Source organism: Eulemur rufifrons, chromosome 7 (genome assembly GCF_041146395.1).
Source record: "Eulemur rufifrons isolate Redbay chromosome 7, OSU_ERuf_1, whole genome shotgun sequence".
NCBI classification, from domain to species: Eukaryota; Metazoa; Chordata; class Mammalia; order Primates; family Lemuridae; genus Eulemur; species Eulemur rufifrons.
In genome coordinates, this window is record NC_090989.1 from 162,187,727 (window position 1) to 162,764,442 (window position 576,716).

The 576,716-nt window shown below is 37.9% G+C and overlaps 1 protein-coding gene and 1 non-coding gene across 3 annotated transcripts; both read right to left on the bottom strand.

Annotated features, from left to right (window-relative positions):
* Positions 1–53,226: 53,226 nt before the first annotated feature.
* CFAP20DC (CFAP20 domain containing) lies at positions 53,227–305,564 on the bottom strand. Of its 2 annotated transcripts, XM_069473755.1 has the most exons (17): positions 305,544–305,564; positions 303,134–303,223; positions 302,215–302,308; positions 296,682–296,754; positions 214,061–214,175; positions 193,850–194,006; positions 169,280–169,444; positions 158,129–158,265; positions 157,280–157,442; positions 155,511–155,627; positions 154,236–154,358; positions 151,555–151,889; positions 134,444–134,821; positions 118,094–118,297; positions 108,080–108,141; positions 64,606–64,700; positions 53,227–53,339 (listed from the first exon to the last, which is right to left on the bottom strand). In XM_069473755.1, exons 1-17 carry the CDS (start codon positions 305,562–305,564, stop codon positions 53,227–53,229), a joined length of 2,442 nt encoding a protein of 813 aa, XP_069329856.1. The 2 variants fall into 2 exon arrangements, with proteins under 2 accessions (XP_069329856.1, XP_069329857.1); XM_069473756.1 differs by lacking the exon at positions 169,280–169,444.
* LOC138389024 (U6atac minor spliceosomal RNA) lies at positions 229,735–229,861 on the bottom strand. Its single transcript, XR_011234468.1, has one exon. It is a non-coding gene; the product is annotated as a U6atac minor spliceosomal RNA (small nuclear RNA).
* Positions 305,565–576,716: the final 271,152 nt, after the last annotated feature.

Here is a 576,716-nt window from a genome sequence, read left to right on the forward strand (position 1 = left end):
GCAGACGCAGGTGCTCGTATAGGCTGTATGTGACGTTCTGGGTGCCCGAAGACTGAAGAGGTGGCTCACCAATGGGATAAATGTTCACCACACTGATTTTTCTCATTTTAATCTTTGAGAAGAGACTGGACCGGGACCCAGGCAGGGGTTTCTTTGCACTGCCTTCAACATCAAATCGGCAGCATTTTTCACAGCAACCACGGGCCTCAGTAACAAAAGGCAGCCAGGTGTGCTCCGGAGCCAAGGGAGGAAGGCGCGGAGCGTTACTACTACGCCAAGTGCACCATCGATAAACTACCGGCAATTTACAGTTGTCCCCACCCTCGTTAATCGACCAAATCCAACCTGGCCACGTGTGCCTAGTGCCCTGATCTGCTTTGTAACAAAATCAGTGCCTTGGCATGAGAGCCGCAGTTAACGATAGAACACTAATCGAGTTAGAAATTTCTCTTGCAAGCATTAATAATTCATGCCTCTGTTCGTTGCTTTTAGTGCTACTGCTTGAACGACAGCAACAAGCCGTGGGCTCAGCGGCCTTTCCATCCGTGCCAGGACTGGAGTGGGCGGCTGGGGCAGGAGCTCCGAGGCCTGGCTCACTGGTCTGTGGCCAAACTGTCCACAGTGTGGTTCTCCAGCGGTGGGTGGGGGGAGGGGGAGGGTGGCTGAGTCAGGTCCGGAGTCTGGCATTGGTCTCATTGAGCTAAAATCAAGGTGTCATGGGGCTGCAGTCCTTCCTGGAAGCTCCAGGAAAACCCAATTCCTTGTTTTTTTCTGGTTTCTAGAGACCACCCACTCTCTTTGTTTGGCTCACCGCCCCTGCCTCCATCTTCAGAGTTGCATCCGTAGGGCTCTTGGTCCATTGTCACATCTTCTTCTGCCTCCTTCTTTCATTTTTAAGGACCTTTGTGATGACATCGAGCCCACCCAGATAACCCAGGACATTCTCCCTACTTTAACGTGAGTTGATTAGTAGCCTTGACTCCATCTGTGACCATAGTTCTCCTTTGCCATGTCACCTAATGTGTTCATAATATTTGAAATGGCAAAATCACTTCAAATGTTTTAAGAATTATGAAAATAATGCTTGTTCATGATAAAATATTCAGAATAGTGCAGAGCTACATAAAATATCTATTAAATGCCCATCTTTATCCACTCTCCAAGATGGAACCACTGTTGACAATTGCTAAGTCTACTTTTAGAATCTTCTCTGCACACACAAGGGTATATGTGTGTCTCTTGTTCTCTTGCTTTCTTTCCCTTTTATATTCCTCTCTCTGATTCTCTCTCTCTTTTGCCCACTAGCCAAGCAGCCATCCATCAGCTGGCATGAATTTTACTCCATACCGTGAAGTATAAGAAATGTCATATTTCTTTATTTTTCTAAATCAAGTTAAATTTCACTCCAAACCTCCACTTGTCAGGGTGGCGAGAACTTCAGTATCCATCATGATTTAATGTCGGTATGCCAACCATAATTCTGGAGCTCGCCTCATCCTTCTTAGGGTTGCCAAAAAATGGGGGCGGGGAGGGGCTTAGCGATGCTGCAAAAACAGGGTCTGGCATCTCCTTTTCTTTCCACATAGTCACAGATTTCTAAACAGTATCACGTGAATGGTTCCCACTAAAATAATGTAAAGGAACAAACGCACATACAGATGAAGGACTGCAAGGGATGGAGCAAACTGCCAACGATGCTGTCTCTTGGAGGTGGGATTATGGTGATTTTAATTTTTTTTGTGACACTACTCTCCTTTTTGCTATAGCTAACAGATACCAGTTTATAATCATCACAATATACTTCATTATAAATGCTCTATGTTTCTTCTCCACCTGCCTTTCCCGTCAGCTGAGTGTTTGCCCAGCTCCCCAGGGGCCAAGCCCTCTTTGGTGTGGGCGCAGGTGTAACAACGCTGAGAAATCCTCAGGATGTGAACTGGAGGTAGCTCCTCCTCCCGTGTCATCACTGCTCTCCTGGGCTTTGGGAGCGGGCTGGGTTGGGCAGGGATTTTCATGTCCTGGAATGAAGCCTTTATAGGCACCTCATAGTTTTTTATTGGGGTTCACAGCTATCGTCCTATTATTTCCACAGGGAGTACTCACCCTTCCTGGCTTCCAACAAATCCTGCAATGGGGTATGGCTTCTCCAGTGACTTAGGGGAGGCAGAGGTCCAGGGTGGATGACATAGAATTTCCCTTCCAGGAGCCAGGCTCTGAGCGGGTGGGCCAGTCAGGGATGTGGGCTGGTGGGTCTCCTCCGAGGGGCAGCCTGAGGGTGGGGGTAGTCCAGAGAAGGCTGACACTGAACACATTTGGGGCCTGAGGGTCCCTGGGAGTCTCCCCATCCTGGTTGTCTCCAGGCACCTTTCGAGGGGGACAGGGAAGGCCAGTATTCCGATATAACCAACGCTTATGGCACTCTTCTGTCCAGCCATTCATCAACAAATATTTAATGAACACGTCCTCTGGGCCAGAAACAAGCGTGGTGCCTGTGGATACAATGACAAACAGGAATAGCCCTGCTTCCTGATACAGTCTGGGGCAGATGCCGTGAGAGGGGCTCTGCCGTTTGTTTCCTCTTGCCTGTCTTGTTTTTTGCTGTGTTTCCTATTCCTAGATTATTTCAGGAACTCAATAAAAATTTATGAAAAGAATGAAAAATTTGTTTCCTGCTAGTTGGAGGAAATAATACATCCCCAAAGAAATCTCAAAGTCAAGTGAAATGGAAGAATTTTGTTTCTGAGTCTCACAGATCATCATCATCATCATTGTAATGGATATGGATCAGGCCTTATGTTGTCCATGTGTCCCCATCATACTCACATTTCATCTTCACCAAGATGCCTGGGAGGAATCCGGGCTCACCCATTGCTTTTCATGTGCACGTGGTCCGGTTGCCTGTGTTCAAATTCTGGCTGCAGCCCTGGGCAGCAGAGGGAGCTTGCTTGGGCATGCCACTTCCTTTCTCTGAGCCCAGTCTCCTCCGTGAAATGGGCATGATGAGAGAGAGGCCCCCACTGGAGACCAGGCAGGTAAAGCTCCCAGCATGGAGCCTGATCCTGCTGGGCTGCCTTCTCCCTGTTGGTTGGTGTCTTTCTCTGTGAGCTCTTTGACTCCAGCGCCCTGCTTTGCAGGAGGTCCTGGTGCATGCTGAGGACTCGCTGCCTCAGGGGATGGGGCCCCCAGCTCTACTGCTGTGGAGGCTGCTGGAACCAGGACTGCGACAGGGAGCAGCAAAGGGAACGCCAGGACTGATGCTGTTCTCCGGATGCCTTGTTACCTGGCTGGGGTCACGGTGATATGGCGGAGTTAGTGTCTCACCACACCCTCCCAACTTCATTGAGGACAGTATCCTGGCATTTTACTTCTCTTGCTGTCAAAACCCAGGCCAGGAATCACCCCCTCAGACCCTTTCAGTGAGAGAGAGAAACCACTCCCTGTCATGCGCTCCGGACTTAGGCACCCTGAGGCTTGCTCCGAACTCACTCATGGTCTCCGTGTCTGTCTCCACCAGTGGTGGGCTGATAAATGCTCGACACCCAACCCTCCAGAAAAAACAAGTATGCACATCTACACATACCTAAGTGTGTTATATTATGCTGGTATAAAGGCTGCTTAGCAAACACACATTTTTTAATTTAAATAATAATAAAATATGCAATGCTCTTTATTGTAAATTCTGTAGAGCCAATTGGCTCTCACAGTGTACTTTCACTCATTTTTGCCAACTTGTTGTATTAGCCGCAATTCAGCCAAGATATGACAAAAGTTGAAGTCTCTCAGGTCATCAAATGAACAAATGTAGTTCTGTCATATTTTCGTTTATGCTAATGAGTAAGATGAAAGTGAAACAATGAAGACATAGTCAAAACACTCCATCGTCAATAACATAAATGACTTCCTTGCTGAATCAGTTAATAGTTTTTGAATATTGGAAGAATTTCCTTAATATTTTGTTCCATTCACAATGTAATGACTACAGACATGACATGCCTTAATATTTAATCTGCATTATTAACATTTTCTCTATTACTTTCTTAAATCTAAGATTTAGACAATCAACAAAGCAATCAATCAAGCTCAGATCTGTAGCGATTGCCAATTTCCATGGTGTAAATGCATGATATGGCGGATTTCAAATATCTATTGTGAAATTGCACATGTGCAGTTGGGAAGACACGCTCAGTAGCACACCACTATATAAAATTTCTACCATACATAGACAATCTATGTAAATAAGTTCAAGAGCACAGATAATTGTAAAAGGTAGAACAATAATTAGGAACTGATGGGATTTGAGTATTTATTGCCTTAGTTTTTAATATAATTTGTTAACTTGTAAGTTTAAATGATTGATCTTTTAATAATGGTGTGTTTAACATTAGATCACAAGATTCTGGAAAATCCAACAATTTACTCTTGTGAGCCAGCATGGGCCGGCTCCAGCATACCACTGAGACTCTCCCCAATCTGATTGGCACCTCAAGCTGAGTAGATCTTTATCCATTTCTGGTCACTGTGCTTAGCGTAGTGCCCACAACACTGGCAGCCTTCTGTAAATATGTGCTAACGAAGGAGTGACTTGCATTACCTATGTGCTGTCTGTCTCCCTAGTCTGTAGGCTCCTTGATAGAAGAACCATGTTACAGTCATCTTTGAATCACAGTCATCTTTGAATCCTCAGTCCCCAACACAGGGCCCAGTACATAGTAGGTGCTCAGTAAGTTGATGAATGACCAAATTTACACCCTAGGGACAACCTGAAATGCTTTGTCTGGGAGCAGAAATGACCCACAACTGCCACAAATAGGGTGTTACAAAGAGTGGGTGAGTAATGAATCTTTGGTTATTATTTCTGTCCCACTGCTCCCTAGGTTCCACTCATCACTGCTATTGCTGCATAATCACCCGCTCTCAATGGTTTAAAACAACACACACTTGTTACCTTGCAGTTTCTGCAGGCAGGAGTCCAGGCGCATCTTGACCGGCTCCTCTGATCAGTGTCTCACAAGGGTGCAGTCAAGGCATTGGTTGGGTTGCATTCTCATCTGGATGCTCAACTGGGGAAGAATTCATGCCCAAGTTCATTCATGTTGTGTGACTGAGGTCGCCACGCATCTCTTGTGGTTGTGTGACTGCTGGCTGTTGGCTGGAGACCCACCCCCGGTCCTAGAGACCACAGTTCCTTGCCATGCAGGCTTCTTCTGCAGGGCTGCTTACTTCATCAAGCCAGCAAGGACAATTTCTCTCACCTTAAGCAGGGCTCAGTGTCTCTTTCAAGATCATTCACTCTATGAACTCAGGCCCACTGAGGATAACCTCTCTTTTGACTGACTCCCAATAAACTGATTTGGGACATGAAGTCAGCAAAATCCCTTCACCTTTGCTACATCCTATTGGCTACAAGCAAGTCACAGTTTCTGTGGACACTCAGGGGAAGGACTCTATCAGATGTGAACACCAGGTGGCAGAGATACTTGGGGATCCTTGGGGTCTGCGGGCCACACTGCTCCATATCCATGCCCCCAACCCCACCACACGGCATATATAGCTTTGGCTCTCAAGCAGAGTCAGCCAGTGACCAGGAGTTTGACACCAGTGTGGGCAACATAACAAGACCTTGTCTCCATAAAAAATAAAAAAATTAGCTGGGTGTGGTGGTACATGCCTGTAGTCCTAGCTACTCAGGGGGCTGAGGGGAGAGGATCCCTTGATCCCAGGACTTGGAGGTTACAGTGAGCTATGACTGTGCCACTGCACTCCAGCCTGGGTGACAGAGCGAGACTCTGTCTCTAGAAATAATGATGATAATAAAAAGTATCCTGAACAGTTAACAATCAGATCTTGCGAGCTGGGAGGGGTTGGCTCAAGCACACCAAACCCCCACAGGGTCTCAGCACATCTTCCCTTGGGAATGGTTCACCAGGCGGTAGCTTTGAGGTCCCAGAGAGCTCCTGCTCTTCCACATCACCTCTCTACCTCTGTTTCTTTGCATTTCCCCACAGTCCCCTCAGGCGGCAGCCACGGTGGCAAACACACCATCTCATTGCCGACTGCTCTCAGGGAGCTGTTCCATAGGTTTAATGACAATTGTCTAATTATGTCTCAGGAGCTCATTCCAGAAAAAGCTGATAGGTAAATTAGTGCAATTAATTGGTCTTTATAAAGCATTTAGTCCAGCCTTATGACACCCAGCCTGTCATAAGAAGCCTTAATCTAGAGAGAACGTCTAATGGAAGCTGTTGTGAATGAAAAGCAGGAAGGAATTGCCCCAGGAATAAGCAACAGGTAGCTCCCGAATCTGCACCACCCTGCCCTGCTCTCGTGAATTCCCGAGTGAGTCCTCCCTTAGAACCGCAGCCTCAGTGTGTTCCGAGTTGGACCCGTCAGCCTCCCCCGCACATCAGTTTCTTGCAGGATTTTCCCATTCCCATGGAGGACACTGTCACTATCCCCGTCTCTCAAGCTAAGAACCTTGGAGGCAGCTTTGGCCCAGGCCTCCGTCTCTCTTGTCCCCCACATTCAAATCAGTAGATTGAATAGACTCCACAGTGTGACATTTCTCCCACCTGCTTCTTGTATTCATGCTCATTGTCACTCTCAGAACTTGGAGTCTCCAGCACCTGTCACCTGGTCTATCTCCCCTCTGATCCATTCTCTGCCTGAGACAGAGCAGCGCAAATTCCCTTCATGGCCTGCAGGGCCCCGGAAGGTGCCCCATGGTCCGGCTTCACCCTGTGCCACTGGCCCCTGGTGCTCTTGTCCCAGCCAGGGGAGGCGTTCCGTTCCTCCAGGGTGCCGCGTGCTCGTGCCTTGGCGCTGCTGGTTTCTCCTGCAGGAAACACTCTTTCCTGTCGGATTGGTCAGGATCGGGTAGCCTATGTGGTAACTGTGGGGGTGACCAGTCAGCCTCCAAATCCCTGCCACAATGAAGTGTATGCCTTGCTCTGGCGCAGTGCAATGTGGATCACGTGGTCCTTCTCCATGTGGTCACTTCTCCATCCAGCGTCACTGCCACAAAGGAAAAGAGGATGGAGGAGGCACCTGGACCTTAACTGACTCAGCCTGGAAATGCACGTGTCATTTTCTATTGGCCAGAATTGGTCACATGGCCCCAAGGTGACGGCAAGGGAGGCTGGGTAATGTAGAGGAGCACATGGAAGGCTTGGTGAGCATCGCTGCTTGGTGCCACGGAGTTCCCCTCTCTGACCTGTTCTTCAGGTCTCTATGGGAAGTCACTTCCTCTGGGAATCCCCCCACCTCCCACCCAGCACTGGGTTCAACTTTCCTCCCACGTGTGCCCTGTGCACACCCTCACCCCGAATGGTCCCCTGCTCTGCTGGGAGCTCTGCGAGGGCTGGGACTGGTCTGTCTCCTACTCGGCGCTGACCTCTCGTCAGCACTCAGCATGGTGCCTGCCATGCAGCAGGGCTCGGTGAGCCTTCCTTGAGTGCATGGCCCTTCCTTACCCTGGCATTTGGGGCACTCTAGAATCTGGACGACTCTGCCACTTCTCCCTGTCCCTCTTCACCCAGCTGCCGTGGATCGTAGGCGTTTTGTGTAGAGCACGATGGTAAGTCCTTGGGCCTTGGGTCAGGTGGCTCCGAGTCTGACTGCCAGCTTCAGCGTTCACTAGGTACAGGATCCTGGGCAAATGACTTCATGGCTTTGTGCTTAGTTTCCACATCTGTCAGGTGGATTCCATTATACCTATTTAATTGTTGAGATGCAATGAAAAAATGCTTTCAGAATGCATTATTATAGAACATGTCAAATACCATATTTCACTGATTCTCAAATACACTTTATTTTCTCACCTTTTAAGATATCTGAAATTAGGATCCATCTTACAATTGCTATTAAGAAAGTACTGTGTCATTGTTCAGTTAGTGGTTTTTGTTTTTTTCTTGGTGGTACGTTAAATAATGGTGTGTCTTAGATTCCATGATATATGAGAGTTAATATTTGATTGTTATTAATATTAACTATTATTTTTGCCTCTTAAAATGACCTCCACCTCTAATAAATTTTCATCTGCAGATACTTCCCTTAGCCTTCCAAGGTTTTTGAATAAGATGAATGTGAAAATTTAAGACCAGGTTACCTTCCCCTGGTCCTTATAATGGAACAGATCTTGGAACTTTTGCCTGCGTCTCCTCATCCAAGAGTCATTCCTGCTCCTGTCTCTCCTTCTTTTGAATTTCTCCCAATGTAAGCACTAACCTTGCTTACCATGGACATTATTAAAAATTAATTTACTAAAAGTAACCACATCTAATTTTTGAGAGCTGACAACGTGCTGGGCACTGCTATGCTATGCCCTTTCTGTGTACGATCTCACAGAGGCCTCACAACTTATGAGAAATGCAGTGTTTGTGAGATGAGGAAACTGAGGCACGGAGAGGTTTGGAAACAAACAAAAAGACACACAGCCAGGGAATGGAGGGCTGAGACTTCACTGGGCTCTGTGTGATGGGAGATGGCACTACACAGCCTCTTGTATGTGCCTGCCTTATCCTTGGGTCACTTACAGAACATAACATAGGGACTGCCACCCAGCAGGTGCTCGATCACCTTCTTTGCTGGGGAATGGATGAGGCCACCTTGGATAGGCACTTTGGTACCATCAGCCATGTAAATCCTTAGTTCTCATTCTCCTAGTAAATGCCTTATGTCTGACCTTTGCCCAAAGAGAAAGGCTCTGTTGTTTCATTTATGGCCCTTGTCCTTCCTGCAGCCGACCTGCTACCGTGTTCCCACTGTTATCTTTTGAATAAATCCCCACCTGCAGCTCATGCACAATCACATTATACTTCAGCCACTCTCGCTCCGTGCAGCCCATCCAGCTGTCTCGGAAACATCTCCATGGCAGCAGCTGGTACTGTTGGATGGCTGCCCGATAGCACGATAAAGGAAGAGTACGCTCAGCTTCTGAAAACACTGAAACATGCGTTCGCTCCCCCTAACCCCCCACTGAAAGTCAGACTGATGCGGGCCCCGGGGCTGCTGAGAAGATGGATTTTCTTCTCTGCGACCTCTTGACATGCACATGTGAGTGTGGAAAACCAGCCCTTGGCCATGAGCAGGGAGAGGGTGCTCACAGAGCTGGGGAGATGGTGCCAGATTCGTTCTGTGGGTGGCAAGGGGACAAAGTGGAGGTGGTGGTGCACTTATTGAGATATGGCCTCCAATGCCAAGGCTGACGGGGGCTCCTGTGCATCTCAGGTGAAGCCCACTCCCCTGCAGGTGGCTTTGGCTTAGCACACATGAGGTTTTGGGGGAGACTGAAATAGACAGGATGGACATTCAAAAATATCTTTGCCTTTAATGGGGGAAATAATGTGGTGAAGGATCCAAAGGCTACAGTCTCAGGGCTTTAGGTCATGCAGTGGAATTGGGCCTGTGTCTCCATGGCCAAAGCTCTGGGCCCAGGCAGAGGTACCATTGTACTCATCTTCTCCCTGCTATTCCCTCCTTTCCTCACTTGCCTCTTGGTCTTCCCTAGCCATTTCTTCGGGAATTTTCTGTAGGGGAGAGGTAGCTGTAGCAGGGCGTTGGAACAGTTAGGGGTTTAGCATTGGCTGAGGCTTCCCGCTCCTGACCAAGCCTTGTGAGCCCTTCATGATTTCGGTTCCACTAGGTTCCTTCCCTCTGGGTGTTCCAGGTTCCCAGAGGCGTTAACTGGACAAGCTGTGCATGATGCAGAGACAACTCCTGATGCTGCTGGGGATGGGGAGAGAATGGGACGGGCTCTGGGTCCCTGAAGACTGTAACATCCTGTTTACCCACCTGCTCGTCAATCCACCCATGGACGGTCTTCTGTCAAACTGTAGCGGAGATGAGTGTCCCCCACCTTCCCTTCCTTGCTAAATGTTGCTTTTTTCTACTCCTACTTGCCTCCTGTACATTCGATGCTGTTCCCCTCTCCTGTCGAAGGTGGGTTCTGCAGGTGCCGTCCCAGTTCTCAGAGCTTCTTCATGTGCAACCTGGAGAAACGTTAGAAAGACAGCTGGAAAAGAGGGAGAAGGACTTGGCTAGACAGCTGAGTGGAAATCGGGTACTTCTTCCCTCTCTTAGATGAGGGTGGAGGAGGGAGACAGGGAAAAAGGTCCTTGAGGTCTGGGTAGGGGAAGTCGGGGCGGTGTTGTCTAGAGAGGCCGCTGCCGGGTGTGAGAACACTGAGCAGAGCAGAGAGTACTTGAGGGATATTAACTTGTGCTCCCCTTTCATGCTTCCTGAGGACCATAAGTAAAAATTGGAATTAAAAAAAATTTTCTCTTAGAGGCTGGACCATACTTTTTGAACATGACTCTGCAGAGATTGGGCCAGGGAGGCTTTTGAATACATTAAGGTTATAAAGCATTCATGCCTCGACTATGCCAGTCTCTGTGCTGGGTACTGAGGGGGCAAATATGAGTGAGAGAGGAATTATGCCATGGAGGGACTCAGGGAGTTCGATGGTTCTATGAGGCTACGATTCTAATATTGTAATATGTCAGCATCCATTTTGCTGAAATTCTCAACCCCATCAAGTGGGCTGGGAAGTACACTTCCAGCACTTGAGTCAGCGGACAGAATTTCTGGGAGAAGGCAGGCAGTGTCACCTTTTCTTCTCTCTCTTAGGAAGGGCCTGGGCTCTGGGTAGGTCTTAGGACAAAAGTCCAGTTGCCTTTGGGAGGGTCCTTATCTACCAACTAAGGTTTTCCTGGAACAAAAAGCTCAGTGCAGCAGAACTACCATTCTGGCTCCATTTCTGGTCTTTGTCCGGCTTCTTCCTCACTCTTGGCCTTCCTCTCTAGACACACTTAGTTACTAGAACAATGCTTGAAATCTGTTGCTGAGGCCAACCTTGGCCTAAATCCATAAAGAGAGCTATGTAAATTCATTTACTAAGGTCATTGACTAAGGTCAATGTTTAGAGTCTCTGCTGAAGGATAATAGCTTATTAGCTTAGCTAAGCCCTGGCACCTTGATGAGAAATTTGGTTCAGAGAACATATTGATTAAGGTTCTGTCCCTCTAGGATTCTTATGCATATACAATTTGCTCACACTCTCTCATCAGCCTTTTTCTCTTAGAGACCAGCAGAAATGCGTGAGAACTCAGCAGATGGGTAAATAGTACCTAATTGAATGGATATACCAATTATCTCTTTTTTGTTTAACATTAATCCCTTTTATTACTCTTTAGCCTTCACTCATCTGTCAATATTTTGGTTTATGTTTTTTCCTCTCATATATACATTATAAACATGTTTATCCAACATGTTAACATGGTTGGTTCAGACTATCATTTGTTAGCAGTTACGACCTTAGTCTTTATAATTCTCTTTGTTATTTTTTTTTTTATTTTTTATTTTATTTTATTTATTTATTTATTTATTTTTTGAGACAGAGTCTCACTCTGTTGCCCAGGCTAGAGTGAGTGCCGTGGCGTTAGCCTAGCTCACAGCAACCTCAAACTCCTGAGCTCAAGCGATCCTCCTGTCTCAGCCTCCCGAGTAGCTGGGACTACAGGCATGCACCACCATGCCCGGCTAATTTTTTCTATATATATTTTTTAGCTGTCCATATAATTTCTTTCTATTTTTAGTAGAGATGGGGTCTCGTTCTTGCTCAGGCTGGTCTCGAACTCCTGAGCTCAAACGATCCGCCCACCTCGGCCTCCCAGAGTGCTAGGATTACAGGCGTGAGCCACCGCGCCCGGCCAATTCTCTTTGTTATTAAGAGTGATAATAGTAACAACAGCCAGCCCTGATATCCGATTAGCACTTTATGGTTGATAAAGTGCTTACATTTACACTAATCAACTTGATCCCTATGAGGTAGTACAGTGGTTAGGAGCATAAGTTTTGGGGTCAGAGAATGTTCTGTCACCCAGGCTGGAGTGCAGTGGCATGATCATAGCTCATGCAACCTCAGACTCTTGGGCTCAAGAAAGCCAATCAGCCAAAAGAAAAATGAGTACAAGCGGTTTGAGGAAAAGGAAAGAGAAGTTTATTTATTTGCTGGCAAATGAGGAAGATGGCAGACTCTCACAGTACCATTGTCCTTCCCTTAAGCACAAATACGGAGCTTTTAAAGGGAGTTTTCAGCTTCAGACTATTGCTGTTCAACTAGAGCCTCTGCCTGCACAATTCCCTTGAGCCATTATAGCCTCTGCCTGCACAATTCCCTTGAGCCATTATAGCCTCTGCCTGCACAATTCCCTTGAGCCATTATAGCCTCTGCCTGGACAATTCCCTTGAGCCATCTCCTGAGGTACAAAGAACAAAGAACAATCCCCTGCCCCTCTGATTACTGGCCTTGGGCAGGGATGCAGGTTTTAATGCCCCCAAAGAGTGCGGGAGTTTTAAAGACAGCTTGTAAATCATTTTACCCTGTTTCAGGCTGTTACCTCTGCTACAGCCTCAAGGGATCCTCCTACCTTGGCCTCTCAAAGTGCTGGGATTACTGGCATGCCTGGCCCTGTTATTTGTCTTTCTTATAAACTCTTAGGGTGGTGAGAATTCCATAAGCTATGGTTACCCTACTGCCTGGGGCATGATTAATGTCAGTAACAGCAACGGATTAGGATCATTGTTCCCATTTTACAGATAAGGTCTAGAGAAGTTAAAGGACTTGCCAAAGTTCTATACTATTCCTGGGTTTCTTCCTCCATATGGGGCTGTCTGGAATTCCTCCATAAGGATGGGCACCAATGTATCCTGAGGCTTGTTTTCTGTCTCTGAGGAAGAGGTCAGCACTCAGCAGCAATGGACTGGGGGATTATTTTTCTCATGTTCCCCAAAGGGATGAAATACAATGTCATGTGGTGCACAGTTTGCCTCTCCCAGCCTCTGGGCAGTGGCTAGTTCATCGCCCCCATGTCCTGCCTAGCTGACCGGGGCCAGCCAGTGCCTGGTGGGGATCTCACCCTTTACACCACACCTGGAAGGGGGTTTTCTTGCTTCTTGTCCTGCTTCTCCCTGTCTCTGCCAACACCCATGAAATGTAAACATGGAAAACAAATGTTTGTGAGGATGCTTGTTCATAGAATTGCATGGTTTCAGGTTATAGCGAGTAATCATTGTCAAATACATTTCTGTCCTAATTTCCTTATACCGAGCCCATGTTTTATGGCTGGGTGTGCTTTCTTCACACACAAGCCACCTTTATGAGGAGAGGGGTCATCCAGATTTTCACAAGGGCTAAGCTTTCTGTGCTGGATGCCAACACACACCTTCGTTCATGGAGCTGAAGCAGAACTAAGCAGGAGGGAATCGGAGATGTTTGGACAAGGGGAGGGTTTTATTGTGACCTTTTTAAAAGGCTGGACTCTTCCTGAAAGATGGGAGGCTTCAAAGACCTGCTTTGTTCAGGCTGAAAGGAGTAGGAGAAGCTTCCAAGCCTTTCTGGGGTCTGGTGAGGATAGTGCTGTCTCCCTCCCTCTGCCCCTTGCTGTTTCAGGGACCCCACACTGTATCCAGGGTGCATGATGCAAACTCATTTCCTCGTACGTTTTGGGGTGCGACCTCTGGAGGGGGTTGTAAAAAGCAGGCACCCAAAGTCTGTAATACTCAAACTTCAGGTTCAGCGCTGCTACTTCCTGAGATGAGGATGTTGGCAGGTGGGGAGGGCTGGGAGGTAAGATGTGTTCTTGTGTCACCTCCTCCTCTCACCTTGACAACTTTATTAATGTACCATTTGGGAACTCAGCCTTGAAGCATTAGTTATCTATCGCTGTGTACCAAACTACCCCAAAACTTAGAAGCTTAAAAAGACAATAAATATTTTTTATCTCTCACAGTTCCTGTGGGTCAGGAATTTAGGAGCAGCTTAGCTGTGTGACTCTGGCTCAGAACCACTGCGTCTCAAATGAGCTTGTAGTCAAAATGCTGGTTGGGGCTACAGTCATCTGAAGGTTTGACTGGAGTTGCATGATTCTGTTCCAAGGTAGCTTACTCACATGCCTGGCCAGGTTGGGCTGGTTGTTGGCTGGAGGCCTCAGTTCTCCACCTTGCGGGTCTCTCTGGAGGGCTGCGGGGTTTCCTCATGACATGGTAGCTGGATTCTGCAGAGAGTGATCCAAGGGAGAGCAACGTGGAATCCACAATGTCTTCTACGGCTCAGCCTTGGAAGTCACACTCCATCATTTCTGCAATGTCCTAATAATGGTGACACAGGTTGGCCATATTTTGTATATGAGGGGACTGCACACAGGTATGAACACCAGGAGGTGAAAATAATTGGGGTCCATGTTGGAGGCTGGCTGCCGCACTTGGTTTCTATTTTAACAATAGCAGTCTACGCCATACCACTCTGGACATGCCTGATCTCGCCTGATCTCGGGAGCTAAGCAGGGTCAGGCCTGGTTAGTACTCAGACGGGAGACATTTTAACAACAGCTCTCCTCTCTGCCTTTCCACTATGTCACCAAGGAGTATAAAACTCTTGCTTGATTACATTTGCACAGAGACCTTCCTATGCTTGGAAGCTGTGAGGGACAAAGGACTCCCTTGGCCCCATGGAATATACAGAAGAGGTGAAAACATGTCTGTTATCTTCTGTTTATCTGTGTCTCTCAGGATAGGAATGTTGGAGTTCCTGGAAATGAGCACCAAGCATTTATAGGGGCTTGCAGGAGAACAGTTTAAAATAGCCAGATTTCACTGAGCACTTCTTAGGTGCCAGGCATCGTGTTCATGTCAAGGTGCCCAGGTGAGGCAGTGCTGCTATTAAGTGCTTCTTTTTCCAAAAAGGACACTGAGGCCCAGCTAGAAAGTAGGGGGCCAGGAATTGAACACAGGCAGTCCAATCTGAGGGCCCACGCTCTGGTATCTTCCCACTCCTTTTCCCTCATGGCGGGAGGCAAAGCTCCACTCTCCAGGCTGCGATTACTGTGTGTCAGCCTTCCGTCTTCCCAAAGCCACAGCCCGAGCCAGGGGTCTTTTGCCCAGCGTATTTCACACCTTACAAACGGACTTCTGGAGAACATTTCCTTTAAACCAAAATACTTTCTGAAGAGAAATAATTTTTATCTATTTTTTCCTCCATAAAACTCACTGTAGGAAACTGTAATGTAAACATACGGAGAAAGCCGCATGGTCCTGCTCTCCAGGAGAAAACCACTGTGAGCGTGTTGGGGTCTATCCTGTGTCCCTTCATCTGGGCATTTATCACACATCACAAGTTTGCTTCAAACAAACTTGGGCAAAGGCGAGACTTTAACAAGCACTGCTCGGCGACGTTCTGATGCTTCTCTGTGCCGGCGGGTGGAGGTACAACTTAAATGTGATTTCGTGCTGGGGGACGGGCATTGTTTTTTGCAAAGCACTGTTGGCAGGTGGTCACTTAAATAAGTTGATTCTCTCATGTTACTTAACCTTTTTGTCAAGGCAAGGTCACAGCCAGTGGGAAAGAGAAAGAGGTAAGCACCCAGGGAGGAAGGAGAGTTAGGAGGGCACCTCAATAAACCAGCACCTGCCCGTCCTATGCTTAGGAAAGAAGCCTGAGCCTCACCCTCTAGCTGTGGTGCTCACTTGAGCCCTGGAGAGGCTCAGGCACGGTCTTCCACCTTCCTGGAAGCATCTGGTATGTGAAGGAGCTGTAAGTACCTTTTCAGCAGGGAAGCTGGAATACCTGTTGTGGGTGACTACAGGACAATAAACCCAATTAGTGACCATTGAATAAGGCTTTGTAACACCCTTGGTGGTGCATAGTACAGCAGGAGCCGTCTCACCCAGCATGACTGAGACACGTAGTCAGAGGTCAATCAGGGAGTCAGTTCGAGGGGGGAGTTGGCTGGGGGAGCAGCTGGCACCCCTCGAGCTGCTGAGAATGTTGAGGATGCTTCAGTTATCATCGCTGCACACCTGCGGGGTGTGAGGCAACTCACTGTGCGGGCTGGTGAGTGGGGACGGGGACCAGAGCTTTCACAGAATTATCATCTCCATTTCATAGAAGAGGAAAATGGTGCTCAGAAAATGTACTATGGATGTTCAAGCAACAATATTCCTTTTCATTTTAATTTAGCTGCTACTCTCAGAACTACTGTACCGCCTTTGTGTGGCTTTCTTTTTCCTGAAACAGGGGAAGGGACCTACGGCACATGAAATGACTATTATGTGCCTGGCACTTTGCATGTTACATTTCTAATTCTCACAACAGTGCTCAGTTTGGAACATCACTATCTCCATCTGCCAGGTGAAGAGACTGAGAAGAAGAGGCACTCTGTGACATGGCCAATGTCCCCATTTACTAAGTATATTAGTTTCCTGTTTGCTGTTGTAACAAATTACCATAAACTGGATGGCCTAAAATAACACAAATTTACTATCCTACTGTTCTGTAGGTCAAAATTCTAGCACATGTTGAAACTTAAGGTGTCAATGGGCCGTGTTCCTTTCAGGAGGCTCTGGGGAGATCTGTTTCCTTGCCTTTTCCAGCTTCTAGTGGCTTCCTGAATTCCTTGTAGCATGGTCCTCTTCCTTCATCTTCCAAGCCAGAAATGTAATATCTCTCTGTCCTTTTTTCTGGTCCTCACATCTCTCTCTCTCACACCACAGCTGAGAAAGGCTCTCTGTTTCTAAGAACTGTTGTGATGATTGGATCTACCCAGACAATCCAGGATACTGTCTCCATCTCAAGGCCCTTAGCCCCAATCACACCTGCAAAGTCCCCTTTGCCATGTAAGGTAGCATTCACAGCTTTTAGGAATCAGGATGTGGACATCTTTGGGGGGCCATTATTCTGTCCACCACAGTCAGTGAAAGAATTGGGATTCAACCCGGGTTGTTCGATGTTAAGGCTTAACTATACAGCAACTGTCAGCAAGACAGTGCGTTATGGGCAGAAGGACGGACGCATAAAGTTGAAGCTTTGAAGCCAGGCATTGACCTCTCTCTAGCTATGAAATTCCTAGATGGTATCTTTTCCCAGTGTCAGGCTTTTTCTTCACCACTGAAAATCTATTGTTTAGTGGAGCCACCTTCATCAATGATCTTGGCTAGATCTGGTTAACTTGCTGCAGCTTCTACATCAGCACTTGCTGCTTCTCCTTGCACTTCTATGTTGCAGAGACGGCTTCTTTCCTTAAACCTCATGAACCAACCAACCTCCGCTAGCTTCCAACTTTTGTTCTGAGCTTCCTCACCTCTCTCAGCCTTCACAGAATTGAAGAGAGTTAAGGGCTTGCTCTGGATTAGGCTTTGGCTTAAGGGAATATTTTGGCTGGTTTGATCCTCTACCCAGACCACTCAAATTTTCTCCATATCAAAATAAAAAAAAAAAACCCAAACAACAAAACCCTGAACCAAAACTAAACAACCCCTTGCCCCCTGGGTCTTCTCACTCCACGGCCTGAGCTCTGTCTTTGCAGTGATACTCCCCATGCCATACTTCATTATTTGCCTTTCTCACGAAACCAGAACTGAAAAGAAGAGGAGACCAACACTTTGGCTAAAACGGTGTTTCTCAAAGGATGTCTATTGAACACTAATTCAGAAGGATTTAATGTTTGGCAAGTATTAATATTCTGTGTCTATGCACATTTTGGAAATCCTGGGTTAATCAGGTTTCTTTGCTGAAAGCCTTCTTTGTAGGATATGCATGTATGTTGTGGATCTCCAAGACGGGGCTAAAGAATCTGGCAATTCCTTAACTTTTTTGTCCATAGAATCTTCCTTGTTTTCTTTTCTGAGTATCCCAAGAGACTAGGGATCCATGTGCTTGAGAAACATTGAGCCAAAACATTCATCAGAGAAAAGCACAGAACCATGGAACCATTTCCACTTTGGAGCCAGTCAGTGCTGGGCTTCCGGCACCGCAGCGGCTCAGCCTTTTGGAATGCACTTGGTATAACAGCTGACAGGAGACACGCTGGAGGGGAAGAGGACCAGTCTTCATTGTGGGAAAGGTCTGATTTTTATTCTTTTGATTCTCCACATTGAACAGAGACTTTGGAGAGAGTTCTTCTTCCATTCCTCCCGCATGCTTAAGGTTGGAGCCCCCATTCCCCATCTGATGGTGGAAGTGGGTGGGGTAGAGAATGACTCACAGTCCACCCTGGGGGTGAGCAGGAGGAAGCTGGGTGCAGCAACGTGGGGAAGCAGGTCCAGGACGGGCATTTTCTGATGCTACAGGGTTGCCCATGTGGTGAACCCTACGTTTCTAAGACACTTACTCATAAGGAGTGAAACATGGGGGACAGTCTGAGTAGACTGAAGAAGTCACCCCAAATCTTATCTTTCTGTGGACTTTTCATGTGTTATATCTCCAATGCATTAGTTACCTATTATTGCGTAATAAATTACCCCCCAAACTTAGCAGTTTAAAACAGCAATACGTGTTACTACCTCAGTTTCTGTTAGTCAGGAATTTGGGAGTGGCTTAGCTGAGGTTCATGAGGCTACAGTCTTCTGAGGGTTTGTTTGGGGCTGAAGGATGCGATTCAAAGGTGGCTCACTCACGTGGACGGCACATTTATGTCTGCCGTTGGCTAAAACCTCAGTTCCTCATCACGTGGACCTCACAGTAAGCTGCTTGGGTGCTCTCACAACATGGTGGTGGGCTTCTTCCAGAGCACGTGATCCAAGAGAGAAACCAAGGTAGAAGCTGCACTGTCTTTTATGATGTAGTCTTAGAAGTCACACTTTATCATTTTTGCAACATCCTGTTGGTTACACAGGTCAGCCCTATTCAGTGTGGGGTGGGGCTACATAAAGCCATGAATTTTAGGGTGAAAGTATCATTGGGAGCCATCTCGAAAGCCAGCTGCTATATGTAAGCTATGAAAGAAAGAAATTATTGAATGAACATCCTTAAATGGGTGGTTTGTGTGCATTCTCAGATGGCTAAAAGCATCACCATTTTCTGGAGACTATACTACTCTTTCTTTCCACAAGAAGGAGCATAATGTTGGGGTCACAGTTTGCCCATTCTCTTAACAAATATTTATTGAGCACTTACGTTGTGCCACCAGGTTGCTTAGGATCTTTGCAGTGGGAGACCTGTTAGAGAAACATATCCCAGAAGCATAGTCAGGAACTGGACAGACAAGACCAGGAAGAACGACTGCCTTGATTCATAAGCAGACCTCAATATCTGCCATTCATCCTAATAATTCTTTTAAGTAGCGGCCTCGAGTAATTGTACCACCTGAACGGCACTTCTGCCCTCTTTTGTTTGTTGGATAATGACTTCACTCCACGTGCTCTGGTAAACCGATAGACTGCCCTCTCCCACCTCCTTCTGACCATAATTCTTTCTGTTCTCATTTCATTTGCAGCCAGCTGCCCTCCAAACCACACTCCCCACATTCATCAAAGCTAAATAGCTTCCTGCTGCCATCTCCCATATTTCTAAAAGCAAGCTCCTCTTACCTTACACGGAGAGTCTAACCTGAATAGGCAACTTGATAAATGCACTATTTATCTCTTCCCTCAGGTTACTTATGCCTTAGTCAAAATTCTTGGTTGCCAGCAAGAAGAGAATGCTGGCCATCTTAAGCATAAGGAAATTTATTGGAAGGACATGAGAATTCTCAGAATTGGTAGGTGAGAACCAAGTGCTTTTTCTAGGGCCAGGCAGCAGTGTGCCACTGGAGCCATGGTGATAAGGCACCTTCAACAACTTCTCCTGTCCTTGCTTCACACCTAGAAGATTCAAAGTCCTGGGAAATAACATCCGATTGGATTGGCCAAGGTCAATATTTACTCCAGGCTTCATGGGTGGGATGAAGCAAGATCTGAACCATATTATCAAAAATAAATAAATAAATAAATAAAACAAATAACTAAATAAATAATAAAATGAAAGAAAGAAAGACAGAAAAAGAGAAAGAGAATAAAAAAAAAGAAAAGCAAATGAATTATGAATTCCCTAAATGGCTCTTGTTAATTTGTCACCAAGCCATCCAAACTGAACCTTTCCATTACCCAATGAAGAGTCAATTACTTCACAGTCCTCAGATCCACCCAAGGCCTGTATTTTCTGTAAACAAGCCCCCCCCAAATTGGCAAACACTCACAAGAAGTGCTTCAATTGGATATTCTGTTAATTCACCAATAATCATCTTTGAATGCCATTTATTACAGAAAATTAGATGAATTTAGCATGAGCAGAAAAATATTGATTGCCGCCCTCTGAATTTTTAATTTGAGCATTTGATTTATAAATTAATCCTTCATTTCGTTAATTAGAGCAGTGAGGCAGTCTCCCAACCCAAGCTATGATACTGAGAATTACTGTGATTTTTTCATCAGCAATTTTAAGTAATAATGATTTATTAAAATGAATTTCTTCTCTGGTCCAGGTTATGCATCTTGCTCTAGCAATCAGCCTCCTCCTTGCCTGGTTTGTGGTTACCTTTTTACAGTTCTCCCTCAGTCCTTCATTCTCAATCCACCTGCCCATTTTGTCTGGCTTCGTTCCAAGCATTTTCACAGAGGGTTGGCCTGGCTGATCTATACCTTGCCCCAGGATCCTTGAGCCTCTTTCAGAGGAGCATTGGGTTTTAGTTGACTCAAAGGCCTCTGATTGTCCAAATGTCTGTCCCCCTAACCTAGTCTCAGCTTGGTAACCTATAGGAGCACAGTTAATTAGTTGTTGACTAATTGAATGAATGAGAAAGTGAACAAATGTTATCTTACTCTATTTGTGCTTCTATCACAAAATACCACAACTGGGTAGCTTATAAGCAACAGAAAATTATTTCTCACAGTTCTGGAGGCTGAGAAGTCCAAGTTCAAAGGCTGGCAGGTTTGGTGTCTGGTGAGGGACAACTTTCTGGTTCATAGATGGAAACTTCTCACTGTGTCCTCACATGGTGGAAGAGATGAGGGGTCTTTCTTGGGTCTCTTTCATAAAGACACGAATCCCATCCATGAGGGCAGAGCCCTCATGACCTAATCACCCCCCAAAGGCCTCACCTCCTAATACCATCACCTTGAGGGTTAGAATTTCAATGTACAGATTCTGAGGTGACACAGACACTTAGACCATAGCAAATGGTTCAGTTTTTCAAGGATCTTCCACCATGAGTATCCTGTTTCACCTTTTAAAACACCCTTAGAAATGGGGAAAATAGAGACTTGTTGAATTGCACTCAGGCCCTGGAGTTGGACAGAATCGTATCTTTGCCATTTACTAGCTATGCGATGTGAGGCAAGTTAATTTACCTCTCAGATATTCTGTTTTTTTATCAATAAAATGGGAACAATAAGATTCCCTATCTCACGGAGTTTACTTTGTGGTTGCCCTGTGCAGAGGGCAGGATCGGCCTCCCCCGACCCAAAATTGATTCAAATGTTGAAAGTGATGATGTCACAGATGCACCAAAAGGCAGGAAAATATTTCTCACTTGCATATGAGACTTCCTGGGGAGGGCGGGGCAGGCACCCAAGTTGGTCTGAAAACGACTTGAAGTGGCAGTGCCTCTGGTTTCCACTGCAGTTAGGGGGTGTGGCTGGGGTTCGAGTTTCCACACTCAGGCAGGGATTTGCACAGTTTGAATTTTCCCACTGGTGCCAAGGGAGGCAGTGTCTGGGCTTTCCTACTGGTTGCCCAGATGTGGGGCAAAGGGAAATGGGAGTGGTGGGGGCCAGTCAAACATAAAAGTGGTGTCCAACTAATAATTATAGGGTTGTTATGAGGAAATACCTGCCTAAAGCACTTAGCTCAGTGCAGGGCTATAGTAAGTGTTTAATAACTGGATTATTAATGCTATTATTGGTTTAATCCATTTCAGAAGCTTTTGTATTAATGATCTCATTTCCTCTTTATATAATATTAACTGAAGAAATTGAGAGATCTGATCAGAAGTAGATCTGGCACAATGGAAGCACTCAACAAATGGCAGCTGCTGGCATCACCTATCGCCATTCCTATCATCATCACCATCTCCCATGCCATCATCACCCTCATTGCCACCACCATGATCACCGCCACAATCATTGCCACCACCATCATCACCAGCTTCATCCTCACCATCTCCAATGCCATCATCACTCTCATTACCACTATCACCATCACCAGCATAATCATCATCAGCAGCTTCATCATCATCACCATCACTCCTGCCACAATCAGCATCATTGGCATCACCAACACCACGATCACCATCATTACCACCAGTGCCCCATTATTACCATCATCATCATCACCATTGCCATCATCACCTCCACCATTATCATCACTATCCTCAAAAGACTTCCCTTAGATTATCCACTTACTTAGGTTGGAGAACTATAGGAGGGCTGTCCGGAAAGGATCCAGCCATGGATATGATGGATACATGGATATAATGGCTGGATACTTTCTGGACAGCCCTCATATATTTTTTGCATCGTTGCAGACCAAATGACATAAGCTATTACAAAAAAATGCAGGCTCAACCAGCTTAAAAATAAGGAATCTAGTAGCAAGGAATCCTAGCAGGGTGGTTCTCAAAGGTTCAAAGATGTATTTGAAGACTCTGATTCTTTTTTTCTTTCTGCTCTCATTGCATTACCTGTCCTCAGCTGGTTTGTGAGATCCAACAGCATCAACATCCATGCACAGAAATGTGTGTTTGGGTAGAAAAATGTATGATTTGGTAGAAAAGGGGACTGTTTCTACCTTGAGTTTCTTTTTATTGGTAAGTAAAAGTTCACGGAAGTGTCTCTCCTTGTCCCTCACCTTTAGCAACTTCTCCTGGTATCTCAGGATGATGGCCTGATGGCCAGAATTGTGTCATATGGAGAAGGGAGAAAGGATATTGGGGGGATAATCAATAGAATCTGCTACAGGGCTTGTTGACTGAGCTCCTATGCCAGTGAGACAGAACCTGTTAGGGTCCTTCCAGATGGCTGTGGTGGCAGGTGGCCTGTATTTGCCGAACATCATATTGTCATATGAGAAGCTCACTCCAATGAGCCTATGGGGAAAAGGAAAGTCATTGGGAGAATATTGGGATATGTCACAGAATCTCAGAGAATGCAGGAACCAGGACAGACCTGGGGACATTCTTCTAACACTCTCTCATCAGTGCATTTCAGTTGTCAGACAGCTGGACACCGAAGAGATGCATCTTCTCTACTTTTCTCTGTGCATCTGTTTCGTTCTCCTGTCTCTGCCAACCAGTGTTGTCTCCTGCAGCCTGCTCCCCTGCTGTCCATTCGTGCTTCCAGGGGAGCTGGCTGCAGACTCGGAGGAGAGAGAATTTGATCGGCCCATCTTGAACCAATGTGATCCACTGGTGTCCATTCCTTAGCCAAGACTGGAGGCTGGGTCATGTTGCCACCTGGTCACTTTGCCCATTCACGGGGGCTGCCTGAGAACTTCCTTTGAAAAGGGCCTGGGAGGAGTTTCAGGCAAGAAGGAAATGACTGTTGGAGGAAATGGTGGGCCCCTTTATTGTTGTTAATGGCTAAATTAATACACCAAAGTCTGCTCACCGCAGTAGCCACACCTCGCCTGAGGAACCTGTTGGCACACTGTCATATGTAATGCCTAGAAACCAAGACCCACATGGATCAGTCCCCAAAAAGGTACTGCAGTGAAAAGAACACAGTCAACACCACCAAGAGTGGTGGCTTTTACAAATAACTCATTTCCTTTGTTTGTATTATTTTGGGCACTCTGCTAATGAGAGTCTTTGCTGATATTTTTGAAATCTTGTTTTCTAAACCTCTGCCATTCACTCTGTCTCATGACACAGTTGTTCTCCACACCCATCCCTCTCTACACACACAAAACCGGAGCCTCCTTCAGGTTGTGCCCTTTCCTGCCTCTGGTTACCTTGCCTCCCTCTCTCTTCCTCTCAATTCTCCCATAACCAAACTCAGAGGACCCATCTGGCTGGGCCAGGCCCTCCTTGGAGGGTGGAGCCAGGAAGTGGGTTGTGATGGTTAATTTTGTGTCCATTTGGCTTGGACATGCTGCCCACATATTTGTTCAAACATTATTATGGTGTTTCTGTGATGGTGTTTTTTGGATGAAGTTGATATTTGAGTTGGTGGACTGAGTAAACAGATTACCCTCCATAATGAGGGTGGGCCTCATCTAATCAGTTAAAGGCTTTAATAGAACAAAGACCGACCTCCCCTGAGCAACAAGGAATTTTGCCAGCAGACTGCCATTGGACCACAGAAACTCCTCTCTGGGCCTACACTGCAGATTTCAGACTCACAAAGCCTTCATGACAACATGAGGCAATTCTTCACATTAAATCTCTCTCTCTGCACACACACACACACACACACACACACACCCTGTTGCTTCTGTTTCTCTGGAGAACCCTGACTAATACATGGCCCAAGCTTGAATTTTCTTTTGTGGGAAAGGGGTGAGGAAAGTCTGGGAATTCATTTATAGTTAATTTTAACGCCATCACAGGTGGAAAGATTCTAGATACCGCCATTTTGTTTTCTGCAGCTGCAGGTCAGATTTCTTCCCCTGAGCAGGTTCCTTCCTGGGCAGACACTGAGCACACAGCAAGCTGCACGGAACACCAGAGACATCGTGTCTGTTCTAGTCCTCATATCCTGATCCCAGGAATAATACCTGAGGGCTCAATCTTGGCCTCATATCAGTGCTAATTTTTGTATTTTTTGTAGAGACAGGTTCTTGCTATGTTGCCCAGGCTGGCCTCGAACTCCTGGCCTCAAGTGATCCTCTGCCTTAACCTCCCAAAGTGCTAGGATTACAGGTGTGAGCCACCACATTTGGCCATGTGGTTCTTAATAGGGGCGATTTTGCTCCCTTGGAGACATTGGGAACGTCTGGAGACCTTTTTGATAATCACAAGTGGGAGGCGGATAGTGTTACTGGCGTCTAGTAGGTGGGGGCCAGCGATGCTGCTACACATCCTACAATGTACAGGACAGCCTCCCCACCCCCTAACAAAGAATTATCTAGCCCAAAATGTCAACAGTGCCAAGGCTGAAAAACCCTAGTTAACGAAATTAATAAATAAACCAAGCCTTCCTTTCAATTCTGCCTTCCAAAAGATGCTCGCGCGCTTGCTCTCGCTCTCTCTCTCTCTCTTTCCCCTCTCTCTCTTTCCAGCATCACTTTGTAAGCAAAGAGCATTATGACAGCGACTGAAGAGACAGCATTTTATTTCACTGTATCTCTGTTCTCTAATACCTCAGTGCTCACAGCCCCGGGCCTCTTATGCTCCATCATAAAATCCATGAGATTTAAATGTATCCGATGAGACGCCTTATAAAACATACAGAATATGATGTGACAGGGTCCTTTCCCAATGCCTTCTTCTGCACAAAATCTTCAGGCAGTAATTCAATTTGGGGGCTTTTTTCCTATTAAAATAGATATGTGACACCACCCAGGCCCTGGACTGAGGCACAACCTTGTTAGCACTGGGCATTTTCTCTGTGGGTAATGGAGTTTATTTCATCAAAAATGAGCACTAAAGAGCTCCTAAGGAGACATGATCATGCTTAATAATGGTTTTGTTTGCCTCAGAAAATGTGAGATGTTGCAGAATAATGATAATGGTCATTAATTTGGGGTTTATTCTGGGGTTAATGAATTACTATAGTGCTGTGGAAAATTATTTTCCAGTAAATGTTGAATTTCATTTTTTCTGAACCTTCCTTCCCTTTGCCACATGTTTAGTGCCTTTTGCCTTTTCCATTAAAGATGTGCAAACGCCAGACAAATGGGCTAACAAAACCGCTGCATGTTCTTTACCATTTCTGACTCTTGAAGAAAATTCCATGTTATTAATAATTATTAGGTTGCATTGAGGAAAAGGAATGGTATTCAGTAGCTCTCTTATCCCTTAATAGGAGAAGCTTGGTGAACTTTGTGGAAACTTGTTTCTGTGGGGTTCAGAGGCTTCAAAAATTGGCTGTTTCCACAAAGTTCTCAAGTTCAACCTGGTGGGTTGTAATGACTTCAGTACCAATGTCAATCCTTTTAAATTCATGGATTATTTATGACAATGGCAGGGAAGAAATCTGCTGAGCTGATGGAACTGCTTCAGAAAGGCATTCAACGCCGGCCAGATCTCTCCCTATCATTCTGGCAGCAGCTTCTGGGTGGGGGCTTAAACTTTTTGAAATGGGTTTGAGGAAATACACAGCCTTCTGCGTGGCTTCTCCCTGCCCCACTCCCTCCCCCTGCTCTCCTAGCTGAGGTGTAATCACTAGGTGCTTCTGTTGAAGAGTCAGGGGCCAGAAAATCAACTGCTAGGATGAAAAGACCAACACTCATTCAGTCATTGTTTACTGAGCACCTACTATGGTCAGGTTCAGTGTGTGGAACTAGGGACACAGAAACAGAACAAGGGCCCTGACCCCAAGGCAGTCACCCTCCACGTTCTCACAGAGTCTGCAAGCTCAAACTCTCTTTAGCCCTAGGGTGCTGAAAAACACAAATGCCTGGACTGGCAAATCAGACTTGCAAGAATCAGAGATCTTCCCCTAGTATCACACTTTACAGACAATTTCAAGTATGCCAGTAATTGTGGGGCACGAGCAAAGCAGGGAGAGGCCAGGGGACCACCACTGGAGTTCCCTGGGCCCTCTCTTGGCACATAAGAATGCCCCCACCTCCATTAATGAGTGATGTCTCCAAGCCCTGTCATCGGGAGCAACACTTACACAAAAGGGAGCTATTTCCATTACAAAGTATCTCTGTTTTATATTCCGGTAATTCCAAAGGTTACGTGACATCTTCAAGGGAGACATGCTCCATAAATCCGTGGATTCCAGATTGTTTGCCGCAAGCCACCCAGACACCCAGGTATACCTTGCTGAGAGCGTTCCATGGGTAAGGACTCTCCCCCAGGAAATACCATCAGTGTGTTTTCCAGAAGGCCTGTCGCTCGGCCCCTCCCTTTCTTTCCCTAGGATTCCTGTAGAGGAAGAGAATGGATTGCAGGCCTGCTGCTCGCTCATCCTCCCCAGGCGCTGTGATTGATTAGCAATGCCTACCGTAGCTGGCTGTGGAGGGCGTTGGCGGGTAGGGCAATAAGCATGTGCCCTAAGCCTCTCTGAGCAAGCCTGACCTGCTCCTTTGAGGCTTTTCGAGAGCAGTGAGTTGCTGAAGGTCATACCTTGGTGTGGTGAGAGAAGAGACTCAAATCCAGGAACCTGAGCTCCAGGGCTTTTCACTGATACTCTTGCATTTCGTAGTGGTTACCAGTACAGATTCTGGAGTGAAAAAGTCATGTGTTCTCTGCTTCTCACTAGCTGTCATCTTGCCCAAGCTCCTTAGCCTTTAGAAATTCACAAGGGGAAAGGATATTGCCAAACCCTGTTTTTCCAGGACTTACTCTGGGCCAAATGATGAGCAAAGTGCTTCATACAGAGTATCTGATTTAATTCTCCCTGCAACTCTATGGGCTGGGTCCTATTCCCATTTTAAAGATACAGAAACTGAGGCCCAGAGAGGGTAAGTGACTTACCCAAGGTCACATATCTTAAGTGTGCAGAGGGGATAGTAAAAGCCAGACACGCTCTTTACTGGGGCATCTCAATCAAGCACATGGTTTGATTAGAGGGGCCACCTTTGCAAAAGTGACTTCATCCAGGGCGCCAGTCATCACCTCTCGCCCATCTTACTTCTTCCATTAAAAAGTTTGAGTTTTAAAGTGGCTACTGTTCACTTCCTGTCCTGTGGATGGTGAAGTATAGAGCAAGGTTTCTCAAATGAACTGAAGGGAAAAAAATTAGAGGTGAAAGGAAGGCATTGAGAAAGGATTTTTACCTGTCAGGACAATGTTGAAGTAACATTTATACAGGCAAAAACCTGGGCAAAGACCCAGGTTTGTGGGATGGTCATCGAAACACACGGTGCCACTCCTTGGTTAGATCATGTATTGATGAAAGCAGCATGGCAAAAATGAAGCAAGCCCTGGCCTCCAAACCTGTCAGGACACCTGTGGCCCAGGGCAGTACCTTTACCTGCTCCTCCCCTCTCCCCAGGCCTCTGTTCCTCTACCTGTGGGACAATATGGACTCTGAGCAGGCCAGCTCTGTCCTGCCAGCCCCGACCTGCCATGCAGCTGGCCATTTCCTCTATCAGTTCTCCAACACTGCCTGATAGCATTTTAGGGACAGAGACAGATGTCTCATAAACATTATGGGGAGTGTGTTGTTTTTTAATCTTTTTGGGGTCTTGAGCACATTTGGGAATCTAATGAAAACTACAGGTCTTCTTCCCAGCAAAATCCGTGTACACTCAACATTTGGCTTATAGCTAAGAGACTCCTAGAACTTTCCCCAGTGCCCATGGATCTCAGGTTAAGAACCTCCAGTGTTGGGTAACAACATACTTACAATCTGGAGATAGAGGCACAAAAAATTCAAAATGCAATGCATGCATAAAATATGAACAGTTTCAGAAAACTATCCATTTTGGTGGGCAGTTTCTAGGATGGCTCCCAGTGATCCTCACCTCGTATTCTTGTATAATCCCTTCCCCTTGAGTGAGGTGAGGGCTGGACCCAGTGGCCTGCTTAGACAATGGATAGACTGTGACAGAAATGAAGGGAGGCCACTTTTGAGATCAGGTTATAAAAAGACACTGGCTTTCATCTTGCTCATCTTCCATTACTCTCTTACTTGCTCTCTCTAATGGACTCCAGCTGCCATACTGTGAACTGCCCTGGGGAGAGGCCCACTTGGCCATGAACTGCAGGAGGCCTCTGGCCAACAGCCAGTGAGGAACTAAGTGAGGAACCAAAGCCTTCGCTCCAATGGCCCATGAGGACCTAAATCCTGCCAACAATCATATGAGTGATCTTGGAAGCAGATTCTCCCTCATCTGACCCTCCAGATGAGACTGTAGTTCCAGCCAACACCTTGATTGCAACCTCGTGAGAGACCTTGAAGGAGAAGCCTTCAGCTAAGCCTGATCACAGCAATGTTTATTGTTTTTAGTTACCAAGTTTTGGGGTAATTTGTTTCACAGCAGTATATAACTAATACGCTCAAAGTCTGATAACTCCATGCACAAAATACTACACAAAAGCCCAGGAAGCACCACTGCAAGCCTCCTGAAAGGAATACTCAGTAGATTTGATGTTCTTAAGAAGCATTAGAGCAGCACATGTCTCAGGATTCCAGGCTAGGGGTAGAAGATGACCTTAACTCTATGGGGGTCTCATGCCATCCAGCCACAGCCAACACTAGGCCTCCCATGGTTGTCTGAGATCTTCTGACTTTTCCTTCTCAGGCTCTGGCCATGTTCTATAGCCAAACACAACAGGAAAAGAAAGTTGGCTGGATTTCATCACTGTGAATGATGAAGTGGTTATCAATTCATCTCCCTGGAGCAGATGTTCTATTGCCACAGAGAAAGGGTGACCTATGCTTACCCCATGGATGTGACATATTATTTCTTTCAACTCCCTGGTGGGCCTATTGCAGTCATGTCACAGGAGCCAAGAGGCTGTAGTCTGGACAAATGGCTCTGGGCAAACTGGCTGCTGTGATAAAGGGCAGGTCGTTCAAAGGTTGGGCATGCCAAGCTGGATAACCGTCAGAGTGCAAATCATCCCAGCCGGAAGACATAACGTCAGCCGCCATAAAGCACGTGGCCCAGAGACTGCCAGGGAGGCTCGAAGCGGGGAGGCTTGTCTGAGGATGGCAGTACAGGTGGAGAAAGCCTCTATGGATTTTCCAAGCTTTCGGGTCCTCGAGGACCATACACCCACAAGGAGGAAGCCATTTTCCACCTTTATCACAGGAATTTTGCCCTGTGAGTGGCAGGGAGGCCTGGCCAAGGGAAGGATTGTGAAGGAGGAAAAGATATTGACGACTACCTTCCTCTAGTTTCTTCCAGGGGTATCTGCATTTCAACAGGGGACTCTTAGAGTTAGGGAAAAAAATCAAGGTCAAACGGAAATAAGCTACAAAGCTTGTTCTCTATTCATCAGTGTCTCTCATCTTGGTTCCAGAAATTTCTACTCCCTCATTGTTGCCCAACACCTTAGGTTGGGAAGATGGGAGGATCAATTAGGAATTCTGTTGTGCTACATGTAAAGAAACCTGATCACAGTGCTTAACTCAATGGAAGTGAGGTTCTGACCCTCTTTTTGTTCCACGACCTCCTTTGGCAGCCTGGTGAAGCCCAGAGGCCCTTCTCAGAAAAATGTTTTTATATGGGTAAAATGAAATACACAGGACTAAGAAGAAAGCCAATAATATTGAAACAATTTTAAAAATATTTTTTAAAACCCAAATTTGAGATAGAGTAGGATTTGGTCTTTTTTATTAGTGTATTAATAACTAGGTCAAGAAGGGTGTCTAATAACAACCACCAGAATTTCAAAATAATAACTGTAAGTGATAAATAGAGATATTGACAACAACAATAATTCTAAAGGAAAACGTCTGTGATTTCTATTGACAAAGTATATTAGATTAGTCAGGGTTCTGTGTGTGTGTATGTATATGTGTGTGTGTGTGTGTGTGTGTGTGTATGTGTGTGTGTGTGTGTGTATATATATATATATATATATTTTTTTTTTTTTTTAAATTCCTGAAGCTTCTGGGCTATTTGTAGTTATGCCTGGATTGGGTTGTTGTAGTTTTCCATTGACCTTAATCACAGGGCAGGGTAATATTAAGAGACGCCCTAAGAGATCTCTATATTCCAGACATACTCTTCCCTGCCTCCATGTGGAGTCACACTCCAAGTTCCCCTTGGTGGTCTGGATCAGATATCCCAGCCAACACCATAACTCCCTTCTTGGCCTGTTGACTTTGGTCATGAGGAGCCCAAAGTGGTTGGGTGGCAGTCTTAACTTCCAGCTCAAGGGGATCATTGTTGTGTTTCCTGGTGGCATTATTCCTCCCTCTGGAACTAAGACCTCTAGGCCAGCAGAGCATAAAGTCATGGGAACAGGAAGCAAACATTTTGCTACTCGGCCACTGAGGATAATTGCGTGTGGTGCCACTCCCATTTCCACTCGTTGATTCCTGGACCTCTGAATTCTACCTACGGAAGAAACAGCAGCACATATTGCATGCTGATTCAGAGCATGCACAGCCTTCTGAAGAACCTTGCCCCAGCCCAGCGAGGTCCTAGCTGGTGTTATCACTGAGTCTTCAAAAGGCCAAACCATCATTCTATCAAGTCAGCTTCAGGATGGTGGGGAACAAGGTAAGACCGGTGAATTCCATGAGCATGGGACCACTGTTGCACTTCTTTGGTTGTGAAGTGAATTTCTTGGTCCGAAGCAATGTTGTATGGAATACCATGACGGTGGGTAAGGCATTCTGTAAATCCATGGCTGGTAGTCTTGGAATAAGCATTGTGTTCAGGGAAGGAAGATCTGTATCCAGAGTGTCTATTCCAGTAAGGACAAAACACTGCCCCTTCTGTGATAGACGTGGTCCAATGTAATCAATCTGCTTGTAGTAGCTGGCTGATCTCTCTGGGGAATGGTGCCACACTGGGGGCTCAGTGTTGGTCTCTGCTACAGGAAGACTGGGCACTTAGCAGTGGGCATAGCCAGGTTGGCCTTGGTGAGTGGGAGTCCATGTTGCTGAGCCCATGTTTAACCTCCATCCCTGCCACCGTGGCCACTTTGTTCATGAGCCCATTGAGTGATGGCTGGGGAGGCTGGGGAAAGAGGTTGACTTGTATCCACAGAATAGGTCATCCCACTGATTATTAGAATCCTTCTCTGCTGAGGTCACCCTTTGGTGAGCATTCACATGGGACACAAATATTTTCAGGTCCTTTGCCCATTCAGAGAGGTCTTTCCACATACCTCTTTCACCAAATTTATTTGTCACCAATTTTCCAATGTTTCCAATTTTCCCTTTTCAAGTCCCTGACTATTCAGCCAAACTATTGACTATAGCCTGTGCAATTGGTATATAATCACATGTCTGGCTATTTCTCCTTTCAAGCAAAGTGCACAACCAGGTGCAGTGCCTGAAGTTCTGCCCACTGGGAAGATTCCCCTTTACACTGTTCTTCAGGGATGTCCCAGAGAGGGACTATAGTGTTACAGCTGTCCGCTTTCTGGTGGTGCCTGCATGTTGTGCAGAACCATCTGTAAACCAGTCCTGAGTCTTTTCTTCTTCTGTCAAGTGGTCATAGGGAGCTCCTCACGAGCCCGTAGGTGATGCTGGGAGAGAGAGGGCAGTAAAGCAGGAGGGGCACCATGGGCATTTGAACACTTCTTCACGTAGCTTACTTGTACCTTCAGGGCCCGCTTAAACCAGAGAGTAGTTGTCTGTGGATAATGGTCGGGCCTTGCTCCAAAAGTCTAAGGGCCTGCACTCTGATTCACCTATGGGGGCTTCCAAAGCTTCCAAATAGTATCCCTATCTGCTACTTATACTTTGAGTACCATTGGATCTGCTGGATCATATGACCCAGCGACAGAGCAGCTAGCACAGCAGCCTGGACCTACTGGGGAGCCTCCCCTTGTTCTGGGCCCCAATCAAATCTAGCAGCTTTTCAGGTTGCTTGGTAAATGGGCTGGAGTAACACACCCAAATGAGGCATATGTTGCCTCTAAAATCCAAACAGGCCCACTAGGTGTTGTGCCTCTTTCTTGGTTGTAGGAGACACCAGATGGAACAACTTATCCTTCTCCTTAGAAGGGATATCTGGAAATATCTCATACCACTGTCCCCCTGGAAATTTTACTGAGATAGAAGTCCCCTGAAATTGAGTCAGATTTATTCCCCATCCTCTGACATGCAAATGTCTTACCAACAAGTCAAAGGTAGTTGCTTTGTCTGGCTCACTAGGTCCAATCAGCATAATGTCATCAGTGTGATGGGCCAGTGTGACATCTTGTGGAAGGGAAAGGCAATCACGATCCTTGTCAACTACATTGTGACATAGGGCTGAAGAGTTGATACAACCCTGAGGGTAGGACAGTGAAGATATATTGCTGGCCTTGCCAACTAAAAGCAAACCATCACACAGAGTCACACACGCTGCTGATACTACTCTTGTCTGTTGTCCACATTCATAATGTAAGGCAATGCCGAACCTCAGTTAGGCTCTGTAAAAATGAAGATACAACCTTTCCCCCTCAAGTTCATGAAACCCTGAGTTCTATCCAAGTATGAGGCTTGGGGTCTATAGACAAAAGGGACTTCTTCTTATGTGGAATGTGTTCTGGAAAGTGTGGCCCAGGGCAGGTGCAGCTGCTCAAAGAAGAATAAAGGGCCCACACTTCTAGCTTCTTCCTCTGACATCTTTGGTGTGTGACTTTTGCCTTCACACTTGCAAAATGGCTGTGGCACCTCCAGGCATTGCTCCTACATTTCAGGTAGGAAGAAGAAGGAAGTAGAAGAGAAGGTACGTACTTTTTTCTGAGTCTTTTCATTGTTTTCAGGAAAACAATAATTTTCTTCACCCTAAATAATTTGGTTGACACCTGATTAGCCAGAACTGGTGACTTGGTCATGTCTGGCTGCATGGGAATCTGAGGAGGGAGTACTCTAACTGGGTATTCTGTTCCCCAGCCCAGACTCGTGCTAGCAAGATGAAGGGGAAGAGGCTATTGGGGAAATCAATCAATGATGTCAGCCATGACCACTGTCTGGCTTCTTAATAGGTGACCATCTCATAAACTTCTGATTTCCGTCATTCCCTCTTGGATGAGCTGTGGAAGAATTCAAGTTTGGCCTCATTCATTAATTTATTCATTCATATGTTCATCTACTACCTATTGAAGGCCAATTTTGTGTCTTGCCTGGTTAGGCATTACTACGTACACCGTCAACTCCGTGAGGGCAGGGGCAGAGTGTATCTTGTGTACCAGCTTCCTTGTTTACCTGGCATATAGTAGAGGATTTATAATAGCATGTAAACAAATGAATGAATAAAATGTGTAATGACTTGTGTTAGCAAATAGTTCACTTTGCAGGCACAGAAGATCTTGTGTTCCACCCAGATTTTTCAGCTACGATTTTTTAGGTGTCATTTTGTGAGATAGCTCTATCTGGTAAAACAGAGTCTCATCTGGTTAGTGCTGGGCTTGATGAACCTGTTTCCACTCAACTCTTGAAATGTCTTCATTATATTCCTGGTCTGATGGCCTGTATTTCCCCAGAAGAGGGGAAACCACTCCTTGGCTTTTCTCCAGCCAAAGAACCAGCTCAGGCTTCTTCTATGTCACTTTTTCCAGGTATGAGGCTGCAAAGCACAGAGGTTAAGGCCATGGAGCAAGGCAGAGCCAGCTAGAGTCCATGTTCCAGTAGAAAAACCACCCAGCACTGCCTGTGCAAACCACTCTGGCCACCCCCCTTGTCCCCGAACGTGTCAAACACAGTCCATCCCCAGGCCTTTGTACCAGCTGTTTTCTCCACCTGGAAACCCCCTCCCTGAGCTGCCCCCTCCTCAGCATTCAAATCTGGTTAAATACCTCCTTGGAGGGCCTTTTTCTGACCATGCCATCTCAAGTGGAAGCCCTCTTTGTGTGTTCCTCTCTAACTTGGTCTCGTTCCCTTCAAGCATGTTTCATCTTGTGCCACTGTCCATGTGTTTACCAGGATTTCCCCACTGGAATTTAAGTGCCATGAGGACAGGGACTTTGACGGTCTTGGTCAAATCCCCAGTGCTCAGAACGGGGTCTGGCAGAAAGCAGGCATTCACAGACTATTTGTTGAAATGAATGGAAGAATGAATAAAGTTGTTTAAGTTCTTTGAGACTCAGTTTCCTCATCTGTCAATAGCTACAAAAAATCTTAGAGGGTCATCACAAAGATTAATTGAGATCATGTGTGGAGGTGATGGCCTTGATATAAGCTCCTGATGATACAAGACGGTGATTTTGAAGACTTCCTTGGCCACCTAATACTCTCTGGACTCTAGGGTCAGTAAAATAACTCCAGAACCTTATTAACTGCTCCGACTTTTAGCTCTGCTGGGTGGACAGGCAGAAGAAATATTCTTGCAAACAATTAAGTTGCTTAAAGGACAGTGCTGTCACTTGTACATTATTGTTATTTCAAAGCTGGTGCTTTGAGGCGTTTGGAAACAATCTACTTGGAAGCCTTTCTCTGGGTAGGCATTACGGCTCCGACTATAATTTCACTGTAAATGTGTCTTTCCTCTTTAGGCACAGGGTCATTAAGTTTAACTGTCAAAGTGCTCTCCACGTTACATACAACTTAATTAGTGCACAAGGTAATATTAAACAGCCCATTCACACTGAAAAATATATTTATGCTTCTCTTTCCTTGGCTTATATTGATTCATCCTGTAACACACAGACATGTAAATTACAAAGGAGTAATTATTTGCTCCTATAAGAAAGGAAGAAATTGAGACTTGCATGCCCACACGCTTGCCTGGGATGGAGCACTCGGAGTGGGAGAGGGGAGGGGAGAAGCACTTGGTGGGAATCTCATTTCCTCAAGAAAACCTCCCCGGACTCCAGGGCTATGTTAGGCCCCTTACTTTTCTCTCCAAGGGCCCTTCTTTCAACACAAGCATCCAATGGGTTTATCTGTTTATCGTTTGTCTCCTCATCCATATGTGAATTCCACGGTGACAGCAGTGGGGTTGCCCCGGTCGCTACTGTATTCCCGCATCTCACTCAGTGTCTGGTGGATAGGAGGTGCTCAAGACCTATATAAATCTGTCCCAGCAAATGTTTATTAACCCCTGCTCTGGGCCAGGGATCCTGCACCTGTGTATGTATATGTCGGGGGTGAGGCGTTATCAGTGGCCACCGAAAGCAGAGTTAGGGACCTCATAGTGTTTAGAGTCAAAATGAGGAGGTAGACATTAAATGTGTTTTTTAAAATATTATAACTGTGATAAAGTGCTTAGTGCTATGAGCATCTATTCCAGGAGTTTGACCGAATCAAGGAGGTTGGGAAAGTCATCTGCACAGAAGTGCTGGTTAAGCTGAGATCTGCAGGCATGAGGGTGTCAACACACAGAAGAGGGGAGGGAGCAAGGCAGGGCAGAGGCCTGGGGGTGGACGGGCCGGGGCAAGTAAGAGAAGCCTGAAGATCAGTGTCGCTGGAGAGAGAGGGGTTGTGTGGTCCAGATGAATCAGGAGGGAGGGGGCCGTGACTATGGATTGAATGAAGCAATTTTTCGAAAGATTTCTCCCCTGGGACCTCTGTTTCTTTCTTGACACTTTCCTTTCAGAGAATCAGGGCTGAAATCCGAAGTGGAGACCACCATGCTCCGGTTACGTTGTGGCTGATTTTATTTCCCTAAGATTATGGCAACAATAGCTCCCAACTCTCGTGCCTTTCTGCAATGGGACCTGGCCACACCCCCTTGAACCTGAACTGTAAGCAAGAGAATGCAATGGGAGAGAAGCTGTGTGACTTCTGAGACTAATTCCCACCTGGCTCACTGGCAACCTTCGCTTTCTGGATGTTCCTCTCGGGCCCGCTGCCATGTTGGGAGAGGTCCAAGCCACGTGGAGAGGCCACCTGTAGATCCTGCAGTCAGTAGTCCCAGCCAGAGCCCAGCCTTCAAGTCAGCCTAGCCCAGGCACCAGACAGGTGGCAGGAAGCTGCCTGATGATTCCAGACACCAGATGTTCAGTCAGCCCCACCCATTTGAGCCTTTCCAGCCGAGGCCCCAGGTGTTGTGAAGCTGAGTTAAGCCGTCCACAGAACCCATGGGCATATACCGTGGCTGTGGTCTTACACCACTCAAGTTGGTGCTGCATGGTACGCAGTGATGGGCAACCAGAGCACACGTGAAAGGAGCGGGACAGGCAAATTTGCCAAGGGCGGCACGGATGGCAGCCAAGTCAGTGACAATCACCTGGACTCCTATGATCAGACGGGAACTCAGAGGTTCTGCTTAAAGGACTCTAATTCTCCTTCATGATGCCAAAGAAGACCTGAGAGACGCCGTCTTCAACTCAAAAGCCCACTGCTCCCCTTTTACGGCAGGAGATGGACTGGAGTAGACAGGCCGCTCTCCCATAGAGACTTTTTTTTACCTTTCTCCAGGTGTGGAAGTCACACACTGGCTGTGATTTTCTGCCCAAGTTCTTATTTAATTGTTATTTTGGGATCAGTTGTTTTCTAAGGATCCCCCAACTGATACGCATTGCTGGTATTTTGCCAAGAGAGATAAACAGTCTCAGCTTGTACTGCAATTGGACTCAGAGTTAGCAAAATACAGCAGCTGCCTCCCAGCAGAGCTGTCTGTCCTGGAAACACCTGGGAGGTCTGATTCAACTTCACCTTTCAAATCTTTACCTTGTCAATTTAGGTAACATGCATCTTCCATGTCCGTAACCACATAGTCAGGTTTCTAAAACCTCAACCAGTTGAAATCCCTGGAAAACATGCTGGAGAGCAACCCACCCTGATCCCCCCAAGTACTAGCGATTATTCTTTTCAACGAAAATATGGAAACAAAACCTGATGCTAAGCAAATGTTCATTTTTGTGGTCTTTAAAAAAATGTTATGAATTAAATTGAAATTACTCAGCACAATAATAAATGCTTACCAAGTGTTGTTATTTTGCACATCAGGTGGTAAAACTGTAACTGTGAATAAATTGCTTATAGTAAGATTTTTTTCCCCCTTTAATGCTCTAGCAGCAGATGGGCTAATAAATATGCAATGCTTTCTAACAACATTTGCAATTTCAGAGGGGTAAAGGTTCCCCCCTTCACACAAACAAAACGCACAATCATCCAATATTATACTTTTTAATGGAAAAACTCAAGTCATGTAATGTAAATAGCATTCCTCTTTCAACAAGTTTACTAGTTTAGTAACAGCTTTAATGTGAAACAACACACACGCTGGTCTTTATGTTCTCTCTTTGCAAGAACATTTTCTTTCTTTCTTGGAAACTTTTCTGACTTTGAAAATAGGGAGCATTCTTGTACCTTTATTGGCAGTTAAGGGGGAACATCAAGAAGTAACAATTTATTACGTGGTCCTGTTTGCTGAGCCAAGTGTGAGTGACGGCTAGGAGCAGGTGATGGTGACAGGCAGGTCTCTGTTCCTCATTAGCTCGGTTGACCTTGGGCAGATCTCATTCTCTTGCTGGTCCTCAGTTTTTGCCTTTGCCAGGTGGGATGTAAGTGGTACTTTCCCCTTTGGGCCAGTGTGAGGATTAAGTAATGCAGGTAATGAATGCCTGGCATGCGGTAGTGCTCAATGACCATTTGGTTTCTTTATGTTTCAGGTGGCTGAGTGGCATCGAGTTTAATAAAGAACTTTTTTATGGGAAAGGACAACCATGATTAAGAATATACTAGTGACTTTTAACAGAGGAGACAGGTTCCTTAAGCACACGTTTGTTGTTGTTCTGGTCTGTCTGACATGGGTAGAGGACAAACATTCACTCGCTGGTCCTGGCAAAGTGACACAGATGTGAACCCTTCAGTCCAGGATGCTGAGGTTTGATCCCTTTGCAAGGAGGGAGCTCCATGTCGTGGAGAGGTTTTTTGGGTTCTCAAGCTGGTTTGTGGGGATCAGGCAGGCTCTTCCTCTTCCTCTTCCTCTTCCTTGCTGGGCCTGCCTGGGGCTGGGAGGCTCCTAACACCACATCTGTGGGCCCAGAGGTGGTGAAGGCAACCCCTGCAGGGAACCCCCATGGGGAGGAGATGGTGCCAGGTGACTACAAGCTTGGGGGCAACAAGGGTTGGGAGCTGGGGTCGGCCCCAGCAAGCAGCCAACTGAATAGATTCAAGAGGTCTTTGAGTGCTGCTTGGGGAGTCCTGGAAAGAGCTGAGCAACATTTTGATGGAGGCGGGGGCGATGGGGGTGGTGGAGCAAAGATTCTGTTGTTATTACCCTGGAGGGGACTCCCAAACCATGACACATTTGGGTTATGTTAATATTAATTATTAATGACAATCATGGCAAGAATAGCTTGGTAGGTACCAGCATTCTCAGATGAATAGCTTTACAAATTACTACTTGAAGTTTAAAACAAAGTTATTTATATTTTTATCATAGACGCAAAGGGAGACTTTTCTTTTTATAATGTACTTTGTTCACAAGGAGGGCAGACTAAGGAAAGTTCCCTCCCTGCCTCCCCTCCTGTGAGCCGACGCCAGTGGAGAGCTCTGGCTAGAGCTGGTACTATCCTGGTGTCCTTGGGACAAAAAGGTGGCAAAGGGTGTTATCAGCTGTGGTTACTGTCTACCTTGTCTCACTGCCCCTCCCCCACTGCTGCTGGCATCCTGTCCCAGCTCCCGCATCCCAGGGTGGACACGTGACGTGGACACGTGACTCGGCTGGGCCAGGCAGAGTAGCATCTCCCCTTGGTCAAAACAAATGGAGAGTTTTGTGATTGAAGCTAAGCTGGGAAAGAGAAGCTTCCTTTTGTCTTGGGCCACTGTCTGGGAATGACGGAAGCCTGTTAGAGGAGACGTAAAATAGTTCATGAGACCAGAGGCTCAGGATTGGATCCAGTCACTTCAATACTGCGTTAGCCCCAGGATTCACTAAGGCATATGGCATGTTCAGAGAAAGAACTGCACAGGGGAACACATGGAAATGACATTCATTGGATATCAAGCAGGTGGGAGGGGGGAGGAGTGGATGGGTAAATTCACATCTAATGGGTGCAATGCACACTGTCTGGGTGATGGGCACACTTATAACTTTGACTCAAACAGTACAAAAGCAATTTATGTAAACAAAATATGTATACCCCATAATATTCTGAAATAAAAAAATATATATTAAAAAAAAGAATTGCATAAGGTAAGTCATTGGAGTTTTTCCAGAGATGAGAGTTTTGGCTCCAACAACGTTATCAGTGAGAACTAGGTTATGCTGGGGAAACTTACAACCCTCAGATTTAAGCTCAGTACGATGAGGGTTTATTTCTTGCCCACACTGCACGCTCGTCACGGGCTGGCTGGGCACGCTGCTTATCATAGTCTCGCAAGGACCCAGGCTGACAGCGTGACGCAGGTCTCTAAGCCAGAGGGAAAACTCCGGAGAGCCCCTCACTGAAAGTGGGGACAGTGGCACATCACCCCCACTCGCACCGTCAGAAGAGGCTCCACCTACGCACAGGGGGCCGGGAGGCGCCACCCTGCCATGTTCTCATTCAGCAGCTCCGCAGTCCATTCGGTCTGCTCCCCTGGGAGCTTCTCCTTCACCTACAATCTCCTCGGCCACATCTGAAGTGAGCATTGGAGGACACGTCCTCCTCGGGGACACAACAGCTTTCTCAGCTGCTTCCTGCCTGAGGAAGGTTGGAAGGCCAAGGACAGTTTTAAATCTTGAACAGTTGTAAGTGTTTTTCGTCCTTAATTGGCTTGTTATCTATTTGATTTTGATCAGCTTCATGTGCCCATAGTTACACTCACAGTTCTTTTCAAGACATGCCTTGCTGTCTCTTGACTTGAATCTCTTAGGCTTGACAGAAAAGTCGCTCTTTTTATCCTCTTTTTCCGGGTCCACTTTGTTTTTTCTCATTCCGGGACCCAGGCTGATGGAGAAGCCAGCATCTTGAACATCGCAGCTGCTGTGCAGAGGGGAGAAAATCATTGGCAAAGTGTGTCGGCTCTTAAATCTCTCACGGGGAAGTGACACGTCACTTCTGCTCACGTTTTATTGGCCAAAGCAAGTCAGGTGGCCGCACTCGGTTTCCAGGGGGCAGCGGAGTGCAGGTGGCAGAATGCAGTCAGCGTGCAGAGAGAGCCCAGCCCTGGTGACGTCACTGCGTCTTGGTGAATGCGGCATGCAGCTGCATGATTAGAAAGTAGGAAGTGAACTGCAAAAGTCACGATTACGCTGATAAACAGGCTAAGTCCAAAGTAGCACGTTAATTAATTTCCTGAAAGAGTATGTGTAGGATAAGTGTTATTTCTTCCTTTTAAATATTTGAAAGAAGTCACTAGTGAAGTCAATTTGACCTGGGGTTTTGTTTTGCTTAGGAGAAGGTTTTATATGATAATGAATTATTGATTTGATTTTTTAATAGCTATAGAGCTTTTAAGATTTTCTAATAATTCCTGTATTGGTTTTGATAATTGTGTTTTTCTAGAAATTTAAGTATTGTATTGTCATAAAATTGTACATAATATCTTCTTATTTTTAAAATGTACACAGGCTCTTTATATAGTAATGTTTGCATTTTCTTTCCTGATATTGGTAACTTTTGCCCTCTTTATTTTTTTTGTCATAAATAGTCTTTTAATGATGCTTATCAATTTTTAACAGTTTTGTTTTTGTCAATGAACTATTAGTCTTGTTAATTCTTTCTATGTATTTGCTTTCCAATTTGTTAGTTTTTTTTCTTTTCTGTTTTTTGAAGTTTCTACCTCTCTAATTATATTCTTCATCTTGCCATCTGATGTTTTAGACATGTCACTCACAGTTATTTTGGAGTCTGGTTGCAATAACTCCAGTGTCTGTGCTTCCTGAGCCAGTACAGATCTATTCCTATTTTCTCTTTTTTCGTTTTGTTTATTTGACATTTTGGCTTGTCTTCTCATGACATTTTGACTTGTCTTTTTGTATTAAATTTTGGAAAAATTATAAAGGCTAACTTGGGGCTCTAGATGGTATCTTCCTGCAAAAAAGATTCGTATTTCTCTGTGGTCACAGTTACGGTATGGGTAGATCACCTTAGTCCAGTCTGAGATGGGAAGGTGAGCCCCAGCCTTTGTGAGGCCTGAACTGTACAACCAGGACAACCTCCATAGCTAGGGCATTGTTCTTAGGCGTCTCTTGTGAGCTGGCAGCGATTAACAGAGCCTTTCCTCCTTGGGGGGCTCTGCACCTGTGTTTCTCTAGCTGACAGGATTGCAGGACCCTCCGCTCATATTCTCAGACTGTCCACCGCAGCTTGGGACTCAGCAAGGGGAAAGTAACCCTGAGTGTCAGGCTCACCCGTCTTTCCTATTGCTCTGTCATCTTGGCTCCCCGAGTTCTTATTGTCGTGGTAACTGTCTGGTGTCTTCCAACAGATTTCATCTTGTTTTTCCGTTTGTTTGTTTTCTGTAAGCCTTTTAGCTGTTCCCAATGAAACGCTAAATTAGTCCATCATTATTCAATGTTGAAACCCCCTGCACGGCTTTCAGAGATGAGTGACATAATATGATGCCACTTTAAAGGCTCGCTCTGGCTGCTATTTTGAAAATTAGACTGAAGGAATGAGATTTTGAGATCTCTTGCATAGCAAGGTAACGATAGTTATCAATAACGTAATGTATATTTCAAAATTGCTAAGAGAGCAGATTTCAAATGTCTGCACCACACACACACAATTGAGAAGTACTGTACATGAGGTGATGGCTATGTTAACTAACTTGATTTAATCATTCCATAATGTATACATAGATCAAAACTTCACATCATATCCAATAAGTATATACAATTATTATTTGTCAATTAAATCAAAAATAACCTGGATGAGGGCAGCGGTAGAAGCAGTGCGCTGGTGGGCTGTGCAATGGGACAGTGAGCGACGGCCACAGCCGTGTCCCGGGTGACACAGTGAGAGTGGGGAGAAGGTGTCGAATTCTGGATGGACCCAGAGTGAAACCAGGAGGATCTCCTGACAGTCTGCAAGCGGGATGCGAGAGAAAATAAGGAACCAAAGGTCGCTTCCAAGTTTTCCAGTCTCGGCAACTGGAAGGATGGATTTGCCGTCGGCTGAGACAGAGGTGACTGTGGCTGGAGAAAGGTTATGAACGGAGCCGGTTTGGTGAATTTTGAATGTTTACATTTGAAAAGTGAATTATTTTCATCTCTCCAAATGACAAATGCAATGTAATTGGGCTGTTCATAAAATAATTACAGAATTTATGTTTTAAAAAAGTATAATAATTCATCATACATGACAAGCAATAAGATTCAGTGATAGCACTTGAGTCAGAAGGTGAATGGTAACCATGTTCTGTGAGGGGGAGGGGGGTGTCCCTGCGAGGGTGCATCTGACCCCACGTGGAGGTGACACGAATGCCTGGCTGGTTCCGAGACCCAGCTAAGATGGCTCTTCTGCCTTTGCCATGAGTTTGATTATCTGATGTGACCAAAAGCGTCTTGTCATATCCTGTCCTATAGATGGGAAAGCTAGAGGCTTTTCAGGAGAAAAAAATAACACTAATTTTGGAAAAGATAACTTTCTGAAATTTTCCTTTCTTGGATTTGGCTGTGTCCCTGGTCAGTAACAGTCTTCACAGTAGGAGAAAGCAATGGGTGTGAAGGGGCTTCAGTTGACTCCCAAGATCCCAGAGACCAGCTTGGTTCTTTTTTATTAGTTGTTAAGCTGAAAGCTCAATCCTACAACACCACAATTCTTGGTATTTTCACTCCTCTGAACATGTGAGTTTAACTCAAGAAATGCTTCGGGTCCTGTTAAACTTACACACTATCTGCTGTGTTATGAATCGAAGGGCGCATTTCAGAACAGGAGGAGGACTGATTATAAATGATCCTTTGGTGCCAACAAGAAGGTGGTAGCTGAGGATGTCAGGTTACTATAGAAACACCAGGGGACTGGGAAGAGTGAAAAGGACGCCATGCGGAGAAGAAATTGATTGTTGAAATGATACCTGCATGCCACGTCTCACGGTTTCCTTTTATTAAATTCGTAGATAACAGAAAGAAGGCTCCTAATATGCAAACATATCAATAACCTTGAAATGTATTTAGGTATATGTGAAGGTAAAGTCCTCATGGACTTTTTAAAAATGTAGACTCTGAAGTATAACGTACAGCAGATAAACAGGAAAAATATTTCTCAGGCTGCAACTATGGAGCTAACATCTAAGCAGGAAGCGAGGTGCCATGATTAACACTTCCTCTATTAACAAGCAGCCTGGATTCTAGCCATCACAAGAACAATTGCTGGTCAATGGTGCCGCCTGCAGTTAAGTCATAAGGCTTGATGGCCGCAGGGCCTAATAGATAGTTCCCTATGTCGTCACTCAGGAGAGTTCTTGAATCCGTTGTGCCTCAGTTTCCTAATTTATAAAGTGGATTAATGCTTATTTCAGAGTTGTTGTGAGGATCAAACGAGCAAATGTATGCATACATTTCAGTGTGACTCCTGGGAACACAGTGAGAGCTCAATAAATGAGGGCAATCACCAAGAGAGTCATTTTTTTCACTCAGTAGTAATAGTAGAATTTCTGGGGCAGAATAAAGCATTGAGCAGGGTCACAGTCCAGAGCCTACACTAACCAATGACTCATTAGGTCAAATGAAAACAATGGACAATTTCCCTTTGATACATAAACTGATGGTATTTGTCAAATTTAGCTCAGGTAGACATGCTATAGGAATACCATAAAATGCATTTTAAAAACCATAGAGCTTTGCATGTAAACCCAAAGCCATAATTGTTATGATAAAGTTGTAGATATTGTTTCTAGAATGTGACCATGTGGCAAAGGGACACCAGAACCTCTGGTGGTCCAAGATCGATCAAGAGATGCTTTAAATGTCCTTTATCACTTCAGGTGGACAAAATTATACCTTTCAGAAAACATTACAAGAAATTTATAGTATACACTATTTGTAGGCTGATGTGTACAATTTTTTTTTTTTTTTACAGCTTGTTATTGGAAATGGAAATATAATTGGATGGTGCTAGAATTAGTAGGAGAGTAGAGAGTAAGGAGAAAAACTGCTTCTCACCCCAGCGGGCTTCTAACACCCAGCATGGCACGAAAGCTGCGGCAAGAACAGCTACCGAGGGGGGTTGTGAATTTCCCCCCTCTGCTCAGTTGTCAAAGCAGCAAACACCTCTGAAAAGGATGGAAAATTGTGGTTTGGAAGACACTGGTATTTCTCTGGTGGAATGTTCTGTATCTATAACTTTCGATTAAGTTCTGGATAAAAATTTGGGGAGAAACATTTGTAGGGGATGGCTGATCTTCTGAATAGAAAATTAAGGCAAAGATGAAAAGGATTATTTCTATCACTTCTTAACATAATCTTATCCAATCATTAGAAAAACCTCATTAATTTTGCCTAAGGTGGAGAGAGCCAGTCTGAAATTATACAAAATCTGGATTACAGACTCTTTTTAAACAAATACACATTAATTATTTCAAATATTCTTCATATGCCTTAAGGGAAAAAGTGTACTAACAGATAAAATGAGATGATTTGGAACAATCCTACACCATACCATGAAGAATAAAAGTAAACAAACTCTTAACATACACAAGCTTCTTGGCCCAGAATTGATCATTTCTGAGAATCTTATTAAAAAGGAGCTGTTGGTTTGGTCTTAGGCTTTTATTTTACTCAAGAGTAAGACTCTGAAAGTTCATAGTGGAGTCAATTATTTCAGTGATATGGGTCATACCTGAATTATTACAAATATTGAATAATTTTCAACAGCTTCAGAAAATTTCTGGAATGTCTGTTTTCCAACTACATGGCCCTAGGTGTTAATCTGTAATCAGTATTGGCCCTATTTCTCCCAATTCTCAGGAAATTATTAGTTTTCTTTATGGCTCATTGCATGAAACTGATGCGCCCATTTTTTCAGAGTACTGATAAAACATTTGTTTCAGCTTAGTCTTATAATAGAACGAAATATAAAACTCTAACTCATATGGGCACATACATACTTTTAGGGATGATGCTATAGTCATCTTATATCACCAGAGGTCCAAATCTGAAAGTCCTTGGTCCACCAGGCTCAGGCATTAATAATATTTATAACAATGAACATTTCCTGAGCACTTATTGTATGCTAAGTGCTTTTTCATGGGTGGTTCACTTATCAATATCTTGGATGTCTCCAAGTTCCTTGGCTTTCTGGAATTAAATTGTCCTTTAAGATTTTAGAAAAAACTAACTCATAGTCTCACCCCACCAAAGGGTGTTACCCCATCTGTGACTGCAAAGCTATTCAGGCAGGGGCCTGTGTCCTCCCAGTCCCCCTGACTTAGTTGTTGCCTTCCTGGTCTCTTGGCCACCGCTCTTCTTTTCCTTGTCCCCTCCTGCCTCTTTTTTCTGCACCATGTCACCCCCCCTGTACATTCATTGTCTCACTTCCTTCACAGCCCAAAGCATGTCCTGTTCAAGGCGGTGGACAAGACAGACTTTACAAAAGGTTTATGACTTTGAAGGGGGTAATTTCAGCATGGTTTTTAAATTCCCAGTGCCTGTCCCATAGTCTCATAGATATGGGAAATTGAAAGCCACAGGCCTACCCCTTTGCTCAGATTGGAATAAATGGCATTTCTATGTGGAAGAAAAATAGATCTGATTCACTAAGGGCTACTGTAAATGGAAAGACTCCAAAACTTCCTAACAGTATTTTACTTAATAACACTAAGTCATGAAGGTTTTGCGAACTGATGGATCCTAGTTATAAAACACTCACACACAGGCACACACATACGAATAGCTTAAGACAGTGACTTGCGTCACCTTCACACGGTCACTCAATAAACCTTCCTCCCTTTGCTAATTTGGAAGCTGAAACTCAGCTATGTTCATTAACAGAGAATACAGTCTGACACCCAGGAAGAAGAATGAGGGGTTTAGCTTGAAATGTACACAAGAAGAAAGCCAAACCCAATAAACAGGCCATGTTTTCCATGCTAGCAGCCATCGACCACGTGGGCCTGAGCAGGTTGTCTGAACATGGCTGGACTGCCCCCAAATCAAGTCGGTCAACTGATGGTGAGTTTGTTGATTGAAACTGTAGAATCTCACTGACACTCTGTGCCTTTGGGAATTCCCAAACTGCTCATTCTGGCACCACGGGAAGTAAAGAGAGCTAAAGATAAGAAATGAGAACAGGTTAAGCCAGAGGGGCTCGGCCTTGGTTGCACATGAGGATCATTTATGGAGCTTTTAGACATCAAGATGCCCAAGTCACAGCTCGGCCCAGAGGAGGTAAGAATCTCCAGGGCTGGGATGCAGGCGGCAGTATGCTTTAGAGTCCCCAGATAATGCAATGTGCAGTCAAGGTTAATAGCCACTATATTAGATCGAAAGTAACGACTGGCAAAACATGGAAAGGGATATCAAAAATTACAAAAGAAATGCAGACAGTGATGTCCCTTATAAATTAAGGCTATAGACAGTCCCAGTGCTAATGTATTTGCTGATCCAAGCAGTTTATAACAGGAATCTGAACTTACTCTTTTTCTCTTTATCCGGGCTTTGAAACATCCATAGATTCTTATGCTTAGCTAAAAAATAGAGCCATCATTTTTCTTCTTAAATCAAATATCTTTTGATAATGGCAGTGTTCCTAAGAAGTACCCACCTGACCTAGGAAGATTAAAACCTTTTGAAATAAGCAAATTGAAAAGATATTGTAAGTATACTGTCCAGTCCTAGATATCTAGACAAATTTTTATCTAATATCAAAAGTCAAAGAAAAGACAAGTATTGGGGGGAAAAAGATATTCTGCTTACTAAAATTAGCTTACAATAGGATGCTACCAATTTCTTTGACCAGTCAAAAAAGTTTTAAAGGAAAAAGGAGGCTCTTTTCAATTGAGTTGGCTAAAAGGTTTATAAGTCTTCAGGGTTTGAAATGTCTGAATCATTTTTGCAAGTAGTAGGAAAAAAACCCAAAAACAAATGGGGAAATCCTGTTAGATTTTCTTTAATTGAGATAATCTTTGGTTTAGGAAGCCATAAAACAAAACTGGGGATGATTTTAATCCCATCTCATGATTTATTTATAGATTACTGAAACTCCATCATTAATAGAAATTATATTTCAGAATGGCACATTATCAGAAATAAACAGAGTGATTTTCCCTCCTGGACTTCTCAAGCCAAATATTCCCAGATGATTTTGCTTATCTCAATTATTTAGGTCTCAAGAGCACTCTTCCTCCCATGCTTTTGGAAATATCCACTACAGCAAATTAGAGATAATTTCTCCTGATTCACATCTTAAAATATTGACAATACGTATTACTATTAGGAGCAAGTTTATCTGCTTAAATCTTGCCAGGTTCAGCATAAACATTGACAATGATAAGTTGGGCTGATGAAAACTAATCAATACCATTTCCCACACTTCACTTTTGTAATGCCTCACAGAATTACAGGTGATTAACTACAGAAGAATATGTCAGCAGTAAAAATTAGTGTTATCTGTGGCTCATGTTTATTGGCCATTTAATTCTTATAAGTCAAATTATTCTGACTTAATGTGATTCTAAATTATATTAAAACCATGCAAACCAGAACCAAAATATTCATTAACATGTAAAGCTCCAATATTCATGATGAATTAACTTTCACTTAGATTTATCCTTTGTTATAAGTGAACTGTATTGCCTACAGTGATAAGTTTGTATAATTTAAAATATGAGAAAGAAAATTTCTCCATCTCAAGTGACCAAAACCTCAGAATTAAGAAATATTCAGGCTTCAGCAAACTTTGTTTTGAAAGAAAAGTGTGCCTAAAGAATAACAGCCCACTCAGGGGTCTGGGAAATATCTGGGCAAAGCAAAAAACAAAAAGCAAAACAAACAACCCCCCTAAAACCCCAGCGAACAACCTCCCTCCACCAAACAGCGCGCGCACACACACACACGGACACACACATACACACACACACACAACTAACCAACTAACCAAGCAACCAACCAACCAACCAAACTGCAAACTGGGTAGACACCCTTCTGTGAGTTCTGGTGGGAGTCAGGGCTCCCAGGTGCTAGAGAAGTGATCTACAGCAGCAATTTTCAAAAGATGTTCTGTGAGCAGATAGGACCCTTGAGATGCTCTACAGAAAAAGGGCTCTGTAGACAGATAAATTTGAGAAGTGCTGCATATTCCACTCCTCCATCGGAGATTCGGTGTGCATGTTAGTCTACCAAAGCCATCGAGGACTTCTCTGGTACAAATGACTATTTCCACTTCTCTAGTTCTTTCCACCTTTCTTTGACCATGGACCTCTTCCCCACTCCCACATTTATTAACATTTAAAGGAAGTTCTGTTTCTTGGGAAACATTGGGAAATGCTCATCCTTGAGGCGTAAAGGCTAAAAACCAAGGGAAGAAAGAATTTGCTCAGAGCAAGAGAGAAGAAAACGCTAAGTGAGAATCTGAGATCCCAGACTCCTGGCTGGGTGCTAGCATCCTCTGGAGACCTCTCTACAGCAGGGGTCCCTAACCTATGGTGAGTTGTGTAATTATCTCATTGTATATTACAATATAATAATAATAGAAATAAAGTGCACAATAAATGTAATGCGCTTGAATCATCCTGAAACCATTCTCCCTTCCTGGGCCATGAAAAAATTGTCTTCCATGAAAACGGTCCTTGGTGGCCAAAAAGGCCCTACAAGGTCTGTGATGTCCCATCTAAAGCTGTCATTTGAATTCTCACCTTAATTTCTTCAGGATGGGAAAAGAACTGGCTCAGAAGTGAGTAATCACGAACTCCACCTTCCCCTTCACAGCTCGAGTGCCTCTGGACAATTAATTTCCAAATCTGATTCTCACTTTTCTCGGTTGTAAAATCAGAGAGTTTAAAGAAATGATCTTGATTGTCCTTTCTAGGCCCAATTAGATGATTCTACCTCAACTATCATAATGGGAGAACATGGGATTTGCTTGACAAGAATTCTCTTTATGACCAACTTTTCTGGAATGCAAAATGATGTTTGAAAAAGAAATCTGCTAAAACCATATGTGAATAAAAGATTCTTTTTCTTTCTCTCTCTTTTTTTTTTTTTTGAGACAGAGTATCACTCTGTTGCCCGGGTAGAGTGCTGTGGCATCATCATAGGTCACTGCAACCTCAAACTCCTGGGCTCAAGCAATCCTCCTGCCTCAGCCCCGTGAGTAGCTGGGACTATAGGTGCACGCCGCCATGCCCGGCTAATTGTTATATTTTTAGTGGAGACAGGGTCTCGCTCTTGCTCAGGCTGGTTTTGAATTCCTCAGCTCAACTGATCCTCCTGCCTTGGCTTCCCAGAGTGCTAGGATTACATGTGTGAGCCACTGCACCTGACAGGTGATTTTTAATTTTCATTATTCTGGCCATTTTGATTGAAGATTCAGAGTCACAGGATATAAGCTGGAATAAACCCAAGTTTTAGTACCGTACTTGCTGTTGTTCCACAGTTTTTGTAAAAAAAAAAGTCCAGAAACTTCCCCCAGCTAGATCTTTAATTAAAATCAAAGGGCAATTTTAAAATTAGTTATTTTAATTAATTGTAGGTTAGACATTCTGTGACTACATTATTCTTGGTTATTAAACATAATTTTCATTTAAAAAATTCAAGATGTGGTTGAAATGACTGATTTAAATGAAGCTAATCTAAAAATACAGAGAAATACAATTGGACAAAGCTTTTTTGCAAAGTGTCTATTATGCATATGTCAGTATTTCCCTTTAATAGAAAATAAAATTAAATTAATTGGAGGGAGCAAGAACTTATAATTGCCAAGGAAGCTAAATCATTGATCTGATGCCATGTATTGCTGACAGTTGTTTTTCCATAATTCCCATTAACTGGGCTCTGTAATTAAATAATAATTTAGAGACTGATGCCTTAAATTCACTTGTAAGTTGCATTCTTATTATATGAAAGAAAAAACTGTTTGAATTACTCCCCAGATTGATAACAAATTATCTTAAGATGCATTTCTGTATTGAATCAATCTATTTTTTAGTGTCCATTTACAATAGTTCCAGATATAAAGGTTGGATACACATTTGATTAGAAAAGTAGAAATTAAGGTCTGGAAAATGGAAACTAATACTATAGACTCTTCCCCACAGGCACACAGGCCATTAGGCAAAGCTGCTGCCCTTTCATCATGTTGGGTCTAATCTATAGCAGGCTTCTCAGCCTTGACTGCACATTAGCATGGCTAAGGGAGGTTTTAAAAATTCCTGATGCCCAGGCTGCATCTGAGACAAATCAAATCAGACTCTCTGGATGTGGAACCTAGACATCAGTACTATCACAAACTTCCCAGAAGATTCTTATGTGCAGCAAAATTTGATAACCAATGAACAAGTGTAGCTCAGTTAATGCATTTCCAGGTAAACTGGAAGTACTCTTTGGTTTAAAATTGGCAGTGGGAAGCACATTGATTTCTATTTTTCAACTTTTCCATAGAAATCTCAATAAAAATGAAGCCACCCCCTTTAAAAAAGGCAAATAAAATGTAGAAAGGGGATAATGAGACCTTGTGGTAGACACTTCTGGAATGTGTGCTCACGCGGACTCCTTAACTGCCTTCCTCCCTCATTCACTGAAGAGGGTGCTGGGTGCCCATTGGACCGAACTGGGCCAACTAGAACTCCCAACTCTGGGATCTTTGAACTGAAATTGAGAGTTAACATTTCTGTGTAGTTGGATGTATGTGCTGTGGAGTAGCTGAATGTTCTGGCAGGTTGACTGAGTAGCTGAGAAAGTTATGGGGAGTGGGTGGAGAGAGAAGAGGAGAGAGAGAAGAGAGGGCAAAATGAATCAGAGATGAGCGACAGAGAGGACACTTCTAGACTCCCAGGAGAGACATCTGTTGTTTTCGCCTGCCTGGCATCCCTGCCTGTTTTGTTAACAGTGCCCTCTTCTCCTTCAGGGAGTCTCTCATCCCCATTCCGTGTGTTCTTGGGGATGACTGACAAGTCAAGCCTACTGGCCTCTTGCTCCTTCAGCAGAAACCCAAGGCAGAAAAAGATGGCGTCGTTTTGGTGACCATCATCATGAGAAACTGTTAGTTGCTGCTATAGGGACCCCTGGAGCTGCTCTGATTCCTGTGACTCCCAGAGCTTGACTGTTCGGCAAGACTTTGAATTCTGAGATCAAGGCTGCCCGTCGCTTGCAATTTAAGAATCCCAACAGAATTCTCTATAGTCCTCTAAGTCCCAGCTAGAATTTATTTGGAGGCCTTATAGCATTCTGTTTTGGGGTCCATGAGGCTCTCCTATATCCTTGTTTTTGTAATTCAAACTTGTTTTTGATATTTGTAATGACAAGTCTTAACGAATATAAACTTCTAATTGACTCCTTTATTTATAGGGATGGTTCTGAAACTATTTAAAGGGAACAAGGCCTTCTAAGCCCTACTCCAAATCAAGATCCTCCAACTCTTTTATCATTCTGCATGCTTTGCAAAGCCTCATTTATTCATTTTGTAAGTACAAAGATTTTGGAGAAAAATCCATAATGAAGGAATACTTTATGAACAACAGGATTAAAAGCTTATCAAACACAAACATGGCTCTAAATAATGTATGATCCTTTGAATAGGAGTCCAAATCTACTCCTGAAAAAAAGAGCTCTTATTTCCTCTATCAAGCAACATTAAATGAAATTACAGTACTACCATTAAATCCAACTGTACACCAATAATTTTTCATTTTCATTGGTACTCTTCTTTATTAAAAAATCTTTATTAAATAACAGAATATGCCAACTAATATAATAAGTACTTCCTCGAGCTCAATATTAATATAGTTGGCACACAATTCAAGGCTGTCTATCTGAATGCAGAAGGCACAGGACTTTTCCCTTGTGATACAGCAAGCAGAGTTACACTGACATAACCTTAAAAACCAAGGCAAGCCTCCAAGATTTCTCCAGGCCCAAGTCACAGAAGTGGTAAGGTGTAGGGGATGTTCAGATGGGTGACTTCTTGTTAAATCTATGGTACAAGATGTGGACCATATTATTAGAATTCAGAGATAATTGGTAAAAGATTAAAAAAAAGAGAAAAGTATAGCGTTAAGCAGCTTAAGTGATTAACAATGTTGTGATCTTTGGCAAACTCTGGTTGAACTATAATGAAATGGAAATAGTGGGGCCATTGCCAATAAAATGTGATCATAAAATCTGAACAGTTCACAATGTCTCCTTTTCTCAGAGTCTAAGGAAAGGGAAATATCATTTAGGAATATTCTGGTAAAGAAAATGGGGTGAATAAAAAGAAGCACTTTAAAAGGTATTCTGACCATCATACTTTATTTTTGATACAAATATGTCATAAAATAAGAGGTACTCAGACATCTTTTAAACAAGAATATGTTTTCTGTATATCAAGCCATCATTTACAGATTAACACTGCAAAAAATTTGAATTAATAACTCTTAATTCATTTACATAAAATTATATGAAATAAACAAAATTATATGTAGGATGGGAACAAACAAATACGAACCAATTCAAAGTCCTAAAATCTTGTCTCTGTATTAATTCCTTCAGTTTCAAAATCACGCACATCTACAAAAAATGTAGATATTCTTAGCATTGAATATTACTCACTAAATGAATTCATTTCTCTCAGTTACTGTTGATTCTGTGGGCCTGCCCATCGCACAGGCTTGTGGTGAGTCTGCACTGCTATCCTGCTCCGACTGTGGGTAGCCATTCTCTGTCCTGGAAGGAGGGATTGATTATACCAACTCGTAGTATTTCCCAGTCTGGGGGTCAAAGTAACAGTTCAGACATGGGTCATACAACAGAGTCAGCACTTCCTCGTCCTCTTCCACACTCGGGTCTTCTTCACCTGTGGGGAAGGGGAACCACAGACATGTTAGCGGCTGGCCAGCCCGGGAATTGCAAAACTCTAACACCAGACGGGCAACGAAGCAGGAAGTGCCATCTCTCCTGGGGGATTTTCTTTATTTGGGTAGAATATTTAGGCTGGAACAGAGCAGCACTGTGGAAGTGAGGAGCCTCTACACAGGCAGTGCAAGATAGAGAAGAAACAGTGATCAGAAGGGCCAGCTTCATGATAAAGGAAAGAAAACCGAGTGCGCAGAATTGGCGGGGAGGGGAAAGAGGAAAGGGAGAGGGCCAAAAGCTCAAGAGTTATGCCCACTAGGGTTAGGAAGCTTGGGCAGGATTCAAAACTTAATGATCATAGTTCTAAACTTCTTCATGGGCCAGAGCTGTACAAAATGCAAAACAACACAAATTAAATGATAAAATAGAGAACTCGATCCCCATTCTTGCATCCTAAAAAGGCTACCAAACAAATCTGAATTAAAACAATAGGACTTTAAGGTACAAAAAGCAGAGAACACATATAGAAAACAAAATGTCGGGTAGTCTGTAGTTTTATTAGTGGTAGGAAGGTCTGCCGAGTTTGCTGGGGATACGAACACGGCTTGATGCTTTTTTCTTGTGACATCCATTTACATGGCTTAGATGGAGAGAACTAGTCTTTATTAAGGCTTGGTTGGTTTCCAATAAATGGCATGAAATGAAAAAAATCTGTTTTACAAAGATGATTCCCAGTACCTTTTCTGTGCCCAGTGTTGTGCTAAGTACTTCAGTATTTGCAAGTTCTGAGTACTTCTGAAAGTCCATGTAATGAGTTCAGAGCCGGAAAGGTCAAGACCTCCCCAGCCAGAGAAGATCAGAGCAGGCTTGTGGAGAAAGGGGTGATTGAGCCAACACCCCTCTCTGTCTTCATTAGAACAGGCTATTAAGGACCAAAGAAAACTGAGCCTCTGGCTGTGAGCTCACTAGCATAAGCTTCAGAAGGGCTTGCATGGTGGGCACAGAACAGGGCTCACTCATCATAGAGGCTCAATAAAAACAGAGTGTCTCTTGAAGGTGTGAATAAAAGCCCATGGTCTGAAGTGCCACTGCCCAGAGTAAGGGAAGTGGTGTTGGAGGTGGCATTCCATCTTACCCAGCCCAACTCAGACCAAGCTGGCGCACGGACACCGTCAGGACATTGACAAGCTGGAGTTAAGTCCAAGGATGCCCAGATGGTGAAGTGGGGCTTTCATACAGTACCACAGCCATTCCTCTGCCCATTCTTCTTCTAACCATCCAAAATACGTTTAACATGATCCTTCCACAAGCCGGGCACTGAGCTAGCTGTGGGGGACATAATGATTTTAAGAAAGAAACAGGCCCTGTTCCCACGGAGTGTGCAGAGAAGGGGGCAAAATGTGAAATCAGCAGACGTTTGTGAGCTGAGCACAGTGCCAGCAATCCTTAAAAGGTGGAGTTTAACCGAGGAATGACTATGTCTGCCTTGTCTGCTAACACCTCAACCGGCAGAGCCCTCGAAGGTTTAGAAAGCACTTTCTTACGCAGTAGCTCAGCCGACCCGCATTGACCCTGCAAAACAGGCAGGAATTATCAGGTCCATTTTCCTGATGAGGAAACCAGGGTCTGCAAAGTTAAATAGCTCATCTGAGGTCACTTGGTGAGTTAGAGGCAGAGTTGGGGAAAAACTCTGTTTTCAGACTGCCAATCAGTTCGGTGTTCTTCCTACCATACTGTGCTTGATGTTTCTACTAAGAGGGTGGTGTAACACATTCAACTGGGAGCTATTACATTAAATGAATTTAAACATAGGAAAGATTAATAATAAACTTAAAGGTGTCTGACATTTAAAAAAAATCAGGTTTGGAACCAAGAAATTTGACTTCTCATAGTTAAAAAACTATTGGCAAAGATGAGAGAGTCCATGTGTGAGGGCAGAAGCAAACAGCTCAGCAGGCCCAAAGGAACTGGGCTGGTTAACTCCAGAAAAGAGAAAGCTTGATGGAGGTGACAGCAGTCCCTCTGGCTTCAAGTATATGACGGGTGGCATATGAGGGAGAAGTGAAGATCTGAGGGTTCCCGGAGGAAGCAATAGGACCAACAGGTGGATGCTAAGGGGGGCGAGGGGCATTTTTTGGCTTAGCACAAGAGAGAATTTTCTAAGCATTACAGCTGAGCAGCAAATGAAACATGTACTCTAGGGAGCGTAAAGCAGAGACTGGGCAACCTTTTGTGCAGAATTTTGTAGATGAACCCTGCATAGGACAGGGCACCAGATCCAATGATCCCTACGGCGCTTTTGATGAGCTTCTGTGACTCTTGGCTGCAGTGGTTTATATCCCTGAAGTATGACAGGACTTTGCTAACGACCACATTAATAGTGGTAGCTGACCTGAGCACTCTGCACAGTTCTAATTAAGAACAGGAAGTCAGAGAAGGAAGGCTGCCCTTCCTGTATTTCCGTCTGTTGCCGTATGAAGGGTCCCCGAGGCCCTGCCCCCATCCTTCTTCTTCTAAGTAGGAGAGGCTGGACATGCTCTTCAAATGGTCATTCCATATTGAAGATGACCCCTTTAGGTCACTTCTGCACATCAAAGGAGAGTGTGCACGTCCTTTACTTTCAGATATTCAATCCATCGTCCCTTTAATATTTGGGCTACTTCAGAGAATGGAACAAAATCAGTTTATCAGTAAATATCTACTGTGTGCCTGCTATGTGACTGAGCTGGGCACAGTCCAGCTGTGAATGTGACACACACATGGAAGGTGTATGTGAAAGCTACTAAAGATTAATGAGAAGTTAAACTGGGAGTTGCTACTGCACAGTCACTAGGAGCACTCACGGGCTCTAGAGTCCAGCACTCCTGGGGATGAACGGGAGCCCTGCTGTTTACTGCCTGGGTGACTGTAGGCTGGCGGAAGGTTATTTCACCTCACTGGACCTTGGTTTCCTGGTTTATAAAATGGGAATAACATGGCCAGCCATGGTGGCTCATGCCTGTAATCCCAGCATTTTGGGTGGCCAAAGTGGGGAGATTGCTTGAGGCCAGGAGTTCAAGATCAGCCTGGGCAATATAGCAAGACCCTGTCTCTACCAAAAAAAAAAAAAGTGGGGGGATAAAAATGCCTATTTCATAGTGTTTTGTGGGAGATTAAGCTGGACACTGTAATATGCATAACATAGTATAATAATATTGTTTGATAAATGATAGTTGCTATTACTATTAAGGATAAGCATAATAAAATAAATCATGAACTATAGGCTATAACTTTTTGCGTAACTCAGAACATAAGTACTGATATAAAGTATGAAGAAAAGGCTTTATAGAGGCCGGAAATATGACATTCAGACAATGGAGTCAGATGGACCTGGTTCCAAATCCCATTTCTACCACATTACAGCTGTGGGACACTGGGAAAATTCACTGCTCTGGGCTTCAGTTTTCTCTTACGTAAAGTAAGGATAACAATTGTAACTGTCATTGTTCCTATGAAGAAAATATGATAATACTCAGCACATACACAGTGAATACTCAGTAAATGTTGTCATTATGATCATCATCATGGAAACATAGGATATCTGAGTTAGACATAATAAGGGTATGTTCATTTATACCTTATTCCCTACCCCCAAATTGCATCTGTTTGATTTTTTTTTTACCAAAAGAAAAAAAAATAGTGGATTTGAATGAAATAAAAAGCCTTCAACTAGTTTTATATAGGACATTACAATGAATTCATCTTTAAATCAAAACAGTTCTTATACCAAAAATCATCTATGTTTCAAAAAGTAAAACTAATTTTTCCATCAGTATAAGGTCAACAATCACATATTGCTGAGGTAAATGATTATGCGTTAAGCTCTCGCAGGGATCTGCCATTTGATTTCTTCATCAACACATTGGGGGAAACTGATTACTGGCACATAAGAGTTATATGCTATATAATTGTTTAGTGCATTCTGCGCCTGTACCTTCCCCAAAGGGAAGCTTTAATCTGGTGCTATTAAATTAGAAAACGTAATATATTTTACAACCAGTCAGGAATCTTTCCAGATGAAAATAGCTATTGTAATGGGCTGTGGGACTTTATCTCCTAACTGCAAAGGGATCGAGGTAGATCCAATTCATTAGTAGAGGTCTTGCTACATAATGCATACAAACTGCAGCAATAAATGCTACATAAAAGCATTCGTTCCAATACATATCACTATAGAACTGGAACCTCACGCATTATAACCATGTGGACTAAGATAGGTTTTGAGAGTTTTTAGCACCCAAGCTTTAAATGGATGAATTTTAAAACTACGAACAATGACATTCATACAAAAATTGGGTGAGATTATGTATAATTTTATGTTGAAATAAGTGCTTTAAAACTTACATAAAAGGTTTTGTTTTCATTGTAACTTAATTTCCAAAGCCTCCAACTTACATCACTTTGCTATTGTAATCCCTATGTAATGAAATTATAACATCATTAAGCAATTACCACTATGATGTCAAGCATTGGGAAATGTTTTGAAAGGTAATTATCGTGCATGGATATGGGGTAATTTTCAATTATATTCTTGGATAGAACAGAGTTTGTTTTTCTTCAAAATGCTAAATTGCTTGATTCAAAGATTGGCTACAAGGAACCCTAGAAGGACAAATTAACAAATAAAACTATTTTCTGCTACCAGACTAAGAGCATCTGCACAGGGGTCCAAATTACATTTTTACTCTTCTTCACATAATAAAGTCATTTCTAGTGAAATAAAATTACCTTTCAGATAATAATCTATTTACAAACTTTTCGCCTCATCCACTTTGAAACTGGTTGTCAGCAATAACAGAAGAGAAACCAATGGAGCCAGACCAAACACAGCAATACTGGCTGCTCTCGGTTAGATCAGCTCGGGTAAATAATCCCTCCAGTTCACCTTATGAAAGTCAATTGATATAAATGTTTAATTATATATATTTATTGCATTTTTACCGTACGTAATAGAAAACCTATATGTGCAAGCTAAGTCTTCAAGCTTGAAAATAAATGATGTGGCACTAGTTTATCAGATTTAAAATCTCTGAATCAAGACACTGCACTCGATCTTCGATTTTCTGACGCTCTCATGTAGAATTTTTTTTAAAAAAGTTAATGTATTTTCTCTTCTATAGATCTTGAGAACTGATTGACTGTATTTTTATGTGCATACTAATACACTATTGTTTAAACAATGCAACAGTGAGGGATCACCATTGGAGCAGTCAGCCTTGAGATCAATGAAGATGACATTTTAGATAAGATTCTGCTGAGTATTAGGTACTTGCAAACTCTTCTATCAACACATCTAATAGTAGGGCAAAATGAACTTGCACTAAAATCTGAGAAAGTCCACTGTGAACTACCAAATTTTGGTCCTCAGCAAACATATGCCCTCAAATGGGAGAAAGATAAAGGACAAACAATGCAATAAAAATGAGGAAAAGATATTTTCTTCCAATTAGAGAGCTATACTGTTTTTGGCAGGCAAATAACTTGCTGTGACTGTAGTTTAGGTGTCATTTGGGAAATAGGTATATAACCACTTTTGTGAAAACTGATGGCTATATTTTACTTGGAAAATGCCATTTTAAGGGACATATTGAAGGATTTGGATGATTGACTAATTAGGAATTATTGCATTGTCATTCTTTCTAGGCAATCTCTACTTATAAACATGCAGTGATTCAAACGTGCACTTGAAAATGTGTGGCTTACAACTATGAATGTACTTTGTTACATATGAAGGAAGGTCCCTCGCTAAGCTATTGAGCTCTGAAGCCTACAGAGCCCATAGTCTCTTAGGAGCCTGATTTCAGGCAACGTGTCAACCTTGAGCTACAAGAAAATGTATCCCAATTACAGCAAGGGAAGCTGGGACCACATTCTGGGCCAGGACTCCTTCTGGGATGCATCTGGGGGATAAGTAGGTGGGAGTGGTTCTGGAATAGGGGAGAGGGCCTCAGACACCAGCAGTGTTCACATTTCTATCACAGAGTTTCCTTCTAGCATCCCCAAAAAGAAGGCATCTGTTGATACCAGTGAGAGACTGATTTGACTCCCTCTCTAACCACTTCTCTGTAGAGAAGACACTCCCTGGACCCTGATAGCTGTGGAAAGTATCTCCCTACCCAACAGGAGAAGGAGCAGAGGCTCTGCTTTCAAGAGTATCATAAATACTACGAATCATTTTATAAGCTGAGGGTTGGGGGGGGGGCCCTATGGGTCTAAAGAGAGTACTAAAGGGAGTACTATTTTATCCAGAAAGCTTCAAGAAAAGAGAACTTCCTAAATTAAAAAAATTGCAGTGGACGTTTCAGTCGTCCAGTTCTTATTAACCTAAACAGGGTTAGTCAGAATTTACCGCAGCGTTGGAGTTAAGGAAGTGGACTCTGGTTGGACAGGCCTGGGTCAGCGTCCCGATCCACATTCAGTGGGTCTGTGACCCAGGCAAGCTCCTTCACCTCAACTGAGAAGTGGGCACATAACAAAACCCCACGCTGAGCAGTGCTGGGAGGAGTCCGCGTGCGGTAATGCACAGAAAAACTCCACACAGTGCCGGCCACACAGGAGTGCTTTATTAATGCTAGCTGCTATTATTATTTTTATATACCAATATTGATTTTTTGGAGGAAGGTCTCCTTTGGATCTTAAATAAATCTTCAAGGTACAAGGAAGGTCCAGAGAGTAGATCAAATCATTCCCATGTTCCCATGGCCAGAAGATTCACTCATTCATTCATCACATGTTCACGGAGCGTTTACTATGTCCTAGATGCCACGTTAGGCACTGGGGTACCACAGCTGTTCAGTGAAGCGTAACGGTAAAGAGTGAGAGTATTAGGTAAATGTCAAATAATTATGTGGCAGGAGAGTGAAGGATTCCTCCCCTGCTGGCGAAGCACAGGCAGCCAGAAACCCCTCTCTCCGGTCCGCTGTGAGGAGCCCTGAGATCTCTGTAAATTCTTTACTAGTAATTTGGATATTACAGCTATAAAGTAAGCATTTGCTACCTATTTATATGTAAGAGGAGATTAATCAATGCTCATAAAAGAATACCCTATGTGGCTTTGTCACAAAACACGTATAACAATGTCATTTTTGTGACTCCTGGCTACTCCAAAAACCCTTCTGAATGCCTTTCTTACTCAAAATCTAGGTAAACTGCAAGAGAGGTCTACAGGCCTGACGAGAGTGGTCATTATTATTCCATTTTGGAGCTGGTAAGCGTGAATAATTAAAGGGTCATATCTGTAAAGGAACAAATGTCAAAAACAAATTGACAACTATTCTTTGAGCCAAGTATGGTTCATTTTCAAAAGGTCAGTTTGGTAGTTTTCTCGAGTAAGTTCTGAAATCTTAACTTCCCATTTTCACATTTCACACGAGCTCCAGGAAAACACATTTTAGGAAGTGTTAAGGGCACCTATGCCCACGGTAGTTGGTATTCAGCAAGTATATTCCAGCCCCGGAGGAGCTGTGAAGAGCTGACAGGCTCCCCATCCCGCTGGGTGGAGAGGTCCAAGCGCAGCGCTGTTCCTGCTGGCTGGCCGGCTCTGCGCAGACTGGGCTGCTCACTTGAAGGTGGCATTTGCCGAGCAGAAACTGTGGCTGGGACACAAACTCCTACTGAACACAGTAGGGACAGGAACCTCTGACTCAAGGGGCCAGATAAAACTCATGCACTTCCTTTTGTATGCCCGAGGCGAGTTTGCTAGAATTGTGCATTGGTCAGGCCATCCTTCCCTGCTGTTAAAATGCAGTTACGCCCCCAGCTGCACAAATGCATCCTGGCCTCTCTGCCTCTGATAGAGACGTGGTGGTTCAGCGCTGCTCTGAGTCCCAGTGCACCACCTGGAAGATGGTGTAACAGTAGCATCCACGCCTCAGTAGGCCATTGTGAGAATTCAAGTCCTCGTACAGGCTCAGAACACAGGAAGATGAAATAAAAGATATTATTATTTTTATCCTAAAAGTCTGAAGAGGGGAGATCACCTTTCCCTCACGAACCATGTTCACCTCCCAGTGAAACTGTTCTGCAGAAAGGGCACTGAGGTAAGGAAGCCTGGGTCCTGGCCCTAGCTGGGCTCTGACTGGGCATTTGCCCTTGAGCAAGTCATTTGCCTCTTTAGCCAGATTGAGAGGGTTGGGTGATGACATCAGTGTTTTTAACTGGTTTATCAGAGCCCCAGGGGAAAATTCTGAGATCCTAACTTGCCCATTGGCCAGAGCTGTTCTGCTTTCATCTCTTCTAAACATTGAGATTCCATTTGAAAGAAAAGTTGTCACTGCTTATAAATAAAGTTTAAGAGCCACTGCATAAGGTGGTTTATAACTCTTCAATTGCTAAAATGTATGGGTCTAAGTTCAATACTCTCATGGCTGAATTTTAGAAATATACCAAATATACCAAAAAATTGGAATGGGTGGGGACCAAAAGTCAGATTTCAATGAATTGCTCTACTTTCCCCCTCAGGGTTGTAATAAGAAATGACCAGTTAAGAAATATTTCCCACCCTCCTTCCATCCCTGTCAGCCTTCTTGTCTTCTTTCTAATGAGAATTTAGAGAATCTAATATATGCTAGAACTTGCACAGGGCTCCAGGGATCCAGGAGGGAGCAAACTGACAAAGTCTCTGCTCTTAAAAACTCATGGCCTGCTTAGGAAGAGGGAGAGTAAACAAGTAAGCAAATAAAGATTTACAAACTGTGAAAGGTATGAAGAAAATGTTAGAGGGTGGAGTGAAGAGCACACAGTGGTAGGAGGCTTGCCTACTTAGGTAAGGCTGCCTGGGAGGGCCTTCAAGGAGACAGGCTACCTGCAAACACCCAGGCCCCACATTCTACCACCCCATGACAGTGTCCTTCTTTCAGCTCATTCACTCCCTTGGCCTTGCCCTAGGTGTGGTCAACTGTGGCTACCAGTTATTTCTAACAAGCATGGGTGGGAGGAGGAGGCAGGTCCAGGGCTGAAACCAGAGGTTTCCTTTATTTCTCAATTAAACTGCCCAAACTGGTACTTTTTTGGAGCAATTAGCCACTTGGCCCTTGAGATGTTTTGTTTTTCCTATATATCAGAAACTCTCAAAGGAAAAACAATTTTTCATTTCCTGGTTTTACATATTAACTTTTTGAATAGGTAATCTATTCACCTGGTTCAAAAACCCACAAAGCATAAACATGTAGTGGTTGGGCTCTGAGGCTGGCTGCTCTTGGGTTCAAATCCTAGTAGTTGTCACACACTTAGTAGTTGTGTGACCTTGGGCAAGTTATTTAAGAACGTTGTGCCTCAGTGTCCTCAGCTGTAACACACACACACACACACACACACACACACATATACAACACACAGACATAGTCCTCCTGTTGTTGTGAGGGCTGAACATAGTGTCTTAGCACAGCGTCCGGCACACAGTAAGTGCTGAATGAATGGAGCTGTGCGACAGGAACCCAGGAGGAGTCCCAGGCTGCCCACAGCCATGCCTCCCTCTCCCTTCTAATGATAGAAGCTGGAAACTTGAGTGCACTGTTTTTCTTTGACAAATACCTTATGAGAACAGATGGAAACACAATATAAGTATATTGGTAAGTGTTGACAGTGCTGTGCTGTCTAAAACTATGCCATGAACACACAAAGATTAACCAAATAGGAAACACTAGTTTTTGATGGAATTAACTACAAACCACCCAGGTGTATCAGAAAAGGGGAAGGTGAGCAAATAGGAAATACTAGTTTTTGATGGCATTAATCAACTACAAGCCACCCAAGTATATGAGAAAAGGGACAGGGAGGGACAGCTGATAAAAATCTAGGGTGACAGGCAGAAGGAGTGCCTGATCTGGTGAACACTGGCCAGTCCATTTTACAAACCTCTGACTTTCATTTCTTAATTTGCCCTCAATGGAAGTTCTGTTTACCTTCAACATAACTGAGCTCCTGCTGTCAGACCGGGCTTGGCAATGGTGACTCTAAGACATCCTTTCAGCCACTCGTCACTAACATATATCTTGGGTGCCTTTGCTCAAGGACCACGCGCTCGGTTCCTGTGGCTTATTTAGGACACTTAACATAACATATTATTTGTTCCCTCACAGCAAGGTCTCCTCCTGACAGCCAAGATGCTATTTTTCTGTCATAAGTAATTATAAATGTACACCTCTAAAAAGATTCCTAATTTGAGGGGCATAATCTATTTCAGATAGTAAATCACAGAGACATCTCTATCCCTGGGGCGGCCAAAATGTACAACTCAGATGTATGAGCTCTCTCTGAATTTTCCATACCTGAAGACAAATGGGACGCTCCACTTTTTTCCCTGGGCAGTTAGGAAAAAAAACAAAAAACCCCAAAAAACCTGGCACTTTTGTTGGAGCAATTTATATTGGTTTCGCTTCCACTTTTTTTAAGCTTCAGATATAGCATTTCCATCTTCAAAATTCAACCCAGAAAACTGTCTCAGAGTCTCACTCTGCGGTTATTTGTCACTCCAATTATGCACTTGAGATTACTCCCCGCCCTTGTCATCTCAACCCCTGTTTCCACCGGAGATTCTTTTATGTTCCTCCTGTGTGCAAGTTCCCTGCTCACCACCAGCCACTAACAGTTCATCTTCATGGCTGTGCCAACAAAGGGAACCCCAGGCAAATTTTCATCCCTGTATCCTTCCAATTTTTCTATTACTAGTACCTTTCATAGCTATGTGACAGCCTTCTTGTTAATGAAAAGGTCGTATCTCTGTATTAATGAAAATGGGTGATGTCGGAATACTGGGTCTGCTTTATAATAATGCCAACAGCTGGTATTTGGCAGGTATTATAATACGTGCTTCATATACAGTACCTCATTGAACCTTCACAAGAAATGATCAGGTGGGCACTATCTGTTACTTGTATTATTTTACAGAGGCAGTAACCAAAATTCATAAAGGTCACACAGTGGGAACTGGTAGAGCCGGAATTCAGATGAAGGCCAACTTGACACCGAAGCCATGCTCTTATGCCTTAAACTATACTTTGTCCTGGTATTAACCTTTAGAAGAACGAGGACAATTTCTCTCTCATATTCTTTTTAGTTGTAAAGAACTCATCATCCTAAAAAATGAGGCACAGGTTACTTCATTTTGGGTGTGTGAGGCTAAATGATCAGCACTTAATGAACACAGTGGCATCTCAAAGTGACTGATTCTCTCTATTTATAGTAAATTATTTTTATTGTTTTATGCATAGCATTTTTCATATTCCCACCTTGAGCACTCGAACTTCCAGGGGAATCTGGATGCCGCTCAGCTGGCTGTTGACTGGGAGGAACAATGGGTGGGCTCAGCATGTTTAACCAGTCCCTGAAAAGAAAAGAAAGTGAATGAACAACATGTCTGTAATTCCATAGATAGATTTTACATTTCCCCTGGACTTTCAGTTCCCTGGGGCTTCCACAAAGAAACATTTTTCCTCTTTCATATTTCAGAAAGACAAGATGTCCAGATATTCATACTCAGTTTTGTAAATTGGTTAATATGGAGTCAATCACTTAACTAACCAGCTGTTTGATAAATACATCAACTAAATGTTGACTATTCCTCTCAAAAGTTTACTATTGTTCCTATTAAATTTAGCACAGTTCTTCTCACATAAAAAATTATTTCACTAGCTCAGAAGAAATGCAGCAGAGACAAAGCCCCTTACGATCTTCAGGTAAGGAAGCCTGACAAAATCACATGCCACATGCCATGGATGACAACACTCCTAGAAGTTAGGTTAGCAGCTGCCATGGAACCACTGCGATGGTGGGAGTCCGTGTGTATTAACTCAGGGCTTCCAAGCAGCAGAAGGCAAGCGGAGCAGGAGTGAGGGCAGCCGGGTCCTTGAGTGGGAAATTCACTGATGCAGTTCTCCCGCTGAGCGGGGCAAATCCGCTCCAGAAAGCACCTCCTATCTTCCCTGCCCCCCTGCCTCAAACTTCCAGCCTCATTCCTCAATCTCTTTACTTTCCTTCCTCCTCCACTCTTTCCCAGTCTCCTGCTCCCTCTCGTAGGTACCTGGGTGAGTACAACTCAAGCCAGTGATATCCAGAAGGCATGAGTCATTGTGTGTTCTGCTTCAAGCCTATCTCATCTCTAAACTTGCTACAGAGCTTCTTGAGTGGAAAGGAGGAACAGAGGAATGTAAAAGATTTTCCAGTGTGAATTCTGCTTCTTGTACTGATATTAGTACCTTGAATCATTTACCTTATTCTTCCCAGCTATGTCCTCATGGCTGAATAATTTCTTTCTAAATTTCTGTATTTCCTAGTCTCTTTACCTACAATGGGAGACAGACGGTCCTAACCAACGGCTATGAGCACTGGCTCTACAGGCCAATACCGGCTCCGTGTTTCCCACAGTAAGAACTTGGCCAAGTCACTTGATGTCACTAAGCCTCATCTGTAAAAAGGAGATAATAATAGTGCTTCAGGGTTGGGTGTTAGGATTATATGGAAAAAAAGGGGGGGGGGAAACATTTGGCATGGATCTGGGTACAGTGTTAGCACTTAATAAATTTCAGCTATGACCACCATCCTGTTCATTATCAATGAAGATCATGGTGTGGCCTTATCTACAGTGATAAACCAAGGTAGGAATTGATTTTGTTCGAATTAAACCAGTAAAGGATGGTAGAATGATTATCAGTCTATATAGTAGAGGTTTTCCTTTCAAGCCATTAACTCTTCCAGTATAAAAAGTACCTTAATGTAAAAATTACCCAATTCCTATTTGTAATATTTTGAGATACTTTCAGTCACTGCTCACTGTAGCTATCCTTAGATTGTGGCTGGTGAAATAAGCAAGGTGAGCATACTGTGTAATTGAATTTCATAATAACACATTAAGGACATCAGAAGGGGTTTGTCACAGACTTCTAAGCTAATGGAGCATTTTCTGATAAGCACCTTTTATTTAGTCCACTTAATTATAGCAGACCAAAAAATTCTACATTATAGAAATTCTACATTATAGAAAATTACAAGGTCATATACAAATTACCAGCCTAGTGACCTCATTACTCACTAAGAGTAATGGAGCAAGGATGAACAGGAGAAAATAATATTATCATATCATGACACCTCCAGCAGAAACTCTACATAGTGGCAGGAGGAGCTCCTACTCATGGTCAGAAACATACAAAAATGTAGGTGGGATTGTATGAATGTTATGAAAAGCAAGACATTTACTTCTGAGGCTAATGATTTGATTAATGTTTTTCCTTTCAGGAGTAGCTATGAAAAGTACAGGGCTCTTATTTTGTGATTAAATTTTTTTTAGATTTATAGAAAAGTTGCAAGAAGAGTATAAAGAACTATATATACTTCACCCAGATTTCCCAATTTTAACATTTTATCATATTTTCTTTCTATCTCTAAATCTATCTACCTATCTACCTACACATCTATCTAAACAGGGGTCAGCAAACTATGACTCATGGGCCAAGTCTGACCTACTGACTCTGTACAGCCTGCAAACTAAGAATGATGTTTGCATTTTTAAATGGTTAAAAAATTAAAATAATATTTCATGACACATGAAAATATATGAAATTCAAGTTTTAGTGTCCATCAATAAAGTTTTATTGGCATATAGCCATGCTCATTTGTTTATGTCTTGTCTATGGCTGCTTTTGTGCTACAGTGACACAGTTAAGTGTTTATTATCTGGTCTATTTACTGAAAACCTTTGACGACCCCTGATCCATAATCATAGAGTCCTCATATTGATTCCGCTGATACTAATTCAGTACCACAGATTCTTTCTCATCTTTCGTCATTCTGTATCTGTAACTTCCTTCTGACAGTGAGGAACCTGGTTCCCATTATCCTCAGTATATTTACTTATTTCCTGAATTATAGAATATACCAGAAGTAGTTTGAGAATTGCTAAGCAAAATGAAGCAAACAACCCACCCCAAACCTATTTGCTAGAGTTCTCTATTCGTTTACAGTTACTTTTATTCTTTAGCTAAAATACTTTGCTCATAATTGACTTGGGTTAGTTCTTTCTTCCCCCTTCTTCAGTGTGATTATAATTATTCACTGGAAATACAGTTAGAGTCATCTACTTCCATTTGTATTACATTTTAGGGTTTTTTCTCAATTCTTGTTGATTTTTATTACTTTTGTTATTGTTGAGTACATAAAACACTAACAATTAAAAGTCAAAACCACACTGAGAGGCATACTCAGGTAGGAGGCACATCCTCCCACCCCTTCCACTCGGTCCCCATTCCCTCTTCACTGCCACTTCACCCCACCCACCCTCCAGAAGTAATAAATTTCATAAGTTCCGGTATCATCTTTCTGTGTTTTGTTTTGCAAGAACAAACATACATGTCTATTTCTTTATTCCCTTTCTTTCTTATGTAAAAGGTAGCATGCTACAGTTACTCTTTTGTACTTTCGTCTTTTCAGCTTACAATATATCCTAGAAATCACTCCATACCAGTTCATAGAGAGATTTCTCACTCTCTTTTTACAGCTGCACAATACTTTACCATATGTGTGTGCCACCATTTATTTCACCATTCCCCTCTGTTTGGGCATGTTTTCAATATTTGGAATTATTGCAATTAACACTTCAATGAAGAACCTTGGGCATATCTATTTTTGTATACATGGAGGTGTATCTTGAAAAAGTAAACTCCTAAAGTGGGACTCCAGGAACAAAAGGCAAACACAAACTTGGTTTTGTTAGATATTGACAAATTCCCTTCACAAGGGTTGTACCCATCTGCATTTTCACCAGCAATGTATGAGAATGCTGGTTTCCCTAGAGCAATGTCACAAGGATATGCTGTCAAGTATTTGAATACTTTCTGATCTGAGAGGTGAGAACGAGTACTTTAAAGTAGGTTTGATTTGCATTAGCTGTCATTACAAGTAGAGTCAACTGTATTTTCCTATATTTAAGGCCATTTATGTAATACACAAATATATGCATATACTATATATATATGTTTGTTCACATTTTGCTCTTTATTCTATCAGATTTTTGGTCTCTTTCCCTTATCTTGTCATTTGTCTTTGCTTATGGTGATTTTTGCCATGCAAAAGTTTTTTATTTTTATGTAGTCAAATGTATCAATCTTTTTTTGTGTGTGTGTGTTTGTATTTTGGGCCAAAGTTAGAAACTCTTTCTCTAAAACCAGGTTCTATGGAAATTTACCAAGTTTTCTTCTTGTTACTTGCATGGCTTCATTTTTCACATTTAGATTTCTGATCCACTTGGAGTTTATTCTAGTATATGGTGTGAGTTTATTTTGGTACAATGTACATCTAATTTTATCTTTTTAAAATAGTTACAGAATTCTTGTGGCAGGTGATGTTATTTTAACATAGATTTAGAAGATTTTTAATTAATTAAGAAATTTTTAATCAAAGCAACTCATTTGTTTAGCTTTTTGCTAAGTAAGCATTTATAAAGTATACCTTTAAAAAGGTTCCCATGTTAACTAAAATATGGAAAGCTTCTAGACTAAACAAAATCGACCAGGACTTTTTCTTGCAGGACTTTTCAGAACCTCTAAAACACAGTGAATCCCCGAAGAGGAGCATAGAATATATAGTACTGCCCAAATTTATGCATCTGGAACCCTTAATCTCTTGGGACCACAGAACACATCTTGAGAAATGCTGCTCCAGGTCATACCATTTTCCGACACTGGTGGTATTTTTTTGTTTTGTTTTTTTATTTTACTTTATATGCACTTAATAATTTCATTTTTTAAGAGCATCCTGTTTTTGGTGACTTGTTAATAAGCAGAAATGTGTAGTCTAGCACCTGTATCTTACATGTTTACATGTTTATATGTGATAGTTAATGCTAACACATTGTCTTAACTCTTGATCAACTTTCAACCTCCATGGCTTTCCCCACGTAAGCAGCAAACATCCAACGAATGGGGAGTTCTAGCTCAGGCTCACTCACAACATGCCATTCCTAGTTTTAGTTCTGAATTGGTTCTTTGACCTGCTTTGTACTCCAGCTACCTCTGCTCCAGAATCTGTTCTTGCTCTTTGTTCTATCACTTCCATACCTGTCTTGTTTTTCGTACTTGAAACTCTGATTGGTTTCCTCAGCTCTGACTAGAATCCTTTTATCCCAAGGACTGACTCTATCCCTCTTTTATGAAAAGCCTCCAGCTCCTTTGGTGGATAAATATCCTTTCTGGTCAGGCCTGCTCTCCGAACACATGCAGGAGCTTCCTCTTCCTCTTCCTTCCTGTTGAGGTCTCAGGCCTGCGTCTCCCAACCCTACCTCCCTTGTTGAAGTTAGAGAACGAGGGCTCATAGGCACACCTTTACATATTGAGTTTTGTCACCAGAACCAAGGTTTTATTCAAGAGTCAAGGCAATGGAGTTGTATTAAACACCACACATGAAAATATAGCACAGATGAAGAATAAATACTATCTTGTAAATTTTCACAATGACCAGATTGATCTAATAATAAAACTCTTGGCCAAAAAGGAATATCATATTGTTTCACTCAACCTGCATGCTAGACAGTAAACTTACATGAGTACAGCTAAATCAGTTATTTTTAGAACTAAAGACAATGTTCTCTATTAAGATAGCCTATGGCTTTAGTTCCTTCATTTAAAGACAACAATTTTGTTTACAAGACAATTTTACATACATTAATGTTTCCTAGAAATGTGTGTATATGTGTGCGTGTGTGTGTGTGTGTGTATATTATATATATGCAAAACATTACCTGAGAGAAAGTTAGCTTAATAATTTCTTTACATATACAGTAACCATTTACTCAACTCCTACGTGACAGGCCCTGGGGATTACAGGATAAATTATTCTTGGTTCCTGCTCTCAAAGAGTCATGTTCTGATGGAGGACACATTGTAGCCAATAGAAAATGACAAAAGAACATGAGCTGTACACACAGGCTGCTGTGGGCTGACCAGCTCATCTGTTTGTTTCCCTGAAGGAATTCCCTTGCAATAGAGCTATCTATAATGTTATATGCATTTAAATAATTATTTGGGGTAGTAATTATTTCAGAAATCTAAAACATGACAATAATTATTACATTTCTTTCATTCACAGCACCAAGCCACCTGCTATCATAAAGCTCTGGGTCACGGAGCAGCCCAGTGAAACACACACCACAGGGGACCTTATAGTGGGAATCTGGCAATTTGCAGCAGTGGCTATCCAATACTCAATAGTTATCATTTGGCACTAGTGTACATTTCTTACTCACTGGAAGAAGTTTGGATTTTAAAAATCTTCTATGGCCAGGGAACAGACTGGGGAGAAGACTGAGAAATGCCTCACTTTTGGGGGAATTCAGATTCTTTTTCAAAGCTAGTGAAAATGGTTTCTCAGAAAAGTGTCCATAAATACCAAATTTTACTTCTAATTTCAGGAGGTTAGAGATTGTCTGAAGCCTATTCATAGACTTCTACATCACAAATAAAAAACTTGCACCATGGGTTATAATGAAGACAGTGTTGCAAGTAGTGAAAAATTCATGGTTGGCAAAGTTTTCTGTAAAGGGCAAGACAGTAAATGTGTTAGGCCTTATGAGCCATAGGTCTCTGTTGCAACTATTCAACTCTGCTGTTGTATTGTGAAAGCAGATGTAAGTAAGTTTATGAATGGGCATGGCTGGGTTCCAATAAAACATTATTTATAAAACAGGCACGGCAGGATTTGGCCCACAGGCTGTAGTTCAATGACCCCTGCCTTGGAGGAAGGAACTGTGAAGCAGACAATGTTCAAGGTTCTCATGAAAATTCCTGCCAATTTTCCTACTGAATACGTTTTGAACCCACCTTTCTCACCATCTCTGCTTCCACCACCAGAGCCTAAGCAACTATCTTGGTTCACGTTATCTGTAGCAAAAGCTCTTTCTTAATCTCCTCACATTCATTCACTCTGGCTTCACTTCTCTGTTCTCTGCACTACAGCCCAAAGTATTTGCCAGTATGTCCATCTCTTGTTTAAGCCGTCACACTTGGGAGAAAGACCAGAATCCTTACCTTGGCCTTTGATGCTTTGCACAGACCAGTCTCTATGTATTTTTCCAATCTCATCTGGCACTACGCTCCCTCCCACTCCCTATGCTCCAGTCACACTGGTCTCTGGAGTGTGCCATGCTCCCCACCATCACCCGGCCTTTGCCCAGGCTGACCCTTTGTCTAGACCATGTTCCTCTCCCCTGTTCCTACCTTCCTTTGGCCTGGTGAATTCATACCCAACCTTCATATTTTGGCTTAAACAGTACACTCTTGGGAAGTCTTCCCGACACTCCCTCTTCAATCTAACTAAGTTCCTTTCACTCCTTCTCATGGGGAAACTGTGATCTCCTCATTAAGAGCTCTTGTCTCAGCTCATAACTGTATCCTCATTTGTTTGATCATCTGACGAATGTTGTCTTCCCCATTAGACTAACTAGTCCCTGGCAGAGTGCCTGGCACAGAGTAGGTGCTCCTTCAACATTTAGCAAATGCATGACTATTGAAACCGTCTCTTTTTTAGCCTAGAATACTGAGTGCCACTTGGGATCGGAAGTTTCCATAACAATAAATAATGCTGCTGTTGCAACCCACTCTGTGTTCTCCCTCCATCTTGCTCTTTCTTTGCTTGCTAGGAGCATGCTATTGTTTCCTCACCATGTGTGTGGTATATACATAATTTGGGGTGAATTTGGGGACACACACCTGCTTCTTTGTAGACAAGAAAGAAAAATTCAATTTTCTACCTGAGAAAACAGAAGGCTGGTTCATAAATATATTTACTAGCATAAAAAACTAAGAATATATATGTTCTTTTTTTTGAAACTTAAACATCCAAAAAATGTTTCAATAGCACTTCTTCACAGAATTCATCTCCCACTTGAAGTAGAGAGCTCAAAACATAAGTTCGGAATGCCTCTGTGTATCTCTTAAGATGTACTTGAATAAGTGTTAAGAAGCTGTTGTTTAATTTTGGTTTGTTTTCTTCAGAAGGTCTCGAATCAGATTCTCATTGTTGGAAGAACAACGCCCATGTACGTTCTGAAATCTTTCTACAGCATTCTCACCAAGTGGTTATCTAATCCGTACTTGATTGCCTTCAGTAACTGTGTACCTACTGCTTTCAAAAATCATATTTCATCTTCAAATAGCTTTGACTGTTAAAGAGTTTTTCCTCATGTTAAGGCAAATCTGTTTTCTTTTTTACCTTGACCTGTTTGTCCTATCATTACTCCTTGTGGTTAAGGAATAATTTAATCTCTCTTCAATGCATAGTAGGAGACCAAGACTGGTAGCTCATACCTATAATCCTAGCACTTTGGGAGACTGAGGCAGGAGGATCACTTGAGGCCAGGAGTTCAAGACCAGCCTGGGCAACATAGGGAAAACTCATTTCTACAAAAAATAAAAAAAATTAGCCGGGTGTGGTGGTACATGCCCCTGTGGTCCCAGCTACTCAGGAAGCTGAGGCAGGAAGATTACTTGAGCCCAGGAGTTTGAGGCTGCAGTGAGGTGACTGTGCCACTGCACTCTAGCCTGTACAACAGAACAAGACTCCACCTTAAAAAAGACAAAAAAAGACATAGTAGGAGAGAGCTAAGGGATTGTTCACGACTTCTTCCCTCTTCTTGGAACAGTCACCTCTAACCATATACCACATGGCTTTCTAGGAGTTACCATGTTCCTCCATGAGCCCACAGCCTCAATTGATTGATCGATCCAGAAGCAAACACTAACCTAATCTGGGCCAATCATCACACTTCCCTAGAACTTCTCAAACTACATCTGAAAAGGAAAGATGGCCCCACAATGAAGATGGCAGCCAAAAGAAGTGAAACTCATGCCACTGGTGATCACATTTCCCATTACTTGGAGGAAGCCAGTCTGAAGAGAGAATGAGGAAGCATAAAGTCTGGATTCTAGGGGAATGAAACAGTGTTGGTGCCACTGAATAAACTGGAAAACTGGGGAGAGGAAACCAGTTTGGGATGATGGAAGTGTTTAGTTTAGCACAAGGGAAATCTGAGGTCTTGCAAGTTTCTTCATGTGATATGTTGGAAATATTTAGGGGTCCATTCTTAAGTCTAGACTTAGCTCTTGAATATGTTGTTATATCTCTAAACCCATCTATGCTTCTAGCACCTCTCTCTTGTTCTTCCCCCAGCCAGTCTGGACTCGTTATAATCCAAACCAGTGTGAGCTTTGCAAAAGTTGATCTTAGAGTAAAATCCCAAATCACTACATTGGCTTAAAGCCTTGTATGTCTCCCTAGCATATGTTTGTATCTTTCCCTTATAGTTACCACCACACTATCCTCAGTCTTCACAGGGAAAGCCACATCCTTAGTCTGTCTTCTTGCAATGTCCTAGCTGACTCTCTTTATCCTTCAGCCTTCAGCTTTCAGCTCAAACATTACTTCAGAGAAGACTCGCTTGCGTTCTAAGTCTACCACAAATTCTCTATCAGTAAACATCCCAGTAGGAAACACTGGGAACACTCAAATGAGGATGCTTTGAGGAGAGTTTAAGAGAAGGCTTATTAGAAAGGTAAGGGTAGGTATACAGAAACCACAAGGGACAGTATAGGATCCCAGGGCTGTTGCCACCCCTAAGTCTTAAGGGACAAGAAAGGAGAAGTGACCAGACCCAGAAAGCAAAAGGCCTGGAGAGAGGGCCTCCTTAAGAGGAGTTGTGACTTTGGGCCAAGGTTTGCAGTGAGCCTGAGGTAGTTCTATAGGGAGGGAGCTGGGGAAGAGCGACCCTGACTTCCTTCTCCCTCCTCCTCTGATTTTCACTGGCTGAAACTCACCAGAAGTGAGAAGGAAAGGGGGCCCACTGATGTAGTTCATGTTCATCAGCCTCTCTGGGAGTCATCTCAGTGTGCAAGTATCCACCCACTTATTTGTGTTAACTGAGTCATGTCTGCCTTTTCTGCTGGCTATATGCACCACAGGGCAGGTGGTCACGTCTATCTTCTTCACATACTGGATTTTCAATAAATGTTTGCTGAATGAATGAATACCTATAGGAAGGCCAGGGCCATATGAGACAGACATACCAATGAGGTCAAAAAGATGGGGAAATGGACGAGTTCTTCAAGGAAGACTTTGTAGAGAATAGGTCAGGAGAACACACCCTGAGAGCCAGGGGAGGAATTATAAGACTCTGAAAAGGCACCCAGTTGAGAATGACACGAATTATAGTTGCCAGATATTTCTTCTGCCCCCCTCCTAAAAGTGCTCCCAGTGGATGTTTACATTGTGGTGACATCTGGAACAGAATCACATCTCCTTCATAGTGAAAGCTGGGAAACACATTACACAAATACCACTCTGTTTTCATCCCACGTCACCAATCCAGGTTTATTTGGAGGCATACAACAAACACTCATACAAATGGGAAATCATACTCTTTCTTCTTCTGGCCTCTACAAAATCACCTCTCCTGCCCATGTCTTTGACAGAAAAATCCATAAAACAGAGAGAATCCAGCTTTCCTTAAGTGCTCAGTGCTCCAAGAAATCACAAAAAGCATTAACTTCTCCATACTCTATTAAATATAATTTATATGTTCTCTGCAGAATATCTTTCTGAATATCTCTCCTGTTTAGCAGTATTTTCTCTTGGGTTAAGAAAATTTTAATGACATAACATTTTGGGACCATTTTCCAGACATTGGCCCATTAGATATGATAGATAATTCAACTCTGGAGGCACAAATCCAGGAATTAGACATCAAATTAAAATACAACATAAGAATATTAATATCTCATCTACCTGAGACAACATGGAAGAAGGCTAACCCCTTCCTTTCCTTCTCTATACAGTTATCAGCAAAGCTGCTTTGTGATTTTTACATTTAATAGATATTTATTGAGCCCCTGCAGTGTTATAGACTTTATGCTGGGTACTGAGGATGTAGTTCCTGCCATTACGGAATTAAGTCTACTGGGAACAGATTGTTAGACCAACATTTACAAGACAGTGAAGTAAGTGCTGTTATACAGAGGTAAGCCCAGGGAACCGCATATAGTTAGGAGAATAGTTCAGGGAAGGCTTTCTAGTAAAAGTCATGAAAGGGCTATTTCTGAAACATGAGAATGAGGCAGCAAAATAGTCAACAGATGGAAGAATATTCTAGAAGAAACAGTATGAAATATAGCAGAAAGGTGTGAGGGACCTTGGGGTACTCCTAGCAGTGTGAAATGATGGGCACTGTGAAAATATGTGTTGAGTGAGAAGGCTGTAGTCAGTTGCTGAAGATGCAAGATATTCAGATAGCAAACTAAGGAGTTCTGACTTTATTCTGAAGGCCCTGAGGATGTACTGAAGGATTTTAAGCTAGAATACTCTTGGGTTTGCATTTTAGAAAGATCACAGTAGCAGTTGTGTGAGAATGAATTGGTGGGGAATAAGACAGGAGACAGGAAGATCATTTAGGAGCTTGTTGCTGTATAATTTAGGCAAGTAATAATAGTGTCATTTTGGAAATTTAGTATATAGTAATCTTAATATATATATAAGAAACACAGAACCTCCACCTTGACAATATCCATTTCCCAATATGTCCAAAATAAGGTTGTAAGTGAAGGTGATCAGAACATGCCACCCTCAAAATACCACTTTTGCAAACTAACTATTTTGAGCTGAAGGCAATTGAGAAACAGATGCAGGAGGAAGGGCTCTCTGATCATCTATAATACTTTCTACCTTAAAGCAGGGCATAAATTTTCCCTGAGAAAGATGTTCTCCCTGTATCAGGAGGAGGAGAACATTCTTAACATCAGAGATGGGGAGCTGGCACTAAGATGAATCTGTACAAACAAACCTTACCAGAACAACCCTTATCTTCCATCACTTTCCCATAATTTACGGTTCCTATCCCAAATCCCTTTTTCCTTTGTCTTGTTTCATCTCCACAATTTATCTTTCTTTGTTAAAATGGTATATAGCCTTCTGGGTCTAGCCCTTCGTTGGGTTTTCACTTCTTTTCTATAAAGGCCTATATGCACATGTAAAAATTAAAATATTAATTAACAAATAACATCTGCATGCATTTCTCGTTAGTCTGTCTTTTGTAAGTTTTATTCACAGGCCTCAGCCACAGAACCTAAGAGGGAAGGGAAAGTCTTTCCTACCTTTCATAATGTACAGAAATTTCCTGAAAAGATATCTTGTTTTTGTCATTCTGTAAGAGTGAAGATCTCTAGTGAGGGCAGTTTGCCTCAAGGATCTTAAACTCTAATAAGGAGTATTTCAGATTCTTTCTGTGTATCTCATGTACTAAATTAAAGTAGTTATTGAGTATCATTGTGCCCGACACTGTGTTGGGTACATAAGGATACTGAACATTTAAATATAAGACATGGTCCCCAGAAAAATACACACATATATGAATGGGCAGGTCAGAAGAAAAGAAAGATACAGTGTTCTCCAAAATATGGAAAAATGCTTGCAATGTATGTAATTATAGAAATACAAATTAAAATAATGATATATGATTAACACAGTTCAGCTTGGCAAAAGTTCTAAAGTTTGATAAAACACAGCATAAGATTAAGGAGATGGGACACTAGCATACACTGCTGGTAGGGCTGTAAATTGGTGAACAATTTGGTTATATACAGAAAAATGACCTTTTGACCAAGTAATTCCACTGCTAGAAACTAACTGTAAACACAAACTTGGCCAACCTCATAAAGACATGCAAGTGAGGATGTTTATTACAGCACTGTTTACAGTAACAAAAAGCTGGAAACTACCTAAATTTCCATTACCAGGGAACTGGCTGAATAAACTATGGTACATCCAAACAATGAAATAATATCTAGCAGCCGATGAAGAATGTGGTCAATTTGTATGTACAAGTTGTAGAACCGTATAGTCATATTCCTTTTTTTTATAATATATGCACAGAATATTTCTGAAGTTTGCCCAAGAAACTTGTAACCATCATCACATCTGGCCGCAGGAATGTAGTGTTGGGGGCGGGAGGAGTAAGACTTTTCACTCTCTATCTTTTACTCTGGTTGAATTTTTTCCCCCCACTTTCTTTTTAAAGGCAGAGTCTCTCTAGGAGCTTCTAATTTGATGATATCTACAAGAAAATACTTCTGAATCACAGCTTAGAAATATCTTTTAAAAGGTGTTTTAGGTGACAAGTGCTTACCTGGACACAGGTGCTACATTGGTCCCTCGACCAGTGGAGGAGGAGAGAGGAAAAAGGTTTGCCATCTCCTTGCCAACTCACACTGTGTTGATCCCAGTAGCCTTCCCCATTAGAAATATGAACTCCAACAATGAAAATTAAACATTTCAGGTCTTTATAAATGTTGTCAACATTCCTTGAAATTGCCAAGTGTTCATTTGCATAAACAACAGTTGCTTTATTTAATGCTATAGATATGAGTAAAAAATAGACAGTGGCTTTTTTTTTTCTTTTAACACATAATTCATGAACCTGGTTATTAAAAGAAAATGGTTCCTGGGATGAAATCTGCAATGTCAGGTCTGACAATTCAATCATATAGGCTGACAAAGAGTGGTTACAACGGCAAGATTGGAAGATGATCTATGACAAAGGAGAAGACAGGTTAAAATCTCAGAAGGAACAGGCTTTTTTCACCCTAGGAGATATATTCATATGAGTATGTGACAAGAAGTTTAATATTATGTTTTAATTTGCTTTTCAAAGAATTTCTTTTTCTTTTTTTTAGTTGCTGGTGGATAAAAGGTCTAAGCCCCACGGAAAAGTAGGCAGTGACTCACTTATCCTTTACCTTTTACTGGAGGGGAATCGTTTTGAGGTGAAAATTCTTAAGGAAGTCAGTTATCTCCTCAGAACAGAAAAAACTAATTAAGCATTGTTTGATTAATTAGAGACACTTGAAAAAAAATGCTATCAAGGCCTACAGCTGTAATCAATTTAATCAACATGCAAAGAGCCAATCTATGGTTTTCTTGATTAACAAAGCTGAATGTTAAACAGAGAAGTGTGACATTGGAGTGCCATTAGCTAAAGCTACAAATTGAGCATTTTCCATAAATATTCAAAGTCAGGTTAGGATAAAGTGAAAACTCTTTTATACTTTATTTCTTACTACGAGGACCATGGGCACGAACATTTCAATTCTTCCCCTTGATATTTCCATATTTCACCTAAGTAGTAGAAATGGGTAGTAACTTCGGAATGCTTCAATAAAGACACACACAAAATCAACTACCTGGAAAGATCACACAATGAAACAGAAGCACAAAAAGTGATGTGAGATTTCTCAGTTTAGCGTCAACCAAGTCGGTTATGGAATTCATCAGGAACAGCCATGCCAGATGTAAAGAGATGAAATGTCCTTATTACATTTTTAAGATGGGAATGTGAAATGCGTCTATATAATGTCTGATGAGTAAATCAGAAAATCCAATTTCCTTGTTTTATTTGCATGAAGTCAATTTAAATGTCAAGATGTCTAATGCAAGATTGGTTTATTAATGGTTTGTTTCTTGCTCTTAAAAATCACAGTTTTAACTATAAAGTGATGATTATGTTTTGTGGAGCCAATCTTTTCAATACAGCCTATTATTTTATCTTTTATAATAGCAACTCTCAATCTTTTGGGGGTAAAAACCTGCTTTTTTTTTTTTCTTGGAATTTAGTAAGAGCACAAATAAATACTTGCTAACTAGTGTGTTGCAATCATATGTTATATTGCATGTAATGTTACCAAAAATAGTTTTATTATGGAAATATGTAAATAATTTACCTGAAAAATAAATTGAAAAGAGTTCAAGGTAATCTCAATGCCACTCATATTCACATGTGGTTTCCTGAAGGGAAGTGGAAAGGAAAGGGTGTACATGGCATATAGTAGTCACTCAACAAATACTTGAGCTGTTAAAGAGTTAAAGCCTACCTACTGATAATATATTATGGCAACAATGATTTTGCTTGGCTTAACATACTTCTCCTCTGCCTCTTCTGAGAACCTAGCTCTTCTTTCCTATGGGCAACCCATTTCATGTGGTTTGGGGGGGCTCTCTTAAGTCCCAGTATGGAGACAGGCAGGATACCCACACTATGCAAGAGTCTACTCTTGGGTACTTTATGGAATTGTGAGCAGTGAGCATAATGCTGTGAGAGATCAGAATATGCCACCCCAAAATATGCCTTTTGTGCATTGTTGAGCTGAAGGCAATTGAGAAGAAACAGGCAGGAAAGTTCTCTGCCCTCTCTCTGTTTGCTTAAAAGTAGGACATAGACTTACAAAAACAAAAGGTATCCTGCCCCACTTTCTACCAGGGAGGATAAAGGTTAACCACTGGTGACAACTTTAGAACCTCTGGGCCTGGAGATGGCACCAGAGGAATCTACATGAACAAGTTTTACTATTAATAATTGGACTGACTTTTGGTTTCACTGGGTTGTCTGTGCCTCTGAGCTCCCATTTTATGTCCAGTGGCCACAAAACTGTCACAATTTTGAATTAACAATGTAAATCTTGGACTCAAACCATCTCAAGATGCACTGGATACCATTTTATCTGGATTATTATGACTTCTCTGACTGCAGTTTTGGGGACGGTGACCAACCATCCTGGTTTGCCAAAGCCACAGTAAGTTCCTGGGATGCTTGGCTTTCTGTGCTACATCAGAACAAGTGGGAGCAAACCGGGATGAACTGCTCATAGTAGTGTTGGGAACAGGGGCAGCGGGAGGGGGATGAGTAGGTGGGAGAGGAATAATAACAGCTAATGTTAATTTTGTTTAAGTATTTAATAATATTTAGAACAAATTTATGTAGTAAGTACTAGAATAAGCCTATATTAGACAGGCATAAACTGAGACCCAGGGAGAGGGAGCAGCTAGCCTTTATCTGCCATTTGTCTGTCTTGCCATAAGTGACTGCCCTTAGAGACTCAAAGTCCTTTTCCTTTGTCTTGTCACTTCTCTAAAAATTTACTGTTCTTTGTTGAAGATGCTGTATAAACTAGAATTCAAAGTCATTTCTTTGAGAACTACTCATTTCCTGGGTGTCTCCCATGTATATATGAAAATATACATGTTAATAAACTTGTTTTTCTCTTTTTCTTATTTCAGGATATTATGGGGGTACATTTTGGTTACATGTTATGACTTTGCCACACCCAAACCATGATTTGAGGCAGGCCCTTTCCCCTCTACAAGGCTCACCGCATCCATTAGTTGTGAGTTTACCCACCCCAACCCCCCAACCCCTGAAGAATATTACTACCGTAAGAGTACCTTAGTGTTGATCAGTTAGTGCCAATTTGATGGCGAGTACATGTGGTGCTTATTCTTCCATTCTTGTGATACCTCACGTTGAAGGATGGGCTCAAGCTCTATCCAGGAAAATATAAAGGTGGTAGATCACCACCTTTATTTGTAATCCAGTAGTATTCTGTTGTATACATATACCATATTTTATTAATCCACTCATGGATTGACGGGCACTTGGGTTGTTTCCACATCCTTGCAATAATGAATTGTGCTGCCATAAACATTCAAATGCAGATGTCTTTATTATAGAATGACTTTTGTTCCTTTGGGTAGATGCCTAATAGTGCTATTGCTGGATCAAATGGTATTTCTATTTTTAGCTCTTTGAGGAATCTCCAAATTCTTTTCCACAGAGGTTGCACTAATTTGCAGTCCCATCAGCAGTGTAAGAGTGTTCCTATCTCTCCACATCCTCACCAGCATTTGTTGTTTTGGGATTTTTTGATAAAGGCCAATCCCACTGGGGTTAGGTGATATCCACCAATAACAGTCAAGACAAAAATCAAATAAAAAATACAGTACCTTTTACAATACTGTCAAAGAAAATTAAATATCCAGGAATATATTTAATGAAAGAGGTGAGAGACATATACAGGGAGAACTACAAAACACTAAGAAAAGAAATTGTAGAAGATGGAAACAGATGGAAAAATCTACCTTGCTCATGGATTGGCAGAATCAACATTGTTAAAATGTCCATACTACCCAAAGTGATCTACAAAATTAATGAAATCCCTATCAAAGTCCCATCATCATTCTTTACAGATCTAGAAAAAATAATTCTATGTTTTGTATGGAACCAGAGAAGACCTTGTATAGCCAAAGCAATCTTAAGCAAAAAACAAACTGGGAGGTATCAGTCTACCAGACTTCAAGCTGTACTACAAGTCTATAGTAACTAAAACAGCATGGTATTGTCACAAGAACAAAGATATAGATCTTTGGAACAGGACTGAGAATCCAGAGATGAAACCATCTGCATATTGTCATCTAATCTTTGACAAAGCAGACAAAAATATACGGAGAAAAGAATCTCTTTTTAATAAACATGGTGTTGGGAAAACTGGATATCTACATGCAGAAGATTGAAACTGGATCCCCACCTCTCACCTCTTACAAAAATCAATTTACGATTAATAACAGACTTAAACCTAAGCCATGAAACCTTAAGAATCCTAGAAGAAAATGTAGGAAAGACTCTTTCAGACATGGGCCTAGGCAAAGAATTTATGAAGAAGACCCCCAAAGCAATCACAGCAGCAGCAAAAATAAATAAATGGGACGTGATCAAATTAAAAAGCTTTTGCACAGCCAAGGAAACTATCATTAGAGTGAACAGACAATCTACAGAATGGGAGAAAATATTTGCTCTCTACATATCTGATAAAGGGCTAATAACAAGAATCTATCTAGAACTCAAAAAAATCTATGAGAAAAAATCAAACAGACCCATCAATAAATGGGCAAAGGATATGAACAGAAACTTTTCAAAAGAAGACAGAATAACGGCCAGCAAACATATAAAAAAAGCTCAACATCTCTAATCATTAGGGAAATGCAAATCTCTTGTTAATATGTCTTTTGTTATGTGGGTTCGTTCCAACTAAGAACTTAATGAAGGTTGAGGAAAATAACTATTTTTCTTTTCTTACGATGTAATCAGGAACTTCCCAGGGGCCTGGTTAGAAAAAAGGCAATAGAATGAGAGCAGTAAAGAGATAGAGAGACCATTCCTTAGTCTAGTATTTGAGGTCTGGGATGCAGTCTTGCCTGTAGTTCAACGTCTCGACTTCCGCTGTGGGGGCCTATAAATGCCCCTTATTTTTAAGTAAGTTTGAGTTGGGTTTGTGTGGCGTGTAACCAATAGGGTCTTGAATCAGGTCCATCAAAGTGTGTATTTGTGAATGACATCTATTGAATATATTTTCCCAACAGAAAGATAAAGGCTAAGAAAAACTGTGCGAAGCCATGCTATTCCTGAAGGGGTCTTTTAGAATCTACATTTCTCCATTTCTATGGGAAAGACTTAAATGTTATCTTTTTACCCAACAGAAGATACACATAGAATGAGGACTTATCTAAAATAAACATGGCATCATTGAAGATGCCCCCTGTAACAGGTTTATCTTCATATTGAAGGAAATCAGAATTATTCACTCCAAAATATGCCTCTTTGTCGTAAAAAGGATTTTGAGCTGAAGGCAATTAAGGAGCAGTGAACACAGAAAAAGATCTTTTTACCCTCCCCCTTATCTGCCTAAGGCAGGACAGAAATTCTCCTTTACTGGAGATAACTCTAGACTCTTCCCTGGTGGAGACAGCACCAGAGGAACCCGAAAACAAACCTCACTCCATTCGTTTCCTCGCATATATTATATTTACCTTCCCATGGTTTCCAGCCCTTGGAATCCTAAACTTCCTTTCCTTTGTTCTGTCATTTCTCCACAAATGCATTATTCTTTGTTGAAGATGTTATAAAAGCTGGAGTTCTAAGCCACTGCTTTGAGTTGCTTTTTGTTGGGGTCTCTCCTACATGATATGCCCTGTGTAAGTTAATAAACTTGTTTGTTTTTCTCTTGTTCATCTGTCTTCTGTTACAGGGTCCATTCTAAATAAGAACTCATGGGGGTTGAAGAAAAAATCATATTTCCTCCCTGACAATATCTTTGAGGAACATTTAAAAAATTACCTGAATGCCTGCTCTAGACCACTTTATACTTCTGTTCTAGGTATTGACAACAGAGTGGAATCCAACACACACAGAGTCCCTGATCACATGGAGTTTACAATCCAGAATTGAAGACAGATAATAATTCAGTAGTCCCCCTGTGTCAGGGTTTTGCCTTCTGTGGTTTCAGTTACTTGGGGTCAGCCTTGGTCTGAAAACATTATTTGGAAAATTCCAGAAATAAAAAATTTGTAAGTTTTAAGTTCAGCATAGTTCTAAGCAGTTTGATGAAATTTTGTGCCATCCCTGTCTATCCCATCTGGGATGTGAATCTCTCAGTGATCAGATTAACTGTCGACAAATCACAGTGTTCAAGTAACCCTTATTTTACTTAATAATGGCCCCAAAGCACAAGGGTAGTGATGCTGGCAATTTGGATATGTCAAAGAGAAGACATAAAGTACTCTAAGACCTCGAAAGTTCTTGACTTAATAAGGAAAGAAGATGATCATATATCGAGGTTGCTAAGATCTTCGGTAAGAACAAATCTTCTACCTGTGAAATTGTGAACATTATGTTATAATTGATCTATTTTACTATTAGTTATTCTCTTACTATTATCATAGGCAAATATGTATAAGAAAAAACAGTGTATGTAGGGTTTGGTACAGTAGGCCACTGGGGGCCTACTGTAAGCATACAAAGGAAGAATATTATTTCAGACAGCAAAAAGTGCTATAAAAGTAATTTATTTTTAATTTTTTTTAGGCATAGGGTCTTGCTATATTGCCAAGGCTGGTCTCAAACTCCTGGACTCAAGCCATCTTCCCAACTCGGAGTCTGTGGAGTAGCTGGGGACTACAGGTGTGAGCCACCATGCCCAGCTTAAAAGTAATTTTAAAATAAAAGAAAATTTAATGAGTATTTCATATTAACAGCTCTAGCACAAAGTAAGAGTGACAGGTTGCCAAAAAGAAAACTTCAGCTTGTTGCATTCACACCGATTCTGAGCACCCAGTGAGAAGGAGAACCACAGCATGGCTGATTTGGGGCCATCTCTCAGAGATGGATGTACCTAATAAAATGGACCTCTCACATGAACAAATTAAATTCATATTTAAACCATGTTTGCCAGGGAAATTCTAATGCTGACCATCCACATTTGAGCTTCTAAATGTATAGAGCACTATATGAGAAGTAATGGAAACTATAGATTGACCACCTCAACTTTCAGGATGGATTTACTAAAACCCAGCAAGGCTTGGCTGATCCTAAAATGGGATGTTAACACATTCCCATGGTGCATGTCTGGATGAACAAGGGACTAGGGTGGGACTATAGCAACAGTAATAACTACTATGACCACAGTGGAAAACATCTTGATAATCCAATGTGGAACTGAACATTAGACATATATTTGGGGTACCAATATAGCATATCATTTAAATTGCACAGTTTTTGATCTCAGCTTAAATTTCCTTTTACCCTTGCAAGCCTTGGGTCAAACTCTGTGCCTCTGTTTCCTCATTTGGAATACAGGAATAATAGAATTGACCATACAAGATTGTGGCAGGGATTAAACAAAGTATAGTTGTCCCTTAGTATATGTCGGGGATTGGATCCCCCACCCCCGAACTCCTTCAATACTGAAGTCTGAACCCTAGAAAAGCGGGCCTTCCCTCTAAGTGGGTTTTGAATCCCATGAATATTGTATTTTCAACCTGTGTTTGGTTGAAAGAAATCAGCATATAAGTGGACCTGTCCAGTTCAAACCTGTGTTGTTCGAAGGTTAATTGTGATATAATACATATAAACTCTCTCCGCACACTGCCACGCAATAAAACTCACCACATGGTAACAGAGTTAGCAGTTATTATTTGAAATTACAGAAAAAAATTCTCAAGTAACTTTACATAATGCCTTTTAAAGAGTTATAAGACAACTGTGTGTTAAATACTTTGTAACTAAGCCATTAGCAAATCAAGAGCAGAAAACTTTGCAGCCTTTCCCAACTTTAACTAGAGAATAATTGCCTTAAAATTAGGATACAAAATAAAACCATCTAAATCTTTCTGTGGAATGATGGGACTTAATGGTGCAGAAAGAGTAGGTGAGGTTTAATTTAATGCTTTAATTGAGCTCTCTGAGCTTTTGTAAAGAATAACTATACTGGGTATCATTTTCATCATTAATTGTGTCATATTAATAGATACCATATTTATGTACTGATTTCCATTTTCTTTTCAAAGTTTGGTTATACCTTTATGTTCAGTAGTCAAATAAAACAATGATATGCTAAAAAGAAGGCTCTGTGAGGTGAATGACAATTTAATTTCCCCCCAGTGTTGGCTGGCTGCACAAGAAAATAAGAAACTGGAGCAAGCTGACATGATCTTTAGTTGACTAGATTTATTTCCCAGCAGTTGCAGGGTGTGTTAATTGTAACATTTCAGGTAATGAAAAATATTGTGATAGAACATTGGGTGGGTGGTAAATGGACTTTCGAACAGATATACTGATAAAATGCTATTTTAAAAATTTTGGGAGGAAATAATCAGAACTCTTTTGTTGTTTGGACCATTCTTGTGAGTCAATTGGGCTTGCCAGGAAGGGGAATAATTTCTTCAATTCACCAGGCTACCATCATCATAATTATTTATGGTGTTACTCCAGCTGTTATTTAACTTACATATGGTCCTCATTCTACAGAAAGCTTACATGCTAAATTAAAAAAAGGTACAAAGATACAGAAATATTGAAATATCAGAAAGAACAAACTGTTATTAGACTAAGAATTACACTAATGATTCTTATTAATAAACTCTTTTATTGAAGTATAACATACATATAGAAAAATGTACTAATATAAATGTACATCTTAATGAGTGATCCCAAAATGAACTGTAACCACAACCTGGGTCAAGAGATAGAATCTTTCCTTCTTCCTCCTCCTAATAATTATGAATCTGCCTGTATTAAGGTGATGTAGGGCCATAAGGCAAGACTTATGATAGAAGTCTGATTTCTACAGAAGTATAGGCATAGCTAAAAGTTACTAATAACCAGACATTATTTCATTGCTTGCCTTCCTGTCATTACTTATTGCTTAGAAGTCACGTATCCCTGACTAGCCTAAGATTTGTAACTTCCCTAATCACTTCTATAGATAATATCACTATTGTAAAACCTATGACTCATTTTTGACATATTTTCCAGACTCTGCATTCGTGGGGATCAACCTACACCAACTGGACAAGTGGCCATACTTGGGAACTGAATCAACAGGTACTGCGACCCTCTCCCCAGGAACTGTCTCAGTGCAAAAGATGATTTCTGCTTACCAACCCTGTGAGTTCATACCCAGCCAATCAGCAGACTCAATTCCCTAGCCCTTTGTTCACCATATTATCTTTAAAAACCCTGGCCCCCAAACTCTCGGGGAGATAGATTTGAGAAATTACTCCTATCTCCTTGCTCAGGCTGTCTGTGATATTCCACTCTTTCTTTGCTGCAACCCCTGCTGTCTCAGTGTCTTAGCTTTCTCCCATGCAGCAGGCAAAGAACCTGGATGGGCAGTAATAATTATACTCTCTTCTCCCCAGGGGTGACCCAGATGGTGAGTTCTAACACTATGAATCAGTTTGCCTATTTTTGAACTCTATATGAATGGAATCATACCATATACATTTCTCAGTTGTCTAGCTCCTTTCCCTGAATATTACATTTGTAAAATTCATCCATGTTTTTGAGTGTAAACAGTATTCCATTGTGTTAATAAACCACAAGTTGCTTATCCCTTCTACTACTGAAGGAGAATAGGTTGTTTTCAGTTTGGGCTATCATGGATGTGTTTATGTAGGGAGGAAAAACTTTTTCCACTTCCAACTTGGGTCCTGTGCCTGGGGGCTTGTAAATCATCAACTGACAATAGATGGAGTAACAGGAGAAGAAAGTTTATTTACCGTGCACACGGGAGTTGCTCAGTAGTGAATAACTCACCGAATAGCCAGGGATAAAGGTTTATATACCAACTTAACAAAGAAGAGGTGATGTTTTAGGGCTGCAATGAATGCGATGAAAGTATGGAAGGTTCTATTGGGCTGTTTGATATTAACAGTAATGCGTAATCTGTCTCTGTGGCAGCTGAATTTGCAGGAAACTCCCTCGGAGAGTTGTTAATAGAATCTATATTTTCAAAAAGCTCTACTTTAGTTAGATAAGGGAAGTTAAGATATAATTTCTTCTTGCATGTTCTCATGTAGCTCAAATGTTTTCATTTTAAAATAATCTTTATCCAATTCTGGGCGGTGGAGTGAGTCCTCACAGTTTATCTATGAGGATACACATATGCATATGCATTCTACTGGCTGCACATCTAGGAGGGTACTTAATTTTGGGGCAAAAAGGTATTCACCTTGTATGTTCATCTTGTGTAGATGCCGCCTAAACAGTTTTCCAAAGTAGTAGTATCAATTTACACTCCCACCAGCAGTATGTAAGCATTTCAGTGGTTCCCTATCCTCACCACAATTAGTATTTTACATCTTAGCCATTGTGATAGGGATGTAATGGAATCACAGTGCACTTTTAATTTGCATTTCTCTGATGTCTAATGAATCAGTGTACACTTTCATTTGTTTACTGGCCATTTGGATACCTTCTTTTGTGAAATGCCTGTTAAAGTCTCTTGGTCATTTTTGCTTTCTTTTGGGCTGCCTCTTTATTCTGGACATGAGCCTTTTCTGGGTTGCAAACATCTTCCACTCTGCATTGTGCCTTTTTACATGCTTAAGTGGTGTCTCTTTAATAAGTTTCTTATTTTAATAGTCTAATTTATCAATATTTTCCTTTATAGTTAATAAAATTTGAGACCTGTTTAAGAAATCTTTTCCTATCCTAAGGTCACGAAGCTATGCTTCAATGTTATCTTCTAGAATTGCATCATCCAGTATGACAGTCACTAGCCACAAGAGGCTACTGTAAGCTTAAAACACACACTGGATTTCAAGGACTCAATATGAAAAAGAGAATGTAAAATATCTCAGTAATAATATTTTATATTGATTATGAAGGGACCAACAAACCACCAGAATGGCATAGAGACTACTTTAAACTGAAAACATTTGGACAAACAACAGATGCAGAAAGGAATCTTATCTGTTCCCTTTTCTGACTAAAGGAGAGCTCCAAGAGTCAGTTGCTGCAAACTCCGTCTCTGGGGAATTCCTCCGTTAGAGAGGCAGCTGACTTTTATTGCCTGATCACTCCAAGAAATTATGTAAACAAGCCTTATCAGAACCTTCCAACCTTTCCCATTGAAGCCCCACCCTCTCAGTCCTTTAACAAGCTGGTATATAAGCCCTTACCCTGGCTGTTTGGAGAACTGTTCCTTACGGAATGCTCCCACATGCATGTGTAATAAACCCTTTCTCCTGTTAATTTGTCTGTGGCCAATTAATTTGCAGACCCCATCACTAAAACCTAGGTTGGCAGAGGAAAAGTTTTCTCCCAACAATTACAGGTTGAAATGATAATATTTTGGATATACTGGATTAAACAGTATATATTATTAAAATTGATTTTACCTGTTTTATACTTTTTAAATGTGGAAAATTAAAAATTATATATATGGCTTGAATTCCATTTCAATAGGACAATTGCTCTGGATGATGTTTTCTTCCCCTAGATGGAATTCATTTGCTTCTAGCAGGCAATTAAGGTAGGGTCAGAGTGCCCTAATCTAACCAGTGATTAGGATGAGTCAAGACATGTCTTTAATCCTCCAAAGGGCTGGTCCATTTCTGGCTCACTCTTTTCCCTAAGGTGTTGTATTTTGGTACCTACTATTGCCCCAGCCCTTAATGGGTCCTGAACTCCAACTTTTGTCCCCCAAGCTCAGGAAGCACTGAAGGCCTTGTTCAGCAACTCAGTCCCTCAGCTGCTGCTTTCTGAAGTGGCATTTTTTTCTGCAGAAAAGTGGCGTAATGCTAAGGCTGCCTCTCCTGGCATCCCTTCTCTCCTAGATCCTGGATTGAGGCCCCATAAATCCTCATGGAGACTTGGAAGCTCTCCAATGGCTTCAAGCAGATGATTTTTATATTTTGTCTGTTTTTTCTGGTTGTTCTAAGAGAGAAGTTTAGTGTGAAACAACCAAGTCTGCCATTGCCAGAGGCAGAAATCATTAATTAATTGAAAGATATCATGCCCATGATTTAATGTTTAAGATGTTAATCACAGTTGAAGTGGAGCCCTGAGTCAGGGTTGTGAAGAAGGAGCAGTCTTAATCTCACTTGAGTAAGGAAGGCTTTACAGAAGAGGGTGGATGACTTTTAGATAAGGAGATATTTGCAAAATGATAACTCCAGGGTTAGGGAGTGTCATGTAGGGTTAGGAGTAAATTCTCTTCATAACCTAGTTTATTAAATGAATAATGGAAATTCTAGCTCAAAGAAGATAAACAGGTTATAAACCTATGTTAATGCTGGTTGGTAGTACTGCCTGGAGTACATTATTGAGAAGGATTTTAAGTTTACATCCATGCTCAGTGGGCAAGAAGATTGTGATCCACCAGCAATGTCTGCCACGGATGAAGGACAGGGTAGAGCTGCACATGAATGTGAATCGTAACATCCCAGAAATAATATGCTACTGATGAAATTATCATGCATCAAATGCATGACTCCATTGGACTATTTGTAAATTAAAATAACTTAGATTTATCATATCACTTTAAACTTGCTGTTGATCAATATTAACATGGTGGAAGATCTTTAATGGAGGACCAAAGAGCTCTATCTTCAGCTATGATCTATCTAAGGTTGTAGTAAAGGTGATGTGGTAAGCGAGCATGCTTTTCAAATTTGTAGAAGGCACTGTGTTGAAAGACAGACTAGGGTGAATGACAGAACAGAGATTCAGAATGATCTTGATAGTCAAGAAAAATGGTTTAGACGCCAATATTTATTTCACAAATATTTACCAAGATCCTGTTTTGTGTCAGGTCCTGGCACAAAATGTAATAGTGAGCAAAAATAGAGTTCTTGCCCTCTTAAAGCTCACAGTGTGGTGGGTGAGACAAACATCAGTCAGATAATCCCACAAAAATGTATAAATGCTGTGAAGGTAAATGGTGTGATGAGAACACATGAACTCCAGGGTTCCCTAGAGGAAGTGATATCTGAGAGGAAATCTAATGGATGAATAGGAGTTACCCAGGCAAGGAGAGGCAACGTAGGGGGAAAAGCATTCGAGGATGAGAGAATAATGGACAAAGGCCCGGAGACAGGCAGGTCTGAGGAAAGGAAAGGAGGCCTAGTGTGGCTAACACCCAAGTCTCTACAGGGAAAATGGTGCAAAACAAGATTGGACCAGAAGGCACCGACCACACCACTCAAGCCTTACAGGTCATTAAAAGATTTTGGTCTTTACCCTATGAGCAGTGGGAAGCCATTGAGGGGTGTTAATATGGGTGTCTCAGGGTCAGATCTGTGTCTAGAAAAGGTCACTCGGGCTGTTCCACGGGGAATGGGTATGGGTGTGGTGAAAAGCACATGTGGATGCACAGAGACTATTCAGGAGGCTGCAGCAATAGTCCAGGAGAAAGATGGGGATCATTCTGGGGGACCAAAAGCCAAAGGTAAGACATTAGTGGGATACGGGAACTAAAAATACGGATGTGATTCAAGCTACACTAATATACATGGTGTACTGGTCAATGGTCTAACTCCAGTTCAAACTGTTTGGATTATATCTAGATTATTTTGTTCCATTTAGAGAATCCCAATTGTTAAACTCAAAGGTGTCCAAATGAAGGTAATTAGGACTATGCCAGCACCAGGAATGGCAAAATGGACTTGAGGCTGGAGTGAGAAAAATGTGAGACCAGAGGAGAAAATGGAACAATCCAGAAGTGGTATTAAAAAACGTCAAGGAGTATTACGTGAAAGAGTGATGGTTCCACTTATTGTTCGGGAAAGAGAGTTAGGATCAATGACAAGAAGTTATAGGACGGCCTATGTCAGCTCAGTGTAAGGAAGATTTCCCATGGTTGGAGCGGCCCAATAATGGAATGGACTGCCTTATGCTGCACTGAGCCTGCTTCCCTGGCAAAGATGTGTAGAGTTTGAAGAGACACTGGGTTAAATCATCTCTATAATCTCTTCACACTCTCTAACATTCTCTGATTTCCTCAAAGTGATTTATTTTTTTTGGGGGGGGGGTACTTATTCTTAATATTACTATTACTATCTCTACCACCACTATCATTGTTTTCTACCATTTAATGAAAAGACATATGCCAGGCCCTATGCAACTCTTTATGCATATTATCTCATTTAATTTCTGCAATAATGCTACAAGGTAGGTAGTAAAATTCAACCTCTATTTTTAGACAGCTTAATTGAGGCTTGGAGAGTTAAACAATTTCATAAGAATGCAAACCTGGCCTTTTCATTCCAGAGACTGTGCTTTTAACCAGTGCACTAAACCTCCTCCTAAAATGACTTATTCTACTATATGCCAGTGACTCTCATACAAAGGTCAACATTTTAACCAATTTCTAACCTTCAAATATGAAAGCATATGAAATGCTATATTTCCAGTGACAAAATATATTCAATGTCACACCTAGTAACTCTGTCAGTCAGAATAAAGATAGGTTATACTTGGTAACAAACAACCCTCAAATCTCGGTGGCTAAAAAGAACAAACATTTATTTCTTACTCATGTTAAATGTTTATCACAATCATTCAGTGTCCAGGCTAACAGAGTCACCACTATCTTGAATATTTCTGGTCACGGTGTCTGAGGGAAAGAGAATCTGGGAGGGTTTCAGAGCTGCAATTAAATGCTCCAGCCAAGTAACAACACAGGCCATTTTGCTCCTACTTGACTAGCTATAACTAGTTGGGCTAGTTAGCTCCACCCCAAAACAAGGGGACCTAGAAGTGCAATCCAACTACATGCTTGGAATCTGGAGAGTTGGGAATGTTTGGCAAATGTCAATAACTATTATAGACAACAAATATTCAAGGAAGTCAGAAAATATACAAACAATGTTGTCCACATGCATTTCAGAATTTATACCAAGAAGAATACTGACCACCTTTTTATATCAGCTTGTTTACTTACCCCAAATACAGAGTATAAAGATTAGAAAAGGGGAAATGTACAAAACATGCTGAATTCTGGTAAAATTCTTTCCTATTTATATAACACATAATTTGAACCATAATCATGTCTGGGATTAAAGCCCTGGGTATGCCATATTAGGATATTTATTTGTACTTGGGTTAGATACATGTGTTTAGACAGTAAATGTAATATTTTACTCTCTTACAAGTTTCATTGTACCTCATTATGTAAAGCCATTGTTAGTGAACTCAGAGAAGATAATACAAAACCCAAACCTTACATTAGGTTTTGAATATTAAGATGTTAGCATAAAGACTATTTAAATGCATCGTTGAAATTTTATTCTGAAAATGTTTGGCCACCCAAGTCCATCATTGTCAAATTAACTAAAAGTGTGCTATTAAAAAATCTCGATTTTACTTACATAAAAATATAAACCTCTTAAAAAGTTTTGCTTCCTGATAAATTTTGTAATAATACAAAATAAAACAAGTAATTCATCTTATTTCTTGCTGTGACTTAGAGTACTCAGTTCAAATTTGCAAGTACTTTTATCCACTATCTGTGGGAAAATATAGTAGTTTCATTCCTAAATACTCTATGATCTCAACTACTAAACTACAAACTGACAATGAAATATAAAGACAAATCAGTGGTATCTTTGAAGCATTTTACTAGAAATGGCTTTTAGAAGATAACAATTTCTTGTTTTAAGTGATTTAAATGCCTAAAGAAAAAGTCTGTGTGGTGTTAGTATGCTTAAAATATAATTAAAATTTGTATTCCAAATGCTAGTTTAGTAAAGACCTGATTTTAAAAGCCAATGGTATTTCCTGTAAGGGCACCGCTGTGGTATTTTAGATGGTACCTTTTCTAATTTGAAAGCTACATATTTTAATAGAGAATGGCCCAAAATGTTTTTAAGGTCAAACTGGAAATATGTTGATGACATAAAAATGCAAGCCAAGTGCTTTATTATATTATACTACCAGAGTGTTATTGTAGTTTAAAAATATCATTAAATCAGCACAAACCCACACTTATCATTTCCTGCACATTTTTCACACCAAGCTGCCTTCTGACTATGAGTAATCTGTTAATCTACTCTTCGCCTCACAATCCGTCAAAATGACAGATTCATTCCTTTCCTAATACATAATATCTTCATTTACTGTATGCTTTGCTACAACTTTCTTTTTTGCTAGCACTGAAATTTAGAAATTCACAAGCAAATTTAGAGAACGTCATATGGGTGATTGTTCTTGTTTGTTTCCCATTTCTCCATTACTCTAGCAGGAGAAAGTAAACTTTTCTGGACTCCTAATGTGAATTAATATTATTTCCAACATGAAGGCAATTTCAGGTTTCAATAAGAGTGTTGTTAAAGAGGTTGGAAGAGGGCAAACGGTAAAAAACAAAGTTAAGTGCATCCTTCACCAAGTCAAAACACCAGTGACAATGGGATTTTCTCTCAATATTAGTGGCCAATGAATGGATTCTCACTCTCACTCTCAACCTTTACTTAGCTGTAAAGAAAGAGATAATCATTCCTTTGGAAGTTTAGGGATGAACTGCCCCAACAAAAGGTGGAGCTTCATTACCATAAACATCACTGCTTAATTGAAAGTAATACTGTGATTTTATTTAAGTTGAGATTTTCATTTAATCATATTATCAACTGACTTCAGACCAGGCCAGATCTTGGGGTTCTTGTTCATTGTTATTTTGAAAATATAAATGGTTTTAATGCTTAAAAACCGTTCACTATTAATTCAACAGAAAATATTTACTCTTCCCGCCTTTCTTGCCTTGATTCAGTTGCTTATTAGTCTATTAGTTCTGCAAATAAAGAGAATTAAGGACTGAAAAATATCAGACTATGTAAAATTCCAGCTCGCTTAATTTCTTTTTTTTTTTCCCTTTTTTATTTCAGCATATTATGGGGGTACAAATGTTTAGGTTATGTATATTGCCCTTGCCCCATCGGAGTCTGAGCTTCAAGCGTGTCCATTCCTCAGACGGTGCACATTGTACTCATTATGTGTATATATGCCCATCCCCTCCTCCCCCTCCCATATGCCGGACACCCGATGAATGCTATTGCTATATGTGTACTTAAGTGTTGAACAGTTAAAACCAATTTGATGGTGAGTACAAGTGGTGCTTATTTTTCCATTCTTGGAATACTTCACTTAGTAAAATGGGTTCCAGCGCTATCCAGGATAATACAAGAGGTGCTAAATACGGAGATACCTCAAAGAGATACAAGTAGATCTACCATTTGATCCAGCAATCCCATTACTGGGCATTTACCCAAAACAACAAAAGACATTCTATAAAAAAGACATCTGCACTCAAATGTTTATAGCAGCACAATTCACAATTGCAAAGAAGTGGAAACAACCCAAGTGCCCATCAATACATGAGTGGATTAATAAAACGTGGTATATGTATACCATGGAGTTCTATTCAGCCACAAAAAACAATAGCTTGCTTATTTTCATCTTAAATAAGAGATAACAAAGCACATCATCTACAAATCACCATTTGGCTTCCTTTTTCACTGAGCCAAGTGTCCACATAACAATTCAAAGGCGACTCTTGTTCTTAACCTCAAAAGTCCAAAGCAAATAAGTTGTTCCCAGCAACATATGAGAAGCTGCCTTCTAACTAGTCTTGTTTCAGAGTATATATAATTTTTTTTCTACACACGCATCCAACACCCAACAGCGTTTTCTTGTCCTGAACCACCAAATTGCATTTGATTTGTTTTAATGGATAGTAAAGGAGCTAAAGGGTTTTAAAAATCAATGGACAAGAAAGAGTCAACAGAACAATAATGTTAGTGTTAATTCACTCAAATCAGCTAAAAATTGTTTGTCTTTTCGCCTTCAAGTCATTTCAAACAGTCTGGGATGTCTGACATACAGCATTTATTATACTGAGTGGGTTTTTATGTGGTAATGAACAGCATAATAGGAAGCTGTAGATGCTGGTAAACATAATATGTTGCTAGAGTGAAAAATTATGTGTTTTAACTTTAATCAATTTCAAAATGGAATGTTTTTCATTAACAAGAAAAACAAAGTTACAGAAAAGAAGTAACCAACTGTGGGTTTGGAAAGGCTGTAATTTCTTCTGTGCTGGGCTTGGTACATGCTCTTACTCCTCACTCCTCTTGGAACCTTCCAGAAAACGTGCATACCCTGTCTGACAGGCAGTGTAGTCTGGCCTCTGCTGGAAGGCCACAAGCTCATCGAGGGCATGTTAAAGTCATGTAGGAGGTACTTCAAAAATACTCATTGAGTATTGCTGAAGGTATGAGCTGCCACACTCTTTAAATCATTTTGTGTTGTAGGAGTTCCCTGTTTAAACAACAAGGGAAGCTATTCTGCACTGGATTACGAAATGAATGAGGCAGTGAGTCTACAGATGTGATTGGCTGGGGCCACTTAACAATAATTACAGTGTTCCATTTCTTAGGTTCACGTCATTCTCCTGAGCCTCAGCCTGCATTCCCTCCCCGCCCTCCCCAGACAGAATGGAGGTAAATGTTATATAGTAGAATTAGTACTAAGACTTTTTAAAGGGTCTCATTACTGTAGAAGGGAAGCCAAATGTTTTAATTAAAAGCTAAAACTGTAAAACATCAGAATGGTAAATCATTGCTTTGGCAGTTAACTTCTTTGCACGAACTGTGGGCCAAAGGTAGTCTGAGTTCACCATCTGGATGGATATCAATTACTGGGGAGGCCTGAGTAATCCCAGGAGCCCCTCACTCTGCTAGCTAAAAACCCCAAGACTCTTCAGGGATCCGTCTTTTCAGGCATAGAAGCTTTTGGGAGTTGGGGGTGGGCGGAGAAGATGCAATCTGTTGTTCCAAAACTCTCATGGAAATGAGTTTCGTGAGTTTATAATTTTGGAAAACATGACAACAACTAAAATATTGATTAGTATTTCCCAGTCCTAATGCCTTCAGATTCTCTCATGGAGTACAATGGAAAAGCTAGGAGACTCAAGTGGAAACACTAAGTCCCAGTGGCCCAAGAGAAACCTGGTCAGACAGGAGGCAGACATCCCAGCTGGGCATACTGGAGAGTGGGTGCAGCTGATGCCCAGGCAGACGGCTCTGGGAGAGAGCAAAGAAAAAGGTGTCTTAGGTAGGTGGACAGGGGTGGGCCCCAAGTCCTCTGTTGTGAAGGCTAGTCAGGGCCTGGGGCAGGGTAACTGGAGTAGGGATACAATCTGTGCAAACTTGCTCAGGTAGAATAATTGATCACAACCGGGGCTGAACGTGGGCTGGGAAGGTCCCCAAGTGCCAAGAGCAGAGGAGGAGGAAGAAGTGATGGGGCAGGGGACTGCCAGCTGCCCAGTTGTCCACTCACATTGTACCACTGGTGAATTTCTGGATCCCCTGGAACCCAGTGGGAATGGTGCTTCCTGGAGTTGTGCTAGATGTGGTCCTGAGTTAAGAGTGGTCAGAGGTGAAAAGCAGGATAATTCTGGAGGGATTGGTTTACTACTTGTGGTGGATTTAACTGGGGCTTTCTCTGGGGCAGGGCTAGAGAGGCCAGAAAAGCCATTCTTGGTCTTGGCCTCTGCTGTGGACTGGGGAGGAGAGGGGTCCAGCTGGAGTCCTGTTGTACCAGGTGTTTTAAAAGTCTATTTTGAAGGTAGAGCAGTGGACTAAGGACCTCTCTTTGAGCCGAAGGGGCAGGGAGTTACTTGAATTTCAGAGTGTACCAGCACCACAGTTTCAAGTTCTCTCTTTTCTCTCCCTCTCTCAAGATATATATACACATATGCATATGTATGTGTGTCTGTATACACATACAGAGGCATACCTTGTTTTATTGTGCTTTGCAGATATTGCATTTTTACAAGTTGAAGGTCTGTGGCAAGCCTGTGTTGAGAAAGTCTATCAGCACCATTTTTCCAACAGTATGTGTCTTGTGTCACTTGTGTCTCTGAGTCACATTATGGTACTCTCTTCATATTTCAAAATTTTCCATTATTACTATATCTGTTAGGGTGAATTGTGATCAGTGATCTTTAATGTTACTATTGTATTTGTTTTGGGCACTATAAATCATGCCCACAAAAGACAGCAAACTTAATCTATGAATGTTACATGTGTTCTCACTGCTCCACCTACCAGCCATTCCCCCATTTCTTTCCCTCTCCTTGGGCCTTCCTATTCTCTGAGACACAAAGATATTAAAATTAGGCCAATTGATGTCCCTACAAAGGCCTCTAAGTGTTCAAGTGGAAGAAAGAATTGCAACTCTCTTACTTTAAATCAAAAGCTAGAAATGATTAAGCTTAGTGAGGAAGGCATGTTGAAGGCTGAGATAGGTTAAATGCTAGGCCTCTTGTGTCAAACAGCCAAATTGTGAATGCAAAGGAAGAGTTCTTGAAGGAAATTAAAAGCGCTACTCCAGTGAACACATAAATGATGAGAAAGTGAAACAGCCTTATTGCTGATATGGAGAAAGTTTGAGTGGTCTGGACAGATGATCAAACCAGCCACAACATTCCCTTAAGCCAAGGTGTAACCCAGAGCAAGGTCTTAACCCTCTTTAATTCTATGAAGGCTAAGAGAGGTGAGGAAACTGCAGAAGAAGAGTATGGAGCTAGCGGAGTTTGGTTCATGAGGTTTTAGGAAAGACGCCATCTCCATAACACAGAAGTACAAGGTGAGGCAGTAAGTGCTGATGCACAAGTTGCAGCACATTACCCAGAATGTCTAGCTAAGATCATTGATGAAGGTGGCTACAATAAACAACAGATTTTTCATGTAGACAAAACAGCCTTCTATTGGAAGAAGATGCTATCTAGGACTTTCATAGCTAAAGAGGAGAAGTCAATATCTGGCTTCAAAGCTTTAAAGGACATGCTGACTCTCTTATTAGAGGCAAATGCAGCTGTTGACTTTAAGTTGAAGCCAATGGTCATTTATCATTCCAAAAATCCTAGGGCCCCTAAGAAATATGGTAAATCTACTCTGCCTGTGCTTTAGAAATGGAACGACAAAGCCTGATGACAGAACATCTGTTTATGGCATAATTTACTGAATATCTTAAGCCTCACCATTGAGACCTACTGATCAGAAAAAAAAGATTCCTTTCAAAATATTACTGCTCATTGACAATGCACCTGGTCCCTCAAAAGCTCTCATGCAGATGAACAAGGAGATGAACATTGTTTTCATGCCCGCTAACACAATATCCATTCTGTAGCCCATGGGTCTGCAGGAGTAATTTTGCCTTTCAAGTCTTATTATTTAAGAAATGCATTTCATAAGGCTATAGATGTCATAGAGAGTGGTCCTTCTGATGTGATTTCATGTGATTCATTTTATTGCAATATTTGCTTTATTGCAGTGGTCTGGAACTGAACTCACAGTATCTCCGAGTTATACCTGTGCGTGTGTGTGTGTGTATATATATATATATATATATTTTATATATATATAAAATCTGTAAGTATGTATGCATATGCATATAAATAATGGATCTTAGAAAAGTAAATTGAACCCCTTCTGGGATGGATTCACCATTCTAGATGCCATTAAGAACATTCATGATTCATGGGAGGGGGTAAAAATATTAACATGAATAAAAGTTTGGAAGAAGTTGATTCCAATCCTCATGGATGACTTGGAGGGGTTCAAGACTTCAGGAGAGGAAGGAACTGCAGACGTGGTGAAAATAGCCAGAGAACTAGAATTAGAAGTGGATCCTGAAGATGTGATGGATTGCAATCTCATGATCAAACTTAAGTGGATGAGGAGCTTCTTATGCATGAGCAAAGAAAGTGGTTTCTTGAGATAGAATCTACTCTTGATGCAGGTGCTGTGAATATTGTTGAAATGACAACAAAGAATTTAGAGTATTACATAAACTAAATTGATAAAGCAGCAGCAGGGTTTGATAGGGTTGAGTCCAATTTTGAAAGAAATTCTACTGTGGGTAAAATGCATTACATGCTACAGAGAAATCTTTCATGAAAGGAAGAGTCAGTCAATGCAGCAAACTTCACTGTTGTCCTATTTTAAGAAATTTCCACAGCTACCCCAACCTTCAGCAACCACCACCCTGATCAGTCAGCGGCCATCAGTATTGAGGCAAGACCTACCACCAACAAAAAGAGTAAGATTTGTTAAAGGCTCAGATGCTTGGATGATCGTTAGCATTTTTTAACAGCAAATATTTTTAAATTAAGGTATACATTTTTTTTTAGATATAATGATTTTGTACACTGTAATAGACTAAAGAATAGTGTAAAGATAACTTTTATATGTACTGGGAAGCCAAAAATTTCATGTGACTCTACTGTGATATTTGCTTTATTGCAGTGGTCTGGAACCAAACTCACAATATCTCTGAGGTATGCCTGTGTGTGTGTGTGTGTGTGTGTGTGTAAAATCTCTAAGTATGCATGCATATGCATATAAATAATGGGTCTTTTTTTGCATTTGCTTGTCCAGATTATGTTAGCCTGTTGAGGGTTGAGTATATATTCTGCATCAGTGGCAACCCAGGCAGATTTCTAGCAAGTGGCACCCTGATTCCATAAAATGAGCATGATTAGGCCAATACAAATAAGCAACTGCCAGTAAGAATACATGGAGAACACACAAATTCAATTTTAGAAAACTGTCTCTGCTTAAATGTTTAAAATGATACATTTACTACAGACTTTAGGTTATGGATATATTCTAAGGGATTGTTTCAAACAAATTCATGAAAGGGTTTCATTTATTACAAGTGAGAATAGGGCCAGGTACGAGATAACCCCAAGGGGGACGTGTACAGGTGCTCATGGGTTCCAGCTAGCAATTAAATACACAGTGATGTAGCGAGTGTAGGGAGATGAGGGAAATTCATTTTTGTGAGGTGACGTTCCATGAATTTAACACTCATTTTTTAAGTGTCTCCTATGTGCTCAGCACCGTTTGAAGGGCTAGGGATATACGGAGAAAGAGACAGAATATCCTCACACTCATGCAGTTAAACATTCTAGCATTCAAGAGTGAGGGGTATGTGTGCAGAAATCAAACAAACAAGAATATCAGGTAGTGAAGAGTACTATAGTGAAAACAAAAAGATAATGTGCTAAAGGTGACTGACTGATGGCTATTTTAGGGTGGATGCTAAGAAAGGGTCTCTCTGAGATGATGTTTATATAGATGAACACTTTAATGACATGAAGAAGCAGCTATGCAATGATCTAATGTAAGAGAACCTGGAGGCAGAGCTCCTAAGGTGGGACCAAGCCTGGAGTGTTTGAGGAAAAGAGAGGGAAACAAGGTGTTTGGTGCAGAGTGAGCGAGGCCCATGGTGGTTTGAAACACAGGCTGAAAAGTGGGCTTCCAGGGCCTTAAAAACCAGAGTAAGGAGTGCAAATTGATCAGTAGGGAACTATTGGGAAGTTTTACATGGGGAATGCCTGGATCTGATTTAGGCATAACAATACCACTCTGTTTGCTAAGCGGAGAAGAGACTACACACCTCTTACTTCTCACAAAAATCAAATCACGGTGGATAACAGACTTAAACCTTAGGTGTGAAACGATTAGAATTCTAGAAGAAAATGTAGGAAAGACTCTTACAGACATTGGTCTAGGCAAAGAATTTATGAAGAAGACCCCTGAGGCAATCACAGCAACAACAAAAATAAATGAATGGGACATGATTAAATTAAAAAGCTTCTGCACAGCCAAAGAAACAGTCACAAGAATAAACAGACAACCTACAGAATGGGAAAAAAATTTTTGCATACTACACATCAGATAAAGGACTGATAACAAGAATCTATTTAGAACTCAGGAAAATCAGCAAGAAAAAAATCAAACAACCCTATCAAAAAGTGGGCAAATGACATGAATAGAAATTTCTCAAAAGAAGATATAAGAATGGCTAACAAACATATGAAAAAATGCTCAACATCCCTAATCATTAGGGAAATGCAAATCAAAACCACAATGAGATATCACTTAACTCCAGTAAGAATGGCCTTTATCAAAAAATCCCAAAACAACACATGTTGGCGTGGATGTGGAGAGACAGGAACACTCATACAGTGCTGGTGGGACTGCAAACTAGTGCAACCCCTGTGGAAAGCATTATGGAGGTATCTTAAACAGATTCAAGTAGACCTGCCATTTGATCCAGCAATCCCGTTATTGGGCATATACCCAAAGGAAAAAAGGTCATTCTGTAACAAAGACACATGTACCCGAATGTTTATAGCAACACAATTCACAATTGCAAAGATGTGGAAACAACCCAAATGCCCATCAATACATGAATGGATTAGTAAGCTGTGGTATATGTATACCATGGAATATTACTCAGCTATAAGAAATAACGAAGATACAACATCTCTATGGTTCTCCTGGAGAGAGTTGGAACCCATTCTATTAAGTGAAGTATCCCAAGAATGGAAAAACAAGCATCACATGTACTCACCAGAAAATTGGTTTCACTGATCATCACCTAAATTCACATTTGGGAACGATACCAATCAGATATCAGACTGAGGTGGGGGGTGGGGGGAGGAGATGGGTGTATGCCTACATGATGAGTGCATTGCGCACCGTTTGGGGAATGGTCACGCTTGAAGGTGCTGACTGTGGGGGGGAGTGAGGAGGGGATGGCTATATACCTACATGACGAGTGCAACACGCACTGTCTGGGGAACGGACAAGCCTGGAGCTTTGACTTGGGGGGACAGGTGGTACATGGGCAACATATGTAACCTGAAATTCTGTATCCCCCATAATAAGATGAAATTAAAAAAAAAAGAAATTGACAAATATGAATATACTCTAACCAAAGATATTACTGTACATAAAAATAAATTTTACTGTATATAAAAATATCTTTACTATTCCATGCTATCCACCCCCCCCCCCCAAAAAAAGCAGAGAAAACAGGTAGGAAGTTATTGCATTTGCCCAGGTGACAGGTGATGGCAATCTGGACTTGGACTACAGCAGGGAAAATAGAGAAAAGAGGCTAGATTTGGCATATACTATGTTTGGAGGGAACACCAGTGCGCCTTGCTGTGGCTGGACATGGAGGTGTAGCAAAGAGACAGAACAGGGATTACCCTTGGCTTCTGGTTTGAGCAAAGGTGATGGTGGGGTGATGGTGACATTTTCTGAGTTGGGGAAGAATGAAGAAAGAATAGATTTGTAGGAGAAAATCAAGTTGCCTTTTGAATGCTTGGATTTGAGGTATACCGGCAGCTAGATAGATGAGTCTGAAATTCAGGGAGGATTAAGACTGCAAATATAAATTTGAGAGTCATTGGAATATACAAATATTGGAAGCTATTATTAATTATTATGTCCTAAAGATTAGGACCACTCTAAACCCACTCTTGGGTTGGCAGGGAGTGGTACATGCACAGAAATTAGATTTAAAATCTATCCAAACAAAGGCCTCTCATAAAGACATAATTCTACCTGGTTGTGAATCAAGCAATATCACTGTCCTCCTATTTTTAGGAAAGGAGAGGTCAATTCTTGCAAAGACACAGAAAAAATTCTGAAATTTAACTGGTTAACATTGAGGATGAAGATTTTCATTTTCCACAGCACCTAGGTAAATACCTTCTCACTCACTTTTTCCCTCATTCAACTCAAATGCTGATTGAACTTCTACCCTTGCCAGGCAGGGGGAGATGGAGGGAGGGAGAAAGGAAGAGATGGAGAAAGCGAAAGAAAGAGAAAGAGAGAGAGAGAGAGAGAGAAAACAGAGGTGTGAGTCTGTGGGACTGGGATTATGAAATGAGAGATACTGATATCTTTTTCTAGTTAAAGCTAACAAGAAAAATGATAAAAATAAAAATTGATGACTTCAGTTTTATAATCAAGTCATTATGATTTAATGCAAAAATCCAGAGGAAACAGCAGTAACACCATGTTCAGAGAAATGAAATGTTTGTTCAGTTAATAAAGAAATACTCTGTCTCGTCTGAAGGAGGAATATTCGTTAAAAATCCAACTTACTTGTTTTGAAATGATCTAAACTTAATCATTTGAAGAGGAACATCAAATACAAATTCTGTATTTAATTTTATTTATTTATACATTTTCTCTTTTGTGTTGGGAAATAAAAAGCTTAAGCAACAGAAGAGAAGCTCATTAGGCTGAGCGCTGACAACTGGAGAGAAAAGAAAAACAGCGCCACTGTGATCAGTCCGGAGTAGTCATGCAGGTTGCAGTGACAGGCCAGATTGCCTCAGCCAGCCCGGCTGAGCCAGCAGGAACTGAGGTCAGTGGTTATTAATTATTTGTCAAAGACTGCAGGGCTTTACCAGATAATTATAGTTATAAGTGTGTTTATATCACACAAACATGTGGCAAAGCTGCAAAGGATTCAGGCCCTAACACAATCTGTAATGACATTAAAAAAAAAAACAAAACTATAGATAAGTTATAAATCATAAAGCAAACACTTTAGAAAATCATGCCATTCATTACTGCTTGGACATTCTAGAATGATTTTCTCTATTGTTCCATTTCCATGAGCATTTAGAACCTGAGAAAGCCTTTGACTACATTCCCTCCTCCCTCTAATTTTCCAATGAGTTATAAAAATAGCAAGTATAATCATCATTTGAAACGAAAGATTGGTTATCAACTCCATCCATATGAACAGACAACCAGAGCATAATGACAGCTTATTTCATAAAACCCATTCCTGAGAAGAAATATTTTACGCTGTTCTGAAGAATCTCCATAAACATATAAATAGATATGCCTAAGGGACAGCTCTAAACTCTGCAACCAATAGATGGCATTTTAAAATGAATGGCTTGGAGCTGCAGACGGCATCCATTTTGCTCTGTTTGGCAGCCTGCAAGTTTGCATGCTAGGAAATATTTCTCAACATGAATGAACTGTGAAATTGTTTCCTCCTACCCCATACTCCTCTAAATCGTGTGAGATGTTAGCCATTTCTGCACCTTGTCGTAGAGGCTGTCGGTCCCCTAAGCGGCACTGTTGGTGGATGCTGGAGGCAAGGGCCCCAGCATCTGAGAGGCTGTTAAATATCAGTCAGTGTGTTAGGAAAAAATAATGGAAAATATCACCCCATGCCTAACAATGTAAGCAGAAATGGCTTTGTTGCAAATCTAGGCACGCAAGGGAATATGATGAGGTAAACCAGATATATTTCAATTCCTAGATTGTAAACTTCTCGGGGAAATGATTACCATCGCATTCCACCTTGATGCAATGTCAAGCACTGCCCTGTGAGGCTAAGTGAATGATTTTACTGTGAGGAAAACAATATATGAATATATGCAGTGTTTTAGATATTTTCATCCTAGAGCAAACTCTTCAAAACCCAAATTTGCCTGCTTTGTGGATTGCATACTATCTTTAATTTTAATCCTACACACACAAAACTGAGAAGATACTTATGTTACAGAAATAAAACTCTTTCTAGAATAAAATGTGAATGAAAGACTTTGGGGATATTGGTTGTTCCACTACATTAATGAAGCTAATTGAAAGGTGATTCTCTAAATATGTATGTATGTGGGTATGAGTGTATGTAATTTAAAAACTTTAGGTTCTTAGGTCTCTGGAGCACTTGCAGATATTTCACTGGTGCTCATGTGGCCATTTCACTTCCCAGAGGCTACCATCATGGCCTCCCTGTGGAAGTGCACGTGCGCACTGCCCCATTTCTGCCCTGCGGGCATTACTCTGACCACAACCACACTTCATTCAGGAAATCAAGAGCCTACTTGCTTTTCATGTACTGTTCAGAGCCTCCATATGCAGAATGTTCAATCTAGGATTCAGGTTAGATGCTTGTTTATCCAAGAGGGTAGACTTTAGAGACTTACCTTCTCATTTCTTAAATTTTTTATATTAATTATCATTATTGTTTAATTTTAAAGTTTAACTTTAAAGTTCTATATTTTAGGGTCTAAAGCATGGGGTACTGTTTATAAGAAATATAATAAATACAAATCTTAAGAAAATCAGAGCTTTCAATTTTAAGTTAAATTACTTGCATTACATGATTCAATTTATCCCATTTTTATATGATGATATATGCTGACCTCATAATTTTTTCATCTTCTGTATTTATGGCCCCAAAATGCCTTCCTGCCAGTTCTCCAGGCTGCTGAATTTATGAGCCAAGAGCCAAGTCATATAATCTGTAAGTTTTCTGAACAGTTATATATTAATTTTTTAGGAAATCAGTGGATAACCTGCTGGCAAATGGAGTTGATGGTATTTTATTTTTTGCTTTAGAATGTGGCCTGTTTTTTCACTATATAGAAATTTGAATAATTATTTTTTCCTAACTAAATTAACATTTAATTTGTTGTATAAGATATGCTGTTTAGTGAATTATCTTATATTCTATCTTTTTGACAGTCTACCTTTGGGAATTCAATTTGTAAAAGAGATATTTAAAGTTGCATACTACCACATCTAAATATTCATTCATCCAGCCATCCAATATTTATGAAGTATGTTTTCTATATAAGACAGTGAAGTAAAAATAAGTAGTGCGATCCTTTGATAGTGGGACTGGTTTTTCGAAGTAAAGTCTGTAAGTCTCTTAAAAGTCACAGAATCATAAAGCTGGAATTGACCTCAGAAAGCATGAAACTCAAATCCTTTCTTTTACACATGAAGGTATTCATGTTATTAAATAACGTCTGGAGAGGGCAGGAGGCTTATCTGAGACCATATCTTAGGTTAGTGGCAGAATTAGGACGAAAATCAGGTCCTCTTTCTCCACTTATTGAAACAAAAGGCTCTACTTCCTAACATATCTTACTACCACTCTCATTTGTTCAAACTACAAATTTTGAATTTGTTATAATTTGGACCAGAGTTGGATTTCCAGTTACCCTGAAAGCTTACTCATGTATAGAATAAAAAGAATTTGTTAGGGAAATTTAGATGAGCTGCAAGATTGTAAGTGACATGTTCACCTATCAAGAGATAACTGATTTTGAGAACGTTAAAACACCTTCATGTATATGTGTGTGTATAAATAAAAATTCCAATTTCAATTTTAAGTTACTAGCTAACATGAAAGATTGAGCAGGTCAGTTGTATAGGTCAGGAACACTTAGAAGAGATTACTAGTAAAGAACATTCACTCTACCTAAGTCATGAGTAAATGTCATGTGCCCCAGTAAGAGTGCTATAAACCATTTAGGTGGACTCCTGGGAACCAGTTAGTTTTACATGGCTTGGCTCACTGTTCATTGCTGAACAGACTGGGAGTGGATACTTGGCCCAAGCTAGGCCGACCACATTCTCTCCCTTGGAAAGTAGAAATTGGGATTCAGATGTAGTCTGTCAGCCTCAGCATATACTTTGAACAGTAATATGTAAACTTAAGAGCTGTCAAACAGCCATATGTGGACTGGGAAGCACAGATAGCTGGTGCTTAGAGAGAAGAACAGAGCAGACAGGAGGAAGCAGGCAGAGATGTAGTGCGGACACTGCTCGCTGCCTCTTGGCTCTCTAGTTCCTAGTTTCAGGCCCCTGCTGAGACCTGGCTACCCTTGCGTTTTATGCTACAGTCCCATGTTTTTAACAAATCCCTCCTGACTTTCTTTTTCTCTCTCCCTCTCTATCTTTCTGTCTCTTTTAATACTAGCAAAGTTGTTTTTGTTATGTGTAACCAGAGTCTTAATTCAGATAGTATGTAATAGGTAACACATCCTCGAGCCACAGCTATCTTTGGTTTTGGTCCACTCCAGGGGACAACCCAGAGCACAGATTGGACAGCTTGATAAGGAGATGCATTTGGAAAATAAGATGTATTATAGCAACCAAACTCTGTGGGTGGAGCTCAAGACAGACTGACTTTTCAATAAATTCCTAGCATATAATAAATAATGATAAGGTAATAGTGCTTTCTATGGATAAACTAGCTTATATACATATTTATCAGAAAGCCATATAATATTACATATATTTCAAAGCTCAAATTCATATTTGCTTATTCCTAATGAGCCTAAAATAATGAGGGTTTTCTATATTGACAAATGACATATGCCCATGACATTTTAAAAATAATGAAATAATTTTGAGATTATGAACTTTTGAAATTATGAAAAAAGAGAATGGCCATTTGAACTCATAAAAGCTATCTTGATAAATTTAAAGGCATCAGATTATATAAAAAAGATTTATGCCTAAATTGTACTAAATATTAAATACCTATTAAAATTAAATATTTATGCAAATAAAAGAATAAGGAATAAATTAACACTTAGAGTTGCTTTGTGACAGGAACTATGCTGAGGATTTTTCATGCATTAGCTCATTTGAACCTCTCCAAAATACTATGAGGTAATTATGCCTGAATTACTTGGTGTTAAATGACTTGCTCAAAGTCCCACAGTTAGTGAAAGGCAGATATTGAAACCTAGGTAGACTGTCATTGCTACTCCACAGTCCAAATAAGAAAAGTGGATGAACAAAGACTTTGAAAGAAAATCGCTTTGGAAGCTTTTTGGAAGTTTTGGAAAACAATTTCATGAAAACAAGAAAAATGCACAATCTTTTAAATAATCTTAAAAAAAAAAAAAAAACGCCATTTAGATTATTAATGATTCTTACCGGGGGTTAGAAGGAGAAGGCAGATTCATTTCTTTCTGATAGTGACGACCCTGATTGACAGGCTGTAAAACACAAATCATTTGTGAATTACTAATTAGCACAATGCTCTTTACACATACTTTCACATGCACTCTCATTACTGTAATTTTTTCCTGGGTCACAATCCATAATAAGGGGAGGGATTTATTTTATAGACCAGTCAAAGGCCCTTTGGGAGATCTAGCAAGTAGCAGAGTGTTATAAATGGTCAAAAGGTTATCTTAATGGCCAATCACTGTACTCAATAGCATCTGTGATGTAAGTAAAGTTCATGTGTTGAAATCCTCCTCCTTGTGGAATTTTTACGCTGCTAACATTGGTTGATAACAAGGCATCTTGTGGAACTAATGCTGCATTGCAAGCATAAGCAATAACACAGAGACAGAAAATATATTTATGTCTCAACGTTAGTAAGTTTGCAAGGATAATTTCTATTACCACTAATGAAAATTATGCATGTAAATCTTAGGTCAAAGTGTTCATTTTCCCCAAGTGTATAATACAACCTTAAGCATTAACCAATGAGCTAAAAGAATGATACCAATACCTAACAAAGATGTGAAATCTCAAATTTTTCCTTCACAAGAAACCTTTAAGTTACTGTCTGTTTCAAAACATAGCTAAACTACATCGTATGCAGCCTTAAACACCTGCCTCCAATGGAACTTGATCTTTTTCCTTTGTTCTGTAAAGAGAGGAAATTCCATAGTCTTTTTGAACATCAGCTCTAAGTATTTATGTGGTTAACAATAATGTAATTCTAATATGAAAATCATTTTTAACATTCTCATTTTATTACAAGTTAGAATTTGATATACATTTTTAAATTGCATTCAAAGGGCTTTAGCTAGTTCCTTCCCCAACAGAGTTGGTGTTGAGTCTCTCACCCATAATAATGTGGCGCCATAGTGCTGACCCCAACCCAGGAAAACAGTGTAGCAGTGGTGCCTATATAAAGAGAGCCCATATTCCTTATTTTCCACATATTCCTTATTTTAATGGGTCCTAAAATATTAATGACATAGGTGATGGGAATTTTTCAGAGTAAACTGTCTCCCTCTATAAATAACCTCTTGGAAGTGTTCCTTTAGTTTAAATCAAACACCTCATCTGATAATCATAGTCACTTAGCCTGACTACCTGTGATGCACCATGAATTTAAATGTACACAGATACTTTGGTAATTGAACCAATATCAATGCATCACCATTTCAGTAATAAGGAACAACAGCTGGGAGAACAGTGGAAGGAAAAACATGTCATAAGACATATTTGATCTCACTAGAGAAATAAGACTTTCGGCAATTTGCAAGTGAAATTTGGTTCTACGATTTAGGCTTTATTATTTCACAGCAAAAAAGAAATTAGCAAGCCAAGGGCCTAACAGGTTCTCTGGACCAACTCACACTGGTATAGAAATACTCCCAATAATAAATTCATTGGTATTCGTCCAGTATTTCAGCTGTACTCAGGCCTCCAGTGAATGGATCTCTGCCTATTTATTTTCAGAGGCATTTCCATAACTCTCTAAACATCACAGTCCTGTTATTCAGCCAAATTTCCATTTCTTAGTTTTATACTATTAAATCTATTTATACACATCCCCAATCCCCTATTCCAAATGACTTATTCCATTCCTTGGAAAATAGAAATGGTTATAGAATCCTATCTTGTTTGTGATTCAGCTCTCACTTTGGACTATACAGACTGGCCCCTTTCCATGTTTTCTCATGTTCATATAAAACAGTTCCAATGATACAGAGTAAAAAAGAACACAATCAATAAAAGATTCACATTCATACAGATTTTTAAGTATTAGAAAACACACACACACACACACACACAGACACACAAAAAAAAACCAGTGGAAACTTTTCAAAGTAGTAACAACTTAGAATAGATAGAAAGAAGAACAATTGGCTTTCTGAAGCCAGATGTACCCACCCACAAACTGATATTGATGGAGCTCAGGACATACTACCCCCAAAATACGGGGCCTTGGCATTTCAGAAAACAGCAGAAGCAGGAGGGTCACTCTTACCTCCCACTGTCCTTCTCCCCTGAAGCTGGTCAAAAAACCTAGGAAGGATTTTCTGACCTTCCCCTAGAGCAGGTCATAAGACCCTCATTTGAGAGATGCTCTCCTTATACCCAGAAGAAAGGGACATCTATTTCTGAAGACACAGGGCCACAGAGAAGAACAAAAGGCTTTGCTAAGTTTCCCCCAGTTTATTATCATTAGATCATATCCCCTTTGTCCAATCATATTTCTCCATGATTTTCCACTCTATCAAACTTAGCATAAAAATATACAAGTTTAACTATTTCTTTGGTTCTTCTTTTCCTTATGAAGACTCCTGTGTCACATGAACTTATGTTAAGTAAATTTGTATGCTCTTCTCTTGCTCATCTGCTTTTTTTTACAAAGGCCTCAGCCATGAACCTAGGAGGGGTGAGGAAAAGATATTTTTCCTCCCCCACGATACATTTCTATACATATGTAGCAGTGAACCTATTTTTAGGTAGGTAACATCCTATGAAAGCACCAGTGACAGAAATTAAAATTTGGTTTTTGATTGTGGAATTCAGCCATATCTAGAGAATACCATAAATAGATGCCAACCAATATCTATGAGTAACTATGACCATCATGATAATAGCGGTGACTGGTATTTATTCGGCACTTACTCTGTGCTAATTCTTGATAGATAATGATCTCATTTAATCCTCACAGAAATTCTATGAAATTAGATGAACAACTCCATATAACAGAACAGGAAATTCTAGACACTGGGTGTTAACCCAGGAAATAGTGGAGCCAGAGTTTGAACCCAGGCAGTCTGATTTCACAGCTTATCCTCTTAACCATTACTCTGTACTATTTAATCCAGCTCAGGAGTACACCTAGAGTGGTAAATATCTAAGTTTTTGAAAAACAAATATGGCAAAATCAGTTCAGTTTGTGGCAGGGGAAAAAAAGTGATCCTGAAATACATTTATTTAAAATATATATGACTACCTCCCTACCATACATTAAATTCATTTGATTTCATTCTCATGACATGTCACTATATATTTAAAATGAAAGAAAATAAATTTTACAACATTGCTAAATTTGGAACAAACGTAAGATATAATAAACAGTATTCTGAGAATAAGTAAAGTTTATTTCATGGGGTGACTTTCATAGTCACTAAATGCAGAACAATTTGCACATTTCAATATTTTCTCCTGACAGCACAGATATTACACTGACTCTAGTATCAGTTTTCGTATATCATTTCTATAGTTGTAGAAGAACATCTGTTCATCTGATTTATTTGCAGCTTAGCACAATCAACTACTTACCTTTTTAGTTCAGGAGGATTAAAAGAAAACTCATTACACCCAAAGAGAGCTGAGAAGTTAATGAATCTGTACATCAGAACAAATTAAAACCTATTAACTATAAAGAGCCTGAAATATCAATATATTATGTTTTGCATACACAGTAGCCAGGAATATCATGCAAAATGCTGATATGCTATTGAGTAAAGAAATGGAACACATCCGAGAAACTCAGGATCTCATCCTTTTGGTGGCGCTGTTGCTATGCACTAGTGCCAGGAAAACAGAACTCATTTAAAATGAACTACCACCGAGCACAAGAAGCTTTGCTTTTCCATGATCAAGCTGCTAGAAATTTTGGGGTGAGGGAGAGAAATGAAGGCTAAATAAAAGAACAGGAGATAAGATAATCCTGCCACGTTAAAAGGTAAAGACAATATTTTTATGTTTGTATGTAAAACCTATGAAAATGGCAATAATGTTATAAAAGTTAATCAAGACCATAAATATTATAACTTGTCTGAGAATCTCACCAGATGCTCATAATTTTATTATTTGTATTTTGCCTCGTTTTTCTTGAAATATTATGCTCTGCAACATGCCATGTTGATGGATGCATGCAATGAGCTTTTTTTTTTTTTTTTTTGGTGCAAGCTGAGACTTACATGCTTGATATTAGGTTATGGGATTCTTTTTTTATTAAGAGATGGGGTCTTGCTATATCTCCCAGGCTGGGCTTGAACTCCAGGGCTAAAATCCTCCCGCCTTAGCCTCCCAAGTAGCTGGGACTACAGGCATGTGCTGTCATGCCCTGCTTAGGTTATGGAAATTCTTAACTTGAAGAAATGATGGCTTTGTGGCATCTGCTCACAGGGTAGCTGTACTTTAGGCATGCTTTTGTTGAATCTAGGTTTGAGGAGGGACAGAGAAACAAAAGAATGAAACATTGAAATCATGAAAGAGTTTATTTGTAAAGCTCTGAGGGGGTGAATGCCAATGGTTAAGCGCACATCAAAACAAACACAACAGAATCTCTGTCCACCCTTACAGGCCTCAGTAGTCATAAAAGGGAAAATGTCCTAGAAATCTTTTCCAATCACGCGAGTGGTCCTGTGAGGAAAACAACCTCAGGAGAACAGTTTATAGTCAGTGAGAGCTTATTCTGCTGAGTACTGGACACAGGCATTCCATGTACTCATTCAATTTGCATAGTGCCAACATGAGGAAGGCCCTTTTATTATCCCCATTTTATGGGTGATCGTGTCAGTAAATGGCAGAGCTGGGATTTGAGCCCAGGTTGGCTGATCTAGAGTTTATATTCGTTTGGCCATCACATGAAACAGTGTCCATTGATAACCATTCCTATTCCTTAAAAAGAACACACACACACACACACAACATAGTTTTCTGCTATTGTCAATCAAAATCCCTCAGCAAGATAAAATTCACTTAAGAATTCATTATAACTAATTCCTAGCTCCCTTCCTAAGGCTGCCTAGAGCCCAGTTTTGGAATAAATCTCATGAGGGCTACTCCTAACAGAAACTCTCCAAAATTGATTACTTGTAGCCTGGTTTCCACAGAAGTTGTAAGGTATTGTTTTAATTGAATTTGGTTCTAAGTTAGAAACTTTGAAAAATTTGTCTGTCAAAGGCCAATGGATTTCTCAGTAGGCTTGATTTATTTAGCAAGAGATGCCTACAAAAGCCAATTTGCTATGAGAAATATGGTTACATTTAATTACACTTTTAAATGACTAATTTATTATATCTAAACACCTTGTAAACAGTACATATTACTCTGAACTGTACAGATACTGAGGAAAGCTGAGGAATCAAAGCTTGTGGTAAACACAATAGATTTTGCTAAAGAGTCTTCATTTTACTCTGAGTGGGTTTTCTTGTTTCAGACTGCAATGTGTGTGAAGTCATCAGGCAAAGATGCTAAACTGAATGTAATCTGACTAAAGCTCTTTTTCTTACTATTGGTAATCAGGCCTTGCTCAGAAGATTTTTCCTTTGGTTGTATATTTAATATCCACTTATCAAATCCTGAATATAAAATATATCACTCAGGATTTATTTAAGCAAAGCAAAGCTGATGTTTATTTTGGAATGTTGATAAAAATTGCCTTAGAGCAAAAAAATGACTTTTAAAAATATTATTGATTCATTCAACCAACCAATGAGTGACAATCAGCCTTGATGCCTCATGCCAGCCTTTGTGCTCAACATGGAAGGTTCCAAAAGACTGGGGCAGGGTTCTGCCTTCAAGGAGCTCACAACAAGGCTTGTGGGATATTGGTAGTAATGGTTATTTGATGTTGCAAGTGCTATAATTGAGCCTGAAGATAAGGGGAATGCAGAGAAGGAAGCAAAGAATCCTGTGTGGGGTGGGTTGAGGGTTGGGGAGGGTTTCCTGAAGCAGTGATAAGTGAGTTGGTCCTTCAAAACCAAGTAGCAGGAGGGGTAAGTAGGCAGAGCACAGAGGGTTTCTATGTCAGTGAAACCACTCTGGATGATCCCATAATGGTGGATACATGTCATTATACATGTGTCTAAACCCTTAGAACGTATGCTGAGAGTGACCCCTAATGTGAACCATGGACTTTGGGTGATAATGATGTGTCAGTGGAGGTTCATTAATGCAACAGATGTACCACTCTGGTGGGGCATGTCGATAATGGGAGGCTGTGCATGTGTCGGGGGAGGGAGTAGATGGGAACTCTCTGCACCTTTCTCTAAATTTGCTGTGAACCTAAAACTGCTCTAAAAAAATAAAGTCTTTGATAAAAAAAATTAGCCAAAAACCAAACAAACCCAAACCAAATAGCCATGTTCTAGGTAGAGAAGAGGGATGGAGGAGCATGTTAGGCAGAGGAAAGAGATGAGCGATGGCATGATATGAACAGAGGACATGGCTCAGCTAGCGATGGGCGAGCCGCACAGTGCGGCTCGAGTAGAGAGTGGTTCTCCTGTGCCTATGCTGGGTGCGGGTGGAGAGTGGTGGTGTGACAAGCACAACTCATTTCAAGTCCTATTCAAGCCAATAGAGAAACAAAGGCACTAAGAGGATGTTATCTTGCTAAAGGAGGGACTCTCCCCTTCCCTCCACAGACTTGATTCTGCTCCTTTTCAGAACTTGGAATTCCTTTCCCCTCTTGTCTAAATGGTGAACTTGAACTCATTCTTGAACTTTGGCTTCACTGTTGCCTTCTTTGTGAAAGCATCCCTGAAGCCCACAGGCAGAACTGCACCTGCTCATGTGTTCTCATAACTCCTTATTCTGTTCTCACAGGCCACCCTGAGTACAGTGAGCCGCTTACCTCTCTGCTTCCTTCCAAAACTGTGAATATTTCACAACTGGGTAAAACCTTAGTTGTATCCCCAGCACTCAGCCTAGTTCACAGCACTTTGTCTACTAAAAAATTATGTGTGGAATGAATTGCTGTGAGCTGGATGAGCAAGCTTGTGGTGAGAGTTCTTCTGGAGATATTCCTGGCTCTAGTGGCAGAAATAAGGTGTGTCCCTCACACTGAGGTCTGAGAAGGGCTACTGTGGCTCTACAGCTCAGTCTTGAGCATAGCCAAGGTGCGAGGTCCAGGGACACGTGCAGAGTGCATTTAGGGAATCACAACTGAGATTAAACATAGAGGGAGAGGTGGGGGCAGAGAGAGATAAGACTGGAGAGGGGCAGCTCTCAGATCACAGGGGCCCTCATAAACCAAACTAAAGAGGCAATGGGAATCACCAAAGTGCGTTATGTAGGGAAGAGAGTAGATCTGATTTAGGCTTTAAAAAGATCACTAATGTAAACAATAATGATAATAATGACAACTAATTATTTATTAAATGCTTATTATGTCTCAGATGCAGTGCCAAGTGTTTTATAAGGTCACGGCTTGGATTTGAACCATGACAATTTGACTTTAGAGCTGATGCCCCTAACCACCAGGCTATGGTGCTTGCACTGGAAGGCACAGAGATGTTAGGGGACTGCTGAAGGAATTCAGATGAAAAATAAAGTGCATCACCTGTGATGGGAGGAAGGGGGAAGAAAAAATAAAAAGAAAGTGCCAAGCCTGTGGAATTATGTAGGGAGGGTTAAGAGGTAAAAAGGAGAGAGGATTCTCAGGATCTGGAGACCAATTAGATAGTGGGGACGAAGGAATGGGAGAAGTCAAGATGTCTTCCAAATTTCTTGCTCAAGTGCCAGTTGAGATGATGGCGCCATTCACTGAGATACAAGAAGAGTAGGATATCATTGTGATAAATAAAGTTATGAGTTGTTTCATTTCTTTTTTTTTCACTGTCCCTGTGTAACTTCTAAAGAGAACAGCATGAGCTCTCAGAAGGAGCACAAGGGTGCTTGTAAATTGCTCTATTTAAAGTCTATATGAGTAGCAAGATGCAGAGTTCATTAAGGAATACAATTTTCCATTTGGTGATTGTTCCAATGTTAGAATAGACTGAATTTGATGCAATAATAAACATATCTTATAAATACCAAAGGTAGGTTTTTCAATATTTCTGTCTAAAACATAGACTGTTTCCAATTTTTCATTTGGTCAAATGGAAGGGTTATTAAGTTCATTACCAATGGTATTATTTTTGGCTGTTTACTTTTAGATCAGAGTAGTTATCATGCAGGAGACTTTAGTCCTTGCCAGAATAGGATGGTGATGAGAACACGGTATCCAGGGCAACCAAGAGTTCAGCCTTTTCAGTCCATAAATAATCATTCCTCAGCTTGCCCTTTTTAATGCTGGTCTCCAAGCTACTTCATGACAGAATGAGCTTGATCAGGAGGCCACTGTTCTCCTTCTTACTTGCAGTTTAAATGACTGCTGAAGAATATTTTATAAGAAAGGCAATGTTTCAATTTTATCACAAATTGCATTGGCAAAAATCTGCAACTGACTCTTATGATCTTAGCTCTGGCTACAAGGATACTCTGTAACCTGAGTAATCAGAACTCACATATTTTTCTGAATGGGTGGATACTCTTTGGCATCAAGGCTGCATGAGGTGTTATGGATGCTTGGTAGTTGTGTTTAATGAAAGTACAAATGAGGCAAGAGAAACCTGGAGGGTGGGCAAAGCAGGGAAAGCACACTATTGGAACATTTATATCACTCCCCCTATCTTAGAGCCATTTGAATTTCTCCTCCATGAAGACTTGTAAGTTCCCTCCCGAGCACTGAAATCTCATCTTCCACTGGATATCTGTAGCATTCATTTGACAACTGAGTCACATATCAAGAAGTCGGCATATCATGGTGGTTAGGAACTCGGACTCAGGAGTCAGACCGAGCTAGGTCTGCATCACTTTTACTCAAGAGCCTCAATTTTCTCATCTGGAAATGGGAGCTTAACAGTGCCTCCCACACAGAGTAGCCCTAAAAGATAAATTAGAGAGCACATGTATTGGCATAAGGTGCCAGAGCCTCTAGGATTTCCAAAAACTACAAAGATGCTGGAGACCTGGAAAAAAAAAATGGCTTTAAAATACAAAAGGTAAATTGCAAAATTAATAGTTATTTAATTAAATATTTAAAACATATCTTATCCATTGTCAAATACGCTTCAACTCAATCTTTATATAGTTATATATAAAATGAGTCAAGGTTATGTGATTTTATATTTCTTTTAGAAATTGTAGAGTAAAAAAGTTGTATTAACTGTTGGATGACAGTGTACTTTAATATGCTTGATATGATGTTGAATGTGGCCTTATAAGTCAATATTCCTTGGTCCTATTGAGGTCTTAAAATGGCTCTCGGTACTTAAAGAAACAGTAGCTCTAATTACCATTATTATAGCATATAATTTTATTACTCTGCCCTAAGACATTTCTTGTGCTGAACTAGACTGTTCTGTTGGTGTTTATGCTATGTTTTTCCAAGTAAGCCACAAGATCCTTGAGGACAGTAATGTGGAGAATGGACTGAGACAAAACACTGGGCTCTGCTCTGGGTGCTACCACTGACTAGGTGTGGAAACTTGGACCCTGGCATCAGTTCTTCACCTGAAAACCAGGTGCTACAGCTCCTCTGCCAGGCCACAGTGAGGGTAGGGTGATGGGCGATACTTAAAGTGCTTTAACTGTGTAAATATTTGGGAATGTGACCCTCTGAAGCATCCACAGTGCCCGTCATGGCCTCTCAGACATAGGGAGGAGCCAGTAAACATCTGGCGACTTCTACAGAAAGTTCTTTTCTGCTTCATATCTGAGCAATACTTAGTATCTATCTATGGTCTTTTCCTCTTTGTTCACTCATTTAACAAATATGTATTTAACAAGTGTTGAGCCTTTTATGTGCCGCAGGGCTTGTGCTAGAACAGGGGATACAATGGGATACTCAGAGTCTACAGTAAAATTATTCCTTTTTTCTTTCAATTTATGGTTTTATACATCATCATACTTATATTTTCTGATGGTAAATAAGACAATTTAAGAAAAGACAGTGTCATCTTCTAATTTATGCCCCCAGTTCTAAAATACTATTTCAGAATGGTCTCTGAATATTTCTCATAGGGAGAGTTCTTATTTTGGCCCTAGTTTTCCCAGACAAGGTTGGGCTTTCTTAGAAAGAAGCTTACTCCTAGTTAAGGCAATGGAAGGGAAAATGCAAAGCCCAGGACTCACGGGTGGCAGACAGGAGTTCCAGGTGGTTGTGTCGTCACTGCTGGTACTTATGCTGACGTTACAGTTGTCAACCTGGGATGCACTCAGGCCATGGGAAGCCCCAGCATCCTCCAGTTCTTCATTCTGTTGCCGTCGTAGGCTTGCCAGCATCTGCAACTCCGATTCACTCATCTGGCTGGGCTGGTAGTTTCTCCAGTCGTATTCCTGACCAAGAGAAGAAAACAATGGAGCAAAGGGTCATTTAGCCTTTGTTAATCCCATGGACTAACAATAAACACTACTCCATGGCCTTAACCCCTGCAACAGCTCCCTACTAAGAGGCCCAAACCTTAACATGCCATCATGTGCTGCCTACCCCATTTGCTTCATCTTCTACCTTTGCTCCTAACAGGCCAGTCACAGGCATCAAGCTGGTGTCTGCCTTAATTCCTGTGCACATGCTAGTCCCCTCTGGCCCACATTCTGGCTCACTCCTGGGCACCCTTCAGGTCGCAAATTATGTGTCGCTTCCTCAGGGAAGCCTTTTCCGACAACCACAAAGTGGGTCAGCTCCTTTACTATGTGCTCTCATATAATCTTAAAATTTTCACTTTTACTATTTATCACAATTGCAGTTAAGTAATTGTTTTTGGAGTTCACAGGTAGGCTATGAGCTCTACAAAGGCAAACAGCATGCCTATCTTACTTCCAGTGTATTTCCCAGATCTGCTGCTTAGTAGGTGCTCACCCCGTATTTGTGGATTGACTAAATAAACAAAAATTCAAAGCAGTTTTTTTCTTTTAAAAAGAAAAACCACTTTCCATAAAAAAGCCACTTCATAAAGGAGCTGATGAATTTCATCACTGTGAACATCATGACCAAATATATTCAACCTATAGTAAGACTGAGAAAGACTACTGTTGGTGAAAGTTATCAAATAAAATTTGAATGTAAGATGGGAACATGCAAGGTCTGAAAGCCAGAAAGGCCTTATAGCTGTAATAAACATGTAAACTGAGGTGGGCTATGCTATATATGTAATCTGTCAGGAACTTTTTTTAAAAATACTACTACTGGCCGGGCGCGGTGGCTCACGCCTGTAATCCTAGCACTCTGGGAGGCCGAGGTGGGCGGATCGTTTGAGCTCAGGAGTTCGAGACCAGCCTGAGCAAGAGCGAGACCTCATCTCTACTAAAAATAGAAAGAAATTATATGGACAGCTAAAAATATATATAGAAAAAATTAGCCGGGCATGGTGGTGCATGCCTGTAGTCCCAGCTACTCGGGAGGCTGAGACAGGAGGATCGCTTGAGCCCAGGAGTTTGAGGTTGCTGTGAGCTAGGCTGACGCCACGGCACTCACTCTAGCCTGGGCAACAGAGTGAGACTCTGTCTCAAAAAAAAAAAAAAAAAAAAAAAAAAATACTACTACTATATATCTTCAGAGGCTAATATAAATACTAATTCAATGTACAGGGCAAAAATTGGCATATGAAATTTTCAAAATATTTTCTTTCCTTTATCTCTGGTCTAAACTAGATTTGATAGCAAATGTTAATTTCAACATTGCTAAAACATTAGCGTCACATATGAGCAATGCAATTTACATCCAGGACTGGCATATAACGTAAAAACAACTTGGTAATTTTCTTGGACATCTGGAGACACTGGTTGTACTCAAAAATATTTTTTCTAAGACACACTAGAATTTTTAGATATTCATATCCCTACACACAGTTTCTTAGAGGACCCTTTGAAACAGCTATTGCCTTCTTTTGGTTCTTTTATACTTCATAGGGACGTAAAAAGTTAAGAAAATATAATTTTGCAAAAAATTCTTTTAAAAAATTAATTTAATGCTTTTTAATAAAACATTATCATCACCATTGTAATTTGGAGTTTATAAAAGCTTGTTATCTAATAATAGGATGTGGAGATTTTCTAGAAAGTTGGCAGTGGAAACTCAGTTAAATCCTGAGGGTTCACAGTGCCAGCAGCTTGACACCATGAGAGGCATGCAACCTTTAACAAAGGAGATTTCATGAGCATTTGATATGCTTGGAGAGTTCTTAGGGCAAAAAATATTTCACAAGGAGAACAACAAAATTTATATTCCACTGAAAAATGCTAAAATAAAAAAGAAAATGGAAATAACTTAAATTCAAGAAGTACCTGAGGGGATAATAAACACATAAAAAGATGCTCCATATCTTTGTCATTAGAGAAATACAAATCAAAACCACATCCTTCTCAGCCACTGGGGTGGCTATAATAAAAAAGATAGACAACAACAAGTATTGGCAAGGATGTGGAGACATTGAAATTGTCACACATTGCGAGTGAGAATGTAAAATTGCACAGCTGTTTTGGAAAACAGTTTGGCAGTTCCTCAAAATGTTAAACATAGAGTTATCACATGACCCAGCAATTTACTCTTAGGCACATACCAAGAGTATTCAAAATACATGTTGAAATAAGAACTTGTACATTAATGTTCATACCAGTATTATTCATAATAGCCAAAAAGTGGAAACAACCAAATGTCTGTCAATTGATGAATGGATTTTTGTTTACCCACATAATTCAGCCATAAAGGGTATTAAAGGACTAATGCCTGCCTGCTACGACTTACATGAACCTTTAAAACATTATGCTAACTAAAAGAAGTCAGACACAAAAGGCCACATATTATGTGATTTCATTTATATGAAATGTCCAGGAAAAGCAAATACATAGAGACAGAAAGTAAATTAGTGGATGCCAGGAGCTGGGGGAGAGGGAAATGGGAAGTGACTGCTAATGGGTATGTGCTTTCTTTTTGGGGTAATGAAAATGTTCTGAAATTAAGTCATGATGATGGTTAGGTAATCAGATGTGAAAATGAGGATATCAGTCTCTTGGCTTCAGATATAACAGTGAACAAGTGACTTGCTGTCTTTTACTTTAGTTTTCTGTAAAGAAATGGAACTAAATAGTCTAATGTGCCACATTGCTATGTTATTTGGCTTGTCATTGCCAATACAGGCTTTTACAATGAAAAATGCCATTTTATTTTCATTTTCCCAATTTTTCTTAAGAACAAAGCTTTCATATGTACTTAGTATGATTGATTCATCCATTCAATTTATTTATTCCACAAGGCTGTACTGCGCCTGAAGAACAACCCTGGGTGCTAGGACAGAAGAATAAGAGAGCATGTGGCAGACGTTAAGCCACACAAAACTGAGTGTGGGCCTTAGTCCCACTGTTTAGCTGTGTATGATGGGAAGATCGCCTACCCTCTCTGTGCTGCAGTTTCTTCATCTATAAAATGGGGACCATAGTATACACCTCAGGGGATACGAATTACTATCATATCAAATGCTTAGCATAGTACCTGACAAACACCTATACTACGGGTCTCCAAACTTATGATTTGTATCTTTAACATAAGATGCTTGAATATATACCTTTTAAAATAGGTTTATAAATTAAACACATGTATAAAACATACTAAAATAGCATGTAGAGTACAAAACATACATAAAAAATGGAAATGAAAATGTTTGAGATGAAAAAAATAAATGGAAATTGTTTTCCTGAATCCGAATGGTTTGTTTTCGTACATGCTTTCTGGGGTGAGCACATCACTCTTAAGAGACCACTGAGTTGGCAATCAATACATACATGCCATGTTTTTATTATTTTTTTCCTCTCATTCTCTTTGTCCCCCTCCTTCCAGTCTTTCGTCCCTTCTGTACTATGTGAGAACACATAGAGCACAAAGGAGCTGGGAGTACAAAGAAAACAAGACACTCCTCTGTCATCATGGAGCTCACAATCTAGAAAGGGAGACATAAGAGGCATGAAATAACAGGAATTATAATGTACTGTGCTCAATACTACAACAGAAATATGACTTAAGATGCTTGACAGATAGGACCAACTGCCCAGCAGAATTATAGAAAGCCTCATAGAAGTCTAAAGTGGCTTTTGATAGTAATTAAATTTGTTGACAAATAGAGTAAGCAGCCTTTGGAGAGACTCCAGTATTGAAGCAGAGGCTGGGATATTGCAGCAATCTGCTGCGGTGGAAATAGATGGATTGATTCATGAATATATTCCACAGATACTTACTGAGACCCTATTATGTGCCAGGCACTGTTGGTGCTAAGTATGCTTAGAACTCTATATTGCCATGATTTTATTTGATACGACAATAAAATGTACTCTGGCAACATCCTGGAAGGGGCAGCCAAAAGTGAGCAGAGAGAAGAAAGCAACTTTCTTCAGGGTCATGAATAGAGCAACTGGTGACAGAGACAGGTAATTAACTTAGTCCTCGGAAACATTTTGATTTGCAAGCTCTTAAACCATTTCAAAATCACCAGAAAGGCTAAATCATTTATTAATAATTTTTTTTAAAAGGAAGGCTTGCAATAAAGTCTTCACATTAAAGTGGACTCCAGTACAAGATGTCATCTAACTAAATTACGCAACTGCTGAGAGGCAAAGTGCCTTAGGTAATTCTATCTCTGAAAGACTCAAAATGTTATGTATAACTCAATTTCATTTCAAAATATCCTTGTAGGAAAGAGGGGAAACATTATCAATCAGATTTGTTTTAGGAATGAGGCAATGGGCTGAAGGCTCTACAATTCAGCTGTGTTCGTACTCTCAGGCAAGTCCTTTGCTCACTAAGCCATTCGTGTCGTTCATTTTCATCTATTTTTCTCTACACATCATTGGGAACCTAAGCCAGAGAAGTTACAGAGACAATTAAGATATGGCCCCTGCTTTCATAGGCCTCATATCCAGCAGTGCAATTGAGAGCTATAGAGAAATGACTCTAAAATAAGGTAGCATATGTTGAGGTATAGTATTAATAATCATACAGAGTCTTGATACTGATTAAAAGGAAAACTGAAAACTCCAGCAAAAAGATAAAACACAGCAAACAAAAGCAAACCTTTCCACTTGCTGCCCTTTGCCCAATCTCTATTGTCAAGAATTTAGTACAGAATAGCTTAGCCAATCAAATATTTGCCTATAGACTTTTGTGAGCCTCAGATAAAAACCATTTCCATTGAACTGTGAGTGACACAAGGCTAAATTTATAGTGGTGGTATGGAGAAAAATGAGACATGGCCACAGGATCAGACCAAGAATCTCATTCTGTTCTTTATGGATGGGAGGGGAATGGAATTGGGAGAAAAATGAAATGGTACTCTTGTTCTGGAGCCTATAAAACCTGTGATACTCTCTTTCAGAATCGGGTTTGCATTGTGACAGTGACTGACATCCATGGCATAGGAGACATCATGCTGCAAAAAATTTTAATATAAGGTCTATCAAATAATCCCTGTCTCTGTATTCTTTTAAATTATACCAAATGTAACTTTTTAAAAAAAGTACTACTACAAAGGGAATAGTGGCTGTTAGAATATAATGTAAAAGGCAACCTGAGAGAAGGGAGATATACAAAATGGACTGGCATTTCAGAAAAGAGAGAGGTCATCTCAGGATCAGCTGAGACTTAATAGAGAAGGTGGTCTCTAAGCTGGGCCTTAAAGGAGAATAAGGGAATATGGCAGCACTCAGGCAGGAAAACAAGGGGAAAGCTAGAAGTATAGAGCTTACATTCATCAAAAATCATTAAATAGACTAGAAAGTAATATTTACACATTATTATTTTAGAAATGAAATCAGTAATACAATTCCAAAGCAATAAGGATAAAAATAGCTTTGATTTCATCTAAACACTATAAAATGTGATGGCTTCCTCTTCCCTACTGCCATGGTTTAAATGTCTATCATCACCTCCAAAACTCCTGTTGAATCTTAACCCCATTGTGGCTGTATTGAGAGGTGGGGCCTTTAAGAGGTGATTGGGTCATGTGGGCTCTGCCCTCATGAATAGATTCATCCATGTATGGACTAATGGAATAATGGGTTAATGGATTAATGGGTTGTCATGGGAATGGGACTTGTGGCTTTACAAGAAGAGGAAGTAAGATCTGAAGCTTGCACGCTCAGCCCCCTCACCATGTGATGCCCTGTGACACCTCAGAACTCTGCAGAGAGTCCCCACCAGCAAGAAGGCTCCTCACCAGATGTGACCTTAAACTTCTCAGCCTCCCTAACTGTAAAAAAAATTCCATTTCTTTACAAATTAATTACCCAGTTTCAGGTATTCTGTTATAAGCAACAGAAAACAAACTAAGACACCTAAGTCATTAACAGTCTAAAATATTCTTCTGAAAGATATATCCTTAATAGCTCCCAAATGGAAACTATCCAAATGCCCATCAACAGCAGAATGAGTAAATAAATGGTCTTATATTCACACAGTGGAACACTATGCAACAGTGAAATGACTAATCTACTGAATCTCATGAACAAAATGCTGAAAGAAGTCAGACACAAAGGAGTATATATATATACTGGTAAAACGGATCTTGGGGATAGTTAGTTGTGAGGAGATAGTGACAGAAAGGACGAGTGACAGGAAGGGAGCACAATGGGGCTTATGGGGTACTGGTATTGTTCTTTTCTTGATCCATATGATGGCTATATGAGTGTGTTCAGTTTGTGAAAATTCATCAGAGTGTACGCTTATGATATGCATACTTCTCCGTGATAAAAAATAACAAAGAAGTCTAGGGCTTGAAAAAATTTCCTAGGAAGTGATTACTTGTTAATCATGAGCAACTCACTTTGGATAGTCTTAGTGGAAAAAAAAAAGCATTTTGTAAACGTAGCTGGGGAGTCAGTATTACTGGTAGTTTTCAAATTTATATTAATATTTATTATTAAGAGTTTTGTAGCGATAGAAAGTTTTCTAGCAATAGTTAAAAATTTCTTGGACCCCAACATTACAGCAATAAAAGTACTAAAAGACCACTTTCCAAAGCTAATTTTAAACTTTAATTGCCATTTTCATTTGAGGATTAATCTTTTCTCTATTGCTATTTACAGACAGTGTTTAATCTCCACACCGACATTTTAAATAATAGCTGATGGTAAATTAGTGTTCCAGGGCATCTCTTTACCATCTAGCATTCCTGAAAACTTGTTTCAAATTCCTGAGCTACATATCATCCACAAGAGTTTGTTCTGATTCACTGGGATGCAGGTCCACTAACAATAAGAATGAAGAGAAGACAATAGCCACAAACATGAGCTGTAAGTAACACATACTGGTGCACACAGCTCATTCACGGTTTATGGTAGCTTTCAGCATGCGTCTTCACCATGCAAAGGGGTACATTAAAACTTAAAGACCAAGCCACAGTACAACTTGAAAAACTTTGCTAAATTTAAGGGATGCTGTCAACTTACATAGCATAAATCTGGAGTTAGGGCATTTGAAAGAACCAACTGGTCAGAATCCAGATCATGTTTTATGTCAATGGCAGTCACATAGATCTAGGCAGAATCAGACTCAGTGCTGCCTTTGAAATGTCTGTCACAAACATTTCAGCATGTGACCTGGAGACATTTCACAACTCTTACTCAATCCATACTTCATTTTCTACATGGACTGATCCCTTAAGAATAACTCAGGTAGAGAATTTTTGGGTAATTAAACCCACTAGTGGCAAAATTCCTTGTAAATAGATAGATAACTTCCCATCTCATACATGTGTCTCTCTTTTTTGGAGGAAGCATGAAAGTATTTTTAGAAAGATGTTTATACTGATGTACTATATTTGTATAGAATAGCCTTTTAATCCATGACCTAAATAGAAGTATACTTCCATAAATTTTGGAATATATAGTTCTCTGACAAATATAGTTAAACTCTTCTTACTAATCTTAATGTGAGTTGAAAAATAATTTTTAATTTTCCAGCATGTATCTTTTGATTTCAGGGCACTTTTCAAGTTTAACAATTACACACTAGAAGGAATCTAGTAAAACCAATTGAACAGGCTTCATATTATATTCAAGGATATGCCATCCACAAGGCAACTGTAGTCTTATATGTGGGACAAGTATAGTAGCCATTCAGTAAATGGTAGTGTAAAATATTATTTAAAGAACTAGGAGGAAAATAATTACTGAGACTGTTTATAGAAATAAATATAGCAGAGGTAAGCCTACTCACCTCTGTTGATGCTTCTAGAGTGGGAAGATGATAACTTTAAGCAAGTTTGAACTGTTTTAAAATGTAAAACAATTTGGTTGTAATACAATAATGACAGATATCCCAACACATGTGTGTTCTTTTGCACATTACGATATTTTGAAGCTTAAGTTGCCAAGTGATCATGGAATTTTTTCCGTGGGCTCTAACTGGAGGTGGCATCCCAATGTAGTGGAAGGTGCACTTGTGTTTCTGGCCCAAACTCCTGGCTTTGATACTCTGCTTCGTCACTAACTAGATCTGAGTAAGGTAAAGCTTCTCTGTTTCCTTGTCTGTCAAACAGGAATAAGGCCTCTTGTGAGGGGGGAGGTGGAGACTGGAGATAAAGTATGGAGCACCTTGTAAAAGGCCTGGCGTGTGGGAGACACCTCAAACCATAAAAGTCAGATAAGAGGTTCTTAGTCAAAGACTTTCGATCTCAGTGTGTTTATGAAATACTGTCAGCCTAGTCCCTCTTCCAAAAAGTAGGAAAATGACAAATATGACTTGCTCCTATTTAAAATTGTGAAAACCAAGACAACAGAGAAAATAAATTCCTTAAATAAACATTTGATGAGTAGCATGCCCACCTTGGCATTAGAATATTGAAGAACTGACCGTGAAATGTTATAGTGTGTTTGGCTAAACAGCCAACATATTTTCATTGACTCACACCTATGACAGCCCCTCAATTTTTATCAAGTCTTTCTACCTACAATTTCTGGAACTTTTGAGAACTCGAAATTACTCTTGTTCATAGAGTAATCGGAACATTGTTTACATATCAAGCTGCTCAGAAATGGAGATATCAAAATGTCCTAATGACTTCAGCCATTCCATATCATCACCCAAATTTCGGACCATAATTCCATTTTAATTATTTTAAAATACTTCTACTCCAGACCATTTTGCCTTTGTGAATCACTAAATTAAACACTAGATACAAAGACAGTGAAAAAACAAAAACCAAAAAACAAACCCCTCTGTAGCAACAGTAAGAATTCAGACTGAAAAATATTTAAAAAGAAGGCAGAGGCCCAGGAGCAAGTTCCACCTGGGAAATTTCTATGCCTAATTCACATACTTTTACTGGCAGCGCAAATGTTATTTAATCACCAAATTCTGTAGTTTCAGTAATATCCTCAGCAGTACATTGACACATAAAACTGAGATAATGACCTTGCCTTTTCAGAGATAAGAGTGTAGTTTTGACAAAGCATCAAATATCAGACTGTTTTCTAAAAGCTATTATTAACTAGTAGGAGTGTCCAATTTAGTAAATGAAATATTCTCACCATGGATAGCACTATGGTTTATAAAATGCTACTAGTTCTGCCCAAATTCAATTCAGTCCATCAACCATGGAGCTACACATCTACAATTTGTCTCTGTGAGCAAGACAGGCACACAGAGGGTGGTCTCTGGGAAAACACCAGAGAGACATCGCTTCCTGCTTATAAATATTTTTCTTTCTTCAGAGTATCTCTAAGAAAATATCAGTATGTTAAGTGGCAGAAGGGATGCAGTAATTCACTCTGTGTTAGCACTTGATTTAACTATAAATAGAGAGCAAGAAGCACATAACAACATAGCCACCACTTATTGAACAGTATCTTTAATTAATTTCTGCAATTTTACTAATATGAATTTGAAAAGGTTTCCTTTACTTTAGAATGCCAGGCATACTGGTTTACATTTCTAACTAACCAGTTAGCAGTAGGTAGAAGAAAGTATCCTTTGGATTATGGGCTAGTTATTCTACATGCACTATCTCATTTAATATTCAAAACAACCCTATGGAATAGGTATTATGGACCTCAAGTTTATAGATGAGGTAACCAAGGCTCAAAGAGGTTAAGAAATGTGTCCAAAATCATATAGATAAGAAAGAACAAAGTCAGGACTCAAATCCAGGGCTGTCTGACTCTAGCTGGTGCTCTCAGCCATGATGTCCACTGCTCTTGACTTTTCAGTTTTGAAGAATGAAAATGTAGATAGACTTGACAGAGGTCCTGTTTGGGGAAGGCTGTTTATTAGGTGGCCCAGGGCAGCATGGGGCTAGTGGGCGCATGTGGTGAAAACTGCCAAAGGAGGGAGAGTCACCTCTAAGTGAACCTGCACAGTTGGGCCAGGGCAATGAACATATGTATCCAATACACAGGGCAACCTGACCCTGAAACAGGTGTTTTGAAACAATGCAACATTGTTGTAGCTGAAAGAAGTGAGAGGTCAGAAAGACATTTATGAATTCTTCAAACAATGGGGTATTGTTGGAAAAACAGCTGCAAATGGCATACTTGAATGGCAAATTAAAAAGAGACAGATGGCTTCCCTTTGAACAAAGAGTATTATATACCCTAGAAAATGCAGAACTTTATATAATGGAACAATGCTTCAAAAATTCTAAAGTAATTTACCAATTCATTTTCCTCCAAGTTTGTAGAGCACAAATTGCACAGACTTTTAGTACTTTATAAAATATGATGATAGATATTCCCTGCTCCAATACTGGGCTCAAATATATCAAGGAGGCAATGAAACTAATCGTTTTACATTATTCAAAGGAAATGGCTTGACAATTAAAGAAAAAAATTTGCTCACATTATGCCATGGCCTAAAATATCTTTAAAAGTGTCTTCCATAATTCAGTTTTGATTTTCAAAAATGGAGATATGAAGAGTAAAGTTAAAAGTTAGATGATTCATTTTATAATTTTTTTCCTATAAAAAATCATGTCTTTTTTTTTTTTCCCTGAGGAGACTACCTGAATTTGTAACTGGTGGCATATTTTGTATTTCTTATAAAACTAACCATTTTTCAATAAGCTAAACTTTTTCTGGATCTACAAAACCTGTTATATAAGTCTTTTTTGTTTGTTAGTTTGTTTAAGGAAGCATATAATGACATTTGCAGGTTTAAAATGATTCATTCAAAATTGTCTGAATGTAGTTATACGTGCAAAAAAGTTTAATTACCAGCTATCTACATGGTTGCAACATTACCAGAGGGCAGTACTTCTTTCTTAAAAATATTTGAACCTAATAATAGAGAGCTCTATTAAAATATGAATAAAACATATTGCAAGGAAGAAGTTTATCAAGCAGTTAGCAAATCAATTCAGTACACATTCTTTAAGAATTACTAGTACTTTTCCATATCAGGGGATTAGGACAGTTATCCTCTACCTCCTCTTGTAAGAGCCTTTCATTTTCCTTAGCCATGAAGTTGCTTCACATTGGCACTTTGTGAGAGCATAGATTTTCAATGGGATGTCCACTTTACAATTCCTGATTGCAGTACCTTGATGGCTAAGTTGATGGCTACTTTCCTCTTGTGGTCTTTCATAGCCCTTATTCATAGTTTATAATTATTTTATGCACTAGTTTGTTTATTGTCTATCTCTGAACAGAGGCATAAGCCCCTGAGGAGAGAGGCCTTATCTGTCTTAGTCAGTGTTGTATGTTTAGCCCCTTGGACAATGCCTGGTAGGTGCTCAATAGAAAAGGAGATGCTCTTAGTTATCCTGAAGGAGAGCCAAAATAGCCATATTGCATCACCTGGAGGGCCTTTATCTCAGAGACACAGCTTAGGTGACAGAAATCCCCAACATGTCAGTGCTCTAAATATATGAACCACAATGCTAGCCAGCAAAGGTAATTTCACACCTGCATTCATATTAATATTAGAAGGACCTTAGTTCCAGAATAATTATCAAGATTTTCTTCATGCATCAAGTACATTTCCCAGGGGCCATACTAATAGTATCGTTCTAGGTTTGACTGAACTCATCATGTCTGTGCTAGAGTTCAATACTTGTGGCCACCACAATCAAAGTATTAAATCTTAGTTACCTTAAAGGAAAATTTCTGCTCAAACTAAATCTATTAATATTTGTGGAGGTAATTAGGCAAGAAAAAAAAAATAAAAGGCATCCACATTGGAAAAGAAGAAGTAAACTATATCTATTTGCAATGATATGATCTTGCATATAGAAATATCATAAGAAATAAAAAAAAATCTGCTAGAAGTAAAAGCAAGTTCACCAGGGTTACAAGATAAAAAATCAATATACAAAACCCAATTGATTTTTATATACTAGTGAACAAATCAAAATAAAATTAAGAAAACAATTCCATTCACAATAGCATCAAAAAGAATAAAATGCTTAGAAATAAACTTAACAAAAGAAGCACAAGATTTGTATTCTAACAATTATAAAGCCATACCAAAAGAAGTTAAAGAAGTCTTTGAAAAAATGAAAAAGCCATACTACGGGTTGGAAGGTTTAATATTAAGATGACAATATTCCCTAAATTGATCTTCTACAGATTCAAGGTAATTCCTACCAAAATTCCAAGTGCTTTTTTTTTTTTTTTGCAGAAATTGAGAAGCTGATCCTCAAATTCATGTGAAAATACAAGGGACTCAGCATAACAAAAACTATTTCCCCCCAAATAAAAATGAGGAAAAGAAAGAACAATTTGAAGGATTCATACTTCCTGATTTCAAAGCTTACTACAGAGCTATAGTAATCAAGACAGTGTGGTACTGGCATAGGGACGGATATATAGATCAGTGGAATTAGAACTGAGACACCAGAAAAAAATTCTTACATATCTGGTCAGGTCAATGGGCAAAGAATAGTCTTTTCAAACAATAGTGCTGGGACAACTGGATATCCATACAAAGAAATGTAGGCTGACCCCTACCTCGTATCATATACAAAAAATTAGCTCAAAAATAATCATAGAACTAAATTTAAAAGCCAAAACCATAAAATTCTTAGAAGAAAACACAGTAGTAAATTTTTTTAGCCTTGGATTAGGCAATTGTTTCTTAGATATAGTACCAAAAGCATAAGCAACAGAAGAAAAAACATTAATAGATAAAGTGTATTTCATCAAAATTAAAAACTTTTGGGTTTAAAGTCAAAGGACACTATAAGGAAATGAAAAGACAACCTATAGAATGGGACAAAATATCTGTAAATCATATATCTGATGGACTTTCATCCAAAATAAATACTAATAACTCTTACAACTGACCAATAAAAAGACACCTCAACTAAAAAATAGGCAAAGGATTTCAATAGGTATTTCTCCAAAGAGATATGCAAATGGATAATAGGCACATGAAAAGATGCTGCAAATCATTACTCATTAGAGAAATGCATATCAGAATCACAGTGAGATACTACTTCATACCCACTAGAATGGCTTAAACACAAAAGACAGTTAAGAAGTGTTGACTAGGACATGGAGAAACTGGAACCCTCATGCATTGCTCATGGGAATGTACAACGGTGCAGCCACTTTGGAAAATAGTTTGTCATTTTCTTAAAAGTTCAACATAGAGTTCCATATAACCCAGCAATTCTACTCCTAGGTGTATATACTCAAAAGTATCAAAAACATATGCCCACACAAAAACTTGCACACAAATGTTGATAGGTGCATCATTTATAACAGTCAAAAAGTAGAAACCACTCACATGTCCATCAACTGACAAATGAATAAACAAATATGGCATATCCATATAATAGATTCAGATATAAAAAGGAATGAAGTGCTACAATATGGATGAACCTTGAAAACATTATGCTGAATGAAAGAGGGCAGGCAAAAAAGACCACATATTGTATGACTCCATTTATATGAAATGTCCAGAATAGGCAAATCCATAGAGACAGAAAGTAGATTAGTGGTTGCCAGGAGTCTGGGAGGAAGGGAATGGAGAGTGACTGCTACTGGGTATGGGGCTTCTTTTGGGGAGATGAAAATGATCTAAAATTACATAGCAGTGATGGGTGTACAACTCTGTGAATAAACAGAAACCACTGAATTGTACACTTTAAAAGGATGAATTCTATGTTTTGTGAATTCAATCTCAATAAAGTAGGTATTAAGAAAAGTCACCCCAGGGGGTCTCTGGGATCTGGGGAAAAATCTATTTGTGAGTTAGTAAGCACACAGCACTCTTTTAGGAAATTCATTTTCATAGACTCTTAGTTGCAAATACCAAGTGGAGAAAATGCCAGTTACTGGAACCCTTTCACTATGACCATGGACTTCCTTTTTAAAGGTGTACTGAAGAAAAACTCCATTTCCATTGTAAATTCACTTTGAAATGAGGCAGATTGCCATATACCTTCAGGATTTTTATATCCTTTTAAACTAAGATGATCACATTCACAAATGTGAGTCACAGATGGTAAAGATCATGTGGGCTGTTAGAGATACAACATTCTATCGGTTTGAGTTTTGATACTGGAGTCAAACTTCACTGCATGAATAGGAAGCAAAGCCTTTGTGCCTTCATCCCCTCACTAAAAATAAGGCTCCTTCCCCTTCTTCATTCCTTTGAAGTGATTGCTCTGAGCAGTCTCCCTAGCTGTATAATGTAGCAGTAATTTCTCGTAGGGTTCCTGTGAGGAAGAAGAGGCATGTCAGGCTTTTGCTTTGTACCTGTAAGTGAGCAGCTAGGAAGGGTCTCCTGAAATAATCCAAATGGTTTCTGGGAACTGCCTTATACTAAAAGCCTCTTAAATGAAGAGAATGGATGAGAGCAAGTCTCCTGCTCTCCCTTCAAACTTTGGTTTCTTTGTTCCTTTTATGATATCCTGGTATTATTAGAGAGCACTATTTTTTTAAGGCAGTATACTTTGTTGAGTGGCCATGTACTTCAAGTTTGTTTATGCCTGAAGTTTCCAAAGCTTATCTTTGTGCACTGCTTTTATTTCTACAGAAAACTAAAAAGATTGAAAATAAACAATTTTATGGACATATAAGATGATAGACCCTATCTAATAGAAGGTGGTGGCCAAGAAATTAGGGTGAAAACTGAGTGGAATGCTTCTCAAAGACTTGTTATGGTTCTGTTTTATAAATCTATAGGGCTAGCTGATCAGTTACATTCCAATTCATTACCACAACCCAAGGGGGAAAAAAAATCACAATTAGGTATAACAAGAACATTTTCTTGTTTTAAAAGTATTAAAAAAAATGAAAAACATGCAAAGAAAACTACTGAAACTTTTATCCTAAATCGCCACAAAGCAAATCCATTTTCACTAAGTGATTTACTATTTTATTGTGTATTCACACATATGCACACATATGTGTGATATAAAAAGAACACACATTTCAGTTTTATCTTTGGATGTTTCTTGAATAGAGGCTATCACTTTTATAAGACTTAACACATGTTTATGAAGGATAGCATGTTGGATAAGTATTCTAGAGTCAATCTAAGTTCAAGTTGTACCTCCTTAACCAATGAGCTGTTGCACTCACTTGAACTGCATAACCATTCTAAACTTCAGCTTCCTCATTTGAAAAATGGGGATGATGATAGTCCTTATCTTTCAGGATCATTGTGAGGATTAAATGAAATGCTTCATGCAAAAGGGCTTGGTGACCGACACATGGTAAATGTTCAAGAAGTAGTAGCTACTTCTATTTTGCCAATGATAATGGTGTATATGTCTATTACCTGGGCTAGGTAACAATTAATCCACTCTAACTTGCTTAGAACATAATTGAACCAAGCTTTAACACTGTAACATATAGCAAATACTTAGGACATGATACATAGACAAAATATTTAATGTTCAAAAATATGGCATATAAGTGTCACTTGTTCTGCATAGCCTCATTTCTTCTCTAGTTTCTAAGTGTAGCTTATGGGGGAATTGAAGGAAGAAAAGTACTAATGCAGGAAAGAAAAAATCAATCTGATGGACATGAATACAACCACCAAACTAGCCTAGGGATTTATTTGATGACATTGCTTTACTGTTAACCTTCACTCATATCATTTATTATTTGGGGAACTGCTGCAGAGAGACCAGAAAGTGAATAGAATAATGATATTTTTATGGCTCCTAATGTAGATTGTTATTGAAAATCTGTCAATTTTACTGGCAAGTTTTTGGCTCAAAAATAAGATCTCATACATAATTTGCAGGCAGTGATAACTAAATTATGGGATGTAACTAGGAAATAAAAAATAACTATTATGATGAAAATTACATAATTATCTTTCTCATTAAAAACATGAGGTATTCTATTATCCTTGGGATGTGCTGAATACTCTTCACCAGCTGCTGTTACCAAACTAAAATACACCAGAATAGGAAAGAAAATATATTGCTGATTACCCAAATGATGAAAACAGATACTGCTAAAAATGTGTGCAAAGTGGAACAGAATAGAACACAGCAGGATGTATTGCCCACATATGTAAACCACAGTGAAACCACTTACAGATACTTCAGAGATCGGTCTCAACTTTTCCCCTGAGATTTCTTTTAGGGAGGTTTTGTTTTGTGAAGCTGGTACTTGATGAGCTGGTAGGTCCTTTGTTTTGATAAGAGGGTCTGGAGTTTTCTGAGAGGATCCACACCTTCTTCCAGGGGGAGAAAGGCACGGTGTAGGCAACAAACTCGTTTGAAAGTCATTTCTATCTATTTGCTTCACCAAGGAATTCTGGCTTTCTGCTGCTTCTGCTTCCATGTAGGCAGTTTTTAGACATCCTTTACTTGTCCGCCTTGCTGACTTCCCCGGCATGCTCTCTAATGTTAGCTGAGCTAACCCTAAAGGACTAGTTGTTGGGCTTGGAGAACCCTGGAAACTGTGGTTACCCTACATTGGAGAACAAAGTGAAAATCATTTTGAGCAGAAATTTGTGGCGAGTAAGTTACTGAGCACAAGTTCTTAATAAGTTCATTATTCTATGAATAAAACAAAAGTGTATACATATATATATATTTACATTAATCTGCAAAGAAAAATGTGAGCAACTAAAAATACCAATGCAAATAGATATAAGTAATTTGCCAAAATGCCCTGCTATATGGTATTTGGTCTGCATAAGGCATTTTTTTTACTCACAAATAACAAGAGAACATTTAAGAAATAGTTACTAATATTCATTCCAAAGAATGTCTAAACAAAGAGGAACCACAGAAAGTTATCTAAAACATCTAAGAATTATGTACATTGAGTTCCTGAAAAGCTAACTCCATAGGAAGAGAAATAACTAGAACTGATGGTAGTTACTCAATATAAGCAGAGAAATGGTACTGTAAATATTATAAAGTGGGTCTAGCAAAGCATTTTTGCCTATTATTGGTCAGTTTTATTATCCAAGAGCAATAGATAACACATGTTTTATAAAGTATTTTTCTTACATGAAAATTTCAATTATAGAAAGTGCATTTTTTTCACAAAATGTGAACCTCATTAAATATAACTGCTTGGAAATTTGAAAAGTGAAGGCTAAAATTTTACAGGTGTATAGTTCTGTGATTATCCATAGGAAAGCAAAAGTTTAAATTCTTAAAATCTGAGAAGGAAGAATTACATATATAAAATCAATGGCCACAAAAGTAAATAATGAAAACAAGAAATGTGGTGTCATTCTGTTATAAAATAGTACATTTAAAGAAATAACTCTGTGGTCATTGCATGTACCTGTCCTGGTAGATTTTTTCCAATTTGACTCACTCATTTAAATATATAATTAATAAATTAGTGTTAGAGAAAAAAATAAAAGCAGAGTATATTTTAAAAACATTATTTGGTATCTGACAACGTATGTCTTAACATTCAATTTCAGAAAGCTATTGCTCCACACTTCTATTTATAGCCACACAAAACCAAATATCCAGTTATTTCCAAAGTTCATCATTTTTAAACAAAATATTTGGGTGACTAACTGGATTGTTCAATTTCTTTTTGAATGTTTGGCCACCATACACACTCAACATAAAAAAACTGGTCTAAGGTGAAATTTCCCTTTCAAAAAAAGTAAAGTATGTTTAAAGGTAAGAGGGCTTGCTCTAGGTTGGGCATGAGATAAGGGGTAGATTTATGAAAGCTTTTCATTAGAAGGGATCTATATTATCTACCATTGCTCTAGCTCTCTTCCTTTTTTCCTCATCATGGACCAAGTATTGCACTAGGTGCTGCAGATGCTGGGAATATAAATGGTAGACCAGAACATAATCTCTGTCATCCAGGGACTGTATACGGAAGGCAACAAGGAGCCAATGTGTGATTTGAAGCAGGGGAATGCCACATCGACACAAAATAGAGGGCATGGGTATGAGTTTGTGAGTATCATTTGTGGAGTGTTTGCAGTGGTTTGTGGAGACAGCAGAAATGGAGGCCGATCAGTAGACTACTGTATTGTTATTAGAAATGTTGAGGTTCCTACGCTAAGGCAATGGCAGTGATGATGGAGAAGCTGGCCTGATTTGAGAGCTCAAATCCGTATGTCAAAGGCAGAGTGTGTCACACTTAGTAATTCTGGAAATCTTTCACATGGAGTGTGAGATCCTTAACCCTGTCGTGTTATAATTTTTTCCTTTTGTGGGAAGTAGTTGGGATTAGTAGACTATGGTGCACTCAAGAAAGGTACATTTGGGTCTTAAAACCTCTCCTAAGAAATACCTTACCTACTGTAGTAAAAGATGAGAACTGCAGACTATAAGGATCTTTCATAAGCATTTCTTCTTGGTACTCATCTTGGGTGTAAGTTTCCTTTATCTATGCCAGCTTGATCTTCTGATACATATACACACACACACATATATACACACACACATACACACATAAATACATATAAGTATATATAAAACAGATGATGGAGAAACTTATCTTTCAGAGTCCCATGTAGGGTAAAGAAAAGATGGTGATTGGGTATCAACCTATGGGCCCTTACTTTGTGGTCCATGTGACAACATAAGAAGGGTGAGGATATTTCTGCACTTGCAACAGTCCCCTTGTAGCCTCAGCTTCAGACATTGGGCAACCCTCTCTGCTGTAAGCCACTTGCTGAGTGAGTGCCCTTCCCTACCACTCTGGGTACCCTGAGCATGTTCACATGGTTGAAGAACCCTGCCATCAGGCAGAAAACTGGAAAGAGTGCCAGAGAGACCTGAAAAATGCTCAGTGTTCTAAAGCACTAGGGAACTGAGTGGTGACTCTTGCAATTTTTTTTCACAGAGATTAAAAAAGAATCAAAGTTTAGTCTTGTCTAGAGAAGGTAAACAAGAAATATAGCAAACATCCCCCCGGTCTTAGTTCTAAGAAAGTATTGGTGGAACTAGCATAGATGTTTTTTAATTTGGTCTGGCTGCTAGACAGTGCTATCTTTTCTCCAAATTTTTTTAAAAATTACAGTTTAATTTCCTATAATTGATACATGCAACTGGCAGTGGGATTTCTTTGATAAAAAGATCCTCTATGCATTCATTTCTGTCATATTTTCATAATAAAAAATAAAGACACATATTTTGTACATGACATAGGTAGAAATTAAAAGTTTGTGCAATCAACATTAATTCAATAAATATTTATAAAGCTCCTACTCCGTGTAAAGCATTTTCTAGACACCAGAAGATACACAGGTGAGGACACAGACACCACCCCAAGAGGCATAAAGTATAATGGCTGAGAGAAGGTACCTAAAAAGCAATAACATCACAAGGTAGAAGGTAGTAAATGTCATTTAAAAAAGTTTAGATGTGTACCATTTTGGGAATTTAGAAAACCACGTTTGCTATATCATTTAGAAAACACCTTAAATGCATTTGGTAAGAAGTCTATTTTTCCACCCATGGTGGGTCAGAGTGCAGCCTTTTCTTCCTTCAAGTAGTTTACTCAGGTGTAAAACATTTCTCTTTGCTTGGCATGAGCAGTGCTTATATACCTGAAAATATTCATGAGTATGTGCATGGACATTCATTTCACATTTTTCCTAAGACATACTCTGGCTTGGAGATGAGCCGAGAAACAGATGGATTTAGTTGTGTACCCTGGTGGGCATTCTTCTGGTTGCACTGCATTTCCACGGTAATATGTTTCCATGCTATTCTAAATATGTGGAAAGGACAAATAACTGGAGAATCTAAGCAGGGTACAACAGGCTTGTTTACCTTGGCTGCTCAGAACCACTAATTCTCATTTATTCCAGATTCCAAACGAGGAATTAAGATGACTAAGAAAAGAAAGATGATATATGAGACTAAATTTAAGTAATATTTTGATTTGCCTTGGGTCAGCTTCTCATTTAGAGAGGAAATAAATGGAGAATAAAAATAGTACAGTATTTACTAGGAGTGGTACGCTGGCAAAACCCTATTCCTTTTGTTAGTAATGCTTTTGCCTCTTTTATAAGGTAGAGATGATGTTTGTTGATTTCACATATGTAACTCACTTGAGCTCAACATGTTTTTGGATTAATTTTTTCTATATAACATATAAATATGATATATGCATAAGAAGTTAGCTTACTGTGATCTGATTGAAAAGAACAATCACTTTTTCCCTTTTGGTTTATCATTTAGCTACTGAAAACCTGTGCAGCAATTGAATATAATTTGTCAGAGTAGCAAAGAAGTTGTCATGCCATTTTCACATTCCAATCATCTGTTCATCTGTTTCTCAGAAGAACAAATACAAAATGCTTTTGATTTAACTTAATATATTTTTTTAGAAGTCCCAAATCTCTTGAACCATTTGTCTTCTGGGCTCAGCAACATTTGTTTGTTAAATATTCAATCACGCCCCAGTGCCAGCAACATCAATAGAATTTGCCTGATTAACTGTAGCACAGCATATGTACACCGAAGATGAGAATGATTTCCCCAAGGAGCCAGCACTTCCTCTGTTGAACTACATTTCTTAAAAGGACATGCAGATGGGCATTTGGACAATAATTTCCGGCTACACAAAATGGATTGCTCTTGCTGAGTTGTAATTTTAAAAAGATAATTTTAATGACTCTTGAGGGCCACCTACTTGGAGCAGATGGGACCCAGGCTCTTTGTATAACTTTAAGGTTGAGTGAGTCAGGATAGAACTCTTTTTAGCCTTTGTAAAAGTGAATGATCATATTTATTTACATTTCAATTGAGTGTTTTAAATTCAGTCCACCATGAAAAAAAAATCTTATGTAACATTCTGAAAAGTTCTGTAACAAAACACATTTGCAATATTCCGAACACACTTTTAATAGTAGTTTTGAATTTGCAATTGAAACTGAGTCAGCAGGAGTTTTTACTTTTGTCCAATGTTTTGGTGACTAAATGTGTGAACTGACAGCACCTTTTAGTTGTACGACAGCACTAGCAAACAATAGAGACAGTATAGGTTTACTAACGTTGTCAATTAAAGGACACAGTTACTTGCACAAACACAGCTAAAGACAGCCATACAGAATGAAAAAATAATTTCTTTGATGACAACAAGAAGACTACTCAAATGTATCTTAAATGTTTTCATAACAACCATCCCCAAGAAGTACTTCTTCCTCTTAAATTTGCACTTCTACCTCTTAAATTTCATAGGAAACTATGAAAGTAATACAGTTCCCTCTGGGTGACAAAGATAAGTGATAGTTGTGTCTTACAATGCATTTTACCAGTTTGTAAACAAATAACATGAAAGGAAGATGCTGCAGTTTTTAACAAGTAACTAACATGCAGCACACCTGATATTATGTAGGGTTGGCCAAATTATTTTTGCAACATCTTTATCTGTAGCCAATGATGCTTTACAGACAAATCATAGCAGAAGATACAGGCATCATATGGGAGGAGCAAACATTATCATATGAATATTCAGGGAAAATGATGAGACTCCTCTAATTGTTCAAGATAAAACATATTGTTCTATAACTTAGACTTCATGCTATTTTAACTGACAACACTTGAAAGACTTCTTGAGAAAACTCCTGTCCACAACCAAATGTTTATCTGCAAGATGTTTATCTTTTAGCAAAAATGGTGAAATGTCAGATTCCAAATAGAGGAGCATTTTATAAACTTCCTCACCTGCCTATAACAATGCAAAGCCAAGTCACAGAGACCAAGAGACTTCTGATTGTTTCAGAGAAGAGTTTCAACAGATACTAATAAAGACATCTGGATATGAACAGCCTAAAAGGATTATTTATACAGAATAAATATTAAATTTTCCTGGTAGGTCTAGAGAATATGTTATGTTATACTTCATAATATACAGGAATAAAATGCAAGGCAATGTACTCAAACTAGAGTCCTTCTATTTTTTTCCAACACATAAACTGACATTTAAAAGTATTTAAAGGCTACACAGAAATGTAAGAACCCTCATGGGGACTAAATATCCTTTCCATTGTGTGTATGTAAGTGTGTGTGAGAAAGCAATTAAAAATCATTAGTCAAGTATGTAGGGGTGAGTGGTTTAAAGCATAATATAGTAATATATGCTATCAGGAAAAAATATAAAATGAAATATCTTAACTACTGAGTGCTAAAAAATGCCTTGAAAGCAACAACACTGGGAAAGCTGGGATGGAGGATTAAAACAGTCACTTAAATCTGTTGTTTGTCCATTTGTCCTTTGTAGGCTTCCACAGACTTAGACGGAGAGAAGACATGAAAGCTTTCTAGCTAATCTAAACACTATAGGCAGTCTTCATGTCCAAATATGGATAATTCGTGGGGCCCAAATATTCCAGTTTGGACTGTTATTCAAGACAAATTAGCTGGCCTTGCAAATATCTGCTTCAGTATGTGTAACACAGCAGAGTTTGGGGGGAAAATGACAGTATTTCTAGATGAAAAATTAAATTACAGGAATGATAAAATAATGTAAAGCTAACTATTTCAAGTTGCAATCCACACATATATACTGAAAGCCTGGTTGGAATAACATAAAATACAAAATAGAGACAATAACAGTTAGCATGCTTTGTTTCTTTCAGATGCTGAAATAATGTGAAAGGCACTCTATTTTAATAGCTTTCCTAAGATAATTTGTTTTACATGGTAGTCTTGATTTTATGGTTTACCAAGAAATATTATTTCTATAGTGTGCTTTTCAAGTAAGAACAACTTCAAAATTAAGAGGAATACTAGTACATATGGCTGCCTACGGAATAAAATATACATTAAAGTGAAGAGTGAGACAAGAGCGCATGCAAAAAATTCCATACTTTTGAGGCTCTCATACGAAGACCTCAGCTGTGAATTAATTACTAGCAACTTAAATTACAAAGACAATGTATCCAGAAAGAGAGCAAGATGGCCAACTAGAGACATCGCTTGCCAGAGCGTCCTGTCCCAGAGGGAAGAAAGAGTTTCAGACAAAGGAGAGGGGGGAATGGGCACAGCTCAGGTAAGGTTCAGAGAAAGAAGAGCTGGAGCCTGCCAGGGACTTTAACGAGGGAAATTGCGAAGCAGAACAGGAAAAGGAAAAAGGAGAAAAGATATTGGTGAAGATCTAACCCAGAGAGGCTTGGAGGACAGTGAAGGGTAAGGGGGATCTCATTTCTCCTTCCCACACACCTTCAGTAATCAGTGGGCTACTGAATTGTTTGGAAGCTTTTCCTCCCTTACGAACCCAAGTGCTGCTGCAACACTGAATTGTGTGGAGAACTAGCGTGATCCCAAATCTTGGACATTCTGTGCAGGGTTCCTTCCAGGGAGAGGGACTGGAGGAGTCGGGGTCCTGCCTATCTTCCATTCATACTCTTTTCCTCCCCCGGCTCCCCCCCATCACCCCAACTGCAGCCAGGAGGGCAGATTGAGAATTTTGGGAGCGGCTGCCTCTCATCACCTACGTTATGAGTGGGGCCCACACCTTCCCCCTAGAGGACCTGCAGTGGACCCAGGGGTGCCTGCCCTGGACATGCATGCCAGTGGGTCAGACATGAAGGCAGGATCCTGTGCCCCAAGGACTGGAGTGGGCTGCTAGGGGACACAAGGGAGAGATATGAGAACTTGACTTGGGAGGCTATGGAGCCCCACGTGGACAGAACTGATGCGAGAGTACAATGGGGGGTTCCCAGCTGCGGCCATCTGCTGGAGTGCCCATCCCATTTCCCCACAGGAAAGTCAGACTAGGGCGGGTCCCTTGGCATGAAGTTCCCAGCCCACCTCGCCATTGCTGCCAACCAGCACATTTGGGTGACCATTTGCAAACAGACTTTCCAGTTCAGACATGCTGCTTTGGCCCCTCTCCCAGGGTCTTGGGATATGACCCTTGAGCCCTGCCAAGACTTTGCAGAGCCTTTCAGGCTCCCCCAACCTAACCACGCCCAGCCTTGCTCCCCAACACACCTCACTTGTGGTGGAGAACAAGCAATCCCCTGGGAGCCACAGGGCCCTTCCTGCTGCCTGGGGCATTCAAGTGCTTCTCCTAAGGGAATAAAGCCTATTACAGGCACAAAACAACATCTCTGCAGTTGGGTTTTTCCTGCAAGCATCAACCACTGACAGGGAGAACAACTGCTCATTACAGCATCTACTGACTCAAACAGGTTGTGGCCGATTCTTACTCACGAGCACCACCCACCAACTCAGAGATTAAGTTAGGGGTCCCAATACAATTCACACTGCTGGGAAGAGGGGAAGACAATAGAATAGAAGCAACCCAAGTGAGCACTGTTTTTTAGGAGAAGAATAAAAGTCACAGGTATCTCAAGCTGTGAAGGGCCTCCCTCATCCACTGCAGACCTCTGGGCTGTTCAGAGAGCTGCTCAGAGTCTGTGCAGAGACATTGCACCAAAGAACAGGTGCAAGAGAGATCTTGTGGCTTCCAATCATGCATTTCTGTAACCAACACCATCCTGATTGCTCTGGTGCATGAAGCCAGGTCTGCTCAGGACTCAGCCTTCCAGCAATAGCCTGCATTGTCCCTGGCAGACTGGGGAGGGAACAGAAAGAACAGAAGCTCCCCCTGTGACTAGGGGCTGAGCATGCCTCCTCCCCTGCATGGGATCTAAGCCTTAAATGCCACAGGTACCACCTAAGTAGTCTTGGGAGACAACCTCAGCAGGTCCTAGGTGTGGAGGGAGAACCATGGCTGGAGGCCTGTGGCCGACCAACAGCTCTGGTCTTCCTTTATGGTCCCTGGGCTGCTGAGACAAATCCCTGACTGCATGATTGGGCATCAGCAGTCTGTACACTGGCAGAACAGCCCTCCATATGTGCAGCTCTACTCCCATAATCCCCAGAGCCAGCTCTGAAGTTGTAGCTGTGCCCGAGCCCGATGCTCTGCCCCTGTAACACCAGAGACCCCACTCCACCTGAAACACCAGCCCTGAGATTCCAGAGTTGAGGCTAGGCCCCAAGACACCACCACTGAGTCCCCACTACTGTCACTGGGCCAATGGAACCTCCCAAGGTCCAACACTTCACTAAGGACCCCTCAGCCTTGAGCAGCCATTAGTTCTGGACTTGGTTTGAGCAAATGTCCACAGCCTGGTCATCTATGACCACTACTTAAATAGACTCACTCCCTGCCACTGTCACCTCTGCTAGGTGATCCCAGCCAGAGCAATCTCGTGCAACAGCTGCCAAGGAGAGGGTTGTAACCAGCCCCCACTGTGAACTTCCAATGAGCTGGAGAATGTCCCTCCAATCCACACAAAGATCATCCAGCACTAGCTTGAACTGTGACAATCAGAAGGGAGCAGGTTAAAACAGAACAGTTGTACTACAGGCTCTCAGTGCACCAATCTCTCCCCTGATGGGTCAACATTCCAGAGTACAACACAAAAGCTCCATCTAGGGTCCTCCCCTTCCCTTAACAGGAGAATTCACAGCAAAGGAGAATAGGTGCCCTGCAATCCTATTCTTCTGAGAGAGCTGAGAGAAGAGGAGCCAGATGAGAAGAAACCCAGCAAAAGAACCCTGGCAACATGAAGGAACAAAATAGTTCAACACCCACAAGGGAACACAATGGAGATACAGCAGTAAACTCCAACCACAAGGAAATTGCCAAAATGACAGGAATGGAATTCAGAATATGGATGGCAAACAAGATGAATGGAATTGAAGAGAAAGTTGAAAACCAACAAAAAGAAGCTCTCCAAAATTTCAGGAAATCAATAAAAAGGTTGCTAAAGAGCTAGAAAACATAAAAACATAAGAAAGGAAATAACAGAACTTAAAGAAATGAAAGAGTCATTTAGGGAACTTCAAACACAGCAAAAAGCTTGAACAACAGATTAAACCAAGGAGAAGGAAGAATCTCAGAGCTTGAAGAAAAGGCTCTCGAGATAACCCAGTCATGCAAAGAGGCACAGAAAAGTATAAAATAGTCTAAGCAATCACTGAGAGAGGTATGGAGAGAGGTATGGTATGGAACTATGTGAAGTGAACTAACATTTGAATTGTAGGTATCCCTGAGGGAGGAGGGACTATGTGAAGTGAACTAACATTCGAATTGTAGGTATCCCTGAGGGAGAAGAAAGAGCCTGAATGAAAAACCTATTTGAGGGAATTATTGAGGAAAAATTCTCTGGTAACACCAGAGTTTCAGACATACAGATACAAGATGGACATCAAACCCTGGGAAGATTCATAGCAAATAGGACATCGCTAAGACACATAGTAATCAACCTGGCCAAAGTCAAAATGAAGGAGAAAATTCTGCAAGCAGCAAGATGAAAGCAACAAATAACCTACAAAAGAAAACCTATCAGGATAACTGGAGACTTCTCAGTGGAAACCTTACAAGCCAGAAGGGAACAACTGCCAGTCTAGAATTTTGTATCCTGCAAAACTAAGTTACATAATCGATGGAGAAAATAAGTCTTTTCCAGATAGCAAAAACTGTGGGATTTGCCATGACCAGAACTGCCCTGCAGGAAATACTCAGAACAGCATTACACATGAATCAGCACAACAGATACCCACCAGTGTAAAATTACCCAAAAAATCCCCAAAACTCACAACTTGTATAAAACAATAGCACAAGAGGGAAAACAAAGCAATAAAGTACTACCAACAGGATGAACAACATGATCAACATCCCATATATCAAGTCTATTACTTAATGTTAACAGTCTGAATGCTCCTCTTAAAAGATATAGGCTAGCTGAATGGATGAAAAAACACAACCCAAGTATCTGCTGTCTCCAGAAAATACATCTAAACCAAAATGATGCACACAGACTCAACATGAAAGGATGGAAAAAAAGATTCCACACAAACGGAAATCAAAAGAGAGCAGGTGTAGCCATTCTCATATCAGATAAAATTTACTTTAAGCAAACAAGGGTAGAGGAAGAAAAAGAGGGTCATTATGTAATGTTAAAGGGAGAATTCAACAAGAAGACATAACAATTCTAAATATATATGCACCTAACACAAGAGTTCCCAGATATATAAAGCAAATTTTACTAGAGCTAAGCAAAATAAATAAATAAATAAATAGCATCATCGTAATAAGCTGGGGACATTAACACACCATTGTCAAAGCTTGACAAATCATCAAAGCAGAAAATAAATAAACAATGGACTTACACTGGACTCTAAATCAAATGAACCTAACAGAAATTTACAAAACACTCTACCCTAAAACTACTGAATATACATTCTTCTTATCAGCACATGGAACATTCTCCAAGATTGAGCGTATCTTAGGACACAAAACAGGTCTCAACAGATTGAAAAAAACTGAAATCATACCATGTATCTTCTCCGACCACAGCAGAATAAAACTTGAAATCAATCACAAGAGAAATGCAAGACTACACAAAGTCACGGAAATTAAACAACCTGCTGCTGAATAATTATTGGGTCAATAATGGAATTAAGATGGAAGTCAAAAGATTCTTTGTTTTTTCAATGGGGACACAAGTTATCAAAATCTATATGACACAGCAAAAATATTCCTCAGGATAAAATTCATAGCCTTAAATGCCTACATGAAAAAGATAGAAAGATCACAAATTAACAACCTAAAGTCACACCTCAAGGAACTAGAAATGGAAGAACAAACTGGACCCAAAGCCAGCTGAAGAAAAGAAGCAAAGAAGGTCACAGCAGAACTAAATGAAATGGAAACCAAAAAAATAATACAAAGGATCAATGAAACAAAAAGTTGGTTATTTGAAAAGATAAGTAAAATCAACAGACCTCTTGCTAGATTAACCAAGAACAGAAGAGAAAGGACCCAAATAAGCTCAATCAGAAAGGAAAATGGAGACATTACAACTGATACCACAGAAATATAAAATATCATCCATAAATATTACAAAAATCTCTATGCACATAAACTAGAAAATGTAGAGATAATGGAAAAATTCCTTGGAAAGTGGAAAAACACAACCTCCAAAGACTCAATCAGGAGGAAATAGCACTCCTGAACAGACCAATAACGAGCAGTGAGATCAAGCAGTAATTAAAGAAAAAAACCCTTCACACAACAAGAAAGCTCTGGACCTGATGGTTTCACAGCCGAATTCTACCAGATCTACCAAGAAAAGTCAGTAGCCATACTACAGAAATTATTCCATAATATTGAGGAGGAGGCAATTTTCCCCAACTCTTTCTAGGAAGCCAGTATCACCTTGATACCAAAGCCAGGAGAGGACACAACAAAAACAGAAAACTACAGACCAATATCCCTTATAAATATAGATGCGAAAATCCTCAACAAAATACTAGCAAATGAAATTCAACAGCACATCAAAAAAGTAATCCATCAGGACCAAGTGGGCTTCATCCCAGGGATGCAAGAATGGTTCAACATATGCAAATCAATAAATTTGATTCACCATATAAAGAGAAGCAAAAACAAAGACCATGTGATCATTTCTATAGATACAGAAAAAAACATTTGACAAAATTCAGCACCGTTTCATGATAAAAACTCTCAACAAATTAGGTATAGAAGGAACACATCTCAAAATTATAAAAGCCATATATGCCAAACCTCTAGAAAGCATCATACTGAATGAGGAAAAGTTGAAAACATTACCCCTAAGAACTAGAACAAGACAAGGGCGGCCACTGTCACCACTACTATTCAACATAGTGCTGGAAGTCCTAGCCAGAGAAATCAGGTAAGAGAAAGAAATAAAGGGTATGCAAATTGGGAAAGAGTAGGTCAAAGTATTGCTCTTCGCTGGCAGGATTATCTTGTACCCAGAAAACCTCAAAGACTCCACCAAGAGACTCCTGAAATTGATAAATAAATTCAGCAAAGTCTCATGATACAAAAATCCATGTACATAAATCAGTAGCATTTCTATATTCCAATAATAGTCAGGCTGAGGGTCAAATCAAAGACTCTATACCACTCACAATAGCTACAAGGAAAATAATATACCTAGGAACATACTTAAGCGAGGATGTGAAAGATCGCTACAAGGAGAATCACGAAAACACTGAAGGAACAAATCCTAGAGTATACAAACAAATGGAAAAACATATCATGGATTGGCAGAATCAACATTGTTAAAATGTCCATACTACCCCAAGTGATTTAATATTCAATGCAATCCCCCTCAAAATACCAACGTCATACTTCACAGATTAGAAAATTCTAAGCTTCGTTTAGAACCAGAAAAGAGCCCAAATAGCCAAGCAGTCTTAAACAAAAACAATGAATCTGGAGGTACCACATTACCAGACTTCAAACTATACTATAAGGCTGTAGTAATCAAAACAGCATGGTATTGGTACAAAAATAGAGACATCGACCAATGGAACAAAAAATAGAAGAGCCAGATATAAAAACACTTACCTACAGCTAACTGATCTCTGACAATGCATACAACAACGTACACTGAGGAAAAGAAGCCCTATTCAATAAATGTTGCTGGGAAAATTGGATAGCCACATGCAGAAGAATGAAACAGGACCCCTATCTCTCACCGCTTGCAAAAATTAACTCAAGATGGATAGTAGTCTTAAATGTAAGGCAAGAAATCATAAGAATTCTAGAAGATGTAGGAAAAACTCTTCTAGATATTGGCCTAAGTGAAGAATTTATGAATAAGACCCCAATGGCAATCACAGCAACAACAAAAATAAATAAATGGGATTTTATTAAACTAAAAAGCGTCTGCACAACTAAGGAAACAATCAACAGAGCAAACAGGCAACCTACAGAATGGGAGAAAATATTCGCAAGCTATACATTCAATAAAGGGCTAATAACCGGAATCTACAATTAACTCAAGAAAATCAGCAAGGAAAAAAACCCCAAAACCCCATTAAAAAGTGGGTAAAAGACATGAATAGAAGCTTTTCAAAAGATGATAGACAAACAGCCAATAAACATATGAAAAAATGCTCAACATTACTAATCATCAGGGAAATGCAAATTAAAACCACAGTGAGATATCAAGTCACCCCTGTTAGAATGGCTTTTATTAAAAAGTCCAAAAACTGGCATGGATGCAGAGAGAAAGCTATGCTTATACACAGTTGGTGGGACTGCAGAAAAAAAGAAAAAAAAAGGAAAAGAAGTCTTTCTATCAAAAAGATACTTGCGCTGAAATGTTTACTGCAGCACAATTCACAATTGCAAAAATGTGGAATCAACCCAAGTACCCATCAATTCAAATGTGGTATATGTATACCATAGAGTACTACTCAGCCATAGAAAAGGATGAATTAATGCCTTTTGCAACAATTTGGATGGAATTGGAGACCATTCTCCTAAGTGCAGCATCTCAAGAATGGAAAAAAGACACCACATGTCCTCATTATTAAATTGGAACTAACTGACGAGCACACATATGCAGAGGGAAGTAAAACTCAGTGACAATCAAAGCAGGGGGGAGGGAGAAGGAGGTGGGGGCAAAAACATACCTAATGGCTACAATGAACACTATTTGGGTGATGGGCACACCTATAGCCAAGACTCAAGCATTCTAAATGAGAGCCATCTAACCAAAAACATTTGTGCCACCTTAATATTTTGAAATAACCCCCCCCCCAAAACAATATATCACTAAAAGCTTATTTTAATTAGTTTTTACTAGTGTACTTTTCTTCTATCGTAATAACATGATTTGACCAGATAATTTCTATTTTTAGTAGAGACAGGGTCTCACTCTTGCTCAGGCTAGTCTCGAACTCCTGACCTTGAGCGATCCACCCACCTCGGCCTCCCAGAGTGCTAGGATTACAGGCGTGAGCCACCACACCCGGCCAATAACATGATTTGATTTTGCCTAGTTTATATGCTACTAAATACATCTAATTTCCCTTTAAAAAATACCCAGTGGTCTAACATCAAATAAAGTCTTTTAATTACAAGTTATAAACTTTAAGCATAAGTAATATAATTGAGTAATTATATTTATCTACCTTTATTTACAACATGACACATTATGTTTTCCTTAAATATAATTACATAATGATATGGATATAATATTCCAAAATAATGCAACTAATAAGGATGCTACAATTAACTAAACTGAGCTTTCTTCAGACTATATGTAAGTAAACATTATAAATGCATAATCCAATTTCCCATTGATTTATACAAGTAATAAATTGGAGAAGTTATCCTACAGAAAAAGAAATCACCAAAAAATAAAAAAAGAAGAAGAATAAAACAAATTTGGCCAAGAAGAGATCATTACAAATTCTAGAACTTGTTTAAATATAATAGCATTATTGTTGGTCCTATTTTTGTATCTTAGTTTGTATCCTGTTAGTCTCTCTAACAGCAAACGCCAAAGCTTGGTAGCATGGCAAGGCTTCTGTCCCTCCCTTTGGCTGCTACTCTTAGTGGGCTCTGACTAAAGGTGGGCCAGGACAGGTGTTAGCAATGAGATGGTCGCATCATAGACTATAGCCATATGCTACTTGTAATCCTGATGGCAATGGCACAGGAATGACCAGATAGCTATGCCGGCAAAAGCTTGGATAATGCATGACAAATTTGTTTTTAATTTTATATAGTTGGTACTAAATACATGTTTGCATAATAAACACTAAAGGATGTCAGAAGTAGAGTAGCTATAGTAAAAGATACCAAATTAATATATTCAGAGCTGGTATTCTTCATTTTCCCAGAAAGCTCTTCTCAAGGCTTATCATTCCTTAATGGAAGATGTAAGTTCCTCCTGTGGTGTTATTTAAAGGGCAGTTCCCCATAATACTTCCTTCATAGTTTTCCAGAGAACTACCACTTTCCACCTGCCATTAAGTTTCCACTAGTATAGTAATTCTTTTGGGTTAGGTAAGAAAGATGGTGCCGTGAACATGGGAAGGGAGCGAGCTATCCCATTAATAAAATGGTATAAATTAATTGATCAGATTAGCCAATTTATACCATGGAAGAATTAACAGCTGGGATGGGGACATTACCAAGTGCTGAAGACAAATGTCCATTTTAACAGTTTTTATAGCTTATGCTATTAAGAGTGAAAGGGACAGTTGCATCCAACAGTAACATTTAAAACGCTGGCATCAAATGTACTATTCATGTATAAAGGAGTTTGTAGTAGATTTATGTTTGGTATTACCATTTGTTTCATTAAACTCAGAAACAAAGTTATTGTGAAAAAAGGATCCTTCGTGTACCTTGCTGAAGAAACTCATTAAAAGTTGCAAAAAGCCATAATTACTGCCTAAACAATCCCCCTATATCCTCAACTGGCCCCAAAGGTTGAAGCTATGGACTTTTTCTACATCCCACTGTCCAAAGGAGGATTCTTAACCAGTTATTGTTTTTGTGCAAAGTTTTGTAGGCACACATAAAAATAATTTTTCATTTCTCTAATTTCTATATAGAAATTATTTGTATATATTTTTACTAACACTCAACTTGACAGTATTCTGTTTTTAAAATAATTATTTCCATAAAATATGATTGGCTACCATTAAGAATAAAGTCAAAGAAATTTCACACATGAATTCATGTCATATGGGGAAAAAGTTATCATAATAAATTAAGTATTAAACAAATATTTCCAAACTATATTCAGTTCAATTTTTAATAAGTTTTTAAAAACTTTTTATGAATTTACTAATTTATAAGACATATTTGTATTCTAAGTGATTCCAAACAGAAAACCTCCTGTAAGCCAAGTCCCAGCACTAATTCATGATTCATTATCTAAACTTTAATTGGCACAACTCCTGAAATTCTGGGACCATATGGAAAATAATGAGTCCTAATAGGTCTAAGGTGAAAAGATGGCATGGGAGTAAGGAAGCCAGAAAACCATCAATTCAAAATGCTTAGCAACTGCAACACAATTTCCCCAGAGATCTAGAACAATGTGTTCTCAATGTTTTACTGGTCTTGCTATCATATATAATAACTAAACTGCATGTTATTTCTTATTCTGTGAGACAAAGATTAAAATGGAAAAACAAAAACAACCCCAAAATTGGTTTCCATAATTAAAAATGAAATTGGCTGTTAACTAAAAAAAAAAAAAAAAAAGGCAGCAGTTTAGAGTTACCATAACAACCTGATGCAATTGTTGACTGACATAGAAATCTGTTGCATTTTTATAAATAGCAGTTTATCTCCCCTCTTTCATTTCAACTAGTTTTAGTGCTTATTGGAGCTAATGGAACAACTGTGCTTTAAAAGACGACTTCACTCATCAAGCAGCATACCTCTTCGCTGCTGTCACCACCATAAAAATCATCCTCCAATTGGGTGTCACTCCTTGTCACACTGTTATTTTCTTTTCTATCCAAAGGAAATGGGACCTCCTCTGGGGACATATTCTGAGTCTTTCCATGAGGTGCTGACCGTGGTCTTGATGAAAAAGTGAAAATGTCCTTTGGAATGATCTGGGTTTCCTCTGCCTGTTGATCCTGTTCACTTTCCTTGCTGGCTTCTAGCCATAGGTGTGAGGTGTTGCCAGAGTCATCATCCAGAAGTAAAGACTGTCTTCTAGACACCAAATGGGGAACAGGACCGTCATTTTCAGGAAATATCCGCTCATCTGACATTTGGAAAAGATGACAAAAATTAGAGTAGTGCTCCATAAAAATTTTATTTTAGGCAGGTAGTTAGGTTAAAATTTCTTGATGCTGAAACATTTATCAAACAATGCAAAAGCCCAGGATGGCAATTTATCCACCATCCTGTAACCTGCCAAACATTCGATCCAAAGATTAGTGCCTATAGCTACAGGCAACTCATTTGCACCTCCTCTCCATCTGAGTTGAAGCACTGGCCAGAAAATTTTTAAGTCTGAAATAATTATCACCTGTCTTGCAGCAAGTTCTTTATAGTACAACCTCATTAATTTGACATTCCAGAGGGGAAAAATCTTCCAAGTTTAAAAGAGTTTGAGTTACTAGTATCTCTTTTTAACTGTAGTACTTAACCAGCTTCTTTAAACAAAATATTTGGTCATTGTTTGGATTATAAATCACGGAGAAGAGGAAACCACGAAAAGGCTGACAGTCTTTTTCTCTCCATTCTGCTGATTGAAACAGGACGATTCATGGACTAAACTGAGTAGATTTTTCAAATCATAGTAAATCCATAGAAATGTTTGTTAATTGGAGTGATAGATTCTGCTGGGTGAAAAAGACCTTTATGTTTAAGTTTAGAAGAGAATGTTTTGACACTAAAATCTTTTTGCATATGGTATTTGTTTTCTTTAAAAATACTATATATTACCACTTAGATATGCTTTTATAAAGCTTTTTAAGACATCAATCTTTTATACCACAATGATCCAGGCAAATTGGAAAGGACAGATCTTTATAACGATATCATTAAAAGCATGCTTACTTTCTTCTGTAGAATGACAGTAGGAAAAAGTTGAGCACTTTCTCAATTTACTCTATTTTTCTTGAAATTTACTTTTTTGTGGCATTATTTTAATGGTAAAATCTTGCAAGGACTGTTCCACAGAACCACAATGTGGACATGGTAATTTTACACATTATTCTTGAATCCTATTATATTTATGATCACAATGAAAGTAACCAAGAGAGATCTAAGATTTGCTAACTCCAAAGCCTATACTACAAAAGCAAAACAAAAACAAACAAAAAAGACCTTTAATAAATGTAACATTGATGGCACAAATAAAACATTTTACAATTGCATTCAATGGTTTCTTAACCCAAGACTACCATTACATAACATAACTTGCTTGCAAAAAGGGTGATAGATGTACACTACTTAGAGAAAATCTATTAGGATCAAGGCTTTCATTATTCAGAGTCTGAAATAATGAACAGAGGGACACAGCCTGTATGTAGGTATATGACCAATGGCAGGATGAATCTACTTTTGACCACCTTTACAGGGGATGTAGATGGTCCTGAATCACTGTAGCTGTGGGGCAGTGAACTAAACACATTCACTGGGCTCACCTATTTGGGACTGCAAATCCCTCTGCATGGTGCTCGGCACATAGCAGGTGCTTTGGAAACACAGTAAGTGCTCTAAAAATGCTGTAAAAGGTTACAAAGGCCAATGCATTGCATTGGGTACATGGATATGTGAAGAAATTTGTAGGAAAAGGTACTAGGAATCTTCAAGGATTCAGATGACCTATTGCCAGAAATATTATTAACTGTCAAAAAGTCAAAGTAAAAGGAGTGTTGCATACCAAACTAACTCTAATTATCTCACTACCACATGCTTTTTTGGAATTTGTAGTTTTACCTCAAGTATTTCCATATCAATTGTAATGAATAATTTGGTGTGTTTTCTTAGGAAAATATGTAAATTACTGTGTAATCACAATATTGCAGCAAACAAGATAAATGCAAGAATGATCACCTAAACATCTAATTAGTTTTTCTACACAGTCAGATTTATGCTAGAGACACTAATTGCACCTAACATTTTAATGAAGGTTTCAACATTGCATAAATAAGACTGACAAACTACAAACAATTTTCATTTATTTTCCTTTTTCCCTTGCTCAAAACCAATTTGCCTTTGTAAAAGTAGCACACACCTGGTAGGCAAGATATGTTGATGGGCTCAATGCTCTCAGCTCCAACCATCTCCATTATAAAGAGGACTGAAGAAATGCAACAATAGATCATCTTTGGGAAGTGTGACAGTGTCATGGTAAAACGTCAAGTTTTAAACTTTCACTCTGAACAGGACAACCAGTGCGTTAAAATTTTAAAATAAGAATATGCTTTCATCCATTAAAGTTTGACATAAAATTGAGGTTAAATAAGGAGATTTATAAAAATTTATAAGTTTTAGCAAATGGTTGCATTGCAGCTTTTCAAAATGACTGGATTTGAAATATTTAGCATATTTATATTTTATTAATTATCAATGAAAATGGCATAATAAAGATGCTGACCTGCTTGATCAGGAGACTGGAGTCCTAGAGTGCTGGGGTTCAACATCTCTGTTACTTGTTGGGACACAGTAGTGAGGACAGGTGTGGCTTTATCTTCACTGCTACTATTTCTTGAAGAACTCCCTTTATTAAGACAAATATTTTCCACTCTGTTACTTCTTTTGAACTTTATAAAAAATAATTTTTGAAGATTGGTTTAATTTGCTATACTTTTTATTTGATTATTTAAAAGTAAATTAGAGGTAACAATATGAATTATATGCAGTTTTTTTTAGTAGAATGTTTTAAGAAGAACTCAGCTGCATTTTTGTAGAGGCTCACCTTAAAATTCTTTGATATTTGCACAAGGACATTTCAGATTTAAGTTTTACAATATGTGATAAAAAGAATTCCAAAACCCATATAATTTTTAAAGGGTCTTATATTTTTTCCCTTGGGTTTCACATAAAATGAAGTGTGTTTTCTTTAAATTATAATTCTTCCTAAACATGACTCTTTTAGACCAAGCTCTTTACTTCAGCACCTTAACAAAATGGATACAGGCATTATTGAAGAATTAATTTTTCCGTTTACTCTTTTATAGAAACAACATGAAACCTAGTAGGGTGAATTTCAGCCAACCCAGAAACCTTACATTTTTGAGAAATTACAACAACAGATGTGTGTACATGATACACTTTGGGCTAGATTCAGGATAGACTAATGTATGTGCACATAAATCTATACATACATGCTTCAAATGCAGTATTTATAGGAATAAATATAATAGCTACCTATATTTGTCTAATGCTTTACTGGTTGCAAAGAGCTTAAATTTTAACCTATATTATATCATATGGCAAAGAATTCAAAGGGAGAGATAGCAAATGTAAACAACAATCTGAAAAGAATCCAATTAAATAAAAGAAAAGACATAAATTAAACATGAAAAATTATAATAAAGCTCAGTTTTAGTGAAGTCTGCAGGCAGGAACTTCCTCTAGCACATTTGGGCCATTTTTAAAAACAATAATTTAAGCTTATTAAGCCTTTGAGAGTAAAAGTAGGAAGTCCTTTATTTCTGTGGTACTGTCTATTTAATCCAGCAAATCTCTGTTAGGGCTCTAGAGCAATTCTTTTGCAGAAAATTTGATTTCCATAATCCCTGTGGAACAGACATTTATATTTTAAATGAATTGGTTCATAATCCTTTGAAATTTACAATCTGCAGAGAAAGATTCCATTGCCCCGTATAACAACAGACAGATATAAGATAGTATTGAAATAGTGCCATACCGCTGGGTGTCTCTCTCCTTTCTCTGCTGGTGCTTTTTAACCATAATCTTCTTCTGTTATTATTCTTATCTGTTGATGGTTCTTGAGGGGGATGTGGACGCATAATATGTACATTGGCTGGTACATTTTCATATCAAAGAACAAAAGCCAGAACAGAAAGTACTATATGGATTGAAGTAATTCAGTAAATGTAATTATTGCTATAATAAGAATATTCATGTATCATTTTCACATAATGTGAAGTTGTATCAAAAACATAACTTATTCCTTCATAGAATATAGGCATTTATTCCTATTCCGATATTAAGATCCTATTAGGCTTTCAAAATTGCTGATATATTTTATTCATGTAATATAACCTTACAGAGAACTATAAGTAATTTGATTTATGTTAATCATGTAATATGCTATATTAAAAAATATAAAAAAAAATTGACAGTCAATACAGAAAAATTATTTCTTTCTTTAAAAGAGGAAGTGCAGCTCAATATACTTTCAACAATGCGGTACATGGACAACGTATGTAACCTGCAATTCTGTATCCCCCATAACAATAAGATGAAATAAAAAAAAAAAAATACTTTCAGACAAAATAAAAATGAATTTTAAATAATTTTTCTTTTACCTTTATACCCTATTTTATTGCCTGAATTTATCATCAGAAGGTGCAATTATTTGTTTACTTTGAAAAATTAAAATTATAGTAATTATATTTAAAACAGAAAAAAAAACAAACAAAAAACCAAGAGCTTAGAGAGCAGTTTCCAAAAGAACCTGGGAGAACTGAGGTCAAACCTGGAGAATTTTTAAATATAATTTAATTCTGTCATAATCATACTCATAGCAGCATTTAGTATTTACTGAATGCTTAATTTCTTGGTGCAATATGATACACTTAACTGGTTTTTTCTCACTGACTTCTCACAATGACCCTTTAAGACAGTTGTTATTTATTAATACTATTAGTACTAGTGTCAATAGTAATGGTGTTCTCCTCATTTGACAGAGGAGGAAACTGAGGCTCACAGGGTTTAAGAAACTTGATGAAGACCTCACAGATAGTCAGCAGTAGAGGTGGGACTTATAGCTATGTTATTCATTTCCTTATCTCAGTTTTATACTCCATGGGGGGATATTGTCTGTAATAGTGATTATCAATTTCTAAATCAAATAAAATGAACTAAAATGCCTCCCTTTTCAACTCTCACCAAAGTCAGACCAGTAGGGTGAAAAGGTGACACGGAGTTGTAAATCCTGGGGTCTGGTCTCAATTCTTTCTATTGATTACAAACTGCAAATCTACAAATCTTCAAATCACTTTCCCTCTTTGTAAGCTTTGAAATCTCTATTTGTAAAAGGGGACAAACATCCTTTCTTTGTTCACAGGGTTGTTTTTGTATTGATAAGAGAAAAGAAAACATTTTACACATGGAACAGATTAATTAAAAGACAAAATTAAGCTAAGAAAACTTAAAATGCATATGGAGTTTCCAAAATAGAGTGATAATGGGATGCTATTTTATTTCCACATAGGTTACCATAAAGTAAAAACATGGGGTACTACAGCAATTTGAAATAATGGAGTAAACAGAATAATATGTTCTAGAAGATAATGTATGCATAAGAATTCTAAATATATTTCAAAATTCATCACCCTTTTCATTATTGAATGATAATTCTCTGGACTTAAGATTGAGATACGAATATAACAGCTGATTTGTCTTAACAAGAACATTTCTCACTATTTTAACTGCATGATTCTTTCTTACCATGAATAGGTACTGTCTGCTTTATTTGGTGACTATTTTCTTTATCTTCTTGCTCCTCAAAGTCAGATACCAGCAAGGCTGACATTCCTGCACTGTTAACACACTTTTGTACTGTGGACTGCTGGCACGACCGGTTGTTTTTGGACCCGATGGGTCTAATTGTCTGTAAGGAAAAGGAATTAATTTGTACATTTAAATACACAGGAACCGCATTTATTTCCTGTAGAAACTACAAACTACATAGGAAAAGTAATATTTGGACATATAAAGGGTGAGAAAAAAACTACAGGAAACACTGTTAAAAAGTGATGGAACAGGAAATTATTGTGGGAAATTAGAAATGGAAGGAGAAAAATAATGAGGTAAAATAGAAGACAAACAAGTCTCTTAGACACATAAATGAATATGTGTTTATTTGCTACACTCCATTTTTAGTAGGTAGAAGCTGAGTTAAAAATCAGTGTACATCAGAAATTCAGAGGAAATTAAAATTAAAAAACATAAAATTTGAGAATCTGTTCATTGTAAGGTATCTGGTCATGATCCAACTCCTTTTTTGAAGAAGATGGCAAAATGTGCTCGCATATATTTGCCTATAAGTACTGTGAACATATTTATGAACATAATTAACGTAAATGTTAATTATGTTGACATGACAAAAAGGAAACAGTTTTGATGTCTTTTAAAATCCAGAATTTCTAATCCAAATTTATTCAAGCCTTCTGCTTTTGGCATGCAGTGTCTGTCTGTCTCTCTGTTTCTCTGCCTTCTTCCGCCCCAGAAGGGGAAGAAACCCTTCCCTTACCATGTCACTGACGCTTAGATAAGCTCATCAAACCTTGTGCCTACCTCACTGGATATCCTCATGTTATTTCTTCTGCCAGAGAGTGGAGGTGGGCCAAGAACTTTGGATCCAAAGGCAATATGACAAACATCTTGATTTTTACTGTTCCGCACACTACCTGTTCCTCTGTTAATGAACTGATCTGTTTTGTTAAAGGAACGTAATAACAGTCCATTAATGGGCACAATGACAAACACCATGTTGCAATATTTCTGCAAGTGCAGTCCAGGTGCTATATGATCCAAATCACACCTCCCAACCCTCAGCGCTTATTAAAAAATGCAGATACTGGAATCCAACATCAGAGCTATCAGAACTATAGAATTAGAATCTTGAAGGAGGGTTCAGAATACTTTTAACAAGTTCCCCCCAAGTAATTTTTATACTTATCATCATTTGAAAATCACTACCACAAATATTTTTCTTTAAAAAAAAAGAAAAAGCTATTAAAGCCTACATTTTCTCTTTATGTAAATAATTTAAATAAAATTATTCAACTCAACTGAACAAATATTTAACTGACTACTCTTGCAGGTATTTCCTAGAGATTGTCAGTAATACAAAATGAATAAGACGTATTGCTTGCTCCCAGGGAGTAAGAAGGGGTGTGATAAGGTAAGTAAACAGGATACTAACATAAGGCAGACCTGTAGGAATGAAGAATAAGTGATCTCTTAATGGACCTTGAATGACTGATAGGATTTCAAGAATAAGAAATGTAGGGTGCCCTAGGCAGAAGAAAGTACCAGAATAAAGGCATGGAAGAGGGAAAGGGAAAGGTACGTTTGGAGGGCGGGGGGGGGGGGGGCGGATGGAGGAAGTGACTGGTTTAGCTGGAGAGGCTAGGGTTATACTGAAAAGAGCTTTAAAATGTCAAGAGCCTATGCTAAATTTGGTAGGCAATAGGGAATCTCTTTCTACGGAGAAAGAGACCAAACTGGTGTTACCTTCAGAATAGGACAGGTGTGCCCACCAAATCATGCTGCCTTTCCTCCACACATAGCTAAATTACATTTCTGAACACTGCCTGCAATTATACAAGCCATATGACTGGGTTCTTGCTAATGATAATGGAATATGAGAAGTGTAAGCCATTTCCTGGCCCCTAAAGCCACCTGAAGAATCCTCCATGCTTTCTATTTTCTCTCTTCCTGACAAGATGCAGAAGATCTTGCAGAGGACTTTAAGCAACCATCCTCCCTCTCCTGGATGATCACAAAACCACTCAAGTGATTGATTATGTCTACTCTGGTGCCCTGTTCCATCCCTTCACCAAAATGCAGTTAGAGAGATCTCATACAAACATAAATCTAGTTGAGTCATTTCCTTTCCTTCACTTAAAGTTCTTCAATGGCTTCCCTGCTGCTCTTGGAATTAAGAAGAAAGCCATTAACATCATCTGCAAAAACCTCCATGTTCTGACATAACATAGTATCTTACACCTCATTTTCTGCTCTTGCAACAGACTGGCCACCTCAGTTCTTCCTGCCGACCAGAGTGTTTGTACATGTTGTTCCCCAGGGTTAGAAGGCTTTTCCTTTCTGTATCAGCTTATGTTATCACTTCCCCAGAAAAGACTTTGTGGACCTTCCTGATTATGGTAAGCTTCCCCAATATTGGCACTTTCATAAACTGTTCTTTGCAGAACTTGTCAGAATTGCACTTTCACATGTGTCTATGGGATTCTCTAATTAATGTGTGCTTCAATAGGTATAAACACTTGACAACTGCTTCTGTCACCCTGAATTGCCAGCACCTAGCCCGGTGCTTGACACAGAGTAGGCACATGATAGATCCTTGCTAAACAAGATGAATGAATCATTAAGTGAAATGAGTCAGAGAGGAAGTTGGGTTAAATGACTTAAATATTTTTGTGGTGAGAATTTCATTTTAAGAATAATCCACCTGGAAATTTCAAGTGTGAATCAAGGAGGAAGACTGGACAGCATTGGCTAACTCCAGGGTGTAAGGGATGAAAGAGAAGGGTCAAGAATGAATAAGACATTGATGTTCATATAAATGGTGAGGCTCTCAAACAGCAACAGCGCTATGGCACCACAATCAGATGCTATTCAGGTTATATTTGAAATTTCCTAGTGTTCCCAAATAGACTTGGCTATGTGTGCATCTGTATTTTTTTTTCCAGCCATTTATAAATATCCATTTGGGGTCAACAAAAGATTGTTAGTCTCTCAGCATTGATATTAGGAAGAAATAACACTCAAATTCCAGGCCAACTGGAAAAATCTATTGTAGACATTTGTACTTTTTATGACTAAGTAGGACAAATTCTAGACTATTTATTTTGTTCTCAGACATTGATTTTCTTAGAGAAAAATGGCCATTGGGGGATATGGCATGAGACTAGATGGGAATTCCATATCAGCATGGGAGTCTTTTTTTCCCCTTCCAATCTTGGGAACTATTCAGCGATGGGCCTGTTTTTCTGTTCAAATATCTTACAAGGACAATTTCCTTGATTTTTTTTTTTTCATATTCTTTATCTATATGCAGGTTCTCTTCAATCAATTTGAGTTCTTTTGAGTAGAAAGATCATTTATTTGTTACTCTATGAACACTCATCTGCTGGAACCCAGCTTAGCACATGACAGACAATGGATAAATCTCACCAATATTACGGATAATATGCAAGATTAAAAACAGAATGTTTTGGAGGGAGGATTTTAGAAATCATATGGATATAGTTCCAGCTATAATTTTGACAAAATGAATATAATAACTACTTCATAGTTATGAATAAAATTATAAATCCTAAATACCTTGAATTTCTTAGAGGAATCTCTTGTTTAGCAGTGGATATCGAGTAACTACTAAAGAGACACCTAAAAACCTGATATACTACAATTCCCTAAATAACATAAAATATATATTCTGTATTTTATAAGAAGATCTACTATAGAATTTCTTTAAAGAGTAATACACCACTGTCTATTTGTCTATTTTTAAAAAATTTGTACATTTTGGTATACTTCCCCCTGCCACAAAGTATACCAAATATTCCACTATTTAGTATATCTTTAATTAACAGACCTCTTTAAGCTTGTTATTACAATGAACACACCAATTCTTAAATCCTGTTTCACTTTAATAATTCTGTTTATATTCATATTAACTGTCATAATTATCTCTATAAACATATATTATGCTATGTGTCTACTATAATAAGGTCCTAATTAAAATCTAAGAAAAGCAATTTAGAACTTTAGTTTCTAAAATAAAAAGGAGGGGAAAAGTTTCTATAATGAGAAAAATCTTAATAAAAGAAAACTACAAGCAGAAACTCATGCTTTTGAATTCTAAAAGGAGCTCTTTTAAGAACTGATATCAATATGCATAATATAAGGTTAAAAATCAAGATTAGATTAAAGTCATGCTCTAGGCGTTTCATTTTCTTGAGTTTGCGGAAGATGAACTTGTGTAGGTCAGAGATGTTACCATTAATTATTTTGCTATTTTACTGAGGGGTACATGCCTTTGTAGTTAGATTGTAAAACCTGAGGGTCTACTCTCTAATTGACTTTTAGAAAAATAAACATTCATTTTTGTCTCAAGATACAATGTTCTAATTATTATAGTCATTTAAGTTTGCAGGGTTTTCAAAGCTTAACCAGAAAAATGCACTGAATTTTCAACTCTAATCACTGAAGGGTCATGCTTAAGACTTACAACTATTATCTAAAAATCAAATCAGAATTAAAGCTGGTACCAAAATCCAGACTTTGAATTGGATTACTTTTTATTATAGTATATGTGTGTTGTTATAAAGAATGTAAAAAAATACAGAAAAGGCTGATCTAGTATAGCAATATTATTTTAGATAAGGCATTTAGCCTTTTAAGCCTCACCTTCTTCATCTATAGGATCAGGATAATAATAGTATTTAAGTCAGGCCATTAAATTATATTAAACAATGCATGTAATATGCTAAATGCTGTACCTAGTAGGGAGTAAAAGCTTATTAATACCTTCCATCCTGAAGAGTCTTTAACAGTTTACAAAGTCTGTTCACAGTCATTTATTCCTCCATTCACCCATTCTTTCAGTAGTGACTAGGTACCTCCTCTGGCCAGGCACTGCTCTAGTAAGGGAGTAAGGTGGACTCGTGGGGGAGATGGATGGTAAAGCAAGTAATTCATAAATAACTACATGATTATAGCTGTGATAAGAGCTATGATGGAAATATATGTCATATTTATATGTGCATTTAAAGGGGGTTAGTTATATGGGTGTTAAAAGGGAGCTAGTATCTAGTTTTGGGGGTCAGGGACATAATTAAACTTGAGGCTTCAAGGATGATGGATATCATGATACATACTCAATCCCTATGCACTTTCCAATCGCCCAATGTGATATTATTATTCCATCTCCACAGAGAAACCGAGGCTCACAATGTTTAGAGAACTGTCCACACCCAGAGCTGGGGCTCAGAACCCAAGTGTCCCAGTGCCTCTTTGTGCCTTCTTTTTACCACATGTGATGCTACCCTCAATGGGCCAGGAGGGCATCACAGGGGATTCTTCCCATATCTGCTGTTTATTTTCCATACAATTTTGTAAAGCCATCTAACTAAAAACTTTTGTTTTCCTGTCTGAAAAAGTGGTTCTATTAATGACTGTACAGATAAGCACCAAAACTTCATGAATATGATAATTCAGTGCACATGATAAGGACTAATGAGGTTTATGAGGAATTATGCACATAATCCCATAATATCCTTTTTCAGAGGCAAGAGAGGGGTGGGTTGGTGGTAGGGGGAGCGGGGCAAACTGAAGAGGCTTCAGCGTCAGGCAGGTAGCACATACACGACAAGCAGACACATATAGAACATAGGGGAACTGTGCCTAATTTGAGAGCACCCACTCAGTGCAAAGTGTTTTAAAATTAAAAAGTTTTTTAGACCTGTTGAAGGACTGTCAGCCTGCAAACTCTGGAAGCATGATGAAAAGAAAAACAGATAAGTAAATGACTAAAGCAGAAAAGGCTTTGGGTGATTACAATCAGTCTTCAACTTTTGCAAACAATTAAAACCAGTACTTAGCCTTACCTCATTAATTAAAAGTTTAAGATATTTTTGAAAGGCAATAAAATAATATTAAAAACTAAAATAAGAAGATATCTTTCTCTTCTGAACTGGAATAGGAGCTTAGACAATGTTAAAACATCATTTGTGTGTAAAGTCAGAACATTTATACAAGATAAAAGTAATAAAACATAGGATATTACTTTTCTTCATAAACTCTTAATTTGTTAAAAATTAGCCTAGTTTTCATTCTTTACTCTTAATGAGCAAAGAAACCTTTTTTTAAAGGGAAACTTTCATTATCTCAAGAAAATTTTCCATTTTGAATAAGTTTTTTTTATGGTACCACTTATTTATGGGCCTTGATGGATAATTTCCATTATTTACTGACCTAGGGCAATTTCCTGTCAGAGAAAAAGAAGAGAGGAAGGCTTCCCAGGAGGATGATTCTTGAAACTAATAACGAAAAATTACTTAAAGGGAGTCAGTAGTTAAAATCCATCTCTGAAACCAGACTGCCTGGTCACATGCCAGTTCTGTTGTTCACTAATTACTTGATCTTTACGAGCCTCAGTTTCCTCATCTAAAACATGGTGATTACTGATTAGAGTTAACAATAATGTATTATATATTTTAAAATAGCTGGAAGAGAGGTTTCTGATTATTTTAATTATAAAGAAATAATAAATGCTTAAGGGGATGGACATGCTAATTTCCATGATTTGATCATTATATATTTAATTTATATATGTACTGAAACATCATGTTGTGCCCCATAAATGTGTATGATTATTATGTGTCAATCATAGCAAAAAGGGTGATTATGATAGTATCTACATAAAAGGGTGTGAGAGAGGATTAAATGGGATAAACTATGTAAAGGCCTTAGTGCTTGGAACACAGAAAAACTCACTAAATAGTAGCATTGAGCTAGGCGCTAGGGATACAATAAATAGGACTCCCGCAGTTTTGAGGCTTACATTCCAGTCGGGGAGACGGCAATACAGAGATAATCATGTAAACAAGAAAATAACAGGCAGTGATAAATGCTGTGCTGAAAGTAAAAATGGGGTGATGTGGCAGAAAGAGAACCTTGGGGGTTACTGCAGGTCATTGATGATTATAGCCTCAAGTTCACCACTAGTGAAAAAGTATGTGAAAATTCACAGTTTAATTAAAATATTTCAATATTCATATTGATACAGTGTAGATAACCATATATATTTCCCTATTACACTATAAAGAAAAAATAGTTGTTTAACATTTATATTTAGCCTTTACTTTGCCAATAATTTTGGATTTCCTTCCTATTTTACATTTTAAATAACAATATTGATATTAAATAGAGAAATATATTTTAATTTTATAGCAATTCTTGGCATTTTTCAAAATACAGAAAAGTATAAAGAAGAAACTAGAAATGTCCCATCATTGCTCTAACATAATACATCTGTTGATATATGTCATATAGTTAAAAAATTAAGATTCTCTAATAGAGAAGGTTATAATATAAGAAGTAAAAGTCTTATCTCCTTGCCTCTGCCTCTACTAGTCCCTGTTTCCAAAAATAATTAAGTTTTCTGAAAAAATTTTATGCATATGTCATACTTAGGTGACTTTTTTATTTATATCAATGAGATCATACTGAAATGGCATTCTTGACTTCCATTTTCACTGCCTGATACAGTTTTCGGATCTTTCCAGACCAGCACAGGCAGAGCAGGTCATTCTTAGTGCAGTTGCATAATAACTTATTGTGTGGTTATTGGATCAATTCCCCACTGTACACAAGTAGTTTGTCTCCAGATTTTTGTTATTACAAGCAATGCTATCATAAATATCTAAAGAAGAAATGTAAAGGTTGGTATGAGTCAACCCTGCAGAAGTAACACAATTATCAAACTGATCATTTTTCATATTTAATATTATGTTTTATATTATTAATTTTTTCAATGTTTGGCAGACATTTTACAGAAAAATTAAAATTCACTCCATAAATAGTTTGTGATATCTTTGCTATAACATTTCACAGATACTGATCAATATTCATATTAAAGTCCTTTCACATTTAAAGAAAATTTAAAATGAAGGAATGAAACCAGCTATGTTTCATTTTATTGAAGATGGGGAAAGGAAATATATAACTTAAATGTAGGAGATGACAGAGTTTCTTTTGAGTTATTATTACACATTGGAACTAAAAATTGTGGGATCTCTTTAAACCAACAACCCTAAAACAAAGCTAAGCAAAAGTCTAGTTTAGAAAAGAAAAAATTAAAGAGTGTCTTGTTTTTTCTGAAATCAGAATCCAACTCCTTTTTCTTTTAGGTTCTTCTACTTCACAGTAGATTTTGCTATTTTATTTGAATTTTGCTTTCATAATGTGGAACCCAAAGAAGAAATTTTAATAAGGATCTCACCAATGCCAAAGATAGTTAGATGATTATTTCATGTTTTTTGCTAAGATGCATTAATTTTCCCATTTGCGATTTTGCTAGAAGCTAGAGTTGTCAGTCTTTTCTCATTTAAAAGGGAGTAAAAATCCAATAAGATTGCGGCTGTGGAAGGAGGGCACTTGGGAAAACTGCCTTCTGATTTTTAAGTAAATTACTAGTTTTGATTTGCTCTTAGTGGACCACTGCATCTTGTCATCAGTAGCTGAATGCTCAACTTCAATAACCAAATCTGATACTCTGGTTCAATTAAACTGGGGTCCAATTAATGAAAATAAGATCATCAGATTCCACAGTCTTCTGTAGACTAATAGTCATTAGTTAATATGCACTGGGAATCGACAAAGTGAATAGTGTGAACGTGTAGCTTTTTGGAAACACAATCATCTTAATAATTTCATTAAATTCTCTTGATCAAGTTATATGACATTCAACAAACTGCACTCCAAAACAATTGCAAGTTTCAAGGTTTCCTTTTTGGCTTGTGTGAAATGCTAGAAAACTTCTTTCTCTAGAAGCTTCATTGGGATCTCTCAATATGTGCATTTATAATAAAATATCATGATTTACATGAGTACTACACAGTCAATTATAAGAGCACACATTTTCTCATGCAATTCAAATCTCATCACAGGGAGTCCACTTTTTAGAAAGACACAAAAACAAATAGCTCAAATGAAGAAATATCTCCTGGCTTTTCCATGATTAAAAAGTCTGTCCTTGGGCATTATTCATTAACTACATCTTTCAAACAAAATATGTTACATAGAGAACAATAATAATTATTATATTCACTTACAGTAAGTGTCCAATCTTGCAAATGTCAAAATTAGAAATTTTAAGTGTCCTCGAACTTTAAATTAAAAAAAGGACTCTTAAAATATCTGGATATAACTGCTCTTTCGGAGCCTCCCAGCAGGACCTCATGGCTCTGGCCCAGAAAGAGATCTTGCCAAGCTTTTCCTCTTCCTATGTTTCTCTCCTTTCCAGAACTCTGGGCACAGAGGTCCTGGGATTTCCCAGCTCTCTGTGCTTAGTCAGATTCAATCTCTATTAAAAGGGAAAGAGGGTGGGGTGGGATGGAATTTATGTCACATTGAAATGAAAACATCTGCGAACCCCTCACAGGGCAGAGGTAAAGTGCTTCTCCACTGTTAGAGGAGCAGGATGCTCCACCTGAGGTCTATTTAGCTGCTTCTCATGGTCACATTGTTTAGTCAGCCCATAATGGCTTGCAGACTAAATTAGGAAACTTGAGGATCGCTATTAAAGTACACCAGGCTAAAGGAGACATTAAAAGCTGGAATTCTGGTAAACCATCATGATGGTTCTATTAATAACTCCCCAGGTATCAAGAGAAGAAAACCAGCAATTGTATTAGAGTGGTGCATTTACTGGGGAAAAAGACAACCCGTATCTCAAATGAGGAAAAAAAAATCTGGATATAGACTTTCACTTTCATTTAAAGACATAATTATAGTTCTCAAAACATAAACTAGAGAGATAGAAGAAAAAAAGAACATTTACAACTGCAAAGAGTTACCGAATATGCTTTATGGCTTAGTCATTTGTTATTGAAAGTTATCATAGCATTCATTTCATTCTGTGATGAATCTTCAGTTAAGATTGAATTGTGTCTCAAAGTGTTTTACAGTGGCCATCTAGGGTGTGAGATATTTTTATCCTTTTGTGTATATATTTTCTAAAGCCTCTTTAATGAACATGGATTTTATACAACCTTTCTCTATCTGTCCAAATATGCGGTATATAATTACTATGCAAATTCTATGTGTGCCCCTTACTGCTATCAAAAAGTTCTGCCTAAAGTTGGTAATTGTGGAAGCAGGTGATGGGTACCCAGGGGGTTGCTCATCATACATTCTCTCTACTCTTCCGTAAGTTTGGAAATGTCATAAATAGGCAATTAAAAATGTACTGCCTATTTATACAGTCTTCTGCCAGGGTTTATACTGAAAAAGTTACAAAATAGGTCCCAATTCTCTAGAAATATACAATTTAGGACATGCAATGCTGATGAAGGTTGACATGTAGAAAATACACCAAGAATAAATGAACATGGGATAAGTGCAGAGAGTAAAATGAATTCACTTTTGCAGTTTTCACCACGGTTATCTCTTTTCTCCTATTTCTCCTTTGACCTCCCTCAAACTTTGACCACTCTCTCATCCTTTCTGTTATCTGAGAATCACCAAGTCCTGCCAGTTTTCCCTGTAGTTTCCCTGTTGGTTCCACTTTCAGAACCAACTAGTGGGCCCTTGTCATTTGATGCCTAGATTGCTGCAAAGACATCTTACTTGTGCTCCTTAATCTCTGGTCTCACTTGATTTCAAACTTCATCTTAAATCCTTCTGTCAAATTCCACCTCCCAAAACAGAAGTTATCATTCCTCTACTTTAGGAACATGAGGCCCACTCTTCTCATGTTCTTCCAACATGGCCATTCTGCCTCCTCATGCCATTCCTCTTACTAATCCTCTAGGAAAACTTATCTACCCATTTTGCTGTCTCTGAGTCTTTGCTCAGTCTTCTGCCCCACCGTACACTTCCATAAACTCCCTCATTTATTAATTTGCTATAAATACTTATTTACATAAATATATATTGAATACCTTCAACTTCCTCCATAAATGTCCCATTATGACAACTATCATTTTACCTTCCTCTGAATTACTTCAATGTTATGAATGTCATCTGAACCACACGATCTTTGTGGGCTAAATGATGCAGTGGTTCTTAACCATGGCTCCACAACAGAATCACCAGAGGAGTTTTAAAAAACACTCATCCCAGGCTAATTAAATCATAATCTCTGGGGGTAGAGCACAAACATGAGAAAAAAAATCTTTTTTTGACATCAAGTATTTAAAAAATGTATCAGGTGATTCTGACACGTTGGGAGTTGAGAAGCATTCATTTAGACGATATTAAGTTTCTTGATTTGTATGTACAATTCATTCATTTGGTCAATAGCTACAGTGATTATTGCAGAGGTAGAAAACTGGCAACCCTGGCATGTTTTCTGAGGCCCACAGAGTGTTTTTGAAAAATTTTAGACAATACTTTAAAATTGGGAGATTCATCACAAACATTCGGATACCCAGCTCCTCTTGGAAAAATGAGAGATCTGGTGAGACTGGGCTTGCATTCTTGAAAAGGCAACACTGGCTAGAACTGAATTGCAGCTATTCCTCTAGACTGAGAGAGAGCTTCCAGGGGCTGTGGTTCCCCCCAACTCCCTACAGCGTGCTCACAGGGGCTGAGTGTTAATTGCCATTTATTGTATCATTTGCATAGCTGTTAAAGTTACTGTTTCAGTAGTAGGAGAATCATTTCTCTGAAGTGGTACCTCACTCGGCTTCTTTAACCTCCTCTGCCTCCTCCTCCCCTAGTAAGGCTCACTGTTGAAGTAGAAAATATTTCTGTGTCCAATATCCAGGCAACCAGCCCACTTTATTTATTTGTTATCTTCCTGGCCTCAGTAATGATCTGAGTTTGTAGCCCCTGACCTGGTATGTGGCAAGTACTGTGTTAAGTGCTAGGGACATACAAGAATGAGGTACAGTGCCCTCTTTGGAGGAAGTCACACTTCACTGAAGAGATACAGACGTATTATGCTTATAAATTAGGTGTATGAGTGCATACCTGATTCTGCTGAACTTAGAGTATGACCTCCAAATTTTATTTCAGTTTGGCGGAGTTTAGTCATGTTTAGCAGTTGTGTGACATGTGGAACATCTGTTGTTAGTTGACAGCTTCTGGGAATAATGTCTACAGGTTCATCTGCTGGAAAGGGAACACCACGTACAGCTGAAAGTAAAGACAAACATTCATTCTCAAAATGTAAGCCATTTCTGCCAAATGGAGATATTTTATAAATGAAACCAATTAAAGGAAAAGATTTTAGAGTACAACTTTGGATGAATTATTCAACCTTTCAGACTTGGTTTTCTTATCTGTAAAATGAGCATGGTAATTTTACTGCTTACTTCCTAGGCTTGTAGAAAGAATTAAAAGAGATGAAGCATATAACATATGGAGTGCATTCAGAGAACTATGCAATAAATGAAAGCATTCATTGGAAATATTTTATATTTGCTTTTCAATACTAGAGATGGGACTTGAAAAAACTAGTTGAGTATGCTCCTATTAAGACTTCTGGGAGTATATCAGCTCATTTATATGAGACCAATATGTACAATAACATTATTGAATAACCTAAGTACCCATAACCATTATATGAGTAAATTAACTTTTTAACTTTTTATTTTAAAATAATTTTAGACTTATTAAAAGTTTTAAAAAAGTATAGTTTCCTATATACCCTTTATCCAGCTTCTGTTAAAATCCTACCTTTCAATATTTTCAAAGAAAAAATAGTTTATTAAAATTATGGTAGTATTTTAATTTCATTCACATAGTGAATTTGATATAGTGATATTTTATATTTTATAGTGATATTTTAATTTCCTTTTAGTGCATTTTCTGTTCTTGTTCTTAAGACATTTTACTAATAGTGCATTTTTTCCTATTTTTTAGTATGACCTCTTTTATGGTAAATATATTAAGCCTTGTCATTTGTTGCAAGTAGAAATATCAATTAGTATTAATATTCTAGAAAGCAATTTTATTATATGTATCAAAGCCTTAAAATGTTCATACCATTTTATTCAGTAATTTCATTTTATGAATCTATTCTAAAGTAAAAAAAATTAGAAACTCAAAGATCTATGTAAATAGGTTTTATAATTTCTGGAAAATAAACAACTTAAATTTCTAGCACTTGAGGAGTGTTAAACACATTATAGTGTTTCATGGGATGCATGGTAAAGAACCACAAGAAATTGTATTTATGAAGGTGTCTCAATGATAAGGGAAAAGTTCAAGATAAGTTAAATGGAAATAATAGATATCAAAAACTCTATCTCAACTGTAGAAAAATAAATATATAGCAGTGTATGAGTGGCAAAAAGACTGGAAGGAAATATACCAAAATGTAAAATAACTTTAGGTGGTTAGCTTAAACATCATTTTAATTTTATTCTTTACAATAGCTTCTATATATGTTAGATTTTTATGAGTAAAGTTTCAATTTTTAGAATCTAGTGGGAAAAAATATTTGTGTGCTTATTTGTGAATCTGAATAGTAAGAAAAATTCAACCAATCATCCCTCAAAAACCATCATTAAGTAAGTATAAATTCTCAGCAAGTTAATAAAGGCAAATAATGTTAGAAGAGGTTTCTGTGCACCCTAACCATGGAATTTTCCTAATTGGATACTAACGTCCTAATCTGAAAAGGAAAATGAATCATTTAAAAAAACTTAAATACTCATCAGCAAGGTAATGGTTTCTAAGTGTCCTAATGCCCCAGTCATTAAAAATGTTGTAGATTTACAAATTTTAGTTTTCAGATATTCTTTATCGATTCTTTATTTTTCATTGATCTTTAGAAAATCGATATAAAGTAATTAAGTAAATGAACTCTCGAGATAGTAAACATTTGGAAAAAAAAAATAACTAAACTAGGAGAGAGAGAAGATGGTGGAGTGGTGGTGACTGCCTGCATTTGCGCTCCCGGTGAGGAAGTCATGGATCCGGACCTGCCACAATGCTAGAGGACCGCTCCCACACAAGAACAGTGGTATGAATCCACGGAAAATCAACGTGGGACAAACAGAGCGAGTGAGGTCTGAGCTGGGGAGCCACGGTGAGCTTCGGAACTGGCCAGGCCCCTGGCTCTGGTACATACCGGAACCTGAGCAGTCACCCCCAGTGCCGGCGATCTGCGGGCGCGCAATCGCCATCTTGGGGCCCACAGCCAAGTCACTGCGGAGCAATAGGGTGCCAAGAGGCTCCCTGGACGGCCCCCTCCCCTGGTCCACAGACCTTATATAGGGGCCCCGCCCATGTGTAAACACTGAATACTTCTCCAGAAGCGAGAATGTGGAGCCTGGTCCCTGGGGACATTGGGCCAAGGCAGACATTTGCCCGTGGGAGCTGCAGCAACTGGGGCGCTGAGCGAGCGAGGGCACCGGCCACTCCCCATAGCTAGTATCTTTCCTGCGGATAGAGACAGAAAACTCCCCTATAGAGGAAGAACCAAAGGGAAACAAACAAACAAACAAACAAAGAGAATTTCGGTCTACTACTAGTGTGGACCCTGCCTGCCTTCTAAGACCACAACACAGTGTCCTAACTCGCCAAAGCGGTCTTGGATCACTCCAATCCTCTAGGATTGGACCCATCAGAAGCAGTCCCCCAACTGAAATAGAAAAATCTCTAAACAATACAAAACAGTCTCCCCCTCTTGCCAAAGGAAGCAACATACTTAGACTGCTTCACAGCCTAAGAACAGAGCACAAAGAGTGTTGTTAACCAGACTAAATCTATAAGAAAAGATCCAACGATAAATCTAGATGGGAAGGGCCCAGCGAGAAAACATGGGGAGCACAAAGAATCAAACGGAAAGCTCACCCCCAAAGAGAAATACCAGCTTTCAACCATTTGACACAAACCAGACTCAAAACACCAACATGTCACAGGAAGAATTCCAATTATGGACTATAAACAAGCTGAATAATATACAAGAATCAATGGATAACCAACACAAAGAAAACCACACACACAAAAAAAATACAGGATTTGGAGGAAAAATTCACTAAAGAAATTGAAATATTGAAGAAAAACCAAACTGAACTCCTAGAAATGAAGAATTCACTCAAAGAGCTACAAAACACTGTGGAAAGTCTCAAGAGCAGGGTAAATCAAACAGAGGAAAGAATCTCAGAAATTGAAGATAACTCTTTCCAACTAAATAAGTCAGTCACAGAGATAGATCAAAGAAGTAAGAGAAATGATCAGAGTCTTCAAGAAATGTGGGATTATGTGAAGAAACCTAACTTGAGAGTTATTGGCATTCCTGAGGGTGAAGAAGACAATAAGCAAGGGTTGGACAAGCTATTTGAAGACATAATCGAGGAAAATTTTCCAGGCCTTGCTAATACTCTAGATATACAGATTCAAGAAGCTCAAAGGACCCCTGGGAGATTCATAGCAAATAGGAAAACACCATGCCACGTAGTCATCAGGCTGACCAAAATATCCACTAAAGAGTCCCTTCTTCGAGCTGTAAGGAGAAAGAAACAAGTAACTTACAAAGGAAAACCCATCAGAATTATGCCAGATTTCTCAGCTGAAACCTTACAAGCAAGAAGAGGTTGGGGCCCCATTTTCACTCTTCTGAAACAGAATAATGCCCAGCCTAGAATCTTGTACTCAGCTAAGTTTTCTATACGAAGGAGAAATGAAGACATTCTCAGATAAACAAAGGTTGAGGGAATTCACCAAGACCAGACCAGCCCTCCAAGAAGTACTCAAAAGAGAGTTACACACGGATCAGCACAAGAAAGATCCACAAATGTAAAACTACTCAAGAGCTAAAGATCAAATTCCAGATACCACAATGGCTCAGGAGAGAAAACATCGCAATGAAGTTCTACACAACAAGCTGAACAAAAAACTGTCTCACTTATCAGTTTTCTCAATAAATATGAATGGCTTGAATTCCCCACTCAAGAGACATAGACTGGCCCAATGGATAAAAAACCACAATCCAAGTATCTGCTGTCTTCAAGAAACTCACCTAACCTGCAAAGATGCATTTAGACTGAAAATAAAAGGATGGAAATCAATATTTCAAGCAAACGGTAACCAAAAGAAAGCTGGTGTGGCAATCTTAATTTCCAATAACTTAGCTTTCAAACCAACAAAAATAATAAAAGACAAAGATGGCTACTACATACTGGTTAAAGGCAAAATTCAACAAGAAGCCATGACTATACTCAATATATATGCACCCAACCTAGGTTCACCTAGATTCATAACGCAAACCCTACTAGATCTGAACCAAATGATAGATAACAATACTGTAATAGCCGGAGACTTTAACACCCCACTGACAGTACAGGACAGATTCTCTAAACAGAAAATAAAGACATAATGGACCTAAATAGAATGCTAGAACAAATGGGCATGGCTGACATCTATAGGACATTCTACCCAAAGTCCACAGAATATACATTCTTCTCATCAGCTCACGGGACATTCTCTAAGATTGACCATGTCCTAGGACATAAAGCATGTCTTAAAAAATTCAAAAAAATAGAAATTATACCATGCATCTTCTCAGATCACAGCGGAATAAAAGTAACAATGATCACAAACAGAAACCCTCACTCTTACTCAAAGTCATGGAAGCTAAATAACTTTCTCCTGAATAATTATTCTACAAAGGAAGAAATCAAGATGGAAATCAAAAGTTTCTTTGAATTAAATGACAATGGAGATACAACTTATCAAAATCTATGGGACACAGCTAAAGCAGTTCTGAGAGGAAAATTCATATCCATAAATGCCTATATCAAAAAGACAGAAAACCTGCAAATAGACAACCTAATGAATAGACTCAAAAACCTGAAGAAAGAAGAACAGAATGACCCCAAACCCAGCAGAAGGTGAGAAATAACTAAGATCAAATCAGAATTAAATGAAAAGGACAACAAAGAAACTATAAGGGAAATTAATAAAACAAAAAGTTGGTTCTTTGAAAAGATAAACAAAATAGACACACCTCTGGCTAGACTAACCAAGAGGACAAAAGTAAAATCTCTAATAACCTCCATTAGGAACATGAAAGGAGAAATCACAACCGATGCTACAGAGATACAAGATATCATCTATGAATTCTACAAAAATCTTCATGCACACAAACTGGAGAATGTGGAGGAAATGGACAAATTTTTAGAAACACATAGTCTTCCCAGGCTCATCCAGGAAGAAATAGAGTACCTGAACAGACCAATATCAAGAACTGAAATCGAAACAGCAATAAAAAACCTTCCCAAAAAGAAAAGCCCTGGTCCAGATGGGTTCACACCTGAATTTTACCATACATACAAAGAAGAACTGGTGCCCATCCTACATAAACTATTCTCCAATATTGAGAAGGATGGAATTCTCCTCAACATGTTCTACCAAGCCAATATAACATTGATACCAAAACCAGGAAAGGACGCAACAAAAATAGAGAACTACAGACCAATTTCTCTCATGAATATAGATGCAAAAATTTTCAATAAAATACTAGCAAATTGAATCCAAGTACTTATCAAAAAAATAATCCACCAGGACCAAGTGGGCTTCATCGCAGAGATGCAGGGGTGGTTCAACATACGTAAATCTGTACATGTAATTCACCACATAAATAGAAGCAAAAACAAAAACCATATGATGCTCTCATTAGATGCAGAAAAAGCATTTGACAAAATTCAACACCCTTTTATGATAAAAACGCTTAACAAAATAGGCGTAGATGGAGCCTACCTAAAAATGATACAAGCCATATATGACAAACCCACAACCAACATCATTCTGAACGGGGAAAAATTGAAAGCACACCCACTTAGAACTGGAACCAGACAGGGCTGCCCACTGTCCCCATTACTTTTCAACATAGTATTGGAAGTCCTTGCGAGAGCTATCAGGCAAGAGAGCAAAATCAAGGGAGTCCAAATACGGAAGGAAGAGATCAAACTCTCACTTTTTGCTGATGATATGATGTTATATCTGGAAAACCCCCAGGATTCAACCATGAGACTCCTGGAATTGATTAATGAATATAGCAACATCTCAGGCTACAAAATTAATATACACAAATCAGAGGCATTTATATATGCCAATAACAGTCAATCGGAAAACCAAATTAAAGACTCAATACCATTCAAAATACCAACAAAGAAAATAAAATATCTAGGTATATACCTAACTAAAGAGGTAAAGGACCTCTATAAGGAAAACTATGAAACACTGAGAAAAGAAATAGCAGAACTTGCAAATAGATGGAAAAATATACCATGCTCGTGGATCGGAAGAATCAACATTGTTAAAATGTCTATACTACCCAAAGTGATCTACAGATTCAATGCAATCCCTATTAAATTACCAACATCATTCTTCACAGACGTAGAGAAAATAATTATACACTTTGCATGGAATCAGAGAAGACCCCGTATAGCAAAAGCAATTTTAAGCAACAAAAACAAAATGGGAGGTATTAATTTGCCAGACCTCAAACTATACTACAAGGCCGTGGTTCTTAAAACAGCCTGGTACTGGCACAAGTACAGGGACACAGACCAGTGGAACACAACAGAAAATCTAAATATAGAACCATCCTCATATAGTCACCTAATTTTTGACAAAGCGGGAAAGAATATACTCTGGGGACAAGAATCCCTATTCAATAAATGGTGCTGGGAGAATTGGTTAGCCACTTGTAGAAGACTGAAACAGGACCCACAGCTTTCACCTCTCACAAAAATCAAATCACGGTGGATAACAGACTTAAACCTTAGGTGTGATACAATCAGAATTCTAGAAGAAAATGTAGGAAAGACTCTTACAGACATTGGCCTAGGCAAAGAATTTATGAAGAAGACCCCCAAGGCAATCACAGCAGCAACAAAAATAAATGAATGGGACATGATTAAATTAAAAAGCTTCTGCACAGCCAAAGAAACAGTCCAGAGAATAAACAGACCACCTGCAGAATGGGAAAAAATTTTTGCATACTACACATCAGATAAAGGACTGATAACAAGAATCTATTTAGAACTCAGGAAAATCAGCAAGAAAAAAATCAAACAACCTTATCAAAAAGTGGGCAAATGACATGAATAGAAATTTCTCAGAAGAAGATATAAGAATGGCTAACAAACATATGAAAAAATGCTCAACATCCCTAATCATCAGAGAAATGCAAATCAAAACCACAATGAGATATCACTTAACCCCAGTGAGAATGGCCTTTATCAAAAAATCCCAAAACAACACATGTTGGTGTGGATGCGGAGAGACAGGAACACTCATACACTGCTGGTGGGACTGCAAACTAGTGCAACCCCTGTGGAAATCATTATGGAGGTATCTTAAACAGATTCAAGCAGACCTGCCATTTGATCCAGAAATCCCATTATTGGGCATATACCCAAAGGAAAAAAGGTCATTCTTTAACAAAGACACATGTACCCGAATGTTTATAGCAGCAGAATTCACAATAGCAAAGATGTGGAAACAACCCAAATGCCCATCAATACATGATTGGATTAGTAAGCTGTGGTATATGTATACCATGGAATTTTACTCAGCTATAAGGAATAATGAAGATACGACATCTCTATGGTTCTCCTGGAGAGAGTTGGAACCCATTATATTAAGTGAAGTATCCCAAGAATGGAAAACCAAGCATCACATATACTCACCAGAAAATTGGTTTCCCTGAACATCACCTAAATACACATCTGGGAACCACACCAATCGGATATCAGACTGAGGTGGAGGGTGGGGGAGGGGATGGGTGTATGCCTACACAATGAGTGCATTGTGCACCCTTTGGGGAATGGTAACGCTTGAAGGTGCTGACTCGGGAAGGGGGGGTGGGGAAGGGAGGGATATATACCTACATGATGGGTGCAACACGTACTATCTGGGGAACAGACACACCTGGAGCTCTGACTTGGGGGGAGAGGCGGTACATGGGCAATGTATGTAACCTGCAATTCTTTATCCCCCATAACAATAAGATGAAATAAAGAAAATAACTAAACTAACTCCAGATATATATTTGACATATCATTACAAACTCCTCTGAGGTAGAAAAAGATAATTTCCACATCAATGACTATATTGATAAACTAAAAGACAAAGAGAATTCTGGAGGCCAGTAAGAACTTGAACTATTAATAAAATGCTGTATCCTGAATCCTATAAAGGGAATCATGAAACCTTTAGCTTATAGGGCTTGTGTGATTAGTATACACACAATGGCATAAAAAGTTTGAAATGCTATCAACACAAAACCTGAGTTTCCAAGTAAACAGAAACAGACAGAAAATCTCTGGTAACCATAAATCCCTAAGTTTTTATGGAAGACAGAACAAGGTAGAGACTATTACAAAAGTCCAATCTGAATCTTACAGGAACATGGCTGACATGCAGATCAGACTTCACACTAAAAGGCTCAAATCCCCTCTACATCATCTTTCTTTTCTATATATCTACTCTTCCTTTGCACCCAGAACTGTCTCACTACTTACTGGATTATTCTTTGAGGGAAATTGTGGACAGTATAAAACCTGCAATAGAAGGAGAAATAAAAAGACCCTATTAGTTGATTTTTTTAAATAAAGACTAATCATTAAGCCCATTTAGCAACTACAAGTTCTCAAACTTTCTTTGAGACTTTATGGAGGAAAACTTGGAAAGTGGCTTTAGTCTCATTTTTGTGAAACCAAACTAAAAAAGGTGCTTTAGGACCATCTGTTACCTGGAAGCTGGATGTTCTGTAGCACTAAATGGCAGTTAACTCATCTCCCTACCACCTGCCTCACCACTAACCACTCCTTTTCTCCATGTCCAATTATTATGTCAATTTATTTTATTTTATTTAGCATTTACAGCTTGATTTAAAAATAAGGGTTAAGTCTGAGAATAGCATAGACCTTACATAAAAATTAAATAGTAGTGAATTGTTCATAGGGAGCATGGTCTGCCTTCACTCATTTACTCATTCTGTCACTCAGCAAACACTTATTGAGGCTCTACTACATGCCAGGCACTTGTCTAATGGCTGAGAATCTAGTGGTGAGCCAGAGTGACCGTGTCCTTGCCTTCTTGAAGCTTACATCTAGCAGAGACTATGAAACAAATCAAATCATCAATAATTATTTAATTATAATTTTGTTAAGTGTTCTGAAGGAAAAGTTCAAGATGATGAAAGAGCATAATGGGATAATCTAACAGCATAGGGTGTCATTGGAAAGTCCTGTCTGATAAAGAGATATTTAAGCTGAGTCACAAAGAATAAGTAGAAAGTAGACTAGTGATATGGGGGTGAGAGTGATCATTCAGGTGGAGGGAACAGAGCATTGAAGATTGTGAAAGCAGACGGACTTCAGTGCATTTTGGGAACTGAAAGAAAGTTCTGCTAAAGGGTTGCTGGCATGGGAGAGAATCCCAATGATATATTTAGTATAGCACCTGGTTCAAAGAGGAAGTTCAGTAAATGGTCATGGACAAAAGCCCCTTAATAACAGCTTGGACTAGATTAAATGCAGCTGCCAAGTCTTCTTTTTTTTCTTTGGTTATTCTTTGTTCAGCTATATCCTGAAAAGTACTCCATGCACATTTTATTTGGATATCACAACTTTCTCCCAAGATGGAAAATACAAAATCGAGCTGGCAATCAGATACTAAGGGACCCAGGGCCTATCTGCCTTGTTCTTTCAGACAATTTCTATCTTCTGGAAAGGACTGTGTATGGAAACATACAGACTGTCTTATTAACATCTAGATAATGACATAGCAGAATCTAAACTGCTTTTGCTAACAAATATGACAGCACACAATGTTGGCTGGAATGGTCAGTTCAGAATGGCAAAATGGTACATGAAGGAGAAGGCTATGAGAAAGCTGACAGATTTGCTCATGTAGCATCCAAGCACAACCAGATGGTGGATTTTTTTTTTTTTTTTTTTTTGGTGTTTTTGCTCCTAGTATGAGTTCATGCGTTAGAATGTTTGAGTGACTTTGTAACCCTGTTCCCCTTTCTTTGGCCATAAAGCCATCACAAAACGAACCATTCTGTAGGTGTTTAATATCTTTGATGAGAATCTTAACTAGCTTTAAAAATTAAGTCATCAATTTTAATACATATATAAAACACTTTATGCATTAAAAATCATTATCCCCATTTTATTAGGGGAAAATGCCTTATAAAGTAGTGAGATTTATAACTGCTTTAGTTCATGGCTCCTCCTAATTCATATAGTTTATATAAGAACTAATTTTATAATAGTTCACTGGTCCCAGACCCATCTACATTCATCTTATTTATTTGGTAGTAGCCTACAATGCCTAGAATAGTGCCTTAGTTATATCAAATTCCAGCTCTCTGAAACACCAGTGAGAGCCAAGCATAAAACACAAAGGTCTCTGCCAAGATATTGCTGTAAAGTCTGTTTATTTTTGGTTCATTCATTCATTCATTTGCCATATAACTACCAGATTTTCTCTGGGACTGGCATGGATTCAAATTCCTGGCCTTGTGGAGTTTACTGTATAAAGCTGAAAAGATATTAAGAAGCAGTATATTACAGTGATTAGGAGCACAGGCTCTGGAGCGAGGCACCTTGGGTTCATATTCCAGCTCCACTACTTATTAGCTGTGTGACCTTGGCACAGTCACTTTACCTCACTGAACCCTGCTCTCCTCATCGGTAAATCATGGATATAAAAAGAGTACTTACCTCACAGGGCTATTGTGATGCTTAAACAAAGTTTAAATGATGATTAATGTATATGAGGGGATAAGAACAGTGCCTGGTATGCAGCAAGTGCTACATAAGTACATCTCACTGTTTTTTAATAATAAAAGGTTTTGATGTCTAAAGAGATAAATATGCCTGGATTATACCCAAAACTTGGCTATCCTGAATAAATCATGCCCTTTGAGCTTTTTTTAAAAAAATAATTTATTGAGGAGAAATGCACATTAACATAAAATTGACCATTTTAAAGTGAACTATTCAGTGGTACTTAGTACTTCACAATGCTGTGTAATTAGCACTCTATCTACTTTCAAAACATTTCCCTCACTCCAAAGTAAAATCCATTACCCATTAAGCAGTTTCTATCCAGTTGCTCAGGACCCCAGTTCCTGGCAACCACAAATTTATGCTCTTTCTCTATGCATTTGCCTATTCTGGACATTTCATATCTATGGAGTCATACAATATGTGACATTTTATGTCTGACTTTTTTCACATAGTATGTTTTAGAGGTCTATCCACATTGCAGCATGTATCAATACTTCATTCCTTTTTATGGCTGGATACTATTCCATTGTAGTACATACGACATCATTTTGTTTTATCAATCCATTGATGAACATTTGGGCTCTTTCCTCATTTTGCCTATCACAAACAGTGCTGCTTTGAACATGCATGTACATGTACTTGTGTGGGTACCTGTTTTGCATTCTTTTGGGTATATATCTAGGAATGGAAATGCAGGGTCATGGTAATTCTAAATTTAACTTTTTTGAGGAATGACCACACTGTTTTCCACAGTGGGTGAACCATTTTGTGTTACCCACAGTAATGTACAAGGGTTCTAATTTCTCTACATCCTTGTCAGTACTTGTTATTTCCATTAAAAAAATTATAGCCATCCTAGTGGGTATGAAGTGGCGCCTCATTGTGGTTTTAATTTGCATTTCCCTAATGACTAATGATATTGAGCATCTTTTCATGTGTTTGTCTGCCATTTGTATATCTTCTTTGGAGAAATGTCTATTTAAATCTTTTGATTATTTTTTTTAATTGGGTTGTTTGTCTTTTTGTTGGTGAGCTGTAAGAGTTCTTTATACAGCTGTCTCACAGGAGATTGGTTCCAGGATGCCCTGTGGATACCAAAATCCACGGATACTCAAGTCCCTTATATAAACTAGTGTAGTCTTTGCACATAACCTATGCACATCATCCTGTATACTTTAAATTGTCTCTAGATTACTTATAATACCTTCTACAATGTAAATGCTATGTAAATAGTTGTTATACTGCATTGTTTATTTGTATAATTTTTTATTGTTGTATTGTTAATTTTTTTTTTTCTCGGATATTTTTGATCTGCAGTTGGTTGGGTTCATGGATGTGGGAATCTGCAGGTATGAGGGGCTGACTGTATATTCTGGGTACAGTCAGAATACATCAGAATATTCTATGTATATCTTCATATATCTAGAATCAGAATATATATCCTATTAGACATATGATTTGCAAATATTGTCTTCCATTCTGTAGGTTGTCTCTTCATTTTCTTGGCAATATTCTTTGATGCATAAATGTTTCTAATTTTGGTGAATTCCAACTTTATTTTTTAAAATTCTGTTGCCGTGCTTTTGGTGTCATATCTAAGAACATTGCCAAAAGCAAGGTCATGATGATCTACCTCTTTTTTTTTTTTGCAAGAGTTTTATGGTTTTAGCTCTTATATTTAGGTCAGTGATATATTTTGAGTTAATTTTTGCATATGGTGTGAGGTAGGGGTCCAACCTCATATTTTTACATGTGGATAACCAGTTGTTGTTCCACAACCATTTGTTGAGCAGACTATTCTTTCTCCATTAAATGATCTTACAGCCCTTGTGGAAATCAAATGTATATTTTATTTCTGGACTCAATTCTATTCTGTTGATCTATACATCAGTCCTTATTTCAGTACCAAACTGTTTAATTATTGCAGCTTTGCAATAAATTTTGAAATTGGGAAGTGTGAATCGTCCAACTTTGATTTTCATTCAAGATTGTTTTAGTTATTTGCGGATTTCATGTGAATTAGAGGATCAGCTTTTCCATTTCTGCAAATAAAGGCCATTGGAATTCTGAGAGAGATTGCACTGAATCTGTAGATCACTTTGGGTAATATTGACATTTTAACAATATTAAGTCTTCCAATCTATGCACATAAGATGTCTTTCAATTTATTTATTTCCTCTTTAATTTCTTTCAGGAATGTTTTGTAATTTTCAGTGTACAACTCTTTCACATCCTTGGTTAGATTTATTTGTAGGCATTTAATCATTTTGGATGCTATTAATATTTTAATTGGATTGTTTTCCTTAGATGAGACATAAGATTCTATTATAAATAATATTTTATAAATGTTTATAAAATATAATAGATACTCTAATCAGAATAATTATGAGTCTTGATATGCAGATATTCATGACCCATTTTTGTGAGATCTACTCTTGGCTGCAGGGCACCTCTGCTTTGCTAAGACCTTACCCTCTTTCTTGCTCTAGGGTGATTTGCTGGGCAAGAGCATTTTGAGTTCAACTCCACTACAGGAAGGAGTAGAAATGCAGCCTTAAGTTGATGAGATTTGGGTATAGTGTGCACTAACCTGATCTGGAGATGAGGACAGAAGTGAGGAAACACCCAAAATAAGAGTACTAAATATTACTAATAATAAATATTAAAAATACCAAACCATTCTGGTTACTGGGGAAGGTAAACCTGTGTACTATTGAGGAAAGAATAGCCAGAGGCTTTGTATTGAGTTCCACCTTGTGTGACATCAGCACAAGATACCTCATTTCCATGGGCCTGGTTTTTCTTATTAATATTTGTATAACTAAGACAATTAGATTAGAGGGCCTCTAAGGCCCTTCCCTGATCAGTGAGTCTATTAATGCTAGATGTCAGTGTTTCTAGATTCTTCTGTGGCCTCTGAAGGAAGAATTTTCTTCACATTGCTTGATACTCAATAAAGATTTATTGACTAGAGAGTGAATGGATGAATAATCAAATAAATAGCCAACTCTTAATTCAGTACTTCAGCAAACATTTATGATAGGTTACCAGTGCCAGGTCATGTGCTAGAGATAAATAAAACTGTGGAGAGACGTGGTCTATGCCTTGCAGAGGCTCTCAGTCTGAAATCATACCTTTAATTCTTATTTTCTTGTATTTCTGAACACAGAACACATACTCCCCAGTACTGATATTTGAGAAAGAACACTGAGTTAGGGAGCTAGAAGACCTATAAAATCATCATTGGCACAGAATAAGTCTATACTTAATAGATTATCATTTGATCTTCTTGTTTCTCTCCTCTTTCTCTTATCTATCTACACAGATATTCTGGTTTTTAACTTTAAACACAGAATGATAAGAGTTAATCAATAATTCAGTCATGCAAATGCCTACAACTGTCAGTCCATGTCCCCTTAGGAACCATGAAGTAATAAACTAAATTGAATCAGTACGCTTTACTACTTGTCCAGCAAGTCATTCCTCTGGGCAAGTAGAAACTGGTTCATCACTTGTTTCAAGGTTCCCACAATTCACTTTCTATTATACCCCACTGTGTAAAGAGAGAATAGCAAAGCAAAGGAATTAGGCAAAGTCTCATAGCTTGGGTGAGTTTAAGAAGTTCTAGAGTGAAATGGCAGCAATTTAAATAAGCCAAAGACAGTAAAGTACTGAGCTCAAATAAGCATTTAATATAATATTTTTCAGTCAAATCTCAATATGAAATTTAAGAAACAAGTAAAAGAATTTCCTGTGATAAAGGTATCAACACTGTCACTAATCTGTCTTTGCAAAAGAAAGTGACTCCTCTTTCAGTAAGAAAGACAAAAGGACAGCCATTATTTATTTTAATACATCATCCTTAAACATAGCCAGTGACCAAATCTTGGCATTCCTACTCCATGACATCTCTTTTATCATTCTTTTTAAAATTTTCCTTCTCTTCTACTAGTCCATGAGAGGCAGTACAGAGCACTGCAGAAATTAGGAGCATAAACTCTGGAGCCCTACTGCCAGGTTGAAATCCTGGTTCTATTACTTAACAGTTGTGTGACATTGAGCACATTACTTGACTTCTCTGTGCCTCATTTTTCCTATCTATAAAGCAGGGATAACAGTAACATCTACCTCATAGAGGGTTTTTTTTTTTTCTTTTTATTTCAGCTCATTATGGGGATACAAAAGTTCAGGTTCTATATATTGCTCATGCCTCCCCATCCCCCCGAGTCTGAGCTTCAAGCGTGTCCATTCCCTAGACAGTGCACATCGCACTCATCAAGTAGGTATACACCCATCCCCTCCCCCAACCCCCCACTTCTGTCCAATACCCAATTGGTGTTATTCCCAAATGTGCAGTCAGGGAAACCAGTTTGCTGGTGAGTACATGTGGTGCTTGTTTTTCCATTCTTGGGATACTTCACTTAATAGAATGGGTTCCAACTCTCTCCAGGAGAACCAAAGAGATGCCATATCACCATTATTTCTAATAGCTGAGTAATATTCCATGGTATACATATACCACATTTTGCTAATCCATTCATGAATCAATGGGCATTTGGGTTGTTTCCACATCTTTGCGATTGTGAATTGTACTGCTATAAACATTCGGGTGCAGGTGTCTTTTTTATAGAATGACTTTTGTTCTTCTGGGTAGATGCCCAATAATGGGATTGCTGCATCGAATGGTAGGTCTACTTGAATCTGTTTAAGGTATCTCCACATTGCTTTCCACAGGGGTTGCACTAGTTTACAGTCCCACCAGCAGTGTATGAGTGTTCCTGTCTCTCCGCATCCACGCCAACATATATTGTTTTGGGACTTTTTGATAAAGGCCATTCTCACTGGAGTTAAGTGATATCTCATTGTGGTTTTTTATGAACATTAAATAAGCTAATATATGTGAAGTGTTTAGAACTCTGCCTATGTCATACCAAGGGTTAATGCTGCAATCATCACCATCACCATCATATCACTTCTATTGCCAATTTCCTTGATCAGGTACACTCAATTTTCCCTATACTATGTTATCCTTTGCCCTATTTTGTATAATTATCTTCATAATGAACTCTTGTATTAACTTTTCTTGTGTCAATGATTATACATAAAATTCCAAGGACAGGAACTGTGCTCTACATCTTTGTGTCATCCAAAGTATGCAGTCTAGTAGTGCAATATTATACCTCCCACTCTGCCATGTACCCATGTACCATACTGAACTCCCTCTTCCTTGAATACACAAAATCCTTTTATGGTGCCATGCCTTTATACACACACACACACACACACACACACACACATATAAGTATACATATATATGACCTCTCCTCTCCCTGAAATGCTTTTTTTCCTCATCCTATTTCCATTGTTTGTAAAACTGTTATTTTTCCTTCAAGATACAGTTTGGAAAGTTAATCTTCTACATCAGGATATCTCAAGCCATGGTCTACAGACAGATAGTAATCCATGATGTCATTTTCAGTGGTCTATGGTGAAAATGTTAGCCTTTATTCTGAAATTGAGAGCTTCCTAGTTTGTTCATTCTTGTGTGTGTGCATGTGTGTGTAAATGTCCTTTCATTTAATGAAATAATCAAAATAATTGTAATTCTCTTGTTTGTTTATTTTAATACCCTGATTTGGCAAATTCAAATGTTGGCAATCTATGGTAGCCCTCAATTTTTTTTAACTTGACATGTCTGTGAAATCCAAGTACCTCATCAAACGGCTCTCCCAAGTAATGGGCCGTGCTCCAGACTCTCCTTCTACTGCTAATTAAGCCCATTAGGAAAGTTATCATGGGGTAATCTACCATTACATGTAAGTTTTCCTGCCAGACCCTGAGTTCCTTGAAGCAGGGGCTATGTCATCCCAGTGCCCGATGTATAGAAGACAGGTAAGTGTTTAACATCTGTACACTGCATTATACTTTATGTCTTTTCACATGTAGTTTTGTATTTAATTGGATTGTCACAACAACCTTATAGTAATTAATGAGAAAGCAAAGCTCAGGGATGTTCAGGATTCACATAAAACCAGAAAGTTGGTACATGATCACAACAATGGACTGTTGGAATCATAACCCATGTCTTTAGGCCCTACAATACCAATTTATTAATAATTTCTCTGAGATTTACTTGGCTTATACACAGTATGCTTTCACCGGGAATATAATAGTAGTATTTTACCTAACCAAGGAACAATTATCATCCTCATTTTATTGATGAGGAAACTGATGCATAAAGACAGGGTGAGTACTTACACCAGGTTAAATACTGGCAGCTAAGCGACGAGGAATATGTGGTTACACATCACAGCACCCTGAAACACACAGCATGCTTCCTCAAGTCTATCCAGAACATTTTAGGTAATCTGAGATGCTACACTCATAAGGCTTCTTTTTAAGCCTTCCAAAAACTTCAAAGAAATCACATCAATGCTTGTTTTCTTAGATTTCCTTATAGGCTATTCATTCACTTTTTAAACAATACATGTATATTAAAAAATTTCAATGGTACTATAAAACTTATAAGAAAAAGACATTTTGAGGGAGACGATGCACTGTCCGCAAGAGGCCTACTGCTCACGGTGGCAACAGTCTCTGGGCTGGTGTTGATAGGTCTTTCCAGCAGCTCAGGAGCCCACCAGCAGTTTGAGATCCAAGGGAGGGGAAAGTTAACAGCTTCCTCTACCCTTATCACTGGTCTCCAAGTCTCTCGGGGTTTAGACCCTGCCAATGCCTTTCTCCTTCCAGTTCTGCTCTTCAGCTTCTTCCCGTAGAATCTCCTATAGATTCAGGCACTGTTCCTTCTGACCCTCATCTGATCTACGTTTGTCTGTGTTTGGTTTGTAAACTTTCATCTAAAAAAATTTTTTTTTCTTGAAGAGACACTCTGGCTGGAGGATTTTCTCATTTGCCATCTTGCCTCCAAATTCAGCAAAGTCTCAGGGTACAAAATCAATGTACAGAAATCAGTAGTATTTCTATATGCCAACAACAGTCAAACTGAGAACCAGATCAAAGACTCAATACCCTTCACAATAGCAACAAAGATAATAAAATACCTAGGAATATATTTAACTAAGGAGGCAAAAGAGCTCTACAGGGAGAACTACGAAACACTGAGGAAGGAAATAGCAGAGGATGTAAACAGGTGGAAAACTATACTATGCTCATGGGTCAGCAGAATCAACATTCTTAAAATGTCTATACTACCCAAAGTGATCTACAGATTCAATGCAATCCCTATTAAAATACCAACATCATTTTTGCAAATCTAGAAAAAATAATTCTATGCTTTGTATGGAGCCAGAGAAGACTCTGTATAGCAAAAGCAATCTTAAGCAAAAAGAACAAATTGGGAGGCATCAATTTACCAGGCTTCAAACCATCCTACAAGGCTACAGTAACTAAAACAGCATAAGTACTGGCACAAGAACAGAGACATAGACCAATCAAACAGAACTGAGAACCCAGATATAAAACCATCCTCATATAGCCATCTAATCTTTGACAAAGCAGACAAAAACATACACTGAGGAAAAGAATCCTTATTGAATAAATGGTGCTGGGAAAACTGGATAGCCACATGTAGAAGACTGAAACAGGATCCCCACCTTTCACCTCTCACAAAAATCAACTCACAGTGGATAACAGACTTAAACCTAAGGCATAAAACTATGAGAATTCTAGAAGAAAATGTTGGAAAAACTCTTATAGATATTGGCTTAGGCAAAGAATTTATGAGGAAGACCCCAAAGGCAATCACAGCAACAACAAAAATAAATAAATGGGACCTGATCAAATTAAAAAGCTTCTGAACAGCCAAGGAAACTATTATGAGAACAAACAGACAACCCACAGAACGAGAGAAAATATTCATATGATACATATCTGATAAAGGGCTGATAACTATAATCTATACAGAACTCTGAAATCAGCAAGAAAAAATCAAATAACCCCATCAAAAAGTGGGCAAAGGACATGAACAGAAACTTTTCAAAACAAGATAGACTAATGGCCAATAAACATATGAAAAACATGCTCAACATCTCTAATCATCAGGGAAATGCAATGCAAAACCACAATGAGATATCACTTAACTCCAGTGAGAATGGCTTTTACCAGAAAGTCCCAAAACACTAAATGTTGCCATGGATGTAGAGAGATAGGAACACCCATACACTGCTGGTGGGACTACAAACTAGTACCACCTCTGTGGAAAGCAATCTAGAGATACCTGAAAGAGATCCAAGGAGAACTACCATTTGATCCAGCAATCCCATTACTGGGCATTTACCCAAAGGAAAAAAAGATATTCTATAAAAAAGACAACTGCACTAGAATGATTATAGCAGCACAAACACCCAAGTGCCCATTAATACATGAGTGGATTAATGAAATGTGGTATATGTATACCATGGAGTTCTACTCAGCTACAAAAAACAATGGTGATCTAGCACCTCTTGTATTATCCTGGATAGAGCTGGAACCCATTCTACTAAGTGAAGTATCACAAGAATGGAAAAACAAGCACCACACGTACTCACCATCAAATTGGTATTAACTGATCAACACTTATGTGCACATTAAGGGGAGGGGGGAGGAGGCTTGGGTATATTCACACCTAATGGGTGCTGTGCGCACCAGCTGGGGGATGGACACTCTTGAAGCTCTGACTAGAGTGGGGCAAAGGCAATTTATGTAATCTTAACATTGGTACCCCCATAACAAGCTGAAATAAAGAAAACAAAGAAAAAGACATTATTCCCCTATTGCTGCCCTTCCACCTCACATATCCCCAAGTCCCGCAATGCAGAGGCAACTATTTTCAGCTATATCTTTCAAAAACTTTCAGCTGTATCTTCTTAATCTTCTGGTGCTTACTTCTATATTTATAAATAGTAGCATTATACTGACATCTCTTCACCTACCAGTTTTAGAGAATACTTAACTTCCTATTTTGAAAAAAGAAAAGAGGATTCAGTACTCTTAAACTACCACTGAATCTTCCTTCCCTCTCTGCATCCTAATATGATTTTTCATAATTTTTAGATAAATTATTAGTGTTTTACATTAATAATCTTACATTAAAAAGCTGTGCACTATACACCTATTATAATGGTGAAAATTTGAAACACTGAAAACACCAAATGCTGGCAAGGATGTGGAGCAATAGGAACTCATTCATTGCTGGTAGGAATACAATATGGTACGGCCACTTGGGAAGACAGTTTAGCAGTTTCTTACAAAACTAAACATGTTATTACCATATGATTCAGTGATAGTGTTCCTTGGTATGCCCAAATAAGTTGAAAACTTATGTTCCCATAAAAAAGCTTCCACAAGAATGTTTATAGCAGGTTTATTCATCCTGTGAAAGCCTGGAAGCAACCAAGATGTCCTTCAATAGTTGAATGGATAAACTGTGGTACATGCATACAATGAAATATTATTCAGTGCTAAAAAGAACTGAGATATGATACTATGAAAAGACATTGAGAAACTTTAAATGCAAATTACTAAGTGATAGAGGACAATCTGAAAAGGCTACATACTATATAACACTGACTATGTGACATTCTGAAAGCCAAAACTTTAGAGACAGTAAAAAGATCAGTTGTTGCCAAGGGTTGGGGAAGAGAGAAATAAATATAATAGTTGGAGCACAGAGGACTTTTAGGGCAGTGAAGCTATTCTGAAATGATGCTATAGTGGTAGGTACATGTTATTATACATTTGTCAAAACCTAAAGAATGTACAGTCCCAAGAATAAACTCTAATGTAAACTATGTAGTTGGGGTGATAGTGATGTCTCAATGCAGGTTCATCAACTGTAACAAATGCACCACTCTGGTATGGATGCTCACAGAGGGGGAGGCTTATACATGTATGGGGACAAGGGGCATATGAAAACTCCATGTACTGTCCACTTAATTTTGCTGTGAACCTAAAACTGCTCCAAAAACAAAGTCTATTTAAAAAAAAAAGTTGTGCACATCTGAGCCACATGATATACTATGATTACATTTTTTTCTTGTACAAAAAACTTTTTGTTTTCTTGAAGTTGATCATTGCTTTTTGTCATCAGTTTTCTACATTCTGAACATTAATTCTTTTTTTTTTTTTTTTTTTTTTTTTTTTTGAGACAGAGTCTCACCCTGTTGCCCAGGCTAGAGTGAGTGCCGTGGCGTCAGCCTAGCTCACAGCAACCTCAAACTCCTGAGCTCAAGCGATCCTCCTGTCTCAGCCTCCCGAGTAGCTGGGACTACAGGCATGCGCCACCATGCCCGGCTAATTTTTTCTATATATATTTTTAGCTGTCCATATAATTTCTTTCTATTTTTAGTAGAGGTGGGGTCTCGCTCTTGCTCAGGCTGGTCTCGAACTCCTGAGCTCAAACGATCCGCCCACCTCGGCCTCCCAGATGAACATTAATTCTTCCAAACTCCCCATTACCACTGTAAAATCACAATCAATTTTATTCTTCATGTTCAAACACATCATACTCTATCAGACACATTTTTTTCCTGGAGACTTTCCTCCTGAAAGCTGCCATTTTTATGCTGAACTCTGGACTGTCTGCTCTCTAGATGAGCTGCCCAAACTTCATCCTTTGAATTCCTTTGGCCTTAATTGTGGAAATTCCCTTTGGCTTTTTTCTTTTCTTGAAAACTTTACTTTTTTGGAGGAGATTCTCTCTTTGCTTTTCTCCTGGATGAAATCCTTTATTTCTTGGATCCTATATGCTCCTTTTTCTTAATCTACCCTTTCATTTTCTTTTTTTTTTTTTTTTTTTTTGAGACAGAGTCTCACTTTGTTGCCCAGGCTAGAGTGAGTGCCGTGGCATCAGCTCACAGCAACCTCAAACTCCTGAGCTCAAGGGATCCTCCTGTCTCAGCCTCCCGAGTAGTTGGGACTACAGGCATGCACCACCATGCCCGGCTAACTTTTTCTATATATATTTTTAGCTGTCCATATAATTTCTTTCTATTTTTAGTAGAGATGGGGTCTCGCTCTTGCTCAGGCTGGTCTCGAACTCCTGAGCTCAAAGGATCCGCCCACCTCGGCCTCCCAGAGTGCTAGGATTACAGGCGTGAGCCACCGCGCCCGGCCTACCCTTTCATTTTCGTGGAGAGTATCTTCCAGTTTTCTTCTGAGAAAGGATGTAAATAAATATATTTTTGAGACCTTGTATCTTCATTCTGCACTCATTTGATTGTGAGATTGGATGAGTCCAAAATTTTAGGTTGAAAATAATTTTTCCTTAGACTTTATTTTTAGTGTCCTCCTTTTGTGTGGAATCCTCAGACTTTTGAAGGTAGAATTTCACGGTCAATTAATATATGAGTGGATTAATAAAATGTGGTATATGTATACCATAGAGTTCTACTCAGCCACAAAAAACAATGGTGATATTGCACCTCTTGTATTATTCTGGATAGAGCTGGAACCCATTCTACTAAGTGAAGTATCCCAAGAATGGAAAAACAAGCACCACTTGTTCAACTTATATAAAGATAAAAATGGGTAAAATTAATCTGTTAGAAGGCAGGATAGAGGTTACCTTTAAGGAGAAGGGAGAAGGTCATGATTAGGAGGAGATATAAGCATGATGTCTTCTAGGATGCTCATAATGCTTGATCTGGGTAGTGGTTACAGAAATGGGCTCACTTAGTGGTAATAATTCAAGCTGCATACTTAGGATCTGTGCATGTTTCTATATGTATATACAAAGTTTATAATATAACAACACATAATACACCAATTAAATGTTTATTGAATTAAAGCAAGAACAAATTATTTGTATTTCATAGACGCAGTACTTTTTCTTAACTCTGAGGAAAAAAAATACATTCCTTACCATGTCTATTTCCTTTTTTTTTTTTTTTGTTAGTTTTGGGTCTGTCTATCATGTACCTGAAGTACTTGTGTTCAGAAACTCTCTGGTTCAGTTTCTCCAGAGACCAGATCTCCTGTGGCTTGCTTATATGGAGTTAGAGCAGAAAGCTGGAGTCCTCCTACAGCAAGTGACACAGAATTTTAGCCAAACTCTCTGCTTTTAGCCCCTGTCTTTACCCAGCCCTTGGTAGTACCTAGGGCTGCCAATTCTTGAGCTTCTGAAACTCATTGGCCACCCAAAGGTTTCAGCTTTCTTTGCTCTTCTAAGTCATTTCTTAATCTTACAAAATTTACAAACATCTTTTATCTGTTTGATGTCTCCTCTCCTGTACTCTTTATCCTGGTGGGTTGACATCTTTTTTATTCCTATAATTTTGGTGAGGCTTGAGGAAGAATCAAAGATTAAAATATGCATTCAATTTGCCATGTTTGATCTACTTTTTAATTTACATTTATTTTAAAATATTAATTAGTTTATGATTCATCTCCTATGATTTGATGTACAGTGTACAGATATATCTAGAAATTTTGAGGATTTTATTAGCTGGGTGTCATTTTTAAAATGAAATCTTTTACTTTCTCATATAGCCCTTAAGTGGTACATAAGATGAGCGAGCAGTCACATTTGCCGGCGTGTGTTCTCTTTGGAGAGCTGTTCATACACTGGTGTGTTTTATTATCAAATTAAATTTATAGGCACAGTGTCCTGTTCCACAGAGTGAGCCACAGAAGGATTTCTCAGACACCCAGATGGAGAACAAATCTAAAGTCTAGATACAAATTTCTAAGAAATCACCTTTGACATCGTGTAGCCCTGCTTCTTGGGCTTCTAGAAGAATTGATTTTTTAAAAAAAATAATCCCAGACAAAAATCAAAAGGAAGCATTAGTGTTCTTTCAATACTTTTGGTTATTTACAACCATCTTAGCAGTATGGTGTGCTGCCTTATGAATCCTAGATGGCTGCTACCTGCAGAGTATATTTATAAATCAAATTATGAAAAGTAAATATATATATTTCTAGTCCCCCTAGAAATTATATGAGGAAGAACTCAACTGTTTTTCCATTTTAACATGATCACTAGAAAATTAATATGATTTCTCCCACATGACTTCATGAAATGTACACAGAGTAATAATATAGTATAGCAGAAAATTGTAGAGCTTTTTGGATGCCCAATACTTTTGTACACCCTTCCTAATTTGGTGACTTACCTGCACAATGAGACCTGCCTCCCTAGTCAGGAATCAGATATTTGCTTTGCCAGCCTCCCTTGCAACATGTAACTCAGGTTCCACAAATCAGACACAGCCACATCAAACTTTGCTCAGTAGAGGAAAACACGAAGAAGAATAAATATACTTTGGGTGAGGGGGGCAGGGAAGAAAACGTCCTGCTTTCAAGGGCTGCTGAAATAGAAATCCTGAAACCTAGTGCCCAGCATTCTCATGTGACTTATGGAGTCTCTGTACAGTGGTGGTAGCTGTGGGAGGATCATTCCTGGAGGAGTCTTGTGGTAGGGGCTGGATTTCTTCTTGACTATAGGCTCTAAGCCTGAGTTTCTAGATATCCTTGAGACACTATGAACTGGCTAATTTCCTAAAGTAAATTCCTTTTCTTTTTTAATCACTTAAAAAGGCTTCTGTTGTTTGCAACTAGTGTTACCATAAATAAAAACAACCACAAAAAGAAAACTTAATACATTTTCTGATATTCAGCTATAGTAAACACAAACATTTGATCCAGAATATGACTGTAGACAAATTTGTATTAGGAGTCATAAAGTCAAACTGCTACCACACACCCATGCTATCCCCAAAGCATGGCTGATTTAAAAAACACATCCGAGAATTTCAAAATCTTGATAGCAACTTGTACATACCATCTTTATCAGCAGTGTCTTGAGGCTTTGATTTTAAGGTGAAGATCTTCCGTAGCTTACAGTTAGCTGAGACAACAATTCCATCCAATGACTGGAAAACTGCCCCCTTGAATATTTCACTGGTGAATGCTACTAAGTCAATGCATAGATTGCACCACTAAAATAGAAAGATGCAAAGAAGAGTAAGTGCCTTCCATAGTCACGTACGTGTATAAACCATCTCCATGTTGGAAGTCTAGAGAGTTGAGGCACTTATCTGGATCAACGGCCCCAAACTAATTTTCCCTCTGGCAAATCTGTTTGTTTTGGCTTAAATTTCCTTAAAAATTAACTTGATTCTTCTAAAGAAATCACCAAATCTAAACTATATACTGGTCATCTGATTACAGAGTTCCCATCATGAGACAAGGCTATGACAACTTGGTAAATAACTCTGTATCTGTAGGCAGTATGCCTGAGGGAAGGTAATTGCAGGTGCATTAGACCACTTAAATCTTGAAAATCAGGGATAAGTAGCCAATTGTTGCTTCAAGGGGACTAATTTGATCACAATTAGCCACTTATATTTGTTAAAAAAAACTCATGGATGAAATTAGAAGCTAGGTTTAAATTATGGCCAGCACTGTCTACTTATAACCAATTAACCTATTGTACAGAAATAGATTCTTCTAAAAAATTTGTAATTATGTCTGGCATTTGCCAGTTTTTAAAGCACTCTTACAGGGACTAATTTCTGCCCATTAAACAATTAGACCCCCTCAATACTTCATCAAGTGAATTCTCTAAATGGTCTGAGTTAAAGAAAAGGAAAAAACAGTCATTTAGCAAGAAATTAAGACATATTTAAGACCACAGGACAAAAGCAGACAAAAGAATTTTCAAAATTAAAAGAAAATAGCATTAAAATTATATGTGCTTCTTTTAAAATATCAGGCTCTTTCATTATTTGTTTAGAAGCAAAGTTTATATAAGGTCCATTATGTAATTTTTTCTAAAGGCAAACCGTTTTTATCTAGAAATGATGATTTTAGCATGGAGGTGAACCTGAGGTTGTTTCCATAGTAGAACAGCAAAAGACATAGCAGTAAATTATTGATTAAATACATGGAAGATTATTTTCTGTGTAGATATCTCAACAGTAAAATTATATTTCTAGGCCATGGAGATGCTCTAGTCTTTTGTGAAGGGAGCCTGGCATCAGCAAAGGTAGCAGTAGGACTGAGTGTCAGGTAATAATGAGATGTGATTGACGGTAGAATGGTGAGCAGTGGGGAGGAGTAGGAAGTAGTGTGGAATGGCCAGTGAGGCCAGGTTCTAGGGCAGCTGGAAGAGCAAGATTCAAGAGGGTAAAGCAGCCCTGTGATTCTTGAAAGAAGAATGTGCAAAAGCAGAGTATTGGGAAGTTTGGACTAACCCTGATGCAGGAATAATATGGGGTAGAAGAGAGCATTGATGGGGGGAAGGGCGCAAGGCAGAGGCAGAATACAGAGCACCAAGGCATAGAAAGACTAGTTTGGTCACTGTCAGTCATCTAAGCACAAAATGAGGAGGGCTAGCTAGAAAGGCTGACTCAGGAAGTGGAATATAAGGGCCAAATCCAGTACATATGCCACATAGGGTGAAGCACCATTTTATGGTTCCTATTCTTTTTTTTTTTTTTTTGAGACAGAGTCTCGCTCTGTTGTCCAGGCTAGAGTGAGTGCCGTGGCGTCAGCCTAGCTCACAGCAACCTCAAACTCCTGGGCTTAAGCAATCCTACTGCCTCAGCCTCCCCAGTAGCTGGGACTACAGGCATGCGCCACCATGCCCGGCTAATTTTTTCTATATATATATTTTTTTAGTTGGCCAGATAATTTCTTTCTATTTTTAGTAGAGACAAGGTCTCGTTCTTGCTCAGGCTGTATGGTTCCTATTCTTAAAAGACTTCACACCATGCCCCAATCCCAACCATTCAGCTTGTTCATCCCTCAGTAAAACCATTCATCCATTCTTCCCCACACATGCTAGGCACTGGCAAGTGTCACACACTGGGCTTGGCTCCAAGGCTACAGAGAGGAATAAGCTAGTCCTTCCAGTCTGGGAAGGGAGGCAGACGTGGTGCATCTACTTAATACAGTTACTACACAGGAGGCTCATGGTAGGGCATGGGCAGGTTTAGAAAAACCTTCTTTGAAAAATCATTTTAAAAATTTTATCATGGTATTATATGCAAATATAAGCCAAACAGTGCCAAAAGTTTCATTCAAAATATAGTTAATTTGTCATTCCTCCTCTCATCTGATCACACTGCCAACTTGTTTCTTCTCTCTGTATTTTTAAGCAATATCTCTTGATTCATCAATATTAGACCCTACTTACTGACTTTCTATCATGATGGATAAGACTTTTAGCTAGTGTACATACTCTACTTCCCCTACGTCCCCCTCCCTGGAGAATTATCTTTCATTTACTCTCTTTTTCCCTTAAAATCCATATCCAGTGTTTTCTTTATTGTGACTATGTAAATATCGTGTATGGTTGAGCCAAGTGGTGTTCTATGATTACCTTTCCTTTCCTTATACAACTTTTAAAATATTTTTACAGTCAATAACTACTTTTTAAATTATCTGCTTTATTTTCTTTGACTCTGAGTTTCCCCACATCTAGGAAAATCTTAGCAGTGACACCTGAGTTTGGTTTTGAACAACAAATAAGTTCTCCAAGCCCAAGGAGGCATGAGAACATGCTGGTCACTTCTTCTCAAGGCCCTACACCTTTATAACCTGCTTAGATGAACTCTCTAGCTGGCTACACTGCCAGCTCTGCTTGGGAATCAGTGCCGATCTCCTTCAAAAACTCTGAAGTTCAGGAAACCATATCTTTACACACTACACTTTTCATATCTACCACAATCATGCTGCTTTTATTCTCTCTGCCTGGAATCATGCTTCATGGAAAATACTCAACAAATAACGGTACATATATGCATGTGTGAATGAATACATGAAGCCATGTATATAAATACATGCCCATACACATACGTACGCTTTCATTTTGTAATCATTCAACAATTAAATATCTGAGAACTGATAACTTTACTTAATGAATCCATTTCTCGGGAGTACAGAGAGGGGTGGTTTCAGAAAAAGATGGGAAAAACTTTCATAAATCCCCCTTGACCAGAGGAAATAGAAATTATTTTTTGGTTTAGCTGCTTTTATAAAGCTTCCAATTTTCATAAGCTTCAACAAATAACTCATTATTCATATAAATGCTGTGACATATTTTCTGAAGTTTTGGAAAAGAGCATAAAGTCTCTGCTACCAACAGGTGGATTATGTGAATTATAGTTGAACTTTATAAAATATTATTTTCATTATTCTTGCTGATGTCAACTCTTAAAAATCCATTTTTTGACATTTTTCTTGATCTCTAGTCACTTTATTTCTATGTGTAAATCTAGTCCAGTGGGGAACAACTCCTGTTATAAAATATTGATAATTATGGGGCCTTAAGATGTAGGTACCAGAAAGACAGTGATATGAGAGAAAAGACAGTTCTGTTTAGTTTGTTGCTCAGATTAATAAGTGAATTTATGTTTTTTATTTCCAATATGGGATTTTGCATAAAGGAGTTGACTAGTGAAGGCTTACAGAATGATTCAAAGCATGAATTTTTAGTTTTTAGTGACTTATATCTTGGAATATGACTTTATTATACTGTTGAAAGGACTGCATATTCTCACACACACATTCAAGTGCATGTAATAACAAGTTCTTAGTTGTCTCAATATTTTTGAATCAATATTTTTGATTCCCTGTGCCCCCATTTTCTACCCTTACTATAAAAAAGATCTCAAGAAAATTAATTTTGCCAGTGTGGAAAGAGTTGAGTTACTAACAATGCACGGCTCTAGCAGGCATTGTCCTTCCAAAAGGAAATGACAAACAAGAAACCACAGTTTCATAACCCATCAATTCTAAAGTACACCTTTTCCTAGAATTTTAGAATCTCATTCTATTTTCATGCTCCTATACTATTATATACAAAAACTAGAGTTTTAAGGTGTTTACACTTGTGCCTTTAAAAATAATTTTTCACTTTAGTTTTAATTTCTCAATAGGAAATCAGTTTACAATTACCTTATTAATCTCTATCATCACACTGTGTTTAGTAAGTGGTATAAGCAGACTGCAGTTGTAATTGTATATTCGTGTGGTTAGAAGAAGCAATTACCTACTACTATTGTATGAAAAACTATTTCTCTAGGAAAAGAAAATCATGACAAATCCTTCCATGGAGAGGAAGAGAAGAGGGCAGTTGGGGCTGCCAGAGCTGCCAGAGCTAGCTCTTTGCTGGACCAAGGAAGGACAAGTTCCTTGTAGAAGTATCATCACTATACCCGTTCAGCAATCCATGACTACCTCTCAATTTCTACGCATATCAAGAAAACTATCTCTTCCTGAGATAGTTCCATCATTCTCCTGCTAATCCTCAAGTTACGCTTTCACTATGCCCTATGAAATTTTTACTTGTGAAAAGTACTTAAATTCTCCATACTTTTCTAACAGTCCTATACACCTTACCTTAACTGAAACCTAGCTTTTCTCTGAGATATTACTTTCCTCTTCAACTCTGGACTTGAAGTTTACTTATGGAGTTCATTTGTGCTTCTATAGCCCTCTATTTGGGGGCCAAGGGGCTGGGTGGCATTGGGAGAGGGTTTGCCTTTCTTTTTCTTTATTTCAAAATATTAAGGGGTACAAGTGTTTTTGTTACATAGATGAATTGTATGATGCTGAAGTCAGGGTTTTTAGTGTGCCCGTCACCAGGATAGTGTACATTGTACCTGATAGGTAAATTTTTATCTCTCACCCCTTCTTAGTTTCCAATGTCATTTACATCACTTTATGACTGTGTATACCAATTGTTTAGCTCCCAGTGATTAGTGAGAACATGTGGTGTTTGTTTTTCCATTCCTAAAATACTTCACTAAGGATTAACGGTCTCTAGTTCCATACCACATTTTCTTTATCCACTCATCAGTTGATGGGCATTTAGGTTGATTTCATATCTTTGCAATTGTGAATTGTGCACAATAAACACTTGGATGCAGGTGTCTTTTTGACATAATGACTTCTTTTCCTTTGGATAGATACCCAGTAGTGAGATTGCTGGATTGAATGGTAGATCTACATTTAGTTCTTTGAGGAATTTCCATACTGTTTTTCATAGAGGTTGTACTAATTTTCAGTCCTACCAACAGTGTATAAGCATTCCCTTTTCACTTCATCGATGCCAACATCTATTATTTTTTTACTTTTTAATAATGGCTACTCTGACAGGGGTGAGGTGGTATCTCATTGTGGTTTTAATGTGCATTTCCCTGATGATTAGGGATATTGAGAATTACTTCACATTTATTGGCCATTTGTCTACCTTCTTTTGAAAAAAATCTGTTCATATTTTTTGTCCACGTTTTGATGGGGTTACTTGGTTTTTTCCCCTTATTTGTTTGAGTTCTTTATAGATTCTGGTTATTAGTCCTTTGTCAGGTGTATAGTTTCAGAATATTTTCTCACATTCTATAGGTTGTATATTTATTCTGTTGATTATTTCCTTTGCTGTGCAGAAACTTTTTAATTTAATTAAGTCCCATTTATTTATTTTTGCTTTTCCTATATTTGCCTTGGGGCAAATTTAGTCATAAATTCTTTGCCTAGGCCAATGTACAGAACAGTTTTTCCTACATTTTTTTCTAGAATTTTATGGTTTCAGGTTTTACATTTAAGTCTTTAATCCATCTTAAGTTAATTTTTGTATATGGTAAGAGATAAGGATCCTGTTTCATTCCTCTGCATGTGGCTATCCAACTTTTCCAGTACCATTTAGCAAATATGGCATCCTTTCCCTAGTATGTTTTTGTCTTCTTTGTTGAAAATCAGTTGGTCATAGCTATGTGATTTTATTTCTGGGTTCTCTATTCTGTTCTATTGGTCTAAGTTTCTGCCTTTATACTGGTACCATGCTGTTTTGGTTACTATAGCCTTGTAGTATAATTTGAAGTCAGGTAATGTGATGCCTCCAGATCCCTTTTTTTTGCTTATGATTGCTTTGGCTATTCAGGTTGTTTTTGGTTCCATATAAAGTTTAGGAGTATTTTTTCTATATATGTGAAAAATGACGTTAGTATTTTCATGGAAATTGCATTATGGACATTTTAACCATGTTGATCCTTCCAATCCATGAGCATGGGATGTTTGTCCATTTCTTTGTGTCATCTATGATTTCTTTCATCAGTGTTTTGTAGTTCTCATTGTAGAGATCTATCACCTCCTTGGTTAAGTTTATTCCTAGGTATTTTATTTTCTTTGCAGCTATTGTAAATGGCATTAAGTTCTTGACTTGACTCTCAACTTGGCTATTATTAGTATTATATATAAAAATGCTATTAATTTGCATACATTGATTTTGTAACCTGAGACTTTACAGAATTTATTGTCAATTTTAGGAGTCCCTTGGTGGAGTCTTTAGGGTTTTCTAGATATAAGATCATATCGTAGGTAAACAGGGACAGTTTGGCTTCCTCTTTGTCAGCTTAGATGCCCTTTATTTCTTTTTTTAAGTCTGACTGCTCTGCTAGGACTTCCAGTACTACGTTGAATAGCAGTGGTAGGCATCCTGTCTTGTTCCAGATCTTAGGGGGAGTACTTTCAACTTTTTCCCATTCAGTGTGATGTTGGCTGTAGGTTTTCCATACATGGCTTTTATTATTTTGAGGTATGTTCCTTCTATGCCTAGTTTGTTGAGGGTTTTTATCATGTAGGCTGTCTGTTTGCTCTCATGATAGTTTCTTTGGCTGTGCAGAAGCTTTTTAATTTGATCAGGTCCCATTTATTTATTATTGTTGTTGCTGTGATTGCCTTTGGGGTCTTCCTCATAAATTCTTTGCCTAAGCCGATCTATAAGAGTTTTTCCAACATTTTCTTCTAGAATTCTCATAGTTTTATGCCTTAGGTTTAAGTCTGTTATCCACTGTGAGTTGATTTTTGTGAGAGGTGAAAGGTGGGGATCCTGTTTCAGTCTTCTACATGTGGCTATCCAGTTTTCCCAGCACCATTTATTCAATAAGGATTCTTTTCCTCAGTGTATGTTTTTGTCTGCTTTGTCAAAGATTAGATGGCTATATGAGGATGGTTTTATATCTGGGTTCTCAGTTTTGTTCGATTGGTCTATGTCTCTGTTCTTGTGCCAGTACTTATGCTGTTTTAGTTACTGTAGCCTTGTAGGATGGTTTGAAGCCTGGTAAATTGATGCCTCCCAATTTGTTCTTTTTGCTTAAGATTGCTTTTGCTATACAGAGTCTTCTCTGGCTCCATACAAAGCATAGAATTATTTTGTCTATATCTTTGAAAAATGATGTTGTATTTTAATGGGGATTGCATTGAATCTGTAGATCACTTTGGGTAGTATAGACATGTTAACAATGTTTATTCTGCCAACCCATGAGCATAGTATGGTTTTCCACCTATTTACATCTGCTGTTTTCTTCCTCAGTGTTTCGTAGTTCTCCCTTTTACCTCCTTAGTTAAATAAGGTCAATATACCAAATATACCTTACCTTCTTAGTTAACTAAGAAGGTCTTTTACTTCCTTAGTTAAACATATTCCTAGGTACTTTATTGACTTTGTTACTATTGTGAAGGGTATCGAGTCTTTGATTTGGTTCTTGGTTTGACTGTTATTGACGTATAGGAATGTTATTGATTTCTGTACATTGATTTTATAACCTGAGACTTTGCTGAATTTGTTTATCAATTCCAGTAGTTTCATGGCAGAATCTTTGGGGTTTTCTAGGTATAAGGTCATATCATCAGCAAAGAGAGATAATTTGACCTCTTCTGCCCCCATTTGCATGCCCTTGATTTGCTTCTCTTGTCTGATTGTTCTGGCTAGGAATTCCAGCAGAATAGAAGTGGTGATAGAGGGCAACCTTGTCTGGTTCCAGTTCTAAGTCGGAATGCTCTCAATTTTTCCCCATTCAGTATGATGTTTGCTGTGGGTTTGTCATATATGGCTTTTATTATTTTTAGGTAAGCCCTGTCTATATCTATTTTGGTAAGTATTCTTTTCATAAAAGGGTGCTGAGTGTTGTCAAATGCTTTTTCTGTGTCTATTCAGAGAATCATGTGGTCTTTGTTTCTGCTTCTATTTACGTGGTGAATTACATTTATAGATTTGTGCACATTGAACCAACCCTGCATCTCTGGGATGAAGCCCACTTTGTCGTGATGGATTATTTTTTTGATAAGCATCTGAATTCGGTTTGCTAGGATTTTGTTGAGAATTTTTGCATCACACTATTTTGATTACAATAGCTTTATACCATGTCTTGAAATCACAGGGTGTAAGTTTTACTTTTTTGAAACTGTTTTAGCTATTATAGGTGCTTTGAATTTCCATATAAATTTTAGAATTTGTCTATTAATTTCTACAAAAAAAGTCTCTTGGGATTCCAATTGGAATTTGATTGAATCTACAGATCAATTGAGAGAGCAATGGGCAATGGCATCTTAATAATACAGTTTTCCGACTCATGAACACAGTATATCTTTCCATTTATTCAGGTTTTCTTCAATTTATCTCAGCAGTGTTTTACAGTTTTCAGTGAAAAGGGATATATCTTATTACATTTACTCCTATTTTATATTTTGATGTTACTGTAAATGTTTTTAAAACTTGAAATTTTTAATTGTTTATTGCTAACATATGGAAATACAATGGGTTTTGGTATATTGACCTTATATCCTGTGGTCCTGCTAAACTAACTTATTCTAGTAGGTTTTGTTTTGTTTTTGTAGATTCCTTACAATTTTCTACATAGATGATCATGTCCGCAAAGAAGGTTTTACTTCTCCCTATCCATTCTGTATTGTTTTTGATTATTTTATTGTCTTATTGCACAAGGAGGGACCTCCAATATAATGCTGAATAGAAGTGGTTAGGGTGGATATTCTTGCCTTGTTTCCTATCTTAGGGGGTAAGCAGTCAGTATGTCACCATTAAATATGATTTAGCTATAGGTTTTTCACAAAGGCCCTTTGTTAGATGGAAGAAGTTTGCTTCTATTCCTAGTTTGATGGCTAATAAATTTTAGTGATACGATTTTTCTACATCTATTGAGATGATCTTATGATTTTCCCCTTTATTCTGCTAATGTGATAAATTACATTGACTGATTTTCAAATGTAAGACTAACCTTGAGTTCCTGGAATACACACCACTTAGTCATGGTGTTAAGCTTCCATGTGTCCATGTTCAAGAGGACTATTCATTTGTAGTTCTCTTGAGAACTATAATGTCTTTGTCTGGTTTTGGTCTCAGAATTATGCTGGCTTCGTTTTATAAAATAAGTTGGGAAATGTTCCTCCTCCTTTAATATCTGAAAGAAGTGCCTAAAATGGTATCATTGCTTACTTAAATGTTTGATAGAATTATCTATAAATCCTTCTGGACCTGGATTTTCTTGGTGGGAATGTTTTAAATTACAAATTCACTTTCTAAAAAATAGATATAAGGCTACCCACGTTTTCTATTCTTCTAGTAATCAATTTTATTTATAGTAATTTGTGTCTAAAAGAATTTTCCCACTTCATGTGAGTTGTTAAATTCATTGGCATAAAATTGTTCATAATATTCCTTTAGTTTCCTTTTTCCCTAATTTCATTCTTTTTTTTTTTTTTTTTTTTTTGAGACAGAGTCTCGCTCTGTTGCCCGGGCTAGAGTGAGTGCCGTGGCGTCAGCCTAGCTCACAGCAACCTCAAACTCCTGGGCTTAAGCGATCCTACTGCCTCAGCCTCCCGAGTAGCTGGGACTACAGGCATGCGCCACCATGCCCGGCTAATTTTTTCTATATATATTTTTAGTTGTCCATATAATTTCTTTCTATTTTTAGTAGAGACAGGGTCTCGCTCTTGCTCAGGCTGGTCTCGAACTCCTGAGCTCCAGCGATCCGCCCGCCTCGGCCTCCCAGAGTGTTAGGATTACAGGGGTGAGCCACCACGCCCGGCCCTAATTTCATTCTTGATACTGGTAATGTGTGTGCTATTTTTTTTTTCTTGATCAGTCTAGCCAGTAGTTATCATTTATAGCAACTTTTTTCAAAGAACCAACTTTGGGTTTCATTGGTTTTTCTCCATTATCCATTTTTATTTCATTGATTTATGCTTTTGATTACTTCTATCTTTCTACGTACTTGAGTTTAATGTCATTTTTATAGCTTTTATTTTTTAGAATCTATTTTTATTTTTACTTCAGCATATTATGGGAGTACAGAAGTTTAGGTTACATACATTGCCCTTGCCCCCCCTCCTGCCCCCGAATCAGAGCTTCAAGCGTGTCCATCCCCTAGATGGTGTGCATCGCACTCATTATGTATGTATACACCCATCCCCTCCCCGCCCCTCACATCTGCCAGACACCTGATTAATGTTACTCTTAAATGTGTTCTTAGGTGATAATCAATGAAACCAATTTGATGGTGAGTACACGTGGGCTTATTTTTCCATTCTTGGGATACTTCACTTAGCAGAATGGGTTCCAACTCTACCCAGGAAAATACAAGAGGTGCTATATCACCATTGTTTCTTATAGCTGAGTAGTACTCCATGGTATACATATACCACATTTTATTAATCCACTCATGTGTTGATGGGCACTTGGGTTGTTTCCACATCTTTGCAATTGTGAATTGTGCTGCTATAAACATTCGAGTGCAGATGTCTTTTTTATGGAATGTCTTTTTCTCTTTTGGGTAGATGCCCAATAATGGGATTGCTGGATCAAATGGTAGGTCTACTTGTATTTGTTTGAGGTATCTCCATATTGCTTTCCACAGAGGTTGCACTAGTTTGCAGTTCCACCAGCAGTGTATGACTGTTCCTATCTCTCCGCATCCACGCCAACATTTATTGTTTTGGGACTTTTTGATAAAGGCCATTCCCACTGGAAATAAATGATATCTCATTGTGGTTTTGATTTGTATTTCCGTGATGATTAGAGATGTTGAGCATTTTTTCATATGTTTGTTGGCCATTCTTAAGATAGATGCTTAATAATTGATTTTAAGTCTTAAAACTTTTTGAATATACTCACTAAAAGCTATAAATTTCCCCTTAAGCACTGCTTCAGATGCATTGCACAAATTGTGGTGTGCTTTATTTTCATTATCATTTAAAATCAGTTAAAATATCAGTTAAAAGATTTTCTAATATTCCTGTATTTCCTTTGATTTATAGATTATTTAGAAATATGTTGCTTTAATTCCAAGTACTTGGGGATTGTCCAATTATCTTTTTGTTATTGATACATAATTTAATTCTCTTGTAGTCATAGATACTTTCTATGTTTTAAATCTTTTAAAATTTGTTAAGATTATTATAGCCTAACATGTATCTTGGTGAATGTTCAATGTACACTTAAAAATAATGTGTATCCTGCAGTTGCTAGATTAAATGTTCTAAAAATGTTAAATAAGTCAGATTGATTGATAGTATTTTTCAATATCTTTAATGATTGTCAATTTCTGAGGAAGGAGTCTTGAAATTTCCAGCTACACTTGTATATTTACCTTTCTACTTTAGTTCTGTGAGTTTTTGCTTCATGCATTTTGAAGCTCTATTATTAGATGTGTACACATTAAGGATTATTATATCTTCTTCATGATTTAACCCCCTCATCATTGTGAAATATCCCTCCTTACATAATATTCCTTGTCCTGAAGTCCACTTTGCTACTAATACAGGTACTTCAGTTTGGGATTAGTGTTTGTATGGTATATCTTCTTTCTGTGTCTGTGTCTTTAGATTTAATGCACACTTCTTATAAACAGCGTACAGTTGTGTATTGTTTTTAATTCAATCTGTATTTTAATTGGGGGGTTTAGCCCATTTCCACTTAAGGTAATAACTTTGATGTACTTGAGTTTAAGGCTACTATCTTGCTCTTTGTTTTCAATTGGTCCCATCTGTTCTTTGTTCAGTTCTCCATTCCTACAATGTTTTGGATTGAAAATATTTTTAGTGTTGCAATAATCTCCTCAACTGGCTAATAAGTTGTACCACTTCGTTCTATTTTTTTAATAGTTGCTCTACAGTTTATAATATGATCTTTAACTTACCACAATCTCACTTTGCATGATATTAGAATATCTCATGGATAAGAAGCTCATAAAAGTATGATGCCATCTCCACCACTGTTTGTATTATTGTCATATATTTTAGTTCTACATGTTATAAACTCTAAAATACATTCTTATTTTTGTTTAAATAATCAAATATTTACCACCAAATTGGTTTCACTGATCAACACCTAAGAGCACATATAGGCATAACATTAACCGGGTGTTGGGCAGATGGGAGGCATGGGAGAGGATGGGTGTGTATACATACATAATGAGTGTGATGCACACCGTCTGGGCGATGGACATAGTTGAAGCTCTGACTCAGGCAGGGGGTTGGGGGGCAAGGGCAATATATGTAACCTAAACTTTTGTATGCCCATAATATGCTAAAATAAAAAAAAAAGTGTTCATAACATTTTCCCTAATAATTTCATTTCTAGCACTGTATTTTAATAAGAAATATGAAAAAATTATGGTATGAGTAATTTTTTTTTAGATTTACCTACATTTTTACCATATTGGCACTCTTCATTTCCTGATTTAGATACAAATTTCCATCTGGCATATAATTTTTTCAGGCTTAAGAACTTCCTTTAATATCTTTGTAGCACCGGTTTGCTGGCAATGAATTCTCTCAGCTTTTTAGTCTGAAAATGGGTTTATTTTGTCTCAAGTTTTGAACAATGTTTTCACTGGATAAAGAATTCTAGATTGACAATTCTCTACCCCCAATCATCACACCATTCCATTGTCTTCTTATTTGCATTGCTGCTGGTGAGAAGTTGGTGGTATTCTTATTACTGTTCTCAGGCATATATTTTTTCCTCTGGCTGCTTTTAAGATTTTCTCTTTATCACTGACTTTCAGTAACTTGATTGTGATATACCATGGTGTGGTTTTTATATGTGTGTATATGTCTGTTCCTTGCCTTATGGTTTGTTGAGCTTATTGGATCTGTATATTTTTTAAATTTCAAAAAATTTCAACTATTAGTTCTATAAACTTTCTTCTCCCAATCTTTCTCTGCTTGCTTTTTGTACTCCAATTATACATATATTAGACTGACTGATATCGTTTCACAGTTCCCTCAGACTCTGCTCATTTTCTTTTTTCAGGCTTTTTCTTATTCCTTCTTTGTGCTTTAGTTTGGATGGTTTCTATTTCCCTGACTTATATTTTACTAATATTTCCCAGTATTTAACCTGGTGTTAAAACTTATCCAGTGGATCTTTCATTTCAGATATCACATTTTTTACAGTTCTAGATTGCTGATTTATTTTCATAGTTCCCATTTCTCTCATGAGGTTCCCATTGGTTCTTTTATTATGTTCATATTTTCTTTTAAATACTTGAATATATTTATAACAGTTGTTTTAAAGCCATTCTCTCCTCATCCTATCATCTTTGTCATGTCTGGGTCTGCTTCTATTCACTGATTGTTTTCCTCCTGGTTATGGGGCATGTTTTCCCATTTTGCATATATAGTAATTTTATTTTTATTGTATGCTGGACATTGTGACTACTATGTTGTTGAATCTCTGGCTTTTTGTTGTCTTCCTTTAAAAATTCTTACATGTTGTTTTAAGAGAAAATTAATTTACTGCAACTATCCCCAACTTGGCTAGAAAAGTCTCATATTTTCCTTCAGTAGCACTTGATTTATAAGGCTAATTTGGTGTCTACCATAGCCCATTACCAATAACTGTTTATACATCTGTGTTTCTGTCATATTATAATCTTCTCAAGGAGAAAGACCATGTGTCATTCACCTTTGGATTCATATCATCTGGCACAGACCTTGGCCCACAGCAGGAGCTTCATAAGTATTTGTTAATTGAAACAAACTGTAAGTTCAGAGGTTTATGATGGTACCATATTTGCAAGTTAATAAACATGGATTTGTGTCAAGAGAAAATAGTAAAATCATAATAGTATCGACTAATATTAACTGAGCACTTACTATGACGTTGGTACTGTTCTAAGTCATTACACTCATTTAATCCTAATAACTGGTCTATTAAGCAGGTTCTATTATTGTCACTGTCCAACAGATGAGTAAATTGAAACACAGAAAGATTAATAGACTTGCCCAAGGGCCTGCAGTCAGGAGGTGGCAGAACAGAATCTGAACTCCTACAATCCAGCTCCAGAGGCTACTCTTTAATCCTAACATCATTCTGCCTGTTCATATGATTTGAATACAGGGTGACCTGAAAGCTGGCTAATCATCTGTTTTCCAGAATAAACTTCTTTTGAACCTACTTAACCATTCAAACCACTCGGGATCAGCAGAAGGCGGCATGAGGCAACTTTCCTTTTCCCTAATCTCTTCAACACCCTTGTTAGACTGACAGGTGAGTAGAGATAGAAAAACAGATATTTTAAAATGCTATTCACATAGATGAGATGAAAACACTTACAAAATTTCAAACAAGTACCATAAACATCATAGTGATTTCATTAAGAGACATTCTCTGATTGTACCTTGTATGTATCTCTAAATGACCTTGTGTTTGAATATATCTGCCTCTTCCATTCCCTTCTCATTCAATGACACTCAAGAAATTAAATAATATTAAAAACTCAGAACTTCTAAATCATTGGCTCCATGGGCAAAATGATCTTTGAGGGGAAGTTTTAAAAACATTATGCCAGACCTCCAGTTTGTAATAAAAGCTATAACATATTCCATCAGAGTGGTGGTTTAGGAAGGTATAGCTCCTAAGAGTAATTTTATCCATTTAAATGACAAACACTGAGTATTTGAATGGTAAAGGTTATAATAAAAGATTTTGGCATTGTAATTTATAATAACACTTTGTTATATCTCCAATGAATGATTTATTCTGAATGATTTCTCATAATTGAACTTTCTATTCAAATGGAATTAAACTTACTGTGCATTAACAAACACTTTGGTAGCAAGACATTGATGTTCATCTAATATTATCACCAACTAATTGAAATTATGTTAAAGATGAAATAAGATTGATTCCAGTAAGTCTCGACTAAGTGGGTACTTCTATTGTTTAATCTGATGGTTATTAATTTTTAAAATTGTTCTTGCCATTGAAAACTCAAGTTAAAAGTATAAATTATTATAATTTAAATGTTAAAGTGAATCTTCATAGTTAAAAATAACATGAAAAATAAAATTTTTTACTTGGAAGGTTAAACATTTAAAGATAATTGGAACAGAAGTGGTCTATATTTAAATATTCATATTGGTGTGGCTATAAGAATAGTAACTTTATTTGCTGTCTCTGGCTACCTAAAATCTTTAGCTAAAGAACCAAGGCAAAGTGGACCTTTGGCAATTATCCTCTGAATCAGGGATTGCCAATGAACAGCTAGAGGGCACAGACGGATAAGTTGAATGAGTGAAGCAGGAAGTGACTGAGTGCACCTGCATACCTTATAAGTAGAGAGGATTCAACTTCACAGGAGAGCTTACAGCTTCTGAGAGTGTGCCATTGCCACTCAGCTCAGCCAAGTGCTTGTGCCCAAGAAAACAAGCTCAATGTTGACAAATTTGATTTTTTTTCAAAGGCGGTCAGAAATCAGGAATTTTATATGAAATCTCCTGATTTATAAATAGCTAAAGTACTTTCAGAATGTTGTTTTGAGGTTTGCCACCAAAATATCTATAGTTCCTAAAGGGCAAAAAGAAGTGAAGAGAGATTTGGCAAAAACAGAGAACTGGGGCCAGTATCACACCACCACCATTAAGGCCTGGGGATGGCATCTTGAATGGGTGAGGTGGCTTCTGCTACCTTGCTGATCTCTGTAGAAATTTCCCCTAAAACACAACTCAGCTTTAATTTCACAAGGACTCACTGGTAAGAGAATATATTAACAGTTGAAAGGAAAGACTCTCCGCTGCCAAGCCCTTCTTGGACTGGGAGGTAACTAAGGAGAAATGAGAGCACGTTTTAGAAGTGAATTTCTTATTATTTGTGTGAATACTCTTGGACATTTGTGGAATCACCAGGCACATTTAGAAAGCTTATATAATTTGGCCATCACAAACTCATTATTTTTTCCCGCATGTCAGGAGGCACAGAAAGACTTGCCAATTTGTTCAACAAACATTTACTGAGCACTTACTATGTGCCTTGTACTGACAGAGACTGGGGATGAAAGCCAAATAAGACATGCTTGAAGTCTAATGGGAGAGCAGACAAGTAAACAGATTATTAAAGTGCAGTGTGGAGAAGTGTTATGAGTTATGAGCCTGTGAATGGCAATGATGAGCCATGCCCAACATATCTAATCCACAGAGGGGAAACCATAGAGGTCTTCCTGGGGAGGAAGCAGCATCTAAAGAGCAAATAAAACCTATAATCTTTATCTAGGGCTTACTCTATGCCAGGCACTGATCTAAAAGATTTATGTTTATTAATTCATGCAAATTGCCACAACAACCTTAATGGTATGTACACTTCGTGTTATCTACATTTTACAGATGAGGAAAATGAACATAGGAACTTGCACAGGACCACAAAACTAGTAAGTGTCAGAACCCAGATTCTATGTTATTAACCCCTACATATTATTTGCATGTTATATATTTAGCAAAGAATACAATAATCAGGACATATCACAAGTAATTAGGACTTCACGATATCACTGGGTTGGCTATGGGCCTGAGGGGAACAGTATCGAAACAAGTACCCTGTTTACTTACTGCTCAGGACAGCTTCAAATGTAAGAGAGCAATTCTTTCTAGATTTAACCATATTCAGAAGGAAAGTTCTAGATATGTTATGACTATTTTGCTTTTTAGAAGTTAGCATAGCATGAGCTGAAGTCATCTAAAACAGTCACTAGTTTGATTTCTTCATATCACTTGTTTTTTTTTTTTTTTTTTTTTTTTCACAGCTACATATAACTTTCTTGCCTGCATCTCCTTTCTTTTACATTCCTTATTGAGCCATTTGACAGGGGGTGGAAGATGAGGTAGACTGATGAGTTGACAAGGATTACAAAACACCCTTCCACAGTATCTATTATAGTTCTTTTGTTTATAGTTTAAATACTAAATTTCTTAGGTCATTAGATACCTGGTGCTGTCAACAAACAGCACATAATTCATCTGAAAGACTCATTTATCAAATATGGAAGATCTTTCAGTCAAGTTCATTTCCTATCTCAGAAAGATATTTGCGTGCTTTACTTGTAATAGAAAGACAATAAAGCCTTAAACAAGAAACCAGATTCCCATGAATGTACACTATGTGTGTGGATTATAGCCATGTATATAATTAGTTTAGATTTTAATAAAATATTTCAAGATTTCAAAGTTAGTTAACTGACAAAGGTGACTGAATTGACAAAAGGAAGGCAGTGACAAATTTGGTTTATTAACCACACTTAGTATCGTGTATTGGTCCCATACAAGCTTTAACTCTTATAAACCACCTAACCCTTAACTCTAGGCAATCTTACATGAATAAAGAAATGAATACCTAACACAAAAGGATGAACATAATTTTATTTGTAGGACATTTTCCTTAGTGTCTTAAATGGTTTAACTGCAATAGCTGGAGTATTCAAATTTAATTTTTAAGCATTTATGAACATTTAATGCTAAATGGATTAAAAAAATTCTACTGCAAACAGAAACTATCAATTTATTCTATAACCCACCTCCTATGTGTTACAGGGATGCTAATCTCCAAAATTATGTTTGATTCTCCTTCCTTTATCTACTCTAACACCAAGGCCTGTGGATCTGCCTACTAAAAGAAATGGCAACTATGCACTCCACGCTGCCACCAGCTCAGTATGCTCTGAGCTCACTGCCCTGCCTCCTTTCTGACACATCAAAACTTCTTATTGAAGTTACTCACAGTTGCTGTGCTCCCCAAAGACTTTCCAATCTTGACTATCCTCCCTTGCTGAAAGTTCCTTGGTTTCCACAATGCTATCCTCTCCCTTCTTGTAGCTTTCTCATTGTTGCCCTGTCCCTTCATGGATTCTTTTCCCTTTGCCTACCCTCTATATGCGGAGGCCCTTGAATTTTCTCCTCTAGCTCATTTGTTGTTGTTGTTGCTGCTATTCTGCAGTCTCTCTGCAAGCACTTTCATCCATTCTCATGACTTTAAATGACACTTGTTAAAGAAGCTGAACAGCCAGGCCAAACCTCTTTCTCTAGGACTCCAGTGTGTGTGTGTGTGTGTGTGTGTGTGTGTGTGTATTCATATGTACCTTCAAAAATCTCAATCTGAATGTCTCACAGTTGTATTTTTTTCTCACCCATCCTTTACAAGTGAGGTTCTATCTAAAATGCAAATATGACCACGTTACCCCTACTGTCAGGATGAAGTCCAGGCTCCCGGGATAGAAAGACAAGGCCTATCAAGAGGTTTCCTCTCTTCTCTCTCCAGCCTTTTCTGCTTCTCACTATTCTGGTCTCTCTTCAGCAATACTAGGTATATCTAGACTTGCCTGCATACCCCATGCTTAAACTGGTTAACTCTTTCTCAACCTTTAAGGCTCCCTTACTACTAACCCACAGTTCACAGTGGTTCTCACTCTCACACCATGTACTGCATTACATGGAAAAGGTCTGTTTACGTATGTCTTAGGTCATCTGCCTAGAATTTTCTGATGTTGCTTCACATCCATTCCTCTATTGCCCCCATCTCAGTCCTCAGTAACTCTAATCTGGATTCTTGCAAATGGTCTCCTCACCTCTACTTTCTACCCTCTCCAAGTCATGGCAAAATCACTGCCAGATTAATCTTCCCAAAGCACAGAACTGACTGTGTATTTCTCCCCCAGTCCAAATGCTTTAATGGCTTCCTTTTCTCTACCATGGTGGTTCCCAAAGAGTGGAACACACACCATTTACAAAATGATTTTATATGGTACATGAGAGTGGCACTAAATGACTGGACTACAGAATAGAAATGTCCCTTTATCAGTTTTCTTTCAGTTCTGACTGTCAGGGAGAAAGCTTGAACATATATCTAATCCTTGATAAACCCTTTTTAACAAAGAGTAGGCCCCAGCACAGAACCTTAAACAAGAAACAGTACCTAGCTGGACTTTAAAGTATTGGCTTGTTTTCAGTTTTTTTATTTTTGGAAAATTACACTGGTTTTATATTTGTAAGAGTGGTATAAAGTTTTCTTTCAAAATAAATTTTACCAAAAAAAAAGAGTTGATTTAAAGGAAAGTATTAAGTACATACTAGAACAGGTAGTTCACAAACATGGTACTGAAAATAAATAGTATAGAAATGCCTAAAGTTTGAGAAATACTAGTCAGCCAAATTAGGCCCTTTAGAGATTACACCAATATGCATAAAATCTCCAAATCTATATCAGGCTGTTGTGTCATAAGACAGATGTTTCCTTAAGGTTGTTTTTTAATCTAGCAACAATGATTAATCAGAATCTTTGTTCTCCAAAGATGTACCACTTTCCAGCCTCCATGCTTTTTCCCATGCTGTTCTTTCTGCTTGGAATAGTCAGCTTTCTATCTCTCCCTGTTAAAAATTGTACAGTCCAAGCCTAGGCAACATAGCAAGATCCCAGCTCTACAAAAAATAATAAAAAAATTAGCCAGGCATAGTGTCATCTGCCTGTAGTCCCAGCTACTCAGGATGCTGAGGCAGCAGGATGGCTTGAGCCCAGGAGTTCGGGTTACAGTGAGCTATGATCGCACCACTGCACTCCAGTGTGGGTGACAGAGCGAGATCTTAAAAAAAATCTATAGTCCTTCAAAGTCCACGCTAAGTGTTATCGCCCTCATGAAGCCTTTCCTCACCCTGATAGATTTCTTTCCCTTTCATAGTACCAATAGCACTTTCTCTCTCCACTGTGTTTCCTATTACAGCTTTGGTGATATTATCAGTTCAAATAATTACGTTCTTCCACTTAGATTTTAAGCTTTTTCAAGAGAGGGGAAGGAAGACCATGAATTTTATTCATTTTTTATATCACAATAGTCCTTAACAAAGTGCCTCTAACATGGAGCAAGCCCATAATTAATATTTGCTGAATTGATTTTAATATTTCTGGCAACATTCATGTAATACTTACAATTTTGCGTTTGATCATGAAGAGTGGGATTTTTGCATGAAGAGGGGTTGAGGATAGTTCCTTATGGACTGTTGATAAATACAATCTTCTTTTGATGTTTCCTAAATCAGTAATTCTGAAAAAAGAGACAGGAGAGAAGAGAGAAAGATTTTCATCAATTTAATAACCACTTCTTTGGGTAATCATCAAAATGATATAATTTATCATATAGAACCTTTTCAACAGGGAGATCAAACACAGAATTTAAGAATTGCCTTTTTCTTTCAAGAAGTAATAAAATTTCCTCCTTAAATTCAAAGTGCTCACAAGCCTGAATGTATAAATTCACTTAATATGCTAATTTATTTCGGTACTCTACACTAGATTTCCACAGTCCTCTAGCCTATGAAAAAATTCAATTTGTATGAACTGAGAAACTGCTAACCTTTAATAACCATGCTTGTTCCAGCCCCTTAAGCTTGTGTTATCTTGGGACATACTGTCACTTACTAAATAGGAAAACATTATGGGTTTCTTTCCCTAAAAATGCACCTGTCATTTTATATAGGCGCTTAGTCTGCTTAGAGACAGACACAAAACACTGACTGTCGGTTTCACTTCCTAAGCACATATCTTCCAAACAGAATTATAATACACAACTTTATTGCTAACTATTCAGGTCAACCCACAGTGATACTAAGGACACTGAATTTGAACATCTTTAATAGATTTAGACCACAGCTATGATCACAAAGATTAGGTTTGCTTCAAATTGATAGAGGCTCATTTTTATGTTCTGCTTCCTTTAGGTCTCAGAGGTAACAGAGCAGGCTTAAAATCTCCAAACCTGTCTCAGGCTATATTGTAGAATTGATGCTTCCTTAAAAACTGTCTTTTTACCTGAGAATAAATGACTTTTTCCCCATTTTTAGCAACTTTGTCTAAATGTACTACATTGCTAATTTTCTACAATTAGCAATCCCCTAAGGAGACATTTCATTCAAATACAGTGTTGTCAATATTTGTAGTGTAACTATTTTTAAAATCAACATAGCCTTTTCTATGGCTTTTCCATGCCTCTTCCTCCCCACTTTTCTAATCTCATTATTGCCTCCCTCTAAAATACTCTACGTATTTTGCTGTGGAAAAACCATCATTAAACAATGTTATGAATAATACAGTAAAACTTAGGTGAGATGATTTCAGAGTAGGCCCCTGGCCTAAACGTTCTACCTTACCTGCACTAAATGATACCATAAATTCATTTATAAAAGCAATACAGCCTATCAATCCATAAGTCAGTGCTAAGGTTTAAAATGCAAAAGTATTAACACTATTGCAGTATTATACTTTGATGTATAAGTAAACGTGTTATCACATTTACCCTAAGGCAGTGACTTCACAGTGGGGTGAGCACATAGGGAAGTGGGTAGTATGGCACCATTCACTGAAGTGCAGGAATAAAACATCAGAGCTCTCATCTCATCCTCTTAAAATAATTTTGTACATGTTTTACTATATAGTAAGTACAGCAACATATTTATATATTTTCAAAATAAATACATGTACCTACGTGGTAGGTGTGCACAAATATTTTACCAATGGAGTACAGGATCAAATATGTTTAGAAAATATTGTCATCAGGGATGCTATTAGGTCTCTTCTGCAAAAAGTTGTGATTAGGAAACAAAATTAAAGACTACAGGGATTCTGGAAAGGAAAAGAGAACAAAAAGAGGGGCTGTATTAACCAAAAAACTCATCTGTGACAATTTTATTAAAGGATTGCTGTGTTTGTAGGGAGAAGACTATATAATTTTTATCTAAATTGTTAAGGATCAAACTACAGACAGAAATGAATGAGTATACTCTCACTTCATTGGCATATGGAACTATAGGAACATTCATTCCTTCATTTGTACATTCAACAAATACTGAGCCAGGCAATATGCTGGGAATACATCATGGATACAATGACAGAAAGGACAAAGTCTTTACCCTCCTGGAGCTTCTATTCTAGTGGGAAAGGCAGGTGAAAAAAGTATAAAGAGACAAATTAAATACAAGTTATCCTAAATGCAATGAAGGAAACAAGAGACTGAACTAGAAAACATCAAGAAATGACCTACTTCAGACAGTAGAGCCAGCAAGCGTAGGACCTAGTAGATAAGGGAAGGACCCGAGGTAAAAAGGTAAGCAAGGGCCAAATCATGCAGGATCTTTATGCCAAGGTAAGGAGTTCATAAATTTATTGTTCACGATAGGAAGCTATCGCAGGCCCCAGATTCCACCCTACATAATGAAATGGATATTATAAAAATAGTTATGGTATCTTTTATTTCTTCCTTGGGGTATAATTTGTGTAACTGAAATGTACATATTTTGGTATACAGTTTCATATGTTTTGATAAATATATACATCCATGAAATTTCCACCCCAATCAAAATATAGCACATGCCCATCACCCTAGAAAGTTTGCTCCTGGACCCCTCTGGTCAATCCTAACTCCATGGCTATCACTCTTCTGATTTCTATCACTGCAGGTAAGTTTTGTCTGTTCTTGAATTTCCTATAAATGGAATGACGTGGAATATACTTTTTTGTGATTGGTTTCTTTCACTTAGTATGACATTTTTGAGATTCATCCTTGTTATGGCATGTATCAATAGTTCTTTTATTTTCCCACTGATGAGTCTTGTATGGATAAGACAACAATTTATAATATCTCTCTTCCTGTTGATGGACATTTTGAGTTGCTTCCAGTTTTAGTTTCTTATGAATAAAACCTGCATGAACATGCTTGTAGCATCTTTTTGTGGACATGTACTTTCATTTTCTTGAAAAATAACTAGGAATGGGATTGCTGAGTCATTGGGGGAGATATCTATATAACCATATAAATATAGCTCTTCAGCGTGGTTGCAGTGGTTCCACACTCTCACCTACTTTTGGTGTTACTGGACTTTTAAATTTTAGCCAATTTTAGTAGGCATGAAATGGATATCACTATGATTTTATTTGCATTTTCCTTAAGACCAATGATACTGAGTACTTTCAGATGTATTTACTGGTATATTTCCTTTTGTGAAGTATCTGTTAAGTCTTTTGCTCAATTTTTATTAGGTTGCTTTCTTATAATTGTAACAGTTCTTTATATATTTTGGAGACCTGTTCTATGTCAGATATGTATATATTGTGAATATTTCTTCCCTATTTTCTTAAAGGTATCTTTCAAAACTTTTATTTTTAAATAATTTCCAACTTATGGAAAATATCAAAAATAGTACATAAAAGACACATATATCCTTTGTAGAGATGGGCTGATGCAGATGCTTTGATTATCAGAGTTTAATTTTCATGAAGTCCAGTTTATTATTATTTATATTGGTGCTTCCTGTGTCTTAAAAAATCCTTGCCTAGCCCAAAGTTGCAAAAATACTTTCCTATGTTTCCTTCTGTATCGTTATAGTTTCAGTTTTTACATTTAGTCAATGATCCATCCCAAATCAGTTTCTGTGCGTTGTGTGAGGTAGGCGGTGAAGTTCTTTGCTTTATGTTTACCCAGTTGTCCCAGCACCATTTATTAAAGACTTTCCTTCCCTCATTGAAATGCTTTGGTACTCTTTTGAAAATCAATTGATCATATATATGTGTGTGTCAGGATCTATTCCTGAACACTTTATCGATTTACTTTTTTCATTGATACATTTGTCCATCCTTATATCAATAACACACTCTTGATTACTATAGATTTATAGTAAGTCTTGAAACCAGGTAAAGAAACTCTTCAACTTAGTTCTGTTCAAAGTTTGTTTGGTTTTTGCTTTTCTATATAGATTTTAGGATCTATTTATCATTTTCTATAAAAAAAAAAGTTGTTGAGAGTTTAACTTGGATTGTGTTGAATCTACAGATCAATTTCAGCAGGACAATACCGACTCTTGCAATCTATTTACATGATATATATCTCCATTTTTTTAAGCTTTGATTTCTTTCATGTTTTATAGTTTTCATTTTAGAAGCATTACACAACTTTTGTTAAATTTATTCCTACGTATTTTGTTTTCTGACACAATTGAAAATGAATTTTAAAACTTTGTTTCCCAGTAATTTGCTACTAATAGATAGAAATACAATTCATTTTTGTGTATATAACTTGTCTCCTGTGACCTTGCTTAATTCACTTGTGGGTTCTGGCAGTTGTTTTGTAGATTCCTGAGGATTTTATACATAAACAATCATGTCCTCAGTGAATTCAGACTGTTTGACTTCTGCCTTTTCCATCTTTCTACCTTTCATTTCTTGTTTGTGTTTTACTGCATTGGCTAGGACCTTCAGCACATATTAAACAGTGAGGAGAGTAGAAACGCTTGCCTTGCTCCCCAATATAGGGGGAAAGTGTTCTCTGTGTCCCTATTAAGCATGGTGTTAGATGTGGTTTCCTTTATCAGATTGCGAATGTTCTCATCTATTCCTAGGTTTTCTTTTTTTTTTTTTTTAATTATGAAAGGGTGTGAAATTTTGTCAGATGTTTTTTCTGCATTGGTTGAAATGATCCTGTTGTTTTTCCCTTTTATTCTGTCTATATGTTGAACTATAGTGGTTGATTTTCAAATGTGAAAGAAACCTTACATTCTTAGGAGTTAATTTTAATCAGGCTAGCATTTTGTTGAGGATTTTTACACCTATGTTCATGAGGAACATAGTTCTGTCATTTTCTTATAATATCTATGTCAGGTTTTGATAACAGGGTAAGTTAACCCTATAAAATGATTTGGGAAGTGTTTCCTTTTCCTCCTTTTTTGTTGTCAGAAAGAGTTTGTTAAAAAAAAATGGTGCTAGTTCTTCTTTAAATGTTAACAGAATTCACCTAATGGCGGGGCGCAGTGGCTCACGCCTATAATCCTAGCACTCTGGGAGGCAGAGGCGGGAGGATCGCTCAAGATCAGGAGTTTGAGACCAGCCTGAGCAAGAGCAAGACCCTGTCTCTACCAAAAAATAGAAAGAAATTAACCAGACAACTAAAAATATATAGAAAAAATGAGGGGGCATGGTGGTGCATGCCTGTAGTCCCAGCTACTCAGGAGGCTGAGGCTGTAGGATTGCTTGAGCCCAGGAGTTTGAGGTTGCTGTGAGCTAGGCTGACGCCACGGCACTCTAGCCCGGGCAACAGAGTGAGACTCTGTCTCAAAAAAAAAAAAAAAAAGAAAAGAATTCACCTAACGTTTGAAGGTTCTTTGTGGGAAGATTTTAATTGCACATCCAATTTCCTTAATAGATTACAGGATTATCAGATTTCTAATTTTTCTTGCTTCGGTGTATTTTTCATATAAAGTTGTTGAGTTTATTGCCATAAGGCTGCTCATCTTATCCTCTTTATTATTGTTTTAACACCAGTAGTATCTGTAGTAGTATCGCCTGTCTCATTACTGACAATGATAATTTGTGACTTCTCTCTTTTTTAATTCATCAATTCTGCTAGGGTGTATCAATTTTATCTTTTCAAAGAAACAAATTTTGACTTTGTTAAATTTCTCTATTCTTTGCTTTCTATTCTATAGATTCTTTGCTTTTTATTCTATATTCATTCTACTTATTTTGGGTTAAATCTGTTCTTTGTTTCCCCCTGGCTTCTTATGCAGGAAAATTAGTTCATTAATTTTAAACCTTTCTTCTTTTCTCATACAAACATTTAAAATGATAAATTTCCCTCTAAGCATTATATTAGCTACATCCCACCAATTCTGATATGTTTTATTTTAATTTCATTCAGTTTGAAATGTTTTCTAATTTCACTTATGATTTATTCTTTGAATTTTGGGTTACTTAGAAGTATACTATTTAAATTCCAAACATACAGGTCTTTTCTATGTATTGTATTATTATTGATTTTTAAATTAATTCCATTGTAGTCAGATAACCCACACTTTGTAAAGTTATCTTTTTTTGTTTTTTTATTTAATATGACTTACTGTATAACCTGGCATATGATTGGTGAATGTTCTATATACACTCGAATTTGATTTTTATTTCATGTTGATGCCAACATTTTTTAAGCCTTAAAACATTAAAAACTGTTTCACTTTAGTCTACTCAATAGTGATCTACTTATCTACTGATTTTGGGGCACTCCTTTGTATTCCTGGGCAACTTTGGCATTTGGATCACAATTACCCTCTTCTGCTATTATTCTGGGTGACTTTAAATATTCACACAGACAGCAAGATTTAATCTAAATCTAAACCGTTCCACTATGACAATCAATACTTTTACTCTGACTCATCTAGAGGAGACCAGGAATCTGTGGAAACTGAAAGAAAATCTTTTCCCTAAAAGGGATTTGGGACAAGATGGCTGAAGACAGACACCAGCTGCCAGATCATCTAGGAAAGAAGGAAAAGTTTTAGATGAAAAAGAAAAAAACAATCATAGATTGGGTGTAATTCCGAGAGAAAAGTGCCAGAACCTATATAAGAGATTCCACAGGAAGAAGCTGCAGAGCAGATAAAGAAGGAGCAAGATATCCACAGAGCTCAACCCCCGAGAGATCTGGAGTCCAGCAAAAAGGCTAGGTGGAACGGTTTGTTTCTCCCTCACATTTCTGGCAGTCAACAGGCTCCCGAGCTGATAGAGAGCTTTTCTACCCTCATGAGCCTAAAAGCTGCTGCCCCCAGTGAATTGGGAGCTTCCTGAGGACAAAGCACCAGGCTGGCAGCCCCCCTGTGGTGCTTCCAGTCACCACAGACCCATTTCCCCCTTTCTCATTCCTTTAGAACCTTTCTGTTCCATTACGGATCCAATCTTCTAACAGGTCACAAATTTGTGCCTCCAACCATGAGCTCACATAAAGCCTCCTGAGAGGATGATCTTCAAGCTAGCAAAACTGGAGTGTAATATACTAGAATGTGGTAATTTATCTAAAGAAAAAAATCTATAAGGTATCAGAAAGTTTTGTTTACTTAGCATATAATCAGAACAACTGCCTTAGACTTCAGTACCTGATGTACTCATTCCCCAAAGGAAAGATAGTATTACGTTAAATATCTATTAATTACTGAACATTTTCTATATGCCAACACTTTATTAAGCATGCTATATGTATTATTTCATTTAATCTTCCCATAAAATTCTACAAGTTATCTACTATTATTATCATCTCTATTTTACAAATGAGGAAAACAAAGCTTAGTTAGTAAGATTACGTAACTTTCCCAAAGTCACACATCTAGGAAGGCACAGATTGAAACTTTGATCTAATTAATTCCAGTCTCCACATTCTGAACCATATGCTTTCTTTCTTTTTGGAGGTTGGCGGTGCCTATGAGCACATCCATAGTCGGATGATCTTGCTCCTGGAAACCACATATTTAATATCTGATGGCTAAGACTCCTACCTGTCACTATGTTTGGATGGGCATGGCCCATGTTTGCCTTTTGTGTGTGTATATGTGATTATCTGTTGCCATTGACAAATTCTTCTTTTAGATATGTAAAAAAGCTCTGATCCAAGAACTATTATCTTACAATCAAAAGCTTGGAGGCCAATTTTATTTTCCTCTTTCCTATATTCTTGAGGGTCATCTCATACCTCACTACAGGTCTCATACACTTTCTTAAAATCCTCTCGGTTATTAATGAGTACCCGTGAGAATCACTGCTCCCTGTCCTGAACATCTGGGCTTCACCAATCCAATTAGCTGCCATATCCTGTCAAGTCACTTTCTTAGTAGTTTCATATCTATTCTTTCTTTTGGCTTTCAACAGCCACAATGCTAGTTCAGGTCATTTTTGCTTGAAATAGCCTCTTTTACTGGTCTCCCTATTGCCAACCCTTTATCTCTGCCTATTCTTCATGTGGACCAGCCATGGAGACCAAATGTCACTCCCAGGTTCTAATTTCTTCCTTGGCATCTTATAGTCTATGGAATAATGTCCAAGTTTCTTATCTTGTTAATCAAAAATCTCCTTGTTTTCCTCCTCCTCTATGTACATTTCTCTATGCTCATGTCAGACCTCATGTAATAATATGTACAAGACTCCAGGAGAGAATATCAGAATTGGTACAAGAGGAAGAGTGAAATCGCAGAATAAGGCCAAGGTTGGTTGCTAGGAGTCTTAACATGAGACACCAAGACCTCAGTATGGAGACATCAAGTCAATAATTATAAACAGTTAGAAAAGGATGGGAAATGGAAGAGCAACATCTAAATCTCTACCATGTGTCAGAACCTGCATATCATTGCACCAATGTTATCTCATTTATTCCTCCCAAAACTCTTTGAAATAGGAATCAATATTCACATCTTACCAATGTCGTGAGATCAGAGACATTAAGCAATTTGTTCAAGGTCTCATCACTAGTAAGTGGCAGAGCCAGGAAATATGCTAAAGCCTAAAAAGATAAGTCAAGAGTAAATGGTAAATTATTACAAGTCTATCTGACAATTCCAGTTGTCTGGTTCAGTGTTTTTAAAAGGTTGCATGCTTACCAGGAAGGAAAGGGAAAGCAGCAGGCCTGCAAACATTTACCTTACTTTACTAAAGGACATTCCAGAAGTCCTTTAGTCCTTTGACTAGCCAAAGTTCCTCGTAAACAGAAGTGACCTCCTGGCAAATACACTAATAGTATTTATTAGGGGAAAAGTTCTTAATGAAATGCTTTTTTACAGAACGGATTTGATCTGTCTAGGATTAATGGTTAACAAACCTGAAATCCATGGGCTTATGTAGCCATGGCTCCCTGGAAAATATCACATAAGCTACAGACGTATAAAATGGCCAAAATAGCTCTCTTGGGTGATACATCTTCAGGAATTGCTTGGAGAACTCATCCGTTAAATCTGAGCCAAAGTGCATTTACAAAGGACTGGAAAGGTGCAGTAGCAGTCAGTCCTGGATCTCTTGTTGCTTCATGTGTGCTCACTGTTTGTAGCCTTAAAATTGTTAATAAAATTCAGTACCATCTAAGGTCTCTGATTCTTGCAAGTTTGTTTGGCAATCCAATCCTTTGAGCTACCTCATATACCTGCTTGTGTTCTACAGCTTCTTTAGGAAGCACATCCTTGAAAGTAGAGTGTGAAATAAGGTGCAAATAGTTTATTTCAGAGGTGATCCCATGAAGCAAGAGGGAAGGAACAGGGAGAATAAGACAACAAAGGAAGACAAACCAATATGAGGACATACTGTCAACGATACCTCTATAGGACACAGAAGTTCCATTCTACCAGGACCTCTGGAGACATGTATAGAACACCCCACAGAATTGACCACCTGAAGAGTGGGAGGTAGGAGCACATAACCACTGCCTCCTATCCTCCAATGGTTAACGGGTGCCTCTGAGGGCCTTAACTCTCTGGTGTTTCCAGGCTGTGCTGGCCCATGGGTGGAGGGGGCTTCTACAGCATCAAAGGGGGCCCTGGGGCACACTTGAGCAAGCCTGCACCAAACTGTCCACCACAGCTGCAGCTGATAGCAAAGTGAGTCCTGAAGACATGACATGGGACACTGGAGTGGGCCACCACAATGACAGTACCAATATTCTTGCCGCTATGCAAACATACTCCATCCTTTATTTGCATACCTTTGCTTATTCATTTCCTTTAGAAAGCCTTTTCTCTCCTTATTATGCCAACCAAAATTATATTCATCCGTCACAATTTGAGTTGAAATGCTACCTCCTCCTTGAAAACTTCCCAGATCTCCAGATTAAAAATAATTACATCTTTGTTTGACTTATCACAGAATGTTTTTTGACCTGTATTACTGAATTTTTTTTCATTCTCCCTGTGTGTTCCAGGTCAGTGACTATTGTCCATTTTATAGGCCATAAACTGATGCAAATATGCAAACTTTTCCTTTGTTTGGATGGGTGAATAACACGCAGTCCCAGATATTTCAGTTTTACCACTTAGTAGTAATGTTCTAATGGAGTTTAAAAGTGTTACTAGAATTTGGTATTCCAAAGCTCATTCTAGAGTTTAAAGACGTCTCTCATTCTAACTTCCATGAAGAAGTCTGACTGCTCTGAAAGGCTTGGCAATTTGCAAAGTTCCTAGTGTACAGCATGTGTGCAAGCACAAAGGGGTTGGAATTTCTGCAATTTGGGGGAAAAACAATTTATTACAAATTCATCATCAGTGTTGTTTTGAGTCGGTTGTAGTTTTCAAGCAGTATTCTTAGTTTTCAGTGGCAAATTGTTGTTATACTCATCCCACTCACCTGCAGTTTCACTTTCCATGGTTTAAGCTACCCATGGTCCAAAACTATTAAATGGAAAATACCAGAAACAAACAGTTCATAAGTTTTAAATTGTGCACCATTCTGAGCAGCATGATGAAATCTCTTGTCGTCCTGCTCCATCCTGCCTGGGATGCAAATCTTCCCTTTGTTCATGAATCCTCCTTTTGTACAGTATCTCCACATTGTAGGCATTACCCACCTGTTAGTCACTTAGTTGCCTTATTAGAATCACTGTCTTGGTATAGCAGTGCTTGTGTTCAAGTAACCCTTGTTTTATATAATAATGGCCCCAAAGGGCCAAGAGTAGGGATCCTGGCAATTTGGATGTGCCAAAGAGAAGCTGTGAAGTGCTTCCTTTAAGTGAAAAGGTGAAAAGACTCAACTTAATAAGAAAAGAAAAAAATTGTATGCTGAGGTTGCTAAGATTTATGGTAAGAACGATCTTCTCTATCCATGAAATTATGATAAAGGAAAAAAAATGCATGCTAGTTTTGCTGTTACACCTCAAACTATAAAAGTTATGGCCACAGCGCATGATAAGTGCTTAGTTAAGATAGAAAAGGCATTAAATTTGTGGGTGGAAGACATGAAGAGAAACGTGTTCCGACTGACAGCAATCAGGTTTGGTAGTATCCATTGTTTCAGGCACCCATTGGGGTCTTGTGCCATATTCTTAGGGAGGGGAGACTACACTATTTCAGACTAATCATTATCAACAGGAGCAGAAATATGCTACAATGGTGAAGAGCAATAATTTTGAAGCCATATTTTCTGGGTTTGAACCCTGGTATTACCACTTACTAGCTGTGTGATGTTGGGCACCCCTTTTGTTTTAGTTTTTACATCTATAAAATGTGGAACATAATAGTACCTATAGGATTGCTGTAAGGACTGTATAAGTGAATATATGAAAAATGCTTAGAACAGTCCCTGGCATACAGAAAGCTTTACCTAATTTCTGACCATCATCAACTTGGGTGGCTGTGGATTGTTCATTGACCCCATGTGGATTTGTGGCCTTTAATTTTCTACTAACTAAAATTTGAGTAGCTCACACATCCCTATATAACCCCCATCAATGTTCCAACCTCCATAATGGAAAGAGGGAAAAGGTGGGTTTTGGGCCATGACATCTTTTATTCTGCTGCAGTGAGTCTTGGTTAAAAAAATGTGTGGGTATCAGGCCAGGCGCGGTGGCTCACGTCTGTAATCCTAGTACTCTGGGAGGCTGAGGTGGGTGGATCACTCGAGGTCAGGAGTTCGAGACCAGCCTGAGCAAGAGCAAGACCCTGTCTCTACTAAAAATAGAAAGAAATTATCTGGCCAACTAAAAATATATATAGAAAAAAAATTAGCCGGACATGGTGGCGCATGCCTGTAGTCCCAGCTACTCGGGAGGCTGAGGCAGTAGGATCCCTTAAGCCCAGGAGTTTGAGGTTGCTGTGAGCTAGGCTGACACCACGGCACTCACTCTAGCCCGGGCAACAGAGTGAGACTCTGTCTCAAAAAAAAAAAAAAAAAAAAGTGTGGATATCATCATTGGCTGTTATCTTCAAACTGTTTCTTCTACTAGCCTATAAGCTCCTCAAGGGCTGAGACCACATTCTGGCTATCATAGTACTCTTACAGAGCTAGGGTCAGAGGTTTGTAGTTAATTAATAAATATTTGCTGAGCTGCCTTTTTTGAAACCCTGCCAGAGTTACACATTTTCTCATCTATCTATTGAGCATCTTCTTGTTATCAAGCATGGAAGTATATTCTGGGGAAATCACAGTGAATAAAACAAGGTCCTCACTGTTATGAAGCATGTGTTTTAATGGGGAAGACAGTAATAAACTAGTACACATATGGTACATCAGCTCCCAATAAGGGGATGAAGAAAATAAAACACAACAAGATGACAGAGAGTGATAGGGGTGGAAAGTATTATTTTAGAAAAGGTAGATGGGGAAGGCCTCTCACAGAAGACACCATATGAGCAAAGAGTTGAAGTGCAGGTAGGGGCCATGCATATATTTAGTATTCCAGACAGAATACTCCAGAAGATTGTGTGAAAATTCAAAAGAAAGATTCATTGCTCTGCTACAGCAGATCTTTTAATGTAATCCAATGCATTTATTAATAGAGATGGGTCCCCTAGGCTGTACAGCTCAATAGGAACCATACACTAAGTGCACAGAATTAACTTTATCCTTATGGAAGTTGGGTTTTGGTTTGCACAAAATATTAAATAGTTCTCAGTTAAGTCTAATCATACAGCTCTGATGTCTGGAAGAATTTCTAAATGATCATGTGCCCAGCTTAGGACAGAGGTACGAGGACTATGCCATGCACATGGTGATGAGGGCTTATGCTACTGTCTTTACAAAAATAAATATGCAAACCTTCCCTATCTCATAATCAAGAATAGTTGGTTTCGGGGGGAAAACAAAATCATGTGCTAAGCTTAAATGGTTCTGAAAGCAAGCTGAATTGCTACTTTAAAAAAATTAAGATTAGTCATTCATGAGAGAGAGAATATAAATGCATATGTGTGACTACTTAAGAGCTTCATTACGCTTATGTGCTTTTTTGAGGACAATTTGGTTGCTGTAAGGAAGGCTGCTTGTAAAATAGCTCTTCATTTGTAATAAAGGCTTGATTTTCACCAGCTAAAACCTCCTATGACCTAACAAAGAAGAAAAAGACAAGTAACACTAGCATTACTTCTCTTGTACTTCAAGATGCATTTTTTTTAAAAAAAATATATGCATTAATATATTGTTACATCCATAAGTGAGCATTCATAGCTAAGGGTCAGTAATGTGATAGAAAAAGTAATGAGACCACGTTGAGAAAAAATGGGGTAGTCGACAGGAGAATCAACCTCATTTATAATAATATTCTAGTGATCAGCAGATGTATAACTCTCCCAGCTATGGTCATTAACGACATTCATTTCAAACTTAACATCTACATTTGCAAACCACTTGAAAGTAAAATTACTTTTCAATTCAATTTTCAATTTGCTTTTATATCTTCATCTTTGATTGACAATTTTTTTTTCACAATGGCAACCTCAGTGAGAATTCGAGTAAATGGCAGCAACCATCCAAGAGTGTAAACTCATCTATTCAGATTACCTATTCACTTTTCTTCTGTATGTACTATCATTTACAACCATTTATGAATCTTCACTTCAGGTTAGAATAAACTTGCAAAATTGATGTCAGACTTCTCATGATTTGATTCATTTATTAGAATCATTTGTTCTTAAAGCCAAAATGGTTTTTACTTTTCCTTATCATGACCTAAAAATTACCAAATTTGAATGCATATTTTCATTGATGCTATCAAATAACTGTAGGTGTAATTACAAGGAAATAGTGAGACTGCAGAACAGCATCTTTAAATATGTGCAACGTTATCTAGGTATATAGTTAATATGGCTGTGTACTGAATTTAAAGGCTTCATAGAAGATGGTTCCGTGGCCTCCCTTACACATTCATTCCAATACTTTCCAGTCACCACAGGGAATTTTATTCCATTAGTTTTTCCTAGATCCCGTCTTCTGACGTTTAATTCATTGAAGATTCTGTTGTCCTTAATAGAGAAGAGCAGCAATCTTGAACCTAAGACACTTTCATATGCTTATTAAAACACAATGTAGCTTGTTTCTTTTTTTAATAGTTAACATATATTACAATGCACATTTTACATGTATGATTTTAAATTAATAACTGGTACTCTTGGAATCTTTCTCTGAATATCATTTGATCTCTTTTTTAAAATGCTGTATTGAGATACAATTTACATGCTATAAAATTCACCATTTTTGGTATATAATTCAAATATTTTTAGTATATTTAAGGAGTTATGCAACCATCACCAGAATCCAGTTGTAGAACACTCCCATCATACCAAAAAGATCCCTCATGCCTATTTGCAGACAGCCCCAGATGATCTATTAATCTGGTTTTGGTCTCTAAATTGTCCTTTTCTGGGTATTTCATATAAATGTAATAAAAATATAAAGTATTTTGCATCTTGCGTCTTTTGAAACTTAACAATATTATGTTTTTACGATTCATTCATGTTGTAGCATCTATCGTAACTTTTTATTGCAGAATAGTACTCCAATATATGAATACATCATATTTTGTTTATCAATTCACCAGTTGAGTTGATGGAACTGTAGATCATTTCCAGGTTTATCCAATATGAATGATGCTACTTACTATGAGCATTCATGTTCACTCTTTGTGCAGACATATGTTTTAGTTTTTCTTAGTCACATATCCAGGAAAAGAGGCTACACTGTTTTACATTCTGCCAGCAAACTATGAAAATTTCAGTTTCTCCACGTCCTCACCAACACCTGATATTGTCTATCTTTTTTATTATAGTCACTATAGTGGGTGTGAGGTGTTATCTCATTATGTTTTCAATTTGCCTTTCCCTAATGATACATGTTGAAAATATTACCATGTGTTTCCAGCCATTCTTCTATATTCTGTTGTGAAATGCCTATTCAAATCTTTTACCAAATTTTAAATTGGGTGATATGTTTTGTTATTATTGAATTGTAAGAGTTCTTTCCATATTTTTGATACAAGAACTTTACTATATTTGACTTGCAAATATTTTCACTAGTCTGTGTTTTTTTTTTTTTCCATTTATTTAACGGTACCTTCTGAGGCACAAAATTTTAAAATTTTGATAGTCAAAATTATCATTTTATTCTTTTATTGATTGTGTTTTGGTGTCGTATCTACAAACTCCTTTCCTAACTCAGAGTCATTAATATTTTCTTCTGTTTTCTCCTAGAAGATTTATAAATTTAACTCTTACATTTGGGTCTAAAATCCATCTATATATGGTGTGAGGTAAGGGTCTAAATTAATTTTTATGCATGTGGATATACAAAAGTCTCAGCACCATTTGTGGAAAAAAACTATGCTTTTACCCATTGAATTACCTTAGCACTTTTGTCAAAAATCAACTGGCCATAATGTAAGGGTTTATTTTTTGATTCTCCATGCTGCTGCATTGATCTACATGTCTTCTTCATGGCAGTATTGCTTTGATTACCGTAGCTTTATAGTAAATTTTGAAATCATAAGTGTTAAATCTTCCACCCTTTTTCTTCCTTTACAAAATTGTTTTACCCTACTTTTGAATCTCCATGTAAATTTTAGGATACACTCATCAATTTCTATTAATATAAAAACAAAAACAAATGCTCACTGGCATTTTTTCTACCAAAAAAGCCTGATTAATTTGGGGAGAACTGTCACCTTAACAATATTAATCTTCCAATGGAATGTCTCTCCATTTACTTAGATGTTTAATTTCTCTATGTTTTATAATTTTCAGCATATAAATCTTACACTACCTTTGTTAAATTTATTCCTGTGTATTTTGTTTTTCTAACGTTATTGTTACTGGGATTGGAATTTTTTTTTTTTTAAATATAGAAAACGATGGTTAGATGCCACGAAGTAAGTGGCAATGCCTTAACTGTATGCGTGTTGTACAGGACCGAGAGCCTCTTCCATCCTTGTCAAGGGGAGTGCTAACCTTCTCTCCTTTCATACAACATGAATTGTTTTTTTTAATTTCATTTTTGGATTGCTCTTTGCTAGTAGAAATTCAAATGATTTTTGTGTATTTTGATTTTCATATCCTAGAATCTTGATGAAGTTACTCCTGTTAGTAGCTTTTTTGGGTGCATTTCATTGAATTTCCTACAGATACTCATGCTGTTTATAAACAAAGAAAGCTTTGCTTTTTCCTTTGCAATATGGGTGTCTTATATTATGTATTGATTTTCATGGTCTTATTGCCTTGACTAGAATTTCCAGTACAATGGTGAATAAAAATGGTGAGAGACGATAACCTTGCCTTCTTCCAACCTTAGGGGGAAAGTGTTCAGTGTTTCACCATTTCACACCATAAGCTGTATGTTTTCCATAGATTCCCTTCTTATACTAGTTTGTGGAGACTTTTTATCAGAAATAGAGGTTGGATTTTGTCATATGCTTTATCTGTCCCTATTGAGGTGATCATGTGTTTTTTTTTGTTTTCTGTTGCTGTTGTAATTGTTCATTCTACAAACAGGGCTTATTAAATTAATTGATTTTTTTTGGATGTAGACTCAATCTTTCATTTCTGGGATAAATCCCACTTGGTCGTGGTATATAATTGTTTTTACATGTTTCTGACTTTTGTTTGTTAATATTGTATTAAGGATTTTTATATCTGTATTCATAATGAATATTAGTCTGTAATTTTCTTGTTATATCTTCATCTTTGATATCAGGGTAATAGGGATCTCATAAAATGAAAGAAAAATGTGTCGCCTTTTCTATTTTCTGAAAGATTTAACATTTGTAATAATTCGACATGGAAGCAATCTGGGCTAGGATTTTTCTTGGTGGAAAGATTTTAAATTATTAATTCAATTTCTTTACTTATTGTGTGATCTACTCAGATTTTCTACTTTTTTTTGAGTCAGTTTGTGATAGTTTCTGCCTTCCAAGGAATTTGTCCATGTCATCCAAGTTGTCTACTTTGTTGGCATAAAATTGTTCACAGTATTCTCTTATCCTTCTAATTTCAAAAGGATTATAAGTGATATTCCCCTGTTTTATATCTGATTTTGGTGATTTGTTTCTTCTCTGACTTTTTTCTTGGTCAGTTTAAGGAGAGGTTTGTAAATTTTCTCCATCTTTTCAAAGAATTGACTTCTGGGTTCATTGATTGTTTTTTCCTGCAGTTTTCTGTTTTTATTCTTTTTTTTTTGTTCTATGATTTCTATTCCCCTCCTTTCCTTCTGCTTTCTTTGGATGTAGTTTGCTCTTCTCTTTCTAGTTTCTTACGGTGGAAGCTTATGTTATTTATATGAGATCTTTCTTCATTTTTAACAGAGGAATGTACAGCTACAAATTTCCCTCTAAGCATTACTTTAGCTATATTCCATATATTTTCATGTGTTGTGTTTTCATTTTTGTTCAGTGCCAAGCTTTAAAATATTTTCCTTATGATTTCTCTTCTGACCTATTGATTATTTAGACACGTGTTGTTTAATTTACAAATATGTGGAGATTTCCTCAAATTTTTTCTCATGTTAATTTCTACTTTAATTCCATTATGGTCTGAGAACATACCTTGAATGATTTCAACCCTTTTAAATTTATTGAGATTTGTTTCATGGAAGCTCACTCCTGGAGAATGTTCTATGTTCACTAGGAAAGAATTTGTATTCTGAGATACACGACCACTGATATCTCTGTTCAGTATTTTTATTATTTTAATTTTAAGCCTGACTTCCTAGTGGTTACTACTATGTTGGCATTGCTTAGTGGTCACCAATGATTGGTCAGAGGTTATACTCAAACACTTTGTAGCAGGTAAGTCTTCACACTTGCTGATGGATCTCTGTGTTGGTTATGAGACATACTGAAAGATCAGGTAGTGAATAAGTGTGGCCCAGCTTTTACTTTCTGCGAGGCCCTCTTGTGTCTCCTCTGCAATTGTGCAAGGCCTCTCATTTAGCCAGAGATGTGTTGCCAACAAGGGCTCTTTCCAGTCTCTCCAGAATGTGAGCATGCAACCTTCCAGATCCCTAGATATAGGCAGGTACTTATCAAAAGCCACTCACCATGGCTGACTTCTTCCCGGGACTGGCTAGCATGCCAGTCTATTGCTCGCCCTAACCAGGATCTCAACCTCAGGCCCATTGTGATGTTGGCCTTCCCTATTTGTATACCACCAACAATGCTAAGGTTTCAACGTGCCGAGAGGCATGGGGTATTTCCACATTGTGCTCCAAACCAAGTCAGCGGACTCCTGCAATGGAACTGCTGAGTTTCATGGATTGCACTGACAATAGTGGCATGAGGAGGAGGGAGAGGAGGTGGGACAGCCAAAGCCCCAGACTAAGCCACACACTTCTGTATTTCCCAAGGTTCAGTAGTTTTTCTTGAATAAATGCTTCTCAATTTGTTGTATGAGTTGATTTCCAGAGTCCCAGAAATGTGATTACTAACTATGTTGTCCAGTTTTGTTATTGCCTTTTAGGGAAAGAATTTGCTAAACTCCTCACTCCACCATTTTGGAAGTCTTGCACCCCTCATTTTAATCTTTGTCTTATTTTACAGTCTTTTGCTCAAATTACAAGAATACTTGTGATCACAGCATGATCAAGTATCAACATATCATGGCTAATTATCCTGAAACCAAGGATGAATGTGGCCCCAGTCCCCTTGGTAATATAATAAACTAAAAACGGCTTTTATATATTCTCCTGAAGGCCCACTAGATGGTAACACAGAAGCCTTAAAAAAAGAATACATTGTTTTTTATGCCCCCGCCAGAATTTTAAAGACACTTTTTATTATTTGTAAAATGTAATATATGCTTATTTTGGAAAATTTGGAAAACATGGAAAAGATGAAAGAAAGACTAACCACCCACATAATCATTCAAAGCCTATCACTTACTAATAATAATCCGGGCCATTTCTTTACATATTTTTTAGTTCTGTGTGTATATCAAATTGTGCATACACTTTTGGATAATGCATTCGTTACAAAATATTTCCTACCTAAAACTAAGCCACGATTAACATATCTCTTATGAGTAAGATTTCAGTGATGACATCATTGTATACTAATTTTTGCAAATATTTCTATTCCCTTAGGATAGATTGCTGGATGTAGAAATGCTGTGTCAAATGGTATGGAAAATCTGAAGCCACTTGAAACCACTACAGAAATATTTTCTAAGAAGGTTCTACCTATCCTACTACTTACTCACATCTTTGGAATTTAATTCATTTTCATTTGCATTTCTTTGATTACTACTGAGGTTTACATTTATTTGTGTTTTATATGCTCTTCATCAGTGAAATTTTTGTTCATACCACTACCCATTTTTCTAAAAGGGTCACAGTGGTTTTTCTTGCTCAAGACCCTGAAACATCCAACCAGCCAGGTTGGGACTATGCATTGCTATTTTACAAATAAAGACATTAAGGCTCAGAGGTGTTAAATAAACTGCTTAACATCATAAAACTAGTAAATGGTAGAAATAGGTTTCAAACCTAGATTTTACCAGACTCTAAAAACTTATGTTTTTTTTCCATTGTTTCTCTTTCCATAGGTTGTAAAGTAATTAAAATAATGAAATGATTTGCTTCCTTCTCAATTTTTAAAAGAGTGAAAAACAGGAGCTTTTGGTGATAGATGGAAGCATAAAATTTCTTTGTAATTATGGCATTTAAACAGTGTTACACTTTGCTCAATGGAGCTGTTTTTGAAAAATCTTATAGTGATTAAAGTTCAGGCTAAAGTTTAGGTTTTGGAGTCAAGAGTATTGAGTTATAATCTCAGATGTGCCACATCCTAGTATTTGACCTGGGACAATTTACTTGTCTTATCTGATCTTTGCATAGTTGTAAATGAGGAAAATAATAATATTTACTTCATATGGATATAAGAATTAAATAAAACTATTTTTTTGATAATTTAATTCCTACTGTATACTAAATGCTCAAATGTTATATGTATAGCTAAATGGATTAAATGAACTTTCACAATTATTAAAAGATGCTTCTAAGTGTGTTTCAAATGGACTCCTTTACATAAAGCAGAATTATTTTATGTGATTGATGGAATAGAAGATACTGTAATAGGTTTAAATATAAACGTCATTAAAAAAGAGTTACACAGAATATATGAAGAAGCACTTGGTGTTACAGAGCTATTATTGGATGTTATTGTATGCCAGCAAAAATGGTGCAAGAAAGACCTCTGAAAATTTTCTTCTCCATAAAAGCAATGACAACACTGACAAAAATGGCCAGGATCAACTTTTCAGAATACTGGAAATTAATCAAAGTGTCGTATCAATCTGGGAAGCATTTATTCAAGAAAAATGGCTGACTTTCATTAAGAACAGTGAACTCTGTAACATGTTAACTTGTCCTATTTCCATCCCCACCTCTCCAACTCTGTCTTGAGAAACCACAGCCCAGCCCCCCCCCCAAAAAAAAAAAACAAAAAAGAAAAAGAAAGAAAGAAAAAGAAAAAGAAAAACGAAAGTCCAACAGCCTGGCAGGCACTGTAGGGGGCATACCAAGGTTGGAGCTCCTTCAAAACTTATTCCCAGAGAACTGTCATTATTTGACCTGTCTAGTGGCAAGCTGGAAAACCCTGCAAGGCTATCTTTATTTGACCTGACTTTTTGCCTGATGAAAAAAGTCTTTTCACTTGGGCATTCGTTGAAAACAATTAGTAGCCACTGATTAACTTCTTAACTGCCTGGGGTGGTAGATAACACTTAGGGGTAAACAACAGGCTAACGCAAAAGCTTAAAAGTAAAGCCAGGAAATGACATACATATACATGAAGATTCTAAAAAGTTGACATATTCCTGGGAATCAGGAAGGCCACAGGTACATGTAGGGATGATTATATGCTCAGGTCTGTGTGCATGCTCAGGAAAATCCTGAGAAAGCTCTATCATCTCAACTCTGACAGTGAGGCTCTGTGAAAGGAGAAATTAAAATCTAAGACAGAGTCAACTGCCTGGCTGAGTGTTGAAGACAGGACTCCACACACAAATAGAGTCCCTTGGCAAAGACTGGGAGACTTATTGATTCCAAGCTGTTAAGGATATCTGTCAAATTAATTGACCAATAGGCTAACCAAGCAGTGACTTCAGCAGCCATGTAAGATGAAGAATGCTGACTTTTAAAAAGCAGTTTGGAAAATTCGCTAAACCAATAAACGATAACAACAATAAACAATAACAAAAATACAACTTTGGGAGGGGAAAGAATATGATTTCCAGAGTTGCCATGTTATATGATTTAAAATGTCCACTTTTCAACAAAAAATTTTGAAGCATGCAAAGAAACAAGAAAGTACGACCTACAGCCAGGAAAAAAAGCAATGAATAGAAACCATCCCTCAGGAAGCCTAGATGTTGGACTAACTAGATAAAGATTTTAAATCAGCTATTTTAAATATGGTCGAGCAGCTAAAGCAAACCACATCTAAAGAACTATAGGAAAGTATAAAAATCACATCTCACCAAATCGAAAATATCTATAAAGACAAAGAAATCATAAAAAAAGCAATAAATAGAAATTCTACATTTTATATAATAAATAAAAGATTTCCTAGAGGTGCTCACCACCTTATTTGTGCAGGCAGAAGAAAGAATTAGCAAACTTAATATAGGTTAATTAAGCTTATATAGTCTGAGGAACATGAAGAAAAATGAGCACAGCCTCAAAAACCAGTGGGATACCATACCAACATATGCACAATGGGAGTTCCAGAAGGAGAGAAGAGAGATAAAGGAGAATAAAGAATATTTACAAAAATAACTGCCCAAATCTTATCAAATGTGATCAAAAACATTAACATCTACAAATGTAAGAAGCTCAACAAACTCCAAGAAGAACAAACTCAAAACAACCAGCATGATAATCAAACTATTGAGAGTCAAAGACAAAGAGAATCTTGAAAGCAGCAAGAGGGAAGTCATTTATTGTATAATGGGCTGCTCAATAAGATTAACAGCTAATGTCTCATCAGAAATCATGAAGAGCCGAGGCAGTGGTATGACAAATTCAAAGTGCAAAAAGAAAACAGACTGTCAACCCAGAATTCTGAATTCAGCAAAACTATCATTCAAAATGAAAAAGAAATTAAGACATTCCCAGATAAACAAAAACTAAGAGAATTTGTTGCTAGCAAATCTGCCTTAAAGAAATACTAAAGTTAGTCCTTCAGGCTGAAATGAAAGAACAGTACACAGTAATCCATATCCAGATGAAGATATAAAGAACACCAGTAAAAGTAACAACATAGAGAAATATAAAAAACAATCTATAAAAAATATAAATGTATTTTTGTAACTTTTATTCTACTATCTAATTTAAAAGAAAACTGCATGAAGTAATAATTATAAATCTGTATTGATGGGTACAACTTATATAAAGAGGTAATTTGTATGACAACAGCACAGAAGGGAGAGAGAGCAGAGGTATACAGGAACAAAACTGTTTTATACTCTTGGAATTAAGTGGGTACTATTCTACACTAGATTGTTATAAATTAAAATGTTAATTGTAATCCCCAAGGCAACTACTAAGAAAAAACTCCCAGAAATATCTATCAATATATAACAATAACAATAAAAATTTCCACAATGAAAATCCTAGGACCAGATCGTTTCACTGGTGAATTCTATGTAACATTTAAAGAAGAATTAAGTTTAATTACTTTATAAACTCTTCCAGAAAAAGAAAAGAAACATGTCCCAACTCATGCTATAAAGTATTACCCTAATACTCAAACCAGACAAAGACATCAAAAGAAAACTATAGACCGATCCCCCATATGAATATAAACTCAGACACAAACGTCCTAAAAAAGTACTTGTAAACCAAATCTAGAAACATATGAAATTGATTATATACCATGATAAAATGGGATTTATCCCAGGAATGCAAAGTTGGTCCAAATACAAAAATCACTTTAATACTAGGCAATATAATGTTAATAGAATAAAGAGTAAGTAAAAGAAAAAACTGCATAATCATCTCAATAGATGCAGAAAAAGCATTTGGAAAAACCCAACATCCTTTTACTCAATAAACCAAGAAAAGAAGAAAACTTCTTCAACCTGTTAAACGGCATCTACAAAAAACCCACAGTTAACAACACACTCAATGGTGAAAAATTTAAAGCTTTCTTTCTCAGGTCAGAAACAAGATAAGGAGGTTATTCTCCCCTGCTTCTGGTCAACATTGTACTAGAGGTGCTACCCAGGGCAATTAGGCAAGAAAATAAAATAAAAGGCATCCAAATTGAAAAGTAAGAAGTAAAACTATCTTTATTTACAGGTGGCATAATCTTGTACGTAGAAATCCTCAGGAATTCACAGAAAAACTATTACTACTAATAAATAAGTGCAGTAATGCTGCAGGATGCAAGATTAATATACAAAACAACTGTATTTTGATATATTAGCAATGAGCAATCCAAAACTAAAATTAAAAAAGTAACTTCACTTATAGTAACATTCAAAACAATAAAATAATGAGGAATAAATTTAACAAAAGAAGTGAAAAATGTGTACACTTACAACAATAAAACATCAGTAAATTGTTTTTTAAAAACCTAAATAAATGGAAACACATCCCACATTCGCAGAGTGGGAGACTTGATAATGTAAAGATGGCAATACTCCCCATATTGTTAGGATGGCAATACTTCTCAAAATTATCTAGAGATTCAACACATCCCCATCAGAATCCCAGAAGACTTCACTGAGAAGCTGGCAAGCTGATTCTAAAATTCATGTGGAAATACAAAGGACTCAGAATAACCAAACAATCTTGAAAAAGAATAACAAAGTTGGAGGACTCATACTTTCTGCTTTGAAAATGTACTATTAATTCAAAGCTACAGCAATCATGACAGTATGGTACTAGCATAATGACAGGCATATAAATCAATGGAATAGAACTGAAATTTCAGAAATAAAACTTGACATATATGATCAATTGAGTTCTGACAAGGGTACCAAAAAATTTAATGGGGGAAAGAATAGCCTTTTTAACAAGTGCTGCTGAGATATAACTGGATATACACATGCAAAAGAAAGAAATTGGACTCCTATTTCATACCATATGCAAAAATTATTAATAAATCTAAATGGATCAAAGACTTGAATGTAAGTGCTGGAACTACACATCTCTTAATAAAAAGAGTTGAAAATCTTTATGTCCTTGGAATAGGTAATGGTTTTTTAGATATGACAGCCAAAGCACAAACAAAAAAAGAAAATATAAGCTAGACTTCATAAATTTTAAACACTTTGTCCTTCAAAGAACACTATCAAGAAATTAAGAAGGCAACCCAAAGAATGGAAGAAAAGTTTTGCAAATTATATATCCGGCAAGAGTCTAGTGTACAGACTTATATAAAGGACTCATACAACTCAACAACAAAAAAATAATCCAATTAAAATGGGCAAGGAATTTGAATAGAAATTTCTCCAAGAAGATATACAAATGGTCAATAAGCAAATGCTCAACATTATTAAGATGCTCAACATTATTAGCCAACAGGGAAATGTAAATCAAAACCATGAGATAACCATTTCATACTCCCTAGGACAAGTATAATGAAAAAGACTAACAATACTAAGGATTGGTGAGGATATGGAGAAATTGGAACCCTCATACATTGCTAATAGGAATATCAAGTGGTACAGCCACTTTGAAAACAGTTTCAAATATGTGAAATTCCATATGACCCAGCAATTTCACTCTTAGGTATATACCCAAGAAGATTGAAAACTTATGTCCACACAAAACTTGTAAATGAATGTTCACAATAGTATTATTAATAACAGCCAAAATGGAAACAACCCATATGTTCAATTGATAAATGAATTAACTAAATATGGTATATCCATACAATGGATTTTTTTTAGGCCTAAAAAGGAATGAATTACCGATACGTGCTACAACATGGATAAACCTTGAAAACATTATGCTAAGTGAAATAAGCCAGAAGCAAAAGACCACATATTATATGGTTCCATTTATATGAAATGTTCGTAACAGGTAAACCTATAGAGACAGAAAGAAAGAGCTGGGGGGTAGCAGGGAGTGGACAGTAATTACTAACAGGTACAGGTACTTTTTGAAGTGATGAAAACGTTCTAAAATTACATAGCAGTGATGGTTGCATGACTCTGAATTATACTAAAAACTGCTAAATCGTACACTTTAAGAGGGTGAATTTTATGGTATGTGAATTATATCTAAATGAAAGAAAAAGGAGCTGTTACTAGTTCAGTTACTTGCTGGTGATGGGACTTTGGGTAAACGGAATTTTAAGAGAAAGGTACAGAAAGAATAAGAACTATTATTTCTATTCTGTTACTATGAAACACACAAGTTTCTTGGTGGTGCTTTTAATCCTGAAATGATAATCACTGCTGTGGGTTGAACTGTGTCCCCCTAAAAGACATGTTCAATTCTTGACCCCTAGTAACCTGTGATTAGACTTTATTTGGTATAGGGTCTTTGTAGATGTAATCAAATTAAAATGAAGTCATACCGGATTAGGGTAGGCTATATAATCCGATGACTGGTGTCTATAAGAAGGGGACAATATGGACAAAGACATGGGAGAGGATACTGTGTGACAATGCAGGCAGAGATTGGAATTATACATCCATAAATCAAGGAATGCCAAAGATTTCTGGCAACTGCCAGAAACTAGGAGAGAGGCATGATACAAATTCTCCCTCAGTGCCTCTAGAAAGAACAAACCTTGCCAACACCTTGATTTTGAACTTTTAGCTCCAGAAACAATAAATTTCTGTTGTTTTAAGCTATCTTGTTTGTGGTAATGTGTTATGGCAGCCCTGGGAAATTGATATAGCAATTTTCACATGATTATTACTAAAGAAAAAAGTTACAGGAACAATAGTCAACCTCTTGGAGTCTGAATTTCCTCATCTACAAATTGGGAATAACAACATTTGTCCTTTCATTGTGCTGAGAAAATGATCACGAAACATTTTATAAACTGTGAAGTGCTTTATAAATGTAGGATATTACTCTTTCAAATGTATGCTTCTAATTGCTTGGTAAGCTCTAATTTATTGGGTTTTCTATTTCCATTTCTTCAAGATCATCTGTCTTCAAGTAATATTTGCCTTTCTGAGAGAAGCTACAGTTTGGATATAAATTGCCTACTTAAAAAATAACCATCTCTAGCATAAAAGTAAAAATTCAAATTGTGGAACTCGAATACCACCCACTCTCTTAACTTCCCAAGCATACACTTTGCCATAAATTGCCAACAAATTCATGCTTTGTTTTAGGTAATATAATATCAAGTAATGTAACTTTTTGTTTATATATAGAATTAGGACATTGCTTTTTCTAGATAATTGACTATTCAGTTGAACTGAATAGTACCATCATAAATGATCACTTTCCAAAGTTCACAATAGGGAAGATGTTTGGCACAAAAAGTACATTTTTCACAAATCACAAATCAGTTAAAGATTCTCAATTATCAATATCAAATATTACACAAACTCTGATTACTGTAGATTTCCAATTACTTAGAGTCTTGAAAACTTATTTAAAAATATTGCTGTAAATTGCCCATCATTAAAAATTTGACAGTATCCGACAAGGGGGAAAATCTGTCAAATGTCCTTAAATATCTCCAATATTCACTCTTTAAATTTTCCCATCACTCCTCACCTCTGGTATCTTGAATGTACCACTATAACTGTAGAAGATTTTGACTCGTTAGGCAATATATACATTCTTTTTACTCTAGTTTTAGATTGAAATCTCACATATCTTTCAATGGAGGATACTTCACAAATACACAAGATATACACACATGGATACTCATTTATAACACCAATAACAAAACAAACAAAGGAAAAACTTAGAGGTCTGTCATAAGGGTCCAGATAAATAGGTTATGCTATATCCATGCAATGGCATATATGGTAGCTATTAAAAAGAATGAAATAGATTAATATGTAGTAGTATGGAAAGATTCTCAAGATAGGTAGAGTAGAAAGATTCCCTGTCACCACCAAACCAACTGCCAAAGAGTGTGAATGGTATGATTCTACTTGTGGAAAAAGGACTATATCATATATATACACACATACATACACATACAATTAAGCTCTGGAGGTACTCACAAAAACCTGTTAAAAGCAGTTACCTTTGAAGAATGATTCTAAATTTTCTTATATGCATGGATTATTTTTATTATGTAATATAATTTTAAAATGGCAAAGTTTTAGCCCATAAAGACAAAGCAATGATTAGAATGATTATTTATTTGAAATTTAAAAAAACTCTACACAAAAAAGCAATCTACAAGTTTAACAGAGAATTTTTTCCAAAAAGATTCTTCACTATCTGGGACTCAAAAAAGACATTATGCAACATTTTATAGGTACGACAAGGGGACTGCAGATAGGGTCATTCTGCTAGGTCCATACTCATGAGGAGAATCAATAGACTATCCTTCGAGGTTAGAGCACAACAATTTACTTATAGTGGTTTATCGAGTACTTAGTTCAATACGAGTGGACATTTTGTCAATAACATTCTAATGGATGCTACAGATGACAGTTCAATGCTATAATATAAAAGCTGGAAGGCCATATAATAAAATCTATAGGTCCCTAGAGTCAGAGGATGATCATTTGTAGAAGATCTAAAGAAAAACACCAAGAAATGTCTTACTGCAGGGCTTAATGATTGTTTTGGTTATTACGGATTGCAGTAGGGGAAACACATTGGTGCCATTTTTATACATTCTTTTATCTTATAAAATTCTAGTAAATGAAAGGTGAAATTAAAAAGCTTTCCTTCTAATTTGAATTAGGCTGGAAGCTTAACAATGTAAATAATATTTCCCAATTAAGTTAGACAATATGCAGAACTCACAACCTGAGCATAATCCTGTTGGTTCAAAATAAGAGCTTGAGATGAGGAAGTAAATTAACACACCCAGTTCTGTAATCAATCTTTAAGTTTCCATCACAAGGCTAAAGTGTTTACATGAGCTATACTTATGCCAATGCTCAAAGCATAAATAAGGCAGTATTCCTAGAAGGCATGTAACTATCACTGTTTTTAAAAATATGTTCAATTAGATATTGTGCTTATTTTATGAGAAGAAATATATACAGTAATAGAATTTTCACACTTGACTTCTGAAGCATCCCTTATTTTCATTTTCCTTCTCTCTAAAAGTGGATTTACATATTATTTAAATAATATTTTGGGAGTAATTAAAATTGTATTCTTCTAAGGACCTTTAAATGCTAGGAGCTCCTAGCCTCTCTTATCTATTTTTAGAAAGAACATTCTTTTTCTTTGGGACCATGCCCACTCTCACCTGATTTTAAATGCTTTGTTTTTCTTTTTTAATAACCGCACCCGGCCTGAGAGCGTTCGGACCTAGGCAGGAGGTGGCCACAGAGTCACTGAGCTTTAAATGTTATCTGCGTGATGATAACTCACTACAGATCTCTAGCCTTAACTCACTCCTTAAACTCCAAACTGCTTAACTGAATCTTTTCCTGGGTATTTCAAAGACATTTCAAATAAAACCCATCAAAAAATAAGAAATCCATAATTCCTGACCTGCACTACTTCCCAGTGGCTCAAACCAGAAACCCAAGTCATACTTGACTCAAAATTCCTCTCCGAAAATCTACCAGTTCCATGTTGAATCCACTCATTTCTCTATCTCCTATACCATCACTCTGGCCAGGCCCCAAGAGTCCTTGCCTGCACAGCCTTCCGGCTGGTCTCCCTGCTTCCATTCCTGTTCCCCTTTCCCCCAATCAATGCCCTTAAGAGCAGCCAAGGTGACCAACTTAAATGGGAATTATTCCATGATATTTCACACTGCTCTGAGAAAAGAATATAAATTCCTAGCTCACAAGGACTGTTAAGTTTCCCTGCCTCACTCACCAGGCCTCATCCTCTATAATCAGAGGCCCACAAGGAAACAGAATTCACCCCACATGGTTCAAATGAAGAGCCTGTCATGAAACAACTCCTTACTGAGGGGTATGGTAGGGCTGAGGAAACCAAGGATGATTAGGCACCCAAAAAATAACAACAATGGGTAGCCATTACCATTGCCAGGTCTACAGAGCAAGGGAAGGAACCAGAGTCAGAGCAATTGGTCCTCATACAAAGGGTCATCAGCAAGAAGTCCAAAGCACGGGAAGAGAGGGAAGAAATACCCTGACACTTCTCTCTTCCCATCTCCTCATCTCCTGCCAGTACTTCTCATTGTCTGGGAAGCCTGAGAAAATCAGAAGCCTGAGGTCAAGGGAGTCTGGTTGATTCAGACAGTGTGAGGTGGGAGGGCAGGAGGGCACGACCTCCCAGGAGACAGGGCAAGTGAGAGAAAGGCTGTCAATGGATCTGGAGGGGTGGGAGGGAGATTAATCAGCATACATGCCAGTCTCATTCATGCCACTGCCCTCTTCCCTACTGCTGGCCAGCTTCACACTTGGTGTATTCTTATTACAAGAATTTGCACAAGCTTTTTCTTTCTGTGGCTATACTCTTCCTTCTACTCTTCACATGGCTAGTTCTCCCTACTCTTTCAATTCTTAATTTAAATATTCTTATCACCCTATCTAAGTAGGTACCTCCTTTGCCTGTTTTCTTCAGAGTATTTACCACAATTTGTAACTATTTTGTTTACTTGCTTTTCTCTGTCTTCTCCTCCAGAATATGAGAGTAGGGACAAACTGTCTAGCAAATGCCTGCCACATAATAGGAGCTCAATAAATATTAACTGAATGAATGTTGGCCAAATTATATGGCAAAATCTTAAGATTGTGTCTAGAGGCAGATTTGTAGTAACATCTCCATGAATTCTAAATTGAGGCAGCATTTAAGAAAAGCTACTTAATCTTTATTTTTCTATACGGCATGATCTTAGCTAGGAAAAAAATATGAAAAGTCTTTATGTAAAGTAAAAATCAGGGGCCGGGCGCGGTGGCTCACGCCTGTAATCCTAGCACTCTGGGAGGCCGAGGCGGGTGGATCGCTCAAGGTCAGGAGTTCGAGACCAGCCTGAGCAAGAGTGAGACCCCGTCTCTACTAAAAATAGAAAGAAATTATATGGACAACTAAAATACATATATACAAAAAATTAGCCGGGCATGGTGGCGCATGCCTGTAGTCCCAGCTACTCGGGAGGCTGAGGCAGTAGGATCGCTTAAGCCCAGGAGTTTGAGGTTGCTGTGAGCTAGGCTGACGCCACGGCACTCACTCTAGCCCGGGCAACAGAGTGAGACTCTGTCTCAAAAAAAAAAAAAAAAAAAAAAAAAGTAAAAATCAGCATTAATAATGCTCCATTCCTTGTTTACTTAAAAGAAGAATGTCCATTATGGCACCAATGATCTAAAAGAGAGTAACTGTATCATTTAAAAGCAAGGTTTATGCTCATTTCTTTTACTGCTGTTTCTATAGCAATAGCATAAGATCACCTGTTTTGGTCTGCGATGCTCTTGGTACTATATTATTAATTTCCACATCTTTTTTCTTTTTTTTAATTGAAGAAAGGGAACAAAGGAACAGGGAGTAGCTTTGAATGCAGGTACATGAGGCTGTAGATACCATTTTTAGATGTGATGAGATTGCGATTGCAAAGCACAATCTACAGTAGTGACTACACTTTCACATGATTGTACATTTAAACACCCAAGTACTTCTCTTAACTACTCTGAAAGTGGAGCATCAGGTGATCCTAAATCTCAGAGCACTTTCACTTTCATTATGAATGAGGAAGGTCTATTTGCTTTTGCAGAAACAGTCTGTAAAAAGCAACCTTTAGCTTTGCTTATACACCTCATTAGTTTTAAAGGCCACTGCATTTACAATGAGCAATTTCCACTTAAGATCCATTCAGCAACGTGCACCTTGACATCTAAGCAGTTAACAGAGATTAAAATGAATTTTGAGTGATGACAGGAATGGAAATACCAGGAAACGCTCTAATTCTGGAAGGAAGCAAGAGTGGATGCAAAGGTAGGTGGGGAAATAGCAGAGGAGGATCAACGGAAAATGGAGGGCTAAAAGGCAGTTAAAAATGAATGTTGCCAAGACACTAAGGGGCTGCTGGCAGGACTGATGACATCATTCTTGCTGAAGGAGAAAGGGCAGCAACCCTGGCTGAGGAGAGCTGCTCATGTCATTAGGACCATTACTGCCATCACCTGTGTTCTGAAAGTGACTCAGGTGAGCACAGGCCACAGAGGCAGGCAGGAATGGCTTTAAATTCTGGCTCTGCCACTTAAAATATTTGTAAAACTTGAGCAAGTAATTGTCAGAGCATCACTTTACATCACAGCAGGTCCTGAAATAACATCGTTTCACTCAATGTCATTTCCTTATAACGTTGACGAGAAAAAAAAAATTGGTTCCCCACCAGGGCCAGTGTCTGTGTGGAGTCTGCATGTTTTCCCCATGTCTGCATGGATCTTCTCCAGGCATTGCAGTTTCCTCTCACATCCCAAAGATGTGCAATCAGGTTCACTGGAGTGTCCACATGGTCCTAGCAGGAGTGCGTGTGGGTGTGTCTGTGAGTGTGATGGGATGGCATCCTGTCCAGGGTGGGTTCGGCCACCCGCAACCCTGAAATGCAATAACAAGGTAAATTATTATCTGTTGTCTTTAATTAATCTGTTGTTTTTAATTGTTTTTAATTAATCTTTTTAAAATGTATGTATGGCTCTCATTTATTTCAGTATTATTAGAAGAGTTTAATATTAGAAGTGTTTGGGATCTTTATTTAGAAATCTGGTGATATTTTGTGACAAGAAATATGCTGTAGGAAGTTAACTCTTATTTATATCAGTTAGCTTATGGTGAAATTGGGTTCGTTATATACTGTTTCACTTAAAGTCAAAATTTCCAAGAACCTATTGATGATGTTAAGTGAAGAATTACTGTAGTTTCTTCATCTGTAAAATAGGTCTACTATTTAACTTGCCAAGTTATTGCGAAAACAGGAGGCTAGCCTCTTTAGGATTTGTTCCTATGCCCAACCAAAACTCTTGCTTCCTTAACTTTGATACCTAAAGGATACTTGAATGATTAGTCCTTTTCAGCTAGGAACTCACATGTAGAAGTGGGAAGGCTTACAGTCAGAATTAAAGGAGGTATATTAAACAGCTGAAGCAAATGTTTTCCATGAGCAACTTAAACATGAAATACAGCGTAATTTCTAAAAGAAGATACAGGCTATCCTAGCAAATGCTGAGGTAAACCCTGACTGCAGTCAGGAAGCTAAAGCATGCTTGTAGCTGGCACATTTGACAGGGGAATACTGGCCTCGTAGAGTATCCTGTATCTTACAAGCAGTGCTCCCTGAACACCAACATTTACTGAAGGCTTACCACTGGCAAGACTTTGGGGGACATAAAAGTTCGGGACATAGTTTATTCTCTGGTTTTATAGCTTTTTGTCAGGTAGATACTTGGGGTAGTAAAGACAAAAAAGTAAAGTGGGAGGAAGGGATGCAGGAAATTTGAAAACTGGAGGAGACAATATAAAAGCAGCTCCTTTTGGAAAGGAAAAGCTGCCTCACACTTCCCCTTTTTGTCTCTCCCACTCCACGCAGGTATCAAGGCCAGAACTCTGCATAAGAACCTGAAAGAAGTATAGGAAGGTGGATGCAAGGAGAGGAGAGGGACCGGTCACCAAAGTGCAATTTTGCCTGGGGACAGCCCAGCCCCCTTCTCTCAGGAACTGAGTGGGGAAAGGCATGGGGTGGTTCCTTCCTAGAAAGAATGGAACTCAAGAGGAAAGGGTCTGCAAGTAGGCTAGAGAGTGCCGAGGCCTGCACAACACTTTGTTCTGGGGTGGGGTAGGGAGGGACCAAAAGAAAAAAAAAAAGCCGGTGGGGAAACATGAGGCAACTTTATTAGGACACTACCATTCATCTTCCTTCCTACTCTTCTTTCAGGTTCTCAATGTTCTTTATGTCACCTTCTGACTTCCCCACTCATCTGCATTCTAATATCCTCCCACCCCTGCCCTTCATGCCTCGTATCTTCTACGCTTTAAGAAAGCCAAAGGCTTTTCCCTGTCAATCTCAACTAAAAGCAATGTAATTGCCTCATAGTTGATAGCTCCCCCAATGTATGAGTGTTAAGGAAAGTCTTATTTTGTTAATTAAAACAATATAGGGGAGATATTTCTGGACTTGGGGTTTCCTAGCACGTCTAATACAGATGGTCCAAAGAGTGCATTTTGAGAAACATGGTTGAATTCACTGGAGAAGCACTCCTCTGGTTTTATTAATAGTTATCAATTTCTGCTGCCTCTTGGCTAAACTCAGAAATATCCACTCTAATTTCTGATGCTGAAGCATTCTTGCTATATTCTTCAAGCCTAACCTTATCCTGGGTTCCTTATTATCCCAGTGGTGGTGGGGAGGCTATGATTTCCTAGATACCTTAGCCCCTGGGCTAAAGCTAAGTTACCACCTAAGAAGGTCCACCGTGACCAAAGGGTGTGCTTCTTTGGAGCCAAGGTCAGGACCAGATGATCTGTCAAAGGAGGAGAATTATATAACCGGCCCTCCAAGTGAAGCAGGAAGGACAGAGCAGAAATTAAGAGAACAGGCTTTGCAGTCAGACTGCCTGGGTACAAATTATGCTTCTCCCACTCATTAGCTGTAACACTTTGGGCAAGTTAAGGGCTTCCTCTTCTCAATTTCCTCACCTTTAACCTAGGAATAAAAGTAGGCTTCACCTTGTAGAATTGTTATGAGGATCAAATCTGATAATGTATGTAAAATACCTAGCATAGTCCAAATAAGGTATTTATGTGCATTATGTGTTAGCTGTTATTGACTACAATTTATTCATATTTCAGAACTTTTGAGATTACAACAAAGTTTTTTTCCAAGGGCTTGAGCATATTCAAAGCTCCTGAGAAATGAACCACCTTTGTTAATCCACCTTTGCACAAAAACCAAGATGGTTCTCAAGTCTGATGAGAATGAAATTCAGGTTCTGAATTTCAACAACAGAATGTCAACCCTGCTTTCAGTCTGGTATCTAATGTATATTGATCCTACCTTAAGCAACAGCACCAAGTTTCAGCATTTTAGGCACTTGTCAAAAATTCAACTAAGAACTGACTGAATCTAGCACTTGCCAAAGGCTTGCTTGAGATGTCTGATATTCTCAACCATATTATATTACATTTGCTCCCTAAAGAAATGCCTTCACAAAGTTGAGATTTAATGTTTTGTCCTCAGTTTTGTTTTTTTTTTTTTGTCTTTCTTTTTTTATGGAGAGTCAATAAGAAAAATCCATTTGAAGAAAACTTTATGTCTTTTATAAAAATCATATCCTGGACAGCAAATAGGTTTCATCTTAAGTTTCAACATCCAATGATTGGTAGTGACTGTCTTGAGTGCTCTGTGAAGAAGGACTGCAAGGTCACCATGATTGATTAGCATTGTCTGCCTTGGACATCAGCGAGGAAGTGTGGTGCCTTTGTGATATAGTTATTCATGCTACCATTGCCATAGTTGAAAGCATGATGCATGTCTAATGTACTGTGCCTTATGTAAGAACCTGCTGAATGTGTATATACATATCCCTTCTTAAATTCAATGCCATAAGCCTCTCCTTACTGAGCCTGGTACCTGTGAATCCCTCTAACCTGAGTTGTCTTCCTCCTATAGTCAAGTAGCCCTCAAAACTTGAAGATAAGGTTATACTAAAAGTTACTATAATCAACTCACAAACAGTGAGACAGAAGACAGGATGTTTCTCAAATCAAAGCAAAAAGAGTAGGGAAAGGAAATGTAGTGTAGCCTGGATATGAATGAAACTTGAGCCTGATTAGTGGTATTAAGCATATGCAAATGAAAGAAGAGAGTCTGAACAGAAAAAAGAGAGCTAAAGTGGGGGAAAAATATTTGAAGAAAAATGTTCTGACCATGGATCATAAGGATAATGATGGTACTTCAGACAGCTCACAATGATAAATCATTACAGTTTGTTATATAGAATTCTTTGCCAGAACCACTTTACCGACATTAAATTGTTTAAGTGCCATCTGTTTAATGGTGTGGCAACTCGCTGAGTGGGTTTTATGGACCAGTCTGGTATATACATTAAAACAGCTACACCTGTTACATGGAAGCTGTCTGCAATGCTCCTTTGCCAATTGTAAATCTGGTTAATCCCACCTTTTTTGCCATTTTAATTCTATAGATTACTGAAACCAGAAGGAACGTGGGTGCACTAAATTGTTTCCAATTTAACAAAGAAAATACATTTTTTTAAAAGCACAAAACAATACTAAATTTAGATAGCAGTTTTAGAACTTGTGGTTCAGTTTTAAATCTTTTCTATTTGAAAGATTTACACAACGAAATCAGAGTAAAACACCATAACGGGTAAGCATAAAAGAGGCTGTCTATTCTTATTCTACTCAAATATTTGCTTATTGGAAATAAAATATCAAATATTTTATCATCCGAGTTTAATCACAATCACCATAACACACTGAAATAGAAGTTATTACTTATAAATATCAAGAAGAATAATTATGCCAATAAATACTTATATAGGGCTTACTCTGTGCCAGGAACTGTTCTAAATGCTTTATGGATAATTGTTTAATCTTCAAACAACTGATGAGATGTGTCCTCTTATTATTCCCATTTTATGGATGAAATGGAAGCACGAGGGCAATAAGCAACTTGCCTAGGATCACATGGCTAGTGAGCATCAGAACCAGGATTCAAACCTAGGCAGTCTGCCTCTAGCATCTGTCCTCTAAACCACATTGGTATACATTCTCTTCACCCTTGACCCAGAAAGTCTAATTTAACATATGTATGGAGCATGATTTCAGGGCTGGGTTTGGGCTATTTCTGAATTTCATAATTGCATCTCAATGTTTCTTCAGCTCGTCATTAATGTTTAAGGGTAAAAGGGAAATAATGCTTGTGAGTTTTGTTGGGGAGGAAAGAAGAATCCAGCTGGCAAAGGTTGGAGATAATATGCCATCCTGCTTATTAAAATCAGATCTTCTCTATGTATGTAAAACCTTTCTTTTGAAATGCCCAAAAGAACTTCTCCTGCAATAAACCATTAATAATTATTATTAGCTTCCTATTTCTTTAGTGATACTGTATTTTTCAGAACATCCCTACGTGATCACTGTTTTTTGAACTATGAACTTAGTGATGAGGCTACAGCTTCTGAATTGGTTTCTGATAACTTTCACCAGGTTTGGGAATAATTATTACTCTTATCCCCACTTCCCCACCAAACCACATGTCAACACCAGCAGGCTCTGAAATACAATGAGCAGAATTGTCACATTGCAAAGATAGATGTAGCCTAATGACATGGAAAGAGTTGCCAAATTGTTCTCAACTTTAGAGGGGCTGGCCTTGCAAGATTTAATTAGCTTACAGTTGAGAAGTAATTTGAAGCTTCAAATTATAGTGATTTAGGGACTCTTGAATTGCTCATCATTTCACTTGATAAAACTACAATATAAGGCAGAATCCCATGGAAAAAATGATTAGAATTAAAAAAAAAAATTCCCTATAGACAAGCAACAAAAAGAGTAGAAAGAAAACCAGCTTGGGAGTCAGACGGCCCTGGGATATGGTGATAAAGTTGTGATGCTGGGCTACTGTTGAACTTCTCTGAGGCTGTTTTCCTATATAAATTACCAGTTATCCTGTGGAGTTATTGTGAGAGTTAAAGGAACTTGGTAAAGTGCCTGGCATGGTGACACTGTTTAAGAAATTTTGGTTTCTTTACTAATACTCCTCCTATTTTCTATTTATACTAACTCTGAAAAATTTCTCTCAGAGTCCCCATGTCTGGAATTTACTTTTCCTTCCTCTTCATCTCTACTCTTGCTTTTCAATATTCATCACTGGCCTGACTGACCACAACAACCTCCCAACTAGACTCATCGTTTCTAGTTTTTCTCTTTTGGCAGCTTAACACATGTTTAGAAAAATAACCATCAGTGCTATTTTCCTAATTTATAAAAATGATGAATCCATTGCCTACAGAATAAAATCCAAGTATCTGTGACATTTGGCAGATTCACCTACCACCACTTCTCTACTCACTCCTTATTCTCCAGCCAAACCAATATACCACATTAGTCGTATGGATGGTCTTTACCCATGTTTTTTGCTCATCCTAAAATGCCTTCCTTACCTTGTTCTATAAGACCCATTAGGAACATCCCCTATTCTATCAACACATCTCTAACTAAAAGGCAAAAATAAGAACTGCATTTTACTTAAAGCCTTCATAGCAACTATACATATTTCTATTAGCATTCTCTCATTGCATTCTATTTGTTCTGTATCATTCTCTTTGAAAGGCAATGAATTCATTAAGGTAAGGAATTATATCTTATTCATCTTTGTATCCTCAGGGTCTAGAACAGTCTCTGGTATTTTACACAATATATATTGTACAGATGTTGAACGAGAGAATGTCCAGTTTTCTCTAATAAGTTCACTCTCATCCCTGATTCAGCTAAGTCATAAGCCATGATTACATGTTGACACTTTGGTTAACCATTAGTTTTCCTTTATTAGAAACTAAGGGATCCTATCAACATGGACTGAGATAATGGATATTCACTGACTGCTACAAACTCATAGTCTGGGAAAACACAAGAAAAATGAAGTTTAAATACATGAGTTTGAAAGATAAAACAGGAAATTGATTAGGTGTCAGAATGAAGAGGAAATAAAAGCCAGGGCTGGTTAGCTATCAGCTGATGCCAAAGTAGGAATAGGAAACATCTGGCCAAAATACAACTGGTAATCAGGGGTGTGTGTGGGTGTGTAAAATTATAGATAGGGGTCCCAGGATTGTAACACCTATGTCAAGACAGTAGATGTGGCCTTGGGCTTACATAAAATGGGGAGCTGGAACTAAGCTTCCTGCATAAAGCCAGACCTTGGAATGACTGCCTCCCTCTGTGAAAAGAGTTCTAGAAACTTCTGCACACTGGTCCAGGGGATAGCTTGTCTCTGTCTAGGCTTTGGGTTGAGTAAAAAGTTGACAGTGAGAAATCAAAACTACGAGCCCAAGACATCTATGTGAATTGAGTCTGATTTTAAACTACCCTTATGGTGAGGGAATCACAAGCTAAGAAAGACATTTAAAAAGTGGTTCTACATTAGTAAAACTCTTGAGGTGCCCAGTAGAGGAAAATGTAAAGCTTTTCTAGGGAGCACATCAGTAATCAATGCTACAGGTACTCCTACAGAAAAAACAACCCCTAGTGAAGATAAATTCACATTCCAAAATTACTAGCTACACCAGGAAATGACACACCATAAGGGAGAGGCAGTATATATAATAGAAGATTAGCTTCTTGAGAACTTGAGATAATAGAGCAATCTGAAAGTCACCATAAAATAAGTATGTTTAAAACCATAATAAATGAATAGGATTCCATAAATGACAGATTTGAAAATTAAATAAGATTCTAGAAATTAAAATGATTTTTTCATAAAAAGGGAAGGCAAAACAATATATAAGATGGAGCTAAAAAATGAGTGATCTGAGGAAATCACCCAGAATGGAACACAGAGAGATAATGGAAGAAACAAGCAGATGGGTGGGGTATGAGTGAGTTAAAGCTTTCTTAGGTAGCTATTTTATAAGCGAATGAGCTATTATTTTTCAACTTTGTTAAGTCAAATAAGAGTGTCATAAATTTAAGGGTAATCACTAAAAGCCTAGAAATAAAACAACTTTCAAACTGGCCAAGGTTAAAAAAAGAGAAACAAGTACTACATATAAAAACTTGAGATAAACTTAAATGTATAGCCTTAAATTGCCTATTTTAAAAAGTAAGATGAAGTTTCCTGAGTTAAGCATTCAACCTGAAAAGTTGGAAAAACAATATACTCACAAAGCAGAAAGGCATAAAAATTAAGAGAATCATTGAAATGGAAACTTTTAGAATATTATCTAAAGCAAAAATCTGATTCTTTGAACAGATTAATGAAGTAAAAAACCTCTGGAAATATCAGTTAACAAAAATACATGATATTGGAAATAAAAATATAATATTAGCATTGCACAACTTCAGTAGAGAACAAAAAAACTGTAACTATATATGCCTTTATATATAGTAGGTAATATCTATAAAACTTATATAACTTACATAACTCTTTGCTATTAAATTTGAAACAAAGTGGTACTTTCATGGAATATTATTAAAATTGACTCTAGAAAACCTAAATATACCTATAACCATCAAAGAAATGGTATCAGTGGTTAAAAATCTATCCACTAAAAAGCACCAGGTCCAGATGTTTTAAACACAAGTTTTATCAAACCTTTAAGGAACCCAGTATAGATTACTTGAGATGATAAAAAGATTAAAACTCCCCAACTTAATTTATGAAATACAACCTTGTCATAAAGTCATATAAGGATGGAAAGAAAAATTATAAATTAATCTAATTAATGAACATACATATTAAAGTCTTAAAGGATAGAAAACCAGTCTAACAATGGATAAAAGTACCTATACTGATGACCAAAAAGGGTTATCTCAAGAATGGAAGGATGTTTAAATATGAGAATATCTATAACATTATCCATGACATTACAGATTAAAATGAAAAACATATGCTCAATTCAACACATGCAGAAAAAGAGCATTCACTAACATTCAGAACCATGAACTACAGTAAGTCTTAGCAAACTAGGAAAGTAAGCACTTTAATCTACGACTGAGTTGTATTTTTAGACCCTGTATCAGTCAAGATGGGTTAGACCACAGGGATAAATAACTCCCAAATTTCAGAAACTTATTATAACATTAAAAGATTATTTCTCGTTCATACTACATGTCCCATGGGGGCAGCTGGAGGTTCTGCTTATTGTGATAACTCAGGGGCCCAGACTGATACATTCTTCCATAATCAGCAGAGCACTGAGATGGGAACATGGCAACTGGTATGCTAATTTCTAAAGCTTCCTCCAACTCAACTGTGAGAAGTAAATTTCTACAGTTTGTAAGCTACTCAGTTTATAGTAGTTTGTTATAGCAGCCCAAATGGACTAAGTATTTCTGTACCTTCAGTTGGCCCTAAAAGAGAAATTTAAATGTAAAATATTTAGCCATCATTACTTCTAAGTTTTCTTCAGCCTTTAGTCTTTTCTCTAAATCATTATTTGTCATTTTAAAATACTTCAAATTTTAGTAAGAGTTTTTATTATTATTTTACAAATGGAAGCCTGAAGAAAAAATAATAATTTGCCAAGAAACCATCAACACCCATGGCTCCAAATGTTACTGTAATTTCTTCTGCCAGAGTTCATTTCTAAAATATTTACATTCTGTGCTTTTTAAAAATAATTTTTTCCAACTTAGATAACAGGAGATGAAATTAGTATATTGCATTTTAATAAGATTAAATGTAAAATTAATGACAAACTGCATAAATAAAGGAAAACTATGTATAAAGGTCAATAAACATTTTATTCTTTCATTACTCAAATCAATCAAAAATTGAAATTTCCATTGATTTTTTTTCCTTTCATAGATTTACTGTTACTAAAATCAAGACTAGATGAAAAATCCAGTTGATGTATAAGATACAAAATCTAGGTTGTTCTGTCATAATTGGCTCTAGATCTGTAATACTAAGAATAGCATATCTTATGTAAAGAAACCAAATATATAGAATTAAGATAGCAAGGAAGCCAATGTACTGAGTAGGAACATGCTGTTTTTAGAATTTTTGCTAATGATGATTACATTTTAAATTCTTCCTAGAGTTTCACTAGATACAGCATTACTCGTTTCCTGTCTTTAAGAAGTATTCAGTATTATTGAAGTACGCAAAGAGGACAGGGTAAGTAGTTCATGACCAAAGTTTTCAAGATTCATTAATAAACTTTTCTAGATATTTCCACTCTACCCAAGGAAGATAAAATTCTGTAATATAAATCTCTGTTCCATAACAAATCTATAAAAATGAACTTAAAATTAAAAAGAGAAATTTGACTTGCATACTACTTTTGATAAAACGAACCACGATTAGTTTATACTCCACAAAAAGATGATTATTTTTTAATACTGAAAGTAAATTAATTTCCATAGTCTACAAGAAAAAGTTCAATAACATTATTTTATGACTGAGAAAAAATCTAAAAAAATTAATGCTAAACCATATATGGCTTCATTTGGATGAGAATAAGAAATGAGCCATTTACTGATTTATTATTAACAAACAAAAGAGAAGGCATGAGATGTAGCAGAAACAGAAAGAAAGACCCCCGAAAAAGGTGGTAGCCAAGAGTTTCAAAACTAGTTAACCCCATGGATAAAGTATAAAAATTACAGTACATGAAAGTAATTTGTATCAAGACAAACTCCCGATGGAATGAAATGCCGGAGAGGTGCCTACAGTGTACTGATAGATAGCATGTAATAAAGACAGGAGCACAAGGAATGCATTTGGTGCTCTGACAATGCCTTGGAAACTCTGAACTGCAGCCATGATCAGCCTTCAGAAAGGTCCTGGGAGGATACGGTACTTGATGAAGAAATTAACAACTCCAAAGAGACAGGAATACTGAGATAGTAAATTAAAGTGGAAATGCCTGCAAACAGTGTCTGATGCCAGAGAAGGTACTATCCTCCACTGTGAAGAAAGATGTGAAATACAGCGGGAACTCTTTGGTCATTTCCTTCTTCCCAAGAATAATGAATGAGCTGTAGTTGGTTTTGTCTACGTATATTCAAAATGCCCTGTTTTTGTCTTATTTACTACAGGTTACGAAAAGCTGGAGAAAAGCATCTACAACCACTGATGAGTTCTTTGAAATGTCTCGTATGAGGTACTACATAGAGTGAACAACAGCTTTCTCACCTGCCTAGATGTTCTTCTCAGCTGTTTACGTGGTTTTCTCCTTCTCATCTTTTGGATATCAGTTCAAATGTTACTTCCCTAGAGGTACTTATCCTAACTGTTTTTCCTAAATAGATCTTTCTGTGTGTTTTCTTATTAGAGATTGAACATCCCAAATCCAAAAATCTTAAATCCTCCAAAATCTGAAACTTGTAGAGCACTGACATGACACTCAAAGAAAATGCTCATTAAAACACTTTGAATTTCAGATTTCTAGATTAGGGATGCTAAACTAGTAAATGTGTGTATATATACAAATATATATGCATATATAATGCAAATATTCCAAAAATCTGAAAAAAATCCAAAATCTGAAACACTTCTGGTCCCAAGCATTTTGAATAAGGCATACTCAACCTAAACCTGTTTTTCTTTCCAGCCTCCCCACTAGAATGTAAACTTCATGAAGACAGGGATTTTAACTGCCTGATCACTGAAAAATGTTCTCAGCAACTATACTTGACACATAGTGGTCACTAAAAAGTATTTATCAAATGAATGATTTACCAAATACAAAAAACACTAAAAAATATGTTTTCTAGGTAAACAATCACAAATGAATGAATGAATAAGTCTCTTTTCAAAGGAAGGCATTTATATTTTCTTTACCTTGTGATCTACACTGAATAAAATCTAATTGTGGCCCACATCCTCAATAATCCATAGTCAACTTCCCTAAGAACCAAATACCCATGAGTTCTCCCAGAAGAAATATTAATAGTTACCTACTAAGGAAGAGAACTAAGCAGCAGCAGCAGGATATCACTGATGCAGAAGTATTAATATATTTCTTTATGGCTAACCTGAAGGACAAGCATTTGCTTTAGTCCGTATAGCACCAAATGCTAACAAATGTTTTGGAGGCCAAGTATAATAGTTCAAGCTAAGGAACCAACAACATCCTTGTAACTAGGAAAACAAGATATATCCATCTCCAGCCAGATTTCTTCAGCTGTGACCTCCGACAGAAGCTCAGTGACAAACTGCTTACCTCCTATGAACATAATGATGCCTTCTAAAGGCTGAATATGAAATAGTTATGTTCAATAAATATTCACTGAATATTAAAAATTCTTGAATGTTGAATCTTCATTCATAATAAATGAATGAATCACACTCTCCCCAAATAATATTATTGACGTAGATTACTTTTATAGTCTATATTTTCTTTTTTTTATTTCAGCTTATTATGGGGGTACAAAAGTTCAAGTTATATATATTGCCCATGCCCCCCATCCCCCCGAGTCTGAGCTTCAAGTGTGTCCATTCCCTAGACAGTGCACATCGCACACATCATGTAGGTATGCACCCATCCCCTCCTCCCACCCCTATCCTCCCCAGTCAGAACTTCAAGCGTGTCCATTCCCCAGACAGTGCGTATCGCACTCATCAAGTAGGTATACATCCATACCTTCCCCCCAGCCCCCTCCTCTGTCTGATACCCAATTGGTGTTATTCCCAAATGTGCACTTAGGTGATGATCCGGGAAACCAGTTTGCTGGTGAGTACACGTGGTGCTTATTTTTCCATTCTTGGGATGCTTCACTTAATAGAATTGGTTCCAACTCTCTCCAGGAGAACCAAAGAGATGCCATATCACTGTTATTTCTTATAGCTGAGTAATATTCCATGGTATACATATACCACATTTTGCTAATCCATTCATGAATTGATGGGCATTTAGGTTGTTTCCACATCTTTGCAATTGTGAATTGTGCTGCTATAAACATTCAGGTACAGGTGTCTTTTTTATAGAATGACTTTTGTTCTTCTGAGTAGATGCCCAATAATGGGATTGCTGCATCGAATGGTAGGTCTACTTGAATCTGTTTAAGGTATCTCCACATTGCTTTCCACAGGGGTTGCACTAGTTTGCAGTCCCACCAGCAGTGTATGAGTGTTCCTGTCTCTCCACATCCATGCCAATATGTATTGTTTTGGGACTTTTTGATAAAGGCCATTTCACTGGAGTTAAGTGATATCTCATTGTGGTTTTGATTTGCATTTCCCTGATGATTAGGGATGTTGAGCATTTTTTCATATGTTTGTTAGCCATTTTTATATCTTCTTTTGAAAAATTTCTATTCATATCCTTTGCCCACTTTTTGATAGCGTTGTTCGATTTTTTTCTTACTGATTTTCCTGAGTTCTAAATAGATTCTTGTTATCAGTCCTTTATCTGATATGTAGTATGCGAAAATTTTTTCCTATTCTGTAGGTTGTCTGTTTGCTCTCATGACTGTTTCTTTGGCTGTGCAGAAGCTTTTTAATTTGATCAGGTCCCATTTATTTATTTTTGTTGTTGCCGTGATTGCCTTAGGGGTCTTCATAAATTCTTTGCCTAGGCCAATGTCTGTAAGAGTCTTTCCTACATTTTCTTCCAGAATTCTAATAGTTTCACACCTAAGGTTTAAGTCTGTTATCCACCCTGATTTGATTTTTGTGAGAGATGAAAGGTGCGGGTCCTGTTTTAGCCTGTGTCTATCCAGTTTTCCCAGCACCATTTATTAAATAAGCAATCTTTTCCCCAGAGTATGTTTTTGTCTGCTTTGTCAAAGACTAGATGGCTATATGAGGATGGTTTTATATTTGGATTTTCTGTTCTGTTTCACTGGTCTGTGTCCCTGCACTTGTGCCAATACCAGGCAGTTTTAAGAACCACAGCCTCGTAGTACAGTTTGAAGTCTGGCAAATTAATACCTCCCATTTTGTTTTTGTTGCTTAAAATTGCTTTTGCTGAACAGGGTCTTCTCTGGTTCCATACAAAGCATAAAATTATTTTTTCTGTATCTGTGAAAAATGATGTTGGTAATTTAATAGGGATTGCATTGAATCTGTAGATCACTTTGGGCAGTACAGATGTTTTAACAATGTTGAATCCAAGTGCTTATCAAAAAAGTAATCCATCACGACCAAGTGGGCTTCATTCCAGAGATGCAAGAATGGTTTGACATATGCAAATCTATAAATGTAATTCACCACATAAATAGAAGCAAAAATAAAGACCATATGATCCTCTCAATAGATGCAGAAAAAGCATTTGACAAAATTCAACACCCTTTTATAAGAACGCTTAACAAAATAGGCATAGAGGGGCCTATCTAAAAATGATAACAGCCATATATGACAAACCCACAGCCAACATCATACTGAATGGGGAAAAACTGAAAGCATTCCCACTTCGAACTGGAACCAGACAAGGCTGCCTACTGTCCCCATTACTTTTCAACATAGTATTGGAAGTCCTTGCGAGAGCTATCAGGCAAGAGAACAGAATTAAGGGAGTCCAAATAGGGAAAGAAGAGATCAAACTCTCACTCTTTGCTGATGATATGATGTTATATCTAGAAAACCCCAAGGATTCAACCAAGAGACTCCTGGAATTGATCAATGAATTCAGTAAAGTCTCAGGATACAAAATCAATACACACAAATCAGAGGCATTCATATATGCCAATAACAGTCAAACGGAGAATCAAATTAAAGACTCAATACCCTTCAAAATAGCAACAAAGAAAATAAAATACCTAGAAATATATTTAACTAAGGAGGTAAAGGACCTCTATAGGGAGAACTATGAAACACTGAGGAAGGAAATCGCAGAGCATGTAAATAGGTGGAAAACTGTACCATGCTCATGGATCGGAAGAATCAACATTGTTAAAATGTCTATATTTTCTTAAAATATATGTCCTAAAAGTAAATTAGGTTTCAAAACAATTATTCTAGGTAAGTAAGCAAAACATGGAAATTTCAAGTAGGTTCAAAATGTATAAAACTAGGATCCTGGTTTAATAACATTATTACTGCTGCTAAACACATAGTTAGCAAACTATTAAGTTATTAGTTCTAAGGAACTAAGTACTTTGCTCATATAATGCTTGGGCAACCCTATGAAATGGGTTAGCATTATTATCCTCATTTCACCAATAAGGAACCTGGGGCACAAAGAAGTTAAATGACACGCCTCAGGTCTCACAGCCAGTAAATGGCAAAGCTGAGATTTGAACACAGGCAGTCTGATTCCAGGCTGTGTGCTGTTAATCACTAATCTATCCAGTGCTATTCCAAGATGCCTGTCTACAAGTGAATTGTTACTAATACACAACAAGGTTAAGCACCAAAATTGAGAATAATTGTTCAGAAACTTATATACCACTTTGATATTGCTGCAACATCCAAGTATGTGATCACTAGATTCATCTCATTGGACAGGGTATAGGGGATTAGGGTTGTCAAAGGCACACAGTGAGTAGCATGTGGCCTAAACTATGTATTGGTACTATATTCAGTCAGCTGAATGACATAAGGAAAAGAAGAAATTAAAGAAAAAGAAAAAGAAAAACCTCATCTTGTTCTTCAAGTGGTTTGAGAAGTCCTGATCTATATTAATTTCATTCAAATTGTCAGAAGATTTTCCCAACTCAGGTGGAAAAGAATGCTGGAGGCATCACTTTTTGCCTGCCTCCATCAGACAATAAATAATTTTGGAATTTTTCTCAAATTTACATTTATAAATTTAGTACATATTTTAATGAAGATGGTATATCAAAACATTTCAATATGAAATATATAATTAATTTGTTGCCCTTACCACATGAAAATATAATGCTTAGTCATGTAAGGAATGTAAAATATACCTACATAAACATCTATCCAGTACTTGGAAGTTTCCAGTTTCATCCCCATAAAGAAAGCTTTTCTACAGATGTAAAAAGTGATTTAAAGCAGATCAGAAACTATAAAAGCAGGAAATATGGGGGAGAAATTTTCCATGTGAGAAAATAAAAATATTTCTAAAAGAAGATAGTCATATTGAATATATCTACCACTATAGTGGGAAAAATGAAATATTCCATATATATTGATTTTCAACATAAATGATGCATATCCTCTACCCCCTTTTACTGGAACACTTCCTAAAATGCAGTATATATATTTTTTTTTGTTAATGCATTACAAATTTCTCTGTAAAAATAGCATTCTGTTCACGATTCAGAAAACTTTTGCTAAAGCCTGTAATCTCTGAAGCAGGGACCTGGCTAGTGTGATTGACTGAAATATAGAAAGCTGTTTACCCCCAGAGTTCTGGCCTCTTCTGTTATATTCATGGTGAATTTCTAAGGAGACACTTCCACCTGCCTCCACCATCCTTTCCCTTTCCTATTTCTTAAAATCTATCTTCCTAGGTGGAGAAGAAAGAGATACAGAGAGGAAAAAAAAAACCACACACACATACACACATGTACACACACAAGCTCAGCAAGCACTGAGCTTAATTTATACACAATTCCAAGCCAATGGACTTTGTCTTTTCTGAAAGCATGTGGTGCTCTCCTGGATCACAGGCCTTTTTCTGCCTGCTCCTGAGATTCATTACAGATGGCTGAGGCTGGACGTATGATGGCTGGATAAGTGGGACATACCTGACTTGATCTTCTATCATTCTGATAAAAATTCTATGAGGTAGAGAAAAGGCATATGCCATTATCCTCATTTTTTTAAATGGAGAAACTGCAGCACACAAAGAAAGTTAAGTAACTTGCCCAAGGCACCCAGCAAATTAGTGTCAGAGAATTCAGGTCTTTAAAACCATGCTCTTCTCTTTATCAGATAATAACACTGCCTTCCCCTTTCTCCAGTCTTTCCCATACATATTTTATCCAAGTATAATATATATCTAAGTTGTTCTTTATGTGTATGCATTTCTAGACACCTCAACCAAATCATCAAATTATAACTTTCTATTATGTTTTCTTTGAAATGTCAGCTTTTGAAATGATATCCATAAATCTTTCAAACATGAAATTAGCAGGAACAGGAGAGAAAGGATGATTGGAAGCAAAAAATAAAAACAGTTTCAATGACTTTGCTTGGGTAAAGAATCAAGAGACCAAGAAAAAATAAAAAAACAACCCTGGGGGGTTGGGGGAAGTAGGTTCTTTGTGAGGGACAGTGTTTTGCCTCTTTGCCTCTTTATGCAGCAGGTGGAGCTATGGTACTATTCGCTAGGGTTAGAGGAAGGCTTTAAGTCTGAAAAAATAATCCAATTTGCTTCTAGGATATCCATTTTCTTTTGCATTTTCAAATGGTCCTTTTCTGTTTTTGAAACATTTTTCCTCCATTCCCTAAGAAGCTTCAGACTGAACTACCTATATCCCTTTTGCTCTGGAATGACAGAGGGTTACCACCTTTACTTCACATCCTTATGATGCCATTTTGACAAGGATATTAGGAGATACCGTTGCATAAAGCAGCCTGCTTTCCTCTGTCCCATCACTCAATAGGTTTTCTCCATAATTTATCAAATCTATTTTTGAGCCCGAAAACAGGACTCACCTGCAACTGAAAAATTTCCAGAACAGCCATTTGCAAATGTCTTTAAGTGTAATACAGCAGAAATGATTTTCATTAACCTCTCATAAAAATATAATATTTATAGAAATTAAAAAGGAACAAAACAAATTTTATTCAATGAACTAAAATATTTCCCAAAATAATTCCTTTTGAGTAAAAAAAATCATCTTTAAGAATATATAGGAATCAAAGACATTCACCTCTACTTAGGGGGCACTGTGTCTAATGTTACTGTGAGGATTAATTTTTTGTGTCAACTCAACTGAGCCACTGGGTGCCCAGAGATTTGGTTAAACATCATTCTGGGTGTGTCTGTGAAGGTGTTTTTGGATGAGATTAACATTTGAATCAGCACACTGAGTAAAGCCAATTAACTCCCAAATGTGGGTGGGCTTCATCCAATCCACTGGAGGTAGAGGCCTGAATAGAATAAAAAGGTGGAGTAAGAGGGAATTTGCCGGCTCTGCCTGACTATCATAGAACTGGGACATTGGTCTTCTGCCTTCAGACTCAAACCGGAGCTATACCATTAGCTCTCCTGGGTCTCCAGCTTGCCGAGTGCAGATCATGGGACTTCTCAGCCTCCAAAACCACATAAGCCAATTCCATATAATAAATCCATAAACACACACACACACACACACACACACATAATTGGTTCTGTTTCCCTGAACACAGATGAATATAATTACTAATTTCATGTTAAATTGCTTTGGTATAAAGTGAAGTAAGTCAAGCACAGAAGACAAATCTCACATGTTCTCACTCATATATGGGAGCTAAATATTAAAAATGATTGATCTCATGGAGACAGAGAGTAGAATGATGGTTACCAGAGGCTGGAAAATGTAGCAAAAAGGGGAGTTTAAAGTAGAGATGGTCAATCGGTACAAAAATATAGTTAGATATTAATAGATAGAATGTATAATATTTGATAGCATAACAAAGTGACTATAATCAACAATAAGTTAGGGTATACTTTAAGATAACTAAAAGAGTGGAATTGGAATGTTCCTAACACAAATAAACATTAAATGCCTGAGATGATGGATACCCCAATTATACTACCATTATGTACCTAAAATAATTAAAAATAAAAAAAATAAAAATAAAAAAGAAGTACAAAAGAAGGCAAGGTAAGGATAGTCTGTAAATTCTGCTCTCCAAACATGTGACTGAGAGCTTCAGAGTCGAGGCACTAACCATGCAGTTGGTCTTCCATAGAGTTGGCCTCTATGTTATTTGAATAAAGTAACCAAAAGCACTAACCTAGACTTGAAGGTCACTGTAACCAAAGTCTTGGGACTTTGGCAGCTGTGTTTCTCTGAGTGGGCAGCTGCCTAATGGCAAGTCCTGTAAAGTCATGGAAGATTCTGCAGGGGTGGAAGAGTCTGCAGTGGCAGCAGTGAAACAGGTTCTTAAAATTTAGGAAGAACCTTCCCAATACATGTTTTCAAGAATACTAAAAGATTAGGAGCAAAGATTCTGAACTCTGACAGGCCTGGTTTAAATGACCATTCTGTCTATTGCAAACCATGTGACTGTAGAGAATTTAGGTATCCTCTACAAGCCTAAGTACTCATTTGTAAAATGGGGATAATAATATCAACCTCACAGGGGTGTCTTAAGAATTAAACTATATATACACATTAATCACTTAGCACAGTACTTGGCACAAGATATAACAATGAAAATACCAACTGACACTCAGTCCTTACCATGTGCCACATACCCTTTTATGTTCTCATGCTTATTAAGTAATTTATACTTCACAATAACCCTATGAGGCAGCATGGCAAACTACATTATTATTTACAAATAGCTCCTGCTCCTATCTTTGAGGGTAGAGAATGCATCCCCACCCCATGACTCTAGGGTCAACCACATGATGGACTTTAGCCAGTGGAACTGGGCAGACATGACCCATCCTGGCAGATGTGCTAAGAAGTACCTAGAAGTTCCACTACAATATTGACCCTGAAGATGGCATGTCCCAGACATAAGGGCTGCTCCTTCACCCTGCAGCCTGGAATAAAAAATACAGAGCAGAGCTGTAGCCTACCCATTGCTTATGTGTACCATGAGCAAGAAATAAATGCTGGTCATAAACTAGGGAGCCTTCGGGATTATCTGGTAGTATTACTAACCTCATTTTTAGCTGAGGAAATTAAAGCCCAAAGAGGTTAAGTCATTTGTCCAAAGTCACACAGCATGGGCTGTTCAACTCTAAACCACTGTGCATTAACCTTTGTTAGTACTTGTTACCATCACCATCACTGATGAAGATGCAGACACCTAGGGACAGTTTATTAGTGGACAGACCTGAGAGGGAGACCCAATGATGCCAGAGGCAGAGAAGCAAGCAGAGCAGGAGGACCAGTGTTTGAGTATGGAGAGCCTGTAGATCTGTAAGTGTGATAAGAACGGATGCTGGTATGAACACACAGATTATGGAAGATTTGAAAAAGGTCAGTAGAACTTGTGTTTTATGTGGCAGAAAACTAGAAGAAGTTTGCGAGGCCAGGGAAGAAGCCATAAGACAAACAGGCAGCCAAATGCCCTTGGAAAACATAGACCAGAGACAGTAGCAAGGAGGCTCCAGGCTTGAGACAGGGACCTAGAATCAGGTAGGAACAGTGGTAGTGTCAACAGAGGCACATTTAGTGACAGAAGACGTTTAATGACTATCTGAATATATCAGTCACATATCCACCTACGCTTGTTAAATGGAAGAAGGGAGGGATAGACAAAGGGATTCTAAAGAGTCAAGCATGGGGAACTACAATAATGATGGTACCCAGACCTAGGAGATATAAATCTTGTGCATTTAAATGGATTCTCGGCCCTCTCATTGTGCTGTTGTAGTTAATCACTAGAGCTGACTCAAAAAAGGTCTTAACAGATCTTAACAGGGCTCCAGGATTTGTGTAATGGATTTGTACAAGAAAACAATGATGATAAGATCTGGAAATAAAATCCTTATTCAGGGTGGACAGGAGACTGTGATGCCTGCTAGGACATTTGGAAAGACTGATGGAGGTCCTTCAACTTGGAGTTAGAAAATTGGGACCATTTCAGGGCCTGTTCATTTATGACACAGTGGAGACTCAAGGAGAATCACAAGAAGATTTGAGGGGTTGGGGAATTTAGACCAACAGAAATGGAGGCAAAGAGTGAGTAGCAAATTGGAGAGCATGCAGAATGTGAAGAACAACATAGGAGGTTTTGTTCCAAGGACCATAGAAGAATGTGTGTCCCTCTCTGAAAAGGAAGACCCATTGGAGAGTTTCTGGTGCAGAATTCAAGAGGCACCAAATGAGTTGGGGCTTAGGTGAATAACATATGGAAAATTTCACAGTTTTGAACTAAAATTAAGGTCATTGACTAGAAACTCAACCATAAAAGAACATTATCCATTGAGAGAGTTAAATAGGGTGAAGAAAACTTGCTAGGAAAAAAAATAAAGAAAAATGGATTTAAACTAGATGACAAAAGTAAGAATTTACCTGTTAATTCCAAGAGTCTTAAAAAAATTTAAATGCTACTAAAAACTAGGCTGCATATTGGAATTAAAGAAATAAAAGAGTTAGTAAAAAGATTAAATTCAAAGAGTTAAAGCCTGCTGAATGGAAAGAGGAAACAAGGAAAGAGAAGATTCCTCAGAGATTTAAATCAACACGAAAATAGTTAACACACCGTAAATTATAATTTATGTATTTAATCTCCATACTTTATCCTTGAAGACTCTTTGATGCTCCTAGAGTAACACAGAGTTTGACAGCCTGCCTCTCTAGCAGCAGCGACCCCCAAACTGTTTGGCACCAGGGACCAGTTTCATGGCAGACAATTTTTCCACGGGGAGGTTTTGGGATGATTCAAGTGCATTACATTTATTGTGTGGTCAAACCTCTCTGCTAATGATAATCGATAATCTGTATTTGCAGCTGCTCCCCAGCGCTAGCATCACTGCCTCAGCTCCACCTCAGATCATCAGGCATTAGATTCTCATAAAGAGAGTGCAACCTAGATCCCTCACATGTGCAGCTTACAGTAGAGTTCACGCTCCTATGAGTATCTAATGCCACTGCTGATCTAACAGGAGGCAGAGCTTATGCGGTGATGCGAACGATGCAGAGTGGCCATAAATACAGATGAAGCTTCTCTTGCTCACCTGCTGCTCACCTCCTACTGAGCAGCCCAGTTCCTAACAGGCCATGGATTAGTATGGTCCACAGCCCAGGGGTTGGGGACCACAGCTCTATAGGACAGTACAGATCACCAAGAAGGCATACCACAGGAGAAAAAGGGGTGGTGATCACATGCTTAGGGGTTTGATCTTTGAAGCAGAAAGCCTTTTTCTAATCTCTCAAAAGCAGGGAATTAGCCAAGCAATACTTCTGATTAGGGGTGGCTTCAGGGAAAAAAGGGAAGTATCTGATGTTACCATAGCAATCAGGGGCTTCCCAGGCCCTCTGCCAATTAGTGTGGCTTGAGGAGAAGTACAAAAAGGTGACATATGATAAAGAAGAGATTCCAAAAGTGAGAACATTCTAAATTGGAAAAGTAAACTACTAAACAAAACTACAACTTTTAGCATTATTTAATATACAATATGTACTAAAATGCCATGTGACTAGCCATCATCTTTATCACTTACCTAGGAGGTAGCATAATGATGTTAAAAGTATGTGGATTATCAGAGCCTGATGGAACTGAGTTGGGGTCCCAGTTCTGTTAACCTGCTGAGAAGCCTTGGGAAAGTTACTCCCAGAGTCTTAGTTTCCACAGTCACAAAAAGAAACTAATATATATCTCTTTTTCCCAGTGGTTGAGAATATGCTAGCATGGGTGTATGACACACACATGCTGAAGAATTAGCTTCCTTCCTAAGGAATACATGGTCTCACCTTAGGGGTCACATATCCAATTTCTTAAAAGTCATTTGGAAAAACTAATGCTTCTAAATGACATAACTAAAATGACTTTAGGCAAGAAAAGCTGGTAGAAGTATATTTAAATGTGAAATCATTTACTCATTCATTCAATAAATTTTATTGGGCAACTATCATGTGCTAGGAACTGTTTACTGTCAATTAAAATCTCATACAAAATTAAAAATTCACCAGGCATGGTGGCTCATGCCTGTGGTCCCAGCACAGGCTGAGGCAGGAGGATTGCTTGAGCCAAGAGTTCAACACCAGCCTGGACCATATAGCGAGACTTCATCTCTACAAAAATTTTTAAAAATAAGCCAGGTATGGTGGTACGCTACCTGGGAGGCTGAGGCAGGAGGAACACTTGAGCCCAGGAGGAGGTCAAGGCTGCAGTGAGCTATGATCACGCCACTGCACCACTGTACTTCAGCCTGGGTGACCGAGCAAGACTTGTCTTTTAAAAAAAAAATTCGTAATATCTATAAAACATCTATTTAGTAACTTATGTATTAACAGCTATCATTGATGATACTATAATTTTGATTTTAAAAAATATTAATGTATACCCTGGTCACCATAACAAAAACAAAAACATATCAGTTATACACTAATTAACACCATAGAGAATACTGAATTTCATGTTCTATTATTCTTACTCTTAACCACAAATCTGATAGGCTTGGTATGATCTCCAAGTGCAGTAAAGGATGTCAAATCAATGTTCTTAGGCTTATCAACTGGGATTGGTTCTATTTTTCTTCACCTTTCTCCCTCATCCAAGGAGCTGCTAAAGTTTACATGGAAAGGAGCGTACTTGTGACCTTTTAACAAAAACTAGCCTTTGTCCAGCTTAAAAAGCACTTTCTTTTTATCCTCACACTTAATCTTCATATTAAGTAGGCATTTTCTCCTTTTTCTTTTTTTTTTTTTTTTTTTTTGAGACAGAGTCTTGCTCTGTTGCCCGGGCTAGAGTGAGTGCCGTGGCGTCAGTCTAGCTCACAGCAACCTCAAACTCCTGGGCTTAAGCGATCCTACTGCCTCAGCCTCCCGAGTAGCTGGGACTACAGGCATGCGCCACCATGCCCGGCTAATTTTTTTGTATATATATTTTAGTTGTCCATATAATTTCTTTCTATTTTTAGCAGAGACGGGGGTCTCGCTCTTGCTCAGGCTGGTCTCGAACTCCTGACCTTGAGCGATCCACCCGCCTCGGCCTCCCAGAGTGCTAGGATTACAGGCGTGAGCCACCGCGCCCGGCCTCCTTTTTCATATAAAGAAACTGAGGATCCCAGAAAATGAAGTCACTTGCCCAAGGTCTTGGTTAATGACAGCTATAAACACATCCAGGATTTCTGACAGAAAATCCTATGTTCTTTCCTATGTGAATCAAAAGACCTATTTTATAAGTATTTCAAGAGTTACCAGAGGGGGAGAAATACACTGATTAATCACACTAAAACTGCAGCACAGAAGGGAGGAAAAAAATTGAAAGGTTTTAAGAATTATGAAACACAGTAGATATCATTCTCAGTCATCTGAAGGTAGATATTCATTTTATGCATTATACCAACCTAGTTTCTTATATCTCTCTTTCTCTCTCTCTTTTTTTTTTTTTTACAAGGCAACAGATGTAATGGGTGGAAGCAGATGTCACAGTTCTATAGAAGCTCTGAATAAGGAAGGAAATGAATATTTGCTGCACATCTATTAGCCAGAAACTTGTTGGTGTTTATAGGTGTTATGAAACATGGTCTATTTAAGATATTAAGACACAGTTAATTCTTGGCAAGTTAGATGTGTTTCAGAATAGCAAGTTATAGGCTGCTTTTATAGTTTGATTACATTTATTGTACTATTCTTTACCTTTCTAAACCAACAGATAGATATATTCCAAAACAATCCATAGGTATCCCAATAAAAGATCCAAGTTAAGTGTATCAGAGATACAATTTGGTTATAAGTCTACAAACCACATGTGAAATCTCAATTTATTGTGGTAAAAGTCCGAAGAGATCTGTTATCATATCATGAAGACATGATATGAAAATGGAGCAAGTGATATATCTGAATAAGTGATAGACTATGCCTGATAATGGTAAAAATTGGTCAATCCTGATTTCCCTACTATATAGCATTCCAGGAGAGCTGTGAAACTAACTTGCAGGATGAAAGTAAAGGAGCCTGTAATTAAAACAAAACATAGTAAATACAATAGGATAAAAGTTTTCTAATTTCATTTCCATTTCCCCCAATTACTAAGGGCTCGTTTCAAAATTGCTGTTGTTTAAATACAGAAGCAGCTCTCTTAACAGACCCACTGGATTAACTGACACTTCTCTTTGTGAAATATACCTACTTCTGGTGTCCTTGGCTGGTCCCACCTCATAAAGTTCCTTATACGACTGCATAACAGGGCTTCTACTGTCAACACTTGCAAATATAGCAAACCTATGGATGAGATGCTGACCTGGTTTTAGGATGAGGAGCTGAAGCTACAAAGAGAAAGAACAGAAACTTCATGAGAGCAGGGATCATCTTTGTTTTGTTCACTGATGTATCTTAATAACACAAATCAGTTCCTGATGTATACCAGGTGCTCAATAAATATGTGGTAAGCAAATTAAAGTCTGTAGCACCCAACAAGCATCTGAGGAACAGGAAGACAGATTTTCTTGCTTCAACCCTGGATGCTTCCTGAAGACATGAAAAGACATATATTTGAGCCACAATCAAATGAAAGAATGAAACTGTTTTTTAAAATATAAAGTATCATACTAATTTAAGGAGTTATTATTAATAGTAATCATTATGGTAAGGTTTGTAATGACCCCTAGCCTCTAGAGACATGGCTGCTATAATGAAAACTGTTTCAAAAGTAAAGCAATCCCTGGTTTTACTGGGCAATTATTTGTTAGTTAATTGATGAATATTATTTAATGACCAGCAGCATTTCCTTCACAAGGATACATTTAATAAACAGGTAAATAAACCAGTAGTCAATGAGAGGTACAGAGAATTTAAATTTTTAATTTTCTTGTTATAAAACCATACCAAAAATTTTGAGTATTTACTCCTTTCCAGACACTGACTTATATGCTTGAGCTGTAAAATAAAGCATAGCTCATCTCTTCATGGAACCCACAGTCTACTGGGAAAGACAGAGACCTATAACTATAAATCAACCAAATAAATGCCAAGGAAGTATAAAAAGAATGTTATAGAAAACACACAACATGAAGTATTACTAATTCAACTTGGGAGAGTCAAGGAAAGCTTTAGAGAGAAATTCACTTTAACTCAGTTTGGAAGAATGAATGGGATTTCACAAATGGAGAGGAGAGAAAGGGCACAGAAGTGAAAGGATAAGCAAGCTATGAGGGAATAAAAGCATGTGATAGTTTTGGGATCCTACCAGCAGTCCAGTAGTTTTAGACAGCACAGGACTGAAGGAATTTGCTGAGAGAAAGAAAAGGAGTTAAACAGGACATGAGAATGGACGAGACATTTGGAGCCAGAATGGAAAGGCCTTAAACACTACATCAAAGCTCATGGGAAGCTTTTAAACAGGAAAATAATAAAATCAGATTTACATTTTTGACAAATATTTCTAGAACTTATAACACTGTGTTATAATTGTATATAAATTGGCCTCTTCTACCAGACTTGAGCAATTGAAGGGTAAGAAAAGATAGCAATTGATGAAGGAAAAAGAGAAATACGATTTAAGATAGGAGATTAAGAAAATTCCCCAATTAATAAAACAAAAAGTTGGTTCTTTGAAAAGATAAACAAAATAGACACACCTCTGGCTAGACTAACCAAGAGCACAAAAGTAAAATCTCTAATAACCTCCATTAGGAACATGAAAGGAGAAATCACAACCGATGCTACAGAGATACAAGATATCATCTATGAATTCTACAAAAATCTTTATGCACACAAACTGGAGAACGTGGAGGAAATGGACAAATTTTTAGAAACACATAGTCTTCCCAGGCTCAACCAGGAAGAAATAGAGTACCTGAACAGACCAATATCAAGAACTGAAATCGAAACAGCAATAAAAAACCTTCCCAAAAAGAAAAGCCCTGGTCCAGATGGGTTCACACCTGAATTTTACCATACATACAAAGAAGAACTGGTGCCCATCCTACATAAACTATTCTCCAATATTGAGAAGGATGGAGTTCTCCCCAACACGTTCTACCAAGCCAATATAACATTAATACCAAAACCTGGAAAGGACACAACAAAACTAGAGAACTACAGACCAATTTCCCTCATGAATATAGATGCAAAAATTTTCAATAAAATACTAGCAAATCGAATCCAAGTACTTATCAAAAAACTAATCCACCACGACCAAGTGGGCTTCATCCCAGAGATGCAGGGGTGGTTCAACATACGTAAATCTATAAATGTAATTCACCACACAAATAGAAGCAAAAACAAAAACCATATGATACTCTCATTAGATGCAGAAAAAGCATTTGACAAAATTCAACACCCTTTTATGATAAAAACGCTTAACAAAATAGGCATTGATGGAACCTACCTAAAAATGATACAAGCCATATATGACAAACCCACAGCCAACATCATACTGAATGGGGAAAAACTGAAAGCACTCCCACTTAGAACTGGAACCAGACAGGGCTGCCCATTGTCTCCATTACTTTTCAACATAGTATTGGAAGGCCTTGCGAGAGCTATCAGGCAAGAGAGCAGAATCAAGGGAGTCCAAATAGGGAAGGAAGAGACCAAACTCTCACTTTTCGCTGATGATATGATGTTATATCTGGAAAACGCCCAGGATTCAACCAAGAGACTCCTGGAATTGATTAACGAATACAGCAAAGTCTCAGGCTACAAAATTAATATACACAAATCAGAGGCATTTATATATGCCAATAACAGTCAATCGGAAAACCAAATTAAAGACTCAATACCCTTCAAAATAGCAACAAAGAAAATAAAATATCTAGGTACATATCTAACTAAAGAGGTAAAGGACCTCTATAAGGAAAACTATGAAACACTGAGAAAAGAAATAGCAGAACTTGCAAATAGATGGAAAAATATACCATGCTCGTGGATCGGAAGAATCAACATTGTTAAAATGTCTATACTACCCAAAGTGATCTACAGATTCAATGCAATCCCTATTAAATTACCAACATCATTCTTTACAGACATAGAGAAAATAATTATACACTTTGTATGGAATCAAAGAAGACCCCGTATAGCAAAAGCAATTTTAAGCAACAAAAACAAAATGGGAGGTATTAATTTGCCAGACCTCAAACAATACTACAAGGCCGTGGTTCTTAAAACAGCCTGGTATTGGCACAAGTGCAGGGACACAGACCAGTGGAACACAACAGAAAATCCAAATATAGAACCATCCTCATATAGTCACCTAATTTTTGACAAAGCGGGAAAGAATATACTCTGGGGACAAGAATCCCTATTCAACAAATGGTGCTGGGAGAATTGGTTAGCCACTTGTAGAAGACTGAAACAGGACCCACAGCTTTCACCTCTCACAAAAATCAAATCACGGTGGATAACAGACTTAAACCTTAGGCGTGATACAATCAGAATTCTAGAAGAAAATGTAGGAAAGACTCTTACAGACATTGGCCTAGGCAAAGAATTTATGAAGAAGACCCCCAAGGCAATCACAGCAGCAACAAAAATAAATGAATGGGACATGATTAAATTAAAAAGCTTCTGCACAGCCAAAGAAACAGTCACGAGAATAAACAGACCACCTACAGAATGGGAAAAAATTTTTACATACTACACATCAGATAAAGGACTGATAACAAGAATCTATTTAGAACTCAGGAAAATCAGCAAGAAAAAATCAAGCAACCCTATCAAAAAGTGGGCAAAGGACATGAATAGAAATTTTTCAAAAGAAGATATAAAAATGGCTAACAAACATATGAAAAAGTGTTCAACATCTCTAATCATCAGGGAAATGCAAATCAAAACCACAATGAGGTATCACTTAACCCCAGTGAGAATGGCCTTTATCAAAAAAACCCAAAACAACACATGTTGGCGTGGGTGTGGAGAGACAGGAACACTCATACACTGCTGGTGGGACTGCAAACTAGTGCAACCCCTGTGGAAAGCATTATGGAGGTATCTTAAACAGATTCAAGTAGACCTGCCATTTGACCCAGCAATCCCATTACTGGGCATATACCCAAAGGAAAAAAGGTCATTCTGTAACAAAGGCACATGTACCCAAATGTTTATAGCAGCACAATTCACAATAGCAAAGATGTGGAAACAACCCAAATGCCCATCAATACATGATTGGATTAGTAAACTGTGATATATGTATACCATGGAATATTACTCAGCTATAAGGAATGATGAAGATACGACATCTCTATGGTTCTCCTGGAGAGAGTTGGAACCCATTATATTAAGTGAAGTATCCCAAGAATGGAAAAACAAGCATCACATGTACTCACCAGAAAATTGGTTTTCCTGATCATCACCTAAATACAAATCTGGGAACGACACCAATTGGACATCAGACTGAGGTGGGGGGTGGAGGAGGGGATGGGTGTATGCCTACACAATGAGTGCATTGCGCACCATTTGGGGAGTGGTAACACTTGAAGGTGCTGACTCGGGAAAGGGGGAGTGGGGAAAAATATGAAACTATTGTTTTTAACTTGCACTGTTCACTTAATAATTTATCATGAATATTTCCCATATTATTTCATATCATTGTACAAGAAATAATGTATACATTATGAGCACATACTGTATCTAACAAGAAAAAAAAAAAAAGAATTGGAGTGAGCAGGTAATTATACCTATATTTATAGAGGAAAGAGAATTATGAAATATTACAACTTCTCAGGCCAATACTCTGTGTACTAAAGCTGACATAATACAGTTGTCCCTCAGTATCCACTGGGGTTGGTTCCAGGATTCCCCATGGATAGCAAAATCCACAAATATCAAGTCCCTGATATAAAATAATGTATAATTTGCAAATAACATATGTACATCCTCCCATATACTTTAAATTATCTCTAGATTACTTACACCCAATACAATGTCAATGCCATTTAAATAGTTGTTATACTGTATTTTTATTTATATCATTTTTATTCTTGTATTATTATTTTTTATTGTTTTTTTCCCCTGAATATTTTCGATCCTCAGTTGGTTGAATCTGTGGATGTGGAACCCGTGGATACAGAGGACTGACTGTAATTTCTTTAAAATGTCGTACCAGATATTATTACAAAACATCTATAGCTATTTTGCATTCCCATATCATTGACAGTATTATAGCTGTCATTCGATCTTTCATACCTTGAGCTTTATGACTTTACAGATTTTCTCAATTTTAAATGCAATTTTATTGTATCTTGAAAATAAAATATTTTCCCTAGATAAAAAAAAAAAAAAATTCATTTTACTGACCAGAAATCAAAGGTTGAATTTTGTACTTAACTGCTTAATTGAGTACCTGAAATAGCACTACTCTTTGTTGGCAAATTCCTGAAATTTAGGCATCTTCACTACAGAGGGAGGGGATATCTAATAATCAGGATTATGTGTAGCAAATTGAGTCTTCAGTGGTGTGACACCTTAGACCTGAACAATAGGTTTAACAATGTCTAGTTTCAGTGAAGTAGTATTTATTAATTCATTGATGTCTCCTACAATAAATGGTCAATTTAAAAAAAAAAAAAAAAAAAAAAAGAAAATTCCCCGACCTTTACCCTGTAGTTGCGATTTTCATCACTAAAATTATTCATCAGTACTGTTCTTACGTTTGTAAATAATAAAGTTTATTAATATAGCAATTCTTGTTCAATTCATTTCCACCTAAGGACATAAGCAAAAGTTTATTTTTTTTATTTTTTTTTTTTTTTGTTGAGACAGAGTCTCACTTTGTTACCCAGGCTAGAGTGAGTGCCGTGGCGTCAGCTTAGCTCACAGCAACCTCAAACTCCTGGGCTCAAGCGATCCTACTGCCTCAGCCTCCTAAGTAGCTGGGACTACAGGCATGCGCCACTATGCCCGGCTAATTTTTTCTATATAGATTTTTAGGTGTCCATATAATGTCTTTCTATTTTTAGTAGAGACGGGATCTCGCTCAGGCTGGTCTCGAACTCCTGACCTTGAGCAATCCACCCGCCTCGGCCTCCCAGAGTGCTAGGATTACAGGCGTGAGCCACCGCGCCCGGCCGCAAAAGTTTATTTTTATAATTCCTGAGTAGACAGTGTTTTAAAAAACAGAATGCATAATTTCATGAAGATATAAATATTAAATCATAAAAAGACATGTATCAGTTAGGAATGTGTTAGGATATAGGTAACCCTGACAAACAGTGTTTACATAAGAAAGAGGTTTATTTATTCAAGTCTAGGGGTAGGCAATTCAGGGCAGGTTAGTGGCTCAATAAAATGCTATCAGGAACCCAGGTCTTTTCTCCATCTTTACACTACATCATTCTTAGTTTTTGCATTTATGCTCTTAAAAAGGCTGCTACACTTCGATGCATTGCATTAGCATTCTCATTTCAGTTAAAATAGAGGAAACACCAAAGCACCAAATGACATAGGGCTAAAGGAGCAAGTTAATTAAGTCTGTTCCCTTTGAAAAGCTTTCCTAGGAGTCCTACCCAGAGAATTCCACTTGCATTTCATTGGCCAGAGCTAGGTTATGTGACCAACTCTAGCTACAAGGGAGTCTAGGAAGATGAGCCTGTTTAGCTTGGCTCATTGCTATCCACCAAAATTCTGTTCAAGAAAGAAGAGAAAAATGCATATGGGAAAGCAATGAGCAGTGTTTTCCACAGAAAGTAACATAAAATCTTGCCCAACTTTTCTGTTAGGTTGCAATCCAACTACTAAGAGACACATGCTGCTGAACACCCTGCATGCCTATAAAGGGAGACAAATCATTTTCTCTTTGGTAAGCAGTTCATTTATGTTATTAATGTAGGCTTGGATACATGTCTTCTACTTGAAAGGATGTTCCCATTATAATATAATTTGAAGAATAAATTTAAAACACAGATAGCAAATTTGGAAGTTTACCTAAATTCATTATACCCAAAAAAGCCTTTTAGGAGTCACTACAAATGGTTGGGATTTTGTCTGTTACATGTATATCAACACCTGTGAAAGTATGCAGACTTGTTATAACTCCAAGTAGCAGAAGTACTAACACCTGCACATATTCAATATTCTAGATGCTTACCAGGAATGGTAGGATAAGCCAGCTGCTATTTTCCTTCCTGCCCACATATTTTCCAAATATTAAGCTATTTTTGTTATTGCAAAGAGGTAACAAAATTCACAGAACTAAGTATTTAACAATTGGCTACTATATTTATGACAGATGGCTATATTTACAATTACTAACAGTCTTCCTACTGTTTGAATATAAAAACCAAAAAAAAGCTACATAAATTACACGCTCAGTTGCCTTAGTTCTAATTTAACTTAAGGGAACAAGAATTAATTTGATCTAACTATTTTAAATATTTGCCAACAGGATGAATTCAATGAAGTATGGAAGGATAATACTGAATTCACTGTCTTCTACTTCTCACTACTAAACAATATATCAGCTTGCTTTTCTACTGAAATTGCATAAAACAGATAGGACAGCTAATTTAAACAGTTGTTTGCACATTCAATATTTATAACCCAAATCTTGCATGACTGACTGGAAGCAGTGAGTTAGAAGGTTTAGCTCAGCTGCTGCCTGGAGTGATGGATGGCCTTGAAGAATTTCTTGCTCACTGACCAGATCAATCACGTAACAGAATGAAAAAAGAAAAAAATAAGATCAGCCTTAAACTAGATTCCCAACATTTCCTTCTGTATGCAAAACTGTTGCAGGAAGAAATGTATCATAAAACATAATGTGAAGCTACTTAAAAATAATAAAAATCCATCAGAGATGATATAGCATGCAAATAAAAAAGATAAGGTGACTGGATGATATTCTTTTTAACTAAATATTAACTGAAACTTTATGATATCTATAATCCAAAAACTGTTGTCAATTCATAGTGATATTTTGATCAAGCTCAGACTCACAAGTAAAAAGGGAGCAACAGGTTACAAAGCACTGAAAGGCCTGCAATTTTTTTGACAGTACTTGCAGGTGAATTTTATTTAATCAAACTAAAAGGTAGTGTTGTGGCAATTATTATATAATGCTGCTTTTAATTATTTCTCAATGGCTGTTCTAAAAAATGAGTCTGTTAAGGAGTTAACAGACATCTGATGATTCAAATTATAGTAATTTATTAATGTCTATTCCTAAAATATCTGCATTAATGGTGGAAGACAGTATTGCACATGGGCCATGGTACTGTGAAACCCTCCTTAGTAGCATGCTAGAAGAGGCTGGACTGGTTTGTGAGCCTCCATTGTGAACACCTTCTCCCAGCTCCACATTTGGTGATGTCAGGTTGGTAAGCTGAAATCAGCCCTGGTGGGAGTACGTATATCACAGAAATCAGCAAATGCTAAACATAAGGGCTCCTCAATACCCATCCCCAACTCCAGAGCCAATTGTTAAACATTTACCAGTACAAGATAGTACGGAGAGCTCATTTCTCGGGTTGAGATATGGATGGGCTAGTAAGGCTGAGGTGACTGAGAGCTAAAGAGCATAAAGTTGAGGTCTTACTGAACAGGTGCAGGAGGGGCAGGCTCAGACCCCAGATAACCCTACAGGTGCCTTGGGTGTCTAAAGATGTTTGTAATTAGCAAAAAGGATGACAGAAATAGCATTTACCATTTCCTATGGACCTCGGGCATTCATTTTCTCCTTCTCAGTAAGTCTATCCCTTACAAGGAGTAGAAGTGAAAGGAGGAAGAAGAGCAGGTGGAGAATTACAAGAAATGAGAAGGAAAAAGAAGAAAGAAAAATGAGAAAGAAGAAAAAAGAGAAGTATAAGACAAAGAGCAGGAATAAAGAAAGATGATGAGGAGCAAGATGGTAAAGAGAAGAAAAATAAAGATGAAAAAGGATGAGGAAGAAAAGAAAGAGAGAAGAAACAGAAAATGGTGGGAAAGAGGAGAAGGAATAAGAAAGAGGAAAGCGTAGGGGTGGAGAAGGAAGCAGAGGCAGTAGGCTCCTGAAAACAGCATATCTAATCCTATAATAATTAATTCATATTTACCTCACTTCAAGAATCACTGGTGTCCCTGAAAAGCTTTGCATAAAAATATACATGCAGCCTTAGAATAAGGGAATTATAAGAAGACTCATAAATGTTCAGACTTCTATCCACAGGATGGCAAATTTCTAAAAAATTCCGGACACATGGTGGTCTGTTCTCCAGGCTAAGTCAAACAGATGGAGGCTCCTTGAGCTGAAGATGGCAACCTTTTTGCTATTGAAGTCTGTTTTGCTTTTTAGGAGCCAATGGTTAGGCTTCCCTTTTGAAGCAGTGGGTAAGGAATACTTGGCCACATTTCTATATTCAACAGTACCAGGGTACCCAGACTGGGGCAGAAGACAGACCTTGAGTTCTGGCCACCTTGTGGATTTTCAGGAATCCTCTGTGGCAGCAGTTCAAGTGCATCAGCATCACCCGAATTTGTTAAAACATGGATTGCCGATAGCTAAGTCATGGAATCAACTTAAAATGTGGTTCATATACACAATGGAATACTATTTGGCTATACAAAACAACGAAATCCTGTCATTCGTGGCAACATGGATCAGCCTGGAAGACATTATGTTCAGTGAAATAAGTCAGGCACAGAAAGATAAATACCACATGTTCTCACTCATGTGTGGATCTAAGAAAAAAATTGAGTCCATGGAAGTAAAGAATAGAATTTTGGGTAGTATAGGTTGGGAAGGGTACAGGAGAGGGGAAGATGGGAAGAGGTTGGTTAACATATACAAAATTATTAGATAGGAGGAATGAGTTCTGGTTTTCTGCAGCTATGCAGGGTGATTACAGTTAAGTATAATTTATCATATGTTTTTAAAAAGCTAGAAGATGATTTTAAATGGTCACAATACAAAGAATAGATGTTTGAGGTGCTGGTTATGCCATTACCCTGATTTAATCATTATACATTGTATACACTTATTGAAGTAGCACTCTTTAAGCCATAAATTTGTACAATTATTACTTGTCAACTAAAAATAAAAGGAAAAAACACCCATGGATTACTGGGTCCTGACTCCAGAGTTTCTCTCTCAGTAGATCTGGGGTGGGGCCCGGGAATTTACAGTTCTAACGAGTTCCAAAGTTACTACACTTTGAGAATCACTACCTCAGTAAAATAAAAAACATCCTGGAAATGCTTATAATCCAACCCTTAAGACCTTATTGGTCAGCATCTTGGCAAGAATTCAAATGATAGAAATACAGGCTAATAATGAGGGGCAGGAATCCCGAGAGGAAAGAAGAAAGGTGTCACAAAGCAATTTTTCCTACTTACAATTACACCCTCAGCTGAATGTGGCACCCATAAATGTCTCTCTAGTAGCCAACTTCAGAGTTTCTTCCCTGAAATTTTCTCCTTACCCACAGGGCTAGGTCTTCTGAACCATGTTTATACTAATCAGCACAACTGAACTCAATAGGGGTAAATGCCTGACCCAAACTAACACAATTATATTCTTCCTCTAAGGATTCTGAAATTGTCTGGTGAGATGGGAAATGAAGCAAAACACGGAAAAAGCTAAGATGAAAGATAGAGATCACTTAAGGCTTTCTAGTGCTGACTTCTATGCCCAGCTGCATTAGTGCCTTTGACTGTCATGTGACATGCTACTTGCACTTGATGCCCCCACTGTACTTTAATTCACGCAAGTTGGTTTGGTTAACCGAAATGAGTCCAAATGAAGTAGCCCCTCCCCACCACCTTAGAAACTTTACTACTAAAAATGAACTCATGTGCCCTTTGGCACATGGAATATACACTGCTGATCCAGATACTTTTATCTTCCTTGGTGTCCTATGCCATGGTTCTATCACCAAGCTGAAAACAAACAAAAAACCCTACACCCATTTCTTTTTGTTGGATGTTGAAAAAGTCTTATAAAACCTCTTACCAGTTTTTTTTAATGCCAGGTAAAACAGCTGTTGCTATTTATTTGTAAGTGTATCAGTTAGGACTCTTTATGTCAAAAGTTAACAGAAAAACCAACTCAAGCCAGTTCACTTAATACAATGTGTTAGCTCACATTCTTAGAAACGACAGACATAGGGCAGGATTCAGGATGGACTGATTCAGCAGCTCAAAACTGTCAATCAATGACCCATTTTCTTTCTATTTCTCCCTTTCTGCCATCTGGTGTCAACTTTATCCTCATGGCCAAAGGATGGGTAGAGCTACAAACAGGATGCTCCTAGTCCAGTATCCCAAACAAGAGTTTTAAAATTCACTCAGATTGGCCCAACACAGGTCAGATTCTCACTCTTAAAAGAATAAATGTGGTTAAAGAAATGGAATGCACAAATAGACTATCAATCAAAGCCCACTCTAGGGGCTATATTGTGATCCATTATACTAGACACACATAGACTACACTGGTCAAGAGGAGATACCCAAACAAAATTCAGATAATTTTCAGAAAATAAAAAATGTGGCAACCTATGCTAGGTAGACAATCAACAAAAGTCTACCACATTTGATTTTTATTTGTATCATTAGAAAATAACTTAAAAATTCATTTTATTTTATAACTATTATAGTAGTAATTAGTTCAGGCAAGAATCATCATACTAAACTAGTGAGTGAAAGTTTAATGAAGAACAAGATATTTACATAGTCTTAAACCATATCCCCACAAATGACTTATTACTTTTAAAGTAAACAGTAACTTTACCCTAAGGAAACCTGGTAGACATCACCTTAATCAAGTGATCAAAGTTAACATCACCTATAACATCATATACCTCCTGATAAACTACACTGAGGATAAAGCATCATCTGCATAGTACAGAGGTGGGAAACATTTTCCTATTGGAAGGCCACATTAATTTAGCTGTAATCAAATAAGGCTGCATTCAAGAAACTTCAATTAGATATACTTAAAAGTATATATTATTTTGTAAAAATCTAACCATTATGTACTTAATAATTTCAAAAAACGAAAACTATTAATTTTAAAGTTAACTAACCTTTCAAAGACTTTGCTATGTCTGCTTTTTGTTGTAAAGTATTTCAATATTTGGTTGCATAATGGAGATACACAGTTTCAGTTGATCCTCTAGATGGGCACGTGTCATTTGTGACCTTAAGGGCATCTTGATTTGGGTTAGGTAGGAGACTGTAGATTCACACCAATAAGTAGTTGAAAATCAAGAAAGCATTTTTCAGGCAAGTTGCCAATGATGTGGGTATTCTACTACATTTTTCTATATTTCAGTTGGATCTTTCTTAGCATCAAACAATGACTTTAAAATGTCATCTACTGAGAGCTCAATCAATTCCATCTGTAGTCCTTTAGGTGCCTTGGTGATATCAACTAGGTGAGGCTGAAATGCTAATTTGAGTGTGATGTCATGATTCTCAAAGTCAGTGAACCTTTCATTGTATTCAACAATTAATAGGCCTATAACAGCTGTGTATTTTTCAAATGATTTGCAGATATAACTGATGACCTGTGCTAACTGGGGAAAATGTTCTCCTGAAATTTCCTTTTGAAAAAAGATAGTTTTAGAAATGCTTAGATTTTTTGCTATATATCATATATAGACTTAGTTTTACCTTGCAGAGAAATATTCAAGTATTTTCATTTGACATGATATCACACAGGAATGCTGCATTCCTACAGAAATCTTCTTTCAATAATTCACATTGCTGATTCTGTTCTTCATAAACTTTAACTATCTGTTCCTGCAGAGATAAAATTTTGGCTAACACTTGTCCCTGCAACAGCCAATACACTTTAGAATGACAGGGCAAATCAACACTAAATATCTCATCGTTCAACTTTAGCATGTTATGAAACTGATGATGTCATGTTGCATTTGCATGAATATAGTTAACAATACTTATAATTTGTTGCAAAGTATCATTTAAAATAGTAGCTTTAACACAGAGTTTTTGCAAGATACAATGAAAAGAAATGAGAGCATCTGGATCTGTTAATACTTTATCTGTGCAATAAACTCTTCATGTTTTCTTGTCATGGAAGATGCACCATCTGTACATACACTCACTAAATTCAGTCCAACTTCACAACATTTATCTTGAAGGTTGTTGAAGATATCTATTCCCCTGTTCTGTTCGCAAGAATGCCCCAAGTGAGTAACTCATTGTAGCAAAGAAAATCTTCTGTTATGACCTGAATGAAGTATAAAACCTGTGCCATGTCAGTAGTATAAGTGGATTCATACAAAGCCACTGAATAATACCTATTAATAATTTCCTTTTGAAGTATTGTGTGAAGTTGTTCTGTTAAGTTGAAGGCCAATTCATGCTGTTGATCAGTTTTGGTTCTCCTTGAAAGAGGCAGTTGTTTGTACTTTGAAACACTATTGGGAACTAAGCATCCTACAACTTCGACAAGGCATTCTTTCACAATTTCTACATCATTGAATGGCTTTCCTTTTTTTCCCAGTATATAAGCTATTTTATAAATTGCTTCAGTGGCATTATTTCCAGGTATTATTGCTGCTTGAAAGAATTGTCTTTGCTTTTGCTTTTCATCTTTTAATTTCTGCAATACAGTCTTTCACGCCTCTCCCTCTAATTTAAAATATTTGCAATCCTTATGAATATTATAATGCTGATGAGCACTAAATTTCTTTAATGTTGATATTGCAGTATCACAAAGCAAGCAAATCCTCTTATTTTTAGTGGACACAAGATAATAAATATTGCAATTCCCAATCTTCATTAAAAAAATTACGTTCTTCCTTCAGTGTTCTCTTGGTCTTCTTTGACATGATGGGCTGTTAGGTGGACAGAATTAAAAAATACTGTCCAGCTGTGCAACTACTCACAAAGTCCACGTCAAATAGAAACACAGTGCACCACTGTTAAAAGCTGGTAAGAGACTGGTGTACTCGACCCCCATAAACTCTCGCCAACCAGCCTCGTGCGGTAGTGGCACCAGTCAGGTGGGGGAAGTTAGAACTAAATCATGAGTGTATCAGCTGTCAATTTAGCCTTTATGGCTTACCATGTAATTGTGTAGGTCAATCCGGGGGATTATTTCATTGAAACTTATTTTATTCTTTGGTATTTTAAATATGTTCACTTTAAAATAAAAAAGACAAAAATGTACTAATAAAAATAAAAGGATTTGTTCTGTAAAATTTGGATTCAGTCATGAAGACGCACTTAAGGACCTAGAAGGCCACATGTGGCCTTAAGGCTGCAGATTCCCCATCCCTGGCATAGTATTTTGTCAAAAATGCATAATATGAATCTAATCATAAGGAAACATCAGACAAACTCAGTTAAGGAACATGCTAGAAAATAACTGATCTGTACTTTTCAGAAATGTCATTGATGTGAAAGACACAGAAATGCTGAGGAACCATCCTAAATTAATGGAGACTAAAGACACATGAAAACTAAATGTATTGTGTAAGCCTTGTCCCAAAACAGAATTGCTATAAGGACAGTGTATCTGTACCATAGATAATAGTATTATATCAATGTTGGATGGTTTTGAAAACTGTACTATGGTTATATAAGTAAATGTCTTTGTCCTTAGTAAATACATTATGAAGTGTTTAGTAAAAAGGGTAGGAGGTCTGCAACTTACTGTCAAATAATTTGAGGAAAAAAATGTATATACACACATGTGCACACACACAAAATCACATACATAGAAAGAAAAAAGCAAATGTAGCAAAATGTTAATAACTGGTGAATATGAGTAACACATATATGCTAGTTCTTTGTACTATTTTTACAACTTCTCTTTAAGTATGAAATTATTCCAAAATTAAAAGATAAAAAAATTTAATATTACCTTTAGATTGCATGACCCGACAACTTGTCTCAAAGCATGAGGTATATCAAACTATTTTGCATTGTATACCACTTAAGTTTCATCAGAGGAAAAAAGCTAACAAATCATAAAGTTTTATTTTAACTTATTTATGTACAGAATAAGAATAATCAGAATAAGTTGTGTATTCTGGTGGAGGCTGGTATGACTTGGCGAAAGTCTGTTGTTTCCTTTTCTCCCAAGCACATAGCCAGACTACATTTCCTAGCTTCCAGTGCTGTTGTGGGTGGTATAAGAGTTCTGGCTGGGGGGAATGTAACCTCAAACATCCTCCCATGTGATCCTCCAGGCTCTCTCTTCTCCTGTGGGCTGACCAGATATGGAGGATCCAGAAGAGGACTGTGACACTCTAGGAGAAAGACATTAATAGAAGCAGCCTCTGTCCCTAAATGACCATGGTGGGCAGGGCCTCAACCACTGGCCTGCAATGGACAGTGATATAAACAAGAAATGAACCTTTACTGTGTTAAAACACCAGTATTTGGGGATTATCTCTCATAGCAGTTAGCCTACCTGACTAATAAAGCTACCCAATTTATAAAATAAATTAACAGAGTGGTGACACTTCAGGAAAATGCAGTAAGTGAGGATGGCATGTATTTGCTTTCAGAATATAGTTCAGAATAACAGTTTTCAAAATGTGATTAAGGGATTCTTGGTTCTCAAAGAGTAGTCTGGGGACCCTTGAGGGTTTCTAAGACCCTTTCAGGGACTCAGTGAGGTCAAAACTATTTTCATAACAATACTAACATGTTATTTGCTTTTTTTCACTCTCCTCTCACAGTATATAGCGGATTTTTTTAGAGGTGACATGATGTGTCACAATAGACTGAATGCAAGAGCAGATAGGAAAACCGGTCCTTTATTCAGTCAGACAATAAAGAGATTTGCAAAAATGTAAAATAATGCTACTCTTCACTAATTTTTTTTTTTTTTTTTGCTTTGGAAAATATAAATACTTTATGCTATAGTTTTTTGTAGGTAGTTATGCTACCATGTGTTTATAATTATTTCTAAATAATAAACATATTTCTAATTACTCAGTGTTAATTTCCAATATAGTAAATATTGAGCGATACAACGTATATAAACAAAAGCTCTTTTGGAGTCTCAATATTTCCTGAGACCAAAGAGTTTATAACTGCTGTTTGAGAGTCCTCACTTGATTCTCATATACTAAAGAGCACAAGTTCCAGAACATAGTAGGTGTTCGTATATATTTGTTAACTTAATAAATTGTGTAATGGTGATAATACCCACATTTAAGAGTCATGATAATTGAAAGAAATAATGCGTGTGTGTGTTTATGGTAGATTATCACTGTTCACAGTTATTTGCTATCTACCTCTCAGGTAGGAGATTTTATACATTCCCCTGCCCCACTGACTCAGCTTGGCTGTGTTAACCGAACTGGCCAATGGATGTAAATAGAAGTGACATGTGCCACACACAGATCTGAGGAGAAGCTTTAAACTCAATTCTGTGATTCTGTTCAGACTCTTGCTCTTCTTCTCTCACCTCATGAACAGCATGTCCCAGATAGGGGCTGTTTGTTCAATACAGGTTCTGAAATGAGAAGACACAGAATAGACACATAGTTCACCTATAACTAAAGCAGAGCTGCAGCCTCCCTATAGCTCTCAGGTAATGTGAGGCAGATACATAAGAAATTTGTAAGCCACCTTAGCAAACCTGACAAAAACAGTATGAAACAAGCCTAGTATAGGACAGATGTTCAATAAACCTAACCATTCTAATCAGGGTTATTGTTTAGCTGGAGGAGCACTACAAACTGTAGCTTAGCCCGTGAATAGTGGCTGCACAGAGCAGAGCCTACACTAATTAATTAAGACAGTTTAGACAATACCACTGAGATAACCTTAGGATTCCAGGTAAATGAAGTTCATGACCTAAGACAAGAGTGGCCTCAAAGTAAATCTGACTCTAATGAAAAATTTTGGCTACCATTTATCCCTGGAATGCCATTAGAGGGGCTCAGGAATATCTGTAAAAGTCACTGGCAGGTGACTGAGAAAAAAGAAGTTCTAAGATGACTGTCAAGTGTCTATAATCAAGGAGTAGTACAGTGGGTGTATCAGTCCATCTGCCTACCCTGCCCCACCCCCTTCCTAGGGAATCAGCTTATAATCTCTAAAGCTGAAACCAAAGATGGAGCAGTTAGCTTAAAACCAGTGATTGGCCAAGGACCAATTCTGATTATGCTTTCAAAGATGCACAGACTGAACCTGGTCAGACAGTGACGGGAATTGGAGTTGCAGGGTCATAGAGGGATATACTGGTAGCCATTATTGCCCACATGCACAATGACAGGTAATCAGAGAAAGCTGGTCTGCAGGATGAAACTGAAGAACCAAGAAGACTTACAAACAGAATAAGAGGTGAGGCCGGGCGCGGTGGCTCACGCCTGTAATCCTAGCACTCTGGGAGGCCGAGGCAGGTGGATTGCTCAAGGTCAGGAGTTCGAGACCAGCCTGAGCAAGAGCGAGACCCCGCCTCTACTAAAAATAGAAAGACATTATATGGACAACTAAAAATATATATGTAGAAAAATTAGCCGGGCATAGTGGCGCATGCCTGTAGTCCCAGCTACTCGGGAGGCTGAGGCAGGAGGATCGCTTGAGCCCAGGAGTTTGAGGTTGCTGTGAGCTAGGCTGACGCCACGGCACTCACTCTAGCCTGGGCAACAAAGTGAGACTCTGTCTCAAAAAAAAAAAAAAAAAGAATAAGAGGTGAGAGAGTAGCTGCCAGACAGAGAGACAGAGACTGTTGACAAGTATCACCCCCCATAAGGCCTATACCAACTTTTGCAGTTGGGTTCCTTAAGATCTCTCCAGGTTTTTTGAATACATATCTTTTTACTTGAGATAATTTAAATAGATTTCTGTCCCTAAAAACAAATGATTATTAAAAGAAGTTGTTTTTAAAAAGGACAAACTAATTGGTTTTAATTAAAGTTGTCTTTGGGGAGTTTAATTATAGGCTTACAATCAGAGCTTCATCCAAGAGCCAACCGTGGTGTTCCATGGCTTTAGCACAGCTTTGAAAACATTTACTTGTATATATTCCTATCCACATGACCATTTTGAGAAAATTCAAGAGAATTCATTTTTCCTTCCCTCAATTCTTCTACCTTTACTTGTTCTTTGATATAGTCACCATTCTGCCAGTAGAAGTGAGCCTGAGAGAAATGCATTTTATATACGGCAGGGCAAATTAAGGCCCAGTCACTAGTTTTCCAGGAACTAAGGGTTGAGAATAAGAAAGCTTAACACTTTCCTAACCCTGTTCCCTCACTTTCTACTCTAATTCTTGTTTTATTCCATATCTTTTTCTAATCAAGAACCACACTGACAGTATTATCAATACATTTCAGTACAAAACAATATAACAAGCACTACTGAGGACCCACCATGCACCCCCCTTTAAGTGCTGTGGGGATTACAATGAAAATAAAACATAGTCCCTGCCCTCAAGGGAATCATGTACACAATTATGAGAACACTGAGGAAGCAGAGACTTACTACAACTGTGAGGACATGGAAAGTATTCATAGAGGCTTTGCATTTGAGTTTGACCTTAAAGAATGATTACATATTCAAAAGGTAGAGAGATGGGATTAGGTTGGATGAAAACTTGAGCCAAAGGCATGAGAGCTTGTGAGGTGTTCAGTAATCAAGGTGGCTACAGCAAGGAGGAGGAGTAGAATAAGTTATGGAGGGAGAGGTACTTGAGATGAGGGTCACCAGGTACCAGAAAAGCCTAGGGTACCCAGTGACCTCAAACTTTGTGGAGCATTTGAATGAAGCCTGGGCTGCAGCAAATCCTAACAATTTTTTTCCATGAACCTAGACTGCCTGAGATGGAAAAATATAACACTTAAAATTCAAGGACTGATCATTTAAAAAGTAAAAGCAGATGTTAGAGTACCTTGAAACACAAAATTGAAATGTGATTGAAATTTGCAATGTCAGCTTTATTTGACTACATATTCCCACACAATTTTAAAGAGAAAGTCAAGCCGTATCAGTGGATTTCAACCTTTTGAGGGACCAATAGTATCCTCTGTTCATATAAAACATATAAACATTTTCATCCTAAAATGTACATAGGATTGAAAAAAGGAAGAATGGATTGTTCTGTTTGAAGTAATGGAGCTAACTCAAAAGTGTTTAAAAAGCAATGGATTAGATTATTTTAAATGTTCTTTCCAGCTAACTCTAAAATGTCATTTCTAAACCTGAATATCACTACTTTACTAATTTGAAACCACCCATATCTTGACTCTTTCTCCCAAAAGAAGTATACCACACAAAAAACTGAAACTGACTTAAGGGGAGTTTAACAATATAAGGAATTAGAAATTGCTAAAAGAAGGAAATTAACATTTACTGATCTTGCACTACATGCCAGTATATTAGGTCTCTGTAACCAATCTAAAGTCCAGTTAACTCTGTTGCTGTCTATTAACATCTGGACAATGTCTTTTGCAAACAGGGCTTAGAAATTCGAAGTTCAATAATAGCCTCATTGGGATCCAAATGCTTTAGCCCCTGAAGATCTCAGGGTCTAGCTGGAGGTGGGGAGTTGGTTGTGGAGACACCTAAATAATAAGACCATTATGTGATAAACGTCATTATATAAGTGCTATTGAAAGATATGTTTATGATTTACTACATGTATGCCATTCAATCAAAGTAATTTCTATGAATCCAAATAAAGATTCTAAAATATTTTTATATCCAAATGACAAACTCTACAATTTATAGAACACAATTACAAAAATCAGGAACCACAGACATACCAGCACTCCCCATAGGGGGATTCTCCTGATATTTATTACTGAGCCACTTCATCAAAGCCAAATGACTTCATAAAGCTCCATATATACTTTGATTGGCAAAAAGAAATGGTTCCCTGTATGAAAACAGTTCCAGAATTCTCTACTAATGAAAATATCCTAAATTATCATAAATTTTATAATTGGGACTATATGGGTCCATTAATATACATATTATGTTCTATTTTGTAGATGTTTCAAATTATTATTTTAAATACTTAAAATAAATAAATGCAAGAGTAAAAATAAAATACAGTAAAAGGGAAGGGGAACCAAACCAGAGGGGACATTTCTCCTGACAAAAAAGCGTACCATGTATCTCCTACTATGTATCATAGCACTAAAGAAACATATCCACCTGACACTGTCATACCAAAGAAGGGAAAGTATTTGGAGGATCTGTGATTTGCTGTGAATCATCTTCAATCATCCCTATTGGTGAAGGCAAACAGGGACAGTGGGAGTAGCAAAGGTCTGTCTGTTTATCATGCCTTAAGTCATTGGAAGTCTACCAGTTTATATATTTTTTCCCACGTCATGTTTCTTCACAGATGAACATTCCTCTCTATCTATGGTTCTACACTTGGTGTGGTCACCTGTAACTCCCTTCATACCAAGAACCTGATGACAGGAGTTCCTGCAGTTGTCTTTTAATTAAATCACTTGCGTCCATACCCATACAATAGAAATCACTTCTTTTTCATGTTATGTTGATCATTTCTTTCCTATTAGAGAACTCGCATGAGTCAACAGCCAAGCAGCCTCTCAAGGAAACGCTCCTTTTCTGTCTCTCTTCAGGGACAAGTACCATGAAAATTTCACAAGGAAAACAGACATGCCCAATTTGTCTCCAAATGATTCAGAAGGGGACTCTAAAAATTAAATATTATCATACTCTTATCAATATTTAAAGATGCAAAAGTTATAAATTAATATTTACTGTGCAGTTAGTATTTGGCATTATTGAATTTAATCCTAACTACCCAATAAATAGATATAAATATCATCCCCACTGCACAGATGAGGCTGTGACATACAGAGGTGCTCAGCAACTTGTCCAGGGTCACCATGCTAATAAGTGGCAGAGCCAGTAACTCCCAAACCTATAATCTGACCAATCACAGGGCCCTGACTTGTGCCCTGATAACTGATATGGCAATCATTTAACCACACAGTGCTTTATCAAATGTATGGCCTTTTATTATTACTTTATTTTACAGAGTAAAAACACTTCCAAATATTTGTACATGTGTAATTTTTCTTTTGTTAGTATTTTACTTTAGCTTTGAGCATGCATCTAGTTTATCTAAAGAATATTGTAAAAATAATTTAGAAAAGTAAAATGAACCAAACTAAAAAACAAGAAAAAAACTACTTTTCACAAACATACGGTTTATAAAGTACATGGCATGTGATTTATATACCTACCACATGTGTTATCTAAAACTTCTACACAAAACCTATTTTAAGGCATGCAAATTTAATATATTAAGAAAGTCAGGATGCAAAGCATCTTAAAGTGCTCTCTTTACTAATGCATGTAACAAAATATACTGATTATGCAAGTACATTTAATTGGATATAATTAAAATAATGAGATTTAAATACTGATGATTTTAAAAAGAAAAAATAGAAGTTGAAATTATCCACAAGATGCATTCAAAATGTTAATGAAACTTGCAATGTCATTACTACTTTAATATACAATACTTCTAGTTTAAAAAAGAGCTACTACTGGCCATCGTTGCCCAGTTCTAAACACATAGTTTACAGATGGATTCACTTGGTAACATAAAATATTTCATTGGATAACATAATCATTCTTTGCATTTGGATAACATCTCTTTTTCAAATAACTAGAGCTAGAAGCAACCACTATTTTCTTCAAAAGTAGGCATCAAATGACCAAAAAGATAAGAAAGCAAATATTCCACCGGCAGAGAGCTGTGCTTGGCTAAATGGACATAATCTCAAAAGCCCTCACCAGTATCATTCTGACCTAAAGATATCAAATTTAGGTATTCTCTCAACTCCAGTGGCTTTAAAGAGGCTGAAGATGACCAATGACATAAGAAAAGAGTAGGTCTGCAGCTGTGAGGCCATATATTCATTTAAAGTTTCAAAGGAGCCTACTGTCTCCAGCGTAGGAGAAGGAAAGGTAGGAACAAAATTCAATAGGGTAGAAGGATCTGAAACTTCTATTAAACTTCTTTTCTGACCTCTTCGTCTGGCTCTCTAGCAACAGTACAGAAAAGGTGATATAAGAGTAACTTTCATTAAATTAGCTTGAAGCTAAAGCTTTGTTTGGTAGAATATTCCAATTGTTCATATTACAGAAATGAAAAAAGCTTTGAGGTCTACATGGACCTAAACTTCCAAAAATTTCTTAGGAAAAACCCAATGTATCCAATTAACTTTGGCACTTAAAATAGAAGAGTTCACATTATCATTTACTGACGAAGTAATGGAAACAGAACTACCGTGTTGAGCCCAGAGCCATATAACTATGGGGTAGAGCAAAAGGAAAAGACAAAAACTCTGGAATGAGCATCACAAATCCTAGATTGAATGCCAGGTTAAAGTCATTCAACTCCACTCATACAATTTCAAATTCAGACTATTGCAATGCAGAGAACACAAAGGATCAGTTAAAATTCATATGGACTAGGTATACTTTTAGGGGTCTCTCTCTGTTTTGAAGAATTTAACTTTTGCTTCCTACCTTTATCAGATTCCAAATACAAGTAGTACTCCAAACAGCCAAGGGCTCAACATGTAAAAGCTTGTACATAGTAATAATATTCTCTAGGACCTACAGGCTAAGAACTGCAACCTTTCCAAATATCACATGATGCCCACCACAGGCTTGTGCAGTGTTTTCAACCCATATATTGAAAAAGCACTGGCTAAGCTGAGTGAAAATGAGAAAAATCATGTCAATTCACTAGAGGCATAACAGTTCAAAATGTCTCTCAGAATTCATCGAGATTAATGACAAATCAGAATAGAGAGAAGAATTAATGCAGCTCAACAATATTCAGAAAATGAATACAATTCCTGTCAGAAATGTAATATTTCAAAATCTTTTAGTGTGATTGGCAGAAAAATATAGCAAAATAGATTTCTATTTCAAGATGCAGTAGATTCCTTTCCAAGAGCTCAGGTTCAGTGTTCCTCCTGTGCACCAGATGTCTGCCCCCAGGCTCTGAAACCCTAACAAACCCACCCCAGGGGAGCCAATGGCCTCCCACTGCCCTGATGCAGTTTGCAAGATACCACAAAATGAAAGAATTTTTAAAAAACCTGTTGTTTATTCAATTATTTACCTTCAAGTGAAACCATTAGACACAGTTACACCAAAATATTTTTTAAAAGAAAACTGCAACTAATACTATGAAATAAGCAAGTCAAGATGACTTCTGTGAAAAGCAAGGAAGTCTTTTGTGGGTTGACACCTTGACACTGAAAGAGAAATACAACAGAATTCCGTTACTTCATTGCTAAATATACTGTGTGCTGGTAAACACTCTGTTTGCTTCACATGCAAAATGTAATGTGTTTGGATAATTGCTGATCAGGTCATGAAGTTCTGAAGCTGTCTTATCCACAGGTAAAAGATGCTCAATAATATAATTTTTAGATGTTAAAGAAAAAAAAGGCTGACGCAGGAATCAATAAAGAAGAGGTAAAGATGTTTTTTAGTTTTCATTTTAAAAAGTCTAATATGAATATTATTACTAAAAAAGATATGGGTAAAATTCTTTAACTCTCAGGCATTTATCTATCAAAAGGGTAAAGATAAAAATATCTCAGCATGAAAAGACCTTTTCTTCCTAGAACTCTCATGATAAAACTGTATTATGGGAAGCCCTTACAGAAGATATAAAAGGCTTGGCTTATATGGAGATTCAAATAAAATATTTACTGTAGATCCACTACTTATGTATATATGTATGTATAATCAGAAAAATAACAATATTTATAAGAAGGCAGCAGGGCAAGGTGGTGCAGAGCACAGGCGCTAGATTTAGACCGCATGTTTGAATCCTGACTCTGGTTAGTAGGTCAATAACCTCTGGCAACTTCCTCAACCCTTCTGGACTTCAGTTTGCTCAGTGATAAAATAGAAGTAATAACTCTGACTACCATACAGGCTAATTCTTAGGATTAATTGAGATAAAACAATTAAAGTGCTTAGAATAATGCCTGGTATATCAAATGCTTAATGTTAGCTATTACTATTACTTTACATTAATTTTATCATTTAATGCCTATGACACACATGTGAGGTAAGTATTTCTATTCTCACTCCATAGGTAAGTTAAGCAATTTACCCAAGGTCCCACAGAGGTAAAGGTGAATTTGACTGCAGAGCTTTCCAGTTCCAAGCCTAGGCTCTTACTTCTACCTAATACTTCACAGATCTTGCTCTTATGGCATTATAACATTTATCAAAATGTATTTAAATTGCCCTTTAATGGATCATTCACCCTCAGAGTAAACTCTCTGAGGACAGAGATTGGATGCTTCTTATCCTTTCTGAATTTGTAAGACCACCCATCTTCTGCTCATGAGTCCATATTTTAGAGTCTGTTAGATGCCAGGCCTTGTGTTGGGTGCCGGGATATCAAGCTGAGTAGAACAAACAAGGTCCCTGTCCTGATGGAACTCAAAGTCTACCCCAAAACACAGATAATCAAATAAATATATAATTATAAACTCTTATAGTTATGACAAATAAAAAGCGCAGGGTGCTAGGAAATGGCAGAAGAGATGAATCTCATTTAGTTGGGGAGAAATCAAAAAAGGCCTTTCTGAGGAAGGGACACGTAAGCTGAGATGAGGAGACTGAGTAGGAGTTAGCCAGGCAAAGACATGGCAGAGAAAGCACCTGTACACAGGACCCTAATAAGAGACCTCACCTGGCACGTGGGGAAGAGAAAGAGCCGGCATGGAGGACAAATCGCGAGCTCACAGCAGAGAGGTATGAGATGAGAAGGGAGGGGTGAGAGGCCACAGCACATAGAAGTATTAAGGATTTGATCGAGAGTTTACCCTCAGTTCAATGGGAATTTCAGTTGTTTTCTAGAAAGATCACTCTAGTGTGGAGACTAGAGTGGAAGTGGACAAGAGAGAAAGCTAGGAAGTACACTGGGAAGCTCTAACAGTAGGTCGGGGAAATGTGACAATGGTTTGGGACTAGGAGGACAGCAGTGAGGATAGGGAGATGTATACAAATTCAAGGTATATCGAATCTCCATGCCTAACACGACTGCCTGACAATAAAAGGATTCAATATGTTGACTGAATGAATGGGCAATTAATTCCCTATGCAGTGCTGTTGCTGGTTCTAAGGCATCCACTAACCCATATACATAACCTTCTTCTGAGACACGGAAGATACTAAGGAAATGATTACTAATTTCATAAACCAGCTGGCAAGACTCCACTTATGAAAACCTCTTGATGTGTAAATGTATCTTTGTGAAACAAAAATGCCTCTCCCATTCTGACAATGGAAAATTTTAGAAGCCAGATATCTTTCTGTTATGTGACTTTACAAGCTTGTTAGAGAAATGTATTATTTAAAATAGCCTGGAGCTATGCTGCTAGAAACACAGTAAAACACTGAGGGTGCTGAAAGAAAGCCCTTTCATTTAAGGCAGAAAAAAAACCTACAGATAGAAAGAGAATCTATACTTGTTATTCTGCTTTCTTTCTTGTAAAAACATGATCTCTGTCATTACTTCATAAAACAGCACAATATTTTGACTTTCTATTAGCAACAAATTCAAATACAGAGCTAATATATTTTCTTATAATCTTATAAATTCACAAGGTCAGGACAGAGAATGTCTTCCCCATGTTATTTAATAATTTCAACTTTTTATTGATAAGACATTTATTTTGCTAAAATTATAAAACTAAAACCATTTGGAAAATCCAAATGTTTGCCCACGTGGATAAGAGAACAAGAAAAATCTATGATTATAATCAAATGAATCCAAAATCTAATCATTAATCCCAACAGCCTTCAAAATGTTTTCCCATGCTTCAATAGGCCAACAGCATTAGTAACAGGGTAACAAAAAGGTAACAAAGAGGTCCTAGCTGCTCTCCTGCTAGGACTACATTAAACCTAAGATAATTATTGATTTCTCAATAATTAAAGCTCTAATTGTTATTAAATTAATTAAAACAATATAATGACTAGGCTAGGGTGATAAGGTCAAGTGTTTGGGGGCACAAATAAGGTTAATTTTGCAAAGAAAAAAAGGGCTCCTTGGTAAAAGATTCTGTTCCAAGGTTCTGCCAAGTGTCTTGTACAGCTTTGATCAAAAGGCCAACCACCAGTGCCTCCACCACTCCTTCTGAAGAATCTCAAAGTGTAGGCCATAGAGAGATCAGGAGAATAAGAGGGGCTTCACTGGATTTCTATGTAAGGAGCTTTAAAAGCTTATAAATGAAATATAATTTGTCTTCTATCTGGTAGAAAACCACTTTCCCTACACTGAAAATAAAGCTTTATGTGGTCCTTCCTGTACCTTTATGTCTGCGGAGTCTTGAATGCTTTTTCTACAGAACCAGAAAGTAGTACAGAAGAGCACCAAATTTGCTTTGGTCCTGTTATTCTAAGAGCTATTTTAAAGAATCTCAGTGACCATGGCAGATGATAAAACAAGACCTTAGTGAGAAGTTTACTGAAGTTTAAGGCTGAATAAAACAAAGGTATAAATTGTTCCATCTTTCCTTTATCACCCAAGAAAACAAGAATGTCTATTATTAGCTAAAATTCATATATTAACAACATGTGAACCAATCATTAATATGCTAATTCATATAAACAAAGAGAAATGAATTACCTCAAATTTATGTTATTCCCATTTTATTAAGAAACAGCTCTTCCTTCCTCTCATTTTGCACCAGTAAAACTAGCTCAAAATTATCCTCATTAATAAGAAAAATCATTTATTCCAGCAGGAAAAATAATAGCCTAAGCATAGACTTTGGACAGCTATTAATTCCAAAGAAAAATTAGAAAATAGCATACCTTAAATGTAATGATTTATCTAAAGTGTACAAATGTATTTAATTAATAAAATCTTAAACTATTCAATTCTATGTGAGTATACAAATCAAATGTTATTTTCATTCCAGTATCACCTCACACAATAGATAGCTCAACTGAGTAAAAGTTGTATATTTTCATGTTTGCTAAATAATCTAGCAAGGCCATTTAAAACAAATATATTCCAAGTTATCTATAGGTAAACAAGAAGGACCAATTCTTCTAAACAAAGTAAATATTATTAAATTAGGTATTTCAATCAATTTTAAACAACCATAGTTTTGAATAGGAGACAGTATAAAACATAATATCACCCTTCATTTGGTCCAAAATCTCAAACTTTTGGATGATATATTTCTTCAAGTTATAGGTCATTTATTGTCAAAATGATAATCCTTTGATATTTTCTTAAACAGATGAAATTTGCTTTCTTTCCCTAGGGAAATGCCAGACTATAGTGATAGCTAAGAAATACGATTAAATTAGTTTAATTACTTCATGTCGACTTGATAAGTCACTACTCTTTAATGCAAAAACTGCCACTTGCAATTAATGACTGTTGGTACTGCTTCAATTGATCAAATGTCTAATACACATAAAACATTCAAAGAAGTTCTGTATATCTTACAGCAATTCAGTGGAGAAGTCTTGTCCCAGGGGTACATAAATCTGAAGTACAAGAAACCTCTGGATCAGTCCAACTAGAACGAGAAGGGGAAAATATACATTCAAATGTTCAAACCATTTATATATGCATATAAACAAACACAATTGCACACCATCAAAAAGTTGAAGCTTTTAGCATTTCGGTAATACATATGACTGCAGTAGCACTACCCATGAGTTAGGCCCTCGTTATGAAAGCAAAAAGATTAATGAAAATCAAATCAAACTAACAACAAATGTTGCCTTTTAAAGTCTCATCTGTGGCCTTGGAGAAATTTTTATGAAAATTTTTAAAATAATATTTTTTTATTTACTATTTTGATTAGGTTGCAAGAGAACGTACACATAGAACTGCATTCAACAGAGACATAAAATTGAACTATAGATTCCCATCAAGGCGACCATAAAAGCATGTGGCAATTATTTTTATTCACTGACAGTTTTAACTGTACTAAACAACTTAATAAAAAACAATAGATCAAGAAAAATAATTCTAATTATGACAACTAAAACTAAAGGTTTGATGAGCCATAGCTAGTTCATATGGTTTTAAATGTGTCCACACGGAGATAGATGGAAGAACAGATTTTCATTTATAATACCTTTTGTTAACTGAATATACTTTTAATTAATTTAATGCTCACTAAGTAAAAACTGATAGCTTTTATTCCCTATCACTAGCTTCATCTGGATTAAAAATTTTTTGTAGAAAAACCAGTCCCTATGGAACTTGATAGCTGAAGTCTGCAACTGCTTAAAAAAAAAAAATCAACTGATTTTATATTCTCTCTCCAGATCTGTTCACTTAAAGCCTTTCCACTTAGGTTTTGAACTTATGCTTGATTTCTCAATTATGGTGCTCTTAAAAGATGTTTTCGTATAATACCTACTAAAACATACAACTTAGGAACATTTTTCCAGATGTGGGACTTTAGGAAGGAAATGGAAATGTCTTGATTCATCTGTGAACCTTTCCTACAAAGCGAATAGTACAGGCCAACACATGGATAAGACTTTAGGGAAGGCAACTGGTCTAAAATTCATGCTATTTTCTTTTATTCCAACTTAGCAGGCTTAAGAAATTTAAGTATTTACGTTTGACACAGACTGATCCTGTGTGTCAGAAATGCTAAATAAATTCTATAGTAGTATTTTTTCCAGTGGCCTAGTAAATTTAAACTGACTCTTCATGTCTACATTATATTTAAGTCAGTCAAAAAATGTCCATCAAGTACATAAAATTCATACAAATTTAGTTTTCTACTGAAATATACAGGTTTTGCAGTTTTATAATCTGTTGTCTGCCTGAGACAAGCTACCTATTTTTTTCCTCCCACTTCAACACACAAAACAGGAATAATTCATGCCTTCATTATGGGCTAGTTCACATCCCTTGAGCAAATTAGAAAACCTGTCTGAGTACTTTTACTTTTCATCTGTAAAACTAGATTAATAATTAGATTTATACCTCACAGCATTATTTATATAGTTAAATTAGCTCTATCATTCAACAAAGATTTACTGAGCACCTACCATGTGCAAGAATCAATGCTTAAGTTTTTGCAGTGAAGAAGACATACTTGGTCTCTGCCTTCTTAGAACTTACATTCTCGTTCCATGAAGGAGAAGGTCAGGGTGCTATGAAAGCATATAACCCTGGGTCCTTGTGGAGGAAGAGGATGATGAGTTAAGGTTTTCTTGAAATAACATTAAAACTCAGCTGGGAAGAATAAGCAGGAATTGACAGGACAAGGGGGATGGGTGTAGGAGAAAGGAACAAATACTGCAGGTATTCCATCCTGTGATGGAAAAGGCCATAGTAGATTGGATGAATCTTAAAAGGGCTTAGTAGGCTGGTAGGAAAGATGGAAGAAGAAATGCAGCGGGAGATAGGTCTGGCAAAGTAGCCAGGAACCCAATCATGTGGGGCCTTAAAGACCACATGATGGATAATAGGTCATCCTAAAATCAATGGGAAGCCACTTATACATTCATTCATTCAACAAAGATTTACTGAATGTTTACTATTAATATGTGCCAGGCACTATTCTAGGTGAACAAAATAGATTAAATTCTCTCAGCTAGTGAGGATTACTTTCTGGTGATGGCAAGAAAGACAATAAATAAACATAACAATTGCACAGTTAACAATTTAAATGTAAATTTAACATTTAACAATGTTAAATGATGATAAGTACTATGGGAAAAAGTAGAGCTGGGTAAAAGGGATCAAGAGTGGAGAAGGGATATAAAGCACAGGTTCTACCTTTAGTACAGGTCAGGTGGGCCTCACTGAGAAGGGGACATTTTAGTAAAGGCTTAAAGAAAGGGAGAGGGTGATCCATATAACTATTTTGGGGGTGGGAGAGGAAGCTCTAGGTAGAGGCTATATCCTGTTCACAGGTGGTAAGGGAACAGAGCCCTGGGCTATGTTTCAAAACAGCAATGAGACCTATATGGTTGTAGCAGAGTGAACAAGGAAAAGAGTAATAGGATATAAGGTCAGAGAGTTCAGAGGATACCAGATACTACAGAGTCCTACAGATTTGGGATTTTAATCTGGGAGAGATGGGGCATTTTCAGCAGAGGAGTAACATTATTTACATGTTACTTACAATTTAAAAGTATTACTCTGGCCACTAATTTGACAACAGACTGTAGAGAGCACAAGTCAGAAACAGGGAGGCCGATTAGAAGACTATTGTAATAATTCAAACATAAGATAATGGTGGCTTGGACCAGGGCAGGGGCACTGGAGGTACCAAGAAGTAGTTACGCTCTCAATCTATTTGAAATAGTACCCATAAGATCTTCCTGATGGACTTAACGAAGAGAAAGAAAAATCAAAGCTGATTTACAAGTTTTTATTCTAAGCAATTGAAAAGACAAATTGCTAACAACTGAAATGGGGCAGCCTACAGGAGGAAAAGGAATTTCAAGGAGTAAAGACCAGAGTTAGCCTTTGGGCATATTGCATTTAAGATGTCCAAGTAGAAATGTCAAGGAAGTTGATATGTAAGTCTGGGGTTTAGGAGAGAAGTCTGAGCTGGAAATGTAAGCTGGATTAAGACAGTGATGGTACTTAAATCCATGACCCAGAAGTCAACAGTCAAGAGAGTAAATGTGAATAGAGGGCCACAGACTGAGTCCAGGGGCACAGGAAAATTAATTTGGGTTGGGGAGAAGAGGAAGAACTGCTAAAGGAGACTACAAAAGAAGATCAGTGAAGTAGGAAAAAAACTAAGAGTGTGGACATCCTGGAAATGAGTGAAGAAAGTATATCAACATATAAACAAAGAGAAATGAATAACCTCAAATTTATGTTATTCCCATTTTAGGAATATTACTATTTAAAATGAAAACTTAAACATACTTAATTTCATTACTAAACTTTCTTCCTAAGAAGTGCCTAACATAGTCAGAAACATATGGAGTACCTAATGTCAAGTTTGCATAAATAGAGTGGATGTTTACTCTTAAAATAGGAATACATAATGGTAATTTAATTTAGAAATGTTAATTGAAAACCAATTCTATATTCTATATATGCCATTTAATTTAAATTTAACCATACCAACTTCACACAGAAGGTCATTTTGTACAAGTAAAAAGAACTATAAATTTCCATTATCAAAAATTCCAAATAACTAATCTTAAAAGGCATTAGTGCAGGTCAGACTATATAAACTATTTCATTTGTTACAGTGCTGCACATGCTACAGAAAAGCCTGAATAATTTTTAATTATAGGGCATTGTACAGGAAATACATTAAAAGATTCTTCTGTTTTTTACAATTAAAACCATCATCTTTCCATTTTAAAAAGTAATTATAACACATTAAACTTGATTTGTTTCTTAAGAAAACTTTGGATAAGAGAGGAAAGAGGAACTTGTATTTAATCACTTAGGCTTTGGTAGAGGAAGAATCTTTCTCAGAGCCAAATGAGAAAGGTTACTAAAAGTAGTTGATTTTATCAATAACTTAAACATGTGCACAGATGCTGAGGGCATTAAATGGAAGTACAGGTGGGCTTCATAAGTCCAACAATAAGGAAAAAAACAAAAGAACACTGGCTTAGAGCAAAGTCATATTCCTGAAAATGAAATGTAGCTATCCGACAAAGTCAATATCCTTAAAAATATGGACTGTGTCTCTTGTAAGAAGAAGAAACTACAATTTCAGACATGTTTCCCTGGCTCATCTCAGTTCACCTCAATTATAAGTATAAATTTATATGGAAATGAAAAAAATCCTGCTATTAAACACACACAAACTCTGTCTCTGTCTCTCTCTCATACACACACACGCACACACACACACACAGGAACTATGAGGAAACCATGATTTTCAACTGGTCATAAATTAATAAAAATTCTTTTAACAATGATCATCTCTTCTCTTTTTCTCTGAGGTCTATTCCTTATTTTAGTTTAGAAAGACACACGGCAAACCACTTTAAAATAAATCATTTTCTATCTATAACTTCTATGGCTTAGATGTCTTAGAAATCTAAACTCTGCATGTAGTAGCTTGAAATGGTACATAAAGCACAGAGCCTATGTAAGTTTAGAAAACTGAATTAAATTAGACTATCAGGTACCAACAAAAGGTCTTTTCATAGTGCCTGGTCCATAGTAGGTATTCAGTAAATGTTCTTAATGAATGAAGCAAGGAATAAGTAAATGATGAATGTAAAAAAGAATTGTGTACTTGTATTTTCTAGGTCATATGAAATCAATATTTAAAATATAGGACATAGTTGATGGAAAATCTGATTAATCATTTTGATAAATTATATTCTTTAAACCACATCAGTTTACTCAAAGCCTAATTTAATGGCAGAGCCTTGAATTTTAACCCTATCTCTGCCAATAACTGGGCTTCTGATCTTAAATTTAGGTTATCTCTCAGGGTTTCTTCTGCTTTAAAATGTTGATCTTAATTTCTAAAGTAAGAAAGAATTGAAATCTACTCTTCGTGCTTTTGTTAAATCACATATTTATATCTATTCTTATTAGATACTAATATTCTTAAAGCTACGAGTTGATATGTTACTAAATAATGCTTTATACAGTATTTTTAAAATATTTTTTCTCAAAAATTAATTTCCTATATCTTGATGAGGAACCAAGCTTAGCTTATTCATCTGTAAAAGATCTAATGGGAGGCTTAAAAGAGAATTAATAAATTTAAATGCTTCAGAAGTTCCTGGCACACAGTAAGTGTTCAATAAATACTATTATTATAATTACTGGGTACTAAGTAATCTTCTAAGTCTCCTTAAAATACTTCTAGATTTCTAATAAACAGCAAGGTAGAATATATTTTTAAAAAAGCCAAGCATAGTGCCTGGCATATAATTACCTTTTAAATTAAACAAATCACATCAACAGATGTCAGTATTAAGTCATTCTGACATGCCTGTTCAGGAGACATAAAAGCATAACTTTAAGTATCAAATGTTAAGCTTCAATATTAAAAAATCATACTTACGGATTTGCTTATTCTCCTTTGGTAATTGAATTTTGTTTGTTTGGCTGCTGCCTTCCAGAACAAACACAAAACTTTTAACTTCTTTATCAAACTCCTATAGAACAAAATGAAAACAGCAGTAATCAAAGAATATTTTATTGGTTTCTACAATAAAACTGGAACTGCAAATCTACAAGAAAAAAAGTCATTCAAATGATTTAAAAGTAGGCTTAGGCCTTGATATTCTTATCCTGAGGCTTGCAGGGAACTAGAATGCAGAGGCAAGATGAAAGGACAGGGGCAAGGGCATTAGAGGTCTTGACTAGAAAGTGATTGAAATTATGGACTATGAATTCTGAGCTGGAGAGAAAAGGAAGTGAAAACAAAGAAGATAAATAAATAAATAGAACTAAACACAAGGGAAAAGTAGAATGGTTAATAGCCTAAAGGTACCAATTAGATTGAAAAATAAACACAGTAGGAGTAACTGAACAAGTGACCTTAAGAATGAAAGATTGGGGTCAGAGAGGGACGTCTCAATGTCTCACTCAGTAATTTCAAAGGTCCTGCAGTCTGTGGTGGTAAGGACCAGGGTGAGACAGTGGGAATGAATGCTTGAGCAGAGTGGAAGAGGTCATAAAAGATGAAGAAATCAAGAAACTACAAAGCCCAGGGCTTGGAGAGATTTTCCTCACGGATACTGAAGTCCTCGAATGATACAGCAGGACTCGGAGTACAGAGAAGGGTCATGAGCTGTGTGCCAAAGTCTTAAACAACTGAGGAGTGGTGTCTAGGAGGGCTGCAGCCAACAATGTCATGAAAGGGTTTTGCAGTGAAAGAACAGGCAAAACAGTTATAAAATCTGATCAAGCCCTTTTTTCTATAACTTTCACTCATATTTCTTGCCAGGATTTATGTAACTCTAATTTCTAATACTTACTTTCCAAATCACAGATGGACTGCCAAGGATCTTCCATTTTGCTCCAGGATTTTTTCCCTGAGCACTGAAGATTTCAACAAATGCACCTCCCTAAACAATGAAAACAAAATATTAAGGTGAAAGACAATGCTAAGGAGGAAATATTATCTACCACATAGTCTACAACCAGTGTTCCAACAATCTGTCAGTTAAGTAGATCTGGGATGAAACATTATCCCTGTTATTACTCCTACTTTATACCTTGATTGTATCTAAGCCACAACCATTCTGATTTGGGTCACCTTGGATTAGTGGTTTAAGGAATTTATTTTTAAAGCATGATAAAACATTAAATAAATTGTGCCATACAAACCTTACAGTCTCTTAGTATGGGGCTCATTTACTTGACCTGTACAGATCATATTTTGCAGATTATGTTTTCCAAAGAGACTGAAGGGTTTAAACTTCATTCTCTAAGCAGGCCAATAAATTCTGATAATTATCTCTGAATACAAGATTTCTAGTCATACTGACTGGGGCTCCAATATTGGCTTTTTAGCTATCTGACCTTGAAGTTACTTAATTGCTTGATTTTCCATCTGTAAAATGGGTCATTGGATTACCATAGCATAGTAAACATTAACCATCAAGCACAATACTCAAGTCATCTCAAGGGCTCAATAGTGCCATCAAAGATTATAAAACAAAGGAAAAATTAAATAGTTTACTACTGGTCAATAAAAAGGCCTGGTAGGGATTGCAGGGGATTCTTATTTTGAACGTTCCTACAAGATATTTTTATTTAATATAAATTAATTTGGAGATCTATAAAACCTGCACAAGAAAAATAGAGAATCCTTTCTATAGACAGGCCACGTGTAAACCTGAGAACACGGAGGAACATGCTTACGGGAAAACACTGAAGATATTACTGAATGTCCAGAGCTTCAAAAGGGAAATTAAACAAGATGATTACCTGAGGAAGAATTTATTACAAAAATTGAGAATCTGAAATGAAGACTAAATATGACTTGATTATAAGCAACACATGAGAAAATCTAATTTCTGTAATGAATTTCCAGCTTTTAATTTTTCTCAGTAACATAAAGATATTTTCCCTTCTGCATTTTAACACACAATCACTTCAAGTTAAGACATTTAATTTCTTCTTCCGTGAGCAGTATTATGTGCAAATTGTATCTGGGATAGAATTACTGTAGCTTCTGAGGGCAAATTCACTATGAATTTTAAATTTGAGACAGCTGGCTGTTTTCTTTAAGAGAAAAACCCTTACACTTGATAACAAACTTTCTTTGTTTCCCCATGTTTCCCATGTTTCCCAAGTTTCCCCGCAGTAGGCATATGCTTTTTTATAACAATATACCTATGTGAAGTGAAACAAACTCTAAAATTGTTCTACTCATTTCATGATACTAAATAGGACGGAAGAAAGAGAACTGTAGAATCCTGAGGACACTCATGAGGAGGCAGGTAGTATTTGGCAAAAAGGCAGAAGCAACAAAGAGGTGGAGACCAGTGCAGGACGGTTTATATACAGTGAAAAAAGTTCATCAGAACAGCAGGACTAGGATGGTAAACAGACTGTAAACAGGGAATGTGACCTCACGTAGAGGTGAGGAAGGGAGGGCAGGAGATCAAGGCCAACCAAGTAAAGCAGACGCCCAGTGAGGTGAGGAAAACAGGTTGCGTGGGACACTCTAGGTTATTCAAAGTGACAGAGGAAGACCCAGAAGCAGTGTCTCTCCAAATGTGATTCTTGGACCACCTGCATTAAAATCACCTGGGGGGAGCTGTTTAAAAGGTCAGTCAGCTGACCCCATCTAGAGACTCTGATTCACTACATCTGGGGTGAGGGTCAGGAAATCTGCGTTTTAACAAGCACCCCAAGTGATTCTGATGTACCCCAATGTCTCAAACTCACTAACCCCCAGTTTAAGGAGAGAGAAAACAGCACATAGACAAAGTGCTTATTTTCCTTCTTGGTTTAACCCATTCATACAGTCACTCGTTCACTCTTCTAAATAGCTTCCGAGATACCAGTGTGCATCAGCAGTGAGTACCCCGGGCGCTTATTAAAACTCAGGATTTCTGGACCCTGCCCTCGAGATTCTGATTCAGGAGGTCTCGGTGGGGTTTAAGGTCTGCACTTTCAAGCAGAATCACAGACAATTCACATACCGTGAGAAGCACTGAGCTGGAAAGTGAACAAAAGCCAAATCATATGACTAGACCTTGGTAACTTTTTCTTTCGGGGGTCAACACCATTCATCCTTCAATTCCTTCTTACCCCCAAAAAGACAGTATCATGGGGAGGGGTGGGTGGGGAGAGGCTTTGTCCTCACCGCGATCACGAGCTACCTCACCCAAGTGGAGAAAGCTACAGACAGGTTGGAGAACCGTTTCGGGTTACCTGGTACTCATTTTTGAACATTCCCACAGAGGGGCCAGGGCTTGGGGGGCATAGAGTTCAGAGATTCCAGACAGAGTCGTGACCCTGACGGCAGGAAATCGGCGGGCGGGAACGCGGGAGAGCCCGAAGGGCAGGGAAAGGCTTCGTGCTCGGCTCCGACTCGGGCAAGCTCTTCTCAGCCCCTGACGGCCCCTGGTCAGCTCCACCTCGAGCCCTCGACCCGCACCATTGCGGCCCCCGCCTCCTGGATGCCCCGATCTGGAGAGGGCCCAACTGCCCGGGCGGGTTCCGGACCGTCCCTGGGGAAGGATTGTGTGCGTAACCTACGTGACTGGGCGCCCAGCCGCCGAGGCACCAGCAACCGCCCGCCCGCCTCAGAAAAGCGGGCGCGCTCCCGCTGCCGCCCCACCCCCGAATCCGATCGGAAAGGGGCGGGGCTTAGCGCCGCCAGAATTCCGGCCGCGCCCATTGGCTCTCAGGAGGCGCCCGCGCGTCGCGCCGTCTAATTTTGCGCACCGACGCGTGAGGCTTCGCGGGGGGGGGGGGGGGGGTCGTAGCGTTGCCCAGGCAACCGCGGGACTCTTGGAGAAACGCGGGAACGCCCAACCTGTGAGTGGCGCTCTGCTTACGTCTTTACCTCCGTCAGCTGAAAAGCTCAAACTTAGCGAGGTTTCAGAGCTGACGCAGGTACTGGACTCTTCTAGGGTACCTGTCACATCGGCTTGCTTTCTCCTCGAAACACTGATAACTGGTGGTTGCTGAAGGAGAGAGAATCATGAATTCATGGAACCCTTTGGTTGGAAGGTTCCCAAACTCGGGTTCGTTTAGTCAGTAATAGGGTCTGCTGGACCCTTTCATTGTTTCAGAATGCCCTAGGAAGTAGGAGTACTTACTCAAGGTCATTGTACACGTTCAAAAGCCAGGGTTTTTTGCTCAAAATCATTTACATACATTATTGAGACTAACACTCCCTTAAGTGTAACTATTTAGTTACTTCATTTTGTTTCTAGGTCAGAACCACTTCTCACGTGAAAGGTATTTTTGCCAGCTTTTCTCTAAGGAACCGTGGCTCAGAAAGGTTAAGTAGCTTGCCCAAGATCATATGGCCAGTAAGTGGTGTGGCACTAGTTGGGAACTCTTGTCTAATGGCATACTCCTGGCTGAGTTAGGCCAATGCCATGGGTTAATAATAATCACATACCACTCATGGAGTTCCTTACTGTAGACGAAGTGGTTCACAGGTTCATAACCCTGTGCAGTAAGAGTTAATCTCAGTTGCGAATGTTGAGATTCAGAGTTGATTAGGAATTTACTCAAGGAGGCAATGTTGAGTTTCATTTTTAGCTGAGTCTAAAACCCGGTATCATTCTACTTCACTCAAAACCCCAAATATTTATTGTCCCTACCATACACCAACCCTTGTAGATCATGTAAAGCAGCGGACCCCAACCGTTTTGGCACCAGGGAACGGTTTCATGAGACACTTTTTCCACAGGAAGGCGGGGGAGTCCGAGCTCAGGCGGTGATGCAAGCGATGGATGGGGAGCTGCTGTAAATACAAATAAAGCTTCGCTCACCTGCCCACCACTCACCTCTTCCATCGGTTTGGGGGAGGCGAGTGGTTCAGAGCAGCTCTGTAGCCCGGTCCCTCACAGGCCACGGACCGGTATCGGTCCGCAGCCCGGGGATTGGGGACCGGAGATGTTAAGGATTTGAAAATGAATGGTACCTGGATCTGCACCTTACCAGATCTAAGATGAACACCTCAAACCCTCTTGAACATGCTAAGCCTAATAATAGATGCGTACAAGATAGAGGTGGGGCCATGGCACAACCGTAAATTGCAGTAAAGTGTCTAGAATCCAGACTTGCTGATTTATAGAGCTCAAACCTAGTTCAACAACAGTTTTTTCCAAGGCTCTGTGCTGGAGGCTTGGAAATTAAGATCAGTAGACACGGACTCTGTCTTACAAGACTTACCTGTGGGGGACATTTATCCATTCATTCATTTAACAGATAGTTTCTAGATACCATGCTCAGAGACTGAGTGTACAGGGAAGGGCCCCACCTTCAAGGAACTTACGTGTTGGTGCAGTGAGACAGACGATAAAGGAACGAGCAAATAATTACAACTTGTGATAAATACCATGAATTCAGTGATAAGAAATAACATTGGAAGGCGTATATTAGTTTTCTGTGGCTGCTGTAACAAATTACCACAGAGTGGCTTAAGCCAACGGAAGTTTATTCCCTCATAGTTCTGGAGGGCAGAAGTCCAAATCCAAGGTGTAAGCAGGGCTTCTCCCTCTTGAAGACTTGAGGAGAATCTGTCCTTTGACTCTTCTAGCTTCTGGTGGTTGTTGGCATGCTTTGACTTGTGGCTAAATCTCTCTAATCTTTGTCTCACCTCCCCTGGTGACACTACCTCCTCCTTTTCTGTGTTTTTTTCTGTGTGTCTCTTATAAAGAAGCTTCTAATAGCATTTAGTACCCATTTGGATAATCCAAGGTAATCTGTTTATTTCAAGATCGTTAATCACATCTCCAAAGACCCTTTTTTTCCAAATAAGGAAACATTCACACTTTCCAGGGAGTTGATGTTGAAATCTTTTTTGCTGTTGTTGTTGGGGGGGGGAGATTTTTTGCCTATCACAAATGGTTATTTGCACTATAATACAAAGCAGTTTTTGACAAATACTATATGAATGGCAAAAGGTACAATGAGAATACAAGAGGAATCTAGGGGACATTTTAAGGCTTCTAACAATCAACTTGAGTCTCTAGAAAGTGTATTTTGACACCATAGCGGAAGTGAAACCCACAACTTTGCCTTATTTTCATTCTACTCTTTATGATTATCTGAATTAATTAATTGATATGTTTTATCATTTGTCTTCAACTAAAGGGTGAACTGATAATCTCAATTTGTTGATGAAAGAACTAGTTGCAGAGTTGAAAATGATTAATTGCTATGTATAGTATGTCTTTTTACTCTGGTGTTTTTGTTTCTCATTGCTTGTTTATTCAGTTTAAGGCTGGAAGGAAACAGTATCATTTACTTCAATGTCCTCCCTTCCTAGAGAGGAAGTAATAGTCCAAGGCCAAACATCATCTCCTAACCCTCCTAACTTCTAACAAGTTCTTATAATGGGATTTTCAGTAGCAAGTATGGTATAGGGCCTGTCCGGGCAATGGGCAACTCTGAAAGCTGCCTAACTCAGATCAATGTTATTTTTTCTACAGTAAGAGTACACTTAACATTGACAGTAGTGGCTATAAAGCAAAATAAGAGTGTGCAATACTTTAACAATATGAACTCAAAAGCAGAGAAAGGAGGAGATCCAATTTTGTAATAGCAAATGCTCTCATTCAATTTGGATGAATGCAATTTATAAACAAAAATTGGATTGAACTTCAAGGATGTCAACCAGAATTCTGGGAAAAAAAAAAAAAAAAGAAAAAGCCAGCCTGACCAAACAACGTGGCTTAAACCAAGTTATTTATGTACTTTATAAAAGACAGTGAAACGGTTTCTTTAATTACTACAATTTTTTAAGAAGTCGGTACATTTAGTAATTGTGTTAAATTGCTTAACTTAATTTGACAACATTAAGAATTTGTCACTTTACAAGCTTTAAAGTGCTTGTCTTTGTTCTACAAAGAGTAATTTGAAAAAAAAGAAAGTAATTTGGTGGTATATTAATATTGTTAAAGGATATTGGATAGTATTTAAAATGAAATAGACTAGAAATAGTTTTTAAAGGATGATAGACTCTTTGTATGCCAATGTAATCATTCAAGTTAGATGAGTATGATTATCAATTTGACACGAAACAGTATTTCAGTATTTCTTTGAACCAAGAATGTACTGTATTTACCTTAATATAGTTGTAGTTTATATTTTGGTTGCAGTTCATAATTGAATTATTTGGCTAATGGGAAGAAAAAAAGACATTGGTTTGATGATCAGAATTTGTTCAGCTGCATGATAATCTAGAAATATTTAATATTTGAAGGGTTATTTTAATTGTTCCAATTATGGAATAGCTTTATGAGTGGTAATAATGCTGAGCTGAATAGAATAATTTTGAAACTATGCCTATTTTATAGTTTTAAGCAAGTTATCAAAAAAATTAATGATGTCTGAATCATTTGACTGTTGATTTGAGAGTAGTGATGTCTTCCTTCTTCAAGACGATGTGGTATGGGGAAAGATTTTGGAGGGTTTTACTGTTTATAGATTTTCTCCTCAAATGTTTTTTTTTCTCCCTCCCTGATCTCTGAGATTCTATGGTGCCTATTAATTGGCTGTACTTCTAGATGATCAAGTACTTCAAAAGTCATGCATAAACTTAAAATTTCCAAAACTAGCCACCACTTAAGTTTTCTCAGTAAAGGAAAAAAAATTGTTCCAGTTGTTAGATATTTAGATACAAGTATTTTCCTAAATAAAGTAGTTTTACATAGCAAGAACTTAGGTTTAGAAAAATAAACATATTTGCAAAATGCATCTTTGAAAAGATAAAATTAAGTGTATATTTAACACTAATTTATTTTTAAATGACATAAATGTTTAAGTTTTTTTGGAAAAAGTAAAATTATATCTAATTAGCAAGTTTTTCTTAGGTAACTATCCCTAACCTAAAGCCAGCTAATGTTGGTTTGTGATAATAAGGCTGCAGAAAACTGGATATCCACATAAAAAAGAATGAAATTGGACCTTACTTTACTTTTTAAATTTATATACATAAATTAAACTAAAAATTAATCAATGCCATAAACATGAGACCTAAAACTATAAAACTCTTGTAAGAAAATATAGGGGCTTTTTCTTGCTGATTTTCCTGAAAATAGATTTTACAAAACCTATTTTTTAAATAGATTCTAGTTATCAGCCCTTTATTGGATGTGTAGCATGCGAATATTTTCTCCCATTCTGTAGGTTTTCTGTTTGCTCTCATGATAGTTTCTTTAGCTATGTAGAAGCTTTTTAATTTGATCAGGTCCCATTTATTTATTTTTATTGTTGCCGTGATTGACTTTGGGGTCTTCCTCATAAATTCTTTGCCTAGGCCAATGTCTGTAAGAGTTTTTCCAACATTTTCTTCCAGAATTCTAATAGTTTCACGCCTTATATTTAAGTCTGTTACCCACCGTAAGTTGATTTTTGTGAGAGGTGAAAGCTGTGGATCCTGTTTCAGTCTTCTACATGTGGCTATCCAGTTTTCCCAGCACCATTTTTTGAATAAGGATTCTTTTCACCAGTGGGCAAAGGACATGAACAGAAACTTTTCACAAGAAGGCAGAATAATGGCCAAAAAATATATGAAAAAATGCTCAACATCTCTAATCATCACGGAAATGCAAATCAAAACCACAATGAGATATCACCTATTTCCAGTGGGAATGGCCTTTATCACAAAGTCCCAAAACAATAAATGTTGGCATGGATGCGGAGAGATAGGAACACTCATATACTGCTGGTGGGACTGCAAACTAGTGCAACCTCTGTGGAAAGCAATATGGAGATACCTCAAAGAGATACAACTAGATCTACCATTTGATCCAGCAATCCCATTACTGGGCAACTACCCAAAAGAACAAAGGATATTCTATAAAAAAGACATCTGCACTCGAATGTTTATAGCAGCACAATTCACAATTGCAAAGATGTGGAAACAACCCAAGAGCCCATCAATACATGAGAGGATTAATAAAACGTGGTTTATGTATACCATGGAGTACTATTCAGGTATAAGAAACAATGATGATCTAGCACCTCTTGTATTTTCCTGGATAGAGCTGGAACCCGTTTTACTAAGTGAAGATCCCATGAATGGAAAAATAAGCACCACATGTACTCACCATCAAAGTGGTTTTAACTGATCAACACTTAAGTTCACATATAGGAATAACATTCATCGGGCGTTGGGCAGGTGAGAGGGGGGAGGAGGGGATGAGTATATACATACATAATGAGTGTGATGTCCACCATCTGGGGGATGGACATGCTTGAAGCTCTGACTCAGGGAGGGGGGAAGAGAGGGGAAAGGGCAATATACATAACCTACACATTTGTACCACCATAATATGCTGAAATTTAAAAAAAAATTAAAAAAAAACATAGGGGCAAACTTTATAACATTGGATTTGACAATGATTTCTCAACAACCTAGAGTAGATCCAGTTATATCTAGAGGTCAAAAAAATTGTCAAGATTCCTTCCTCTGCACTGCTCAGCCCTAGGTGGCTCTCCTTTGGTTCACAAAATGGCTACAGCATTCTCAATCTCATATCGGTATGTCACCAAATAGAGCATTTGGGGCCCAAGTTCTGAAGTTCACCTTCATTTGGATCAGTCATGTGCCTATCTCTGAACTAAGCACTATGGTCCAATAAATATGGGTAAGGCTGGATTAAATGCTCCATCTTAACCAATCACTGCAACCAAGGAGATGAGCTATATTGATTGGTTGGTAATGGGATACTATCCAACCACATGACCAGGAATGGGGAAGGATTATTTCCCAAAAGAAACTCTGGATCCTCTTACAAAGAAGGAGGATGGATATTGGGCAGCCAAAAGCATATGTCCATTATAGTATCAGCATACATATAGTGATTTTTTAGAAATAAGATATTTTTTAAAATTCTAAGTATACATGAAGAAATTAACATCAAAGAAAGGTTCTCTATCATTCTTTAAATGATTTGATGTACATATGTGTAATTCAAATATCATAAGCCCTTTTCATTATCCTAGGATTTACATTAACCCTTAATATTCAAGACTAGATTCTTTAAGCCCCCATTTGCTTAGGAATAGAATATCCAATGTTATTGGATGCCCATGTATTTCCAGTATCTTTAGGGTGATACTAAGTATCCAGGAATATCTTTGGAAGTAATAACTTGCTTGCATTTTTTCTCAGACCCCACATTTTTTATGAAAGATTCCACTTAGTTGCCACTGTTACCATTATTGCCAGTGAATACTTGCTATATTTGAAGTTGTTGAAATTAAAATGTAACTGCTGTAGCTAATGTTGTACCAGTGAAAAAGAGACAACTGGGAGCTGGCCTGACACTCACAGCTAGGTCTTGGTGTTTTGTTGTTGTTGTTGTTGTCATTGTTGAAGATGAAGAATTTCACAGAATATCAACATCACACAAGGCCACTCTGTAACCTTGATGGATCAAGACAAAAAGAAGACCACGCCATAATTATATATGAACATAGAAAAAAACGTGAACATTGTCTAAATAAAAAAAATTACCAAACATTTTCCTATCCTGGTTAATATGAATAACTACTGCTTCTTTACCTATTACAGCTAACTCTTATTTTATTCTTCCTGTCTTATAGATAAGATTTATTAATACTCCCAATGGCTGAATTACACCTGCTTTTTGATGGGACCCAATCCAAAGCAAAGCTTTCCTTTCCCAAACCCTCCCCCAAATCAGCTAACATAAGCCCAGATCTTTTAATAAGTTCTAATACCCTCTTACTAGATGCCCATGGTTCCCAACGGTGTGTTTTCTTCCTCAATGCAACAAGTAATGAACCCAACTTCTTCAACTACTGATATATTCCTGATGTTCTTTGGTTGGTGGGCATTAACACCAGTGAATCTAGAACTTTGTGTTTTCATTATTAGGAAGCAAACTGAATGCTTATTGTAAATTTCACTCAGTTGCCAGGATGGGAGGAAGGAGAGTCTTCCTGAAAATTTACTTGGGCCTCAGTGTTCAGTGCTTAGCAATAGAGCTTCTTCATTCATATAGTGCAGCTAGTAGCTAGTCCGGACCTAACTTTGATGCCCAGGCTCCAAGTAGAACTTTAAATAGAGTCACCTACACTCTTGCCCTGACTACACTTACACTGCCTGCCCCCATTACTGTTGATACTGATTTTTTGGTGTAGGTCTTTATTCATTCACCAAGGCAAATATGTCTTTTCAAGGTAAGAAAAGGTGTTTGGGGTGGGGAGCGCCCCACAGTGAAGTTGACTGGGTCTCAAAGTGCTGCAATTTTTAAAAATTCATGCACACATACACTTACACAGACCTATTCTACCAGGGTGGTGGTTGGGTTGAGACAAGTTTAACTGTTTGCCCTACCCATACCAATATTTTCCTGTCATTTCAGGTGCTTTCACTGGTCTAACTCATTGTATATTCTTCCCTCATGGTGAATTCTTTTCTGATTAAACCCCTCATAAAATCTGATTTCCCCAATTATCTGTCAGTTAGGCACCTCTGAACCTCAATAGTGGACATAGTTTAAATATTTTTCTTCTGGGAGGCTCTTGGCACCAGTGAAAATCACTAGATATAAATGGGTACATGTATGAAGGAATTCACTCCAGTTCCCTAAAGCATCTAATCCTAATTCAAACTGACATGCATAGGGAGGGAAGTTGTCCAACTCAACTGACCAAAAGCATCTGAGCTCCGACTACACACAGGTACCCTAGTACTAGCTTATATTTCACCAGCAAGAATATGTGCAGCAGAATGGGATTTCCTTCTTCCTTTTATTCTTTGTCATCCCATAGGAGGAAGATATTTTGTTTTGCATATTCATGTTTTGCATATTAAGCTATGGCATATAGTCAATAATATAAAGAGAAAGTTTTTGTTCGTCTCATAGAATCTCCAATCTGAAGAACCTAAAAGACTTCTAACCACCTTCTGTTGACACAGGGTGAGGACATGCCATAACCACTAAGAGGTAGGCACAGGTGGAACCTAAAATGAGCTACTCATTCTGCTTGAACTACTTTTCTGGGATAAAACTAGGATGCTGGAGGGAGTTCACAGGGCTAGAAAAGTCTACAAAGAGGAGAGAAGAAAAGAGAAGAGAAGAGGGAGAAAGGCAGTAGAAAGGAGTCCAGTATGCTCATTTTGCATGGTCTTTCTTCTGATGTCTGCTATCCTTGTATGTTTGTGATAAGTTAATAGAAAGGGTTTTTTTCCTGTTCACAGACTTCGTGTCTGGGCTGATAGCATGCACATAATGCATATGAACACATATTAATATATACATAATCATAGTCTTTACACCTTAATCAACTGAAAAGCCCTTGGAAAACTAAGAAAAGTTCAAACCAAACATACAAGATAAGGGTTTCTTCACAGACAACTTGGTTAAGACAAACTTTTGTGAAAAACACTGAAGTTTAATTTTTTTTTTTTTTTTTTTGAGACAGGGTCTTGTTCTGTCACCAAGGCTGTAGTGCAGTGGCATGATCACAGCTTACTGCAACCTCAAATTCCTGGGCTCAAGCCATCCTCCTGCCTCAGCCTCCTGAGTAGCTGGGACTACAGGTATGTACCACCATGCCTGGCTATTTTTTTATTATATTTTTTGTGGAGACAGGGCCTCGAAATGTTGCTTAGGCTGGTCTTGAATGCCTGTCCTCAAGCAATCCTCCCCCCTTGACTTCCCAAAGTGCTAGAATTAGAGGTGTGAGCCATCATGCCTGGCCCGTTTTGCAAACTTTTGAAAAACCATTTTTTAATGGTCTTTAGGCACATCTAAAGTATATTTTACCCATATTTATTACACAAAATTTTATTGTGATAAATTTGGTACTCTTTCCTAATGAGCAATCTGTATTAATCAACCAAATTTAACCAGAGATTTGGGATCTGTTTATATTTTATTACTATGAAATAAAACTTCCCAATTTATTCCCAATATAATTCCCAGGGAATGCAAGTTGCTTTAATGCGTTGACCGTAGAACTCAGTGCCTTTCTGTCCCAGTGCTCGTACTTTCTGAACTTCCTTCAGTTTTAAAAACTGCTACTTCTTACCTTTACCTGGAACTCTTTTGTTGGTTCTTTTTCTTCTCATCCTCTAATTAGAAGTACTTCTCCAGGAAGAGTTCCTTATTAACTGAAAAGTAGGTATTTGAGAGCTGCTAGTGCCAGACATTCTGTTTGGTATGGAATACAACAGTCAACAATACAGTTTGTCCTTTGCTTTCTTTGTAATTACAAGAGCTAAAATTAAGTGAGAACTTAATGTGTGTGTCAGGCCCTAATCTGAGTGCCTTATGTGCATACATTCTTTGAATTTCCACAACCATCCTAAGAAGTATGTATTAGTTTAATCCTTGTTTTGTTAATACAAATAAGCAGAATAGGGCAGAAAGAATAAGCATTCTAGTAGAATGGATGAAATTTGTAAATGTGGCTGTGAGCATGGGAAGGAGAGTGCAGAGTAACAGAGGTACCACTTGCACATAATATAAGTATCGAAACATTTGCTTAAAAAAATCATATCTCTTCTTTATGACTGCAGTCATCAAGCGGCTTTATTTTATATACCTAAAGTACAAAACATAATTATTTTAAAATATTTTGTAATTCCGATCCGAAGAAGTTCAAGCGAATGATGTTTTCCTGCAGTTACTTGAGCATGTGTTTGGAAATACACAGGCATTTGTGCTGTCCTCCACCGCTGTCTTTGGTCTCTTCCCAGTCCTACTCTTTCTCTGTTGGCCTGACAGTTTTGATAGAAAAGGTAGAAGGCTTCAGATGATCCTTCAAATGGATAATAATGGATAATCCACTCAACTAAATTAAAATTAATTGTAGCTATATTTAGAAAGTAAAATGGTTCCATTGAAAACAGGGCTCAGGCTTCTACAGAGCAAAAAATTAATCTCTGTGTAATATTGCTTAGGGAATCTGCTACTTTTCTGATATGGGATTAGAATTAAGTTACCTAATACTTACTGAATTGTTTTAGCTTTTTAGTTTTCTACCCTCACTTCTTTGCCTCATTTATTTATCTCTTTCATTGGCTTGCTTAGGCTTTTTTCAATCCTTATATTTTTCACAATAATATTCCTTCTGATTCCTTTAGGGTGAAATATAAACACTAAATAGAAAAATATAAATCTGCAAAAGGACTTTGGCAGCTTTGTTTCTGTTTATTTACTTGCTTAGGAAATCATTCTTTGGTTTGCCAGAAAGCAATCCTGATTATAAACAGTAGAACCAGTGCTGGAATTATGATTTTCTTTATGATATAATCTTAGGTAAACTCTTCAGTATATAGGAACATCATAAATAATATCATAAATAGTGTTAATGTAACAAAATATGAAATGTATATATTTTGATTTTCATTTCAGGTTGGAATATACTGATAGATATGCCATTAGTGCTCTAGTAACCATTTCCTTTGGTTTCCATAGTCAACCAAAATATAGATTGTTATAGGTAACCTCTCTCCTCTTTTGTTTCAAATAGTTGTACTTAGTTGCAACATGCTGAGAACTGAATGGATTTAATTTAGAAGAGTCTTTGGTATAAAAAATATTTAATGTATGATATTAAAAACCATTTCTATAAAAGAAACCCAAAGGATACATTTTGGCTTTTTTATCTATAACAAAGTATTTTAATTTGGAAACACATACAAATGTGAATAAGTATAGTATACTGGGCTTGTGTATTACAATGTAAATTTAAACTGAGTGTATTGGGAACAGCAAATTCTCTAGTTGAATATTGAGATAATAGCATCATTTATTCAGATGTTAGAAGCTTACATATATTGAAGTAGAAAGGATGACACTAATTTATGTAGATTTAGATAGGCAGATAAGAGTTGTGCCAGATCTTGTCTTAAAAGAAGTCTTTTTCTGATTTTTTAGACTTTGGAATTAAGTCTAATTAAGGAAACAGTATTCCTTTGTATATTATGGCACATCTGTAGATGTATTTAGAGAATCAAAAGGTCAGAAATTCAATTATGTATCACATAACTATATTTTGGTCAATAACAGACTGCATATACAACAGATTATAATGGAGTTTAAAAATTTCTGTCACCTAGTGATGTCTTGAGGATCCTGACCCTGTGTAGGCCTAGACTAATGTGTCTGTTTGTGTCTTAGTTTTTAACAAAAACATTTAAAAAGTAAAAGATAAAAATTTTTAATAGAATAAAGCTTATAGAATAAGGATATAAAGAAAGTATTTTTGTACAACTGTACAATGTGTTTGCGTTTTAAGCTGTTATTACAGCAGAGTCAAAAAGTTAAAAAATGGTAAAAACTTTATAAAGCAAAAAGTTATGGTAAGCTAAGTTTAATTTACTATTGAAGACAGAAATTTTTTGTATAAATTTAGTGTAGCCTAAGTGTTTATAAAGTCTACGGTAATATACAGTAATGTCCTAGGACTTCACATTCACTCACCACTCACTCACTGGCAAACCCAGAACAACTTCCAGTCCTGTAAGCTCCATTCATGGTAAGTGCTTTGCACAGGTGTACCATTTTTTATCTTTTATATCATATTTTTACTGTACCTTTTCTATCTTTAGATACGTTTAGATACACAAATACGTACCATTGTGTTACAATTGCCTACGGTATTCAGTACAGTAACATGCTGTACAGGTTTATAGCCTACAAACAACAGACTACATCATATAGCCTACTTGAGTGGAAGGCTAACCCATCTAGTTTTGTGTAAGCACACTCTATGATGTTTGCACAATGATGAAATCACCTAACAGTACATTTCTCAGGATATATCCCTATAGTCAAGTGATACATGACTTTAATAAAATAGAAAAACTGTGTCAGCCAAAAAAAGCTGCCCGAGATGTACCACAGACCAGCAATGTTCCATCAGAGGTGCCACCAGCTCAGCCCCTAGCCTCAGACGTGGGAAGCCATTTGTCCAGGGTCAGTGATACATAGCAAACGACCAGTGTGTCACCAGTGTGTCATATGCCAACACTAGGCCTTTTCATAGATAAATAGAAACACCATAGTCTGAGGCCTATGACCAGAATTTAAAGTGTCAGAGGACGAAAGCATTTCTTCAAAGAATAAGAGCAAAAAACTTGCACTTAGATTTGCTGCAGGAATGAGTAGAAACGGCTTTGGATCCACAGGAGGAAATGAGGCACATTCCTCCCAAATAGGCCACATACAAAATAGAAGAGGCAAATATACCAAACAATAAACTGAGGGGAAAAGAGACTACATAGAAAATAAAAACACTGTACTCAAATTATAAGACATGCAAAGCATAGAAGAACATGCTGAAGAAGGACAAGAGGAAACAATAATTGAAAACAGGTACTCAAACACTTTACATGAGTATTGTGTGGACTGAATGTTTATATCTTCCCAAATTCACATGTTGAAGCCCTAACCCCTAACATGATTGTATTTGGAAGCAGGGTCTTTGGGAAGTAGTCAGGTTTAGAAGAGGTTACAAGGGTGGGTACCTCATGATGGGATTACTACCCTTATAAAAAGAGAAAGAGAGACCAGAACACTTGCTCACTCTCCCGCTCTTTCCACCATGGGAGGACATAGGGAGAAGGTGGTGGTCTGCAAACCAGGAAGAGGGCCCCCTCCAGGAACCAAATATGCCAGTGCCTTGATCTTGGACTTGCTAGCCTCCAGAAGTATGAGAAATAAATGTATGTTGTGTAAGCCAAAAAAAAAAAAAAAAAGAAAGAAAGAAAGAAATTATTATTTTAGTCAGCTGAAGCTATCTATGAAACAGTAACAAAACAACCCCAAATCTCAAAAGCTTAAAACAACAAAGCTTTATTTCCTGGTCTTGTAACATTTTTTACATTAATTAGGTACAGCTTTGTTTGATTTTGTCTTCATTCTGGGACCCATGCTGAGGGAGCAGCCCCTACCTGGAACATTGTCAGTCTCAGTAAAGGAAAATGAAGAATATAGTAAAACCATGAAATGGCTTATAAAGCTTCTACTTGAAATTGACATATGTGGCTTCTCATATTTTACTGGCCAAAGGAAGTCACATGACAAAGCCTGATATCAGTGGGCAGGGATGTATAATCTTCCCTCAGGGAGAAGCACCAAATATTTTGAATAATAATTCAATATAACCTACCATACTCCATACTCTTGTCACTACTATTCACTTCCTTCTCTTCTACATGCAAAATATATTCATTCTCTACCTAAAGAATATAACTCAATAGTCCCACCCAGTAACAGTAGTAGGCTCAAAGTTCAAGGTATTGTGATAGTCTTTCTATAAGGCATGGACATGATTCCTCTGATCCAGAAACTTAAGCACTAAGAAAGGCAAGTTATCTGCTTTCCAAAAGTCCAATATATGAAGGTAGAACAGAGATGAGTTATTTCAGTAGATTTAAATACATGCTCCCATTCCTGAAAGAGGAAGAATAGGAGGCATAGCAGTCATTAGGTCATATTAATACATATTCTGAAATCCTACAGACTCCATAAAGGCCTTTTACTTGGGGGGTGAGTAATGTTCCTTGATTAGTCACTGGTTATACTCCCTGAGAGTATCTTCTCATGACTTTTTTTCCCATGACTCTTTGCTTACTCTCTTTTTCATTATTCTTGACCACATCTAAAAAGGGCACTGGAGAATATGCCTTTTGGGGGGCTGTGCAACTCCCTCAGCCTGCTCCCTACCCATGGAAGATAGAGTCTAAGAGCTGATGTAAGTCCCATTCATTCACCATCTTTTAGTGCAGTATATAACTCTTTGGTCAGAAGTTTCTCATGAACATTTGAGATTTAATATTTGATTCTGGTCAACTATATGTGCCTATGGTTATATCAACAGTTCTTTTCTCTATCTCTAGGCATGCTACTATCTTTAGACATAATTGCTGATATGTGGATAATTGATTGGTATTTGTGGATAATCACATCTTTACCTCTTTCCAAAGCCATTTTTTTTTTCAACTAAAAGGATTTACTGAGAGCCACCTTAATTATTCAGAGATTTGTTGAATGCAGTGTCCACATTAAGTATTGGACTCAAAACTCTCTCAGTTTTAGATTTATATTTAGAGCTTGGTGAGATTTGAAAATTGGTTGCATTTTCTAATTCTACAACTCTTAAGAAATTCTGATACTCTCTATTTCACTTCTGCTTACAAACTGCCCAATTCTTTTTGGAATTTTTAGTGTTTTTAATTTGGTTTTTTGTTTGTTTGTTTATTTTTGCTTAACAAGTACAGGCAGTTTATTTTTGGTTTTGCTGCTGAAAGACCTGTCACCTTCTTTCTAACTGCCAGTAACTGTCTCCTTTCCACCTCCTACCCAACCCCAAAGCCACTGCCTTGTGAGGGTCTGTTCAAGCAGCATCCCACTCCTGGCACCAATTTCTGTATCAGTCAACATACACTAAATTATACTGTGCTGTCAAATAATTCCCAAATTTCACTAATTCATAATAACAAAGGTTTATTTCTTACTTTTGTCCTTCAAGGACTTGCTGCAGCTATTCCCTTATTTTCATTCCCAGACTCAGGCTAAAGGAGCAGCTACTATTTGGGACAGGTTTTTTTGTTTGTTTGTTTGTTTTCATATTGTGGCAGAAGGAAAAGAAGAACAAAATAGAACCATTCAATGAATCTTATGACTTCTGTTTAGAAGTGAAATGTATAATTGGCCAAATTAAATCACATGGCCAACCATGACATCAGGGATATGAGACTATATAATCCTCTTATGAGGGGCACTGAATAGTTTTGCCAATAATACAATGTACCCCAGCCATCCTCTTTAAGCAGAATAAAATCATATGAAAATGTATTTTTTTCTTGCTTAAACGTTTTGTCTGCCTCATCATCAGAATTTCTTCTAACTAGACATGCAAAGTATCGTATACAGAGAGTTTATATTGGAAGTGATGCTCTGTCTTTATTTTCTGTAAATTGTTGCATCTCAATATGTTGCTGGAATTATAAAAGCAATCTTTCTAACATTCTGATGATGAAGCCAACATTGCAGATGGAAGAGAGGAGAGGAAGGAGAAACCTCTTCCTTCATGATAACATAAAGCCACTGACTCAACTAACTCAGGATGCTGCTTTATCACCTTATATGGAATTCCTCTTATATGAGATTATAAGTTTCATTTCTGTTTAAGCCAGAGTGATTGAGCTTTCTCTAACATGCAGCAAACATTCTACTTTATAAAAGTTTAGTATCATATTCTTCCATGATATGAATAGAACTCTGACAAAGAAGTTTCTTCAGGGTAGACTATAACTGCACCAAACTGATTATTATTATAAGTCTAAAATGGAAAATGCTCCTGAAATTATTTTCAAGTATTCTAAATATGAGAAGATTAAAGTCTTTGAATTGTCAGAAACAAATGTTACTGAAAACTCGGCACTTGTCCACGAGGCTGCATCAGAAGAATGAGAACAAATGGTTGAGGAGAAGGAAAGAGAAGTTTATTACTTTGCCAGCAAAGGAGGAAAATGGAATGGTAGACTATCATTTCAAAATCCAAATTCCTGTACATAGCAGAAATACACAGCTTTTAAAGGGAGGGGCCCCAGTTCTAGGCTATTGTTGTTCAATTACAGTTAATGATTCTAATTGTCCCATCTCTGCTGAAGACAAAGCTATGACCTCCATCCACCTGGGAGGCCCACCAGGACCCCTGCCAGCCAGGCACCAGACCTCCTAGTCCATCTCCTACAGTACAAAGAACAAAAGACATTCCCCTGCCCCTCCTGACTACTGGCCTGAGACAGGGGTGCAGGTCTCAGTTCCCAGAAAGAGTGGGGGAAGTTTTAAAGAGACAGAAAACATCTTTTGCCATTTTCTTTCCAGGCTATTCCCTCTCGTACAATGTGATATAGAATTACCATTATAACGTCATAATTTGATACTTTATTGTTTAAGACTCATGATATTGATGACGGTTCCAAGGTCATTCAAGAATAATCTTTTGAAAAAAATTGTGCTGGGACAACTGAATATCCACATTCAAAAGAATGAAGTTACACCGTACTTCACACCATATACAGATGCTTTTTGACTTCCAACTGATAAACCCATTGTATGTTGAAAATACAAGCTGAAAATGAATTTAATACACCTAACCTATTGAACATGATAGCTTAGCCTAGCCTAACTTAAACATGCTCATAACACATTCATCTACAGTTGGGCAAAATAATCTAACACAAGCCTATTCTATAATAAGGTGTTGATTATCTCATCTAATTTATTGAATACTGTATGTAAAGTGAAAAATGAATGATTGTATGGTTACTCAATATATGGTTTCTACTGAATGTGTATTGCTTCCATACCCTTTTAATGTCAAAAAATTATAAGCTGAACAATGACGGGTCAGAAACTGTCTGTACAAACATTAACTCAAAGTGGATCAAAGAACTAAATGTAATAGGTAAAATTATAAAACTCTTAGAAGAAATTATAAAACTCTTAGAAGAAATCATAAGTGTAAATCATCATGACCTTGGATCAAGCAATATTTTTTTTTAGATATAACACCAAAAGGACAAAGAAAAAAAACTGATACATTAGATCATCAAAAAAAAAAAAAAACTTCTTCAAAGATCACAATCAAGAAAGTAAAAAGACTACCAAAAAAATGGCAGAAAATATTTGCAAATCATATATCTGATAAGGTAAATGTATCTAGAATATATAAAAAACTATTACAACTCAGTAACAAAGATAAATAACACAGTTTGAAAATGGGCAAAAGATATGAATAGACATTTGTCCAGATAAGTATGCAAATGGAAAATAAGCACCTGAAAAGATGTTCTATATCATTGGCCTCCAGAGAAATGCAAATCAAACTCACAATGAAATGCCACCTCACACCCACGAAGCTGCCTATAATAAAAAGACAAATGTTGGTGAGGAATGGAGAAATTATGACCCTCATATATTGACTGGTGGGAATGTAAAAATGGGGTAGAACTGCATTGGAAAATAGTCTGGCAGTTCCTCTAAAGATTAAATGTTGAGGCCGGGCGCGGTGGCTCACGCCTGTAATCCTAGCACTCTGGGAGGCCGAGGTGGGCGGATCGTTTGAGCTCAGGAGTTCGAGACCAGCCTGAGCAAGAGCGAGACCCCATCTCTACTAAAAATAGAAAGAAATTATATGGACAGCTAAAAATATATATAGAAAAAATTAGCCGGGCATGGTGGTGCATGCCTGTAGTCCCAGCTACTCGGGAGGCTGAGACAGGAGGATCGCTTGAGCTCAGGAGTTTGAGGTTGCTGTGAGCTAGGCTGACGCCACGGCACTCACTCTAGCCTGGGCAACAGAGTGAGACTCTGTCTCAAAAAAAAAAAAAAAAAAAAAAAAAAAGATTAAATGTTGAGTTACCATGTGACCCAGCAATTCCACTCCTACGTATATACTCAAGAGAAATTAAAACATGTGTCCACACAAAAACCATACATGAAGGTTTATAGGAGCATTAGTTATAAAACCAAAAAAAATTAACAAACCAATTGTCCAATGAATGTTTAATGGGTGAAAATATATCCATGGAATAGAATATTATTCAGCCATAAAAAGGAATGAAGTATTGATACATTCTGCAACATAGGTGAACCTTGAAAACATGCTAAGTGAAAGAAGCCAGACACAAAAGGCCACATAGTGTACAAGTCCATTTATATCAAATGCTTAGGATAGGAAAATCTTTAGAGACAGAAATTAGATTAGTGGTTGCCATGGACTGGGGGTAGGAGAGAATGGGGAATAACTGCTAATGGGAACAGAGTTTCTTTTGGGGATGATGAAAATGTTCTGGAATTAGATAGCAGTGATGATTGCACAACTCTGAATTTACTAAAAACCTCTGTAGTATAACTTCAAAAAGGTAGATTTAATGACATATGAATTCTATGCCAAAAAACCAAAATAGGAGGAGCTATTTGTATACAAAGTGAAAAATTTATAATTGTATTTCTATGCAATGACAAATTTGAAAATAGAAAATATTTTTCTATCCAAACTATCATCACAAAGAAAAAATGCTTTTGGAATAAGACTAAAAAAAAAGTATAAGACTTGTACACTGAAAATAATAAATCTTTCTTGACAGCAATTAAAGAATATCTAAATAAATAGACATCCCATTTTTGTGGATTGGAAGGTTCAATATTATTAAGATGGAAATTCTCCACTAATTGAGCTATGGATACAATACAACCCCTTTCAAAATTCTGTCTGGCTTGTTGCATAAATATTGACAAACGATCCTAAAATTTATATGGAAATGGAGAACACTTAGAATAGCCAAGACAATTTTGAAAAAGAAAGACAAACTTGGAGTACTTTCACTCCCCAATTTCAAAATTTACAATAAATAACAGTTATTAAGACAATGTGGTACTGACATAAGGATAGACATGTAGGTGGATGAAACACACAAGTCCTGAAATAAATCTTTTATAGTAAATTGATACTTGACAAATATGCCAAGAAAATTCAGTGGGGAGAGGATAATCTTTTCAACAAATGATACTGGGACAATTCAATATCTACTTGCATAAAAATGAACTTATACCCTTACCTCATGCCATACATAAAAATTGTAGTCTTAAATATAAGCTAGAACAATAAGACTTTTAGAATAAAGCATAGGAGAAAATATCTGAGCCCTTGGGTTAGGCAAAGATTTCTTACACATGACACAAAAGCACAGCGCACAAAAGAAAAAAAAAGTGATAAATTGAACTTGATCACAATTCAAACTTTTACACTTCAAGTCACCATTAAGAAAATAAAAAGATGAGCAATAGACTTGCAAATAGACAAGCAAAACACATATCTGATAAAGGATTTTCATCCAGGATTTACAAAGAACTCTTGAAATAATAAAACAAACCCAATCAAAATTGGGCTAAAATTATGAATAGACATTTTACCAAAGAAGATATAGGAATTGTTATTGAACACATGAAAAGATGCTCAACAGCATTAGTCATTAGAGAAATGCAAAGTAAAACCACAATGAGACACCACTTCATACCCACTGGAATAACTATAATAAATTTTGTTACAGTAACAAATGCTTGTGAGAATGTAGAGATATGGAAGCATTCATACATTGCTGGTGAGAATGTAAAATGTTGCAGCTACTTTCAAAAACTGTTAAGTTTCTCAAAAAGTTAAATATAAAACTACCATACAAGCCAGCATGTCCACTCCTAGGCATCTACCAAGAGAAATGAAAGCAAATCCACACAGAGGCTCATATGTGAATGTTCATAGCAGCATTATTTATAATATCCCCAAACTGGAAACAACCCGTCAACTAATAGACAGATAAAATGTATCCATATAATTGAATATTATTTAACAATTAAAACAATGAACTTTCTACATCACGGATAAACTCCAAAACATTATGCTAATGGAAAGAAGCACATACTGTATGATTGTGAACACACTATATGATTCCATTTATATGATATGTCCAGAAAAGGTAGGTTTATTGAGATAGAAAGTAGATTAGTGGTTGCCTGGGTCTAGGGTTGGGAAAAGAATGAGAATCTGAATTAACTGTAAATGAACATGGGAGATCTTTTTTGCGGGGGGAGGCGTGAAAATGTTCTAAAATTTATTTAGGGTGATGTTTGCACCCTTGGTAAACTTACTAAAAATCATTTAAATTGTATACTTGAAACTGGTGAATTTGATGATATAGTTTACATATATCAATAAAACTGTTTATAAAATTCACAAATAGTGCCATGCCATAGCACAGCTGGGAAATGAGGAGTGAACAATTAAAAATGATATCTTGGGTTTTGCTGCCAATTTAGAAGGATCACGATAATGAGATGACCAAATTGATTTAAAGTAAGTTATCTTTTGATGCTTTTATTTCTGTCCTTGGTAGCCAGATTCCATGTTGGCCAGAGAGCCTGTTTTATTTAGGAAAGATAAATGTAGGCAGAAACTGATGCTATCAAGAGATATTGAAAAATAAAAGTCACAGAAAAAGTACTACAAGGGCATCTTTTTATTCTCTAAAAGTTTCACCAACTGCTACCATTTTCTAAATCTCCTTGTCTTCATTTTTCAGTTACTTTATAATTCACATGGTTTTATGTGGTTGTCATTAACTCTAAATTTCCTCTAAACTTATACTGTTTCACTTTCATTTACATTAAGGATTTGTGCATTCTCTCAAGTGAAATGTTTTGCTCTGAAATGAGTTTATGGAGATAACCATTTTAAAAAAGAAAGCCTTGTGTTTCTGGAGCAAAAATTAATTTGGATGGTTCATTAGTTTATAACAGCTGAATACTCCTTATTCTTGAGATAAGGAGTCTTCTTCTTGAGATAAAGATAAGAGTCTTCTATTGGTTGGTCTGATTTATTCATTCATAGACTTAGGTAGGCATTCATTCAGCAAATGTTTATTTTGAGCATCTGTTCTTACCTAGCACTAAGCTAGATTCTGGGAATATATCAGTGAACTCCACATGAGGGAAGAAAAAATAAACAAGGAAATAAGTAGGGTTATTCCACAAGATAGGAGGTGTTATGGGAAAGAGTAGCCAAGGGACCTGATGTAGACAGGCTGATTAAAAGAAGCCTCCATGGGGAGGTGAGAGGAAAGCCAAAATCTGAATAATGAGAAGAAATCAGCCATGTGAGGATCTGGGGAAAGAGCAAGACAGGCCAAGAGATTACAGAACAAAAGACCTCTAGGAGACGTTGGGCCTGGAGTGTTCCTGAGAATATAGAAGCCAATGTTGTTGGAGTATCATGATGCAGGATCATATGATGTGTTTATTAGGTCATAGTTAGAAGTATGGATTTTAGTATAATTACAACAGAAAGAATTTTAAAGCAGGAGGGTAAGGTTTTTAAGCAAGGAGGTAAAATAATCTGATTTATATTTTAGAGAGATCAGTTTGGCTATTAAATGGAGAATGGAATGGGGCAGGGGATGGAGTACAAAGTTAAAACAGAAAGACCAATTGAAAGGCTTTTCTAACACTCAGGAAGAGAGACAGGTATCTTGGGCCATGGTAGTAGCCATAGAGATGGAAAAAAATAAGTAGATTTCAAATTTTTTCTGTACTTCTTAACGGCTTAAAGGTGGAAGATGAAATTAGATAAATCAAAGAGGACTTTTAAGTGTTTGATCTCAATAACTGGAAGGATGGTGGTATGATTTACTGAGATGGCAAAGATTGGAAAAGAAACAAGTTTGGAGAAAAAAAAAGAAAAAGTTCTTCTGTTTTGAATAGGTCAAATTTACAATCCTATTAGTTATCCTAGTTGAATATCAAGTAGGAAGTCATAGTATTTAAATCTGGAACTCACAAAAAAGGTCAGGAATGGACATATATGTTTGAGGGTCACTGACATGTAGATGGCATTTAAATCCATAATTTTAATCTCTGGATGAGATTGCCTAGGGAAGAGAAAAGGGTTCAGCTCTGAATTCTGGTGCTTGTGGACATTCAAAATATGAGTAGAAAAAAGGCAAAGGAGGCCAAGTGAGTGAAGCAGGTTAAGTGGAGACTATGCTGCCTAGAAAGTGCAGCTCCATCCAGAGGTTCTGCTTCTACTCAGTTCCACCTGTTAGTTGCAAGGCAGTGCCATATGGAGCCATATTAGAACCTGAATCAAAAGGAAAAATGTGTATCTCTATATACACTTATCAAAATATCTTCGCATCTTTTGGCTGGGTGCAGGGGCTCATACCTGTAATCCCAGCACTTTGAGAGGCCAAGGCAGGAGGACTGCTTGAGGTCAGGAGATCCAGACCCTGTCTCCACACACAAAAAAAATATAAATAAATAAAAATAACCCCCCCCCCCCAAAAAAGCCAGGTGTGGTGGCATGTATCTGTAATTCTAGCTACTCGCAAGGCGAGGCAGTTCGAGCTCACAAGTTGAGCCCAGGAGTTCGAGGCTGCAGTGAGCTATGGTCATGCCATTGCACTCCAGCCTGGGTGACAGAGTGAGACCCTGTCTCTTAAAAATAAATAAATAAATAAATAAATAAAAATATATCTTCCCATATTTTGAACTAAAGTGGAAAAAGTTGTTAAAACGTCTACAATCAAAAAACATGACTATATATAAAGCTCTGTGTTGTCCAATCTGTTTGCATATCATTGTTGACCCTCATAAAACTGCCCAGTGGCAGGACTTGATGGGCAAGCGACCCCAGAGCAGAGGGCTGATTAAAAATGACTATCCCCATGGCACAGTAGTGGACGGTTATAAAACAAATGAACATTAGCCTCTCTTCATTTAAAATTTTGATTTTTTTACTATGGATTTTTTGCATTAATTTTGATTTATTAAAGATTATATTAAAATTATCTTGATTACTAAGTTGCATGGCACTGTTGGACATTTTGCACTCACAGAGTATTTGGCTTATTTCATTGTAATCCTGGTCCTGGACCCAGGGCAAAAATATCCCCATTTTTGAAAGAGAAACTGATAATCCATATTTTGATATGAAATCTCACATTTTGAATATGTTGGCTAGTTATTAAAAAATTTAAAAAAACACATCGTTGGCCAAACAAAGCATTAGGAATCCCACCATAAAGCATCTGAGAATTATGAGAAGCTCATAGAACTGGTCATCAGAAGGCTTGAGTTCTAGTCCTAGTTTTAACCTAACCACTTGGCACTTTAAGTTTATTCAGCCACATTTTTCACATTATTCAAAGTAAACTTCTATGACCCAGTGTCAGTCATGGTAATTAGAATTTTATAGAATACTAGCATTGACTAAATCCTATGGATCTGAAGTATAAATGTTAGATTGAACCCTATGAAATTACTAATAACCAGCCATTTTGAATCTATAAAAACCATGAAATTCATGTGTCTCAAGCTGATAGTTTTAACTTGTTGGGCCTGAGAATATGATAAACCAGGCAGTGCTGTGCCAAGCCACATTAGAGCCTGAGCCATAGGAAAAGTGTGTTCCCCTATGTTGCACAGCAAGATCAGACATTTGGCCAGAAACCTCTAGACAGGAGAAAAGGGCACTGATTGGGACAGGATCATGACTTGCCTTTTTTCTTGCCATAGCATCAGCTAGTTTTATCTGAGCTCATGTTCCCAGGGAGTCTCACCTAGGTGCTCATTCTCTATACAGGCCTCCAGGTGGCCCATATCTGAGTCCATTTAGGGTTTCTGACTTGAATCTGAGTTATTTATATATATGAAGATCTTAAGCCTTCAATGTTTTTAAAACAACACAATTTTGAAATAAACAGGTGAAGTTCAAGGTGAAAAGAAATGGAGTCTTTATCAACAATTGTACATTCATTTTTATCCAGGAAGATAACTAAGTTTAGCATTAACCAAGCATAAAATGTAACCTCTTCCAATTTGAGTGCAACTGCTCATGCATACCAGGTAGAGGGTACTTACAATGATTATCTCATTAGCTTAAAGTGGGCCTTATAGTAATCCACACTGTAGTTTTTTCCGACTCCCTTAGACAATTAATTTTAAGCTACAGCTAATGCATGCAATCCCAGATGTACATTGATTTCAGGCTGGGATACTTGTTGTCAAATTCAATTCAGTTCTTTAGTTCATAGGGAACATAAGAATCTTAAAGCATTTGTGTCAGTGCAATACTTTATGCTTGAACATGTAACACACATTGAAAAAAATATGTAGACTCTCCTCACATACATTAAGATACTAGAGGGTTTTTAATTCAATAGAAGAAACCTAATAGGCATTAAATATATATTTGTTGAATGGATAAACATTAAATACTACATGCTTGATGTTGTGATATTAAAATAATAAAAGACCTTGCTCTTGCAGAAGAGTATAGGAATATTGGAGTATGTATCCATTTTATTGAAAATAAGCTCAAGTTAAAAATGAGAGTGGATAAAGCAGAGTCTTATTTTATATCATCTAAAATTGGAATTTTCTTTGGCATACGGTCATTGTTGTGTGCTCCAATTTTTAAAGTAAAACAGTAGTTTTGGCCGGGCACAGTGGCTTACACCTGTAATTCTAGCACCTTGGGAGGCTAAGGCAGGAGGATCACTTGAGCTCAGGCGTTCAAGACCAGCCTGGGCAATAGTGAGACCCTCATCTCTACAAAGAAATAAAAAATTTAGCTAGGTATGGTGGTGTGCGCCTCTAGTCCCAGCTACTCAGGAGGCTGAGGCAGAAGGATCGCTTGAGCCCAGGAGTTGGAGGCTGTAGTGAGCTATGATGGTACCACTGCAGTCTAAGTCTGGGCAACAGAGTGAAACCCTATCTCAAAAAGACAAAAACTAACAAACAAAAAAACTAAAATAGTGGTTTTAAGAGAGCATTAAAAATAGGATCAGTATTAAGATTTTATAGTTTAAAAAATATATCATCTTTTAGATTAAATAAATGTTATATAAAGCCTGAATTTATGCTTTTTTTTCTTATGTGAAAGAGTGCAACAATAATAAATAATAGAAAAAGAAGAAACAAAGCCTTGCTGTTCCCCATGAAGGGTGTTAGATGGAAAGAAACATGGCTAGAGCTTAACAAGGAAAAAGTCTATGGAGAGTTGAGGGGATACAGTGGACATGGTAGCTAGCCTCAATTTTTGTCCCTCACTGGTCCCCACCTCCTGGTATTCATGTGCTTATGTAGTCTCCTCCCACATCACACCAGGGTCAGTCTATGTGACCAATAACATATGGCAAATGTAATGATCTGTCCACTTACAAGATAAGGTTGTAAGACTTGGCCCTCTTAGGCTCTTTCTCTCTCCCTCTCTCTCCCTCTCAGATCACTCACTCTAGAAAATGCCAGGTTCTATATCATAAGGACACTCAGGAAGCCCTATGGAGATGTCCACTTGATGAGTAACTGAGGCTTCCAGTCAACAGCCCACAAGGGACTGAGGACTCCAGCCAAAAGCCATGAGCATGAGCTTGGAAGTGGTTTCTCTGGCTCCACTCTTCCCACTCTTGGATTCCTAGCCCTAAGACTGAGATAATAAATGTTGTTTTAAAGTACAAAATTTTGGACTAATTTGTTATGTGGCAGTATGTAACTAATAGATGAGCTCTGCCTCTCCAAGGCAGACTTGTAAAACTCAAATTCCAACCTCCTGTGCAGCTAGGACATAGGTATGTATTATAACTACACCAAGTAGATTCCCCCATGCTAGGCTTCAATTCAGAAATAAGCAGTTTATAAAATCAAGGTGTTGGCAGGGCATAAATAAATACATAGAAATAAGCAATTTAGTGAATGAGTGGCTCTCCATGAAACCCTTTTAACTTGTGAGGGAGTGGCTAATGCTACTGGTTGCAATGTCAAATTACTGGGACTGAATGACATTGGTATTGCAGAAGCAGCAGTGGTCGTTTTTCATCCCATCAGTTCTGCAGGGCAGTTTTAGTCCTTTCTTCTGAAATCTTTATTTTTTTGAGCAGTTTTAGGTTTATAGAAACATTAAACAGAAAGTACAGACAGTTTCCATACACCCCCTACTTCCCACCCCCAGTTTCCCCTATTATTAACATCTTATATTAGTGTGGTACATTTGTTAAATCTGATAAACCAATAGTGATACATTATTAACAACCAAAGTCCATAGTTTACATTAGGCTTCACTCCTGGGGTTTTATATTCTGAGTTTAGACAAAATGTATAAAATGCGTGCATTGCCATTATAGTATATAGAGCAGTTTCACTGCCCTAAAAATCCACCATGCTCCCCTACTCATCTTTCCCTTCCCCCAACCCTTGGCTATCACTGATCTTTTTATTGTCTCTATAGATTAGTCTTTTCCAGAATGTCATACAGTTGGAATCATACAGTAGTTGCCTTTTGAGATTGACTTCTCTTATTTAAAATATGTATTTAAGGTAACCTGATGTCTTTTAATGGCTTGATTGCTTATTTCTTTTTTTTCAAAGTATTACCAGGGTACAAATGTTTTTGATTACATGGATCACTTGAGTCAGGGTTAAAAGTGTACCCATCACCCAGATAGTGTTCATTTTACCCATTAGGTAGGTTTTCTCCCATCCCCTCCTCTTCCCTCCCCTGCTTGAATTTCACTGAGATTTAATTCCCTTTATGCACATGTGTGCTCATAAGTTAGTTCCAATTTAATAGTGAGTACATGTGGTGTTTGTTTTTCCATTCTTTAGATACTTCACTTAGGATAATGGTCTCCAGTTCCACCCAAATTGTTGCAAAAGGCATTAAGTCATCCTCCTTCATGGCAGAGTAGTATTCCATGGTATACGTATATCACATTTTGTTAATCCACTCATGAATTTATAGGCATTTGGGTTGATTCCACATCTTTGCAATTGTGAATTATGCTGCAATAAACATTCAAGTGCAGGTGTCTTTTTGATAAAATGACTTCTTTTCCTTTGGGTAAATACCCAGCAGTGGGATTATTGTATCAAATGGTAGGTTGACTTTTAGTTCTTTGAGGAATCTCCATACTGTTTTCCATAGAAGCTGTACTAATATGCAGTCCCACCAACAGTGTATAAGCATTCCTTTCTCTCTGCATCCATGACAGCATCTATTGTTTTTATACATTTTAATAAAATCAATTCTGACTGGGGTAAGGTGATATCTCATTGTGGTTTTGATTTGCATTTCCTGGATGATTAGTGACATTGAGCATTTTTTCATATGTTTATTGGTCATTTGTCTATCTTCTTTTGAGAAGCTTCTGTTCATGTCTTTTGCCCATTTTTTAAGGGGTTGTTTGATTTTTTATTGCTGATGTGCTTGAATTCTTTGTAGATTCTGGTTATTAGTTCTTTATCAGATATATAACTTGCGAATATTTTCTCCTATTCTGTAGGTTGTCTATTTTCTCTGTTAATTATTTCCTTGGATATGCAGAAGCTTTTTAGTTTAATCAAGTTCTATTTATTTATTTTTGTTGTTGCTGTGATTACCATTGGGCTCTTCTTCATAAATTTTTTGCGTAGGCCAATATCTGCAAGAGTTTTTACAACATTTTCTTCTAGAATTCTTATGGTTTCGTGCCTTACATTTAGGTACTTTATCCATCTTAAATTAATTTTTTCAAGTGGTGAGAGATATGGATCCTGTTTCATTTTTCTGCCTGTGGCTGTCCAGTTTTCCCATCACCATTCATTGAATAGGGATTCTTTTCCCCAGTGTCTGTTGTTGTCTCTTTTGTCAGAAATCAGTTCGCTGTATGTGGATGGTTTTATATCTGGGTTTTCTGTTCTGTTCCATTTGTCTGTGTCTCTCTGTTTGTGCTAATACCATGGTATTTTGGTTTCTATAGCTTTTCAGTATAAATTGAAGTCTGGTAATGTGATGCCTCCTGATTTGTTCCTTTTGCTTAAGATTGCTTTGGCTATTTGGGCTCTTTTCTGGTTCTACATGAAGCATAGAATTATTTTTTCTATATCTGTGAAATATGACATTGGTATTTTAATGGGAATTGCATTGAATCTGTAAATCACTTTGGGTAGTATAGAAATGTTAACAATGTTGATTCTACTGATCCACAAGCATTATATGTTTTTCCACTTGTTTGTGTCATCTGCGATTTCTATTTTAAGTGTTTCTTAGTTCTCATTATAGAGATCTTTCACCTCTTTGGTTAAGTAGGTATATAGGATATTATTGATTTATGTACACTTATTTTGTAACCTGAGACTTTGGAGAATTAATTTATCAGTTCCAAGAATCTCTTGGTGGACTCTTTGGGGTTTTCTAGATATAAGATCATGTTGTTTGCAAAAAGCAATAGTTTGACCTCCTCTTTCCAGATTTGGATACCATTAATTTCTTTCTCTTGCCTGATTGCTCTTGCTAGTAGTTCTAGCACTATGTTGAATAGAAGTGGTGACAGTGGGCATCCCTCTCTTATTCCACTGCTTAGGGTGAATGCTTTCAACTTTTCCTCATTCATTATGATGGTGGCTGTGGGATTATCATATATGGCTTTTATAATTTTGAGATATATTCCTTTTATGCCTAGTTTTTTTCAGGGTTTTTATCATGAAATGGTGCTGAATTTTGTTGAATGCTTTTTCTGCATCTATTGAGATGATCATATGATCTTTGCTTTTGCTTCTGTTCATGTGGTACATCACACATATTGATTTATGTATGTTGAATTGTCCTTGCATCCCTGGGATGAAGCCCATTGGTCATGGTGGATTATTTGTTGGATATACAGTTGAATTAGGTTTGCTATTTTATTGAGAATTTTTGGATCTATATTCATAAAAGATATTGGTCTGTAGTTTTCTTTTTTGTTATATCCTTTCCTGGCTTTGGTATCAAGGTGATACTGGCTTCATAGAATGAATTGGGGAGGATTCCCTCCTTCTCAATGTTATGGAATAATTTCTGCAGAATGGGTACTACCTCTTAATTGTAGGTCTGGTAAAATTGGCAGTGAATCCATCTGGTCTGGGGCTTTTATTGTTGATATTGGAAGATATGTTTGTTGGTTCTTCAACCTCTTTGCTTATTATTGTTCTGTTCAGTAGATCTATTTCTTCCTTATTGAGTCCTGGGATGTTGTGTGTTGCCAGAAATTTGTCCATTTCTTCTATGTTTTCGAGTTTATGTACATAGTGATTTTGATAGTATTTACAGATGATATTTTGTATTTCTGTGGTATTGTAATATCTCCTTTTTCATTTATTTGAATTCTTTCTCTTCTATTCCTGGTTAATCTAGCAAGAGGTCTGTCAATTTGGTTTATTTTTTCAAAGAACCAACTTTTTGTTTCATTGATCTACTGTGCAATATCCTTTTAGATTTCATTTAGTTCTGCTCTGACTTTAGTTATTTCATTCTTTCTGCTGGCATTGCATTTGGTTTGTTCTTCCTTTTATAGTTCTTTGAGACATATCATTAGATTGCTAATTTGTGATATTTCTGTCTTTTTAAAGTAGGCATTTGAAGCTATGAATATTCCCCTTGGACTGGTTTTGCTGAATACTGTAGATTTTGATAGCTTGTATCCCCTTTGTCATTCATTTTGAGAAATCTTTTAATTTCCATCTTAATTTAATTATTGATCCAATCATCATTTAGGAGGAGCTTGTTTAATTTATGTGACTTCGTGTAAAATTGAGTGTTTGTCTTGGAATTGATTTCTAATTTTATTCCACTGTGGTTTGAGAAGATACATGGTATGATTTCTATTTTTTTAAATTTGTTGAGCCATGTTTTGTTGTCTAAGATATGATCAATCTTGGAGAATGTTCCATGTGCTGATGAGAAGAATGTATATTCAGTAGGTTTTGGGTAAAATGTTCTGTAGATGTCTGTTAGGCCCATTTGTTCTAGTGTCCCATTTAAACCCAGTATTTCTTTATTTATTTTCTGCTTGGATGATCTGTCCAGTCTGTCAGTGGGATGCTAAAGTCCCCAGCAATGATGATGCTGCCATTTATTTCTTTCCTTAGATCTAGTAGGGTTTGCTTTAGGAATCTGGATGCTCCTGTGCTAGGAGCATAACTATTTAGGATTTTTATGTCTTGTAGAATTTCTCCCTTTACCATTATGTAATGACAATCTTTGTCTCTCTTTACTATTGTTGATTTAAAGTCAATTTTATCTGATACAAGAATGTCTGTACCTGCTTTTGGTTTCCATTTGCATGGAATATTTTTTTTCCATCCCTTCACCTCTAGTCAGTATGAGTCCTTGTGGATTAGATGTGTTTCCTAGAGACAACAGATGCTTAGGTTGTATTTTTTCCACCCATTCAGCCTGCCTGGGTCAGTTGAGTGGGGAATTCATTCTATTCACGTTGATTGTTAGAGCTGATATGTGGGATGCTGTTGTGTTCATCCAATTGGGTGGTACCTTATTGCTTTGTTTTACCTCTTGTGCTATTTTTTATATGAGCTGTGCCCTTTAGCTTTTGGCTGGTTTTACACTGATTGGTGTCTATTATGCTGATTTATGTGTAATGCAGTTCTGAGTATTTCCTGCAGGGCAGGTCTGATCTTGACAAATTCCCTCAGCGTTTGCTTGTCTGGAAAAGACTTAATTTCTTCATCAAATATGAAACTTAGTTTTTCAGGATATAGAATTATAGGCTGGCAGTTTTTCTGCTTAAGAAGACTGGAGACAGAGCCCCCAACTCCTTCTGGCTTGTAAGGTCCCAGTTGAGAAGTCTGCATTAAGCCTAATGGGTTTTCCTTATTAAGTTACTTGATATGTTTTCCTCATGGCTCACAGGAGTTTCTCCTTCTTATTGACTTTGGACAGTCTGATGATTATGTATCTTGATGATTAACTCTTTGTGATGAATCTCCTAGGTGTTCATTGAGCTTCTTATACCTGGGTGTCTGAATCTCTAGCAAGACCATGGAAGTTTTCCTCAGTTGTTCCCTCAAATAGGTTTTATGGCCCTTATACATTTTCTTCTTCACCCTCAGCAATGCCTATGATTCTTATATTTGGCTGTTTTACATAATCCTATATTTCTTGTAGGCTTTGGTCATTCTTCTTCATTCTCTGTTCTACGTTTTTGGCTGACTGTGTTAATTGAAAAGAGTTGTCTTCAAGCACTGGGATTCTTTCTTCTGCCTGGTCTCGTCTATTCTTAAAACTTTTCATTGTGTTTTGTTTTCCCTTAAATGAATTTTTCATTTCCAGGACTTCTATCTGTTTTATTATTATGTTGATCTCTTTGGTGAAGTTTTCATTCCTGAATTGTTCTTTTGGTTTCTTTGAATTGGTTTTTCATTTTCTGTTGGATTTCACTGAGCTTCCTTACAATCCATATTTGGATTTCTTTATCTGTCATTTCAATATTTTCATTTTGGTTAGTATCCATTGCTAGTGAGCTGGTGTTCCCTTTTGGGAGTATCCTTTGCTCTGATTTTTCATACTTTTGGAGTTTTTTGATGATTTCTTCTTATCTGTATTTTTGAATTTTCTTTTGTTTAGAAAGGGCTTTTCTCCCTTCCCCTCACTTGTACGGTGTCTTTGTAGCATATGTTGAGTAAGAACCTTTGGCTTTGCTTGTGGTGCTTTGATGGTGATCTGTGTTCTGGATAGACGACTTAGTTATAGATATCCTTAGTGTGGTGGTTTTTTCAGTTGCTTGCTGTTTGTAGGCTGTAGGAGTGGTGAGCTATGTGAGTGGGCAGATTCCCTGTCTCTCTTTGATGAGGGAGGATGGAGGTCTTTGAAATCCTTTCTCTTTCCCTAGCCCTGTGGTCTTCTTAACAGTGTGAATTGTAATGGCATACCCACTTTAATCTTTGAAATAGTAGGTTTTGCTTGTGGGTGAGAATCAACCACACCCTGTATGATTGAGTCAGTAAATGCTGTAAAGGGCATGCAAATTGACCTCCCTGTCAGTAGGTGGTGCTTTGTCAAAAGGAAAAAGCTGCAATGTTGTTTTTGGGTCCTGTGACTGGCTCTAAGCACTTGAATGCCTCATGTGGTGGGTGGGGCCCTGGAACTTCCAGATGAGTCCTTATTCTCTGCAACAGCAGAGTTGGGTGGGGGAGTGGCCCTGGGCAGGGCTGCTTTGGGTGAGCCTCCTCTCAGTCTCCACAAAAGCTGGTAGGGTAGCTGTTTTGGCAGGGGTCAAAGGTCTGCTCCCAGCTTCTGTCTAAAGCCAACAGGGAGGGGTTGAAGTGGTCCCACCCAATGAGAAAGTCTGCCTGTGGATGCAGGGCTGTCTGAGATTCACAATCTGTTTGTTGGGAGTGGGTTTTGCTCTTCTCCCCTCTCCCTTGCTCTGCAGTCTCCCTCTGGCATCTTACAGCAGGCAGGAGCTCAAGTTAATTGAGGTCCCCCTTGCTTGCACTGTGGTCTGGGAAACTTCCCTGCTCAGGATCCTGGCCTGAGTTGAGAGCACAGCATTCCTATTGGGGGAGGGGTGCCCTGTGTGTACGCTGCAGCTAGGACCCACACTGCACTTTCCTCTCATATCTGCCCATGCAGGTTCCCTCCCCTCCTGTGACTAGTTCACAAATCTCCCCTTTGTGCCCCTGAACAACACAATCAAGACCTGGGGTTATGGGATGTCCCTTCAGGCACCAGGCATGTCTCTGGTGCCTGAAGATCAATCTCTGACCATGCCATGGATGAGCATGCTGATCTTGAGTTGCCTATGGGGTGCTCAAGCAGATTTGGTGTCCCTTTGCTTTGGTGTATGTCCTTTGGGCTATGGAGCCACTGGGCAAGCACACCAGGGAGGGCCAATGAGCAGGGAGCTCACAGTCTCAGTATCCCTCGTTCTGCTGCAGGACCTTAAGAGGAAAGGATTGAGCCCTACTTTCTGTGGAAGCCTCAGTGTGGTGGCTCAATTGTCTTTCTCAGCAGCTATGGGTTGGCAAGGGGTAGGAGAAGGAGAGGAAATGAATCTGTATGGAAGGCAGCTAGAACTCTTGTTTTCTTTGTTCATCTCTCAGGGTGACAACACACCCAGAATGTCCAGACTCTGGACTCACACAGATCACCTAGGACGCACTGGACCCTTGTCATTTCTGCAGTCTGGGCTGGAATTGGGAAATGTTTCTGTGGGTATGAGCAAGACAAAACTTGAGGAATTGAAGTCTCCTGGGGAGAACAAAGGCACATGGCGAGTAAAGAAGCAATATGGTGCCTACCTTGGATCTGTGGCGACAGGAAGCACCCCAGGGGAACTGGGAGCCTAGTGCTTTGTCCACAAGAACCCCTCAGGTCACTGGTGACAGAAGCTTTGGGCTCATAGGGGCAGAAACTCTCTCCAGCAGCTGGGAATCTGCTGACTGTCAGAGATGCAAGGGAGGGAGAAACAAACCACTTCACCTACCCTTTTTTTTTTTGCTGGACTTTAAGCCTCTTGGGGTTGATCTCTGCTGATATTTTGCTCTTTCTTGTTCTGCTCCACAACTTCTTCCCATGGAATCTCTTGTAGGTACTGGCACACTTCCCTCAGACTTACGCCTTATGTATGTTTGTTTGTTTGGTGTTTTCTCTTTCATGTAAAACTTTTCCTTACTGCGATGCTCTGCTATCTCTGATCAGCCATCTTGCTTCTCTGTATTCTTGAAATCTTAATCTTAAGCCTAATCCTCCTAGTTCTAGTCATTACTCCTCCTAGCAGTTCTGTGAGCTTTCTAATATCCCTTTAATGAACTCCTTCTAATTAACTGGCTCAAGTTAGTTTCTATTGCTTGCAACTAGAAGTGCTGACTGATAACAAAGGAGACCTGCCAGGGCAATGGAGATGTCTTTTCTATAGACACAGATATTTTTGCATGGAAGCTGAGAGTAATATACTTATGGAGTAAATCAGGAGGAAGAGTTTTGGCCTAAGCCTTTCTAAAAGAAAAGGAGATCACCTCTGTAGGGCACTTGATGTGTCAATAAAGTTCGTCAACCCTGTTGTCTATGGATACATTTAGTGGATAGGAAAGCTAACTTTTATTCACTTCACTAGCATCATTAAATGAAAGTATTTTATAATGATCCTGAGTCATCAACAATTTTAAGTTATGTTCATCTATTTGCTATGATAGTGAAGTTTTGTAACACCTTAGATTTAGATAGATTTCAGTGAAAAATGTGTAAAGATAAAAAGTCTCCATCAAGTGATTATAACAGAAGGTTATTTGTAAAATTCTCTTGTATGGTATAACTTATTCTTCAACATTGCCAGATAAATTTGCTGTTGCTGTCATTGCTAAATATCTGATTCATTCATTTTGATTTACATTCAGTGGTAGATTTGTGTTAGTAGCTATATATGAACTTTTCATGTATGATCAGTTTATTTAATAGAGAATATCTGATTCATGAATTCATTTACATGTAAAGATAAAATCAATTAAGAAACACATTTGAAAAAATATTTGTACAAATAACTATAATTGATTTAACTATCAATTTCTTTGTTATATTGTATTTTCCTACAGGTATTTTTTCTATAGGTATAACTTCAACATACTTACATTTTAAAACATCCACTACAGATAGTAATGTACAAGGCAAGCCTTTAGAAATGTCAAAATTATCATATCTCCTTATTAATAAATATTCAGCATTGTAGTACATCTAGATTTGGCTGACTGCTTGTCAAGGATATTGTAGGAAAAAATTTAATCATTTGGTGGACTAAATAAGTGACTTTTAGTCACTTCAAATCTTGAAATCCTGTGAGCATCTATGACATACATTTAGAGTTGCAAAATTTGGACTATAGTTTAAAAAATACTTTTTATCTTGTGAATTAATTCCATCTCAAATGTTTAAAACTTGATAAAATTTAAGTAATATAGTTATTCCCTAGATGAATTACCTTTATTAAGAGAATAGAGTTAAATGAATTGAGACTCCCAGATAATTATCTTGTCCATTACAAATTTTCAGTTAAATGTTAAACATTGTATTTTTAAACAAAAACATTTTCAAGAAACATTTGCTTTAAAATTTTGGGTTTAATTTAAATTATTATATTCATTTAATAATATGTAAATATATTAAATAAATATATAAATAAGTGTTCTATTTCCAAAATATATCTCAAATCTAGCCATTTGCTCCATCTCTCTTGTAATATCTGGTAATTTAAATAACCATCCTGTCTTACCTGGGCTACTAATATAGCCTTCTGCCACTATCTTTGCTTCCACTTTTGCTCTCCTTCAAGCCATCCTCTATACAGAAGCCAGAATGAACTTTTAAACTTGTCAATCATATATCATTTCCTTCCTTAAAATCTTTTTGTGGCTCCCCATGCCCTTAGTGTAAAATTCTAGTTTCATAATATGGCAAAAACCAAAAAGCCAAAAAGCAAAAAACAAAAACAACCCTGTCCCCACAAGTACCTGCGTCTCCAACTCTATCTCTATCCCCTAGTCTCTTTATTTCCTTTTGTGCATTTTTTATAGCAATGTTGAGTTATAATTCATATATTATATAATCTACCTATTTAAATTATACAAATTCAGTGGGTTTTAGTATATCCAGAGAATTGTGCTACCATCACCACAATCAACTTTAGAACACTTTCATCACTTCAAAAGGAAACCTTGTACCTTTTGGCAATCATTCTCAATTTCCTCCCAACACTCCTAGCCCTGGCCGACTTTCTATTTCTATAGATTTGCCTATTCTGGATCTTTTATGTAAATGTAATCTTACAATATATAATTTTTGTGACTTATTTCACTTATACATTTACAAGGTTTATCATGTTGTAGTATGTACTAATACTTCATTCTTTTTTATTGCTGAATAATACTCCTTTGTGTGGTTTTACTACATGTTATGTATTCTTTCACCAGTGGATGAATATTTGATTTTTTTCCCACTTTTTGGCCATTATAAATAACGGTGCTATGAGTATTTATGTACAAGTTTTTGTGTGGACTCATATTTTCATTTCTCTTGGATATATACCTAGCAGTACAATTGCTAGATCATATGATAACTCTACCATTAATCTTTAGAAGAACTGTCAAACTGCTTTTCAAAGCAGCTGCACCATTTTATATTCCCTCCAGCAGTCTATGAAGGTTCCAGTTTCTCCACCTTCTTGCCAGCACTTGTCATTACCTGTCTTTCCTATTATAGCCATCCTAGGGTCTGTAAAGTGTTATCTCATTGTGGGTTTGATTTGCATTTCTCTGGTGGCAAATGTTATTGAACATATTTCCATGTACTTATTGGCTATTTATATAGCTTCTTTGGACAAATGTTGACTCTAATCCTTTGCCCATTTTTTAAAATTGGGCTATTTATCTTTTTATTATTGAGTTGTAAGAGTTCTTTATATATTCTTGATACAAGTCCCTTATCAAATACCTGATTTTCAAATTTTCTTTTCATTCTGTGGATTGTCTTTTTCTTTTCTCCATAGAATCCTTTGAGGAATAAAAATTTATAATTTTGATGAAGACCTAATTTATCTATTTTTTCTTTCTATGCTTTTGGTGTCATATCCAAAGGACTATTGCCTAATCCAAGGTTATGAAAATTTAAACTTATATTTTCTTCTGCTTTATAGTTTTAGCTCTTACATTTAGATCTTTAATATATTTTGAATTAGTTTTTGTAAATGGCATGAGAAAGAGGTCCAACTTCATTCTTTTGCATGTGAATATACAGTTGTCCCAGCACCATTTGTTGAAAAGACTCTTCTTTCTTCATTCAATGGTCTTGGCACCCATGTAAAAAATTAGTTGACTATGCAAATGAGCTTATTTCCAGACTCTCAAATCTATTCTATTAATCTATAAGTTTATTCTTATGTTGGCACTGTACTGTCTTGATTACTATGACTTTGTAGTAAGTTTTGAAATCAGGAAATGTGAATCCTTCTACTTTGTTATTTTTCAAGATTGTTTTGGCTATTCTGGTTCCCTTGAATTTCCATTTGAATTGTAGGATCGGCTTGCCAATTTCTTCTAAAAAATTGCGGCTAAGTTTTTTAATAGGGATTGTATTGAAACCGTTGATCAATTTGGGGAGTATTGCCATCTTAACAATATTAAATCTTCCAACATGGGATGTCTTTTCATATATGTAAATCTTTTAAAATTTCTTTTAATGATGTTTTACAGTTGTCAGTGTTTAAGTTTTGCACTTCTTTGTAAAAATTATTTCAATTATTTCAATCCTTCTAATGTTATTGTAAGTGAATATTTTCTTAATTTCATTTTCATATTTTTCATTGTGAGCATATGGAAATACAACTGATTTTTGTATATTCACCTTATATCCTGTAACTATCCTATATTCATTTATTACTGCTAATAGTTTTTTTGTGGATTCCTTAGAATTTTCTACATATAAGATCATGTCATCTGTGCACAGAAATAATTTTAATTCTTCCTTTTCAATTTTGATGCCTTTCATTGTTTTTCTTGCCTGAGAACCTATGTTGAACAAAAGTGCTGGGAATGGACATCCTTGTCTTACTCCTGATCTTAAGGGTGACAGTGGAAAAGAACCCAAACTCTGTAAAATAATTTAATGAGGTTTATTCTCAGCCAAATATGTGCCACTGTGGTCCAGAGAGCCACACCCAAGAAGCCTTGAGCAAATGGTCTTGCCGTGGTTGGGTTACAGTTTGGTTTTATATGTTTTAGAGAGACAGGAATTATGCATAAAGTCATAAATCAATGTACATGGCAGGCATACGTGGGTTTGGCCCCAAAAGGCGGGACATCTCCAAGTGAGGATTATAGGTTACAGGTGGGTTTAAAGATTCTTTGATTTGTTAAATTGGTTAAAGAAATGAAGCTTTGTCTAAAGTCTTGGAATGTTTTAGGTTAAGATAAGGAAGTCTGCTAATCAGAGACAAGCCACCATCTGACATATACTGAGACTTGAGTGATCTATTTAGTAAATCAATGACCTGCAGGTGTGGTTTATCCTTTGTCTTACATGGCCTTAGGCCTGTTAATGATTTTGTATCTTATTGTTACAAAGAATAACTCCAAAAGAACAGGGCATAACTAGGCATGTGTCTGACCTCCCTTCTCATAGCTGGCAACTCAGCTTTAAGGTGTTTTTTTTTTTTTCTTTTTGGTGCCCCTTGGCCAAGAGGAGTTCCATTTGGTCAGCTGAGTAAGATTTTATTTTAGTTCAGAAGAGTAAACTATTCAGTCTTTTACCACTAAATGTGATGTTAGCTATGGATTTTTACCTCCAGTTTCTTATGCACCAACCACACACAACTTCCAGAACTTGTCAAACTTTCCTACCTCAGGGCCTTTGCAAGTCTGGCTCTCTCATATTTGGCTGCTTCTTATCCTTCAAATTTCAGAAAAGCCTTTTCTAACTACTGCAGATAAAATGGATTGCATCCTCCATTCATTATTCTCTAGAACAGCATCCTAATTCCTTATCTCAATCTGTAGTTATTTTGGGTATTTTTTTAACTTGTTCATTTTCTGTCTCTCCATGTATGTTACATGAGAATAGGGACAATTTTCATCTTGGTTGCTATTGTATCTCCAGTACCCAGAACAATAAACACTTTATACATTCTATTGAATGAATGAGTAAATAAATAAGCACTTACCATATACCCATGTGAGTGCTTTGAAGTCATGTGATAGATTTTAAAAAAACAATCATCTAAACATATCTACTTATTGAACATCTCTCATCTAGAGCAGCCACTTCAGAAACTACCCAGTTATTTCATGATGCTACCATTTTTCAAAATGTTTCTAGAATTCTTCTTTTGGAATTGGCTTTATAGCCTGTGGCATTTTCTTTGCATCATATCAATTCACAAGAAAAATATGAATCTATACTATGAGAAATGTAAGTATCTGGTATATGACACAGTAGTGGATTTGGCAGTGAAAATTTACATTTCCCAAATGTACAGAGAGCCACCCTTAGCATGCTCATTAAGAGAGCAGTCATCTTTCTTTCTAACTAACATGTTTGGAAAACTCTGTATGTGTCTCTGGAGTTAACACACTTAGGTGTGTGAAAACAGAAAACATTCAGATAGCTCTAGTCTGAGATTTGGGTCATAGATTGCTTTTCAGTCAGTATGTAGACATGCAAGAAGCAATCCAAGATTGACTTTTGAAACCTCTGACCCAATCCTGGCTCTGATACCTACAGCTCTGGGACCCTGCTAGGTTATTTGACTTAGCCAAGCTTTAGTGTCTCTACTATACAATCACCCACTTCATGGGATTTCTAAGAGTTAGATGACAAAGTAATTGCAAGTGCTCATTCAGTGTGAGGTGCGTAGTAGGCTGTCAATAAATGGCAGCTGCCATCATTATTATTATAATCATATATTAGCCCAACCCCTACCCACCATATGGCTAAGGAAACTGAGAGACTCAGTAATTTGCCAAGAATAAGGACAGTTATTAAAAAGCTGAAACTGAAAACTGGATCTCCTGGCTCACAGTTTGCTTCTTTTCATTTCAATATGCAGAACAAGCCTCAGCTTGAAGAGTCTAACAGCTGGGAGGAGCAAGCTCATTTCATGGCTATAAGCTAGCCAGAAAAGAATGTGACATGTATACTTTCCTAATGAAAAGTAAACAGAAATACCTTTTTAGTTCTTTGGCTGCAAATCAGAATCCTTTTGTGCAAATTGAATTCATTTTGTTATTGCTTCAGGATAAAATAGATTCCATTACCATGCTCCATCACTATTTCTCCATTTGCCTTGCTCTGACTGTCTCCCATCTCTTAGAATTAGAATGGGGGACTTTGGTTGGTCACAAAAGCCATTGGGAAGCTATAGGGAAAAGAAATAAAAATAACATTCGTTGATGCAAAAGAAGTAAAAAATAACCTTTTGGGATAGCAATAACATTTTAATTTGAAAAATTTGCATAAGATTAGACTAGAGAGCCTTTGTGGCCTATATAAGTTGTAAGTATATGACCCTTTTAATGATTTTATTTTACCTGGCTTTCAGGAAAAGTTATATTGATAATAAAGAATAGGTTGAGAAACAATTTGAGAGAAATTTGAACTTTTAACATTTAAATACATTCTATTAGGCAGGTTTTTTTTTTACAACTATTGTTTACACATTTTATTAATAGAATCTGTCCTGAGGGAAATGACTGCACAAAACAAAATAAGGAGAAATTTCTGATCTTTGCTCCTTTTTAAATAATTCTTCTGCATTCCTATCAGATGAACTGAGGTTGTACCACTTACACTCTTAACAAAGATGAAATAGTGGAGGTGAAAATCCAGCTGGGTCCCTCTCTACCTTCCCAAGTCTTTCAGAGAATGGTCACCTTTTATCTTTACATAAAGTGTCCAGCTTTTTACCAAGTCACATGCCCTGGCAGCTGCATCCATTCTTTTTTTTTTTTTTTTTTATTTCAGCACATTATGGGGGTACAAAAGTTTAGGTTCTGTATCTATTCTTAAGGGACACTTTTCTCTGTTTTCGAAAGGTTCTGTATAGGGTGGGATAGCCACACAAAAAAATAGATGGTAACACAGCCCAAACAAAATGGGCTTACAGAGCACAAATCTGTTTTGCCAGAATGATCAAACACTCCAACTCTTGCACATACAAGTTTCTAATTGAAAATGAACCCTGTGTGAAAACTTCCAAAGTTCAATTACTAGTTAATTTACTTCATTCATTCATGTATGCATCTATTTATTCACTACATTAGGAGTTTCAGAGGGAGTTCCATGAACGGTGAAGGAAATTTAACCCATTGCTGTTATATGCTATCACGATGTGATTACATGCATATTATTGTGATTACTGGTTAATTCATAACACTGCATATTTAGCATAGATTGCTGAAAACTTGCCTAGTGTTTTCTGAATAGGTACTAAGAAGAAGCTCATGTATGATTAGCACTTGGCCTCACTGTTTCCTATTTACCCTTTGAAGAAAATCCATGCTGAATGTTTGCCTTTCTAGCAATTGTTAGGTTCTCGGGATGGGTCCTATTGGGTAGCTGCCCGAGCTCATTAGGCCTCTACACCCAGCTTGGGCAACGTTAGCAGGCTGGTTCACTTTAATACAAACAACATTACTGAATGTCCTGTGTTGTAATACTTTTCATGAGTCTTTACCTCTGTATGAGTTCTTTTATTAAAAAATTTCTCTTTATACCCACAACAAAAGCATGTCAGAGCTTTTCAACAAGCAACCAAATCCTTTCCAAATCACAGCTGTGGCTTCCATTGGTGCCCTTTATGAAATCATAGGGGTTAATGCTTTATGTATTAATCATGTCACAGATTAATCTAATCTATCTGGTGAAAACATTACAAACAAATCAAACTTCCTTCTTTCTTTTACTTAAAGGTATTTTTTGGGCAATGCAGAGAAAGACTTCTCACCCTTGGTGAGAAGAGGGTGATACTGACATGGGGCTGGTCACCTTGTGTGTAAATCTTTTACCAGGTTCACTAACTCTTAGTACCTGACAGGGTTACTGATAGAGGTTATTGCAGTACTACTGAGATATTTTTCCTTCACTATCTGTCTATTTTTCCTTCTGATAACTATATCCCCATTTTCTTTTCAGTCCATGAGGCAGTATTATTTCAACACCTAGATCAGGGTTCGAACATATTCCTAGGTCTGAGCCAATTAACATATCACGTTTCCTGGTCACAACGATTTGTTCAGAGAAAGCCATGTGACCAGATTGGAGCCAATGAGACACACTGAGTCTCAGGTTGGCTTGAAATGCTGGGGCAAGAGCTTGTATTCTTTTCTACTGAACATGAATGAGGAAGTATGTAGTCCCGGGACCTCCAGGGAGCTATCTTGAGACCACTGTGGAAGAGTCTGTCTGACAATGGTATCTGTGCAGAGATGGAGAGACAGAAGCTAGATTTGGATGGCTTTGTTTGAATCCTTGGGACAAGTTATGCCTAAAATCATACTTAACCCTGGATTTTTCAGTTATATAAGCAATTAATTTTCATCTTTTTTCATCTAGTTAGGGTTGGAATAAACAACTGATATAGTAAAGTGCATGTAAAGAAGTATATGGTAAAGGGTTGAGAGCATCTTTGCTGAGATTAATGTATCACTGAGATTGTTTGGAATCTCTTCTGGTTCCCATAAATCTCAGGATCCCACTTCTTTGAGAAGACTTTGAAAATTTCAGAAGCTACTCTTAATCTAATCCTCATTCTACTTTAGTCCCAAGGTTGGCCAACCCTGTTCTCTTTACAGCTCAAGGAATGTGGATAAAGTCTCAGATCAGATCATTCCTTCATAGTTCCTCCTTGCAAACAGAATTCAAAGTCTACATGGTTGGAATCATTTGTGTCTGAAGTGACTTGTAGAAAGGATAAGGGACTTGGAATAAAGCTATCTCAACTCTGTTATAAATTAGCAAGTCTCAGTCTGGTATTGGGAGAGGTACCTAATGAACTAGAATGCTCTGTGTCAAATTCATGGGTTACCAGATAATCTTATGTTCCTAGAGTTGGGTTCATCTTCTGAAAATTGGTAGGTGAAAAAAGAAATCCAGAAAAGATGAAAATGGTTACATATTTCTGAGAGATAAAAACGCCAGCAAATGTTTTTGATAATATTTGGACATATATATGGAAGACCAAAGAGTTTTTCTTTAGTTGGCGGTACACATTTTGTTTAAAACATGGTTATCTGGGTATATTCAGTGTGTGAAAATTTGTTGGTTCAGAGACCAGCGGAGGGCGCCGGGCAGAGAGAGCCGCTCGGCACTTTATGGCTCCCGAGCGGTTTTGCCCTCGCTTTCAAGATGGCGCCTACAGAGCTCCGGGGTTGGAGGGGACCGGCTCCCAGGCAGGCAGAGACCGCCACTGCCCGGGGGCTGGCCAGCGAGGACGCGCACCAGGGGTGACCGGCTGGAGAACCGCCGAAAAAGGCAGCACGGGGTACAAGGCTATTCTCTGTCCGGGAATCTTTTGTGTTTTTCCACTCTGGTGCAGATCCGTCCCTCCTCGCCAAGCGCTGTCTCAGCTGAGAGCCCCCAGGTTCTAAGGTATTTTCCCGAAAAAGCCTCCTGTCTGCAATGCCCCACGTATCCCTCGGTGATTCTGCCCTGGCCTGAGGCAGGGCTCTAATCAATTGGGAGCGGAGGTCATCGAGGAGAGCAAGCCGCTTTCCCAAGCGGCTGTACCCGCCCCAGCTGGGGGCGGGTGTAGCCGACCCGTGCTCTGCTGGCTACTGTCTGTCCCGCATTCTGCAGAATCCCGCGATCCTAATTTTCGTTCACCTCAGACCTCTCTCGCTCTGTTTGTCCCACGTTGATTTTCCGTGGATTCACACCGCTGTTCCTGTGTGGGAGCGGTTCTCTAGCCTTGTGGCAGGTCCGGATCAACAACTTCCTCACAGGGAGCGCAGATCCAGGCAGTCACCACCACTCCGCCATCTTTGGTCTACTTCCTTGACACTTTTGAAGAGTGCTGGTCAGGTGTTGGATAGAATGTCCCTCAGTTTGGGTTTGGCTGATGTTTTCTCATGATTGCACTGAGGTTATGAATTTTGAAAAAGATTGCCACAGAAGTGAAGTACCCTTCCCATCATATCATATCGGGAGTGCATGATGTCATCATAACTTAGTACTGGTAATGTAAATTTTGATCACTTGATTAAGTTGGTATCTGCCAGCTTTTTCCACTATAAAGTTACTATTTTTTCCCCTTTTCATACTCTTTTGGTTAGAAGTGAGTCACTGTGTCTAGCCCACACTTAAGGAGAAGAAAATTAAGTTCCACCTCCTAGAAGAAGTAAGATTAAAAAAAAATTGTGAGCATATGTTAAAACCACCACAATAATTAACAAATATACTGGGGAAACAACTTTGAGGCTATGTAAATATCCTATTTTTCCTTAATGTTTTGCCTGTGATTTTTAGCAATTATTTAATATTATTTTGGTGATTTTCTATTTTCCTCATTCCTTCTACATTTATTATTTAGAATTATTTTGTATGAAAGATTTGTCACTTCTCTTTTATTTATTTTTAACCATGTATTTATATGTGTATCCATGAGTATAAATTCATGGATATTTGTTTGATTTTTTGTGCTATAATCCAATACTATTGTTTTGTTACTCAAAAAGCTTTGGCCATTGGAGATGTTTTAGGTTGTTTTTAATGTTCTATGATATCTCCCTCCACTGTCTTTTTTTTAAAAACACTTTCTTTTTTGGCATTCTTAAAAGCTTTTCTATTTATTAATTAAGAACATTCTATTTACTGTTTTCTTCCATTGCAATTTGTACCAGTGTTCTGGGTGTTTTACATGCTTATGTGAGCAACTCATCCAACAGCAGTAGTATCTTAATTCTGCAACCTCACCAACTCCCAGATAGTTATCTCCGCTTCACTTTAGCCACCAACTCCAGTGGTCAAACACTGAATCTGGAATTGCTCTACCTTTGTAATGTTAAATTTAAACATTCAATTCTTTCAAGTCTCTCAATCTCTTCCTGCAGCAATTGTTCTTTCATGTCATAGGAGCCTTCAGTTTCTTCACTTCTTTATTTTCTCTCAGGCCATAGATCTTAGAGCTTACAGCCCAAGAACCAGCACTTCATCCAGTTGCTGTGTACTGCTGGCACAAACCACACAACCTTGTTATCCTCCTGGCAGTGTTTGGCAAGCCTTCCGTGTGTGTACAATCAGCTCTCTCTTCTGCTCTCCACTCTCCTCAAAGCAGTAGCTCTGTATCTTCTTACTGTGTCTTCCCCTCAGCTGATGAACTCATGCTGCACAGAGACAATAGAAATCAGAAAGAACGCCCTCAACTCTAGCAACAAAGTGATGACTTTATTTATCCTCCTCTTACAGTTTTCTCCTTTTCTCTTGCTTCTCCCATGAAAAATGAGTCATCTTCCTATCTAAGGCTAATCCCCGCCACCTGGGCTCTGAATCCCATTCTTTCCCTTTTTCCTAGCCCCTTCAGTCTCTTGATCATCCCTCTCTCTCCTGTATCTTCAAATTCTTCCTTTATCTTGCTGCTTCCTTCACTTCAGCATGTAAACAAAGCAAAATGAAACAAAAGCAGTAATCTCAAGCCCATGCTACTCTCTTGTACAGCCATTACTTTTATCTGACCCTTAACGGGCACACCTGGTGAGAATTGTCTACTCACCTGTCTTCTACTTAGTCCGCTACAATTCAGCTTCCACTCTCCCACACTATTGCACTGTATTACTCTTACCAAAATTGCTGCTGGCCTCCATATAACTAAATCCAGTGAACATTTATCAGTCTTCATCTTACTTGATCATCCTTGTTGACTCTTTCCTTCTTGAAATCCTGCTTTTGTTTTGCTTCAGTGACATCTTTTGTTTTTCCTTCAACCATTCTGGCCATTCTTCTTTATTTATCTATTCTTTAGGGTTCTGATCTAGGTCTCATCTCATATCACATACATTTCTGGGGGAGTTTGTTTTCTTCAAGACTTCCAACTACTATCCCTATGGATTAAAAATCTGTGTTTTCAGCCCAGATATCTCTTCTGAGCTTCAGCTACAGATGTCCACCTGCCTCCTGTATACCAACACTTGAATATTCCTTAGGCACCTCAGACATCCAAAACTAAATTCTACATCTGCTCCTCATTTAGGACTTCCTGGTTGATGCTTCTCTTGGTGAAAAATACCACTATCTCCCTGGAGCTAACACCAGAAACTGGATGGCGGGAAGTCTTTTTAGACACTTTTATTTCTCAAATAAGAAGCATCATTAAGAATTGCTGATTCTACTTCCTAATAGCTCTCAAGCCCTTCTATTTATGTTTATCCTCTCTGAAACCCTTTATCTCTCAGCAGAATTATGCCAATAGCCTTCTAATTGTGCTCTCTGCCTCTAATCTTGTCCCCCTCTAATCAGTTCTCCACATCCTGCTTGGATGATTTCCAAATGCAAATGGGAACAAATCCCTCCCTTCAATTGCTCCTGTTGTCCTTAGACTAAAATACAAAATTCTAATATGGATTTGCAAACCCTGCCTGAGCCCAGGTTATTTGTCAGGTCTCATGTGTTGTCCTCTTGTTCTCCTAAACTTATATTTCTCTTGCCTCCAGAAGTATTATATTATTTTATCTTTTTGCCTAAAATACTCTTGTCTGCCCTTCACCTTTCAATTCTCTCAAGTCATTCTTACTATGCCTTCCTTGACCACCTCCCTGTACCCATCAAGATTGGTTAAATGCCCCTCCTTTGGGCTCCCATGGCACCCATACTCTATTAAAGGACTCAGCACATGAAATGCTTTGTTTACTTGCTTATCTCCCCAATAAGCAGTTACTGAATGCATGTATAAACGAATTCCTTTGATTTTTTTATTAGCCATAACTACCCTGTCTACTATCCTTCATTTTAATTTTTTTTCTCAGCAAAAAAGTGATTTAAAGCAGACACATTTCCCATGGAAACATTATTACAAATCATAATTGGGTTCTCAGATAATCTAATATTCTAATTAATTCATAATATATCTTAAATTAATAATTCCCTTTGGAATTTTCTTATATATTATCATCACTCTATGAAATCTCATTTTTCCTTCCATCTCCTTCTCTATTTCTCTCTCATTTGCTTCTGTAGCATCTCAGCCACATAATAGGTTAAATAGGCTTTTGTGCGTGTGTATGGGACCTCTTTGCAACATGATTATTTAGGAAATGGTAAATTGCAGTTCTTAGCAAGAAGAGAATGTGGTAGCACAGATAATGTTTATGCCCCTTCTTGAATCTATATCAGTTAACTCTTCCTTTGTTTATGGAAAAATGGAATGACTAGAGGTTGTGACTGCTACAATGCCTATGGTGCACTATCAATTACTAAAATGAGATTACAATTTCTGCATATGTGTATTCTCTAGACCGTTGCTAAGGCAGTCCATGGCCACCAAGGATAAAAGCAGTAATGGATTGGGCACAGGCCAGGTCAGCCATTGATATGTACAAATGTTGATTATTCCAGTTTGTAAAACCTGGGGAAGTCCACATGCACAGCCCTGCACACACACACACACACACACACACCAACACATACACACACACACACATACCTTTTATGATTAAAAACCATCTTGCTGACAGTTTTGCTGCCTGGGCTACCAGTATGAAAGAAGAACCTATTGTGATGCAAAATCTCTTCTGCCTTGAGGTTGTGACTTCTTGATGAGAATCATCCAGTTGAAATCCCCAAAACTGAATTTCCAATTTACTTATACCTGAGTGGTTAATGTTCAGATTTTATTCACATATTGGACTCAGCCCAAGAGTGTATTTGGACTGCTTTCTGATTAGCAAAAATTTCTAGAACTGTGGCTATTTGCTTCACTGTCCACCTATTTAGGCTGCCTAATGCTTTTGCTGAAACAAAGCAACTGTCTTGGGCTGCCAGGTACCAAGGTTATCTGTCTCCTCATGTTGATTTCTGGCAGTCAACAGGCATGCTGCTGTGCCTTCAGTGTCCTTGTGCAGAGCAAGGGCTTGGCTGCAGCTGATCAAACCTGAAGGTTGTATATACAAGGGCTATCCAGGAAGTATTCAGCCAAATAGAGATATTTATTATATTAGCAAGGACTGGATACTTTCTGTACAGCCCTCATATATTAGTCCATCATGTACTACTTGGTTGCTTTACGCACCTGGACCTAACTGGGTAAGATAAATTTTTCTGCACATTCTTGATATAGTTTTTCAATCATCTTTATATACTGTAGAATTTATGTTCAAAGGAATCATTTGGCCTTCATATTTCAGTGGCAGTAGCTGACACTAAATTACTAAACTATAGGTTATATTTTAGAGGAACATTCACCAAATTAAGTGAATAATAGTTTTATATGTAGGCTTAGCTTGTTGACCAGGAAGTAGGGTATGCTAAGAGCAATCACTGGTCTGGTTCTTCCCCTGTATGGGACAATAGTATTTAGTCTGAGGATTATAATTTGTTAGTTATCATATGTTGAACCTCTAAAATATTTAGAGCATGGCTCTAGGCATTATAAGGAAGTTAAAGACTCTCCCTTTCATTTAGCCACTCAAAATACATACTCATGAAATGGTCCTAAAACAATCTCTGGACAATTGTTCATTAAGTACAAGCCTATAAACTGAATCTGTTGTAAGGGCTGAGGTCAGAGTCAAGGAGTGGTCAGAATGAGGAAAATTTTAACAAATTCAAGAAAAGATTTATTGAGTGTCTATTTTGTGCCAAGCACTGTGCTAGGTTAGATAACAAGGTAAATCCATATATTCACTTGCCTCAGGATCTTAAGAGGAAGACAGTATATAAAAATGACATGGGCAAACTCCCATAGGAATGTAAAGAATGCTCCAAAAAGAGGTGAAGCTTTCAGAAATATGAAGAGAATCCATAAAACCCTGTGTCGATACTTCTAAACATAACTGCTGCTTACATTTTGGTTTCCAGTTTTCTTGAGTAGAAATGCCTCATCATGCCAAACTTTGTCCTAATCTTTCTATCAACAAACTGACCATTTAGAATTGAATAAAGTAAGAAAGCTAAACTTTGCAAAATTTATGTCAGTTTTTAGGATGCTGATTAAATAAAAGAATAAAGAGGGGCTTTTAAATTCAGTTTGTAAAGATTGTTTGGCCAAGTAGGGCAATATTTCGAACAAATATTTGGATATGTGGTGAAGTTGCACAGGCACAGCCCAGTGAGGCTGGTGGTATTGGCAAACAGAAACACGTTGCTAACACAAGAAGATTCTTCATGACTTTTTGCAGTACCTAAATCCACGGCAATGGCTTGTCCTGCTGTGTTATTCCTAGCTTCAGGCAGTATCATCCTTGCCAAAGAACGTTCCTGCTGCTATAACAAAACACCTTAGACTGGGTAATCTGTAAATAATAGAAATTTATTTCTCACAATTTTGGAGATTGAAAAGCCCAAGATCAAGGCTCTGACAGATTCAGTGTCTGGTAAGGACTTATTCTCTGCTTCTGAGATGGCATCTATGTCTTCCAGAGGGGACAAACACTGTGTCCTCATATGGTTGAAGGAATGGAAGGGAAAAAAGGGCCTCGCTAGTTCCCTCCAGCCCTTTTATAAGGCACTAATCCCATTCAGTAGTGTGCAGCCCCCATGGCCTAATCACCTCCTAAAGGTCTCACCTCTTAATACTGTTGCATCGGGGATTCAGTTTCACTGTGAATTTTGGAGGGGACATAAACATTCAAACCATAGCATTCTACCCTGTGTGTTCTCTGATTTATGTTTTTCTCACATACAAAATGACATTCATTCTATCCCAATAGTCCCCAAAAGTCTTAACTTGTTCTAGCATCAACTTTAAAATCTAAGTCTAAAATCTCATCTAAATATCATCTATATCAGATATGGGTGAGATTCAAAGTATAATTCATGTTAAGGCAAATTCCTCTCCAACTGTGAGCATATGAAATCAAATAAGTTATGGACTTCAAAAATACCATAGTGGGACAGGCATAGAATAGACATTCCCATTCCAAAAGGGGGAAAGAAGAAAAAGATAACAGGTCCCAAATAGGCTCAAAATCCAACAGGGCAAACAGTAAATCTTAAGGCTTGAGAATAATCTTTGACTCCATATCCTGCCTTCTGGACACAGTGAGGTGGGGGTTTGATGGGTGAAGCCCATGCTGCCACTCTCATGGGTTAAAGTTGGCTGCCTGCATCTCTCCCAGGCTAGCATTACATACTGGTGGCTCTATAGGTCTGGGGTCTTTGGGGAAGCCTTGCCCCCATGGCTCCACTAGGCATTGCTCCAGTGAGGGCTTTCTGCAGTGGCCCCAACCTGGGCATCGTCCTTGGGGGAACTGTCTGCTGCAGCCCCGCTTCTGTGACGGTCTCTGCCTGGGCCTTGAGGCTCTCTGAGGCATTTAAAAAAATCTAGGTGAAGGGAGCCATGACACCAGAGCTCATGTACTGCATGCCTACAGCGTTAGCACTATGTGTATGCTGCCAAAGGTTACCCCTTGTGCCCTCCAGAGCAGCATCCCAAGTCACACCTGGGCCTGCTTGAGCCATAGCTGTGGTGGTTGAGGAGTGCTGTGCCTGGATGCAGGGAGCAGAGATTTAAAGTGGTGCTGGGCAGCAAACCCCAAGGTCCCACAGGCACTCTGGGTCCCTCGTTTGAAACTATTCTTCCCTCCAGACCCTGGCATTCCTGACCCTGTGATGGGTGGGCCAGCCTCAAAAGTCTCTGAAGTGCCATTGGGGTCATTCTTCCATTGTCTTGTTGAGTAGCATTTGGCTTTGTTATATCCTTGCTAATTTCCTTATCAAACATTCACTTGGCCACTCTCTTGGTATTCTCTCCCAAACATGCCTTTTTATTCTTTACATGGCCAGGCTGAGAATTTTACAAATCTTTAAGTTCTGCTTCCCTTTTGATTATAAATCCACAAGTAATTCACTTCTCTCTTCTCAAATTTTGCTATAAGCCATCAAAAGAAGTCATACAGCACTCTGAACACTTTGCTTAAAGATTTCTTCCATCAAATATCCTACTTCATTGCTCTTAAGTTCTGCCTTCCACAAAGCACTAGGACACAGGACGAATTCAAGTTCTTTGCCACTTTGTAACAAGCATGACCTTTCCTCCAGTTTCTAGTATGTTGTTCTTCATTTCTGTCTGAAACCTCATCAGAATTGCCTTTATTATCCATAGTTCTACCAGCATTCTGACCATGCCCTATTAAGTAATCTCTAAGAAGATTATGGTTTTCTCTACATCTTTCTTCTTCTGAGCCCTCATCAGAATCACTCCTAATGCCCCATTCATTGCAATCTAGGATTTTTCTAGTTTACACCTCCAAACTTTTTCAGCCTCTACCCATTGCCCAGTTCGAAAGCTGCTTCCACATTTTTAGGTGGTTATAGCAACACCCACTTCTTGGCATCAAATTCTGCCTTAGTCTGTTCCTGCCACTATAACAAAATATCTTAGACTTGGTAATTTATAAATAATAGAAATTTATTTCTCAAAGTTCTGGAGGCTGAGAAGTCTAAGATCAAGGTGCCAGCAGATTCAATGTCTGGTAAGGACTCATTCTCTGCTTCCAAGATGTCCTGCATCCTACAGAGGGGACGAATGCTGTCCTCATGTGTGAATGAATGGAAGGGCAAAAAGTGCCTAGCTAGTTCCCTCTAGCCCTTTTATAAGTCACTAATCCCATCCATGAGGGTAGAGCCCTTATGGCCTAATCACCTCCTACAGGCCCCACCTCCTAATACTGTTGTACTGGGGATTCAGTTTCAATGTGAATTTTGGAGGGGACATAAACATTCAAACCACAGCAGTCCTGAAATACCATAGGCCATCAAAATCTAACAGAAATATAACATGAACCACATATATTTTAAAAATTTTAATGGTCATATTGGAAAAGGTAAAAAGAAAGAGGTGAAATTAAGTTTATTAATATATTTTATTTAACCCAATACATTTGAAGTAGTATTTCAACATGTAATCAATGTAAAAATTATTAATGAGAAATTTTACTTTTTTCTGCTAAGTCTCTGAAATATGTTGTGCATTTTGTACTTACAGCATGTCTGAATTGGGACTAGCCACATTCCAAGAGCTCAATAGCCTCATGTAGCTAGTGGCTACCATAGTGGATAGTCTAGACAGATGTAAATATATCCTGTTTTTAAGGGTCTTCATAGGAGATGACTTTTCAACTTTTTTTCTGGTGCCACATTCCAATGTTCAGTCAAACTCTGAAAAAGCTCTTAAATGTACCCCTAATTCTCTATGCCAACATTTGACTATTTTCTCTCATCTCATGCTGTTCTCATACAATAAATATACTAGGTTTTATGCTGGGTGTTGGGGTATGATGGTGAGCATCACCACTATGGTTCTACTCTAGGGGTATCACTACTCTAGGGTGCTTACAGTGTGACATAAAAGAGAAATATTAAATGAACAAATTAAATCTGTAATTGTGAAGTGAGTTGGGTTGGAAAAGTTCAGGGAGCCATGAGGATTTGTAGCAGAAGAACCTCTCTTAGTCCGGAAGGACTGAGAAGCTTCTCCAATGAGGCACTCTATGATCTGAAATCAGAATACTGCTTGTGAGGGGCCTCTGAGGCAAAAAAGTGTTTGGCATTTTCAAGGAACTAACAGGAGGATGATGAGGCTCCAGTGCAAAGAGCTAAGGGAAGAATGATTCAAGATGAGGTTGGGAGTTGGGCAGAGGCCAACACACATATGGCTTTTAGGTCAACTTAAGGGCCCAGATCCTCCTCCAAAGAGTAAAGAAAAACTACCATATGTTTCTGAATTACTGGTTTTACATATTAGAATATCACTCTGCTATAGGCTGGAAAATGGATCTGAAGGGAAGCGGGTGAATGTGGGAAGACATTTCAGGAAGCTATTTTGCAATCCAAGCAAGAAGATTAAGGCAATGGCTACTGAATGCCCTAAACTGATGACTTTGAGACATATTTAGTAGGCAAAATTGATAGGACGCTGTGTTTGATTGGGCTGGGGGAGAGGGTGCAGGGCAGGTGGGAAAGGACTGTCCAGGCTGACTCCCAGCTTTCTGACCCACTTTAATAAGTGGATGTGGGTTTTTTAAAGAGTTCTCTTAGCTCTCCTCTGGCTGAAAATTTTAGGGTGAGGTATTCATCATTTAAAATAGAAAATACAGTAGCTAATTTGCCTGTTATTTTTTTTCTTTTTTGCTTGAATCAGAAATTTGTAATTCTGAGGTGCTTATGGTAGGATAATATAAAGAAAAAAATTAACAATGGGCCTCTGTTCACATCTCTTAAGCTTTACTTAAGGAGTAATCACTCAGTAAGGAAACTGGATGAATCACTAAATGATTTTATTGTTTTGAACGTCATTGTCTTTTTTTCTTATAAATTGTATAATCCTCACATTGACACATAGTATTAGTGACATAATACTGCCATGAGGAGAGGTTGATGACAGTCTTTGTAGAGGAAAGGTAAAAGGAAACAATAAAAGCAATAATTTGTCTGACCCTGATGCTTCCTAAACTAAGAAACCATAACAATAAAACTTTTATTTTTTATAATTGGTTTGCACAGATTTGTAATCATTTTTAGGTAATCATTTAAAAAATTACATTTTGCATTGCTATTCCTTTTAATATTAGTTATTAAATAGCTAACTTACTTTCCATTCAAAGTCAAATCAACATGAAAAATTCAAACTGCTGAATAATTCAAAATAGTTGGACATTGACAATCATGTTCATTCATTCATTCATTTATTCACGGGATAATTATTAAGTGCCTAGATACTTAACAGGATAGACAAACCTTGAGAAGTTTACAATATAATGGTGAAGACATAATGAATAGATACATAAATATATAATGCAATATCAGTAGTGATAAGTACTATTAAGAAAATGGAAAGGGCTAAAAAGTCATAGAGTAAAAATGGGACCTATCTTAGGTCCATGATGAAGGAAGACCTCTCAGTAAGGGAATGTTTGAGCATTGCACCAAAGAAACTGAAGCAGTGGGCTGGGCAGATATCTGGGTAAGAGCCTATTAGGCACAGAGAAGCAAGTGCAAAGATTCTGTGGTGGGCATGTGCATCTTCCAGGAATAGCAAGGAAGCCAGTGCTGCTAGTGAGAAAGGTGCTAGAGTTTGGATGTTGTTTGCTCCTACCAAAACTCATGATGAAATTTGATCCCCAGTGTGGTAATGTATGGAGGGAGTGCCTAGTGGGAGGGATTTGGGTCATAGGAGCAGATCCCTCATGGATGGCTTGGTGCTGTTCTTGCAGTAGTGAGTGCTCACTCTGGCAAGACTGGATTAGTTCTCATGAGAGAGAGTGGGTTGTGTCTTCTTCCCCTTTGATCTCTCCACATTGTTATGATGCAATACAAAAGTCCTTGCCAGAAGCCAGGAGCATGCCCTTGAACTTCCCAGCCTGACGAACCATAAGCTAAATAAACCTCTTGTCTTTATAAATTACCCAGTCTCAGGTATTTTGTTACAGCAACACAGAGTGGGCTAAGACAGAAGGGAACAATAGAGGAAGTGAGATCAAAGAGGTGATGAAAGACCACCTTATGATGGGCCTTAAGGCCACATAAAGTTTTTGCATTTTATTCTAAATATGATGGGAGCCACTAGATGTAGGGGATATGAGAAAGAGGATAATCAGTCATGATTCCTAGGTTTTTGGCCTGAGCAATGGCATGTATGGTGATGCCATTTATTGAGGTGAGGAAAACTAGAGAGGAATGAATTTAGAGGAGAAATCAAAACAGTTCAGTTTGGACCATATTAAATCTGAAATGCCTATTAGACATTTAGGTAATGATGTTGAATAGACATATTTACAAATTTGTAGTTCAGGGGATAATTGAAGTCTGGAGATATATATTTAAAACTAACACTTAGAACTTAAAGCAGCTGTTGAATGTCTTATTCATAGATCCTAGGAGGTTTATTCTGTAGGTACTACCACGATTCTATTTTTCTCCCCTCCTTGCTCTGTTTTATCCCTGCCTTTGTCTTTGCAAGGGGCAGGGAAGATTCCTCCTGTAGGAGATGAGCAGTACTCCTTAGATTGTGATGGCGGAAGGGAGAAGGAACAGTCACTTTTCTATAAGTGTTTGCTGAAAGCTTACTATGTGCAAAGTCTTCACATATTGTGCAAATGCAAACAGGGTCCCTGCACTAACTGAGCTTATGATCTGGTTTACGATAGAACATAGGGGCTTAGATCAGACATTAACCAAATAATCAAAAAACAAACACAACATTTTAATGTCGGCATGTAATGGAACAGAGGTGAGGAAGAGTGATCCATGAAGAGGGAACAGCATATATATATATATGTGTGTGTATATATGTAATATTAGGTCATTAAATTTGAAATGTCCAATTTCAAATAAAAAATTTAGTTTATTATATCTCAAATGAGAAGCAGTACAATTAATCAAAGTATGAGCCTAAACTATTGACATAGTTTTGCCATCTTAATGGTAGCTTGTTTATGCCAGCAGCCAAGAAGGCTGGAGAGTGAGTGGCATTGAAATTGCAAAAGGTATTTTCTGCAACTTGTTGAGAATTGAATCTGTTTCCTTACAAGAAGTAGCCCAAAGCCTGGAAGAAGTGGTAGTCAGTTGGTGCAAGGTCTGGTGAATATGGTGAATGACAGAGAGTTTCTAAGTCCAGCCTCTGTAGTTTGAGCTGTTTGTGTGACATGTGGTTGAGTGTTGTAAGAGGATTGGCGTGTCTCTAGTGACCAATTGCAGCTGCTTGATTGCAAGCATTCTCATCATTTTGTCCAACTGGTTGCAGTAGACATCCGCTATAATCGACTGACCAGGTTTCATGAAGCTATAGTGGATAATACCAGTGCTGGACCACTAAACAGACACCATTAGCTTTTTTTGATGAATATTCGGTTTTGGACTCTGTTTAGGCACTTCATCTTTATCCAGCCATTGTACTAGTGATTGTCAAAAAGAATCCATTTCTCATCACATGTAACAATATGGTGTAGAAATGGTTCACCGTTATGTGGTGACAGCAATGAAAGACAAGCTTAGAGACGATTTCTCTGCTGACATTTGTTTAATTCATGCAGAACCCATCTATCCAGCTTCTTTACCTGGCCAATTTGTTTTAAATGGTCCAATATTGTTGGAATAGTAACGTCAAACCTTGCTCCTAAGTCACATGTAGGTTGAGATGCAATCACTTCCACTACAGCTTTCAGGTCATCGTTATCCACCTTGGCCTCAGGTCACCCATGTGGCTCATTTTCAAGATTAAAATCACCAGAGGGGAACTTCTCAAACCATCAACATACTGTGAGTTCATTAGCCATATCCCTCCCAAACGCTTCGTTGATATTTTGAGCTGTCTGCACTGCATTAGTTCCACAACAGAACTTATATTCGAAAATGACAAATTTTTGACTTATCCATGGTTTCACAAAAATTGCTCTAAAAAAGTTTTTGAAAGATAAACACAAATCAAAACATGCAATGGAAAGACTGAGGATGTAGATTCACAATAAAAATAAAACAAGAAGTGTCAAAGTGAAATGTCAGAGATAGCAAATTTAGTATGTAAGGAAATCAGACATTTCATACTTAATAACCTTATACTATACACATGCAAATAGCCTGTGGTAGGAGAGAGCATGGTACATATTCATACGTAAAGAAGAATGGTGTGGCAGGAACCCACAGGGTGAGGAGGAACATTGTGCAAGATGAAGATGGAGAGTCACATAGGAAACAGATAATTGTATATAGTTCACATAGTTTGAGAAAAATCATTGTTCTTACATTGTGGAGAATGGATTGAGCCCTGGGTGGAGATGGAAGCAAGGGATACAAAGAAAAGATTAAGAAGACCGGAAGAACCACAGATAGGAGGCTTCTGCAGTAGACTAGGTGAGAGATGAGAGCAGTTTGGACAGGGTAGCACAGAGTAAGTTCAATTGCCCAAGGAGAGCAGAGTAAGTGAGAAAGCCAAAGCTAACTCAGTCCTGAAGATGGGCACTGATGCTAAGAAGCAGTATAGCTTCGTGGCTTTGGAATATGACTTAGCTGAATTTAAAACACAACTCATCTACATACTGCTGTGTGGCTTTAGACAAGTTCCTGTAAATTGGGGTTAATAGTATCTATATCACAGTTTACTGTAGGGATCAAATCATAATAGTATAATAAAAAATCTTAGCCAGCATTAAATAATTACAGTAATATCACCCTGGAATTTAGCAATCACTTTCTAAAGAAGGTGTCAGAGTAAAAACAGTTTTTCTGTGTTTGCTGGCAATCTTTAAGAAAAACCATCCACAAATACATAAATTTACTGAGCACTCAATTTCTGCAATCACTTGCAAGAACAATATTTGTTGATTATTGATTGTAGTTTTGATTTTGAGATATACCTCACAGAAAATGGGTCCTGTATAAAGATATTGACATATATATGAAATCTGTGATCTTACCAGGTGTGCTTAGTGTAATAAAACTTGTGTTCATCTTTATTTTATATAATATAAAAAGCAAACAAACAAAAACAGACTTTGGGAAAGTTTGGAATTGGTTTGCATTTATAGATCAGTTTGGGGAGAATTGACACCTTATTAATATTGAGTCTCTCAATCCATGAATATAGCATGTCTCTACATTTACTTGTTTTCTATAATTTCCTACAGCACTGTTTGTAGTTTTCAATGTACAGATCTTGCACATATTTTGTTAATTTTACCACTAAATATTTTATGCTTTTTGATGTTTTTGTTATCAGTATTGCTTCTTAAGTTTTACTTTTCAATTGTGTGTTAATATCCCGAACCACCCTCTTCACTGAGTATAGGAAAATTCATTTCACTTAAAAATTAAAACCAGAAAAAATTGTGGCCATTAATAGGAAAACAAGAAACAGATTAATAAACAGAATAACATTGCTATAGATTAATTAGGCAATATTTGGGACATACTTATACTAAAAAATAGTTTTTTGAAATTCAGATTTTACTAGTTGTCCTGTATTTTATATGGCAACCCTGAGCCCACTCTTATTTTACTTTGTGTTGAGATACTAACCAATGTACTTAGACAAGAGAAAACAGAAGCATATGAATTTGAGAAAGAAAAAATGATTCTTATTTTCAGATTATATTACTATATATCTGGAAAACCCAAAGTATCAGTGGAAAAATCTAATACAAATAATAAGAGAATTAGCAAAGTAGTCAGTTATAAAAACAACATTCAAAACAATAGCTATTTATATATATATGGATATATATGTAGAAATAGAAGTCATTTAGAAGATGTAATGGAAGAGAAGACCTCATTTTATTAAAAACCCTGTTCATCGTGGGCAGGTTTCATCTTTTGTAGCCAAAGTAAAATAACTAGGCATGAAATTAAGAAGAAATATTCAAAACATATAATGAATAAAACTATAAAATGGTCCTGAGAGACACAAAAATTAACTTTAACACATGGAACATACCATATACTTGGACAGAAAGATAAAACATCTTAAAATATGTCAATTTTCCCTAAAAATTTATAAATTTAATACCATCCCAATAAAATCATTATCAGGTTTATTTTTTTCCTTTTGGGGATAGAAAAGTTGATTACAAAGTTCTTTTAAATAAATAAATAGTCAAATATAGCTAAGAAGACACTGAAGAAGGAAACTAATGGGGGTGGGATAGACCTACCATATATTAGAGCATAGTTAAAACAATGTGATTGTGGTGCTTGAATGGACAAACAGACTAATGAAACAAAATGGAAACCCCACAAGCAAGTAGGCCTAACTGCATATGGTAATTTCTTACACTCTAAGGACAGGATCCCAAATCAGTAAGAAATTATGGACTTTTAATAAATGGTATGGGGATAAACTGAATAGTTATGTGGAAATATATAAAATTTTATATATTTCTAATGCTGAATATCAGAATAAATTTCAAATAGGTTAGAGACTTAAGTGTTAAAAACAAAACAAAACAAAAAAGAAATCACATTGTAGTAGAAAAATCATGAGTGAAATCCTCTATCACCTGAGAATAGGGAAAACTTCCTTGTTACTTGAAAGATTGTTTAATCTGATTATGTAAAAAGAACTTTTGCATGGCAAAACCAAAACAAAACACCACATGTAAAAAGAACAAATTGAAAAAAATTTTAACTTTTATCATAGACCAAGTATTAATATATAAAGAGCTTCTAAAATAGAAAAAGACCAACAACTCTATAGAAAAATGGGCTAGTAATTTGAATAGTCACTTCATAAAAAGAGTGGAAATGGCCTTTAGGTATAAAAATGATGCTCAACCTCATTTACAACAAGAGAAATGCAAATTAAAACTACCCTGAAACACAATTCTCACTGATTATACTGGCAACCAATATCCAAAGTTGAAAAGTTTGATAACCTACACCACTACAGAAACTGTGGGGAAATGGATATTTGCAAAACATCCATTTGTAAAAAAAAAGGAAAACAGATGGATTATGTTTTAATATATAGTCGGTCCATAGAGTAGGTATATTTTGGAATAGTCCACATCCCTTGCTCTCCTTTTCCAATGTCTTCCTAGCTATATTTGACTATTTACTTAAATGAAGTTTATAATTACCTGTCTACACATACTGCTGATAGGAATTAAAATGATACAATATTTTAGAGAGGAATTTGGCAATATGTAGCAAAATTACATATGTATTTACACTGTGATCCAGCAATCTACCTTCTAGAAGGTACAGTAGCAAAATACGGTTAGTAGCAAACATATAAAAAACATAGGCAAAAAAGTTTTCATTCCAGCATTATTTGTCATAGCAAAACACTGGAAATTTCCAAATGTTCATCAGTAAAGTACTTGTTAAATAACCTCCATTATAGCTACACAATAAATTATTATGAAGCTCTAAAAGAGAATGAGGAATATCTTCTGTAGAGGCTCTCCAGTATATGTATTAATAGTATATATGGAAAAAAAGCAAGGTGGAGAAAAGTGTGTATGGTATATTACCATTTTTAAGGATGGGTGCTATGGTTTGAATGTGCCTTCCAAAGTTCATGTGTGGTAAAGTTAATCCCCAGTGCAAAAATCTGGAGAGGTGGGACCTTAAAGAGGTAATTAGGTCATGAGGCCTCTGCCCTCATGAATGAATTAATGCCATTTTCATGGGAGTGGGTTCCTGATAAAAGGATGAGTTTTGCCCCTTTCCTCTCTCACACACGTGCTTTCTTGCCTTTCTGCCTTCTACCATGGGAAGATGCAGTAAGAAGGCCCTCATCAGATGTGGGCCTCTTCACTTGGACTTCCCAAGCCTCCAGAACTATAAGAAATTAATTTCTTTTCTTTATTAATGACCCAGTCTGTGATATTGTGTTAAAGCAACACAAAACAGACTAAGACAGTGGAATAAAAATATACACATATTTGCATATGTAATATATACTATGTAGTTATGTATATTTGATGGGAGAATAAACAAAAAATATTGATTTTTCTTTAGGAGAGTGAGAAAACAGTGTGAAGGAGACAGGGATAAAAGGTACACATCTCTGAACATAATTTGATTTATAGATTTGATTTTATAACAATGTAAATATTTTACATAATTATAAAAGAAAATTAAATTTAAAATGATCCTAAAAATCAGAAGCAAAATAAAACAATTGAATCTAAGTGTATTGAGTTGGTGGCATAACCATGGAGAAGGCAATTATTCCAAGCAAGTTTAAATTATAGTTAATTAAAATTTATTGTATATCTTAGTGGATTATATCTAAAAGACCCAAACAAAAAAGACAAAGTAATCTTAAACTGTTTTTGGTAATCATACTGTTGGTGGTAATGTAGGTGCTGTTCTGAGACTGAGGACTATATATTGTGGAATAAAGTAAACGGGATATAATATAATAATGAGATGACGAGAACTGGGACATTTGAGGGAAAATGTCTATCAGTATTCCAGTTAATAAATGAAGACGGCAGTATTGTTATTTTGCAATCTTAATAAAGGGCTTTCCACTCGTGGGGATGGGGGTGGGGGGAGGGGATGGGGTATAGCTGCATGTTGAGTGCAATGCGCTCTGGGGAATGGACACGCTTGAAGTTCTGACTTGGGGGGATGGGCGGGACTTGGGCAATATATATAACCTGAACTTTTGTACCCCCATAATAAGCTGAAATTTAAAAAAAAAGAGAGAAATAGAAATAGAGAAAGGGAAAAATGAGGAAAAGCTCTTTTGGGGAATAGGGTGAGTGGGGGCACAAAAAAGTGCCAGCCAATAAAAGTAGAAGGAATTATAAAATTAGGAAATCCTTCTCCTGCAATTATCTGTGTAATACTTGAGCTAGACAAAAATTGTCAAAAGAAGTTATAACTATTGGATCAAAGGTTATTGGAGTACAGAATTTTCAAGTGATAGTAAAGTAGCTTCTCACACATCAACGACTAATTACAAAAAGAAAAAAACATAACTTTAGCAAGTGATCAAATTTATTATTGCTAGGAGAGGCACTGGTACCAATGACAATAATATTGCAACTTAATATGATACAATAAGTACATATCACTTATCCAACGTTCTTGTAAAAAGATGTTTCAACTGAATCTAATAATGAGAAAATAATCAGACAAATCCATAATATGGTATAGTCAATTAGACAACTGGCCTGGGCTCTTCAAAAAAAAAAAAAAATCAATGTCATATAAAAGAGACAATAAAAAAGCTGCTCTAAACAAAAAGAGACTAAAGAAACATAACAAGGAAATGCTACATGTGAAACTTGATTTGGATTCTGGATATAGGGAAAAATGCTATGAAGACATATTGGAGGCTACTGGGCATATATAAATAAGGACAGTATATTTGATGATGTTATTGAATTATTATCAATTTTCTAAATATGGTTGTGGTTATGTAGGAGAATATCTTTACTCTTAGGAGATGCTGGCTGGAGTATTTAGGGGTAAAATGTTACAATATCTGTAGTTTATTTTCAAATGGTTCTTAAAACATACATATATGTGTAGATATTTGTGTATATTGAGAAAGATTAAAAATGTGGCAGAATATTAAAATTGGTAAAACATGGTGAAGGTATACAGGTGTTTATTATCCTGAAGCTCTTTATTTTTCCTGTGGATTTGAACATTTTTCTAATAAAAAATGAAAAAAATAAATAAAAACAAAACTATTACTTATGTATCTTAAACATTTTATGTTTACTTAAAGTTTATTGATATCCATTAATTTTTCATCTTTTAATGTAGGACCAAGTGCATCTCTTTGAGTAAAAGATATCTAATTGGAGTTCTACATCTATCTTGCATGAATTACATTGTAATTATAAGGATGTTCATTTTCAGTCACTATAAAAAGAAGTAAAGTCACTTGCAAAACATTGAGTACAGAATTCTTCTAAATTTATTCTTTCCCTTAATCTTTTACCTTTATCTCTCCTACAATTCCCTTTTATTGAATCTTCCCAAGATGATCAGGATTGTTTTTATAGAATAAGCAACTCTTTCTTCTCACATTTATATTTTATCAGTTTATGTGATATGTAACTAAATGTTATAATTAAAATAAGTATTAGTAAGTTTGAGAACAAATACAACTCATTCTTGGTAAGTATTCAACTCAACTTGTGGAACTGAAAAAGTACATGCACATACAAGAGCGTAGCCTACCAGTTGCAAGTTTTTAGTGCGCTGTAGTATTAGTTGAGATATTTTACAGTGAAACTGTAGATAGTTGCTTAATTTGGTATATTGCTTGAGTGCAGATTGGTTGGGTGTGTAGTGAAATACTCAGCAAGCTTATATTGGAAACAGGATTCAATATTGCTCAGACACAATTAAATTCTGCCCAAGTTATCTGCCCTGGTCAGGTTAGTTTATGAATAACTTTTGTTTACATTACTGCCAAGGCCTTTCCCCCAGTCAAGCTAAATAAAATGGCTTCAGACTTCGTAACAGTCACAAATTTAGATCACTTTTCTTTCTGTTTACTCTCTAACACACCTCCATCTCCACTAATTTGAAGCTGTTCATTTCAAAATTATGTTACTCAGGGTTCTATTTCAGTATCTGCTGGGAGTATGCCATAGAATCTTGAATCTCAGAGTTGTTAGTAGCACTTGTTGACTGTTAATGAGATGATAACAGTGAAGTTCTGACTCTGTTGAAGCACTACTGAAAGTAGGTTATGGTTCCCACTTTGGCCTTTTCTGAGAGGTGGGGCTTATTGTGAAGGCAATGTTGCTTTTGCTGTCACACCATCTCTTCCAAGAAAAGAAAGGTTGTTTGCTTCGTGAGCCCTAAGAATTCTGTCCTAAGGAAGATGGGTGTTTCTTTCTTGTAAGTGGCATGCCAGACAGCTGGATTAGATTTCTGTCTCTGTTCATTGAACTTGATGCTCAGCTCTCCAAGGAGGCAAAGATAAGAAAACTGTTGAAGAAGGCTTTCAGCAGATTTGTAAGAGCCAGCATTTTTCTTTTCTAGCACATGTTGCACTTAAATGCTACTCTTCCCCTGGGGGCACCTTTCAGGTTCTGGCTTTTTCAGGCAAAGCAAGGGACCTTAATTATTTCACTTTCAATCAATTCTGAAACCTCAAAGACCAAAATTGTCTCTTCAGATCCACTCAGATGCCAAAGAGAGGCATGGGAAAGAAATTGCTGCACGTCTGCCAGCGGTGGTTGAATTCTAAGCCATCTCTTGCTTTTATTTTCCATGCAGTGGTCAAGCATTGTGCTAACACTCCAATAAGTAAAAATAAAATGTTTCAACAAATACCTTCGAGAATACAGTCAATTTTTCATTGAAAAAGCTGCTACAGTCATTGTGACACGCTTTACTACTATTCGTTGACCAGTCCACTTCTCCTTATGGAAGGGAGAACTGTCCTTCCTCCACTCTTAAAGTCAGATGTGGTCACGGGACTTGCCTTTGGCCAGTGAAATGTAGTGGATGTATTTAATTTTTAGCACTTGAATTTTCACCTGTCTCTTCTCTAGCCTATGGAAAACATTGTCTTCATGACATCTTTGAAGATAAACCATTCACATTGTCAGTCTAATTACTTGTTCCTTCTACTAACTTCATCTGAATTACTACTCATTTATACATGTACCCCAATTTACTTAACAGAGTTTTTTTTTCATAAATAATACATATATGCATGGAATTTTTAAATGCTTCTTATATCCAAAGGAAGTCTTAATAAACTATTTCATACAGCAAATATATCAGGATGCATATTTCCATATTTTCATACATTAACATTATCTAATGCAAAATACAGCAGATATTCTTTTTCTCTTAGCTATTTTGTAGCATTGTTTTCTGGAAATTGGCTATTTCACTCATCAAATAAATGTTTATTGAGCACCAGCCACATTCAAAGTACTCTGCCAAGTCTTCAGTGTACACATTTATGGGTAACTGTAACTGTACCTAAATGTTGTGTGTAGTTTGCTACTATGGACTGAATTGTGTCCTTCCAGAATTTATATGTTAAATCCCTAACCCCCAATGTGATTGTATTTGGAGATAGGGCTTTTAGTTCATAAGGGTGAGGTCATAATCCAGTAGGATCGGTGGCCTTACAAGAAGAGTAAGAAAGATCCACGTGCATACACCAAGGAAAGACCATGTGAGTACACACAGGAAGAGAGCCCTCACCAGAATTCAACTACACTCTCATCCTGATCGTGGACTTCCAGCCTCCACTGGACAAAATAAATTTATTTAGGTCACCCTATCTGTGGTATTTTGTTATGCCAGCTCAAGCTGACTAAAACATTTGCCAAATCCAAGAATATTACAACTAGAATTCCTGTGAGACTTATAAAAAATAAATCAAGGACAACAAAATAACATAGAACTATACTTAATATGGATGATTGTGAACTTATTAAATTTGTAATCCTAAGAGGTATTAAAGAAAAAAATATTATAACAAGTCTAAAAAAAGACTGAGATGAATTCATGGATGTTAGGTTCATGATGGCATATTAAGCTAAACCAAAATTTCAACCTTTTAAAGATAAAATGGGGTATAACAACAAATCAATGAATGTAATCAGCTCATTTAATTATTAAACAAGTGCTCAGGATTGTGCTTAGACGATATATCTCATGGTACAGACCAAGACTACGTGTGTCAGAATCATGTGAGTATGCCTGTCAGGTATCCAACCCCTGGGACCCTGTCACAGTCAGACTCAATTTCTTTGAGGTAAAATCTGGGAATCTTCATTTTAAACAAGTTCTCTAAGTGATCTGTAAGCACATTAAGTCTTGAGATAGCCTATTTTTGGCATTTTGGGGCTGCATAAGAAATATTAGTCTTTGTCCCTGTAGCGAAATGCTTACAGTTAACATGCATGAAATAGAAGGCAAACCAAGATGGAAGATATCAAGTAAATAGCTACTAGAGAGCTGTTCACAGCCCTCCAAGAGCTTTAGGGAAGGAATAGAACAGTGGACCAGCGGAGTCTGGGGTCAAGGAGGCCTCATAGAGGCCATCATTTGAAAAGTAAGAAAGCTCTTTCCCTTTAACACTTTTTAGAAAAAGACAATAAAGGATAAAGTTATTATTTCACAAGGACAGACAACATAGAGAAGAGACAGAAGTGGCTGAAAAATTCTTGAAAGACAGAAAGCAGATGAGGAGATAGTTATGATTATATTAATACTGGAAATATGCCAGTTCACCCTAGACACCCTCGGGAGGCTCAGCTCTTGGAAGAACCAGGTATTGCGGAAGGTTGGGGAGAGGTATATGTAGTGATAAAAAACAGAAGGAATATAAGTGGTTGAGCCTTTCAAATCTTCTCCCTGCCAGGCAGTGCCGGGGCAACTATCCTGGCCTCCTATCTTTCAGGAACAAATGGTTTATTCTTTAGAGGATTTGAACTGGAGGAGGCTTGAAGTCAGTGACAGTAAGCACAGTGGAGGGAAGAAACAAAGCAAGGACTAAAACAGAGATCAAGTGAGTCAATTTACTAAGTAACGGAACTCTCAGCACCAACTCCCCTCTGCACTCTAATCTCAGAAAGCTGACAGCCAGATGTATTCCCTCAGGCCCTGAATCTAGGAAACAGGGATTTGAACACAGAACTGCAAAGGGACATTCAGGATGCAACTGCACAACCGGTACACAACCAGGCCTAGAATGCAGCTGACAGAGATAGGAAGAGAGGGGCTCAGGGAGGGGAGACTGAAGGAAAAAAATTGGAACTCATGGATCTTCTGAGTTTTTGAATCTTACACGCATCCAGTAACCTACAAAGAGTCTGTTAGTGTTCCAGCCTTCCATTTCTTTTTACTTTGCTTGGCTCTTTGTAATTAAATGCCATTATGCTTATATTTTTCTCTATTTATAGTTTCCATTTTTCATATAAGAAGTATACCTTTCTTTTAGGAATTATATAATGAAACAGTATCAGTGCTAGATTCCATATTACCATTTGAGCTATTTTCCATATGACCCAATTAAAAAGGTAAAAAAAAAAAAAAACCTCTACTAACATTTATATACAGAAAGGTAGCTGATTTTGTTATCTTTTATTTATAGATATTTTAGAAGTTTACTACATTGTTTTCTAGATTTTTCACTAACTTAGCAAATTGCAAGGACTGATTTTCCATTTTTGTGGGGAAAAAACCCAATAACCACCATTTACAGGGAGGAATTTGCACTAGGCAATGCCTTAAAATAATTTTGAAATGTATTTATTTACATCTCAAATATGACTTCTTTCTAAAATGTTCAAAGTCTCATTTCCACAGCTGCAATTAAGTAACTTTTTAGGATAATGTTTCATTTGGCTGTATTATGTTAATAATCAGCTAGATGATACATATCTTTTCCATCTTTATGTACTCATGAATTATTCAGACGTGTTCTCTTGCAAATGAAGAGTAGAGGAATTTGGTTCCTCTTCCCTCAAAAGGATGATACATACTTCAGTTTAGAAGAGAGGCGGGTGGGGAGAGAAGAGGTAGAGAAAGAGAGAAAGAGAGAGAGGGAGAGAGAGAGAAGAAGGGAGGGAGGGAGATGTGTCTTTCCTCTCTTTTTAAATCGTGTAAAATTTATTGAAGTGAACAGTTGTAAATTACCTAAATATCCAATAATGAGAAAATGATCAAGTAAACTATGATACATCTACTTGACAAAATGTTACAACTATTAGAAACTGATGGTTGAGAAGACCATACAGCTATATGGAAAAATGTTTATATAGAAAAGTAAGGAAAAAATAAGCAGGATATAAAAAATGGAGAAATGGTCATAGGAAAAAATCCAGAAGAAAATACAGTTAAAAAGTAATGATGATGTTACTATCGTTGGACTGTAGGTGACTTGTTTCTTCTCTATATTTTCCAAATTTTCTTTAACGTGATATTATTTTTATAATGAGAGAAAGCAAAAACCAGCATGCCCATATTGAGTGACTAGCGTTTGCTAGAAACTGGACTGTATCCTGAGGATATAAAGACAAAGAGGTATGCTTAGTGATATATAAGACATGTAAAGCTTTTCCTGGTGATACCAAATCACCAGTATGTAATTAATATAAATTAATTTCCCAGTGTGTAACTGACATAAATTTCATTGAGATCTTATTAAGAGGAAATGTCATTAATGTTATTAATGTAGTAATACCTAGTAAGTGCTTTTCATTTGTGCTTCAATCTACTCAACAATCACATAAGAAGATAATTTTTTTTTTTTAATGAGGAAACTAGGTCTTGGAGAGGCTATGCAACCCGTTCAAAGTGACATAGCTAAAAAGGGATTGAGCCTGGCCTGATTAGAAGTCCACACTCAGTCATCTAACAAGCATTTATTAAGCACCAACTTAATAAATTGTTCTAGATTAGAGAATTGCTCTAAATCAGGGATACTGAAATGAACAAAGCAAAGTCCTTGCCCTCTGGAGCTTACATTCTAATTCAAGTAGACATAAGCAGAAATAAATGTCAAATGGTTTATTAGAAGCTGAAAGGTGATATAGAGAGAAATAAAACAGAGAAAGGGGCTAAGCATGCGAAGAGGGGATTGCAATTCTGAATAGGGTGATGTGGGAAGGCCTTACTGAGAAAGCCATGTTTGAGCAGAGGCCTGAAAGAGGTGACGAAATAATCTACCTCTGTGGAGGGCATTTCAGGCAGAAAGAATAGTAAGTGTAAAGGCCTTGAGATGGGAGCGTGCCTGGAGGAACAGCAAGAACAGCTTGGCTAGAGCTGATGGAGTGGTAAGGAGAGTGGAACAAAATGAAATAAAGGAAGATAGGGAGTCAAACACTTTGGCCTTTGCAGGGCATTGTAAAGACAGAGGCTACTGGAGAGCTTTAGGCAGAGGAGTTGCTATATTTAATTTAGTTTTCAATGGGTCCTGGCTTCCATGTGCAGAAAAGACTGTAGAGGAACCAGGGTGGAGGCAGGAGACCGTGTAGGAGGTTATTATAGTGAGAGATGATAGTTGATAGTGACAGGGTAGGAGTAGAGGACTGTCAAAAACCGTAAGGACCTGAGGATTTGGACTACCACTTTCAAGTTAGAAAGTTAGCTCGATACAGCTTCATGGATGCTGGCAGAAGACACGTGAGATTTCTGGATTAGAGAAAAAGGACTTTATTTCTCATGACATCATAGCATGAGCTTCATGTTTATGTCATTCTCCTTGTCTCTCAAGTCTCATGAGGGAATGCAGAGTGGCCTGGGTGGATGTTGTGTGTATAGTGAGTTTGTGTCACAGCAGAGGGACTACATGCTTAGGAAACCTCAATCTTTTATAATGCACTACAAGCAAACTTGCCTAATGTACTGGATGGCAGAAAACCTGGCCACTGCTCCAGAGGCGAATACTGTCTTCCAAGGCTATTTGCAATATAGCCTCCTTGAAAAGATAGGCAGGACAAAAGGCATCAGTGTTTTTGCTTGTAAGTTGGGTAGAAATAAATGTAAGAGACCTATAAGGAATTGTGTTCCAGCAAGAATGAAGTGTGAAGTGGCTGAATTCTAGAAGTATTCTTCAGGTAGAACCTAGATCAGAGGTGAGATGTGAGAGAAATAGAGTCCAGAATGACACTATGATATTTTTGCCAAAGGCTGTACTAAGTGCTGGGGGAATGCTGACAAAAGAGACATTCCAGGCCCTGGCCACTGTGAGGCTGACCTTCCAGTAGGAAGACAGACCCAAAGCAGCTAAACATGCCAAATAAGTAAAATGATTGCTAATTTTGATAAGTACTATGCAGGAAACAAGCGGAGTACAGAAAGAGACCTACTTTACATATAGTTTCTGACAATTTCAGCTCTGTAAAAATATATTTTTATTTATACCAGGTAAAAATTTCAACCAGGATAGAAAGAGAAAAGGTAGATTAAACCGCATATGTGAAATAAGGCATGCTTTCTTCTGGAGCTAATTTCATCCTTGTCATCTTTTTTGAGAAATACAATTTACCTGGTTTGTGACTTCCTGCAATAGACATACTTAGCATTTTTTATTTGATCAGTAACTTAAATATATTTACTTTGGAAAACAAATGTTAACATTTTAACGGATTCTATTTTAGGAACAAAATTATTTTACTTTACTTGCTTATAGACACATATATTTGGTGGTTGAATGTAATGAGCTATCGTCCTTGATGGAAAAGCATCCGCAATTTTATTTCTTATTGGGTTATTGTCTATCTTTACCAACTGGAATAAAAGCTCAATGAGGTAAGGGAATTTGTTTTGTTTGCTGATACATTCTCAGCTCTTAGAATAGTGTCTGGTATAGGTGTTTACTAAGTAGCTCTTGAATGAATGAGTTATGGTAAACGTATTATTTTGTATAGTGCTTCTGATAAACAGACTCCCTTGCCTAGTACTCATTTCTTTTGATCAATATTTGATGTCAGCTAACATTTTTTTGGATCACTTTTTTATACCACAACCATTCTTTAAGTATTGGACATCTAAGTGTTTTCCGTATGTTTGCAGTGACAACATCTGTTTACTGAAAAAAAATTTTGTGCATATTACCTTTTTAATTTCCTTTGAATTATCTCCTTAGTATAAATTTGAAGGAGTGGCTCAGAGGTCATTAACATCATCACTCTTCCTTCATGTTACTATTTCCCAAAGGAGAGGGACAGTTTTTAATGGATGAGTATACCTGTTTCACCTCAATCACAAACTCATTAGCATTAGTTGTTATGTTTTTTTATAAAATGTTTTTAGTAGGTGGAAATAGAGGATTAAGTATGCACTTACTGGATGTGTCTTGAATTGTATGTATTTTCGTGTTCATTTATTATTTTCATTTTCTCTGATGTCTGCTGTCCATATACATTGCTCAGTAAAGCTGCTTGTTGAATTATTCAGTTCCTAAGTTCTGGGCAGAATGTTGACATCTAGCTTTTATAAAACTTTCTGCTAGGTACTGGGGTTGTCTTAGACGGCAGTTTCAGGTGAAGTTCTTCTGGTGAAGATCAGAGGCAGGAAGGTGTTGCAGGGTAAGGAGGGGCTCGTTGGAGCTCATACCCATGCACTGAGGATTTCCGTGCTTGGTGCAGAGAGCCTCACGGAGCCACAATTGGTAACATTCCCTCTTTCAACTACCTGCCATATGCCAAGCTATCGTGCTCACTGCTATGTACATGGAAAAATAAATATCTAATTGTAATGTGTTATAAATAGTATTAAACATGCAGTGCAGTAAAAGACAATGAAGAAGAAGGGATGAATGGGAGCCTTACTTAGATCAAGGGACGCTCTTTGAGGAAGTGACCTTTTACACAAAGCCTGAAGGGAAAAGACATCCACAATATATTGACAATATCTCCGATAGAAGCGAAGTGTAAAATGCCATTATTATAACCCACTGGAGCAGCCTGTTCAGCTGAGCTGTTATATTCTCTAGGTCAGGTTGTTGCTTTCATCTTGGTATCACTCAAGATGACTGTGCTAGGTAAGAAGAATGAAAAAATAATGTTCCTTCTTAAGTTCCTAACATGCCTGGCCACTCAGTGGGATATAGGAAATACCTGTGCTTCTTCGAGGATCAAATAATAAGATAATCGCTGTGTGTCATTGTCTCTGTTCTTTGCATACGATTGAAATAGTTACAATAATTAGAGTTCAGGGGAATTCACTCTCTATTGGTTTTATAAATCAAGCTGTAAGAGCAGCTAACACAGGATAATACACAGTGCAGTCATAATGCAGTCTGCAAAAAAGCAATCACAAGTCACATAAATGCTGCATAAAGAGTCCCTATCTATCTATACACAATATCTCCTACAGTACACAAGAAACATGAAAATCAGTATCTTCTAGCTGACTTTATTTGGCTTTCTAAATTTGATTACCACTTCCATCATATTGACTTGTCCATTTAAGTTTATTCTTAATAAATGGACACATGGACACTTGCAGGGCCCAGTATCCTTTAGAGGCAAGAAGGGTTTAAAGCCATCTTGCTGTTGCTATTAATTTAAAAGATCCTCAAAATTCCACATTGCAGTGAAGCAAGAATACAGCCATGTGTACAACAGGAGAGTTTATTTTCTGAACAGTGAGCAGTTTATTTCATATTCTACTTGTAACTGCCTATAATACTCTGAAATGTTTGAGGGGTTGTGCACTTACAGTCCAGTGCCAGGAAAAAAAAAAAAAAAAAAAAAGTCTTACTTACTAGTAGCTCACTGTGGACATTCTCAGACTCCAGGGTATGATGCAAAGATTTTTTTTTTTTTTTTTTAACTCTTCTCACTGGGCTCTTTTAACCTATCTGAGTCAGCTTCAGGCTCCTCTCCCCTGGTCTCCCTCCCTCCTTTCCTGCTTTTCTATCCTTCCACTTTCTTGCTTGGTCAAAGCTGGGGAAACCACTGCTCCTGGGTCCATTCTGGAAGGCAAGAAGCAATCAGGGCTTGTGTCACCTCACAGCCCTAACCTTTTCAGATTATTTGGAGTGCAATGTCTTTTTTATAAAACCAGCCTCTCTGGTGCTATGATTACCCTCACAGCACAAATTTGATATAATTAAGCCAAAAAAGTGCATTTTTACCAAGAGAAAAGCTGCAAAGGAAAGAGAGAAAGAAGCAGGTGGCAGAGAGCCTGGATCTGTCACAGATAACCTGCCAGGGTTCTTGAAGTCAGTTTATTCCACGGTAAACCTCTGATGGCCACTTCACCAGAAATATATCTTTACTAGAAAATGCTTTCTAGGCTTACACAAATAAAAGACCATCACAGTTACCACCTAGTGAAAAAATTTAGTGAGGCAAGGACTACCAAGTTATTTGAACAATCAATGAAAATGGCCTGGGCACTTTTCCTTTCCCAGGTTCTTTCTAATGTGTGTAAAAGAAATTACTAATCCAACAGCGACACATAGTTTTACTCAACAGATGGGAAGAAAGCTTATTTATTCTTAGAAGCTGCTATTTATTAGTCTGAAAGACTAGTTTTCTTTTTTTTAAAATTTAAAAACTTTTTATTATGGTGATTATTATTTTTGTTTCAGAATATTACAGAGGTACAAACACCTTGGTCACATATATTGCCTTTGCATCACTTGAATCAAAGCAACAAGAGTGCCCATTTCCCCGTGGTTCTTAAAACAGCCTGGTATTGGCACAAGTGCAGGGACACAGACCAGTGGAACACAACAGAAAATCCAAATATAGAATCATCCTCATATAGTCACCTAATTTTTGACAAAGCGGGAAAGAATATACTCTGGGGACAAGAATCCCTATTCAATAAATGGTGCTGGGAGAATTGGTTAGCCACTTGTAGATGACTGAAACAGGACCCACAGCTTTCACCTCTCACAAAAATCAAATCACGGTGGATAACAGACTTAAACCTTAGGCATGATACAATCAGAATTCTAGAAGAAAATGTAGGCAAGACTCTTACAGACATTGGCCTAGGCAAAGAATTTATGAAGAAGACCCCCAAGGCAATCACAGCAGCAACAAAAATAAATGAATGGGACATGATTAAATTAAAAAGCTTCTGCACAGCCAAAGAAACAGTCCAGAGAATAAACAGACCACCTACAGAATGGGAAAAAATTTTTGCATACTACACATCATATAAAGGACTGATAACAAGAATCTATTTAGAACTCAGGAAAGTCAGCAAGAAAAAATCAAGCGACCCTATCAAAAAGTGGGCAAAGGACATGAATAGAAATTTTTCAAAAGAAGATATAAAAATGGCTAACAAACATATGAAAAAGTGTTCAACATCTCTAATCATCAGGGAAATGCAAATCAAAACCACAATGAGATATCACTTAACCCCAGTGAGAATGGCCTTTATCAAAAAAACCCAAAACAACACATGTTGGTGTGGGTGTGGAAAGACAGGAACACTAATACACTGCTGGTGGGACTGCAAACTAGTGCAACCCCTGTGGAAAGCATTATGGAGGTATCTTAAACAGATTCAAGTAGACCTGCCCTTTGACCCAGCAATCCCATTACTGGGCATATACCCAAAGGAAAAAAGGTCATTCTGTAACAAAGACACATGTACCCGAATGTTTATAGCAGCACAATTCACAATAGCAAAGATGTGGAAACAACCCAAATGCCCATCAATACATGATTGGATTAGTAAGCTGTGGTATATGTATACCATGGAATATTACTCAGCTATAAGGAATGATGAAGATACGACATCTCTATGGTTCTCCTGGAGAGAGTTGGAACCCATTATATTAAGTGAAGTATCCCAAGAATGGAAAAACAAGCATCACATGTACTCACCAGAAAATTGGTTTCCCTGATCATCACCTAAATACAAATCTGGGAACGACACCAATTGGACATCAGACTGAGGTGGGGGGTGGGGGAGGGGATGGGTGTATGCCTACACAATGAGTGCATTGCGCACCGTTTGGGGAGTGGTAACACTTGAAGGTGCTGACTCGGGAAAGGGGGGGTGGGGAAAAAATATGAAACTGTTGTTTTTAAAAAAAAAAAAAAAAATGGACCTCATTTTAACCAGATATTGATCCATTTGCAAAGCTCCACATTCAAGGATTCTAGGAAAGAACTATTTATTATGACCCAGAAGATCAGACAGTTTCTTCTCCCTTCCCTATGTGTGTGTGACAATTCAGAGGATGTTATACCATCAGGGCTGGGGGAAGAATAAGTTGCAATGTAGAAAACTTTGGGTAAATTATAAATAAGAGACATTCAAAATTGTATATGCTCAAATGGAGGGATATGAGGGGAGCTTTTGGGGGCTGATGATGTTCTATTTCTTGATCTGGGGCCCCTTGCTACAGTGTGTTGAGTTTGTTAAAATTCATTGTACACTTCTAATGTGTGCTGTTTTCTCTATATATATTATACTTAAATAATAAAAAGTTAAAAAAAAAAAAAAAAAGAGTGCCCATTTCCCAGACAGTGCGCACCACACCCATTAGGTGTGAATATACCCATCTCCCTGTCCCCCCTCCCACCTGCCCAACACAGAATGAATGTTACTACTAAATGTGCACGTAAGTGTTGATCGGTTAAAACCAATTTAATGGTGAGCACATGTGGTGCTTGTTTTCCCATTCTTGTGATACTTCACTTAGAAGAATGGGCTCCAACTCCATCCAGTATAATACAAGAGGTATTCCTTTGTATTCACCATTTTTCTTTATGGCTGAGTAGTACTCCATGGTATACATATACCACATTTTATTAATCCACTCATGTATTGATGGGCTCTTGGGTTGTTTCCACATCTTTGCAATTGTGAATTGTGCTACTATAAACATTTGAGTGCAGATGTCTTTTTTATAGAATGTCTGTTTTTCCTTTGGGTAAATATTCAGTAGTGGGGTTGCTGGATCAAATGGTTGTTCTACTTTTATTTCTTTGAGGTATCTCCATACTGTTTTCCATAGAGGTTCTACTAGTTTGTAGTCCCACCAGTAGTGTATGAGTGTTCCTATCTCTCCGCATCCATGCCAACGTTTGTTGTTTTGGGACTTTTTGATAAAAGCCATTCTCACTGGAGTTAAGTGATTTCTCTTTGTGGTTTTCAATTTTAGTTGAGCTGGCACAGCATTGTTAACTTGACAGCAGAAGCAGCCGTAACATAAGCTTTCCCACACTCTGCACGGCTCCTCAGGAGCCCTCTCTGTGGACATTTAGTGGAGCTCTGAGTGATTCATTCTCACAAACATAAACCGGACACTGAGTTGGATTAGAGTTTTAATTCTTTTGAATCTGCATGGAGAAATAAAATGTTCTAATCAAACCTTAACATCTTTCTGCATGAAAACTAACTTTTGTAAAACAAAAGTTGTTTGTCTAAAACAGTCTAAATATACGTGCATGAATGCCTAATTTTTTTTGACTTTTCCTGAAAAATTCATTTTAAACTTATGTCGTGGCTGAGGATTTGTACCCATTTCTCTTGTAATTATTTTAATTACACTAGCTATAATCGTTGCTTTTCAAAGAGACAGCCAATGAAGCTTTATGTCAAGATTTTACTCTGGGAAATGAAGAACTTTTTCTTTTGTGAACTTTATAAAAAGATGCTACATATTATGCAACAAGAAAAATGGTTTTTTTTTGTCCTTAAAGTGCCAAAGAATTTTTTTATCTTCTGGCATTCTTTCAAGCTCATTACTGCTTCCACATTTGAACTTGTCACCTCTCAGAACTCATCTAGTTGCATTTCATCATCTTTAGACAAAACTTAAGGTTTTCTATAGCTCCTTTGGATTTTCTATAAATTCTCATTTTTAGAGATCCAGAATGCATCTTTAAATCTATTTTTAACATATTTTTGTAAAACAAATCAATAAAAGCATGACCATACTTTAAATACAGTATCAGTTCATATTTCAATTTTTATTAACATTTTTGTTTGCTTCCAACTTTGTTATACCTTCACTTTTTTTCCCTGCCCCTAAGCCTGTGAGGGATGTTATCTTTCTTAATACCTCAGTGGAAACAAAGTACAAGTTTCTGGGGTGCAGCATTTCTAATAATGGATGCTACTGAGAAATATAGTTAGATTTACAACTGCTCGACTTACCGAATTGGCAGCTCTTCTACCGTCTTGATTTACTTCCACCTTTGGAAAATTTCTTCCCTTTAAACTTTTCCTTTTATGTAACTTTTAGGTTTTCTGAGAACAATCCTATGAATTGCTCGAGCTGTTTTTGTACCTTGAAGGTGAAAGCAAGCCCTTAAATATGTTTATTCAGGTGTCCCCAAGCTGGGCCGCCTTCATCCTGAGGGCCCCTGGCCTGCTAGGCCCAGTAAATATTGCTAGAATAGAGTCCAGTATATTCTGTGTGGCCTGCAAATGACATTTCATTTTCAAAGGACCATTGCTGGGTTGGTATCTTTCTGTGTAGTGGCCAGAGCTTTTCATGTTGAGCCTATTCTGTTGCACAGCTGGAACAATCTGCCTCACAAAAAGCAGCCCTCATTTTCTTAACACTGGCTCCCTTCTGTATCATTTGTTTAAATAGATTAGAAGAGTACTCCTCTTGGTAACCAGCTCCTCTCTCAATTTAGGTAGAAGAATGTCAGTTTCAAAGCCTTTGGCCTTTTTCAAAGCTGTACCTCTGTGTTTTAGAACACTGTTTTGAAGATGTGACAGTGTCAGCTGGAAAAAGCGAGGGCTGAGCTAGGTTCCATCCTTGAATTGTCACTAAAATAAAGTACCCTAGGACTCATTGGTGAGAATAAAGGGGTCCCTAAGTTCAAAGAAGTGTTTCTGGAGGGAATGAAAATATGTGTAATGAGTGACAATATTTTGCTCTTTACTTACCCCAGAAGTTGAGTAAACATTCCCTGTGTGGGCAGGTCTCTCTTCCTGAGCAGGGGTAAGGCCTGATGGACCACTCTGAACACCTGTAGAAACCTTACCACTAGTTTTGAGAAGTCAGCAATGGTCAATAAATGCTGCCTTGCCCACAAAGATTTTCACTTCCCTTCCTAAACCTCCCCAACTCCTTCTTTGATTTGTCATATAAGCATCTGCTCTGGCAAACTGTGATTTCTCTCCACAAATCAGACTTTCATGAAAATGAAAAACAAAGGATTACAAAAGAAAAGCAAAGTGCAATATGTTTCTTTAAAGCTCATTTCTTGATTCTTATTAGTATTTCTCTGAGTTGGAGCCTTTAAGTGTATGTTTATTTTATATGCCAGTCAACATTCCATCATAGAATTTCTATACTTTGTGAAGCTTTTTCTAAGAGAATTAAAAAGAAATAGAAAACATGGTCATTAATTTCCCCCTACTACCTGTAGGTAGAAAGTTTACCTGGAATGGTTTAAACTAAGCATATCAATACAATACATATTACAAACTCCTCTCATGTATACTATGTGCCATTCAGGTAGATCAAGATCCTGGGTGGCTTAGATGCGCCTAAATTTAAAGAATCCTAGGTTTCATGTTATATATTAAGGTCTTCAACAACTTCTCTCTTACCCTTTCTGAATCATTCTATCAGAATTTCAGATGCCCCAAGGCTATCTCAGGTCCCTCAAGCCACATTCAGATCCAAGGGTGGACCCCACAATTGGACAATGTGAGGGTGGTTTCAGTGGACAGGTGGATTTGGTTGTTGATTTGGATTGACAATCCAAGGGCAAGTTAAAGTATCTTGGATAGCTAGAACACTGCTAATAAAATATGTCATTCTGCAAGTTTGGGTGCCAGTGCACACCTTGGTGACTTTGTTTGTATTAGTACTATTACTTTCAAGGGCTTACATTACTAATATTATTTTTTAAAATTTGTTTCTCAAATTACAAAAATAACATGGGTTTGTGGTTTAAACAGCAAATGATACCCAGTTGTGTGTGTATGTGCACACATGTGTGCATTATATCAAAGTTCAGTATCTTCCCATCTCACCCCCATGACAGCCTGAAATGATCCATTCCACAACGTGCTCTTTCATTATACAAATATAATCAAGCATATAAGCACAAATGCATTGTTTGTTGTCACTGAATTAGAATCATGCTGTATGCAATTTGCTTTCTTCACTTAATACCATACACATCCTTGTAAGTCAGTGGTTATGGTACTAACATCTTTCTAATTTCTATATGCATTTATAAACACACGTATTTTAATTTTATATAAATGGGATAATAACACTTCCTGTAGGGGATTATCTTCTCATTTTATCATAACTTCTATTATTATTTTGATGTTCATTTGTATAATGCTTTAGAGATTACAAATTCCTCTTACAAGCATCATCTTATTTACACTTCAACAATCTGTGAGATGCTTATTATTAACTCTATTTTAGTTGACTAGGCAGCATAGAGAAGTTGGTGTTTTTCCTCCATTATAAAGCTAATAAGGTAGAGTCAAAATTCAGACTTGGCTTGTCTTACTCACTCATGCCTTTAGAGAGAATTTAATCTTCTGATGATGTTTGAAAATGTTTGTGGGAAGGTAGATAAATCCCTACTGAATGACATCTGGAATCCCTTTTACCATACCAAAAATTATCAATATCATTTTAAAAGTTGACCTATAAACCTCTAGCAACATAGCCACAAACTCATCTACCATAGCATTTTGTTTTGCTATGTTTGTTGTACAGAGTAGTAAATTCTATGAAATTTTTTTCTGTCTTAATTCTTAAAACAGTTTCTCATCTATTCAACTGAAGCAGCGTCCCATTTAAAATGTATTTCCGCATTCTATTATTTGATCTTAAACTCATTTTATCTACATTTTCTCTGAACTGAGTTCAATTTGCTGTACATTCGTCCCAAAGCCCAAATGATTCATCTGACTCTCCAAGTACATTATTTCTCATTGTATCTTGCTTTTCACAATGTAACAGCCTGTGTACTTGCTTTCCATGCAGCCTCCAAATTAATAGCAGAAAAACATAACTTTAAAGATGAAAACAAAGCTTGCCCTTGATCTCATGGAAAAATAAATAGTGGTCTGAGAAATAGCCTGGCTACTGGCCCCATGTGTCCGAAGAGACACTTCCCTTTTCCTCTTTTGTCAATGATAATACACAAAGGATTAATTAGAAGGCAAAGTTTTAAGCATCCTAGCACAGATATCTAGCCAACAATAGAAATGAAAACTTTTAAGCAAAGATGTTGGTAATTAACGAAATGCACAGTTGATTAATTTCTCTACACCTACATTTCTTTAATCATAAAATAGTGATAATACTCATAGATTTATTGGAAGGATTACATGATATAATTGTACAATTGCCATTACAATGTTTGGCATTTAGGAAATCTTCAATAGATGGTAAATTTAACCACATGAAATCATTGATTTTCAATTGCTTTTTATCTACAAAATAGCTATTTTATACCTCATACCTAACATGTAATGTACCCATATATTTAATAAAACTATATAATGAAAATTAAATTTAACCTTTTTAGTCAGGTTCTTATATAAGCATCTTTATTAATTATTTTTTCTGTGTCATTTGTCCTGATTATACAATGAACTCCACTTCCTATTTTGGAGGCACATTTTGGTATAAGTCCTTTTAAAGACATATTAATTCTTTTTGTTTAATTTGTAATAAGTTAGTAGTTACATTATCAAACTAAATCATCATAGTGTTCCGAAGAAGTTAAAATATTCTCCTCCCCATGAGCTATTCGTGTATAGATTCAAATTTTGATAATATGACTTATGGTTCAACTGCATAGTTTATTATGTGCTTATATTCAGATTTTATGGCATTCATTTAGCAAGGTAAGGTCATTTATTAATAGCTTCAAGAATTTTTTTGAGTCTTTCTCTTTCTTAGACACATTGAATATGGATCTCAGAACCTTTTATTTTCTCAGTATTTCTTTTGGTTTTAAACTGGATTTGAGCAGTTAGTTTTATTTGTTCACATTTGTGGGTGGTGGTAGAATCCTCTGAGAATAAATAACTTTTGGTTGTCTACTATACCCATAGCATTCCAGAGAATGAATAGAAGACTATATTCCTGTTGTCAGGGAGTTTGTGATTACTTATTTGTCTATAATGGGGCCAGGTGCTATTTTAAGCACTGGCAATAACGCTAAATAAGACAGATGTCCTGGCCTTGATAGCAAAGATTCCAGTTGGAAAGAAACAGACATCAACTTATAAATAAACACATAAATAATAGTTTCAGACACTGTATGTGCCATAAAAAGATAATATAGGATAAAGTGGCATGAAGGAAAGGCTTCTCTTTGAATTGCAGCCTGAATTATACAGAAGCTGGCACCCACCCAAGCAGGAAACAATGTTCCAAGCAGAAGGAAAAAAATTGTACAATGCTTTGAAGTGGAAGAAAGATAGGGGGCAGAGGGTTCAGTGTACAAACAACCCTCACCAAAGACAAAAGGTGGGTGAGTACTGTACATTTGGAAGGAATTTGCATACAGGTGAAAAGTGAGGAACTGCGTTTGTATAGTGTTTCCTTTAAGGTACCATGTACTTAAGGTTAATAAATTCTTCTTCAAAATTCCAATTGAAACATCAACTGGGATTCTATTTTTCTATCCTAAGGGAGATTTTATAAGGGCATTGGAAGAAAGAGTTTGTGTTTTCCTAAAGGAGAAGACTTACATGCTTATAGATGTAAAAACAGTTTCTATGTCATATATACTTTTCATTTTCATTAATTTCAACTGGAAATGAAAGGTCTAAATTTTAGAATTGACTCTTTAGAGCTTAGGCCTAAATGCACTCAAGCTGCATTTTTGAAACTGTATTCCTGGCATTAAAGGTCCAATAGAAAAATACCTGAGATTGTTGAGTCTCTCTCCATTTTCTTCTCTCAATTGGTATAGTATAAGATCATCATATTTTGGTGCCAATATCTCTGAAAATGAAGTCTTTAAACTATATTTTTTACTCTTGATCCTCCCTTAATAAAAGACATGTGTTTTAACTAGGTTAATGCTTTTCCTGGATCTCCAATTATAGTATATCTTCATTTTAGGCATGAACAGCTTACATTTTTATTTCCTGAATTATCTGAGCTGAAAAAATTAAGCAGAGTTATGCAGTTCAATCGGATTCTCAAGTCTTTTAAAAGAAACTAAGCCCTCAAGAGAGAACAGAATGAAGAAGGGTTTGGGGTCTGCATGAACATTGCCATTAGCAGACCTTATATGTCAAATTTTAAATATAAAGAACTGATTATAAGTAGTAATTATTTCTCTAGATTCTTTGATCAAAGAGAAAGTTTAAACATCATGACTGAATATAAACTAAAAGCACCTTCACCTGTACTCCATTCTCTACCTACCTGGGAGAAACAAATTATCTGTGAAGAAACATTAATAGCCCTCCTACTGTAATGCATCAAAGCATTATTATCTCATTTTCTTGTCTGGATTTTTTATTCTCAACATTACAGTTTCTCAGCGAGGTAGTAAAATAATTGGCATTAGTAGAAATTGCAATTAATATTAGATGCTACATTCAAAGATTGTTTTGGTTGAAGATTTCTAGGCTATGTCATTAGATATTCCCAAAGAAATCCAGTTTCCCAAGTATATTATCCCTGGAATTCATAAGAAAACAAAGGATGAATCTAAAGCCATAACAAACTATGTGGATACCCAAAATCAATGAATCCATTATTTATTCTGGCTGTGGATGTGAAACAAGAATGCAGAGGAGGCTTTTCCTAGGAATATGAAAGTCTGATACAAACAGGCAGAACTATATTTTATTTTGTGGTGCTAACTAGCAATTATAAAAGGTCACAGAAAATGAAAGACATAGATATGAACCTGATTTTGTAAGAGCAATTTATTATCAGAAACATGAGAAATGACTGAATATCATGAAAAATATTTAGCCCTCGTACATATAGTTCAGAAAAGAAATTTTTGAACTTATTATGAAGCCAATTTAATTTTCATTTTAAAATAGATGAAAACAATATAAAGAGGTAGAGTAGAAAGTCTCACTTCTACCTTCTCCAGTCTACCCTAGTTTCCCCTTTCCTCCCCAGGCCGAGAAACTGTATTTATTTGCCACATATCTATCCCTCCAGAGTTTCTTTATGCAATTCAAGCAAATACAACTGTATACTCATATTCTCCCTTTCTTACTACTGTGAAGTATTTTATGAATGAGATATTAATATGCCTCATTCTTATGAGATATATATATACACACACATGGAATATCATCATTGTATCTTCAATGCTCACAACAACCATGAAGTAAGTAATATTTTCAACATTTTATATATGAAGAAACTGAGGCTCAGGGGAGTTTAAATATGCCCAAGTTAACACATTGTTGGAGATAGGATAAAAAATCCCCCTTCTCACGCTAATGATACTTCTTGGTATAACTTTAGCAATTTAGCACTTTTGTATTGAAATGCCTAGATAGAATTCTGTAGCTCTTAAACAACTAATTTTATTTTCATTGTATTTAAAGGACTTCATGGAATGTTTAATGTTTTAATTTTCAAAATAAAAATGACTTTTTGTGGCTAATATTATTTTTAAAAATATGATAGTGAAACTCATGTGAAACTCAACTGTCCAGATAAAATCATTGTTTACATTTTGGTATCTATCCTCCTAAGCTGTTTTGTGTAAAGTTATATCACATTATGTAGCTTTTCAGGGGAGTTGTGGATAGACAGGCAGTGATCTCTCTCTCTCATACATATACATTGTAGTTCTCCATTTAGTTACCCAAGAATCCAGAAACTTATTGGCAGTTGGGTGGTCACAATGAGAAGGACCAGCACAGCATATCTTGTTTCCTCCCTGACCCCAAGTTCCTCAGTGGGATACACAGCCACCAGTGATGATGTCCATACATGATAGGGTCCTGCCTCATCGTAGGAAATGGTAGAATTTTGCTCTGTCCCAACTGTTTCTATAGGGCCTACAACACTGGTCCAGAATAGCTTACCCTAACAATCTGCTTGCTGCCACTTAAGCAACTGTCTACAGAGATGTCAATTCTTAATGCATGGTCATACATAGCTGCTGTGGGTTTACAGGTTTATATGATGTCACCTGTAAATTTATCTAGCATGGTTTCTATTATTCACCTCTTTTGAATATCATCATATATGCATGGCCTTTCACAGACTCAAATAATTCTAATCTACAGCTATAAATAATTTCTTTTTGATTCACATTCACACTCATTACATTTTGGCTAATAGGATTCCCTTCAAGCAGGCTCCCTGTTAACACCACCAGAAATTTTGAGAGTGTTATTCTTGTCTTTCAACTTGATGTACCAGCCCCACCTTGAGTTCTCCTGTCCCAGGAACAGAATCAGTTTCTAGAAACTAAATTTGGATACTGCATATTATATCATTTCATGTGAGCAAGGGGCTAGAACCTGATGACAAAGGCCTCCAGGCCCTTATTAATAGGATAGACATTTACTTTTCTCTCAATGTGAATGAATTCATGTTGCTATGTCCAATTTAACACCTTAAAAGTATTACTCAAAATGATGGTTCATTAATGCAATTTTCCCTTTTTTTAAGCCATATTTTTTCCTTTGTTCACTAGCTTTTATTTTACATGATATATATTGTCTTACCAAACTTTATATTTAAATTTCTGTGTTACCCAAAATTTACTTTCTTTCTGATCTTTGTTACGAGCATCCTGGGACTTTAGCGTGCAGGTCTCATTTGTCCCCTGTGTCAAGTATCACTGGAGCAGCAACTGCCTGAAAAAGAAAATAAGGCCAACTTCTTTCCAAAGGGAATACTAAGAAATAAAAAGTTCTGGGCCAAAAGACAAAACTATAGAGACAATAAATATTAGTAGTTATGAGTGGCATGGGGGGAATGAGGAAGAGAGGGATGAATAGTTGGAACACAGAGGATTTTTAGAGCAGTGAAACCGTTCTGTACAGTACTATAATAGTATGATACTACATGATTCATGTAGAGACATGCCATTATGTTAAATACATTTGTCAAAACCCATAGAATATACAACACCAAGAGTAGCCCTAATGTAAACTATGGACTTTAGTTAATAACATATCAATATTGTAACAAATTTGATATGTAACATATCAAAATTGTAACAAATGTACTACACTAATGCACTAATACAAGACATTAACAATAGTGGAAACTGTGTGGGGAGAGGTGAATGGAATGGATATATATGGGAATTTTCTAAACTTTCTGCTCAATTTTTCTATAGACTTAAAACTAAGAAATAAAGCTAATATGAAAAAAACAGTTCTGGTCCTCAATATTTCAAAGAGAGTAGGCACTTAGATTCTTAGACACTTAGATGTTTAAATAAAATCTCAAACTATTGATAGACAACAGCAATAAAAGGGGGAATACAAACAAATACAACTCTGAGATTTTCATCTGTGTGTATCTCTTTTTACTTTATTAATTTCCTGGGTCCTAGTGTCATTACCTTTTCTCTCTGGATAAATGTTAAACTCTAATTTCTTTATGGTCTTTGGATGACTACCACTCTTTTTTTTTATCTTGGGAATATACTAGTTTAACTTTCTAAAATCTAGTTAAGAATGCCATAGAACATAACCAAATTGTGGCCAAGAAATGTCAAGCTTTTAATATTTATCTTAAAAATTCAATCTAAAATTTTTTACAGTATTAACTAGGTTTATGCAATTTTTATAGCATTATCTAGGTTCTGTAAGAATGAACTCATTTAAAAAAGTACATTTAGTCTATAACACATTTCAGTTGCAATTTTACATTTTTGTCATATTTATATATCTCCAGTCTTAGTCTGGGTAGCAAAATTCTTCAGTGTTATAAAAAAGAAGAACATAGTCATTTTAGATTTTGGAACAGAAATCCAAATCCTGAAATGAATTGAAAGCATCATGTCAGTTTTGCCTTTTGTGGGAGTAATTGTATGGTCATCAGAGAAGAAATTTGATTGCTTTTGCCCACTTTTTCTGGGTAATAAGACCCCATTTGTGGTTTAGTCAAAAGCCAAACAGTCTGACTAGACGTTGGGCTTTCAGTTTAGATCCGGATGGGGTCAGAGACGATAATTTATTCTTAATTGCCTGTAGTATGTCACGGTGGCCCCTGCCCAATGTGTTCTTCAGGCACTTAGCTGGTATAGATTAACTATCTGCCAGTAACACTGAAAGTTTCCATTTTACATGGCCGCTTAGTATGTGCACTCAGGCAGTGGGGAAGACAGTATTTCTTCAATCTCCTATGCAATTCCACTCTAGACCACTTTACCCTTACCCCTTGGTCTCCTGGGAGACAGGATGCCAAGAGAGCTTGGCCTCAACCTCAGTCTATCTTAACAAAGATGAGCAACTTCTCTTTTAGGAGAGTATGGCATTCTGGGCTTCTCTTAGCTAAACCTGCATCCTGCCCTTCCCAGCTCCATGTGTGGGCCCAGTATTGCCTTTTATCTCAGTTGGCTCAGGTAATCAATCTGAAAATAAAATGAGATAAAAAACACAGAGGTTAGTTATTTAACACTCTAGTTGAATTTTCCTGCGACCATTTTAATTAGAAACAAAGGATCATAGTGGAAATAATGCAACTTAGAATGTTTACAAAAATTGCAAACATCTATCTAGGTCTCATATGCTTATCTATTTAAAATATCCTTGCCCTTTTATCAGGTCAAATGTTAATTTTAATTTAAGGAAACTTTGAAACTTTCAAAGACCTTTGTCCAAGTCATAATGCCTCAAAACTGGCATTGCTTGCTAAGGAGAAGATTTAGCTCACACAGTGTACTTACAGTCAAAAACTTCAACTAAAACTTATCTCCTTCTTGAGGCTTTTATCAGAAAAATTCTGTGAAGGCAGATTTTTTTTTTTTTTTTAGTTCAGCTTATTATGGGGGTACAAAAGTTCAGGTTACATACGTTGCCCATGTACCACCTGTCCCCCCGAGTCAGAGCTCCAAGCGTGTCCGTTCCCCAGACAGTGCGCATTGCACTCATCATGTAGGTATACACCCATCTCCTCCTCCCCCCCCCCCGAGTCAGCACCTTCAAGCATGAGCATTCCCCAGACGGTGCTCAACGCACTCATCATGTAGGCATACACCCATCCCCTGCCCCCACCCCCCACCTCAGTCTGATATCCAATTGGTATCATTCCCAAATGTGCATTTAGGTGATGATCAGGGAAACCAATTTTCTGGTGAGTACATATGATGCTTGTTTTTCATTTCTTGGGATACTTCACTTAATATAATGGGTTCCAACTCTCTCCAGGAGAACCAAAGAGATGTCGTATCACTGTTATTTCTTATAGCTGAGTAATATTCCATGGTATACATATGCCATAATTTACTAATCCATTCATGAATTGATGGGCATGTGGGTTGTTTCCACATTTTTGTGATTGTGAATTGTGCTGCTATAAACATTCGGGTACATGTGTCTTTGTCATAGAATGACTTGTTCCTTTGGGTAGACGCCCAATAATGGGATTTCTGGGTCGAATGGTAGGTCTATTTGAATCTGTTTAAGGTATCTCCATAATGCTTTCCACAGGGCTTGCACTAGTTTGCAGTCCCACCACCAGTGTAGGAGTGTTCCTGTCTCTCCATATCCACGCCAACATGTGTTGTTTTGGGACTTTTTGGTAAAGGCCATTCTCACCGGAGTTAAGTGATATCTCATTGTGGTTTTGATTTGCATTTCTCTGATGATTAGGGATGTTGAGCATTTTTTCATATGTTTGTTAGCCATTCTTACGTCTTCTTTTGAAAAATTTCTATTCATGTCATTTGCCCACTTTTTGATAGAGTTGTTTGATTTTTTCTTGCTGATTTTCCTGAGTTCTAAATAGATTCTTGTTATCAGTCCTTTATCTGATGTGTAGTATGCGAAAATTTTTTCCTATTCTGTAGGTGGTCTGTTTATTCTCTGGACTGTTTCTTTGGGTGTGCAGAAGCTTTTTAATTTAATCATGTCCCATTCATTTATTTTTGTTGTTGGTGTGATTGCCTTAGGGGTCTTGTTCATAAATTCTTTGCCTAGGCCAATGTCTGTAAGAGTCTTTCCTACATTTTCTTATAGAATTCTAATCATTTCACACCTAAGGTTTAAGTCTGTTATCCACTATGATTTGATTTTTGTGAGAGGTGAAAACTGTGGGTCCTGTTTCAGTCTTCTACATGTGGCTATCCAATTTTCCCAGCACCATTTATTGAACAGGGATTCTTGTCCCCAGAGTATGTTTTTGTCTGCTTTTTCAAAGATTAGATGTCTATATAAGGATGGTTTTATATTTAGATTTTCTGTTGTGTTCCACTGGTCTGTGTCCCTGCACTTGTGCCAGTACCAGGCAGTTTTAAGAACCACAGCCTTGTAGTATAGTTTGAAGTCTGGCAAATTAATACCTCCCATTTTGTTTTTATTGCTTAAAATTGCTTTTGCTACACAGGGTCTTCTCTGATTCCATACAAAGTGTATAATTATTTTTTCTATATCTGTGAAAAATGATGTTGGTAATTTAATAGGGATTGCATTGAATCTGTAGATCACTTTGGGTAGTACAGACATTTTAACAATGTTGATTCTTCTGATCCATGAGCATGGTATGGTTTTCTACCTATTTATATGTTCTGCTATTTCCTTCCTCAGTGTTTCATAGTTCTCCCTATAGAAGTCCTTTACCTCTTTAGTTAAATATATTCCTAGATATTTTATTTTCTTTGTTGCTATTTTGAAGGGTACTGAGTCTTTAATTTGGTTCTCCAATTGACTGTTATTGGCATATATGAATGCCTCTGATTTGTGTGTATTGATTTTGTAACCTGAGACTTTACTGTATTCATTAATCAATTCTAGGAGTCTCTTGGTTGAATCCTTGGGGTTTTCTAGATATAACATCATATCATCAGCAAAGAGTGAGAGTTTGATCTCTTCTTTCCCTATTTGGACTCCCTTGATTCTGCTCTGTTGCCTGATAGCTCTCGCAAGGACTTCCAATGGTATGTTGAAAAGTAATGGGGACAGTGGGCAGCCTTGTTTGGTTCCAGTTCTAAGTGGGAATGCTTTCAGTTTTTCCCCATTCAGTATGATGTTGGCTGTGGGTTTGTCATATATGGCTTGTATCATTTTTAGGTAGGTTCCATCTATGTCTATTTTGTTAAGTGTTCTTATCATAAAAGGGTGTTGAATTTTGTCAAATGCTTTTTCTGCATCTATTGAGAGAATCACATGGTTTTTGTTTTTGCTTCTATTTATGTGGTGAATTACATTTATAGATTTATGTATGTTGAACCACCCCTGCATCTCGGGGATGAAGCCCACTTGGTTGTGATGGATTATTTTTTTGATAAGCACTTGGATATGATTTTCTAGGATTTTATTGAGAATTTTTGCATCTATATTCATAAGAGAAATTGGTCTGTAGTTCTCTTTTTTTGTTGCATCCTTTCCAGGTTTTGGTATCAATGTTATGTTGGCTTGGTAAAATGTGTTGGGGAGAATTCCATCCTTCTCAATATTGGAGAATAGTTTATGTAGGATGGGCACCAGTTCTTCTTTGAATGTGTGGTAAAATTCGGGTGTGAACCCATCTGGACCAGGGCTTTTCTTTTTGGGAAGGTTTTTTATTGCTGTTTCGATTTCAGTTGTTGATATTGGTCTATTCAGGAATTCTATTTCTTCCTGGTTGAGCCTAGGAAGGCTATGTGTTTCTAAAAATTTGTCCATTTCCTCCACATTTTCCAGTTTGTGTGCATAAAGATTCTTGTAGAATTCATAGATGATATCTTGTATCTCTGTAGCATCGGTTGTGATTTCTCCTTTCATGTTTCTAATGGAGGTTATTAGAGATTTTTCTTTTCTACTCTTGGTTAGTCTAGCCAGAGGTGTGTCTATTTTGTTTGTTTTTTCAAAGAACCAACTTTTTGTTTTATTAATTTCCCTTATGGTTTTTTTGTTGTCCTTTTCATTTAATTCTGATTTGATCTTAGCAATTTCTCGCCTTCTGCTGGGTTTGGGGTCGGTCTGTTCTTCTTTCTCCAGCTCTTTGAGTCTATTCATTAGGTTGTCTATTTGTAAGTTTTCTGTCTTTTTGATATAGGCATTTATGGAAATGAATTTTCCTCTCAGGACTGCTTTAGCTGTGTCCCATAGATTTTGATAAGTTGTGTCTCCTTTGTCGTTTAATTCAAAGAATCTTTTGATTTCCATCTTGATTTTTTTCCTTTATAGAATAATCGTTCAGGAGAAAGTTGTTTAGCTTCCATGACTTTGAGTAGGAATGACAGTTTCTGTTAGGGTTCATTATTACTTTTATTCCACTGTGATCTGAGAAGATGCATGGTATAATTTCTATTTTTTTGAATTTTTTTAAGACATGCTTTATGTCCTAGGACATGGTCAATCTTAGAGAATGTCCCGTGAGCTGTTGAGAAGAATGTATATTCAGTGGACTTTGGGTAGAATGTCCTGTAGATGTCAGTCAGGCCCATTTGTTCTAGCATTCTATTTAAGTCCATTATTTCTTTGTTTATTTTCTGTTTGGAGGATCTGTCCTGTACTGTCAGTGGGTTGTTAAAGTCTCCAGCTATTACAGTATTGTTGTCTATCATTTGGTTCAGATCAAGTAGGGTTTGCTTTATGAATCTGGGTGTACCTAAGTTGGGTACATATATATTAAGTATAGTCACGTCTTCTTGTTGAATTGTGCCTTTCACCAGTATATAGTAACTGTCTTTGTCTTTTATTACTTTTGTTGGTTTAAAAACTAAGTTATTGGAAATTAAGACTGCCACACCAGCTTTCTTTTGGCTACCGTTTGATTTAAATATCGATTTCCATCCTTTTATTTTCAGTCTAAATGTATCTTTGCAGGTTAGGTGAGTTTCCTGAAGATAGCAGATACTTGGTTTGTGTTTTTTTATCCATTGGGCCTGTCTATGTCTCTTGAGTGGGAAATTCAAGCCATTCGCATTTATTGAGAGAACTGATAAGTGGGACAGATTTCTGTTCAGCTTGTTGGGTAGAACTTCATTGCTATGTTTTCTCTCTTAAGCCATTGTGGTAGCTGGAATTTGGTCTTTAGCTCTTGAGTAGTTTTACATTTGTGGGTCTTTCTTGTGTTGGTCCATGTGTAACTCTCTTTTGAGTACTTCTTGGAGGGCTGGTCTTGTCTTGGTGAATTCCCTCAGTCCTTATTTATCTGAGAATGTCTTAGTTTCTCCTTCGTATAGAAAACTTAGGTTAGCTGGGTACAAGATTCTAGGCTGGGCATTATTCTGTTTCAGAAGAGTGAGAATGGAGCCCCAACCTCTTCTTGCTTGTAAGGTTTCAGTTGAGAAATCTGGCATAGTCATCAGACTGACCAAAATATCCACTAAAGAGACCCTTATTTGAGCTGTAAGGAGAAAGAAACAAGTAACATACAAAGGAAAGCCCATTAGAAAGGCAGATATTTTTTGATTTTATTATCAGTAGTCCTCTTTGATTATGCACCAGCTTGGAGCATAGACTGGTGCAGTCATTATGGAGAACACCCTGGCAGAACTCAGTCCAATTCAGTATATGCATGTCATATAGCCCAACAATGTCACATAAGAGGACATGGTTGTAGATGCTTATTGGTGGAGGCATCAGATTAGAGGCAATCTGGGTGTCCAATGCTGGTAGAATAAATAGGTAAAATAGGGTAATCACTCACCATGTGCATTAATGGGGCAGTCATACACATAATCATATGGATTGATCTTCAAATGATAGTACTGAGTAAAGAGATTAGAAATGAAATGAGATATATATGACTATAAAATACATATTCACTATTCACAGGTAACTGTATAAATTTTTCTAAGAATACATATTCATATTAAACATGTCAGAAATGGTTGCCTTTGAGGATGGGGGATGTGGACAAAAGAAATAAGACAGGCGCTTTGCTTGAACCAATAAAAAACTTATTATCCAACAAGCCCAACTGGCTATTGAAATATCACTGAATAAAATTCCACTGATACAACATACAGAAACAGAAACCTTTCTCAGTGACCCAGTGGTCTCATAACTTGAACTAGTCAGTTTCTACCCATTGCATACTCAACTCATGTACCCTCCTTCAGATCCCTGGTACCTCTCTGAAAATTGCCTTGGTGATATGGATATTACTTCTAGTGCCACTCTTGACACAATCTGCAACATTTCAGTTATAGATTGACAGGAAGACACACACACAGGGCCAGTTCTTGAAGGATATAGAAACTAAAGTGAGATGACCACAGACATCTTGGCAAGGCTTATTCGTAGCCCCTAATTCCCTGTCCAAGCATAATTGAGTCCTGTAGACTGGGGCACATTTTTGCTATACAATATGTCTCTTATGTGCAAAGCTTACATCACTTTTCCAGAAGAACTTGTACTTCCATTTAAGGGAAAGTTGACAAGCATTATCATCTTCTTCATGTTGAATCAAATACTATCAAGAAGCCACATTCTCATCTGGGACATGAACATAATCACACAACAGATACCCCTAAAGAGATTCTTTGTCTCCAGTTGCCAGTGCTCTGGAAAGCCAATTTTTATGAACACTGCTACTTGAATTTGCATATTCCTGACTATCAGTTATTTCTGTAAGTAGCCCTGTAGGATAATCAAGTTGGACCATTTAGTTGTGGGAAATTATGTCAATATCCTTAGGTCTTTCCTCTTGGCCTGCTAAAATTTTTCAGGGGATACTCTTTCAGTCTCCTACCTGAACAGTAAAGGTTTTTGTTGCCATCTTTCTGGGAACTGAATGGGGGGAAAGCCTGGAGGCCTCAATGTACAACATGTATACATTCAGGGAATTGCTCTCTTTTCAATACGGTACCTCATCCCATTCTCAACTGTGTCTGGTGCCCGCTTGTTTAAAAATCCTCTGTTTCACCATCTCCTAAAAATAAAAATAAACTGCCTTTGTTTGGCCAGGATAGAAGGCGGAGGGAGGTTGAGGATATATTTGACTGTTCATTTTTTTCTTTTATCCATTTTTCTATTCGATTGTTTATCTCTTGTCAATTTATGAGACCATTTATCTACTTACTTTAAAATATCTTCTATGTACTTTAAGTCTATAATTTGTGTTTTTGCTTTATAATATTTTTTCCATCCAAATAATTTTAAATTTTTATGTAGTTAAATATCTCCAAATTTCCTTTTAATAAATGTTAGGATTCCTCTCTTGGTAAGATTTCTAGTGCTTTTGTATTTTACATGTAGTCTCCTGAATTTTTTTCCCAAGACTTAAAAACATTCTTTAAATTCATTATATCAAAAGATACCTGTACTTGTATATGTTTGTTGCAGCACAATTCTTGATAGCAAAGATATGGGATCAACTTAAGTGTCCACGAACTGATGAGTGGATAAAGAAAATGTGGTATATATATACCACAGAATACTGTAATTTAGCCATAAAAAAAGAATGAAATAATGTCTTTTGCAGCAACTTTCATGGAACTGGAGGCCATTATCCTAAGTGAAGTAACTCATGAACAGAAAATCAAGTATCACTTTCCACTTATAAGTAGGAGCTGAACTATGGGTACACATGGCCATACAAAGTGGAATGACAGACATTGGAGACTTCAAAGGTGGGAGGGTGGGAAGTAGTAGGTGAGGAGTGAAAAATAAACTATTGGGTACAATGTACACTATTCAGGTGATGTACACACTAAAAGCCCAGATAGCACCACTATACAATATATCCATGTCACAAGACTGCACTTGTACCCCTAAATATATTGAAATAAAAACAGAAAAAGTTTTCTTTGTATTTTATGCTTAAATCTTTATCCATCTGAAATTTTTTTTAATTTTTAGTAATATGATATAGGAATATTATTTTATTCCATATGAACAGCCAATTGTGCCAAGTATTATTCACTAAATAAACCATTTCTACTTATTATTAGGTCCTTAAATATGAAATGTCCGATTTCAAATCAAAAGTGTAGTTTATTATATCTCAAGCAAGAAGCAGTATAATTGATCAAAGTATGCACCTAAATTATCAACACAATTTTGCCATCTTAATGGTAGCTTGTTTATGCCAGTACCTAATAAACCTGGAGAGCAAGTGGCCATGAAATTGTGAAAGGTGTTTTCCACAGCTTGTTGATAATTGAAAATTTTTCCTTGCAAGAAGTGGTCCAAAGCCTGGAAGAAGTGGTAGTCAGTTGGTACAAGATCTGGTGAATACAGTGGATGACAGAGAGTTTCCAAGTCCAGCTGCTATAGTTTGAGCAGTGTTGTTTGTGCAACATGTGGTTGAGCATTGTCTTGCAAGAGGATTGGCTTGTTCTATTGACCAATCTTGGCTGCTTAATCGCAAGCATCCTTATCATTTCATCCAACTGGTTGCAGTAGACATCGGCTGTAATTGATTGACCAAGTTTCATGAAGCTGTAGTGGATAATACCAGTGCTGGACCACCAAACAGACACCATTAGGTTTTTTTGATGAATATTCAGTTTTGGACTCTGTTTTGGCACTTCATCTTTATCCAACCATTATGCAAATGCTTGAGACTGTCAAAAAGAATCCATTTTCCATCACATGTAACAATACAATGTAGAAATGCTTCACCTCTGTGTTGTGACAGCAAAGAAAGGCAAGCTTCGAGATGATTTCTCTTCTGATGCTTGCTTAATTCATGCAGAACCCACCTATCCAGCTTTTTACCTTGCTGATTTGTTTCAAATGGTCCAATATTGTTGGAACAGTAATGTCAAACCTAGCTGCTAATTCATGCATAGGTTGAGATGGATGCTCTTCCACTACAGCTTTCAGCTCATTATTATCCACCTTGGTCTCAGATCGCTCTATGTGGCTTATTTTCAAGATTAAAATCACCAGAAGGGAGCTTCTCAAACCATTGACATACTGTGCGTTCATTAGCTACAACCTTCTCAAACACTTTGTTGGTGTTTTGAGCTGTCTGTGCTGCACTAGTTGACAGAACTCATATTTGAAAATAACACGAGTTTTTGACTTACCCATGGTTTCACAAAAATTTCTCTAAAAAATATTTGAAAGATAATCACAAGCCAAAACATACATTTGAAAGACTGAGGATGTACCTTCACAATAAAAATAAAACAAGAAGTGTAATATGAGGGATATAAACTGTCAAACTTAGTACTTAAGGAAATCAGACATTTCATACTTAATAACCTAATAAAAATAACACTTTGCTATATATTTTATTATCATTTATAATGGGATGCTATTTCTTGATTATCAATTCCCCTCTAATGATCTATTTGTTCTTATTCCAATACCACATTAATTTGGCCACTGTGCAAAGGAAAAACCCAAGGGCATCCAGAAGAAACAAATCATACAAAGTATTCCAAATTGGGATAATTTCAGAATCACTAACCCTGGAAGCTAGAAGGCAATAGAGCAACACCTTTGAAAATATGAAGGAAAATGTTTTCAATCTAGACATTTTTGTAGCAGAGAAACTATTAATCAAGTATGGTGTTAGAGGCATTTTAAAACATACAAGATTCTAAAATGTTTACCTCATGCACCCTTTCTTAGGAAGATACTGTACTCCAAAAAACCCGAAAGAAGACCAATAGAAAACAAGGGATAAAGGAAACAGAAGATGCACTAGAGAGACAAAGGGAGTCCCCAGGATGAGGGTGAAGGGAGATCCCTGGACAGGTGTGGTGCATCAGGCAGAAATGAAAACCAGTAGGGACTGGAGCAGGCCAGAAAATTCCAAGGCAGACTTTTTTAGGGGGATAAAACTGATAGAAAGAAACCTGATAAGTCTGATTGTCTTGAGAGGAGATCTAGAAAACTGACTGAATTAGGGCTTGAATTAGTGATAAATATGTAGAACACTAAGCAAATGATTAAACAGTAATAAAAGTATTTTATTTTCCAGAGGAAAATTTAAAAATATGAATAAAAGGAAAAATGAATGTAGTTCATGTCATACTCATCTATAGATGGTATTTATATATAATTGTAATATTGAAATCTATGATTATTGCTCTTCCCCATAAAACTATATTAGTGGTGGGGAGATGGACAGGGCAGGGTATGTGGTAGGAACAGGAGGAGGCAAATTCTCATCTTCCATAGTGGGGAATTAAACATGTAAAAATCAAAATAACAATATAAACATGTTATTTAGAGATAGGGATGTATATTCTAAAAAAATTACCCAAAAGAGATGCAAGTGGTTGCTTTGGAGGGGAAGCCAAGGAACTGCCATTTTTCATATACAAAAAGCCCAGAAAATTAAGCAAAGTAATTTTCAAATTAAAACTTCCTAGGTGCATTTTGTCATATTTCAAGTTATCATGTGCATGATTATTTTGACACCACTTTAGAAAACGTTTTAAAGACTGGCATGAAATTTAGTGACTACAACTTTCATTAATAACAATATAGTTTCAAAATTCAGGTTCTTCTTAGTTTGGGTGCACACTTCTTCCCACCACCTGGGTGGGTGTGTAAATGCCTTGAGATACTTAATTCCAACATGGGAGGTAATCCAGAGTTCAGATAAGTAGCTCTTCACTTTGATTCAGATTAAAATGGTATATATATATATATATCTTGCCTGCTATATTTTTGTTCTTGTTCCATTTCTGGCCTCAAGCAAAAGTACTAAAAATCGGTGAGCTTTCCTGAAATTTCCAGTGCTAATGTTCAGATTCAAGACTTTAATAAGTTCAAGTTAGTTTGGGGAAAAGCAGCTCAACTCTGATTCAGACTTCTGTCTTAGGAGGGTTGACTTCCTGCTTTTTATCTTCTTACAGCTTTAGGTTTTCTTTCTCTCTTTCACATGCCTGCCAATTATCGTATATCAAAGCCTGTTCCTTTTCTTTCGAGATGGATCTGTTTGGTGAAGCATTTCAGGGGCAAGTGACCACCTACTCTTTTACACTGTTCCATTAAATGTATCTCTGTGTCATCTTTATCCATCCCTGTGGGCTTTTAAACCTAGAGTCCTTCAACAATGACATCTTTTTTCCCTATTCTCTGGAGACTTTTAGCATTGAAAAGCAGTGTTACAGAGATGTGGAGGGACAGTGCTAATGTATGTAATTCAGAGCTGAGAGGTATAATTTGGTCTATAAAGGGATAAAATGTGATTTAGATAAATGAATGTATATTTTAAAATCTGGGAGATTATGCTGTAATTTTTTTTACATTTTAGTAAATCCTTTTTGTGTGTTTTCGTATCAGTTATCAGTTATGTCACAAGGCTTTGGACACTTCTTAGACATGGTTGTTTATGCTCTTATGCTTTGATTCTTTTTTTCCCTCATGTGTTTGGCCAAATATGTGTACTATGTATATGTCACCTAAAGAGAAAAACTCAGGACCCATGCAATTCAGATACTTCCTTAACAATCAATTACTGTTGTTGGTTGAACATATTTGAATCCACACTCTGGTAAATACACACTATTGAGTATACAAGTGGGTTCTGATATTGTCGACTACTTCTTTCTTGCTAAGGTAACTGGTGATAACCATAACAAGTATGGCTAAATGAATGTTTTACTGCAGTATGGATACTCTTCTTTATTTATTTTTTCTTTTTCTAATTAGTCTGGTCTGCATTGTGATGCCCATTACTTATCTCTAGACCATTATGGCTGAATACTATTATCTGTTCATACACTTATTCAAAGTATGGTCATTAAGTCCTGAGGTTTTATCAATTAGTGTCTGTGTAGAGCTTGGCTCCCCCAGGTATGATCTACAGATTGTTCCGTGGATCACTATAGCTCTATGTCCTTCTCCGAGCACCCCAAGTTTTATATTCGTATTTCTTTGGTGCTGCACTTTCTCTGCATGATCAACATGCTTGGGTAGTTACATCTGTTAGGTCTGGAGCCGAGAAAGAGACACATGAAGTCTCATGTGTAGCAAAATACTGTTTATTTTGAGAATCTGGGTGCAGATGGGTGGAGGCCAGAAAAGGTATCCATGAGACAAAAGGGGAGAGCCTTGGGTTTTATAGAGGGTTTTTCTAGGAGGAGTAAACAAATTCTTTTCAAACAACTGAGAGGGATAAGGAAAGTTCACCTTTTTCATTCCTTTATCTCCTTAGGAGTCTGACAAAGGCTACTTGCCTAATACACCCCTAGAAAGGAGTGACAAGTGGGTTTTGTAGGAGATTTGGATGGAAGTTTGGGGAGAGTGAATTCTTTAAGCCTAACAAGGTCCTCTTAATTCTGTGGTCATCGAAGGGGAAATTGAGTACTTCTTTGTGGGGTAAGAGTCTTTTTATGCTTAAAGTCTTGTCTTAAAACTCACCTGTTCTTTGCTCAAGCCTGAGCACTTCCTGTGGGTCAACACTAGCTCAGGTCAATACTATTTAATCACTTAATATCTGTTTTTATTTGACAGTGGTGGAGGAGAAGATGTACATACATGTGTATGTATAAGTATAAATGTGTTTATATGTATTAATATTTATAATATATATAAAATATGCAAAATCACAAACATTTAGAATATTATACTGAGTGTAAAAATAGGAATGAGTCTTCCAGCCTAGTATTCATTTTTCTGGGCAAAGAACCTAGGGGAATTTTGAGGGAGAGAATATGGCATTTGTTCTCTCAGTTTTATGTCTCAAAATGGACAGAAATGAGAATGTCCTTATTTTTTTCTTAGTCTTGTACTTTGATGCTATTTTCCATATATTTTAAAGGAAATATTTTTGAGGGTTTTCCTTTATATATTTTCCATATTTTCTTTTCTTTTCTTTTTTTTTTTTTTTTCTTGAGACAGAATCTCACTATGTTGCCCAGGCTAGAGTGCAGTGGCATCAGCCTAGCTCACAGCAACCTCAAACTCCGGGTTCAAGCAATCCTCTTGCCTCAGCCTCCCGAGTAGCTGAGACTACAGGCATGTGCCACTATGCCCTGCTAATTTTTTGTATATGTATTTTTAGTTGTCCATATAATTTCTTTCTATTTTTTTTTTAGTAGAGATGGGGTCTTGCTTTTGCTCAGGCTGGTCTCGAACTCCTGAGCTCAAATAGTCCACCCACCTCGGCCTCCCAGAGTGCTAGGATTATAGGCGTGAGCCACCGTGCCCAGCCCATATTTTCTATTTGAAGATATAACTTTTATAATGTGAAATATATGCAAAATCTTTACTTTCAACCTATCTGTATCTGTATATTTAATATAAAGTATGTTTCTTCAAAATATTAATAGCAGAACGGGTCTTATGTCTTTTTTAAATCCAGTCTAAAAATTTTGCCTTTTACGTGGGATGCTTAGTCCATTTACAGATAACATAATTATTTGTATGGCTGGATTTTAGTCTACCACCGTGGTATTTGAGTCTATTTGTCTCATCTGTTTCCTATTCCTCTATGCCTCTTTTCCTGTGTCTTTTGGGTGAATCACTGTATTTAACATTTCTTTTTATTTCCTCTGTTGACATTTTATTTATACCTCTTTGTACAATTTTTAATGGTTGCTCTATAAATAATATAATTTGAAGGTAAACCCTTTAAAGTGGTGAACAATGGCCTAATGAACACGAACCTTATGCCAGTATAATTCAATTCTTGCCCCCACCAGCTTTTCCAGTTGGTTCTTGACTATAGTTTCTGTCTCTGCTAAAATTCCTCAACCGCTCACACATGTTGTTGAAATTTCATGCTAGTTCCTTAAATGTATTTGTCATAATTATTTTAAATTTCCTGTATGATAAATCCAATGTATGATCTCTCTTCAGATTTGCTTTTATTTACTTTTTTCTCCTTCTTGATCATGGGTCACTTTTTTCTTGCTTTGGCATGTCTCATGATTTTTTTTATTTTATGCCAGGCGTTATGTGCAAAAGAACAGTATAAATAGTAGTTACCACCATAAAAGTGATATTGCTTCTTCTGCCAGGCTGTTATTAATAGTATGAAGACTAAATCAATCTAATCTGTAGTTGAGCTGGATCTGGGCTTTGTCCCAGCTTTAGTTATATACAGTCACCATTAGCTTCAAATTTTTGAGGGGATGGGGGTAAGACAAGTTCTTTAGCAGGGTCTGATGAGACTGCAGAGATCCCAGCTACCACCTTTAAGTGGGGGTTCTCTTTACTCTCTGGCTCTGCCTCCAATTTTCTGCACCTGAGGAGACCTCACTCCACCCAGCTGCCCTGCCCTCTCCTCTAGAGGACTGCTGAAGTGCTCTCTTTAAAGGCCTGGAGTACCTTAGAGGGATTTTTCTTGCAATTAAAAAAAAAAAAATCGTCAGGCATTTTATTATTTGTTTATTTATTGAAGTAAAATTTACAATATAAAATTAACAGCTTTAAAGGGAAGGATTTAGTAGCATTTAGTGTATGCACAATGTTGTGCAAACACCGCTTCTATCTAGATCCAAAACATTGCCACCATTCCAAAATAACTGCCATTAGGCAGTTTCTCCCAACTAGCACCCTCCTTCCAGCCTCTGGCAAGCACCAATATGCTTTGTGTTTCTATGGATTTATCTCTTCTGGATGTTTCATATAAAAAGGATCATAAAATATGTGATGTATTCTATCTGGCTTCTTTAATCTTGGCATAATGTTTTAAAGCTTTCTCTTGGTATTTTGCCCTGCCCTCAACTTTCAGCAGCCTCTCCCTTCACTTGGTGAAGGTCTGGAGTGATTGGAGGGATTTCTCTCTATCTTCCCGCCTTGCCCTCAGGCCTCAGTGGGCCACTACCTGGTATTTGTATTTGGTGAAGTCTTTCAACTCTCCTGACCTACCCTTGACACTCCATTAAGACCCATGGAGAGAGAGGACATGTTGGGGAAGACTTGCTTGTAATTAGGGTTCCTTAGGTTCTAATTCATCACACCAGCCCCCATGGAGTTACTGGTTCTTTCAAAGTTTGGCTAGTTTTTCCTTATCTTTGGCAGATTTGTCTTCTTCCTGCTAGTCTGCCATGGAGTAAAGAAACTGTGGATCTCTTCTCTCCTGAACTCATTCATTATTTTCTGGAATTTAGTTTATTTGGGTTTCTTTGCATTCTCAGCAATCTGATGAACCTTTAAAAAGTAAGAATGTGTAGGTTTTCTGGCTTAATTTTCAGGTTTGAAGTGACGGTATCTTGTGACTTTCTATACTATTCTTTAAAACATTATAATATATATTTGTTCTTTAAATGCATTTTATTTATATGTTCATTCATTGTTTTTGAACTCCCAGATAGTTAAAAAAATTTTTAATTGTGGAAAAATACAGGTAATATAATATTTACCATCTTTATCATTTTTAAGGTACAATTCAGTGATATTAAGTACATTCATATTATTGTGCAACCATCATCATTATCCATCTCCAAAACTCTTTTCGTCTTGCAAAACTGAAACGCTGTACCCATTAAGCAGTAGCTCCCCATTCCCTGCTCCCCATAGCTTCTACTTTCTGTCTCTATGATTTTGACTACCACAGGTGTCTCATGTAAATGGAATCATATATTATTTGTATTTTTGTGACTGGCTTATTTCACTTAGGACAGGGGTGGGGAAACTTCTCATGTTGGAAGGCTGCATTCAAGAAACATCAATTAGATATACTTAAACATGTACATTATTTTGTAAAAATCTAACTATTATGTACTTCATAATTTCAAAAAAATGCAAACTAGTTGTTAATTTTAAAGTTAATGAACCTTTTAATGACTTTACTGTTTGCTTTTTGCTGGAAAACATTAGAATATTTGGTTGCAGCATGGAGGTCCGCAGTTTCAGTTGACCCTCTTAGATGGGTATCAGTTATTTGTGACCTCAAGGGTGTCTTGATGTGGGTTAGGTAGGAGAATGTAGATTCACAGCAATAAGTTGCTGAAAAGCAAGAAAGCATTTTTTGAGCATGTTGCAGAAGGTGTGGGTGTTCTACTGCATTTTTTCATATTTCAATTGGATCTTTCTTAGCATCAAACAATGACTTTAAAATGTCATCTACTGAGAGCTCAATCAATTCCACCTGTAGTTCTTTAGGTGCCTTGGTGATATCAACTAGGTGAGGCTGAAATGCTAATTTGAGTGTGATGTCATGATTCTCAAAGTCAGTGAACCTTTCATTGTATTCTCCAATCAATAGGTCTATAACGGCTGTGTATTCTTCAAATAATTTGCAGATATCATCCTGCTCATCAATGACCCTTGCTAACTGGGGAAAATGTTCATCTGAAATTTCCTTTTGAAGAAGAAGTGTTTTGTAAAAAGAGAGTTTTTTTTCAGAATGCTTGGGTATTTTTGGCCACTTATCATATATAGACTTAGTTTTACCTTACAAAGAAATATTCAAGTTGTTTTGATTTGACATGATATCACACAGAAATGCTGCATTCCTATAGAAATCTTCTTCCAATAATTCACATTGCTGGTTTTGTTCTTCATAAAATTTAACTATCTGTTCTCACAGAGATAAAATTTTGGCTAACACCTGTTGCTGCAATAGCCAATGCACTTTAGAATGATACAGCAAATCTACACTGAATACCCCATATTTCAATTTTAGCATGTTACAAAACTGACCATGCTGTGTTGTATTTGCATGAGTATAGTCAGTGATACTTACAACTTGTTGCAAAGTGTCACTTAAAAGAGTAGTGTTAGCACAGAGATTTTGCTGATGTAAGATACAATGAAAAGAAATGAAGGCATCTGGATCTGTTAGTATATTTTTTTATCTGTGTAATAAATCCTTCATGTTTTCCTGTCATGGAAGGTGTGCCATCTGTACATACACTCACTAAATTTACCAAATTCAGTAAAACTTCAAGACATTTATCATGAAAATTGTTGAAGATGTCTATTCCTCGTGTTCTATTCACAAGAGTGTCCAAAGCGAGTAACTCTTTGTAGCAAAGAAAATCTTCTGTTATGACCCGAATGAAGTATAAAACCTGTGCCAAGTCTGTAGTATTGGTTGATTCATCCAAAGTGACTGACTAATACATATTTTCCTTTTGAAGTATCTCAGGAAGTTGTTCTGTTAAGTTGAAGGCTAATTCATGCTACCCATCAGTTATGGTTCTCCTTGAAAGAGGCAGTTGCTTGTACTTTGAAATGTTATTGGAGTCTGAGCATCCTTTAACTTTGACAGTGCATTCTTTCACAATTTCTACATTATTGAATGGCTTCTCTTTTTCCCCAAATGCGTAACCTACTTTATAAGTTGCTTCAGTGCCATTATTTCCAGTTCTTATTGCTGCTTGAAAGAATTGCCTTTGCTTTTCATCTTTTAATTTCTGCAATACAACCTTTTGCTCCTCTCCCTCTAATTTAAAATATTTGTGGTCCTTATGAGTGTTATAATGCTGATGAGCAATGAATGTCTTTAATGTTGATATTGCAGTAACAAAGCAAGCAAATCACCTTATCTTTAGCAGAAACAAGATAATATTGCAATTCCCAATCCTCATTAAAAAATCTGTTTTCTTTCTTCACCATTCCCTTGGTCTTCTTTGACATGATGGGTTGTCAAGCAGACAGAATTAAAAAATACTGTTGAGCTGTGCAACTATTCACAAATTCCACTTCAAACAGAAACACAGTGCACTGTTCTCAAAAGCTGATAATAGACTGGCGTACTCAACCCCCATAAACTCTTGCCAACCAGCCTCATTCAGTAGTGGTGCCAGTCAGGTGGGGGACATTAGAACCAAATCATGCGTGTAGCAGCTGTCCATATAGCCCTTATGGCTTACTAATGTTCTAATTGTGCCAGTCAATCTAGGAGGATTATTTTGTTTAAAATTATTTTATTCTTTGGTAGTTTAAATATGTTCATTTTAAAAATAAAATAAAAATATGAAAGATGAACAAAAATGTATTAATAAAAATGAAAGGATTTGTTCTGTAAAATTTGAATTCTGTCAAAGGGGTGCACTTAAGGACCTAGGAAGCCACATGTGGCCTTAAAGCCCAGGTTCCCTACTCCTGACTTCTAACTTAGGATAATATCCTCAAAGTTCATTCATGTTGCCCCAAATGGCAGGATTTCTTTCCATTTTATGTATAAGATATACCATATCTTGCTTATCCATTCCTCTGTTGACGGACACTACTTGCTTCATGTTTTAGCTATTATGAATAATGCAAATAATACTGCTATGAACTCAGATGTACTAATATGTCTTTGAAACCCTGCTTTAAATACTCTGAAATGGGATTTGTGGATCATATGATAATTTTATTTTTAGTTTTTTGAGGAATGATCTTACTGATATCTACAGTGGCTGTACCATTTTACAGTCCAATTGACAGTGCACAAGGGTCCCTTCTCTCCCTCCCTCCCAAACACTTCCTTCCCTCTCTCTCCCTCTCTCTTTCTTTTATAGTAGCTGTCCTAATGAATATAAAATGCTTTCTCATTGTGGTTTCAATTTGTATTTCCCTCATGATTAGTGGTGTTGAACATCTTTTCATGTGCTTATTGGCCATTCATGTATCTTTTTTGGAAAATTGTCTATCCAAATTGCCCATTTTTAAATTGGATTGTTTGCTTTTTTGTTACTGAGTTAGAAGTTCTCTATATATTCTGCATATTAATCCCTTATCAGATATATGATTTGCAAGGATTTTCTTCCATTCTGTAGTTTGCCTTTTCACTCTATCAATAGTGTCTTTTGATGTACAAAAGCTTTTAATCTTTATAAAGTCTGATTTGTCTATTTTTCCTTTGTTGCCTGTGCCTTTTTGGGGTCATATCCAAGAAATCACGGCCAAATCCAATGTTTTGAAGCTTTTTCCCAGTATTTTTTACTAAGAATTTTATTGTTTTAGCTCATTTAAGTGTTCAATTCATTTTGAGTTAATTTTTGTATATAATGTTAGATAATGGTTCAATTTCATTTCTTTTGCATGTGGATATTCAGTTTCCCCAGCATTATTTGTTGAAAAACTCTCTTTTCCCCATTGAATGATCTTGGCACCCTTGTTGAAAATCATTTGACAATATATGTGAGAGTTTTCTTTCTAGATCCTCTATTCTATTCAATTAGCCTATATGTCTATCTTTATGCTGGTACTACATTATTTTCATTACCGTAGCTTTGTAGTAGGTTTTTCAATCAGGAAGTGTGATTCCTTCAACTTTGTTCTTCTTTTTAAAGATTATTTTGTCTATTTGGGGTTTCTTGGGATTCCATATTAATTTTAGGATGAATTTTTTTATTTCTGCAAAAAATATCTTTGGGATTTTGATAGGAATTGCATTGAATCTATAGATAATATTGGGTAGTATTGACATTTTTAGCAACATTGTCTTTCAGTACATGAGCAGGGATTTTTTTTTTTAATTTCAGCATTTTATTGAGGTACAAAAGTTTAGATTGTGTATATTGCCCATGCCCCCCAGCCCCCCAAGTCAGAGCTTCAAGCGTGTCGATTCCCCAGACAGTGCACATTGCATTCATTATGTAGGTATACACCCATCCCCTCCCCACCCCATATCTGCCCAACACCCAAGTAGTGTTATTCCCAAATGTGCACTTAGGTGATGATCAGGGAAACCAATTTGCTGGTGAGTACATGTGGTGCTTATTTTTCCATTCTTGGGATACTTCACTTAGTAGAATGGGTTCCAACTCTATCCAGGAGAACATAAGAGATTCTATATCACTGTTATTTCTTATAGCTGAATAATACTCCATGGTATACATATACCACATTTTACTAATCCACTCATGTATTGATGGACATTTGGGTTGTTTCCACATCTTTGCGATTGTGAATTGTGCTTATATAAACATTTGAGTACAGATAGATGTCTTTTTTATAGAATGTCTTTTGTTCTTTTGGGTAGATGCCCAATAATGGGATTGCTGTATCAAATGGTAGGTCTACTTGTATCTATTTAAGGTATCTCCATATTGCTTTCCACAGAGGTTGCAGTAGTTTGCAGTCCCACCAGCAGTGTATGAGTGTTCCTGTCTCTCTGCATCCACACCAACATTTATTGTTTTGGGACGTTTTGATAAAGGCCATTCTCACTGGAGTTAGGTGATATCTCATTGTGATTTTGATTTGCATTTCTCTAATGATTAGAGATGTTGAGCATTTTTTCATATGTTTGCTGGCCATTCTTCTATCTTCTTTTGAAAAATTTCTATTCATGTCCTTTGCCCACTTTTTGATAGGGTTGTTAGAGTTTTTCTTGCTGATTTTCCCAAGTTCTAAACATATTCTAGTTATCAGTCCTTTATTGGATGTGTGGCACACAAAAATTTTTTCCCATTCTGTAGGTTGTCTGTTTGCTCTTGTGACAGTTTCTTTGGCTGTGCGGAAGCTTTTTAATTTAATCAGGTCCCATTTATTTATTTATTTTTGTTGTTGCTGTGATTGCCTTTGGGATCTTCTTCATAAATTCTTTGCCTAGGCCAATGTCTGTAAGAGTCTTCCCCACATTTTCTTCTAGAATGCTAATAGTTTCACACCTAAGGTTTAAGTCTGTTATCCACCGTGATTTGATTTTTGTGAGAAGTGAAAGGTATGGGTCCTGATTTTTTTCATTTATTATGTCTTCTTTAATTTCTTTCAGCAATGTTTTATAGTATTCATTGTACAAATATTTTACTTCCTTGGTTAAGTTAATTCCTAAGTATTTATTTATTTTTTGATAATATTGTAAATAGAATTGTTTTCTTAATTTTCTTTTCAGATTGCTCATTGTTAGTGTAGACAAATAATACTTATTTTTGTGTTCACCTTGCTGTTGTCAGAGAAGATGTTTTGTATGACATTGATCTTTTTTGAAGTCTATTGAGACTTAATTTGTGGCTTATCATAAGCATCGAAGGGCTAGCCTGAAAAAATGTCCCCTGTGGACTTGAGAAGAAAGTTTATTTTATTATTTTTGGGTAGAGTGTTCTGTATATGTCTGTTAGATCTAGTTGATGTATTGTGTTGTTCAAGGTTCTCTGTTTCCTTACTTATCTTCTGTCTGATCGATCTACCCATTATTGAGAGTTGGGTATTAAAGTCTTCAACTATTATTGTAGTTTTATATCTTCCTGCTTTACTGAGCCTTTTATTAATATATAATATCCTTCTTTGATTCTTGTAAACTTTTTTGGTTTAAACTCTATTTTGTCTGGTATCGGTATAGCCATCCCTGCTTTCTTTTGATAACTATTTTCAAGGAATACCTTTTTCCATCTTCTCACTTTCAATTCATTTGTATCTTTGTATCTAAAGGGAGTCTCTTATAGACTTCATGAAGCTGGGTAATTTTTTATATTCATTATGCCAATCGATGTCTTTTAAATGAATAATTTAATACATTTACATTTAAAGTAATTACTTATAAAGGTGGTCTTAATTCTTTCATTTTTCTATTTATTTTCTATATATCTTATAGCTTTTTGGCCCTCATTTTCTGCATTACTGTCTTCTTTCGTGTTTAGTTAGTTTTTCTGTAGTAAAATATTTTAATTCTTTTTTCATTCTCTTTTGTGTATATTCTATAATGACTTTTTTGTGATTACTATGGGAATTAAATTTAATATCTTAAAGTTATAACTCTCTAATTTGAATTTATACTACTTTAATTTCAATGACATACAAACACTCCCCTCCTTTACAGTCTTGCGCCTACCGCTTTAGTTATTGATATCGCTACATTATATCTTTATATATTGGGTGTCTGGCAAAAAGGAGACAGATTCCTGGTGCTTTCTACTCTGCCATCTTCCCAGAATCCCTGCCTACATTGTATCTGTTATTTAAAAATATATGACTGCAATGTAAATTATGAATATAATCATGAAATAAATTCTTATGAAGCTGCTCTTTAATTCCATCCCTTTGTTTCTTCTTCAAAAATTAACATTTTTCATTTATAACTTTCTTACATTTAAAACAATTTTTCCACATAAATATGTATCCCCATATAATACGTTCCTCAGTTTTACCTGTTCTTAAGTTCAATTGTTTATCCACATTGAAAACAATAAATTGGGTCCTTACCTCAGGCCATACACCCACATCAGTTTCTTCACTCTTCAACCATGCCAATCTGACTTTGGCTTTGACTATTTTATGAAAACTGATCTTGACAAAAATCTCCATTGACCTTCACTGTGTCAAATCCAATGACCATTTCCCCCTCATTATTCCTTGTCAGCCTTTTAGAACTATTAATCATAGCAAATGCTTTCTCCTTCTCAATGTAATCTTCCTTTTTTGCTTCTGTGACATTACACTCTTTTGGTCTTTCTTCTTTCTCTGTGGCCTTTTCTGCCCAGCCTTTTCCTTAACATTTTATTCTTCTACCTGATCTCTCTATTTTGGAGTTCCTTGGTGCTCAGTGTTAGGTTCTCTTCCCTTATTCTTTTATACTCTCTCTTTAGATAATCTCTTCCATTTTACAGTAGCTCCCTTCCAATCAGCCACAGAAGTCTTTCTCTAAATATAAATTTGACCACAATACTCCCCTCCATAATACAGTCCACCATAGTTGAAATTCATACTCCTTCTCCTGAAGCATACAATCCTGCATGGCTCCTCCCACTTACCTCTCCACTTTCCTTTTGAGCCACACTTCTCTCTGATCACCATGTTTCAGATACTTTGGCCTCCATTACGTTCCTAAAAGATGTGACGCTTTTCTGTATCTCAGAGCCTGCCCATATCTTGTTCCCTGTGACTAGAATGCTTTCTTCAGGCTCGTTAAATGGTTGATATCTTCTCATTCTCAGTTAAATTGTGGCTTTCTCAGACAGACTTCCTTCCCCTGGTCATTCCATTCAGGTAGGTTCCTCTCCCACTTGCTCTTTTTGGAGGCTTTAGGGACAAAGCATCCTTTGCCTCTTTCAGCTTCTGGTCTCTGTCAGCATTCCTTGACTTCTGGCTTTAACACTCCAGTTTCTGCCTCCGTGGTCACATTGCCTCTCATCTTCCGTCTGTGTTATCTCCCTTTGCCTTTCTCATATAAGAATACTGTGATGGCTCTTATATCATGTGCATCAAAATATCACTGTATCCCATAAATGTGTACAATTATTACCTGTCAGGTAAAAATAAAAGAAAAACATCAGTTGCACCTAACACTTCACATTTTGAAACCATTAAAAATACAAGTTTTTCTCTTCAGACACCTTGGATTCCTTCTTTTGGGGTGGTATGGGGAGGTCTTGCATTGTATCATAGGACAAAGAGAAAAGATTCAAGCAAAGTACAAACTATGCTGACTGTGAATTGGGCCTCTTTAGGCTGCATTCCGTAAGCATGAACAAAGTCTTAACTAGGATCTTCATTCAGACACAGAAACCTTAATGGAGGTATATTCAAAATGCATTGATGAGTTCCACACCCTTTTTCAAAGATAAGTGCCAAGGCCTTTCCTTAATTATACTCTGAACAAACTAAGATATGTAGAAAGAGAAAAAGAAAAGAATACTTGTGACGACATTTAGGGCCACCAGATAATTTAGGGTAATCTTAACTCAAGATCCTTTATTTAACCCCATCTGTAAAGATCCTTTTTCCAAATAAAATACTACTTACAAATCCTAGATATTAGGACTTGATATCTTTGGATGACCATTATTCAACCCACTACATGTTCTATCATGGCTTTCTGATAATCAAATTCAGAATACTTTTTTAAATATAAAATAAATTTTGTATTTATTTTTTATTTACCAGTTTAGTGTCAGTTTTTCTTACACTAGTGCTATGTAATAGGCATGTAATGAAAGCCACATATATAACTTTAAATTTTGTAGCAGCCACATTAAATGGTGAAAAGAACTATGTGAAATTAACTTTAATAGTATATTTTATTTAAATTACTATATCCAAAATATTATCATTTAAACATGAAATAAATAATAAAAATTACTACTGAGATATTTTCCTTTTTTTGGTACAAAATCTTCTAAATCTGTCTGATACGTAATTTGTACTCACAATATGTTTCAATTCAGACTAGCCACATTTCAAGTACTCAGTGGCCACCAATAGCTAGTGGCCACTGAATTGGATAGCACAGCTTTAGATATGTAAAACATGTCTATTTTGCTTTTTAGGGCCAACACAGTGCTTGGAACATTAGAAATGCACATATGTGTGAATATATATTTATATGTTATTGTTTGATCAAAAGGAGACAAACAAAATGTCATGTCAAACCATATCACAATTCCTTTAACATCCAAATAAGTATCTATTTGCAGAGTCACATTAATCTGAATTTAACTATGAGTAGAGACTTAAAAATTAGTGATTATAGAACTTCTTTAAGTGTCTCTAAACTAACTCACCTTTTTGCTTGTACTATTTCTCTGGATGATAAATTTCATAATGTATTCTAGTACATAAGAATATTTTATTTAAACTTTAGGAGCATTTGTGAATGTTTAATATTCCTGGCAAAGTGGATTTTAATATATATTTATTGTAATATTTTTCTTTAATTATGGTGAATTCTATTAGCTAAAATTGCTATGGAATTTATCCTCTTAAATATTTATTGTCATATAGATTTGAAAAAAGTGGGGAAATAACACAACAGCTCATAGAAAAATTATAGCCCTAATGGAATGCAATCTATGGTAGTTTATTTATCATTTTGAACTGACTAATGCTAGAAAAAGATGCATATTCAATTAAAAATATTAAGTTATTGAGGGCAAATTTTTATTTAATAATAAAATAAAAAACCTCTTTAATCACTGGGAAGAATTCTCAGAAGTAGAAAGAAAACTCTGTATCAACTTAAACATTTCAAGACAACCAGTTTCACTAATTTAAAACAACTTCCAGAGCTAAGGATCCAAGTAAATGAGCCTTTTTCTTTAAAAATTCTGACTCATCTTGGGAGCATTAAAATTAATAGAACTTATTATCTTGAGCTCTACTCAATTGTGAATGTGTTTTCAGTAAGTACACATAATTGGGGGTGGGATCTGACAGTCCCTTATATATAAAACCACCATGAATACACATTGAGTTTTACACCATGAATATTTCAAGGAGTTTGATTCATAATTTTATAAACTGAACACACCCATGAAATGAGCTAATATAGAAAACAAATCTTACTGCAGACCAGTGGGATGCACTATAATCATAAAACATTAGGATTAAAAGTATTAAGACAATATTTCAGCACAAGACTTGATTATTTTCCCCATAGAACTCTGGAGTTGGCAAGGTGATAGGCAGTGAAGTAGAGAGAAGGAGGGAAGGGTCAGAGAAGTCTTGTAATCATGTTTTGCAAGGATCCCATGGACGAGTTGGTGAGGGTTTCGTTTCTGAGAGGCAGGTTTTAAAATTGATTGTCACCAAATCATTCTCTAGGCATGATAATTTTGCTTTCTGTCAATGTCTACTTTCCCCAGTCTCATTTACTGTAGTTTCTAACACCTTCCTCTTAGAGGCATAGCCTGGCTCAGCTTCTCAGCCAGTTCTAATGAAGGCAGGAGAAATATTCATCACCTCGATTCTACTGGTCTGCGGTGTCTGTGTTTAGTTGTGCCACCATAGAACTTCTTATCACAGTGTGTAGGAGAAGTTGCAAAGGTTGGATGAGGCCACTCTACTTGGTACATTCCTTGGTTGCCCTACTTAGTGCTCTGGTTCCCCATTGGGACTCTGGGGGTCTACATTTGCCAGCCCCCTACTCCTGGAGGTGGATGTTATCTTTCAGTTAAAACAAAAGATAAACAACAACGAAAACTTTAGAACTGTTTCTCTGAGATTTAACTATGGTGCTTTTTGTTCTTCTTATTTATTTATTTGTTTATTTTGTTCCTTTCTGCTCCTCACAACCTGTTGGACTGAGGCTTTGGATTTTAATGGTGTGGTTTTTCTAAGTTTATGTTATTAGAATGGGCTTTTGGTGATCTATGAAAGCCACATCTAATAACTTATAAATGTTGATATCCATGGGTGAGCATGACTACTTTAAGAATTGTATGAATTTTTGAGTAATAAGGTCACAATTTAATGGATGCCATGTAGTTTGAACTTGATATAATCTCTAAGCATGTTTATAAAAATTAAATGTGTTTATGAAGATTTTTTTACTAAAAGAATTTTAGGCATTTTCAGTATTTACTTATGTAATCAAAGATTTAAGCATTTGAAGAACTGTAAAATGACTTAACTCTGAGGACTTCTGAGAATATGTAAAATAAACACTAATGAAACATTAGAAGATAGATCAAATACATCAAGAGTCAAAAAGAAGCCCATCACACTGAAGAAAAACATCTATGAAGAAATAAAAGTAACTGGGAATGAGAAGAGAAAAACTCTATAGGATAAAGAAGTAGAACACACATAACTGATCATAAGCTGTAATCAGGTAGAAGAGCATAATACAGTAAATATATGTGATTTTATTATAATATACATTCTATAATATATATGTATCTCATATAATGTAATGTATATTATAGTATGTACATACATGTCATATGCATAATATATAATGTGATATATATTACAATATGTACTTTATTATATAATATACACATGAGCTCTGAAATAAACATAGATCATCATTGCACATCACATTTACCTATTGTGCTACTGGATACAAATATGCCTTCATATTCAAAAGAACATAGTTTCTCATACACTTAGCTGTTTCAATACCATTTGCAGTGGTACAGTAGCATTCACAATTTCCAGGGACAGACCTTTGACTTTAACTGTTTATACCTTTTAAAACCCATGAGTGTGGATTATTTAAAAGAGTGATTATTGGACTCAAATACTGTACCTAAAAAGTATTAGGTATTTAATTATGCTAATAAGCTTTATGAATAAGTAACTAAAATGCATTTATATTATATTATTAAGATCTGGAAGAATAATGAGTATTATGTCAAGTTAGCTGAATTTCCATAAATTCCATCTGATCTCTGATTTCAAGATGTGAATTCTTTGTAATTATGAAACTCATAGAAGCCAGATGAAATTTGTGTATCATGCCCCTTTCCATTCCTTCACCTAAGCTTTCTCGCAAACTTATCTCCTGGGAAGTTGACAATTGCAGGAAGTAGGTTTAAATTGACGAGACTTCTTTGGATACTGTTCATTGGACCGTTGACTACCGTAGACTTGGACTAACCCTACAACAACTGGATCCATTTTCTTAGCTCTCCCCGATTCTTTCACATTTCTTTCTCACTCCTCTCCCCACTATCCTACATTAATTAGGCATTGAATGAGACACAGAACAATATCTCTTTGCCCACAGATTTAGCTACGATCACTAACTGATTTCCTAAGCATACAATTTAGAATCTCTCCACTTATCTCAAAGCATGTTGCAAAATTCTCAAGACTCTCAAATCTCCCTTAATTTTCATTTATTTTAATATTGGATAGGACAGAGTTCTTTTAAGAGGAGTAAAGGGTATTTTGTGAAATCAAATAAGCAACAATGGGGTGCTATACTTCCCTAAAGCCTGGAACTCACAAGTATTGGCAATTTAAGTGGCAAATCTATCCATTAGCATGGTGGTCATGACCGATTTGTTTCCAGGGAGGGGATGGATGAACTGCTTCTCCTCTAGTTTATGCCACTCCTGTTTAGTCTATTGAGGAGATGTTATGTCTCAGCCACCCTCTCGGTGGTGCACATTGTGGAAGGGACTACAGAGCTCCCAGAGGCATCAGCAAAAAGCTCTGCCTATAGAAGCTTCTTTACGTGGGTGGCTTGCGGATGGATTTAGACATAAGTTGAAAAAGGAACCTTTAAACTCACCATAGTTTTTTTTTAGTAACTTATATAACATGTGCATTAGATAGCTTCACTCCATGCCTCTCCTCTGACTTATCCTATTCCTAACCCTACCCCTTCCAAAACCCACACTATATCTCACTCTGTCCTTCAGATTCATTCAATCCCTACTTTCTCAACCTCAGAAGCTCACTCCATGTCTTACTCCATCTCTGAGTGAGGTGCTGGACACTCAGGGATGGATGAGGGATAGAGTGTGAACTAGGGCCAAGTTAGGGTACAGGGTGTAGTGAGTCTCTTTCACAAGATAATGGTTAGCAATATCACTACAGAAATTATTTGTAGTGTTTAAAATAGTGTTTTCACATTCTAACTCACATCAGTCAATATGGTGCTACTAGAATAGCTGTGTCAAAATATCCCGCCACTCAACTTCACAAAAATGTTTGGCCATCAGTGACCTCAACAACTCTTTGCCTTAAACCTTGATGGGGAAGAGATTATTGGTGCTGTCAAAGATTGCTTTACAAATTTATCAAGAAAAATGGAGAAGAGAAAATGTCCTTAGAACTTGCCACTGAAATAACAGTATATTCCCATATTTATTTTGCTGCCTTTGGCCTTTTATCTCATTATATCTGCCCCACACATGCCTCTGTAACTTCTGCCAATAGTTTCTGGTTCATCAAAGACACTACCGCCCAAGGGTATTTATTTACATGTGGAAATTGGTTGAAAATTTGTTGCCACCAAGACACTTTATACACTGTGGTGGCATGAATGTAAATGTGCCAATTTATGTTGAAAAAATATAAAATATAAGTTTGAGTTGGTGGTGAATATAGCTGGTCATAACTAACATCTTATGAGGTAGCCCTGAGAGGAAGAAAGTGCTGGAATGCTTTATTTCTAAAATTTGAGTTCAAATTCTTTTATAAATTTCCAGCAAATAGTCAGACACATAACATCATCAGGAATGCCTACTTCTTAAGGTAGAATACTCTATTTCCAATTGGTTCTAATTGAAGCCTTTCCTTAATTTGAATTGAAATCATCCTTCCTGGTCCTTCTCTTTCTAGTTCAAGAGTAGCTCTCTTCAACCATAGATTGAGATTAACCCATCTTCCCCATGACAACTTTTCAAATATTTGAAGACAGATAAAACTTGTCTCTAATTATTGGTTTAAATAACATGTTAGTTTTAATTTGTAGCCCCGAGGAGTAAGTCAGCAATGATAGAATCCTGATGTTGATCAATCAAATGCCATGGTTTTGACTTTTCTCAAATTTGCCACCCTATCCATCACAGTATTTACAGCCATGGTCGTGTTTGAAAGAAGGTGATTATTTGTAAACACCTGATGTGTGCAGATTCTCAGAATGTACAGCTTAATTTATAACCAGTCAAATACTTCATGCTGGCAGAGGAAGGGGCTTTTAAACAATAAGCAAATCTTCAGTAGACACCCTGCATCTCCAGGGAAATGTGAGATTTTTGAAAGGTAGATTTCAAATATATTATTGCAATACTTTAAAATAATTTATAAAATGGCAGCTACTTAAATGGATATTATACAAATAGTTCTAACTTAATTATAATTCTGTACTAAGTACTACGAGAATTAGGAATTTATCTTTTTTCATAAAAAATATTCAGTTAAAAATAGACATACATTTTATGCCCTAGTATTTTTATTGATTTCCTCTTTCTCAGATTTCTCTGTTTCTGCCTATTTTATTATCTGAGATAAAATCCTTAAGGCTTTGCCTCAATCTCATATGTTTTAATGTAGAGATTAAAGTAATCCTTTTTGAAATTATGATGACAGTAAGCCATGCTGAAATATTTATCAAACATACTCATAATCTCTTTATTATGTGACTTTTATTTAATAACTTAAACTTGTTTTAGACAGAAAAAGACAGGATTAACTTTTCTTATGGCGAGACCCCACCTCTACTAAAAATAGAAAGAAATTATATGGACAGCTAAAAATATATATAGAAAAAATTAGCCGGGCATGGTGGCGCATGCCTGTAGTCCCAGCTACTCGGGAGGCTGAGACAGGAGGATCACTTGAGCTCAAGAGTTTGAGGTTGCTGTGAGCTAGGCTGACGCCACGGCACTCACTCTAGCCTGGGCAACAGAGTGAGACTCTGTCTCAAAAAAAAAAAAAAAAAAAAAAAAACTTTTCTTATGAAGAGAAATGAGAACAAAAAATATATATATAATTTATTGTTGCTGTGTGAGTTCTTAGAGTTACTAAAGAATAGCAATGAAAATAATTATAAGAAAATTGAAGAGAGAACTTTCACATTTTGAGATGATGAACTGAAAATGTTTTTTTCTTAAGGATGAGTAAATTACTTTCATATAATTGAACATACATTCCAAAGTGTTATATATTGAATAGGAGGCAACTTTAAGAAAAGTTGGCTCTCTGGGAAGCAAATTATGTAGTTCATGGGAAAGTTTATAGTATTCATTCATTTATTTACCATTTGTTCAGTGTTTATTTAGCAGCAATAGAATATTATTTTTATAATACTCTTTTTTGTCTTGTATCATATTTCGTGTGTGTGTGTGTGTGTATATATATATAAATATATATAGAGAGAGAGAGAGCACTTATATTTTCCTTGAGGTAGGGTCTGCGTGTTGTACATATTTGTATTACATATGAGGCTAAGTATATACATGGTAGGCAGTCACTCAATGTGATTTCTATTTCCATAGACTTTTGATATTGCTACTAAAGTATAATTTCCTTATATTTTTTATAAATCTATGCCCTAAATAATTATCAAAGATAGACTGTGAGTTAAAATACAAATTTATTTATCTTGAAAAGAGTAAATTACAGTTGTGTCCTAGTTTTTAGAATTCAACAGAGCCCTACAAAGGAGAATGCTTCAGAATATGTTCAACTCACAGTTGTATTCTGAGTGTTGCACAATTGAAAGGGGTGAAGAGAACTGACATTAAATACCAAACTCATAAAATGTGGATGATTGGTATGACAATATAGGTAGAATACAATAAATTGTCTTTAGCTCCGGAGCTAAGTTAAAAGAAATTTAAATGCATATCCCACTTCTGATTTTATAAGCCTTGCAAAACCATTTCTCAATTTGGCACCATTAGCAGCTTGATTGGAAGCTACAGTGTCTGCCCAACCAGATCCAATGAATTGAAAATCAGACAGTGTGAATGGGTATTAAGACAGCAACATATGAGCAGAGCTGCATTACAGAAATACACCAACAAATCCTAGAGTTGCTGTACTAAAAAATACTTGGAAGCAATGATACAGATTTATTCACAACAATCATGAGGGTTGGTTTTTATCTAGATTAATTGATAAAAAGCAGATTTAAAGAAGTAGTAAAATTTTAATCTAATGAAATCAAATGACAAAAATTATTGAACTGGATCTTTTTCACACTAGACGTAATTTTAGGTTTTAAATAATACAATACAGGTTATTTATGAATGGATACTTTATTGACAGTGGATATAATTCTATAGGGTGCTCAAACATTACACAATTGTACAACCCAAATGAGTATTGATTAGAGAACAGCCTCAAACAGATTTATGCCACTCTATAGCACTATAGAAAACATGAATTTTTTGAGAATGATTTGAAAACCAAGAATTATTTGAAAGGTTGTTGTACTAACCTGTGCAATAATAAATTTTCCATCTGCAATTCTGATGGCTTATTAGTTATTTTCAGATAAATCTTTTCCCAAAGAGAGCAGGGTCTATTCTGTTTATGGAAAAGTCTTAAAAGAGATCATGAAATAAAAAATATACATGTGCTGGAAATATGTGTGTAAATAAGTAGGTGTGAAATAACTTAAGACATTTGTTCATGCAGAGTTTTGGAACCCAGAGGTGTGGAGTCCCATAGAAAGGACAAAAAAAAGTAAAATCCCCACTATGGTGGAGTTGGCATGTTAGTGTTGGAGATGGTGAGATGAAAATCAAATAATAAGTTAATTATATAATATATTTAAATGTGAAAATTTAAATAGGGAAGATTAAAACAGGAAGAATGATATGGAGCAAGATGGGTGGTAGGAGAATGGTGGCCCTATATTAAACAGGGTGGCTACTGAAGGTAGAGCCCTGAGGCAATACCTTTGTGCTTATTGTATTTGGAGAATGATAAGGGAGTCAGAGTTAGTTCCTACGAAGTGAGAGAGGGGAAGGAAGGTAGTAAGTTATTGATACAAAGCCACAGAAGTAAGGGAACTGAGGTAGAGTATGTTGGGTCTTATGTTCCATTTAACCACTTTGGCTTCTCCTATTAATATGAGTGGAATGGGAAGCCACTGAAGGATTTTGTGAAGAGGTAAAATTTAGAACTGATTCCTATTTTTAATTAAAATTGAATTCCTATTTTTAGTGCTATAGACTGAATTGTGTCCCCCTAAATTCGTATGTTGAAGCCCTAATTCCTAATGTGACTGTATTTGGAGATGGGATTTTTAGGAGGTAATTATGTTTAAATGAGGTCATAAAGGTGAGGTCTTAATCCAATAGGATTTTTGGCCTTGTAAGTAGAGGAGAGTCTCTGCCTCTCTATTACATGAGGACAAAATGAGAAGGTAGCTGTTTGCAAGCTAAAAGAGGGCCCTTACCAGGAGCAGAATTGGTCAACACCTTGATCTTAGATTTCCCAGACTCCAGAACTGTGAGAAAATAAATTTTTGTCATTTAACACATTAACTACCATGTGAGTTGTATTTAACTCATGCTAGTTTTGAGCCCGGGGCCTTGTGAAGCAGTTGTGACTCATATATCTCTTCACCTTGGGAGCCTCAAGAACTATTTTTCAAGTTGCATATAACTCACACATAGAAAACAATAAAAAATAACAAATTTTTCATTAAATTAGGAAGGATCATTTTGTTTTCAAAGTTGTAATTCTGTTTTCATAATAAAACACTGTGGCATCAAGGAAAAAAATTTTTTTTCAAGTGTGGCAATGTGTTAAGCAACCCAGTCTATGGTATTTTGTTATGGAAGCCTGAATATAGTAAGACAGTATAGAAAATCTGAACCATATTTTGCCTTTGGAAATATTCTTGTGATTATTTTTTAATACATGGATTATATGACTGTCCTTTATATGTGTAGTGAGATGAAACAATTGTTATTTAAAATCAAATGTGACTACAGTTTATTCTGCCTTCTATGCAGGTGACACAGTTTATATCTGTTGCAAAATAAATCTTTATATTGCTCTCTCCAATTTTTGAAGGACATATAGGAAGAGAATTCTGCACATGAACTTCTGCATTAGAACTTGTCAGGCATTTTATTCAGAAATATTTATTTTTTAAAAACTGCAGGGAAGTACTCTTTTCTTCTCTATACCATATTTCAGCCATTATATGTTAAATGGGCTTTAATAGACTACCTTGGAAGCATTTGTTGCATTATTTCTATGAAGAAAATGCAATCTGATTTCTAAATCATTGACTTGCACATGAACTTTGGAAACAGAATCCATTAACAATCCAGAAATTGCTGGTACAAACAGGTAGATAATGGTAATAACCAACCTTTAGTAGGCCAAATAGATTCAATGAATTTTTCAAATATGTCAATCTTTTTTATGTATTGTGAAATGACTTTGGGGGTTTTGTATACAATCTTTGAATATATAATATAATTTTTCTTGGTTACAATTGAAATTCATGCTGCTTTACAGAATTTATCCTTAAACTAAAATCTATTGCCCAGGTAAAGTTTGATTCATAGAAATTAAGAATAGAGAAAGCCCCTCACCCTTATCTTGTCTATTCCATCTGTGAAACCATTTCTGGTGGCTTTTCTGAAGAGGCATTTAGATGAAGGCCTAGACTCCTAGACAGACATGTTACGACTTTTAGAATGAACATTCTTGCAGTAAGTGGAAGAGATAGTGCACAGCTACTAAGAGCGGATGCTCTGGAATTAGGCAGAGTAAAGCTTGAATCCTGCCTCTGTAAATGATTGGCTGTGGGACTTTGGGCATGTTGATTAACTGCTCCTCTAGGCCTGTTTCTTATCGTCAAAATCGGGATTCAGCCTGCTTGATTTGAGTTGTAATGAAGATCAAATGAAGTAACATTTGTAATGCCTGATATATAGCAAGGCCTGCAACTTAAGGGATATGGTACATTAATTGTAAAAATCACCATAGTTCTATCCTCTTTCCTGTATTTGCACTCTGAAATATAACTCAAAGTTCCTCCCATCAAGAGATAAAATCTATTTTGTAACCCTTGGAATCTGAAACAACCTTCTGATTTATCTTAGCCAATGTGATATGGTGATTTCACGCCTAGACTTCAAAAGTCTTTATGTTCTTCCACTCTTCCTCTTCGACCCTTGGGACTGCCGTGAGAATGAACTTGAGCTACATTGCTGGACAATGAGAGAACACGTGGAACTATCTGAGTTGTCTCATCTGAGTCCATCCTAGATCAACCAGAGCACTGGCAGTTCATCAGTTGACCACAGATGCAGAGCAATGAGCTTGTCCCAGATGAATAAAACTTAAAAAATAAATGGTTGTTGTTATTATGATTGTTGTTTAAAATATACTTGATATACAATAAACTGTACATGCTTAAAATATGTAATTTGATAAGTTTTATGTTTGTAGTGAGAAAAATGTGTATATATCAATTAAACCATCACCACAATCAAGATAATGAACATATCTATCACTTCCCAAAGGTTCCTTGTGCCCCTTTATAATTGCCTTCTACCATCACATCTTTCTACCTCCCCACCCCAAACCATCACTTATCTGATTTCTGTCACTTTAGTATGTATTTTCTAGAATTATATATAAATGGAATCATACAGTAGGTATTCTTTTTTGTCTGGCCTCTTTTACTCAGCATAATTATTTTTAAATTCATTCATATTGTTCTGTGTATATTGCTGAGCAGTATTATATTTTATAGACATACCACAAATTGTTTATCCACTCACCTATTGATGGATATTTGGGTTGTTTCCAGTTTTTAGCTATTGGAACTAAAGCTGCTGTAAACATTTGTGTGTAAGTCTTTATGTGGACATATACTTTCATTTCTCTGGGGAAATATCTAGGACTAAAATGGCCAGGTCACATGGTAGATGTATGCTTAACTTTTTAAGAAACTGCAAAACTGTTTTCCAATGTGATTATATCATTTTACATTCCTACCAGCAATGTTTGAGCAATGCTATTGTTTCATATCTTCACCAAAACTTGATATTGTCAGGATTTTTTTTTATTTTGACCATTCTAAAAGGTAAGTAATGGTATTTCATTGTCATTTTAATTTGTCTTTCGCTGATGACTAATGATGTTGAGCATCATTAGATTTCAAAAAGTTGTGGGGAACGAAATGAGTATTCAGGAATCAGTAGCTTTTCTATATGAAATCAGTAGACAAAATAGTTAATGGATTTCCATCTTAATTTCCACCTTAGCACAATAATCGTTCAGCAGAAGGTTGTTTAGTTTTCATGACTTTGTGTAGAGATGAGAGTTTCTGTTGGAATTGATTTCTAATTTTATTCCTATGTGGTCTGAAAAGATTCATGGTCAGACTTCAAGCTATACTACAAGGCTATAGTCACTAAAACACCATGGTACTGGCACAAGAACAGAGACATCGACCAATTGAATAGAACTGAGAACCCAGATATAAAACCATCCTCAAATAGCCATCTAATCTTTGACAAAGTAAACAAAAACGTACACCAGGGAAAATAATGCTTATTCAATAAATGGTGCTGGGAAAATTGGATAGCCACATATAGAAGACTGAAACAAGATCTGCACCTTTCACCTCTGACTAAAATCAACTCATGGTGGATAATAGACTTAAACCTAAGGCATGAAACTATAAGAATTCTAGAAGAAAATGTTTGAAAAGCTCTTATAGACATTGGCCTAGGCCAAAGAATTTATGAAGAAGACCCCAAAGGCAATCATATCAACAACAAAAATAAATAAATGGGACCTAATCAAATTAAAAAGCTTCTACACAGCCAAGGAAACTGTCACGAGAGCAAACAGCCAACCTATAGAATGGGAGAAAATATTTGCATGTTACACATCCGATAAAGGGCTGATAACTAGAATCTATATAGAACTCAGGAAAATCAGCAAGAAAAAATCAAACAACCCTATCAAAAAATGGGCAAAGGACATGAACAAAAACTTTTCAAAAGAAGACAGATTAATGGCCAACAAGCATATGAAAAAATGCTCACCATCTCTAATCATCAGGGAAATGCAAATCAAAACCACAATGAGCTATCACTTATCTCCAGTGAGAATGGCCTTTATCAAAAAAATCCCCAAATGAGAAATGTTGATGTGGATGCGGAGAGACAGGAACACTCATACATTGTTGGTGGGACTGCAAACTAGTACAACCTCTGTGGAAAGTAATCTGGAGATATCTCAAATAGCTACAAGTAGAACTCCCATTTGATCCAGCAATCCCATTACTGGGCATCTACCCAATATAACAAAAGACATTCTATAAAAAAGACATCTGCACTTGAATGTTTATAGCAGCACAATTCACAATTGTAAAGATATGGAAACAACCTAAGTGGGCCTGGCGTGGCGGCTCAGGCCTGTAATCCTAGCACTCTGGGAGGCCAAGGCGGGAGGATCACTTGAGGTCAGGAGGTTGAGACCAGCCTGGGCAAGAGTGAGACCCCATCTCTACTAAAAATAGAAAGAAATGATCTGGACAGCTAAAAATATATATAGAAAAAAAATTAGCCGAGCATGGTGGCGCATGCCTGTAGTCCCAGCTACTCGGGACGCTGAGGCAGAAGGATTGCTTAAGCCCAGGAGTTTGAGGTTGCTGTGAGCCAGGCTGACACCAGGACACTGTAGCCTGGGCAACAGAGCGAGACTCTGTCAAAAAAACAAAACAAAACAAAACAAAACACCACAACCTAAGTGCCCATCAATACATGAGTGAATTAATAAAATGTGGTATATGTATACAATGGAGTTCTACTCAGCCACAAAAAACAATGGTGATCTAGCACCTCTTGTATTATCCTGGATAGAGCTGGAACCCATTCTACTAACTGAAGTATCCCAAGAATGGAAAAACAAGCACCACATGTATTCGCCATCAAATTGGTTTTAACTGATCAACGTTTAAGTGCACATATAGGAATAACATTCATCGAGTGTCAGGCAGGTGGGGTGGGGATGGGTATACACACATCCAATGGGTGCAGTGTGCACCGTCTGGGGGATGGACATGCTTCAAGCTCTGACTCAGGTGGGGCAAAGGCAGTATATGTAACCTAAACATTTGTACCCCTGTAATACACTGAAATAAAAAATATTTAATGGAAAAAAGATACCACTTATAGTGATATTAAAAAGACAACACATAGGAATAATCTTAACAAGAAAGGTTTGGATGAGTAGAACAAAATATAAAATACCCCTGGAATATACAAAATAAGCCTCAATTATAGGAAAAGTCTAAAGATTTCAATACTATTCTAAAGATTTCAACTGTCCCTAAATTAAATTGACATATGTTTAAAATAAGTTATGAATTTATACATGGAATAGCATTCCAATAGCAAATGCCAGTTTTTAATTTTAACTGGTTTTTAATTTTAACTAATTTAACTGGACCAGCTCATTATGAATTTATATGGAAAAATAAACCAACATGATTAATAAGGAAGGTTTTATATCAATAAAGGGAGACTAACCTACCAGGTAGTCTAGTACTCAGGTTCTCCAGAGAAACAGAAACAACTGGATGTGCGTGTGTGTGTGTGTGTGTGTGTGTGTGTGGAGAGGGAGAAAGAGAGAGAAAGATTTTAAAGAATTGGCTTATGTGATTGTGGGGGCTTGGTAAATCCAAAATCTCCGGGGTAGGCTGGCAGGCTGGAGATCCCGGGAAGAGTTGCAGTTTGAGCACAAAGACAGTCTACTGGCCGAATTCCTTCTTGCATGTGTGTGTGCATGTGTGTGTGTTTGTGTGTGTGTGAATCTTTGTTCTATTAAGGCCATCAAGTGATTGGCTGAGTCCCACCCACATTTTGGAGGGTAATCTGCTATACTCAAAGGCCACCAATTTAAAAGTGAAAATACCCAAAAATACTTTCAAAGAAACATCCAGGACAATGTTTGACTAAAGATCTTGGCATGATGGCCCAACTAAATTGACACATAAAATTAACTGTCACAAATAATAAAGCATATTATAAAGTTTTAATAACTAAAACAGTATGGTACTGGCCCATATAGACATACAGGCCAATGGAACAGAGTAAAAAGTCCAGACAGAGAAACAACTACATACAAGAATTTAATAAATGGCAGGGGTTGTAAAATTATGATCAATAGGTCAAATCCAGCCCTCAGCCTGTTTTTATAAATGAAATTTTATTGGAAAAGAGATATATTCATTTATGAATCATCTATGGCTGTTTTCACATGACAATGAAGATTTGACCAGTTGTGACAGAAACCCACAAAGTCTAAAACATTTACCATCTAGTTCTTTATGGAAAATGTTGCTGACTCCTGGTATACAGCATCCCAAGCAGGTGGGGGAAAAACTGGTATATTTGATAAATGGTGCTGAGATAGTTGATTAACCATGTGGAAAAGAATCAAGGTGGATCTATACCTTATCCCATATACCAGAATAAATTCCAAGTTAATCAAAGATATAAAGGTAAATATGAAACATAAAAAAATCTAATATGAAACATGTGAGGTCTTTTTATTTATTATTTAAGATCCAGAAATCATAAGAGAAAAGATTAACATATTCAATAACATTTTTAAAAATCCAAATTTCTGGCTGGGCGCGGTGGCTCACGCCTGTAATCCTAGCACTCTGGGAGGCCGAGGCAGGTGGATTGCTCAAGGTCAGGAGCTCGAGACCAGCCTGAGCGAGACCCCGTCTCTACTAAAAATAGAACGACATTATATGGACAACTAAAAATCTATATAGAAAAAATTAGCCGGGCATAGTGGCGCATGCCTGTAGTCCCAGCTACTCGGGAGGCTGAGACAGGAGGATCGCTTAAGCCCAGGAGTTTGAGGTTGCTGTGAGCTAGGCAGACGCCACGGCACTCACTCTAGCCTGGGTAACAGAGTGAGACTCTGTCTCAAAAAAAAAAAAAAAAAAAAATCCAAATTTCTACATGGCAAAAACCATTATAAGGAAAGTCAAAAGATGAGCAACAAATTGTAAAAAATATTTGCAACTCATACCACAGAACAGAGGGTTAATCTTACTAATGTGAAAAGAGATCCTAGAAATTTTTTAAGAAAGGCTAACAACTCAACAGCAAAATGAGCAAAAGGATGTAAATTATTCACAGAAAGAAAAATAAAAATGTCTGAAATGAATATTGAGATCCTTAATCATACTTTTAATAAAGTGAAACAAAAATTAAAATGCCCTTATATACCAGTTTTCACCAATAGTATAGGCAAAAATTAAAATTTTGATAACACATTGTGTTGATGGTGCTGGAGCAAATGGAACTGTCTAGTGGTAGAAGTGTAAATTGGTACTACTCTATTGAAAGCAATTTTTGATATTTATGAATATTCCATATTCATAATATGTTACATAAATGCATATAGTCTTTTACCCAGCAATTGTTTTTCTAGGAATTTATTCAAGGATGTATTGACACACATATAAAATTACCTATGTATAAAGTAATTATGGTATTTTGTTGGTGAGAGAAAAAGATTGGAAATAGCCTAAATACCCATGAATAGGGAATTGGTTATTAAAATAGTTATGCATATATACTCAAAGTAAATCAGTGGTAAAAAAAGAAGAAGCATGCTCTCTATGTGTGGATATGGCATGATCTCATTTTTATGTGTATGAAAAAGCAAGATAAATAGAATGTAGTGTATGATGTACTATCATTTATGTTCAAAAAGGGAAAAATAAGAATATATTAATACATATTCATTGAATAAGAATTAAGAGGAATATATGAGCTCTTAATGATTACCTCTGCTTGTCTATGGGTGGGAGATCAGGGATGGGAAGGAGACTTTTTACTGTATTAAAATGTTTAAAGGCATAAAAAAGAAATATAAATAATAATGAAAGAAAAAGATAGAACAAAGATTTTATACTGGAGAAATTTTCCACTGCCTGCTATCATTAATGTTTACCAACATCAAGCATATTGTAAGCACTCAGCAAATGCCTTATTGGGATTGATTAGATGCTATGTCTACAAGGCATGATAAAGCGGAAGGTATTTACTTAATAAGAGGCCATCCTAATATCACCTTTAGATTTTCCTCAAATATTTGTTGATAATTCTCAAAGATATGGACCAGAGCAAAACCTCAGCTTTTGTTAATTCAAGTGAAACCTTCTGGTCAGAGGTGTAGCAAGAAAGATCTAGGTTGCCTGCTGTGGGCTTTTAATATTTCCCCTAGTTTGAGCCCTATCTCAGAAATCAGGGGAAATTACACTAATGAAGATCCTGTGATCTCCAAATAAATAATTCAATGTGTGCAAGCTCATGTAACCAAAAAACACATATAGAAAGAAGAAAAGGAGGAGGAATAAGAAGAGAAGGAAGAAGAGGAGGAGGAAGAAGAGGAGGAACAAACTTATTAGTACTGTCCCAGCCAGCACATTTAGCATCCCATTTCATTTTCCAAAGCTCATTCACCTATAGCTTGAAACTCCAAGCCTCAGAGTTACCATATTTAAGATACCCAGTTTCTTGTATATTTTTCAGAAATATCACATGCATATACTTGTATGTAAGATACAACTCTTCTATGCCTTTCATTTTTTACTTAACAATGTATCTTGAAGGTTATTTAATGGCTCCACGCATTCATTGCATTGTATGGATCTGGGCCATCTTATAGTTAAGCAGATGGTGTCTTAGAGGCTGAGATTCAGTTTGTAGCCACTTGCATGGGACTGTGAGAGCCAGGAAGAAGCAATATTTCAAACTTTTCATTATTATCATGTCTGTTATGATGATCCATGACCAGTGATCTTTGATGTTACTATGTAATTGTTTTGGGGTTCCATGAACTATGCCTGTATATGATGGTGAACTTAATCAATAAATGTTGTGTGTGTTCTGACTGCTCCACCAACCAGCCATGCCCTCTCTCTCTCCCTCTCCTCAGGCCTCCCTATTCTCTGAGATACAACAATATTGAAATTATGCCAGTTAATAACCCTACAATGACCTCTAAATGTTGAAGTGAAAGAAAGAGTCACAAATCTTGCACTTTAAATCAAAAGCTAGAAATGATTGAGCTTGGTGAGGAAGGCGTGTCGAATGCTTAGATATGCTGAAAGCTAGGCCTCTTGTGCCAAACAGCCAATCTGTGAACGTGAAGGAAAAGTTTTAAAGCAAATTAAAAGTGCTACTCCATTTGTGAACACACAAATAATAAGAAAGCAAAACAGCTTATTGCTAGTGTGAAGAAAGTTTGAGTGGTCTGGATAGAAGATCAAATCAGCTACAATATTCCCTTAAGCCAACGCATAATCCAGAGCAAGGCCCCAACTCTCATCAATTCTGTGAAGTCTGAGAGAGATGAGGAAGCTGCAGAAAAAATGTTTGAAGGTAGCAGAGGTTGGTTCATGAGGTTTAAATAAAGAAGCCATCTCTATAACATAAAAGTACAAGGTGAAGCAACAAGTGCTGATGGAGAAGCTGCAGCAAGTTCACCAGATCTAACTAAGACCATTGATGAAGATGGCTACACTAAACAACAGATTTTCAATGTAGATGAAACAGCCTTGTATTAGAAGAAGATGCCATCTAGGACATTCACAACTAGAAAGGAGATGTCAATGCCTGGCTTCAAAACCTCAAAGGACAGCTCCTAACTGTCTTGTTAGTGAGGATCTCCTAACAAAACAGTTAGGGGCTGAGGAAGCTGGTGTTTCTAAGTTGAAGCCAATGCTCATTTACCATTCTGAAAATTCTAGGGCCCTCAAAAATTATGCTAAATCTACTTTGCCTGTGATCTATAAATAGAACAATAAAGCCTGGATAAATGCAGATCTGTTTACAGCATGGTTAACTTGAATATTTAAGCTTCCTGTTGAGACTCACTGCTCAGAAAAAAATATTCTTGCTCATTAACAATGCGACTGGTCACCCAAGAGCTCTGATGGAGACATACTAGGAGATGAATGTTGTTTTCATGCCTGCTAAAACAACAGCCCATGGATCAAGGACTAATTTTGACTTTCAAGTTTTATTATTTACAAAATACATTTTGTAAGACTATAGCTGCCATAGATAGTGATTCCTCTAATGGATCTGGACAAAGTAAATTAAAAACCTTCTGGAAAGGATTCCCTATTCTAGATACCATTAAGAATATTCATGATTCATGGGAGGAGATCAAAATGTCAACATGAATAGGAGTTTGGAAGAAGTTCATTCCAACCCTCATGAAGGACTTTGAAGGGTTCAAGATTTCAGTGGAGGGAGTCACTGCAGATGTTGTGGAAAAAGCAAGAGAACTAGAATTAGAAGCGGAACTTAAAGACGTGACTGAATTGCTGCAATCTCATGATCAAACTTGAATGCATGAGGAGTTGCTTCTTATGGATGAACAAAGAAAGTATGTTCTTGAGATGGAATCTCATCTTGGTGAAGATGCTGTGAACATTGTTGAAATGACAACAAAGGGTTTAGAATATTATATAAACTAAGTTGATAAAGTGGGGCAGGGTTGGGGAGGATTGACTCCAATTTTGAAAGAAGTTCTACTGTGGGTAAAATTCTATCAAACAGCATTGCACACTACACAGATATTTTTTGTGAAAGGAAGAGTTGATCAATGCAGCAAACTTCTGTCGTATTTTAAGCAATTGCTACAGCCACCCCAACCTTTGGCAACTAACACCCTAATCGGTCAGCAGCCACCAACATCAAGGCAAGACCCTCCATCAGCAAAACAATTATGACTTGCATAAGCCTCAGATGACTGTCAGTGCTTTTTAGTGATAATGTATTTTCAAATTAAAGGGTGTGCATTTTTTAGACATAATGCTATTGTATACTTTAATAGACCACGGTAAAATGTAATCATAACTTTTATATGCACTGGGAAACCAAAAAATTCATGTTACTCACTTTATTGTGATATTTGCTTTATTGTGGTGGTCTGGAACAGAACTTGCAATCTCTTTAAGGTATGCCTAGCTCCCTGCAACCCCCAGTACAGCCAACCTTGCTGTGAACAGCCTTGTGATATTTTTAATGCTGGGTAACACAGATAAGATGGGGTGTCTTTGCCAAGAAGGCCAGAGTTATTTCCTGGTCTTAGCAGGCTACAGTTTGGCCACTTATCATTCTTAGCATTTTCAGATTTTTTTCTAGCCTCTTAATCACTTCCACAGGTCTCCAATCAATTTCTTAAGTTTCAGAAGTGCCCTTAACTTTGGCAGTGGCACAGGAAACTGTGCCTGCACCAACACATGCCTCTCCATATGTCTCAAGCAGAAAAATTAATAAACGGAGAGGGGAGCGGGAAAAGCACGACATGTGCAACATGGGCTCCTTGGAAGGGAAGCTGCATTTATTGGCAAGGTGATGAAGACAAGGAAAAAAGAAATGCTACCATCTGTATCTCCTGTACGAAGTGCAGCTGGAAAGAACTAACAAACTCCACCAGACAGAACAGGCAATGGAATTATCTGTTCTCCTTGAAGGAAGAAAGCATCAAATGCTTGGGAAATGGTGTTAAATTAAATGTCAAAATACTTTCAACTGAATTGCCTGGCTGCCCAGCCTTAACTGGTGTCATCCACATCTTCATCCTTTCCTCATGACTGCTGTTCCCTCTGCATCAGAGGAAAGAGTGCAGAGCTCCCACAGGCCGATCCTTCTGGTTCACCTCTAGTCTTCTACCTGCATTGTCCGTGGCACATAGAGCTTTTGTTCTGAATTGTTGTTTTATACATATATATAATTTACCATTTTAACCATTTTTAAATGTACAGTTCTGTGGCATTAAGTACATTCACTTTGTTGTGCAACCATCATCACCATCCATTTCCAGAACTTTGTTCATCTTATAAAACTGAAACTGTGTGTCCATTAAACAACTCCCTATTTCCCTCTACCCCCCACCCCTGGAAATCACCAGTCAATTTTCTGCCTCTATGAATTTGACTACTCTAGATACCTCATACAAGTGGAATCATACAATATTGTTCTTTTTGTGATGGCCTGTTTCATTTAAGATAATGTCTTCAGGATACATCCACATCCTAGCACGCACTAGAATTTCCTTCCTTTTTAAGGCTGAATAATATTCCATTGTGTGTGTGTTTGTGTGTGTGTGTGTATACACACACACACACTCACACCAGATTTTGTTTATTCATTTGTCAGTGGGCATTCTTTTGGCTATTGTGAATAATGCTGCTATAAACATTGGTGTAAAAGTATCTGTTTGAGTCCCTGCTTTCAATTCTTTTGAGTATGCATGTACCTAGAAGCAGAATTGCTGGATCATATAGTAATATAATGCTTACTTTTTTGAGGAACTATCAGACTGTTTTCCACACTGGCTGCGCCATTTTACATTCCCACCAGCAAGGCACAAGAGTGCTAATTTCTCCATATCCTCTTATGGCACATTGTAACTTTTGACAACAACTGACAAATGGCTCTTTCTCATTTCTTTGCTTTAATTTATGATACTTAGAGGTCTAACCAACAGTTCCAGGCAACTGTCTGGGGTTGCCCATCAAAGTATTCTATTCAGAAACAAATAATGTATGTACAATACCTATAAAGAACTGATACATAAATATTCAAAAATATAATTTCCCTCTCCCACTTTTAATTCCTTCCTTTTTCTTTCCTTCTTTTTCACATTACAACCATTTCTCTTATAGTGAGCACCTATACAGTGAATATAAAATAGTTAAAACCCCTGGGCTCCTGAGAGAAATGTCATGAACTTCTTATTTTGTGCCTAATTGGGGACCCTTTTCAATTTGAGTTTTGCTTGGCAGTTATCTTTTTGTCAAAAAAGTAAGGGAGAAAATATCCCATCATCACAAGGCAAGGAACAAAGGCACAAAATCTGGAGATAGAGTAGAGTGAGACATATAACCAGGAGAAAGATTGGGCGGGGGATGGAGGAAAGAGAGAGAGGGAAAGGTGAGAGAGAGAACTTGTTTCAGTTCACAAATAGAGAGCGATAATTCCAACTGGCATTTGGAAAGCTACACTGGAACAAAGGCAGACTTACTTAAATACACAAATTGACACTATTCTGTACTAACAGATCAGGACATTTCTGCCATAGTAATAAATTCCCTAACAACAGAAATCAGAATGGGTAAAGGGCAGCCTGTGACATGGGAGGAGGAACAGCAGCACTCAAGCAAAAACAATAACAACAATAATGAAAGCAACCATTTATTAAACTCCAATTATGTGCAAAAACCTTAATAATAACTATTAGTATTTTGTACCATATTATTAATATTAGGCACAACTTGATCATGATGATAATGTAAGTGCTTTTAATATAATAATCTTACTTAATCATTACTACAGCCCTATTGTATCAACTAGGTTCACCCACCTAGTTATGCTACAATAATAACCCTCAAATTCCAGTGGGTTAGTATGTCAAATGCTTATTTCTTGTTTACAGAAAGTCTGTTGGAGGTCCAAGATAATTCTGCAGGACAGCTGTACCCTGTTTCAATCACATCACATTTCCATATCGGTGTATCCTACCATGATCACCAAGGCTGAGGAAGAGAGAGGTGCAGCATCAAACACCTGTGATTAGATGCTTCACCCGGAAGCAACACCGACAAAGCTGCTCACATTTCATTGGCCAGAACAAGTCACATGGCCATGACTAACCACAAGAAGGCAGGGAAGTACATCCTCTCTAGTGCCCAGAAGGAAAGGGAACCAGATCGTCGAAAATACATGTATGCCTCATCAATGATGTGAGTACCATTACTATCTTCGTTTACAGATAATGAAGCCAATACTCAAATTAAAAGCACTCATCCAAGGCTACTCTGCTACAGGGCTGCATCATGACTTTCCTGCCTTTGTGGGCCCCTGTCCTCTGTTAAACAACAACAACAGCAACAAATATATTATTTTATATATACATATATGCACACACATATATTTAAAATTATATTTTATATATACACTGAGATAAAGATGAAAATAATTCAGGCTGAACTCATTGTTATTATATTCATCTTTTTCTTCTGATTTAAAGAAAATTAAAACTAAAACATTTCTGTGGGCTGTAGACACTGAGCCTATCGTGCCTGGTAGATAAATCAGCTCTGTTCAGGTCATTGGCATTAGAATAAAGTTTTTCTGGCTCCTAAGCCTGTGCTTTTTACCATAGCACTAAAATCCCTATCCAAACCAAAGAAAACACACTGAGCCAAAATAGAGTTCTTTTAATCACAGTTAGTCGAGGCCGGGTGTGGTGGCTCATGCCTCTAATCCTAGCTCTCTGGGAATCCGAGGTATGAGGATTGCTTGAGGACAGGAGTTTGAGACCGGCCTGAGCAAGAGTGAGACCTTGTCTCTACAAAGAACAGAAAAATTAGCTGAGTATGGTGATGTGTGCCTGTAGTCCCAGCTACCAGGGAGGCTGAGGCAGGAGGATTGCTTGAGCCCAGGAGTTTGAGGTTGCAGTGAGCTATAATGATGCCATTGCATTCTAGCCCAGGCTACAGAGTGAGACCTTGTATCCAAAAAAAGAAACAAACAAAAAAAACAAACAAACAGTTAATTGAGTATTTTCAAAATGAGAATTAGAAGTTAATATCAGAATCCACTGTACTACTGCTTGAAAATCAGGGCATTGAAGAGGTCAATTAGGACAAAAGAGGGAGATTATGCTGAATTATGTTGAATTGAAGAGTAAAATGTGTAGTTCTCTTTCCAGAAGATGACTATCTCACCTACAACTACTCCTAAGGTCCTAGCTGATGAGTATGTTACCAAAAGTTTGGTACTTGCCCTGAGGCTGAATCAGTGAGAATTAAGAATGAGAACAAGTGGTTTTTGAGGAAAAGGAAAGAGAAGTTTATTAATTTCCTGGCAAATGGTGACAGACTGGTGTCTCAAAAGACCCCCATCCTGCCTTTAGAAGAAATACAGGGCTTTTTTAAAGGGGGTTTTCAGTGGTTGGGCTCAGGTCTACATGACCAGTGTCACATGTCATAGTTTGGGGCTGTCAACTTTATCTCTGTTGACTAGGATCTTGTGACAATTCTATTGAGCCATCTCAACAGAATTAAGATAAGATACCAGAAAGCAAACAGCAAAGGACATGTTTCTGCCCCTTTGATTACTGGCCTTTGGAAGGAAGGCAGGTTTTAATTCCCAAAAAGCTTGGGCGTTTTAAAGAGACAACTTGTAAAACATTGTGTTGCCCCCTTTCAGACCTTAATCTCTGTAACAAGAACACAGCAACCCATACAGAATCTTCAGCTGAATTCAGTTCAGCATGAACATGTACACATTTTCATGAAAGATAGTTGAGATGTTCTATAGGAGAAAAGAAATAGTTGATATTCAAAGAAAACACTAACTGTAGCCTTCTTCCTCTTCTCAGAGTTGCATAGTTCATTTCTGGGGTTAAACAATGTCTACTTGCTTAACAAACTACCTGAATGGGATTGTGTTGCTGTGGAAGGCTGAGGCCCTAGGGTCTAGATCAGCACTGCCCAGTAGAAACTGGGTGCAAGTACTGGGTGAGGGGAAGGCTTCCCTTTTGCCCTCAGAAGGTTCCCTGGAAAATCAACTCACAATAAAGCAGATTAATAAGAGAAAAGCTATACAAGTTTATTTTAACGTGTATACACTTGGGAACCCACAGAAGGAAGATTCAACTCCTTAATGAGGTACAGAGGTTTTTAAAGAATGGGAGCTTGAAAGCAGAAAAACTGGTTGTGTGTGTGTGTGGGGAGAGAGAGAGAGAGAATGAGAGAGGGAGGAAGAAGGTTGACTGGCTAGCAGAGGTGGTCTTGTTATGTAAATAAAGCCTTACAGGTAGCAGCTCAGGGAGAATAGATGGTAAATGTTTCTTTTTGGACCTTTAAAGGTGACTCTGAGTTAATCTTTCCTAGATCAGGTAACGATAGACATGAATGTATTAATATAGATTTTCTGCAGATGTAAATTTCTTCCCACAAAAGATAGCTTTGCAATATGACTCATGAATGACACTCAGTAAGACTCATGGCAGCCATCTCGAAATATGTCAGAGAAATATATTTTGGGATAAAATGTTTCTAATTTCCTTCACAAGCCACACAGGTAACTTTAAATTTTCCAGCAGTCACACTGAAAAAGTAAAAAGAGGCAAGTGAGATACATTTTAATAATACTTTTTATTTAATCTAGTATATTTTTGCCTTATTTAACCAATTATCTTTCAACATATTTATTAAACACAATATGTTATTCAACATATAATAAATATAAATGTTATTAATGAGATATTTTATTACTTACAAAATCTTTTTTTTGAAATCTAAGTCTTCAAGATCTGGTGTGCATTTTAAGCTTATAGTGAATTTCAATTTGAAGTAGGCACCTTTCAAGTGCTCAACAGCCATATGCGGCAAATGGCTACTGGTCTGGACATTGCAGGTCTAGATTAATAAGAGTCCAGAGAAAGAAAGAAGTGAATTGTTCTGCATTAGAAAGTATATTATATGGGAACTTTGAGTTTCCTGGAAGGAGGTGGTGTTGGTGGGCACACCCAGGGAGTACAGCTGAGGGGTCTAGAAAGGAGGTACTGTGAAGAATGTGGAGAGAGAGGGCATGTGAACACAGGACAGAATGGCCAGTGGAAATACTGCAGAGATGGGACAGTCTTGGAGTGTGTTTAGACATGTTTTAATTTGTTGACTGTGATGTGCTACAATAGGTTTACCTCTAAGCTCTCCTTCATTGCTACTTTTAAACAATAGCAAAATGGTATACACAAATGTCTATTGTAAGCAGTATTTTGGGGAAATCCAAGAAAACTGGCTGTGTTTCACCATGCAATAATATGGAATGAAGAAAGCAGCCATTAGATGACAGGTACAAAGTCCAAAAGGCTCAGGGTTTTGAAACTCAGGGTGGAAGGGGCATTGGGCTTCTCATGCCCGCAATGGGGGCTTGAACCACTGAAGTTTAAATTCAAAGAGCAGCACACACCACCGCCCCCCCACCTCCCCGCATTTCTATTCTCAAGGCTAAAAAGATTTGGAAACACTCAGCAGCCAGATTACAGATACAGAGAGGGAGGATTCTTAGATTAAGTAAGAGAAGTGATACAGTTTCAACACAATTAAGTATGTGCTATTTCACAAACATACTATATTCTATGATAAACATATACCAACTAAAAAATAACAAAGTTCCTAAATTGTCCTGCCAGTGCAATTTTTAAAAGAAAGTGTAATTTTTTTTGCAAAACTGGAAAAAAAAAACGTGTGTTTATGTCCTTTAAGATTACTTAAATGCACTTTAATATAACTTAAAGGCTAATTCTGCAACTCTTAACAAAGAGCATTGTTTTATTTTACAATGAGATGCTTGGGTAGACTTGATTCTTCGGAGTGTTCTCTGAATTAAGATGGTTTGCAACGTTTGTTCTCATCCTAGTCATTTATTTGTCCTCCAAACTTTTGATCATTTTAAAATTTTTGATGTTTCTTTTTATTTTTCCTTGAATACCTTAACTTTTACATTTATATTTTCTTCTTCAAAATACACAGAGGTGTTTTAATGGAATCTAAATCTGAGTTAGGAAAAAATAAATGTGATTTATTAGGAAACAAAGGATGTCAGGTCCCTCAAGTTGGATTAACAGGGTCATCCTTTGCTTTTGTGTGGTGCCTAACTAGTGTAGGTTAGATTGTCCTCAACAAGGACAACCAGAAAGGAAGTAGCACGCAAGGAAGCAAAGAAAAAAGAAGAAAGAATCCATTTTGGTGATAGAAAAACTTAAAAAGAGAAATTTATTTCCCAATGAAATCAAGTTAAAAGGCCAATTTATTTTACTAGATAGCATCTCTCTTCGGTAAGAAATTTCCAGAGAAAGGATGTCAGTCAATAGTGTTAGCTATTCTGCTTTGGGGTTCACATTAAATGTTGTTCATATATAGATAAATTTTGTGCTGTTTCATCTGCTAGATTCTGGTATGATGAATCGAAGTGCTTGGAGACTGACTTCTTTTTTCTCTGAAAATTTTAGAGCAATGAAAATCAAATCACTTGTATTAGCAAAAGAGAGAATAGAGGACATGAACCTTGGTGATTGGCAAAACTGGCAAACAAGCAGAACGGGAAGATGTCTTTGGTCTACACATTCACAGTGGGTTTGGGGGATACATTCTCTGAGGTCCAATGGGTGGGTCCTATTGTTCTTTTTGCGGAAGTTCTTTCTTCCAGCTGAGAGATCATGAGGAACACGTAGTTTTATTTTTTTCTAATGGTCTGTTCAGATGGTCCCTTCAGTTAATTTTAGCTCGATTTTAAAAAGTCTATTTTCATGTGAGTTTTTTTTTTTTTTTAATCCCTTTCCTGTACTCAGCCGGTCATCTGCAAAGACCTAGAGAGAGCCAGCAAGAAAGGGTGCAAATGCTTGAGGCCCGACCACTTCCCTAAGGTCAAATATATTATCCTTTTGGGTACGACTTGTGAACTTCTGTGTTTGAACTTCTCTGTAAGAAGAAAAAGTGGAGGAAAATCTGTTCACCTTTTATCTTAATAAAGTATCAAATCAGAAGGAAAGAAAGCTCCAGAGAGAAACAGAAAGATCACAGTGCTTTGTTTCAACCAACAATACTCATGCTCAAAAAAAGAAAAAAAAATGCTGGAGGCATATTGTGCCCACCAGGCATTTTGTTGTAATTAGGGAAAAGTCACACAAGGCCACTGGAGTGAATAAAACTATGGATATATTGACTTCCCTCTTTGATGAATTTTATTTTATTTTTTTTTTGAAATTGATTTATGTGTGTGTGTGTGTGTGTGTGTGTGATCATACTAAACAATGATCTGACAATGAATGATCTATTAATGCAAATTTTTGGAGTTGATGAGATTATCAAACTTGCCTCAAAAGGTTAAAAAAAACTCATAGAAAGAACTGAGGAGAGCTTATTTCTTAGAAGATCAACTCTTACAGTATAAGAATATGTTTGTTCAGAACAGCCAAAAGGACTTTTCAAGATCCATTTGCAGTACAAAGAAGGCCTAGACCTGCTTGGGGCAGACAATGTCATGTTTAACAAATAGAGAAAAAGCAGTGCCTCCCAACTTGGATTTTACTTTGATTTTTTTTTTTTCCATGGAAGTGAATGATCTTCAAGGAAGAAGGATAAACTAAAAATCAGTAATAAAAGAATTAAAGTCCAAGAGAGATTTGGAGAAGAGCACTTGGGCCTTTATTAGAGCCCAGATCAAAAGTCATCTGCGGCTCCTATTTCACAGCCGTGATCAAACAACCGCAGTTGGTAATCTTTGAGAAATCATGGAGTGTGCGGGACAGTTTCCAAAACCCCGGAGAGGGGCAAGCATCCCAATTTTTCAAAAAGATAGGATAAAAGAAACAGCTGGCCATTAAGCTTGACCTTGATCTGAAATAATTCAAAATGACTGTTTGTGAATAACTGGGAAGAAAACAGTGATGACTCATTCTAAACATGGGTTTCTCAAGTCAGGCCAAATTAGTATTGTTTTTTCTTTTGGTTATTCATGAGGCCAGTGGACTGAGGAAATGCCATGGACAGTACAGAGAGTCTCGTCATTCAGGGCTCCACACGGATTGTTACCTCTTCACCTCTTTCTTCAGAAAGGCAATTCCTAAGCATTTGGTCTAAAGCAGTCACCCAGGTAGTAGCCATAAAAAGTTATCTCAATGTTTTTATTCAAAACATTTATCAATGTCTAAAATTATATTGCAGTGACTTTGTTTATTGTCTAGCGTCTTTCCCACTAGAAAGCAAACTCCATGGAGTTGAGAATCACAATGTCTTGACCTTCACTGCATTTCTACCATCTTAAATAGTGGCCTACCACATAGCAAGCACTCAGTAAGTGCCTATTCAATGAAGGAATATTGCTTAAAAACTTTTTTTTTCATGCGAGTACTTTCTAAAATATAAATGTGAGGTATGGTGATTATTTCAGCAAGGCATTTGACCACAATCATCCATTATTTCCTTGATGATGAGATGGAGAAATTTATTAGATGGTTTTATAGCTGCCAATTTGTAGCATAGTTGCCAATTATAGGCATTTCAGACTGGGTAGGGATGGGAAGTAGTTGCAAGGCAGACAGGAAACAGAGGCTATCTTCTGATTCCCTTCACATCCTGGGGATTCTGTTTGTGACTACGTGAAGCATAACCAACTGACATTACAAGTGAAGGGCATATGCCAATCCCAGAGAGATGTTTCATCCCATCAAAGTAACCTTCATTTCCTTATGCTTCTATAGTATGCAGCTTGTATTTTATTAGCATTCATTTTGTTTTGCATTGTTCCATTATTATTTATTTTAATTTAATTTATATTTTTTGAATAGATTCAAAATTCAAATGGTAAGGTACGCAGTGAAGAGCCTTCCTCCCAATACCATTGTCTGCCAATTGCTCACTTCCTCTGCCCATAAGAAAGGTTATTAAATAATTTTTTGTATCCTTACAGAGATATTTTAGCATATACAAGAACATACACATATGTTATATATGTTAATATCTATCTCTATCATCTATCTTCTCGTCCCCTTTTTACACAAATGATAACATACTATATGTATATTTAATATATATATATATATATGCTGTTCTGTACTTTTATTTTCTTCCAAATATTTTAGATCTCCCTTCATATTAATACTTCAGGAATGTCCTTATTCCTCTTGTAGGGAGGCATAGTATTCCATTTTTTAGCTGTATCATAATTTCTTTATCCCCTAATGATGAACTCAGGTTTTCCCATCTTTTACCATTATAAACAACACTGTAGGGCAGCAGTTCCCAACCTTTTTGGCACCAGGGACCAGTTTCATGGAAGACAATTTTTCCTTGGACTGGAGGCAGTGGGGGCAGTAATGGTTTTGGGATGATTCAAGTGCATTACATTTATTGTGCACTTTATTTCTATTATTATTACATTGTTATATATAATGAAATAATTGTACAACTCACCATAACGCAGAATCTAATGCCACCGCTGATCTGACAGGAGGCAGAACTCGGGCAGTGATGCAAGCGATGGGGAGCGGCTGTAAATACAGATGAAGCTTCACCTGCTGCTCACTTCCTGCTACGCAGTCTGGTTCCTAACAGGCTACGGAATGGTACAGGTCCACAGTCTGGGGGTTGGGGACCACAGCTGTAGGGAGTAATCTTGCTTATGTTATGTCATTTCACACATGAGCAAGTGTGTATTTATCTTTAGGACAAAAAAATCCTAGAAGTGGAATTGCTAAGCCCAAAGGATATGCAATTATTATTTTGGTGGATATTACTAAATTTCTCTCCAAAGGACTGGTATCAATTTATGCTCTCACTGCTCTCCCACATTCTGGTCAACAGAATTAGTGTAGTTTCAAATTATATCTCTCTTATGGTGAGTGAGTTCGAACATCTTTTTTGTGTTCATGAGCCATTTGCATATCTTTGACTTATCTGTTTATGTACTTTGCTCATTTTCTATTGGATTACTAACATTAATTTATTCATTTTCAGGGTTCTTTATGGTTTCAGGAATAATTTCAGCCTTTATTTGGTGATACAGATCATATATATTTTGTAGCAGAATTTTAAATTTTTCTTCATGTGGATTCTGCCCATTTTTTCTCTAAGTTTACTCTGTAGATTTTTTCTTTTCTGTCACTATTGTAAATAGGGTTATAATTGGATTTATGTGTCTGAGTTGCTGACTATACTGTTTAAGGCAGAGTTTGGCAAACTACAACTCTTTGGTTCATCACCTGTTTTTGTAAATAAAATTTTATTGGAATGTAGAGATGCCTATTTGTTTATATATTACCTATGGCTGCTTTGTCCATCAACAGCAGAGCTGAATAGCTGTGACAGAGACCCAAGGCCCACAAAATCTAAAATATTTACTATCTGGCCTGCTGCAGAAAAAAAAATTTGCTGACCCTTGCTATAATCTCCTTTGAGAGTTTAATCAGTTCTTTAACTATACATCTCTTAGCAAATGGCACGTAGTCAGTGCTCTGATTAGGACATAGTCAGTTTGTTGAATTGAATATTGCAAGTTTAAAACATTAATTGACCATTTGATATAAAAGTCAGTTTGTTGAATTGAATATTGCAAGTTTAAAACATTAATTGACCATTTCATATAAAACATGACTTTCTCTTAAATGAGAATGGTGTTCATTTTACAAACATTTATTGAGTGTCTACTATGTGCCTGATACTCTTCTAGGTACTTTGGATATAGCAATAACAAAATACCTAAAAATTCCCATCTTCAAAAAAACCACTGGACATTTCTAGCCAATTATGGTTTCATCTGGAAACAGAAGTTATAATTCAATCTGGTACTGTTGTCTAAATAATTATTGTTAATATGTTATTATCCTGTACATAATTTGTTGATAGCAGTCAGTATAATCATTTTGGTTAAATATGATGGCATTTTAAACATTTAAATTACTATCATAATGGATCTTCTCTATGTACGCTGTCCAGTAAGAGAGCCACTGGTCACATATAGCTATTGTACACTTGAAATGTGACTAGTCTGAAGTGAGATATTCCTTAAGTGTAAAATACACACCAGTTTTCAAAGATTCATTACAAGAAAATAATATAAAATATTTATTTAATAATTTTGTATTGATTTTATGTTCAAATAATATTTTGGCTATATTGAATTAAATTAAGCATTGATAAAATTAATTTCAACATTTTCCTTTTATTTGCATTTATATGCCATAAGAAAATTAAAAATCACATGTATATCTGGCATTATATTTCTATTGGACAATATTCTTCTAGATACCTTCTTTATGCTTAGTTGGTATTTCTCAAATATGGATTTTTAGTAGGTGGGAACACTGGGTTAAGCAAAGTTTTAAACATTTATTGCTGGGTTTACAGAGTCTTAATGTTACTTAGAAATGTGAATTTTCATGGTGATAGGAATTGTTTACAGTGTTTCCCAAGTCCTTTTACTAGGAGCCTTCTTGGAATGCCCTTTGCTAGTCTCTAATCCAAGTGACAGTGCTGTGCTGCTCATCTTGGAACCTGGTACAAAGGCACTGATAGCAGAACAGGTTTTAATTCACAAGATAGTGTTCAGTTGATGCTCTGGATTTTACCTTGGTTTTCTAAATAAAATCAATAGTGGGATGGTTTTTAAATGTATTTGTAGTGTTTGAATACAATTCCCCAAATTTTGATAAGTTTTGTTGGTTTAAAAAAAATATTGAGATCCACTGGATATACCAAAATGATTCATTTTTAAAATATATAGTTGTAAATGGGCTAGTCCATTTGGGTGGTGACACAGAGAAATCCAGTGATGAACAGTGCAGAATTGCTAGCTGATAATTCATATTTTTGGCAGAAGACTATACGACTTAAAAGACCCACACACTGGGAAATGATAAATTCCAGAAAGCAATTGAGCTGGGAGTTACTCCAGTGATAAATGTTCTCATTTATTATATTTGGAAGTTCTTGCTGTAAAGGCATCCAGGAGATTTCTAAGTGTAAGTCACAGTGTCATAAGCCTGGAATGAGCTTTCTGTCATTCCACCCATTCCAGAGTGTGAGTCTCTCCTCCTAAGACATTGATCTCACACTTTTGGAACAACAGAATTGCAGTTCTATGCTTCTAGTAACTCCAAATGGTTGGTTCTCAGGCTTTCATCCAAATATTTCCCCCTGCATGAAATCCAGTAGTTGTATGTCCCAGGGACATGCCACATTGTTGACATTTTGGTAAAGTGTACGTGGACTTTTTATTAACATGGCTTCTGGCAGAAACAAAACAGAGTAGAAACTGTCCATCCTAACGATTTGCCAATGGTAGCCATTTCCCATAGAGAAAGAAAAGACAGTTGTTATGTTAAAGGCCCCTTTATGATCTGTGCTTGTGTTGTCTAGGTCCTGCAATTGAAACTAAAAACAGTGTAATTCTTTCCTACCAGTCTTGTTTTTTGTCCTCTGTAGCAGAAACCTTACCGAGTAGAAATAAATAAAGGAAAATCTAAGAAAGCAAGACTGGAGAGCTAAGTAAGTTAGCTCTTGCCAAAGGTTGTGTCTGGGTGATACATTCAGATTGGATGTGGCAGAGTTGATCTGATTGTTGGGCCTACTTAATGGTGAATTTCTGCAAAGTCAATTGCCTCCACACAATGAGCTGAATTGACCACAGAACCAGATCAAACTCAGTAACCCTGGTATGCTCGGGTCCTCTGTTTTCCAGTCATCCCGACGTAGTCATTAACCAGAGAAACAACTACCCAACTAACGAACAAAACAAAAGGATAAAATGAGTACGTAGAAATGAAATCCTTTTCCATTTGGTGTTTATGCAACAGATCAAAATGAGGTTTTTTGTTTGTTTTGTTTTCTGATTTTGTTAACATATGGGTGATGCCTTGGTGTGGACTTTTAGATACTGAGAACTTATTTGCAAGGTCTTATTGAAATTTTATTCTAAAATTGAGAAGTGCTGGCTTGCTATGAAGACTGTCATTTCCTCATAGTTATAGATGTATACTTGTACATGTGTATACATATCCACTTAATGAATACTGCAAAATGCCAGCTCATAAACTAATAATTAGATTGTGATAAATCTGATCCAAGATGACACTTTCCAGTTTCCTGGAAAAGCCACTTTTTGGGTGTTTTTAATACAAGATAATACATTTCACTGTAGAAAATTTAGAATTACAAATAAGTAAATGAAGGGAAAAATTAGACATAATATCACCACCTAGAGATAACCTCACTAAGATCTTGATGTCTATCTTTTCAGACTTTCCTCTTGCATTAGAATATGAGATTATACCATAAACACTGGTTTTCTAAATTGCATTTATAATGTAATTCTTACTTTTATCTTTTCTTGTTAATATATATTTAAATTATAAAATTAATGAGTACATATTTGTCAATAGCATGCATAGGCCAATTTTATTTAACTGGTTACCTATTCTTGGATGATTGTTTCGAATTGTTTGCTATTATAGACAAAGTTTCAGGGAATAGTGCTGTGCATATGTTTGTTTACATGCTCAGTTATTTCTCTGGATATATTTTTATAACTGGAATAGATGAGTCAAAAAGCAGTATATTTTAAAGTTTTATCGATACATTTTGCCATATTGCCTTTCAGAAACGGTATGCCTGTCATCACATAATTAGAGTCTAATATGCACTATAATAGTGAAGAAGGCAGTTGAATCCCTGACTTTACCAAACTGTCAACCAAGGAGGACAATGCTCAGATATGAATGCCTTTTGAATAGTCAATTATTGTAATTTAGCAATAATATCATTTTACTTAAGTGAAGCTTTAAACAAATAAGCACAGCTAACATTAATTTAAATATTTTAAAAATAAGCATTAAAAAATAGTTTCCTTAAGTAAATCTGAGTTTTGGTCCTACATATTGACTAATTTCTGCAAAGTCAAATGAGCACAGAACACAGCACTGTCTGAATTGCTCATTAAACCAGACCAAATGCACTAACTGAATTATCTTTTCATCCTTTGTTTTCAAGTCATGTAAGCACACAAAATGTGTAACCAGAAAAATGCACAAATTATGAATCTGTGGAACATCAGAAGCATCTCAGAAGCCCCCTGACACCCTTGCTCGGTGGCCAACTCCTCATTTGTCATCAAAGTGATGACTCCCCCGTGTCACATAAAAGTTACATTAACTAAATCTGTGTGCTTTTCTCCTGCTAATCTATCTTGTGTCAACTTAATTCTCAAATCCAGTCCAGGATTCTAAGAGGGGAGAGATAAAGTTTTTTTCTCCTCTACAACATATACAATGACATTATTCAGCCCTAACAAGGAATAAAATTCTGAAACATGCTACAATGTGGACGAACCTTAAAGACATTATGCTAAGTGAAAGAATCTAGAAACAAAAGCACAAATAATATATGATTCTGTTTATATGAGATATCTAGAATCATCAAATTCATAGAGATAGAGAGTAGAATAGTAATTATCAGAGGATGTGGGGAGGGAAAATCAGGAGTAACTGTTTCATGGGCACAGAGTTTCAGTTTGGGAAAATAAAAAAGATCTGAGATGGATGGTAGTAATGGTTGCACAACAATGTGAATGTCACTTGACTGTAAACTTAAAAATGATAAATTTTGTTATGTATATTTTACCACCGAAAGGGATGATTATCCTAACCTCTAAATCCTTTATTAGTTTTGCATGTTTTGTGTTTTATATAAGTTGTGTCTGGCTTCTTTACCTCAATAGTGTTTGTAAGATTCATCCATGTCTTTGCATGTAATAGTAGTAGCCTGTTTCTTTTCATAGCTTTAAAGTTTGTGAATATGGATAAACCATATTCTCTTGTTGATGGACATTGATTCCAGTTAGTCATTTATTTATTTATTTGTTTATTGATTTTGCTGTTTTCAGTAGGCTGCTATGAATATTTTACTATGCGTCTTTTGGTGTTGGTGACACATGAACATAGTTCTAATAGATACATATCTAAGAGAGGAATTACTGCATCATTGTGCATGCCTGCTACAGTGCATGAGAGCTCCAGTTGTTCCACATCCTCATTAACTCTCGAGTATTCTAGTTTGTCTAACTATTGCAGTGGGTTTGTAGTGGTCTCTGATTGTGGTTTTAATTTAATTTATATCTTCCTGATGATTAATGATGTTTAACATCTTTTAATAAGTGCATTGGCCATTTGGATATCCTCTTTTGTGAAAGTACCTTTTACCCATTTTTCTACTGGATTGTTTTGTTGTTTTCCTTATTGATTTATAGGAGTTCTTCATTCTGGAGCCTTTGTGGAATACATGTACATGCATTCCAAAGCATACTTCCATTCAGTGGCTTTTTTTTTTTTTTTTACTGTCTTAATGATGCCTCTTGATAAATGGAAATCTTTAATTTTAATGTAGTGTAATTCATCATTCTTTTCCTCTATGGCTAGTGCTTTTGTGTTCTGTTTAAGAAATCTTTGCTTATCCCAAAGTCCTGAGGATAGTCCTATGTTATTTTCTAGAACTTTTATGTTTTTGCTTTTTGCATTTAGATCTACAAAATATTTGAAATTGAATTTTGTGTGTGGTGTGAATTTGATGGTGGTGGAGGATGCTGAAATTTATTTTTTTCTGTAAGGATAGCCAATTGACATAGCATCATGTATTGAAAAGACATATTTTACCCACTACACTTTACTGCCAATCTTTGCCATAAAACAAATCCATGGTGTGGTTTGGTTTCTGGACTCTCTATCTTTTTATATTTGTCTACTTATCCATTCTTGCACCAGTACTACCCTATGAACCACCAGTCATATATCTACTGAGATGATTATATAATTTCTCTCTTTTTTCTCTGTTAATGTCATGAATTTTATTGATTGGTCTTCAAGTGTTAAATCAATCTTCAATTAGCAGAATAAAGTTAATTTAATCACAGTATATTTTTCTTTTATATGTCACTGGTTTGGTTTGCTAACATTTTGCTAAGGGGTGTGCGTGTGTGTGTGTGTGTCTACATCCATGGATGATCCTGAGTCTTTGATTTTGCTTCTTGTAATATTTTTTATCAGGCTTTGTCAACAAATTGGGGAGTATTTTCTCTGTTCACTGTAAAACTTTGTGTCCTATGGCTATAGGGCTATTGAGATATTTATTTCTTGTGTCAGTTTTATAAATATTTGAGAAATGTACCCATTTCATATAAATTTTCAAATTTATTGGCATAAACTTAATGCATCATAACTTCTTTATTATATCTTTAATATCTTTAGGATCTTCAGTCATTTCTCCATTTTTGTTCTTAATCCTGGTGACTTGTCCTTTATCTTTTTTAATTAATCAGTCTTTCCAGGGGGTTACCAATTTCATTCTCTTTGGATAGCAACTTTTGGCTTTGTTGATCTTTTCTATCTAAAGATTGGCTTTGTATTTTGTTGACTTCTGCTCTTATCTTTACTATTTCTCACTTTCTGTATTCTTCAAGTCTAATTTTTTATTTTAATAACTTCTTTTTTAAGGCTTTTAAAATTTTAACTTACTATGTTTTATAGAGAAAATTAAATATAGAGATGATTTTTATTAAATTTGAGGATATATATCTTCTGGTTCTTTAAACATATGCACAATTACAAATTAATTGAACAATTTAATTTTATTGTTTAATATAGCTTAGAATACATAAGACTTCATTATTTAAGAAATATTAATGTCACACTATAAACATTCATTGTTAATGTCACTTTTATTGTATTTAATTTATAAATTCCAATTCACCATTATAATCACAACTTATTCTGAGGGATAAAAAGCAGAAATTTCACTTCAAAAAACATGACAAATGCTATATCTTACATGATTTTCAAGACTATACTAAATACTTTCCAAATCACATTTAATAACTTGACATAATATTTTGCAGTTTCTCAATAAATACTAGTCAAACCATTATTAAATATTAATCTATCAGTGACTATTTAACTTTTCCCTAACACATTAAGCCCTGTATTAGGTCTTTTAGGACAAAAAGTTTCATTTTTTAAAAATGAAGAAAAGAAACCCCAGATTTAAGATTTATGACATACATAGTTTTTCATATAGTTGTATTTTGAGGCTATTATTCCTGAGACATGTATAGCTGTTTTTTAGTTTCAAAATCTTCATTTTGAGTTCTCCAAACTTTGGTGGAATTTCAAGCATTGTGAGGTCAGGCTGGTAGTTCCTGGGGATGATTTTGGGACATGGGCACATGGCCAAGAGGCTGGCAGTGAATATTTTCAGGTAAGTGAGCCAGGACACACCTGCAGGTATGGTGAGCTACTCTGGAAAACAGGAATCCTTCTGGTAAATGAGTATGCTGATTCTCAGGACTCAGAGTGGATGGGGCTTGCTTTTTCCCTACTTTCTGAAATAAATCACTGATAGTCTTTTTTTAATATGTGAATTTAAGGCTGGAAATTTCCTTCTAAGAGATGGCTTAGCAACATCTCACTCTTTTTTTTCCATGCAACATTTAAAGTACAAGTCAATTTTAAAATATTTTCAAATTTCCATTGAGTAGATGCAGAAAAAAGCATTTGATAGAACCCAACATTTACCTGTGATCAAAAACTTTCAGCAAACCAGGATTAGAAGGGCAGTTTCTCAACTGGATAAGTGGCTTCTATGAAAAACCTTCAGCTAATATCATACTCAACGGTGAAAGAATAAATGCCTTCCCTCTAAGATCAAAAACAAAGCAAGAGTTTTGTTCTCATCCTCCTTCAACATTGTACTAGAGCTTCTACCCAGTGCAGTCAAGTAAGAAAAAGAAATAAAAGGCATCCAAATTGGAAAGGAAGAAGTAAAACTATTTTTATCCACAGATAACATGATTGTATGTGTAGAAAATCCTATAGAATCTACATAACAACTATTTTAGAGTTATAAATAAATTTAGTAAGGTTGCAGGATACAAGGTAATATACCAAAAATCAATCATATTTTACATCAACAAAATTATTCAGATTTAATGATTATTAAAAAAAATCGTGCATCAAGAACCAATCAGAAACTGATTCTGAATCAGTTTCAGAAACTGAAATTTAAAAATACCATTTACAATAACATAAAAATATAAAATACTTAGATACTCTGTCAAAATTTTGTAAGACCTATACACTGAAAAGTACAAAATTGCTGAAAAAATATAAAGAAGACTTAAATAAATGAACATACCATATTTGTAGGTTGGAAGACTCAATAGTGTTAAAATGTAAATTCTTTACCAAATTATACATATATTCAACACAATTTAAATAAAAATTACAGCATTTCTTTTAGAAATGTACAAGCTGATTCTAAAATTGCTATGGAAATATACAGGACCCAGAATAGCCAAAACAAGTTTGAAAAAAAAAAAAAACAAAGTTGGAGTACTTTACATTGACTTCAAGACTTACTATAAAGTGATGATGATCAAGACAGGGTGATATTAATAGAAGGATGAACTGATAGATAAATGGTACAGAATAGAGAATCCAGAAACAGATCCACACAAACATGTCCAAATGATTTTTAACAAAAGTACAAAGGCAATTCAGTGGAGAATTTTCCACAAAATGTATTGGAAAAGTGGATATTTATGGGTAAAAATGAACTTTGATGTTCGCAGTGTGAAAAGAGACTGTTAAACTGAAAAAACCAAGCTGTGCACTGGGAGAAAATGTATGTAGATCCCTCATCTGCTAAAGAAAAAAATATATAAAGAACCCTCAAAATTCAATAATAAAAGACAAACAAGCTAATTTAAAAATTAGCAAAAGATTTGAACAGACATTTCACTAAAGAGGATATACAGATGGCAAATATACAAAGAAGAAGAAGATCAACATCATTAGTTATTAGGGAAACCCCAATTAAAACCACATGGAGATAGTCTATCTCCTTGTTGTTTTCATTGGCTTAAGTTAAAAAAATGTATATGGCTATACCAAGTGTTGGTGATGTGGAGCAACTGGAACTCTCATGCAATGCTGATGGAAGTGTAAAATGGACCAGATACTTTGAAAAACAATTTGTCAATTTCTCAAGAAATTGCATGTATACCTGTTAAGCACTGGCTATTCCATTCCTAGGTTTTTAGCCAAGAGAAATGAATGCATGTATTCATCCAAAGACTTCTATACTTATGCTCACAGCAGTGTTATTTGTAAAAGCCCAAAAAAGAAAACAATCCAAGTGTTTATCAACAAATTAGTGAGTAAACAAAGTGTTTTGTACTATGGGATACTACTCAGTAATAGACAGTAATGAACTAGTGATACCCGCAGCATTATGACAAAACTCAAAATAGTAATACCGAATGAAAGAAGCCAGACAAAAATAGTGCATTTCATATGAATCTATTTCTAAAAATTTCTAGAAAATACAAACTAATCTGTAATGGTAGAAAGCAGATCAGTGGTTTTCTGGGGATTGTGGTATGAAGGGGAACAAGGAGGCAGGATTACCAAGGGGCATGAAAACTTTTGGTGGTGACAGATATATTAATTATATTGATTATAGTAATAATTTCAGAGATGTATAATATGTCCAACCTTATTGAATTAAATATGCTAAATATGTACAGTTTATGTGCATATAAAACTGTTAAAAAAACAAACAGAAAGAAAAAATTACGTTGTGATTTCTTCTTTGATTTATGGAGTATTTAGAGTATTGATTAAAGTTTCAAACATTTGTAGATATTTTAGACATTTTGTTGCTCTTACTCTTGTTGATTTGTAGCTTAATTTTACTGTAGACATAGTACATACATACATTTAACATTTTCCCTTGAAAATTTTTTGCGACCTGCTTTTATGGACCTGAATATGGTCAATTTTGGTAAGTGTTCTGTGTGTACTTAGAATGTGTATTTGTAGTTGTTGGCTGTAGTTTTCTATAAAAGTAAATTAGAGCAATTTTGTAAAGTGTGTAATTCAAATAATCTAATTATTTTCTAGTCTTTTGTCTTCTTGTTCAATCAGTTAGATAGGTATTGTAATCTTCAATATAATGTGGATTTGTCTAGTTCTTTTTTTAGTTCTGTCAATTCATAGTACATATACAAACATAGAGCAATGATGTTAGGTGCGTATTTATTTAGAATTGCTATGTTGTCTTGGTGTGTCATCCCTTTTATCTTATGAAATTTCTTATTTGTGGTAATGCTATTTACCTTAAATTTGATTTTGTCTGCTATCAGTAAAGCTAATCCAATTTCTTTTGATCAGTGTTTTCATTGTTTGTATGGTATATCTGTTTCTGTCTTTGTACTTTCAGCTTTTCTTAGTCTTTACAAGATGAGCTTATTAAATGGGGCATAACTGAGGTGTTTTAATCCAACCTGAAAATTTTTGATTTTTATTTAGAATATATAGCTGTTCACAATTGATGTATTAACTGATATATTTCAGTTTAAATCTACTATATAAGTATTTGTTTTTTCCTCCCATTTATCTTCTTCTTTTCTTTCCTTTCTTGCCTTCTTTTGTATTATTTTTATGGCTCCTTTCTTTTTCTCTGCTACTAGCTTTTTATTATACATTTTTTTATTATTCTTATAGTAGTTACCCTAGGAATCACAACATGCATCCTTGACATTACATTTAGTATGATTTAGTATATTTATGATCTCCTAGACAATGCAGTAACTTTAAAACATGTTAATTCCATTTATCCCTACCTGCCTTTTATATATGATTACTAATATATTTAATTCTGGAGATATTTTAAGCCCTATAGGTATTTTTTATTATTGTTTTATAGAGACATTATTCATTTAACCTTACCCACAAATTAATCCTTTCCATTGCTGTTCATTTCTTCTTTTATCTTCTTGGTTCTAAATGTAATCATTTTCCTTCTGCTGAATAACAACCATTAATGCAAATCTGTTGCTGACAAATTCTCTCAGTTTTTGTTTGTCTGCAAATTTCATACTATGTTTCAACTTCATTTTTAAAAGACACTTTGGTGGTGCTTAGAATTGTAGGGTAACTATTTTTTTTTCCTGGCATTTTAAAGATATAATTCCAGTGCCTTTGGTTTCTACTGCTAATAAGCTGTTAGTTTTACTGTTGGTCTTCCAAAAGTTATGTGATTTTTTTTCCTCTGGTAGCTTTTAAGTTTTTCTCTTTGTCATTGATTTTAGCAGTTTTATTGTGACATATCTAGGTGTGATTTTCTTTATTTTAATCCTGCCTGGGGTTTGTAGCACTTTTTGTGTCTATGGCTTAATGTCTGTACCCAGTTTCAAAAAAAAAAAAATCTTGCACATTATCTCTACAAATATTATTTTTTTGCCTCCTCTGTCTCTTTCCTTCTTCTGGGACTCCAATTATATATATTAGACTTTTTCCCACATCCCACATGGCTTTTACACTCTTTTTAATATTTTCTTCTCTCTCTTCTTCAGTTGAATATTTTTTTCTGATTTATCTTTCCGTACATTGATTCTCTTTTTAGCTGGGTTTATTTTGTTTCTTCGCCTATTCATTGAGTTCTTAATTTCTTGTATTGGATTTCTCTTTTTAGTTCTACAATTTCATTTGATTTTCTCTTCATGGTTTTTAGGTCTTTGCTGAAATTCTCCATTTTGTCCTTTACTTTCTTAAATATATTAATAATACTTAGCTGATTTAAGAATCCTTACATGATGATTCTAATATCTACATCTTTTATGCATCTATTTCTATTATCTTTTATTATTTTAATTTTTAGGTAATATTTTGGCATGCTTTGTTACTTTTAGTTGAATGCTGGTCACTGTGTATGAAAATTATAGAGATAATTTGTCTCTGGGTCATATCTTAGTTTAGAGAGGATTTATATTTGTTTCCAGCAGGTGGGTAGCATAGGAGCATGTCAACTTAATCTATTCATGAGTAGAGCAGATTCAAAACTGGGCCTCAGTTTCTGTGAGGGCTGCTCTATTTAGAGTTCATACTCCTAAGTTATAGCACTTTAAGGGTACCAACTCAAAACCCAAGCCTTTCCTCCTGTGTGGACTCTGAACCCCAGTTTTTCCCCCAAGCCTTGTGTGATTTCATCAAGCTATCAGCTCTACAGCCTTTCAGACACTACTTTCTGCTCAGTTTTTCTTATCTCTCAGCTGCTCCTTGAGATTTACAAATTTCTCAAAGGGAACAATGGCATCAAATGCCAGTTCACTTTTCTCATCTCTCTAAGATCTTGGCCTATTAAATCCTCATTGTCTTGGTAGCTCTCTGATGTCTTCAATAGATGTTTGCTTGCTTGGTTTAATTTTGTTCAGCCTTTCTAGTGGTTTATGGCAGTAAGGTTCATTTCAAATAAGGTAGTCTGCCATTTTGGGGATGGAAAAAAGTCAGAACTACTTAGATTTATATGTTGTTTTCATTTCTGTTATTTTCTCATACTTTTATCTCTCTTTGATGGAAAAGAAAACAGAAACATATAGAAATTTTGCTCCAGGTGAAATTACTAGTTAATGACCCAGAGCTGAAATAAGAATCCAGGTTTTTGGGCTCTACTGATACTATACCTACTGCTTCTACCTGATATACACGGTAGAAATACTACAATAATATCAGGAATAATTTTTTATATTATATTAATATATTCTGCTTAGGAAAAGCATTATTCTCCATCTATAAATATTTAAATTCCATTCATGCTGGGAAGGGTGATAGATTTTGTTTGGGCTCAAAAAATTTCAAATAGTCCACATGTATTGGGTACTTAGTTGTTCAGGAGCCGTACCAAGGATTTATGTATGTCAGCTCAGTTAGTCCTCACAGTAATCCTCTGAGGTAAGACGTTTTATCATCTTGATTTTGAGACAAAGAAGCTGCATTTCAGAGAGGTTCATTAACTTGCTCAAGTCACGCTAATGGTAGGCAACAGAACAAGTGCTCGAACCTGTGTGATGTAGTGGAATGAATAGTGGTGTTTGGAGTCAGGCAGACCAAGGTTAGTATTCTGGCATTGTTGGTGATTAGCTGTGTGACTTGGGGCAAGGTCTTCTCTGAGTCACAGTATCCTCATTTAGTAATGATGAAACTCTAGTAACAATGTTGGTGAAGAGAAAATCAAATGTATGTGAGCACACTTGGTATATGTGAGGCACTAAGTAAATGCTAGTACCCTTTTCCCCTTTCTGTATAACAATAAACATTTGAAAAGGACTTTAAAGTATACACTTGTAAGAATAGGATATATTTAACACAACAATTTTGAATGATATTCTGGGCAGGTAGAGATATAGAAACCACATATTAGAGAAACGAAGTAACTTACCTCCAAATACACAGCTTATATGTAAAAGAGATAAGGTTTGTTGATTGCAGTGTGTGTAGATTAACACCATATATATGTCCTCAAATGGAGTTTTTGTAAATTAGTTAATATTTCAAATGTACAAAAGGAATCTGCTATTTAAAGGATCCCTGCAGTTAATGCTTTTGTGAGGTCAGGAATAATTCTGGAAATGTAAATTATATCCTAATTTGTCTGTTTTTAACAATTTGGCTTGTAATGTTTTCTTAAAGCTAGTTGTATCTGATGTTGACTTTTCCATCCTCAAAATGTCTTCCTGTAGATAAGATACTGCTACTTCATGTCTAGAATCTAATTAAGGTTGATAGTACTCTAAGGGACAGCAAATGTCAAAATCCACTAGGGTTAATTGTTTTAAATGTCTTTTTGTGTGTATGTTTGAATGTCTTTTAAAAATAAAGCAATATATAAAATCAATGAAACTGGTATTAGAATTAAATTATCCTAAGACTGTTTTCCTCAAATGTATGATTTATTTGAACAGTTGAATGTTTTGTTCAAGAAAGATATTTGGCCTATAGCTAATGTCCACAACAGTGCTGCTATGATCAGCTAGGTATGTTAGCTCAGCTGGCCTCTGTGTACAAGTAAGGTGGTCTTCTGGTCAGGTAAGTGTCTTGGGAGGATCCTTGACTTTTATAAGAGGACCCCAGCCCTCCCCTCCTGCATCCAGTTGACTAGTACATTCATCTTCCAGGCTCCTGGCAAAAGACCTATGCTCAAATTTCCCTCTGCCCTGGTCTTACCAAGCTCAGCTACTTAGCTATACTCACACTAAAAAATGCCCTTTCATTTATCTTTGCTCCTTCCATTTATCAAGATCAGTAGCTTGTAGTCTTTCTCCTCAGACATGAGCAGAGGAAGGCATTCATGGTGCAACACACTTGTATAGCTGAGGTTGTCACTGTGTGTGGTCTGTGGCACAGGTAGGAGGTGTCAGTCTTGAAGTGCTGGCTGGAACTCCACCCCTTTCTCTGCCATTGACCTGCAGCCATCCAGGGTGTTGAAGATACCAGCATTAAAATGGTTGTACCTAAACTTTGACCATTCTATTCTTGGATGGTGCTGATCCCACAGGACTTTTGGCCTTTCATCAAATCACTCCCATTGAACTGTTCTTCGGGGTTGGACCATAAGCCTATGTTGAAGAACGTTAAAGAAACAACCACATGAAATTTACTATGTAGTCTAGGGGTGTTCAGTGGTGTGCAAGTTGGTTGGTAAACACAGGCATTATTAACAAATGAATTATACAAAATTACCACTAAATATATTATATCAAAAAGAAAGTTAATAAATACTTAAAACTTACCACTTTCTAATTATTTGACTTTATTTTGCTATTATCTATGCTCTTGAGGTTATTTATGGCTATTGTATTAGTAAGAGGGAAATATTATATAAGGTGGGCCATGGCCCATCTTCTCCCAACTGCAAGTTCAGAGATGTTATGTTAGTAGCATGAAATTGTCCGTGGTTGAAGTATTTATACCATCGTGCCTCAAATCAGTGCCTCCTGCCCCAGGCCACTTGTGAAACATCTAGCGGCTCATTACTGGATGTGGTGGAAGTTAGGATGTTTCAGCTATGATGAGAATTTGTGAGAGAGATTCCTCTCAGGTCTGAGGAGCAAGTAAAGGTATGCTTCTCTTCAGGCACATGCTTATTTTTATTTTTAAAACCCTGTGCTTCTTTCTAGTAGTCATGTTCCTTCTTTGTTTTCACTGCTAAGTAGCTCAGAGCCAAATTTCCAGCACCTCTCTAAAAAAGAAGCGTATTCCAGGCTTCATCTTGTTTCCCTAAGGTTGTTTTTATTTAGTCTGTTTTCCCTCCCTCCTTCCTTCCTTCCTTTTCCCTCCCTCTCCTTCGGTTTCTTTTTTCTTTCCCTCTTTATTTCTTTTGTTCTATGTTGTTGTGTATATGGACTTCTTTTAGCTATCTCTGAACATTTCTAGAATGATGTGGGGGTATAAAATAAACAGTATACTTTTCTGTACACGCACGTTCTTAACAGTAATTGATTGTTAAGGCTTCGTGCCTTATTTATAGGCTTTATCTTGGTATAATATTTCATGAGGCTTCTTCTTGCTTTAATATAAAAAAACTTGTGAAGTTAAAATATAATTTAGAACTGTATATATGCTTTATGTATTAAGGGCCTGTAAAAAAATCTTGGGGAGGAGAATAGTTCACTTACTATATCTATTTACTGTCTTCTGCTCTAGAATGTAAGTGTCAAGAGGGCATGGTGTATCTCCAAGTATTTAGAACTACATCTCACTTTCAGTAAGTATTTTTGAATGAATGAATAAATCATGAATTTTCTAATGCTCAATGGTTATGAATACTAACATTTGATTTTTACTGATGATGTTATATTAATACAACACACTTATAAACACATATTTAAGAACTTTCATTTTGTCTTTATGACTTCTATTTAGGCTCTGTTTCTCTAGATTTTAATTTTTCAATTAAATATTCATTGCTAATACCATTTTTTCGTTAGTTCTCTATAGAAATATGGTCACACATCATAAAGAGAAGCAATATAGGATTTTCTACCCGTGTGGAAAGACTAATTATCCCAAACTAAGCCTAAAGTCTAACACTTCTACATTCTTCAGATGATTCTCATGAATCATTCTCTGTAATTCTGTTGTTTTATTTTTTTATTGTACTGGGAAAGGAGAACTAACATTTATTGAGTGGCTACTTTATGATAAATACTTGCTGTATATTTAGTTACATTTATTTTATTAACACACAACAATCCAGTGAAGCAGGTCCTATTATTGTCCCCATTTTAATAGATGAGGTAACTGGAACTCAAAGAGATTATGTCACTTTCCCATAAGACAACTCCCAGAGATGGAGTCTGGTCTGAAGCCACAGTGTGGATCTCTGCCCCACTGAACTCAAGTCCGGATCAAGCTGCAATCTCCCACTCGTCAGCCTCCCATCTCTGCTTTCCCCTCACCTTTTAGAGGTGTCCCTTAGACACTGCTTTTATTCTTTTATTTGGTTAGTAAATGAGTGTTTCCAGTTACTTTTCAGGAATGCCAAGCTAAGGGGTTTGGTGTTCAGAGAGTGGGAAGCCATTGGGGTTTTGAGCAGAGGATGGTTATCCCAGGAGCCAAGAGGACGATGCATTACAGATATGCGTGGGCTAGAGAGACATTCAAGAGTGTGGCTGGCAGAATAATGTCCATATTCTCATTCCTGGAACCTGTGACTATGTTACCTTACACGGGAAAAGGCATGTGATTAGTGTTAAGGGCCTGAATCACAAAAGGGTTTAGACTGGGTTATCCAGGTGGACCCAGTTTAATCACATGGATGCCTCAAAGCAGAGAACTTTTACAGCTATAGTCCGAGGGACACGTAGCTACAGAAGAAGGGCCACAGAGATGCAGTGTTGCTGCCTTTGAAGTTGAAGGAAGGTGGCCAGGGGCCACGGTGTGTGGGTGACCTCTAGACACTGGAAAAGGTAAGGCAACGAATTCTTCCCTAGAGTGTCCAGAAAGGAATGCAGCCCTGCTGACACCTTGGTTTTAGTCCCGGGAGACCCATGTTGGACCACAGAACTGTAAGACAGTAAATTTGTGTTGTTTTAATCCATTATGCTTGTGATAATGCGCTATAGCAGCTGTAGAAAACTAATATGGGAGAGATTTAGACTACAGTAGGGCAGTAGGAATTTCACTCTTCTGCTCAGAAACCTTTAGTTTCCCCTCTTGCACACCGCTTTCAACGCCAGCTTTTCTGCCCAGCTCTCCTGGTTCTGTGTAACCTGCCCACGCTGTTCTCTGCTGGACCGTGATCAGACCACTCTCCTCCCTGCCCGTGAGCCAGCTGTGCTGTTTTCTATCTGCACGTGATGGTTCCTTCCCAGGAATCTGTCCCTTCTTCCAGTGCTTTTCTTGATTACTGCTCTCTCTTTGATCCTGCCTTCTCTGCTCGTTCCAGCATTGATGCCCAGGAGACAAATTAGCACTTCATTGTATTCATACATTTCACCTGTGCTGCACATTACCAGATTTTCTTATTATTTAACATATTATATGCATTTTATATCGGTTACTACTTTTTAAAAATGCCACATTATTCTATAATCTATTAGAAAATGTGATATAGTGAAAAGATCATGTGGTTTGAATTCTGACTTAGCAATTTCCTCGCTGTGCATCTTTGGCAAGATATTTAACCTTTCTGAGCCGCAGTTTCCTTATCTGTAAATGGAGATGCTATCCACTTCACAGGAGTTTTGTAAGGATCAAAGCACTCTACAACTCTTACTTCCTACTCCTGGAGGGTGGTGGCAATGTCTTATTTCTCCAGTCTGTCAACACACACCACAGTGCTTAAGCACATAATATAGTAGGCTTGCAGATTGACTTCAGTTTGTTATCAGTCTTCTATGTCTCGTTAGAGATTTTGCCATCATTTGTGCACTTGTACACCCCTCCTCTATCCTTTCATGCAGCACTCTATTATAAAGTCTTAAAAGTCTATTAAGTCTCAATAAGTCTTATTAATTAAAAGTTTTAAGAGTTTGCTATAGCTGTCTTAAAAGTCTTAGCTTATTGTATAGTCGGTTTAACTTCTGACAGACCTATAAGTTAATTTTACAAAATATTTCCTGAGCATGACATCCTCCAGACAAATCTCCCCCACCTGTCCATGGCTGTGTCCCACAAAGTCTCTTTCAGTGGCTCATTTTATTTTGTTTCCTGATCACAACATTCTAACTTCACAAAGCTGGCCTGCTATTTCTTGCTGCTCTCTTTCTACTTTCATTTGCTATGGACACCATTGCAGGTTTATTGTCCTTGGATCCAGGTGTTCCTGCGATAGGCAAGGTGTTTCACAATACATGAGTACTTCCACTGCCTGCATGCTCAAGATTTGGAGATGCGGGTTATCTGCTCTTGAAACCTTCTTTGCTTTTCATGGTTTTCAGTTTCATCTCTATTTCAGTAAGTATTAACCCTTGGTTGGTCTCTTAGGCTACATTTTTCAGTTTTAAACGTTTCTTCTACTGCCCTGATAAGCCAGCGAGCAGAGGCTTTCCTTTCTTCAGGAAATCTCTGTTCTCTCTTCTCTGATTACATCCTGCTGCTATCGCTACCAAGTCTGAATCTTTTGTTAGGTGAACTTTGCTTCTTACCATTGTGCTGTGATAAATTTTTATGCTAGCATTATAGTGCTTGATACCTGCTTGGCTTGGACTTGCTGGAAGAAATCTTTACAGGTGAGATGATTTATTGCTGAAAATTGAATCTCGAATGTGTCTTGGGAAGCCTTTTTTTTTTTTCTTTTGGTGTAGATTTTGGGAGAGTTTTAGGAGAGACCTTCTTTCCTGCTTTCATTGGTTTCCTGTGGCTGGGTGATGTTTGCAAAGAGTTTCAGGCTAACACCTATTTTTGGAAAACAGCAGTCATAATTCTTTGATGCTATTTTTAGTTCTAAAATGTCTAACAAGTCTTTCTCTTTATGTATGGTCAATACCGTGTTTTCAACTGGTGTGCCTGGAAAGTGGCATATAGCAGACTCATTACAGGAACGTCTTCAGATTTTGGCAAATGCATAAAATTTATTTTTGCTAACACTGAGTCAGACTGTTTCATTATTAGGGTGTTGTGTGTCACACGGATCACTGACCTGAATAGACCCTGGAATGCACTATGTATTGATGTACAGCTTGTGGGAAATATGCATTTAAAGGTGTCGCATCACGTCAACCTAGTGTCAAAGAAAGAGTTTCGGTTTACTAGAATATCGATTCGTAGCCTCCTTGATTCTAAGGTATTGTGGTCAAGGTAGAAAATAGTTCTCTAAGACAGCAGTGCTGTAAGGTGACCAAGGATAGTAAGATAACCACAGGTACTTTTACAGAGGTGTGAAACATGGTTATATTGTGATACTTTGTGTTTTGTAAATACTTCTGACTTTTTATCATGTTGTCTTGAGTCTTTCGATATGTTCAATTATATAATCAAAAAAGTATAATATGTGAAGACATGCTGTGAACATGCCAAGGTTTATTCTGAGCAGGCCTAAAAGGGAGGAATGCTTACAATGCTGCACATAGAATTTTTACCTGGGTTAGGGAGGGAGTAGACTTTTTGCATTATTAATTAGTCTTCAGGGACCAATGTCTTAATTACCCTTCAACTTTTTGAAAGTAGGTGGCAGCATACCTATATCTATTTCCAAAACTAGGATTTTTCTGAAACATTTTCCTGTATTCTTGGGAGATGCTCAATGATTTCCCTTTGTGCCCTCCATTACCTACAGTTTGCAGATGTGGACAGGTGGGCTGGAAGCAGCCTTTCTTACACAAAGCTGTTTGTGAATTTTCTCTCATGGTTTCATCAACGCAAGTGTTCAGAGAATTTTCTAGTAGTAATTATGATGGCCTTCACTTGAAGGATAATGAAGGTAACAACTGGACCTACATAGACCAGATTCTGTTTTAGTATACTCTATGCTGTTGTTTTATGCGTTTGCACAAATTTGTAACAAGAAAGGCTAGGCATTTTCATACTTGCTTTTCCATTGCACAATACTTTAGGCACCCTTTATTGAAAGTTCCAGAGCTACTGTACTTCTGATGAAATACAATAGGTGTTCAGATTTTACTAGGGCTAGAGTTTCATAAATTGGTAATCTTTTTTTTTTTTTTTTTTTTTTTTTTTGAGACAGAGTCTCACTCTGTTGCCCAGGCTAGAGTGAGTGCCGTGGCGTCAGCCTAGCTCACAGCAACCTCAAACTCCTGAGCTCAAGCGATCCTCCTGTCTCAGCCTCCTGAGTAGCTGGGACTACAGGCATGCGCCACCATGCCCGGCTAATTTTTTCTATATATATTTTTAGCTGTCCATATAATTTCTTTCTATTTTTAGTAGAGATGGGGTCTCGCTCTTGCTCAGGCTGGTCTCGAACTCCTGAGCTCAAACGATCGGCCCACCTCGGCCTCCCAGAGTGCTAGGATTACAGGCGTGAGCCACTGCGCCCGGCCAATAAATTGGTAATCTTGCCTGATTAATTTATTCAACAAATATTTAGTGAGTATCACATTCAAGTCCCCAAGGGAAAGCTCCAGAAAGTCAAGGAACTGGAGCACCAGATACCTATATTCAGTAAATACAGCATCATAGGTCTCTGCAATTTTCTTTGCTATCATGTTTGCCTCATTCAGAGTGGAAAAAAACTCCCTCGTGGAAACAGGTTTATGTATTTGAAATCCCTTGAATTTTTTACTTAAAAAAAGAAAAAAGGCTGCAAGTGACATAATTGCTATGAACCTTCTTACTATATGAGGAAACCAGGAACTCCTTTTTGGAAGTTATCTTCAGGGAAGTAGAGAAGACCAGTGACTAGACTGATCTGAATGTTGGTTCTGTATTTCAACCAGAAGGGTGCACTGTTGTATCTTATTTATAGCGTGGGGTGGGGGAAGAAAATAACATTGACTTTCTTTCCAACCAACTTAATTTATATTTTCTGGTAATTTGCTTTTCCTTTTGAATTTTACTAGCATTCTAGTTTCAATTCTTGACTTCCTGGGTTCTCTTCACTCTTTTCTTGGTACCAGTAAATGAACAGAAGGTTCACAGAGGAGAAAGTCACCAGCATGTTGAAAAACTGACTAAGCAATATTCTTTTACCTTTCCTGGCTTTTCTCTCCTCCGAGGGAGGAATTTATCACCTTTGTTACAGATGGGACAGGTTTGGCAGTAGATGCCTCCAGATGCAGAGCTCTGGAATGTTCCCAACCTTAACATCTGGGGTTCAGCTGGCTCATTCCCAACTTTCTTTCCTGCTTTCCTGGGCTAAGGTTATTGTTGTGAGGGTTAATCACGCTCTGGCTTTAATGAGGAAGACATAGTCATTCTCTAGATGTCATTTAGGCCCCCCAAATTGGTACTGTTGAGACATTAGAGTTTTGTAGGAAAACATGTATGTGTTGTCTTCTCTAACTAGCTCTTAAAAACATGCACACAACCAAATAAGCAACAGCAACAATAACAACAAACACTTTATTCTGAAAGCTTATTGATAATGAACCATTCTACATAGATCATGCAAAAAAATAGCAAGACATACATGAAAAATTTTTCTGAAACTTCTTTGAAGATACATTTTTTTGGTCATAGTTGCATAGATAAAATACATGACCGATGTCAGATTTTACATGCATGGAATTGGCATGGTGAACAACTGCTGGTTTATTTATACTCCCTTGTTAACAAAATTATTTCAGAATTCTTCCATGAATTTTTATAAGTATGCACTGTCATGATTTTTAACTGACAATATCTGAAAATATGAAAGGATTGTCTTTTAAATAAATAAGTACAAAAAAATGGTAGGATCAAGCCACAGGGATAATATATGAATGGCTCACCATAATCTTACCTGTGTTTAAAATGTAGAGAAAAAGATGAGAAGAAAATATACCTAAATGAACAATGTTGTTGCCTCTGGATGGTAGGATTATGGGAGATTTCTGTCTGCTTTTTGACTCTTCTGTAGTGTTAAAATTATCTACGAGAATATGAAACTATGTTATGTTTATAATTAGAAAAGAAGAAAAAATAGCTTGTCCTGTACAAACTGAAATAGCCTAAGCAATTTAATAGGAAGATTCCCAACATCATCTGTTACAAATACCAGATTTTAACATTTAAAGACAAAAGTTTTAAAATGTAAATGGTCATATATATTTATGGATTTAACATTTAGAAATTAACTTCAACTCAGCAATGTTCAATTTCTAAGGAATGCTTTGCTACATATACATGAATATTGATTTGAATCCTGAAGGTATCATTTTCATAGTAGCCTCCATCCTTATTCAGTATTCTGTAACCACAGCTCAAGGGCTGACACCTATCTGACTACAATTCAATAAGGTAGCTGATATCACTTTTTTTTCTTGGACCAGCCTACTATTGGACTGAATTAACCCAATCAACAGATAACCTCTGTATCATATAAGCACAACTCAAGTAACTGAAAATATTTGAATCAATTATTGATCAACCAGAGTCTTGTTAGCACCCTTGCCTCTATTTCAGTTTCTGTTGTTTCAAGTTTTTTAGGACAAGCTCAGGAGGTTGGGACTTTGCAGCTAGGCAAGAGAAGTAACCCTTGTTATTGGGATGGTAGCCACTGGGTAGATGGTGGAGGCTTGAATTCACCAATGTGAAACCACTAGACACACTCTTCTCAGGCTTGAATGTGGGACTAGGGTAAGGTGAATGAGGCATTTGCTTCACTCTAGTCCCTGACTTACGGATCACTCTGAGAATGACTAATCCATGACTATTTTTCTTTCCCATAAAAATATGACTCTAGTTAATAATGTCTACTTGTGTTTAAATATCACAATAACTTGTAGAAACAATTTATCTAACCTGGAAATGGACTTTTTCTACATACTACAATTCAAGGTACAACCAGTGAGCCAGGACGTTACTGTCCCGGAGGTCTCCAGGGTCACTTAATTGACTGTGACCTACCTTATGCACTTTGTTTTTGCCAGTAACCCCTCATGTTCTACTTAGGTTATTTTGCATGTGGATCTGTAGACATAGTTTTGATATTCTTTAGACTTTTCTGTAAATCTCAATGGGTCAGTGGTTGATGTTAGTGACGTGTTAAAAATATACCTGTGGAATTTGAGTCAAAGGAGTCAAAATTCAAAAGAGTGAAACGCTCGTTTACTGCATCATAGTTTTTTATGTATTGCTACATTGTACTTCATATGAAACTCCAGTACACCATTAATATAGGTGTATCTAATTGGAAAATTATTATATATGGCTCACGTTTTCACCATTTTTTAGCTTATATCAAATATGAAGGGTACGAGACTCTTCCCTGAAAGGCAGTAAATCACTCTGGCAGTTATTCTCCCCAGCTCTTGGTGAGAGGTTGGGGTGGAGTGGGCACATTAGATGCTCCAGTGGAATATGTTTTGGTATAAAAAACCCTACCCTTCTTCACCTTCAGTTGAAAATCTTGGGTATTGAACGTTATGGTGCCTCATCTGAAATATAAAATTTTTCTAATTGGTGTGTACTTAGCTTATCCTTACTAGATAGCAAGCAAAGGGGGGCTGTGCTCTCTTCTGGTTTATTTCTTGTTTCACAAAGGCCATGAGATGATTACCTTAGTCATCTTCCTAGCCTTATACCTTTAGCATCTGTAATATTGTGATATACTAAGAAATATATATTTGATCTTCATTCCTGGTTCCTGACACAGAGTTCCTAAAACCCTTGGAATTTCCTGAAGGATAGGAGTGAAAGGAGTGCCTTCTTTTATTCATAATAATACTCTTTGAATCATATCTGAGTTAATGTCATGGAGTAACTCTTGCAGGATGGGGGCCAGTTCCAGAGGAACCAATCGGGTGATTACAGGTTAGAACTTTGAACCTCACCCTCTGACCTCCTTAGTCACTAATGGCCAATGATTTATCTTAATCATGCCTATGTAATGAAGCCATCATAAAAACCCAAAATGGGGTTTGGAGAGCTTCCTGGTTGGTAAACAAGTGTGCAGCTATGAGCTGGAGGGTGGCACACCCCAAACTCCAGGGGACAGAAGCTTCCGTGTGCAGGACCCTTCTGGACCTTGTCTTATATACCTCTTCACCTGGCTGTTTATTTGTATTCTTTAAAATATCCTTTGTAATAAACTGGTAATAGTAAATAAACTTTCCCTGGATTCTGTGAGCTATTGTAGCAAATTATGGAACCTGAGGAGGAGATCTGTGGAAACTTCTGATTTGTAACCAAGCTGGACAGAGTTGTGAGTAACCTGGGGAACCACTACTTGTGATTGACATCTGAAGTAGGGGTGACCTTGTGGGCCTGAACCCTTAACCTATGGGGTCTGTGCTGCCTCTGGGAATTTAATGCAAGAATTGAGTTAAATTGCAGGATACCCATTAGGTATTTGCTAAGAACTGGAGAACTTGGTATGGAGAAGACCTCCACATCTTTGCTGTCTTAAGTGTTTTTTGTGTGAGTATAGAAAAAGTTTGTTTTTCCTTTGTAGCACCAAACCTTAGACACAACTAATGCTTACTGAATCTTTTAGAATTGAATTGATATTTGATATGCAAATGATTCAGAAGATTACCAAAATAAGGAAACTGCTTTTGAATTTTACAGACATTTTAGGCATGAATTCAAGTGTGAACCATCACATTTGGAGTTTTGAGATTACACGATGAGGTTGAGACAGGTGATACAAGGCAGACCGTGTACAAGAGCTGTCATGGTTGACCTTCACCAACTAGTGAAGACAGGACACCATCTGATTGGGACAGGGCATCCAAAAGCTCACTAATTCCAATCTTATTTATTTATTTATTTTAAGAGACAGGGTCACCTAGGCTGGAGTACAGTGGCCCTGATCATAGTTCACTGCAGCCTTGAACTCCTGGGCTCAAGGGGTCCTCCTGATTTAGCCTCCCAACTAATTTTTAAATTTTTTGTAGAGAAGATGTTTCCCTATGTTACCTAGGTTGGTCTTGAACTCCTTGTCTCAAGCAAGTTTACGTAATTTTTCCTCTGTCATCTCCATTTGTTGATTTAATTGAGTGAATATTTTATTTCAGATACTAAATTTTTTAGCTCTTAAATTTCCACTTAGTTCTTTTTATTTTTCTATTTCTTTGTTAGAAATTTCTATCTTTTCATTCTTTGTGAGCATATTTTATTTTACTTCATCTAGACTAGTTATAGTAGCCATTTTAAAATCCTTATCTACTAGTTCAAAAGTCTATTTCATTTTGGGGAAATATTTGATTGACTTTATTTTCTTTTGAGAACAAATTCCATTTTCTTAATTCTTCATATATTGGATGATTTGGAATTGTATTCTAGACATGTTAAGCTGTGGAGACTCTGCAGTCTGTTATTTTACTCAGTTGAATGTTTCTTTAGTTTCTTTTGTTTTAGCAGGCAAAACATAATCATAGCTGGTCTTGAACTTCAAATCCTCTTTCCTGAGCAGCATCTCAGACCTCAGTTCAGATGTTTTGTTGCTCACTGAGCAGCTTTAAACTTTTTCTACACATGTGTGTTTCAGGGATTAGTTACAAAAGTGGGTCAATAGAATTTGGGGATTCTTTTTCTGGCTTTTCTCTTCTAGATTTCCCCATTCCTTTTACAGTCATGGTTTTCCCAGCTTTATTTTTCTGGATATTTAAGCCAGAAACACTGCAGTTTTTCCAATTGTCATCCCTACCATCTTGCATGCTCGACACCAACTACACTTAGCTAAAGGCTGTGCAAACAGATGTTACTTTATACAGCTCCCCTTTTCTGAGGGTGTGCTCTCATCAGAACCTTTCTTCTGCCTTTCATTCTCCATTGCCTTCAGGTTGGCGCTCTTTGTGTTATATTCTGGTTTTATCATTTTTTTCCTATAGGGGAGTTGTTCAGTATGCACTTACTCTGTCATTAACAGAAGCCGAAGCCTTTTCCTTAACTTTAAAAGAATTATTACGGCAATGTATGTTCCCTTAGAAAAATAAACTTTAATCTGATCACCTTTAAATAATCACTGTTGATATTTTAATGTATATATATCTATTCTTTTTCTGTGCTTCAGAATACATACATATACACATATACACACAAATACCTATACATAAATACATAAAGACATAAACAAATCTTCAATGGGATCACATTGTTTGGTAGCCTGATTTTCACTACTTAAAATATTATGTATGTCTTTTCATGTCTATAAATATACATTTACATTATTATTTATGGATGCTTAGTTTTTTATTATTTATATAATTTATTACACATTTTCATTGTATGAATGCATAATCTATGTTTATAATGTTTATGGTTAAGTGTTTAAGCTGTTTCCAAGTTTTATTATAAATAACTTTTAGGTGAACATCCATGTTCACATGATTATATACATTAAGTATTAATTGAATAATTATTTTATTAGAATAAATTCCTAGCAATGGCATTGTTTCATGAAAGATATATACATTTTTAAGGATTTAAGTATAGTTTACACATTAAACCCCATAAGGTTGGTACTAATTTATTCTTCTACAGTATATGTAGTAGACTGAATAACGGCCCCCAAAGTGTCAGGTTCTAATCCCTGGAATTTATAAATGTTACCTTATTTGGAAAAAGGATTTTTGCAGATGTGATTAAATTAAATATTGTACCAGATTACCCAGATGGGCCATAAATGCAATCATAAGTGGTCCTTATAAGAGAGAGGCAGAAGGAAATTACAGAAGAGGAGAAGATGATATGACTACAGAGGAAGAGATTGTAGTGATGTGACCACGAACAAAAGGAAGATTTGCAAGCACTAGAAGCTGGAAGAGGAAAGAAATATGTTCTCCCTAGATCCTAGATCTTTCCATTGAGAGATCACGTCCCTACCAACAACCTTGACTTTAGCATAGTAATTCTACTTTTAGACATCTGGCCTTTAAACCTGTGAGAGAATAAATTTCTATTGTTTTGAGCCACCAAGTTTGTGGTAATTTGTTATAGTGGCCACAGGAAACTAATACAGGATATGAGAATAAATAGTTTCTTCTATCCTTATGGAAATCCTTTGTGATCTTCAGAGGTAAAATTGAACATTGAATTTTTCTCTATTTCATAATTCTTTGAAAGTGAAAATCCTAGATTCTTTCTATATTTCTTGGCTATTTTATATCATTGGTTTTGAGATCTATTAATGAAACAACCAGCTTGAACTTACTCATTTTTTTCAAATGAAATGCTTACTGTTTTCACAATTCTCCCTCTGATATAAAAATCTAATAAGGACAGCCTAAAAGTAAAAAAGATTGGACTCAGGTTATTTATATTCTATGTACACTCTTTTGTGAGTTTTATCAGTCTTTATGAAGGTGGTGGTGCCATTTCAATCATAAGGAGGTTTCTAGAATCATAACACTTTCCAGACGTGTTTCCTCTTTCCCGGAATGTGAATTTAACTTCTGAAAGGTTGTAAAATACTTCTTAAGAATTTTGTATCTATTTCCATCCTCTGAACATTTTGAGAAATTCATTTGAATAGAAAAGAACCAAATAATTTGAAGAATTAGTTTTAAAAATTATTTTTCACTGGAAACTAGTGAATTTTTTCTCTCATATTCCCTCTTTTTCTCTCTGTCACACACACATATACAACACAGAAACACACACACACATACAACCCCACATATGCATAAATGGAATCACATGCTATGTACCTTAAGAATGTAGTATTTTCCTTGGGTTCCTCCTCCTTCTCACCTTCCCTCTATCATCCTGTTTCACATCACCAACTGCCCCACCAGGGAACTCACATTAACAACATGGTGCATATGCTCTCATATTACTCTCGGTGGTCATATACAAACGTGGTTTCTAGGTCATTGATAAAAATGGAATTATATTATTATATTATACATCCTATGTCTTATTGTATTATCTTCCTATTTCTGTATTTGATAGTACTCATGAACATCCCTCTAAGTCTATTGGTTTAGCTCTAATTCATTCTTTTTTATAGAAGCATAATTGTCCTTAGTGTGGCTTGACCATAGTTTATTTAGTCCATTACTGAAAGGCACCACTTGCTTTCCAATATTTTGCTCCCTGAAACAGTGCTATTGTAAACATTCTTATAAATACATTTTTGTATATTGTTTTTTCTGTACAAATATGCAACAATAGTTTGTGTTCATCTTTTCTTTTATCACCGGGTTTCTGTCTTTATTATAAAGGTCTTCCATACTTTCTAGATTATACGGGTAGCCTCCAATATTTATTATAGGTTTCATTTTTTATATTTTAGCCTTTATCTGAAATTGCAAGAGAGAGGTCCACCTATATTTTCTTTTAGATGGATAGCCAATTTTGTCTGTATCATTTAAACCATCCATCATTTCCTACCTGAATTGAAATATAATTTCTGATATATCTCTATATAGCATATATATGTATACATGATATACCTCTAGATCTATATTTATACACATTTTATATATGTGGGTATGTGTACTTAATTTTTATCTTTAGAGAATTTAGAGGGAACTGGATCTGTACTCTCTTATTTATTACACTAATCTCCCAGTATATATTCCAATGCCATTATGACATTATTTTGATTGTAGTAGAATTGAAGTAAGTTCCGATATCTGATAAGATAAATCATCCTTCATTGTTGTTCTTTATATTTTTCTTACTTAATTCTGGGCTTTATTTCACGCTTAGGTCTAAATTTTAAGATAAGTGGATTTAAAAGTCTCTCACCTAAGTTTCAATTATATTGAACTTATATATTAACTTTGGTAGTCCTTGGTAATTTTGAAGTCTTTTCTTTCCAGAAAATAATACTTCTTTCCATTTATTCAGATAGATATTGACTTCTGTATGTTTATATGGTATCTAGCTCTTTGCTAAATTCTCTCATTAATTTTAGTAGTAGTTTAGTAGAGAGTCTCTTGGGTTTTTAAGGCATATGACCATATAATCAAAATATATTATTTCTTTTCCAATATTTTTACCTATTATTTTATTTTATTGCTGTATTTTAATCTCCCAACCCCCCAAATTGCTATTAAATATTAAAGATGATAACAAGTATCTCAGTGTAACCCCCAACTTTAATTAAAATGAGTTTAGTGTTTCACAATTTAGGATGATATTTTTCAGTCATTGATAAATAACGTTTATTGTATTTATTATATTTTTAGCATTTAAGTCAGTGATGGCTGCCTTATTTTACCAACTGCCCTTTCAGGAAATGTTGATATTATTTTTCCCCTTTATTTAATGATGTAATTAATTATAATTATAGATTTCCTGATATTAAGTCACCGTTGCATTCCCAGAATATGCTTTAGTTAATCTCATGGTATTATTATTCTTTGGTTAATTGTTGCATTCCATTGATAATATGTTATTTAAAAGTTTTAATCCTTACTAATAAATTATATTGGTCAGTAGTTTACTATAATGTTTTTGATTTAGAATTGTGATCAATTACTTTATAATATGAATTGAGGAAAAATATTCTTTTATTCTATGAATTGTTGATACCATGTTGGAATAAACTCTTCTTTATGTAGCTGAATTTAGCTGTGAATCTATCTAATCCTGGTCACTTTTTAACATCTTTTTAATCATAAATTTGTTCTGTTTTATGATAGTTAAATTTCCTACTTTATCTTGGGTTAGTTTTGATAATTTATATTTTGCTATAACATGATTTTATAGCTTCAAATGAAGGCATTTAATGCTGTATGTATATCTTTTGCTGTGTTCAATGGATTTTGGCTATAAGGTGTTATCTTTTTCATTGTTGTCCAGATAGTTTTTAATCTCACTTTTTTTCCTTTTTATTATTTATTTCCAAATATTAGGAGTATTACAAATGTTTTTGTTGCATGGATACCTTGTATAATGCTTAAGTTGGGGCTTTTCATGTGCCCATCACCAGCACAGCGTTCATTTTACCTGCTAGCTAAGATTTTACCCCTCAGCCTCTCCCACTTTCCCTCCTTCTTGGTTTCCAATGTCCTTTACATCTCTTTGTGCCTGAGTGTGCCCATTGTTTAGCTCCCAATTATTAGTGTAAGAACATGTGACGTTTGTTTTTTCATTCCTGAGATACTTTACACAGGATACTCGTCTCCAGTTCCATCCAAGTTGCTGCAAAGGACATTATTTCATTCCTTTTTATGGCCGAGTAGTACTCCAGGTGTGTGTGTATGTGTGTGTGTGTCACATTTTCTTTATTCACTCATGAATTGATGGGTACTTAGGTTGATTCTACATCTTTGCAATTGTGAATTATGCTGAGATAGACATTCAAATGCAGGTGTTTTTTTAATAAAATGATTTCATTTCTTTTGGATACATACCTAGTAGTGGGATTGCTGGAAAATTGGTAAGTTTACATTTATTTCATTGTTGAATCTCCATACTGTTTTCCATAGAGGTACTAATTTGCAGTCCCACCAACAGCGTATCAGCATTGTTTTATCTCTGCATCCATGCCAGCACCTATTGTTTTTGGATTTTTAATAAAAGCCATTCTAATAGGGGTAAGATGATATCTCATTGTGGTTTTAATTTTCATTTCCCTGATGATTAGCAACATTGAGCATTTTTTCATATGTTTATTTGGCCATTTGCCTATCTTCTTTTGAAAAACTTTTGTTCATTTCCTTTGCCCACTTTTTAAAGAGGTTATTTGGTTTTTTCCTTGTTGATTTGTTTGGGTTCTTTCTGGATTCTATATATTAGCCCTTTGTCAGATATATAGTTTACAAATATCTCCCATCCTGTAGGTTGTCTATTCACTCTCTTGATTATTTCCTTGGCTGTGTAGAAGCTTTTTATTTAATCAAGTCTCATTTATTTATTTTTGTTCTTGCTGTATTTGCCCTTTGGGTCTTAGTCATAAATTCTTTGCTGAGGCCAATGTCTAAAAGAGTTTTTCCTACATCTTCTTCTAGAATTCTTTTGGTTTCATGCCTTACATTTAAGTCTTTTATCCATTTTGAATTAATTTTTGTATATGGTGAAAAATAGGGGTCTTTTTTCATACTTCTGCATGTGGCTCTGCAATTTTCCCAGCATCATTTATTGAATAGAGCTTCCTTTCCCCAGTGTATGTTGTTGTCTACTTTGTCAAAGATCAGTTGGTTGTAGATAGATGGTTTTATTTCTGAGTTCTCTATTCTGTTTCATTGGTCTGTGTCTCTACTTTTATACCAATAGCATTCTGTTTTGGCTACTACAGCCTTGTAGTATAATTTGAAGTCAGGTAATGTGATGCCTCCAGATTTGTCCTTTTTGCTTAAGATTGCTTTGGCTATGTGAGCTCCTCTTTGGTTCCAAAGGAAGTGTAGAATTATTTTTTCTAGATCTGTGAAATATAACATTGGTATTTTGATGGGGATTGCACTGAAGCTGTAGATCATTTTGGCCAGTATGGACATTTTAACAATGTTGATTCTACCAATCCATGAGAGTGGGATGTTTTTTCATTTGTTTGCATCTTTGATTTCTTTCATCAGTGTTTTGTTGTTCTCCTTGCAGAGATCTTTCACTTCCTTGGTTAAGTTTATTCCTAGGTATTTTATTTTTTGTAGCTATTGTAAATGGTGTTGAGTCTTTGATTTGACTCTTAGTTTGACTGTTAATTAGTTTATAGAAATGCTACTGATTTGTGTACATTGATTTTGTAACCTAAGACTTTGCTGAATTTATTTATCAGTTCCAGGAGTCTTTTGTTGGAGTCTTAGGGTTTTCTAGATACAAGATCATACTGATGGCAAATAGGGATAATTTGACCTCTGCTTTCCCAATTTTAATCCCCTTTATTTCCTTCTTTTTGTCCAATGGATCTGGTAGGACTTCCAGTACTACATTGAATAGAAGTGGTGACAGTGGACACCCTTGTCTTGTTCTGGTTCTTGGGGAGAATGCTTTCAACTTTTACCCATTCAGTATGATGTTGGATGTGGATTGGTCATATATGGCTTTTATTATTTTTGAGATATGTTCCTTCTATGCCTAGTTTGTTGAGGGTTTTTATCAAGAAAGGGTACTGGATTTTATCAAGCGCTTTTTCTGCATCTATTGAGGTGATCATGTGGTCTTTGATTTTGCTTCTATGTGGTAAATCACATTTATTGATTTGCATATGTTACACCATCCTTGCATTCCTGGGATGAAGCCCACTTAATCATGGTGAATTATCTTTTTGAAGTGATGTTGAATTCAGTGTGCTAGTATTTTGTTGGGAATTTTTGCATCCACGTTCATAAGGGATTTTTTTTTTTCTTTCTTTCTTTTTTCTTTTCTTTTTTTTTTTTTTGTTGTGTCCTATCCTGGCTTTGGTATCAAGCTGATACTGGCTTTGTAGAATGAGTTGGGGAGAATTCCCTCCTTCTCAATGTTATGGAATACTTTCTATAGGATAGGTACAAGTTCTTCTTTGTAGGTCTGGTAGAATTTGGCTTTGAATCCATCTGCTCTGGGGCTTTTTGTGTGTGTGTGATTTTTTTATTACTGCTCCAGTCTAGCTGCTTGTTATTTACCTACTCAGGATTTCTATTTCTTCCTCACTCAGGCTTTTAGGAGATTGTGTGTTTCCAGGAATTTATACATTTCCTCTTTGTTTTCCAGTTTGTGTGCATAGAGATTTATGTAGTATTCTTGGATGATATTTTGTATTTCTGTGGTATCAGTTATAATGTCTCCTTTTTCATTTCTAGTTGAGCTTATTTGGGTCTTTTCTATTTTTCATTAATCTAGCTAGTGGTATATTCATTGTATTATTTTCAAAGAACCAATTCTTTGTTTTGTTGATTCTTTGTACTTTTTTCTTCTTATTGTTTGGTTTCCATTTTGTTTAGTTCTGCTTTGAGCTTTGTTATTTCTTTTCTTTTGCTGACTTTGGACTTGGTTTATTCTTCTTTTTCTACTTCCTTGAGGCGTGACATTAAGGTGTTAATTTTTTATCTTTCTGTCTTTTTGATGTAAGCATGTAAGGCTATGAATTTCTCTCTTAACATTGATTTTGCTAGATCCCATAGATTTTGGACACTTGTATCATGATTGTCATTCAGTTCAAAAAATCTTTTGATTTCCATCTTAATTTCATCATTGACCCAAAGATCATTGCACAACTGATTATTTAATTCCCATGATTTTGTGTAGATTTGAGAGTTCTTCTTGGAGTTGATTTCTAGTTTTATTCCACTGTGATCTGAGAAGATACATGGGATGATTTTCATTTTTCTGAATTTGCTGAGCTAATATATGTTCTATCTTTGAAAATGCCCCATGTGATAATGAGAAAAATGTATATTCTGCAGTTTTGGGGTAGAATGTTCTGTGCATGTCTGTTAAGTCCATTTGTTGTAGAGTCCTGCTTAAGCCCAGTGTTTCTTTGTTGATCTTCTGCCTTGATGATCTGTCCAATTCTGTCAATGGGGTATTGAAATCCCCAGCAATTATGGTGTTACTGTTTATTTCTTTTCTTAGATATAGTAGTATTTTATTTATGAATCTGGGAGCTCCTGAGTAGTATTTTATTATGAATCTGAGTTAGGTGCATATATAATTAGGATTGTTATATATTCTTGCTGAATTACTCCCTTTATCATTATATAATGACCATCTTTGTCTTTTTTACCATTGTTAATTTAGAGTGTATTTTACCTGATATGAGAATAATTACTCCTGCTCACTTTTGTTTTCCAGTCATGTGGAATATTTTTTCCCATCCCTTTACCTTGAATCTGTGAGTATCTTTGCAAGTTAGATGGGTTTCTTGGAGACAGCAGAAAGTTGTGGTGCGTTTTTTTCATCCATTCAGCCAGTCTGTGTCTTTTAAAAGGAAGATTAAGACTGTTTATGTTCAATGTTAGTATTAGTATATGAGAGATTGTTCTATTCATCATGTTGAATGATACCTAGTTGCTTTGTTTTCTCCCTTGTGGTACTGTTTTGTAAGGGTCTGAGCTTTAATTTCCGGGTGTTTTTACATTGGTGGGTATTGATTGTTGTTTTCCATGTACAGAGCACTTTTATGCATTTCCTATAGGGCAGGTCTGGTGGTGACAAATTCCCCTAGTGTTTGCTTGTCTGGGAAAGACGTTATTTCTCTTTCATTTATAAAACTTAGTTTTTCAGGATACAAAATTCTTGACTGGCTGTCATTCTGTTTAATAAGACTATAAATGGAACCCCAATCCCTTCTGTCTTGAAAGGTCTCTGCTAAGAAGTCTGCTGTTAGTATGGTGAGTTTTCCTTTGTAAAGAACTTGCTGCTTTCATCTTGTAGCTTGTAGAATTTTCTCCTTAGCTTTGACTTTGGTTAGGTTGATGACTATGTCTTGACGATGTCCTATTTGTTATGAATCTTCCAGGTGTTCAGTGACCATCTTGTTTCTGGATATCTAAACCACTAGTAATATCAGAGAAGTTCTCCTCTACTATTCTCACAAATAACCTTTCAATGCTTATTGCTTTTTCATCCTGTCCCTCAGGGATACCTTTAGTTCTTACATTAGTTCACTTTGCATAATCCTATATTTTTTTCAGTGATTGCTTCTTCTTCTTTTTTTTTTTTCCTGCATTTTTTTAAGTGACTGGGTTACTTCTAAATCCTTGTCTCCAAGCTCTTAAATTCTTTCTTCTGCTTGGTCTAATCTGTTGTTAAAGCTTTCTGATGTACTTTGTAATTCCCTAAATGACTCTTAATTCTTTAAGTTCTGTTATCTCTTTTTAAATGTTATCTATCTCTTTAGTGAATTTTTTGTTCATGTTCTAAATCATTTTTTTTTATTTCTTTGATATGGTTTTCTACCATCTCTTCAATTCTATTTATCTCACTTGTTATTCATAATCTGAATTCCATAGCTATCATTTCAACAATTTCCTTTTGGTTGGAGTTCTTTACTGGGGAGCTATTGTGATCCTTTGGGGGTGGTGAGACAGCCTGTTTTTTCATGTTGCTGGAGTTTTTATGCTGGTGCTTTCTCATCTGGGGCCACTTCTCTCAGCTCAAAACAGATAGAAGATATGGTACCCTTGTTCTCCTCTGCTGAGACCTCTTTTGCTCAGTGAAGATAGTGATGGGTCCCTGGATGGTGTGCTTGGATCCTACTCTAGAAGCTTGATCAGGCAGGAGGAGGTAGATGTACTGTGAGCCTTTAATACTGCTGCTCTGCTGTGTTTCCCTTGTTCTCCTGTATTTGTCATCAGACTGTTGTGGCAGGGCTGGCCCCTGGTGCTAGGTGTGCACAGGAGGTGGAGCTGGCCAGCAGTATGGGGTGTGGGGGCTATTGGAGATGGAGAAGGTCCGCTGGGCATGGTGCATATGCATGTAGGCCTGAACAACTGAAGTGCCAGGTGCATGGGCTAGGTGAGATCTGTTCAGGGTGGGGCACAGGGCATAACAGGTGCTTAGGGTGTAGCAGCCCTGCAGGCCCATAGGGCACAGGGCAAAGAGTGGCCCTGGTCTGGATTGAGCTGGCAGGTCACAGCTTATGCAGGGAATGGAGCAGGACCATTGGATGGAGTGGATCTGAGGGGTAGGACACCTACTTCAGATGGAGCAGGTCCATGGGGTGCATTGCTCATGTGCAAAAGTCTGGGCAGCAATAGGCCAGTGTGTGTGGATGAGGCAGCGTGCATGCAGGGTGCAGTGCCCAGGGTACCTGTGTAGGATGCTGTGGGTTTGTGGTGTGTGAACTGCCCAAATCCAAAGGCCATGGCTGTTCTGGCTTTTGTCCTGCTTGAGGCCTTTCAGGCAGTGGTAGCAGTAGCAGTCAAGCTGTCCTGGTAGTGAGCCCTGGACACCTAAGGCAATGGTTACGTGGTCTGCCCAGGGAAGTGCAGCTGAGCAGGATCTCCCAGGCCACAGCACCGGGGTGCTTGGCACTTAACCTTGCCTCCTGCTCTGTCCCTCACCCCCAGTCATGGTGGGGGTTGAGGCAGTGCATGTCACCCACCCATGGGGTGCACAGCAACAGTAAAATTCCTTGCTCCCTCCCCACCTGGCAGAAATTACATTTAGTCTCCTTAATAATATTAATATTGCTGCTGCTTCTGCTTTGTCTTTTGTTTGTATTGGTGTAATATAAAGTGATTTTTAACCTTGATTGTTTCATTTTAGTTAGGCAAATATAGTTGGGTTTTGTTTTATACCCTAGTAGGATAGTCTTTTCTTTTTCTTACATGAGAATGCAGTTCTCTCATATTTAGTATTAGGAATACATAGTTGACTTCATTCCTTTCATTTATTTATTTATTCATTTATTCAACAAACATCTAAGTAAGTGCAAAATGTACAGAGGATTTAGCAATGAATAAAACACATGAAATACAAAACCCATGACATGTATATTGGGGATTAAAGATACTAAATATAATAAATCAGTAAAATATTAAGTATATTAGAAGGTGATACAGTTTATGTAGAAAAATAAAATAGGGTAAGGTTATGAGCAATGTTAGGGAGGTTAAAATTTAAGTAGGGTGGACAGAGTGGGCCACATTGAAAAATTGAAAATTGAGAAAAGAATTGAAGGAGGTGAGGAAATGATTCAAGTGGGTATCTGAGATCATAGTTTTCCAGGAAGAAGAAATGGCTATTGCACAAGATTTTAGCGTTCTTGGCATGTTCAAGGCTATTAAAAAGGCTATTGTGGTAGGTTTGGTGGAGAAGGAGCTGGAAGAAAGACATTGAGGTTAGAGAGAAGCTTGTCAATCATTTAAAAATCTTTCACTCTAAGTGAATTGGAAAGTCATTGGCAATGTTTTTTTAAAATTTTATTTAATCACATTAATTGAGTTATACATTCATTAATAATGAAATGTACACTGATGAGTTTTGACACATTTTTATAATCTGTAACTACCACCATTAGCAAGATACAGAAAATTTTCATTACCCAGAAAGTTCCTTTGTGCCTTTCTTAGTTAATAATCAGTCTGCATCTCTGGCTTTAGGCAACAACTGATTTTCTTTCTGTCACTAAGAATTAGATCTGTCTTTTCTAGACTTTCATGTAAATGGAACCATACGGTATCCTTTGGTGTCTGGCTTCCTTTGCTCAACACAATGTTTTTGAAATTCATCCATGTTTTTGTGTCTATTGGTAGTTTGTTTCCTTTTTATTGCTGAATAATATTCTATTGTATGAATGTACCTCGATTTAATTAGTCATTCACCTGGTGATGGACATTTGGGTTCTTTCTAGTTTTTGACTATTATAAATAAAGCCGTCATGAACATTTATATACATGTCTTTCAGTGGACATCTGTTTTCATCTTTCTTTCACTCCGGGTAAATACTGCTGTGGATTGAATGATGGCATCCCCTCCAAAATTCATGTTGACACTTAATCCCCAATGCAACAGTATTTTGAGGTGTGGTATTTAGGAAGTTATTAAGTCATGAGGGCTCCACCCTCATGAATGGTATTAGCCCCCTTATAAAAGGGCTTGAGGTAGAAGGGAGCATCCTTTTTGTCTTCTGTCCCTTCTGCCATGTGAGGACACAGTGTTCATCCCCTTCAGAGGATGCAGCATGAGGTGCCATCTGGGAAGCAGACAGCAGCCCTCACTAGACACCAAACATCCAGCACCTTAATCTTGGACTTCTCAGGCTCCAGAACTATGACACAATAAATTTACATTATTTGTAAATTATCCAGTCTGTGGTATTTTGTTATAGCAGCATAAACGGACTAAGACAAATAGCAAAAAGTAGAATGGCTGGGTCACATAGTAAGGAAATGTTTAACTTTATAAAATAGTATCAAACTCTTTTCCAAAATGATGGTTGAACCATTTTAAATCCCCACCAGCAATGCTTGAGAGTTCCTGTTACTCCACATCCTCACCAACGTTTGCTATTATCAGGCTTTTAAATTTTAGTCATTCTAACAGATGGAATGGTATCTCATTATGGTTTTAATGTGATAACTCATGATGTTGAGCACCTCTTAATGTGCTTATTACCTATTACTATGTTTTCTTTTATAAATATTTTGTTCAAATCTTTGCCTATTATTTTTGCCTATTTTTATCTTTGCCTATTATTTTTATGATTTTTCTGGCTTCCTTTTATTGAATTGTAAGAATACTTACTTTATTGAATTATAAGAATTCTTATATATTCTGGATAGAAATCCTTTGTGACATATGTGTGTATATACACATATGTATATATTTACACATACATACTAATGTATGGTCAACTATAGCCAATGTCAAAATAAATAAACTACTATGTAACAATATAATAAAATAATATGTAACTGTATGTTCATTTTGTTAAAAAATGCTAACATCTGTCTTTTTTTTTTAAATAAACAATTTATGAATATGGACAATAGATCGTATGAGATTCAGCACTGTGTCACTTAAATTCCAGGCAGAAAGTTACTGTGGAGCACTCCCTGATGCTGAAATATTTTGTAATTCACTGTGCAGAAGTATTATTGCAAATTCTTTAATTTCAAATTATATCATTAACTCTCCATTGGGTACAAACTGAACAACTTAATTTTACTTGGCACATGTCTTTCATTCCCTCAGCTTGCTGAAAACACATAGCATGGTGAACATATTAAGCCCATCGATGTTACATATTGCTTCACAATTCAGACTGCTATTAACAATCCTTCTCTCAGCTCTTCGGCTCAATTCATCTAGACTCACCCTGATTATCTACCTAGCATGACCTTCTGAATTCTCACAAGGATGAAGTTATATGTCAGAGGCTTAAAAAGATGCATTTAGCATTTTAGCTTCCTGGGGGCAATAGAAAGATCTATTTTCCCAAGAGTTACTTATTCCATTATAATATCTTCTTTTCCTGTAGGGAGAGCAGCAGTGCATTTCTTTGTGCTCAGCTCAGCCTGGCAGCTGAGTACTTCTCCTATGTTCTTTCTCCCTCAGAACCCTCTCCCATGCTTGCTTAGTGTCCAAATACCAGAAACCAACCTTTCCATTTCCTGTGAATTAAGAAATATTATCACAGTCAGGGTATTGTTAAAAAATTAAATTAAACAAATAAAAGTGCAGTGAAGTTTTAAATATAAATCAGGCACATCCCTAGGATTTTCTTTTAACTGCACACCTTCTAAGAAATTATATTTTTACTCCCAGCAAATTACCTAGGAGAAAAAAATGACAAGAGTAATCTATTTTTTTCACAGCTGGTCGGTTGGCCAGAGTTTCTCATCAAGGAGTACATGCTGTTTGCTCCCCAGATGGACAGCCTGGATGAGCTACAAATCCACAGAGCCTGGGACACAAGGTGGAAATTACACTGCCAGTACTTTTAATCTTGCACAGCTCTGCACACTTGAAATTACAAGTGGCCCATTTCCAAATGAGCATCTATTGGGACAGTATCCTATATCTTGTCAGAATGAGTCCCATTAAATCCTCAGCTGGAATTAGACCAAAAACTTGTAATAATTATGGGAAACTTATTAAAAAGTTGAAGCCCTAGACTGTGACAGTGAAAACACTCAGGCGACATTAACAGTAATTGAAATCTCTGTGCGTTTTTCTTTTTTAATCAGTCCTTGTTGATGGCCAAGCAAAGAATGCCCAAATGCGAAGATGCAAAACCAAAGCACCCAACGTCTAAAGGGAGGGGGTAATTGTCTTTTGCTTCATTACAAAAATGTTGTGTTAGAGTGCAGTGAACTGCTCACTGTTAGCCAACGGTGCCTGCCAAAACCAAGTGCTGGCTCCCAGAAGGAGCTCTGGCCACCATCAGGGCTGCCCAATGACTTAGCCTCTCACTGGTAGTGTGAGTCCCTTTCCTCTCTCTTCTGCTACTCTTCTACCTTCAAAATTTACTGCTTCCCCCACTAGGTCCTTAGAGTTAAGGACAAGAGTATTAACGAAATACTTTTGAAACATGGCCTAGCAAATATTTTGTTAGTACATTCAGGGCTTTGTTTCAAAAGTAGAAAATACCAAAATCAACTTTTCTGAGCTTCAGTCACAAGGATGACCCTACTTTCATTTAATCTTAAGATGGGAAAGTTCTGAAACGGAACTTTATCAAATTAGAAGACTTTTCCAGTTTCAGTTTTTCTACACTGAGCAAGCGGTACACTTGATCATGATTAACTTTTTATTTCCATATTCCTGTGGGTGATTCTTAGGCAACCTTAGGTTTTTTTGCTTTGCCTTTTACAACTCAGGATGACTTGAAAAGACACTTTGGACTCTTGAGAGAGGAAGAGTGGAAAAAAAGTCTCAAAATATAGGGGTTCAGTGGAGGGCAGACCATTCTCAGTGGCAGATCTGATTTAGAGGACGTATCCAATGAAGGTAATTGTATCCCTTTTTAATAGAAATTCCAGTGTTCAACCAAGTGCTCCAAGTAGAAGGAAAAACCACAGCTGGAGTACCAGGTTGGATTGTGGGTTCCAGTGGGCAGGAGAGGCAGTAGTAAATTGGAGTAGATCCAGAGTAAAGACACAAGGATGGCGAGAAGGTTCGCAACCAAATCTCCCATGCCGGGGTCAACAGAGAGAACTCTGGGCAAACCTGATTTGGACAACTTATTCTGCATGGCTACAGAGGACAAAGGTGTGACCCAAGAGTGGAAAGAAGGGATGCCAAGATAGATTGTTGTCTTAGAATGAGGAAGAATGAGCTGTCAAAGATTAGAGTGTATTCCATTTCCATGGAGGTGTCCGGGGAAGGGCTGGGCAATCATTATTTGGCATTTTTGTGGAGGGGGCTGAACAATTGAAGAATAATTCTAGGTCCCTCCCAATTTGAATGTTCTATGGTTTTATGAGACTGGATTTATTTCTTCAAGAAGATGAGACATTTTATGATTAGCATCTAAATGAATTCCAATACTCCATAGCAGAATCACTTTTCCTAAATATTTTACAGATTCTACTGTTATGATCTTCTTTACAACCTTTTGCTTCTTAGATATTATGATATAAGTCTTACACTAGTCGATTTTAAATTTATCTTGGATTCTCAGATAGCTAAAATTTAATGAATTTGCTTTTGGAATAAGAAAATGGGTGATGATGAAGATGATAATCTTCGCCACTTGTTTAAGAGTAAGGTGTCATATTTTAAAGGGTATAAAGTGTCTTTAGAATGATTTGAGAATTGCCTGTGCAGCATTTTGTATTCTAAATATTCTATGTTGTGAGAGGATAGTTATATTATCACTAGGTTTCTCATGACTTGAAATAGACTCCCGATTTGAGATGATTTTAGGCTCTAGAAAAGAATTGGACTCTTTACCTTTTTAGGTAATACATTAATTTTTGATTATTAAGTGATAACCCTGATAAAATGGTACTTCAGGGCCCTGGCATAAGTTCTTGCTCAATACCAATGTGAGATACAGTGAGAAAGTATTGAGTGACAACATAGAACACCATTAGCTCTATTTTTATTCAAGCCAATATCGGCGAAGTACTTCCTTGAACAGTGGACCAGCATACCCTGGCCTGATTGCCTGTTCAGCAGAGATTAAACCTAAGAGAATCAGAGGGCTGATAATTGAGGACAATTTAATCCTGCCTCCCTCAGTAGGTGGGATGAAGAAGGCCCAGAAAGCAGTGAAAATGACAGGAGTCAAGAGGAGAGAACTCCAGGACAGCAAGATAAACCATTATTTCTTACTAGACACTATTTAGCTTACACTTAATAAATCCTCTTTCCTCTGCTGCTATCCTCCCTGTCAGCCACTGTGACATCTTGTTTGCTTTCTGCTTGCATCATGCAAAGCCCCTAGGGTATAATCGCTTTTTCTAGTTCCTTAGGGGATGAAATAACAAAATGGTGGTGCTTGATAGTCAGTTTCTACGGCTTTCAGCATGATTATCCCTGAATCCGCTTGGCCCCTGACCTGGTTTTGCGCCCCAGTCTTTCAGTCAAGATCAAGAAGAGAAAGGGCTTCCTCTGCCTGTCCCAGTGCCCTTGGCCTCGCCTGAGAGCCTGTGCTGACTGTAGAGGGATGAGCTGATGTGGGGTGATTTGCCTTGACTCCTCAGTGCTGTCAGCATCCGCTTTGTTCCCTAGAGAAGGCCATGGGGGAGAGTCTCATTGACCCAGGGAACATCAGTGCTGGAAAAGTTGGAGAGCAGACTTCCAGATTCAGAGGAAGGGTCAGGCCCAAGTGACGCTGCGAAGTGCATTTGGCATCTCCAGTGCAGTTCTCCTCTCTCCAGTTACACTCTGCTTTGGCTGACTGCTCTATGCCCTCCCACCTTCCTTTTCTTTCCTGCCAACCCCCACTTGCTAATGAGAAGCCCAGTACTGGCACCCAGTTCCCATTCCTCACAAAGGGCCTTCCGGGAGGGAGAGGTGCCTCCTGGCTTTCTCTATACTTCCCCATTTCCCTCTTTCCTCCACTGAAATCTAACTCTGCTTTGCTCATAATCTGGGAGCCTGTGTGTTGATCACAAGTGGTAGTGGATCGGCTTCCTGGATAATATAGTGGAACATGTGGGGCTTAAAATTATTCTATACTTAATGAGTTAAGTAATGTATTCATTTTCTATTGCTGCTGTAATAATTTACCACAAACACAGTGGTTTAAAACAATACAGATTTATTCTCTTCGAGTTCTGGGTGTCAGAAGTCTAAAATCAAGGTGTTGGCAGGGCTGTGTTCCTTCTGGAGGCTGCAGGGGAGGATCTGTTTCCTTCCCGTTTCTAGGCACCTGCATGCCTTGGCTTGTGGCCCCTTCCTTGTCTTGTTCCACCCACTTGACTCTGTCTTCACATCTCTGCATTCTGATCTGTCTCCTTTTATGAGGACATTAATGATGTAAGGTGGACTTTGTATCAGGTCCACCTGGATAATCCAGGGTCACCTCCTTGTCACAAGATCCTTAACTTAATAATATCTGCAAAGTCCTTTTTGCTATAGAAAGTAACGTATTTGCAGGTTCCAGGGATTAGGATGTGGACATCTTTGGGAGCAAGTAGTATTCAGGGTAGATGCTTCTTAACTGAGTGTTTCTCAAACCTGAGAAATATATAGACCCCCCTTTTAACATAATAAAATTTTATAGATGCCCTTCCTTATTGAATTATGTTTATTAAATTGTTACATAAATATATATAAACATTAAACTGCTTATAAACTCTTCATGTTTGTAGGTCTTATATAATAATAAGACTAAGACAAATTTATAAGTTAAATACAAACAAGCCATAAAGTGAACAAAATTCAAATTAAGTGTATTAATTTAATGTGACACATGATGTGGTTTTATTGGCAATGGACTTGATCAGAAAATGTAAATAGGCTGCTGAGCATAGGAGTTCAGTTTCTTCTGAGTTTAACATGCTCCTGCCATCATCTGTTGTGTGATAACTCAATTCCTCCTTCTTTTCCCTTTCAAATTATTTGTATAGGATGCTCTGCCATAGTTTGGCTTTTACTTGCCTTGAAATCTTGCCAATTTCACTTCTTTTGTCATTTTCCCAAGACAGCAAAAGTATTACTACTTGATCCCAAGACAGATACTGGCTCTGAATTCACATAGCAGTATTTGACTAAAACGTGGTCATCCAGGTGACCAGGATATGCTTCTTTTTTTTTTTTTTTTTTTTTCAGAAGAAGATTATTTTTGAATTGGAAAATCAATTATAATTCTTACAGAGAATTTATTAGAGAAATTGCCTTACTCTGACTATAAAGGTAGAAATAACAGGCACTACAGTGTAGGAAATATTTTTCATTGAGGATATTCTTCCAGGTTAATCTCATATCACTTAGGTTTTATTTTTTAAAATCTTTGTGAGATACTCTAAAGCTCCCTAGAGGGGTAGTTTAGAATTCTGTTCTATCAGTAGCCGGTGACCATACACCTGAAGGGGAAAAAAATTGGAAAGGAGAGAGTAAGAGAGAAAGAAAGAGTGATGGGTGGGGGAATGAGTAAAAAAGAGGCTATAAATACATGAGAAACCTGATTTGAATTATGCTAAAGAGTTTGGCTTTTGGTTTACATAACCACCTTGGAACAGATAAAATCTAAATGCAGACATAGTCTTGAGAATGCATGGACTCCTGCAGTCTAATCCCCACAGATCTATTATTTTCTTGGTTTTATCCTCTGTCAGTGAAGGGTGGTAAGATGTGATTGCGGAAGCTTCTCTGGACTAAAGTGCTCTTGTTTGTTGAGTTCCTTGCTATTCTCAAAACATACATCCTAACCCTGTCTGCTCTCTTCTAGGGAAATTATGGTTTTCACTAGGGTCATTGCAGGTGATTAGAAATTCTGGATGATGGGACATGCATAACCCCCTAGCAGTCCTGTTGAAATTTATTGGCTTATATATATATATATTTTGAAAGAATAGACAAGTTTAACATGTCTACATTCCCACTAACAGTTCTTTCCTTTTCCTTTGACTAACTATAAGGGCTGCTGCTGCCATTCACACTAGAAATAACTTTATGCTCTCTTTGTGGAACAAACAATCACTTTTATAATGGAAGAAAAAATATTAAACAAAACCCAGCAAGGTATATACATTTTTTTCCCTTAAATTTGGATTTGGCAGCTAATATATGCTCTAAATTACTTGTATAAGATTATCAAAAGTCATAATCACATCCAAATCCTATTTGCTGTGCAGCATCGCCCGAATTTACCTTCTATTGATGAATTCACTCACCCTTTTTTTCTTCCTGTTTATGTCCTCAACTCCAAGTTTCTTTTAAAATTATTCTTATTTTTATGGATTTATGGGGTACATGTACAGATTTGTTCCATGGGTGTACTGTATAGTAGTGAAGTCTGGGATTTTTGTGTAACCCTCACTCAATTAGTGTACATAGAACCCATTGGGTAATTTTTCATTCCATACCCCCCTCAAGTTCCCACACTTCTGAATTTCCAGTGTCTATTCCATAGAATTCCCCATCTCTATGTACATGTGTACTCATTATTTCACTCCCACTTATTAGTGAGAACAGGCAGTGTTTGATTTTCTGTTTCTGATTAAGTTTCTGAAGAGAATATAGCTTTTGCTTTTAGAAGTTGTTTATCCTGATCATTATGATATAGTGACAACTGAAAGACTTTGTATATAATATGTACAAAATTAGTATTCAGTAAATGAATGAATGAACAAGTGAATAATGCTAAAGAGCTGACTTTGTTTATTTTATTTATTTATCTTTAATTATTTATTTTATTTATTTATTTATTTTTTATTTCAGCTTATTATGGGGGGTCCAAAAGTTCAGGTTACATACGTTGCCCATGTACCGCCTATCCCCCCAAGTCAAAGCTCCAAGCATATCCGTTCCCCAGACAGTGCGCATTGCACTCATCATGTAGGTATACACCCATCCCCTCCTCGCACCTCTCCTTCCCCGAATCAGCACCTTCAAGCGTGACCATTCCCCAGACGGTGCGCAACGCACTCATCATGTAGGCATACACCCATCCCCTCCCCCAACCCTCCACCTCAGTCTGATATCCGATTGGTATCATTCCCAGATGTGAATTTAGGTGATGATCAGGGAAACCAATTTTCTGGTGAGTACATGTGATGCTTGTTTTTCCATTCTTGGGATACTTCACTTAATATAATGGGTTCCAACTCTCTCCAGGAGAACCAAAGAGATGTCGTATCACTGTTATTTCTTATAGCCGAGTAATATTCCATGGTATACATATACCATAATTTACTATTTTTTTTTTTAATAGAGTAGGGGTCTTGCTCTGTCACCCAGACTGGAGTGCTCTGGTGCAATCATAGCTCACTGTAGCCTCAAACTCCTGGGCTCAAGCCATCCTCCCACTTCGGCCTCCCAAGTAGCTGGGACTATAGGTGCATGCCACTGCACCCAACCTAACTTTAAAAATTTTTTTGTAGAGAACACCTGGCCTCATGTGATCCTCCCACCTTGGCCTCCCAAAGTGCTGGGATTATAGGTATGAGCCACCATGCACAGGCTTTGTTGATTTTAATTTAATGGATTCCTTTGATGCCATCATGTGATTCTATTAGAAGTAGATTCTATTGGAAACCAAGGAAGGGTTGAAAAGAGATGGAATGGGATAAGGGTGTGGTATAGGAGGAGTAGGTTTGATTCTTTGTATGGTCAGAGATATTTTTAAGAACAAAATATATAATATTAAAGAAAATCATTGTACTCACCACTCAGCACTGACAATTTTTAAATTTATTTTTTTCTTTTTGCTTCAGGTTTTTGATTTTTGAACCAAAAAAAAAAAAAAAAAACAACAACAAATGAAATGAAGTTTCTTTTTTCTCCATGCCCAAGCCAATACTCCTTTCCCATAACCCAAAAGTAGTCACAATTGTGGATTTGATGTGAATCCTTCAGTTTATACTTTAAACTTTCACATATATAGCTATAATATTGTCTTCGGTGTGTATTTTTAATTTACATAAAAGGTAGCATAGGTATGATTCCATAGGTTCCATAGGAAGGGGTTGGTTCCTCCATTTCTCCCCTTTTCTTGTTTTGCTTCTGAGCTAGTTTTTTGGTTTTGGGGGGTTTTTTAGGTTCATTTGAAAGAGAGTCTCCTTTGAGACAAGAAGTTATAATTTTCAGGATTTAGTATTTTCCACAAACATGGGTGTGAAGGAGAAGGGGATGAGGGGAGGAAGAAAATTTATTCCAACTCCTGCCAGCTAAAACTGATCCCTGTTAACATCTTGATTTACATCACTCACTGAAGCCCACACTTCACACCACCCAGTTCCTTATCCCTGCCCAGCAAAACTCCTCAGGGGGGTCTTCTACACTCCTTGTCTGCTGCTCCTCTCCTCCCATCCTCCCTTCAGTCCTCTCGGTCAGGGTTTCTTCTCCGCTACACCACCGGGGTTCCCATGACCAATGATCAATTCTCAGGCCTCTTCCTACTTATCTTATTGGAAGCATGTGACACCCCAAACCTCAAGTCTCTCTTGACTCCTCTCCCTCACACTCTACACCCCTCAGCAAACCACATCAGTGCCACCTTCAAAACATGCCCAGAATCTGACCCTTCTGAGCCCATGTACCACTTCATCTTGGCTCAAGGTACCATCACTGCTGACCAGGATTATTGTAGTAGCCTCCTAACTGCTCTCCTGTTTTCAGCCCTGCTATGGTCTGAATGTTTATGCGCCCGCAAAATTCATATGTTGAAATCCTCACTCCCAAGGTGATGGTATTAGGAGGTGGGGCCTTTGAGAGGTGATTATGTCATGGAGGTGGAGCCTCATAATGGGATTAGTGCCCTTATGAAAGAGACTGGTGAGAAATCCTCACCCTTCTGCTGTGTGAGGTCAGACAGAAGATGGCCCTCTCTGAGGAAGTAGGCCCTTGACAGACAGTGAATCTGCTGGTGACTTGGTCTTGGACTTCTAGCCTCTGGATTGTGAGAAATGAATTCTGCTGGTTATAAGCTACCAGTCTATGGTATTTGGTTGTAGAAGCTCATAAGGACTAAGACAAGCCCTTAACCTCTTTCCAGCACATTCTCAACATAGGAACCAGAGTGACTCTTAATCTTAAAACAAATCACGTCACACACCTGTTCCATGGTTGCCCACGTCACTCCAGGAAAACCCTGAGTGATTAAATAATGAGTTATGTGGCTGGCATGATCTGGCCACTTGCTACCTCACTTTGATCTCCTCTGTCACTTTCTCCAGCCCACTTTGTTCTAGCCACTCTGGCCTCTTTGCTATCTCTTGAATACACCCGGCACTCTCCTGAGCATTAGAGCCTTTGCCATTTGCTGTTCTCTCTGCCAAGTACCCTCCCCCACCATCAGTATGGCTTCCCTGCCCACCCCCTCCTCTGGCTCTGTTAACAGTGAGGCTTGCTTTCCATGTAGGGAGTTCGTCCCGGCAATCCCTGCTCTCTCTGTCTCGCTCTGTTTTTCTCCATAGAATGAATCAGCATATAACATACTTTATATTTATGTGCTCATTTGTTTATTTCCTAGAGCCTGTCCTTACAATCTAAGTTTCATGAAGCAGGGAACTTATCTGTCTACTGTTATTTCCCATGTCTAGAATATGGAAGGCACCCAATAAATATTTATGTTTATGAATAAAGGAATGAATGACTTCAGTATTCTTCATATTATATACCCAATTCATTTTTTATAAAAGGGCATCATATAAAACATATCTTGCTTTTTAAAACCTAATAAACTGTCAACATTTTTTCATATCAAAAACATTCTTCTATACTTTGCATAATGGCCTCTTGGTATTCTGTTTTAGAGAAGCATGAAAATTTATTTACTTAATTCTCTATGATTGCCTCTTTTTATGGTGTGCATAATTTTTATAATAACACTCTAGGAAAAGATGGTCACTTGAACATACATCTCTTTCTCATGCACTCTCTTTTCCACTGTGTAGAATAGCACTGCAACTGGAGTAGGAGAGATGGCAGGCCTAGAGTTTTGCCACGGGCACTTAGAAACATGTAGCATTGTCTCTGGGCCTTTGGTTTCCTCACTTTATAAACTTTGCTCAGCCACCCAAATGTTAGTTGTTACTGTCTGTATTTCATGTGGTACATTTGATCAGAGACTTGAAACAAGCCTCTGGTTTCCTTTCTTTTTCCAAGCCATCTTCCAGTTTTGTTGAATATTGCATTTCAATACTTCTCATAATAGGACATGCATCATGGACTGAATCTTTCTGTGATTTGTTTCCCCTTAGGAGATTTTGGTTGATAGTTCAGGAATATAGCTTATTGTGTTTTGCTAATTTCATGCAAACTCCTGCCTATGACTTAATCTATAGCACCCCTCAAATCAATTGATCAAAGGTAACTTAGATAAAGCATTTGTTTCATTTCCTACCTAGTAACCAATAAGCAACAGTTTAGGAATAATTAAGCGTTCTCACTTCCTAGCATGCAACAAGTACTGCATGCCTCACTTATTAGTGCACAAACTTGCCATGTTCTAAGGGGAAATGTTTTTCTCTGTAGGAGGATAAGCTCCTTAGTAGCATGAACCTGAACAAAAATCAGAGACTCATCAGCTTCAGAGAATATCCTTTTTATCTTCCAAAGACATATACTTTCTAATTTGCTTGCCACTAAAAATTTAGAGAGATCCCAATTATTTTTATTTATTCATCCAAGTTGGCTAGCATAAGATGGGCTTATTCAAAGTCTCAGAATAAAAAAATTGTATACAAATAAAAGCTGTTGTACAGTCTCTTAGGAATGATAGATTATATTTATCTGTAAAACATACTCTATTTAACTATTATATATGATAGACATAATGGTAATAGTTCTTATTTTTAGTGTGTTTAGCTTATAGAAGTCTCCTGCATACTCTGTCATTTGACCCTTACAGACTAAATATCTTTATTTTATTGGAGAGGAAGCTGACTCTTAGAAAGGTCACTGTTTTGCCTATTGTTGCATAGTGAGTGGTGAAGCCAGAATTTATATCCCAACCACTGATCTGATTTTTTTTTTCTTTTTGAGACAGGATCTCACTCCGTTGCCCAGGTTAGAGTGCAATGGTGTCATCACAACTCACTGCAACCTCAAATTCTGGGCTCAAGTGATCCTCCTGTCTCAGCCTCCCCAGTAGCTGTGACTACAGGTGTGCACCAGCATGCCCAGCTAATTTTTTTATTTTTTGTGGAGACAGGGTCTCACTATATTTCTTAGGCTGGTCTCAAACTCCTGGCTTAAAGCAATCCTCCTGCCTCAGCCTGCCAAAGTGTGCTAGGGTTATAGGCATGAGACACTGTGCCTGGCCTGATTTGATTCTTATAACAAAGCTTAGGAGATGCTGGGTACTATCCAATGTTCTGTATCCTCCTGCATAGTTTAATCACCTGGGGAGCTTTTTAAAAATACAGATTCCTGGTCTCACCCTTGTCAGAGATTCTGAGTCATTGGGTCTGGGTCAGGGCCAGAATCTTTATTTTTTAAAAGCTCCCCAGGCTCTTCTAATATGCAGCCAAGGGACTCTCCACTGTAGACTCCCTAGGCAGAGATGAAACAATATGCAATTAGCCACTAATCAAGAGAGAAGCAATTTAGCTCAAAAAATAGAAAAGAATGATGTCTTTATTTTGCTGTCCCTCCATGTTGTTAGAAAAATCATGGGAGTTTAAAAGTCATTGCATAGAGAGTTAGCTTTTTATTAAGAATTATAGGATGGCAGAGCTTCCAGGCCCCCTCAGGGAGGAAATCTGCCCACTTTGGGCTGGCAGATGGCTCCTTTAATAGCTTGCTATGTGTGGTTGGGAGTTTACCTTCTGATTTTCTTATCCTGACGTATCTCCTTTTGATGATGCAAAAGAATATTAATCAAGATTGAAACTTCTTTTGGTTCACCATAAGAGTTGACCCCAGTCAGTGGATCTCCACTCTTTGTTTAAAGTTTTGAAGTGCAAGGATTTGACTGTTCTATTTGTCTTTTCTGTCTAGTCTGGAATGGGGTTGGCCTATCTCCAAGGCTCCAACTGTTTGGCTACTTTTCACACTCTGATCTGGAAAAAGCCATGGAATTCTCTGTTGTATGCATATCAACATTGTTGAATCATGAAAGGGCTTCTTTGGACTTTAGTATGCCTCTTCATGAAGTCTGTCTATGTGTATTTTTTAACAAGTGCTACTGCTTGATTTATCATGCCTTGTCTCTGCTGCTTTGGACAGACCTCCTCAGAGCTCTACTCCTATGTTGTTTGTCTCTATTCGTGTGCACTGCTCTTATGTAACTGCCTACATTTTAAATAACTGGCTTTGAGGAGGTAAGAGGCACCCAGGCAAAACTAAGCCCAGTCTTTAGATCCAGACCCATCTGCCTGGGTTAGAATCACAGTGCTGACACTTATGAGCTGGGTGTTCCAAGCTAAAATGCTTAATCTCTTTGAGCCTCAGTTCCCTCCTTTGGTTTGAGAATTAAATAAAATAATTTCTGTTAAGTGCCTGGCACACTATGGGTGCTCAAGCAGTGTTAAGTTTCTTTCCTTTGTCTTTCTAGCTTTGATATTCTACTATTGAAATACCGTTAATTGCTAAGTAAACCTGACTGTGTTATCTTCTTTCCTCATTACATAGGTCTGGTTATCCAAAACAATGCAGTTTATTTGGCTCTGTGTATTCTCTCCAGAAACCACCCAGAATGTGGACAGCCTTTGAAATTGCAAGTAGGCAGCATTAATATTCTAGCCTTATAGATTTGGATTTGAGACTCAGAGGATTTAACTTGCCCCCAGACACACAACCGACTGGTAAAGCCAAAATTCCAACCCTGGTTTGTCTGATTCCAAAGATCATTACCTCTTTAGTAGGCATCTTCTGGCTTTTCTGATAAGATATTTATTTGGAGGATAATAAAAGAGATACTTGAACTATGAAGTCCAAGTTATTACCTGCTTTAACAGGTGCCAACCTTTGCATAAAATATTTGGATAGGGTGAGGTATGAAAATTTGGGGGCATTGGTGATTTTGGTTCATAATTGTGTATTTGTGCGTGTATTGTCATGGGTGTGTGTCTGAAGAATGAATGTGATTATAATAACCAATTCACAGAACTCTTCACACTAAGTGGCAGAACTCTGTATGGTGAGAAACTCCAATGAGTCTTTAAATAAGAAACATCTCACAGGAATCAAATATCAACAAAGCTTCTGTGTGACTAATCAAGGAGGTACAAGGCCACACTTAGTCAACAGGAAGATTCCCTATAGAAAGACATCACTAAAAGAAGTGCTGTATGATTTATTTGCTGTAACCCAATTTCCATCTGTCTCATAAAATGGATTGTGTACACATTGCACTCCAGGCATGTAGCCAGGGCGGAAGCATACCAAGGAGCAGGAGACCTTCTCCTCCCTGGGGCTGTTGGTGACATGCTCTGCTAAGAGCCAGGCAGAGCCAGCGTGGTCCACATGGAAATGCCTTGGGCTACCTCGCTGACATCTCAGACCTCTGGGAGTTTTGCGGGATCATGGGCCTTTGAACAAGCCTCCATAGTGATAATGGGGACCAGGTGGGTTTTGAACATTCTGTTTTTTCCCAGAGACTCCTTTGACTCACATTTGCAGACTCCAGATGGCAATTTTTGCCAGTTCAGGCAAGATACTGTTCACAGTTGCTTATATTTTTTACATAAATGGAGAATGAGCCAAATAAATGCCTTCTTGCTAAAGTGTGTTAAAACAAATCAGGTGAAACCAAAACCTTTTCTCATCCTGTAAACAGAATATACAAAACATAGGAACTGTTTATGGCCGAGTAAAAACCAATGTGATCCCATAGAACTAAACCATTGAGTAAGAACCACAGAGGGAGAGTCTTGTGAAAACTGAGGGCTATTTTGGGCTAAATATTGGCTTCTCCTTGTTTTTCCTAGGTAACAGAAACCTCATCTATTTTGTTTCTAAAGCTTCTTTGTTTAAGTTACTGTAACATCATCAATAGATTTGAAGAAAGATTTTAAGAAATTATTTCTGTAGGAAAATTTCTTCTTTCTGTATCTCTTTTTGTTAGGCAAACCTATCTCATGGAAAGTTAGCACTGCAACACATCTGCTGTGGAGAGGAAGAAGAAGAAGTCAAGGAGAGAATACCTCTGTACAGGGTTACTCTCCCTGGGACCCATAGCATTTCTGTGAGCACACCACGCCCTACCTGTGTGACTTAGGGCAGTTATTTAATGACTCAGAGATTTAATCCCCTCACCCAAGAAATGGAAATTATAATACATATCTTATGGGTTTCTCTTGAGGGATAATCACGTTCTTACTCCAGTATGCTGAGTAGACAGAGTTCAGTAAATATTACTTATATCTGAATCTGAATGTCAAAGTGTCATGCTGGAACAGGAGATAGAGGAGGACAATTCTTGCTTTTTGGGGTTGGAATATCTGCTAGATGAGGAGGGCACTTCTTCATTAAATTACTCAGCAAACCTCACCGAGAGCCCATTATGTGGCAGGCACAGTTCTAGGTGCTGAGGAGAGATGAATAAAAGAATCCCAGCACACACAGAGCTATGGCCTCCTTGGGGAGAGGGACATTCAACTAAATAAATTGCCATCCAGGGGTGAAGCACAGCAACTGAATCATGTACAAAGTGGAGAGATAACATAAAGCAAGGTCAACAAAGTAAGGCTATGGGGTTAAATCTATTTTTATAAGCGAAATTTGATCAGAACACATCCTACTCATTTGTTTGTGTATTGTCTATGGCCATTTTTGCCCTTATAGCGACAGAGTTGAGTCGAGTCAGTTCTGCTCTAATGTGATATGTGTGTTCCTAAAAGTCACCATACTATGCAAGATTGTGCAATAAAAACCACGGGACATATGGGGAAAATGGCACTGGGGACAACACATCAAACACTTGGCCAGTGATATATTAAAAAATGGATAAGAACTTGATAAAGATGACAACATAGTCCTACTTGTGCTAAATGGTTAAGAAACATACAAATACTGCAATAAATATGGCAGCTGACCCTGAAAAAATCCTGTCATTTGCTTATGGAAGCAGGGGTGCGAAGGGTTGCAGCTTGTGAACTGTTATGAAGTAGTGGAAGGGGGTTACCTGCATTGCGAGGGAAAGTTGTAACCCTGGATGTGCTTATAGCACCCATGTGAGCTGAGGTGAATGGCAGATGTTTGGGGGTGTGTGTGTGTGTGTGTGTGTGTGTACGCACATGTGCTTGCATACACACGCATTTTATATATTCCTACTTGTTTCAGCTGGGTGCAATTTTTGGCTTTTTACCTAGTGTTTCTCGCAGAGAAAATTGTACATAAGCAAACGTAAAATTCATGTTATGCTCATATTGTTACCTAATATATTAATCATATTGGAACAAATTCACATTTTGAAACAAGTGTTACAGCAGAATTGATTATTGTTGCAACGGAGGCAATATGGCCCACAAATCCTAAAATAAATACTATGTGGTCCTTTCCAGAAAATGTTTGCTGATCACTGGCACAGAGGAAGGAGCGGTCAACTCTGAGGGATCAGAAGGGTCCCAGAGGGTGTCATGTCTAAATTGTGTTTAGGAGGCTGAAGAGGGGGAGTCTGAGAGGTAATACAAAGGAACAAGAACATTTTGCCTTTTTAAATTATTATTCACTCTCCTGTGCATATGTCTACATTCACTCATCCTCACCTCCTTTCCCAACAACTTTCAACTTTTATACAGAATAGATCATGATACAATGCACAGCCTGGTAGGTCAGACAATGCTCCTCTGATTTAGGAGCATGCAAAGTGCTGAAAAAAGTAATTTTCCTATTATCCCCTATCTGGGAATGGCACAGGCCTTGGGCAGTCCCTCCCATGTGGAAGAGCAGATTGCCCACCGGAGGGTCCGCAGAGTGGCCCATCAGCAAGGTTATGATGTCACCACGTGGTCTTCCCATCTACACCCTCTGTGTGACGTCTGGCCCCATCAGATCTTTTCAGCCCCAACTCCCCAAACCACATTGAATTCCTTTCTATTTCCCCCTGAGAGTTATGAAACTGATGAGAGATATGCAAAACCATTTCAAAGAGATGGGCTGGTTCACAGATCAGCAAAATGAGATGATGTCATTAAAATAATTGACCTCAGGAAAAATAAAAAACAACATGGCAGCAATCAGAAGGAGGTGTGTTAGTCAACCATGAGGAAAAGAAAATGGAGAAAGGACATCTTGGTCCATGTCTTTAAGGCTTCTGTTCTTATCAGAGGAAACATAGGCTTGTCAGACTATCTTAGTCTCATGTCGGAAAACAATCTTTTTTTTTTTTTTTTTTTTGAGACAGAGTCTCACTCTGTTGCCCGGGCTAGAGTGAGTGCCGTGGCGTCAGCCTAGCTCACAGCAACCTCAAACTCCTGGGCTTAAGCGATCCTACTGCCTCAGCCTCCCGAGTAGCTGGGACTACAGGCATGCGCCACCATGCCCGGCTAATTTTTTGTATATATATATTTTAGTTGTCCATATAATTTCTTTCTATTTTTAGTAGAGACGGGGTCTCACTCTTGCTCAGGCTGGTCTTGAACTCCTGACCTCGAGCGATCCACCCGCCTCGGCCTCCCAGAGTGCTAGGATTACAGGCGTGAGCCACCGCGCCCGGCCGGAAAACAATCTTGTTACATAACTCTCCTTGGTCTCCTTTCATGTTCAATCATTAACTTTTTGATTATGATTTGCCTTAGGGAAAACGTATGATGGCCATACTAATGTGATTACTCTAATCCATGTTATTGCTCATAGGAAACAATACACTGACCATCTGGTGTTATACATCAGGCTCTTGTGTGTGGTTAACGAGAGTTTACCCTGAGTGTCAGCTCCACTCTCGAGCTCCAGATTAAATCTGATGTCTGGTTCTGCAAAGTAGAGGACTTGACTGGGCTCCAGCAAATACATCAACATAACGTTCATCCTCTGTGAGTCTCTATGTTGCCCACAGCGTTCTTTCCCACAACTTGTATACCCTCAAGCCCTGCAAAAGTCAAGCCCATTGCGTGTGACTCATATGATCCCCTTTCTCACTCCCCAGACCATGCTGTTCTCACTGGCCTCTGCAACCCCACAGTGCATTATTTCTACAAACCTGTCTTAGAGCACTTATAACATTTTATCTTGTGCTATAGTTATTTGCCCATGGGCTATTTCTTTGCCTAAACTTGGAACTCTGAAGAGGCAGAGTCTTATTTTTCTTTGTGTGCCCCATTGCACCCAGCATAGTAAAGTGCTTAGTGAACTAGCAGCATCCTGAGAGCATTGGTAGACATAGCAGTTATGATGTGTGTGTGTGTGTGTGTGTGTGTGTGTGTGTGTGAGAGTTGAGAAGTTGCATCTGGAGCAAAGGAATTTTTCTGAGGGAAGATATTCCCAGTTAAAGTGGCATGTGGCATGGAGGAGGAAAGCAGGATGGTTAGGCATAGACTGAGAGACCACGCCCTGGAGTAAGTGCTCCTATCGTAGGCACTGCTCTGAGTACTTTGCATACACCATCTCCCTTAATCCTCTTAATGATCCTGTGATGTGGCTGAGATTCCCTCTCCTACTTTTACAGCTGAGGAAACTGAAGCTCAGAGAGATTAAGGAATTTTCTTGACATCAAGTAACTAGTAGCTGGGCTGGCTCTATGCCTCATCCTTTTGACCATGATGCAAAAGCTTCTTGCCACGCCTGGCCTTGGCCAGCTCCGCATAAAGGGAGGGAGGTTTCACTACAAGTAAGCAGTGAGTCACTGGCAGAATAATAAAAATGATGGGGCTCTTATGTTCAGATTCCCTACCCAGCACATTGCCAATGGGCCCTTGTGAGAAGTGTCCTGTAGAGTGACCACGGGGCCTGAACTACACCTGTGTGCCATCCTGCCCAGTTTTCACTTCTGTGTAAGGGACCACATTTGTGCAGGCCCCAGTATTCATTGGGGCTATTTTTGGAAATAGACCCTGTAGAGCTGTGCCTATGAGTGGGTTAGTTTGCAGAGTAGGGAACTCCATGCCCAAGAATTATCCATGCGGGATGACCATGCTCAGGTTTCAAGAATGCTTGGACAGAAGAGTATGTGGGTGAGGGAAGGTGAACCATGATGAACTATGTGATCTCATTTTCAAATGATTTAAAAGATCTAAGGGCCCTTGATTCTTCCTTTTTTTTTTCCCCCTTATAAAAAGCTATAATGAAAGTACTGCTGAGAAGTGTCATGTGATGGAAAGATACCTGGACAACTGTCCAGGACAACTGTCCTGCTCAGCCGCCTGCAACTCACCAGGCAATTGGGGGGAGGGGATTGCGCTCCAGTCAGTAGGTTCTTTCCTTCAGTCGTCTTGTCTGCAGTTCAGATAAGCTGCCTTTTTTATCTGACAAGATATCTTTGGAGGAGAAAATCAGATCATAAGTGTGAATAATGTGTTTTGAAAAAGTTGTAAAAAGGCACCATGGCACATTCTACATCTTATTTAGGGAGGGAAATTTAAATTTTTTTAAATTAAATATTTATTTATTTTTCTATTTATTTTTTTATTTGTGTATATTCATGGGGTGCAAGTGTAAGTTTGCTACATTGATACATTGCATTGTGGTGAAGTCAGACTCTTCAGTACATACATCACGGAGCAATGCACCCGTACTCACCGAGCAACCTCCCATCATCCACCCCCCTCCCCGAGAGCCTCTCCTGTCCATCATTCCCCACTCTCTGTCCATGTGTACACATTATTTAGTTCTCACTTATGAGAATATGCAGTATTTGTCTTTCTGTATCTGAATTTTTTTACTTAAAATAATGGCCTCCAGTTCCATCCATGTTGCTGCAAAAGATATTTCATTCTTTCTTATGGATGAATAGTATTCCCTTGTGTGTATATAATGCATTTTCTTTATCCAATCCTCCATTGATGGACACTTAAGATGATTCTATACCTTTACTACTGTGAATAGTGCTGCAATAAACATATGAGTGCAGGAATCTTTTTAATATATTGATTTCTTTTCCTTTGGGTAGATATCCAGTAGTGGGATTGCTGGATCATACTGTAGTTCTATTTTTAGTTCTTTGAGAAATCTCCATACTGTTTTCCATAGAAGTTGTACTAATTTACATTCCCACTAAGAGTGTATGAGTTCCGTTTTCTCTGCATCCTCGCCAACATCTGTTATTTTTTGTCTTTTTTATAATAGCCATTCTGATTGTTGTAAGATGATATCTAACTGTGGTTTAATTTGCATTTCTCTGATGATTAGTGATGCTGAACATTTTTTCATGTGCTTTTTGGCCATTTGTTTTTCTTCTTTTAAGAAATGTCTATTCATGTCCTTTGCCTGCTTTTTAATGATGTTAACTGTCTTTTTGTTGTTGTTGTTGTAGAATTGAGCTCCTTGTAAATTCTGGATTCCTCACTGGATGAATAGTTTGCAAATATTTTCTCCCATTCTGCAGGTTATCTGTTCACTCTGTTGATTCTTTCTTTTGCTGTGCAGAAGCTTTGTAATTTAATAAAGTCCTATTTGTCTATTGTTGTCTTTGTTGCCTGTGCTTTTGAGGTCTTAGTCATGAGTTCTTTGCCTAGACCAGTGTCCAGAAGAGTTTTCCCTAGGTTTTCTTCTATTATTTTTAAAGTTTCAGGTCTTACGCTCATGTCTTTAATCCATCTTAAATTTATTTTTGTATATGGTGAGAGATGGGGTCTAATTTTACTCTCTGCATTTGGCAATCCAATTTTCCCAGCACCACTTATTGAAAAGGGTGTCCTTTCTGGAGCGGGTGGTTTTTAAAAGCTGTTCCTATCGCATGACTTGAAGGTCATTAGGTGTCAAAATGGCTTAATGGTTCCAGTTGGTATATGTTTCACATTCAGTTAGAAAACCCTTTTCTTTTCTTTTTTTTTCTTAATGCCTTTGGCAGGCTGAATAATGGCCCCCAAAGATTCTCACACGCTGATCCCTGAAACCTATGAATACATCACCTTACATGGCAAATGGGACTTGACAGATGTGACAAATTAATTATCTCAAAATAGGGAGATTATTCTGGATTTTCCAGGTGGGCCCAGTGTAATTACAGGGTTCTTAAAAGAGGGAGGTAAGAAGGTCAATGATGGAAGAAGGAGGTGGGACAAAGGAAGCGGAGGTTGGAGTGACGTGCTTTGAAGATGAAGGGAGGGACCACGAGCCAAGGAATGCAGGTGGCTGCTGGAAGATGGAAAAAACATGGAAGCAGGTTCTCCCCTGGAGCCTCCAGGAGGAGCGTGGCTCTTCCAACACCTTGATTTAGGCTTCTGACCTTGAGAACTGTGAGAGAATAAATTTGTGTTGTTTTAAGCCACTAAGTTTGTGGTCATTTGTTACAGTAGCAATAGAAAACTAACAGAACTCCTTCCCTCCCTCCCTTCCTTCCTCCCTCAGTCCCTCCCTTCTTTTCTTCCTCTTCTCCCTTCTCCTCTTTCTCTCCCTGTGTCCACTCTTTCTCTCTCCCTCGCTCAGCCACCTCCTCCCTTCTTTTTTCCCCTCTGCTTCCCATCTTCTCCCTGTTTCATTTCCTCTTCCCTTTTGGGAGTAAACAAACCAAGTCGCAGTTAGTGAAAAACTTGATGATTTAGTAGTTATGGTTTTTTGGTTTATGTTATTTTAAAGTTTTCTGCTGATTATTACGAGCTCTGGTGAAGAGATTAATTCAGTTACAGTGATTTGTTTCCTTGTCTTGACTTCATAAAAATCACAGGGATACAGGAATATAGTTATACATCCCCTGGGCTCGAAAACACCCAGTAATTACAAGTGATTCACGAGAACAGCTTAACTTGTAAGGGATTGTATTGTGCTCCACATTAAGCAGTCATTTATTAAGTTTTAAAAATGCCTTTAGAAAGGATGTAATGGGATCATCAATTAAAAGTGTGTTTGGAAAAAACTCCGGGGCTGTCAGTAATAATTCTTCTTCGTCCAAACCCTTCTTTTCAAAGCTGCCAACTGGTGTGTGGCTGCGGAGTGCCCGCCCTCCTTCCTGATGTTTCCTGATGCTGGCGGTGCTGCCTGAGAACCGTGCAGCCTCACGCGGTGCCAAGAGTGGTTCAGACCGCCAGGCCTTCCAGGGCCGAGGGACCGTGGTTCCCCTTCACAGCTCGGTCATCCATCATTTGATTAGAGCCAGGTTACTGAACTGACACATCCTGGCTTGGGCGCCTGATGCCGCGGTAGAGACACGCCGGCCAGGCTTCCGCAGGCAGTCGGTTTGCTGTCCACCTTACTAATGCTCAGCCCTGCGACTGACAGATGGCCGAGAGTGACCTTCCAGGGGAACTCAGCCGTTTTGTGGCAACTGGTGCTTCCAACACATGACTTCTAAAAGTTCTTCTTTTTCTCTGGTGCGGCCCAGAATGGGCCTTTACCTTCCAGGCACGGTTCGGTGGGCTGCTTTCCCCTCTTCCTTGTGCAGAGCAAAACATGAAAAGCAGATGCTCCATGCTTCCTTTCTTGGCGACACGCCATCCCTTTCCTTTCCCCAGACTTGGTTTACAGCTGCAGCCCTTCCTTCTTACCTCCTGGAAGAGACTACGGCTAGACTAGGACCTGCCCTGCTGGGTGCTCTGGCCTCTCCCGCCTCCTGTTGCCGGTGCTGTCCTGGGAGGCAGCCTGCTTCTCACAGCCAATTCTTCCATCCACGTGCTGTGTCCTGCGGTTTCCCCAGGGACCTTGCTGCTCTCCTTCTGCTGCCTGGACACACAGCCCCTTCCCTGCCTTTTCACTGCTTACTCACGCACTTGCCCCATGGGCTCTTTTCCCTTTCTCCTCTCCCCTTTATAATAGATCCTTCCCTTCCATCTTGAAACACTCTTTCACTCTTTGCACTTGGTATGCATTGGCTGATCTCTCTCTCCATCCACATCCAAATGCTTTCATTTCCTTGCCTCTTATTTCCTCCACAGTCCTTGCAGTCTGGCACTATCCTCAGTATTACGCCAAAAACCACAGTCAGTCGGTCTCTCGCTCTCTTTTCCTCTTAGCCTCTTAGACAAAGTCTCTGCTGTTTCCAGAGCTATTCTTAGTTCAAGCTGTATTGGACACTGTAGATACCACTCCCCCTCCACAATTTAAAACTCATTTTTCAACTGGTTTTTAGGTTCTGTGTCCTCAAAATCCTCTATACTCTCTCATCCCTGTTGACTTTTTTTTTTGAAATGCTTATAATTTATCCCATATTTTCAATTACTACTATCATTTGTTCTACACTCTCTACATCATTCCATCTCTTACCAGGCCCCAACAGACATACTGCATTTTAGTCATTCTGGTTCCTGCACCCTACTCTCATATACAATGCTTATTCTCACCTTAGTGACTTTGCTCATCAGTTTATTCATTAAGAAATATTCATTGAGCACCTGCTATGTGCTCGATAGGGATAGGGATACAATGGAGAGTGTAAAGCAAATGGATTCCTGCCTTCATGGAGCTTATAGTCTGTTAGGGAAGACCAATGTTAGAAAATAACCACACAAATAAGAGCCAAATTTGCAAATATGTTAAGGGCTTTGAAGGAGAGGAACATGGTATCCTGAGAGAATATCATGGGTGGGGCATGGAGGGTGGCATGTGGGATCTAATTAGGAAGGGAAACTTGAGTTGAAATCTGAAGTTTGGATAGATGTGAACTTTCACTCAGGGGGTGAGTGAAGAGCTTTATGAGCAGCAGAAACAGCATGTGCAAAGGCCCTGTGGCAATAGAGATCATGGGACTTGGTGTCAGAAAAAAGCTAGAGGTGGGCTGAGACCTGAACATGCAGGGTTTGCAGACCACCCTGATAAGGAGGGATTTTAAAGGAGCCATAGGAGGAAAGCACGGTCAGATTGGTCTTTTGAAAGGATCCTGTTTATGTAGCCTGCTTTTACATAGCCAGTTCCCTTTCATGGATTACACACTTTTGAGATGTGCCAGGGAAGAGGGCTGGTTAGAATAGTCCAGTCTGGGGAGAGTTTTCAGTGAAATGGAGAAGGCCCCTGGGAACAGGCCTAACAGATGTTATCAGCAAGGCAGGAGGGGGAGAACTTCGGTTTAACCAGATTTCTCTGGGGACCTTTCTTTGACTCCACTTCTCTGGCTGAGTCACCTGGCCCTGATGCCATCCTTGAGAGCAACAGCTGACACTGAGAGGAGGAGGTGGCAGTAGCTGTGTGCAGGTTGCTGTGGGTAATTGGAGGTAAAAAAGGAAAAGTGGCTCTCCTAATTGCATTCTAAATCACAGCCATTGTTCAATTCATTTCTTAAAAGTACTTGATGCATTCAAAAAGAAAAGTTCTTTCTAGAGTAGGGGGTCGTGGGGAGCAGAAGGAGGGATGGATGCACTTATACTCATATCTCCTTACTCAGGGTGTTGTAAGTGCAGATTTGAGTGGCTTGCTCAATTATTTTCATGGTGTGCATGCTAATGGTAATAAACTTGGAAAACTGAAACACATGAGTCTACCGTAATTGTTTTCTAGATAGTGCAATAATTCATGATAATTGCTTGCAAAGCATTTTCCCCCTCCTTGTCTACAGGGGTAAATACATTAAAGCCACATTCTTGTATACTATTTTACAACCTATTAGCACAATAACCCATTGTAAAATAAGCCTTGCTGCTGTGGGAAAGTGTGTGATATTGGTCCATTAGACACCTTTATCTTATATACAAGCAACTAATGGCACTATTTATGGGCATGATGTTAGCTTTGCACATGCTTGTTACCAGCTAATAGATTCAGAGCATGAAATACTGTTTGATAAAAGTTATCCAGTACTAACAATCCACCGTGACTCTAGCCTCTTGCTTACTTGAAAATTGCTTATAGCCGCATGTGAATGGGAAAGTCATCTTGATAAATTCAGCTGCAAGCCAAGTTATAACCAATGTTCACAGAATGTAATCAAGTTAGATCTTAAAGCCCTAAATTTCATCATTAGCATGTATTATTTTTTTCTCAAACCTTGTAATTAAATAGCATATTAGGAATAGATAATTTTTTCCCTTTTATACATTTATTAGGTATCTGGGGTTAAATTTAGAGCTCTGTTATGATACATATCTGCTTATTCTTAAATTAGGATGGCTTTAATGATACCTGAAGAATTAGAAAAGTAATTGGTTAACTAAACTAAGGGAATCTGTGGCAAATAAGATATCATTATGTTTATCCAAGCACTGTTATAATCTGAGAGTTATATAATTAGCCAAATTATATAGAGGGAAATTAGACACTCATTATTTACTTTTCTTGGACATTCTGTGGGTTTGTGCAAAAATTTTCACTACACTCATGAGGCTAATTCTTCTTGATGTTTACATCTGGTTTTCCACAAGTCAAAGCTTTCAAAGAAATGCTATTTTCTTACTCCCCATTAGCAATAAGCAATCCATGGCGTCGTGGTTACTGTAGTAGCTATTGTTGTGGAGAATGGAGGCTGCAGGGGCTGCACACAGAGGCAGGACAGTGGGTCCCATGACTGCTGAGACACAGAGAGCCCCCTTTTGTGCCAGGTGGACTGGGCTGGATCTCTGGGCAGGATCTGGTCTAGGCCAACTGGTTTCCTCCCATTTTACTCATCCTTCTTCCCGTCTCAAACAGGATCTGCTGCTAGGTTTGGCCTAACAAATTCCGAAGAAGCTGGTAGCTTAGTGGTTCTCAACTCTGGCTGCATGTCAGAATCACCCAGGGAGCTCTGAAAATTACAGATGTCTGGGCCCACCCCCAGAGACCCCAATGCAGTGTGCCAGGAGAATTGAGCTGACTGCAGGAGCTCAAACCGATAGAAGGTAAGAGCAGCAGGAAGTGCTGTCCCACTCCTGGCCCCAGAGCCATGCCTGCCAGGAATCTGGGATTGCAGCATGCTTTTCCACTGAGCAGAGATTCACCTTCTCCTGGAAGCTGTTCCTGATTGATCAAACCTGACATATAAAATGAAGCAAATATGTCATCCCTGGCTTAAGGTGTTACTTTATAGGTACTGTATTTAGAGAATTCACTCATTCCTTTGACAAATATTTACTGAACATATACTTGCTGGGTGCCAGGCACTCCTGTAGAGTCTAGGGCTATAATAGTAAAGGCAACAGGCATTTTTTGGAACCTAGTGCAGGAAATGAAAAAAAGAGAAATAAAGGAAAATGCATACAATATAGCAAATCATTTCCTAGGGAGGAAGCAGTCATGAAGCAAAGATAGAGAATGGTAATTTCAAGTCTTGCAAAGACTTGCTCACAGAAGTAGAGCCCTGGTTGTTGGAAAAGACTCTGATATGAGCCAACCCAACCCCAGGAAATCACTCTGGACAGCCAGGAGCCGTCCTGTCTCTCTCATCTTGCCTTTTCATCCTGCTTGTGACATGAAGATGTTGGTATAATTTGCTGGCCCTGGAACTGACCTTTTGCCATGGCCACCTGATGGCTTCCCTAGACATTGGTGGTCTCCCGTGTCCCCACCTGCTCAGTGGCCTGCTGGTTTTCAACTCTCTCTTCATAGCAGCCACCTGAAAAAGACCCTCAAATTAGAAAATGGCCCCTTCTTTTCATTATTCCTTTGTCTCTAGCCCCCAACAGAGTGGAAGTCCCAAGACTCGGCAAGGATTCTCCCTAGGACACAGGCTGTAGATGGGAGTAAAATAATAATGATTTCAAAGACTTCCTTTCCACTCCTGCAAGGGAAGTCATTGGTGCCAAATTGTTGACACCGCCTCATTCTCTCTGCCACGTTGAATAAATATATTTAAAATGGGATTAGTTTGGGAGTCCTTGGCTTGATTTATAATACATTTTCTATTCAGATATGTGCCGCTACTGTTTATCTCCACAAAATAAATATTAAAATTGCATTTGAACCTCATATTAAATTTATATTCATGCTATTACAATTTTATTTCTGTCGGGTGATAGTCACTTTTCAGACATAAGGCAGAAATAAGAGCACATAGGCAAATAAAAATAGTTATTATTATTTCATTTTCTCCTGATTGTCTCCTTAAGATGTGACTCTGGGCCTATTCTTTTTCTCATTTACAATCTATATAATAAATATTGGGGAGATGAATGTGAGCTCCTTGGTTCTCACAGTGCATCTAGGTGAGCAGATTCTATTAATAAAGTTTTTCCCATTACTTGAGACCCAGACAGACAGAAGCAGTGAGTCCTTTGTCATCCACAGATGTTGGGTGTCCAGTTGGTGTCAGAGACCCATAGTCGGCAGCACATGGCTTTGAGGTTGTGGTTCCAGTGGTAGGAATGGTTACTACCAACATTAGCTCATTTCCTAACTAGTTGTTCTCACAACTAGTGGCCAGTGACCCCCGTGTGTGGGACTGCTGAAGTTAGAGTCCAGCTTCGTGTCCAAAACTTTGCTCTAACCTGGTCTTCACACTTTTCTTTGATACCATTCTGCAACATCACATTTCAGCCTGTAGCAACAATAATGATAGTAATAATTGTGATGACTAGACCCTATCATTTTAGAAACCTTGATTGTAGAACTGGTGTGGGGAGATGTGATATAATTACGAATTACTAGCAAGATTCTATCTGTAAAAAGTCACACTATCTTTAACTTTGGAAGAATTCAGTGATACAACCATAGGTTTTATTTGTTGTTGTTGTTTGTTTTTTGCTCTACCAAATTGAATATTAATGATTTTTAAATTAGATTTACATTTTCTTCATTACTGCTGATGTTGAACATATTCAATGATATAACTTTGGACAGCATAGTATTATAGTCCAACAACCCGCATCTCCCTGAAGAGTGACTTTTAAGGTTTTTTTTTCAATTATTATTTAATGCAAGTAGTTTAGTCAGAATAATGCCAAAAGAAATAATAATTCTTGCCTTTAGTGGGCTACTTGACAGTCTCTCAAGGATAATATTACTGAAAAATGAGAATTATCACAGCTACCATATAGTGCATCTCTACACAGGTACAAGTCTACACATACTACTTTGTTTTATTCTCACAGCAAACCTATTAGGTAGTTACTATTATTGTACCCATTTTACAGATGGGAAAACTGAGGCTTAGAGAAGTTAAGTAACATGTTCAAAATTATCTCAGCTACTCAGTGGTGGAACTGAGATTCAGACACAGATTGATATCATTCCCAGCACAGCGTTCTCACTTCATCCTTTATTCCCTGCAGAGAAGATTTTTCAAAATGTGGAAGATAAAGTTAATATAAATTTTTAGTTATTTCATCAACTGTACCTGAAGGACAATAAGAGAAGTGTTGGGTTTCAGTTTTGGCTTAATCACCTACTACTTCTCTGTTCTCAAACAGCAGTTTCTCAGTTTGGGGTCTTAATATCCTCATCTAAAAAATGGGGCTAATGATTCCTAACTTGAATGAGATGATGGGAAAGCATTTTATAACTTAACATACTCTGTGAGTGGGATTCATCAGCATGCTGCAAATCCTCTCCTTGGTTCTATCTTACTCAATGTTCTCATTATCTTGAAGACATGTAGGCCATAATCAATAAATCTGTAAATGACACAAGCCTGGGAAGCATAACTAATTTGTTGAGTCAGGTAATCAGGACATAAAATGGTATCTGTAGGCTGAATTAAGCAATTAAAAGAGTCAAGATAAAATTCAACCACTTTAGAAATCACATGAAAAACAATAGTATTCAGTTTATCCCAAACTAATGCCTAACGTTCATTGAGCACTTACTATGTACCAGGTGCTATTTTCAGGTCTTTTCATACGTTATCATATAATTCTCTCAGCGACTGTTTGGAGTAAGCACTGTGCATAGTCTCACTTTACACGAAAGAAAATTGAGTTGCAAAGAGACTTTTTTTGCCCAAAGACATAGAGCTAGTAAAAGGAGGGGATAGCGTATGAGTCCAGGCAATCTGGGCTCTTTATCTCTACATCATACTGCACTGTTCAAAAAGCTAACACAGTTTTTGGCCATGTCAATAGGAATGTTACATATAGGTGAGAATTAATAAGAGTCTCAACCAACATCTTCATAAATGTTCCACATATTTTAAATAATTATGTCCATACATTGAGGGACCTTGACAAACCAGAGAGCAAACAGAAAAGGCCCATTGGGGTAATATTAAATATCATCTAAAGAATGTTTGGGGGAACATGGAAATGTTGAGATTGGAGAAGAGGGGATATGGTGAGACAGCCGCCTTCAGATATTTACCATATGGAAGTTAGAACTGAACTCTTCCATGAACTCCAGAGAGCGGACCCAAGCATAGGAATGGAGATTAGAGGAAGGCAGTTTCTCTTCAATGTAAGTAAGACCTGACTGAAGATGAAGTCTGCCCACCAGTTGAATGGGACTTTGCCAAAAAGTGAGTGCCCAGTCACAGGAAGTATTCAAGCTGAGAATGCTCGTGTGGCTCTCCACCAGGAGACTTGAGCTGCTGGGGATTTCTACACTGGTGGGAAAATCCATTGTATGACTTCTAATGTCCTTTCTTTCTTTCATATTCTACTACTCCATCCATCAGGTATTGTGTCACCTGCTTCATCCTTAAACATAGACATTTCTCTTTGGGGTAACTCCAAAAGGTTAATGATGAACTGGGTTTAAAATTTGTACGTTTCAGTGATGAAGCACCCATAGCTTATCCTGGCAGAAGTGAACACCTGAACCAAGCAGGCTCAATCAGATTCTCTCTCTTGTAATTTGGTACGGGTGGTCTTTCTGGAGCTGGGAGATACTGGAGCTGTGGAGCTGGGACAGCCATTTCCATGCTGTGGGGGGGAAACTGAAAACACCAATTGGCAAATAAAAAGATAAAGCAAATACAAATTCAGGATGCAGAAAATAAAAAATCACATGATCCAAGGGAAAGAGAGAAAGTGAGAGATGATAAGTTTGGCAATTTTGGTTCACATTAGCTTGTGAATTCTGAATTCACAAATACTCTTCCCCAAGCCTGGCTGGACTTCCTGCTTCTGGGTTGGAGGAGACACCTTTGGATTCTCCTAGTTATTTCTGATTATTTTGCTCAAACCAGTCTAAATAGGTTTCTATAATTTGCCACCCAAAGTTCTTAACTTTGGACAATCCTTTTTAGATAGGTGACTCTTCTTTCTTTGCATCAAAAACTTACTTTCATGGTCTTCAATTGGCCACTTAATAGTGACAAGTCATTACAGGTACACATTTTTCCCCAAGATATAATGGTTATAATTAAGTGATTCAAAAGTACTTTAGTGCAGAAGGGCCAGGGCTATCCAAATGTCAAACTAAATTATAAAGTGAGCAGAACTAAAATGCCACCGGATGTAACCATCCATAATTTATGAGTAGTAGGATCAGATCCGTCCATAAAATGAGCTGGAATAATTTTCTCCATGGTTTCATATGTTTTTATTAAAAGATATATCTCTGTAACAGTGAAACACTGAGCATTAATAATGCTGCAAAAGAGTGAAGCATTCTTACCATGTATCCCTCGGCCCCCATGTTTTTGATCATGTATTGGTGGAAATGTCATTAGTTAAGGCACTACTTTATGGGCCTTTGAGAATCTGAGCCATGAATATTTTAGGTGGGACATTGGTTCTCAGGAGGACCCCATCCTTCTGTTTTTATGTGGAAGAAATCTCATGTGTCTTAGACACATGAGCCTAAGAGAAATCCTCATAGGCTCTGGAGCAGCCCCATGCCACCAAGTATAAATCCAAACTTGAGATCATTTGGAATGGGCCTACGTGACAGCAACATTTGCAATCATGTCACTGAAAATGTTTGTTTTGCTGAGTCTACATGGCAAATAGGATACAGATCAGTGAGCAAAGAAATGGTTTGCTGAGTAGGCTGGAGGTGGCTGATGAAATGTTTGCTGGCAGCACGTACCATGAGTCTTGCTTCTGCGTGCCGTCTAGGGGAGTTGCCATGCTGGCTGATAGCACTTCCAGTCTCAGCATTTATGAGAAACGAGCTGAAGTATTTGTCATCATTAAGACTCTAGATTGTTTTCTAGGAGTGTTAAACCTTCCAATAATACTGTAGCTCAGGGAATTTGGCCCACATCCCTCTCCACGTTTGGATCAGATGCAGGGCAGCTGTCCTTGACATTTATGGAATAGATACGTTCCAGGGAGCTGCCAGTAAAGTAAATCGCATTTCCCCATTGATTGACTGTAAAATGAGAGATATATGTATACTTTGGAAAGAAATAGGCTAAATGTTTGGTGAGAAGATAGTGTAGGTGGAGTCTCTTGGTGGATTCCTCTGAACACCATCACTGATGAATATCTTTGGAAGATAGTAGTTCATTCTTAGTGCCTTAATATTTTTCTATGCAATTTCCCTGCACAAGGGCCTGTCCCTGGACTTTAGCTCTGTACACCAAGTAATATAGGATTCCCTTCCAACTCGGAATCTCTTTATGCTATACTCATGCCTTTAAACCCCTCTTTTCTCCTTCAGTCTGCTATACTCATGATTTTAGTCCTTTCTTTTTTATATCCTTTAACCAAGCTGGGCTATAACATCATACACCAGTTCAAGTCTCCAAAAATGTCATAGTTGTGATAACAGGATGCAAGTTGGGAACCCCAGTGGGTATATAGCACTAGAAGATACTATTGTTTTAAAATCGAGGAGCAACACAGTGAAATAATACCCAAGAGATGCAGTGACAATTGACTGAATAAATCTCCCAGATTATTATAGAATTATGCACATTCATAAGATATTGTGAACGAGCTGAGGAAAAATAAGTTAGAATCCACTCAAATAACAGTTTTCCTTCACAAAATTACATAAAACCACGTTTACTTTTCAACAAGTTGTTTTTTTTTTTTTGGACAGAGTCTCACTCTGTTGCCCAGGCTAGAGTGAGTGCCATGGCGTTAGCCTAGCTCACAGCAACCTCAAACTCCTGAGCTCAAGCGATCCTCCTGTCTCAGCCTCCTGAGTAGCTGGGACTACAGGCATGCGCCACCATGCCCGGCTAATTTTTTTTCTATATATATTTTTAGCTGTCCATATAATTTCTTTCTATTTTTAGTAGAGATGGGGTCTCGCTCTTGCTCAGGCTGGTCTCGAACTCCTGAGCTCAAACGATCCGCCCACCTCGGCCTCCCAGAGTGCTAGGATTACAGGTGTGAGCCACCGCGCCCGGCCAACAAGTTGTTTTGAGTCTAGGTAAACATGAGTTATTAATTGCCCTGTGATTAGTGAAATTTTTCTTTTAATCATGGTTGATTGGGAGGGGGAGGGAAGTTGACCTGTTGAAGTTTGTGCTTGAAGCTTCTATTTGGTTAGTAGCAGCGAGCATAGCATTTCTTTGCCTGTGAGGGAAAGGGAATATTTTGAGAAGTGAGAAAAAATAATTTTTGATGTTAACTAGATTCCTCAGAGCTATAATACCTAGGTTTTGCTTGTTTTTATGAATTTTAATAAGTGATATTGGGGTCTGTTCAATTTCTCAATTTTCATTATATGCATCTGGTGAAAATGATAAAATTTCTATAGTTGCAGAGACTTAGCATTTCATAAATTTAGTTACACTTGTTATGATGTACCTAGCTGTTCCATGAATCCAGTTCCACTGGGGGTTATGTCATGTCCTATCTGTGTTTAATGAGGTAGAGTGCATTTATCAGAGTGGAAAGCCTCTATTGCAATGCTCATCTTGGTCCCCCTGACATCCTTGTGACAAAGAGGTCCTTGCCACCACACTGTGCTTACTTCTCTCACAACTGCCATTGCTTACATTTATTCAGGGCTCCCCCTGTGCCGGATACTGTGTTAAATGCCTTACTTGCATTACCTCAATCAATTCTCTAACCAACTTACTGCCATGTCACAGATGGGGGAACCAAGGCTCGACAGTTGAATTATTAACAACACACTCAAGCCCACACTGCTAGCGCTACGTAGCCAAGCCAGAACTTCCAACCAGGTGAGGCCCTGCCAGGGCCCATGCTTATACTCACTTTTCTCAACTATCTCCTTCTCTGGTTGCCGTTTCATTTACAACCACTCTATTGAGGTCTGATCAACCCAAAAGCTGTGTATTTAATGCATGCAGTCTGTTGCATTTGGAGATAAATACAGCTGGCCTTCCATATCCATGGATTCCTCATCTGTGGACTCAACCAACCACTGGTCAAAAATATTTGAAAAACATTTCATCTGTACTTAACATGTACAGATTTTTTTTCTTGTCATTATTCCCTAGACAATACAGTATGACAACTATTTATATAACGTTTACACTGTATTAGGTATTAGAAGTAATAGAGATGATTTAAAGTATACTGGAGAATATACATAGGTTATATGCAAAGACTATGCCATTTTATATTAGGGACTTGAATTTTGGTATCCACGGGAGGTCCTGGAACAAAGCCCCCATGGATACTGAGGGATGACCACATCCATCCATGAACCCAGTACCACAATCTATGCCATAAACATGTCTATCACCTCCAAAAATGTCCTCCTTATTTATTATCATTTTTATGGGTGATATGAACACCTAACATAAGATCTACCCTTTTAGAACATTTTTAAGTATACCACAGAGTATTGTTAACTGTAGGCACTATGCTATAGATCTCTAGGACTTACTTATCTCATATAACTGAAACATTGTACCCTTTGACTAATACTTTTCATTTTCCTTCTCCCACCTCCTGGAAACTGCCACTCCATTCTCTGTTTCTATGAGTTTGATTATTTTAGAGTCATCATAGAAGTGGTATCTGTGGTATTTGTCCTTCTGTGTCTGGCTTATTTCACTTAGCATGATGTCCTCCAGGTTCATCCGTGTTGTCACAATGTCAGGATCTCCTTTTTAAAAATGATTAATACTTATTGCATATATATACCCACATTTTCATTTCTTTTTCTTTTCTTTTCTTTCTTTTTTTTTTTTTTTTTAGACAGAGTCTCGCTCTGTTGCCCAGGCTGGAGTGCCATGGCGTCAGCCTAGCTCACAACAACCTCAAACTCCTGGGCTCAAGCGATCCTCCTGCCTCAGCCTCCTGAGTAGCTGGGACTACAGGTGTGCACCACCATGCCTGGCTAATTTTTTTTTTCTATTTTTAGTTAAGACAAAGTCTCACTCTTGCTCAGGCTGGTCTCGAATTCCTGAGCTCAAGTGATCCTCCTGCCTTGGCCTCCCAGAGTGCTAGAATTACAGGCATGAGCCACCGTGCCCAGCCACCACATTTTCTTTATCCATTCATTCATTGATGAGCATTTAGGTTGCTTACATGTCTTTGCTATTGTAAATAATTCTGCAATTATTTACATGGGAGTGTAACATGGGAGAGCAGATTTCACTTTACCATACTGATTTCAATTTCTTTGGATATATACCAGAAGTGAAATTGCTGGGTCATATGGTAGTTCTATTTTTAATGTTTTGAGAAATCTCCATACTGTTTTCCTTAGTGGCTGCATCAATTTATATTCCTACCAACAGTGTACAAGGATTCCCTTTTCTCCACATTCTCGACAGCATTTGTTATGTTTTGTTTTTTTGGAAAATAGCCATCCTAATTTGGTTATCATTTAATACCAGAGCCATTAGACAACATCACAACAAAATGAGCACACTGCAAACTATCAAAATAAACCATTCGATCAAGAAGTTTACTGAAGGGAATTTTGACAGAGTATGGACCTTAGCCAGGTTGAAATTTCCGTGCTTCAAGACACAAAGAACATAGTAGATATTTTTTCCTTAGCAGACTTCATGATAAGCCTGTCATGTATCATTGACCTAAGTGAGGACAATTGCAACCCAGAGGGGAACTTTTGTTTCTAGGATATTCTATAAATAACCCATTTTATTAATGACTCTGTCCATGGAGAATAGAAGTCCAGTTTATGGCTGAAGACAGGGATGCAGTTCTCACCCTCCTTCCCAGACATTTCTGGAACTGGCCCACTTACCTAGATCGCCTACTTATTTTTGACTTTTTCATTTAACCTTTATATGTCTCTGGGACTTAATTTATTCAGGGTGTTATAACCTCAGCTCATGAGATGTTTTTGCCCAAAGCAGGATAGAAGTATTCATTTCTCTCAGAAATAAATCGTGGTGACCTTTGTACTGCAGTTTAGGGTATTTGTAAATCTTCGAGATAAACACTCAAACAGAATATGGCAACAAAAGTCATCTTCAGACCTCGTTACCCTGTCACTGTCCTGACGTCACTCAGTTATCCAGTTCAGAGGACAGGAAAACTCCAGGGAGTGACCAGGAGCCTGTAGGCGATACTTAAGCAGTGTTAACTCAGATAAGCCAGCTAACTAACCATCAGTTTGGGGCAGGAAAAATGGAAATTAACCTAATTGATCTCTTCACTCAAAAAAATTGGCTCTTAGAGCTTCAAGGATATTTCTCCAGATTAGAACAGAGAAACTCTGTTCCCTATATTACAACATGAACTCACCTATCTGAGACATGAGAACCGTCTTCTTTAGAGGGTAATGGACAGAGACTGTTTTCCCAAAGTGTTTTCATTATATTATTCAAGCATAGCAGTTTTTAAAACTTTTGATAGAAAATTTCAAGTACAGTGTTGTAGATTGCAAAAAGATAAAAAATGGCCACAGATTCCTCTTATCCCTGCATGCATGCACATTTGTAGAGTAAGTTTGTTACTCCCCTGTCAAGAGTTGGAGTCATTTTCTCTATTCACTTAAATCTGGCCTTGTAGCTTCTTTGACCAGTAGAATGGGGCAGAAATGATGATGTAGGAGTGCCTAATCTGGACTTCAGGAGGCCTTGCAGTTAATCTCATGTTCTTGCTATCTATAAGAAGTGCAAAGTAATATCTCCTTCTAATGTTATTATGAATGTTAAATGAGCTACTAAATGTACTTAACATGATACCTGGCATTCAACAACTATTATTTTCCATCACTGTGTGATGTTATGTCAGTTTAGACAGTGGCAAAATTGCCATAGGCCTTGAGAAGAGTATAGCAGATCCTCCAAACAGAAGCTAAAACAAGAGAATCTCCTACAGAATTATTGAGTAGCGAATGGGCATGTCCCACACAATTGTTGAACAATGGACTTTTGTTCCAGAAAGGAAATTTCAAGAGAATCTAGTTAGTTCAGTTACCAAAAAAGAATGCTGAAGCTTTCAGAAATTGTCATGCCTGAGGTCACTTACTGGAAGCTGTTCTTCAGCCTGTAGTAGCGTTGTTTGTTTCGTGGTCTACAATTTGCAATACAGCTTTAGTCTTTCATTTTCCATAAAGAAGCTGTCATGAATGGAATTCCAAGTGCAGTGAATGGTGTCAACATTTGACTCAACCTAGCTAAAATGTTTGACCCCAGCATGTGGCTCAGAGCAGAACAGTTGTTCAGAAAGTTTTAGTAATCTCAAGTAGTTGGCTGAGATCTTGAGGTTAGCACACCATGGTAAGAGGATGTAGAATTTAACTGCAACAACTGAGTAGGGAAAAGGGAGCATACCAGATTAGTGTGGTTCTTTTTTCTGGTATTACAACCCTACTCAAAAAGGCAGTAAGATGCCATCCAAGCACAATGTTTGGATCACTGTACCAGGTGACTTTAAAAAATTCCACTGTGCATGCTCATGGATAACAAGGGAAACCAGAAAATTGAAAAACAAATGTATTCCAAGTTTAATGCTGACTAGTTTTACTATAAACATACTATTTTTTTCCTTCTGGAACTGTGCTCCGTGAGGCACATATGTCGTCAGCCCATGCAGCAGGCACTATCAGTGCGCCACCCGTGTGCCCTCCATCCCTTTCCTGCATTATCTACAATTCCTTTACTTGTTCATGCCCTCTGGCTTATGCTGTGCTTTCGGTTCCAACGGATAGCACCAAGATCTCTTGTTGGAGGGCTGCCTTCTTTGCTGGCTTGCACTAAGAGCTGAAGTACTTGGGACTTTACATCCCCTTGGGGGCAGCCCCTCACCAATGGCTGACTGATTTGAGAATATAAATATTCTGGCTAAGGACAACACTGAGGAGTGACCTCCACTCTCTCTTGACTTTTCATGGGGCTTGCTTGGCCTCCTTCCCTTTATGGTCCCACTTCGTCGTGACCCCATCAGTTTTTCCAGGGAACACTTTCTAATGTATCATTTTCACATGAATCCTCATCTCAGCATCCACTTCTGGGGAACTCACCCTGCTGAGAGTGTGTCAGAATTACCTTAGAAAATCCATTATATTTTCTATATATACAAGACTCATGGCTTATGTATACAATCCTAAAAAGTTGTTTTTGCAGTTTGCACTTTGAAAACCACTAAAATACTCAAGCAAAGAGTAAAATGAGATTCTACGTGGAGATGCCTGGGTCCTTAAGGTAGTATGCAAATCTCAGACAGTAAGTGGAGATGGATGGAGAATTCTAAAGGGTTCTGCTTCATTGCATGGTTTATTTAACTATATTTTAATATTAGGCTTTTATAATTTGAAAACATATTAATAGATTTGCTTGTTGTTACTGTTGGGAAGGTTAAATAAGATTTTACAGAGAGGTCAGTTCTACAGTCAGTAGGGAAATTAAATGCATGTGCAATGATGAAATTAACCTGTGTCTTTTAAAATTCATTTATGCACAACATATGCACTGAGCATGTGTTATGTGCCACCTACTATTCTTAACACTGGGGATAAGACAGCAAACAAAACAGACAGATCCCTGCCTTTGTGAAGCTTGCATTCTAGTGGGAGGAGACGTAAGTTATTATATAACATGTCAGATGGAAAGAAATGCTATGGAGAAAAATACCCCAGAGTTAGGTGGGTAGGGAGTGCCAGGGTGGGGGTACTATTTATTTGGGTGGTGAGGGTGGCTCACTGATAAGGTGACATTTGAACACAGACCCAAAGGAACTGAGGAGGCTAGCTGTGCTGATATTCCAGGTAGAAGGAACAGTATGGTGGACATGGATCCTTCCCTGGGAGAAGAAGAGTTGACCACAGACCAGCGGCCCACCCGCTGGGTCCACTACCACACTCACATGGAGGCCACATTTCCACTGAGCCACTCTGACCCTGTGGGTGAGCACAGTGGAGTACTAATTCAGAGCCACTCCTGTGAGACACGGACAGACAGCCCCTTGGCCTGCTGAAACTTTCCTTAGTACCTTGCTGCAGTCTGACACCTTCCTGCACAATCCTTCTTCCTTCTTCCTTCCCCTCTCCCTCACAGACTGGCATTGTGGTCAAAGGCTTTTCTCATCTTTCTCCCCTCCCTCCCTTTTATCCTTCACCTGCATTTCCCAGAGATAAATTTCTTGCACATCTAATCCCATTTTAGCATCTGTTGTTTGGAGCATCCAAACTAACACAAGCAGCAAATGCAATGGCCTGAGGCAGGAGTGTGCTTGATGTGGATGAGGAACACAAGATCAGTGTGGCAGGAGTAGACTAAGAAGGGGGCAGAGTGGCAGGGCACAAGGACAGGCAGAGACGGGCCAAATCCCCAGGGCCTGGCAGGCATCCTAAACACCTAGAGTTTTACTGTGAGTGACACGAGGACACCTTCGGAGGGTTTTGCCCAGTGTAGGGTGGTGTGATCTGCCATTTTAAAAGGATTATTGTCACGGCTGCATGGAGGGCAGGCTATAGGTGGAAAGGGCAGGGAGATGAGAAGCAGAGAGGCCGCTGAAGAATCCAGACCAGGGAGGATGGTGTCTGAGGCAAGTGGGTAGTGGGGGAGGGAGTGGGCAGCAGACGAATTCTAAATATATTTGAAGGCACAGCCAACAGGATTTGCTGATGATCTGGGCATGAGTGTGAGAGAAAGAAGAGTCAAAGATTTTTGGCATGTGCAAATGAAATTGGCATTTACTGAGACAGGAAAGAAAGGCTGGATATTGTGAAATATCATGATAGATGTGCTAGTTTAAACATATTTCTCCTGCTAGTATGTTGCCAATGGTGCTTTGCCTATATTTCTACTTCATTACAAATCATACTGTGGTTGCCGCTGCTACTATTACTACCTATCATTGGGTGCCTACTCGTCGCCTACTACCCTAGGCACCATATATATATTTTTATTACATTTGTATCTCTTACTTATATATAATTATGTTTTTATGTTTATATATAATATTTAAAAAATAAATGTATAAAAATATAAAAATAAACATATGCCTCCCTTCATTTGATCCTTACAATAATCTCATGAAATTAACCCAGGTTTTATTTTGTTTTTTTTCTTTTTGGGGGGCCTGAGGTCATAAGAGAGAGTTAGTGGCAGACTCAGAGCTGAATAGGACAGAATCCAGGATGATGGGACTCTGAAGCTGTCCTCCTCATTATCTACGTGCTTCCTGTTGCCCCATGTGGCCCTTTAATGACTGCCTCATGTTCACACTATCTTCCCTACCAGTTTCTATGCTTTTCAGCCAAGGTGGCATCATTGTCATCTTCATATGTGCTACTTCAGCTACTAAGGTTCCTTGCATCTAGTAGGTTCAGTAAGTCCTTGTGGCATTTTGTGAATTCTGTGTCCTTGATTCTCTTCCCACCCACCTTGTAACTGCCCAATAAACCTTTATGGGAATTCATAAAAATGATCATATCCATTGGCTTGATACTATCCAGTGGCTTCCTTGCATGTGCCTTACCTGTCTGACACAGTGAGGCCCCACTCCAAACTTTTGTCTGATTTTCACCACTGAGGCCTTGGACTCTACATTCCTGGTGTCTCTGGGCTCCTCCTGGCCCCAGGAACTTTAGGGAGAAGACCTTGTCTGGACTCTAGGATCCAACACTTCACTGATGATGCCAGTGTCTTGGCTAGAGAGAGATTTGGACACATTTAATTCTTGGGTTATGTGTTCTCTTTTCCCTAATGTCTAAAGGGCTCCCTTTGTGCCAACTGAGTTAGTTATAACTCAAGAACACGTATGACAGTTGACATGTATGAATTATATAAGCAGGTTGGGTTTCCATTGTGAAAGAAAAGCCAGAACAGCAAAAAAATGGACTAATTGTTGAAATACTTTTTCTTATCCAATCCCAACATTTACATAAACTTGAATGTTAATTCTTAATTATTTTGCAATAACAAAATGCATTTGTAAAGATTCACCTTCAAAATGGCCAGTAGCTTTCTGACACTCTCTGGCTGGTAATAACTCTGGACTGCGGACGTCTAATCAGAATTAATTGCAGCAGACTGGAGTCCTGCGAATGTTAAAATGTCTTTAGTTTTACAGACCAATAGATGCTATGGTTCAGCAGTTCTGCGTTATTATTAGTAAGCTCCCTGAATCTTTTGGGAGGCAGCCCAGCAAACCATTGTAACCTTTATAAATTAAATGAGAATTAGTGACCGTGCTTGTTGATTGCAAGTATCAAGAACAAGGACATAGAATAAAAATAACATCCTTTTTATGTCCACCAAACAATTTAACATATAAAAGCTTGCTTTGCCTAAGAGGTAAAAATAAAGCAGTCAGCCAAATATAACACATTCATCATATGCAGGGGAAATATCTGACATGTTTAGGGAGGGGACTGATAGATGACGAAGAAGGAAACACCATTAAAAAGGTCAGAACATAATTAAAGAGGTTAGTGGTTGGAATATGGTGCCAGGAAGACATTATTCTCCAAGTCAAGGTGAAGGTCTCCAGTATAGCAGCCATATATAAACCAAAGGACCGAAAGGCTGGGCTTTCTACACATCCCTGGTTCTTCCTGTGTGTCATATGTTCACATGACAAGTAGAGCAGCTTTATTATTGAGAGCATATTATAAAATGGTTATGTAGAAGTTCCATGGGAAGATTGGCAAAATTTAAAATGATCAGGCTGCTGAAACCTGGGAGAGGGCAGAGGGTAGGGCATGAGGGTGGGTGATAGGGAGGGATGAGGAAGAAACTTGACAGACTCGGTGTGAATTAACAGGCCATGGCAAGGAATAAGAAGTAGTTTCAAAAAATGTTAAATTAGATGGAATTGGTAGAAATTATCTATTATAATCAGCAACAAAGGGTACCCCCAACATCCAACTATTTATTGACTAACTATATGTAGTCCAGAAGGTTGTGTTTAGGGCTGGAGGGACAATAAGACAATATTAATGTTTTCCTTCATTTAACATCATTTATTATGTGCCCTCCATGTATCAGGTGTTGTGTTAAAATGCTAGGGCAAGTCTGGCAAGTCCTGGTACTCATGTCACCACTTGTCCATCATCCCCATGACAGATATCACCAATCAATCACAACGTTCTTCCTATTGCTTCTGCCCATGGCCTCACTGTCTTTTTCAGCTCAGATACAGACCCTCACTATTGGCAGAGACCACCTGGAGGCTATTGCAGTAAAGTCAGGTAACAAAGGGTGAGAGCCAGGATGAAGTTAAAAGAATGTGGATAGAGAAGGGAACACGTTCAAGAGGTAAAAGAAACAGGACAGTATAAACAATTGGATTCTGGCTAGGGGTGGAAGTTCCTGGGCCAAAGTCAAGAATGATGTCAAGATTTGCAGCTTGGGCAATTGGATGAATGAAAATACCCTTCACTGAGGTTTATGAGAAGGAAGAGGGCCTATAGAGAGAAAGATAAGCTCATTTCTAAGTACTTTGAGTTTTAGGTCCCTATAGGCCATCCAAATAGAGATATCCAGCAAGAAACTGAGCATCTGATCTGTAATTCAGATGCACCATCAAAGCTAATGAGGAAATGCCACAGGGTAGTTGTTATGACATATAGACACTGGAGTCCCATTATCTGGGTTTGAATTCTGGCTCTGCCAGGTACCAGCTGTGTGACTTTGGTCAATTCCTTAATATGTCTGAACCTTCTGTTTCCTCATCTCTAACGTGGAGACAACAGCAGCAACTATCTTACAGGATCATCTTGAAGATTAAACGAATGCCTGGCACACACATAGAAAGCACTATGTGAATGCTAGCTTTTATTATCATTGTCATGACATCTAAACAGTGCTAAGTTAGTATTTGTGAAAAGAATGAATCAATGCGATCACTCATAGAAAGTATGCAGAATGAGAAGACCAGAGGAATAGAGATAGAAACCTGAGTTTATCACCCCTTGGAGGTTAGTAATCTAGTTCAATGAGAATTCAGATGCTTTGAAATGTACTTCAGTGAGCAAGCAGAGATTCAGATCCAAGTAGTAAATCCTTATTGGGAGCACAGAAAAGAGATTCAGTGTGCCATGAAAAAAGATTGTTTGAGGACCAGATGGGCTACTTAATCTTGAGCCAATTAGGTCCCCTAGAAGGGATAGGTCTGTCTAAAAAGCAAGTGTGGGCTAGCCAAGCACCCACACTTGATTAAAAGGCAAGATGAGGAAGCAAGGGGCAAGGTTTTGTGGATAAAACAGTTTGGCAGAGTTGCATCAAGCAGTATGTATGATGGCCAAACCAAAGCAGGCATTTCCATGACACTTGAAATAACAACACGAATTCACAAATTTGGTGTGCTCCCACAACAAACATGCTCCTGAAAAGATGTATGAGAATCACAGTATGATAAATCAGATCATATTTTATCATCTACTAGTCTAACTGGAGAAACAGTATTTATAAAAGCCAGTGCTAGTAAATGTCACCCCCCATCCTACAAAGTTCTCAAACTAAAACCCCCAAAGTCATCCTCAATTCCTCTCCTTGCTCTGCCGTTTTCTCCCCATCAATTCATTAAGGGTCCTATCGACCTTCAAGGACATCTTACATCCATTATCCTTTCTCCTTCTCCACTTTTATCATCCTGGCGCAGGGTGGCATCTTCTCTCACCGGGGTGGCCTGCAGTAGCCAGCAGTCTCCTTGCCTCTCCCCATAATTCATTCTCCACATCAAGGTATGTAACACCCCAGCTTAGAGTAAAATCCAAATTCTTACCTGCAAAACTTTGCATAATCTGGCCCTGCCTTCTTCTTTCATCCTGTCCCTTTCCCCGCTTTCTGCCCTGGTTCAGTTTCACTGGACTTCGCAGGGTTCTCAAACACACCAAGCCCTTTCCTGCCTGAGGGCCTTTGCACCAGCTGTTCCTTCTGTGAAGTCCTTAGATTTTCAGAAGACTGAGTCCTTGGTCATCAAAGTTCTCGAGTGTGTTCTCTTCAGGTTGCCGCTATGGACATTCTGTCTGTACAACCTCTCCCCTGGTCACTTTCTAAGATAGCCTTTTTAGTTGCCTTCATTATACTTTTATCACCTTGATGTACTTACTACTTTGTTATCATCTCCCCCACTAGAATGTGAATTCCATAATAGCAGGGACCAGTACCAGCCAACTCATCCGTTAGACACAGTAGACATAGTGCCTAGGATACTTGTAGGGGCCCACAAAAATGTCTTAATTTTAATTTTTCTAAAAATCAGAAGAAAAAATAAAAGTAATAACAATGAATATAATATCATAAATGCAGTCTGGATTAAATTTGCCTTTATACACAGTCATAAAATATAAGTTCAAATATTTTTTATGGAGAAAGCCAATAAAGTCATAATGTAGGCATGGAAGGGACTCTGTCCATGTTGTTCACTGTGGTGTCTCCAGCACCTAGAGTTTTACTTGGCGCCTAGAAAGCCCTGGATATGAATTTGTTGTTCAAATAAACGGTAGTGTCTTGAGAAGTTTGAGGTCTGGCCTAATAGAACTCAGGGTGTGTGTGTGTGTGTGTGAGAGAGAGAGAGAGAGAGAGAGAGAGAAAGATGGACATCTACTTGCCTCTCTAGACCCATTCTATGCCCTTTTCTACTTGTCTCTAGGCCTGAAGAGGCTGATCAATGGCTTCAGGCTGAGTTCAGCCAAGGGGAGATCTGAGGATGAAAGGACAAAGAGGTCCCAACGCTTATTTCTGGGGTTTCCTTCCTGCTCTGTCAAAATGAACTTCAATCCCCCATTGCTTTAATGAACCATGATAACAATATTACCAATAATAATACTAATTGATATTTATTGAAAATAAATCTGGTGTTGATTTTTTAGGTAGTGAAATGATATGATAGCATGATACAATAGCCTTTGCTTCATATTTGAACTTCATAGCACAAAAATGTTTGCAGACTTCATCAATTTCCTTAAAGATCTCCTCTGATCTTTTGAAATTCATGTAATTCTCTTGGATGTCTCTCTTTTGCCATCATGCTTGTAAGTTTTCTCTTCTATTGTCAACAGGTCTAGCTTTGCTAGATTCTCATTTGTCAATGGTTTCATTATAAGATTGTGCAACTTTCCAATATCAGTGTCATTAACTTTATAAAATCCTGAATCTTTTGTGGTATAATCATGAGCATATGTTTACTCTCAGAGTTTCCCTGGACCAAGACTAATTACAATGTCATAATGTTCTGAGCCCTTAGCATTAGGTGGCCCTTGCTTCTGTAAGAACAACTAGCAACCTGCTTCCCAAGCTTCTGAGATAAGGAAATCCACAAAGCACTTAAAGAACTCTTTGGCTTCAGAAGGAAAATTTTTTTTATAATAAAAACAGACATATGGTAAAGCCTAAATTCTTCCAATGAATAAATATTATGCGATTCCTGGTTTCTGGGGCATAAAGCTATGTTTCTGCTTTGTCGTCAGCTGCCTTTGGTTCTTAACTTTTTTTACTTTCATATTTTCTCTAGAAAATCAAAATTTCAAAATACATAAAATCTAAAGGTAAGATCTTGAAGTCATTTTAAAGATAAGTAGTGGATGATTAAATAAAATTGTATACATAACTGTACTTTTAAAAGTATCACAAAAAAAAGTATCACAAATTAGTGACTCGGATAAATTCGGTTTTAATATGTAGCCGCATTAGTCCTAATGGCTAAGTTCTTTGTAATAATCTGTGTATAAATTTCCTGGTAACATGACAAGTGTTTGGAAGTACATCTCATAAATTATTAGTGAAATGTGAGATAACTAAGTTAATTCATCTACTTTTGCATTTATTTTGGTCAAGGATGTTTGTCATGTCTCTAAGTAGCTTGCAGCTATATAGGTAAGTGCTGTTGATTTTTTCATCTTATCAGCTATCTGAATGGCAGTTATATTCTAAAATAGTCTTAAATTCATTTGCTTTGGGAATCCATATAAACCACATTTCATGTCTAATTATTGGCACATTACCATAGTAAAACTTATATAATTGTTGGGGGCATCAGTGTTTAACTGTGATTACTATTGTTTCCATGATGCTTTCATGTGGCTGTTTAATCAGCATCTCTGGTCTGAGAAGGCCTAGTTTGACTCTTTATCTTGCCTCTTTCCCTCCTCAATGGCATCCTTCAGTATAATGGCAGCCTTATCTTCACAGGTGCTCAGAGTAAACAACTCTAAGGTCATCCTCTATTTGAGCCACTACTCCCATCCTACCCTTCCTCCTCTTTCTTCCCCCAGTACTCCATCCAAGAAATCACCAGGTCTTGTTGCTTCTTTCTAGAGGGAAGAAGGGGGACAATTTCTGACAAGGAGATGTGGAGAGCCATGGCATGGCCAGAATACTGAGTCACAGGGGACAGCAGTGGTGGGAGGTGAGCAGGTAGAAGAAGACCTTGCTGCGCCTTGAAAGTCTTGCTTAGGAACTTGGATTTTCTCCTTTATCTCAGGAGGAAACCACTGGAAAAACAACCAGAAAAGTGCAGGACTGAGGATTAGCATAATGTATGCAAACGAAAGGAAGTTGAGGGAGTTTCAGGTGCTGACAAAAGAAGGACTGATGGGGAAGATGGGAACACAGGCTGGTCAGGGACAGAAGGAAAGCTAAGGGTGGAGACTAGGGTAGGTCATACTGAAAAGGAGGAAGTGGTGCCAGAGAGCAGTTTAGAGGGAATGAGGAGGCAGGACAAGCAGAAGGTAGCCGGTGGTGGTCAGAGGGACATTTCAGAGTTGAGGGTTTGAGAAGAGTATGACCCAGGGAGTAGATGGCACATACCATTGAGATAAAAGAGGACAAGGAACTGCAAGGCTAGGGCTTTGGTGGGGTCATTCTTGGGGCTGTTGATATTATATTGCTGGGGATATCATTACTGATGGCTGCATTCCGAGTGGAAAGGAAATCCTCCACATACAGGAGTGTGAGACGGTATCAGTGGATGCTGGGCATGGGACAAGGCAAAAAGATGTATTGGTTGAGAGCACTGGCTGCATTTAAATCCTGGATCCATTGCTTTCTGACTGGTGTGGCCCTGGAGAAGTTAGGTCACCCTCTGTGTCTCTGTTTCCTTATCTGTAAAATGGGGGTAACAGTAACAATAACTGTCACAAGGTTGTTAGATTGTACAAGATAAGGCATGTAAAGACTCAGAGTAGTGCCTGGCCCACAGCAAGCACCCAGTCAATATTGGCCATCATGACTCAGAGAAGTAAAGGTTGTCTGTGGCCTGGGAAGGAGGCAGGAGATTGTTGGATCTCTTTCCTGCTGAGGGGCAGGAAAACAAGTGCCTGGGAGAAAAATATGTCCCCATTTAAAGCAAATGTGTAAGAAAAAAACCACACCCACTCATTTTTATATAGAATAAGCATCATTGAGAATCCAAGGTAACTTCTTGGCAATGGGCTGAGCCCTCAGAGTGCTTAGGGGAATGATGGCCACCCTGAGGGGCTGACGCATGGCCTGCACTGTGGTAAACAGTGAAGCTCAGAGTGGTAGGGACAGGATGGGCTACTCAGCCTTGGAATTTCAAATGGAACTCTGGAGGGGATGGTGCGTGGGGTCATGTTTGCAGAATCCCATTTTACGGAGTGGATAGTGGAAATGGTTATGACCAGTGTGACTGGAGTCTAGCACCCTCAGAGTGAAGGTTGATTAGAAGGCACTTCAGTGAGTGTTCTGAGCAGCCAGAAGATGCCATGAGGAGCCAGCTCATTTAAGATGAGCTTTTACAGATTTAAATGTAAAAGGTTGCATATCCCCTGCTCTTGCAGTTAGTCCTAAAACACTTGATTCTACCTGAATCTTAATCCTCACTGTATTTTACTTTGGATTATTGAGTTCAGTCTCTGGCTTACTTTTTGGATCTACCCTCTTTGTCTTCCTTGTTGTAACTCTTACCTCTTTGGGGAATGATTCAGCTGCTCTCCTTATGACACAGCAGTCTTAGACTACTCTGGGAAACAGCCCCCTGTCTTCCACTGGGTTCCCTGCAAACTTTTCATAAAGATGAAAAGTTGGGTGCTGAGGGTTTATCAGGGAGTGCTCTTAGGAGATATACCTGTAAGGAGGAGGGGAAGGCAGGACTGGGGAGAAGGAGACGCTGATGTGTGGGGAGATTGCTCCTGAGGCCTCAGCCAACCCTGCAGGGGCCCTGGAGCTGGGATGGCCCTTCAGAGTGTTCCAACTGAGGCCAAGGTGCTAGGCCTTTGCATCTTAGCATAACCAGTCATTGACGATGGGTTGCTTCCTGGGAGTCCCTGTAAACTTAGATGAGGTAGTTTCCTGTGGCGGAGAGAACATCCCAGTGATAGAGGCTTCAGGGAGTCTTCATTAGCTGACATTCCCAGCAGGTGAGGGATGGGTACCTTGGCCCTGGAATGCAGCTCTGGGCAGAGCACCTAGTATCCACTATACCCCCAAAGGGTCTTAATTTAGTGCTATCCAGCTGGCCCTGGTTCCTTTAGAGCATAGTAGAGTTGGGATGGGATTGGGGAGGAAGAAAGAGAGAGGGAGAGAGCCAAGCAGGGAAGGTGGGCAAAGGCCAAAGTCTTATTTCACATCCTTTACAATTTTGCTCATGGACATCCACAAAAGGCAAGGCCATAAACATGACAGAGAACCAAGGGCAGAATAACAATGTGGAAATCACCTTGGTGGTCCCTGCAAGGAAAGGGAGGAGGTTGTGCATTCTGTATCACTCTTTCCATAACTGCATCCACAGATCTTCTTTAATATCCACAGGGTCATTGTCCCATCTGACAGTCCTACTGTGGCATTACAATGAAATTTATCTACATATCACATGGATACTAACAACCAGAAGAATGAGTTTTTGGTGATTTATCAGAGAGTTGAGGTGCTAATTATGACAAAGTTACTGCCTCCTCTAGCAGCTACCTTTACAGAAGAATGAGCAGTGAATTCTTTATCAGGAGTATTTTTTAAAGGATAAGAGCTTGGTTAGATATTAAATTAAAGGCAATACATGAAAATTTAAAAGTCTGAGGTGTAAAAACAATCCAGCTCTGTTCTAATATATGGAGTATTAAGATACTTGATATAAAAGTGCTGTCTGGGCTGTATACCAGGGTGTAAAATTAATGTCCACTGACTGTTTGAAACACGTTCAAGTGAGTGACCGTGTTTCCAGCAGGTTTTGTGACTCTTTCTGGTGTGATCTTAACATCAAAACATGCTTCTTTCTTCATTGGGACCCAAAGATCTCCTTTTAGGGGCAATTATTTAAATAATTTCCCCAGTGTTTCAGAGAATTATTGATTCCCTGAACACCAGGAGGCAACTTTTGATGCTTTCAAAGCCAAAAGCAAAAGACACTGAAAACTCCTCCTGTTCATTCACTGGGAACATTTCTAGAAGATGGCACTTCTCTTATTCCCTGGAAGAGAATAAAGGAATATAGAAAATGTGTTAGAAAGAAACTTCAGATATATCCCTCTTCATTAAAGTGTGAATTTCATTCCAAATGTGCTCATTTCCTAAGTTGTAAATTATATTTGAAAAAAATAAATAGAACCTGACCATTCCCAAGTATATGAAATCATGTAGTCTTTCCTGATGAAAAATTCCCTGCTCAACAACTAATTTGCTGCTAATGATTATAAGGTCATCCAAATGCACAGCTGTCGGGTTTCCATGGTACACACAGTGACTGATTAAAATTACCTAGCTAACTCATGGAAGTGGGCTATTATACCGGTTGGAGAATTGTGCATGGAAGGAAGCCTTAGGCATTGATGGGAGCTGGTTAGTCAGCCTGCAGTTAATTAGCAAGGGAAATCTCTCCCGTTTTAAATAATTTATATCTGCATCCAATAATAGAAGGAGTATAATAATGAGGAAGCATTACTATGCACCAGGAGGCCTTTTCCAAACTGGCATAAGGAGTACCTAGGTTTGAACACAGTTCTGAGAAATCTCAGCCTAAACAATTGACTCCTCTGATGAGATTATTTAATATGCAGCTGAAACTAGTTAATCTACTAAACTAAATATAAAGAAAATGTGGTGCTTTTATATCTTTGGTGGGCAAATAGCATCAGAAATTTTTTGTCATTTATTCTGTACTTTTAGGAAAAAAAGTGTATACTTCACTTAGATCCTACACAGTCCCTTTCTGTGCTTCGGTTTAAATAACTGGCAAAGCCATTGAAATAAATGCCATTTTTTTGAATGGGGAAAATGTAGATTGATTCCATTCATATAAATAATAAATTCTCCAAACGTGTAAAATGTTTCTTGAGCTGCATTAGTGCACATTTGCATTTCTCTTTAATATGAAACAGCTGTTGTATTTTTCATTTTATGGTGTTTTAAAGAGAAGGAAAGGATGGAGAACAAACATGAATCACACATCCCCACTATGTTTCATTAAAGACAATATCACATTAATTCCCGTTGCTCCTGAGTCTGATGGAGAACAGAAACTTGCCTCATTTTCAAAACCCTGAAAGTTAACATAGAAATTGTAATGTAAACATTTAAATTATCAACTTGAAATGAGAAAGAGAGTCGGCTCTGATATGCATCAGCTTAACGGCACCACTCTGGATTTAGAAGCCGGCAAGGTACAGAATTTACTTACATAAATCAAATCATCCTGGTGAAAGGTAGCCACGTAAATCCCCATTTCTCACCTGGCATTTTCATTTGGATGGAAGAATTGATTCTTGTAGCAATGAAATAGGCTGCCCTCCTTGTCCTTTTGCTAACAAAGTTTCTTTTTAGTTATGCAAACTAAATTTCAGTCATCTTCCTTATCATGGCCTTGGGAAATAAAAATCTGGCTGGTTAAATATGGCCGATGTTTTTCATTATAGTTTGATACCTACATTCTACATGTATAACAATAACCAAATCTAGACTTTTTTTTTCTGACGTGCCTGAGCTGAAAATCAAATTAATTTTCAGTCACCATGGACTCATGACTTTGTATTTTTGATAGGATTCTGAGTGTACATGCACACTTTGAGAAGATATTTTGTCCTCCTTTCTGCCTCCTCTCTCTCCTGTTTCTATGCTTTGGCACTAGAAAAAAAAAAAAACATTGTATTTTAGGATCAGATATATGCATGTCAAAATGTTGACTCTGTTGCTAACCTGGTACATGGACTTTGGCAAGCAAGATGAACAATCTGAGCTTCAGGTTCTTGGTTTTCTAAATGAGAATACTAATTGTTGCCTCTCAAAATTGTTATGGGGTTAAAGGAGATCATGTGACTAAAACTCCCTGCCATGGGGCCAGCAGGAGCTCCCGCATTGTGGCCTCTTTCCTTCCCCCTCTCCTTCCCCTCACTTTCTAGCTCAAAGGGACAGTGGTTTGGCAGTTGTCAAGGACTCTCTCAGATGCAGGATAAGAGTGTCTCCCACCATTTGTAAAGTGCCATTGAGAAAGCCTCCCACAGAGGACATGAGTCACTGCCACTGTGGACATGACAGCATCCTTGTGTGTGTAGAAATGTCAACCCCAGGCTCAGCATGACATGTCATGTCTTAAAGGTAGATCACAAATGGCAGCCTGGAAGCAGGGGGATCCCAAAGGTCTTCAGTGACATTTGAGAGTACGGCACTGTCCCAGACTTGGGGTAGAATCTGCGAGTCCCCTTCCGAGGCCCCAGGAGTGGGACCTGGAAAGCCCTGGACTGGAAACTAAATAAGGCAGCAGAAATCTTCCAGGCTAGGATATGGCCACGGTCAAAGCCAGAACAGTCAAGAGTTCACAGAATCAAGAATATATGCCAGGATCCAGTGGCTGAAAATATAATATTTTATTCTTAAAAACACCTATACAGTGCAGAAAGAATTCCCCACATTATTACCTTGATTCTTACAACTCTTATACCGTGAGGATTATTTGCCTAATTTTATAAATAATGTACACAGAGAATCTCAATGAGATGAAACCAGCACAGAACTCTCAGTCCTTCTATAGTGGGAGGTGGTGTGTAGAAATTACACCTGTAGACTCGAGAGTCAGACACTTTAGCTCAAATCCCAGCCCTGGCACTTCCTTGCTTCATGTCCTGGGGCACATCAGTTATTTAACTTCCTTGAACTTCAGTTTCCTCAGGTGAAAAATGAAAATCACTTTATAGGGTTGCTCTAAAGATTCAGTTAGATAATGGGCTAGTTGTTCAAGCCAAACCTGGGCATCTTTCTTTTCTCTCAAACCCTTCATTCCTCTTCCTTCTTCCCACACTCCCACACCTGCCTGTCCTGCACCCACTCATTGTTCAGATCAATAACTAGACATCATGCTTGATTCCATTCTTCACCCAATCCTCCTCCCCACCCATCTCTGCCACCCACAAGTCTCTCAGCTCTGCCTCCAGGATACTTTACAAGTCTGGTCTCCATTTACGCATTTAAACCTCCTATCCCTGGCTGGGCATCTACAGCAGCCTCTGCTTTCACTCATGCCCCTTATAATCTATTCTCCACATTACAGCCAAAGTGGTCTTTTATTTTATTTTATTTTATTTATTTATTTATTTTTTTTGAGACAGAGTCTCACTCTGTTGCCCAGGCTAGAGTGAGTGCCGTGGCGTCAGCCTAGCTCACAGCAACCTCAAACTCCTGAGCTCAAGGGATCCTCCTGTCTCAGCCTCCCGAGTAGCTGGGACTACAGGCATGCGCCACCATGCCCTGCTAATTTTTTTATATATATATTTTTAGCTGTCCATATAATTTCTTTCTATTTTTAGTAGAGATGGGGTCTCGCTCTTGCTCAGGCTGGTCACGAACTCCTGAGCTCAAACGATCCGCCCACCTCGGCCTCCCAGAGTGCTAGGATTACAGGCGTGAGCCACTGCACCCGGCCCAAAGTGGTCTTTTAGAAATGTAAATCAGATCATGTGACTCTGTGCTTAAAATCTTCCCATGGCTTCCTGCTGTACATAAACTAAACTCCAAATAAACTCCCTGCATGGCTGCTGCCTATCAGTGAGAACCTACCTCCCACCCTTTCTCCTCTTGTTCCCCATACCCTGTCACCCGTCACGCTGGTCATCACAGGGCTTTGGATGGGCTGTCCCCTCTGGTTGGAATGTTCTCTCTCTCATCCTTTAGATTTTAGAATCTAAAAGCAGAGCTCAAGGTATGACCTCAGGGAGAGCTTTCCTGAGTTCCCTATCTAAAGTAGGTCCCTATGCTAGTCATTGTAAAATTATCAAAAAAAATTGTTTTATTATTTAATTAAAATTAAATTAAACTCAACTTTCTCTGTCTTCTTGTAGAATCTTCTTTGTTCCTTTATGGGACCTGTCACTTTCTACCTTGCTGGTTGTGTCAGAATAATTCTTTTCAAATGATGACATGTATAGCCCAAGGGGTCCCTGGACATGGTATGAGATGCTAAATCAGATGGAACCCAGGACTTTGGCCTTCTACTTCAACCAGAGCAGTGCATTTTTGTCTGCTTTACCTGGTGGAGTTCTGTATGAGATTACATTGCTAAAAGTTTGAAAACCACTGCTCTCTTTACTCCTGTTAGATTTTCTGCTCAGACCCCTTGACTACAAGATTTACTTTTGATTCATTTTTTTATCTCCATACTACCTGGTCCAGCAGTAGATATTCAAACAGTTCTGGCTAGTTGAATGGAGGAGTTAAGCCCTAGAGAATAGGGCCTAATGCAGCGCCACTCCACAGCCCTACACATAATTATTGAGCCTCTTTTGCAATCAAATACCTGGCTGATCAGGGGGTGGAGGCTTTTCCCAGCATCCTCATCACTGTCAGTGTTGCTATACATGTATGTAGTTTATGGCATTTTCTACTGCATAACTTATTTTCTCTCTCTTTCTCTCTAACAATTATTTGGGTTTTGATTTACAGTTTGGCTTACCTTTTCTGATCTGTTTACACCTCCTAACAATCTTCCATTCATCCAGTTCTCCCTCCAGGGAGTTTAACCAGATTGGCCAATTAGCACTTCTTTTTCAACAAACAGATAAATATTTCACTCTACTCAAATGCGGAGGACACCTTGCAGTGATAAGATAAATCAGAACTTCCCTATAGATTTTCGTTACCTAGAGTGAGTGCATCACTTGAAGCAATTACATCAATAATAATAATGTACACATAGGCACATGTTTCATGGTTATATCTCCACTGGGAGCTTTGATTTCTCCTTGAAGTCAAAGACTGTGGAATCCCATGAGATTTCTCAATTTGCTTGGAGGTTAGATGGGCTATGTTGTTTAATAATGATAATATATGATGAATGTTAATGTAAAGTGGGTTTAGACAAAATACATTATGTCTGACGTCTGTTTCCATACCTCCCCCATAAGATGACTAGAATTATATATTATCATATATTCTAAAAGACAGAATTTGATTTACTATCTTTTCATGTCCCAGATGGTTCTGACTTTTCTACTAATTAGCTATCCAGATAAATTGGGTGACAATTCTAAGAAAGCACAATTGATATATTAAAAAGTTAGTTTATTCTAAATAATGAGTGTCACATTTTACTTCTTAGCTCTTATAGAGTTGCTCACTATGTCTCTTAATGAATTAGTGGTTTTGCTGAAACACTAACTTATCTTTGTTTAACTGAGGAACAATAATCAAGTTGGCTTTTGATGCACTGGTAATTTATAGCTGTGCAGGTGATGGTACCAGCATCAATCTGTGATGTTCTTTTATCAAGACTAATTCCGATGTAATATTTCAATTTAGTTTTCACTAAAGCATTCAATTTACATTTAAAAGGCAGTCAATATAGGTTAATAAAATAGTGTCCACTAACGAACTGTTTGTATAGCACTGCCCTTATTACCATGAATTGTCTTAGCCTGACATCCCACTACCCTGGGTGCCAGCCAAAAAGACATGTGAATGCCTAATAGTGCCATAGACTATTGTGTATGCTAAATATGGATGGGATGCTAAATAGGGATGTTCTACTATTTTTTTGTCCATGCCAATGTAGCTAGGTGTGTAAGGGACACAAAACCAAATTAAGAACATCCAATGAAAATAGCTAATAACACTAAAAGGGAGGGAAATAAGTGCTCTCATAAAAGTCAAGACAAGATGTGACAGGAATCAATGGGTTTGGGAAAGGCTTTATAGATGATGTGGGCTTGGAATAAGACCTAAGAAACGAAGACGGCTGAGGACAGAAGAACATTTTGGGGCAGCATATTGGTTTTCTATTGCTGCTGCAACAAAAGGCCAAAAACTCAGTGGTTTAAAACAACACCCATTATTATGGCATAGGTACCATGGGTCAGAAGTCCAGCATAGCATGACTCAGTTATTTTTTTGCTTAGGTTCTCACAAGGATAAAATCTAGGTGTCAGAAGGACTGAGTTCCTTTCTGGAGACTCTGTGGGAAGAATCTACTTCCAAACTCATTCAGGTTACAGAAGGAATTCAGTTCCTATGGTTGTAGGGCCGAGGTCCCAGTTTCCTTGCTGGCTGTCAGCCAGGAGGTTCTCTCACCTCCTTACGACTGCCTACATTTCTTGTCTCATTACTCTTTCCATTTTGAATCTCTCCTCCTTCTCCTTCTACTGCAGCTCTCTGACTCCAGCCAAAGAAAGATCTCATTTTTAAAGGGCTCATGTGATTAGATTGGGCCCACCCAGATAATTCAGACTAATCTCTCTATTATAAAGTCTGTAACCTAGATTATATTTGCAAAGACTCTTTTATTGTAACATATTCACAAGTTTCAGGGATTATGGCATAGACAGGTGTGGAGGCCACTGTGCCTACCAAACAGTAGAAACAGAGAATCTCTTCATAGCAACAGTGAGGAGTCAGGTATGTGCAGAGGGATGGAATCGGAAACGGAGGTGGGGAGGCAAAATTGGTCACTCCCTTCCATGTGTTCCCATAACACTTTGCTGATCCCACTAAGAGTAAACTCAGTTACATTGAGTTGTTTTTCCCATTTTCTCTGTAAGGCCAGGAACCTGGCTTCATTCAGTTTTTCACCCCAGCTCTAGCAACCTGCCTTCCCTTCTAATAGGTAACAGATAAATATTTTTGAAGTTGAGTTGAAGTGATGCAATTCATGACAGCAAAATAACCTTTTTTAGGCTAAGGAGTAAATCTCTAAACAAGAATTGAGACACAGAGGTGGTGGCTGAGATTATTTTAGCAGAGGTTTGGTTGAAAGTCCGGAATCACTCCATGGAGTGGCCTCCATCTTTCCCTCTTGTGCGCACTGCTTCCTACCTTCTTACGCCCTGTGCTTCCTTGAAGATTTCTGTGTTTGGAGTCATTGCTATACCAGCTTTGGTATTTCTAGGCTGGTACATTGTTTTCCAGGCTTCCCAGCAGTCCACAGCCCCTCTGCACTGCAAAGGGCTCCACACGTCTTGACTAATTGTAGTTTGGCTTCAGCTTACCATCTATGAGCTGTTCAGTTAACTTGTTGGGTTCAACAGGACGAGCATCTGATCACATCACCACTTGGGGCTTAAAAGCGAGGCTGTGCTTTGCAAGTCAATTGCTGTGGATTGTGGTTGGTCTACGTCACATAACCTCTCTGATGCTCGGTATCCTCATCCACAAACTGGGGATATACCACCTCATAGATAGTCATACAGATTAAATGGGCACATCTAAGTAAGTGCTTGGAATTTAATTATTAATTAAATTAATTAATGGTAAATGAATATGAGTTCTCAACACTTCCTCAGAACTATTGCTGTCTATGATAGCTAATTAAATTAATATTGGTTACACTGATGTAATTTACACATGAAATACCTAAAATATGAACAAATAGAGACACTGTGGCAAGTGGGATCCTAGTGAAAGGACACCCACTTCTCTCCTCCTCAATTAGTTCCTTCTTTTTCCTACTCTTCCTCCATCATTGAGTAGGTGCCTCTGTTTCTGCACTGGAAAAACAGGGGACAGATTCATTGTGAGGGCTCCTCCCATAACCTGAGGGATTTCCCACTCCAGCTGAAGAGATCGCTCTCTCTCCTCCAGGACTTGTCTTACTTTTCATTTGGCAGCTCATTATGTACTGTCTTGTGACACCTCTTCTCTTATTTAACTTTTCTGGTGTTTATATCTTATTTTTCAATCTATTCTATAAGCTTCTAGTCACTCATTCAAACACGTTTTTTTGAGCACCTACTATGCACTAGGCCCTGGAGAGGTAATGAGATCAGGATAGAGCTCAGGTTTTGATTTGACTGCCTGGTGTGGAAGACAGAGAGTTAAACAATCAATTGTAACCTGTGTGGCATGTTGTTATAAGGGACAGACAGGGGGTCACAGGAGCACAAAGCAAAGGTTTCTTTATGCAGTCCATAGTACCTTACACTTAGCAGGTATTCAATAACTATCAATAGATTGAAAATGTTTACAATTTTACACTGAACTTGGGAACTCGATACAGTCGAAATAGGCAATATTGCAGGTTGGTGTCTCTCAACTGGAGGTCAGGCTCCATTAGATTCCCCAGGAGGGCATGATGCTAGGGGCCTCCCCTGCTCCCCAGGGGGTACCCTCTGCACTGCCCATGCCCAGCCTGGCCCAGGTCTGCGGACTGTAATCTCCTTGGTGTCCCGTGAGCAGCTTAACCCAGTGACCCAGAGCTTCACATGTGCTTGAGGATCTATCCATGTACTAAGAGGCCCTCCCTATTTTTGTTGCCCAAGTCTCCTTGTTTTTACCTTTGTCTTCCTTGCCAGTGTTGACTTTAAAGAGCAGAACTTATGTCTTTGACAGAAATGTATTTCAAGAACCAGTGAAACAAAGGCGACTATTTTTTGCTTTTCCTTCTTGATTAGACTGCAATTCTGATTATTTTGTGAAGGCTTGAGGGAGAGGTCATGGGCACCCTCAGCGGGCCTGCAGATAGACAAGTTTGCAGGCCATGACTACCATGATAACAGGTCTTCTATTCATCATGCTTGTTCCATATGTATGCAGCTCTCTGAGGCATCCCTCAAAATACTTGCTCCTTCCCCTTGAAGTCCCAGAAAATTTCCTGCATAGATCCAAGGACAATGTGCCTTCCAACTCTCCTCAAACCAGTGAGCGTCCTCCAGGAGCAGCTGACGAGGATGGGCGAGAGGAGAATTATGTTACTCTGATCTTTTGCTCTTGACAGCCTTCCTTATGTGTGATGAAATATAAATAGTATAAACCATGATTCACTATTAAACCTGGAAGAGAAACGACACCCAGATTCATAAATTAATGTTATACCTATTTTCCGCAGTGATTGCAGGATTAGGGAGAGCTCACTTACCTGCAGTTAGCAATGACAAATGATCTCTAATGAATTTTGTTATTCAGTTTTCAGTGACAATATTAAGAAAAATATTAAAAATGCTTTATAGAATCATGAATATAGCATTTGGTAAGGTAGCTTTTCTCCCAATGCCTTTTTTTTTTAAGTCACATGGCCCCTTAATTAACCTGAACTTCTTGACATACTAATTAACTCTGATTTAAAACAGCCATTATTTTTAGAGTTAAGCTTAGTGAACATTGTCTAATATTATTATGTGACCATTAATATGACTAGGGAAAAATGAGATAAGAAAAAGAAGAAGGCAGTAATTAAGATGAGTAATTTCGTAACAAAGTTGAACTAAAGCAGGTTGGTGATTCTTCAGCATGTGATAATGTACAGTATTGGCAAAATTTATCTTTCAAACTAAATGACTCCACTTATCCCCAGGCCCCTCTATGTTAAGTTTTGGTTTTTATAGCTATTGGTAAATGAAATGATAGACTTGAGAATGAGTCCTGGGAAGTCATCGCTCTGTGAGTTCAGAAACTTTGACCTCTGAATGTCTTATGAAACTAACTATGTCTTGGTGCTTTACTAATAAGTAACAAGGGGGAAAATCCAGAATGCATTCAATGGAGGAAAAATTTTTTTGAAGTATAAAATAGGACCCAAGGCAAAATGTCTCTTCTTGTTCTTGTAAAGAGTGAGCAACAAGCTACCAGTGGCAGCAGGACCACGCTATTTGGAGATTAATGAAATCATGAATGTTTGCCATGACTAAAGTCAACATTCCTTGTCTACTCAATGAAGAACATATTTCTTGTGATGAAGACATTCCACACAATGCAAAAGAAGAAATTAAATCATCTGGATGTTTTATCTAAATGGTTCTACCATGTGGCTATAAAATCATTCATTCAATACATTTTTTTCAATTATTCGATAAGAGCCTATTATGTATTTTAGGTGCTGGAAAGTCACCAAGGAATAAGACAAAATTCCTGCACTCAAGGAGTGTATGTTCCAATAGTGGGAATAAAAACATAAATGAATGAACAAATAATCAAATATCAGAAGATGATAAGTGCTATGAAACCAAAAGCAGAATGATGTCATAAAGAGCGAGTGGGGGACTGCTTTAGACAGAGATGTCAGGGTAAGCAAGTGTGAGGAAGTGGCATTTAAGCTAAGACCTAAATGATGAGCCAGTTACAGGGAAAGAATGCCTCAGGGCAAGGGGGCCTAGGGCAAAGCCCCCCAGCAGGTTATGACCTTGGTGTGTGCAAAGAACAAAGAGAATGCCAGAGAGATCAGAGCCCAGTGAGTGAGTGGTAGTGGTGTGAAGTAGGATCTCAGAGGTAGCAGCAGCAGGATTCGGTCCACGTGCAATGGGAAGCTCAGTGGGTCTTGAGCAAGAGTGGCATAATCTGACATGTATTATTAAAGGCCAGCCGCTGCGGAAGAGCTAGTTAGGAGACTGTGGTGGCACCCTGGATTGAGGAAGTGGGAATGGAGAGGGAGAGATGTGGGTGGATTCAGGACATTCGTTAGAGACAGAGTTAATAACTCTCCCTGATAAAGCGGAGGTCAGGTGAGACAATGAGAAGTCAAGAATGACCCTGAGGTTTCTGGCTTGAGCAACAGGGTGTAGTGCCTGTTACTGAGATGGGAGAAGGCTGGGAAAAGAGCAGAGGTTTTGGTTTTTTTTTTTTTTTCAATTGATACATAATAGATGTACATATTTTGGGGGTAAATGTGATGATTAGATACATTCATATAATCAAATCAGGGTAATTGGGATATCCATCACCTTAAATATTTATCAAGGGAAGGGTAGTGGATAGAAATCAAGAGTTCTGTTTTGAACATGCTAAGTTTCAAATGGTTTTTAGACATCTAATCACCTGTGCAGGCTTTTTTTTTTTTTTTTTTCCTATGAGTCTGCTTCCTTGGGAAAGTGCAGCTTTTTAAAATAGTATAGGTTTTCAGACCACTTATATCATTGAGGAATATACTTGGTTTCAAGTAAGAAAATAACTAACCAGAAGTGCCTTAAACAAATAGGGTCTGATTTTCTTTACATAGAAGCAAATGCAGAGACATGAGGCGGCTCAGAGCTGGTGTTCAGCCATGTCATCCAGGTCCCAAGATCTTCCCAGTTCTCTGTTATGCCATCCTTAGTGTTTTGGTCATTGCCTATGGAGACAAGATAGTGGCTGACTCTCCAGACCTCACTGTCTACATTTAAGTCATTTAAGTCAGGAAGAAGTGGGAAGAGTGATGGCAGAAACATTTATCTTTTTCTAATTAAGAAAGCAAAAGTTTTCTTAGAACACTCATCAGATTTCCACTTATTGACTAGAGCTGTCACATGGCAAACCCTAGCTACAAGGGAGTATGGAAAAGAGACATTTTAGCTGATGCCCTATGCAAAATTGAGGTTATGTTAGCAAGAAACAAGGGGCACTTGCCAGTGGATAAGCAATTAACGATACGTGAAGATTCCACTTAGGAGGTCTGTGAGAGGAGAAGGTGGGGAGGTGGTTGGTGCCACATATCCTAACATAAGTGGGGATTGAATAATGGCTGGTGTAGGCAACAAGCAGAACTTGAGAACAGGCTGAGCAGTGGTCCCTGTTCCTCTTCAATTCTTATACCATCCATTCCACCAGTTACCTAGTGACAGATTACGGGAGGCAAGATGTGGGTCACTCTGTCTTCTGAGGCTACCCTTTAGGCATCATTTTATGGAACAATTAGTTTATTAAATCAGAGGTAATTGTAAATATCTTCCTTTTTATAAAGTGCTATAATTTCCCTTATTTGAAGACCCCATGCATTTTTGGCATCAGGATGATTCTTGGAAGCACAGTTTTTTCCAATTGCTGGGTGATATAATCATTTCTGCACCCCCACTCTCCAATTCTATCCTACATCAGGTTCACTCTGCCATACTTATCCCCTGGGTCAGAACAAGAGTGGCTGGCAGCCTCAGTTATCTTGAGCTTAGGTATAATACAATGTGTCACTCCCCATTAGGAAAATTGCCATTAATTATTAACAAAACATCTTTGACATGATGTATTGTCTACATTGTCACTGCCAAGAATGGGATGGTGATTAGTGGATGCCCCTTAAATGGAATACAGCAAAGTGCGATGTAGGAAAGGAAGCTCCTATGTTTAGAAAAGAAGTACAGAGTATTGGACATCTTGGTTTCTCTCTCTCTTTCTCTATTTCAAAACACATGCACACATACACTTTAAAAGGTGAAAAAAATTCAGCCATTTACGAAGTTGAAAAATAAATATAATTTTTAAAAAATTCTATGTAACAAAACATTTTAGCCTCTTTGTTTTCATCTAGTCCTTTGAGCCTGGTGTTATAGGTAGACTCTGCTCAGAACAGAGTTAATCTTTGGAGCTATCCACTTCCTTTTTGTACTTTCCTATATACTTTGAGGACAACGTTTTCTGTGTGCCTAGGTCTTCCCTAAAAGCAGGCGGTGCCCTGGAACTTTCCCAACTAGCACCCCGACCCATTAGGACAGGAATTCTAGAAGTAAGCAGTCCAGCAGTGATGCAGAGGCTTAATCATGCTATCAAGAACCTAGCCTTTTTCTAGACCCTGCTTCACCAGGTTAGCTTATTGGGTTGTTGCCTCATGGCTGCCATATAGCTAACTGCAATGTAGCTCCAAACATCCATCCACATTCAAAATGAAAAGAAGGGGAAAGAGTTGTACCAGCAACATCTTTTTCCTTTTCATTAGCGAAGAAAGAGCTTCCCCAGAAATCCCCAAACTGTAAAGAAAGTTGGGAAAAGGAGTCTTTTGTTTAGGAAAACTGGAGTTCTAGAAGGAAGAACAAAGGAGAGAATAGATTGATGTCTTGACTTGGCTGGATGATGACCATATCGATGACCATGAGTTATGGGTGATAAATATGTTCCCACATATAGATAAGTGAGTCTTCCTGCACAGACACACATCATAGTGGCTTGAAGGCAGGCTGGTGAGGGATGTGGGTCCTTTCAAGTCAGACCTTGTGAACTTCTGCTATGTGTAAGATTGGAGCTGCCTCTATGACTTCATTTTCTGTGAACTTTGGAAATAAATCAGTGGCTCCTCTTCAGGGTTTTTGGGAGCATCTATCACTTTGAGCAAAGGCAGGGAAAATATCTGATCCCAGAGTCTATCTCTCTACCAAAGGGGGATATAATACTCTGACACAGGGTGTAATATTTGCTGTTAGCTGCAGACCAAGTAATTAACAATATTTTATCATAAAATATCAAAGGAATATTAATATAATCATCTGGGTTAAAATAAAAATAAAAATCGCCACTGTGTTCACAACACTGACATTCTTTCCTCATAGACTAATGGTTATTTATTCTTGCCCTTTCACCTCATCAACCTCATTTTAAAAGCTGGTATTATCTGCATAAAAACTGTGTCTTGTTAAAATCACCATGGATCTCTTTTGCTGATTAAAAAAAATTTTAATTGAAGAATAATTTATATAGAGTGGAATCCATAGCTCTTAAATATACAATATACCATTCAATCAGTTTTAATGACTCTATATCAAGGCACATAACAGTGACACCATCCCAGAAGGTTCCCTTATGCCCCTTTTCCATTATTCTCTTCTCTACCCAGGCAGAAGCAACCACTGATCTGATTTCTGTCATCAAAGTTAGTTTTGCCTATTTTAGGATTTCATATAAATGGAATCATTCAGACTGTATCGTTTTTGTTCTTTCTCTCAGCATAATAGTTTCTGAGATTAATCCATGTTGTTACATGTGTCAGGAGTTTATTCCTTTTTATTGCTTATTAGTATTTGATTGTATGACTATACAATAATTTATGTACCTTATCCTGATGACAAACATCTTGCATGTTTCCAGCTTTGAGCTATTATCAATAAAGCTGTTAGGAACATTTGTGTACAAGGCTTTTTGTGGACAAATATTTTGATTTCTCTTGGATAAAAAAAATTAGAAATGGAATTTCTTTTATACAGTATTATATATTTAACTTTTTAAGAAATTTCCAGTTTTCCAAAGTTGTACCATGTACACTCCCACCAGCAATATATGAGTGCTCCAGTTGCTATATATCCTATACAACATTTGGTATTTTTAGTCTTTTAAATTTTATGGGTTGTGGTGTTCTATGGTTTTAATTTGTGTTTCACTGATGACCAGTGATATTAAGCATGTTTTCATCTGTTTATTAGCTATGTGTATATATTCTTTTATAAAGGGTCTGATTTTTTATTGGACTATTTTTATTTGCCTTTTTATTATTGAGTTGTAGGAGTTGTTTACATATTCTGGATACAAGTCATTTGCCTAATATATGTACTGTGGATATTTTGTCTTACTCTGCCACTTGCCTATTCATATTCTTTATAGTGTTCTTGATAATCAGAACCTCTTAATTTAAATGAAGTCCAAGTTATCAAGTTTTTTAATGGTTTATGCTATTTCTTCTCTAAGAAATTTTTGCTTACTTCAAAGTCACAAAGATAATGCTCCTATTTCTTCTAATAACTCTGTTCTTTTAACTTTTATGTCTACGATCCATCTTTTTTATAAGATTTTTTTATTTCAGCATATTATGGGGGTACAAAAGTTTAGGTTATGTATATTGCCCATGCCCCCCCCAAGTCAGAGCTTCAAGTATGTCCATTCCCCAGACAGTGCGCATCGCACTCATTATGTAGGTATACACCCATCCCTACCCGCCCACATCTGCCTGACACCCAGTTGGTGTTATTCCCAAAAGACATTCTATAAAAAAGACATCTGCACCCGAATGTTTATAGCAGCACAATTCACAATCACAAAGATGTGGAAACAACCCAAATGCCTATCAATACATGAGTGGATTAGTAAAATGTGGTATATGTATACCATGGAGTATTACTCAGCTATAAGAAATAACGGTGATATAGAATCTCTTATGTTCTCCTGGATAGAGTTGGAACCCATTCTACTAAGTGAAGTATCCCAAGAATAGAAAAATAAGCACCACATATACTCACCAGTGCATTGGTTTCCCCGAACTTCACCTATGATCCATCTTGAATTAATTTTTTTCAATGTTTTGAGACAGAGGTCTTTCTCTTCTTTACTCAAATGTGTAATATGATAATACTTGGAAAATCTGGTAAGCTTTCAAACTCAGAGACAGTCTTCTGGCCCAACCTACCATAGTTAGTGTGATAGAGAATGTATATTGTTTATTGACTAAGAGCATGATTTGGAATCACAATTATACCAGTTGCTAACTATGTGACATTTGCAAGCTAATCATCTCTCTTTATTGCTTCATCTATTAAAAACACACAAGAGTATCTAGTTCTAGAATTCATGTAAATTCTCTACCTCTAAAATTACAACAGTACCTACATTATGAAGTTAATGTGAAGGTGAAAAGAATTTGTACATTTAAAGTACTTGAAGAGTAACTGACTCATACTAACCACTTTATAATATTAGCTATGATATATGATAATGATATAGCCTAACTCAGTTTTCTCCCCTTGATCTTTCTTACTCTGGACTAGCCATTCATTGAGTACTTACTATGGGAGGCAGTTCTGTTAGGTGCTGGGAGCATCACAGAGTACAAGACAGATGTGGTCTCTGCTCTCATGGAGCTTCCAACATTTAGAGAGGGAAAGACATTAAACAAATATCATGACAAGTGGTTTGAAGAGTATGTACAGAGTACTAGGACAGTGTAAAACCTAAAGACCACGTTCCTTATGAGGAGTCAGGGAGAGCATTTCTGAGGATGTGAGATTTCAAGTGGACCAGAAATGAAGAGTATGGAACAGTCTGAGGAATGAATGGTAAGCTCATCAGAGGCACAAATCTGTGTGTGCATATTATTCCCCACAACATCGAACTGAGTGATGACCTAGAAAGGATTAAATACTCATTGAGAATCTATGTCATATAAGGGGAAAAAGGTAAAGAGCATTCCTGCATTCCTACCAAATGTTTCCTAAATGGATGATTAAATGAAGGAGTAAAATAAACATATATATTGAGTACCTTAAACACTAGGCAGCATCACGGTATGGTGGGTCCCTCAGATATTGCTCCTGAGTTTCCCACTCATTTGAGGCATATTTTGAGCAACTATTATGGGCCTCGATTACTAAAATGCTGCCTGAATTCCCTCTCCTCTCAGGGGAGCCAGGAGGGCTGGCCTGGGCAGAGATTCATGATGCTGGAGTGGGGGAGGGTAGGTACAGGCAGAGGCAGCATCTCTTACCTGAAGTTGTGGGAGTTGCTGAAATCAGAGGAGCCTCCGGTGGAGGTGGAGGAGGATGGCGAGGGCTGTGAACCAGGGAAGGACACCCAGCAGTTCTCTACATTGAAGAGGAGCATGGGAACCAGGAGGCCGAGAGCAGGCTGGTTGAGTCACTGGAAATTCATCACAAACCAATGTCAATGCCTGGCCACCTCATCTTCGTTGAGGTGTGGGTTACCTGTGTTGAAAGTTAATCATCTGGTTTGGAAGAAAGTGTAGAAACAAATGGGGGAGAGTGGTTGAAAGCCACCTAATAGATTATTCTTTAATGCTGCTTAGAGAAGATGAGGGTAGCTGAGCTGGATCTTAACATTTCCTGGGAATTGCCTGGGTGAAAGCAAATGAAAAAGACAGACGGAAAGCTTGGCAGAGGTGTGAAGAACAGGTTATATGGTCTCTCTAATAACCCATGCTGAGGCTGGCATCTCTGAATTTAGCTGAACTATTTTGGAAAGTAATTACATCTTTGGTCTGCACCATCTCTTGAGATAATGACTTTCCATAAGGTTTCCATGCACTGTGAAAGACATGCTTCCTGTTATTTGTTCTAAATTTCTTTAAGTGCTTCTTGGTTTAATGTTCCCTTCCTATTGCTATATACTTTTTCTTCTTTAATCCAAATTAAGACTCAAGCTTCCTAAAAATACACCTGAAAATGTATTATTATACACACACATGTAGAGAGAAGATTTTTATTGGGATACATTTATTGAAACAGAAAATAAAAATTAGTTTACTTAATGAGGAAATTTAAGATATTTTTACTTGAAATATATTTGGGTAATAAAATTTTATATAAATGTGATAAAGTTCAAAAACTAAAGAATACTCAATTAAATTCCCTCTTTAGAAAATTATCAGTTGTCAAAGAATTAAGGCCTAAGAGAAGAGGCCTGCCTTATATTTAAATATTAAGATAGATTTGTTTTAAAAATATGTCATTACAGAAATAATGGTGAAAATCAAGATTACCATGAAGCTTACATGGGATTTTGAGTTAACCACCCAAACTAATTAAGCAAAATTATCCTAATTTGTTTATTATGTTAATGATCTGAATTAATTTATAGTAATTTAACATGTATTACTAAAGATTTATTATGTTTCCTACTAAATGACTTAAGAGCTATAAATCCCGTGGTTAAATGTAATTAGTGGAGACATATTTATCGAAAGGGATAATTACATCTGATAAAAGTTCTTCAGTTAGGCTTAATTAAAACAGATTATTCCCCCATAAATGAAAAGTAAATATGGTAATTACTAGGTAGATTTTCATAGCAAAAATGAGTATCTCAGCATTTAAAGTTTCTAGAAGGGGTAGGAAAATAAACTATGTAACTGATTACCTCCCAATAAAGTATGATTAATAATCCCTTGGAAACAAGCATTTTCCAGGAGTAAACATTTTGCTACTTAATTACTAAATGGGGAATTCTTCTCAGGAAAATCTATCATTAACTCAGTTGTAAAGTGGACTGTGGCTATTTTTGAACATAATGAATAGTGTTTTAAGGAAATTTTTTTTTCCTGAGAAGATTATCTCTAGCTCAGCTAAATAGCAGTGTTAGGAAGGAAAATGACTGTTAATCACTCTAAAAATAAAATTTTCCACAGTAACCCGGGCTGGGCATGGTTATACGTGCACAGAATATAGAAGATCTGAAGCCAGCAGAACATGTTCAGGACACACAAGCACACATGGAGAGATTACATGGTAAGCTGATGTTTCAGTTACAAACGTGCATACCTATTAACATGTAAAACTATACATAGGGCATATTTTGAATTATTTGATATTGCATCGATTTTGTTAAAGTAACAGCACTGATACTAAAAGATACTCTTTTACCGTTTGAAAGCACTTTTAGTACATTATTGGTTCCTTAGATCATTTTGTCTACCCAGGAAGACAGGTGAGCAAGGGTTATTGGCCTCAGGGAGGCCAGGTACAAGGTCACACAGTTAATTAGTGGACTAGTTAGGACTTGAATTGGTATTTTGACCCTCAGTACAACTTTCTTTCTCCAACATCATTAAAGTACTGAGAGGTCCACGAGCATGGCAAGAAGATGGGTTTGACGATATGCTATTGTAAGTATGAACTGCTACATATAAACACATCTGTGGCATGACCAGATGGAAAATGTTGTGCTCATAGTATGGTTTTTGTGTTGAGACAAATGGCAAAACAAACAAGGCTGCTGTGGTGGTTCCCCTGTCGAGTGGAGTAGCCGGAGTGACCATCTACAGACCAGACGATCAATAGTATGCCTTGGTCTGCATGAAGACAGCGTTCAGTAGGATGATGTCAAATAGACCGCCATCTACCCGTTTTTGCCACTTAGTGGAGCTGAAACTGGACCCTGCCATCCTGTCATTCTCATTCCTAGGCTTTTGCCACATTTAAATATGTGTCTTTCTCTGGAGACCTCAGAGTGTTATCACAGACAGTATTGCATTTCTCCTTACAATATTCTTTTGCATTCCATAGAGCCCAGGTGATTTGTCAAAGTCAGTAGTCACGGCTAATACCCTTCCTGTTCTCCCAGAATTATATAAATGCGCAGAACTGAGGAAGGACCTATGCTGCCAGAGCTCTAAAACCAAAGGTATTTTAGGCAAGATCACAAGCAGAGGCTCTCTTCTTCTGTGCATGGGCTTGAAAGAGCTTTTTTTTGCTCCCCTGACCCCAGAAAGAATAACTGAATTAATATTTAAAGATGTGTACTAAATACTACACATTAGACAATTCCATTTTTATCAATATCTGTATTAGTTTCAGACACCTGCTTAATTTGTATTGTTGAAACGTATTGAATTGTATTGGTCAAATGAAACTGAAGATCATTTCAAACATTTTCACTAAAAATGGCTTAAATATTACTATAACGTACCCAAAAGGGTGTCCAGATTCTTTGGACACATTGAGATTTGAGTATCATCATTTGTGGTACCACCATGTGGTCCACACTCTGTGACTTGCAAGTTACTTTTTTAGTATAGAAACTTTGGCTGTATTTCTTGAAATGATAACTAAATCATTAAGATTGCCATGAAAAAAAAAAAAAAAGATTTCTAATTCTGTGCATAAAAGACGTATTGAATCAGACATACACCTGAGTCTGTAAGTCTCAGGTGCCAAACTCAGTGCCTGTGAATAAAAATAAACACATGTATGACAAAAAAAAAAGACTTTGAAAATTAAAAATGTGATTTAAAAAGTTGTTAAACTTTTATGAGAAAGTTGTGTTGTACACAACTTCTATCTGAGCAAAGATACTCCAACCCCTATGCCTGAGCCCATGGATCAGAGTTTCATGCCATTTTTGCAAGAAACCTAAGTTTATTAATGTAAAATCAATGACAGCTTAATGAAAATTGCAGTCAGAGTGGCATAATCATATCATGGTGAAGAGCCAAAATGCCTGGGTTCAAATATGGCTTTGTCAGGTACCAGCTCCTGTCCTTGGGGAAGGTGTCTAAATTTTCTGTGCTGTATTTTCCTTATCTGAAAAATGGTGGTGATATTAGTACCTACCTCATAGGGTTATGTGAAACAGTTTTAGGTCTTATTACTAGTCCAAACAGATTTAGGATCAGATTTATTTACATTTGGGTGATGTTTGTGTGCTCCTGCAAGATTTTGTATTAAGAAATACACGTATACTTTTTGGCCTTGATGCAACAGAATATATGCTAAAGGAGGTGAACAGGTTAATTCTGGAATAGGCTAATTTTGGCTCCACACTGAATGCATCTGAGTGGCACTCATTATCCTGTTACATTGCTCTGCTATCCATGTAGCTTTCACTATTCTGGGACTTTACTCCTCTCTCCATGTGGCTTTCATATTGAAGATGAGCAGAGTAGGATGTGCCCCTGGTAATTTAGATGTTTGAATGATTATCCACAGGATAAATCCATATCCACCAAAAGCTGTTGGAATGCAGAGTCCCTAAACAAGAGCCCCATTTTTGATCTATTTTGCCTTCTTGTTTTATATTCATGGTTTGCTCTAACATATTTTGGTTCTGAATTCCCAAGGACCAATGTCATTATCCTCAAAGTAAATAAAGTGTGTCTAATCTGCTCTACTTTTTCACAGAAGATAAATCAGTGTTTCAAGCCTTTTTCTTTGCATTTGCTCATAGATTTTGTCATCATTAGTTTTTGCTATTTCTAGAACATGGTTTATAGCCTAGCAATACATCAACTTCTTCACTGTTGCCTGTAACATTTTAACATTATCTTCCAACTTGACTAAATCATCCACTAGTTAGAATTTTAGATGTGAATAGTTTTAGGAGGTCAGAAAACTCTCTATTTCTTCTTAAGTCACGAATCCTTTCTTATAACTGCCTTTATGTTTTCAAGATACTAGGTAAACCCCATTTCTCCTACAGAAAAATACCCAATATTCCTACAGGTTAAGAAACTCATTTGCTATTCATGAGTTTAAAAATGCATTATGCATCAATTTATTTATCTCCTTAAAGTTCAGCTTCTCTCTCTGGGATGTTTTCTCCCCAAACTAATTTCTTTAAAACAAAATTCAAATACATAGAGTGTGATTGAATATCACTTATTAGGAAACCTGACCTCTTGGTGTTTTTATTACTTTAGGGTGAATGTGAGGGGCATGTGGTGGTGGTTTTTTTTTTTTTTGTTTTTTTTTTCTGTATGATTTCCTCTAAACCAAATGCTTCTACTTTAAATTTGAAATTACAGCAGTAACTTTCCCTAATGCTAACAGTAGAATACATGAAGGGGAAGGAATGTGTAATTTGTTAAAAGTAATTCCAACTGTTTTATTGCCTTCCAATCCAAGATAATTGTATATAAAGAAATTCATTTAAATTATTGACATTAGTTCACTAACTAGAACTTTAAATAATAACTTCATGAAAAGGAAAATTCAGTGAAGTCCCAGAAATAAACAAGATTTAACAACTTATTAGAACTGTTTCTACACTATTATAAATCAAAACCACATTTCTGTAATTTTGGCAGCAACAATTTTCTTTTTGCAGAATATGGAGTTAAAATATGTATAAGATGGGGCTTAATAAGTATATATTTTAGTTCTTATTAAAACAACCTACATGAACAACTTACATCTTCCCTCCTTGTTTTTGTTCTTTATATGGTTCATTTCTAGAACTTATAAGCTGAAACCTTATGATAACATTCATTCCAAATGAGTCCATAATCATTTTACGATCCAATTGTCTCTTGGAATATGCTGGGGATTGGTTCTAGGACCTCCTTTGGATACCAAAATCCATGCCTACTCAAGTCCCTTGTGTAAAACAGTATAGTGTTTGCATATAACCTATGCACAACCATCCGTATCCTTTAAATCATCCCTAGATTACTTATAATAACCAACATGGTATAAATGCTATATAAATAGTTGTTATAACTGTATTGTTTAGGAAATAATGACAAGAAAAAAATGTCCATACATGTTTAGTACAGAAGCAATTTTTTTATAGAATACTTTCAGTCCACAATTGGTTGACTCCATGGTTGGTTGACTCCAAGGCTGTCTAACACATGGATGTGGAGGGCTGATTGTACTTTCATTTATTCCACATATATTCAAGCACCTACTATGCTGGGCATTGTTCTAGGTGCTGGGACATAGTGCTGAATAAGTCCTAATTTGTGCCCTTGTGGGGCTTCCTTGGTGGTGGAGGGAAACAAAAAAATAAACCAGTGTATAAAATAATCTCAGCTAGTGCGGGGTTCTGTAGAAATACGAAACCAGGTAATGGCAATGGAGTAGTGAGCTGGTGGCGGTTGGAGGGGATGCCACAGAGGGAGCCCTCTCTGAGGAGGTGACAGTGAAACTGAACAGTAAGAAAAGCCAGACCTCTGGAGGCTGAGTGTTCTGAATGCTGAGGTGGGACCAGCTGAGTGTGAGAGTGTTGGAGGACTGGGGGGCAAGCGGGTGTGGGTGCAGGTGCAGGGTGGTGAAAAGGGGCAGAGGCAAGAGGTACAGCAGAGGCCAGAGTCTGGATTTTATTCTAAGTGTCTGAAAAACACACTGGGAGCTTTGAGCAGGCGAGTAACACGACCTGATTTATTTTTTAATCTCCCTCTGGCTTTTAGGTGGACAATAGATTTGGGGGTATGGGCAGGAATGAGAGCAGGAAGTGTAAGATGGCCCCTGGACAAGAGGTCTGTAATTAGAATTGTCAGAGCTTCTGCTAAGTGGTTTCTTTTATGGAGATAACACAGTCTGGGGAGCCAAGTTCTTAAACTAGTTCTCTCTCAGCCTTGAGCTTCAGGATATTGACCAGATGATGACTTCTAAGCCTAATATCACAAGAAACATACTCCCTGCACCCCAAGAAATTTCCCCAATGGCATCTCTGTCTTTCTACCCACCTTGCTGGAACACTGAGGGTTCTTAGCTCTGCTGGTGATTGTATTGGGTTTCTTGTGATACCACAGAGAGGCAGCGGGGGCAGCAAGAGCCAGAGCGGGAGACACAGTCGCCTGGGTGGACAAGGTAACAGGGAACTAGCAAGAGTGATAGCTCCTCTAGGGATACAGTTCCATTTATAGAGTAGCCTTGGGCTCCTGGTCTGACTTCATTCCATAGTAGCAGGAATTGTCCATGCCAGCTGGGACAGGTTTGAAGCCTGAAACCTGCTTCCTTCTAATCTCACTTAGCCACTTAGCCTCAGAGTAGTCTGAGAGTTATCCTAACCCTAGGATGGGTGGCAGGTGATGCTTAATCAAGTCTGTTTTACCATTACCTCTGCCTTGATTGTGTGCTTTAATTCTCAAAAAGGAGCACTCCCCACCACTCAGCCTGGTGAATTTTTCCCAGGCAGAAATGGTACCTTGGTTTGAGATTTCTGAATCTCAAACACTTTGCATGGTTTCTGGCATATTTAAGTGCTGACTGCATGAATGAACCACTATGTCCGATGTAACCAAGCTTCAGTGTCTATTGCAGCTGCTAACACAGAGCTTTATTTTATTCTTCTGTCTCAGACCTATCATGAAACTCTGTCTGGGGCACTCTCTTCTTCCAGATTTAGTACCTCCCCAGGTCTGAACTATCTTCCTGCTTCTGACCCTCCCTTCAGTAGTGAACCACAGTAAGAGGTTGCTGGGTATCTCTGACTCTGCTGGCCACTTCAACGTTCTCTTCCCTCTCTTCCCTTCCCCCGGACCAGCAGACCTATCTGACACTCTGCTTCTTAATCCTGTCAGGAACATCTCAGATACCTGGCAGGCCCTGTGAGTCTCTTGGCCCCCTGTGTCAAACGTCTGGCCTGGACAGAGTTCAGCCCAGCTCCTGGTCCATCAAATCCACTCTAATGGGACACAGTCTAAATCAGTAAATTCAGTAGGGGTCACAACTTTTAGAATGACATTTCTGTTCAGGCTCCTATAGTGAAGTGACCCTGTAAATTAACAATTTTCTTCAGCCCACATTTGCTGGCCAAGATGGATGAGTCATATTTATTCTCAGCATTAACAGATCTTTTCAAATGGAGGCATCAGAATTCACAACCGAGCTCTGTTCTATGACCCATGGTTTGTACAGAAAAGAATTTCATATGAGGAAATTCCAAGGCTAATTTTCAGTACAGGTCAACGCATGCAATTTCAAGGCACTCGTATTTGAGGCTGGAAGAGCATAGGAAATAAGAACGAGGCAGAGAGAATTCCCACTGACGGTGTTCTCTTGAACTGACCCGTGAGAAGATGTTTAACCTGTTGAAGAGCAGTGGAAGAACTGGGCAGGGAATGAATAAATTGCCAGCACCATGGAAAACCCAGTGGCTGTCTGAGCATACTAAGGAAGGCCTAATTCATTTAGCAAGCTCATGGAGGGGTTAAGAGCTTAAGCCCTGGAGACTGAGTCTTAGTTCTTATTGTTGCTAGATATGTGACCATGGGCAGGTTACTGAACCTGTTTGTGCCTCAGATTCCTCCATAATAAAATTAGGATGATAATAGTACCTCGCTTTTAGGATTATGAGTATTCAATGAGTTAATGATAGAACTTGCTTAAGCACAGAGAATGGCTCAGCAAATGGTAGCCTTGGTTACTGTTATGGTCATTTCTACTACTCTAGACCATGCCGCAACCATATCTCACCTGAACTGTGGTATTTGTTAGAAGGTACTACTGCAGTAGACTCCTCATTGATCACTCAGCATCTGTCTTACTTAAATTCATTCCCCTTAATGTGGCCAGAGTGACCTTTTACTAAAGCAGATCTGATTATGTCATTTCCAGATGAAAACCCTTCAGTAGTTGCCCATAGCTCAAAGATCAAGTCCTTCATCATGTGGCCCTATTATTTACGGAAGCCTATACTTGACTTCATGGTGCTAATTAAAATCTCAGTGAACTAATTGTGTGATCATTTAATATGTATCTGCCTACTTACACTATGACCTCTATAATCTAATGGGGGAAGAGTTGTCTGTTCCGTCCCTTGTGCCTAGCACAGTGCCTGCCACATGGTGAATGCTCAGGAAATATGTGTTGGGATATCCACTACATATAAAGATTTGTGGGTGGATGGATATGACTAAGTATAAAGAAAGTATAAGAAACAACTTTGATGTGTGGTGCAATAGAAGTTTTCCTTATAGTGTCTCACACAGTTTTGATGTAAACTCTTATTTTGATTCTCTTTAAATGTCACACAATAGGGGCAGAATGGGGAAGAAAGACAGATCAGAAGGAAAGAATAGTCACAGGAGCAAATTTAGCTATTGAGAATCACAACATCATTCCATCTTAACATTTAGAGGATATGATTTTGAGAATCAAGTGTTAGAAGTTTTTTTTTTTTTTTTTACCAAGTTTCTAATGTATTTTGAATTTCAAGTCTGTCAATGACATTTTATGGTGAAGGCATTTTATTTTCTGCATATGTTTTAAAGCTTGAAAGTCTGCATTGTTATCTCCAAACTATAACTCTACTCTATGCCTAGCATAAATGGGGGGAAACATAAAGACCAAATTATTTTTCTTATCACAGTTAAAAACCAGCACTCTCTTCCTATAGATATATAAATTTTCTTAATTTTGTCTTTTATTTGTATGTTAGGTTTTTGCCTAGCAAATAAGTGGTATCCATTAATTCATTTATTCACAAATTCATTTATTCAAAAAAGATTTACTGAGTGCCTAATGGGCCAACTACTGTGTTAGGTTGGGCTACACTTGCATCAAGATGCAAAGCAGATTTTAATAGATAACCCATGTGTGCCCATAACTTTTTTAAGAATGATTTTTCTTGCCATAAATTCAAAATTTATGGTAACTTTTAGCCCTCCCTGTGCTCTCTTAATACATATTTTAAAACTTAAATTGACCACAATAATCGTGTGTGTGTGTGTGTGTGTGTGTGTGAGTTTGTGTGTTGCGGTGGGACTGGGAGAGGTCAGAAGAAATGTCTGTTCCCTCATTGAAGTGGAAATATTTATAAGGAACACTGCTTAGCAATGTCACTGATGACCATTGTCCAGGGTAGCATACGGTACAGCTGTTCCCCTTCCCCTTGAATAATTTCCTGAGAGAAAGAGCTGACTCAGTTTCTTTCAGCTAGAATCCTTTGGACACAGATATGCTGAAATCCAATATTTTGTAAGTTTGGAAAGAGTGGGTAAGTTAATTGCTCTTACCTTCAGTACTTTAGAAAACCCTCAAGTGCATAATGCAGACTTTTGATTCAGAAGGAACGATGCTTAAATCCATTATTTTGATGTTACAGCTGTCTCCGGACTCTTCCCGTGGCCTCAAGTCTCGATTACTTCAGGTGGTGCTGAGCTGAATTATCCCCTTGCTGGTGAGGTAGTTTCTCGCTTAAACGCATGGTGGAAATTATGAAATTTCCTTCTTCCCAAATTTCCTAATCTTATCTTCCAGCGTAACTTAAACAATGGTGAGATTTAGTTGAAACAGATTGTTTGATGAGCACTCAGAAGAGATAATGGGCATCTTGTGGGGAGTATCACGGAGTGAAGAAGTTGAAGAAGAGAATTTTCAGAAATAAAGCTGTGGCTATAGAATAGCCCACCTTTGTTCCAACTCACTAGCACACCCAAATATTGGAAAGGGCAGAGCTTGGTGGTTGAGACTTGTTAGCATCCCCAAGAATCTTCTGTGCAACTTGAAACAGGTCATCAGTGGTGTCTTTCCTCCATGCTCTGCCCAAAGATAGAGCTTTCCTAGGTCAGGGCTGGGGCCCAGGACTCTGTTTGGCAAGCAAGCATTCCACGAGGTTCTATTAATAACACTCGTGTCACACTTCGAGGAGCACACTTAGTTGGCATTTCCTTCAGCCACCAGAATTCTGCCTACCTGAACTTTGGCAGCTTAGATTCCTGCAGAATGATCTGTCCTTGGTCTTATTGAGGGGCCTTTCTAAGAAATGGCCACATAATATATGTCTGTGCATCTTCTAACTCTTCTGTTGGAGATATTGTTTATTTCATGGTTCCTTGGATAAAAATCTAGTGAGATGGTTTTAGACGGTGCCCTATAGAACCCCAGGGTTCCTGGAGTCGCTCCAAGGATTCTACAAATTACAAAGTATTTTCAACCTGAGGGGAAGTATTCAAACTGCCTAAAGAACTTCCCTTCTCTTTTTCTCTTTTATATATTAAAATCCAGAATAAGATTTTCTTTAAACAAACAGTGCTATTGCTAAGTTTTAAAATTGCTGATGTATAATAATTTAATCCTAGCATAGAGGATTGGGTTTTTCATAAAGGTACTTTATTTAATAATATATTTATATATTTTTTATCTTATATTATATATTAAATGTAAATATTCACATACAAATAATGTTTATATATAATATGCATATATAAATTAATATGTATACAAATAAAATATTTCCCTTTTTGTTTTGGCTGCCAGAAAGCAGATGAGGGCAATGGGCACAGCAACCATTTACTTTCTATTTTGGTGCTTTCTCATTTGAGTTAACATGAAAGATAGTATAGCAGAGTGGTTAAGAATATGAACTCAACAGCTAGAGCCCCAGGTTCAAGTAATGGCTCTACCACTACTGGTTTGTGACCTCAGGCATCTCACTTACCCTCAGTTTGAAAGGTTTCACAAACTGTGCCTCAGTTTTCAAATTTGTGCAACCTACTTCATAGGATCCTTGCCAGAATTAAATGAAACAATACATGTACAGCGCTTAGAATATAGTGCCTGGTGCATAGTTAACAACCCTGCTTATTTTGTAATACATATTTGTTAGTATTTATTTTTCACAACAATTCTATGAAGTGCTTATTGGAGTAGAAAAAACTAGAACTCAGGAAGGTCAGTAACTTGCCTAAATTCCCCCATTTGAGTAAAGTTTCTGGGATCCAAACCCTGTCTGTCTCAGTCCAAATCCTCGGACCTTTCTAACACATCACAAGGTTTCCTGTGTTGTCAGAGATAAAGTTAATGCTTATCTCTCTAGATTAGCCGATGTCGTCGTAATATTTATATTCCCATTCCCTCAGTATGGCTTTGATATCCCCTTTTCATTGCCATTTTGATTGCATTATCTTATATATCTCTTATTGTAAGCTGCCTCAGATATCTTTTGAAAACAGGCAGGGAGTACTTTTCAAATAAAATAAATATGTCAAGGAAAATACTCAGGACACGTGTCGGTTTCCTGAGTAAGTGGCCATGTAAGTGTATTATGATTGAAAATAAAAGTTGTGTCATTGGGTTTGAGTCCCAAGGCGAGCATGCCAATATTTTTGGAGATGCTTCTCTCTATAAAGATCTAAGAAAAGCAGTTGCTGAGTAAATCCATGGGCATCTGTTTCCACTGTACTGGATTTACCAAAAATAATTCCACGAATTATATAGAATGACAACAAGATATGAACCCAAAGAATAAAAGGCTGCATTTTTCTTGAAGGTCTGCTACAAAAATTGGAGGTAGAAACTGTGGTTTGGCTGATGTGACAATTGGTTGGAACTTAGATATTGATTGAGTCTAGTTCCTGCAGAGATTTTTTCCTCTCTTGCAAAGTAAGAAAAGTAGGTCAAAACAGATAGCATGGTTGCAATGCATAGCAAGTACCTAAGAAGAAGCTAAAATGATTTAGTGAAAGACTGTGGTAAGTACAGGCTTACCAGTTCGTGAATGCATGGTGTGTCTGTTTTTGTATCATCATCCCCATTATCTTTAATCCTAAGGACAGAGATACACACTAGCAATAATCTCCAGCTCTTTCAGTTTTTGTTATGAAGCTCACAGTTTTCCCTTCCTTATGGGGGATCCTCACCTTTTCTTCTTTTCTGGACAAGAGCTGATTGTTTCCCTGCTGCTTCAAACCTCAGGAAGTGCTTTTATGAGGCACCGGAGCTGAAGCACACTTTCTGGGATTCTCTGAGACTGCAGCCTACACTAGAGGAGCTAGTCTTCCATTAGGACTCTTGAAAACGTGGGTCACTAGAATCGCTGCAGGAAGTTAGTGTGCAGGACATGCTGTGGCTGTGACCTTTGGCCCCAGCCTCTCCATCTCCGCACCACTGACCAACAGGGATCTGTGAGCATTCTGACAGTTACTGCAGGTAGAGGGTCTGTTTGGGAGATGATACCGACCTCATCCCAGGCAGGAGCTTTTCAATAATCTGTAGAGTTGCTTCTAGTAATTTAGACAGTCCCTTCATTCTAGGGTTGCCATGAGCCAATCATTAGCAGGAGCTTCTTAGTCTCAGAACAAAGACTTGTGACACCGAGTGACCAAGGACTCTCTTCTGTGCCATATGGAGCACGGATCTTCCCAGAGCATCCCTTTCAGGCCCTGGGGATTCCTTTCCCTTCCCCAGCCTGATTACTTTAAAAAAAAATCTATTGTATTGGATCAACCAGAATTTTTTTGTTTGATCCACAAGAAGATTCTTCCTGTTTCTCCATGAAGCAATTTCATGGAGGTTCCCGAATGCTCTGGAAAAGCCATCCTCCATTCAGTATGGCAGAAGGGGTGCTTTGATAAGGCTCTGATGGGGTTTCAAGTTAAAAAATGGAAACAACCTTGTCTTAGCTTGGCCTGCCATAGCAATCTTCAACAGCCTAGGTGGCTCATAAAGAACAGGAATTTATTTCTCACAGTTCTGGAGCCTAGAAGTCCCAGATCAGGGTGCAGCCCCGTCAGGTTCTGGTGAAGGCTCTCCTCTGGGTTGCAGACTGCCAGCTTCTCACTGTGTCCTCCATGGAGGAAATAGAGCAAGCTAGCTCTCTCTGGCCTCTTCCTGTAAGGCACAGCCCATCGTGAGGGCTCTCCTTTCATGACCTAAGTACATCTCAAAGGCTTCATCTTCAAATATCATTGCAGTGGGGATTCAATTTCAACAAATGAATGTGGGAGGGACACAAACATTCAGTTCATAACAAACCTAAATAATAAACAATGAGGTAATGATTTTATGTTACAACTAAGTATTTGTTAGTATAATATTATATCAACAAAATAGTACAGAAAATAATAATGTGAGCATATTCCTCATTTTTTAAGAAGCCTGGAAGAAAAAAATAAAAATATATTTAGCACTTACTATGTACTAGGTATGATGCTAAGTGCATTCCACACATCATTATCTCATGTAATACTTGAAGCAAAACATGGAAAAGTTCTACTATGATCTTTATACTATAGATTAGGAAACCAAGGCTTAAAGAGATTAACCAGTTTGCTCAGAATCACTGAATCAGTTAACTTCTGCTAACAAAACAGTGGTTTAAAACAACAAACATTACTCCCCATAATTCTGTGGGTTGGCTGCAATTCTTCTGGACTTTAATGACATGGCTAGGGCTAGATGGTTGAGGATGGCCTCACTCAGATCTCTGGGTTTTTACTGGGATGACAGGACTTTCCATGTGGTCACTGACCCCCAGGAGGCCAGCCCAGGCTTGTTCACATGGTGGTGGGGGGTTCCCAGCCACAAGAGAGGGCAAACCCAAAGACCCAAGCACGTTTCAGGGCAGTGCATCTTGTTTGCTGATGTCCCATTGGTCACAGTCATACTGGGCCAAATCCCAATTCAAAGGGTGAAAAAATAGATTCCATCTCTTGACTGGGAGAGTGGCATAATCACAGTGCAAAGGGGCATGCATGCGTACAGGGGTAGAAAGGATTTGTCGTCTTTTTCAATTTATCCTAATCACAAAATCAGTGAATGGAACAGCTGGTAATAAAATCTAGGTAGTCTCATTCCAAAGCCATATGATATTGCTTACACATATTATAATAATCTTCTTTGGATATCTTAATGCTCTGGGGAATTTTCTTTTAGTTTTATATAATGTGCATGAATTACTCTGAGAATTAAAGTAACTTAAAAAAATCCTACTATGAATGCATTTAGATGCTCTAGGCACTTTGAGTAAAAGACAGTGACGTCACAACCACCTCATTTTACCCCCTTGTCAGTGTGTCTCCTGGCTTGCCAACTTCCGAGGTGTCCATGGAGTCGACCGCAGACTCTCAGAAGTTGCTGTGAATGATGGCACAATAGCTCAGATAAACTCTCCAGAAACAGCAGAGAGTAGCCCTTTGACTCCCACTCAAGTTTCTCATCATGTGAGCCAAACCCACTTCATCCCAGCAGCTCTCTGCTATATAACTGTTCTATCACCACAGGAATTGCTGAGAAATAGCCAATGAACCAAAAGGTTGCAACTAATTGCCTCTTGTATTCATTAAGCCTTGGGAGTCTGAGTTTAGAAATAGTCTTGTGCTGATTCTTCAAGCTGTGTGTGGTTAAAGTGTTCTGGCGATAGAAGTGGTGGGTCATACCATTTATTCATTCCTTCTTCAAATACTGATTGAGTGCCCGCCATGTGCTTGGCACTGGGCTGGGAGCTGGGGATGTAGTAGTGAACAAGACAGATATGTGCCTGACCTCAAGGAGCTTCCATTTCAGTGAAGGAAACAGACAGTTAACAGGTGCACAGGTTACAGACAAGATGACTACACAGCAGTGAAGGTGATGAGATAGAGGGTCACTGGGCATTGGGAAGACGGGGGTGGTTTCTCTGAAGCGGACGTTAGAGCACTAACCCGAAGGATGAGAATGAGTGGGGCCCATGCAGGGCTGGGGACAGGGCATTCCAGGGAGAGAGGAAGCAAATGCAAGGGCCCAGAAGCAGGTGAGGGCTCGCTTGCTGTGCCGGACAAACAGAAAGGAAGCATTGTGCTTTGTTTCTCCTCTGCTCCGTTCTCCGCCACTTCCGGGGCTCAGTCAGTGCAATGGCTCGGTAAGAATGCAGATAACCAAATCAGGCAAAGTTCATAACAATATGGCAGATAAAAATGTCAATTTTTAAATGAGAAATATGACTTACCATCCCAAATAGTATCTTTTCACATATTCGACAGTTTATGCCATCAAAATCAGTATTCATGAGAAGGGTGATCATTTCTGGATTAAAAATCTAATACCTAAGTGTAATTCTAATATACTAGCGAATGCCCATGGGATTAAATGGTACTGAATATATCTGTATGTGATTGTCATTCAGTAATTACCTCTAGTAAAATCATGAGCTTATGGATGCTTAAATTTGAAACTAGTAAAAAGTATAAAAATTACAGCATAATTTTTGGTTTTCTAAACCATTAGGATCATTTAGCAGAAATTTTCCTGATATAGTTTTTTTCCCAAAGTACATTTTTGTTGTCTTCCCACTTCATATATAATTATCTGCACTTTGTCAGTGAAACTGTTTTATCACTTCATCTGTGCAATCTTACTTTATTTTAGGTTTACAAAATGCCATTGATTTAACAAATACTTATTGAGTACTGTTCTATCCCCAGCACCAGACTAGGTGTTGAGAATGCAAAAACAAACGAGACATGATCTCTGTCCTCTTGGGCATGTTGTTATGTGCCTCTTAGGGCAAGTCTTCCCATTGCAAATAGACAATTTAAAATTCGCTACTCCCTAAAATTCATCAGTGTTATAGAACTAGTTTCTATAGCAGTTTACCCCCAAGCTTATGGGGTAAATAGAGAAATATGATTTTACCACCTACTTTCAGAGACAAAAAATAAAAACAAACTCCTACCAAAAAAATTCCTCCCAAACTCTGCCAGCAAAGTGATGGGCCCTGACATGGGTGCTGGCGGTCAGCAAGATGGAAGTCAAGGGTTGTTTCAGATAAAGGGGAGGGATCAAATGCAGACACTAAGCATTCACAGTGTGTGTATATGTGTCTGTGTGCAACCGAACATACAGCTCTAACAGAAAGAAGCTGAAGGAGTTGAATGGAGCATTAAGTTTTGAGTTGCAGCCTTCAAGGCATGGCCTGCAACCTAGTTTCTGAAACCTCCCATATCTTAGAGATGCAGAAACTAGAGTGCTGAGTGGGCCAAACTGCACAGCCCACACCACTGGGGCTCTTATGGTCTGATTCTGATCAAGAGCTCCATTATTCATTGGCCAGGTATGGCTGGCAGAGAAGCATCCATTAGTTGGGTTTGCTGGCAGGAGGTGGAGATCTTTGAGGTTGAGAGAGAGAGAGAGAGAGAGAGTGTGTGTGTGTGTGTGTGTGTGTTTCAATAAAATTTAGCTTTGCTAGGGTTGTTGCCAAGAATAAAAATGTAGCCTGGGACAAAGTGTGTGTTTCAATGCAAGGAGACTGAATAATACTGCTTTGTCTTATAGATGTTGCTGTTATTGCTGTTCATTTTTGCTTGAGAAAATGTCTTGCTGTAGAGTGCTCAATGTTTAGAGGCACGATGAGAAAATCCACAGTTTGCAATTAGGTAACTCGCAAGGTCAGTCAGCAAAAGACAAGATCCAATTGCTTCAAAAGTGTTTTACTTGACAACAAAGTTTGGCTAAACTATTGCAGTCAAATACTCCATGGTTGCTCGATGTGTAATTTCTGTAATTTTAGTCCCCAGTGGGGTGAAGAACAACGGCAGATATTGTACAGTGAGAGATAGGATATTTCTTGATAAAAAATAATGGTTATGAACTTCAAAATGTTAGGTTGAGTGAAAGAAGTTGGCACAAAGGAGTATGTAGTATATGGTTTCAATTTTATGAAGTTGAAAAACAGGCAAAATTTATCATTGCTGATAGAAATCAAGGAACTGATTGGAAAGGGATGTGATGGAACTTTCTGAGATGATAGAAATGTTTTATATCTTGTTTTGGGTGGTAGTTACACTTTAGATCTGTGCATTTTAATGTATGTAAATTATACCTCAATTAAAAATGAATAAAACTGAACACTTCAGATCTGTGCACTTTAATGTATGTAAATTATACCTCAATTAAAAATGAATAAAATTACACACACACAAAGATATCTGTTAAATATAGTAATTCTCAAATATTGTTTTTTTTTTCCTGAATTGATCCTCATTTAAATATAGTGATTACTTCTGGCTTAAAGGTGTCTTTCTTTTACCTGTTTGCCAATGAGAATTTGATTAAATAAGTCTTAAACCTGGATAGCCTTGCCAGTTTTCCCATTGTAAATTATTATAACTGGTATTGGTGAACTGTGGTTTACATCCTAGGTCCACCTTCTATGGACTGATCCTTGTTTAGACAAGGTATAATTTACAACTCTTCAAGTCTTAGTTTTTTAATTTGTAAAACGGAGATGATTAAACTTGCCCGAAGATTGTTGTGGGATCAAATGAGATAATGTATGTTATAATCTTGCTATTCCAAGTGTCATCAGTGGACTGGCAGTGTAGCATCACTTTGGAGCTAGTTAGAAATGCAGAATCTTGGGCCTCACCCTGGATGCATGGACTCAGAATTAACAAAATGCCCAGCTACTGTATATGCACACTCAAGTTTTAAAAGTGCGATCTTAAAATACACTTCCACTCAACATAACATTCTGAGGTGCATAACCATGCAGCCAACAAACTGCATTTCCAGATAGCTTTTCAGGACACAATTTCATAAGGTGTGGGAGTGGCCTTAAATCTATGTGAATTCAACGCACAATATCAGAACACTGAGTAATTTCTGTGACTTCAAAGGTGGCGAGAGATTTCCACCCTGGAACTCGACTTCCGTCCCCCCAAATCGGTTCCTAGCCAGTCTCGGTAAAAGCTGCTGCCATCCACTCAGTACTCACACTGGCAGCCTCCAGGTCGGCCACGATTCTCCTCTTTGGGTGACCCCGTCCCTGTCTGATCCATGCGCATGTCCCATCAGTGCCATCTGCAAATTCTACCTTCTGTCCCGCTCCACCCCCTGTTTTCATTAGGCTGCCACCATCTCTTATTTGGACAACTGTCCCCTAGGGGCTCCCCACTTTCTCTGCGTGCTGTTTGATCATTTCCTAAATGACCGAGAAAACAGATCACATCACACCCCTGCTGAAAACCCTTCCCTGCGTTCCTGTTTGCTTAGAATAAGTTCAGACTCCACACCTGCACCTGGAGTGGCCCACAAGGTCCTGCCTGAACTGTGTACCTTTGCAGCCCCATCTGGCCCTTCTCTGTCTCACTCGCTCTGCCCGACCACATTGATCTTCAGGTCTTCCAGCATGCCCGTGTTTTCTGCCTTGCAGAGGCTGCTCTCTTGCCTCAATCTTTCTTCTCCCCTCCTTTGAGTGCTTAGCTCATTTTTGTCCTTGGAGTCTCAGTGAATCCCTTATCTCCTCAGAAGTGTCTTCCACAAGCGCTCAGCTCTACCTAAAGTAGACCCCACTGTCAACCTCCACCTCAGCCCCTTGGTTCCTTCCTTCAGGACACTTCATTACAAGTTGCAGTCGTTTTGCATATTTGCCTTTCTATTTTTGTTTTATCTTTTCTTGTAGAATAATAGGGCTCGTATCTGTATTGTTCACCGTTGTATCCCCAGGGTCCAGCTCAGTGCCTGGCACAGCGTGGGGTACTTAACAGATACTGGTTATGACTGATTGACTACGCAAATGAATGAATGCATGAACAAATGCATTCCTTTGCACAGCTGGATGGCTGCTTAATTACGTGAAGCTGTCTCGAATTTACCCCTTGCAGAAGTAAAAAAAATACCCACCTCTTAATTCTAAACTCATCACCCTCACACCAGATTGCTGAATGCATTGTTATAATTCTCAAAAAATTACTCAAAAAAAGAAAGAAAAGCAGAATTCATTTGTGGAGCTTGTTTGCTTTGTATCCCTGGTCCTCCCCTGACCTCTTTTTTGCTTTTGGAGAGGGCGCCTCCCTTGCATTGGTTTCGTCAGTCCCAGTCCCTGGCCCCCTGCTGATGGAAGCCACAGGAAACACAAGCACAGCATCACCTTTAATTAGCAGGAGAGGAGCCTGCCTGATATACACAGATAGTGCCTTGGTAACAAGAAACAGAAAAATGTAAGGCAGGACTAGGTTCATTGGGAAAGAACTAGAAAACGAAAAAGAATAATTTTATCCTGTTTTAACATGATGTTGTTAATCTGTATTGCCCATTATCACCGAGAGTGTCTTGCCTGGTGACGTATGCTAGCTGTAGGGCTGCTCTTTGCTCCGCCAGTGTAGCTAACTCGAGGGACTGGCTCCCCATCCATCATAATAATTAGTTTGTCATAATTTTCTGCCCTTCCTGGCTCTGCAGTAAAAAGATAGAAGAGGCATTTAAAGTGACTCAGGAATTGTTCCCCAAATTTTCTCTCTGTTCTTTATGGGAACAGATAGCTGTATTTCTGCCCTATTTATTTTATGTTTGGCCTGTGATAATGAAGTATATTTCATCTGGAAGTATATAGCCTTAATTTTCATGTTCTACTTGGAAACATCTCGCTGTTTGATTTTGTTTCAGCTCCACAGTATATAAAGAGAGCCCACGCTTCTTTCTGAACTCACCCATCACCCACCAGAGTTAATTCTAGTTTCAGGACCAACATTATGACTTCATGAGCCGACTGCATAATAACATGCACTGGATCTGCAGTACTTTAGTGTCTGTCATGTTTTCCTTGTTTTATGTCTTGATTCTCACAACAGCCCTGGCGTGTAGAAAAGGCAGGGGTTATCCACATGCCCATTTGACAGACCGAGGAACAGAAAGGTCACCTGACTTGCCAGGCCACACTGCTCGAGCAAGGAGGTGCTGGGACTCGAATCCAGGTGTCCTAGTTGTAAATTCCAGCAATTTCTCCTGCTGCTGCTGCTGGGCTTGCTTCTGCTGAAATGGAAATGGGCAATTTTCAGTTATTCTTCCATGTCCTCATCATTGTGAACAAGATAAGCTTGCCTTCCTGCGATAGGAAAAGGGAAAGGCAGTTGGTATAAAAATATGGGGTTTCTGGCCTAGGGCAGGGGTTCTCAAATGTAAAATATTAGGCTCCACTTCAGGCCTCTTTACTGATCAGAAATCTGGGGTGGGGCCCCACAATCTGTGTTTTAACAAGCTCTCCAGGTGATTCTGATGCAGGCTAGAGTTTGAGAAGCACCTGTCTGGTGGTGGAGAAGATGAGGAGACACAGGGAAGAGGAGAGAAGAGAGAAATGACATTGTGTGCCCAGGGCATGGACTCTGGGGCCAGGCTGCTGGGTTCCTGTCACCGTCCTGCCTCTTCATTCATCCACAAAGTATTTACTGAGCATTCACTGTGTGCCAGGCACTGTGCAGATGCTTGGAATGTACCAGTGAAGAAACCAACGATCTCATGATCTTGACGGTTTGCCTTACACTAACTGGCTGAGAGATGGAAGAAGCAAATCGCCCTGTCCTTTATTTCCTGGCCTGTAAAGGGAGAACACTAACGGTGCCTCATCATGGAGATTTGGCAAGGGCGAAACTGAGACCACTCAGTGCCCGCACACAGTTCGGGCTCCACAAGCACTTGCTCTTGTCCTCGTTGCACTCTGTCGCCAAGTGCTGTCGACAAGCTGACGGTGCCATCCCTTGTCACTGTTCCAAACTGTTATCATGAGCCCCAATGAGATATATCATTTCCTAGAGGAAGCATGAGATAGACAGAGATCACCGAGATACTTAAAGTAGATGCTCAAAATATCCCATTTGAAAGTGTCCCGAGGACTCAGGGACCCAGCTGATAAGACCTATTGTTGAAATATTCAGGTTTGTCATATTTCAAGTGTCCTTGTGGCAATATCGGCCTGAGTCCTCTGGGAAGAAATATGTCCTTGGCACTGTTTCTGAGTCGTCTGACCTGACATACATGCAGGGCTTAAAGACGAGGGACGTATAGAGTGATTTCAAGAGCACAGAGCTTATGTAAAGATATCTTTGATTTAAAAGTCTGGCTGCTCCAGGAAGGCAGCGATGGAGTGAAGATGGGTCTTTCTGGGGTTCACTTCAGGGCCTCATTTCCCCAAATATAACATTGTTTGTGCTGTATTCAAAGCCTGGCTCAAATCTCAGCTCCTCTAAAACGTGGTCTCACGTTGGGTCTGCCTGTGTGAAATTCTCTAGTCAGGGCTTGGTGCTCTCCAATACCGCCAGTGGAGCTGACATAGTTTAGCAGCCTGAGAAGCAAACTGCCGTGGCTGTTGTGTGACGCTGTGCTCGTTCCTTGACATCCTTCCCACCCAGTATAAGACTGTGGTGAAAGCTGTACTGAGAAGGTGGTGTAGGCAAAAGTCAAAGGTGGGCCTCCTAAACCACCCCACATATAAAGATTGTGTGGTATGTTTGTTGGGTGTGTCAAAGAGAGAGAGAGAGAGAGAACAGCTGTGTGGGCATCAGAGCAAGACAGAATAAGAAAGGAGGCAGAGAGAGGGGAGGGAGGAGGAAGGAAGGAAGCTGGAAGAAAAGGGAGTAGGAGGAATGGAGGGAGGGAAGAAGGAAGGGAAGGAGGAGGAAGGCGAGAAGGGTAGGTAGGAAGGAAAGGAAGGGAGGAAGGAAGAGGAAGGGAAGGGAGGGAGGGGGAGAGGACTTGGGCTTGCAGAGATGACTCTCGAAGTCCCTGTAGCCACCCTGCAGCCTGAAGCAGTAGAGAAGACAGGGCCGTGCACCTGCTGTCTGTCGGTGGGACCGAATGCCAGCTGGATCCGCTGCAGCACAGGTGGCCTGACACGCGTCTCTGTGTGGAGCGAGAGGCTGCGGGAGGGCGCATCTTGTATGGAGAGTCCTCCAACTCAGCGTCCCTGAGTCCCAGCATCTGTTATACAATGTGGCCCGATGGCTGGAGAACCTCTGCTCATTGAGCCTGTGCCTCTACCCTGAGATTCACACACACATCTGCATCTTCCTCTGGACTTTGGGCTCTCGGAGGGCAGGGTCACGTCTTATGCTTCACATTTAGTAACAATCGTGAGGTTTATATAAGGTAGTGGAATTATTTACCGAGAACTTTGTCCTATTTCTTGGGAAAAAATAGAACCATTGGGGTACAGTTTTCCTGGTCACTCTGTTGATTATAAAGGATGCAATGATTCCTCCTTTTAATCACTTCTTAATGACAAACCCTTACTGAGCCAAAATTTAGTGGAGATTTTGTTTTGTTTTGTTTTGTTTTTCTTTACCACTCCCCTGCCCTGCCCCATTCGAACAAGAATATAATGCTCTGGAGAATACCACATATTTCAGATCTAAATTTAAAGAAGTCAGCCTCAATTGCTCACTTAATTAAATTTTCAGTAGTCTCTTTGGAGATATTTATGGACTTATTTTCACACTTTTCTATTTTCCTTTTCCTCCAGTTGAGTAGTAGCAAATACAATGTGACAACCACATTACTGTACATGTCAGTTTTTTACAGACCAAAGGATTGATTTCCTGATAATCATTTAATAAGGTAATTTTCCTGGGACACAGACTCCCAGATCTTCCGGTTTACCCTATTCACATATTGCATTATATGTTGCCTTAACCACACATGATACCCCAGAGAGAAGCACAGCCCATCTGAGTTGGGCAGACACACTGTTTGAAATTTGAGGATTTCCTCTGTGGCGTGTAGCTAAAACCCAGAGATCTGGACATGTGCTCTACTATCCAAACATTTTAAAAGTAGAAGCCACAGAATAAGATTAGATCCTCAAACTTTCCATTGCCTAAAAACTACAGAATATATAAATTCCCAGTTTCAGGACAAGGTTTCATTCAATTGTGAAATATTCAAGCCAATTTTTGCAATAATGATACCGAACACTGTGTAACATTTAAAATATCACTGCCTGTCTTTCACATCCGTAGCTTCCAGTGTCTCCGTGATATGTGCCAGGAACTTTGCTAAAATGTTTTGATGCCTTTCCTTATGGAACCCTCACAATGCCTTGTGGGATAAGTGGTTACTGTCTCTATTTTATAAATGGAGGAACTGAAGCTCAGAAAGAGTAACTGATGCCCCAGGTCACACAGCATCTGGTCTCAAGTCCAGATCCTCCGATGACTAAACCCGTAGGATTTTCACTACTCTATTTTTGTTATATATATAAAAACAGAATCTGAGATGAAAAAAGCCCAAAATAGTGATAGAAATAATAGACAATGAGAAGCAATACATATTCCATAAATTAGAGTTTTATATTGAGAAAGACACAAAATAATAGACTTTCAGACTCATCTTCTTCATAAAGATATTTAGTATTACGGATTTTAAAAAATATTCAAGAAAAATTTAAAAAACAAAGAGGGTACATGCCCTATCAGGTATCAAAACACACTGCAGAGTGGTGGCAGTTAGAAAAGTGTGACATTCACAAAGGGACCAAGACAGAGAGCCTGAAAATAAACTCTTAAAAAAATGAAAATTTTGTCTATGAGAAAGTTGGCATTTAAAATAAATGGGGAAGAAGTGGGCTGATTATTCAACAAATGGTGTGGGGACATTGACCATTTGGAAAAAATAAATGTCCCTATCTCACATTATTTATGGAATTATTGTATTGAAAGTCTAAATATTTTTAAAATTATGTATTGGAAACCATAAGGTTGCATTCCTATGAGAAGGACTCAGGTTTGAGCTGTAAAGTAGAAAATGTATTAATATTTTCCCAGACTTGAGAAATAACTGTTCACTCTTCAGACAACTATATCAATACAATGTTTCATATCTGAGCAGGTGCTGCTGACTGCACCTGAAACATGGTTATATTAACCCATCTCCTACTCACTTACCTGGTCCCCTTGGTAATCAGAGGATTTTACTTTGGAGAGATCTAGCTGGGATTGGGGCTGTAAGACTTTGCTATGGAAGAAAGCAAAGCCAACCTCTCCTAACTCCCCATCCACCCTGTGGTGCAGGCTAGGTGGCCCTGCAGTGTGTTCCCATGGCAGCGGGGATTTCCTGACTCCATCATTATTGTTGCTGACTGTTGTGACTTTCTTGCAAGATTTTACATTTCAACAGAATGAGGGCCCTGTCTGCTTTGCTCACGACCAGGCTTACTCCAATATGTGGTCAATCCCAGTGGTCAATAGTACTTTGTGCAATATATAAATAAGCATGCTTCGGGCTTTGTGGACAGAACCAACAAAGAGATTTGTAGGAAAAAAGGCCAAAAACGTTTAATAGGGTGATTGGCAGGCCCATAGAAACATTCTGGGCCAGATGGGAAATGTGTGTGCTTGTGGTTTCTGAAGAGGTCTGACAAATCAGGAGAAAGCATGGGAATGTACCATCCCAGGTCAGGATGGCTGTCTAGAGGCAAGTGGACAACGACATAATACACCAGCTACCCCTTTCTGAATCCTTACAACATGCCAGGCACTGTGCTCAGAACTTTCTGTACACTCTTCCATTTACTCTCTACAGTAACCTTAAGGGATGGATACTATCATAGTCATAATTTTCCATAAGAGGAAACTGAGCCTCAGAGAGAGTAAGTATCTTTCCCAAGGTCACTCAGCTAGTAAATGGGAGAGTTGGAAGACGAAATCAAGCCTGTTCAAATGGACTCCTCACTGCCTCCCTATAGACTGAACTGAGTTTAGTGAAAAGGATGCTGTTTAGGTATAAGAAGCTCTTGCATTCCTAGCTCAATATCCTGGTTCTTCAGTCCTTTCCAAATCACTTCATCAAGACAGTCAGTATGAACAACTCAAAAAAGAGCAACCCTAACAAATGAAACCTGCCCCTTGGGGACCTCAGCCCTCCTGTGGGTGAGAAATGATTTCTGCTGCCCTGGGTCCAGGGCCCTCCCTGGGGGTCAGTGCTTCCACATTGCAAAGGGATGCTTGCAAGACAGATGGCGCTCTTGAGCTTCCCAGCAGGCCACCTGCTCTAACAACATACACTTCACAGAGAGCTCAAACGTGGTGAGCTGCTAACACCCACCAAGAGCTAACCTTGTCCACATGGAATGTTTCTGCAGTCCTGCAGCTGCCTGCTCAGTCTTCTGCACAGGGCCAAACCTCAGACTTATGAGCTGCAAATTAGTAATGGCTGTTAACCAACTGGATTACTGCAACTGGTGATCAACAATTTTAATTTTCAGTGACTGATTGCCTCATTCTGTAGGAAGTTAGTGCTATTAACCTGTGCAATAATTACTTGGCTTCCGCTAAATAGATCTGTGTTTCCTAAATGAATTACAGGCACTGGCCTAAATATGTCTTAGTTTTCTTTTCTGCGTTAGGAAATGTTGAAAATTTGCAGAAAAATACCAAAACCGGTAAAAGTAGAACAATTTTTCTTATTTAACTTGTCCATTTCCAACATTACTTTTGATGAATAAGCAGAAATGAAACAAAACAAAATATTTTCATAAATGTTACTATTTGAACAATGATTTGAAGATAAAAGGTTCAAGTTCCTAATTGGAGGAAGTGATAGGAAATCTATCAGTTGACTGGAGAATGAAAATAAACTATTCAAATTAGCTTTATGTGGCCTATGGATATTTTAATCCTGGAAAACCAAAATTAACTAGGCTAATTTTAAGAAAGAATAGCATTGATGTAGGTGTTTCTGACTCACATGAATGATTTTATATAGAAATATACTATACATGTGATTACTAAATCCCAAGAAATGACCACTCTTGAAGGAAAATAAAATTGGTGCAGAAGATGCATTTAGTTATGTGACCTACACTCAAATGAAATATCACTGACCTACTAAATAAAAACATAGTGATGTGAATTTCATCATATAGTATTCTGGCACAGTTCTGTCTCTCACATAAACAGGTAGTTCAGTTCCCTCAAGATAAAGCTGGTTGCCACTCCATGGCCTCTTTTCAGAGGATAGGTTCTTCAGCAAGGAAATCTGGGGGCAGATGGGGCAGGTCCTCTGCCCTGCTCAAGAACCAGTCTCGTTTAGGGAGAGGAAAAGAACTTTTCCTTGAGGTTTGGAGGTCCCAGTATGGATTATGAACAGAGTGGTGGAGAAAGGAGAATTCAGCCTCAGGAACCTTCTTAGACAGATCAATCTTGGTAGTGACTTGGGGATCTAGAAATTGATTCCCTTAAACAACTTCTGTTTTCCATGTCTTGGAAAGTTCCTGTGTACCCTACCCAGGAGTATCATGTCCCAGTTTAGAGTTACCCAGTTGGGGCATGAGGTTTTTATGGATTGCCTCTTACAACATCTCATAAGGTGTCATTCATAGGCAAGGCAAGGCTGAGTGAACATCGGAGTCGAAGTGGTTTAGCCCATTTTTAATACCTTTTGTCTGGCTACAGAGGCAGGTAACTCCTGGGCCAAGTCCTGGCTCACGATGATGTGTGGCTGTGGGAAGAATTATTCTACCTCCCTGAACTTCAGTCCCCTCATCTGTTAAAGGGGGATGGTATCATCCTTCCCCGTAGCACTATTGAGATGATCAAATAAGATAATGTGCATACATTTTTACATTTAAATTTCAGGTAGTCAGTTGGTGGTTTATGAATTGACATATTGATGCAGGATTCAACTCAGATACATTAGTGGCAAATGGTCAACACATGTGACCCCCAAATCTTTTGCTTAGAAGTTGAGCTTTCTCTGTAAGGTATGTGGCTGCAGGAAAGTAGTTTCCTTAGGAAGACACTCAGAGATCCAGCTCAGTCACACTAAGAGTTTGAGAAATGCTTTGAAGTGTAAATAGTGCAAGCCTTAGGTTACCTAATGGAAGATATCTGACCATAAACTGGTAAAAGAACATGAAGGGATTTCTGCAAAATGCACTTCTCCTCACCTCAACCAACTATCAGTTATGTCCTAAGTAATGAGAATAGATAACCACTATGTAAATGAATAGAGATATTCAAAATTAAATAATTTTATGGTACTAAACAGTTGATCATGAACAAATTAAACAGTTATGTGGTTCGTATAATATCCCCTCGCATATCAGATAGCATTGGTCTTCATATATATCGATAAGCAAAAGACATCCATAAAATTATAGGCTCTGAAGCCTTCCAGAGAGCTTCTCATAGATAGAACTCATTTATTGTAGGTTACACCAGTAAGTCAATTCAACTTAGTTGGATAGCTCATAACTGTCCAGGCTGCTGTATTTACTGAGCTATTCACTGCCTTTTTCCCAGGCATGCTTGAGAAAATTACTTGTAACACTATTTCTCTTCTGGGCACAATCAAGTGTTTTAGAATGAACTCCATAACTGCAGATTCAATGTAGAATTGGGCTCGGTAATAATATAAAAAAAATATGGCTTTAATAATGCCTTGAAGTTGCCTGGAATCTCATGACTTTCCTTCTCCTAGTAATTCAACCAGATAACTTATCAGTGAGTATTTGTGAGTATAAAGAGCCGGACACTTGAAGGTATGACAAAAACTTTAAGGTTACGGTAAGAGGATCAGGATCAATATCTTCTAGGAGTCAGCTCCTTTGGAGGGAGGCCACCACCCTCACCTGGGACATTGTACCTCCTTCACAGTGAGAAGACAGGGCTCTGGGACAAAGGGAGGCTCCTTGCCAGGTGGTTTGGTTCCTCTCCTGGGATCTTCCAGTTGTTTCTCTCCATTGCTGAGTTTATGTAAACCTTTAAGGAGATTCTCTCCCCTGCGTGTGTTCTTCTTCCTTTCAAGTATGTTAAAATACTTTGCAAACTATAAAGTGTGGTATAAGTATACAAGCTTCCCATACCATATGTGCACCTGATATGGTGCCCGGTGCTGCTGGGAGTGTAAAAGAATAATGCAACGTGGAAAGGACGCTGGGTACTCGTCACCAAATGCAGTGTTTCTGTAAGTAGAACACCCACCCCTGGGGATGCCTGGGATGATGCTAGGTGGTACCTGAAGAAACATTTTTATTTACAATAGTTACAATTTCTATTTCAATAGGTATATGTGTATTTATTTCCATATGATGGGAAAAATATAACTGGTATACCAATGCTATATAATATCATACGTATTATGTAGGACAAGGTACATAACATAAATTAGTTGATTTATTTGAAATAGAAAAATAATGGTATAGGTGCTACATGGACATGATTTTAAAAAATGGAGATGGTCTATAAATTACTGAAATTTGGGAAATGTTGAGGCCCAGTGAAGAGGATGGGTTTGCCTCGCCCAAGGTCAGACAGTGAGTGAGACGCAGCACTGGGACTGTTATCCCTGTCTCCCAACTCCCAGGCTCTCCCTGGTCATTTGACTAAGTGGGGATACTTCCTTCTTTTACTGGTCATGTCCCCACTTCAGATTCAGGTTCACCATGAATAAAGCATAATGCTTTTCTATGTCTGTCAGTGGAAGAGTTGAACCTAGACAGTGAAGTGTGAAAATCTTCAACAGTGCCATTTCAAACATGGCTTTGGACATGTTACTATCAATAGTGTATAAACGATGAGCTCAGGCCAAGAGTGGGGACCTTTCCCTGGCCCTTTGCAAAATCTCAGCAGTTGGACATAACTAGAAAGAGGAAGCAGCAGCAAAGTCACTTCAGTATGTGACGCACCTCTCAGTCTGCACCTTCTTCCCCCCATGCCAGGCCAGATCACCAATATCCTAATTCCCATCCACTTAGACATCAACGAGGAAGACTAACAACAAGAAGGTTTTGATAAGAGACTGAGAAAGAAGACTTAATCCCTGTCCACAGCTCGTTTGCAATGACTGCTATTCCTGCCACACTGTGCCCACATGATTTCTGAACCTCATACCACTACAAGTGAGCTTCAAGTAAATTAACTTGTCCAAATGGAAAAGTCAGGTCTCAATTCTGGGCCTTTCTAGAAAAGTCGCAAGGCTCATATTCAATATTATTTCATACCTGGAAAAAGGAAAGACATATGAGTGATATTAAATAATATGACACATGTAATTCGATGCTAGATTAGATAATAGAGAATTTTAGAGCTAAAAGAGTTTAGAGTAGGACAAATCATTGCCTATTCATTTACCTATCCAAACGCATTTTGGATCTCTCACTGTGTTCTAGGCAGATGTCATTAATATGAAGCAGAGGTCAGCAAACTACAGCATATGGGCAAAATCCAGCCCACTGCCTGTTTTTCTAAATAAAGTTTTATTGGAACACAGCTGCATCTATTTGTTCACATATTGTCTGTGACCTTTTTCATGCTACAACAGCAGAGTTGAATAGTTGTGACAGAGGCCTTCTAGCTGGAAAACCTGAAATATTTACTCTCTGGCCCTTTATAAAAAAGTTTGCTGACCTTTGATCTAAGCATCCCAGAGGACTTTGTAGGAGAGGTGAAACTTGATTAAGAAAGGAAGATTAAAACTCTGAGTACAGGAGAATGGGTCACAAACTCTGAATACTAATTTGGTCCCAATACTCAGTCTTCAGATGACCTAGACAAAATAGCAGCATCTTTGAGACTCAAGGTTCTCATTGTAAAGTGGAAATAGGACTACCTGCTCAGACTGTCTCGTATGTTTCAGTGGATCGATTACACAACAGATGATAAATAATAATTAATAGCTACATTTTATTGCATACTTATCATTCAGGTATTTTTCTAAGCAATTTATATACAATATTTTATTTAAACCTCAACATAACCCATTGAAAGGGTTTCTTGGTATAAAGAAGTTACTTATTAGAAATTATTAATGTGTTTTATTCTTTTATCTTTCTGAGGATGTGATCTGTGTCTTCATTGGCCCAGGGCTGGCATCTGCCTGGGGCAAAGGGGAGGGATGTGGAGGAAGATTATGATTTGTTAAGGAGGGAAGTCAGAGACCAAGAAGGAGATAATCTTTAGCTTCTGAGATGCAAAGGCAGAGCAAACCTAGAGACAGGCTGCAAATTGGAAAATTTTCTTGCAATAAAATTAAAATTTTTATTGCCTCTTTTGGAGTATTGGTAATGGGGGCAAGTATCTTCTCCACACCCAGTTTATGGTTGTGGAGAAGATATCCCGTCTGCTCATGCAGGTAGGCTGGCTTTAAGGTAGCAGGAGCCAACGGCAGTAAGAGGCCAACTGCCCACCCCTTTTCTGGCCTGGTAAATGGTAGGAAGATAAAAGAGGGAGGGGGGAGGGAGAGTAAGAGGAGGGGATGTGGCCTGAATTTTCCCATGCTTGGCTTCTGGGAGGGATGGAGGCAGTTTTATCACCTAAGTAAGGGCTTAATGGAGGGAAGGGGGCTTATTGCCTGTGCCCATTTAGAAATGTGGACAAGCATTTATCTTGCACTTGTAAGTTGCGCAGGTGGTTTGGAGAAGGAGATTCTGGACTGTAGCTTCCCCAGCCCCACAGGGGAAGGTCCCTGAGCACAAGCCGTGGACCTGCCATGGGGCTCTCAGTCATGTGGTGTGGAAGCAAGACACTGCAGAGAGTTGGGTCTGGAGCCAGCAGGAGTGAGGAGAGGTGGAGACACCGGGACAGTGGCAGTGGGATTGGTCCAAGCCCAGAGAGAAGCCAGGTCCCAGTTGTGAGTGCCAGCCTGGCCACAATGACCAGGGGCCCAGGGGCCCAGGGGCTTGTCCCTGGAGACCTGAGGACTCCTGGGCCCAAAAGCCTGAACCCCTCACAAGGCCTGAAGTCATAT

Bases quoted from the DNA above. Each gene is read 5' to 3' on its own strand.
- CFAP20DC (XM_069473755.1), bottom strand. From the start codon at position 305,564: ATGTTCAAAAATGAGTACCAG. The intron at 118,298-134,443 runs GTAAGTGGTTTC...TCTCTTGGTCAG, and splicing joins GACCGATCTCTGAAGTATCT to GAATACGACTGGAGAAACTA. The intron at 108,142-118,093 runs GTGAGTCCTGGG...TGTGTTTTACAG, and splicing joins GGAACTCCTGTCTGCCACCC to CCTGTCAATCAGGGTCGTCA.